This window comes from Eulemur rufifrons, chromosome 3 (genome assembly GCF_041146395.1).
Source record: "Eulemur rufifrons isolate Redbay chromosome 3, OSU_ERuf_1, whole genome shotgun sequence".
Taxonomy (NCBI): domain Eukaryota; kingdom Metazoa; phylum Chordata; class Mammalia; order Primates; family Lemuridae; genus Eulemur; species Eulemur rufifrons.
Window position 1 is genome coordinate 2,643,333 of NC_090985.1, and position 469,076 is coordinate 3,112,408.

General features: G+C 41.1%; 3 protein-coding genes, 1 non-coding gene and 1 pseudogene across 7 annotated transcripts; 1 reads left to right on the forward strand and 4 right to left on the reverse strand.

The window, feature by feature from the left end:
* Positions 1 to 11,645: 11,645 nt before the first annotated feature.
* On the reverse strand, positions 11,646 to 136,851 carry EFL1 (elongation factor like GTPase 1). Of its 3 annotated transcripts, XM_069465638.1 has the most exons (20): positions 136,791 to 136,851; positions 135,877 to 135,980; positions 132,840 to 132,907; positions 127,061 to 127,145; positions 119,804 to 119,937; positions 118,356 to 118,493; positions 116,259 to 116,473; positions 110,420 to 110,543; positions 108,681 to 108,757; positions 107,829 to 107,965; positions 107,081 to 107,203; positions 105,175 to 105,274; positions 100,204 to 100,355; positions 99,791 to 99,957; positions 94,878 to 95,016; positions 43,797 to 43,928; positions 37,672 to 37,819; positions 33,593 to 34,575; positions 23,982 to 24,166; positions 11,730 to 11,966 (listed from the first exon to the last, which is right to left on the reverse strand). In XM_069465638.1, exons 2-20 carry the CDS (start codon positions 135,965 to 135,967, stop codon positions 11,778 to 11,780), a joined length of 3,387 nt encoding a protein of 1,128 aa, XP_069321739.1. In that variant the 5' UTR covers positions 135,968 to 135,980; positions 136,791 to 136,851; the 3' UTR covers positions 11,730 to 11,777. The 3 variants fall into 3 exon arrangements, 2 of the variants coding, with proteins under 2 accessions (XP_069321740.1, XP_069321739.1); XR_011233156.1 differs by lacking the exon at positions 136,791 to 136,851 and having other exon boundaries at positions 11,646 to 11,966; positions 33,579 to 34,575; positions 135,877 to 135,986; XM_069465639.1 differs by lacking the exons at positions 127,061 to 127,145; positions 132,840 to 132,907; positions 136,791 to 136,851 and having other exon boundaries at positions 11,646 to 11,966; positions 135,877 to 135,986.
* A 207-nt stretch (positions 136,852 to 137,058) lies between these two features.
* Positions 137,059 to 154,682, forward strand: LOC138381427 (stabilizer of axonemal microtubules 2). 2 transcript variants are annotated; one of them, XM_069465642.1, is made up of 4 exons: positions 137,059 to 137,099; positions 140,733 to 140,912; positions 146,337 to 146,539; positions 153,742 to 154,682. In XM_069465642.1, exons 1-4 carry the CDS (start codon positions 137,062 to 137,064, stop codon positions 154,680 to 154,682), a joined length of 1,362 nt encoding a protein of 453 aa, XP_069321743.1. In that variant the 5' UTR covers positions 137,059 to 137,061. The 2 variants fall into 2 exon arrangements, with proteins under 2 accessions (XP_069321743.1, XP_069321742.1); XM_069465641.1 differs by lacking the exon at positions 140,733 to 140,912 and having other exon boundaries at positions 137,062 to 137,099.
* A 7,224-nt stretch (positions 154,683 to 161,906) lies between these two features.
* Positions 161,907 to 162,463, reverse strand: LOC138381428 (large ribosomal subunit protein uL6-like; annotated as a pseudogene).
* A 5,063-nt stretch (positions 162,464 to 167,526) lies between these two features.
* ADAMTSL3 (ADAMTS like 3) lies at positions 167,527 to 444,587 on the reverse strand. The gene is made up of 29 exons (XM_069465643.1): positions 444,545 to 444,587; positions 402,992 to 403,111; positions 358,336 to 358,463; positions 339,274 to 339,319; positions 323,675 to 323,911; positions 318,287 to 318,413; positions 298,042 to 298,116; positions 291,569 to 291,726; positions 276,702 to 276,813; positions 271,951 to 272,089; positions 270,193 to 270,243; positions 269,286 to 269,490; positions 264,316 to 264,463; positions 262,626 to 262,710; positions 249,627 to 249,913; positions 244,692 to 244,821; positions 234,255 to 234,447; positions 233,965 to 234,144; positions 223,777 to 223,930; positions 218,344 to 219,409; positions 213,094 to 213,221; positions 210,013 to 210,141; positions 193,923 to 194,105; positions 191,696 to 191,812; positions 187,276 to 187,459; positions 183,999 to 184,197; positions 179,891 to 179,991; positions 168,380 to 168,594; positions 167,527 to 167,684 (listed from the first exon to the last, which is right to left on the reverse strand). Exons 1-29 carry the CDS (start codon positions 444,572 to 444,574, stop codon positions 167,578 to 167,580), a joined length of 5,034 nt encoding a protein of 1,677 aa, XP_069321744.1. The 5' UTR covers positions 444,575 to 444,587; the 3' UTR covers positions 167,527 to 167,577.
* LOC138382101 (U6 spliceosomal RNA) lies at positions 390,782 to 390,892 on the reverse strand. Its single transcript, XR_011233264.1, has one exon. It is a non-coding gene; the product is annotated as a U6 spliceosomal RNA (small nuclear RNA).
* Positions 444,588 to 469,076: the final 24,489 nt, after the last annotated feature.

The following is a 469,076-nucleotide window of genomic DNA, read 5'->3' on the forward strand; positions in this document are numbered from 1 at the left end:
CAGTCATCGTAATAGCTGGTAATGACTGCATGCGCTGCTCTAGTAAGGACATTATCTGGGGGGTCTTAGGCAATCTATGTTTTATGCAGGGTAAGGTCTAGCACCAGACCCAGGAGACTCAGGCCCCAGGGTGTCTTCCGGCACGGAGAGAATCCCCGGCAGTCATGGGGTTGCAGCCTGGGGAGGAGGCCGGGTGCGGTGTATGAGGACACCCCTCCAGGCAGGAGGGGTGAATGGAGACCGGCTCTTTCCTCCCGATGGGCTGTGGAAGGGAGACAGAGGGAGACGCCATGGGCCACACGCATGCGCCGTGGCTTCCCCAGCCGCAGTCCCAGGAGGGCAGGGCAGGGCAGGGCAGGGCTAGGGTGAGGTGGGGTCAGGGGAACGCCACGCGTGGAAGGGCTTGCGCTCTGCCCCCGGGTGGGGACTCTGGCCAGGGACTTCCTTGTACGGCGCCAGGCATGTCTGCACGGAGCAGCCACGCAGTGTGGCCACGGAGACCCGGCCAGGCGAGCTCCACAGCCCTCCTGCGGCAGGGCGGGACCCCAAGAGCCCACAGGAGAGGGCCCTGGGCTGAGACCAGGGACCTGCCAGGTAGGGGGTGAGGGGACCCCACCCTGAAGGTCACTGAGTGCTTAACTCAGTAGGGTCAGCTGGGGAGTGTCTGAGACGCCAAAGGCCGTGAGACCACAAAGGGCTGGGGCCGTGGCGCGTCAGCGAGAGAGAACACCTGCGCCTGCCCAGCAACAAGTTCCCCTCCACCGCCTGGGGGACAAAAGCAGAAGGAAGAGGCCCGGGACCAGCATCCCCGTCTCCGCCTCTCCCTCCCTCGGCAGGGCCAGCCTTCCCCGTCCTCCCTGCGCTGCAGCCACGCGGGGCCCCCTCAGCCCCAGGGCCCTGCACCTCCCTCCTCTCTGGTCAACCTCAGCCGACAGGCCCTTGGCTCCGTCTCTTCTCTCCCCCACACACGCTCCTTTGTAATGCTACTCATTCTATTAGGTTGTAACTTTACATCTATTTTTTGGTCTTTGGTCAACGGCCGCCTCCCCCACAAGATTACAAGCTCTGCGGGGCGGGGGCTGTGCGCGGCCCCCAGCGCCGACACTGGCAGGTACAGACCCTCAGGCAGTCTCTGCACGAGCATGCGAGTGGCCTGTTACTTTCTCTGTGGGCAGCAGCTTCTCCGTTTGCAGAGGGCCTGAGACGCTCCGGCACAGAAGGTCGGGGCCGCCGAGCAGCAGGCGCAGGTGCCACCCTCGCTGGGGCGCAGCTGGCCCTCCCCACGGCACACTTGCCCCTCCCTGGCCTCCAAGTCACAGCGGCATGTTCTTTTTCACAGGAATAAACTGAGGATTTCCAGGGTCGGTCTTTCGTTTTTGTTTTCACTTTTCAATATGAAAATTTTTAGCATACAGGAAAAGTAAGGAGTACAGAGTATTATCCTTTTGGAGAGAAAGTATTTTAAAGTAAATTATAGTTATTATCATTTACCTCCAAATACTTCAATTTGCCTCCTAAAAACCACGGATACTTCCCTGCTTAACTAAAATGCTATTATCATCACTCCCATCCAAGTGAGCGGTCATTGTCCTCGTGTCACCCACCGTAGTCAGTTTGAGCTGCCGTAACAAAGCACCGAGACTGGGCAATTTGTAAAGAACAGAGAGTTACTTTCTGACAGCTCCGCAGGCTGGAATGCCAAGACCAAGGTGCCCGCAGGTTTTGTCGTCGGGTGAAAGCTGCTCTCTGCTCCAAGGTGGCACGTGAAGGCCGTGTCCCCCACAGCAGCCGGCAGAGGGCAAAGGGGGGCCGTCCCTGCACCGAGCCCCCTGTGAGGGCTGCTGCTCCTCGTCGTGACTCAGTCCCCTCCTACCGGCCACCGTGGTGCTGGGGATTAGGTTTTGACATGAATTTCGGAGGGACAAAGACATTCAAACCGCAGCATCACCTGACACTCAGGCCGTGGTCCCATTTCCCCGGTGCCCCCAGACTGTCTTCTCCAGCTGGTTTCCTGGACTCAGGGTCCCACTGCAGCCCTCCCCAAAAGCAGCACATTGTGAAAACCATCCTGAGGGTCTCAGTTCGGACCATGGGTCACCATCACGGAACAGAGAAACAGGCCTCTCCCCTCTGCATTTCGGCGACCTCGGTCCTTTTTCAGAACGGCTTTGCGCTGGCCGAGAGCAAGGCCAGGAAGGAACAGCCGCAGGGCCTGGGGACACTGGCTCCGCAGGGGCTCCGGGCGCCCAGGGCAGCCACTCGAGGAGGCGACACACAAGCCGCGCTGCGGAGGAGCAGAGAGACTGGGAAGTATCTTCTTTCCCACGCATTGAGCCGCCGCCTGGGAGACCTCGCCACCGCTCCAGATGGCCCTGCCCCGGCAGGTCCCAGGACTCAGCAGTGTGGGGTCGCGCACTTGGGGATCAAAGTCCCTTCCCTGTGGCCGTCCCTGATCCTGATCGGCCCCGTGGGACCCAGCGCTGCCCAGCCCTGGTGCCCAGACACAGGCGGGGGCTGCTGCCACGTTGGGGTGGGGGTGAGCTTCGTGCATGTCACCAGCTGTGCCATAATGCTTTAACTTGATGAAAATTTTGTGGTTTTCACATTGTCTTGGGACAAACAGGACCTTGGCTGATAGTCCCCAAAGATGTAGCTGCTGAATCGTCCTTTAAGTGGTTCTCGGCTTTCCGCGTTACGCCTTTTCCCCTTGGGCCGCTGGCAGAGCACAGCTTCCCCCACGTCCCCGTGGGCTCCCTGTCCCACAATGAGGGACAGATTCTAGGAAACTCACCCCAAGTAGAGGGTCTCCCTGTGATGACAGGGTTTGGATGGGCTGACAGAAACAGGACGGGGGAACCTTGGTAAAGTCGATCAAGGGTCACAAGGTGGGGACTGTGGTGGGGCTGGACAGCACAGATACAGGCACAGTTCGTGTGTATGTGTGTAACACACACACACATACACACACACACCGGGCACTGTCCCCTGGTTTGCTTTCTTGTAATTGCTACTCGGGAGTCGCACAGCTGATGGTCATAGAGATTCTCAGCTTTCTCCCAGGCCCCGCATTCCCGTGGACCCGCCGACCCACCCAGAGCCCCGGCCCATCCACGGAAACTGACTCAACTTGCGACCCCCACCCAAGAGCCGACTCAGCACAAGACAAGGATTTCTACAACTTATGGTTCCACCCCCAACCCAGCCAATCGGCAGCCAAATTACCTTTGAAAACCCTTTCTCCCAAATTCTCTGGGAGAACTTCCATCCGTCTTCTCGCGTGGCAGCTGTGATTTTAAGCTCTTTCTCCGCTGCAACCCCTGCTGTCTCAGGGCACTGGCTTCCTCTCCAGCAGTGGGCAGTGAACCTGGCCGGGCTGTGACAACCGTTCCCTGCTGCTCTCTGTGCTCCCCAAAAGCTGGAGGCAAACTCGAGACACCCCCCGTGGCTGCAGCAGCCCAGGCCCCAGGTGAGGGCCGCAGGGCCAGTCACAAGGTGACTCTCTGACTCACTCCCCACCCTCCTCGTTCATCAGGACACAGCGCCAGCCCCAGACGGACGCCCCTGGGAATCGAATGGGACGAGAGCCTCCCTGCCCCGCCTGTCCCACTTAGGCCCAGATACCTCTTTGCTGCTGGGGACTGTCCTGTGCGTTGCAGGACATTGGGCAGCATCCCTGGACTCCACCTGCCGGGCGCCAGTGTGTTTCCCGATGCTGCCACATGTCCCCTGGGGGCAAAATTATGTGCAGTTGAAACCCGCTGTTCTAGGGCCCACCTGTGAAGCCAGCAAAGTGCCAAAGCCACGTGTGTGGCACCAGCCACGCGTGCGGCACCAGCCACATGTGCGGCAGCGCTGGGCGAGCTTGGAACCCGTGTTCTGTGTGCTCCAGAGCGTCCCCTGCCCTGGGGAAGGGACCGCAAGCAGCTGCCAGGCCAGGTCCGTCTCGGCCCAGCTTCCTGCACTCAAGCCAGGGAAGCGGGGACGTCGGGGAAGCCATCAGAGCCCGGGGCCTTGATCTGCGGGAAGCAACACTGTCGCTGAGACGTCTGATGGGCATTTTCCTCCTGGAAGTGCTGGTCCAGGAATCATCTCCAGGCGAACCACCCAGCGGTCCCGCTCCCTCCCTGCCCCCTCCCTTCTCCTCCACCTCCCCTCCCCCAGCCCACAATAACAGGGCTCAGTCCAGGGACCCCAACAGGCTGGCAAACTCAAGCCACGTGAGTAAAGCTCCTGGTGTCACCCAAGACACACGAGCCTTCTCAGGGGCAGGGACTGGCTCAAAGAGAGAAGCCCAGGTACCGCGCAGTCTCGGGCCTGCGAGAACTTCTGCCTCTCAGAGAAGTATCTGACCAGGGAGCATCGCTTTTTCTGTATCGAACTTCACTCCAGATGCTAAATCCTATTTATTTTTGAAAACTGAAGCAGCAGTGGTGGCGGCAATTTTTAAAAAACGCTGCAAAGCCTCTGAAAACGGCCAAATGAATTCGCCCGTAATTGGCATTCTCAAAAGTGAAGTTGTCTTAATGGAAAAAAATGTCTTTGAAAAGAGTTGTCTATAAAACAAAAAGTGTGCACTTTGGATGATCTCGTGTGATACACATGACAAGAAATTCTCCTGGCACTGATTTTTCTGGATACTTTCTTCAAAAAAAAAGATATAAGAAGGAGGGGATAAAAACTCACAACTAGACATCTCATAAAGTCACTCTTTTCTGAATTAGGGCAAAAAAAGACACATCTAGATCTGTGTTCCAGCAACCCTTCCATTGGATCCAGCCCGCTGTCCTCAGAAGCACATTCGTAAGCGCCCGGATCTCCAGGCGGGTGAAGACACGCCGTCCTCCGATCCCGCCCTGCCGGGTCTGGACGGCGGACAGCGCCCAACGCCCCCAACGCCCGTCCCGATGATGACATGCTACATGGATGTTCTGTTCTTAGATTTTTTTTTTTTTAGTTCTCTCCTTTCACCTTTAGTTTGAGAATCCCAGTCCTAAAATAACAGTGTACACATTTGGAAAGACTTAAGAATTTTTTTTATCTACTGTAAATTGAAAGAAAATTAATTACCCAAAAGATGCCCTGCAAAATTTTACTTAACATTAGACTGAGGATGTAAAGTGTGCATTTTTATCTGTAGATCACAAAGTAGTTAATAAATATTTCAAAACATGAAATGTGTAATTCTAAATGTCAACTGAAATTTTCATGGCAGGGGTCCTCAGACCCGAGTGTGTCTCGGGGGCTTGTGGAACACAGCCCGAGGGGCCCGCCGAGTGTGGCTTGGGAGGTCCGAGGGGGGCTGGGACCGTGTGTTTCTCACAAGCTCACTCCGTGTGGCGCCAGGAGCCCTGGAGTGGAGCCAGGAGACCGTGTTCCTGATGCGGCTCTACCCGGCTCCATGCATGGTCTTAGGCCACTGCACTTCCCTAGGATTTGCTGAGCATCTACTATGTGCAAGGCACAGAATGGCAGAAAAGTCTTGACCTTCAAGGAGCTTTCAAATGAGTAGATAGGGTAAGATCTGCACACAGTCACCACCACGTTTATCCGAACATACTGGGTAAAAAAGAGGTACAAATAGTATGTGCTTCAGAAAAAGATAAGGTCAAGTTTGGCCAGCCACAAGGAAGGTGACATCCTAATGGAGGCAGCTCTAGCGACAGGCTTCGGGAGATGAAGAGGAGACAGGGCAAGGGTGCAGGGACAGTGGGGAGACACCAGGCATTTCTGAGCAGGAGGGAGGCATGATCAAAGGTGTCACACTGGTTAGGACTCTTCATTGTTATGACTGAAACTCAAATTGATTTAAACAAATAAAGGGGAACTTACTGTCTCATGAAACTGAAAGCTCCCAGGGTAAAGAGAATTCCAATGCTGAAAACGACGTCATCAGAAACCGGTCTCTCCCGGCTCCATTTGCTGCAGGCTGCAGCCGAGTGACAAAGGTGCCCCGGCTTCCTCACTGGCATCACGACCCTAATAAAAATACCGGCTTTCTGCCAAAAGCCCTGACACTCACGGGACCACCTTGGGCCACACGTCCATTCCCATGAGGCCCAGGGACTTGAATCCACGACCGTCCAAGCCTGGTCACATGCAGGCGTGGTGAGGTCAAAGCCACTCAAGCCTCGTGGACCCAGCAGGGAGGCGGCTGGGTGTGGTTTTCAAAAGGGTCCCCCCTCCCGGAGGCCACACAGGAGAAAACTAAGGGCTACTATAGCTGTGAACCACCCGACCCTGGGGCCCACCCGGTGCCAGAGGGGCCCAACTTAACAAAATGCTTCTCCCCACTTCTCCGGGCCTTTGCCAACGGGCTCAGCACAGTCCAGCTCTCGGTCCTGAGTGTGGTTTAGGGCGGCTCCCTGGCCCTCTGCCCCCTCGTCGCCACAGCCTCTCTTCCCCGCAGCAGCAGGGACCTCACAGTGGACTGCTCAGCTTGAGGGTGGGGTGGGCACGTGCAGTGGGAAGCCCTCTCTCATGTGTCAGTCACCTGCGAATGTCCACTCAGGCCAGAGCAAGGCCAGCTGGGCCACCGTACGGAGCTCCACTTTCCTAGAAGGCTCCGGTCCTCCCCTGTCCCTTACAGGTGGCGCTGTGGACGTACTGGCCAGAGCAGGAGCCACTGCTGCTCAAGGTCCTCCTGCTGGGCACCGGGCACCAGGCTGCCTGCGCGGTCCCACGTAGTGGGTCCCCTTGGGGCCGTTCCTGAGTGACTGCGGCCCCTGCCCCCGCTGTCTCTCCACGACCTGCTTTCTCCAAGGCTCCCTCGGCCCGCTTGCTCTTTGGGAGGAGGAGGGAGGCCCCGGTGCAGAGGTGCTGAAGCAGCTGCAGGGGCTGAGAGTAACCTCGGCTCTTCTGGTGAAGGCAACAGTCGCCTTCAGAAAGGCAGGTGTGTGAGGGTGGTTTGGCAGATGTGGCTCAGTCGGGAAGGATGAAGACGGGTGTGTGGGTGAAAGTCTTTCTGGAGTGACTGGTATTAGGGTCCAGGCTGGAGAGCAAATAAAGTGAAAACAAAACTGGTTTAAGAAGGGAGAAACAGTGGGCTGGCAGAGCCGTGCTCAGAGTCAGAGCTGCCAGAGGTGGAGACAGAAGGCCCATGAGTGCTGCTTCCAGAGTAGAGAGGGAAAGGGAATTGGCCCAGAAGGGGGTTTGGGAACTGGGTGTGCTGGGGAGGGCAAGACGTTGTCCCTTGTCTGACACTTGCTAGGCCAAGCTGGGTGCTGCCAAGTGCTTCCGGGTCGCTCCTCCTGCAGCTGGAGCGGTGGCTCCAAGAGGCGTGAGGGCAGCTGCAGCCGGGCGTGCGGGGCCCACGCGAGGTGGGCAGGCTCACCTGCTTTCCGTGAGCAACAGCGGCCACTGTCCGAAGTCCAGCTGCCTCCGGCGGTCCTGGGGGTGGGTCGGTCCCACCTACTCTGCCTTGAGGAGAGACAGCTCCTGATCTGACCAGGGGCTGGAACTGCAGTGGGAAATGTGATGGACAGTGGAGAAACGCGGAAGCAGTCACACCTGGGACTTCAGTGTGCCGCCATCCTCCTCCTTTTCAGGTCCAGACTGCTCAAGGCCAGTGGGACGGGAAGGCATCATTGGGAAAAATAAAGTGAAATACGCAGTTTGAATCTTTGCCATATCAGGTTAACCGACTCAATTGTTCTGAATTCAGCTACCGTGTCAGTGCACGCTCACTGCCTGAGAAGTGTAACAGAAATAAAAACAGCAACAATTGTTACTTTCACCATGCCGGACACGATTTGCCAGGCACTGTGTCCTAACGGCGACTATTTCCTGTGCTCCTCCCAACAACTCCTTGCACGCGCGGCATTAGCTCCCACCTGCACACGAGGTGCTGAGGTCTGAAGAGACCGGGCGACCTGCCCCGAGTGGGCCGGGGGTGGCAGAACCCGGGGCTCTCTCGCGTCTCAGCTGCCTCCTTGTTCCTGGTCCCAGTGCTCTACGGTACGACAATATCCGTGCGGTGTGGTTCAACCGGAGAGACAATTTTTGGGAAAAATTCTACAAATGGTTATTTGAAAATTAATAAAAATTTAAGATCATTGATTTTGGCAAAAAGGTAAAAGTTGCAGCTGTGGTAAAAAAGCTTTTAAAATTGGACATTAAAGGTTGATTCTTTCAGAGATCACAGTGAAATCTGGGACAGCAGAATTAGAGCTGTTACAGCTGTTGTCATGAACTCGCATCATACAAAATAGTCTCGGGCAGAACCAAAGCCCTGGCAGAGATGTGGAAAACCCACAGGTGACCCTCCAGTCCCCCCGGCCTGGGAGGGTGGCGAGGGTGGGGGGAGCAGGGGAGGGGCCCCTGGCATTGAACGGAACTGCCTGGCTCTCTGCAATTTCCTCGGGAAGACCGGACGGCCCAGAGGACCTGTGGGTTGGTAAGAAACCCATCCCCGTTATGCATGATCGAGTCTCTGCCCCTCAAACTCGACCCAGGAACGTTCAAGTTGGGAGGGCCTCGGTCCTTTCATTTCAGCCTTCTGGGGGACCCCTGACCTCTGTTCCGCCCCCTCACTCCCTCTCACCCGTCTTCTCCGGCAGGCGCCACCCGGCTTGGGACCCGCAGGGCAGATGTGCCGCAGGGGGAGAAACCTTCCCACCCTTCGTTCCTGGAACGGTAGGAGATGCCCCCTGTGCTGCAGGCTTCGTACCGTAACAGGAGGGTCAAAATAAAGTCGTGGGACTAACCGTGGTCAGGCTGACATTTATAATCTTGCTTTTAGAACCTCATCTAAATTCTTGTCTATATTGTCCCTAATTTTTTTCTAGCTTAGAAAGTTTAAAATGCTCTTTGCCTTAACAAGAAAGGATGAGTTTGACTCCCTCGACAATGGAAGACCACCTAATTCCCGGATGTAATAATCTATTCACCCGAAGGGCTTTGGCTCCTGGGACAAGCTGTCCATCACTCTGAGCCTTATTTCGTTTTTCTAAGATAGGAGAGAAAGGATGTTTCACTCTCAGCTCCAAGTATACCAGTTGACCGAATTCCTGAAATCAATTGTTTTTCTAAATTTACTGTCAATAAATCTGACCCAGTCCAGATAATGATTTTGAATCTTGGACATTAGTAGCTTTACCTAAGTTCAAGGCACAGAATGTAAATACAGATGCCCCCAGTCCTCCCCTGCTGTGCTACAGTGAATATTCAAGTTCTGTTGATGACATCTCCGATCTTAACACAAATCAGACAACAATCACGGGAATCCCTGTGTGATACACTGGACCAGGGCTTACCAAGAGATGCAGCTGAGTGAGAAATGGGACCATGGGCGCCAGACCTAACTTGCACCAGGCCCTGATGAATTTCCTTACCTCTAGTTCATACAACAGACGTGAAGATCAAATATATACAGACAGCCCCTGACCTGCAGAAGACACTAATACATGAGAGCCCCTGAGCTCCCTCCCCTCTGCAGCACCAGGTACTTCTCCAGGGTGGGGGGGAGAAGGGCAATTCCCTCCAGGCTATGGAAACTGACACGCGAAACAGCCCTCAGAGCCTCCCAATCAGAGTGCCAGGGTGCTGAGGCTCTGGGCTGCTTTCAGCTCACCCTCCAGTGGGGTCCTGGAGCCCAGGCCCCTCCCAGCCCACCTCACCCACCTCTGCTCCAGGGCTGGCTGGGAAAAGGCATTGTCCCCTGAGTAGAAGGACAGCTGCCTCTGGACCTCAATGCAGAGCATTCTCCAGGAGTTCGGGTCCTGGTTTTGTGGCTTCCTTAACCCGCCCAGCCTTCCTCACTGCCTCTGAAGCCCGTCTGTAAACGCCTGCAAAAACCCAGCCCCTCCACGAGAGCAGGAACACGCTCACTTCCACTCGGGCACTGACAGGTGTTGGTTGGTTTCCACTGAATTCAACAGACTGAGGCTAGGGTTTGGGCACAGCACTGGGACAGAGACCACGGACACGGCGTCACCTGCTCTCACAGACGGAGACGGGGTTTCCGTGACCTCAGCACCAGCCTGAGTGACACAACAGGACAGATCATTTAGATGGCAGATGAGCTGCACCCCGTGGCCTGCTTCTCTGTGGCCATCTTACTGCTCACTGTCATCTCCCTCGCACTGGAGAAGGCGAGACAGTCTGTCAACCTGACGGGTCACTTCCCCCACACCCGCACACCTGGCAGGGCCCAAAACAACTGCAGAAAGAGCAGCTCTTTCTCTCACTCTTTCTGGGCTCTGCTCTTCTCTATTAAATGCAAAACCTGCTGATAAAGTGTAGAATTTAAGAATATGTTTTATGGCACATCTCACAGTTTAAATGGTGTCACTTACAAATGCCATAAACCAAGGTGCCAGCTTTCCCTAGTTACCAAAGCTTTCAAATAAACCAACAGATAGTATAACTCCCATAAATTAATTCAGATATCATTACTTGTTAAATTTAAACAGTGAATTATCCAGTGACATTTTCCCCAAAGTCTAGGTCAGTTAGACTTGACCAACTATGTCAGGGATCTAAGGATTTAAAATGATAGTCTACAACTAGCATTAAACATGACCTGGCTTATTAAGAAACCCCATTAAAATCATTTCAAAAACAAAGTCTGGTCCAATAATTTTATGTTATATAAAGGAATCCTTTCAAGGGACTATAAAGTTATGCAACATCAAAAATTATAAAATCATTTTTTACTGAATTGCTTTTGTTCCTTAAATGGGGATGACCCTGAACAAGGCAACTGACATTTGGGAAGAATATTTACAATAACGGCAATAACCTCATGCACACTGGCTAATATCCCTTCAGCAAGGCTAAGAGGAAACAGCAAAGAAAATGATAGAAATTATTATTTTTTTTTTAAGAAAAAAGTACAGGGATAACTTTCACTCATACTTATTGTAAACAAGTGCTAAAAATTTACGAGTGTAAAAGCAAAAGGTTTAAAGGCTAACTACTGAACATGACACTGTTTTGTTAGACAACACAAGATGGATCAGCTGTAAAGTGAGTTGGTTTAACTAAAAAGCAGCTGCTCTTTCAAATACGTGGTCTCTCCAAATGATATTAAATACGGTGATTCAATGAGTTAATATGAAATGTTTCCCATCAGAAGTTCACACGTGATTTGCGTGTGGAGGATGCACTCAGAACAGTGACACTGCGATGACAGGCAGAGAGAGTGCCAGTCCATTTGCGGCTGCTCAGCACAGAGCGGGGGATACAGCCCACCGTGTGGTTGCGTGTCACGTCCCCAGCACCAAATGGTCACCGTGACCACACATCTTGCTGCTGCAGGGTTACACACAGGGCAGTGATAAATCACCATTACAATATTTATGATAACTTCTTCTCTTGATCCAGAACGAATTAAAATGGGGCCAGGCATGGTGGCTCATGCCTGTAAACCTAGCACTTTGGGAGGTTGAGGTGGGAGGATCACTAGAGGCCAGGAGTTTGAGATTAGCTTAAGCAACATAGCAAGACCCTGTCTCTACAAAAAAAATTTTAAAAATTAAGGGCATGGTGGCATTCGCCTATAGTTCCAGCCACTGGGGAGGCTGAGGCAGGTGGGTTGCCCCAGCCTAGGAGTCTGTGGCTGCAGTGAGTACAGTAGAGTGAACTGTACTCTAGCCCAGCAATAGAGCGAGACTCTGTCTCAAAAAACAAAATATATATATATATATATATATATATGGATCAAGTTTATTTAAAGTGACTGCACACAGATAACGCAGCAAAAATAAATTTTCCCAATATTAAAACTTGATGATACTTTTTAATTCATCACAGAGAAAAGAATCCACCGAGCGTAGAAGCTACTTATTTTTGCTGAGTGTTCTTTGCTTTTCCGCATGCTCCACAATCTTTTCTTCCACATAAAGACCCTTCCGCTTTCGCACCGCGTTCATGTACTTCCGGGCCTGGTTCTCGGAGTCGGCCTTCTCCCCAAAGTGCAGGTACTCCTCCTCCGTGGTCGGCACCCAGAAGGGGTCGCTGGGAATGACCTTGTGAAAGAAGGCGACAGAGCATGCTGGTTACCAAACGTATTTCAGCTTCAAACCTCATCCACTGGGCTCCCCAATTTACACGGTCGTAGCTAATGAAGGATCTAGGCAATGAAGAGCAGAACTCGCTAGGGACAGCGATCAACAAAAATGAATCATGGAGACGTGAACAAATGGAAGCAGATCCAACAAAACTTGTAACATATGTATTATTCTTTGCTTACAGAGTCATTTCATAACTCTGAGGAAGGAAAGTATTAGTTTTTAATATGATTTTTAAAAGCCCTCCTTTTTGCTAAGATACATCTCAGAGTTAATGTCTTTTCATCAATTTTGCTTTTGTCTCCAACAAAGACCACCACGTGTAAGCACACTCCCCGCCATTCTGAGCTTTGGCTCTAACATTCGAACGGAGCGCCCTCCGCCCTGGCGAGCTGGCCAGAGACGGGCACGCGCAGCCTGCTTCCCTCGTTTCTCTGGCCAGGCCCGCTCGCTGCTTTGATGGTGAGGAAAGACCAGGCCAGCGCAAGGCTTGCTGAGGACGTTTTCCTCGGAGGCCATTCTGTGAAAGGAAGGGGGAAGGGCAGAGCTTGGAGAAGGAACGTGAACCTGAACGCAAGACTGGGCAGAGGGGCTCAGCCAGCAGCCAAGTCACGATGTCCAAGGAGCTGGTGAACTTGGACACGGCCCTTCCTGAGCTCCACATCCAAGGGACTGACGCCAGGACAGGACAGGACAGGGACTGCACACGCTGAGCACTCCCCTTTCAGCGATGGGGGAACCACTCCTGATGGCTCCTTCAGGGAGACGAGGCTCCGTGAGCCTAACGCGTCCTGGCCTCTCTGCTGCCTTACTCGTGGTTCCCCACGGGAATCCGACTGGTCAATGTGAGAAGAGGAAACAGACACGGGTAGCCCGGCCGCCCCTTTTTCCGTTTCCTGGAAACGAGCCGTGCACAGGAAGCAACAATCCCCTCTGCTCCTCCGCGGTCACAGAAGCAGACCCTGCCCCTCTGGCAGGAGCCCTTCCCAGTCCAGCCTAACTCCACACTTCAGAATCAGGACTGCCTACAGATAAAGACCACATTCTATAAGATCAGCTTTATCTGTAAAGATTTCATGTCTTACTTTTAAATTTTCTCTTTTTTTAATTTATTGGGGGAAAAGGTTATTATGTGGGCACAAATCACAACACTTTGCAATTCAAAATATAAAATGAAAGAAAAATATACTTTAACACAGTCACTCTTCAAAACAGAATAGAAATTCCTGCGGACCAGGAAGGGAGGAGGAGGGGAAGCCGCACCCACAGCCCACAGGGAGCCAAGGCAGAGGGGACCTGGGAGGGCTAGGCTCTTCAAGCCCACTGGGGCTGGGCCCACAGCCACATACCCGGGCATGTAGGGCCCAGCGCCATCACTCTTCTCTGCGGCTGGAACATCCCCGTCTGCTCAGGGCTGCGGCTAGAAACGCTGCGGACCACGGGGCAGAAGCTGGCACCTCTGCAGACTAGCCTCTGAAATGCTTCAGAGGTGGGGACTGCACAACACTGTGAATGTGCCAAACAGCTGAGTCTGCTGTTCGGCGCCACCTGCACCGACGGCGGCTGTGAGCCGAGCCAAAGCAAAGGACGCAGCGGGGACTACGGCACTGGGGAGGGTGGACGACATGAGGACTCTGCAGTGCCTAGCAGGGAGGCCACCCCGTGACAGACGACATGGAGGAGAAAACCCCCCCGGGAAGGCCTTGCAAGTAAGAACTGCAGAGCACAAAGCCCAGAAGGAAACCAGCCCCACGACAGCTGGCACCAGACCCAACACCAGGCAGAACTTGTATCCCAGTCAGGACGGGCAACACAGGAACCTGAAGAACCTCACAGTCAGCATCGGCACACTTAAAAATCCCCAAATAAGGGTGGGCAGGCATCATCTACTAAACATTAGATAGTTGTAAAAAAGAAAGAACTAGAAATACTAGAAAAAAATTAGACATAAAAATAACAAAGAAACTAAGTAGGCAGATTAAATAGAAGACTGCTGGAGAGATATTAAGTGAACTAAAAGACAGACTCGATATCCAAAATATATAAAGAATTCTTACAACTCAACAAAAAGACAAAACCCAATAAAATATTGGCAAAGGACTTGAATATACATTTCTCCAAAGAAGATATACAATGGCCACCAAGCAAATGAAAAGATGCTCAATGTGACATTAGGGAAACGAAAATCGAACTATAATGAGGTACCACTTCACACTCGCTAGGATGGCTATAATAAAAACAATTAGAAAAAAAAAAAAGAAAAAGAAAAAGAAATGTTGATGAAGATGTGGAGAAACTGGAAGTCTCATACACTGCTGGCAGGAAGGTAAAATGGTACAGCCAATTGGAAAAAAGTCTGGAAGCTCCCTTAAAAGTTAAACATAAAATTATCAAATTCCTACGTACATACCCAAAAGAACTGAAAACAGGGACTCAAACCAGTACAGCACATGTAAGTTTACAGCAGCTTTACTCCCAACAGCCAACGGTGGGAAAGCCCAACTGTGCGCCGGTGGGTAGGTGGGCAGGCAGGACATGGCGCACCCAGGGGCTGGGTGCCACACAGCATGGGAAGGCGTGAAGCACCAGGACATGCTCCAGGGCGGATGTGCCACCAAACACTGCGCTAAGTGAATCCAGACACAAGGCCACACAGCGTATGACTGATTCCACGTGCATGAAATGTCAGAATAGGTAAATCCGTAGAGGCAGAAGGCAGATGGGTGGTTACAAGCGACTGAGGTAGGCAGGAATGGTGAGAAACTGCTAACGAGAACAAAGTTCTACTCTAGAGCGATGGAAATGCTTCAGAGGTGGGGACTGCACAACACTGTGAATGTGCAAAATGCAACAGAATTGTTTACTTCAAAATGATTAATGACAATTATGCTATATGAATTTCACCTCAATAAATTATTTTTTATAAAGACAGACTTACAGAAATTTCCCAGAATACAGCACAGAGAGAAAAAGATAAAGTATGAAAGGAAAGCAAGAGCCACACAGTATGTGCGGGATGTATGTAACAGGAGTTCTAAGATCAGAGCGCGGAGAACAGGACGAGAGTCCTGGGTGAGACAATGACACAATCCGCCCCTCGCGAGGGTGGTGAAACGCTGGGATCTCTGAGCACCGCATCTCCCGACGCTGTCTGACCCGCTGGACACGACAGGACAGGAGGTGAGAGCCACAGCTGTGCTCTTGCTCCTGAACAAAGGCTGGAACGAGGCAGCCCCCTGTGTCCCGGTGCTGAGGCGGACACGGAGACGTCGCAGAGGAAAACCTGATCACCTGCAGAAGAACAAGACTCAGACCCGGCTGCACGTCAACAGCAGATGCCACAGCACAGCGACGTGCTGCGGAGGCGAAGGAACCCAGGTGTGAGCCTGAAGGTTTTTATCTAGTTAAATAAACCACTATCAGTGAACCAAAAAAAGCCTCTGTTAAACACAGGCTAAAAACATACTACTTACAGATCCTCAACAAAAGAACTGAGAAATACCCTTTTAGCAAAAAGAAAATAACCCCCGAAGGGAAGAGCAGACAGTAGGAAGTGAGAACAGCCAGGGAAGCACAGAAGCGGCACCGGCAGCCAGAGTCAACGTTCTGGCGGTGACAGCAAGGCTACAGGAGGAGTGTCTTGCAGTGAGGCCCCAGTTGGAGGCTGGGGGACAGGGGCAGGAGAGGGGACAAGGTCCAGCCCTTGGGTTGAGTAGAGTGGCAGACGGGGACTGGATGAGATTCGGACGGGACACTGCAGCTAGAATGAGGAGCGGGGGGAAGCCCAGCTCTGTGGACTTGGCAATCTGAGCGGGTTCTCCTGGGTCAGAGGGAGCAGACTGCAATTTTGTGGGCACACAGGTCCCCAGAGACTCAGTTCTGATTCACTAGCTGCTCACGCTGACCCCTCATTGGCAGAGAATGTTAGAACGTCACCATGCTACCAGCCAGGCTGAGTCAGTGCAGGCTCAGGGTCTGGGCCTGGGCCGGAGGAGGGCAGGTGGCTGTCATCCAAAAGCCACCCATCCAGGCTGAGGGGCAGGGGTAGCTACGAAGGGGGAGCACAAGGGAGCCTCGTGGTGACTGAACAATTCTGGATCTTAATTACGCTAGTTACATAAAACTACACACGTGATGAGATTTTATAGAACCCCCCAGACGCACGTGCGTATCACGAACATGCAAGGCAGAGGCAAGCCTGGGTTTTTGTCAGTGTCGCTGAGCCACTGCACCAGCCCTAATTGCTTAAGAAACGATTGTTATGGCATTAAGGTCCCTGCAGCTGAAAACATTCACGACTGATACAGGACTGCAGTGGAGGTAAAGAAGGTCCTACATGAAAGTCACACAGTAAAGCGCCCGGCACAGCCTAGTTTTGCCTGGCTCCAAAGCTTGCCCTTTTTCCACGACAGCAGACTGCCATGAAGACTGGACTCAGCCAGACATCAGCTGCCCCGTGGTACTGGCCAAGCCCAGTGCACGTATCATGACGGGTGGAAGGTGAGTAAGCTCCGGGGTTCTAACAATGTCCGTGTCCCGGCTTCGTGCTGTAGTACAGTTACGAGAGACGCTAATGCTGGGGAGAACGGGTGACGGGTACACAGGGCCTCCCTGTATGTATTTTTTGATAACTTTCTGTGAATAAAATTATCCCAATTTTTTAAAAAGCCACCCATCCACAAGTTATAACTTTGGGTCAACTGTTGGGAGGAGGAATTAAAATTATTCTCAACCCCTGTAAGAAACACAAACTGCTTAAGGAATTGGTTGCTCTTCTTTGCTGGTAGAAGGGGGTGAGGGTGGTGATGTCTGCCCTTTGTATAACAAAACAGGCAAAGGGAATGCGGGGAGGAGAAGAGCCAGGAGACAGTGTGTGAGCTCAGCTCCAGAGAAGGGGCGTGGGGGGCAGACACTGAGGCCGACGCGGCCGTGGTGTGAGGGTTGACAGCACTGGCTCCGGAGCCAGGCGGGCTCAGTCCAATGCGGCTTCCCCATCCACTGAGCTGTGTAATCCCGGGCAAGTTATTTCAAGCCATTTTGTGCCCGGGTTCTCCCATCTGCAAGGGTGCAGCGGTAAAAGTCCCAGTCTCATGACTGCACGAGGACTGGACGAGATCATCAGCTGAGGGCGGGAGCCGCGCCTGGGGTGCAGGAAGGCACGGCCCCACCCTCGCCATCACAGCGCCACGTCAGGAATCTAGGACTCGGGTCACAAGCACGAGCACACGTCAATGGAAGGGGAAATCCAGGAGGCAGGTGGTGGCCTCCATGTGCTTTTTGTGAAACCATCAGGCTAGGGAGACTGGAAAAACAGCCACGCGAGCAGCTGCTGCGGCATTCTGTGGGCTAGCAGATGAATCCTTCGGCTTCCACAGTCACTTCTGGGGACCCTGTCCCAGCCCTCCCAATGCTACCGTGTGTAAGAGCACAAACCAGTGCCCTGAGGTTAAAGCATGTGAGGGACCAAATGCCATCAGTGGATATGTCTACAAAGTGATCACCGAAGTCTCTAGGGGTGTCATTCGCAAAGTACTGGCAGCTTGCTGGGACCCTGCCATATCTAAATTATAACGTATATTGTACCGGGGGCTTCTCTGCAGTCTAATTTAGCAAACTTCTCATTTCCAGAGGGAGAAAATACCCAAAACAGCATCAATAAATGATCTAGCAACAGAAAAAGGGAGACAGTAGGAGGAGTCAGGAAGAATTGGGATGAGGGAGCCAAAGCCCATAAAGCCAGGACTCCTGTCTCAGAAATCTGCCTGCCTGGACCCACAAGCCACGCTGCACACATACTAGAAATTCTTATTTGACTTTAAAGGTCCCAGCTGTCCCAATTACTCTCACGCTACGTCCGGCCCTGTCGCTGGCTGGCTGTGTGGCCTTGAGCAAGGTACACAAGCTTCCCGAGCTCCAGCCTTTACCACTCTTTCGGAGCGAGACTGACCAAGGACCTCCAAATACGAGAATCCTCCTAAGAACTTTCATATGTCCCCTCACTGGATCCTCAAGGTGAGCCCAACCCGGACCAGCTGGGCAGTGGTGTAGACTCACCTGGGAGGTGAGGCCTCTCTGTGGGCTCCGCAAGGGTCCTACACCCTCTTTTCCTTCCACCTGGGCCTTTGCTGTGGCTTGATCTCAGGAAGATACAAATGACTATTTTTCTTTGAGGGTGGGTGCCCTTAGTGTACAGCTGATAAACGTATGTTAACCGAATAAACTGCTGCATACCTGCCTGGACTGCAGAAAGCTCAGATTATTAAAAAGAACTCTCCCCTTCTTCCCCGAGTCCCTGAACTCCTGCACAAGCAGACAGACTGTGAGCCTCTCAGAAAAATCTGACAAGGTGTCAGAAAGGGCATGGGGGCGGGGGGGGGGACTGCTGATCCAGAAGTCCCCAGCACTGGTGCACGGATATACAGGTGCCGAGTGGCCTGGGGTCAGGACAAGGAGGCAGCTGTGGGTGGATGGTTGGTATTGGAGATTCCTAAAATCGGTTGGCTACCACCACCACCTGGCCCTCGTGGCCAGACAGGACTAGACCAGACAAGCCACTTCATGGGGCAAAGCCCAGGGAGGATGCAGAGGGCACCAGGTGGAGGGAAGGCTCCCTTTTTGCTTCCCCCACCACGAGGTCACAGAAGCCCTCTCCTTCTTAGAGACAGGAAAGAGAAGAAAGTCAGGAAACTAAACATTTACCTGGGCAGCCACCCACAAAAGCTACCTATCCTGTAAGGCAATGTGATGTCACTAGCATTAGCTGTTTCTGGAGCCTTCCCCTAACCAGCTGGAAGACAGACCCATCTTGGAATACAAAGAAGCCACATGTTCTTAGTAGCACCATGTTGTAGTGGTAAATAAATTTAAATTCTGTTAAAGCAGAAAGCAACAAATTGTAGAGAAAGAAATCAAAGAAGTGCTAGGTGAGAGACACCACACACAGACTGGCCAATTTAGGACCAGAGTCTTTTTTGGAAAAATAGAGGACTGAAGCGTTGAGACCTCTGAGGCTGGCTCAGTCTGCCCCGAGAGGCCCCAGGAGCACGCACTCTCCGCACTCACCCGCGCCTGCCAGGGGGGGCCTTTTGGCGACTTGGCTCCAGACTACCCCCCCCACCCCTGCTCGGCTGCCCGCGCCTCCTGCACCCCAGCAGGTGTCCACTGTCACCTCCACTGCTCTCGTCTCTGTGGGACATCCTGAAGCCACTTGTCTCCACATGCCACATGCACCCTAAGAATAGACTGCTGGAGGCCAGTTTTGAATTTCCTCAGTGGGACAAAGATGAGCCTCCCCTCCGGCTGTCCACCCTGCGCTCCACAGAGAGCCCCTCCAGGCCACAAAGAGGGGCTTGCTGTCAGACTGAAGGAAAAGGTGCCTCCTCCTCACTGGCTCACCAGAATGCATCTGCCTGGAGTGAGAGTGGATTTTCACAACTCAGCAGACGGAGGGTCTGCCATCTTCTGATCCACAGGAAGGCACCCAAGTGCAAGCTGTTGCCCCAGGCGTTTAAAAAGAAAAGCCTAGAAGGAAAGTTTTGGGCACTTCACTTTAATTTTTTGCCCAATTTTCACTATAATTATGGCTGGCAGGTGGGAAACACCATGTCCAAAATAAAATTCTCCAGTGCTGTTGTAATTACTTCTTCCTTACCCCGTGTGAACTCTATCCCACCCCTCAGGGTAATCTCAGTATTAAATGGCAAATCTTGAGGTTATGCTGACATACATGTACAACAGCATTGGTTGGTAATATTTTTTTTTCTGTGCCTCTTATTAGCTCCTTTTCTTCCTTTTTCATAGAAGGGTAAAACATAGAAAGAGAAATTATGAGATTGCTGACTTCAAAGGTTTCTTCATGGAAAAATGCCTGTAATTTTATTTTCTCTATTTTTTGAAGCACTTTCTCTCAAAAGCTCTTGATTGTAAATTATATGGTGTAGTAGAATACAAATGGAAAAAAAAAAAAAAAAACGCCTTGGAGTGAGAAGGCAGATCTCAACAACTGTGTTATTTCTAAACCTAACTATGGGGGGAAAAACCAAGACAGCCAAGAAATATCAGATCAATGACATTTAATTATAATGTAGTTTTCAAGACTTTCAAAGATTTGAAGCTTTTGGGGATAGGACCATGACAGGTGGCAAGGATATGACAGAAGGATGGTACAAAACTTTTCTTGACAACATTTTTCTCTAAAATTACTTAAGAGCCTGATTTTTAATAAGTTATAGCTAAATCAGAAACTGATATTTTTTAAAAAACTATTAAGTGTATAAGATCAATTTTCAGTCTTTTGAAAAATTATGAGATAAAGTAGATTGAAAACCATCACGGCTTTCATGTAACAAAAATTGCCTTATTTGATAAAACCTTGCTGTTTTTATACTAGTAGTCCCTAAATATCTATTCTCCCCTTTTCTTTGCTAAGAGATATTTCGGGTGGGCATATGGCCAGCTAGGGTCAGGGGACATAGACACACTTTTTCTATAAAGAGCCAGATATAGTAAATATTTTCAACTTGCAGGCCATATGAGCTCTGTCACAGCTACTTAACTCTGCTTGAAAGCAGGCATAGAAAATGCGTGAATAGTTGGATGTTTGCTTGTATTCCAATAAAATTTTATTTAACAAAGCAGGTAATGAGCCATAGTTTGCTAACTTCTGACTTAGTTAAAAAACTACATATCCCAGCCTCCTTGTTAGGAAGGGCCTTGTCAGATGTGGTCATATGGTTGGTTCTGGGCAAGGGATGAGGATGAAGTGATGTGTGCAGGATCTGGTTTGTGTCCTCAGAGGAAAGCAGCATGCCCTACTCTTCCTCACCCCTGTTCTAACCGCTGGAATGCAGACGTCATGGCAGGAGGGGGAGCAGCTGCTCTGGAGATCAGTGGAAGCCAAGCGTGGAGAAAGGCAGCAGCCACAATCAGCCTGGGCTCCCGCCACAGTGAGCCACATGTGGGCCCTGGACTGCCTCCCCAGACTCAAAACAAAAATAAAATCTGCCTCATTTGAGCCCTGTATTTTGGGATCCCTTTGTTAAAAGCAGTCTTACCTGCTTCCCAATTAACATATTGGCCAATTAGGAAATGGGGGGAACTTTATAGATTTTTTAAAAGATATATTTTGTAAAATCCCTTTCAAGGACAAGACTGATGGCTGGGCCTGGTGGCTCATGCCTGTAATCCCAGTGCTTTGGGAGGGGGAGAAGGGAGGATCGCTTGAGTCCAGGAGTTCAAGATCAGCCTGGGCAACATAGCAAGACCCCATCTCTAAATAAAAAAAAATAAAATAAAAAATTTAGCCAGGCATGGTGGCATGTGACGGTAGTCCTAGCTACTCTGGAGGATGAGGGAGGAGGGCTGCTTGAGCCCAGGAGTTCGAGGCTGCAGAGAGCTATGATCATGCCACTGCACTCTAGCCTGGGTGACAGAGCAAGATTCTGTCTCTTAAAACAAAACAAACCAGACTGTAAAATGATGAGATTTTAAAACAAAAAATAGAATGTATGAATTCAAATGTATCATTCCTCCAATAATGAGGCCATTACAACAGCTCTGAATGCCTATTTTGCAACTGCATTTACAGATAATCCCAGTGATTACTTAACCTACGCCCTCTTTGTTCTGATCAAACATACTGTAGCCCAGTTTCTGCACAAGTGTTGATCAAGGCCATCTTCATGAGATGGATGACCTGTCATCTCTAAGATATTCAGAAGCATGAGTTGCAAGTTCTGAAGGCAGTTTTCAGCAAGGGCAGCACCAATAAAGAAAGTATTCTGACTCTCAAGATCATTGAGTTGAAGCGGAATAAATCTCTCTCCAGTGCTAAGTATCATTTAGCCACACTGCTCTGGAATCACACCTCTGGTCACTGAACCCTGTGACAGAGGACTCTGTAACCGTGTTTATCATCAGAAACATCAGTACTATATTTACACTACAGACACAGTTCCTATTCTTCAGGTGATGTCTTTTGGACCCATCCCTTGTATTTCTCACTGATTTGTGCTCTTAGGTAAAGGCTGAGTACCGAACATCAAAACCTGAGCTAAAAAGCTAGAATTTGGGATAAATGAGAAATAACTACCCATAAGCTTGAGAATTAACAAATAACTTAAATGTTCTGAAGCTAATGTTTTCTACATAATGAAATGCAGCAATGATATCTATTCAGATGTAATAAGCCAATAAAACCATCATTTTAGTTTTTAGACAAAGATGTAAAATTCAAGAAAAAAATCACAGTAAATCACTGTTAAAATGTAGAGTTTATACTGATCAAAAAGTAAAAAAAAACCTAAATCAGAGCATGATTTAAGCTAATCTTGGTTCTATCAAGCATGAAGAATGCACAACTTTTTTTTTTTTTTTTTTTTTTTTTGAGGAAAAGCAGACAGAGTTGAGTGCTTTGGACTAGCAACTTCACTTGTATCGATTTAAGATAATATGAATTTGCTGAATTAAAATCAAATATGCCCTGTCCAAAGTCAGTTTTTCTAGAGTGTCACCCTTTTTTAACTTCACTGATTCACTTGATTATAAATTTCATTTTAAAAATAAAGTCCTCCCTCAATTATTCTCATTCTCCGTTATCATCTACATTTAAATTCTTCATTTAAAGTGTTCTAGAGAAAGGGACCCATCAGGCCAAAGAAAGTGAGAGAAGAAAGAACAGCTTAGCATCGGACCTAAACCGGGAGTTTTGCAGACACAGAACTGAAGGAAAAAGCCCTGGATTGTTTCTGGGAAGCCCAGTGCGACGCCACGGTGCTGGAGCAAGCCAGAGGGAACACGCTGGACATTTGGAACCACACGCAGGACAACCAGCTCCACACCGGCAAGTGCTGGCCAGTCACGGTGCCAGGCACGAGGGCACGCATTCGACACACCTCCTCTCAGGGCTGTTCCCCAATTTGTCCAAGTAAGCGGCAGAATCACCATTGGAAACTAGGACTATCTGACTCCAAAGTCAGTGCTTCTTCCACTAAACTACAAACCTCCCTGGTAAAAGTTGCTAATGTGAAGTTATTTAGAGTCCCTGTAAACAGTGACAACAAAAACTACTTTGTTAAAAAAAAAAAAAAAAAAAAACCTTTCTATTTAGATCCTTTAGTTTAAAAATTCTATTCCTGACCTAAGGTTTTTTCTTGAAACATAAACTTCCTCACCAAGTTTTCTCCTCTAACTGGATGTCCTTTTTAGCTGGTTAACATCTACTTTTCCTTTTAGGATTTGTTCAGGAAGGCTGGCCTGACCTCACCTTCACCTCCTGTTACTAATTTTTCCTCTACCTTAAAGGACTTAAAAATGTAAGTGTTCACAATCTTTCACAAACTGTTCACAAAGTGTTCACAAATGTGCATCTGTTAGGTTGTCCTTTTTGATTACAGATAAGATTTGCCTTTTCACCTGCGTTTACCCACTGACAGGAGGTGCTCTGAGGAGCTGAGCCATTTCGTTCCATTCTCTCCAACCCTTGAAAGCCACAGAAACCTTGAGTTTCCATAATGGTAAGTGAAGAATATATAACACATAATAACTTAAAGCTACGCCTTGCAAGAAGCGTAACTGCTCCCCTCTAAATGCTGTGGGTATTTTTCCCCCAGAAGAGGAGGTCCTTGAAATTCCACTTTCAAAAGGTCTGTGAATTTCCTTTAAAAATCTAAAATATATATTTAGAGGGGAAAAAAAGGATTAAGCTTCCTGCATCTTAAACTTTACACAAAATAAAAAGAACTAGTGTGTGTGTGAGAGAGAGAGATGGAGAGAGAGTGTGTGTATTATAAGTCACATATGACCTCAGGATCATTCAATCTGGATGAAGAAAGTCACTTGCTTTCTCCCATCCATTTGACTGAGCTGGGCCACAGGAAGGCCACATGGCATGACCAATCTTGTTCGCTGCTCTGGGCCAGTTCTGTAGGAAGCACGTTCACAGAGGAGGAGGGGGAATGGGGACTTGGACCTCACCTCCCAGTGGCTGAACACCAGCTGTGGGCTGGCCAGGCCGCTCGTCCTCTTCCTGATTTCATCAGCAAAACCAAAGCTCTCAGCAACAGGCAGCACAGCCTTGATGATGAACATGTCTGTCCCTTCTTTCATTTCTTCTTGAAGCACTCGACCTTCTCTCTTTGACAAGACAGCATAGACTCGCCCTGCAAAGCCATAAATCTTCTAAATTCATTGACTAGTCACATGGCTTGAACCACACAAAGACATGATTACTCATATATTCTCTAACAATCCACTAATGATTAAATTTGTTCTCAATAATTTTGGTTTACAAAAGCATGGAAAATTTAAATGTCTATTTAAAAATAAAGCATGATAATTACAGAAAATTAGAAACAAAAGATAACAAACTGCATTACCCAGAGACAATTCCCACAACACAGCATGAGAATCGGGAGACTTGTAAAATAATCTTTCAATACAATTTCACCTGTGAGCTTTAGGTTTGAAATCCAATGACACGAGTGTGACTGGGCTTTGTAAATATTAAAATATTTTAATAATTATGGGACATGATTGATGTGACAATTATAATTATGATGACCCAGGCTATTTGGGCCTAGTAAGCAATGACTAGCACAATGTCATTTTTACACTAAAAATTAAAACCACACATATATAAACGTTTGCTCATATTTTTCTTAAACCGATTATATTTAAGTGGCATGAATATTAAGAGTTTTATTTTGCTGAAAACTGATAGGGTTTAGAATCTTTAATGTCTGGTAACAATTTCTAGTGCCACATCACAAGAATTCTACCGAATTCTCTTGGCTGACATTTCTGTCTTTGGACACAATTCTGCCTTACGCTCGGGAGGAAACGTGTTCCTCTCTGACTGCGCCCTGTACGAGTGTCTCTGGGTGCTCGAAGTGTCTTTCCAACTAGTGAGCAGAACAGACCCTGCGAGGAGCAGAGATAAACTGAAAATCACACACAATCATGAACTTGCTATAGCTAGCAGATACTCTCTAAAGCCTCCTCTTCCACCCAGTGCTTAAAAAATAATTTTCAATACGTAAGTGATTTACCCATATATTAACCTTAAAAATGTACAACATTGTAATTAAGCAGAGCTACAATACCCTACAAACACGGCATGGAGTCCTGGCCTGGTCTCCCCCAGTGACAAGGCAGTAGGTCTGGTGGGCATCCACCCACCCACCTTTATGTGTTTAAACTAGGAACTGAGGACACAAAGCAAAGTGGTCTGACTCCTAAACTTTTCTCTCTGATTCTTCCCCCTGGTGGTGGCTCTCAGGAAGGACAAAGGAAAACAAATGGTAGAAACCCCTTTCTTTGTGTTATAAGGCTTTAAGGGGGGAAAAAAAAAAAAACAACAAAACCCTAACAATTCTGATGGGCCATCACCATCTGTAGGTCTAGCTTAAAAACAGATTAAAAATTCCATTAGTGATCAACGGCACCACCTTCACCCTCATCTACTTCCCTCGCTAGCTGCCACATCCGCTCCTTCCCTGCTTCCCCGCATTCCTTAAACTGGTAGCTTCTCACTTCTTCACTACATGCTCTTTAACTTCTCAGGCTTTCCCGGTTGCCCCAGGAAACTGCTTCCTTGAAATCACACAATCATTTTCATATTCCTAACCTAAATGCCTTTTTCTCAATCCTCATTCTCCATGATTTCTCTGTGCTATTTGAGGCTACTGATCAATACCTTCGCTACCAACTCTTTCCAAGCTTAGAATCACCAAGTTCTACCACACTAGTTTGTTTAAGTTCTGCTTGTATCTTCTAAAACTCAGGTCCTCCCAGGGCAGCCCGTTCTATGTTTGGACAGCTGTTGGCAACTAGACAATTCTCCAGCCCCAAATCTGTTCCCCTGAAGTTTCTAACCATCAGTCCTAGTTTTTATCATACGGGGCAAATTTAATCCCTCTTCCACAAATCAGCCTTTAATCTATTTGAAGACAACTATTTTGCCTTCTCTTTTCCAGGGCAATCTTTTCGTGACATGGCCTGCACTTCCCGTTCTACCCTGGCCACTTTCCTACTTGACGACTACGATTTATTTCCACCTCTCTTGGAATCTGGTGCCCAGAAATGAAAAAAATACTTCAGGTACAGTCTGAAAAGCTCTGAGAAGAGGAAAGAGCAGAACAACTATCATGTTCATTAGTGACTCCCTTTAGGCTATGTATTATTTGCCTGAGATGCACAGGGGAAAAAAATCTTACCATAACTAGTATGTGTGAAAAAGCAATCTTTACTACTTCATTCTAGAAGTTTTAAGGTCTTCTACGCAGTAAATACACAACAACAAAGGCAAAAAAGAATGAGGAAAGTGGGGCAAACAGGCCGAGAGTGGAGGCCCAGCAGGGACGAGCCACCGAACTGCCGCTGCAGAGCCACCTGCCCCCCCCTTCATGGGTCACGCCAGCAGGCCTGGATCAATAATTACAACTGAAACTGAATGTACTTAGTTATGCAATTTTGATCCATTCAATTTTAGTTCCACTAAAACTACATCTTAAAACTGGGGCATAGTGAAGGATCACCAAACAAAGGAAAATACTATTATAAAACCTTCCAAATACACTTCCCTCTCAAGACAGGTGTGTCCAATGCTTGGATGCATTCAGGGACCCCTAAAACTGAGAAATTAACGTAGCCATACCAATGACAATTTCTGATCATGTGGTCCTGACTGCAAATACTTCGATACCCCTTCCACTGGATATCTGTTCCATCATATCTTGGTCATTTTTTTCTTCACTCAAGAAAGATCCAAATGCCCTACTGCAATGAAAGGCACTGGGGAAGAGGAACTTCCCAGGGAAAACCAGCAACAAAAGGATTACTCAATTAAAACAATTTTGATCAGGGCTCACTCTTAAGGACTACACTGTGAACACCTCAGCCTGTACTCAAGGCTCTCTGAGACCGGCCACCTCACTCCTATACCACTTCTGCTCCTGCAATGCCAGAGCACAGGACCTGTGCTCTAAACCTGCGGTCCCCAACCCCCTGGGGCCCTGTTAGGGACCAGTCCGCAGAGCTCTGCTCGCCCCACCTTGCCTCTCTGTGGAAAAACTGTCGTCCACAAAACTGGTCCTTGGTGCCAAAAAGTTTGGGGACTGTGGCTCTAAGCCAAGGTAAACCACTCATTGCCCACAGCACACATTTAAGGTTTTCTAGCTCTGAGCTCAGTTTCTTCAATCTAGAATATTCTCAGTCCAACTCTGTATTCAAATACTTCCATCATTCAAGGCCCATTCAGAAACAACTTGCTCCATGGAGGTTTCTCTGATACCTCAAGCTCAAAAAAAAAAAAATCTCTTCACCATTTGGGCTCCATTGAGCTGCACCTGTTCTTTTATGGCATCAAAGATTCTTGTATACACATTTTCTTCTTCCGTAATAGGTAGTAAGATTAAACCTGTAGCTTCTACAATCTTTTTAAAGCTGGAAGTTTAGCAATTAAAGGTATATTGATGTCTTTTTTTCAGAACTTAGGACAGGAAGCAGCAGTTTATTATTTCTCTAATAATAAACAAAGAGGAAACAATGTGAATTTCCAATTAGGGGATGATGGTTAAACAAATTATAGCACATCAAATTGACAGGATATTATACAGAGGTTAAAATGAAAATTATGAATACTAAGTAGCCAAATGAAAGCATGCTTATAAATAATAAACCTAAAAGGCAAAAATATTAAATTACTTCTAACATAAGGCTACAGCTATCCAAAAAGTCATATTATGGACAAGGATTATAAAAGAAAACAGAAAATGAAAGGCTGATTTCCAAGGAGGAAGACCTTTCTTTCAATTTGTGATTTCTGTTATTGTTGAAAATACATGAGGGATAACTTCAATTAAAAACATACACACACGCAAAGAAATCGGTGGGCACTTCTTATTCTTATAAACCAGGTCACATTAACCTCTTTCCCTTTTGTCACAGAGATACGAGACTGCTAAATCAAGCAAATTTGGCTGACAGGCCACAGATGGGCTTCAAACAGGAGACAAAACATGCTGTGGACATAATGGGGAACGTGGGCTGGTTGCTACTATATAAATGATTTCAGCTACAAGTTTATAGGAAATTGAAGTCAACAAGTGGACCCCACCCTGGAAGGAGGTCTTTAGTGGCTCTGCTCACAGCTTTGTGTCATAATCAGTGACATAAAAGATTCAGAAGGCATGACAACCAAATCCAAAGTTGACGTGAAGCTGGCAAGCAATAAATACTGTGAGGGTCAGGATAACTAGGTAAGAATCCCAGTTGGTTTGTTTGTTTTCTTTCAACACAGGGTCTTGCTATGTCGTGCAGGCTGGACTTGAAGTCCTGAGCTCAAGCGATCTTCCCCCTCAGCCTCCTGAGTGCTGAGCCCGCAGGGATGCGCCGCTGTCTGGGCCAGGACTCAGATTTAGCCGGACACAGTGTGAGTAAATGCAAGGTTCTAGACTGGGTTCAACCAACCGAGTATCCAGCAATAGAGAGGTAATGGTGAATAGCAGTTCCTATAAAACCAACTTGAAGTAAGTTTACTTAAAGCTCAGTAGTAGTTTTCAGTGCGCTGTGGTACAAAGAAAGCCAATTTAATACTACATTGCTGAACTCAAAATTATTCCATCTATCAAAGCCCATTTCAAAGTATCATCACTTTCAAGAGACCTACTCTGTTTCAAATTTTGCTAATCCCAATTTCTCATGAAATTTCACTAGAAAACCATGTTTGTGCGCTAAACTCAACTGTATTTTACCTCCTAAGTGTTTTACACAATTAAGCTCTGTCATCGTAAGTCACCTCTCGCAGCAGGAATCATGTTCACACACTATTGGCACATGCAGCCCATTAAATCTTTATTGAATTGAATTACGAAATGCTGATGAAATGTAAAAAGAACCCAAGTGTAAAATAAGAAAAGGTTTTAAAAAGTAAACAGTGATACTTATTAAGAATGTTTTCGATATGTCAAAGTACATATGTTCTAACAATGTTGGCATTTATTCCTACATGTAAAAATAAAAGGAAGAACTATAGTAATCATAGCTATAATTAAAACTATAATTTGTACTGTCTAATAAAAAAGAGATTTTTTTTAAATGAGGGTTACTGCCAAAGATAAAAAAACAATGAAGAGAAAAAAATGAAAGATTAACAGATTAGAAGAAATACAAAGAGACAATTCAATAATAAGCAAAAACTCACAGCACTTCTGATGTACAATCAAGCTCATTAAAGAGAAATTTCATAGGCAAAAAATGATACTAGAACTATACTTTTAGAAAAGTTGATTTTAAAAGAAGGGCATTTTCTTGGGATTATTTCCCCAGATAAGATGATTTTGAGATGATTATTTTCCTACAAAATTTCCACTTTAGCCATATGCAATTCTATCCATTTATAGAAGAATTTCTTGTTATAACAATCTGTGTAGAAAAAACTAAGTTTTAAAAAAAGACTAAGGAAACTCATTTTGCTAAATAAAAAAGACCTGAAATCAACTTGTGCCGCTTCTTAGAGAATTAAAGTAACAGTCAGCAAAGTCTGAAGTCTTCTCGGAAGATCTCTAAACATCCAGACAGGAAAGCAGAAGGCTTCAGGAACACAGAAGTTCTTTTCATTTCTCTTTCCTACTGAAGGGCTTGATTTAGAAAGAAAAAGGAAAACACAAGTCAACAGCTGACTATCTTGCTAGACCTTGGACACCGGCGATTGGCTATCACTATAAAAGGGCCCCTCAAAAGCAACGAGGAAACAAGCCTCGGAGGGATATTTCAGATCAAATCTAAACCCAGCTTCTCTGTAAGGCAGTGGGTGTGGTGGGCAGTTGGTCTCGGAGAACTGCATCAAGGAAGCTGGCCAGTGACAGTGGCACAGAGGCAGCACCCTACCCAGCCCCTGGTCACACACTGCCACGCAGACGGAAATGAATGCGGTTTCACGGGGCAGTGGCGCCTGGATGTGGGATTTGCACCTGCACAAGGCAAGGCAAAGAGACCCTCTGCTCCAGAGAGAGAAGGCAAATAGCCCCAAGGTTAAAATATGCACCTCTTCCTGGCAAGTGGCTGAGCCCAGCCTGCCGGCCAGGTGAGGAGCGGCCAGGTGAGGAGCGCCAGAAAGAAGATGAAAGGGGCGAATGATACTATCCTAGGGCGGCTGGTCACATGCAGCGTCCAGGTGGTTATTTCCTAATAGAAATGAGAAAATGGATACAGAGGGCTGACTCAACAGGGGTGACTCAACAGTTTGCTGGGAATTTCAGTCTGATAAACGCCAACAGCTGATTCTGGCTTCACGTGTCGTGCTGAAAATTTGTCTTCTCAGAAAACAAAGGACAAATGCCACTTGAAATGAATAATGTAGAAGAGATGGCAATTTGGGGGAGGAAATATGTGTTCCCATTATTTTGGGAGGAAATACGTGTTCCAATTATCTTGAGAGAAAGGACAAGCATAGACCTACATGGACCTAGACTCTAGGAAGGATCATTTCAAACACAGAGGGAAAGGAAAAAAACAAAAAACAACAGGTTCTAGGATAACAGACCCTAAAATCAAATTCCTTCTGGGAGTAAGAAGAGAGTCTGAAAAAGTCAATCATGAATGATCTCAATGAGACAAAGGAAGAGAGACCCTTCCCCCAACTCCTACTTGAGGACGACATCTCGGTAGACGGAAGGATCAGCTCGGGGTGATCAGCAGCAAGCCCAGGATGTTCAAAATCAGAATGAGCTGAGCCCACCAAAATGAAAGAGCTTAAGACAAGGCCAAGCGCCTTTTCCAGTACAGGTTGAGTATCCTTTATCTGAAATGCCTGGGACCAAGTGTTTGGATTTTTTCAGATTATGGAATATTTGAATCATACCAGTTGAGCATCACAAATCTAAAAATCCAAAATCTGAAAAAATTTTGGATTTTGGAGAATTTCAGATTTGGGATGCTCAAACTGTACTTTCAAGATAAGGAGACATGCCTACAACTTGGAGAAACTAGTGTAATGTTAATAGAGGACTGCAAGAAAACAGGGGTTCTCCATACCGGTGTCACCTCCATTCTCTTCAGTGAAGAGAACGGCGAACAGACTACAGCAAGTAGAACAAGTGTGAGAGAGAGAACACTGAAGTTCAAGATAGCTGGGAAGTCAATGAGTAAGTACCTAGCCTTCTTAAATGAGTTAATTTCTCCAGGATCAGAATTATATCTCACGATGCTCAATAAATTTGTTCTTTTGAGAAATTAGTCTGGTACTACAGGTAAAAGGTAAAATAATGACTTAACTTTTTGAGAATGAAAACAGTGGATTCCATAAACTGCAGACTAGTAAACCATGTACTAATTTCCTAAAGAATTTTAAAGAAAAACTATAGACATTTGTACATTTTTATACATATATAGGTAAATCTTTGGAGAAAACATGGACTTTCTAACACAAAATCATATTAACTTAAGCTTATGTTTTTTTTCTAATATCACTGGTAAGCTGATAATCAGGGAAGGCTATAGACATAAAGGACCTTAACTTAAAACATTTGATTCACTGCATGCTGAGTTTTATTTTTTGTCAGATAAGGACACACACACACACAAAAAAAAAAAAAAAAGGAAAAGAAATCAATGTGCTAAGATGGTGATGTTGTGGCTTCTTTTTCTTGCCATTAAAATTTTTTTCCTTTACTATTGTTGTAATGCTCATTATACCATGTAACTTTAAAAAATTAAGACTCAGTTTACTCGTATGTAAATATAGTTTGTGAGACCCCATAATTTCTACAGTCTAGTCAATCACCAAAATTTGGATCCTGCTTTTTGAGGGACAGAGTGGAAAGATATAACTTATTTTTTTAAAAAGAAATGGGGTTGATCCTGGCTTCCTACATGAGTTGATGATAGGATGTGACGGGTAAACTGCATGAAAAGAATGCTGTGTCTTATGTGTAAGGTGTCAGTGTGCCTGTGTTCTGTACCAGCTGGATGACACCTGAGGTACTGTGTTCAATGTGGTTGCTTTATTTAAGAAGGATGCTAACTAAATGAAGCATATCCAAAGGACAGCAATTGGAATGGTGAAAGAATACAAAAATCTTACCATGAAAAACAGCTGAAGCATCTGGAGACTCTTCACCTAGATATAAAACTAGAAAACTAATGCTCTCCTCAAATACATGTAGAAATGATACTGCATGGAAGAAAGATGAAAGAGGTACAAATAATTGGAAACTAACAGGAGACAGACTTTTTGCCCAATATAGGAAAGACACCATCTAATCAGGGCACTGGCTGTGAACTGCCCATCAACAGAAGTATTCAAAGAAGACAGGGTAAGAGAGACTGGAGAAGACCTCTTAGGTCTTCTTGGAGGATTTGAAGGAATCAAGATTCCCTGATTTTAACTGTACCTCTGCCGTTATTAAGAAAGTTCTTGATAAAAATGAGTAACATCTGGGAATGGTCTAGATTGGTGTTTCCAAACCAACCTATGGATTCTATGAGATGTTAATAGGCATGCTGCATTCAAGTAAGTTGAGAAACACTATGTAACACATGCCATATCTGAAGATTCAATCCATACCACACACTGGCTTTAAGTGGTCTCGCAGTTAGCAGGTCTACGTTTTGTTTAACCCAGCTGTGGACGGACGCTCAGTTTGTCTCATAGAAACCTCACTGTGATGCAAGGAAGATTTCCCTCCCACTAAATTTCTTTTTTGGGGGGGGAAAAAAAAGCTAGATTTCTGCTTTCAGGAATTAATCAGCGAAAGACCCTTACTAAAAGGCATGTAATTAAACACATATTGGCTCAGAGGACCTCAGGGCTGGAGGAAACCTAGTGATTCGCTCCACTTTCTCAGCCAGTGCTCAATCCGCCTTTACGCTCTCTTTACTACTAAACAGCTCCGTGATCTCAAGAGAATAAGAGAACTACTGTGTGCCAGGCACTGTTCTAGGCACTGAATTTGTGTTCTCATTTTAATTTTCACAATTTATATGATTATCCTCTTTTTTATAGGTGAAGAAAGTAAGTCTCAGTGAAGTAACATCATTCAAATGTCAAAAGAGCTGCAAGTGCCAGAGCTCCACGTCTCCTGAGATCATAAACGCTGCTTCTCCCAAAAGAGAACAATCAGGAAGAGGATTTCATATGATGGTTAGCAGTGAATAACGCCCCAAATAATTTTCTTCTTCAGAAAGAACCCAGAATTCACAGAAGCCCTTTTGTGCTGTAAGTACAAGAATGCTGCATTATTCTTTGATCATTTTCAGAACAACTCTGGTTACCCGGACTGATACACTTATTCGCATGAAAAAAAATGCTGAACAGGTTTGGGGATGGTAACATATATGGTAATTTCTAACCTCATTTACCAGAACTTCCATTACAGAAAAGATTCTATTTGCTGCAAAAGAAAAGATGTTTAGTTTTTACCCTCTCAAGATTTTAATCCTTAAGGCCCTAGCTTCCAAAAATCTTAGTTCCTTAGTGAATCAGATGATGATACAGCTTCTGCAAAATAAGAGTTTAAGTTTTTGGATCTAGGAGACTTCACTGCTATTCAGGGCATTCCTCACTGTCTTTACCTTTCACTCCTTACCGAGAACATCACCCGTAGCCATGATGTCACATGTGTACATAGCTGCCATCAGACGCTGAGGTTTCACCTGCAGTGCATAGCGACACGCTTCTTTCATGGTGGCAATGAGCTGTCCCGAGAAAGGTCCGTAGCAGTCAGTGAGTGGAGATTCCCCTTTCTGGGCTGTCCTCTTCTCTAGGGGCTCTGGGCAGTCATCCTGCTGCTCTTGGTTTTCATCTCTACCAGAACAGGTTTTAACTTCTCCCTGTCCCCCTTTCACCAGATCACTTTGTTCTTGATTCTGTTTATCACTTGTTTCTTGTTCCTCAAATTTACTTAGGTCCCATTTTTCCAGAACAAAACAGACACCCATGAGAGGCTCCTCACACATGGGGCCAGAGAGGGTTGCTAGCTGGAAGCCACTCACAATGCTGTTGCCCAAATCTCGGTACCTACTGGCTTCTTTCGAAGCTTTGCCAGCTGGGCCTGGCCATACTGAGTTCTGAAAATCTTCACTTTTATTGACTAGTATGTTGGGCCCACATTTTCTTGGGCCAAATGACCAGATTTGGTCAACAGTGTTCCTCCATTTTCTCCCTGTTAGGTGTTGCTCTAGTTTGCCTTTGAATTCCAAAATTTTCTCTCGAGTCTTCTGATTAATCATCTGAGTATCTTTACCCTCATTCAAAGAGGATGTCAATTGTTCCATAGAACGAATCAAATCACTATTTTCTTCCAGGATCTGAGTGACTTCTTCTGGAAGGGGCATGGCTCGAACACTAAGCATGGCAAGTTTATTGGGAGTTGTTATGGTGATTAGCCCATCAGAGTCAACTTGGATTCCTTCAGGGATTTTGCTTTGATCTTCCTTTGTTTGGTGTATCACTGCAACTTTTTGTTGTTTGCCTATTTCTTCATTGACCATGTCAACTTTCGGGGGTTTTGTGATTGTTTCTCTGAATGGAATAATGGGTTCAGATACACTGATATGAATCTTTGCAAACCTACAGATAAATTCAAGAGAAACAAAAGTTTATAATCAAAATAGCATCAAAGGTCCCATGTAGAAATACTATACAATGGAGATTCTGCAAAAACACAGAAACAAAAGAATTATATTATGAAAGATCTATAATTTACGTTATATCACAATTCAAAAAATACTTTCAGATTGAGGACTAACTCTAATGGGAACATACCTCCAGGGAGATCTTTGCATGTACTGGAATTTCACTTTGTTCATTTTCAAGAAAAATAAACCACTAAATAAACTATGTATTTAGATAGGAATGTTTTACATGGAAAATAATAGGATTTGATATATGAATTCTTTAAAATAATATCTGCCAATCTAAGAGTGTGGAGAAGAAAAGCCCAATGATTACAAGCCTAAATAGACACAGAATCACAGAACTTCAGGATAACTAGTCAGATCCTCCTGAAGTACTCGGCTTTGATAATGGGGCTCAGGGCAAGGTTAGTTTAGCACCACCCAGGAGTTTGGGTACAGCAGCATTTTACAAAAGAACCTTCTGCAGTAATAAAAATGTTCTCTGTCTTCACTGTGATTACTGAACACTTGAAATGTGACAAGTACAACAGACAAAATGAATTTTTAATTTTATTTAAATAGCCACACATAACTACTGAGCATTTTAAATGTGGTTAGTGTGACTGAAGAACTGAATTTTTAATTTCATTTGATTTTAACTAATTTGAGTTTAAACAGCTGCATGTGGGTAGTGCCTACTGTACTGGACACTATAGGTGTCCCAGTCTGTCACCAAATTCAGAAAGCCCCTTCTCCCACATGCTAGTAAGTTTAGTTTCCTACTGGCCTTTCTTCCAGGTAAGTCACAAGCTCCCAGAGCTTCAGATCCCATACTCTCAGTCACTGTGCTTACTGAAAACCTGAACTGAACAGCATGCTCAAGGAATAATTCACCACGATACTAAGCAGTTTTTATCACAAGTTACATAAAAATTAATTTGTACTAGGAGCTCTGTTTAAATAAAACATCACATTTAAAATGTCAAATAATCTCTGTAACCACCTTTAAAAATGATACGTTAGCATTCAATAAAATTCGAGACCCATTTTTGATTTTTTAAAAAAGAAAAGCACTTATAAATCTTAGAAATAGGAAAATACTTTAAAAATTATCATTACTTAGAGAAAATACTCTCATATACTAAGAACATTGACGAAAATCAACTGCAAACCTACTGAAACTGTGAGAATATATCTATGACGCTGTCCTCTTATTCTTGTATTATAAAATCAAAAGAGCTATGAGCCACTTTAGTCCTTCAAATTTCTGAGCTCCCAAGAAATCTCCTATAGTAATCACTTCTGTGATTAATTAAAACCACACCACGCTGTGGAAGGAAGTATATGTATGGCTGCCACACCTACAAAGCACCTCAGGACACCAAAAGTTTTCTATATTCTAGCAATGCAGAACTTGTATCAAAAAGCAGCACAGTGGCCGCAGACTGTATCGCAGCAATTTCCTGTGGCTTCCTGCCCTATCTGATTATTGCTACCCTGAGATCTAGATGCTGAAAACTCTGATGGCTTCTCTGGCCTGGGGACTACAGTCTCCTTCTGTCTCCTTCCTGTACATAAACCATTCCTACAAATGTGCGTGGAAGTTGAAAATGAAGATTATATAATACTAAAAGGCAGGCTCTGTCCTATGAGAATTTTTAAAATTCTATAAATATTTTATACATGTTCTTAATGTTAAGTATAATTGTGAAATTTAAGTCATATAGAATAGTGCACAAAACAAAAATCTGATCTATGCTCACTTATCTCAAGGTGAACACCCGTGTAAACTACCACCCAAGTCGGGAAACAGAAGGTCCCACTGTGCCTTCTCCTAATCCCATGAAGGTAACCACTCTCCTCACTTTTATCGTACTACCCTTTTTGTTTTTATCACCTAAACGTGTAACCCCTATATTCCACACTTCAGTTTGGACTGCTTTTTGAACTTTATATAAATAGAATCAAACAATTTTTTTTTGCAAGCGGCTTCTTTTGCTCAATTATGTTGTAAAATTCATCCATGTTTTACACAGCTGTAGTTTTTGTTCATTGAGATTATTCTACAGAATTCATTGTCTGAATATACTATAATTTATCCATCTTAATGTTTATTTCCAACTTTTGCTTATTAAAATTCTGTTGCTATGAGTATTCCTGATACACATGTGCCCAGCTTTGTGTCATGTACACACAGAGCAGAAATGGGAGCAGATATGCCAAGCCCTAGGAAGTGCCTATCATCATCCCTTAGTGGATAATACTAAAACATATTCCAAAGTAAGTGTGGGAAAGAGGGCACTTTCAAATATTTAGTGCTGGTTATGATATAAATTGGAACAGCCTTTCTTGAGGAAAATATGGATCATAAGCCTTACATATACGTAGACATTTGAGCCAGCAATAATGCTCCCAGAGGGTTATCATAACCAACTAATCAGAGCTGAGCATACAGACATCTACAGATATTCGAATAGGCATAGAACAGAGTGGATTTATAAACCCAAATGTAATGGTGGTCCTTTCTGTATGGTGACTGATTGATTCTTTTATTCTTCTGTATTTTCATAATTGCTGCAATAAACATACGTTATCTTTGGAACAAAGAGGAAAAACTAGTTACAAAAAGTGATTCAAGATGCCGATTTCATGACACTTACATATACCTTCATGGAGGAAGGTTTACACGGTAGAGACCACAGCAATAAGAAGTCTGCCCTAATCACGGCCTACGTTTACAAAACAAGATTTTGTTTTGTTGCCCTGATATGCTGTGTGTGTCTGTGTATATGCTTGAAGTAAAATACATAGACATGAAAATATTTTATGACTCAAGCTAAAAGTGCAAGATAATTCAAGTGTAGGCAGCGAATGCCAATTTTGAGTTATTAAAAATTGAACCTATGATCCAATAACAGTTCCTGAGTTGAAGGCATTTCATTTTTCTCCAAAAATGAGCCATAGTCTAAGTTAAACTAGTTTAGGAAACACTGCACATCCCATCAATTCTGGAGTTAGCATTTCTCAGTCTCTATCATTTGCACCCAACCTTTCTTTTAAGTCGTCCAAGCATCGCTGAAGGTGGACCTCCCCTGCGGTGACTAAAACGTGCTCTCCTGTTTCCTGAATTAAAATCTGGACACAAGGATCGGCTTGGTTTAACAGCTTCATTCCTTTTACGAGTTGAGGCATTTCACCTAGGTTAACAAAATGAAATACTGATTAAATACAATATATCAGGACTAACACAATCTAGAGACAATGGCTATGGCCATTGAAGGGAAAATTACATTGAAATAGAATCTTAAAATAACGATTTATTTTTCTTCCAGATAATGCAGTGATGTCAAGAAAACTACCTTCTAGTAATTTATTTGTACAGATGGTGAACACAAGACGCTCAGAAGCTGATCATCAAGACTCCCAAAGCTAATCTATATAACTTCTTTAAATACTCAGTACATATAAACTACCATTACTGTGAACTCACCTAAATCTTTTTACAAATATACATATTATATACCTAGAAATGTAACAGAACACTTCTTCAAACAGCATTTGTAAAATCAACAAATAAGCAAAAGAAGCTTTTAATATGATATTCAAGAAACTGCACCAGAGCCTCATATTAAAACTATTCGCAAAACTGCTTGAACAGCACTGTGGGTTTTAGAATACCCTGCTATGACACTTCACCAGCGAGCTACATCTGCGTTGCATTTTGTGTGTGCTTTTGGGACACGGTGGCTTTTCCCCTACGGTTCCTGGAAGCTGAGGGCAGAGCTGGGGACTGTGATCTGCATCTCGGGTTTAGCTGCCTTCCCACCTGTTCCTCACACTCTGCAGCCCGGGCTCACCCAGGGCAGGCCAGAGGAAGTCTCTCACTGCTGCCTGAGAGACCTTGGCTTTAAAGGCATTTTTATGCAATCTTGTTTCAATTCTACATTTGAAAAGACTTCACATGCCAAACAAACAAAACCACAGAAACTTTCTGCAATGCAGTGATTTTTCAACATGTGTTATAAAAGTTGATTAATTGGGGGCGGGAAGAGAAGAGAGCTTTTGTACCTATTTATTTCTGAAATAAAGATCTTTTAATAATGATACTTCATAGCACTAACAACGTGCCAGACAAGCACTTTGCATATATGAACTCGTTAACTATTTGGCAGGTATAGTCATTTTATAGACGGGAAACAGGTGTAGAGAAGCTAAGACACTTGTGCTCGAGGTCACAGAGTAACTAAGTGGCAGAGCCTGGTTTGGCAGCTGGGCAGCCGGCCATGGCCCCACACACCCTGGGTGGCCATGAGCACCCCGTGGGTGAGGTGGTCCTAGCCACACGTGGGAGACATGGTATCCCGGGGGAAGACAGGGAGTGGGATCTCACTGTATCCAGGGTTGACAGAGGCACCTTCATTTGTTCTTTTTCAGCACAACTATAGTTTTCTTTTGCCTAATTAAGTGGATTTACAGATACTATCTAGTGTTAACTAAACCTTCACAGAATTTGAAACCTGGCTTAAAAGGACTCCTGCACAGAGGCCACTGATAATACTAATAGCACAAGCACAAGGGAACAATAAAAAAAGAAATGGCAAAGCTTTTTGTCAGTTCTCCACCAGCCAAATTATAAAGTAAAAACCATGGCTATCACCAAGATGAGATCCTAACAAACACTTAAAATATATGTGTGTATATACATACACTTAAATGTGTCTCTTCAAGGTAACAGTTAACAATAAAGAAAATTTTTTTTCAGAAGAAATTTGAATCATAGAGACATTTTGAAATCAGATGTTTGAAAATGCTACCACCGATTGTCATTTTATTGCCAAAATCAACACAAACATTTCATGTATAAATGTATAAAACCTCTTAAAATTTGGAAGGTGATCTTCCTGATTTAAAAAATATTCTAAATATACAGTCAATAAAGATATAAAAATCAACACCTTCTAATTGGAATAAGAAAAACTGACATCAGGAAAAATAGATATTCACTATCTGCATTTCATCAAAACCATTGTATAATTTGGTAAATGGGATTCTACAATGACACCGTGATTTAGTAAAGGCAGCCCAATGATTCATTTCTTCCATTTAGTCTAGGTAACTTTGTGAGGTGCCCTTTCCAGTGGTAACAGCCATTAAAATCAAGTGTTACAATACAGGAACCTAGAAGCAGACTTTTGAACAGCCGTATCACACAGTGTTCCAGGAAGATGTTTAGAAACAATGAAGCATTACTGTGGCAGCCAGCCTCCAGGATGAGCCCAACAATCCCTGCCTCCTGACAGTCACACTCCCATGCAGTCCCCTCCCACAGTGAGTCAGGGCTGGCCTGTGTGACCAGTAGAACACTGGGAAGTGATGATGTGTGACTCCCAAGGCTAGATCACAAAAGGCATTATAGTAATAGCTTCTGCCTTAGTGTTCTGGACTGCCGGCTGAAGCCGATCACACGCTATGCTGCAGGACACTCCGGCACCATGCAGAGGGGCCCCTGTAGAAAGGACCTCAGGTCCCCAGCCAGCACCAAATTGTGAGCCCATACGAGTGAAGCACCTTGGAAGTACAGTTAAACCTTCAGATGGCTACAGCCCAAGGTGACATATGACTATAATTGCATGAAAGACCCCAAGCTGAACCCTTCCAAAGTCCTGCCCAAAGAAACCGTGAAAAGTGGTAATTTTTTTTATTAGAGATGAGGTCTTGCTGTGTTGTCCAGGCTGGTCTCAAACTTCTGGGTTCAAGTGATTCTCCGACCTTGGCCACCCAAGTAGCTGGGACAACAGGTGCATGCCACCATGTCCAGCTCAAAAAAAAAAAAAAAATTATTAGGCCAGGTGTGGTGGCTCATGCCTATAATCCTAGCACTTTGGGAAGCTGAGGCAGCGGATCACTTGAGGTTAAGAGTTCAAGACCAGCCTGAGCAAGAGTGAGACGCCCCCATCTCTAGAAAAAATAGACAAATTAGCTGGGCATAGCTATGCACACCTGTAGTCCCAGCTTCTTGGGAGGCTATAGCAGGAGGATCACTTTAGCAAAGGGGTTTGAGGTTGCAGTGGGCTACCATGATGCCACTGCACTCTAGCCATGGCCACAGAGCAAGACTCTGTCCCTGCCCCCCCTCCAAAAAAAATTGTTCTTTCACTAAATTTTGTAGTAATGTGTTGCACAGTATTAGATAACTAATACAATTATAAACCACTATCATAAATAAATGATATATATACCTGTATATACATACTGTATCTCCATCAACTATACATACAATTATTTCATTTTAATCTCAATTTTTAAAACATTCCTATTTTTGTGTTTCATCATGTAGATCTGTGGTCCCCAAACGCTGGGCCATGAACCGTTACCAGTCTGTGGCCTGTTAGGAACCGGATCTCACAGCAGCAGCAGGCAAGTGAGCCAGCAAAGCTTCACCTGCATTTACAGCTGCCCCCCGTCACTCGCCATCTCTCTCCCCCCCCACCCCGGGTCCGTGGAAACATTGTCTTCCATGAGGCTGGTCCCTGGTGCCAAAAAGGTTGGGGACTGCTGAAAAATATCAGCATAAATATTTACTTATCATACAAACACAGATATAGAAAGTCTTTTTTTTTTTTTTTTTTAACTGATACAGACAAAGGATGAAAGAAGTCTGGAAACCAGTGACACTGATCTCAGATACATAGGATTTCTTGAATTCCTAAATGTGAGGATCCAGAATTGTCTCTGAGGCAGAGGTCTGAATCCTGACTCCACCACTTACTAACTGTATGGCCTTGGGCAAGTTAATTAACTTCTCTAAGGAGAAGATGAGGATAAAAATAGCATCCTAATGCATAGGACTGTTGAGACGATCAAGGTAAAACCTTAATATAGCATGTGGCATACAGTAAGGATCAATTATAATGATGAAAATAATCATGGCTTTGGAACATTTGTAGTTCTCTGTGTTGCGTTTTGAGGAGACCTGTGGGCATGGAGCAGAGGGTGGCCACCATGACATTTTGACTCTTGCTTGGGAAATCCAGAGAAAGGAAAGTGGAAGAAGAAATGCTCAGGATTTGCTTCTTCCTGCAAGAAGAGTAACAGGTTATCTTCTAGATTAGGCAACCCAGTTGTCGTAATGAAAATGGAGCAAGGGCCTGTGTACTCAAGAGCAACAGCGGGTGTATCCAGAGCCTCTCGGGGCAGCACTCCTGGGGCGTCTTGGTGTAGGAGGGTGAGATATCCCAACAGTCCTCTGTCATGTAATTCATGGAGAAAGGGGCTATTACCCCAAAGCAAGAACGAGCATGAGACACCAGGGCAAAGGGTGAACAGACAATAAATACCCTCTCAGGGCTCACAGGAACAAGGATAGCACTAGGGAAGCTTCCCCAGAAATCCTGAATGTAAAGTAAGATGTTGACACTGTAAAAACACCAAGACAGAACAAAGAGTATAAAGTTCAGACAGTGAAATATACAAATGGGGTCCCTTCAGTAATCCAACTAAGAAATGCAAGGTAAATCCAGAAAAAAACAATATACTTAATTGAAAAACAAATTTAACACTCCTTCCGAATTTATAAAGAAAACTACGTGCCCCTTCTAACCACTTTTTTACAAAGCTCAGAAAAATTTAATGAAAACACATATGAGTAAATGCACTTTGGCCTTCAGATGGATAATCCTAAATAATTCTATTTATTAGACTACCTCATTTACACAAAGTAAAGGAAATCAATCTGTGAGTCTGCTATGGGGCAGGAAATAGGGCAGGTACAAGGGTCCTTCATCTCATGTAGCCAAAGCTGGACAGAAGCTGGTTCTGCTGCCACTTTAGGGTTGGGCTTTTGCTTGGCTTGGATAACAGGGGGCACAGAGTAGCACACAGCCATTGAATAGCCTTTTACAAATTATAAATTTCTATTAAAATATTATGGCTTAAGTTATCAATTATTCATTATTTCCTATTTTTAAAATTTAGAGGCAAGTGCAACAGAGAAAAACTATTTAAGAAATAAGATACAAAGAAAGAAATACTAGAAACATCTAAGAGTAAGCCACGGTTGCCAGAATCAAATGTCACAACTTAAATAAAACTCAGCTTTCTTATATTGTACGTGTTTCTTAGGGTTGGACGCAGGGGACAGAGCCACCCCAGCAAGTAGAACAAAAGAACAGAACCATGAAGGGCCAAGATCTGGACAAGATCAAAAAGAGGAAGCAGGCTTTATACAAAATGGAATAAATCCATACAGCAAGCAAGGCACCGTGTCAGTGCACACTGACAGCCCACAAAGAATCCTGTCTCTGAGGCCCAGGCAGGTGGCTGTTTGCTAGGACTGAGCCCAAAGGTTCCAGGGACAGTCTTCCCAGTGTGTGCTGTGGGGGTCCCAGGATCCTCACTGGCCAAGGACATGTCTTAGAAATCGAGGGAGGGATGAGTTTTCAGAAGGCCCCAGCTCTGGGGCGAGGAAGGAGATGTAGGTACAGGAGCAATGAGGTCATTACATCCCTCAACAGAAAACTATTGCTCTACACCTTTGTTCTTTGGTTCCCTTAGCGCATGGTCTGGAGATTCTTCTCTGATTACCACTAGGCACTGGAACAGCAGCGTCACAGAGATAAGGGGTCAGTTACAGCAATGGGAAGCGAAATACAAGAGTTAAAAAGGACCGACCGGGCACAGTTTAAACCAAAGACTGCAGATTCGGTATTACATGGTCAGTCATATGTGGGTGTCATGTAGCCAGCAGGAAAGGGGCGGAAGTGGTTTCCAAACAGACAGGAAATGTTCAGTGTCCAGATAACCTAGCAAACCCAGAGGGAAGAGGCAGGAGGCAGACGATGGATTTTGAGTCAAGGAGCTTGGGATGAGAGTCTAATTAAGAGGAAGTCACTTAAAACGTCAGCTTTGCTGAGATACAACGTGGGGGATGCAGAGATGACCCTGTCTCTGCCATCAGGAAGACTCGGTCTCCCTGCACAGCAAGGGCACCTAACCATGCCAAGTTTCTAAGACAGAGATTAGATGCCCTATGAAGAGTTGCTTCTATATACCTCAACAAAAATTCGCTGTATACTGCTGAAACGTATCACAAGGAATCGGGTATTAAATACATGCATGCATTTTAGAAATATAATGAACATCATATGCTTTTAAAACCAAGACCATCTTACTTACTCGGGTGTTTCGGTTCAACAGCAACTCTCACGATAGGAGTGGCTTCAAAGTTGAGAGGTACAAACGGTGGGCAGGATGGTAGGCTGCACAGCGTTGCAGATTTCAGCACAAAGTCTTGAAGGCCTCCTATTCCTGCAGGGAGGAAAAGATACATAGGGTCAATAAAGGATAATAAATTCTGAATTTACAGTAGGAAAATAACAGCATTAAACCCAGTATATGTGTCACGGAGCCAAACATTTCCAAAATGTTGCAAGGAATAGGTAGACCTACACTGAGTTTTTTGTACACCTAGATACTATTTGCTGTCAAAAATACAGAAATTCTGCTTTCTGTTTTCCAGATGCACGAATCCTTTTACATCAGACTGGGCCAACGCATACCTACCTCAACCAGAGCAATTATCATTTCCAGATACCTTTGTCTGAAAACACTGATTATTTCTAATTACAACACTTAGTTTTTTAAAAATATGTCAATTTGATGAAGACGAGTTTCTAATGAAATAATCTCTTTTGCCAAATCCACTTGTATATGGGTAAAGGAAATTTAGAAACGTAAAATGTGATGCTGCTATGCAGCATGTGACGCTAAGCCTCAGTCCATACTACCCCAGTTTTAGGAGAGAATCCTAGTCGCCCCCATCCCCTCAAGCACACACTCTTCACGTTCCTGGATGATGGCTCCATGAGATGCTAAAGGTTGCATATCTGTGTTTGAGCAGATGAGAACACAGAAATGTCCTAGAAGGACAAAGGAAGGGGCATACTGCAGCTCAAACCCAGAGTGTGAACAGAAGTTTTAGAACAAATTAAGAAGCACATACAAGGGCCATTTTTGTGCTTTTGGGTTCAGGTAAGGATTGAGAAGGATACGGAAGGAGAGGTTACCTGCTTTAGGGAAAGGTGACATGAGAGGAAGGGGCAGGGGTATTTAATCAGCATCTACTGCTGCATCTTGGGCTCAGAAACAGCTAAGGAAAGGAATGCTGCCTTCAGCTGACAAACCAACATAAAGGTACAGGGCGATGGGACACCACACAATCACAGCCCCGGCCTGGCGGAGGGAAACTGAAGCAGAGGCCTCCAGCACACAGACCTGGAGGGCGGGGGTGGGTCAGAGGTTTCTTGTCTGACTACACAGTGTGGAAACCCCCCTCTAACACTCCGCCTGAATGCACCCAGCATTTACCACCTCCCCACGTTAATGGATAGCTCAACTGTAAAAAAGTCTTCCTTGCTTTATGCTAAAACCTGTCTTCCAACCATTTCCACACCACTGTTCTTAGTTCAGTTTTCCAAAGGCTCACAGAAAATGTGCTTCTTCCACTTTCACCAACCCTTTGGATTTCAAAGGCATCTGTCAGATCCTTTTAACCCTGTTCTGCCTCACATTAAATGCCATTAGCTCCTTTAACTGTTGGGCTCAGGGCATGATTTCCAGACCTTTTGTGTGCATCGTGGGACCCTCTTTAGACTAAAGACCAGGGTGTTAAATTCCCCCGGGTCTCCAGCATACTTCTTTGGTCAAAAGTCTCAATTTCTCATTACCATGCCTCTTGGCCCAGCAAACACAGGTCTGTACCTGGCTACAGCCTCTTGTTTACATCTCTCACTGGTACCATGATGTGAAAGATCTGGGTCTGCCCAAGTTTCCACCAGGTCTGCTAGAAATAACAACAGCGTCTGTGAGGCCGGGGGTTTATGAAAACCTCATAGCAAATATTCCCTTTCAAATCTCATCCATCCTGCTTGTGACCTCCGGGCAGCAAGCATTTCCTTCCTGCACACACAGCACCGGGTTTCAGGGAGAAGACAGATGCTGGTCTCTCCTCTGCATCGCCAGGGTGCAGGATGCGGCAGTCAGTACACTCTGAACACTGTCTCTGGGAACTTACGGTTTACATTTTGCTGTTCCAATTACCAAATCTATTCTTGCTATTTAGATGTGCCCGTATTTGTTAACATGATTACAATTTCCCCAGAAATGAAAAGAAAAAAGTCAATACCATAATATTCCTAGTCAAAATTAAGAATTTATGAAAAAGGCAGTGCTCCAAAGATAGTAAAAACTTCATTACCTGTACGATATGTCAACATTTTTATTTATTTTTAAACATAATTTTAAAACCTAGGAACCATTAAGTTTATCTGGGTGAGTCACAATAAATTGACTTAAAAATCACTTTGCGAATTTCTTAATATGCTATCAGATACTTATTAAGTGTACAACTTGATACTTATAGAAGACATACTTCGAAACAGATTTTTTGTTTTAAAGATAATGCCAGCAAGCACAATCCTGAAATAGGGACAGCATAGCCATAATCACACCATTCCAATATTGTCACTGTTTTCACTTTATGTATTTCCCTTTTTTCTTCTTTATTGGCACACATAATTTACACTATTATAATGTTCATATAGCTTTGTATCCTTTATTCTAAATCATATGAGTTTCACTTAGTTGCTTTAGCCAAAATTATAACAACTAAGGAGAAATAATTCCTTCACACAAAGAACATTTGCTAAAGCATTTTCAACTGGAATTGGCGGAAGAGGGGCGTGTTCCCTCCAAGGAATAACTTATGAATTTCTGGGACAGGAGGAATGATAGTTCAGGGAGGAAAAAAATCCAAAATTAGTGAGACATTGATTTGTTTTTAGTCACTACATTTATTTTCGAATTTCAAGGATTAAAGAGGTTACAAGGTGTTTTAGATGTTTATTCCAAAAAATGCGTACGGTTTAAAAGAAACAAAAAGAGAGAAAACTGGTTGAGGAATATGGAACTAAAGCGATTTACTAGACACAAAGAATTCTAGCTTGTTTTTATATAAACACTAGTAACTTTTGGCTGATTGAAGATAAATGATCCAAGTCCTTTCTGGTCCTGATTCTTCTCCATACAACAAGTCAAATTAGATAGAGTAGCAGGTGAGCTCTGCCTCACAGACGGGGCTGACGACAACAGCCAGGTAAAGGAAGAGTTCTCCAGCTGGGGACACAGGCCCTTGCTAGGCTGAGTATGCCATTCCCTTCAAATTCCTCTTGATCAACGATCAGTACTTTGTAAACACTGTCAGGCTGAAATTTTTTCCAGGGTGTCCCTAATGTTTCCCTTTAAAAAGAATTCCAGGATTTTATTGAGAATTTTTGCATCTATATTCATAAGAGAAATTGGTCTGTAGTTCTCTATTTTTGTTGCATCCTTTCCTGGTTTTGGTATCAGGATTATGTTGGCTTGGTAAAAAGTGCTGGGGAGAATCCCATCCTTCTCGATACGGGAGAATAGTTTATGTAGGATGGGCACCAGTTCTTCTTTGTAGGTACGGTAGAATTCAGGTATGAACCCATCTGGTTCAGAGCTTTTCTTTTTGGGAAGGTTTTTTATTGCTGTTTTGATTTTAGATCTAGATATCGGTCTATTCAGGAATTCTATTTCTTCCTGGTTGAGCCTGGGAAGACTGTGTTTCTAAGAATTTGTCCATTTCCTCCAGGTTTTCTAATTTGTGTGCATAAAGATTTTTGTAGAATTCATAGATGATATCATGTGTCTCTGTGGCATCAGTCGTGATTTCTCCTTTCATGTTCCTGATGGAGGTTATAAGAGTTTTTTCTTTTCTGCTCTTGGTTAGTCTAGCCAGAGGCGTGTCAATTTTGTTTATTTTTTCAAAGAACCAACTTTTTGTTTTATTAATCTCCCTTATGGTTTGTTGTCCTTTTCATTTAGTTCTGATTTAATCTTAATAATTTCTCTCCTTTTGCTGGGTTTGGGGTCGGTCTGTTCTTCCTTCTCCAGCTCTTTGAATCTATTCATTAGATTGTCTATTTGTAAGTTTTCTGTATTTTTGGTACAGGCATTTACGGAAATAAATTTTCCTCTCAGGACTGCAAGGAGACCATCTTTTATGACATAAGACTGCAGATGCTGTGCGGGGCTTGAGAGATGAATTGGCCTTCTGCTGGAAACTTTTTTCCTGTTCTTAACAATTCCCTGTTGCACAAGTTGAATCAATCTAGGACGAGGTTACACTGGCAGGCAGGAAGATGGTAAAACCATTAGTGAATACTAACACTGCTTTCTGGGGACAAGTCTGCTAGCTGTCTAGACAGAGAACAACATTGCTATCTTCAGGAAAACTTGGATTTGTAAAGTGCTCTTTCCTTACTGGTATAAAAACATTATTGGAATTAAAAAAAAAAAAACCTTGTGGGAAATATGTTAATACTCTAGTTAGAATATGGTCTCTTAATTGCAAAGTTTTATTTCAAACCAACTTTAACATTACCCAAGAACCAGCGACCTGTTCCCTCTACCCTGTTAAGGCAGCAATTAATGAATTCCTTTAAACCTTTGCAGTAAATGCAAGTTCTATGTCATGGACATCCACACAACCTCAGGCCTGTGAGAAAAATGAACACCACTTTGGAAGGTAGATGAGGATTTCTTTTTAAGTACAAGTTCTCCAGGTGGTAGAAACCTAGAGGGCACCTGGTCTGTAAGATGACCTTCTGCTCTAGGCCCTCTGTCTTTGGATACCAAAGACACCATATCCTCTGCCTCTAATTTTATGGCCTGGTTCTGTATCTTTCATTGAAACTCATATTCTGCTCTCTTTGACTCAACTACAAAGAGTATCAGGGAATCCTAGTACTTTATAACGCTTGTTATAAAGGTAGATAGGCAGGTAGGTAGGTACATAAACATAAAATGGGCCTTTTCCAAGTCTGCTTAGCTAGTATCTCCAAAGCGGACCAGTATTGCTCAGCTAAGGTTTTTAGAAGGTAGGTCAAGTCTGTCCAAGATGCTAAACAAGGCCATTGAATCAACTGCCCTTTAGGTTCTTGGTATTATGAAAGGCTCTAGGGAAAATTCTTGCAACAATAACATCACTATCATAAATTATTTTTTCTTCTCGTAGGAACAGATGGAACTAATAATAGTTCTTCAACAAGTTACTTCAAGATCTTGGGCCCTTTACTCAGAAGAAAGACTACAATAAATAAGGAGAAAAAGGAACACCTGGAGAATCAAACTTTTTTTTTCTGTGATGTGTAGGCATATTTTATTTGTCTATATTTGAGAATAGGTGAAAACTTGCTCTTCAGTGTCCTGAATGAGGGAGGAGAGCTATAACTGTGTCCCTGCAAGATCACTGTAACATACAGAACCAGGGCATAAAACTGGTCCCAAGAAATGATTCTAAGGGAGCCAGATAACAGAATGACCCAGTGCAGTTTGACTCATATCAACGGAAATACACAGGTGCGGGGGGGGGGGGGGGGGGGGGGCGTGTCTACAACTGAAACAGTGGAAGAAATTCCACCGTGGGCTTGGAAGCAGAGTAGATACCTCAGTGCTGCCTGCTATTGTAGCTCAAGGTAAATAAAAGTGTAGAAAAAAAAAAGCCTTCTGGTTGTCTCTTGGTGTGTTATACACTAGGACAGAAAGGATCTAGAGAGGCCAGCACAAGGGAAAGGAGGTAGCACATAATTAACTAAAATATTCAAAACTATGTTTTCTATTAGAACAGAAATAGATGTGCAGGACTGATAAGAATTAGTCATGTAATGGTGGGGAAGGGAATTCCAGGCCACAGACAAAGCCCTGGAGTGTTCTGGGAACCTAAAGTAGTCCGGAGCACCCGGGGCACTGAGTTCACGTGAGGGGCTGGTGCCAAGAAGTTTCGACTTTATCCTGAAGGCAGTGGACGTGGAGGCATGTAGAGAAATTAAACATGAGAAAGAGCTGTCAAGTCTCGGTGGTTTGTTGGGAGTTGGGGAAAAAGGACAAGAAAAAACAAGAATACAATCCAGATTTCTGGCTTGAATAACCGAACAGATCATTACTAGTTCAAAGCACTTCTCTGCTTTTCTTTTGGGTTTATAACTTTCCTATCATTTACATTAGTTCTGCACATAATAAACATTTTAACTTCATCACATTTTTTCTCCAGACTATAGCTTCCCTTTCTACTTTGCTTCTATATTTTCTCTATAGTACTTTTTTGAGCTTTTTCCATTTGGTGTCTAAGCTTCAAAGCCCAGAAAGTTGTGCTTTCAAAGAACTGATAAACAGTTATTCAACTCCCTATTAGTCTTTCCGTGATTTGAGTTTTAAGGGCAGGGGCACAAAGCAGGAACTTCATAAAGTTTCTTCAATGAATGAATGACCATGAGCACAATTTCTGTCCTCAGAGTTTAAAATCTCGTGAGGGACAAAGGCAGATAAATAGGCAATTGTGATAAAATGTAATGAATGTTATAATTGTTAAAGTACACATTTCATTTATGTGAAGAGAGAAACTGAAAGAGTACAGGCTTCCAGGAGCAACTGATACACAGGAGCACAGAGACACCCAAGCAGAGGGTATGGGGAAGGAGGGCCCAAGTGCAGAAAATGGCACCAGAGGCGGTCCTAGCGAGAAACAAGGTCATTAATGACAGCTGAGTGTGAGGCATAAAGCAGGAATGAACAGACATTTTCATTCCATTCATTTCCACTTCTCTGGGAGCTTGCAACTGCCATCGATTTGTTTCCTTAGTCAACATGCATTCTTGTTATATTCGATTTGCAATCTAAGTGACATGAATTTAATAAAGCTCTAACCTGATACAATAAACAGAAGTAGTGGTAATGGGAGTTACCATGGTCATAGGAGCAGTAATTTTATTAATAGATTCGTTATTCAAATTTAGAATTTCTTTTGGTATACGATATGAATTGTCTATTTAATTTTTTATTTATACTATTAACTAGTTAACGATAAGGAAAGAGGTAATAACTTCTTTATGAGGAACAAATTCATATTCAGAATCAGATCCATTTATGAGCTTTGTATCCTGTCCCACTAAGTTTATATTCTGTGTAGTAACCCATGATTTTAAGTGATGCTCCTCGAAGCCATGCTTCATTCCAATCAAATGATTTAAATAACGGAGGAAACATATGAAGTTCAGCAACTAAGAAGCAGAAAATGCTTAGTATAGTTGAAAACAATGCTGGAAATTTGTTTTAAGACCAAAGGAAAGAGATATGGCTTTACACAACCAGGAAATCATAACCAGATTCCCTCTACCTTTAAACTCTAAATATTTCCAACTAAAAACAGAAAACAGAGTCACTTCTGGATGAAATGGCAACACAGCCACAGGTACACAAAAGACACTGATTGACATGATCAAAGAAATAGAAAACTAAGGAAAACCTGAATGAGTAGGTGAAACCAGAGAAGGGCACCTCAACTGTGAGCTATTTCTGTTAGCTGGATCAGATTAAAGGAAAATATTAAGGGTCAGTTCGTAACTCCTTTCTTGAGAAAGCAGAACAACTTCAGGGGAAAATGAGCAGACAGTGCAGTAATGATGGTCTGTCAGACAGGAGGTCAATGGAAAAGAATGAAGATCCCAGAAACAGAGCAACGCACATGTGGGAACGTGAAAATGATGAAGGGACAACGGGCAGACAGGAGGCCTATTCTGTAAATAACACTGAAACAATTAGCTAACAAAATGGAAAAATAATACAACTGCATCTCTATCATATACCTCCTAGAAAAATATAATTTGATATGGATCAAAGACCTAAATGTGAAACATAAAAACTGAAAGTACAAATCATAAGATGATACCTAAGACTGAAGACTCATAAATGTCACTATATCATACAAAAAATTTTATAACAAAAGATACCATAAACAAAGATAAAAGCTATGGAATAGGAGAGGTTTTCAATGTCCAAAAGAGACAAACAATTTTAAGTATAGGTAAAGAATGAGTACAAGTCAATGAAAACACAGGCTACTCAGCAGGAACACAGGCAAAGAATATAAGCAGTTCCAAGAAAATGAAGCCCTAAGTAGTCAAAAAAGATACAAAAAAGAATCTTAATCTTATTGATAAGGTAAGTGAAAATTAAAATAAGATACTATTTCACATCAGTACAACCGAAGAACTTATGTTTTGGCAAGTATGTGCAGAAAATGTAGGTCTTGTGCACGGCAGAGGAGAACAAACATTGTTACAACTATATGAAAGAATAATTCTGCAACGTCTCTGCAAAGTATGCCCAGACTGTGCCACTCAACCAGTTTGATTTCTAGTTGTCCATCTCAGAGTGGTGTTGAAAGCAGGCACAACAGTGTACCAACAGCACACCACAAACAGTGGTACAGCTCCTTTCTAGGTGTTTGAGTAATTAATTGGCGGGGGGCATTTCTAGTTGAGGCCTACTACTGGCATTTGGTGGGCAGGGACTAGTCCCTTGTAATGTGTAGAAATGTTCCATACAAAGAATTACCTTTTTTGTACAGCTTTTGAATATTCTTCTGGACAAACTTATTAATAATAATCTGAACTTAAATCTCATTCCATTGTAATAACAAAGTATTTTTTGCAATATACACTAAATTTTAAGGAATGGAATTACTATGTAAATCAAAGGAAGAATGAACTTGTTCTGAAAATGAGCTGTTCATCATTTCACCAACAGCCACTCATAGCATCTGAGTCATCAATACCCTACATCTGTATCAAACTACATCTGTGACTATCACAGAAACACAGTGACTGCAAGATCTGACTTAATTATGCCTTCTCATATAGTCAGACGGGAACATTTACATACTAAAATGCACTTTATTTTATTGTAAATCACTTCCCTTTTATTTATCCTTTACATTAAAGTACTATACTGATGTTTTTGAAATTATGTAGGCAGGCGGATTATTTTATCTCTGAATTTCTGGATACTAAAAGTGATATTAAAATATTTGTTATAAAAAGAAGGCTTGGGTTTGATAGAGTTTAGAATTACTGACTTGGAGAAACTCATCCAGGTGCACAAGGAAAAATGTTCAAGAATATTCACTATAATATTGTAATAGCAAAAAATTGAGGCCGGGCATGGTGGCTCACACCTGCAATCCTAGCACTCTGGGAGGCTGAGGTGGGATCATGTGAGCTTATGAGTTCAAGACCAGCCTGAGCCAGAATGAGACCTCATTTCCAGTAAAAATGGAAAAATTAGCCAGGCGTCATGGCGTGGGCCTGTAGTCCCAGCTACTTGGGAGGCTGAGGCAGGAGGATTGCTTGAGCCCAGGAGTTTGAGGTTGCTGTGAGCTAGGCTGACGCCACGGTACTCTAGCCTGGGCGACAGAACGAGACTCTGTCTCAAAAAAAAGAAAAAGAAAAATTTGAATGCACCCTTAAATATCCATCAACAGAAGACTGGAAAAATAAATCACAATAAATTCACACAATGAACGCAACATATAAAAATCTGGAAAATACAAAACAGTATAATAAAAGCTCATTATACAAGGTCATGGACAATACGGTACTATTATGTACTATTATGCAAAGTTTAAAACTTAAAAAAATATATATTACTTATAAGTTTTAAATCATTGGAAGAGAAAATTACACAGCAACTTTTAAAAAGTGATAATTGTCAGGGAAGGTGGAGTTAGCAGTGATGGAACAAGGGAGGGCTATAAAGTGCTTAAATTAGATAGGAAACGCTTCATTGAATATAAAAAGAATTGATACAATTATAGAAAAACATTAAAATTAGTTAAATCTGGATGGTGGGTATATGAATGTTCATTATATTATTCACTGTTTCATCCTTTAAAATGTTAAATGCATATATAAATATATAAAGAAATATTTATATATGCATAGAAAAAAAGAGCTGGAGGATATATTCCTTTTTTTATTTTTTTTTCTGAGACAGAGTCTTGCTCTGTCATCCTAGCTAGAGTGCAGTGGCATCATCATAGCTCAGTGCGACCTCACACTCCTAGGCTCAAGGGATCCTTCTGCCTCAGCCTCCTGAGTAGCTGGGACTACTGGAACTACTGGCTAATTTTTCCATTTTTGTAGAGCTGGGGGTGATACGGAGGGGCTCTTGCTCTTGCTCAGGCTGGTCTGAAACTCCTGACCTCAAGCAATCCTCCCATATTGGCCTCCCAGAGTGCTAGGATTATAGGCGTGAGCTGCTGAGCCGGGGATGTGTTCCATGTTAATAGTGCCTATCTCTGGATAGCAGGGTTACAGATTCTTTTTCGTTTTTTTTTTTTTTTTTTTTTTTTTTTTTTAGAGATTGGGTCTCACTCTGTCACTCAGGATGGAGTTCAGTGGCACAGTCATAGCTCATTGCAGTCTCCAACTCCTGGGCTCAAGCGATCCTCCTGACTCAGCCTCCCGAGTAGCTGGGACTACATGTGAGTGACACCATGCCCAATATTTTCATTTTTTTAAGAGACGGGGTCTTGATATGTTGCTCATGCTGGTCTTGAACTCCTGGGCTCAAGCAATCCTCCCACCTCAGCCTCCCAAATTGCTGGGATTACAAGCGTGAGCCACTCGGACTGGTTCTATCATTTTCGTATTATTTTTTCTGTATTTAAACAATCGGTTTCAGTAAATACACTATTTTCATGATAAAAAAAAAAAAAAACTTGAAAAATAGCCAGAGGTTAAAAAAAAAAAAAAAAACCCAGAAAACAGTCTTTTTGTTGCTTCTGTGCCTTGAATGCTCACATTGTTAGAATTACCAGAGGGCAATACACCCAGGCTTATACTGTAAATGGATCACATCTGCATTATCAGTTTAGACCCTAGAAACTGAAACTGGCCTCACCTCTGGACTGCAGACTTGGATTTCATGGTGCCTACTGTTCACAGAGGGACTCTTAGATTCCTACCTGACAGGGAGCTGGAAGTTTCTTGAGGTTAATCAAGGTCCTGAGAGTGAGGAGTCTGACAGCCTTCAGTCTAAGAAGGCTGTGTTGAACTGCAGTGTCACCAACAGACCCTCATCGCCAGATCTGCTCACAGGCCACCTGGCCTGCGTCACCTGATGCCACCCTGTGTCCTTTGCCATTTGTAATGATCACTTCTCCACTGGTTAATAGTTTCCACAAGTCAATTCAGGAATTACAGAATTTAGAGGGTCCTGTAGAATTATTATAATCTAATTCATCGTGATTTGAGGGCAAGCTTAAAACAGTTGAAGAAATATTTGATATATTTTCTGGGATTTTTAGATTTATTTTACTAAGTATCTACTGACCACTTCCATTCACAGATCTGTGCTGAACACCATGAGGGAAACAGATGAAGACGACAGAGATCCCACATTTTATTTTCTCACATTTTTGATACTGTAAGTGTTCCTAAAGCATTTTTTAAACTCATTCACATTATTGATGATTATTTATTCCAATTCCTGAGCCTTGAATCTGGAGATATTTGAGACTATTTCCATGTGCCTGCATCTTGCTGTGGCACAGGTACTATGACACTGATAAAGCTCGCTTGATACTAGAACCTAGTGAAGAAATTTAATTCCTAAAAGGTAAAGGTAACAATGTTAGAATGTTAAGTAATTTTTAAGCAAATATAGGTCACTTCAATTCAAGCCAGTACCTTTTCACACTGTACCCATTGCTTCCCTGTGAGAAGCAGCAACTTTCAAAGTAGTTCTATTATGGACTAAATACAGAAACAACCTTCACATTTTCTTTGTCACTTGGATCAATGAAATAAAAGTTCAGGTTGAATTTTTGATATTAAAACCATTTTAAATATTAATGTGGTTTTATACTATAGTAGTTTGGGCTTTAATTTTATAATATTATAAAAACATAATTGGTTGATACTGGTATTGTAATCAAACCTTTTTATAAAGAACAAAGAAATCTGTACTGGAGGGTTGAATTAATAGAGATGCAGTTAAAAATAAATGAAAATATCTAAAGATAGGAGTCCCAAATTGATACAGTTATTCTCATTTGTTATCTTCTTGTAAAACAAGAGGCTCAATAAATTTCAAAACCAGGCAACAGTTTTTCATAACTAAATGAGAACATCCTAAATGCCTGGCAATAGAGGACTGGCTAACAAAATACTATGTAGCCTCTAATAAATTGAATTTTGAAGACTACTTAGAAATAAAGTCAAATATAAAATTCAATGTAAATGGGATTATATAAATAAAAATAGACGAAAAATAACTAAAATGCAAATTGTAGGACTGCTAGTATTGAGATTATGAGTGATCTCTTTAAAATAAAAAATTTTGTAATTTTTTACCATGAAAAGTAGACACAAGCACTATAAACTTTTGAATTCTTTTAAAGAGCTACCATTACTGGAGTCAAATGAATGTAAATTATGTCAACCGATATATGGCAAAGGTGACACTGCAATGCAGTGAGGATTTGATAACGGTTCTAAGTCAAACGGACATTCATACTGAAAAAAAAATTTATTTTGACTCCCACATCACACCTGTTACAAAAACAAGTGTCAGATGGATTACTTATCTAAATCTGATACGTAAAACAAAAAAGCTTACACAGAACATCTCTGCAACTCTGAAGCAAAGAATTCTTAAACAGGTCACAAAAAGCACTAATCAGAAAAAAAAGAAAAATATTAGATTATATTACAATTAAGAACTTCTGTTTATCAAAAGATACCATGAGCAAGCAAGCAGAAAGGGGCTGGGTGTGGTCTCTCACACTTTGGGAGGCCAAGGCAAGATGATTCCCTGAGCCTAGGAATTTGAGACCAGTGTGGGCAATATTGAGACCCACCGCTACAAAAAAATTAAAAAAAATAAAAGATTAGCCAGGTGTGGTGGTGCACGCCTGTAGTGCCAGCTACTTGGGAGGCTGAGGCAGGAGGCTCACTTGAGCCTGGGAGGTGCAGACTGTGGTGAGGTACGATGACACTACTGCACTCTGTCCCAGGCAACAGAGGGAGACCATGACTCAAAAAAAAAAAAAGAAAGAAAGAAAGAAAGAAAGATCAAAAAGAAAGGAGAGAGATAACTCACAGCGTAGGAGAAAATATTTGCAACACATATACCCAGTCAGGGACTTTTACCCAGTGTATATAAACAATGCCTACAAATCAATCCAAAACAAGGCAGAGAATCTAAAAGAAAAGCCGGTAAAGAGTTAATAGGTATTTCACAAATGAGTAAAAATCAATGGCCAATACATAAATGAAAAGGAACTTTGACTTCACTAGTTATCAGGGAAACTTAGGATACTGCCTCATACAAGAACGGCTCAAATGAAAACAAAAATGAGTGTTGGCAAAGCTATGGAACAAGTGGGAATTTCAGATACTCATGATGGAAGCATAAATTAGTGCACTGACTAAGCTTGAATATACGCCTACTATATGACCCAGCACTTTCTCTTCCAACAGAAATGGTACATATATTCACCAGAAGACATGTCTAATAGTATCTGAAGCAACACTATTCATAATAGCCAAACACTGGAAATTACTTAAACATCTACCAACAGAAGAGTGGATAAATAAATTGTGGTAGTCACAAAATACAGCAATGAGAATGAACAAATCACAACCACGTGCAATGACATGTATGAAATTCACAAACAGAATGTCGAAGGAAAGTGGCCCAACACAAGAGTACATTCTATATGATTCAATTTATATAAAGCTTAAAATCAGGTAAATCTAATTTGTGATGTTGAAGCCAGGAGAGTTGCCACCCGTAGGGGTGAGGGTGTAGGCGGCAGTAGGCAGAAAGGAGCTGAGCTCCTGGGACGCTGGGAAGGTTCCTCTTCTGGATCTGGATGCTGATTACACCAGCATCTGTTCAGTTTATGAAAATTCATCAAGCTGTGCATTTATGATTTGCATATGTTCCTATTGCATATTATGCATCAATAAAAGTTTACTTAAAATGTTATCTGACACAAATTACATGGGTATTTTAGGTGCTTCTAAGTCTTTTAAAGATGCCAATAACTGCAACTAATAAAGATAAACCATTTCAGAGCCCTTTAAAAAGAACTGGCAGCAAAGGAGATAGCACATGGTTTGTCTCCTTGTATATTTTTCCTCCATAACCTCCAGTGACTAATAAAATGTGACTTTCACTGCAGTATATCTGTCCTCAACCAAATCACTTCCTTATTCAAGTAAGTGCAACCAGTCTCCTCCTGGCTGCATTCTTCTGTCCACCCTCTGGTTCCTAACACTCCGTGGTTCATAGGAAGTTTGGTCTTTTTAAGGACCCATAAGATGATGCTCCAAAAGGTTTGGAAAACAATTCTTTGGTTCTGGTCTGCTTCCTTTTTTGGGAAAACAAAACAATCCCCAACAAACATCATATGCTTCTCTACTGCTGCCTTTATTTATTTATCAAAAACATACAACACATTACTCAAAGAATTTCCAAGTGTCTCTTTCCACTCTTACCATCTACCAATGCTCAAATCTAACCACCGTTAGAGTAAAATAATCTCAGTTCATATCATGGGAAACATTTCTTTGGCTCTGATAAAACTGGAGATAAAGTGCTGCAAAAAGTAGGTGAGCAAAATGATGGGAAAGTCATTTCAGTGGATAATTTCCACAATATGGAACATCGCGGTCTTGTGTATGTGAGTCTCTGGGCAAAGACTCCAAGAATACTGTGAGGTGCAATTATCATTTCTAATTGACCCCAAGTAGGAGACTCATAAGAAGGGACGGTCAGGAGATGCTCCTTTACTTTATCGGGGGCACCCAGGTGTGTTTTCTCAAACAAGTGTTCTGATTTATTAGTAAACACCATCCCTAGTGAAACCTGTTGCAAACTAAAGAATCCCATTGTAACACAAAGCAAAAATGCTGATGGGGCATCTGTGAAGAAGTTTCCATAAGACAGACTCATGCAAACCATTTTCTCAAGCCTGCCCAGCCTATGCCTACTAGTGGAGCTAGGTTAACACTAATCACCAAATCCCACTGGCTCTCTGTCTCCACCAGTTTGTAGAGGGCCTTATCTGGAATATGTCCATCAGCTAATCTGGGAATCCCAGGAGATGATCCTCATGGGCCCACGCTTGCCAATACTTAGACACTCGTGTTGTCAGGGTGCCGAAACTCTGCAGCAGTCTCTGATGAAGTGGAAACGCTTCTTCCTTATGTTTCACTCTCTTAGAGGGCATAAGACATTGCTGTGACCCACAGTCTTACAGAGGTTAGCTCTTCCAGGTTTTACTCTTGCCTTGCAAAGATCTCAGTCATGGGAGCAACAGGGTCAGGCCCAAAGACAAATCAAATGACATGTATCACACCATTTTTCCTCCTTGAGACTAAGGCTTGGCTATTGGATTATCCTGTCATGCCTAGTTTCTTCTTCCTTAGGAGGAGCTTCAGTCCAGAAAGTACCTCAATCACCTTCAAGGGCCCATTCTCTGAATTCTCTGGACATGCCCCTCCTCTGAACCCCAGAAGACAATGCAGTCTGTGCTAAAGCTAATCCATGGTATTTAATCTGTCTGACCTTTTTAAGACATTGCCTCACAGTAATGTCCTATACCCTCTAATCCTGCAGTCCCCAACCCCTGGTCCACGGCCTATTAGGAACCAGGCCACACAGCAAGAGGTGGGCAGCAGGGGAGCAAGCAAGTGAAGCTTCCTCTGTATTTACAGCTGCTCCCCATTGCTGCAATCACTGCATAAGCCCCGCCTCCTGTCAGATCAGCAGCAGCATCAGATTCTCATAGGAGCACGGACCCTACTATAAACTGCACATGCCAGGGATCTAGGTTACCCACTTCTTATGAGAATCTAATGCCTGATGATCTGAGGTGGAGCTGAAGCAGTGGTGCCAGCGCTGGGGAGCAGCTGCAAATACAGACTGTCATTAGCAGAGGGGTTTGACTGCATAATAAATGTAAAGTGCTTGGACCATCCCGAAACCATTCCCCACCCTGCTATCCATGGAAAAATTGTCTCCCATGAAACTGGTCCCTGGTGCCAAAATGGTTGGGGACCACTGCTCTCAGACAGTGAAGCAAAAGGAAGAAGCATTTCCACTACTTCAGAGACCACTGCAGAGTTTTGGCACCGTGACAACACTAGTGTCTAAGTATTAACATCTATGGCAAGCGTGAGCCCAAGAGCCCGTGAGGAACACTCCCTGGGATTCCCAGATTGGTTGAAGGACAAATTCCAGATAAAGCCCTATATAAACTGGTGGCAACAGAGAGCCAGTGTGATTTGCCGATTAGTGTTGCTCTAACCCCACTAATAGGCACAGGCTGGGCAGCCTTTGCGTTGCTATTCTACACTAAGAAAACGGCTGGTGGCATTTGGCTCAGGTGGCAACAAAGGAGGGTGCAGCAACGACCCAGGACACTCAGAACGTGGGAAAAGCTTTCAGGGAGACACGGAAGCAGCCATGTTTCCAGACCCAATACCGTATCAGGTAAACAAAATCATCTCTAAAACATCTGTTTTAGTTAACACCAAAAGTTTCTTTGAAGTTTTGCAAGCAAGTCTTATACTTTGCTTGTAAAATAGCATTCTCCTTGATTGATTTAAAGACAGAATGACAAAATGTAAACTCCAGTAAGTGCTCAGAGCTGATTTATTAATACTTTACTGATGAGAAATCTGAGGGTAGAGTGGGGAAAGGCTGATCTCAGATCAGTCCCTGGCAGTCCTGGAGACAGCCCCGTTTTCCTGACTCCCAGGCCAGGGCCCTTCCCTCTGCGCCATGTTTCCTCACTGTCTTCCAGATAAGAAGGTTGTATTTTCTAAGGCCAAGAAATTGTCATAATATTTCCACTCCTTTCCACAACCATTAAAATCTCATCACATGCCCTCCCTCCACTGAAGAAAAGTGAAAAAGCCAAATCTGGCTGATGGAGGAGAAAGGAGAAGGGAAGAGGAACTGGGGGGGACACAGAGGCAGTGGGTCACCCTCTCTCCAGCAGAGCTGGCTGGTGCACAGAACAGGTGCAGGAGGGTGGAGAGGATGAAGCAGTGATTCCTAAAGACCCCAGTGTTACGTCCAGAATCATCTTTAGAGAAGGGCAAAACGCCTGGGCAAATAAATACTGGGTGCCTTGTCTACAACTATCTCCATAAAAGTGAAACGGGCTTAAAGTTAACATCAACTAGAACCCTGAAAGGACACATGAGGGACAAAGTGCCTTGACAACGTAAATATTACCCAGTCAGGCAAGGAAAACTGTGGGAGCGCATTAACTATGCTCCAGCCCGGCTTCCGCCCCTCTGCTGACAACACTTCGGATCTCGGGTGCTGCTTTAACTCCACTTGGCCGCGCCGACTTCCTTACTCTCGTAACTCTCCATCCCCACTCCCTCTCACCGAGGCCTGCTGCCCCCTCTGCAGACAAGAACCCGCACAGCTGTGCTTCACGCCCTCCACAGACATTTGCTGAGTGAATGAATAAACCCCATTTGTGCTAAATGTTGATTAAAATGAAGCAGCAACTGATTAAACTGGCCAAAAAAGCGAAAGGACCACCATACCGTAATACAATGATGGTCACAGGAACACTGAAACAGGAAATATAATGACCATGGGAACAGAGTACTCATTAAAAAGGGACTGGTTTAAAAAAAACTGTGGTATACCCATAAAATTTATTCAGCCGTGACAGAAAATATGGTAAATCTGAATACGGTAACAAATCCTAAGTTCTAGTTTAATAAATATTCTAAGACGTATTTTTATTTTTTAAAAAAGCAAAGAACAAAACAGCACTAATAATGAGATCCCAATCCCCCTTTACCATAAGGAGACACACTTGGCATACCTGGCAAGACGATACACATGGCATGTATATATATATATGTATATGTGGTTTTTAATTGACCAATTATCAAGAATATCAGCTAGGTTCTTAAAAAGTAGGTCCTTCCTAAAGAATATGGAATGGACAGAATGGTACCCCAGGCTCCTTTAAGCTCTAAATACCTGGTATCTTACGATTCTATCAGCAAGTGTCCCTTCCATTCATACACGGCACACTCTATAAAAACGCAATTTGACTATGGCAAAATGATCTCCAGATGACCAATAAGATTTAATTTGTACTTCTGCATTTTGCATACAAGTCCAGGAAATAATTTTTAAAGCCTCTGAAGATCATTTAAGACAAACTTTAATTGTGACTATACTTGAACATATGAAGGAAAGAAAAATATCAGTTCCCTGATACATATCAGTTTTATCCTCAGCGACGAGAGAGAAAAGTGCAATAATTCATGTAAACAGAAAGCTCTAGAAGTGGATGGAGCTTGACAGTTTATCTGCTCTAAAACAACTTGCCTGCAATGTGGAATCTCACAATATCCTCCAGAGAAAACGGTCACGGCAGCACACTTCTCTGATAAAGAGCATGAACTCTTATATATACATATAAAATACATATGTTCACTTGTTCATTATGAACATCTCCTGCACAAGTTCTCTGGCAGGGCAATAAATACGACATCGCCTCTACCCCTCAGGCTCTTTCTGGCTTTCCTGTGTTATAGTCAAATCACATTCCTTGTTATAACACCACAGTAACACAAGCCTTTAAATACCTGAAAGCTAGCTACCTTATCTTGCCTAACACTTCTGTTTTCATAACCTCCCCTCCAACTTCTAAATTCTATGCTCCATGTACAAATTTAACAAATGATTGCATTTAGGTCAAAAAAATCAGTTGCACACACAGGTGTATTTCTAGGCAGCTATTAGTGTGAAAAAGGTCTTCAGTTTGTGGCTGACAATAGGTTTGCTGTGAGCTAAGTCTGAGGTAGCTGCTAACTCAGTCTTAGGTTTTCTTTCAAGAAGCACAGGGACTAATTCATCAAGTAATAGTTTGCTTCAGTGGCCACCCATATCTGAAGGATTATTTTGTTAGGAAGGACAAGTTTGGCAGAAGAGCATGGCAAGCTGCCTGTAACTCATAATTAACAGGTAAGGAGGACACAGAGCCAAAATGCTGTATGAAGTCAGGTTTAATCATCAGAGCTATCGGCCAGCAGAAGGCAAGAGCACACGAACAAGTGGGAGCAAACACTGGGCACCCAACTTCATGGCCAGGTTGGCGCTACTCTGGCACCAGGCATTCTTAGAGGGCATGGTGTGGAAAGACAACAAGGAGGTCTGCAGGTGAAAAAGGTCAGCAAGCAGGAAAGGGAACTTGGAGGTGACAGCTCACTTAATACCAAGGTTTGTTGAGAGGGAGATGGCAAAAGCGACTGAGGACTTGTCCAGAGAATTTTACTATTAAAGCCCTTTGGCTACATAGTAAGTAGCAAAAAGTATCAACTTCTCAAATGTGGGGAGAAAGAAAAGTTGACAATGCTATTTTATAATAATTTTGTCCTTACTGTAAACTTTGTGTTCTTTAGTAACTCATACAAAGCACTGCATATTTCAGGGTACATCTGCCTAATCTCCAAGCACATGAGATAAAAATGAACTTGGCAGTGAAATATGGTTTTTTAGCAGGCAGCTCTCTCACTCACTTCTTTGGGACGTTAATCTCCTTATTTTGGGGGGAGATAACTTGCCTCCTCAGGAGGTGTCACGACAGCACTCAGGGCACCTTTCATTATTAACAGTCGTCACTGGTCCCTGCTCTGCTCAGTAAGTCACACGACTGCTCCACAGACAGCAGCGGAGGCCAGCTGAGGAGAACAGGTTTGGCGATAACTTGACCCGCCCTCCCCAAATCTGATGGAAGGGGCTAGAAGAACTGTAATAATAACGAAAGTTCTAAGGATGGTCTAGCAAAACATATTCTGTGCTGAATGTTTAGCCATTTTGAATATTATCACTACGTTTATTATACAATAGGCCCTTGTGTTCTCTGTTTGTGAATAGGGTGAGTTGGCGGTTAGTCACATTTCTTAGGGAGTTATTGAAGCCAGCATTAAAACAAAACCAAGCACAGGATTCCCTAAAAAGTGCAAAGCGTTGGGAAGTCTGCCCAGAAGAACAATGTCAGGTCGGCTTACAAGTCCAAGAGCAGAATACTCGCGCAGTACAGATTATCAATGGAGGGCTCACCTTTCCACGGTGGCCAGAGCTGGTCATGCCTTATCCCCACGGTTTTGGTTTACTTTCTAGGGAGCTGTAGAACTCTGGGGCCTCAGAGATGAGTAAATATGTGAAGGAGGCTAGAATAGTGGCTAAGAAAAGTGACCTCTTCTTACTAGCAATCATTATAATCAGTGATTAATGATTATTTTTACTCAAAATATTTCATCATCTTTGAATATTGTTAGGAAAGCCATCATAATAAATGTCTATCTTGGAAAGGTCCAAATGCTACATTACTGTGCAAAAGATCTTCAGTCAAGATATTCAGGACTTTGAACAGTAAGTAAACAATAGTCCTACTATCCACAGGAAATAGCAGAAGCATAAGGTAAGTGGAAGGCAAGTTCAAACCACAACTACAGCACACATTCACAGCAACCTCAGAGAGTGACTTATTTAGGAGCATTAATTAGCTTCAAGAAAGTTATACTAATAATGGAAAAGACAAAACCCTGTAATCAGGTTGACTTGTAAACCATCAGCTCAGTTTCCTGGTGGAAGCGCGGGTTAGTTACCACAGTGAGTCCTCGCCTTGAGAAGGAACCTGTTCTTCCTCCTACCCCGTAAGACACACTTCACTTTAAATCAGGGCCTACTTATACCCCTGCAGTAGGACCAACCACAGAAATAAACTAAACTCACATTCTGAAATGGGATGACTGCCCAAATTAGCACAGACACACACTTGGGTATCACTCTCATGCACTCGAGCATTTTATGTTCATGTTGTTAATATTTTGGAATTTTCCCCCCACATTTGGGGAAAAAAATGGAAGCTGAGTAGATTATAAGGAAGAAGATAAAAACTTCTAACTCCCAAATGCCTCACAATTTGATAGATAAGAGATTACTGGATACAATGGGGTGAAACGATCACAGCAAAAATATGTGTAATCATAAAAACAAAAACATGTAGAGTTTTCTTATGTGAGGACTTAGAGACAAGAATAACTTAACGAGTGGAGTGAATAATAAGTCCATTGTTCAGCTAATACATAAGGAGATCTCCATTCTGCCAGACTGTGTTAACATGAAGCAAATGCTTTAGTGAAGGAAAAGAAATCTATTTTTAAATCCCCCGCCACAACGGATTCTGTCTCTTAGAGATGAAGCCAAGTGTTAGTTCTGACTAAACAAAGGAACTCACTACATATATATTATCCACTCTCAGAAGACATGCAAATTCTTAGGAATGTTTTATGTGTGGACATGTATGTATGAATCTGTCTCTCTCTACTTCTCAATTCATAATTAGAACATTAGGTCACCAATTTTCAAAAATTAAAGTTAAAATTGCATCACTACTCCACACTGTAAACCAAGATAAAAATCCAGATGGATTAAAAAGTGACACATACACACACACATATAACTATTAAATACAATTAAAATGTGTTTCTTAAGTGAAAAAAGAGAAAATGAAGTAAAAAAGAAAGAAGCTAAAAAGAAAACAAAAAAATCCAACTTCTAAATACTTAAAAGAAATTAAGAAAAATTAAGGAAAAATTACATCTTTACCCATAAATATTTTTAACCTCTCTATGGCAAAAATCATATTAAACAGAGTTAAAAGGCCAGTCAAAATTGAAAAGAATTGTTTAAATTATAGATCAGAACAAGGATGAATAGCTTCAATATATAAATGAGAAAATGAATACCATATTAAAAAATGCAGCCAAAGGACATGAACAATTAAAAAAAATACAAGTGGCCAACCTGCATATAAAGTAATATTCAAGCCCACTACTAATAAAATAAAGGCAAATTTAAATTAAACTCAATCCCATTAGTTACTGACATATTCAGGACTCTCTAAGTATTCTTAAAACAGTTTTATAACATTTTTTTCCTACAAAATCAAGAAGCATAAAAAAGCATATTTACATATAGAAATTAATTAGCCTTGAAAGGCACACAATGTCCTCTTAAAATTTTAAAATCTCTTTGTATATTACTTGATTTCCAACATGTTTTTCCCTTTCTTCAATGAAAGGGAAATTTATCTGTTGCACTCATCTTTTTAAACACATTTGCTATTTACTTATCAATTCTAGTGCAATATCATTCAAATTTAAATATTTGCTTTTTTTATTAATATCTTCTTTAGTTATGTGTGTGGGTCGCTGTTCTTTCTCTGATTTCCTCAGTGTAATGAACAGTTGATTTCTTTTTCCTTATTAAACAATAAAAGCAATGGCCAGTTTGTCATACTTAAAGAGTTTTGGAACCACATCTGTATGGGCTTTGATGTGTAGAAGTCTTACTTTTGTCACTTTTAAAATCCACATAGGCACGTTCCTTTTCACCTTTAGTTAACATCCATCAATCGCAGGGTATGAGGCCTAAAGGCAAGAAGCAAAGGCCATCAACATAACACAAAAATACTCCAGCCTGCAGTGCTATCATCTGGCTCTACAGGAAAGCCTAACCTAAAACACATTCTCTTTTAACTACATAAAAAGGCAAAAAAATGGAAGTTTTGGCAGCTGAACACTCTCATGAACTGAATCATTTACAAACATTAGGTCTTCAAGTTTCACTGTGCTTTGCTATTGCCAGAAGCACCAGCCACTTATTTTTTGATCCATTTAAGTATTTACCACCTTCATTTTTAATATAATTAACTCAATTCTACACTTATATAATTTAACCTTTAATAATGGCTAAGTTTTAACAACTGGTTAGCAAATTTCGTAACAATTTAACAATTGGCTCTTGTGAGCCGACAGTTTCCCTTTTCCATGTCCTGTTATAGATTTTCCAGACCTGAGCTTTTTATTCCAGGTTTTTGGAGGTTCCGGTTCACGTCACTTGGTTTCGCCTGTTTCTGCATTTGTCTCTAGTCTACAACCGTCGCGGTACTTAGTCCTCCTTGATGACTGGGGCTTGCTTTGCTCTCAATTGCAGGCGGCCTGGAACTGACGCCTCATGATGTTGTGCAATTAATCCCAACAATTCCGGTGCTTGTTCAGTAGTCTTTCGAACACGCCCTCACTAGAACCTCAGCCGGTGGTGATTTTAGACTGATTTCTAGAGGTATGTTGTTTTTCATTTCCTGGAACACTGTAAAGAGATCTCCATGCCCCTTGGATATTTTACGTTTTTACGTAAGCTATTTTTGATCTACTCTGAAGAGCAATTGCACAAATGTTCTCTATTACACATCACCTTACAAAAGAGGGTCAGCAGGGGATGATAAGCACTAGTGCTATCGCACTGTTGTTCTACAGAGGCGGCACTTGTCAATGAGCAAAGAAGCCAACATCGCTACTGGAGTTCAGGTTTCACTTCTAACAGTAAAAAAAAAAAAAATATTGTAAAATAGATGAAACTTCTCCTAAAGCTGCTTGGTTAAAATGAAATGCAAATGTTTTAAATCAAAGGATTGCTATATCCTGTAATTGCAAATTTAATTTCTACTTTGCTCTAAGAGTGAATTAAGAGATTGTATTTTAATATCTAAGAAATTAGAATTATTTCTATTATTAACTGCAAGTTGTAGTTTATTTGGTCAGAAAATAATAGCTTGTAGAGTTTATATTTTGGAGATTTTATTGAAATTTTACTTGTGACCTAGTAAAACCAATTTCTAAACTTAATTTATACATAGAGTACAATGTTTATACATATACCCATAAACTCAAGCTATTGCTTATATTATTCAAATATTCTATTTCTATATTTATCATCGGCCTAATTTACACATCAAATTTTGGAAGGCATGTTCAAGTTTCACTAATACAGTGTCTACTTTGTAAATTCTAATTCTTATCTTAATGTTTTGCTTTAGATACATGGTGTCTAAAGAAGTGTGGAAGTAGAAATAGTTAATTTTTATATTTGACTCTTTTTCATCTACTTAAGGTGTTGACTTAAGCTCAGTCATATTATTCTATGTTTGGTATTTTTGGAGCAATATACACTGAGGTTTGGGCCTATATTTCACTTTAATAACTCTATAATAATGAAATAAACAGCCTTGTGTTTCCAGATTTTTAGGATATTCTGAATTTCAGTGTTTTGCTACTTAGCATATAAGATATACGACCATTATAATCAGTTCCAGTTGTATCTTTCCTCAGTAAAATATAACTCTTCATCCTGTGAATGCTTTTCCCCTTGAAATTTCCCCTTATAGTAAATTTGCATCTTTATCTTTTAAAAATTGTTTAATATAGTTCCAGTTTAAGAGTACATGTAGTGTTTGTTTTTCCATTCTTTCGATACTTCACTTAGGAGGATGGTCTTCAGTTCCATCCAGGTTATTATAAAAGATATTAGTTCACCATCTTTTTATGGCTGAGTAATACTCCATGATATACATATACCACATTCGATTAATCCACTCATGTATTGATGGGCACTAAGGTTGTTCCCACATCTTTGCAATTGTGAATTGTGCTGCTATAAACATTCGAGTGCACATGTCTTTTTTATAAAATGTCTTTTTTTTTTCCTTTGGGTAAATACCCAGTAGTGGGATTGCTGGACCAAATGGTAGGTCTACTTTCAGTTATTTGATGTATCTCCATACTACTTTCCATAGAGGTTGAACTAGCTGGCAGTCCCACCAGTGTATGAGTGTTCCTTTCTCTCCGCATCCATGCCAGCATCTGCTGTTTGGGGACTTTTGGATAAAAGCCATTCTTACTGATAGGTGATATCTCATTGTGGTTTTGATTTGCATTTCCCTGATAACTGGAGACACTATAAGCATTTTTTCAAATGTTTACTGGCCATTAGTCTTCTTTTGAAAAGCTTCTTTTCATGTCTGTTGCCCACTGTTTAATGAGGTTGATGTTTCCTTGATGATTTGCTTGAGTTCTTTGTAGATTCTGGCTATTAACCCTTTATTGGATGTGTAGCATGCAAATATTTTCTCCCATTCTGTAGGCTGTCTATTCGCTTTTTTGATTGTTTCCTTGGCTATGAAGAAGCTTTACAATTTAATCAGGTCCCATTTATTTATTTTTGTTGTTGCTGTGATTGTCTTTGGGCTCTTCTTCATAAATTCTTTGCGTAGGCCAGTATCTGTAAGAGTTTTTCCAACCTTTTCATCTAGAATTCTTACAGTTCCATGCCTTATGATTAAGCCTGTTATCCATTGTGAATTAATTTTTCTAACACTCATGTCTACATATGGTAGTGAAATTCAACGAAAATCAACCAGGTTGGGGGAGTGAGGAGGGGATGGGTAAATTCACACCTAATGGGTACAATGCATGCTATCTGCGTGATGGACACACTTATAACTTTGACTCAAACTGCAGAAAAATAATTCATGTAACCAAAATGTTTGTGCCCCCATAATATTCAGAAATTTTAAGACAAGGAAAAAAAAAAAACATCATAGCACCAAAAAAAATTTGTTTAATGTATCTTTATCTTTTTATTTTCAATCTTTGAACTACTTTGTTTTACATGGTTCCTGCAAACAGCATGGTTCTCTTGAGTTTTTTGGAGTCAGCCATTCTCTCAATGCAGTTGTCAAACCTTCACATTTACTGCGGTAATATATTTGGTCTTGAGTCTAGCATACTTCCATTTTCTTATGTTTTTTCCCTTTGGTAAAACAAACAAAAACTAAATGAAGTTTTCTTCATTTCTTTTTAGAAATCTTTAGTTAGAAATTACATATCCTATTTCTGACTAGTGAATGCCTTAAAAAAAAATCTAAATCTGTCTTTACCTGTATCAAGAACAAAGCCGTAACTGCTGTTTCCCTACAGGGAAAAATGAAAAATTCAGGATGTTTTAAATTTATTTTTCTTCTACCTTACAACCCCCGCTCTATCACTTTCTAGGTTTTGTTAAAATAAAGATTCTAGATTCAGATTTTTTTTAAACATCGTGCATATTTCCTTTCAATAATTACTTTAAAAAAGATTTAAACTTGACAAACTATTCATATGTAAACAGTTGACTTAAACTCCTTTTTTTTTTTTTTTTTTTTTTTTTTTTTTTTTTTTTGAGACAGAGTCTCACTCTGTTGCCCAGGCTAGAGTGAGTGCCGTGGCGTCAGCCTAGCTCACAGCAACCTCAACCTCCTGAGCTCAAGGGACCCTCCTGTCTCAGCCTCCCGAGTAGCTGGGACTACAGGCATGCGCCACCATGTCCGGCTAATTTTTTCTATATATATTTTTAGCTGTCCATATAATTTCTTTCTATTTTTAGTAGAGATGGGGTCTCGCTCTTGCTCAGGCTGGTCTCGAACTCCTGAGCTCAAACGATCCGCCCACCTCGGCCTCCCAGAGTGTTAGGATTACAGGCGTGAGCCACCGCGCCCGGCCTTAAACTCCTTACATTAATAGTTTTGTTGTTCAGCCTTTCACGTATGTTGTTTCACATTATAAGTCATTTCTTGGTTAGCTGCAGTACTATTTTAAGTAGTTCCTTTTTAAAAAAGGAAAGGTATATCAATAGCAACCTTTATGAGATTTTGCATGTTAGAAAATGTGTTTATGTTTTTCTTTGCTCATGCATTCATTCATTCTACAAATACAGTCATGTGTCAGTTAACAATGGAAATACATTCTGAGAACTGTGTCCTTAGGCAAATTGTTGTGTGTGTGAACATCATGGAGTGTACTTACACAAACCTAGATGGTACAACCCACTACACACCAAGGCTATATGGTGTAGCCTATTGCTTCTAGGTTACAAACCTGTACAACATGTACATGTGTACTGAATACTATAGGCAATTGTAATACAATGCTAAGTATTAATATCTGCGTATCTAAACATAGAAAAGGTAAGTAAAAATACGGTATTATAATCTCATGAGACCACCATCATATACGTAATCACTGACCAAAATGTTGTTATACAGCACATGACTGTATTTACTGAATATACATCATGTATTAAGTGTTCTCCTAGACATAGAGGTTAAACACTGAAGAGCAGATAAAAATTCCTACCCTTACAGAGTTTACATTCTAATCGGAAACATGTAAGAACCCAGAAGGTTAGAGGATTCATGAATCACATTTTTTTTTTCCTCTCAAAATTCTGGGGGACAGGAAGAGAAGCCTGATGCTGACCTTGTTTTCTTTTCTTTTTTTTTTTGGTGGGTATCTTGCTTTAAACTATCTAGATGTTCTGCAGTATTTTCCTTAGTTTTGAAATTTAGATTTTTCTTTAGGTTATTTCAAGGTCTAGGTATAAGGCTCTTCGTCCTCTCAGTATCTCCCCTGTCCCCTAACTAAGCTTATTACTTTAGGTGTTCATTTAGTATGAGAGCCCAAGTCCTGGGAAAATTTTCTCCTATTCTTTCTTTCTGGCATAAATAAACATATACACACAGTAGTATACACATTTATTTAAATTGAATTCTCTACATCTATTTTTCATGTTTCTAATATTTTCACTTAGAATTTTCATTTTCTTTTCTTCTGAGTTCTATTAGAATTTCTTTAGCTTTCTTCTTATTCACTGATTCAGCTTTCTTCAGTATTGAATCTGTTCTTCACTGCTTTGTTTTAAAATTCTGTAACCATGTTTTTAATTTCCAACAACTTTTTCTGTTCTCAGCTTGTTTTTCTTGACTATCTGCTCTGATTTTAATTGATGCAATACCCTCCTAATCTTACTATGAGTAATAATTTTTCTAAGTTTTTTAGTTTCACACAAGAAGTTTGTTTCAAATAGGCCTGTTCGCTTTTGTTGGTGAAACTGATCTTTTTCTTTAGAAATGCTATATCTTTCTACGTGTCCACTGATTCTTCTATATTCATTCCAAGAAACAGAAGTGTCCATGTTTGTTTTGTGAATGGTAAAGAGTAGTGCCAAATAGTATATAAGTATCTGCTCAAATCTTTACTCAATACAAAAAAAGGAGGAAAGATTTTAGATTTATTGTAAATTCCTTTGCCATCTCAGTGATAAAATCATCTGTATAAGAAAGGATTGGTAGTAGAATCAGAATAGGGGATTTTACTTCTGTCCTAAATAATTCCCTTTCCATGTCCTGAGGAATATAAACAATAATATTGATTTAATACGTGTATCTATTATATGTATGTATGTGTATTATGTATATATATATCACATATAGAAATACAATACATGTATGTATATGTATTATATATGTATATATGCAAATTATCTTTAATGTCTGTGGAACATTTAAAAAATGGATACTAGGTCACAAGTAAAATCTCAATATTAAGTCCTCAAAATACATACAGCACAGATATTATTTTATTCTCTGATTTTCCTGGATTTTTTCCCATCCTAGTTGGCATCCCTATTGTAATTAAAAAAAAAAAAAAAGTTTTTTTTTTTTAATCGGATGAATTGTTTAAAATTTGTTTCCACCACTTCAGATATTTAAGGAAAACTGACAGTTTTGTCTCTTTTCCCCCTCAGCTACTTCCATACTTTCCCCTATACATGTTATACGTTATCAACATTGCAGTAAGCAATACACATTCATTATAAAAAATAACAATAAGAAAACATGCTGAACTCTTTGGGGTTGCTAATTTCTAAGAAAATTACTTCAAGCAGTAAAGTTTTCTTTTATAAAAAAGAAAGTTTAAAGTTTCATCATTCAAATGTAGCCTATCTAAAACACCTGGAAATGATTTCAAAGTTTTCAAAGTCACTATTCTAATAGGTATTACTTCCAACCTAACCATTACTGCTGGCCTTTGAAATATAGAAGCTAAAAGAAGAATGGACAGATCAAATAGTACGGATAAAAGCATTTTGAAAAGCATACACTGCTATGAAAACAAAAGATGGTAGGATTAAAAATGGATTTGGACATGAAATCCCAAACTCATTCATTTCAATGATTCCTTAATGCTTGGATGGGGGCAGAAAGTAGTGAGACTTTAATCCAGATCCAGTTCAGCATCTTACTGGGATCATTTCAGGCCAGTCAACTTTAATCAAATTACACTCCATCCATACATGATTAGCAACAAAGTGAGGTTTTGGTCAAGTGCCACAGTTTTTCACTCAAAGCCATCATACTCACTTTCTTGGAGGACACTTGGAAATTATGTGATCAAATCTGAAAGTAACTTTTCAAGAGTTGCATGTGGTCTTTCTGACAAAGAACTTTACACTTGTGACAAATCTCTAGCTGTAACTAGTTGGTTGGTAATAAAAATAATCACAACAACAGACGTGGAATACAAACCAGAAGAAATCTCAGACTTTAAAACACATGGTAAGTGAATGAAATTTATAGTATCACTCTCATCCATCAGGTAGAGCAAAGAATATGGAAGAAAAGGATTGCTAACGATACTTACAACTAATAAGAATTTTTTAAAAAACATCTATTAAGGCATAGAAGGTTAAGCATACTGCATCTAAAAGTAACAAATACAATAAAACCACGTACTTTGAAAATGTATGCAAAAATAATTAAGCAGATGAGCCATTTTTTCCTTTAGCAATGACAAAATTAGAATTATTCATAGAGAACCAATTATTAGTGATCACGTGGTCATATCTTACTGCTTTATGCCTAAGTGCTTTAATAAACATTACCTTATTTAGGTTTCACTACACCATAAGGTGGAAAGCCCTGGTGAACTGATAAAGGGATTAGCAACAGTAATGAATTTGAAAATGTATCAGAAGAATATGTGCTAAATTGCCCAAGGGCAGAGATTATAGACACTCATTGTGCACAGTGCCTCCTGACACTGTATGAGCAAGGGCTCAATACGTATCTGTTGACCTGCACCAAACTGATAATATATTCAATACCACTTTTATAAAACAAAGGAAAGAGACAAAAGTGTGTGCGAGTGCATGCACGAGGCGGGGGTGGGTTTTGGAAAAACTATGACAGGCTACACGCTGATTTGTTATCAATGGTTGTATCAAAGAAGTGGTTGCAGAGATGAGCAGAGTATTAGTTTTATTATGACACTTCTTTATTGTCTGGATTTTTACCATAAGCATGTATTACTTTTGAAATTCAAATGGGTAAAAACAAAATAAAGATGTACCAGCTAAATTTGTCAACAATGAGTATTACTTTTAAAACAAAATACTCAAATTATATATATGTTCAAAAATAAAACATCCTAGGATTATGCTATGGTTTGTGACTATTAGATGCTGAAAATAGAATAGTTAACTTAGTGATCAAATATGCTTGACAGAGGCCTTGCTGGAGAAAGAAATTTAGATTCAACTAATATGCAGTGAGTATCACCAGGTATTAGATATTGTGCTAAGCAGCTGTATTAATATACACAAGAGAATACCTGTGCTCAACTCATTGACAGCCTTCCTTATGTATACTCAATTATATTCCCTTCCAGCTTTGCAGATAAACCCCTATACTTTGAACACGAAGTCAAAGATAACTGTATTTTCTAGTTATCAAAGGCTTCTATTCATGAGTCTATAGCATTATTACATTTAAGAACAGTTAACTTGTTCTTATTTTGCCTAAACTTGAGGCACTTAGCTAGAGTAAAATTTGGCAAAGCAAAGACTCATTTTATCAGGCACTGTAAACTGCCTATCAGAGTACAAGGCATATTCTGCAACTCAAATTGTGAAAAAAGTCATTCTTCACTGCTTTGGCTCTTAACTGACTGACTCTTACTGAATACACCTAGCTTTCTACTGCTATGTCTACTTCAAATTAAGAGGCCAAACCTATTCTTTGGAAATACACATGGCTCAACCAATTGAATAAGCTCATAAAAATCTTCATCCTCTTTCAAGAATTCTTTGCATGTCCCTCAAACCACTGTCCCATTGGGTCTCTCCCACTCAACTCGGGGCCCTGACTCTTCTCTCTCTGGAACACAGTGCCGTTGCCAACACTGCGAGTGGCCACAGTGGCCAAACCAGGCTGTCTCTGTCTCTGCTTGGCACTGGAAAACTCCCTTTGTCTTCATACTTTAGCAGCAGTGTAATCTTAGAGAAAGACATTTAATTGAAAAAGAGTTTACTGAAAACTCACATGGGAGTCTCTAGGTAATAAACCAAGATGACTGGGATATTTTCCGCAGTTGGGTTCAATGCTGTTGAGGTGACTGGATCCTCAGCCCAATCACAATCCCAGTCCTGTACCTGGGGTACTTACTACTGTTCCAGACGAGATCAAATTTTACTCTTCATTTTGATAAAGCCACACTGCTTCCTAAGATTCATTCTATAAATATTTCTTGAGCACTTACTTTGTTCAGAGCACATTATTAGACACTGTCACGGACACAAAACTGAATCAGGTGCCATTCTCAAGAACTTATACTAAGTCTTAAATTGGTAGGATACAAAGGATAACATTTTAGTGTTGACTTACATTTAAATAATCTGATCTGAATAATACAAAAGGCAGCTTATTAATAGAAATAAAAATAGGATATGCCTTTTAAAACATTAGAGAATTTAAAAATACATAAAAGTCAAAAATGCACTTAAAGCATTAAAATCAAAGCACAAAACAATCAAGTACAAAATATATTGGTCATAAAAAGAGTGACCACATATAATTCATCATCCAAACTAAGATTTTAAACAGCGAAGGGAGATACTATTAATGACTTCTCTAAGACAACAGGCATAAACCAGGATGTCCTGAGCAGACCAGGTTGTGAGGTTTCCCTAGTTACAAAAATAAATAGTTCACTTTACCAAAAAAGAGAGATGGAGCTAACGGTCAAATATCCAGCCTCACCTCTACGTTCCCAGTCCTATCTCCAGAATCTAAAAACTAAGGCGGTGAAGAAAGTCAAAATCAAAATAGGACACATAAAAATATTCTATGAAGAATGCAAAGAATAAACCAATAGATTTGCTACATTTTAAAACAAATTTAAATTTGGTCATAATTTTGTAGGTTTGGGAAATACTATATTTTTATATCATTTAGAGTCCAATATTAACACATTCAAATTACCTATAATTACACCAGTAAACTATCACCTTCTACCTATTTGGGCTTTTTTTTAAAGACAATTTTATACCTCAGCATAGGTTTAACAAACCTAGTTTCAGTTATAAACCTGTCAATCTCATAAGGGGAAATGGTTTTCAATTTCTCTTCTGAGATTACCCAAAAAAGCTGTGGATGTATCTGAATTATGTAGAATACAGACGACATGGGCCAAACTCAAATCCAGAAAACACTCACGGTCAGTCCAAAGAGTGAAGATATTTTGAAAGATCTGAGTAAGACCAATGCTGTGCTACCTTCAAACTCTAACAGCTATGAGATCTCAGGCTGTGACCAGTGGGAGGGCATCACATGTCTGGGCAGGTTAGTGTTTCTACAGATGAAAGACACACTCACACATGTGCGCACACACACACACACACACACACACACACAGCCTAGCCGCCTGCTCCAAGTTCTATACCTCTAAATTAATGTAGGTCCTTGGGAGAAATTAATTTCTGGTGAACACAATGAACATCAGAATCAACAAAGATGCAAACTAGAAGCAAGCTGGGGGCCACATACTGAAAATTCAAGTTTCCTAATAAGTGGGACCTCCAGGCTCCTTTTGTGATTTATTGTCCCTCAATCTTCCCATATACAAGCTAGAAGCTAAACACCAGCAAACTATTAATAACACAAGAAATAAAAGAATATTTCTTAGAACTTCCATAAACTCCATTTCTTCCTGCACACAATTCTATTCCATCTCTGTGCTCAGAAGCAGCACCTGAGAGGGTAACATACAATCATTTGCACCCTAGTAAAGTGCACCCATGCGTATCAGGCCCAGGCTCAACAGCAGAGATACGCCCAAAGAGAGAATCCTACCCCAGGAGCCCAGAGACATCAACTGCAAACACGAACAATGTAATGGAATAAATGCTGAAAAAGAAATGAATTTAAAAAAGTATAGGAAGGAGCCAGAAATGTCTGTCTAGAGCAGTTGGGGGAGGCTTGACAGAGGAAGTGACATTTGAGCTGCAACTTTAGTCTGAGTTTACCGGGCAGCAAAAGGAGAAAGAACACTGGAGGAGAAGAGACAGCGTGTGCTGAGACACAGAGGTATGAAAATCATGGTGTATTCAGGAGTACCGAGAACTGAAGCACAGGGTTTGAGGCAGGGAGAAGCTGATAAGAAAGTGAGGGTCTCTTTCCAAACTGGGAAAACTGACAAATCCTCATTGTCAGCTTCTCTCTTGACCCCTTTGCTGTGCCCAGCTATTTCTCCTCTTGTCCTTGTCAAAAGGGAAAGACCTGAGTCCTAGTCTCAACTCTCACTAGCAGCTGTTCAAGCTTGCAAAAGACCCAGCCTCTGCCTGAGTCTCAGATTCCTTATTTTTAAGAGAAGGGGACTACAGGAACTATGAAATTCAAGGATTCTATAAGCAGAATGTCAAAAATCATTACGGCATATTTTCACTTTTAACAATCATAGTAAGTGAGGAGAATCAGTAACACAAGTATTTCAAATAATCCCAGCTACACAACTGTAGAAAAAATAAAATTATAGCTCATAAGGGTAATTTGTGGAGCAAGCCAAAACCTTCTCAGTCTCAGTTTTTCCATCTGTAGAATAAAGATAATAAATTTGCCACTGAAGTTTGTTGTGAAGCTCAAGTAACAGATGCAATTTTCTGAACACCTGCATGCAGTTGGTGCTAAATAAATGTTGGTTAAATCTAGTTCGATATATCTTTCGTGTACATTAGTAAATATGGTATCCTTATTATTATTGGTTAACAAAAGATATGCAAATATAATGAAATCAATTATGTAAACTTTAAAAAATGAAAATTTACTATTGTTATTTTAGAAAAATTGAAGGCTGTGGCTTTGAAGAAAAACAATTATACAATAAATCTACTAATTGCTGCTTCTGCTAAGACCTAAAAAAAGTTCCTCTTTCCATCCATCCCCAGTCTCAAGGGATAGGCAATTTACTTTGATTTTCAAAGCATATCTGATTTCTTCCAGCCATTACGGGGTCAAATAATAAGACAAATTTAGATACAACAGTGAAGGAATAACAATTTTACTTCAGTTCTACATTTGAATCAAGACTCAAATTCTTTGAAATATGATCATCAATGCAATTATGTGCTGAACTGCTAAATTAACAGTCACCTGGGAAACATAAAACACAACTAGTGACAATGTGCTTCTAATTGCACAGGAGATCAGGATATTAGTGATATTTTATATCCTGCTTCATTGCCCACTAAGCAGCATATATTTTCATAATAATGCTTTTTCCAACGAGAAAGAACCATAGGAGTCATAACTCAATTTCCAAGATGAAGAGGAAACAAAAACATATATCGACACACACACACACACACACACACACATATACACACAACTGAAACAATGCCTTTAGTATTTGAAAGAGAGGTGGGAGGGGAAGGGGAAAGAAAAAAAGGGCCAAAATAAATTTAAATGACTGTTTTGAAATCATTCTTCAGGTTCAAACAGCAAGTTAAACGAATGTCAACTTCTCTGTATTAACGATTCAGTCATCCCCGAGCCTCCAACAACCCAGCCTGCCTGCCATGTGCGAGGCTGGGGGCCAGACAAGGGGATGCAGTTTACGGCGCCTACACTGAGGAATCCGGGCCGTGTTAACAAAACCTCAGCCCAGCCAAGCACAAAATACACTCAGCACTCATAGCCCTTCACCCCACAGCTTACTACGCTTCATAAACAGAGTTACAGGCCGCACATTTTACACACAGCACGGGTGCGGAGCACAGGCTCACGCACGCGCCCAGAGAAACCCGTCTTTGTTCCCGTTTTCCCTCGTTTGATGAAAATCCGTGGGCAAGGCTGCCCCCTGGTGTTCGCCTCGGTACAGCCGTGGCCCTTGCTGGAGCCGCAACTGGCGGTGGATGCCTTTGACCACACCACGCTGGCTCCGCAGAGGGGACTTCAGCCTACTCAACCTCTGCCCTAAATCAAGGCCAGTGTAAACGAGAAAGTGCCAATGCTTCTGAGTTGGCTCAAGTCCAAGAAAGCCGTTCTAGACATCTCCCGAGGCAAGGCCCAGTGTAGGCAGTCCTTTTACATCCAATTAGGATGCGGAGTTGGGAGAAAAGGTCTCCGGAGGGCTGGAATTCCCGATGTCGAATGGCCTGTGGACCTCTGGCTGGCTGAAGGTCACCTGAAGCAATCCCCAGGTGAGGGGAGGGCAAAGAGCACACCGCAAGCAGCGAAGCAACTGACAAGAGGACGGAAAAGCCCTAGAAAGACGGCGACAGTGCAGAAGGTGAGGCAGGTTCCTGGAAAACCAACTAAGGGAGAACAAAAGTCCATAAGAGATCATCTGACTCAAGCTTATTTTATATGGATAGAGACTCAGGTCTGGACATTCACGTAAGCGGCCAACTTGCCAAAGGTCCCACAGCTCGGACCTAGTGCTGCTGCTCCTGTAAGATGCTACCTCACTGACGAGTTTGGAACCAGAACTGCGACCGGCCTACAGGTAATTTGGAAGATTAAATTTAAGCACCCAGTATAAGAAACCTAACCTAGCCAGCAGTACAGAAGGAAACATATTAGTGAGCACGAAATAAATATACGTGAGTGAATGGTCAGGACATAAAATAAAGCAAACAAAACTGACTTTTTAGAGCAAACAAACAATAGTTTACTACATGTAAAAAATTGCATTTTTTTTTTTTTTTAAGAGATTTTGGATCCCGAGGAAGGAAGACTTATCAAAGACATCTGATATCCCTTTCTCCTTCCCTTAAATCCCTCTATCCATAAAAACCCAAGTCCAAGGAAAGGTAAACATTAGGGAAAGGCAGTGTCAACACGGGAAAACTTCTGGCATCCAAACGCCAGAAACTTTAAAAATGGAACTAGATTAAAGGCCACCCAGGTATATTAGAATTAATTTATGTCACTAAGACAGCAGTTGGTCTCTCCAGAAGTTTTTTTTTTTTTTTTAAAAGAGAGAGAGTCAGAGAGAGAGAGAGATCCTGGGCTTTACAAACACCCTAGACTAAGAAGGCCAAAGGCAGAAGTCTTTGTTTCGGGTAAGACCCTCAGGCAAAAGCAGTTTTGGCTGCTGCCTGCTGGCTCAATTTGAGATAGCTAGACCTGGGGTCCACAAAAAAGACCTTGCATGAAAATGGGAAGGGCATTTCCCTCAAAGAGAGTAGTACTGGGATAATTTTAACTGTTTAAAATTATTTATTTGATAATAAAGAGACCAGAACAACATAACGCTGGGTTTAAGCTGCAGCCGCTTCTTTAGGTCCCTAATGAACTTATAAATTCACACACATAAAATTATTTCTTACTGGCCAGGAGTGGTGGCTCACGCCTGTAACCCTAGCACTCTGGGAGGCTGAGACGGGAGGATCGCTTGAGGTCAGGAGTTTGAGACCAGCCTGAGCAAGAGTGAGACCCCATCTCTACTAAAAATAGAAAAAATTAGCCAGTCAACTAAAAACAGAAACAAAAAATTAGTCGGGCATGGTGGCTTGCACCTAATAGTCCCAGCTACTCAGGAGGCTGAGGCAGGGGGATCGCTTGAGCCCAGGAGTTTGAGGTTGCTGTGAGCTAGGCTAACGCCACAGCACTCACTCTAGCCCAGGCAACAAAGAGAGACTCTGTCACAAAAAAAAAAAAAAAAAAATTATTTCTTGCTATAGGAACATATGTATGTATATGTGTTTATGGATAGGTCGAAGTATGGAAGAATATACATTACACTGACAAAATCTGTAGTAATCACCACTAAGAAGGTAAATTGTATAGTTTTTCCTATATTACTGAGCTTTGGTAAAAGAATATGATCATGATTTACTTCTGTAAATAAATAAAAGATATTAACATAGACATTTAATGTATTTCAAGAGATGAAATGATTTCAAGTTCAAATAGAAGAATAAAGGTCTAAGAATGGCCAAAAAATTATTAAAACTATTAGTATAAAACCAGATGCAAAAATGAATCACTGAAACCATCAAAATCAGATTGGCGAATATGTAAGAACAGAAAACAGTTCCCAGAAACAAACTACAGTATTTGCAGGAATTTAATAATGACACAAGTGGTAGTGAAACAGTGGGGAAGGGAATGGGGCAGAGAAAAGGTTTATTTGATTGACCGGCTGGCAAAACACCTATGCATCTGGAAAAAAAATCTGCGAATGCCTAGCTTATGGGTTACCTGGTCTGTGCCTCAAAAGAGCTTAGCCAGGCACATGAGAGTTATAGAACATAAAACACTCAAAGGACGATGCAAGAAAAGAGTACAACTGTTCAAATATGCAGTAGAGAATAAGGGAAGTAAAAAAAAAAAGAGGGAAAGCACGAGTGGAGCTTCAGTCCCATACATCACGCCTCTGAGAACACTGTGCGAAGCAACAACTGCAGGCAGATGAGCACTCCAGACTACGAGGCAGCTGAGTTCTGCCTTCCCTCATGAACACCCTTAGCTCAGGAGCCTGGAAAGGGCCTTCAAACAGCGTCTGGGGCAATTTTGTCTTTATAGAACCTCGGACAATGCTCTCCTGTTGACTGGACCATGGCACAGAGAAAAGAGCCAAAAGAGATGCAGAGTATCTCTGCTTCTCGAACATCAAACAGCCTTGCCTTTTTCAGTCTGGGATGTACCTATGAGCCTCCCAGAACACCGAGGACACACCGAGGGGAGGGAGAACCAGTGTACTATCTGAGCTAAACAAAGATTTTCCAGTGATAACATCACCTTGGCTCTGGGAACTGGATCATCTTATCCCATTAAAACATCACTACCCTGATATTCTTTAATGAGAATTGTTCAAACCAAGAAAGAATTTGGCTCTCACCTACCAAATTCCTGTGTATTTATAATGAAAAGCAAATGTGTTCGCTTCTAAAAAAAAGTTTCTATAATTTCTATCTTCCTTATGTACTTGACAATATTTTAAACTTTGAAGAAATAAATGATGAACACTAAGTAGCTTCTGGTTGCTCATGGATTCTCTCACCTAAGCTTAATTCATTAACTGAACCATCCACTCACCCAGTACACACTGAACACCAAGAGATCTTCAACCAAGGAACAATTCAGTGTGAAGGCTGAGAAGACTCAGTCCCTGAGCAATCTGCAGTTAGTCTTCCTCCCCAAATCAGCATGTATGAACTGTTAGAAAGGCAGAAACTAAGTGCTCATCTACAAAGGACAGAGGGACTTCCTTCCAGAGTAAAAGACGAACTGAATCCTCTCCTCAGTCATAAAACTGGAAAAAGGCCAAGTGCTTTTTAAAAGACCACAGTATTATTTTGCTCCAGGGAAGAATCTACATGATTTCAACTCCTACTGCTCTTAATATAATTCTGGAGGTTCAACTAATTTTCCTTGCAAATGACAGCTTAAAAATAATAACATATTTCCTTTTATTTTAAGAAAACAAATTATACTGCAAATTCGTGGTCTGCTTTCTATCTGTGAACCACTATTTTTTCAGAATATCATTTTAGAAGAATATATACCCATTTTTATAGTTAATAACTTCTTGCAAAAAAAGAATTCAAACCTTTGCTCTGAAGCTACCCCCATGTAGCTCATGGCCTTGCTGACCAGGCACATGGCCTCTCACGGAAGAATCTGGGACAAAATGTAACTCCTGTCTGTTTCCTTCTTCACTTTGTGTCTAAGCTTGTACATATGCTTCTCAGTTGAAAACTCTCTCTCCTCCAACTTGTAAGCCACAGCTTCTGCCTCACCCATTCCTCATTCTCCAAAAGGTCTACTTCTGGAGTCACACTCCAACCCACAACAGGAGTGGGGCTCCAACATCAATGTGGACAATTCAGGGGTTTCAAGGATTCACCCCTTTGGCCCTTCTTCTCAGGGAAACTCACTCCTTTATCACCTCTGCTATCTCAAGCTTTCTCTTGAAGAGGCTACCAAAGGTTTTGAGGTTTTGTAACTTTGAATAACTAGGAACTGGGGGGAGAGTCAGAGTGTTTCAGTAATAGCTAGTACATCTGATTCCTTTTCGATATATACTGCTGAAGGACATCTTTCAGATCAGCTTCACTAGAACAAGAGTACTTTCCCCCAGAATGTTTCTGGTAGCCTATTTGAATTTTTTAATTAGATAAAAAGATTTGCATTTAAATAAATGATACGATTTTTAAAGTGAAAAGCATTCTTGAATCTTCATAATTAATTGCTTCACTTATGATTTTCTTTCTGTGTGTGACTTTTGGAGGTCTATTAATTAACAATAATATTTCCCAAGGAAATCAATAGTAAAAACATGTTACTTAATTAACATTTCACCTTTTCGTATTTTTGAAGTAAAATAATGTGAATTATCCCACGGGATCTTCACAGCTGCCTTCCACGATCTTCATCTTGCAAATGAAGACACTAAGGATCAGAGAGGACTGTTCCCCAAGGCTGCAAAGCTAAAAAGCAGATGAGCTGGAATTTTAACCCAGAATATCCTATTTCCAAATCACAAACTTTTTATCTCTCCATTCAATTCTATGGGATAAATTGCATAAGACAGCATCAACAATGTCAGGGAAAGATATTAATGCTGTTTCCCTTATAATTTTTTTTTTTTTTTTTACTTACATGAGCTGGGCATGGTGGCACATGCCAGTAGTCCCAGCTACTTGAGAGGCTGAGGCAGGAGGATCGCTTGAGCCCAGGAGTTTGCTGCACTGAGCTATGGATGAGACCACTGCACTCTAGCCCAGGCAACAGAGCGAGACCCAGTCTCAAAAAAGATTAGATGATATTTAAGATATTCAAAAAAGGTAAAAAGAAAAATAAAACCGACAATATATGCCCACTATTCATTTTAAGAAACCGAACTTTACTGGTATTCATGTATTCCTTTTCAGTCATGTCCTCTCTAAAGAAAACCATTATCTTGAGCTTGCTGTTTATCTTTCTGTGTATTTGCTTTTTATCACGTTATATATTCCTAAACAATATACAGTATTTACATGTTTTTAACCTTTATATAAATGGTCTGCAACTTGTTTTCAAAATTCATTGTATTTGTGAGACTGACCAAAGTTGATACATACAATGTAGTTCATTCATTTTCACTCATCTATAATATTCCATTTTGCACCATAATTTACTTATCCCTTCTTCTGTCAATAGCTATTTAGGTTGTTTCTTTTTTTTTGCAAGCGTAAGCAGTGCTATTAAACATCCTTGTACACATCTCCTTGTTGAAGAGTGCACTTAAAGTTTCTCTAAGATATATACCTAGAAATGGAATTGCTGTACCTTGGCATCAAGTATCCTTCAAAGTGGCTGTACTCATTTACATCACTAGTTTATAAATGTTTCTACTGCTTAATATTTGTAACACAAAATATTGCCAGATTTAGCAATTTTGTCATTTTAATGGTTATGAAAAGATATCTCATTTAGATTTTAAAATGCATTTCCTTGATTACTGCACATCTAATGTGTCTGCCACACGTCGAGGTCATGCCTGTAAGTCCCCAACCCTGGGCCAAGGGCCAGTACCAGCTCGTGGCCTGTTAGGATACAGGCCACACATCACTGCCTGAGCTCCGTACCACCACCACACCCCACCCCCAGTCCATGGAAAAATTGCCTTCCATCAAACCGGTCTCTGGTGCCAAAAAGGTTGGGGATCACTGTTTTAGAAAATACCAGAAACATGTTTCTCCAATGAATATCACCTTTCTCCTAATTGTATACTTTATCTTTTCTGAAAAGACATGTCAGGTCTTCATAATTACTGCCACTACTCAAAATTCATACATACTGTTATTCAAAATCACCTACACCCAAGCTATCCTCATAGTCTTTAAATACCTTTCTTTTTGGAAATTAAAAAAAACCTAGGCCAGGCGCAGTGGCTCACACCTGTAATCTTAGCACTCTGGAGGCTGAGGTGGGAGGATTGCTTGAGCTCAGGAGTTTGAGACCAGCCTGAGCAAGGGTGAGACCCCGTCTCTACTAAAAATAGAAAAATTAGCAGGGAACAGTGGCATGCACCTGTAGTCCCAGCTACTTGGGAGGCTGAGGCAGAAAGATCACTTGAGCCCAGGAGTCTGAGGTTGCAGTGAGCTATGATGATGTCACTGTATTCTAGCTAGGGCAACAGAGCAAGACTGATTAAAAAAAAAAAAAAAAAAAAAAAATTATTTAACTAATTTACCCTTGACCTAAAACTTAAAAATCCTCATAGTTAAGTCTTCATGTACAATATTAATTATTATTCCTCCAAATCAATTCCTAAGGTAGCACTTTTGGGCCAAAGAATATGATTATTTTTCAGGATGGGATTATCTTTAAAACCCTTGATACACAGAGCCAAACTGCACTCCAAAGAGACTGTATTAATTTATGGGTATAAGAGAGTATATTTCTCAACCTTCTTTAAAACCCTTTTGATAATCGGTTGGTCTGTTGGAAAAAAAATCAAATCTAATCTTACCAACAAGAAGGCTATTGGGTGAACCACCAAGAATATCTTCCCAACCTTCATTAAACCACTTATAAAAGTCAAATTATTTCCCCATTCTGTTATGTGCTAAAACTACTAAAAATCAAGGTCAAATGTCTCAACATTGGCTTCTTGAGCTTGACCTTTGGTCACTCCCTCTTTCCTCCTTCCTATATCTGACATTTGACCTGCTGACATCTTATTGGTTAGTAAATTCCAGGCTCTGGCCTCCCTGGCTTGCCCAGTGTTGGCATGACAACTGTGCTGATAATTAAATACTCAACTCACAAGTAAGTTTCCAGTGTATCTTTGGAGTGGAATATGATCTGCAGCCTCTTCATTAGTATGTGCAAGTTCTAAATACGACGGTTTAGTCTTTCAACTACTGCATCTGAATAGGACTGGTAGGGCCAAAACCACAGACAGAAATGAAGAAACTACAACAAAGCTATCAGCTGGGGGTGCAGGAAGTGGCTCTAGGACAGGTGAGTCTGCCCCCTTTCTCCCAACCAGAAGGCAAGAGGGCCTAGCATTTGTAGAGAAGATGGTCTCAGTGGAATTTCCTCCAAACGCCACCAAAGAAGCTCTGAACCGTCTAGGATACTCTATAGTCCCTCTTACACTCTACTCAGGACAATCTTACATTATCCTGACTCAGCTACCCCATTTTGTTCCTTTAACTGACAAATTCTAGCAAAAACTATTCCAAATATCTCTTGCTTCATCTCCCACAATGATCTGGCCTCTACCTTGTAAGTGCCATTTAAGTGTAAAAGAAGAATATTTACTCTTTGGAGATGGAGGGAAGAAAATTCCCATCAAATAATCCTTTGTTCTTATATAATGTCTAGAGAGGCAAATTATGAAGCTATATTAATCTATCTATTCAAAAGAAGTTATGTAGTCATAGCCAGTTATGCCAGTCAGTGAAAAGAATTAACAGATACCTCTTAACCTACATAAAGTAAGTGTTTTATCAAAGTACATGCTAACAATCTGATCCGAGGTATCAGGCAAGGGGGTTCTTGCCTTTCCAGAACCTGTTCAGTGGTTTCAAGGGAATACAGGGATCAAGGGCCTGTCACATCTGCAATGTGCAACTGCAGTCCACTGGCTGGAAAGTGCTGAATTAGAGTATACATAAACATATGATGAAGAGAATCCTGCATATAAAATTTTAAAAATTCAGCCAAAGTTGTAGTAAGATTCTGGCTACAAATGCTTTCATTTAAAAAAGAAATGAACTAATTCTCCTAAATTAAAAAAAAAGTAAAACTACTTATAAGCAGGAAGCAAAACTTAAAGATGCTACATTAATTAATGTACTAAAAGAACTGTACTATATAAAGAATTGATTATTTAAGGATAGAGGGAAAGATACAATATAACAAATCACAACAAGACTGATCCAGAGAAAAGGAAAAAACCTAAATAATATAGAAACAAACAATATTAAATAACCACAGATACAGAAGCAGATAAATATCCCAGCTTTCTTAACATGTATTATTACAGTTTACTTAATCTGGTGAGCATCAATTTTCCCATCTGTAAACTGTATTTATCTGATTTGGCAGGGAGTAAATACAATAATCACTCCTAAATATTTAGGACAATTTCTAACACACAGTAAGCATTAAGAGATGTTAAATGTTGTCATTATAACCAATATTAATACTATGTAAATGAACAGGATAATCAATCTGATTATCTATGAGCATGAAGTTTGTACCAAAACTGATATAAGGAACAGTAAAAAGAACCTGAAAAGGACAATAACAATTGAAGACAATATCAAATCACAACCTTGATAAGCAACCAGGTATAGCTGGTTTCATGGGTGTTAATATAAAAAATTTTAGGGACCAGAAAATTCCTATGCCATTTAAACATAGTAGAAAACAATGAAAACCATCCCCTAATTACTTTCTTTCCTAAAACAGGGTCTTGCCCTGTCACCCAGGCTGAATGCAGTGGTGTGAACACAGCTCACTGCAGCCTCAAACTTCTGGGCTCAAGGGATCCTTCTGCCTTCTCCTCCCAGGTAGCCAGGACTACAAGTGCAAGCCACCGTGACTGCTAATTTTTTAATTTTTTTTTTTTTTTGTAGAGACAAGGTCTTGTTGTGTTGCCTAGGCTGGTCTCAAACTCTTGGCCTCACGTGATCCTCCTGCCCTGGCCTCCCAGAGTGCTGGGATTATAGGTGTGAGCCACCACACTTGGCCTAATTTCTTAATTATTTCATGTGGCTAGTTTAATGCTGATATCTATACTCCACAAATATAAAATAAATGTACACAAAAAACTATAGACCAAACTTATAAACATTTTACATAACTACCAACAAACTGAATTCATTGCTCAGTAACATATTTGAAATACATGCATCGAATAGTTTATTCCAGGAATACAAAATTGGTTCAATATTAGGAAATGTGTCAATATGATTCATGGCTAAGTAGGTCAAAGAGAAAAACCATATATATCATCCAAAAGATGTAGAAAAGACCAGATGATAAATCTCAACATCTATCCACATTTTAAAAATTAACCTAGTAAATAGAAACAGGAAGATACTTTCTTTTCATTATAAAGATTATCTAGCTCAAATCTCAGGGTAATATATATATGTGTGTATATATATATATATAAATTCCTCTAACATAAGGAATAAAACAAAGATTCTTATCGCACCGCTATTTTACACTGTTCTGAGAGGTATAACAAATGTAGTTAAACAAAAAGAGGGAAGTGATAGATATTCAGAGAAGGGATTATCCCTAAGAGAAAAATATACAGGTTAAAACAATACAGGGTATGATTCTTTTTAATAAAAATGCTACTGAATTATTCACTTAAAATGGTTAAGATGGTAAATTTTACATTGTGTTTTTTTACTATAGTTTTAAACAAATATGCTCATATAGGGACAGAAAATGACTGGTAGTTATCCCTATAGTAAGAGATATCTTTTATTTAAGTTATCTGCATTTTCAAATGGACCTATATTATGGCTTGCACTACATTAAAAGTTATCTTTTAAAAAGAACTTCGAAACATTAACCATATGTAAGAGCTATAACATTAAAATAAAAAGGACAAACTTTTATAATAAATAAATCAAGCAATAAAACAGAGAATTGGAAATGAGAAAGATAAAGGATACCACACTGAAAGAATCATTTTATGCACCTAGCATAAATTTTACAAATGAACTATTTCAAAACTTTCAAAGGAAAAATAACTCTCACATTATATACAAATTTCTCTAGAGCAGCATCTTCTGATATGGTAACCACTAGCCACACATGGTTACTGAGCACTCGAAATGTGGCTAGTGTGACTTTTAATGTTATTTGATTCCAATCTATTTAAATTTAAATAACTGAATGAGCTAGTGGCTACCAGTTGAACAGTGTGGCCCTGGAGGGTAGAAAAGACGGAAGCTTTTCATTTTGGTATTATGATACCAAGAAAATAATGGCCAATTTTACTTACTATATAAGAAAAATCTGGATAAAATGCTAGTAAGAATATGTAATTATCAAGCGCCTTCTTTTTTCCCCGAGGAATGCAAGGACATCTTAATAACCAGGAAATTAAATGTGACTTATGACATCAATTATAGCACGGTGAAAAACTATAACTTTGTCTTCAGATGCTGAGAATGCATCAATAAAATTCAGTATCCATTCCTGATCTTAAAAAATTTTTATTTATTTATTTTTTTTAGAGGTAGGGTCTTGCTCTGTTGCTCAGGCTGGAATACAGTGTCACAATCACAGTTCACTGTAACCATGAATTCCTGGGCTCAAGCCTCCTGCTTCAGCCTCCTGAGTAGCTGGGACTATAGGCGCATACCACCATGCCTGGCTAATTTTTTTCATCTTTTTAGAAACAGGGTCTTGCTCTGTTGCCCAAGTTGATTTCAAACTCCTGGCTTCATGCAATGCTCTTGCCTCAGACTCCCAAGTTGCTGGGATTATAGGCATGAACCACTACACTGAGCTCTAATTTTTTCTTTTTTTTAAAGAATACTTTCCTAGCACAATAAATAAGAAATATCATGAATCAACGGGCATCAGCAAACCTAAAGCTAAGACATTGGAGACACTTCAATTAAAGTCAGGAGCAACTAGACAGAGTAACAACTATAACTATTCTTTATAAGCAATATGAAAATAAAAAGAAGTAAGACGTAACTATTGGGAAAGAGCAGAATAAAATTATTATCTATAAAAGGAAAACAAACCATTAAAATTAGTTAAAACTAAGAAGTGACTGTTAGTTTTTTTTTTTACTGTAAAATAAATTCTCTCCAAGTGGAAATGTTGATAATAAAGTACATTTAAAAGAAACTCACTAGAAGTGAATTTAAAGTATTACAAAAGTATCCTAAAGTCTTAAGAAACAAATACTGTTAAGATTTTCCTTGAAATAAATTAAATCAAATTTGCCAGTAAAACTGTTCAAAGTGTTCTGATTCCTAGGCTACCCCACGACTAAGGATTCGCGCGTGCGCCCCCCCCCCCCCCCCCCACACACACACTCTTCATTCAGTCTACAATGATTATTGACAATGACTTCTTATCGACCCAGCAAACCACCATGGCAGAACTAAAACCAGTTCAGAAAAAGGCTAATTAATATTTATTTTTCTCATGCTGTGAAAAGAGGAATATCATGTTTCCTTTCAGAATATGCCCCTGAACTTTTAAAGATTTACCCATATGGAAGAGATCTAAAAGAGTATATGAAAAGGTTAAAGATTTGGAATCCTAATTCAATTTCCCTCCACATTTTAATAGGAGCCTGTAGCAAACATTTATTTTTAGAGATATTCTCAGTAGGGAATTGAACAAAAGGCAATTGTGTATTAAACACGGTGAGGGCTCTTTGGTCCCATCTACACCAACTCTATAAACATCAGGTTGGAATTAAATGATTTTTAAACTTTAAATCAACTATTTCCAGACCACAAAATCTATGCCACACTTATCAGCATGTATAAGCTTTCCTAGTGAGTTACTGCCGAGTTCAAATGTGAAATCTGCATTTTTCAAGTGCCAGTAAAAGAACTTTCCTTTAGACTTTGACTACAAAACATTGAATTGTCCAAGAATGCCATATAATATTTTCATTTCCTTTTCCAACAAAAATTTCCATCTGCACTTGATAAATTTACTGACTCTGTGTATCATTTCTGATGAAAAGCATATGGGTATCAATCATATCACTCTCTACTATTTTCTTATTAAATAGGAACTACAACTTTTTCGCTACTTTAACAAAAGTGAAAAAAAGATGGAGTTTATGGGCCTGCCCTGATCACTATGAACATCTCTGTGTCTTAATTTGTGATACGCGTCTTGCCACGGGCCTGCTAAAATGCAAAAGGAAACAAGAAATTATGATTAGCAGTGTGGTCATTTTAAAACATATCCACAAATACTCTGACATGCCTCCCATCAAAAGGTGGAGTTAGTTCCCTCCCTTTGAATACCGGCCAGTCCTAGTGACTCACTTCTAACAGACAGAATGTGGCAAAAGTGAGGCTGATGGCTTTGAAGGCTACGTCATAAAAGGTGATACAGCGTCCTCCCGGCTCTCCATATTGGACGCTCACCCATGAAACCTGGCCACCATGCTGTAAGAAAGCCAAGTAGCCATATGGAAAAGCCTCAGTCCCACTTCCAGCCAAGGTCCCAGCCGGCAACCAGCATCAAGCTCCAGACATGTGCATGAAAGAGCCTTCATATGATCCTAGTCCCCAGGCTTTGAGCCACCTCAACAGACACCATGTGAAACAGAGACAAGCTGTTTCCACCAAACCATGCCCAACTGCAGATGCATGGAAAAATAAAAGCTATCTTTATTTTAAGCCAGTAGGCTTTGAGCGGTTTATTATGCAGCAATAGGTAACTAGAACATACAGATTACATCAGCCAAATTGCAGCCATCTTATTCTTTCCATTTCAAACCCACCTGAGAAGACAAATGTGTTTCAAAGAAAAAAAAAAAACTGTGCTGGCATATGGTCTCAGTCAACTCACTCCAGCAACCTGATGGCTGGAATCTCGGCACTCACTACCCCGGCTTCCCTTGGGCCGCATGCCTCTCACCTCACACCAGACTCCCTGGTTGCCTCTTCTGTCCTGCTGAGACTTACTGCTAGCTTTGAAAAGTTGCTTTTATTAAACACCTTGGTTTACGAAACTGCTGCTGCTACTGTTAACATACGCTCCAGGTTTTTAATCAATGAATAAGTGAAATTTCCCTGAAAAGGTAATTCTATGACTCTGAGGCTGGTAATTAGTTCAAGATATTTGATGAAGCCATTTAAACGGTTATCAATCCAATCAAGTAACCATAGTAAAACATTTACCGTTCCTTCCAGTGAACACCAGAGGGGAAATAGTATAATTAATGAAATAAGGTTTTTCTTTAGAAACATAGCCTGAAAAGTTAACAGCTAGAAGGGATCTTGGAGATAATCTAGTTTAGAATTTTTTTCCAGGCATTGGGATACTGACATGATCCAGGCAAGATTTTCATGACATGAGTACTAAGAATTTTCACCTCACTCTATTCCCACTGGGATGTCAACCTGCCATCATATAACGGCAATTTTAAACTTTAATTTTGTTTGTATGTTACAAACAAAGTGTACAAAATGCAATTTTGTTAATATTTTATAGCTAGAGCAATAAAATGTACTCTATACAATGTTATTTAATGCTTTATCTTTAAAGTTTAGGATATATTATAAATAAAAGTTATGATAAATATAATAAAAGAATCCCTGGGAATCTATAAATAGTCTTCTGATAAAAAAAAAATTAAATGTGCCTGTTCTATTCCTACCATAAGAAATATCAGGAATCATCACTCTAGTCCAAATCATTTGGGAAAACAAGCCCAATAAGGTTATGCAATTGGCCTGAGGTCACATAACTAGTTAGTGGCAAAACTATTACCAGCATTTTGGTATATCCATGCTTTCTCGTCATGCAGGGGACTCAATTAGATTTGGATTAATAGAAGTAAAACAATTACTATATATTTCAATTCAAAATGCAAATCAAAGTGGCTGGCTGGGTTCCAACTCCTTCAATGTTATAATCCTTCTGGTGGACTTTCTCCTTAACGTAACGAAAAGGGACCTTCCTGGAGGGGCCTCAGGCTTCCCCAGGTGAACCCATGGGGAGGGCAGCTGACACTGTGGACTGGCTATCTGAAAACCATTCACAACCCCAATATCCCTTCCCTTAAATGTAGAGGCTGTGAAAAGTTCAACACTCAATCCCAGGCCTCCCCTGCAGCTAGAGGTGGGCATATGACAAAACTACAAAAATGAGGATGCACACTGAAGTCACCAGAGAGGGCATTTATTCCCAAACAAAAACATGAATCCTGTTAGAAGGCCGTGGCCCTTGTGCCCTCTGCCTGTGAGGAATGTGGTGGTGCTACAGGAGCCATCTTGGTTTCCTGGGGACAAAAGCTGCACGCTGAGGTCTGCAAAGCAGGCAGGCAGAAGGGACCTGGCTCTCTCATGACACAGGAGAGCCATCACACCAGCCCTGGACTGTCTACCCTTGGGCTTTTCTATTGAGTGAAGTTTAAGAATACACAGTTGGTTTTTTAGTTACCTGCAGCTAAATACAACCCTGATTCTTCTAGAAAATAAACCTGGCTTTTCCTTCTCAATTCATTTTGCACCAAAGTGGGTGTCATCTGGCTTAGTCTCACGTAGATAAATTTGGTAAACAAATGTTTACTCACCTTTACCCTCACCCCAGGTCCTACCACCGCCCCACTTTTTTGAAAGGTCAAAAAAAGAGAGTGAGATATATCTCTTTTCTCCAAGAAGAAATGAAAAGTTTTAGCTTGCAGTAGGTCTCCCTGTAGCAGATGCCAGACAGAGCCAAGGCTGTCCTGGGAGACAGAAGAGAGAGAAACGGTTTCCTTCCTTACACACCACTTAACCTCAGTCCTGGCTGGCATCTAGAAATTTAGCAACAGAAAGAAAGAAACCAGAAACTAATGCATGCCAAGTTCCCTATGTCTACTGGGGAAGAGCACAAACACTGGGCCTTAACTAGAGGAGACAGTACAAAAACCACTCACTCAACAGAATACCTTTTCTCTTACTTGAGCATCATGCTGGAGACCTTCTACCTCATGTTCCATTTAAGAAACAAATTGGGCCGGGCGCGGTGGCTCACGCCTGTAATCCTAGCACTCTGGGAGGCCGAGGCGGGTGGATTGCTCGAGGTCAGGAGTTCGAGACCAGCCTGAGCGAGACCCCGTCTCTACTAAAAATAGAAAGACATTATATGGACAACTAAAAATCTATATAGAAAAAATTAGCCGGGCATAGTGGCGCATGCCTGTAGTCCCAGCTACTAGGGAGGCTGAGGCAGTAGGATCGCTTAAGCCGAGGCGTCTGAGGTTGCTGTGAGCTAAGCTGACGCCACGGCACTCACTCTAGCCTGGGCAACAAAGTGAGACTCTGTCTCAACAAAAAAAAAAAAAAAAAAAAAAAAAGAAACAAATTGGATTTAGTCTGAGCAATACAGTAATCCCAGGGAAGGCTTAAGAACAAAAGTAGCATGTTTTCCATTCTTATTCCAATGTCCTTTCTGACAAAGTTGGCTGTGGTAACTTATAAAATTATACTGACTGTTAAGGTTCAATGGCATTTTCCAAAGGGATGGAAGAGAACAGGTAGCACTGATGAGAAGCTAGGAATTCTAACTGCATGCCAAAAAAAATTTTTTAAAGAATTTTAAAATAAATCCCCGGAGAAAAGCAGCAAAATGCTTTGGCAAATTTCTTGGATTAAAGTCCACAAAATCTAGACAAACCAATAGTTATTCTGGAGCAATAGCTTAGACTTTTTCTCTAAAAGTAAAAGAGAATTCTCAGCCCAAGCAATTTCTTAAGAAATTTCTTAATCTGAGTCTTTAGAGGTGCACTAAGGACCTCAAAAAGTGACCTCTGAACATGAGAGACAGAAGTCAAGCAAGCAGTAACATTAAGGAGATGAAGAATAATATTTATAGATATAAAATGATAATTAAGTACTGTTAGTAAAGCAATACTCTAAGGATAAAAAACATTGAAAGAAAAAAAGCTATGAGTTTAAACAGGCCTTTACATCAGAATAGTTTCCAACAATTTAGAATCAAATCTGTACAACCAGAAATGTCTTTGCCATCTGGACTCACTTTACATGAGCAGGAATTCCCACTATTATTTTCAAATAAATGGAACCATGGCTTAGGATAGAGCATGAACAGATTATTCAAGCAGTATATATTTTTTTTAAGACACAGGGTCTTGCTGTGTCACCCAAGCTGGAGTGCAGTGATCACCCAAGCTTACTGCACCCTTGAACCCGTAGGCTCAAGAGATCTTCCCACCTCAGCCTCCTATATAGCTGGGACCACAGACATGAGCCATTGTGCCCACCTAATTTATATTTATTTTTATTTTTGTAGAGAGAGGGTCTCACTATGATTCCCAGGCTGGTCTTGAACTCCTGAGCTCACGCAATCATCCTGCCTCAGCCTCCCAAAGTGCTGGGATTATAGATTGCATTTTTAAAACAGAGCTACCATAATTCATAGCAAGTAATTGATCCACATGTTGTTACTCAAATGCACTAAGAAAAGATACCAGAAGAAAATTACCAAACTAAAGAAGAGATCAAAGTCATTCCCTTCAAAAATCTCACTAATTTTTTAGTGACATGTTAGGTAATCTCTCAGAATGGAAGAGAGGTATAATACACAACACATCGTCATACCTAGCACGTTTCCTGGAGGTACCTCCTCTAGCTCTTCCAGTTCCCTTCCCATCAGAAGATACAGGTTTTCCAGAGTACAGTATGCCATGTGGGGGACTGGGGGGAAGTCATCTGGTGGAGCTGAGAAGCCTAATGGTACCTGGGCAAAGAAACATGATCGAAGACAAGTTAGGAGGCATTTGAAAGCATTAACTGGTGTCTACATTAACTGGTATCAAAGTTATTTTTATTCATCAGTAAGATGTGGTACAGTCACACTTCATGTAAACCTGAAACATGCAAATTTAAAATAGTGTAATAAAAAATGTCTCACTTTATAAACAAAATTTGAAATACTGAAATCTCTCAAATGTTAAAAAATTGCCCAGATTCCCATTTAATCATAAACTTTATAGCTAAGTAATATAAATTCTGTCATGACCTGCAGCACCACTTTAGCTGATGCTCACAGCCATTTGCCAGTTACAGATGTGAACCGTGTGTGCTGTACCAGTTCTGGCAACTACTGTGCTATTATTTGAACATTCATTATTACTATTATCATTTAAAATCGTTTTACTCTTATTATAATGTTCTTCACGTATTCAACAAGGGTTGATGCTAATACCAAGTAACACATGAAAAGAGCTTTGGAAGAGTAGTTAAATGTAATAAAAGTGCCATGAAAAAGGCCAAACAGCTGCTATCGTATGCCGCGTTGTTCATCTGGAGAGAGGGTGCTGCGAAACACTGCAACACACATGGCAAACGCATGCCACAAGTGTAACAGATTTATGAGCTCCCCTACATCACATTCATTCTTATGGACATATCTTAAATGATTCAAGTTTTGAGCTGTGTGAAGTCCGCTCAAAAGAAATATGTTCTCCATATAAATGCAAGTACCCAGAAAGCATTTCAATCAAGCAACAGCCTATCCTTGGTGCCCAATGGCCTAAGGTGCTTTGCTAGTGCTATGAAGAGAAAAAATGTCTAAGACACAACATCTACAAAGATAACTAACATCACAAGCGTAGAGTGACTGACAAAAAACGTAGCACAGGCAAGTAAATCCACAAAGGCTCAAAGGAAGGAGAGGCTGCTGTGTTAGGGGAGCCTCGGAAACTTCATGAAAATGATGGCCTTTCAGGCACATGCTACATCTAAATGTACTAATACATGGTCTGATACAATGACAATTCTACAGGGTAGCTCTAAAGAGGGGTTGGAAAGAAATAAAAAACATAAGAATCGGATATAAAGAAATAGAATTATCCAGAAAATATGACCACCCACTTAAAATTACAAAAAAAAAAAAAAAGACAGCTTAGCAAGGTGGCAAAGATACAAGATCAATTTACAAAAGTTAATTATATTTCTAAAGATTAGCAACAGACAGAAAATACTTTGAAAACAGTAACTTTTAGAATAACAAAAATATAAGATAGCTAGGAATAAGTCTAACAAAAGTGACTAAAAAACCTACATAGAGAAAACTATAAAATTTTAATGAAAAACATTAAAAATGCCCTAAGTAAATGGACAGATAAACTTAATACATTAATGAATGGAAAGATGCTGTGTTGCAAAATGTTGATTCACGCCAAATAGACATACTGATTTAAAGTAATTCCAATCCAAGTTTCAGCAGGGTTTTTCATGGAAACTGACAAGCTGACTGTAAACTTTACACAGAGGAGCAAAAAGTTAGGAATAAACAAGACACTGACCAAAAACAAAAACAAAAAAACAACAACAAACAGGGTAGAGAGATTTGTGAAACATTTAGAAATGAAGACAGTAGTGAATAAAGACAGTGATGAAAAAATGGAATTTAACAGTTCAGAGACAGATCCATGCACATGTAAAATCTGACCTATGACAGAGGTGACAAAACAGATTAACGGATTAAGACGGACTATTCAATGATGTTGGAAAACCGGGTTATCTGTATGGGGGAAAAAATGAAACTGAATTCCGTCTTTGGACCATATGCAAACACTAAATTAAACATTTAAACATCAAAAGCAAAACATTAAACTTTAGAAGGAAACACAGAAGAGAGTTTTGTGACTTTAGTCCTAATTTTCATTTTCTTAAGATACAAAAAGCAAAACCCATAAAATATTGATGAATTCAATCACATTAAAATTAAGAACTTCTGTACATTAAAAGGTACCAAATAGAAAGTGAACACAAGTCCCAAGCTGGAGAGTAAATTTGCAAAACTTAAACTGACAAGGAATTAGTATCCAGAATATACAAAGGACATCTAAAAACCAATATTTTTAAAAAGTAGCACAATAGAAAAATAGGGAAATGACCCAAAGAGATATCTTCACAGGAGAAAACATGATGGATCAATAAACATATTAAAAGAATATGGAAAATGTAAATTAAAATACTATAAAACACCTTATCATGCTCACCAGATTGGCAAAAATTAAAAGCCTAACAATACGAAATTTTAGTGAGGATGTGGCATAACTGGAACTGTTAAACACTTCTGTTGGGAGTGTAAATCAAAACTACTCTAGAGGATACATTGGAATTATCCTGTTAAGGTAGAGATTACGCAGGCAACTCCACTGGAGGTGTATTCCCTAGAATTTCTTACAAATGTGCACAAGGAGATATGCACAAAAATATTCAAGGCAGCATTGTTTAGATTAGCAAAAAATGAAAACAGCCCAAATATACAGTAACGTAAAAATGTATAAGTAACATGTATATTTATATAATGGAATCCTATGCAGCAGTGAACAATAAATGAACTACAGGAATAGGCATTAATATAGATTAATCTCACAATGTTAAGTAAAAAAAAAAAAATAATAACTTGTAGAAAATAACTTGTAGAAAATAACTACAGTAAGATTCCATTTATGCAAAGTTCAAAAACATGGAAATGTGACAATAATTCTTTGGAAATGCATACACAGGTTGTAAAACTATAAAGAAAAGCAAGAGAAGGATGTGGCAAACAGATTAAAGGCGCCCCTCCCAAAACTCCTGCCTCCTGGAGTTCATGCCTTTGTGTATCTCCTTTCCTGAGTGTGAGGAGGACCCGCGACTTGCTTCTAACGCACGGAATATGGCAAAAGTGGTGGGATGCTACTCTATGCTTATGTGACATCACACAAGACTGCCTTGCACGTAGACTCATTCTAATCTCCTTGAAGGCTTGATGAAGTAAGCCTCCAAGTTGGCAAAGTCCACATGAAACTGGAGGTGGCTTCTAGGAGATGAGGGCAGCCAGCAGCCAGAAAGAATCTGGGGCCTTCAGTCCTACAGGTGCAAAGATAAGAATTCTGGCAACAACCGTAGTGAGCTTGGAAGCAGATTCTTCCCCAGTCAATCCTCCAGATGAGCACGTAGCCTGGTCTGCACTTTGGTTGCAGCTTTGTGACCCAGCTAAGCCATGCCTGGACTCTTCACCCACAGAAACTGTGAGATGATACAATGCATATTGTTTTTAAGCTGCTAAATTTATTGCAATATGTAATGTACAGCAACATAAAAATAATACAAAGGATAAACACAAATTCTGGGTAGAGGTTACTTCTGGGGTAGGTCTGAAATATTTCACCTTTTTTTTTTAAAGTTGCTTGGAATTAGGTTTCATGGGCTCTGACTACTGAAACAAGGAGTCATTTGTGCCATCATTTAATCATTCCTGCTTGAGACATCTGACACTTAAGCAGTTGATTTCAACCCGTAGCCCCCCAAGAGCAGAGACACTACACACAGAAGATAAAGTGGAATGCTCATGGAATGTGTCATGCTCAAAAAAATCACTATTTCACTATATTACAATTTCTTACTCATCTGGACAGTTCAGAGAGTAAAGGATGAAAAAAAAAACGAACAGATACTTGACCCTTACTTAGAAACAACAAACTATCAATTACGTCCAAGCCAAGATGTTAAGATAATCATAAAGAGACTTTTATACATGTCACTATAGCACTTTCAGACTCACATAAAATATAACCCTATACACACCAAGCACTATGCTCCTTCTTGCTAAATTAGAACCTGCCACAGTCCAACAAGGACTGCCTAACTGCCACTCAGTACTGTAATCTCCAAAGATTAAACTGTTAAAAGCGATGGAATAAGCATTCGAGCCGAGGAAAAACTGACGGCACAGACTTTCTTCAACTTCCACCTCCTTCGTCTCGCTGCGGCCAAGCACTGGGGCCTGCCTGCAGACAGGCTGCTCACTGCAGAGAGGAGCATGTGCTTTTTTCCTCGTGATGCTTCATGCTGCTGACTGACAAGTTCCTAACTCATTTCTCCTTACTGATCCTGACTGGCTTCTTGAACCTCCGGTATCTTTGTCATTCTAGGACCTGTATTATTTGATTGTGATGTACACATCTTGTTTACTTCCAAAAATGTTCTGAGACAACTCTAGCCTGTGATCTCTTTCTTGCCCTTCGGCTCAGGCCTATTTAGATGCTGGTTGCTCCCCTGCTCACAGACCCTCCCGATCAGATTTCCAGGATCTCCCTGCCATCCAGCTGCTGCCTGCCACCTGCTCACTGCCCACATCTTTGGTCTGATGCACCTAGTTTTGGGATCTTCATATATTTCTAGAAGATCTGCATTGCCCTGGCTCCAGCATGACACCTGCTCTTGTCAATTCTTTAACCACAAGGTGATTCTTGCCTTAAAGAGAAAAGCCTTATAATTAAATAAGGCCTGAAAATTTGGTTCACATACTGGTTTGGTTTTCTAAATGCTACTAAGTGAGACACATATACCAAATGTTACCAAAGCAACACAAGACGAAATACGTGGATTCACTCAAGTGTGCCTCTCTAGAGACAAAATAAATCTACCCAATAAGATAATCACCAATCCAAACCAATTTGAAAAGATATCAGACCCCTGAAACAATATACTAATGTTTTACTTCCAATTCTTACCCGCTTTAAAAACTCAACAGGACTGTATTTGGGCCCCAAGACAAAAATTTTCTTTCCTCTTTGAGCTACACCACTGAACACTCGAGCAAATGCAATGAAAGACTCTTGGTTGTGTTCTTCCTGGGGCACAGGCTTAGGGGTCATACTTTCCACCTGTTGCTCATCACCTGCCAGAAACAAAAAGATAATGAGTGCCAAGAATGCTCTCTTTAATCTAGGGACTGCCTGGAAACACAGAGGGAACAGTGAATATGACATGTTTGGTCCAGTTTCAGAAAAAGAAACACCAAGAATGAAAAGAATATTGATAAAACCTATGATTAAAGCTAAAAGCTCAAGAGCTAAAGGATGGGTGTCCCAAGTCAAGCAGAAAGGCCAACACTTTGCTCCACAGCCCACTGGGAAAGCCATACCTCTTGGCTCCTCTCCCTTCGGACTTGTTTCAAGGGCACGCCCATCTTGGGTGGGCTCCGAGGGTACCTGCGCCTGTGCTGCCGCAAGCTTCTCTGCATGCCTTTGTCTTGCACGCTCACGTCTCTGAGCAATTTCTTCTTGCGTGAGAGGCCTACAGGATATCACAAATACATTATGATCTGGCAACAACAACCATCTCTCAGTTCCTTCAAGCAGGGAAGCAGCAAGTACTGATACAGTTGGATAAGCTGACGGTTAGTCCCAGCTCCCTTCCAGGCAGAAGTTTTCTGCAAGCTCTCTCCTTGCTGGTAGCAACAAAAGAGAGGGCCTATCAGGCTCTCTCCAATAATGCTGTGTCCCCAGCTATTCTGAGCTTATGAACTGACGTGCAAGAGTCCATGTCCCCAAGTGGAACAATATACAATAGCATGGAACCTTTCTCAGACACCATATTCCTTCTGGAAGAGGTAAAGAACAGGGATAAGCAAGGGAAAGAGTGACAGATACCAGGGCTCCGAACACCCCTGCAGGGAAACAAGCATAAGCCCTCAATGAGAAATCGAGGGTTTCTCCATAAGTACAAAAATACATCTTCATGGAGAGCTGGGGTTCAAGAGGAGGTCAGGCTAAGTACCGGCAATTCAGCAGGACTAAAAGGTCAAACTGAAATTATCAGTCATTGTATTAGACCCCAGAAGGACCATCACAGAAAAGGCAGTGTGTGGGTGTGTATGTGTGTTTGCTGGAAATTAGTCAGAGAGGGAGTGGTGGTGGGGGTGGGGGGGGCAGGAATTAAGCTGTTCTTTTCCCTAAAGAGTTACCCTCACGTCTGTCAGACCACAGAGGAGGCACTTAGAGCTTTAATGCTAAAAAGGTCTTTACAAAGGGGGAGAACTAAGTTGAATAAAAATGGGCAAAGTTTGGGTTTGGAAGGTGGGAACCAGGCAGTTAGACTATTTCCCAGGACTTGGCCCCCCTTCCCACGTGGTGGTCCTCATGAACCCACCGGCATGCTCAACCCCAACACAAGAGCAAGGCCAATCCCTGCCTTATGGTTGGTAGAATTTGAACATCTTTAGCCCTATACTCTGGGACTAAACGTCAAGACACCTAGGCTAACCCTCTGTTCCTGACTTTAAGCTGTAGCTCTAGAAGCTGGATAACCCTGCCTGGCCCCAACACTCACTGCCTCCCTCCCACGCTGCCCTCACCTTTGACATTATGATTGCTGCTTTACTCCTCAGTGTCAGACTTGACACCTAAGTGATAATTTCATGCGCCACCCTGCCATGCCATCTTCCCCTGCTCTCACCTTAAGCACTGGAAACCACACAGGTAGCCACTCTGCATGGGCACTGCTGGCTTACCTTCCAAATGGCCACATACTCTTGGAGCTCCTGATGCCAAATGTCCTAAAAGCCCTTCCACCTTTTTACTGCACGTGGGCTAGCCTGGAAGGTGACTGCTTAAATCACTGATTGTCCATTGCTACACTCTGCAGATACCTGTCTCCTAGATAAGACTTTCCACCAGGACTGGACACCAGTTCTGCGTTCCTTTGCATCTGCCCCTCAAAATGGATGAGTTCAGTTCTAGGAATAGGCCCTTCTAGTCAGACTATCCCACTGTGGGTAACAGGGCTGTGCGATAAAATACAAAAAGACAAGAGACAATTTTTGAGACTGGCTTGGCCAGGTGTCTGCTGTGAGGCAATCAGAACTGCTGGCTCTGGAAGAACTGCCTGCCACTGCAAGAGACAAGCTCCTCCTCAGAAGAACCCACAAGCACAGCAGAGCTCTGCTTCCTCACAATTCCGGCCATGGCTGCTCTTCTGTCCTCTGGAGCAACATCTCACAAATCTTCCCTCCCCTTTCCTTTGAATCATCTGCATTCATGCCTCACCCTCTCCCTTCGCTCTCCCCCAGGCTAAACGTTCCAGCTGTTCCTTCAACCAATCCTTAGATAACTTTCCTTATTTCTAGACTTTTGCTAAAAACTCATGAGTATCTGAAAAGTGTGAATTAAAATATAAATGCAGAACAAAGTATTATTCTTAGAGGAGGGAGGAAAAAATACCTGATGCACTAGTTAGCAGCTGAAGAGACACAGTCTCTTCCAATGGTCGTATCACTATGCTCCAGACATTGTGTTAATCACTTTACATATACCATATCACATATTTATCACCACAATTAAATGAAGTAGATATTATACTCCTATTTTACACATGAGAAAATGGATATTTTGAAAACTTAAGTAACTTGATGCAAAGTCACACAGATATCAAATGGAGGAGCCGTAATTCAAATCCAGATCTATCTGGCTCTGAAGTCTGAGCTCATTGTCACCAGGTTATGGTCTTTCACTCAGGAGGAATTAAAGATGACAAAATCAACATCTTCAGTAATTGTTGATTTCATTTTAGCTTCAGTTATAATAAAGAAGCATATTTGTTCACCTTATTTATTAAATCCTCATCTGCCTAAGTTCATGACAAGCTCTGGAATAATCATCATTTCTAGTCACTGAGTTAACATATGACAAATGCTTGCTATCGCTCTATGCATTTATCCATCCACCCAGTTAACACCTGCCATGTGCCAGGCACTATGGTGGGCACTGGGAGTGGTGCTAGAGGGAAACAAAGCAGAAGATACTGTATCCAGTATTTGTTGAGAACAAAGAGGAATCTGTTTGCAGGAAAACAGGGCCCTACTAGTAAGGAAACAGCTGTGGGTCGTGAGCTATATCTATGCTATCGTATAACCAACCATGGATAGAACTTCCTGAAGGGACAGTAGTTACTAATACTAGAGATGAAGGAGACCAGAGGTGAGAATGTTGAGTGAAGATTCAAACGGTCAGGCTGGGAGGTGAATTTGAAGGGGAAAGGAAAAGAGGCAAGAATGTGGGAGAAGTCCTGTAACGGGCCCATTCACACACGGAGACTTCATTTACAACAAAGTGGCACTGCTGAGCAGTGAGTAAAAGACAGTGTTTTCATTAAATCAGGGAAAAATCTTTTAGGTTTTGCAGGTATCCCATCCCATTTCCTGCTTTACTTTTCTCTTTGACATGCATCACACAGAATTTAACATATTCTAGTCTATATTAAAGGAAAATAATACTCTCCTGCTCCTGGCTGGGTATAAATGAAATAGTAGAGATGGAAATATACCAACTTCCAATGGCATATATGTTAAAGAGCAAAGTAATGATGACGAGCTTACCCAGTTACACCTGAGAACACGCTATTGTTATATCACAATTGTTGAGACTGACACTGGTTAAGTAAGAAAAGACTAAAATCAGTAAAACAACCTAATGGAATAGAATTGCACTGCCAGAAATGTACTAAATTCAAGGAAAATACTGATGAATATTTCAGAAAAATGTTCACAGAAAATGTAATTAACAGTAAAGGCATAATATTATCATTCTTCAGCAAGAAAAGGAAGGATGAGTACATGTAGGAATTTTAAATGATATACATACATGTACTTGAAATCTCAAGAGCAACTTTTCCAATTCTCCAGTATTTCCTAGGATTCTACTAGAATCTCTGAGATACTCCCACTGGCCAAAAAACCTAACTTCCTAAAATATCAAGAAATTGTTACTACATGTAGCACTGAAATATTATCTGGGAGTAGCTGAGATACATAAATATACATTCACTCATTCAACTATCCACTCACTTAGCTGCTCACTCATCACCCATTCGCTGACCTGTTCTTTGTTTATTCACTCATCCATCCATTCCTTCACTTATCCTTAGGACAAAAATTATTGAAGCTGCCTATGTTCAAATCACTAGCAAAACTCTAAAAAATAATACACAATCTTTCTCTTGAAGGACAAGCAAGATTTTAGCAGAAGAAAAATAATCTTTCAAGACGGAGAAACAGCACAAGTAAAGATGTGAAATTTGTTCAGGAAATAGTATACTAGAGAAACAGAAATAAAAATCTAGTTGATAAATGGTTTGGGGTCAGGTCATTCTAAGTCTCAAATGCCACTAAGAAAGGTTGTTTATTTCATAGGTTGGTGATCTGACCTTCACTCACCCACATATCATTTTCATTTCAGCTATTGTAACATATTATTTACTTAATATTTTATTTAAATGGACAAACATTTTTAACTAAAACTTAAAATCTCATTACTGGGAAAAGAAAAGCTGCATCACTTGACATAAACAGGCAATACACACATTAAAATAAATATGACAACTAATTAAAAACTTGTTTCCCCAAGTACTACTGAAATCATCACCATCACGTCACACTTGAGGTAAAACACGGATTTTAAGCAAGAGACTTGTATCTTCACAGTTGAGTCTCAGATAGATCATTCCGAAGGAAGAGTGGCAAACGGACCGGCAGAACTAAAGGCGGGGCAGGGGAATCAGCTAGGAGGTTGCTGCAACGATTCCCATAAGAGACGATCACTACCTAAACTGGTGGGGAGGGCAGCAGACAGCAAGGAGGGGAACACATATGAAAAACAGAGGATAAAGAATGGACAGATGCCCCAAGACTCCGGAACTTGAGAAATAATCCATCTCCCACACCCGCCACATACACACACACATAATACACATACAGAGAGGCAGCAATACTCGTAATCTCCACTGAGGTAGACAGAATTAGACGACACAATGCAGGCTTAGACTAAGACTTTCCTGTCATGTTCAGCAAAAGTTAACTGTTGATATTACTACTCTTCTTCAAATTTACATTAGTTCCAATCAATAGCCCAGAGTTGATTTCAACAGCTTTCTCCTACAAAGCTATCACAAAAGGATACATTACTATACAAATTGTATGGTACCCTGGGGGTTGGTTTGATATGAATTCCGGGTTGAGGAAGAAAAACATTATGTGCGCCCTCCCACCCACACCCCAACTACACACCCAGCCAACATACACCATTTCCCCACCCCAGCCCAACTTCCCTCTTTTCCTTACCTTGGCTTATTCTGAGGCAAGGCCTTAGCATCAACTGCAAACATTTTGGAAACAAAGATAATAACTGGAGCAGTGTCCTCACTTCCACATTTCATAAAAGCTAAACAAATAGGAAATAAAAATGTCACTATTTTTCTTATTATTTAAAAAACAGATTTTTCTGGAAAACAAGATGTTTAAGACATGACATCATCTAATGTATAAGAAGTCCATAACTTTTTATAACTCCATAAAATTCCACTTAGAGAACTATAAGATTTTTAGGAAAGAACAGAAGAGCAAGAGCAAGCAGAGTTGGCACAAATGAGGAAAGAAAAGCAAAACTGATGGGGCAGGAGGTTGGGTGAGCTGCTGTATTAGAGCCAAAGCTATGGAATGAGGTTAAACCACCCACTATACACCCTAATAAACTTTATTTTATTAACAAGCTACCTTGTTGACTGTTGAAAAGATATTGGTTAATTTTTTTAAGCCACCCCATCACCTCATATCAAAATAATTTGTACACAAAGAATCCAACAGTAAAATTCAAGCATGAATAAAACTGCAGGAATTAGGAATAAAGCGACATGCCCTCACATTTTAACAGAATCACTCTGGCTGCAGTGTTGAAAAAACACGGAAGGAAATAAAGAGCAGAACCAGCAACACTAGTTGTTAAACTACCGCAATAACCAGGTGAGGGGTGATGGTTGCTTGGCCCAGGGAGGCAGAAGTAAAAATGTTGGGAAATAGCTGGATTCTGGAAGAATAAACTGGACTTGCTGACGGACTGGGTGTAGCAGTACAAGGTGAATGTAAGAGCCACAGAGGACTCTGAAGTTTTTGGACTGAACAAATGAAAAGATGGAGGTACCTCTGAGATAGGGAGTTAACTAGCATGGCAGGTTTGAGCAAAAGATAAAAAGCTCAGTTTGGGACATGTTAAGTTTGAGATGTTTCTTAGACAGTTGAATAGAGAGAGGGAGTGTAGAAACTGGACACACGAGTCTGGAAGTCAGAGAACAGATATGCACTGGAGATACAGACGTTGGAACGCTGAGCAGACAGCTGTCATTTAAAGCCTTGAGATTGGATAAGATCACCAAAAAAGTGAGTGCAGGTAAAAGAGATGAGGTCCAAAGACTAAGCCTTGCTTGGGGCACCCCAAAGTTAAAGTCAGGGAGATGGGGATAAACCAGAAAAACAGATTAAGGATAAGCAGTCACGGAGACAGGGAGAAAAGTAGAAGCATGTGGAAGCCTAGAAGTCAAGGGCAGAAAGTGTTCCAAGGAGGAAGGAGTGATCAACTGTGTCAATGCTTGTGACAGATCTAGTCAAATGAGGACTGAGAACTGGCCATTAGATTTAACAAAGTGGGAGTCTATAGTGACCCCAAGAACAGTACTGGAGTGGTTTGGGGCGCCAGGGTTACAAATGCAACAGAATTGGAGACAGAGAGTACACACAGATGAATTTCATGGAGCCCCCAGAGAGCAGAACGGGAGCTCCCTCTCCATGTGGCGCTTGTGGACAGGGCTTCCAATGAGCAGCACAGCCCCTGGAACCACCTTTCCACGGTCCCTACGGACACAGCCATGGCAGTGATGCCGCAGCTAAGGGAACACATTCTTGGTTGTTTAGGAGGATGGACTATAACGTGATTATGAAATCAGATCAGGGCAGAAGGGAGGATTCCCAGAGTCTCTGGTCTCCCAACCCCCTAGCTGAGCAAAATGACCATAGCAAAACTCTTCTCTGGGGAGAAGAGAACCAAAGCTGGTGAAATGGTCATTTGTGAAACTGTTTATTTGTGGAAGCGGACATTTGGCAAATTGGCCAGCCATTCAGCAAGTTGGTCTAGAGCAGCCCGGACTGGGGAAAGCCAACGATGCGGTACATTCCAGCATGTTCATCTTTGCCTCACCTGCTTTCAGTGCTTGAGTTTCTGGTGGAAGAGAGTCGAACGGCTGCGATCCCGCGCACATCAGTTTCTCCACTCTCTCAGCAGCGATATCAAGGGGACTAGGAAGTTTCTGACACACCATAGCTGAAGTCTCTTGTTAAGGACTGAAAAGCTTGAACTAGCGCCCTCCATCAAGGCAAAGAGTCACTGTGTGCACTAAATATCGAGGTAACAGTGTCTGTTTACACAGAAAATGCCTGGGCTGTAAGGCAACGTTGTTTTATGCATCATATCTCAAAACATGCACACAATTTCAGGGAGTCTGTGAATGCTCCAACGCTCTGAAGCTAAGACAGGATCCTCATGACAGATACTCTAACACTGAGGCTCATGGAACAAATGAGGACAACAGAGCTTAGCACGCAGGTTGGCTACTTGTGACCATGAAACGAAAAAGTGATTTAACACAAACTTCTAAATTACCTACTTACATACAAATCTTAGTGCATTTTTATTTTTACAGATTACTAAACAAAAACAAAAAGAAATGTCTTTTAAAAATTTCCTTATTGGTAGTATTAACACTAATTAGTGCATTAATTTTTAAAGTATTAAATATAGCTTCATGGTAGAACATTAAATGAGCAGAGAAGACTTACTTTAGATTGGAATGGGTTATTTCCAGAGGATTTCCTCATTGCCAATAACCCATTGTTTTTTCTTGTTTTATCAAAACTATTTCATTAAAAACCATTAAAATAAAGGATACCAAGAACAGCGTGGGATATGGGTAGCCACTGACTACAAATGGCATTGATCTGAACTTTAGGATCTGAATGTCGCGCCTCCCGGGCTCCAATTTTTAACCCTAAAGAAGTTACTATTTTATCAATTTTTTCCTTGTCCCTAGAGCAAACACAAGATTGGAGGGGGAAAAAAGTCACACACAGGTATGAACAAGCAGCAGGGAAAAGGAACTCAACATTATCTGGCACATTTTTTCCCTAATGTACTACATTTTTAAAAAACACTAAAAATGTTTGAAGGGGATCCTGCCACAGTAGAGGACTCCTCAGCCTCTACTCTTACACTTTCAAGTGCATCCTTCTTTAAAATGTCCCATGAAGCACCATTCCACAATCACCTTAAGCAAACTATGTCAACCGGTAAAGACATTTTACAAATAAATGCTAAAAAGTCATTATTCCACCTCTAGAATAACTTAGAAAGTAAATACACTAAAGCAAATTTGTACCAGGCAAGTTATTTCCCAAGTTCTCTATTAATGATCCTAGATATCCAGCACCTTTTCTGCTATAATTACTATTTTTTTAAACTGGGTTTGTAAAAACAAAGGCCTACTGTCTCTTTCCATCATTTTATCTCTTCACCTCAGCGTTCTATAAAATATTGCTGTTCTGTCCCTCCTCCACCGCCCTTAACTTGGGTTACACACACTCCTTTAAATTGTTTCCAAGCCCTGCAATCAACTCATCTGCAAAAGCTCTGTTCGCTTTCCCAGCCTATCTCAGCCTATCTCAGCTTTCTGAAGTAACTCATTAAACTGGAAAGTGAGGCAAACTATACTGCCCAAAGATAAACAATTGTATGACAGTCTTACCTTTTCAAGACAGCATCATACAAACTCCATATATTTTCCAGGATCAACTGTACAAACAAAGGTTTCTTTCCTTTAGCCTGCAGAAAAGAATATATGGGCTTAAGTTCCTGAACATTTAATAGGCATTTATATATTCATTCTTGACATGTTTTTATTATCAACATGTCTCATTTCTATTTGAAAATATTTATTCAACAGTAAAGTAGATGAAAGCAGTTATAAGAATGCTCTAAATAGTCAATAATAATAACCAAGTATCCCCTTCCTCTGGGAACAAGGGACTTCACAAACAATGTCACCATTTGGGAGACATATCCCTATGGCTGTCCCACCACTAAAATCAAAGACACACACACAACACCCAGACCAAGAGCCACAACTTCACTCTGTGCACGGAGGCTCTTTTCACAGACTTCAGTCTAATGTTCACAAAGAAACCCTATCATTTCTCTTACCAAACCATGCAAAAAGTTAATATCAGGAGCACCTTGGGGTATATACTCTCGTATACACATGAGATGGGATATAAACTGATACCTCCTTTCTGAAGAACTATTGGCAAAAGTATTAAGAAATTAAAAGTCATTCCTGGTTTAAAAAATATCATCATGAAGACAAAAACCAATGCACAAAAATGTCTATCACAGCTTTACTTACAATGTCAAAATATTTGGGGAAAAAAAAAAACGATGTCCAATCTTAAGAGAATGATTACATAAACAGTGGTACTCTCACAAAATAAAATAGGATGCCTATTATGTGACAGGAGTTGTTCTACAGAGTTTACACAGATTATTTCATACAATCATAACTACACTCTAAGTCTATTATCTCAATTTTGCAGATGAAACAAATGAGACAAAAGTCACAGAGTCGGTAAGTGGCAGAGGCAAGATTCAAACACAGAGTAACTCTCAAGCCTGCTCTTTCCCACTTAACTATGTTCACTCCCTTTTAAATACACTGTTTATAAAAAAGCTTTTAGAGCCAAGGGAAGATGTTCATGATATAACATTAAGCAAAAGGCAGCTTATGTAAACAGTATAATCTGAACTGAGAGAAGTATATATTATCCGAAAGGAATGAAAGAAATTAAAACCATATCACAAGCACTGTTGGCTTCTGATTTTTTTCTTTTCTGTGGCTTTATGAGTACTTTCTAAAAGGAATATATATGATTTTCAATGAGAACAAATTTATGAAATCCTGAATTTTACATTAAAAATATAAAGCTTCAAGAAAGGTATCCTTGGAGGCTACATGACTCAGCAGCCCCACACCACGTCTCTACAGAGGAAGGGGTCGCACAGCACCTCCCACCCCCATCAGCGCCGCATGGAGACCAACACACCCTGAGATAAGGCCTCAGTTGAGACTAGTACAGTGTGAAACACAGCGATGCCTAGAAAAGACATTTCTTTATGGTGAAGGAGACATACAAATGTATGACATAAAGTATGTGTCTTTAGGTGCCCAAGATCTGAGATTTTTGATTCTCTTAAAAAAAAAAAAAATGCAGGCCTTTGCTCATTATATTTAAAAAGGCTAAGAACTCTACATAAACAATACTTGGATACGAGACTTGTAAGAATTTCCCAATTTTTATATATAGTTAAAAATTCCCTCATGAACTCACCTATATAAACTAAAGTTGAATTATATCTATTAAAAGTATTACAGGACAGGTTTTCATAGGGCAAGAATGTGACCAAGAATCAAGGGGACATTTACCACATTACCTGATCAACCTTCATAATCTTCTTAGCCTTCATATTTATATAATAATCTCCCCACAAGGTTTTCAAAAGAACTTCCTTTTTGATGCCAATCTTTTGACTGTAGATTTTGGCAAAGTGTTCAATTCTGAAAGAAAACCCAACGTACATGCTATTAATAACAATAAGTATAGCCAATACTTGAATGTTTCTGTGCCAGGTACTATTCAAAGTTCTTCAGATGTATAACTAAATTTAATCATTTCAACTATCCTACAGATTTCTCCCATTTTACAGAAAAAGACACTGAAGCATAGAGAGATTACACAGGTGAGAAGTGAAGTTGGGATTCAAACCCAAGTAGTTTTGCTCCAAAGCCCATGTTCTTGGCCAACATTCTCTACGTTAATATGAATTAGAATTCATGTTATAGCTCCCTCTCTTAATTTGGCACATATAAAACAAGATAAAAGGAACAAGGGCCAAGGAAGTGCTAGTTCCAGCTGCCCATCACAACTATACCAACAATAACACCTTATTTCAGTTCTTTACTGCTATAAATGACTGTTGCTCACAAAGGAAATGACCTCTATAGCCACAACCTGCCAGAACAAGTTTTTTAATGTCCTGGATTAAATGGTAAACATACACATACCAACCTAATTTTCATCAGCCCACAGAGAAACCAGCTACCACCATGGTCTCCAGCCACGGGAGAGCAGTCAATGAACAGATGAAGGTGCTACAGGTAGTATCTGCATTGTCTGGGATAAACGGCCTAGGAAACACCTTTCTCCAGAGAACAAAATGTTTAAGGTTTGAGACTAGAACTTTCAAAGTACCAGCACCTTGCCCACTCAGGAACAAGGCAAGAATATCCCCTTACCACTTCTTTTCAACACCGTACTGGAAGCCCAGCCTAATGCAATAAGACAAGAAAGGAAATAAATGGTATACTGATTAGAAACGAAGAAATAAAACCATCTGTTCATAGGTGACACTTCAATGGCTCCTCCACAAGTGAAGAGAAGGGTAAGGCCAACATCTGCTGGGTAGAGTTCCTGTGCCTCCAAAAGAAAGCAGACTGCCTTACTACATACTGTATGGATCAGTAAAAAGAGCAGATCTCCTCCCTGGCTTCCTGTGGTTCAGCAAAACCAGAGCAGGGCCCAGAGCTTTCCTTCCAGATGTAAGTCAGGAAACCCCTCTCTTTGCAGCTTTTCATTTATCAATACCTGGTTTTGCTAAGCAGGCTGCAATCCTCCACACAGATTTGCATATCCAATTCAGGACCTACAGGCAGGTCCAAGGGTCTACATGTGGAGGGAGACATTAAGGGGCAACTACTGTGGCCTGAGTTCCCAAGCATTCTCCAACCTAACTTTAGCAAGGAGCCCTGTTCTTTAGAAGTGATACTTGGGGCCTCAATGAATAAAGCTGAAACTTTGATCTCCATACTGGCAACTTGGGTCTATTCTCTGATGGTTAAAACTGGAGGTAATGACTAAGTAATTAGCATATCAAACCTGCAACCTTTTCTAGCTTATGAACTTGAATTATTATTTTCTGCCTGATATAGAAGCACTTTTTGTATACCCTTCACTGACACTTAAAGCAAATTCTGAATTTAATTGTGCTATTCATATGGTTTATGTTTCTGTCTACTTAACCTGTGAAGAGTTTGCCAGTGATATGTTAAAATCCTCCCCCCAAACCACATGCCTAAGAGTTCAACTTATAGCTCTATTTTTGTCTCATGCACACTGCTATTATGATAGTTGATCCATAATCTCTTCACTAGTGAAATGTGTCAGTTATCTGTATAAAAATGATCCTTATGCCATAATTAATTTGCCATAAATTCCATTTTATCATTAACATTGCCAAACCTACTTTCTTTTTGCTCACATTTGATTGACATACCTGAGCTAGAGCTTTGGTATTAAGCCTCTGTCCATTATGCTTTATGTTTATCCTTTTTATGTAGCAAGCTTCTGAATTTTTTTTTTAAATGAAATTTCCTTCCCTCCTTATTGGGGGATTTCATACATTTATTATTACAACTGCTTTGATCAGATGGATTTACCAGTATGGTTTCTGTTATGTTTCTAGGATTTTTTAAAATGTTGATTTGTGTTACCCAGACTGTATTATATTTTATTTTTTACAATGATGTGTCAGATAAACACCCTGGTGTTAATTCTAAAAGTGGTAAACTTAAGGCCAGGCACAAGCTCACACCTGTAATCCTGGCACTCTGGGAGGCCAAGGCGGGAGGATAGCTTGAGCAAGACAGAGACCCTGTCTTCACCAAAAATGGAAGAAATTAGCCCAGCATGGTGGTGCACACCTGTAGTCCCAACTACTCAGTAGCCTGAGGCAGGAGGATCGCTGGAGCCCAGGAGTTAGAGGTTGCAGTGAGCAATGATGATGCCACTGCACTCTAGCCAGGGCAACAGAGCAAGACTCTGTCAAAAAAAAAAAAAAAAAAAAGTAGTAAACTAAAATATTTTCATAAATACTCTAAAACCTCTCAAAACCATAAATTATAGTAAGACATTTATCCATTTGCTTAGGCCACTATCCTCAAGCCCTGTTCTAGTCTACCATTTATTTACACACATATACAGAGACAGATAATAAATCTTTCAAAACCATGTTTCCTACCCTTTTCATTCTTTTTTATCCCATAGTTACCATAAAATTTGCTTAACATCTACCCATTCCCCATTATAGCTTAGTGCTTTTATTTGTGTCATTAGTTATAATTTTAAAACACAGGTTCTAGCACTTCTCCATTCTTGAATTCTATTTAATTCATTTCCTCTAAAGAGTTAACTTCAAAAAAGATTCTAAGAGACCTGCAGAAGAGATTTGTATTACAAAAGTTTGCTGATCTATCTGCTGCCTATCTCCCCGAATGACAACTTGGCCAAGTATGAAATTATTGAGGCACATACCCTTTTGCCTTCCAAGCTACCTAGCAGAGTAATGTTAACTGCAGGATTCTAAGACATTGGTACAAGACGACAAATAAAACTATTAGGAAGGGCTTTTCATTGTCTCTTCTTTCCTGTCCCTGTTCTACAAAGTTAGGGCTTCAGTTCTATTTATCTAAAACAAGGACTTAGATTCTTGCTGCTACCCATCCAAGTCCATGTGTTTCTGCTTTTCAGAGCAGATTCTCCTGGATTAACATCCATTAATAGGATACATTCAGGCAGCAGACCTAGTAGGTTCAGCCTCTACTCACACTTCTTAATCCTGTCCCACTGTATGTGAGTTTATAGAATCATCTTCCAAATTCTGAAATGTGCTCATTTTCCACCTTTTATGATGCATGCAGCTATCAACTCTGTCTCTGACATTTTAGGGGAAAATTGAAGAAAAAAAAAAAAAGTCCCCCAGAGCTTTCATTTCCACCACTTTCCCATAAATTAACTTGTCAACTTGTTGAGAAAAGGCACTAGCAGATTTCTAAATATGACCTTGTCTACACAGGGGAACGTTCACTTATTGACTGATAGGATCTAAAAATGTCAACAGTTGTAAGGGATACACAAATTATTCTATCCATTCAAGCCCTTCCTCATTCTTTCTCCTCCCACAATAAACTTCCCCCAATTTGTAAGATTTAAACTTAAATTAGCAAAAAACATTAAATGACTTATGAAAATCATTATAAGGACAAGCCCCCCACCTTGTGGCTCACCAGCAGAATGCTCACAAATTAAGAGATTCACGGGTCTGACCTTGTTGTGTGACTGAGTGAATCACTGTGCTTTTTAATTGCAAGAAATTCTTACAAATCATCTTAGCCCAATATTCTTATTTTTCAGATGAGGAAACTGAGGCCCACAAAGGTGATAATGGCAAGCCATCAACCATATACGAAAAGTGTAAATTCTTGGCAGGTTCATAATTTCTTTCATTATATATTCATTACCTGGATTCATTTAAGTGTGGTACGACCTTTGAGGCACCAAGTAGACTAAGGTATCTTAGTCTAAGATACCTACCGTAGACTAAGGTATCTTATTACAAACATGGAAAATTAAGATATTTTAATATGTTATACTGTCCAAGGCAAAATATGTTCAAAATATGTCAAAAGGAAATTAGAGAACAAGTTCCTATAAAAAGGGATGCAATTTCCATCAAAATTCTAGCAAGATGTTTTTGCAGATATAGGCAAGATGATTACAAAATTTATCTGGAAAGGCATAGATGCTTGAACAGCTAAAATAATTCTGAAAAAAAGAATAATAACGTGGGCAGAAATACTCTACCTGATTTCAAGACTTATCATACAGCTGCAATAATCAAGACTACGTGGTGCTGTTGGAAAGATGGACGCACAGATCAAGGAACAGAACGAACCACTCGGCATAGGCCCATGTAAGCATGCCCCACTGGTTCTGACAAAGGTACAAAAGCAATTCGATGGAGGAGAGACAGCCTTTTCAACAAATGGTGCTAGAGTGATTGGACATCCATAGACGAAAAAAAAAAAAGAATTTGGACTTAGTCTCACACCTTCTACATAAATTAACTCAAAATGGATCACAGATTTAAATGTAAAAAGTAAAACTATAAAACTTTCAGAAAAAAAATGAGAGAAAAATCTTCAGGGTCTAGGGCTAGGCAAAGAATTCTTTACCTTGACTTTAAAAGCAAGATCCATAAAAAGAAAAATTGATGGAGTGAACTTCACCCAAATTAAAAACTTTGCCCACTTTGAAAGACACTCTTAAGAGGATATAAAGCCAAGCTATAGATTGAGATAAAATATTTGCAAAGCACATATGAGACAAAGGACTAGTGTCTAAAATATAAAAGCACTCTCAAAACTCAACAGTATAAAAACAAACATACAATTAGAAAATGGGTAAAGGACATGAAGAGACATTTAAACCAAGAAGATATACAGATGCCAAATCAGCACATGAAGAGATGTTCAATATCACCAGCTGTTAGGAAAATGCAAATTAAAACCACAATAACCTACTAGTCCACACCCATCAGAATGGCTAAGATGAGAATGGTGACAACACCAAATGACAGTGAAAATCTGGAGCTACTGGATCACTCATGCACGGCTGGTGGGAATATGAAATGGTATAGCCCCTCTGGAAAACAGTTTGGCAGTTCTTTAAAAGCTAAACACACAACTACCATAAGACCCAGTATTTTCTAGGCATTTATCCCAGAGAAAGGAAAACTTACGTTCACACAAAAACCTATACATGAATGTTTACAGAAGGTTTACTTATAATAGCCAAAAGCTGGAAAAAAATCAGATGTCTTTTCATAGGTGAATGGTTAAACTGTAGTAAATCCACACCATGGAGAATACTAAGCAATAAAAACGAACCAACTACAGTATTAATACATGCAACAACTTGGATAAGTCTATAAAGAATTATGCTGAGTGACAAAAGCCAATCCAAAATAGGTTACATACTGTTTGGTTCCATTTCTGTAACATGTCATTTGATTCCATTTTTATAAAACTCTTGAAATAACAAATTTGGAGAACAGATTAATAGTTGTCAGGGGTTAAAGTGCGCTTGGGGCTGGGAAGGAAGGTGTAGCTATACAAGGGCAACATGAGGGAGCCTTGTGATGGAAATGTGCTCTGTCCTGACTGCATCAATGTCACTGCCTTGGTTGTGATATCGTACTATAAAAATGGTACCAAGGTTGGGGAGGTACTAGGTAAAGGGGACAAGAGAATTCTCCATGTTATCTCTTACAATTGTACGTGAATCTGCAATTATCTCAAAATAAAAAGTTTAACTAAAAAAAAATCAATTGTATATGAAATCCACAAAAAGACTTAATTAGACTCAAATAGACTTACCCAAAGCCCCATCCATCTATTGCACTGGTAAACACCACATTTCCCTGTTCTGGAGAGAAGTAAAGGTGAGAATCATCCGTGTCCTCCAAGCCAGTGCTCCAGTCATACACTTGTTCTCCTTGTTCAGAATTTGGATTCACCTGGGATTCAGTCTCTCTCTCTGCTCTTTCTTCTAGGACTTTAGAAGTAAAAAGAGTTCCTGTGAGTGCATTAATCTAGGAGAGACGGTAAAATGGCAGAGTGTCACTCAGCTGCTTGGCATGCTCATGGCAGGAGAAGCACTACCTAACGTTTGTTAGAGCTAGAATCATCAGTCACAGTTTGGGCACACATGGATGGAGGTGACATTTACAATCAATGCATAACTTACAGGTTATTCATGCATTCTTTCAAAACCCAGGAAAACTAAATCATAAGGCTTTTGGAAGGTCATTTTTATGGTGATTATTTTTAGTTTAACATAAATGTTAATGTTATATCTTTGTTTTTCAGTACTGAGGTCTGGTATCACTTGTAACTCGGGATTTCCAATTCCCACAGTCCTAGTTTGTAACCTTAGTCAACTCCCGTGCCCATTTCTCTCACATCAGCTATTTGAGATTTTCACCACTCTCTTCAGGCCCTCTTCCCAACCTCTAATCCCCAACTGTTTTCACTCCCAAATAAGCAGTAATCTTATTTCCTAGCTCAGAAAGAAAGTGGAACCTATTACTCAGAATTCTTGCAAGTTCCCCATATTCCAACTTGTAAGTCTGTTTACATCTGCAAATACTACTGGCCCTTCATCTGCCACTGCAGGGCAGGAGTATTTCACCTGTGCCTATTTCTACAAGGAACTGGATCCATCCATCATTCTTTTTCATTGCCTCCCATTAGCAAATAAATATACTCAGGTTGGTTTCATCAATGACTTTCCATTGTCTTGAAGAAGAAATTTCAAACTCCTATGCATGACATACAAGGTTCACCAAAATCGAAGTCCCATACTCCTTTCTCCAGTCTCGTCACTGCTTACATGATCAAATTCTTCAGCTATAATCAACAATTTGCAGTTCCTTGAATGAAACATTGTACCAAGCTTTCTCTTGCCTTTATGAGTTTGCATATTCTATTTCTTCTCTTTTGAATGTCCTTTCCCTAATTTTCTGCCTGGCAAACACCTACCTTTCTTCCACCTCACGACATCCATTGTCCGGAGCCTTGAGGCCCGGCTACAGCATTGCCTCTGGCGCCTGAGCTCAGTAGTTTTCCACTCCATAAGCAGCAGCACAGTCAGTTCCACTGTGGGAGGAGCTGACATTTCTCGCCTTACTTAAGGGCCGCTTTGTAGTTTGAACTTAACCCCGCCTTTTCTTTTCCCCGCCTTGCTGACCTATAAAACCTGCCACTCAGCACACAATAAACGAGACTTGATCAGACTCCTGTCTCGTCTCCATTTCTCGCGTCTCTTGTCCCCCTAATTCCCACTCCCCCTTCCAGGGTTCACGTTGACAGTCCTGCGGGTCGGGACAATCCATTGTGAGACTTCTAATTCCTTCTTTCCTCTTGATCCAGACTGGGTTAGGTGGCCCCTCATCTACGCTGTCCAATCACACTCAGAACTCACTGTTCTCCAAATAACTCTTTAACTGTCTCCCCAAGTACGCTCTTTTGAAAACAGGACTCTGATCTATCCATTTTTATATACATAATCCCTAGCATACAATGGACATTCAATAATTCATTTATTCAACATACGAACGAAATGTTTGCTCAATAAATGAATGAATGCTTGGGTAAAATTTCGACTAAAGACAGATAATGAAACATCATAGTGCCTCCTAGTATTGCTTCACTTTGGAACCTACCTACAAAATTTTAACAAGAGAGCCTATTATCCAACCTTCATACTATGGGTGCTTCCAGAAGATGGAAGGCACTCCTGAGAACACGTTTGTTCTGTTGCCTCTGTTGTAGCAAGACCCCAACATGTATGAACCTTGAGTGGAAAAGTTCAATTTTCTGTAGCAATGCCTCATATCCAACTCAGTAACTTCCTTAACTTTCTTACAACTTTTCTTTGAGCCCTAATTTTTAAAATACTGAAGAATAAAATACCTGTTCTAAAATATTCTTGAGGTGAGAATAGGCCTCCTGTGGGGTGAACTTCAGTTCTACTATCAAGCGATCTATCTTATTAATCACTAAAACTGGACGGATGTTTTCAAGCCAGGCTTGTCGCAGAACTGCTTGTGTCTGAGAAAAACAGAGAAAAATGTAAAACTCATGATTGGAAATAATTAGAAATAATTAAAACTACTCTCATATTCCTTTATCACAACTCAGACTATGCCAGTCAGACAAAGGTATTCATGAGGCATTCACAAAGTATATATACAGCACGGTAACAAAGGACTGCAGACAAGAAACCATCCTTACCTCTATGGAAATGACAGTTTATTTAAGAAGGATAAATAAAATTATCCAAAGATATGAAGGGTTTGGTGTGTCTACAGACACACACACACACACACACGTACACAGAGTTAACTGAAAAATTATAAAATAAAAACTCATGTTACCAGCACATAAATAAAAAAATATCATAAAACATTTCTCCAGGAAGTCCCCTGTCTGCACCTCCCTGATCTCTTAAAGGTAACCTCTAATCTACTATTTTAAAGTCAGGCGTGTGAGTTTCACTTATCCTGTCAGGATACATAAGACACTACACAGATTGAGGCTGTGCTTCTCAAGTTGGGTACCTGTGCCATTAGGGGACAGCCGAGGGGAGGCTACAGGATAATCATAGTATACCTTCTTAGAATATCAGATTTCCCTCATTTGAGTAATTTAAATCTTGTACTATTCTTTTAAAAAAACATTAAAACAAATATGTATGTTAAGGAGTAGAATACAATCGTGTTTTTTTTTTTTTTTTAAGATAAAACATAAGTTTTGAAAAAAAATTATTAAAAGAAACTAACTTGGGCACTTTGAGCTCCATCCCCACCAAAGCTCTAAGTTCACTGTGGCCTTAGGGGTGAGTTTTCTAACTTTGGTGGAACAGATGAGAAACCCTGGATTAAGGACATGGAAGAATAAGAAAGAGAAGTACAAAGGGAGTGTGCGTGTGTGTGTAAGTAGGTGAAACAGATGTGTAGACTGAGACACCAACAGAAGAGAATTTTTCCCAGAGGAGAACTAGCTCAATATCTTAGTATCAGCAATCTCTCACGATTCCAAAACCTTCTCCATTGGAGTAAAACCTCCAGATCCTCTCCAAATTCAACATTTCTCCCATTTTTGCTAAGTCCCTCTCTAAAAGGATATCATAGACACTTCAATCCAAAATATCTAAAGTTAAAATCACCATGTCTAAGATCCCTTCAAAACTCTGGTGATTTACTCCATCACAGACCGGAACATTACCAAGTGTGAAATATAAAACCGATGTTCTGACTGTCAATGAAATGCCTAAAGTGGCACAGAGTAATCAACAAGGGTTCCTCCTATTTCCCCACCTTCTTTAACCACTTAAATATTTTCACATTACCATCCATTACCTGCGGACAGACTCCTTCCACGGCATCTACCACAATAATGCACCCATCACAAATGCGAACAGCTGTTGACACTTCTGAGGAAAAATCCACATGTCCTGGAGAGTCTATCAGATTAATCAGGTACTCCTCATTACCTGAAATAAAATTAGAAACACACATTTCAGTTGTGCAGGTATGCAATATTCTTCCTCAGGAATTCTAGAATAAGAAAGTTTCTAAGAAAAAACTGAACAAAGCTAAAGGAGCCAAAAGCTCAATCAACAGCTCTCATTCTAACTTTTCCCACTCAAGGGACTACTGATTTCAAATAGCATCTACATAAAATGATAAAGGACTTTATTATTCTAATAGTTACCACTTATTAAGAGCTTAGTGGGAGCAAGGCACTGTGCTAAACACTTTCAGTGTGCTAATCTCACATTATTAAATCCTTACCATATCCTCAGTAGATACATATTACTATTCTCATTTTACAGATTAGGACATTGAGACTGAAAGAAACGAATGCCTAGGGGCCTGAGAGTGAAAGCTGTTCACAGGGGCCAAAAATGCCAATTTAAAACGACATAAAGCAGTTGGCCAAGTTCTTCTGTACACTTTCTCAAAGAACAGTGTATTTATATCTGCCCAATCAAGATTTATACTCAATTCTACAAAAACTTACAGAGCGGTTACTATGTGCCAAGCAGTGTGCTATTTGCTCTCATATATATTATCTCCTTTAATATTCATAAAAAGCAAATGTATTAAGTCTAGAGTAGGGTGACAACTCATCCTGATCTGTCTGGTTTTAGCACTAAAATTCCTACATCCTATCACAGCCCTTAATCCCCAGCAAACCCTGCCCCTCCCCCCAAAATTGGTCACTCTAGGTTACAGACATTTATCGTTAAAACATAATTTAGTAAACCATCGAGAAAAACAGAATTCTACACTCATTCCCCATTACTATTAAATTTGATATCATTCTCTTTAAAGGAAAAATAATTATTTAAATGCTCAAACATACTTCATTTTTGCTCCTCCCCTTAATTCAGTGTTTAACTGAGTTTAACTTCAATGTGCTCAAGATTTACTATAGGGTTGAGTGTATACAGTTGAGTAACCCTTATCCCAAATGTATAGGACAAAAGAGTTTTGGATTTCAGATTTTGGAATATTTGCTTTTATTTACAAGTTAAGCATCCCAAATCCAAAAATCTGAAATCCAAAATGACTCCTTTGAGCATTATATTAGTGCTCAAAAAGTTTTGGATTTTGGAACATTCTGCATTTCGGATTTTTGGATTTATGATACCCAACCTGTAATTTACGGGTTATTTAAAGGATTTTCCCCAGTGTAATTTTAATGACTTGACCTGTGCCATAAGTGATACTGACGATGATAAAACACCACCACAATAACCACAACCAGAGCCAGCATTTGTGGACTATTTGTGCCTGGCATTGTTCTAAGCATATTACAGACATTATCTAACGTTACTTACAATAACCCTTTACAGTAGTAGTACTACCACTAGCCCAATTTTATAGAGCTGGTAACTAGGACAACAGAAAAGTTAAGTATCTTTCTCAAGGACATCCAGCTAGAACCCAACTCCAAGGTTAACTGTCTAAGATCAAACAATTCAAACTGATAGAGCAGAAGCTGAAACCCATCTTACTCTAAAGACCGTACCTTTAACCACTACCCTCTGGATGGCAGTCAATTTTATCCACTGGTAGTGAATTCCCAGAACGCTGGGTGAAGGACTCCAAGGTGAACCGGGGCTCAGTGGGAAGGACTGCCACCAGTTAGCGTCAGACTGTCTTCCTCAGCACCACTCCTCCCCCAGCCTCCTGGTCTTGTCACACAAACTGCTTTATAAGGGAGTCCTTGTTCCGCTACAACCACCAGGGAAGGTTCCAACCAGAAGACAGGACACCTCCAAAGCAAATCAAAGAAGTCAAATAACAAGGGGCCTGGAGCCCTGGCCCACTGTGACTTAATCAAGCCTTTCACTGTCAGGTCTCACGGCACTGGTTCCTCCAGTGGCCCTCCTGGATAAGCACCATTGTCTCAACTGAATGAATCAGAGAAAGATGAGTAAGTCTAGCATGGTTCGGGGGCCTATCATATAAAGCAAAAGCTGTGAGATTCTTGCAATCACTCAGCATTTTCTTAGCCTAACCCTTCATTTCATGGATAAACATGCCGAAGCCCCCAAAAGGTGAGAGATTAACCAAGGTCACAAAGGCAGCAAGCCAGAAGCACAGCCAGGTCTATCTAATGATCTCATCACTTTGCAGCTGAGGAAACACTTGCTTGTTCATTTAACTAAACTCCACTTTAGGGTGGAGAACTACAAGCATTTTCCCATCCTTTCTCTGTGATACTACCTGGACCCAATACAGACGTTTCAGTGACTGAGTGTCCTACCAAGTTCTTTACAGATTCTAAAAATGCACTCATACAGAAGTCTCAGGGTTTCTATAAAATAGTGCTCTTATCTTTAATTGGGGTTACACACCTTTTAGAGTATACCAGAAAAATTAACACCTACCTACCTATCCCCCCCTAATTTCCAGACCCTTTAAAATTCATTCAGGGATGGCAGGTTCAGAGCTAAAAGGGAACAGAAACCTAGTGATAGAACCAGTGTTTCCACCTGAAAATTACATCCTGAAAATCAGAGTGTGTGATCCAATACTACAGCTGGGAAATACAGCTGGCTTTCGAGCTCACAACACATGTACATGTTAAAGGTTCAGAGAAACCTTGTAATAAAAAAGCCTGTCCAACTCTGTTTAACCTAGAGTTTCTCAAATTTATTCAACAGTGAGAAAGAGGAAGTGCTGTGGTTAGTCACACAGCTGGCAAAGGCCAAGCTCAGCTCAGAGCCAAGCCTCCATCTCCCCTTTCAATGCCTTTTTCATCTTAACCTTTTCCAGATAACTTCAAATTAAGTTTCAAAGGTAGAGGGAAAGAAGTCCTCTATCCATTAGAGGAAAAAAAGGGTCATAAGCACAGCTCTTTTGCTGTGCCTTTAGCCACATTATGCCATTTTAAAACTTGTTTTCTTGAATGCCATCTACCACTTTTGCCTATGAAGATCAAATTTAAAAATATGTTGAAAATTAGGGTTTACTATGCTAGATATTATTACTACTAACACAAAATTCTTTAAAAACTTTAGAAGACATAACACTTCTCAGAGACAAAATTTTTTAAGCATGCTGAATAATCTGATTTGTAACACAGTCCTGAAGCTGTGTATTGAACTAATGCCTGCTACAGCATTCAGGGACACAAATTTCTGCTGCCTTATTTCCCAGGCATTCCAAAAAAAAAAAAAATCTCTTCATTTCAGGGGGCTGATCTAAACAGCCAAGCAACAATCCGATTTTTTTATGTTCTGGGCAACTGAAGAAAAAAAAAATGTTGGAAGGCCTGAATTATTGGGGATATCTTGCAGGCAATTTTTGTTGCTAATAGGGAGTTATGGAAAAGAATCTCTCCCTTGCTCATGGTTTTAGAGTATCACGGATAATTGTTTCATAGAAAGTGCACATTTGTCACCATCACCTGCCAAAATATCTCTTCTGTGAACAGTAAAACTTCACGTAAGTTTAGTGTGCAATTTCCAAAACATTGGAAATGTTCAGTAAAGCATACAATACATAGAAAGCTGATAAGAGAAAACTTTCCTTAAAATAAAGGAACAGAGAAAAACTCAAATTATGGACGAAGATCTGAACTTCATGCAAGTGTCTTTAATGCTGCAGTGTATTGGTAGAAGAAAATGTATCTAACAACAAAAATAACAGGAATACAGGCAGAACCTGAGTTATCTGAGGATATGTTCCTGACTAAATTCTTCATATATGAACATATAACAATTATGTACATAAGTTATATCCCAACTATACAGTAATCACAAGTCTCCCTCCATAGAAAATACCACTATCCTTTTACATTTTAAATTAATATATAAAACTAAGTTATAAATCAATTAATATAGTTTATTATTTGACAGAGTTATAAAGCACAATAGGATGCATTTTATCTCCCATGTGCTGACATAGGTAACAAGGTAACCAAACTCTGTCTTTATGAGAAGCTGCCACAAGAGGTCATGGGTGGTTGACGCTGATGGTATGTGTCAAAAGCGATATGGTTTAGGGAGGAGAAAGAGAACAATGATCTAGAAACAACTATGAATAGCAAACAAATTTTCTTTTTTTGCTGCACAAACCCATCCCAAAGGACTCTCCAGACCTTTCTCCAACATGAAACAAACTACACCATGTACAGGCCACTTCTGATTATGGTTTACCTCGTTCACTTTTGGTCTTTCCCAGTATAATGTGAGTCCACATCAGCTACCCAGTACTGCGGCCACACTGTGAACTCTGACATCACTAAGAACACCACCTTTCAAGTCCTGCTGCATAGGTAGTAAATCTATTAATTACACATCCACATTGTCTTGATTCCTTTGCTTATTGGCATTTTTGCTTGGAAGGATCTAGGAATAAGACCTAGAATAAGAAACCCCAGAGTAAAAAAAGATTTATGTTCACTTCTTGGAATTTCACTAATTTTTCTCCATCACCCCGAAGGGAGAGTCATAGATCAAGGACCAACTGTCTTCCACTCAATTGCACATTGCTAATGTGTGTCATTACTCTAAGGCCCAGGTCCCATTATCAGAGCAGGTGAGAGAGTAATAGCAGTAACTGACTAGGAAGGGGGAAAAGGGAATGTGCAGGGGGATGTGGGGCTAAAAGCATATACGTATTTTTTAAGGCAAGGCAGACTTATGCATGCTTAAAAGCTGCCAAGTAGGAAACAGTACAGAAAGAAAGGCTGAAGACATAGGAGAAAAGATCATAAATAGAAAATAAGTTCAGAACATAGGTCTTTCCCAATGATAAGAGGTAGGCAAAAAATGCCCATACCATCACAGTTTGAGGTTCAATGGCAAGCAGTTGAGAAGTCTTCCCTTTTCTGTGAAAAGAAAGTAATGATGTCTGCTGAAATCATGGAAGAAGGCATGAGGGATAGGCTGAGGTGTTCTAAGAGGTTATGTCTCAGTCAACGTTCCCAACTTCCATCCCCACTTTGTAGATTTTGAAAACAAGGCTCTGCATTGTCAAGTATGGTCACTGCCTAGCCCAAAGTCCCTTCTAGGCAGTCATGTCATGCTTGACATGCTTACAGAGAAACATGTTTGATACTTTATGACTCCACTCCAATCACCACCAAATGGACTACGAGGTGACTACCCAACCAAGGGCAGCTACTCCTTGCTCTAGGTGAAACTTCTGCAATGGCCTGGCATAAAAGGCTGAGCCACATCCTGCTCTCGAGACTGTGTGCTCAGAAACACAAGAGAGTGAAGCAGTAAGCAACAGAAATAAGGTGGAAGAACAGATAGTAGTGATAAGGAGTCAGGGCAAGGTTAGTGTAGGAAGATGGACATATGACAAGTAGGTAAAAGCTATGAATAGAGAAGAGACGTATAGGATAATAGCAGAGAGAAAAAAACACCAAACCCAGGGACAACAGTGGAGTTCCAGAAAGAGGATCCATAAACTTTTACTAATGTGGTCTCCAGGGCCATCTTGGATCCAGAATCAAAACGTGGCTCCAACTTCTATGAGACATCACTCCAATAAGATTCCTGTTTTTCAATTTTTGTGAATATTTCCAACATCATTTTACACATATTCTTTCAATAAGCTATTCCACCCCAACCCAAGCTAGCTTTGTCTCTGTTCTTTGCAATCAAAGAATCATATCTACAACAATCTGAGTGTGAGGCAGCTCAAGGTCACAAAGCTCGACAAAGAGAGGGTAGACCATTCCATTCCCAGGATCCTATAGCCAGTCTCCTACAATACTATACCAGAAAGCCAAAAGTGAACTGGAGTGGGTGAATTTTATAGCATATAAATTAAACCTTAAGGAAGCGGTTAAAAGGGAGAGGGGGTAGGAGGACTGGAGACAAAGTCGAGAGCAGAGCAACTAAAATCAACACTAGAGGAATCTTCAAATAAAAACAAACTAATAAGCTGAGTATGGAAGAAGGCAGGCTACAAAATGAAATCTATAAAATGAGAGATAAGAAACAGACCTTGACCCCATTGTCTAGATCACAGAATGAGGCCATCCCCTTTAAAATGTGAGAGGAAGTTTTTAAAAAAAATAAAGCATTACCTTAAATATTAAACATTGGGAATTCATGTGTGTAAGAGCTTCAAAACTGGTCTGGTACAACAGCCATGCCCCACACAGTACCTCCCTTGGTGCCAGTGCCAGAGATATGACACTGCGAAGGATGAACCACAGGGCGGTCCATTAGGGAAATAAAATATATCTTTATTATTTTCTTCTAATTATAAAAATATACATTTTGTATAAAATTTTCAAACAGTACAGAAATAGATATTTTAAAAAGAGCACGTTTTGCCATAATAGAGCCCCTGGAGATAACTAGTGTTAAACGGGGTTTGGGATGTATCCTTCCAGAGACTTCACCTGCATACAGAATATATTTTTATTACCCAAACACATTCACATCTTACCAAAATACTCTGCAACTTGCTTTTTTGTCTCAACACACCATTTTTTCCCATACAATTACACACAGGTCAAACATCTGTTTTAACAGCTGCACAGTATTTCACAGCATGGATGCATCGGTTTATTTAACCATTCTACTGGCATTTAGGTTGCTGGCATTTTCTTCACTAATCCAAATTTTTTGGTGAGTATCAGTAAACATGTGCCTCACACACTTGTAAGACTACTTCTGTCTGATAAACTGCTACAAGTGTTACCATCAAAATGGCATCCTCATTTGGGGACAGCGAGTGAGTCTGACCATGGCAATCTACCATTAAGTAGCAAAGGCGACTGCAAATCTCATCTGCAGGCCAGGGAGCAGAACAAGGATCCAGCCAGGAAACGAAACATTAAGGCTGAGGCAGCAAAGTCCTAGGGCTCCTGGCTTTCCTTGTGAAGAAATCCATACAGTCACCTGTTCGAGGGGGCAAGTGGGAACTGCCATTTCTTCTGCCCTCGCCAGTCAGAGGTTCCCATACGCATCCAAGCCTGGACAGCCTGACTCTGATGACAGAGCATTTGGAGAGGCCAGAATGAAATATGTAGAATTTAAAGCAAAGAACTTGTGGCATGCAATTAATTCAGAAAGAGAAGGGAGGACACGAAAGATGCAAAACTTTTTTTCTTTAAAACACAGATTGCTTTACCTGTTGCATAATGTAGTGAAATCGCACTGGATTTCATAGTGATCCCTCGGATTTGTTCGTCTTCTCTGCTGTCCATGTACCTTAACTGGAAAAATGCAACATATGCATCCTTACTTCCCAATGAATTAAAACGTAATATTAAAATTGACTGATTCAGATTTTTGTTTTAAATACTTAAATTTTAAACTACAGAGCCTTTTCTTTGGGGGGGGGGGGGGGGGAGGAGGACAGGGGCCCGGAGAAGGGAAGTTGGTTGAGGGGAAGACAACATGACAAATTGAAAAATATTACCACCAGGAACTCACAAATGTATTCAAACACTGCATGCCCTCCCCAGAGTGTTGCTTATCCAAATTCCTGCTATGAACGTTTGGGTAGTCCAAGAAAAATTCACAGAAAGTAGTATTTGGGGAAATTCCTTCCATTTATCAAGAACACAGCCATTCTTTTCCTATTCATGGGCTGTTCCACAAATTATGAGCAGAGACTGAAACAGAAGGTCTCTAGAAGTAGGAGAAGCCTTTACTCCCTTTCCCAAATTAATAAATTTTAAACATTTAAAAAAAAGAATACAATAGAAAATATATATAATATAACCACTTTGCTGATGACTGTCACAAAGCTTTAATGCCCACAAACAAGGGCCTGTATCTCAAATCATCTGGCTTCGCCCTTTATCGATACTAACAGTGGCTTAACTGAATACCCCATCCCTTTCCAACTCCTCAGCCCTAAGCACCACACTAGCCTCTTTCCTCCCTCTCCAGAATGATCTTTTCCTTGCCCTGCCTTCTTTCCACTGTCAAATTTTTGAAAAATTCTTAACCTTTATCCTCATTCATTTCTTTCATTCAAAAGCCTTGAGAATAATTTATTGATATGAGATTGCCACATTTATTCATCCATATTAATTCATTAATTTTCAGAAAGGTTTTCATTTCTCAGCTCTGGCAAAACCAAAGTCCTAAAAGGTACCAATGACCTCGTGAACAAACACAATAATCTTTTTCGATCCTCACTTTTCTTGATTCCAGATTAACACATAGTTAATCACCTTCTGTGTGCATGTGTGCTCTCGTGCATATGTGAAATTGTTCCAAGAGTCTGAAATCTCAAAGTTTCCCTACTTAGATTCCACTGCTGGTTTCCTTTCACCTCTCCAATCTCTCAGACAGGCCTTATTCAAAAAGTTTCAGTCCCTTGTTCCTCTTGTAAATGAGTATGTTTTTAAGCACTGAATTAGTACAAAACATGTATAACACACAAACAATAACAATACAATGAACACCTGTGTATGTGCTGTCCTATTTAAGAAAGAAAAAAAAGTTTCTGCTACTTTTGAAGTCCCCCGTGTCCCTGGCTCATAGGTAGGTAACCACTATCCTGAACTTTACCTTGATCATTCTCTTTCTTTATAATTTTAAAAAAAATGAATGTCTCACTAAAGAAGATATCATCTTGAGTTGCAAGTTTTAAGCCTTATATAAATGTAATCACACTAAATATACTGTTCTGTCACTTTTTCTTTATTCGATATTATATTCCTGAGATTCACCCATGTTAATGGATATAGTTATAATTCACTCATGTTCATCACTGTAGTACTCCACCTCACAAATCTACCACACTCATTTACCTGTTCTATTCGTGATGGACACGTAGACTGATTCCAGTTTTTTTGTAACTGTCACTGAGCTGATATGAACAGTGAGGGGTCTCTTGCACACTACCTAGGAGTGGAATTTCTGAGTTATTAAATTTGCACATCTTCAACCTGACTAAATATTTCCAAATTATTTTCCATATTAGTTGGACTGATCCACACTCTCAACAGTGGAATAGTGCCTTTGATGCTCCATAACACTGACAACACTTGACATAGCTGGACTTTATTTTTTATATCAGGTAGGTGATAAATAACATCTTGTGGTTTTAATTTACATTTCTCCTATTATTAAGGGGACCCAGTATCCTTTTATAAGTTTATTGTATTGGCCATTTAACATTCCTTTTCTGTGAGTTTCCTGCACATGATTTTTTTCCATCTTCCTACTGGTTGTACTACAGGTTTATTATGTTTTAGATAGGAGATAGTTATAGTCTCTGAATATTAGTCCTTCGTCAGTTATATGTGTTATTAATATTTTCCCCTAGTTACCAGGCTTATTTTTTTCACTTTCTTTATGGTATCTTTGATAAATATGTTCTTAATTTAAAGTAATTAAATTAACATCTTATGTAATAGTTTGACATTTTTGTCCTAAGAACTCTTCCCTTTTGGTCATAAAAGTATTACCCTACATTATTTCCTAAAAACTTTTTAGTTTTGCATTTCACATATAAATATTTTAACTATGTGCAATGGATTTCTGTATGTGGTGTTAAGCAGAAATCCAGTTTTGTCCCCTGTACATGGATAATTAAATGCCCACGGACCATTTGAGAGGTTCATCTTTTCTCCACAGATCTGAAATGTCAGCGTACATATGTGTGTGTCTGTTTCTAGGGTTACCATTCTGGGCCATCAGTCAATTTTACGCCTCAGCTGATTACAAACCACAAGATATAATAAGTTTATCATAAGTTTTGCCATCAGATAAGACATGTTTCCAACCCTACTCTTCTTCAGATGTGTCTTGGTTATTACTGGTTTATTTGCTCTTCTGTATTAATTTTAAAATCAGCATATCAAGTCCAAATTCAAAACTATTGGAATTTTTACAAGAACTGCTGACTCTATAAGTCAACATTAAAAAATTGTCATTTTTTAAAATACCAACTCGGCCAATACACGAACATAGTGTATCTCTCCATTTAAGTTGTCTCCTATATCTCATAAGTACATTTTTTATGCTTTTTAAATGGTATGTATTTTTAAATGGCTCTATATTATCTGTTGCTCATGTACATTTCATTTCAAGTATTTTTGAATCCTAAAACCTGCTAAATTCTTAATAACCTAGCAATTTATCTACATACTCATTTGAACTTTCTATAAAGTCATATCATCTATTATTAATATGATGTTTCCTCCTTTCCAAAATTCACACTTTTTATTTTTCTTTCTTGCCTTCTTACTGCAGCTAGAACCTTTAGTACAATATAAAATAGAAGTTATCATACAATGAGCAGAAAGTACAATAACCATTCTTGCCTTGTTCCTGACTCTAAATAGAAAAGTTTCAACACTTCATCATTAAGCTTAATCTTCACTGTGGGTTCTTTGGGTAAATATCCCATATCACATTACAGAAGTTCCCTTGTGTAACCTACATTGTAAAGAAGTTTTACCATAAGAGATGTTAAGCTTTCTTAAATGTCTTTTGTATCTACTGAAAGGATCGTGATTTTCTTTCTTTAATCCATTAACATGGTGAAATTACATGTTAAACCAATCTTGAATTTCTCCAGATAAACTCTATTTGGTTATGAAGAACTTGTTATACAATGCTGGATTCAGTTTGCTAATGAGGGTTATGATTTTTATATCCACAACCATGACGTTGGCATGGAATTTTTCTGTTTTGTATAAGTCTTAATGGACTTCTGGTATCAAAGTTATGTATGTTACCGTCAAGTGATTTGGAGACTATTGCCTGTTGTTGGGTTTTCCTCCCCTGTATTCTGAAATGGTTCTAGTAGAACTGAAATTATTTGTTCCTCAAATATCTGGTAAAACTAGACAATTAAACCATCTGGGCCTTTTCTTTGTGGAAAGTTTTTACCCATCAATTCAATTTCTTTCTCTCCCTCTCCTTCCTTTCCTCCTTCCTCTCTCCCTCCTTTCCTTCCTTCCTTCCTTCCTTCCTGAGACAGGATCTTACTCTGTCACCCAGGGCAGAGTGCAGTGGCATCATCAGAGTTCACTACACACCTCAAACTCCTGAGCTCAAGCAATCCTCCTCTCTCAGCCTCCCAAGTAGCTAGGACTACAGTCACATGCCACCATGCCGGCTAATTTTTTTTATTTCTTGTAGAGACAGGGTCTCAATTTGTTACTCAAGCTGATCTTGAACTCCTGCCTGAATGGATCCTCCTGCCTTGGCCTCCCAAAGTGCTGAGATTATAGATGTGAGCCACTGCACCTGGCCCAATTTAATTTCTTAAATGACTATAAGATAATTCAAGTTTTCTATTTTTTCTTGACTCTATTTCTTCTTGACTCCAAATGATAGCTTACAATAACACAGTTATCGTTTTCCAGGCGTTTTTGCATTTCACCATTTTTAAGGTCATTGCCATAAATTTGTTCATTATGTCCTATTATTACCTTATTAATCTCTGCAGAATTTTCTTTCCTGGCATCACTTATTTCTGCCTCCTCTCTTCTCTTCTTGATCAATCTTACTGATAACTGTCAGTTGTATTACTCTTTTATTGGTCATTCAGTCAAACATACTTATGTATACTAGACTTTATATATTTCCCAAGTACATAAGCCACATTAGGAACATTAGCTAGTGACAAGTACCAAATGTTCCTCAACAATGTTAATGAAAAACAAAACAAAGTTTTCTGGTCAAGATAATCATGACTTGTCTATGTTGCTGGTCATTTTTTTAAATTAATAGACTTCATATTTTTAGAGCAATTTTAAGTTTACAGAAAAACTGATTGGAAAGTAGAGATTCCCATGTAGCCCTTTCTCCCACTCCCAGTTTCCCCTATTATTTACATCTTGTAATTGTTTGGTATAACACATTTGTTATAACAACCGATGAATCAACATTGAAACATTAACTAAAGCCCATACTTTACATTAAGGTTCACTTCTTAAATGTACAATGACATGTGTCCACCATTATTAAATGTGTTAGCTGTGTTAATAATCTTTTCCAAGAACAAACTTTAGGCTTCACTGATCCTTTCTATAAAATGTCTATTTTCTACTTCATTAATTTGTGCTTTATTATTTCATCTACTTACTTTTTTCTAATTTCTCAAGTGAGAAAAATACAACCACTTCATTATTTCACTCAACCTAGTTTTTTCCAGCCTCCTCTGCATAGTATCTTGGGGCCAACTCCCCACTGAACCACACCAAGTGCCCAACTCTACCTTCAAGTCTCCTAAGTCTACTTTGCTGACTCAATTTTGCTTCTCTGTCTCCTCTTGTATCCTGTTACCTAACAAATCCTGCTGATTATATCCTAAGTAAGAACACTTCTTTATTTTTCTACTGCCAAGTAAATTATTCCAAGCCCTTTTAACTCACAGCTAGAAATAAAGATCTCTTTATTTCCCAAAACACTATTTTCGTCATGATCCTCAAGCTTCTTAATTAAGGCCTTTCTTTGGTACTTAGGTTAACTTTCAAAGTCTTCTATAATCTTACACATTCTCTCTACCAGTGTAATTTCTCTCCCACTAGTCTCTAGGGCAAATGCTCCACTCCAATCAAGCACAACACACAAATCAGCCTTTATCCATGTTATTTCCCACCACCTGATGTTTTCTCTGCCTTCTCAAACCAACCAACTTATCTATCTGTGAAGAATCTCGGTGAAATCTTCCACAATGAGGTATCATTTGACTTGTTGCAAAAACTCACTTCTGCACTTATAAAATATTAATATAAAGCAAAAGAAAGCAATACAGAAGCAACTGTTTTTCTCACCATCTATTTTATCTTGTTAAATAGATTGGCAGCTACTTAGATGCAAGAACTATGCTTTATACCTTTTTAGATCTTTGAAAGACACAGCAAATGGTTCATCACATTGCAGACGGCTAACACTTACTGATATGCAACAAGTATTTATCAAATATAACAACATACCTTGCCTGCCAGGCGGCTGGAGATGATTCCATTACTAGATATAAGACAGTCAGCCAGAGTAGTTTTTCCTGTTAAAACAAAATAACATTAACTCAAGTCTATGTCTTCTTTAGAAAGGGTGGGGTGAAAGACTGTTCCTACAGATTTAATACCTGTAAGAACTGGTTTAGCAAAGATTTCTATTGATCTATGCTGGGTGATGAAAGACTCTTAGTAGACTTTCGAACAGAATATGACCTGGAAGCACTCTATAGTGCTGCATCCTTATCTCAAACCCTGTGGATCTCATCAACCTCACCTGAAAAGTTGTTAAGCAACTTTTATTTAAGCACAGAACTTTTCTTAAATTGAGGCAGACTTTATATAGAGAAAACTACAGACTTGTAAGTAAGTGATGAGCCAAACCACCATGTCAATCAAAATATAGAACATCTGACAATCAACTTTTACAGTTACTATAATCTGTCCTACAAGAATTTGATCCAAGTTTGTCACAATTATTACATCAATCATCCCATATCCACATCAGTGACTATGCTAATAAACTTAAGGCCCTAATAGCACAGAATGACAAGAAGATAGCAATAATTTTTGTCCCTGAAAGGTATACTGCGTAAAACACCATCAAGAAACAATAGAACATAGTCTTCTGCCATATTTCCCCATGTTTGGCCTTAGCTGGCATTTGCCAGTTGAGCTGTCTTAAGAAAATAGTTATTTAGCAAAGAAATTCAGGAAATCTACCCATATCTCTTACTGTTTGCAATATAGTCTCTGGAGGGCATCAACTACACTGTCGCTACCAATAAAATGTAGTATCCAAACCTAAACCTAGAAAACTACTTTATAACAAAAGAAATTCTTTGTATACTTAGTATGCATTTATGATTACCTTAATTAAACAGACTATGGACAACTAAAGTTGACACAATTTCACGTGGTAAAAACAGGTAACTTTGTTTAAAGAATGCCATGGGTATACATAACTACTGTAGTAGAGATGGAGAAACACAAGGAGGATTTTTCCTTCAAGACAAGTTTTTATTGCACTCTAAGAACTTCAGCAAAGCTGTGGAATCTCTGTAATAGCTCAAATCAGAGACCCATCAGGGGCAACACTGAAGAGCTTTAATATTGTGCTGTTTGCCATGTAAATAAAATGTATCAGCATATAATCCTAGAGCATCAATTTCCTGCTACCTAGTACAGCAAAATTCTTTCTAGGTACAGCAAGCATATATCGCTCTACAATATAAGTATCAAGAAAGCAAGAACTTTGCTTTATTCATGGCCATGTCTCTAGGACAAGAACAATCGTTTGCATATAGAAGATATTCAATAAATATATTTGTCGAATAAATGAATCATAGGTTTTCTGGGATAGTAGCAATTTAACATAATTTTAAAGAGACAATTGAAAGTAATCTGTTACACACACACCCTACATTGACTTTCCACATCATTTAATTCACAAATCAAAAAATATGTACATATATTTTTAGGCTGGAAGCAGTACACCTGTAATCCCAGCAATTTAGGAGGCCTAGGTGGGAGGCTTGATTGAAGCCAGGAGTTCAAAATCAGCCTTGGGCAACATTGCAAGATCCTGTCTCTACCGACAACAAGTAAAAACAGCTGGGCATGATGGCACACACCTGTGGTCCTACCTACTCAGGAGGCTAAGGCAGGAGGATTGGGGCAGGGGTTAGTCACTGGACTTGCACATTCATTCTCAGTTGGCTTCACCTATAAAGTGATCCATTATTTCTCTTTCCTTCAGTTCCCAAACTTACTTCACTTGCACGTCTGCCAGTCTAATCTTTCTAATGTACTATTTGATTACATCACCCCTGCTTTATTTCTTGCCCCCAATGGCTGCCTAAAAATAAATGATCATTTTCACAGTAAATCATTTACCTTCCTGTCGAACGATTCTCATTATCATTCACATTTGATTTTCACATCCTATAAGGTAGGTGTAGTTTTCATCCTGTTTTACAGATGGTGGATACTGAAGCTCAAAAGGGCAAAGTACAAAACTTGAAAATGGAGTTCTAAATTCAGGTTGCCTGACCCCACAGGTGGAGCACTTCCCCTTATCCTAGTGCTCAGCTGGCATGAAGAGCTCTGGGAGACATGACCCAGCCTGCCTCTTCCCCTTATCGACTAGTCCCTCAACTTCAGGATGGCAGATGGGTTTTATTTCACACACCCGTTCCGATCACTTTGCTGTGGCTACCCAAACTAAAAAGGGGTTTGAAACCAAGGGCAGGCGTAGCATGAAGGAGTTCTTTGGTGTTACAGCAGTTATCTGTCAGAAGCATACACACTACGCATTAGCTATCTCTGCCGTTCCCATGCCCTGGGCTTTGACCACATTCATTTCCTCCCACCTTTGTTGAAACATTCCTACCTGTGATGTCCCCATCTGTCATCTGGAGCCCTCCTTCAGGCATCATCCTCTAATACTAATTATGTTATGAAGCCTTTTTCCTAACCCATTCCTAGCTTCCAAATCATCTAGTTCCACCACCTTTATAGTCTACTTTTTTTCTCATATGTTTGTCTCATTTTTCCTGCCTCACCCCTAAAACCTCTACTGCTGGGTTGGTGCCCTACTCATAAATCTCTACCTCCCGACATACTTAGTAAAATATGTTGAATTTAGCAGCTATTCAATAAATATCTGCTGAATTAAATAGGATCATGCAACACAGGCTCTGAGGACGTTATGTCAAGACTATAGACATTTTACATGCAAAGCCTGTAAAAACAAAAACTCAAGTCCTGGTTTAAAAAACCATGTGATACTATATAGAAGAATGCTAATCACTAATTAACCGGGTTCATTTCAAATGCTTCACACCAAGCATGCTTCTCTATCACAGAAAACTTTTTAAAAAAATAAGACCTGTTTCTTAGCAAACATCACTGTCAGCTTGCCCACAGCTTCACTCCACTGAGACATGAAGAGACACACATTCCCCCCCGCCCCCCGCTTATTAATGAAAATACATCATTTAAAAAGGATTCTTACCGTGGTCGACATGAGCCAAAACACAGATATTCCTGATGTTGGCAGTGTTTTTCTGGAGTTGAATCATCTTATCCAAACTATTGAGCACCATGGTTATTTATTTCCTGTGATTAAAAATTAAACATTTCTTACAAATTGCCCAGGGACTAAAAGGTCAGGGCAAAAGAAAAGAAATAAATCAAAGGCTGGGAGCTGACAAGACTTGTCAGGACCCTTAAACTAAGAGCCCAGCGGAAGCCGATTGATGGGCTACGCCCACTCAGGCCCCGGCGCAGTTTGAGCACTAAAGTCAGTATTACACGACAACTATACTTAATGGAGTTTGCTCACCCTTCCGGGTCCGACGGCTGCGATGAATCACGCAGCTCCGGGGCTGGGTGCACAGTGACACCGCAGCCGACGGACGCGTTCTGGGGCAAACTTCTCCAGGCCAGTAACTACGTACAGGAAGAGTTCGATGCAGCAGGGAAAGATGCTGCTGACGTCTCCCCCTTCCTGTCCCCAACCTGTCCCCAAGTCCCGCACTCTGTCATCCTCGTCCGCTCGCACCGGAGCAGAAACGCCCGGCTGGCTGTATTAGCGCCCCACAGAGCCTGAGTAAAGTTTCGGGTCACGTGCTTGCTAACCAAGCAGGTGCACTGCAAGTCCTAATTCCTCTCCAAATTAAAAGCAAAAACCTCAACTCTACATTCCTTTCATTTCTGCGGGGTCCTGGGTCCGTTCCTTTGAAGACCCCGGGTCTACAGAGAAGCGGCCGCCGGGCCCCGGGCTGGAAGCTCCGGAGGCGGACGACCGCTCCCCGCCCCGACTCGCCCCAGGCCCGCTCCGCCCCACCGCCGCGGCGGCCCGGCCCCGAGCGCCGCTCAGAGGCCGGCGGAGGGGGACGCCAGCCCCCAGCGCGGGCGCGCACCCACCGGCTCCGGCCGCGGCTCCGGCCCGGCGCAGCCCTTCCCGACGCCGCCACACCGAGCGCCGAGACGCCAAGAACTCCGCGAGTCTGGAACGCCTGAGGGGGCGGAGCCGGCTCACGCTCGACCTTTGACCCGCGCGCGTCGGCGCCGCTGCCGGAAGTCGGCGCCGCGTCCGTCTCCCGGGATCCCGCGGTTGCCTTGACTACAGCGGGCGCTGTGGAAGCCGCGAGCTGCGAGCGCTGCGGCACCGCGGGGAGCCGGGCGGGCGGAGAGCATGAGGAGCAGGTGCCTGTGTCAGATCTGTACCTGCGGGTAAGACGCGGCGGGGCAGCGGCGGGCCGGGGCTCGGGGGCCGGGCGAGGGCCCGGTGGGCGGAGCTGGCCCCTCGGGGACCCTGCTGGCGGCCGCCCCCGAAGATGAAAGGACGAGGGCTGTAGCGTCTACTCTGACCGGCCCGCGAACGCTGCCGCGGCGCCAAAAACGTTTCCTCCTTGCAGTCCTGCGACTCTCTGTCCAAGGGGGCCAGGTAGGCAGTGCTCGCGACGCAGCGGCGACGGCAGGCTGGTGAGCGGTGGGAGCCGATCGGCTGGAAGAAGGCGTACCCCACAAAAGGGATGTAAAGAATGGTGGCGAGGCCGTGAGTTTGCGACCTGTGTTACACTTTGTCCATCTCCAGCTTTTCGTCCTCCTGGCCAGACCATGTTTCCATCCCCGTCCAGGCAGCGCTCCTTGGGGGTCAGACTGAAGAGGCAGGACAGTAGTCCCCACCCTGAAGCCCAGAACTGGCCTGCGAGTCCTGCCTGACAACCTTCCACCACCTGGAAACACAGTCCTTCCTCAGCCTCACTGTGGACCCAAGCATTAGGTCATTATTTGCTAAGTAAATATGAATATGTCAATCGCTTTGTATTTGCCATCCCCTTCAAAGGAAAAACGCCTGCATGTTGATGGAACGCAGTTTCTCTGCCAGTCTCATAATAAACACAGTCTGTGATTAGATGTAGATTAACAGATACACAAGGCTGCAGCCTCCCAAGAAGAGTCGTGGGATCATGTCGAATATTGACACTCATTTAACTTGAAGTTTGCTGCAAAAGAACTTAATAGAAATGCCAAGAAATGTGATAAAGAAGAAAAGGCTGAAAAGGCCAAGATTAAAAAGGCCATTCAGAAAGGCAATATAGAAGTTGCAAGAATACATGCTGAAAATGCAATCTGCTAGAAAAAGCAAGCAAAACAAAGCCAGTTTGGTTTGTTTTGTTTTTTGAGACTGGGTCTCACTTTGTCGCCTGGGCTAGGGTTCAATGGCATCGTCATAGCTCACTGCAACCTCACACTCCTGGGCTCAAGCGATTCTCCTGCCTCAGCCTCCCGAGTAGCTGGGACTACAGGCTCACACCACCATGCCCAGTTAATTTTTCTGTTTTTTGTAGAGACCAGGTCCCAGTGGTTTAAGGCTTTTAAAAAGCCTATGGACAAAGCATGGCTATTTGGTTGAAAGACACAATCTAAATAACTTAGTAATATATAATAAATATAAAAGGATAGCTGGCAAAAAGAGGAATGTAAAAGGAAGGCAGAAAATTTAGAAAAATATTTAGGAACTAGTAATTTTCTCCATCATTTTACAAACTAGGAAAATCAAAGAAAAGTATCTAGGAGCTAATAGCCTAAGGGCTTGCAAAGGGAGCTATCCAGAAATGCTGTTTAAGTTAGTGGAATTCAAAAAAGGAGTTTAAGTGTATTATTTAAAGATACAAATGTAATCAAATGAAAAGATCCTTTTCATTTAGATCTTTGCTCAAATATAATGAAAGATCCTCTTGTTCAGATCTTTGCTCAAATATCACACAATCTAAAATTGCAACCTTCCTGCCCTAACCCATACTCTCTATCCCACTTCGCTGCTTCATTTTTTTCCATTGCACTTATTATATACTATGTATTTTTCTGATTTATTTGTTATTGGCTACTCCTCCCTCCCTTCCTCCAGGATATAAGCTCAAGGATGGCAGATAAATTTTTGCCTTTTCTTTCTTAATGCTAGATCCCTAATACCTTTGCATAGTCCTTGCTTATTAAATACTTGCTGAATGAATGAATGAATGACTATACAATAATAGGAAGTGAATGGGAGTGGTACAAATTAACTAAATTTTATATTTTATGTTAAGATTTGAAAGTTAGTAATTTAAGCTGATAAATCAAGATGTTCAAAGTTTATAAACAAGTGCTACAGATGTAGCCTCCAGAAAACTGTAAAGAAGAAATAAGAAAAAAGCTGCTGTTGGGGATTGGAAATGTTGGGTTGGGAAAAGAGGCTTTTTCTTTCCTTTATAACACCACAGCACTGTTAGATTTTTTACAATGTGAATGTATTGTTTTGATGTAAAATAAAAATAAAAACAATGACAAATTCTAAAACTTTGACTTGGTTCTTACAACTAAGTGCAGCTATATCATGATGAACCTCTATGCATGGACCTGTGTACCCTGCCTCTATTTTTCCAAAGAGTCTGGGACCATGTGTGGCACTAAATCACTTCAGCACTTTTCCACAGCCTCCATTTTCAGCAGATTTTCCTGAATCTCCTAACTCCCTGACTTTGAAGTTTCTTAGATACCCTGTGACACCACCTCTTCATTCCTCCCTGTACCACAATTCTTCATGCGGCAACTTCCAAGCAAAAAAACCTATTTCTCTTTTATTTTTTTTCCTGGGGGTTCATTGAGTTCAGGTAGAACCTTAGTTTTGATTCATCTACAGAGAAATGCATTTTCTTCAGGTTCAGCTTCACCTGGGCTTTTATTATCACCCCTCACTACATGGCCTGGGGCTCCCAAATATTACCAGACCTAAGAAATTGACCTTATATTTTAGAATAGTATGACTTGACTTTGTGTGTTTCGGTTTTTTGTTAGTTTTGTTTTTTAAGGATTTTATCTCTTTTTTTTTCAATTACGCAATAAGTATACATGAGGCATAGTATAAAAAGCTAAGCAAAAAAAACTATAATATTGTGAAAATCCTTCATGATCCTTTCCCCCACAGATAATAGATGTTATTTAAGATTTGTTTTACATATGCATAGTTTTTTTTATTAAAAAAGAGAGAGTATACTGTACATACTATTCTGCAATCCACTTTTTTACTGTTTATGATGTCACCGTCTTCCAATGGCCATGCATAAAGGTCAATTTCATTCTCTTTAACAATTGCCTACTATTAGCTTACATGATACATTGGTCATGGTTCTTATTATGGACAACATAATCTACTCTGGTTAGTTAGGGAAAAAGGAATTTATTAAGGAATATATATAGTTCACTTGGAAGAACTGAAGAAACAATTTTCAAATTAAGTTTCCTGAAAAATTCCCAAAAATCTCACTACAGAAGTGGACTGACATGGAAGCCACTACCTGCAACAGAGCTGTACACTCCAGAACCACTCATTTCTGCCAAGTTCGGAAAGCTGTCAAGTCAGGAAACCACCTTGCAAGTCAGGATGCTGCCTAACAATGCTGGCTCTAATCTCTCTCTGCCTCTACCACAAGCTAGGCAAGCAAAATGCATGCTGTGCCCTGCCTCTCTCCCTAAGTAGCTCTGTTACGAATCCACGTCTCACGTGAATACACCTTATAGGTGAAGGCTAAACTGTATGTAGAACCTGTCTGCAAGAGTCTGGGCAATTCCCTTGTTAGCTGTTCAGCTTCTGTAGTAAAATAAGACACTAAATTATTGTAAGAACAAAACCAGAGTTTCCGCCACATAAGGATACACCATAATTTGTTCATTGTTTTTGTAAACATCCTTGCAGAGTTTTTTGTTTCTTTGTAAAGCTGCTCGAAAATTTACAGTTTATTGAAGGTCTCTGATTAAAACGGAATTACCACACAAAATGTCTTTTTAAGGTAAAATCTTTCAGTTTATTTTTTTGTACAGGCATCATCATTGTCCGCATGGAACCACAAGGATTTATGAAAATTCTGGCGTGTTTTGCCCCACAACTGAATATTTGGAAAACTATCCTATGTATGGCAATGTTCCTCCATCTCAGAGTCTTAAACCCAAGCAGGAAGTTCAAGCATGCCGTGGTAAAATGGAAGGAATAACTACATTTAAGTAAATATTTAACTACTATTTGCTTTACTTATTTTTCTCCCAACTCTTCTGGTCTTAATAAGGTTTTCGAACTATTTAAATTGAGCTATTCAGTTGATTTAAGTTGAACCAATCTAATAAACAAGAAACTAAGTCACAACTCAAGAAAAACAGAAAGATGAGAATTAAATTAGGTTGACAAAGAGAAGGAAAAAAGGAAATAAAAGGTTCTATTGATTTTTCTTTTTACCACTTAAAATATCTCATATTTATCTACACAGACACTACCACCTCAAGGAATGCTTTCTGATTGTTCTATCTGTCTCTACTGTACTTTCTGCAAGCTGTATCTGTTTTCAATGCCTTAACCTGCCAAGATGATCTTTTTATAATGCAAATCTAATCCTATCACCTTCCTGCTTAAAATACTCTTAAACTTTCCCATTGTATATACCCTAGACCAAAATCTTTACCAAAATCCTGCATGGTTTGCTCCCTACTTGCTTCTCTAGTTTATTTTTACTTCAATGCTCTTTTCACTCTCTTATGCTCCCACCCATGGGCCATTTTTCATTTCCATCAAAAGTGCCAGGTTTCCCTTCACTCAGAGCTTTCCAAGATACTATTTTCCCTACCTGGAATTTTCCCTCCTTCTTCCCCTAGTTAATACCCATTCAAAATGTAGATATCAACTAAATTTTCACTTGGAAAAACCTCTTCTGACACCTCACCCAGTTTTCAGGCTAGGGGAAATTCTTCTACATGAGCTCTCACAGGACCACCCTATCAGTGTTCCATGACGGCAGGAACTATGACTGTTGTCACCAGCATTCTATTTCCAGGAACCTAGTACGATGCCTACTGGCACATAGTAGGTAACCAATATTTGCTCAGTGGGTGATGCACAAAAAAATCCTCTTAAGCCTAAACTTTTCATTGGGACTTAGCTTTTTTGATCTCTTTGTATCTTTGTCACTTAGATGGATTTATTTATTTATTATTTTACTTAAACTGTTAATGTGTACACTATATTCAAGGCATAATCTTAGGAATTAAGTATAAAAATATCAATAATATCAAAAATATCAATGAAGAATTCTCTGCTTTCAAGAAATCATATATCAGATTTCAATAGTTTGAGGTTTTAAAAATGCTCTGTGACAGCTTTAAATTTTAGTGTTAGCCATTTCCATTTCATTTCAGATAGAGCTGGTTCTACTTACATAGCACGGGTGGAGACTTTCAAACTTTTAGTTTAACATTTCTACCTTTAACATTTCAGGCAACTCTTGCAATAATAGTGTTTTGGTGACTCTGGTTCCTTCTGTAGGTATGTGACTCTTTTACAAATTTGAAGATTTTCCACAGTCCTCAGAATTTGTTATGCTTTAGTACCATCTAGAAGTGTTAAAATTGCATATTCTAGAGCTCCACCTAAAAGAGTAGACAATGGAGTGGGTCCCAGGAATCTGCATTTGGTGCGTCTGTTGCCACTCACTCACTGCGAGGGGTCAGCATGGACCACTCACTGAGGGTGACGTGGAACACAGAGCCGAGAAGGGCTTGGCCTGACTGTTGTTTACAGTCTTGTGGGACAGATCATCCAGAAACAAAAAATCAGGTAAATAAGATAATTACAGATGATAATAAATGAGATGAAGATACTGAACAACTGATTGAGACGGAGTAAATGGGAATGGGTGCTCTTTTTTATTCACCTTAATTTATTTCTTCCTTGATGCCTCAGTGGTTCATAAGACAGATTTGAAATAAATTTCACAATATTCATATTTATTGAATAAATAGTTTGCTTTTAACCAGTTCTAAATGTTAAAATTGAGAAAGTTTAACTTGCCATTTTAAAAGGCAGTTGCTTTTCAATTCTGAATTTTCCCAATTGACTTGTTCAAGTAGGCCTTAATGATTTTTTAAAAATTGAAAAGTCCCAATTCCCAAAATGTCCAAATATGCCAATAAAACTAAAAATTAGTTCTTAAATCATCATCTCTCCACTTAGTAAGATACTGGATCTTTTCTTTGTATTTCAACTGGGAAACTAGCAGTATTTCTAAGAGCCATAACCTAGGCACTTGGAATTCTTGCTTGACTTCCTCACCTTGACCATGTTGACTAGGTAGTAGAAAGTGAATTTATCTGTACAAAGAATAAGGTATCATTCTATGCTTTTCTGTAATACAGGAAGAGCCTGTGTAAAGAGATGTCTGAACATATATGAAACTTTGGATCTGTTATAGCAGTGCAGTTGTAGCACAGTTAGGTGACTGCCGGAGTTGGCAGGAAGTCTGCCCTGAAGAGTAGGATTCTGGGCATATCAAATGTTCAGGATGTATTAGATGAATAAGACTGCATTCACCCGCTTCTACTTCTCCATAGGAAGTGGCTTTGGGTTTGGAGTATACTTTCTAACACTGAAGTGGTCTAACCAGAGAAACTGAGACTTCTAAGCTTTCTCTCTGCCCTTCTCTCCCTGATTCTCCCACTCCCCGATTGCCTTTTAGCCTATTCCTCTCTAGCTGGTATTTGGGAAGAGCAAAGAACAATTCACATGTCTAGAGAAGCAGAGGTATGTGATTTCTACTACTATTCATCTATTCAATACGTATCATGCATTTATTAAGTATCAAGTGCTACAGCACTGTACTCGGCACCTGGGATACACTGGTGCTTACAGATCTCACAGTCCAGTGGACATAGCAATCAAACACATCACAAAATCTATGAAGAGTAGGAACAGGGTATCTTGACAGCCAGAATAATAGGTTGAATTTTATGAGGAAAATGAGAAAAATGAGCTAAAACTTGAAGGATGTTAAGCAATTAAGTGGATCAAGAGGGGAAGGAAGTACATTCCAGGCAGAGAGAGTAGCATGTAGGAGTCAGGAGCATGGAAGGTGGGGAATTTTCAAAGAAGGGCAGCTGGAGCAGAGAAAGAAAGAGGAAGCACAGCAATGTGAGTTGAGGCTGATGAAGCAGGCCAGGCAGAGCCTTCAGGCCCTATTCTGTTTTGTCTACATCCTTAGAGCAATAAGAAACCATTGAAGCTTTCTCTTTTGTTTTCTTTCCCTCCCTCCCTCCCTCCCTCCCTCCCTCTCTCCCTTCCTTCCTTGGTAGTTTTGGGTTTTGGGGACAGAGCTGTGTAAAAGAGGCAAGGAAGAGGCTAGGGGGATGAAAGCAAGAATGACCTGATCTGATTTACATGTGAAATGATTATGTTGCTTGCAATGTGGAGAAAAGATTGGACAGTGGACTAGAGTGGATGCAGGTATGAGTTTAGGAAGCTACTGAAGTGGCTCAAATGAGCTGTTCTGACAGCTTTGAATATTATGGTAGTGACAGAGATGGAGAAAAGAGGTTAGATTTGAGAGATATTTAGGAGGCAAAACTGACAGGAGTTGGTGATGGACTAGATATGGGAGGGAGGCGAGGTATAAGCTTGAGTCTTGGGTTTCTGACGGTGTGGCTGAAGAGATGGTGATGCCATTCACTAAAATAGAGAACAATCAAAAAGGACCAGATTTGTTGGGGGGAAATAGTTGATTTAGGGCATATTGAGTTTTGAGGTACCATTGAATATCCAAGAGACTATTGTAGGTACTGATATGGAGCCCAGACAAGAGGTCTAAACTGAAATATAAATTTGAGAGTCACTTCTGTTAGGTCATTAACTATGAAATGTTACACATAGGTTGAGATGGATTCGCTTCCACTACAGCTTTTAGCTCCTCTTTATCCACCTTGATCTCAGGTCACCCACATGGCTCATTTTCAAGATTAAAATCAGCAGAACAGAAATTCTCAAACCATTCATGTACTGTGCATTCATTAGCCACATCCTTCCCAAACACTTCATGGATATTTTGAGCTGTCTGCACAGCACTGGTTCCATGACAGAACTCATATTAGAAAATAACACAAATTTTTTACTTATCCATGGTTTCACAAAAATTGTTCTAAAAAAATTTGAAAGATAATCACAAGCCAAACCATGCATTTGAAAGAATGAGGATGTACCTTCACAATAAAAATAAAACAGGAAATGTCAAAGTGAAATGACAGAGATATCAACTGTCAGTACTTAAGGAAATTAGACACTTCATACTTAATAACCTAATATATAGGTAGTAACTGAAGCTGTGGGAGTAGAGGGGTTGCCCTCAGGAGTGAATAATGGATGAGAAGAGGAGAGTGTGTAGGTCCAAGTCTTGAGAGGAACTCCAACATTTATTTAATGACTGAGTAGAGGTAGATGAAGCTGCCTAGGAGACCGAGAAGAAATAGGAAGGCAGGAGAAGAGAATTTTCTGGAAATAGAAAGAGTGGACAATAATATCGATTACTGCTGGAGAGGTGAAGTAAGAAGAGGACTAAAAATACTTGATGGACTTGATCACACAGAAGTCACTATGCACCTTAGAGCTGCAGTAGGGACAGTGCTGGAAACCAGAGTGAAGTTGATTGAAGAGGAGAGTTGAAGGGGGTGAGAAAATATTGATTAATACCAGATAGTTTAAACTAATTATAAAATGAGTGGCATGCCAGTGCACAAGAGAAAAGCAATCCGTGAAGAGTTAGAGTAATAACAGTAGTAGCTAACATATTACTATGTACCAAGCATTCTTCTAAACGTGTATGTATCCTTAAAAGAACTCTATGAGGTGGATATCATTGTCCCATTTTATATATATAAGGAAACTGGGGTATACACAGGTTAACTAAGTTATCCGATGACAGAGCAGGGGTTTGGGCCCAAGCAGTCTGACCCGTGTGAGTCTGTGGTCCTCTCCATTCCTGCAGACCACCCCGGTGTCTTCAACACCACCTCTGTCACACATGTGATGTAATGCCCTTTGGCGGCCATCCATGTCAAGGGCTTCTGGGAGATCTCAAAATAAGACTCACATCTGTACTATGAATGTGATTTATGTCTAAAGGGCAGAGTTACTAATCATTTAACAATGAGCAGGAAGACAGCATGACTTGAACAAGAAGAATTATGTCTAGTAGTTTGCTTGAGTCTTTAAGTAGGATGAATAAGGATTTTGACAAAGTGGACCCAGGGGAATATATTTTTTAAACTTTTCAGGTTCATTAAGCCTTTTACCTGAGATTTCCTTTCAGTCTAAAAAAAATTCAATTACTTGAGGATTTTATTTACTTAATATCCAATTAACTAAGGATCTATTGTAATGATGTTTTGAAAACTAGAATTTTTGACATATTTACTTTTCTCAAGATATTTAGTCACTGGCTAGGACCTTATAAAGGAAATCAGTAACTTTTTTCAAGTAGTTTATCGACTGTTACCATCTTAATATCTTCTTGGACTTTTCAAGTGAAAAAAAAACCTTGAAGTTTTTAGTACTTCATTGGAATAATTAGAAATAAAAGAACCTGTGAGGCTATGTTTCAAATTTATATATTTCAGGTTGGATTATCGTCCTTATGAAATAGTCAAACCGCCTCGCCATGTACCAGAAGAATATAAACCGAAACAGGGGAAGATTGATCTTGGCACCACCTACAAACGAGATTTTAATTCTTATAAAATGCAGCCTGTGGCAATAATCCGCCCTTTGGAAAGACAACAAGTTAAAAAAGGAAAATTGGACACTGTCCCAACCTATAAAGGTAACTTGCCATTTCAAAAATGAAGGAGCCAAAAACCTAAACTCACTTCCAGCTTTAATCTCAAATATCAAATTATAACTTTGGTGTGCTGCCAAACATAGTCCCAATGGTTTAAGAAAGAACATTTTTCTCTTTGGTCAAAGTAGTATTATATAGTGCAAAAAAAGACCATTTGCTTGATTTAGTTAATAAACCTGGATTTCTGTCCAAATTCAGCCACTTAATTAGGTTTCTCTATCTCAAAACATATAAAAAACAAAGATGCCATTCAACAATCATTATGTGACATTTGTCACTTTATGTCATATTTAGTTGGCATTGTTCCTTTCTTCCTATCCTAGAATGAATTTAAACTCTACGGAGAGTACTAAGCCTTTAAGAAGGTCAAATAAATGGCAACCTTCTCCATTCAAGTTCTGAACCAACCTATAGAGCAAAAGAGTTAACAGATGGAGAAGCAAAATATTATCCATACTGATAAAAGCTAGGGTGGAGGATAAAGCTTTCATCTGAAAACAGATGATTCTGGATACTGAACCTCAGAATAAGGTAGGCTCATCTACCCTGTGACAGGCAATCCTGAACAATGACACAGGGACCTGCTCCTCACTTCCAGCATGGAGGAAGTGTGAGAAAGACTCTTGTTTGCTGGCAACTGATTTGGAAGAGTAGGAGCTGGACAATTTATGTTTTTCTTTCCAAAAGCCTATCTGATTCTAAAATATTCTATGACTTTTGGGGGATGGTGTCTTTATTTTTTTTTAATAGGCCATCTTGATAATAGATATTATTTTTATATTTTCTTTTATTAATGATGTAATTTCATATATAGGATTACATTCTAAAATAATATAAATTAGTTATATTAAATAGCTGAATGGGTATGTCCTAATATAAAACTCTTTTGTAAGAGTAATACCATCAACAATCAATGTAATGATTCACACTTTAAATAAAACATGCTTTTTCTTTAAATTTCACACTTCCCCATTCAATAGGTAAGTCAAGTGGAGGTTATCAATATACTGTGATCTGTGAGCCTACTATTAGGGAGGTCAGGAACAATGTTCTTTCTGTTTTTTAAAGCTGTGAGCACATAAGACGCTACACAGAAAACAAATTGTGAAGTCTATACATATGGTTAAGAAGTATATTATAATCAAATGTAGCATATAGTAACTGCTGAGATATAAATTTATTGATATGCATAGGAGATAATGTCTGTGCAAAATTTGACATAAAAATTGATGAAAATGACTGTACTTAGTCTTTTATACAACCATAGTAAGATTTTTCTTTTCTTTTTTCCTACAAGATCTATTTTAAAAATCAGTAATATTGATGTCCCCTGATGCTGTGAACATCTACACACAACACAAACACACACTCACACCAACATTAGTTCTGGCTTTCCATTACCTGAGTTTCCTGTGGGTTCCCGTATTTTCACTCCCATAGTTCAAGGTTGAGGAATTCTGGGTTCCCTCTGGCTTTTTCTCTCCTGATCTTTCCTAGTCAGGAAAGGTTATGTTTTATATCATATTAATATTTCCAGGTTTTCAGTCTTGACACAACAGAAATACTAAGGGCCAAGGCTGAACTTCCTCATTCTGTGTGGCTGCATTGCAGGTTTTGTAGATAACTACTTAAGGGCAGGTCTGCAGCTGAACTCAGGAGTCACAGTGGGAAGATACTGTCTCACTGTCCTCTTAGAGTTAAAGGATAGAGAAAAAACAGAAATGGGACATGATAAAGAAAAAACCCCTACAAGATGGGAAGCAGGGCAACATTGAGATTCTGGAGATGGGGATTTCTGAAACTGGTGACTCCTCAACAAAAATATATCTGCCCCCAGCAGTCTCAACTTAGAAATTCATTCTTATTAAAGTGTAGATGATGAAAATAGATCAGTATTTGATTTGATAAAAGTAATCTCTAATTTTAGGGATTACTCTTCTCTGTGCTACTCATTGCAGGGAATACAGAGATCTGGACTGCAGCATGGCTGTTGACATTTAGAAACTTTACTATTGATAACCAAGGTAGTGAAAGATCTGTACACTGAAAACTATAAAATATTGATGAAGCTGGGCGTGTTGGCTCATGCCTGTAATCCTAGCACTTTGGGAGGCCAAGACAGGAGGATTGCTTGAGGTCAGGAGTTCAAGACCAATATGAGCAAGAGCAAGACCTCATCTCTACAAAGAATAGAAAAATTAGCCAGGCGTGGTGGCATGCACCTCTAGTCCCAGTTACTCAGGAGGCTGAGGCAGGAGGGTCACTTGAGCCCGGAAGTTTGAAGTTGCAGTGAGCTATGATGATGCCACTGCACTCTAGCCAGGGCTACAGAGTGAGACCCTGTCTCAAAAAAAAAAAAAAAAAAAAAAAAAAAGACAGAGATTGATGAAAGACATTGAAAAAGACACAAACAGAAATAGAAACATATCCTATGTTTATGGATTAGAATAATATTGTTAAAATGTTCATATTACCCAAAGCAATCTATAGATTCAATGCAATCTCTATTAAAATTCAAATGGCATTTTTCACAGAAATAGAAAAAACAATTCTAAAATTTATTTGGAATCACAAAAGACCCTGATTAGCCAAAGCAATCTTGAGAAAGAACAAAGTTTGAAGCATCACACTTTGATTTCAAATTGTGTTACAAAGCTATAGTAATTGAACTATAATAGTATGGTACTGGCATAAAAACAGCACATATACCAGTAAAACAGAATAGAGAGCCCAGAAGTAAACCCAAGTGTATATAGCCAACTAATTTTTGACGAGGATGTAAGAATATTCAATGGAGAAAGAATAGTCTCTTTAATGGTGTTAGGAAAACTGGATATCCACATGCAAAAGAATGAAATTGGACCATTATCTTACACCATACACAAAAATCAACTCAAAGTGGATTAAAGACGTAAACATCTTAAATGTAAGACTTGAAACCATAAAACTCACATAGAAGGAAATTTCCTTGACATTGACCTTAGAAGTGATTTTTTGGCTATGACTCCAAAAGTATAAGCAACAAAAGAAAAAATAGACAAATGGTATTACATCAAACTAAAAAGCTTCTGCACAGCAAGGAAACAATAAAACAAAAAGGCAACCTATGAATTGGGAGAAGATATTTGCAAACCATATATAAGATAAGGCATTAATATTCAAAATACATAAGGAACTCACATAACTTAATAGCAAAAAAAAAAAAAAAAAAAAAGCCAGATTAAAAACTGGCCAAAGGACCTGAATAAACATTTTTCCAAAGAAGATATACAAAGGGCCAACAGGAATATGAAAAGATAGTCAACATTACTAACCATCAGGTAAATGCAAATCAAAACCACTATGAGATACCACCTCAGACCTGTTAGGATGGATACTATAAAAAAGATAAAAGATAGCAAGTGTTGACAAGGATGTGGAGAAAAAGGAATCCTTGTACACTGTTGGTGGGAATGTAAATTGTTACAGCCATTATGGAAAACAGTATGAAGGTTCCTCAAAAAATTAAAAATAGAACTTCCTTAGGATCCAGCAATTCCTCCTTTGGGTGTATACCCAAAGTAAATGAAATCATTACCTTGAGGCGATATCTATACACCCATATTTATTACAGCACTATTCACAATAGCCAAGATAAGGAAACAACCTGGTATCCATTGAAGAATGAATGGATTAAAAATTTGTGAGATTATAGATATATAGATATAGATAGATAAGGATCCAATTTCATTCTTCTGCATGTGGATACCCAGTTTTCCCAACACTATTTATTGAAGAGACTATTCTTTCTCCATTACACATATATTCTTGCACCCTTGCCATAAATTAGTTGGCTGTATATGCTTAAGTTTATTTCTGCACTCTCTATTTCATTGTTCGATGTGTCTGTTTTTATGCCCACACCATACTGTTTTGACTAGCTTTGTAATGTAATTTGACATCAGAAAGTGTGATGCCTCCAACTTTGTTTTCTTTCACGATTGCTTTAGCTAAAATAAATGAATGAATGGATAAAGAAATTGTGATACATATGTATACAATGGAATATTATTCAGACTTAAAAAAGGAGATCCTGTCCTTTGTGACAACGTGGATGAACTTAGAGAGGACATGCTAAGTGAAATAAGCCAGACATAGAAAGAAAAGTACGCATGATCTGACTTAAATGTGAAATCTGAAAAAGCTGAATACACAGAAGCACAGAATAGAGTGATGGTTACCAGGGGCAAGGAGCTGGGGGGAATGTTGGCCTAGGCGTACAAAGTTGCAGCTAGATAGGATGAACAAATCTAGAGATCTAATGTACAGCATGATGACTGTAGTAATAATACCGTATTGTATACTGGAAATTTACTTAGAGTAGATTTCAGGTGCTTTCAACCCCCCCCCCACACACACACGGGTGACTAAGTGAGGAGATGGATATATTAGCTTTACTACAGCAATCATTTCACTATGTGTATATATATGTTAAAACATCCTATACACCTTAAATATTTTTATTTTAGAAATAAAATCATATGGACTACATAAAGAAATTTTACAATTGAGTTGAGAATAAAAGCAGTAATAACATGAAAAATTAAATAGCCATCCTAGAAATAAATAATATGAAATATCACAAGGTGAAAACATAATTCACTAGAAAATTAGTGAAACAATCAGTGCTTCAAAAACTGATACCACTTCAGGCCAGCCTGGGAATGCATCAGAGACTAGTGAGTACCAACGTATAGAAATAGGAGGGACGTCCCCCAAACTGGTATGAAATGAATAAAAAAGTATAAAACCAGAAACATAAAAGGGTTCTTCAGTGGACATGGTAAGGATACGAGGATTTCAGGGCTGAGAGATAGTAATTCTATAAAGGAAGGTTGAGATCAGATTGCGAAGAACTTTGATTGCCAGACTGAGGGGCTTGACATTTTTCTTATATCCATTACAAATTTCTGTGTGTTCTGCTGCCAGGTAGGGTATAGTAGATGGTAGAAAGCTGTTACTTCCACTACAACTAATAAAAGTATAGATTTTTAAAAATCATTTTAATGGTATCAGACAGCTGTAGAAGCAAAGAACTGAAATTTCAGAGAGGGAGGAGCCCCTCTTAGGTGAGCTGAGATGGCCGATCACTTAATTCTCCAGGAGCATTTGTTAAATCCAAGCCAAGGCTGAAGGTTGAGATCGGCATAGCAGAGAGACTCCACTAGGGGAAGAGAAAGCAGTCTAGCACTTGGTATGTGGCCCAATGTGACAAATTGGAATCTAGAAGAGCCCCAGATGCTTGGCTGGTTTTCCTTGTGGGACATCCAACGAGTGTTTAGGGGGCATGGTGGGCTGGGAGACTGGGCCAGAAAAATCCCTCAGAAATATTCCACAGTCTTATTGGGAGTAGATCCTTAGGAAACAAAGTCCTGCTAGAATGACGGCCCTACCACAAACATACCTCAGGTGTTGTCTGTCCTTGAGACATTTGAAACTACATCTGTTTAAATACAACTTCAGCTTGCCGTAGTTCTCCAGCTCTGCCTCCTGGCATCCTTTTATTATAGATTCCTCTCCCATTTCCATCTGGCTTTTTAGTTTCCACTTTAAGTTCACAAGAATAAGAATGCTTAATCTAGCTCATCTTTTCTTGCCAGTTTGTTTCATAGTTCTCTGCTAGTCTATTTTTTAATTTAATTTCAATTTCGATTTTAATTTTTTTCTTTTTTTCTTTTTTGGAGACAGTCTCATTCTGTTGTCCAGGCTAGAATGCAGTGGTGTAATTAGAGCTCACTGCAGCCTCAAACTCCTGGGCTCAAGTGATCGTCCCTTAGCTTCCCTAGTAGCTGGGACTATAGGTACATGTCACCAGGCCTGCCTAATTTTCTTTAAAAATTTTTTTAGAGATGAGGGTCTCACTATGTTGCCTAGAGTGGTCTCAAACTCCTGGCCCTAAGTGATCCTCCTGCCCCAGCCTCCAGAGTAGCTGGGATTACAGGCATGAACCACTGCACCCGGTTCATCTGCTAGTCTACAGATTGTCTATTCTTGGATCAGGTATGCACTCTCATCCAAACAGTAGCTTAATCATTTATGTAGTCCAAAACTTGGCCATTTTGGCAGAGATATTTATGAATAAGAAAGTTTTCTCTTTGAAAGAGATATCCACATAAGTATTTGAGGTTTCAGCTTTCCAGTAAATGTTGCATAGACTTCAGTCTCGATTCTGATAACATCTTGTATAGTAAACTTGTCTTTTATGAACTAATATTTGATATTTACAAATAGAAATTTTGGAGTGAAGTCAATTCTGTAATATTTTCCAGCTTACCATATTTCTCATCTAGAAATAGAAAACATAAATAATCCTCAGTTGAAATATAAACACTTCAGTTTTCCATCTATGGTCTAGGTAAACTGCAGAAAGCAGCTGAAGAGTATTTAACTTCTAAACCTCAAATCTTAGCCCTAATGTTCACTTCTAAATTCTACATAAAATTTTAAATACTTTTGAAAGTACTCAGCTCAGGCCCCTGGCCTCTAGATAGCCCTCTATCTTTTGGTAATGCCTGAAAGTCCATTTCATGAGGGGGAAGAGTTGAAGCCAGTGATCCTTTGGGGATAGTACAAGTTACCCTGTATCTTTCCTCAAGGAGTTCTTTAGGCTTCCTAGAGTATAATGGAGTTGAAATGTTCTCTCCTTTGAGGAGTTCCTCCAAAGCAAGTAGTAATATCCTCATCACTTTTGCCCACACATCAGGACACTTGATTTTATTTTAAGCCTTAGATTTTATGGCTTCCTTTATCATTTTGTGTGAAGCATAGTGAAAATCCCAACCAGTTCCTGGGACTTCAACCATAATCTTTCAAACTCTGTCCTCACCTACAATAAGTCCGTTTGGATTTCAAGAACTACCCACAATCGGGCTCAGATGTGCCCTTGCCTGGTTATGTGCAGAGGAATCTGGAAATGGACAGTTATGTGTATTAAAGTGAGGAGATGGATAGAGGAAGGTGGAAATGAAGAAAAAAGAACAAATCTGAGGGGAATCATAGAAACATTACACCTAATGCTAGTGTTTGGATTTCTAAAGGAAATGGAAGGATGTTTGGCAATGAGAGAAGTCAGTCATGATTTTTAGAAGACGGTTGTTTTCTAAAGAATTTAAAAATGTTTTGTTTCTTTGTTTTTAATTTTAAAGATGATTATAGAGCTTGGGACATTCAGAAAAGTGAACTTTATAAACCAGAACAAACTTACCATCCCCCTACTGTGAAATTTGGAAATTCAACTACATTTCAGGATGACTATGTTCCTCAGGAGATAAAGCTTAGGCAAAGCTTTAAACCCTCCTCTGTGGTCAAACATTCTACAGTCCCTTTTAATGGTGATACCAGTTATTGCCTTGATTATGTACCTCATCAGCTAGAATTCAAGTCTGAAAGGCCTAAAGAAGTTTACAAACCAACTGACCAACCCTTTGAAGATCTCACAACTCACCGGAATGACTTTCAGGGTCTTGTTGGTGAAACTGCAAAAATCTGCAGACCTGCATATACCAGAGTGACCCAAAATGCTCAGTTTCAAGGAAGCACTGAATTCCGTGAAAGTTTTCAATCGTGGGAAATCCCAACACCTGCAGCCAAGAAAGTACCAGAGTATGTGCCCCCTATGGGGAGCATGGAGCTGCACAGCACGAGCCATCTGGACTATGTTCCATATCAGGCCAGTCGCGTGGTTCCCATCCGGCCAGTTTCTCGTAGAAGTAACAATTTTCCTTTCCAAGGAAAAAGCACCATGAAGGAAGATTTTCCAGCATGGGAAAGTTGTCGTCAAGGACTTATTAAGAAGCAGCAGCAGATCCCCAACCCATCTGGAAAATTTGACGATTTGAGCACTTTCAGATCTCACTATGTGCCACATGAATTGATTCCAACAAAGAGTTGCAAACCTTTAAATGTTACTTTTAAGAGTTCTGTTCCATTTGATGATGCAACCATGTACTCTATAGAGTACACACCGAAGAAACAGGAAATTTGCCCAGCTAGTTATCCCTCTCCTCCTGGTTATATATTTGAAAATACAAATTCCCAAGGTCATAAATTCTTCCGCAAGATCATTCCTGCAGTGAAGGCCTTCTAGTCATCAAATTGTGCTTAAAAGGAAGCTAACTAGCAAGGTGTTGGTTTTTCAAGGGAAAGCCCAATTTTTATAGTGAGAAAAATTTTTTGAGAGGTATAATAAATTATTTTTTAGGTTTTAAACAAGAAAATTGGAAAAGGTATTATAGGAGATCAGAATCTTAAAATCCATTTGTATTTTAATCAAGATTGTTCTTTAATATGCATTTCTCAAGGTTGAATAATGTATATTCTCCTGTGAACTATTTTAATACCCAACATACTGTTTCGTAGCTTGTCCCCAATCTATTATCATTTATACTTCTGTTTATCACTGTGGTGGTTGTATGGTTATGCACATTACAGTTGTCATTTATCAAGCACATTAGGACTATCTAGAACACCATGGAAAATGATATAAATTCCTTCTCCAAGAGAATAGGATTCATTTTCCTCAGACTCCTGGTGTACACCAAGTCAAGTTTGGGTTTGTGGCTTGGAGACTGCTCTGCTGCTCCGCACCGTGTTCAAGTTAAGAAAAGGCAAGGAAAGGCTCTGTGGGCTGGGAATCTGAGGACCTAAGTTCTGATGACATCAATTTCTATTTGCGCCACTTTAGGCAAGTGACTCATGTCTCTGAGCCTTAGTGTCTTCATTTGTAAAAGGAGATCTGTTCTCAAAAAAGTTTGTTTTGAGCATCAGATCACATTATGCATTTTAATCCACAGAGTAAAAGTACACATGTGATGGATTGTGTTAATAAATCACTCAATCTCTTTTTGTACTTGTTTTTTCATTTTCAAATTAGGATAATTACCCACTCAATCCTCATTTTCTGGCCGGTGGCCAGGATGGTAAAATAACCTAATTTGCATTAAGCTTACGAGTAGTGTACTTCTAAAAAGAGCCTTGTCCTCTAAAGTTTCATGAACACCCGAGAAGTTTTTATGGAAAATGTAGAGCTTGGATTGGGGAAATACCTTGGTTTGAATGACAGTATTTTCAGAAAGGAAAAAGTATTTGCAAGAGTAGTTTTAGGAACACCGACAGCTCTGAAGAAATCTTCAGGGTAAACTCAGGTAATTTGTGCATCTAATTGCCACACTCATAATCACTGTTCAGAAGCAGAACCAGGCCCTGGATGGGTCATAGTCACCTCGTTCACCTCTTCCAGTTTGAAGATAAGTGCTGAGAAGGGAGGAAAGGAATGATGCCAGTAAGTGAAGTAGAAGCAACAGAACGCAATTGTAAATGCTGGAAATTTTCTAATGAATTAAACTCTTATTGGGTGGCTGGTTTTTTTAAAAAATAAATGTTTGCAGTGTGGAAGAATATGATTTAGCATAAAGTAAATTTTAGTTTTTTATGGCTTCAGAATTGTTTCAAAATATATTTTATTGAGAATAGATTCATCAATGTTTGGTTAAAATGTTTTTAATTATTTGAAAGTAATGTGTTCTTATTTACATTTGCATTTATTAGTGAAAATTGTTCTGTGAAATTTTATATTTTATGTAACATTAATAAAACATCAATAAAAGGAATGGATTGTCATAAAATCATTTCTGTACCTAATTTTCTGTGGGAAAGAGAGCTTTTAAATAAAGTCAAGTATTGGTTAAACTATATGTAAGCAGATATTCTTACTTTTTAAATAGAAAATGTTATTACATAATCAAAATTAAAAATTAGAACTCTCTTATCCTGGTCCATATTCCAATGCTGGATATTGAAATCCCTCTATCATTTGAGAGGGATGGTCTCCCTGGACAAAAGTGACCCTTAATAAGACATCTTATTAGGGTTACTGAGGCAGTTCACCATGGGCCGAGGAGACAAGGATGAATAATGTGTCTCCCATAATCTAGCACATGATAGGTAGGAGATGACAGCTGAGCTGAATCCTGAAAGATAAGTGGGAATTTGACAAATCAAGAAAAATGGAAGGTGGGAATAGCATACAAACGGGCACAGAGGGATCTGTATCTCTGCACAAGAGTTAAAGAGACTTCCAAGCTCTGGCGGTGGAAAGCTAACAATCCCTGATTCGTCCTCTTCCTAGGTCTCCTTGAAATACTGTGCAGGAACACACACACACACACTCACACAATATTTTAACAGCATTGGAAACTATAATGTTACTTAACAATCTGCCAGATTCTAGAAGGAATTTCCACTAAGCCAAACCTCAATGAATCTGATGAAGGAATAAAATTTAGAAAATTTGGGAGGAAATTTCCACCTTCATCCTATCCCACTTCCACCCTATCTCCTTGCATACCCTTATGGAAAATAAGACTGCAGACTCAGAAATTAGAAATAAAGGCTGTATTGTTTATAGAAACCGTATGGACAACACAGAGTGAACCCTAAGGTAAACTGCAGACTTCGGGTGATTATGTGTCCATGGAAACTCATCAGCTGAAACAGATGCACCACCCTGGTGGGGATGTCGACAGTGGGGGAGGCAGTGCGTGTGTGGGGGCAGGAGATATATGGAAACTCTGTACTTCCCACTCAGTTTTGCTGTGAACCTAAAACTGCTCTGAAAAATAAGGTCTATTTTGAAAATAATAATAATGATTTTAAAAACCTTCACAGCAGCAGGGGAGTGTTCACCAAAGGTTGGGAACCCCACACCCCAGATTCTTAATACATCAAATTTACAGGTTTTCTTTTACACAGAACTACAATCTAAGGCTCTCTCTGAGAATCACTGTGCAAGAGGAGGAGGCTCATAATACTCACAAAGAGGAGGGGAGACTACAGGTCCCAAGATCAGGTGTTGGTTCGTTCTGAGGCTGTGAAGGAAAAAATGTTCTTTTCCTTCGTCCTAGCTTCTGGTGGTTTGCTGGCAATGTTTAGGGTTCCTTGGCTTGCACAGCTCTGCCTTCGTCTTCACACAGCATTCTTCCTGTGTACACATATCTCTTTTAAAATTTGCCCTTTTTATAAGAACACCAGTCATATTGTATCGGGGCCCATCCCAATGAGCTCATCTTAACTTGATCATCTGCAAAGACCCCATTTCCCAATCAGGTCACATTCACAAGTACTGGGGTTTAGAACTGCATCTTCTTGGAGAATACACTCCAAACCATAAACGATGGCAAATAAGACAATAATGGCTGAGAATTTCCCTCAAATTAATGTGAGACACTAAATCACAGATCCAGGGAGCTCAGAGAACACTATGCAGGATAAATGCCCAAAGAAACACTACAGCTATTCACATTATTTTTAAACTATACAAAAATCAAAGATAAAGATAAAACCCTGAAAGAAGCCAGAGGGAAAAAAGCACCTTACCTATAGAGGAGCAAAGATAAGAATTATATCCAACTTTTCCTCAGAAACCATGTAAGCAAGAAGAGAGTGAAGGGAAACACTTAAAGCATTGATAAAGAAAACCCCACCAACCTAGAATTCTGTACCCTGAAATATTACCTTTCAAACGTAAAGGAGAAATAGGAACTCAGACAAACAAAAATTGAGGGAACTGGTTGCCAGTAAACCTGCCTTGCGAGAAATGTTAGAAGAAGTTCATTAGGGAGAAGGCAAAGCATATAGATCAGTAACTCAAATCCACATCAAGAAAGGAAGAGCACTGAAATAGGAATAAGTCAGAGTAAAATGAAAGCTTTTATTTTTCTGATTCTTAATTGATCTAACAGGTAACAGTTTGTTCAAAATAATAATAGCAATAATGTATTTAATTATTTATATATATATATACACACACATCTTATATACATGCTTTTGTATGCTTATATACAAGTGAAATGAATGACAGCAATGATACAAGGTATAGAAGGGAAGGATTAGGATTGTTTTGTTATTATAAGGTACTCACACTACCTGTGAAGCAGTATATAGTGTCATTTCAAAGTGGACTTGTAAATGTATATTGCAAACTCCGGGGAAACCAGTACAAAAAGAAGTAGAACTGGTACGCTAAGAAAGAAAAGAAGACAGAATCATAAAATTCTCAATTAAAACCACAAAACATGAGATTGGGCACATTCGGAGTGTTTTGCTAGATGTGGTGGTGCACACCTGTAGTCCCAGCTACTCACGGGGCTGCGACAGGACGATCACTTGAGGCCAGGAGTTTGAAGCTGCAGTGTGCTATACTCATGCCTGTGAATAGCCACTGCATTCCTGGGCAACAAACTGAGATCCCCTCTCTTAAAAAAAGAAAAACAAAAAAAAAACCCATAAAAGATGGGAATAGAGTAGGAGTCAAAAATAGAAGCAAAGAACAAGAATAACAAATAGAAAACAGTAACAAATACGGTAGATACTAATCATATCAATTTGAATGTCAATGGTCAATCACCAATTAAAAAACAGAAATTGCCAGAGTGGATCAAAAACAATATCCAACTATATGTTGCCTATGAGAAACCCACTTTAAATATAAAACCACATATAGATTAAAAGTGAATGGATAGAGAAAATATAGCATGCTAACACTAATCAAAAGAAAACAAGAATAGCTATATTAATTTCAGACAAAGTAAACTTCGAAGCAAGGAATGTTAGCAGGGATAAAGAAGGGTATGACAGAATGATAAGGGGATCCACTCTCCAAGAAGACATAACAATAGTTAATGTGTATGTGCCTAACAACAGAGCATCAAACTACATAAGGCAAAAACTGATGAAAAATGGATGAATCCACTTTCATAGTTGAAGACTTCAACACCTCTGCAGCAAAAATGGACAATTCAGTAGGCAGAAAATCACTAAGGACATAATTGGACTCAACAACACCATCAATCACCTGGATATAACTGACATCTATAGACAACTTCATCCAACAAGAGCAAAGCACACATTCTTCTCAAGCTCACATGGAACATCTCCCAAGACAGACCACATTCTGGGTCATAAAACACACCTTAACAAATTGAAAAGAACAGAAATCATACAACGTCTGCTTTCAGACCACAATGGAATTAAACTAGAAATCAATAACAGAAAGATAATTGGAAAATCCCCAAATACATGGAGATGTTAAACACCACATTTCTAAATAACACAGGGATTTAAAAAAATCTCAAGAGAAAATTTAAAATTATTTTGAACTAAATTAAAATGAAAATGCAATTAAAAATTTGTAGGATGTAGTAAAAACAGTGCTGAGGGAAATTTATAGCATTGAATGCATATATTTGAAAAGAAGAAAGATCTTAAATCAATATTCTAAGTTTACACCTGAGGAAAGTAGAAAAAGAAGGGCTAAATAAATCCAAAGTAAGATGAAGAAAAGAAATAATTAAAATTAGGGCAGAAATAAATGCAACTGAAAGCAGGGAATCAATAGAGAAAATCAGTGAAATCAACACTGTTTTTTTTAAAAGATCAATAACTCAATAAGCCTTTAGCAAGGCTAAGAAAAAAGAGAAAGGACACACATTACTAATATCAGAAACAAAAGAGGGGCCATCACTCCAAATCCTATGTACATTAAAAGCATAATAAAGCAACACTATGAATGACTCTATGCCCACACATTTAATAACCAAATGAAATCCATCAATTTCTTGATACAATCTGCCAAAACTCACACAAAAAGAAATAGACAATCTGAATAGGCCTATATCTAATAAATAAATTAAATCAATAATTGATAATCTTCCAAAACAAAAAGCACCAGACTCACATGGGTTCCTTGTCTTTCAGATGACGGAAGCAGAGGTAATACTTCCTAACTCATTCTATGAGACCACCACCATCCTGAGACAAAAACCAGACAAAGACATTACAGGAAAAGAAAACTACAGACCAATACCTCTCATGAACACAAATGCAGAAATCCTCAGCAAAATATTAGCAAATTGAATCCAACAATTTGTCAAAAGAATTATATGACATAACTAAGTGGGATTTATCCCAGCTATGGAAGGCTGGTTCAATATTTGAAAATCAGTTAATGTAATCCATCATATCAACAGGCTAAAAAAGAAAAATCACATGACATATTGATATATGCAGACAAAAGCATTTAACAAAATCCAATACTGATTCATGATAAAAACTCTCAGTAAGCTAGGAGCAGAGGACATTCCTCAACTTGATAAAGAATATCTATAAAAAACCTACAGATAATATCATGATTAATGGTGAGAAACTCAAAGCTTTCCCACTAAGATGAGAAACAAGGCAGGATGTGCTCTCTCATCATTTTCATACTGGAAGTCCTAGCTAATGCAGTAAGACGAGAAAGGGGAAAAGGCCATACAGATTGGGAAGGAAGAATAAAACCATCTTTGTTTGCCTGCGGTATGATTGTCTATGCAGAAAATCCAAAAGAACCAATAAACTCCTGGAACTAATAAGCAGTTATAGCAAGATTGCACGCAAGGTTAATATACAAAGTCAACTATTTTCCTGTGTACTAGCAATGAACAAGTGGAATACCACTTACATTAGCACCCCCCAAAATGAAATACTTATATATAAATCTAGCAAAATATGTAGGAGATCTACATGAGGAAAATTACAAAACCTGATGAAAGAAATCAACAAAGAACTAAATAAATAGAAAGTCTCTGCTAGTGAATAGGAAGACTCAATATTGTCAAGATGTTAGTTCTTCCCACTTTATCTATAGAGTCAATGCAATCCTAATCAAAATCTCAGCTAGTTATTTTGTGGGTATCGACAAACTGATTTTAAAGTCTATATGGAAAGTCAAAAGACCCAGAATAGCCAGAAGAATATTAAAGGAGAAGAACAAAGTTGGAAGATTGACACTATCCACCCTCAAGACTTACTAAATCTACAGTATTCAGAACAGTGTGGTTTGAGCACATGAACTGATACTAGATCAGTGGGACAGAATAGAGAACTCAGAAATAGACCTACATGAATATAGTCAACTGATCACAGAAAAAGGAGCAAAAGCAAAACAATGGAGCAAAGATAGTCTTTTCAATAAAAAGTGCTTAAACAACTAGACATCTACATGCAAGAAAAAGATGAATTTAGACACAGACTTTACACCCTTCACAAAAATTAATTCAAAATGGATCACAGACTTAAATGTAAAACACAAAACAATAAAACTCCTAGAAGTTGACATAGGAAAAAATCTAGGTGACTGTAGGTATGGTGATGATTTTTATTTATTCATTTTCCCCAAATCAATAGAGGTCTTTTATTGCATCATTAAAATATCACAAGCCAGTCTTAGGAATCATCTGGCATCCTGTTTCTGTAGCGGGACAACTCTTAAGTCTTATTCATCAGCCAGCTGAACTGTTCCTTTTTCAGAAACATAGATATCATCCAAAATTGTTCTGATATCATTGTTTATAACCGTTGTGGCTTGTTGAATCAAAGCATCTGGGTTTGAAACAATCTCAATGTTGTTTCCTTCAAGGATTAACTATCTGGGCTTGAGATGCTAAACAAGCAACACCTGGCCTCATCCGAAACCTGTGGATGTATTTTTCACCCAAGAAATTTCGGAGTTCAACAAGGGACCCATTATTTTGGACAATGACATTGATGGGGAAGTGAGCACACATAGACCTCGTCTTATAATGGAAGCCCAGTTACCACCCTTGATCATGTTCTGTATATGGCTACAAATAGGGCAAATGGTAGCTGGCTCCTTTCTATTGCCCCATCATTTGTCAAAGTGGAGCCTCTTTTTCTTCCCAAGGAGACTGAATTCTACATTGATGTGATTGAAGTCCCACCACAGGGTTCCACAACAACTGTGCATCCCTTCAGAGTGACGCAGACATTTTCTGGAACGCCAACAGTCTTATTGCTGAGAATGGTCTTCATTCTCACAGTACATGTGGCAAAGAGTAATGACTTTTTAGACACAACACTAAAGGCACAATTGAAAGGAATAACTGACAAACTAAATTTCATTAAAATTAAAAACTTTTGCTCTGCGGAAGACACTGTCAAGAGAATGAGAAGACAAGCCACAGATTGGGAGACAATAGTTGCAAAAGTTATATCCGATAAAGGACTGTTATCTAAAATATACAAAGAATTCTTAAAACTCAACAATAAGAAAACAAACAACCCAATTAAAAAATGGGCCAAACACCTTAATAGACACCTCACCAAAGAAGACTTACAGCTGGCAAGTAAGCATTTGAAAAGATGCTCTATATCATATGTCATCAGGGAAATGCAAATTAAAACAATGAGATATCACTGCACAACTATCAGAATGGCCAGAATCCAGAACACTGACAACACTAAATACTGGCAAGAATGTGAAGAACCAGGGGCTCTCATTCATTGCTGATGGAAATGCAAAATGGTACAACCACTTTGAAAGACAGTTTAGCAGTTTCTTACAAAACTAAACATACTCTTAACCATATAATCCAGCAATCGTGCTTCACGGCAATTTACCCAAAGGAGCTGAAAATGTATATCCACACAAAAACCTTCATATGTATGTTTATAGCAGCTTGATTCATAATTGCAAAAATTTAGAAGCAAACCAAAATGATCTTCAGTAGGTAAATGGATACATAAACTGAGGTACATCCAGACAGTGGAACAGTATTCATCGATAAACAGCAATGAGCTATCAAAAGGTGAAAAGACACAGAGGAAACTTAAATGTTTATTACTAAGTGAAAGAAGCCAATCTGAAAAGACGATATGCAGTATGATTCCAACTATATGACATTTTGGAAAAGGCAAAACTTTGGAGACAGTATAAAGATCAGTGGTTGCCAGGGATTTGGGATGGAAAGTGAGAAAAAGGAGGATTTTTAGGGTGGTGAAAATACTCCACATGACACTAATGGTGGATACAGGTCATTATACATTTGCCCAAACCCATAAGACATATAACACCATGAGTGAACTCTTATGTAAACTACAGACTTTGGTTGATAAAGATGCATCAATGTGCAATAGGTCCATCGATTGTATTAACAACAAATGTACTACTCTGGTGGGAGATGCGGATAATGTGGGGGGCTGTGCTGTGTTGGGACAGGAGGTATATGGGAAATCTCTGTACCTTCTGATCAATTTTGTGCAACTAAAATTGCTCTTTAAAAAAGAGTCTTTTTAAAAAGGATATTGGTACCTCTTGCTCTCCCAACTACCACCTGCTTCCACACCTGTTTCAGGCTGTTTGTTTGGGACTTCTTTCTTCTGCTCTTGACATTCTTTTAAACCTGATTCACAAGATGTAAATGAGTGGGCTGTGGGAATTAGAGTGAATCTCCTGTGATCTGCCCTGAATCTTGTAATTTACACTCCAAAGGACAGTTCAAGGCTTTGAACCCCACTGGGGTTGCTCCTAGACTAACAAGGGGGCAGCCAAAGTGACAATACCCAAGGACACGAAAAATGTAACACAAATAAGCTGCCTACATTTATAAGGATGCCACTGAATAATAAAAGTAAATTTATTTCTGAATTACTTAAGGATCATGAAAGAGAAACATTAACTCTCATGTTATAAAAACAGTAGTAAAATACAGTACACAGGAATGTCATTTGAATGATGACAAAAGTATAATAGCAAATGAAAAATAGTAATTTTAACTTTAAATACAAAGGTGAAGCAATTTAATAAGAAATTTTGTTAATAAGAAAATATATGTCCTGTGTCTTTATTACATACTGTACAAAATAAAATATTGCACCTTTAATTCATATAATAAATATATACAAAGAGTATTTTACAAATGATCTTTCTTTTAATTTAATAACCTTCAACAATCAAATGTGAGTGATGATTAACAACTCATGGGCTGGTGTGTCCTCTTCACTTTCCCCCTCCCCAGCCACCAAACCCTCCACCCACAGCAGTGCCCCCTCCCCAGCCACCAAACCCTCCACCCACAGCAGTGCCCCCTCCCCAGACACCAAACCCTCCACGCACAGCAGTGCCCCCTCCCCAGACACCAAACCCTCCTCGCACAGCAGTGCCCCCTCCCCAGACACCAAACCCTCCACGCACAGCAGTGCCCCCTCCCCAGACACCAAACCCTCCACGCACAGCAGTGCCCCCTCCCCAGCCACCAAACCCTCCACGCACAGCAGTGCCCCCTCCCCAGCCACCAAACCCTCCACGCACAGCAGTGCCCCCTCCCCAGCCACCAAACCCTCCACCCACAGCAGTGCCCCCTCCCCAGCCACCAAACCCTCCACCCACAGCAGTGCCCCCTCCCCAGCCACCAAACCCTCCACGCACAGCAGTGCCCCCCTCCCCAGCCACCAAACCCTCCACCCACAGCAGTGCCCCCCTCCCCAGCCACCAAACCCTCCCCAGCCACCAAACCCTCCACCCACAGCAGTGCCCCCTCCCCAGCCACCAAACCCTCCACCCACAGCAGTGCCCCCCTCCCCAGCCACCAAACCCTCCACACACAGCAGTGCCCCCCTCCCCAGCCACCAAACCCTCCACCCACAGCAGTGCCCCCCTCCCCAGACACCAAACCCTCCACGCACAGCAGTGCCCCCTCCCCAGCCACCAAACCCTCCCCAGCCACCAAACCCTCCACCCACAGCAGTGCCCCCCTCCCCAGACACCAAACCCTCCACGCACAGCAGTGCCCCCTCCCCAGCCACCAAACCCTCCCCAGCCACCAAACCCTCCACCCACAGCAGTGCCCCCCTCCCCAGACACCAAACCCTCCACCCACAGCAGTGCCCCCCTCCCCAGCCACCAAACCCTCCACCCACAGCAGTGCCCCCCTCCCCAGACACCAAACCCTCCACGCACAGCAGTGCCCCCTCCCCAGCCACCAAACCCTCCACGCACAGCAGTGCCCCCTCCCCAGCCACCAAACCCTCCACCCACAGCAGTGCCCCCTCCCCAGCCACCAAACCCTCCACCCACAGCAGTGCCCCCTCCCCAGCCACCAAACCCTCCCCAGCCACCAAACCCTCCACCCACAGCAGTGCCCCCTCCCCAGCCACCAAACCCTCCCCAGCCACCAAACCCTCCACGCACAGCAGTGCCCCCTCCCCAGCCACCAAACCCTCCACCCACAGCAGTGCCCCCCTCCCCAGACACCAAACCCTCCACGCACAGCAGTGCCCCCTCCCCAGCCACCAAACCCTCCACGCACAGCAGTGCCCCCTCCCCAGCCACCAAACCCTCCACCCACAGCAGTGCCCCCTCCCCAGCCACCAAACCCTCCACCCACAGCAGTGCCCCCTCCCCAGCCACCAAACCCTCCTCGCACAGCAGTGCCCCCCTCCCCAGCCACCAAACCCTCCTCCCACAGCAGTGCCCCCTCCCCAGCCACCAAACCCTCCACCCACAGCAGTGCCCCCCTCCCCAGACACCAAACCCTCCACCCACAGCAGTGCCCCCTCCCCAGCCACCAAACCCTCCACCCACAGCAGTGCTCATCCCAGTGTCAGTGAGGCTCAAGTTAGACGAAAGGGACCTGGTGCTCAGAATATGGCAGAGAAACGCAGCAAGCTTGTCCACAGACAAATCCAAAGCCAAAATGCAATGTGCACTTATGATCGACCAGGGTCCAGCACAACCTGCTGCAGGTAACTTTGCTGCCAAGAGGCAGCAGGCAGCATGTGTACAGGCAGCTGGGACACTGAATACAGACGTGTGACCACTTATTTGGGGTTGTATGTTATCTAAAGCCATAACTAGCAGGATAAGAGAGAGAGTCCCACAGCCAAATCAGCTCTAGAACTTACGATTTAAAGTAAGCCTGAACCTACTTCAGCAACATTTACTGCAAACTTAACCTCCACCCTGACACTATCACTAACACCAGGATTGGCCCCAATCTAAAGCCAACCCAATCTGACCTAACCCTATCCCCTAAAGCCAACTCTAACCTTAACCCTAATTTAACTTCCTTTCTCACCTAACCCAGTCCTAGGTCTAATCCTAAAACTAAAATTAACCTTTGCCCTTTTCTCTAAATCCTAAACCAAATCCTAACTCTAACCCTAACAGTGTAACTTCCAGCCTTACCTAATTCACTTTGGATTTACTGAAAAAACAGCTCAGATTAAAACATTATTTACTATAAACAATTCTTTTCAACTATCATGTTTCTTATTTAGATTACTTTCTTATAAATTTTCCAAAATAAAAATCCTCAGGAATACTATTCTATGCATAAATTAGGTCTAATAAGGCTTTGATTTTTCTGTTTGTGTGCAAGAGAATAGTGCTTTAAAAAAGTTTCATTCACAGCTCTTAAAAAGAAAGCTTTGAATACACTTCAAAAATCAGTAGAAAAGGTTAACTTTCCCTCTTCTTTGACTTCCAAGATGCCTCGTTTGGTCACAGACAGATTTCTGTAGTTGTGAAAATGGCAGCAGAATCTACTGTGTGTCTTCTTCCATGGGAGCTCTGAGGACAAGGACAAGATGCCATCCCCCTGCGAATCCTTGGGTCAGTCAGTGTCGCAACCCTGCCCAGAGAGATTGTCTCTTTTTCACAGACTAAACTTAAGGATCTACAAAAATGCCATTGGTACCGACATCTAAACTGGCCAGAGCTTCTAAAATGAAAATACCTGTTGAAACCCTACAACTTGAGAGTAGAAGTCATCAGGTGCTGTGTTTCCCAAGTCTTCAGGATGTACCACTCTGTGCTAGTCTACAAACCACAGGCAAGAGGCAGCACGTGGTGATGCGCTCATGAACTTGGAGATTTCCTGCTCAGACAGACTTGACGAGGCCCCAAGCACAATGGCATCTGTGCTATGCTTAACCCTGGAATACATCAATTTTAAAAACTGGAATTAAAACTGACCTTGGGAAAATTTCACTTTACAAAATTTTAACAGTGGTGTTTTTGCATCAACCTCTCTTTGACCATAGAATCTAGAGTCTTTTAAGAAATACATGTTTTTGAACCAGCAACATGGGGAAAAAAGCTTGTTTTCCTTTTATCTTCACAGCAGCATCACGACCCCTCCAAAGGTTTATCCTTCTTGACATGACTGGCAGCACCTTTGTTTGTAGAGGTGTAGGGAGCACAAGTTAAGATGCTTCACAAACACACAGTAGTGAGTTGTATCTGTGCAATCTCCTGCCAAAAAGAAAAAAAAATCCGTAACACACGGCTCATTAGAGACCTAGTAAAAAATCATTTGAGTTTATGAAAAACCATAAATTGAGATCACAGAGTGAGGTAAAGAAATTAGCTTTGGTTAGGGCCACTGCTTTGCATTAGAATCGGAGGTGCACTGGACTCCATTGCTCGGCCAAGGGGCCTCTCACTGCTCTCCGTGGACCTCCCTGCCCGGTTGGCCCATCTGCTCCTTTCCGCGCCCAGAGCAGCAATGCTTAGCTTTTGCAGGGTCATGTAGCCTTTGGAAAACTTATGAAAGCTATGGACCTGCTCCTTAGAAAACCAAACCTATGATTAATCTTTACATATACTTTCAGGACATTTGCATACCTACACAAGCTCATCCATGGAATCTCTGTCTTGGCAGGTGAAACCACCAGGCAGAAGAGAAGTGTGTCGAGAGGCTGCCAGTGCTTGTTAAAAAGGGGAGCCCATGATGCTGGCACCCTATTAATTCAACCGTGTTTTCTCTAGAGAACACAGCTGTGCCCGCATAAAGGAGCTAATCTCCTAACGTCCCAAGCTACCACATCCATTCAGATGGGACCCTGACACGGCAGGCACCATAAGGGTCTGATGTGGCAATGGTGCCCGCAGGGGCTGGCACCACCAAGGCCCCTGGGGCAGTGGTGACACCTGAGAGGGGTACATACTATCACAGGAAGGCCCGAGACAGTGCCGCCAGGAAGCTGGTTTCTGTTTCTGCACACAGTGTCTCTCGGCCACAGGTCTGCAGCTCCTTGTGTGCACACAGTCCACCTTCCGAGACTGGAAGCCCCTGCCACAGGCTGCTGCACAAGGCCTCCACGGGCCTGCGCGCCAGCACACGTCACAGGCCCCTGACGTGCAGTTCCACCTTAGAGTGGGTCTGAAATGAAACAAAACGGAAAACAGGAGAGGCAGGGTGTCACTTCTTGCTGGGACCAAGGCTTTTACCCTATTATATATTCCTTGTACTAAAGGTTTGACAATTAGGACCCTGTTCATCGCTGATTTGTACTGTTCGTGTTTGGCTAAGCAAAGTAGTGGTACAACCGTGACCGTAATTGAAATAAGTAAATCGCTTCAGAATACAGGCAGTTTTCAAGCCATTGAGAATGACCCTACAGTCCATGGAAGTTAGCCCCAGATATAGTAGGAAGGTTCTGGAAACTGTCACAGATACATGATTGGGGAAAAGGAAGAAGACCTACCTTAGAAAAATTCAATCCAATAAACACTTACGGCTTTTTATGTGTCAGGCACAGGAGTACAAGGAAGTAGAAATGGGTAAAATACACCCCTAATGCCAAAAAAATAGTTCTAACATATATGGTGAGAATCAACAAGTGACCAATTTACCACAGTATGAGGCAGGCTGAAATCACTCCACCGAGAGAGGGCCAACAGTGAGAGCTCACACTCAAGTTCGCACGAGAAAAATCAATGGGAAGGTGTGGGAGGATTGTGCAAACGCATTCTTGCCCTGGGAAAGGCTTCCTTCCCCACTGATGGTGGATTGTAAGATGTGTTGGTCTTAGACTCTTCCATCTAAGACCAAGACATTTCCCTCTTCTAGACCATGCAGTCTAGAGCGACAGTGAGGACATACCTCACTCCCTGGAGCTGAGAGGCCCTGCTTAGATATGCTCTGATGAAGACAGCATGGCAAGCAAACCATGTGTTTCCACTGATTTCCAACGCCAAGTCAAGGCACGCATATCAAAAGATATGCTCTCCTGACAAGTTGGAACAGAACGATTTAGGCAAGGAAGGGCGTTATTTACTATAATGGCCTACAATAAGCCACTTCAAATTTGTTAGTAAGCCTTAAGTTTTTGGTTTATAAGCTCTTGAAACATTCTGAGTATGAATTTATACGTGAGCAATCTTGTCTGCTGAAAGAAGTGCTCTTGCATTTACATTTAGGCCACACCAAGACTTGTGGTCAGGAACCACCAAAGGCCATTTGGGAAGAATAGAATCTCTGTGTGACTTCCTTGCCCTTTAAAACAGAACAGAAAGTTAATGCCCTCTGATTTCTGAAGAGATACTTTGAAGGATAGAATCACCCTAATGGACCCACTTCGGGATATCTGTCCTTGTTCCCTAGGGTATGGCTTCTGGAAGACACATTCGCACTGCATGAGGATGTGCTGCCACCCCCAAAGACGAATGGAAGAGGGTCCTCACTTGAGAGGGTTCAGTAATTGTCTTAGGAATTTGGAGGTCACTGTATCAAGATACGCAAACCGGAAGCTTGGAGTAGTGGTGGCCATATTTTGCCACGTGGGCCAGAGAGATAGAAAAAAAACCTGGTTTTCAGAAAGAGCAAAGAATGAAGCAGAAACCCACAGAGCCACAGAGGTGAGAAGAGAGGGAAAAAGAAAAACCAGCTCAATGACTTTCCATGTCTTAGTTATAGTCCTGCCTGAGGTCTGACTGCATTCTCTCTTTGGATTCTATGAGACATTTTTACAATATTGTTAAAAGCCCCTCTTTATGCCATGTAAATCTATAAGGAGTGTTGAAACACCACTGGAAGTGTGATAAAATGGAAAATATTGTGATTATCTGTAACTTCTCTAAGGGAGAGTATTGCACATAGCTGGAAGTAATGCTTTGATTAGCCAGTAGGGGGAGACTCCACCAAAGGGTTTAATTAAGAAACAATACTGTCCCAGGAAACCGTTTTTAAGGTTAATGGGGTGAGGGTGGGGGCTGTCCTGTTAACTGCTTTTGTTTTCCCCAGTGAGTATGAATCCTAGGGGCCAAAAGTTGAGTCAATTTGAACAACAGAGCAGAGCCTCAGTACTCTTCAGCATCTCCCTGCACAGAGATCAGCTTTTCTACTGAAAAAGATTAAACAAATATTCAAAAAATATTCAAAGAATATATTTAAAAGGATAGCAAATTGTTGTGCACAAGTGTTGGGTCGTCTTGTCTTATTAATAAATCCCTCACTCTCTTTGCATAAAGCATTTCCAGTTAACTTTTGTTGTTTCCAGCCCAAAGGACTTTAACATAGACACCTCTGCTCCAGTGGAAGGCCAGGCTCCGTGCGAAGTCAGAAGCAACCACTGACGGGAACAGGGACCTATAGACCGACACAGAAGCTGAAGCCCAGGATAGCTCAGAGGTGGGTAATTGAGAACATGGTAAAGAAAAAAAGAAAGAAGGAAGAAAGAAAGAAATGGGGAAGGGAGGGGAGGGGACGGGAGGGGAGGAGAGGGAGGAAATGGCAAGGTTGGCCCAGCAGAGGGCATCACTTCCTCCCAACTCAGGACAGGGACACGGGAGCCAAGTGGACATAGTCGGGGCACCAGCATTATGCACACGATTGGGGCTCATGTGTTTTTCTACATGAAACATGAATGCAGAAACGGCAGCAGAAATCAAAGCGACCCTGTTTCTACTGGCTTTTCTCAGTTTCTCATTTCTATTCAGTCTGACTCCACCCCGGCCTCAAATAGCTCCTTTCACCATCCATCAGATGGAGCTGCTAATTCTGAGGGCCGTGGGTCACAAGCCTGGCTGGTTATCGGAAGTGGGCAGAAGTGGGTGGCTTTAAAGAGATGCAGGTTGCCAGGTAACCTCCCAAAGGTTCTGATTCGTTAAGTCTGAGGTGAGGCCCAAGAATCTCTATTTTACAGAAATTTCCAGGCAATTCTGACTCTTGGCTGAAGTTAGGAATCACCACTTTGGGAAGCAAACTTTGTGTGTCCTCAGCATTTTCTCAGGTCCCCATGTTGTCGTCTCGCCATAAAGTCTGGGCTCGCTGGACCCTGACAACTCCCCTGCCCAACTTTGCCATGGAGGCCACACCTCCTGAGCTCTTCCCAGGGAAATAAAGGCCCAGCAACAGCCTGCCCACCACTGATCCTCCACCCACAGCCACTAATGGCTGGAGCCTTTGAGACACCCTCTAACATTTACCCAGGCCCCACTGTGGCAACTGCTCCCTATTCACACCTCACCTACTGCAGGACCCCACAGCCGGCACACTGATTCAGCAGAAGAGGTCCGGGGGGAAAACAGAGTTCAAACACCGCAAAAGAAACCCTCGACAGCTCTCACTCTAACCAACTCAGACTACCAGATATTTGAAGAAAAATTACAGTATGAAAGAAAAGCATCAGCTTATAAAAACAGAACATTCGACCCTGGAGGAAACAGAAATAAAAGAGAAAATGAATGGTAACTTGAGTCCTCCCCTTCCCCTAGCTTTAGAAATTTTTCTCCTATTATTTTTAAGAAATTTCCTCCCTTTTATTTCACTCCCATATCTCATTGCCTAAAACCCCATTTAATCAGATTTTGAACCCCTTGATAGATCCTTCCATGCCTTTTATCTTCTCTATTATATTTTCTGCCTCTTATTTTTGCTGCTTTTGCTTGGAGAGTGCATGGCCCATCCACGGAACTGAAAGAAGGACAATGTGGCTGGAGCATGAAGAGTGAGAGAGTGTGAGGTCTTGCATGAGACCTCAAAGGGAAGGAGGACTTGAAGCACGTGGCATTTTACAAAACACATTAAGGACTTTGGTCAAGCTTCTTCCTAAGAGCAAGTAAAACCTCTAAAGTGATTTCAGTCTAGCAGAGAGGTGGGTTGTGGGGAGGGTATAATCAGATTTGCGTTTGGGAAAACACACCCCACCTGCAGTGTGGAGGCAGGTTGGAAAGGAGCAAGATGGGTGCAGAGGAAGCAGGTTGGGTGGCTGTGGCACTGGACCAGGTGAGAGATGACGGCAGCTTGGCCAAAGGTCATGGTGGCAGAAATGGGAAAAAGTAGATGGGTTCAGGAAAAAAATATAAGAAGTCAAAAAGCACATAAAAAGTAATCAGAAACGTACAAATTATAATGAGATATAATTTTTCATCATCAGATTGGCAAAATTTTGAAAAGACCTATATAATGTTGATGAAAAGGGGCAACTCACACAGATTGCTGATATCGACATTTTGATGGTAATTTGGTAGTATCAAAAGGAGCATGCCTACCAATTCAATTCCACATCTAAAATCTACCCCATAAAAATATTACCCTTTGTGCAAAAGATATATGTTCCAGGATGTTTAGTGCAGTATTTGTCTGCAATAGCAAAAAAACTGAAACAATAAAATGTCCATGAGCAACAGAATAATGGAATATTAAGTACAACAATTAGAAAGAATAAAGTTAATCTTTACCACATGGGAATAGTCTGTAATATATTCTTTTTTGTTGTTGTTTTTCTTGCAGATCTTTTAATATGTATTTATATACATGGATTTAAATGTATGCAATTTTTTTCTAAATGTATAAAAATCAAACATTTTTTTTTGACAAGCTTCTGGTTTTTGTATTTATTTATTTATTTTAAAGCATTAAGGGGGTACAAATATTTTTGTTACATGGATAACTTGTATAATCCTTAAGTCAGGGTTTTTGGTGTGCCCATCACAAGAATAGTGTTCATTGCACACAATAGGTAAGTTTTTACCCCTTGCCCCCTCCCACTCTCCCCACTTTCTGGTTTCCAATGTCCTTTGTATCTCTTTGTGTCTGTGTGTACTCACCATTTAGCTCCCACCTATTAGTGAGAACATATGGTGTTTGGTTTGCCATTCTTGAGCTACTTCACTTAGGATAATGGTCTCCAGTTCTATCCAAGTTACTGCAAATGACACTATTTCATTCCATTGTATGGCTTAGTAGTACTCCATGATGTATATATACCACATTTTCTTTATCCACTCATGAATTAATGGGTAGTTAGGTTGATTCTACATCCTTGCAACTGGGAATTGTGCTGTGATAAACATTCAGGTGCAGGCATCTTTTTAAAAAATGACTTCTTTTCTTTTGGGTAGCTACCCAGCAGTGGGATTGCTGAATCGAATGGTAGGTTTACATTTATTTCTTTGAGGAATCCCCATACTGTATTCCTTAGAGGTTGTACTAATTTGCTGTCCCACCAACAGCATATAAGTGGTTCTTTCTCTCTGCATCCATGCCAGCATCTATTGTTTTTTGACTAAATAATGGCCATTCTGATAGGGATAATTTGTACTCTCATTGTAATTTAATTTGCATTTCCCTGATAATTAGTGATGTTGAGAATTTTTTCATATTTTTTTTGCCACTTGTCTATCTTCTTTTGAAAAACTTCTGTTCATGTCTTTTGCCTATTTTTTGATTTGTTTTCTTTTTGCTGATTTGTTTGAGTTCTTTGTAGATTCTGGATGTTAGTCCCTGGTCAGATGTATAGTTTGTGACTATTTTCTACCATTCTGTAGGTTGTCTATTCACTCTGTTGATTATTTCCTTTCCTGTGCAGAAGTTTTTTATTTAATTAAATCCCATTTATTTATGTTTTTGCTGTATTTGCCTTTGGGGTCTTAGTCATAAATTCTTTGCCTAGGCCAATGTCTAGAAGAGTTTTTTCTATGTTTTCTTCTAGAATTTTTGTGGTTTCATACCTTACATTTAAGTCTTTTATCCATCTTGAACTAGTTTTTGTAAATGGTGAGAGGGGTCCTGTTTCATTCTTCTGCATGTGGCTATATAGTTTTCCCAGCATCATTTATTGGCTAAGGCTTCCTTTTCCCAGTGTATGTTGTTGTCTGCTTTATCAAAGATCAGCTGCTTGTAGCAATATGGTTTTATTTCTGGGTTCTCTATTATGTTCCATTAGTCTATGTCTCTACTTTTATACCAGTACCATGCTGTTCTGGTTACTGTAGCCTTGTAGTATAATCTGAAGTCAGAAAATGTGATGCCTCTAGATTTGTTATTTTTGCTTAAGATTGTTTTGGCTATTTGGGCTTTTTTGTTGTTGTTCCAAATGAAGCTTAGGATTATTTTTTCTAGATCTATGAAATATAATGCTGGTATTTTGATGGGGATTGAGTTGAATCTGTAAATCACTTTGGCCAGCATGAACATTTTAATGATGTTGATTCTGCCAATCCATGAGCAATGGATGTTTTCCCATTTGTTTGTGTCATCTATGATTTCTTTCATCAGTGTTTTATAGTTCTCCTTGTAGAGATCTTCCATCTCTTCAATTAAGTATGTTCCTAGGCATTTTATTTTCTTTGTAGCTATTGTGAATGGTATTGAGTCCTTGATTTGACTCTCAGCCTGACTGTTATTAGTATATAGAAATGCTACTGATTTGTGCACATTGATATCATAACCTGAGACTTCGCTTAACTTATTTATCAATTCTAGGAGTCTTTTGGTGGAATACTTAGGGTTTTCTAGATATAAGATCATATATTGTCAGCAAACAGGGATAGTTTGACCTCTCATTTCCCGATTTGGATACCCTTTATTTCTTTCTCTTGCCTAATTGCTCTGGCTAGGACTTCCAATACTATGTTGAATTGAAGTGGTGACAGTGGGCACTTTTGTCTTGTTCCAGTTCTTAGGAAGAATGCTTTCAATGTTCCCCCATTCAGTATGATGTTGGCTGTGGGTTTGGCATATATGGCTTTTATAATTTTGAGATACGTTCCTTCTATGCCTAGTTTGTTGAGGGTTTTTATCATGAAAGGGTGCTGATTTTATCAAATGCTTTTTCTACATCTGTTGAGATGATTGTATCGTCTTTGTTTTTGCTTCTATTTATGTCATGAGTCTATAATATTATATATTCATAAGCAGAAAAAGCAAGTTACATAAAAATAAGTATACATTCAAAAAGTTTGATACACAAATATGTATGTATTTGTATTGTACATACATCTTTGTGAGTGCAAAGTAAAACATCTGGAATGATGCATACCAATCTGTGTGTGGTCTCTATCTCCTCAGCAAAATAGGAAACTAGGTTGTCTGTTGAGAATGAGAGCAGCTGTTCCGAATATTTTCCATTTGCGGAAAATGGTTCTGGCTTGAAATTGTGTTGTGGGGAATAGGAGATGCAGCTGACTTTACATTGCCAAACCTTACTGAAGGCTCAGAATGGTAACTAAGCCAATTGTCAAGGTCATTCCATTTTATCCAACAAGACTCAGTATGTAGAGAAGGAAGAAATAGCTAGCAATTAAGCACCTTCCATGACCGAGGCTGCTTAGGTGCTTCACACTAAGCCAAATAATTAAAACTTTCCAACTATAAGTTCACATTGATAATAATACCCCATTTTGCACATTAGGCAGTTAGGTAGTCCAAGGTCATACAATAAGAGAGTGATAGAACTCCAAAGCTCTGACTAGTGTACCTTCCAGGCTCTCTCGCCACTTTCTGCTGGTGAGGGTGCTACTTTCTGGGATGGCGGAGCTGCCAGATGGAAGGTGTTTGGATCTCTGGATGACCTCATGAACAAAGTTTTTCTAGCCCTAAACCATCTATCAGCTCAGACTTTTATACAAGAGAAAAGCAACCAAGTGGGCTTCATCAATGATGCAGGGATGGTTCAACATATGCAAATCTATAAATGTAATTCACCACATAAATAGAAGTAAAAACAAAGACCATATGATTCTCTCAAGAGATGCAGAAAATGCATTCGACAAAATTCAGCACCCTTTTATGATAAGAATGTTTAACAAAATAGGCATAGGTGGGACTTACCTAAAAATGATAAAAGCCATATATGACAAACCCACAGCCAACATCATAATGGACAGGGAAAAACTGAAAGCATTCCCACTTAGAACTGGAACCAGATAAGGTTGCTCTCTATCACCACTTATATTTAGCATAGTGCTGGAAGTCCTAGCCAGAGCAATCAGAAAAGGGAAGGAAATCAAGGGCATCCAAATGGGGCCAGAAGAGGTCAAACTCTTGCTCTTTGCTGACATTATGATCTTATATCTAGAAAACCCCAAAGATTGTGCCAAGAGACTCCTGGAATTTATAAATGAATTCAGTAAAGTCTCAGGTTACAAAATCAATGTACACAAATCAGTAGCATTCCTATATGCCAACAACACTCAAACTGAGAACCAAATCAAAGACTCAATATCCTTCACAATAGCAACAAAGAAAGTAAAATACCTAGGAATATATTTAACTAAGGAGGTGAAAGACCTCTGCAGGGAGAACCATGAAACACTGAGGCAGGAAATACCAGAGTACATAAACAGGTAGAAAACCATACCATGCCCCTGGGTCAGAAGAATCAACATTATTAAAATGTCTATACTACCCAAGTGATCTACAGAGTCAACACAATCCCTATTAAAATACCAACATCATTTTTCACAGATCTGGAAAAAAAAATTTATGCTTCGTATGGAACCAGAGAAGACCCTGGATAGCGAAAGCAATCTTAAGCAAAAAGAACAAATTGGGAGGCATCAATTTGCCAGACTTTGAGCTATACTACAAGGCTATAGTAACTAAAACAGCATGTTACTGGCAGAAGAACAGAGACATAGACCAATGGAACAGAACTGAGAACCCACATATAAAACCATCCTCATATAGCTATCTGATCTTTGACAAAGCAGACAAAAACATACACTGGGGAAAAGAATCCTCATTCAATAAATGGTGCTGGGAAAATTGGATAGCCCCATGTAGAAGACTGAAACTGCACCTCTCACCTCTCACAAAAATCAACTCACAAGGGATAACAGACTTAAACCTTAAAGCATGAAAGTATAAGAATTCTAGAAGAAAATGTTGGAAAAACTCTTAAAGACATCGGCCTAGGGAAAGAATTTATGAAGGAGACCCCAAAGGCAATCATAGCAGCAACAAAAATAAATAAATGGGACCTGATCAAATTAAAAAGCTTTTGCACAGCCAAGGAAATCATCATGAGAGCAAACAGACAACCTACAGAATGCGAGAAAATATTCACATGCTACACATCCAATAAAGGACTGATAACTGGAATCTATATAGAACTCAGGAAAATCAAGAGGAAAATATCAAACAACTCCATTAAAAACTGGGCAAAGGACATGAACAGAAACTTTTCAAAAGAAGATAGAATAATGGCCAACAAACATATGAAAAAATTCTCAACATCTCTAATTATCAGGGAAATGCAAATCAAAACCACAAAGAGATATCACTTACCTCCAGTGAGAATGGCTTGTATCAAAAAGTCCCAAAACAACAAATGCTGACATGGTTGTGGAGAGATGGAACACTCATATATTGCTGGTGGGACTCAAACTAGTACAACCTCTATGGAAAGTAATATGGAGATACCTCAAAGAGTTAAAACTAGAACTATCATTTTATCCAGCAATCCCATTACTGGCTATCTACCCAAAGGAAAAAAAGACAGTCTATAAAAAGGACATCTGCATTCAAATGTTTATAGAAGCACAATTCACAATTGGAAAGATGTGGAAACAACCCAAGTGCCCATCAGTACATGATTGGATTAATAGAATGTGGTGTATGTATACCATGGAGTATTACTCAGCCACAAAAAGCAATGGTGATCTAGCTAGCACCTCTTGTATTATCCTGGATAGAGCTGGAGCCCATTCTACTAAGTGAAGTATCACAAGAATGGAAAAACAAGCACTGCATGTACTCACCATCAAATTGGTATTAACTGATCAACACTTATGTGCCCATATAATAATAACATTCATCGGGTTTTGGGCAGGTGGGAGGCAGGAGGAGGGGATGAGTATATTCACACCTAATGGGTGTGGTATTCACTGTCAGGGGATGGACATGCTTGAAGCTCTGACTTGGGTGGGGCAAAGGCAACATATGTAACCAAAACATTTGTACCCCCATACTATGGTGAAATAAAAAAAAAAAGAGTAGAGGAAGGGAGACCATTTAGAAGGCCATTGTAGTCAACCAGGTGAGAGATATTGGTGGCCTCAACTGCCCTGGTATAGATGCCAGGTATAGTCATGGGCCACACAATGACATTCAGTCAATGCCAAACTGCACAGATGGTGGTCGTCCCAGAAGATTATAATGGAACTGAAAAATTCCTATCACCTAGTGATGCCATAGCCATTGGAAGATGACATGCTCACATGTTTGTGGTGATGCCGGTGTAAACAAACCTACTGTGCTGCCAGTGAGATAAAAGAATAGCACATACTATTATGTACGGTACATAATACTTGACAATATATGACTGTGTTACTGGCTTATGTATTTATTATACATTTTATCATTATTTTAGAGAGTACTCATTCTGCTTATTTAAAAAAAAGTTAACTGTAAAACAGCCTCAGACAGGTCCTTCAGGAGGTATTTGAGAAGAAGACATTGTTATCACAGGAGAAGACAGTTCCTTGCATGTTATTGCCCCTGAAGAGCTCCCACTGGGACAAGATGTGGAGGTGAATGACAGTGACATTGATGGGCCTGACCCTGTGTAGGCCTAGGCTAATGTGTGTATTTGTGTCTTAGTTTTTAACAAAAAATGTTAAAAGTAAAAAATAAATAATTGTAAAAATAGAAAAAAACTTATAGAATAAGGATTTAAAAATATTTTTGTATAGCTCCACAGGTATTTGTTTTAAGCTAAGTGTTATTACAAAAGAGTCAAAACATTAAAAAAAAGTTGATAAATTTTAAAGTTGATAAATTTTAAAAGTTAAAAAAAAAGAGAAAAGCAAATTCCATTCTTATTCAAGCCCCACAAAAAGATAAAAGTTTATTTTATTTGCTAAACCACTGTGCCAATATCCTAATCAAAATGGTTTCTAAATACAGGAATAAAGCAGTTCATTGAAAAGATTAGGAAGATTTAATCTGTAAACCTAAATGAAATATTACTGGGCTTGATGAACTTTGTATATAGAGGAAGAAATATCTGTCTATTTTCAGTGCTACCCTTTTTCCCTTTTAGGGTGGTTTCTCTTTGTTTAACAGCCAAATAATTTGTAATTTTAAATAATACATATTAACTAGTAATTCAGTACAATACATACTACTGAGGATCGCACCAAAGAAATCATAATTTTTTTTTTTTTTTTTTTTTTTTGAGACAGGGTCACTCTGTCTTGCCGAGCTAGAGTGCAGTGGCCTGATCATGGCTCACTGCAACCCTCAAACTCCTGGGCTCAAGTGATCCGCCTCAGCCTCCCAAGTAGTTGGGACTACAGATGTGCTCCACCATGCCCAGCTAATTTCATAATTTAACAGGAAACTGTCAATAATGAGAGGTGGTAGACACGAGAAATAAGTCCATTTTCAGGCAGTTATAGTCAGGACTGGGGCAGGAGAGATGTGTGCTGCCCTAGGGTGGGCCCAGTACCTCTTTCCGTCATCACAATTAGAGTCAGAGCTGTTGTGGTGCTGACAAGCTGTGTGACGCTGCTGCATCCTCACAGCGTGACCCATGCAACGTCCAGGACACTGGAACAAAAGCACAACACAGTGTAAACCTGTGAGCTCCTGCATGCTAGGTACCCTAAGATCACGTACAGAGGCGGGATAGCCAAAGGCCAGTTACAAGGGGACCACCTGTTGGAGGATCAGAGTGCAGCTCTGTGGACCAGACACCCCTCCTTCAGAGCCAGGAAGATGCCTAAGCTTCCCCTCCCTTCCTTTCCACCCCTGAAACTTAGACCACCTTTGGGGAGAGGGAAAGGGACTGGGCAAATCTTGAATCAACTGGGTTTAAGTCCGGAAAGGACTGCACTTAAAACCGTAACTAACTGCCAAATTTGGGTTTTCCTGTTGTGAGCAAAAATGAAGGCTTGTATGTTAAGGTAAGTTTAACGACAGGGAAACAAATAAAAATCTTTGACGTGCAGTCCTTAAGTTTTTACTATTCATAATAATGTCTATTGATTTTTCCTTATAATTTATTTTATACTTGAAAAAGTCTTTCCCATCATGATAGTTCTATTTGTGTTTAATTGCTTGTATATTTAGCTCTTTAATTGAGTCATAATTTATTTTGGTGTATAATCTGAATTAGGGCTCTGATGTTACTTATTTTTCTTTTATTAGTTAGAAGCTTTATTGAGTTATAATTCACAAACCATACAATTCACTATTTAATGTATACAATTTAATGGTGTCTTTAAAGTTGTATGATCTTTACCACAATCAATTCTAGAGCATTATAATCATGCCCAAAAGAAACCCCCTGCCTTTAGCAGTCACTCCTAATTCCTCCTATCACATCTCCCAACAGGCCTAGGCGACCACTAATCTACTTTTGTCTCTGCAGATTCACCCATTCTAGACATTGCGGATAAATAGTATCACCCTGTATGTGGTCCTTTGTGTCCATCGTCCTTCACTTACTATGGCGTCATCAAGATTTAGTGATGTTGTAGTGTGTAGAGTACTGCACTCCTCTACGTGGCCAAACAATATTCCACAGTGCAAACATGCCACAGTTTATCTCCTCATCAGTTGCTTCCTCTTTTTGGTTATTAGGGGTTATTATTATTTGTGTTGTTTCCACTTTTTAGTTATTATGAATAACTCTGCTATGAACATTCATGTACGCATTTTTATGTGGACGTATATTTTCATTTCTCCTGAATACAGACCTAGGTCCTACAGTAGCTCCATGTCTAACAATCTGAGGAACTGTCAGAATGTTTTCCGAAAAGGCTGCACCATTCTATTCATACGTTTCCACCAGCCGTGTAGGAAGATTTTAGTTTCTCCGCATCTTCCCTAGCATGTGTTACTGTCTCTTTTTTGGACTAATACCATCCTAGTAGGTGTAAAGTGGTATCTCACTGTGGTTTTGATTTGTGTTTCCCTGATGACTAATGGCAAGTATCTTTGCATGTGCCCCTTGGTCATTTGTATATCTTTAACCGAGGATTGTCTATTCATATCATTTGTGGATATTTTAATTGGGTTGTTTGTGTTTTTATTATTGAGTTGTAAGTGTTCTTTATATATTAAGTTCCTTTTTAATGTATAATTTTTAAGTTTTTTGCCATTCTGTGTATTGTCTGTTTCCCTCTTGATGGTAGCGCAAATATTTCTAACTTTGATTTAGTCTAATTTACCTATTATGGTTGTTCTTGCTTATGCTTTTGGTGTTATATGTAAGAAATCATTTCCTAATCTAAACCATGAATATTAATGCCTATGTTTTCTTCCAACAGTTTTATAGTGTTAGCTCCTAAATTTAGGTCTTTGATCCATTTTAATTTTTTGTATATGGAGCAAAGCAGTGGGTCCAATTTCATTTTTTTGTATGTGAATATCTAGTTGTCCTACACCATTTGTTAAAAAGACTACTCTTTCCTCATTGAATGGTCTTGTCAGCCTTACAGAAAATCAACTGACATAGATAGAGGGGTTTATTTCTGGACTTGATTTTTCTATTTCACTGATCTATATGTCTATCTCATGCCAGCACCATACTGTCTTGACTACTGGTAGCTTTTTAGTAAGTTTGGAAATCAGGTAGTCTGAGTCTTCCAACTTTGTTCTTTTTCAGGATTGCTTGGGTTATTCTCAGTCCCTTCTATTTTCATGTGAATTTTAGGATCAGTGTGTCAATTTCTACAAAGAAACCACGAGATTTTGATAGGGATTGCATTCAATCTGTATATAAATTTGGGGAGTATTGTGTAATTAGCAATAATGTCTTATATCTTTCCATTTATTTAGATCTTCTTTAATTTCTTTTCTTTTCTTTTTTTTTTTTTTTGAGACAGAGTCTTGCTTTGTTGCCCAGGCTAGAGTGAGTGCCGTGGCATCAGCCTAGCCCACAGCAACCTCAAACTCTTGGGCTTAAAGGATCCTACTGCCTCAGCCTCCCAAATAGCTAGGACTACAGGCATGCGCCACCATGCCCGGCTAATTTTTTCTATATATATATTTTAGTTGGCCAGATAATTTCTTTCTATTTTTAGTAGAGACAGGGTCTCGTTCTTGCTCAGGCTGGTCTCGAACTCCTGAGCTCAAACAATCCACCCGCCTCGGCCTCCCAAAGTGCTAGGATTACAGGCATGAGCCACCGCGCCCAGCCTTCTTTAATTTCTTTAAAAACTATTTTGTAATTTTATAGCCTTTGTTATTATTTTTTGAGACAGGGTCTTGCTATGTTTCCCAGGCTGGTCTTGAACTCCCAGGCTCAAGCAATCTTCCCACCTCAGCCTCCCGAGTAGCTAGGACTACAGGCATGCATCATCATTTTTGGCAATATCCTCTATTTTTTAAAGCCTTTTTTCTCTTCTGATTAACTGCCTTTGAACTTTATTTTATTTTATTTTATTTTTATTTTTATTTATTTATTTATTTATTTTTTTTGAGACAGAGTCTCGCTCTGTTGCCCGGGCTAGAGTGAGTGCCGTGGCGTCAGCCTAGCTCACAGCAACCTCAAACTCCTGGGCTTAAGCGATCCTACTGCCTCAGCCTCCCGAGTAGCTGGGACTACAGGCATGCGCCACCATGCCCGGCTAATTTTTTGTATATATATTTTAGTTGTCCATATAATTTCTTTCTATTTTTAGTAGAGACGGGGTCTCGCTCTTGCTCAGGCTGGTCTCGAACTCCTGACCTCAAGCGATCCACCCGCCTCGGCCTCCCAGAGTGCTAGGATTACAGGCGTGAGCCACCGCGCCCGGCCTTGCCTTTGAACTTTAAACCCATTTAACATGGGTCTGTTTCTGTGCACTAATTATACTCCTAACCTATGTCTATTCCTACACTAAGGTTGCACTATTTTGCTCACAACAGTTTTGTATCATGCTTTGACATAGGATGAGGAAAGTCTCTCTACACCTCCAAGAATTTGTTTTTCTAAAAATTTCTTGTCTTTATTAACATATTGTTTCCCATATGAATGTCAGAATGATCTTGCATTCCACAGAAAAGCTCTACTCTGATTTTAACTGGAATTGCATTACATGCATGAATTCATTTAAGGGAATGGACATCTTTATAGTACTGATATTTTCCATTCAGGAATATAATAGGTCTTTTATTTATTCAACTTTTGCTTTATGTGCTTCAATAAGGTGTTATATTTTTCTTTATGGCTTCCTATACATTAAAAACAATTTTTTCCTAAGTATTTTTATTATAATGTTATTAAAGGTAGCATTTGGGATATGGGTTCTGAGACTTCTGTGTGGATATCACCAATGTTCTTGTCCTTTTCCTGAAGGCTGTCCCTCCTATTCCTACTACCCTAAACTGTTCTACCTTAGAGCTTCTATTATTGCCCCACTATATTCAAAGGACCCAAACTTGGTTCACTTTTGGACTGGAAGACAGAGACACTACAATTTCCAAATGTAAACTTTGAGATCAAAGACATACCATTCATTTTAAAGTCCAATCAGACTCCCCACCCCCACCCCCAAAAGGAAAGTTTATTAGAAACAAGGTGATGATTATAGATAGTACTGTCTGCAGACCAGATCTGTTAGCTTTACCTGGCTCCCTGGTTCCCCTTGCACACATGGATGAACAGAACATGGTTTTCTTCCCAGAGGCCTGTCTTTAGGGGCACATGCTCTTGGAGACACCACCTGCACAGTCCCATTGGCTTTTGTCCTCTTGCACGTCACTTGCCGACTGTGGAATCCTTCACCGCAAGACACAGAGCACTCTGACCACAGACCTGTGAACCACCTAGGAACAAAAACTACAGGTTCTTAGTAAGGACTGGAATGCCAGACCTTACAGGAAGTCTTGTCAAAAGAAAAAGTTGATTCTAACACCATGGCTGTTTCGAGCTGTCACATGTCGTTACGGGAACGCGGGGCAGCCTAACTCCCAGCCTTACTCTCAGATTGTTTTTACCCAGGGGAGCGACAGAGTCACCATGTAGGGATGAACAACATGGGAGTGGGGCGGAGCCGTCTGGCAGTTTATGAAGAGTCATTACTTATGTGGCCCTAGAGGGTACAGCTGGGGCAAAATTAGGTGGAAATTTCAAAAAGGCAGATCTCAAATTCATTGATACCAAAGGGAAGAAAATAGTTCTCAAGCGTCTACGTGCTGCTTGCTTTGCAAGACACTTACATGTTATCTTATGTAATTCTCATGTTATTTACATTCTTGTAGGGAAGAAACTGACATCCAGTGAATTAAATAGCTTGGCTATGGTCAGATGACAAACCTGCCAACAAAGCTGGGATTGGCCTATAGATTTATCTGACCCTACGGTTCATGCTTTAATGATTATAGGAGGCTGAATTTGGAGCTAGATACCTTTGAGGTATTGAGTGCTTTGTGACTGAAGATGTTTGAGCTGCTGCTGGGATACTAACCTGAGGTCCACCGTTATCCATGGGGCACCTTGTACTTGGATGATAAAAGAATTACTTCTTCATTGTCACTAAGATCTAACTGAAGTTTAGCGTTTCCTTCATTATAAAAACATAGGGCCATACACTATAGTGGTATTAGTAATACCTGTGATTTTGTTACCAATAGAAATCACAGGTGTGTTTTACACATCACAGTACAATTGTGGCAGGTATCCCAAAATATTTATATCCATTTACCATTTCAGAATTAAAGTACAACTATACCTTGTTATTCAGCATGTTGAGAAGCAAATCTATTACTGTATAACACATTTTAAAGTATTTCAATATGATTGGTTTCTTTTGTACCTAAATGTATTTTATTTTATATATTTAAAAATCTTGTTCTGAGAAGGGTATTCAAAGGCTTCTCCAGACTACTAGAGGGGACCATGGCACAGACATGTTAAGGACCCTTGGCGTAGAGGAATCTGGGATCAGATGATCTCCGTGGTCTCTGCTACGTATGAACGTGAACGACTCTGCTTGTTCTAGGGGTGTGCAAAGGTTTGCAAGTACTTCAGACACAAGTCTGCTGGTAAATTTCCCAACGTGGATTCTCTTCACTTTGTGAAAATCAAGAATTGACATAAAGCCGCTTCCTTGTATTTTGTTGAACCCCTGGTTATTATCACATATACTTGCTGCTTTCCGAGATTTAATCCTGAGCACGAGATCTTCCTTTTAAGAATGATAATGGGTACTGGAAGACTTGTCATTAGGGTGCCTGCAATATTGATAGCCCTTCTAAAAACATGCCTCAAGGTGACCGTTTTGTTTTATGGGGTGACCCAGCCTGCCACTCTCCCCCAAGGCACAGGTAGTTGGATCTAGTGTGGGCATTTGCACAGGGTAGTGAGCTGTACAATATTAAGCATTCCTCCACTTTCTCATCAGTAAAATGAGGTTGATAATAGTGCCTCATAGGTTTGCATTCCAGAAATGTGGGTTTTGGTGCCATTTGATCTATTATCTTCTATAGTCTGTGCTATTCAATTATTTATTCATTCATGTCACAAATATTTATAGAGCATGTATGATGGGGTAGATACTGTGCTAAGTGCTGGGAATAAGTTGTTGAGCAAAACAGCCGTGGATTTACTCTCACAGAATCTAAAGTCTAGTGGGAGAGCAAGACAGACTATGGTAAGAGCTATGAAGAAGAAGAATAAGAGAATGTAAAAGTCTTATAGCACAGGGGCCTGACTTACTCTGGAGGGCTAAGGTCAGGGAAGGTTTCTCTGAAAATGTATTGAGGTACAAATAGATGAGTAGAAAGAGATAAGTGAAGAGAGAGGGAACCGTGTTCTAGGCAGAGGGAGCGGTATGTGTAAAGGCTCTGGGTCAGAAAAGGGAAACGCACATCCAAGAGACAGAACGTGAGCCGCGTGGACAGAGATCAGATGAGCAGGGTGAGAGAGACGAGCCCCGAGACAGCAAGACCGCCCAAGGCCCCCACATGAAGGGACTTCAATTCCTTTACTCGTTTATCATTTTAGTCAGTAAGTAAATATTTCCTGGGCACTTACTATGTGCTTGGCACTATCTTACACACTGGGGATAAAGAGGTGTATAAGATAGAGACAGCCCCAACGCTAGGAATTTTGGCCTTTGTCCTAAGCAATGAGAAGTCGTTGATGGGTTTTAAGCAGAGGACCACCATGACGAATTTGTTTTAAAGGACCATTATTCTTACAGAGTGAACAAAGTACTCTAGGGAGGGAGACAGGAATCAGGCGGCTCCTGGAGGCCTCCGTGTGAGAGACAGCGATGGCTTGGAACAGCGGACATTGACAAGAATGGATGGAAGTGAGAGAAGAAGGGAGTCTAGGATGTGGTCATTGAGATCCGGAATATTGGGGAGGGACTAGGTTTGGTGGAGATCATGAGTTTTATTTTGGACACCTTAAAATTACAGGTTTGTATCATCTATTACTTAGAAAAGTTATTAAAGGTTTTACCTCTAGGGGCTGAGTCTGGGGAACTGTGTTTTTAACTAGTGCCTCTGGTGACCCTGCCCACTGCAGCGTCTGCTAGGTCAACCCATGAAACCAGCCTCACCACGATCCCAAGGGACTGACAGCACTGAGTGCAGGAAGCAGACTTGGGGGTTCAGAGCGGGGGCTCTGCAATCAGACTGTCTCAATCTGAATTCTGGCCCTTGTAGCTGTATGGCTTGGGGAGTTTCCACACCCGTAAAATGGGAAATTAACAACATCTGCCTTACAGGGGATTGTAAAGTGATCCACGTAAAGCATTTAGCAGGATGCCTGGTACACAGTAAGTGCTAAATAAATCTTAGCTATTGAGTTAGTATGTCCAGATTACTGTGCCTTTTCAAACAAGCAAAATCTTGGTGTTGATGAGACAAGAAGGGTGACTTCATGACTTCACGTACCTTGCAGGGCAGTCCCGGATGTTACAGGGCTGAAACCCAGCCAGTGGCTTCTGGAGGTGTTCGCAGAGGGTCTCACTCACTTCCTGCCCATTGGCCAGCACACACTGGGGTCTCTGAACTCGGGCTCCCAAGTGGCCACAGGTGGCAGAACAATGTGACCAGTTACCTGGCTGCCAAAAAGGCTCTGTAGGAAGAAAATGAAATGTCATGACAGTCACAAATGAGAAATGATGATGGGCTGGAGGGGACATGGCCAGAGACCACCACGACCTGTTTTCTGGTGAGCCGCCTGTCTGGGTCGTTCAGCAGCCATCTCATGGTGCAAGGGGGTCCTTTAAATCTTATTTTCCCTCAGATAACTTATTGTAATAAATGGCAGGAATGGCAGCCAGAATGGGGTCCTTGGACCACAGCCTAGGAGAGGGGCTATCGCAGGCCAGCTGGATCTGCCAGAAAAATCCCAGGGAGAGGGAGGAGGCACTGGAGCAGGGGCCGCCGCCCCAGCATTCTCCAGGCAGAGCGACAGGACAGGAGAGCAGGGCCTCTCCAGGGGGTGTTCCGACGGGTTTGATTTCTCAAAAGTGGATCAGGTGGAGACATGAGAGATGATTTAGCAGGAGAAACAGGGACCAGGGATCAAGCAGTAAGGTTAAAGACGCATTTGAGTTCCATTCTTATTTTTCCATTAATACTTAATTGAAACTTCAGATTGGTCCTGAAACTGCATAAATGATTTGTCATGGAGACATCTGGAAAGGTAAAAATGGGAGTTTCCTTTAGAAAAGTGGGAGCTGACCACCTCCAGTGATCCCAGCCTTTCTATTTTAGTGCCCATTCCAAGCAGCCTTTTTTTCCCTGCTGACACTCAGTAAGAGATGAGGTAGGATGTGACGATGACGGATTTGTGTACGATCACAGAAGGTGCCAGATTTCCCTGTAATAATCAGAAGTAATTGATGGCTACCAGCTGTGTCCACAGGCTCCCTCACACAGCAGAGTGATCTCTTTAACTTATTGTTTTCCAGTTTTTCCTTCTGATTTTTGACTTTTTGTCTGAAATTGCACATGGCATCATTTGCAAAGCGGAAATGTAAAATACATTTTATGTTATATTTTACATACAGCCTTAGTTATATCCAACTAAGGACCTTCAGGGTTACAGTTTATTTAAAAATAATTTTTTTTAAATATCCAAGTTTATTGAGAACCTCCCAGGTAACAAAATGAGTCAGACACTTTATAATCAGTTTTTCATTTAATCTTTCTGGTCATCTTGTGAAGCAGGTATGTTTATTTGCGGAGGTGGAAACTGAATGAAGCTAAGTAACTTGCCCAAGGCCCATTGCCTGTTAGTTGGACTGGAACCCAAATGTGTCCGACTCCAAGTCTCTTTCCGTTATGCCACATTTCACAAACACACCTTGACAGTTTGAGGCAGGACACGTGTACAATTATTTAAAAATGTGTGTTTTTAATGCTCAGATCTAAGGTGTGGAGTTTTATGAGTCTTCATAATTACTTTGTAACCATGATCCAAAGCCAGGTAAGTAACACTGTCAGCCACCCCTCTTGCCTCCCCTCCCAGGCAAGCACTTATCCATTCTTTCACTAACATCAGTGTTACCTATTCTCAGACCTCATGCAATATGTGCTCTTTTTCACTTGGCTTCTTTTGCTCGGCATGTTGTTTTTTGAGATTTACCCATATTACAGTTCACATCAGTAGTCATCTCTTCTATTGCTGAATGATGTTCCCTTGTGTGAATATACCATAGTTTTTTATCCACTCTCCCGCTGAGGGCCACTATGAATACGGCTGAACATTCTTGTACAAAGCTTTTTGTGAACAAGTTTTCGTTTTTCCCAGGTAAATATCTGTGAGTGGCATTGCTGGATCAAGGGTTGGTATACACTGAACTTTATTAGAAACTGCCAAACAGTTTTCCAAAGTGGTTGCACCATTTTACACACTAAGTGATGCCTGAGAGTCCTAGCTGCTTCACATTCTTGCCAAAATTTGGCATTGTCAGTCTTTTTGCTTTTATTAATAACTACTCTACTGGGTGTGCAATTGTATCTCATTGAGGTTTTAATTTCCATTTCCTTGATGCCATCTGTATATCTTCTTTTGTGAAGTATCCGTTCAAGTCTTTTGCCCGCTGTTTGTGTGTGTGTGTGTATGTGTAGGATGTTCACTGTTAATTTGTATGAGTTTTTTATACATTCTAGACATAAGCGGTTCACCAAACATACGTTCTGCCAATATTTTTCCCAGTCCATGGCTCATCTATTCATATTCTTAATGATGTCTTTAATGAACAAATCTTTAAAATTTTGATGAAGTCCAGTTTGATAACTTTTTTGTTGTATGGTTAGTGTTTTCTGACACAAGCGTTTGAAAAGTAGATCATATGATATCACTCCCATATAAGACTCCTCAATGGCCTCCCAAGTTTTAGGAATAAACTCTTGAGTCTTCACCTTGGTCCTCAGAGCCCTGAATGATTTGCTCTGCGGCAACTCTCCAACATCAGCTCACGCCCCCCCCCACCCCCCACTGTCCCCTAGTCACATGAATCTCACTTCTGGTTCCTTGATCACATTAAGCTTATTCCCATTTTATGGTGTTTGCTCTTATGATTCCCTTTGCCAGAAATGCTCCTTCCTCATCTTTCTGTATGAACGGTTCCATCTCATGCTTTAGGTCTCACCAGTATCACCTCCTCAGAAAGCCTATCCCGAGGAGGCCACAGGACTGGCACTTCCAATCACCACGTACTTCACAGCACTTACCACACAGAAATGTCTTATGCATTTATATGTTTACTTATTTTTTGTCCATCTCACCTACTAGAATGTCAAAATGTCAAGTCCATAAACACTGTCCTGTTTGACACTAGGACAGAGCATGTTAAATATTAGTAATTCAACCAATATTTGTCAAATTAATAAATGAGTCCCTTTGAAATGCTAAGCTAAGGATCCAGTGAAGGGTTGGCATATTCCACAGTGCGTAAGCATATGTCTGTGCACGTATGTGTATGCGTGTGTAGGAGGCAGTAGGGCAATGTAGGTAGTTCCAATAAACCAGGAATTTGACTATTCCAAACGGTCTGCCCTCTCCAGTAGCTCCGGCCTCACGCATATGCAGTTTTTTCCCGTTAATTGATTTGCGGGAGGAGTACTTTTGATCTTCATTCTTCGAGCTCCATGCCACATGCCACTGGTCTGTGCCTTTGCACATCTTCTTTTTTCTGACTGGGATTTCCTTCTTCCTCTCCTCAGAACAAACATCATGACCTACATGAAAACTTTAAGTAGACTTCTCCAGAGGGAGGAGGGCCTCGTCCTTGGTGCGACCATTCTACTTCAGTCATCTTTCTACTACGGCACTTGCCACACTGCTTCAAAATATCTGTTCCCATGACCACCTCCCTCTTCAGACTGTGAGCTTCTCCAGGGCTAGGTCGCCTCTGCATCCCCAGCCCTCAGAATAGTTTAGCCCTGGACTGTCCAGTGAATGGATAATTATGCATGGGATAACAGTAGCAGCATGTCCAAAAGAGGATAAAAATATATCACACAAATACTCTGAGATAATTATGTCATAAATGACATGTAATGGGTTATTGATTGGCAGTTCAATACTGTTTCCCTCTTCTGTGCTCTCCCTTGCATCTCAGGGACAGAAGCCTAGAAACTTCATTCTCTATAGTCCCCACCTGCGGAGTTACGTTCTACATCGTGTATTCTGCAAAGGAGAGGCACTACTCAAGACGTAAAAGGTGGCAATGTAGCCATTATTATTCTGTATAACAGAGTAAAACATCAGGTTTACCAGTAGTTTCTTGTGTCCTCCTGTGATTTACCCACTTTTGAGCTACAGTGAGCTGAGAGCATCAGTAATGATTTCCAATGATTCTAGCATTTCTGATTTTCTTAACTCTAATTGCTGCCTTGGCCTTCTGAAGAGGTTTTCAAGCTCTTGATACTTACAGTAGGATCTCTTGATAAAACACCAATATATAACAAAGTTGCTATGCATGGAAAAAAGAGTTTGTGAAAAGAGAACAATGAAAGAATCAATTCAGTGCTCTTAGCAAACTTTCCATCTATTAGTATCTACTAAGTCGGCAATAGTTTTGAAACTGGAAAATCAATATCTACATTATCACAAACAATGATCCACATTTGGGATATGAACTCTGTGGGCTGCCTCAGGATTTTTCTACACAATTCCTTCAGTATGGAAAGAATAAGTTGAACTACCAAAGACTGAAGGACGAGAACAAAGCTGGCCAAATGCCTAGGAATGATTTTACATGTTGCCAAGTGAAAAACATGTATAGTCTTTTAGCTAAATCCTTTTCCTTACACATGCTCACAAACAGCAAATCTTGAAAAAGTCAAAATCCCAGACCTCGAGGCAGGGCTTCTCCGGTGGGGTCGCTGCTATTGGTTCCAGTGTTGGATGCCTTGAGAACACGCTTTTTATGGCCCTTGGGAAATACAATTTTACTCTCTGGCCATCTTCGTTCTGAAGAGAGGAAAAAAAAAAGATGGAACACTTTTTACCAGTTAGAAATGATCTAATTCTTGTTCTTGGGTGTTCTTGAAGACAGCTAGTAGGAGATAAGCCCTGTCTAGTAACGCTGTGTCCTGGGACGCTCAGGCATACATGGGTCTGGGAGGGATGTCATAGGAGTTTAGAGTTACTCCCTGTGCTGACCTGTGGCACCTCTGCGTGTCCCAGCATTTATAGCCCAACTTAAAAGATGAAAAACATGTATTGACCAGAATTCCAAGAGGGACTGGAGGAAGCAGACTGGTTGGACAGAGGAGCCTTGGGGGTGGGAGAGTGCCCCCCAGGGGACCTCGCGTGGTGAGGAGTGCAGTACTCTAGGAGGGTTGTGAAGCTCCAGCATAAGAGCAGAGGTCGGAGGAGGAATGCTGTGCTGTTGATTTCTCAGTCAAACCAGGAACGCTATGACTTCATCCCTCCATCAAGTTACCAAGGTCATGAGCGGCTAGGCTGGAGGGGATTCCTGAAAGAAGAGGTGTGCAGCAGGAGAGAGACTACCATGCGGATTTGCTGGTGGAGACGCACAGAAGCAAGGAGTGGGCCGGGCTTTTCAGAGAGCAGGGGAGTCACGCGAGAATCCAGCAGGGTAGTGTGGCCCATCTGTTGAAACTTCCTCATTCCAAGATTTGAGACCACTGGGGCTCTTGGGAAGTGCCACATGGCAGTACGTCCCTGCCTACCTGGTCAGCACCAAAAGCCCGTGAGGCTTGCGTGAGGAGCACTGAAGAAGCAGACCACGTATGTGAGCACTAGTCCCAACTCTCTGTGAGCCTCAGGGTTCCTCATAAATACAGGAGATTAAAAATTGCTGCCCACAACATGGTGTTGTTGAATCACAAGGATATCACAAGGATGTTACAAGTGCTTGTAACATCAAGCACTTGGTGCATGACAACTGTTCCAACTCCCTGCATGGGCACTCCTATCGCTGTCTCTCTGGGCCCCTCTAACTGCTAACAAGCAAAGCCACGAAGGAAGCTCTTTTGCACCCACCCCTGTTGGTTCAGCCAAAGACAGTCTATAATCCCATAGTAGTTCTCTGAGCATTCAACTTCATTCATTCTTGAAACATTTATGTATACGCTGTGTTAGGCGCTGGGGCTACAGGGGAATAATAAATGACCTCTGATGTCCATCTGGTTGATTTCTGCGATTAACTCTCGACTGATTCCAAACTCTGGTGGGAAACAAGGGTGTTACTGAATGAGTCCTAAAACCCCAGCAACTTGAAGCTCATTTTAATGGTCAGAGCTTCATGAAGGCCAGATTTAACCCTAGTAGATAGAAGTGAGTTTATTATCCTGTGCTGATATCCTGTGTATGATTTCCTGTGCTGATATCCTGTATATGATATCCTGTGTATGATTTCCTGTGCTGATATCCTGTGTATGATTTCCTCAGGACAGCAAAAGAAACATCAGACATGGTCCCTGCCTTCGAGGGACCTACTATTTCATCGAGGAAACAGAAATAAAACAGGAAACAATTTGAGAGCGATATGTGTGAGGACGTAATTGGGTACAAAGCAGTGAGACCAGAGACAGGAGAATTCAAGCAAAATCTGAGACGGATTCGCACAGGAGGTAGGAATTCAGCCAGTTCTACAGGATATGGGGATTTGGGCAATGTGGGCAAAACAGTGAGGGACAGTCGTTCCTGGGAGAGCAAAGAGGGAGCAGCACGATGTGTGCACGTGTGTGTGTGTTGGATCACGGGGCAGGGAACTGGCCAGAACAAAGCTCAGTGCTGGCTTAGAAGAGGGGTAAGAAGTAGAGCAGATGCAGAGGAAGAACATAAAGGGTCTGGTTCTGGGCAGAAGAGTTGATATCCCAGTATAAGTTCTTAAGCAGAGAAGTGGCATCAGAAAAGTCACAACCTCGAAGAGAAGAACTGGTGAGACAGGGTGTTAGAATTCGGTGCTTGTTTTTAAGTAGGCAGTAGTAGCAATAGTTAGAACCCTCTAATATCCATCCTGTTCACTCCTCGACTCCAACAAAACTGCGCCGTACTTTGTACATACTATATATAGGAAGCACGTAAGGAACAGTAAGAATTTGACACTCACCCAGCAAGTGGAGTACAGACGTTGCCATTGCCTGTCCAAGAGCATTGGTGGCTGTGCAGATGTAGGTTCCTTCATTTTCAAGGGAAATGTTCTGTAACAACAGGGATCCATTGAGAAGCAAGGAAACATTGTCACTCAGAGATCCTCCTCTCTTCAACCAAGTTACATTAGGCTGAGGGACACCTTTGGAACAAAAACAAATATGACACAGGCAATTCCTTTAATAACAGTGCCACAGAACCATGTGACAAATACCATTGAGTGCTTTGACCATCAGTCAGCAAATGGTTTAATCACATAAAATAGGAAACATTCTATGTCCATAGCTGCTCTATGGCAGGTGGGGTTTCCCGTTAAAGCGAAGGGCTTTGGTCTGCCAAGCAGCTGACTGGTTTACGTACACGTTGAGGAACCAGAGCCGAGGACAGTGGGACTGCTCGGTATGGGGAAGGCAGGGCATTCTGAAGCTGGGTGAGGTCATAGGAGAACGGCTGGAAGGAAGGAGCTGGTGAAGCTGGGGGATGTGGAGGCAGGATCAGAGGGAGAAATTCCCAGGGGTGGGTTGTTACAAAGAAGTCTTCAGAAAATAAAAATATCTAACACAGATCTCTAAGTTGTTTGCTGTGCACATGCAATGAAACATTCCTCCTTTAGCAGGAATATACAATCTTCAGGGAAACAAATTTTGTTCATTAAGGTTTTTGTAAAAGAGGATACCTTTTTTGAACTAGTAAAGGTGATATAAATTTTTTTTTTTTTTTTTTTTAAAAAGGATAATTTCAGGGAACGAAGGAAATGCGGAGTTTCAAGTCTGGATGGATGCAGGGAGGTGCAGAGACTGTCAGCAACATTGCAGGAGCCTGGACACTGAGGGGGACACAAGCAGGGGAAAGAATCTCTTCCTCCATATCTTGAGAAGTCCCAGCATCTTGCTGGGCTGTGGAATTTGAGACTCAGAGAACTCTCATTTGGTTCTTAAGAGCGGAGGCAGCCTCAGACCACGCCTGACATTGCTCCAGTGACTGGTCTTGAGGATTTTGCTCCTTTTGCAGGGTTCTGGGTTGAGAGAATGCGGAAGACAGTGCATGACTTTCTGACAAAACAAAGAAGGCACCACTATCATCCTGTCACTGTGAACATGGTGACGCTTCAGTCCTCACAGTCACCCCTGTTCCCTGGGAGGCAGGCACTGTTCGCTCTGTCTCACAGCTGAGGACGCTGTAAGCCTTTTGATTTCAGGCCAAGTTTTTCTGTCCACTACACCAAGTCTCTTTATTTATTAGTTCTTATGTATTAGTTTTGCAGCCTTGAACAAGGAATTTAGGTTTCAACTGTCTCATCTGCCAAAGAAATAGGAACTCCATTATGTTCATACATAGTCTTTGAGGTTTTTAAAATCCCAGTCCAAGATGGTCATCCTTGGGGCTTTTTGTCCTTAACTCTGTGGCTTTGTATGATCTGAGTGTGGTAGGCAGAATTCTAAAGACGTCTTCCCCAGATTATTCTTGTCCTCTGGTTATGCAATCAAATGTTGATCTAGGTACTGGTGTGAAGGGAAATCTGCAGACGTAATTAAGGTTACTAATCAGCCGACCCTAAAATGGGGAGGCTGTCTGGGTGGGCCCGGTGTAATCCTGTGAGTCCTTAACATCAAAAGAGGAGAGCGGGAAAAAGGGTAAGAGAGGGTAGAGAAAGAGAAAGTAGGAGAGATGAGTTAAGAGAGACTCAACATGTGAGAGGGACATGACCCACCACTGCTAATTTTGAAGACAAAAGGGGCCACGAGCCAGGGGGTGCAGGTGGTCTCCAACTGACAGCTACCAAGGAAACGGGAACTTCAGTCCTACAGTGACAAGGGGCTGAGTTCAGCCGATAACCTGGAAGCAGATTTATCCCCAGGGTCTCCAAAGAGGCCTGCAGACTCACGCACACCTTGATCTCAGCCTTTGATACTCTAAGTAGGACACTCAGCTCGGCCACAGCCTACGGAACTGTGAGCTAATAAATGGATGTTATTTTAACCCTCTAAATTTGTGGTAATTTGTTATAGCAGCAATAGAAGACTAATACAGTGAGAGATTTAGTTTAAATTTTGTTATGACAACTAGGCTGGCCCTAAATAGCCAGAGGGATGCCAATCGCATATGCATATATATTTTTAGTCTTTTCTTCTACAAATATATACATACAGAAAGGCTAAGCTTTCCTAAGTCGTCATGGCTATTAAACATCAGGGCTGAGATTTACACCAATGCAGTTTGATCCAGAACCTCTCTTGACCACATGTAGGCAGACCTTATACATTTCTTAATAAACTTACTCTTCAGTGTCTTATGGTTTTTTGGTTGTAGTAAGCAAGAGTTTTAAAAATAAATCTTTTGTTTTTATTTTTGTTTTTTTGAGACAGAGTCTCGCTCTGTCACCCTGGGTCAGTGTAGTAGTGTCATCATAGCTCACTGCAACCTCAAACTCCTGGGCCCAAGCAATACTCTTGCCTCAGCCTCCCAAGTAGCTGGGACTACAGGCATGCACCATGACACCCGGATAATTTTTCTAGTTTTAGTAGAGATAGGGTCTCACTCTTGCTCAGGCTGGTCTCAAATTCCTGACCTCAAGAGATCCTTCTGCTTCAGCCTCCCAGAGTGCTACGATTACAGGCATGAGCCACCTTGCCTGGCCTGAAAATAAATTTTGTGGTTGTTTATTGCTAACACTTGGGAAAGATATAACCATTTGCATATTTATCTTACATCTTGTATCTTGCAGAACTTTATTATTTTGCATAGTTTTTCAATTGATTTTCTTGTTTTAATGAACTGAATGTGTGATCTAATAACAAATGTACATCATTGCTAATGCATCAAATTCAAAATCTAGCATTGGGCCCAATAATTACCATAATTTTGAAGTAGTGTTGGCATTAAAGATATTTTGAGATATCTGTTCATATTTGTAATATGATATGAAAATAACTGAGCGTTCTACTGGCACAAAGTCAAGGATGCTGCTACCTTGGTTTGTTGCTTACATTCATAATTGATAGAAATGAGAAATTTGACTGTGCTTTAGCCACTGCAGTCCACGTGACTGGCTCTGCTGGCTTCCCCTGAGCTCAGGACAGACTCCCAAACCCCTCTGCAGCTCAGCTAACCAGAATTCTGAGCCTCAGGAAATTCCTCAGGGGAAATGGCTCTGATACTGGGGTGCTTCTGCAGACACTCCCTGCCTCAGCAGTTCTGAAATGCAGAGCTGAGCTGGTGAGGACTGTGGGTGACCCCTGCAGTCGGAAAGCCTGGTGCTCATCTTGCAAAACTCATTGTCCGGCAGAATGAAAAAAAAAAAAAAAAAAAAAACCCAAAATCTAAAAACTCCCCAAACGGGGTTTTTAATGAGTACATTTTGGGCATGACTTATTCTGATGCTCTGTTATGTCCTGGTTGCTTTAAGTGCCTCACGCCTTTGCTTACGTCACTAGGTGTAGGGGTAGCGTAAATGCTGCTCAAATCTCCATGCCTTTAAGTCATCAAGAATTCATCTATCCCACAAGTATTTGCAAGTGCCCACTGTGCGCTGGCACTGTGCTCGTTGCTGGGGTCACAGCTTTGCTGGAATGCTGAACACCAGCTCTCCCACCTTTCAGCTCTCAGGAGAGCCAGGGCGAGTGGGCCGCCTCTTAGGAGTCTCCTTTCTCCAGGGACCTAAGATGATGCATTCCAGGGGCCTCCGACTTAGCACAAAGCCTCAGGTGAAAACCAGCCAGATTCAGCTCAGGAGTCCCAGAGCAGCACCTCATACACGGGAATCTTGTTAAAGTAAACTGAGTAGAACAAACCAAAGGTCAGCGAAGTTGTTTGACTCCGTATAACCCCACCTGTCTTCTAAAGAGGGTGACTCCTTGTACTTCACAAAATCTTGGGAGGGTTTGGACATGTGCACTGTGGCAAGAGCTGCATCACAGGGAGAGAAGAATTTGGAGTTCCTAAGGCAACCCAAGAGGTTCGGGGTGAGGAGTGGAGGACAGGGAGCAGGGCGAGCTGGGTAATTGGGTGCTTTGCCACAATCCCCAAACTGCCAGCCTTGTTTACTAAGTTTGCTGAATGTTTCGTATTAATGGATGTCTTGCTATGAGTGGAAAACAGGTAGCGGGCTGTGTTCTGGAGGATGGTGGGCAGAAGGGAGACCACACAGCTGAATGCAGGGGCGGGAGGCAAAAGGGCGCAGGCCAGTGCAAGCCCCAGGACCATCGGAAGCCAGCTCCAGAGAGCTCCAGAGCATCCAAACTCTGGAACTCACAGGAGTCAGGGACAATGACACTTTACCTAGATCTCAGGATGGCAACTGTATGATATTGAGTTTATGCAGACAATGATATTCCACAGATACAAGGAATTTCAGAAAACAAAATGTGGCAAGATTTTAAATGTACAAGCAGAGACAAAGGTCTCCAGTGCTGAGGGAAGACGCTGACGCCGGCACTCAGCGCCTAGAGGCACTGCTACACGTGTGAGCGTTTCCAGAGAACTGAGGAGGCCACAGGAAATTCAGACAGGCTTCTCCATACCACGGCTCTTCACTGTCTTTCAAAACAACAAATGTTTGCTCTGTTGAAACAGCTACAAAATGTCAGAAATAGTTTAAACTTATTTATCTAACCTTAAAGACAGGCTATTTCCTCCAAGACTTGCAGCTCTAAAATATTCACTGTTCCCTTTCCACAATGCTGAAATCGTTTTTGGAAGACAAACGTTGTGGGAAAAAGTTCAGATCTGTGAAACATGTGTTGCAAAAAGCCTGGACCTCTGGGGTGTCTTTAAAATAGTCCGTGTTTAAAAACAAATTTCCTTCATCCTTGAAGGGCCCATGAAATATTCCACACTATAAAATCCTTGGCCTATTCAGATGGCTCTAAAATGCTGGATCTTTAGATAAATATTTATCATACCTGTATAATTTTGCTCATTTGTTTCTTTCAGCTACTCAACACTCACACAATATTCTGCATTTTTTTTCGCCTATGACAAATGAAAGTTTAAGCTACCAAGGTGACCTCCAGGGAATCAGGAAGAAATGATGTTGCCAATTCGTAAGATAAGAGGCAAGTTGCACACAGCGCAGGCAAACCACAGAGGGAGCTGTCACTAAAACGAAACAAATAAACAAGACTTCAAGGGTTCAGTGCCAGAGAAAATATCTGAAAGCTACTAGAATAATGAACATATTCTTCTCAACAGCAGGGTCCATCTGCACAGCACAGTAAATTTTGTAAGGAATGTTCCTCTTTTGAGTTAACTGCATACCCTTTTGTTCTTTTCAGCAATATGTTTTCTGTGCGTTTTGGATACGAAGGACTATCCATCCATGATACCACATCCTGAACTGTCTCCACATACAGGGCTATGGCTTCTACTGTTTACAGCAGTGGTCCCCAACCTTTTTGGCACCAGGGACTGGTTTCATGGAAGACAATTTTTCCACGGATGAGGTAAGCGATGGTTTCAGGAGGATCCAAGCACATTACATTTATTGTGCAGTCAAACCTCTCTGCTAAGGACAATCTGTATTTGCAACTGCTCCCCAGCGCTAGCATCACCGCCTCAGCTCCACCTCAGACCCTCAGGTATTAGATTCTCATAAGGAGCTGCAACTTAGATCCCTCCATGCGCAGTTTACAGTAGGGTCCGCGCTCCTGTGAGAATCTAATGCCGCCACTGATCTGACAGGAGGCGGAGCTTATGTGGTGATGCGAGTGAAGGGGAACGGCTGTAAATACAGAAGCAGCTTCGCTGGCTCACCCGCTGCTCACCTCCTGCTGTGCGGCCCTGTTCCTAACAGGCCATGGACCTGTACTGGTCCGTGGCCTGGGGGTTGGAGACCGCAGGTTTACAGAATTCTCTTGAATAGCAGTTGAAGTACTTTCTACCCTCTAGTAAAATGGTGTTAGCAGATTGGCATAATCAGTTCCCCAAGCAATTTGATTTGAGGATTTATTGATTTACTTATTTTTGATTTGAGGATTCAGGAATCATCTGGGTAATACCATCTATCCCCCAACTCCAAACTTAAAAGTCTTTCTCCAAAGGCTTTTGAAATATGTTTCCTATGACATGGAGGAGGGTCAGCAAGTTCTCTGCCTGGCGTGGTCACCCTGATCTCCCGGTTACCCCCAGCTTCTGCTTTGCTTGGGCCTGGGCAGTTCCCCTTAACCCTCCCAGCCATGCCTCATGAGCACCACACAGCTCACTGCCTGGTACTGTCCTCCAGGGCCTCATCTATGCCAGACAGTGCCAGTGAGAATTGTTCCACGTAGTATCTCAAAACCAAAACCTCCAGTGGTTCCTTGAAGAATAAGATGCAAAGTCAAGAGCTGGTGCAAATCAAGCCTCGCGATACAGGCTGGAGCTACACAAGTGGCGTGAATCACTGATTCCAGCACAGAGGATGGGGAAACTCAACAACAGCCAAATCGGGAGAACCACGGACACTCCTGAGGCCTTTCCTGATAAACCGCAATGTCGGTCATCTATCAGTTAACTCTGGGACACAGATGAACAAATAGCCGCTACCTGTTCCCTAAAAGCTGCAGTTTAAAATATCGCTTATTTGAAGATCATGCACCGTGATCTTCAAGTTGGTCCCACTGCTGTTACCACCAAACCCTGGAGAACCGCATGGGGCTGCTGCTGTCCTGGGTGAAGTCTCGAGGCTGTGCTGACTCCCCGGGGCTCCTTGTCCTCCTTCCTCAAGGAATTGACTCTTCTGTTTGGTTCTTCAGAGCCGCCTCACTCTATTTCTGGGGGGGTCCCTTCTCCTCAGGAATGGTGAGGAGTAACAGCCAATTTTCCCAGATCGATAGCTTTTCTTATTCTTAGAGGAGAAAGGCTCAGAAGCCTGTGCAGTTTATGGGTGCACTGGTAGCAGCAGCCCAGGAGCCTTGCTGTTCTCTCAACACACCGCGCTGACTGCAGCGCTGAGATTTCCCATGTGCTCTTCCCTCCACTGCAGACTCTTTGCTATTCCCTTTCAGCACCTGGAACATTTCCACTCATAAAGACCCATCTCAAAATCACTTCCTTGACCCTCTTGGACGTTGACAGCTGATTCCTCCTCTGCACACCTTTGAACACCGAGGTGTCAGTTGTTGGCCTGCCTGATTCCACCTGCAGAACGAGCCCAGCGTCTGGCCCCAGCTTCTAGGTCCCTCCTGGCTGCCCACTGATTCCTGAGGAAGAGTCTCCCAATTTGAGATAACATTTGAGATAATTCCCAGGGAACTCTTTGGCTGTGTTTACTGGTTCTTACTGGTTTTGCAGAGCCCATCAACAAAACAAAGATAATATTTACTTAACAGGCTGTTGAAACTGACACACATGAGGTACTCAGGTTATTGCTATTTTGGTGATGAGCTTTGATGGTTTTTAAGTATGTTCTTTGCTGCCTCTTAGCACGTACTCCTCAGCTCTTTGCAATATAGCTGCTCTCCGTGCGTGACTCAGCCTCCATGTGCCAACACTCCAGCTCTCGCCTAGGGACACTGTGTCCCAGCCCCTCCATGAATGACACATCCATTGCTAAATGCCAGATATGTCTTCTCTCTCCCGGATAAATCAGAGGCGTGGAATCCTACTTTAATATGTTGAGTTACTGGCAGGTTTTAGGTTCAACACTCCAATTGATAACCACTGGTACAATTCGGTCAAGTTCAATGTAAGGTTTTCTGCAGTTTCTTTCCCCTCCAATTTTTCATCCACACTGAAACACAGATTTCCTTATACCATTATCCTGCTTAAAACTTTTCTTGTCTCCCCACTGCCAATAAAATGAAGTCCGATGGTTTCACCATGACATGAAAAGCCATTCACAATCTGGTCCCCACTTACACTTCCAAACCCACCTCTCTCCACTCCTGTCCTTTCCACTCTCATCCTCCGCTTTGAGTCACACAGATCTGCTTGCGGTTTTGCAGATCAGCCAGGCGCTCTCATGTTCTGTGCTTTTGCATATATGCTGTTTTGATTAAAATGTGCTTCCTTTTTGTTACAAGTGGCCTGATTGTAATTCATCTCTTCTCTAAATCTTCTCCAACCCTTTAGAAGCCTTAGCTAGTCTCTCCTTTATGTGTCTGACACATTTATAAACACGTCTATTTTTGCATTTGTGACATCATATCATAATTCCTTTGTCTATATGGCTGCAGAAACCAGATCTCGTTCATCTCTGCACACTAAAGAATGAGATTTGGCTTACTAGATGCTTAGTGAATGCCTATTGAGTGGATAAAAGAAGGATGGAATTCCTAACCATCTATGATTGACTGTTTACATGAATGTAGGATTAGGAGAGCGAGATGGTGGGAAGATTTCTGTACCAGAAGCAGAAGTAGCAAAGTAGGAAAAAGGTGGGGGGGAGGCCTTTTTGAGTGAGGAAAGACATTTTAAATATACTTAAAAATAATTTTAGCTATTTCAAAGATTATATATGATTTTTAAAAAGTGATTAACACAGTAGTGAGGATATATTTAAAAAATCACAAATCAAGAAAAATAAATTAGCTTTAATTTAGAATATGGTGAAAAAGTACCAAAATACTCAGCTCATAAAACAGGAACAAGCAGATAAGTCAGAAGACTTTTTAAGTCTTCTGAATGATATATGTAAAATTTTGTGGGTAAATGCATTTTTTCTGGAGAGATGGGTTTTTTTTTTTTTGAGTCAAAAGGATTTATGACTTGAAGATGTTTGAGAATCACTACCATTAAATTCCACCCTATAAAATATAAACCAATAGTTGATGGGAGAAAATTATTGTTAGAGTGATGAGACTATGTTTAGGAATTTAACCACATAATCCTGCTGCACCACAAATATTTTCTCGAGATCCTCCCCTGAAAGGGGAGTTATTAAACCCAGTAAAAAAAGCTAATAATTTGGCTAGATGTCAACAAAATTCTTAGGTATATTCCACAACATTTTATCCCTGAACAAAAAAATCTCCTGATTGAGAAAATCCTTTTAAGTTTGTGTAATAGGTTTATTCTAAACCGACCACCATCACCCTGCAGACAGGAAAGACTCTTCCAGCCTCCACGGGCCTGCTGGAGCGCCAGGCACACTGCTCTGACCAGGGAAACCTGTGCTTCCTGCCATGTGCCTCACACTGTGTGGGGTCAGTTACATCACTCCTACCTACTTCTTTACCATTCTGTCCTATCCATGGTAACCAAAAAATGACAGGGGCATAGGGCTTAAGCCTACACCATTGATGGTTTAGAATTTCTAGAAGGCAATTTCTCGACAATGTATTTACAGTTATAGACATTTAATACCCTGTGAAGTTTCAAGCGTGTCCATCCCCCAGCTCTGACTCGGAGGGGGCAAGGGCAATATATGTAACCTAAACATTTGTACCCCCATGATATGTTGAAATAAAAAATAAATAAAAAATAAAGAACTTGGAACAGTGGAAAAAAAAAAAAAAACCCTATGAAGTTACAAAAATGTTGAATGCCCTGTGACCTGGTCACTCCAACCTTGTTTTTCTGTTTTGAAAAAATAATCCGAAAGACACAGAAAGTTATGTACACAAAAATGTTTCTTATACTGCTATCTGTAATTGTAAAGAAGAATAAATAGCTTAAGTTTCTAAAAATAAGGGAATGGTTTAAATATGCTATATTCATACAATAATACCTTGGTACAGCCATTAAATATTTATGGTTTTTTGATAACATGAGAAAATTCCATAGAGAAAGGGTTGCAGGAATATAACAAAATGGAAATAATAGTTGTGTTTTTGCGATGGGATTAGGAGAATTTTTTTTTTGGCCTCATAATATTTTGCTATGTTTTCCAAATATTTTATAATGAGATAAGTCGCTTTTTATAACGAGATAAGACAACACTCAGAAGGGGAGGCATTGAGAACAGAAAGGGCACCAGCTTCAGAAGCAGAGACTGGGTTCCGGTCTTGGCCCTGCCATTGTCTAGGTTAGTTACCTTGGTCGTGTCTCTTCTCTCTGGGCCGTGTTTGCAAAAGATGATGGCTGGACTCGTGGATTTCTAACGTCCCTCCTGATAACTCCCAAGTTTTTATTTCAATCAGATCTTACCTAGTTATCTCAGGGGAAATCTCTTTTGTCCCTGTTTGGAGGCAAGCTGGGGCCTGATCCAGGCTGGCAGACACAGGGCTGTGGCCGACAGCCAGACGTCTAGAAAGAGCTGTGCATTCTGAGGTCATGGGGACTTGACCAAGACCTGAGTCATTTCCATCTAAGACTGTTCACATCTCAAACCTCACCCTCCATACTTACTTTCCTCCAGTTAACTTGTTTTGCTTTAAACATCAGCTTTTACATAAAAGACTTTTTAAAATTTAGCAAATTCTAGTTTCATTGAATTATAGATTCTTACATTATTTGGTTCCTTTCTTTTTGTTACACCTATAGTTTCATGTCATAATATAGGTAACTGGCTTTTCATGGGCTGGCATTTCACCTCCAAGAAACTCCTTTGTAAAGAACATTGTATCTATCTATTTTGAGAGAGATTTTTTTTTTCCTATGTTCCCTCCCCAGTCTTGCCAATATTGAGTGAGAACCCTTGATGCTCAGTTCCAAGACCTGACTGGCCAGGTATCTCAGTTCAAGCACTTTTCCTAGCTTTCCTTCCATTTGTCCCAGATTCCTGCAAAGGACCAAGGGTCCAGGATAGAATTTGAGGACTGGAAGGAATCTTCCTGGTCATTCCACCCTAATTCCTCATTCTATAACAGAATACCAAGGGCCAACAAGATTATGTGATAGGCCAGTGGAGGCCTGGCTTGGGGGAGAACCAAAAGAAAAAAAAAGAAAGATATAACTGATAACCACATGTCCATTATCCAAAATTAATGGACATTAATATTTGGCTATATTTGCTTTAGACATTTTTTTAAGAGATGGGGTCTCACTATGTTGGGCAGTTTGGCCTTGAACTCCTAGGCTCAAGGAATCCTCTTGCCTCAGCTTCCTGAGTAGCTGGGACTATAGGTATGTGCCACCATGCCCACAGCTTTAGACCTTTTTAAAGCAATAAAGCATTACAACTAGAGCTAAAGTTCTATCTGCAAACTTTTCCTTCTTTTCTCTCCCAGGAGTAGCCACAATCTGGACGATATGTATCCTTCCCTCTCCTCTCGCTGCTATTGCAAACAATGTTGCAATGAACATTCTTGTAACTATCTTTTTCATACAAGGGCCATATCCACAAGTGGAATTTCTGGTTTTGAGCATTTTTGACTTGATCAGATTTGACACAATCATTCTCTAAATTGGTTCTTCTATGCCAACCCTTGGTAGTGTCAAACTCTTTAAGTTTTGCCAGTCTAATAGACATAAAATGAAATTTCACTTCTATTTTAATTTCCTTACCAGTGAAAATGAGAACATTTTCATATGCTTATTGGCCATTAGGGTTTCATTTTTTGAAAAATGACTGTTCATATTCTTTGCTCATTTTTATATTGGGTGATTTGTGATTTGTATTAATTCATAGAAGTTCTTAATATATTCTGGATACAATATAACAAATATTTTCATCTAGAAATGTGGCTTGACTTTTAAATTTGTTGACAGTGTCAAACAGGGATCAGAACTTTTAAATTTTAACATGTAAAATTTATTGATATTTTGTAACAGCTTAGTGAAATATAATTCACATACCATAAAATTCACCCTTTAAAAGTGTACAATTCCATAGTTCTAGTGTATTCACAGAGTTGTGCAACCACCACCACTATCTAATGGATAATTTATGACTTGTACTTTTTGTGTTTTTCCTATCCCGAAGTCATAAAGATCTCTCTTATATTTTATTATAAAAGTTTTTAGGTTTTTCATATTTTAGGCATTTAAACCAGTTAGAAGTTATTTTTGGTAGAGTTTTTTTTATATTTATAACCAATTATCCTATCATCATTTACTTAACAGTCTGTCCGTTATTTAGAATTTTTAATTCTATTGCTATTAAATTCTGAGTTTTTATATACCATATGCTTGAATGTGTGTGGGCTCTACATTCCATTTATTTGTCTATCCCTCTTACATTGTTGTAAGTCGTTAGCTTTATAACAAGTCTTTACATTTGATAGAACAAATCTCACCCAGCTTGTTCTTCTTCAAAAGTATTTGGACTATTTTTGGCCACTTGCTCTTCCATATTAATTATAGGATTAGTTTGTTAAGTTCTAGCAATCCTATAGGACTTTCTTTTTTAAATTGAAATTACTCTGAATTTAGAGATCCAGAACTTTATATATTTTCTTGGATTTTCAATGAGGATAATTATATTATCTATACATAAGAAGAAAATTTTCTGATTATTGTATTTCCTTCTTATAAAAATAGTTTTACCTTATTGCATTGGCCAGTGCTAACACAGTGTTGAGCGGATGCAGTAATGAAGGGTATCTTATCATTTTTCCTGATCTTAATGGGAATGTTTTAAAGTCTCACATTAAAGTATGATGTTTGCAGTAGGTTTTTGATGGGGACGTTTTAAAAAAAGTCAGGATAAGGATGATCCTTTCTATTACTGGTTTGCCAAGATGTTTTAACATAATTTTGTGTTAAAGTTTATCAAATGCTTTTTCTGCATCTATTTTTCTGCAGCTGTCTGGTGGGAGGTTAGGTGCTGCCCATAGTTGTAGAACTTTTCCTCCTAAAGCAGTTGTATACGGATGTTCTATAACTACCACTATAAGATGTTTTTATTCTTTAGCTTAGTTGTATATTTTGAAGCATCTCTAAGCCTTCTGGACAATTGCAGTTTGCTCTAAGCAGTTAGTTGCCCAGCGCACCTTGTGTTTAAGAGATTTTCTACTCTTGGGGCTGGGCCAGTGATGGCTTTGCCGGCACCATCCATTTGGGAATCACCATATTCCTAGCTCAACCCCATTCCACTCTGCGAGCCAAGAGAGTTTCTTAGAGACTAAAGAGGAGTGAGACATGCAACAAAACACTTTAGAGCAGGGCCTCACATCAGCCGCATCTCTGATGAGCTGAAGGAATAAGATAAACAACACATAATACACACACAACAGAAAATTATAGGGTCAGTAATTTTCTCACTATGCATTAACATGAAGAAAAGTAAAACACGCAGCTGTGGACATTTGCTGGTCATTTTCCTCAGAGGAGCTTTCCTTCCTTACCAGAAGGTGGCAGAGAGGGTGCACTTTAAACTATCCCCCCCTTTTACAGAAAAACTTTTTTTTAAAAAAGTGTAAAGAGCAAGACAATAACTCTTACAACTTAGAACTTTTAACCTTTAGAAATATACAGATTTTCTGGTTCTGTTATTTACCATAGTTATTAGAAATATTTCTAAGAGTGACTAGAGATAACCGTTATTGAAATCTATACCATATGGGTTGGGTAAAACATATTGGGCTATAACAAAGAAATATGAATCTGTCTAGAAGTTATGAATATGTGCTATGTGATCTGAAAAAATGAGTTCATTATAATTAGTGGAAAATATTTTAAGGCAACTGAAAAATAAAAGAAAAATTTTTATATGCCACTGATTTACAGAAATCCCAATTTGCAATATGAAAATGTCATTTATAAAGCAGTATTCACTGTTATAAATTATGTTATAATGTCCTAGATGATAACCAAAGTCCTTCTTCCACTAATATAGTATATTTCTTGTTTTAGAGAAGAGAGTATGAAAGATAAATGACTCGCCTATGGCTACATAATAGCTAGTGAGAGAATTGTCTCTAAAACCTGAGTTTTCTGACCCTTCATCAATGTCACCATCTGTCTATAAAAAGACAAATCTCTGCAGAAAGCTAAGTTAGCTATAGCTTTTGCCCGTAAGAAAACAGTGTAAGTTCACTACAGGTTTGTTTAAAATGGTGGTTCATGTCTGTAATCACAGTGACTCCGGAGGCTGAGGCAGGATGATTGCTTGAGGCCAGGAGTTTGAGACCAACCTGGGCAATATAGAAAGACCCCATCTCTAAAAAATAAAAATAAAAATAAATTAGCTGGGCATGGTGGCGCATACCTGTAGTCCCTGCCACTCGAGAAACTGAGGCAGGAGGATAGCTTGAGATTAGGAGCTCAAGGCTGCAGTGAGCTATGATTGTGCCACTGCACTCCAGCCCGGGCAACAGAGTGACACCCTATCTCTAAAAAATAAAATTCAAAAAATGGCACATAAGTCAAAATGATGGTGGTACATCCAAAGGCAGGTTTACTTTGAAAAGGAAAGTGCTCCTGAGGAGTCCCTAGGGTCTGAGTCCACAGGGGATGACCGCCAGGTGAAGAAAGATGGAATGGGACAATTCCCAGTGAGAGCTGAAAGTGTAGGGAAGGAGGGAGGGGGCCACGAGTGCTCCCAGCACTGAGCTTCCTGGAGGCAGAGGTGTTGCAGAGCAGCAGCATCGCAGCGCAGGGAAACAGGGCAGCCGGAACCGGGAGGGGCAGAGACAGCCCACATGCTGACCGGGCCCCGACGAGAACAAAACAAGATGAGTTTAATGGTCTTTGCTGGTCGGCTTTACTCACAAAAACAGTTTCCACCAAATCCAGTCCCTGACTTATGATAGCAAATAATATACCACAATCCTGTCAGTGGCTCCTCTCCCTGAAAGCCTGATTTTAAACTATTGTGGAAGTGAAAAATTTAGAAGTAATGTTAAAAGTTGAGGTTTCCCTTCATAGAAGTCAGATCTGTTTTTCAGAATCCTCTGCAGGTGTAGGGCTACAGAAACTTTAGACATTTGTGGCTTGGCAAACTTCTGCAAAGTTCCGTTCTGCTTTTCTCCTTGCTGCGGCCAGAGAATGCCGGCCCGTTCTGTAATGCGAGGTGTGTTTTGCCAGAAAACTCACATATTTGTGGGTGGAGTCAGTTGGGAGCCCAAAGAGATTTTTCAAAAGTCTGCGTAGGCCAAACACCGCAGGGACTTCCAAGGGGTGAAAAATAATACCGTGGGGGTTAGCAAATTTCCATTGTTTATGGAGCCCAAGGTGCAGCTCTGGAGACATGGCAAGCAAAGGATCGCGACGGGGGAGAGAGCTGGGTGAGCGTGTCCTGGGGCCTCCCACCGCATCACGTCCACGTGTTCCTGGGCAGTGGCAGAGGGGCCTCGGTCACCCTGGGCTACCTGGGTCACAGCCTAGCTAGGGTTCATCTTAACGTGGCTGCAAAACAGGTATCTCATTATAACTTGGAAACTTGGGAAGTACAGTTGTCCAGAGAGTTAAGTCGATGCACATAAATCAAGAGAATTGCAAAGTCATCTTAAAATAGTAGATCTCAATTTAGGGGAGTTCACAAGTCTCTTAAAGAACTGATAAGAAGCTATTCACACAGCCCCCTCAGCTCCAGCCCTCCTGGCCCCTGCAAAATGTGCATGTGTACGGTATGTGATATTATCTACAGTTCAGAGATGCTCGGGCCCAGGTTAAGGCCTAAGAAACCCTGGCTTGAGGACACAGAATGGCCCTAGGGTAAGGCAAGGTCAGACTGAAAGTGTTATTTCTGTTAATGAGTGAATGTGTCCATTAGAAAGGAGGTTTGTCTGCAGTTGGAAACACAGAAGAGCGAGCCAACGAGGCACAGGCTGCTGATGCCCACCCAAGGACAGTCCCGAATAGAGCCCGGGCCAGGGAACGCTGACGTTCCTGCTCCCTGACCTGGCTTTGCCCAGCATAGCCTCTGTCTACCTGGAGGACACGTCCAACAACTCCCAGCAAGTCTCCTCACTCCGACTCCATATTCACCGAGCAACTGTCTGACTAAAAGCCTCTTCTGCAGATCTGCCCACAGGGACAGAGTGATCTGGTCTTGCCAATGTGAACACCCCAGCGTGCATGGTAGTCACAGTCCACTCTGGAAATCAGTGAACTGGCATTCTGTTTTGCACATTGTCTCACGGGCTGTATGAGCTCACCCTTGAGACTTAGATCCAACAGCAGAGTGCTGGAAAAGTCAGATTTTCAAGCCTACCAGGCTGGGGTCTAGAACACCAAAGTGCCAGTTGGCATCTCCTGGCAACACTGGGCTGGCCACACACCCTCCCACTGGAAATGACCACACTTACCTTTTACAGGACATTGGATTGTCACATTTGCTTGAAGGGCTGCCTCCACGATGCCTCCAACCACGACAGAGAGATGGTTGTGCTCCGGTTTGGTGATATTTCTTTCAACAGACAAGATGACAGGTGCCTCTTAATTCAAAGGGAGCAGGAAACTACGTTAGGTTCAGGCTTTGCTCTTTGGTAAACCATGTTGCATTCGGTAAACTTTGCTGAGCTCTTGAGAGCAGGGGTGGAGTCCTGGTTCTCTCTGCATCCCTCATGGTGCACCACTGGGACCTGCACCTGTGTTGCTGGAGGTGCTCAGTGGACAGACAGAGGGATGGATGGATGGACGGTTATATGCATTCAAAGGTGTATCGGAATGATCATATATAGACTATGAGGATATTTTAGTTTTATAATCAACATTGAAGATAAATTTCTCTTTGATAATTTGAAAAAGAAGGAATTCAGAAGTTTGCAAGAGGCAAAGGAGGCATGGCAAGGCAGGAATAACATCTCTGCAGTGCAGCCCTGGATAAGTTAAAGCAGGGCCAAATCACACCAGAGCTCAGGACACCTAACTCTTTTTCTGGAAGGAGGGATGTGAGATATTGCGGGAGGGGCTGATGAATACAGAGCCGGAGGTCCTGATCCAGTTTGTTGTCCCTGGTAGGAGTTACCCCAGATGGAGAAGCCTCTAGGAGCCCTCTCACATTGACCTAAGAATAGTAAAAGGTTCTATTTGACTTAAACATTTATCAAGTGCCCACCCTGTGGTCTGCGCCACGGTACAAGATGAGAAGTATCTCCTCTCCTGATAAGCACAAAGGCTGCTGATGCAGGGAGCGATGCAAGCAGGTGTTTTCTAATATAAATGTGGTGCCTGACCCTCATAAAGTCTCTCTGTATACACCAGAACAGGCATATACTGTACGTGCCAGAGCCAGGCTGACATGCAGATGCCAGGATATCACCAGGGTTCAGAGCTCATTCAAAGCCATACTGGAGAAAGATTAGGCAGGCAGGAGGCCACGATTCCAGTGAGGCCTCTTCTAACAAGCTGTATGTGCGCCTGGGCAAAAGCTTCCCTGCCTGGGCTTCAGTGTGAATCTCAGTAAAAGACAAGGATTGAGCTAGAAGACCTCTTGGGTCTCTTACAACTGCAGTTCTCTCACTCAATGTGTGGTTCAGAGAGGCCCTTTCTGACCCTACTTAAATAAACTCATTTCAATCCAAAAGAGAAAAGCCATTACTATTTAAAGACTATTAACTGCAAAGAGGCCTACTTAAAACATTATTTACATTTCTCTACACTGGAGAAAGTCTCAAGAGAGAAAATGTCTTAAGTGCCCAATTTATGAAATTGTATGAGGTTATCACAAATGGATTAGACCTGTCTGCAAGAGAAAGTCAAAGTTAACATTTTAATTAACATAAAATAAATATCTACATAAATTTTGCATGGAAAAAATAACAATAAAAACAAGGCCACAAAGAGTCAAGAATCATTCGAGGACTTTTACTTTTTGGATTTTAATACTTAACAAATTAATTTATTAACTCACTCCAGAAACATACTGTGTGTCTGATGAGCTGGACGGTGGGAGTACAAAGTTGAAGAACACACATTCTTGCCCTCAAGGGATTCACAGACCCACGGGAGACAGCAATTACTACACAAGGGTGTGGGTGCTGAGACAGAGAAAGGGGCTGGTTACCCAGGGGTCAGGGAAGGCAACGTCCTACGAGGGGACCTTTGACAGAGCATTCCTGTGCCTGAGCTCGGCTGCAGAGTTTGGTTTCCCTACGCTGCAGTCAGCACTCACATGCAAGCTCCTGGAGGGAGACGCTGCTTCCTCAACCAATTTATCACCCGTGCATAGTTAGTGCCGGAAAGAGCTGGTATTGGTAACCACGTATTCTGGGGAAGAGAATCTAGGACCATGCTTAGGGGACTAAATGTTCCATTTTTTCCTGGAGTGTATGGGATGGTGGAGAATCATCCTGAGGACTGAAAAGACAGGAATCCTTTGTCTGGGAGAGGGCTTTGGTTGTCACACCTCGTTCTCTGATCCCTGAGGAACTTGAACCAGCTCTACCAGGAATCTGGATAATTCTGGGATGGGCTTACGGGGAGACTTGAGAGCTGCAAGGCGGGCTCCCATCCCTCCAGGGATTCCAGAACCCTGGAGCTGGTGCTCTCTGCAAAGGAGCTGATGCTCACAGGACAGAACCACCCAGGAGGACCAAGACACAGAAAACCAAGGCCTGCAGCCCCTGCCTTGAGAAGGCAGCCAGGGAAGGGCTCCTACAGATTCAAGGACCTTTTAAAATCAACTGGTCCAACCTCCTCATTTGTATTGATAGATGTGAAGTACCTGCCACAAAGCTCAACCCTGGTTGACTAAATGCTGGATTCTAATCTCTGATATTGTCCATCTTTTCACCTTAGTCCATCTGAGCCACAGATACCAGAAACCACGGAGTAGGGAGTTGTGGGATGGCTGTTTTGTTTTATTTTTAGTCCCAGAACATGAGCTTTCCACAAGGAAGCATTTCCTACAATCTTATTACCTAAAAATGTTCCTTTATAAGAAATGCACATTTTAATATCAAAATGACATTGTCCATCTCCTATGAAGACACATACTAATTTACTGTTACAACTTCCTGGAAGTGTTTCTAAGGATTGGCAGGTATGCCACCGGGAGGTATATGCCATCCTGTAAAGGATAATTATTCTCTTTCATTGGCTGGTGGAACTCTAAAAATGCAAGTCCATAACATCAACTCTGCCAATGAAACCCTATCTCATTAATTCCCAATTCTTAGAAAGCCAGCTCTAGAGCAGCCATTTTTAAAATGTGGTCCTCAGATCACCAGCATGGGGCATAATTTAGGATTATGTTAAAAATGCCAGTTCGCAGACTCCATGCCCAAGCTGAGTCAGAACCTCCCGGGGTGGGTCCAGCAATGTGTGCTTTAACAAGCCCTCCAGGGGATTCTGACGCATGCGAAAGGAAACTGCTGCTTTAGAGTTTGATGTTCAAAACAAGCAAACAAAAAACAGGCATTCTGGGTTTCGACCACGGGAATTACCTGCATACAGCACAGAAGAACTCTCCATATCTGAACCGAGATGATTAGCTACGGAACACTCATATATTCCTTGTTCTTTCCTTGTAGGATTCCGTATCTGCATCTTCCCAGCTCCATCCAAAATTATTCTGTAGAACAGTTAGAAAGAGAACGCATTCATGTAACATTGAACTGCTCAAGGGTCACAGAGGGTTTCAGAGAAAGAAGACTGCAAAATGACAGGCATGGGCTGGCAGGGTTCCCTGAGGATGATCTTCTCAAGCACCTGGCCTGTAGGCAGGAAACTACAGAGACCAGGACAAGTCTGTCCTCTTCCTTAGAATCATAGCAACAGTGGAGCTGGACAGTGTTTGGAGATCCAGTCTTCCCATCCCACTGTACATGAGAACAGACTTTTCTGGATGGACTCAATGCTTAATCTGCCACTTTCAAAAAAGACAACCTAGCAAACCTATTCATTTGCTGGATGTTAAATCTTCGTTTTCTGCCCAAATCCGTCTAACCAACTGCAGGTGTGGATTTTCAGTTTGGATTTTCACACTGGGAGTGCGTGGGCTTTGGTTAAGACTGCTTTTGCGATGGATCATTGTCTCATTATTACCGTGTGAGTTGAGGTAGCAATGCTAAGGCTGTGGTATATACGGGATTTGGACCACGCTGTTAGGAATTAGGGCTCAGCTGCATGAGTTCACTGCAGTTTCCCAGTTACTGATATTGCTGAAAACTGGCACGTACATCCCACCTCGAGAATCAGAGTTGATGAGGTGTATCCTGATTAGATAATTATTCAGAGAAGTGGGGAAGAGCCCTTGTTCTGCTTTTACTTTAATTTTTTTCTTAGCGATTTGAATCTGCTTCTACATCATCTGGGTCAGTGGTCTGTACACTATTTTTCCCTCTGCCCCATCCCACTTCATAGATCTTAGCAATGTGGACTATTCTGACCTCTAAATACTGTATGTTTCTTCATGAGTTGAGCTGGGCCGCTTCTTCATTTCCTGTCACTTCATGTCGCTCACCCCGTACTCCAGCCATAATGAACTTCTAACTGTTTCCAGAACATTCCATAATCTTTCACCACCCTGAGCTCTTGCATGTGTTGTTCACTCTGTTTGAAATCGCTTCCCCCTTTCTGGCAAACTCTGACCTACCCACTGAGTCCTGGATCAAGTGTAATTTCCCCTGTAAAAGTTTTCCCCAATGCTCCTGGAGTTATCTTCTGTCCCCTCTGGGCTCCTTCTTCTCTGGTTCATATATTTATTTGATGAAATGTCTATTTCTTTCCACTAGATTGTGATCGTTTCAAGGGCAGGGGCCAAATCTTATTCACAGCTGTGCATTCTCAGTGCTCGGCACAGCGACTTTTATACAGCAAGCTCTCAAAATGTCTGATGACTAAACGTAGGAATGACAGAATAGGACAGAATAGTGGCACAGGGTACAGGTCTGGGGACACCACCCCCCACCCCCAACACACCTAAGAAATACACAAAAGTGGGCACAAGTCAAAACTGCTCAAGTGTCCCAGAGCATGGCAAACCTGACTATTATTAGCAGGGCAAGAGTGTCCCTGTCAAATCCCTACTGAGAAGAAATTGTTGTTAAAGACAAAAGTCTAACCAGTAACCATACATGAACAATAAACACACCAAAATGTTTTCTTAAGTTATTTCATATATATGTTGGTATGATTGAGCAATTCTCAAATAATTCCCTGTTTGGTCAGCCTCAACTTAACAGTCCATGAGAAACCACTGAGGTTAGAAAGAGCTGAGCACACAGGAACCTTACAAGTACCAGCCTGGGTCCACCCCTGGGCTGCAGAACCGGCAGGTGGATCTAACGGATCTGACCTTGGCCTCTGCCCCACAATCTTACTCTTAACTTGAACTAATAACAAAGCTGATCTTTCCACAGACACCACCCCTAATTAATCCACACACAGCCTTCCCTTCCCAGCTGAGATTTCTTACAAAATTGGCCTCCGAACAGTACTCCACACCTACACAGTCTCCTCGCACTGGATACAGACTCACAGAAATTCCATTTCTGAATTACTTCAACTGAAAAGATTTGTGAGATTTAGAAAATACACTAAAGGTGACCTTTGTTATGTCAAGGAAATTAAACATAAATTGAACAAATTAATTGGGTAAGTTTCAGAGAAACAAATGGGAATCAAAATGGATCTTATTCTCCTAAAAAATTAAAACCAAACAATTTTACTAGACATATGAAATGGCTCAATTTCAAATGGCTGATCCTTAAAGTACGTAGAAACACATCTGAGTAGGATGTACCATGTGTCAAAACCTCTTTTTTATAAGAGCTCAGGAGTCTCAGCCTGAGAAACGCGTTATTTCCATTCCATCAAATCAAACTATTCAAAATCAACTCAACTCCACAAATATTTATTTAAACTGACCATACTTCACTGTGTCACTGTAGGATTTATGTGGCCACAGGTCAACTCATCACTTCAACCTTCTCAGCCTCTGTTCCCTTACAATTCATAAAATGAAATTGTTGAGTCAGATCAGCAGTCTTCAAAGCTTGACCCCCCCATATAATCCATGAAGTCAAGTCATTTTCATAATAATACTAAGCATTTAAACTATTTTCATAACAATACTAAACCACTGTTTGCCCTTTTCACTGTGTTGACCTTTGCACCGAGAGTGCAGAGAAAGGCAGTGCAGGGAGAGCTGGCACCGTAGCTTGACCAGGGCAGTGGCCTCACGTTGCACCCTAGTGACTGCATTCTTGACTTGCAGTAGAAACAAAAATGCCAGTTTCATTTAAGAATGTCCTTAATGAAGTAGTAAAACTTATTAATCTTGCTAAATCTTGACCCTTGAGTCCACACGTTTTTAATAACCTGCATGACAAAATGGGAAGAACCCACACAGCACTCCTGCTGCTTGCTCAAGAATAACGCGTCAGCGTGAGTGCTTGAGTCGCTGACTGGCTGCTCTCCTCATGGAATAAGAATGGACATGCTTGAAGCTCTGACTCGGGGGGGATGGGCGGTACATGGGCAATATATATAACCTGAACTTTTGTACCCCCATAATAAGCTGAAATAAAAAAAAAAAAAAAAAGAATGACTGACAAACTGTGACAAAAAATCCCCATTATGATTCAAACTGGGGTATTTGGCAGATACATACATTGTTTTAAATGAATGAAGTGAGCTGGACAATTCAAGGAAACAACTGATAGTATTTGTTGCCAATAATAAAACTTGAGCTTTCAAGTGAAAATCAGAATTTTGGAAAACTAGTAATAGTATCCACCATTGCGAGCTTGACAGCTTCCCAAAAATTAAAGACTTTTCTGTAAGATATGTGATGAGATTAAAGAATATGTGTATTTTTTATAGTGTAACAAAAGAAATGTACCAATATTTGGAAGATCTGTATAACTCAGTGAGCCAATATTTTCCAAATGACCAAAATATAATGTTACAAAATCTTGCATGGGTAAAAAAATCTATTCAAAGTGTAAGATAAACCAATAGATTTTCATGAACAGAGTACTAACATTTCATTAACATGGCTTCAGATTTCACATTCCACCTAACACTTGAGAAACCACCATTTGTCCAGTTTTAGTGTATTAAAGAATATTCACAGCGATCTGTAAGAGTATCAAAATATTCCTTCTTTTTCCAACAAATGTATCTGTATGAGGCCCATTTTTTTCTCCATATACTTCAACTAAAACAACATATCATAACAGATGCAGAAATAAGACTCCAGCTGTCTTCTATCATGCCAGATATTGAAGAGATTTGTGAAGATGTAAAGTAATTCCACCATTATCAGTAATTTTGACTGGATAGGGGAAGGGGTGGGATAATGTTTTTCAAAAAAGTGTGTTATTTATGTGAACATGTGATGGTCTTGTTTTTCCTAAATGGATTAATAGAGATTTTTAAATGTTTCTTGGTTTTAATTTCTAATAAGGCAAGTAGCAAGACATAACTCACATTTCAAAAGCTCTTTGAGCTTCTCAATCACTTTTAAGTTTAAAGGGGCCCAAGACCAAAAGCTCTGAGAACTGCTAAGCTTTGATTCCACTTCTAAAATTTCACTTCTTGTTCAGAGTGCTAGGATAAAAAATCCAAATATTAGATTTTTTTTCCTACCTTTTCAATTTAAGACATGGCCTAATAGTTTATTATAAAAAAATTGAATTTTACCTAGATCTCTTATGATGTTTCACATGTTAGGCTTAATGCACAAAGAACATGATAAAAACAAAACTTGCATTTTGAAAGTACCTTATGGTCTGCCAAACAATTTTACATCTGCTGTTTTGTTTGTGTCTCCTAACAATCTCTAGAGACAGATAAGGTATAGCTTGAGCTCTTAAACACAAATTAAAAGAAAGTACAATTTCTATAGTTCTTTGTATACAAACAGCAAGATCTGAAGACAGTAATGAATGCAAAAGTAAATTAATATCTGTTATTCCTGCTGTTTTATGTAAAATAAATGAAATGTGACATTTTTGCACTGCCATAGAGATCACAATAATATATGACTCAATATTGTTTTGAACATCTCACAAAACTGATTCTTATCATCTAAACTTTTGGATTGTATGACATAAAAATTGCATGATAATAGAAAATTACTTCAGATATGCCACATGTCTATTAAGGCTACGATTAATATTTGTATGATATTTAAATACCACTGGTGGTCTTCAGGAGATACAACCCTGGTTCTAAGTGGCCATGGAATAGCCATGGGACTCTCTTTCTCAACGAGCTCATCAGAAAGGTTAACCCTTGCCCTGACAACCTCCCGGGGCTGATGTGAGCTCAAATGAGATCCCACACTCCTAGATACAGAAGAGCTCTATGAATTCTGATTTGCAGATCCAACATAATGTAGGATTACTATTAGCATGCTTACTTTTTTAATAGTCTTATGTTGATTCATTTTCAAATGGTAAGTGCTGTGCAAGGGAGAGTCTACACAGGCATCAATTCATTCCCACTGTATCCAGTCTTGTATCACGCCTACGTGGTAGTGACTCGGACAATACGATGGTTTAAGTTACAAAATTCCAATGCACATGTGAAAAACATATCCTAATATTTTTGAGTTTCTTTCCTAAAGAATCCTGTTGGAAACAACACATTCTTAGGAGATGGAATTTGAAAATATTTTCAAGGAAACTGGAAGAGCCATTAAGAAGGTCCTAGAAAAATGAGTACTGCATTCTCACTTTACTTACTTTACTGAGGGCTGCAGCAACGCTCCGTCCTTGGTCCATGTGTGTGTGGCCTCGCTGGGGGTCGTGAGCTCACACAGTATGTTAATGACCTCTGTCCTTTTTGTAATATATACTGTATTTCCAATCCTTGAATTTATGGTTTTATTAAACGAAATTGAGGGAAGCTGGCTTTGCCTGATGAGAACGGGTCTCTTTGTCTTGGGGGGGTTGCCCGAGGTTTTCGCATCCGAGCTTTGGGGCACACTCGCCGCTTCCCCCCTGAGCTGAACGGGAGGCGGCTCTTCCTGGACACCCCTCCACTGCCTGTGTGTGGGCTGCGCCCTCGCTGACTCAGCCACCAGCTGATAGATCACCTGGGATGCCAGGTCATCGCTCACCTCCCCGGTTTCCACCAGCTGACTCATGTTTCTTATCAGTTCATTGAACTGGGCCATATCCATGCTGTACGCCCCCTGTTTAACCGCCGCTTCAAACTGCTTATTCTTAAACTCCCAGGAGTTGGTGCTTCCTGCAGAATTGCTGCAGGGGCCTAACAGAGCCCTCAAGAAAGGCTGGTTGTTAATTTGGCTGTCACCCAGGTAAAGCTCGTTTTTGTTACTCCACGTTTGCCGCATTTTATGTCCCGTGACTCCCAAACTACTGGCTTCGTTGTGGTCCATCCCAGGATGTTCCCTCGGGTGCTCTCTGAGGGCTGGGTGTGCGATGAGCCGGTTGTCAGTACCGATGAGCTTGAGCACAGCTGTGTCCCGCGCAGAGCCGGCGATGCACCGGTACACGCCGATGTCGCGGGCGGCAAGACTGTGGATTTTCAGTGAGCCAGACTTGGTGATGCCCAGCCGCTTGGAGTTCTGCAGGCAGCGGCCGTCCTTCTCCCACTGGATCAGAGATTTCTGGAATCGTCGCACTGGGCACTTAATAATCACGGACGTGTTGGGCAGCAAATAGGCCCTGCTGCCGATGGTCAAGTTGATTCGCTTCTCTTCCCGGGTCTGAATGTAGACTCTCTGCACACCGAGGATCTGAGGACCCTGCTCACCGAGTTTTGTCTTCATCTCTGGTTTCACTTCTGCAGGGAAAAAAGAAAGGAAAAAAGCAAACAAACATCTCGAAAATAAAAACTTTTCATAATAATCTTCCAAGGCTGATGCAAGCCAACAAATGCATCTTTTTAAATCTTTTAAAACATTTGAGAATGAAAACACGAATAAGGTAGAACCAGCACTTTGAAGCCAGACAAATCTTATACACCCATAGATTGGGGTAAATTTCATAACTTGCACTTCAGCAACAAAGAACACAAGTGTAAGTGAATTGATAAAAACATGTAAATTGTTTCACAAAACTTTGGTTTGGCGAGGCATGAGGCTAAATGGCTCAATGAAATATAGGGAATGGTTATTTCTAGATTTAGGGAGTATTTGTTCTAGGCCATGATCATACGATAGCTTCATAATCACCCAGCCTCTGGGTACATGTTTTCACCGACAAGGAGTTAGTCTGATATACTGGCCCTCCACCATCTGGTAGGGAGGCCCTCAGGGAGGTAGTCTGGCTTGGAGCCGTGGTGTACATCAAATTTGAGCAAGGAAGTGAGAGTGGGAACATGACTGAACGTATTGGAAGTCTGAAAAGGAAGATGAAGTTGGCCAACTGTAGAACACCACCCGAACATGTCAATTAAAGTAGCATGGAGGGGCTCAGGAAGCAACGGAGAGCTGTGATCAAAAAAGAAAAGGTAAAGGCAGGTGCAGTGACTCTCTCCTGTAATCCCAGCACTTTGGGAGGCTGAGGTGGGAGGATTGCTTGAGCCCTGGAGTTCGAGACCAGCCTGGGCAACATAGCAAGACCCTGTGTCTACAAAAAATAAAAAAATTAGCCAGTTGTGATGGTACACACCTGCAGTCCTAGCTACTAGGGAGGCTAAGGCAGGAGGATTGCTTGAGGAGTTGTTATATATGTTATATATGTTATGATATGTTGTTTTAGTTGAAGTATATGGAGAAAAAAATGGGCCTCATAACATAACAGATGGGAAAACTGAGACTCACAGCGATTAAATAACTTGCCCACTATAAAATGATGAGGTAACCAAAGAACTAGTATTTGAACTCAAGTGAGTTAGCTTAACCACAATGTCATGTTACATTTCAGACATTAAGTGCAACTGAGAAAGCTTGTTGGGGAAGGTAGGGTTTGTGTTCATCCTTCAAGAGCAGGAAGAATGTCAGTTGCTCGTTATGGAGGAGGAAAGAATTTGAACAAAGGGAAAAGGGAACCGTGCAGGGAATGTTTGGGGAGAAGCAGGTGTACTAGGACCATTCGGTGGCCGCTGGCCTCTAGGGGAACACAAGATAGCTCTCCCACCTACCTTGGACCCCACTGCTCACCAAATGTTCAAAACGAAGAGCGAAAAAAACACCCCTCCAGAGAGGATAGGTTTTACTAAACCCAAGGTACCAATCAGGACGCACGTTCTAGAAGTGGAGCCTGGGAAGGCATAAAGGTCACAGCACTATTGGGCTTGTTTTTTGTTGTCTTCAGACCTCCTTCCATAAAGGAGAGTTTAGGCCTGTTAAGAAGATCATATGTTTCCAGTCTGGGGAGGGGAGGGAGTAGATTTAGGTGAAGGAGGGAGGAAAATCAGAAGGATATTATGCCACTGTAGCCTTGATATTCCTAGTGGAATAGCAGGCAAGTTCACTGACGGAGAAATGGGTCAGGGCAGTAGTTAAGAAATAGGTGCTATGGTGATTTTCTAAAGCATTCTTAGGAAAGGGGAAATAAACACTACTGCCCAGCTAAATTCAGATAAGTATGAAATACGTCTAATCAGCACGGTGATATTGTCCTCTTTAGCAAATCCCAGTCGCTCAGGCCAGAGAACCAACAAACCAACAAACAAATCACTTGAAAAGTAACGCCAGGTTGCAGATAGGCAGGGATCGAGTCCGTGGGTTAAAGAAGGACATAAAGGTCTGACGATGGAGCTGGTTACGTGGGTGCCTGGTGAAAGCTAGCTAAGAGGGGTTATTTCCAGAGCAAGAGCAGAAAATGTGGGGACAATAGGGAGGTATGGAAGAACCAGAGGTCACGGTGAGGCATTAACTCACGAGCAGGAGTGAGCTGGGGGCAGAGCGGAAGAGCGAAAGCTACTTGAGTGCCAAGTCGTGAAGAAGCCCACGGTGGCACCATGCCAAGGTGATAGGGGCAGCGGAATTGACGAGGTTGGGAAGTTGGGATATCAGGTGTTAGAAAGGTCATCACAGGGATGTTGGTTGTCCCGAATGTTGGCAAACGTTGGAGAGGAAGAACGGACCTGGTGGCCATGTGTCCTGGAGAAGGGTAGAGAGTGTCTTGTAAGTTCACACATGGTGCCTTTGAAGGTATGGTGAGGGCAGTCTCTGTGCTACGTGTGCGATGACAGCGGGGAGATGGTGCAGAGACAGCAGGGGTAGGGAGGAAGGGAGAAGGCCAGGCTCATCGCTTAGTCCTGTGACGTGGTGGTGGGAGAAGAGGATGCTACATGACAGTGTGGAAGGAAAAGCCAACTTTCAGCAAGGGCAACTGGTCAAGGTGACGGCAGGGGCCCAGCTCGGGGCGACTGGCTGTGCTGGGAGCATGCGTTCCTGTCTCCTTTCTGTTTCCACAACCTGCGTGTTTGGCAGGCTAGAGACTCGGGTGGGGTAAGGAAGAAATATTAGTCTTTTTTCTTGTTTTCCTTTTCTCCCTAAAACTTATAATTTTCTCTGCTCTCCACTGCATGCCATACTAATTTACAATTTCATCTCATACCACACCGCTTGCCTTCATAACCATGATGTATTCTCACATGTTATTCTGTTATTATTTTAGAGGAAGCTGCCAGTATTACTTTAACTTCACTCTCTTCTAAGGCAGTTTACAGTCTGGCCACACTGCTGCACAACCATCCACAATTAATAAAAATCAGACCGATAAGCAGCTCAGACGAAGCATGACAGTGTGCCACATGCTACGGACATTCCTGAATGCCAGGACACTTCACAACTTGGAATATCAAGATTTTGAAAATTTGTTATCAAAGAGTTCCCAGGGGAAAAAAAATGTTAGTGTTGTCCTTGAGTGCGTACAGAGAGGCGGCTGAGAGCGTGGGCTGAGGAATCAGACAGACCTGCGGTCAAGTGCGCCAAGGGCCCTGCAGGCAGCCGCCCTTGGGCCAGTCTCAGACCTTCTCCAAGTCTTGGATTCCGCCTTCGTCTCTTTTTTTCCTGATCACAGCTTACAGCATCCTCAAACTGCTGGGCTCAGGTGGCCCTCCTGCCTCAGCCTCCCACAGTGTTAGGATTACAGGCGTGAGCCCAGTTTCCTCATCTTTTAATGGGGATGGTATCTGTTTGGCAACATTGTTGAGGGGACTGAATGAGACAATGCACACAAAGAACTCCACGTGCTAAGTGCTCAGTCAATGGTACTACTTTTTTTTTAAACTTAATATCTTGCTTATTTTGTTTTGTGAGCTTCTCCAGGAAAGTTCTTGGTAACCTGAGGAGATATATATATACACACATATACACACACATACATTTTTCCCCCATAAGGAGCATTAAAATATGAACAATTGACTTCTGATTTTTTTTTCTTACCATAAGCTCAGGAGGGTACCTGAGGTCATGAATTTCATTTTATAGGTGAGTAATTAAAGGTAGCGAAAAAGCAAAGCAGGAAATGGATCTGGAAGCTGTTATTCCCAGGGTGTCTGTCCCCCAGCTCCCTGCCACCTCCCTGCCACCCCTCCGCTGCCTAATTTTCAATTGCTCTTGTGCAAGCCCTCAACTCATTTGTTGTGACCTTCTCCCATGAAACATGCACACGCACGTGTAAATATACTGTCACTACTTGCACATTACCTTCGGATACAATGATGAAGCCATGGTATTAACCCTTTATAGTAAGCTTATTATTCATAATTCATGGAAGACGTGTCCAAACTGCCATTTTTTAAAACCTCAGGTACTTCATGTTTTTATCCTTGCTGGTTTTAGATTACACACAAGAAAAAATACTTGCATACTTAAAAATACTCAGCTCTTCTACTTTTAACTGAATCCAGATACATTATTAGCAAAGTAAACCAGGCAGTGTTTGGGCTTAACTTCTGCAAGGAACACTCATGGACTCTAATCAGAGGAAACCACGGCAAAGTGGAAGGTGTGAATCCAAGCGAGGAAGCGCACAGGGTGCATGTGTTAAGTGGGCAGATACTTCTTACCACAGTCTTTTCTTGGAACTGTATCTTGGTCTTCCACAGTCTACTGAGTGCTGCTTAAACCTGAGTTCTGCTTGACTCGCTTCATCCCCAGATGAGAAATATGTTGATGTACGCAAAGCACAGACATTAGGACAGAATCACCAGGATCAGCATGACGTGGGCGAGCAGGGACGTTACATACTTACCACGGCACACGGGCATCTGGCAAGATCTTACGAGAGGGAGCCCCGGCAGGTCCCTGCACATCGTCTCGCTGAGGGGAACGCGCCGGCCTTTGGCCGTCAGCCTCTGACACACCTGCTTCCTTCTCTCCACTCCTGCGCCGCAGCTGACGGAGCACTGCAATGAGAGTCGTGCAGCGGCCAAGTGAGCGTGAGCAGGCGACCCCAGCCAGCAACAGCAAAGGCGCAAACGGCGGAACAAGAGGGAGTTTTAAGTGTGGATGTGCCAACAAGAAAGCCCTTTCCTGCGCTTGAACATCCTTCTATGGAGGGTTTCTCCTCTCCTCCCCTTCCTTCTTCTCTCTCTTTTTCCTTCAGTCTCTCCCTCTCTCCCCCCTACTCACTCTTTCCTTCCTTCCTTCCTTTCAAGACAGTAATTTCCAGTAATTTATTGTCACGGGATTTGTTTTTTGGCATTGTAATTGATATCTCATTTATTTTTTAGCTATTTATTTATATAGTAAAATGATTTTGATTTTTTAAAAAATAATGCATACACATTACCAAGAATCCAAGAAATAGAAATGCATAAAAAGGAAAGTTTAAAAAAAAAATCACCCAAACTGGGTATATATGAAATAACATTAATACTGGATAATCATTGTGTATACATGCAATTTCAATTTAAAAATTAAAAGCAATTTTATTAGGTTTTATTAGGGAAAAAGCTAAATTCAAGGAGTTGCTTAGCATCTAATTTTTACCATGATTAATTCCCAAAAGAACACTCTAAAGTTAGGAAAGAAGATTAAAGGAGTCAACAAGAGATTTGGATAGTTGTTTTTAATGACATATTTTGACTGAAGAGAGTATCTGTTGACTTGCTGTTAAGAAGGATGAAGAAATAAGCCTCAATTCCCCCCACCTCGCCTCTCTAAACTTCTGATTAGTTTTCATTGTATTATTTAGGTAATATCAAGATCTCTGATATTTATGTTCTGTTCTGGGATGCAATTGCCAGTTGATTAGTCTTAATTCCATACTTACATAAATTTTTTCATTACTCATCTTTCATCTTTTTTTTTTTTAACCAGGTCTATGCACTCCTGGATTCCTTATTTTGAGTCCTCTTTGTGTCTCAGCTCAGCCCTGTGGTTTTCAAGAAGGGCTTATCAGCACGGCATTCCTGGACTCCTCCCTGTTGCCTCTCTACACAAAGAGCAACTGCGATGAGAAGTTCCAGGGTCCTACGCTCCTTCCCCAAGAACTGTGTAGATGCTGCTCTGTCATCTGGATTGAACGCTCCTGTGAAGGCGGGAGTTTTGTTCAGGTGTTTGCCTTTCTGTTTAGAGGCCTGTGCCTTCCTTCTTTACCTGTGAAGCTCAGCACCATACCAGGCTGAGAGGGGTCGTATTTACTCCACACAGGGTTGTGCCATTATGACTTGCGGGAAAAAGCTTTTAATAAAGAGAATTAATTACCCTGATTTGATCTCTGGACATTTTTCTACTCCATTTGTTTTATTCTTCTCAACAAATGCCAATTATGCTCATGTTTGACTTCCTTTGTTTTCCATGTCCTTCGTTGCCTCTCAAAACCATTTTACATCTTTGCTCTTTTCCATATCATTTTATATGATTGACTCCAGCCTCTGCACCGTATCTGTTTTCAGTCATTTTCTTTGTTGTCGTTGTTGTTGCTTGTAACATAATTTTTGTGTCTGCTATTTTTATATCTGCTCTTTTTAATTTTTCTCGTTTTTCCCCCTCAGCTGTTCCAGTTGTCTTTTCTTTCTTCCTGTTGTCTTATCTTTTTTTTGAGCTCAAACCTCACTTGTAAGCACTTTTCCCTACACATGATGAATACAATTTTTTTGGGAACACGGAGCCTATTTGTCGGGACTTTTCTCTGGGAACTATCTCTGGCACATTGTCCACCTAACACTTGCCTTATGCTCCTTGCCCCACACCCAGCTGCCTCCCTCTCCTCCCATGTCCTCCCTGGTCTTGACACTGGACTCTGCTGGAGCTTTGAATACAGTGGGATGTGTGTGAATAACATGGTGGGGGCACGACCTAGGGACGTTTGTGTCCGTATGTTGTCTTCAACCCTCTTTCAACAAATCTCTTACTTCCTTACCCACACCTCCCTTTGGATTGGGGCATTTCAATGCTTGATGTGTCTAGGAAAAGAGCATCTTAAGTAACTGGCTTCCATAATCCATAATCCAACAATTGCTGCCTCCCCTCCCTTCCCACTGCTTCAGCCCTGGCAGCCTTCCTCAGCCAGGAGGCGTGAAAACATGGTTTCTCCTTCAGCCTCGTCTCCCACCACGGTTCTGCAGGGACATTTGGGGTGTCTTCAGGGCCAGCCGTGGTCCTCGGTTCAGTCTCTGTAATCAAGGAACTGTTGCACAGGCCTTTCAGCACTGCCACACTCACTCCCAGGGAAATCTGTATCCTGCTCGGAGCCTGAGAAGATACTTGTCAGTTCTCAGCCTTCCTGCTCCTTTCCGTCCAGATTTTATGGTCTTTGGCAGGTGTGTTTCATAATTTATAGTTTGGGATTGTGGCCATTTCATTGTTCATTGAAGACACAGTGTTTCTTCCTTTCATTGTCTTTGTGGGTTTTTTTGTTGCGTTTCAAAGGGGGGAAATGGAATTATTTTTAATGCCATTATTGTCGTCTTTTAACAGAAAGCCTTAATGATTATTATTTTTCAGTATAGAGAAAATGTTTTTGTAGGGTTTTGAATAGATATTTTAAAATTACCATTTATCAAATTATCATTTAGCCTCTTAACAAGTCAAATCATCATTTAGGAGTTTCCCACATAAAAATCAATGTCACTTTTTATTAAACTGTCATGTGAGCCATTTTTGTTCATATAACAGAGGGGTAAAATAACTGCCAATCACTGCTCATAAGACACTTCAAATGATACATGTTTAACTGTCCCCATTATGAATGGGAGGACTGTTTGCAAACCCCTCTTCTGGATGCAGGTCCATGTGACAGACTGTGTCTGCTCAGTTACAGTAAGCCGGTATTTGAGTGTTCATCACTCACAGAGAGGGGAGATGTCATAATTAGTGTCATTAATTATCATCTACAAAGCAGCAACCTGATGCCAAAGTTTTTCCTGTGGTTTCTCTACAGACATCTAATAGACTCCTCAGGAAGAGCTCATGGGAGCAACGTACTCTGAGTTCTTGCATCTTCGAAACCATTTGTTTGTGGCCTTCAAACCTGAAGGTCAGTTTGGTAGGATATACAATAAAATCTTTGGCTCAGTTGAGACCTTTGGCTCACGCCTACAATCCTAGCACTTTGAGAAGCTGAGGTGGGAGGATCGTTTGAGGCCAGGAGTTTGAGACCAGCCTGAGCAACAAAGCGAGACCCTGTCTCTACAAAAAAATAAGGGAAATTAGCCAGGCGTGGTGGCACATGACTGTAGTCCCAGCTACTCCAGAGGCAGAGGCGGGAGGATGGCTTGGGCCCAAGAGTTGGAGGCCGCAGTGAGCTATGATTGCACCACTGCACTCCAGCCTGGGAGACAGAGAGACACTCTGTCTCTAAAATTTTTTTCTTTTTAAATGAAAAAATAAAATGTTTGTCTCCATTTTCTTTCCTTTGGTATCTTAAATGAGTTGCACTGCTGTTTTCTAGTACGAAGTGGTATCATAGAGAAGAGTTTGATTTTCTTTCCCTAATAAGTACTTGATAGTTTTGCCTAAATAAACAGATATATGTTTATTTATCTTTAAAAGCCAGTAGTTTTAGTGGAATATGTCTTGATATTGACCATTCTGGGTCAGTTTTCCCAGGTACATAGATGGCAAATTGAGTTCTCTATTTATATTTTTGCTCTGTTATGATGTTCGGTGGTCTCTTCCTGGGACTCTCTGTCTGTTGGATTTTCTTTCCCTGTCTCTTATATCTGTCATTTTCACTTGAATCTTTTTGATTTCTCTTTGATTCTTTTCATTTCCCTCCTCTATTTTGTTCCCTCATTATGCTTTCTGTGTCTAGTCATTCTTAGGTTCCTTCCGCTACACATTCTGACAATTTACCCTTAGTGTTCTAATTCTTTCCTGAACGTTGTCAGCCGTTTTTTCAGATCCTTTTATTTATTTATTTCATTTCTTGAATTTTCTATTTCTGATTTGTATCTATAGCTTTCTTAGCTTCTTTTAGCTCATGTTATAATATTGTTATATTTTCATCTGCTTCCAGGGAGCGAAATTTTCATTACATTGCCTTGTTACTGATACTTTCTCAGTATCTTTGTAGGAGGTCCGCTGATGCTCCTATTTAAATGAAAGAGACTGTTTTCTGTGCTTTCATGGAAGGGGTGGGAGTACTTCAGTGGAGTCGCCTTGTCTTCACTGTGAAGAGCTCCCTTCTCTGGTGTTAGCAAGCATGATATTCAACAACTTGGCCACAGTTCTGAGATCTGTATTTTCTGGAGTCCGCGATTCCTAAGGCTCTGAAAATTGCCTCTCCTTTACCCTATGTTCCTTCTCCACTTGGATTATGGCTCTGACAGCTTCTCCAGTCCTCTCCGGTCTTCTCAAGGCCACAGGCGGGTCTGCCTGGTCTTCCCTGCACCCAGGCACACACGGGGCCGGATCTTCTCTCAGGGTCACTGACTGGTCTCAGCTCTACTTGCTGAGGGTTCTGTGCAGAGTAGGGCTATTTCCTTGTCATGGTATTTATTTTTGATTTCTGTGTCCATGACTCTTGGCCCCCTCATTTCTCTCTCTCTCTTTTTTTTAATCTCTGCCTAGCAGCTAAATTAGCAGTTTTTGCAGTGTCTGCTGTTGTGTGCGATTTGGCCTTACCTACTTACATCACTTCTGTGAAAATTATCTGTCTTTTTTTCATTCGTTTGGCAATCCTAATTGCTCTGTTTTTTGTTTTTAAATTAAGGATTTGGGGCTATTAAGCAGCTATGCTTCCATCAAGCTTCTGCCCCACTGGAGGCCTCGCGATCATTGCTCAAGGAACTATTGTCATTACTATGCTCCCAGATACCATGGCAGTCAACTCCCATGGCCTCAACCACTACTTACATGCTGGTGATTTCCACAATCATGACTGCAATGCAGATCTCTTCTGAGCTATAATTCTTTACTGACACCTTTATAGACTCTTAAACTACATGTATTTCAAAAATAAACCCATTTCCTCTCCCTTTCAAATCACTTTCTGAATGAGCTTCTCCTTCTCTAATTTTAAAATTAATGTCATCTCATCCATTAGCTTCCCAGGACAGAAATCTGGAACATGCCTCTCTTATACTCATTTCCTACCGATTCAATTATCAAATATGTAAGTTACATTTCCTAAATATCTTTCAAACCTATTTTCTATTCTGCATCCCAACTGCTTCATTATCCTCATTGGTTTTATTCCAATAGCCATCTAACGAGTTCTCTCAAGCTCCAATTCCTTCTTCCTCTAATACATTATTCATGTTGCAGCCAGAATTATACGTCTAAAACACTTTTGCATTTTACTTCCCTTTTCAAACACCGTCCATAACGCCCTCAGTGACTGCAGGATAACTCCAGATACCCAAAGTCCTTCACGGTCTGGCTGCAGCCTCTCCTCCCATCTCACCTCCCCCAACTTGCACAGTGCATCCTGTTATCCAGCCACGTAGACGCTCACAAACCTGTGCCTTTGTACACACTCTTGTCACCACCCAGAATACCCCTCTGTCTCATTTTTACACCGTTTGCACTCATTTCTTAAGACCTAACTCTAAAGGTGCATCTTCTACAACATTTTCCTGGGACTCAGACAGACTTAGATATCTCCCTTCGATTTTCATGCAGTTCTATATACAGGGTACCTTCACTGTAAACATTATTTCATCTGTCTGCCTCATTAGATTGTGAGCTCTCTGAAGACTGTGTTCTTAGTTTTCTGATTCCTTGTGGCTGGGGCAATCAACATAACAATGCTTAGTGAATGCTGATTAAATGACTGTGAACTTCTAGGACTATGAAAATAGGGACATTCGGAATAGAGGAAGCTTGTATAAGTCTCTTTATTTCAGCCAATAGGTGTTCACCAAGCACCAAGTGGGATATAAATATGTGCAGAAATGGTCCTTCCCCTCTGGCAGCTACTGTCTAGTCAGGAAAATAAGGCGCATTCAGGTTGTGTGTGTGTGTTTGTGTGTGTGCGTGCGTGCCTGTGTATGATTTAAAGTTAGTGGAACAGACAGAACTGCATGAACTTGAATGCACTGGGCATATGCTGAATGGGTCAAAATATAAGTGTAAACTGTCAGATTGAGTCTAAAAATGTACTATTATTATTCAAGCAGAAGAGTGGTTACCTACATATTGAGTAGTAATAAGAAACTCATAATTAATACCATAGAATAATAAAGAGTAAAAGGAAGGCTTTAGAATAAACCTTGAAAGCTGGAATAGTCTTTTATTCACAGAAGGAATATCTGAACAAAAGGTTAATACATTTGGATCAAAGACCTCAGACCAAGACCAAACTAACATGCAGGATGATGATTCGTAGACTGGATCTTCACCCAGAGATCTTCGGGTATGTTCTAGCCCCACCAAAAACCAATTATGAAGATAAAGATTTTAAAAAAAAGTCTTCAGACCAACCAAGCTTCTTAGACTTTGTAAAACAGAGTCCAGAGACTGGAATGTCTTGAGGGCATTTCTATGCTAAGCATTATCAATAAGCTGAAGCTGTTCATCAATTAGAGAGTGTGTATGTGTACACACGCACGTGTGCACACGTGTGAGAGAGAGACTCTTTCACACACTTGTGTGCTGGTGAATATTTCACAACAGGCTCTTGGGGGCCAGATCCTTGACTGTTTTGCTGGCTTCAGTGGTTTAAACACTCCCATTGTGGCTGATTTCAAGTGATCAATCTGATGTCACTGAGCCCAAGTAGGGAAGAGACCACAGTTGGGTCTCACAAGCCAGTGTGAGCTGGCTCCATCACACTACTGCTTTTGTCAGTCATAATTAATACCTCTATTGAAGACTGGAATGCTATATTTCAAAATCCATGTGTCCTGGACCTGTCTTGAGCTGTTCTGTACAAAATTTCTGATTTATAGAGATTTCTTCCTTCTTACTTAGTATATGGCTAATACTAATAGGTCAAGACTAAAGAGTTGGCAAGTGGGGGTAACTGAATATAGCAGTGAGGAAGTCAGAGATGCTGACAAGGGTTGGAAAGGGGGTGGTGATGGGAAGTGGGGGGGGGCTGGTTGTGATGGAGTGAAGAGGTGGTTCTGGTACCTCCCCACGATGAGAATGTATCCTATACGGACAGCTGGGGATGTGGTATTGGACAGAGGTTAGAGACTCCCTGGAGACAGAAAGTCACCCACAGAAGTTAGAGGAGAGGCCAGAATCAACTACAGAGGAAAAATGTAGCAATGGAAATAAGAGAATCAAATATTGGGCTATTTTGAGATTTGGAAGAAGAGAAGCCAACAGAAAAGACACAGTCAGGTAAGTAGGAGAAATTAAAACACCAAGAAACACCATGAAGGAGAAAGATGGAAGTAGAGAAAAGTGTCAAATGCTCTATCAGGGTATAGAAAATAAAAATGAGAGGAGGCTGCTGGATTTCAGTCCAGGGGTGGGACACGCGGGCTGCAAGGGGCCAGTGGATCAGAGGATCCGCCATCTGGGAAGATGGCCTCTGTGAGTCAAAGCCCCTTTCTTGTACGAACTGGAGGCTCCTCTCTACCTAAGGCTTGGTCCAGATCTGAGGAACCAAGGCAAACTAATGAGCCAACGGACGGACAAAGGTCAACACGCGTGAATAGAGCCAGTGTCAGGGACGAGGACTCTTCCAGCCGCAGGCCCCGGCCTGGCTCGGTGGAGAATGGAAATTCTGGCATGGCTCCCCAGTCTTTCCGTGTCCAGGGTCAGTGGCCAGATTCAATGTGGAAGGACCTTATCCAGAACCACAAAATGGACAGCTGCCCCCCAGTGAGCCATCCCCTGGCAGAGGGACTAGTTTGGCAAGACGCTCTAGGGAAGAGTGGCAATTGGCTTCAGAGCCTCTGCCAAAACAAAGCAGCTCTGAAACGAGAGGAAATTTCACCTAACAGGAGAAAAGCTGAATCCAGCGGGAAACCCAAGCCGCCGTGCAGCCTGTCGTGTGCCCGCCTGCAGTCCAGTCTGACACTGGCTTTTGGAGTCACAGCAGGGGCGGCTCTGCCTTCGTGGGAGCAGTGCACATCTGCTCTTCCCCCCAGATGGGGCTTCTCAGAGCCGTGGTCTTGGCTGGGAGAGGGAGGGCGTCTTAACTGAGTTCAGCTGACCTCACGGAGTACACAGAGCTTGCTCTTTGCCCTGACAAACAGTTGCCTAGGAAACTGCCTTGGGTCCACCCTAGCTTACCTGGGTACTCTCCCCTTTTGTTTCCTTTTCTTCTTTCTCCCAGCAAAATCCTTCCAATGAATGATTTGCCTCTCCTGTGCTAGCAGGCCTGAGGTTTTCTGATGATCATCAGTTCAACACGACTTTGAATTTTCCCTGACTTTGCAAAGACTCTTGAGAAAGTGTGTCCTTGCTCAGAGCTCTACAGGGCCCAAGGACCTGTCCATGACCTCACGGCCACAGGCCTCAAGGACTCTATAAGCCAGATGGGAAGACCATGCGGATGCTCAGGAAATAGCTACCCACAGAAATATAATGAAAAGGGGGGTCACTGTGAGCTAAAGGTGGGAAATGTTGGATGATTTGAGGGAGTGGAAGACTTCACAGCGGAGGGACGTGGAGAGCTGGGGCTGGGACAGGAGAGCCGCAGCAAGAACACAGATGCAAAGGCAAGCCCATGTGAACACGGCAATAGCGTTACATCATCGGTCCGTAACTGGCAACTGCCAATTCAGTGATTCATTGGGAGAAAGGACAGGGGAGGAAGGCGATGACGTCACCATTAGTCTCCAGTCTAAAAGGCCAGTGACAAGAGTTTATTCCACAAGACAGGATAGAACTGTGAAGGCCTGTTTGTTCTCAGAGGAGAGAAGAAAAGAGGGAAGCAGGGCAGGTGTCTTAGAGCAGGGCAGTCGTGCTGGGGGCTCCCTGGCTGCGTCCAGAGACGCAGTGCCTGGTTTCTCCGCAGCCCCAGCCCACTGTGCGTCCTTCCCTTTTCTTGCCTGTTCCCCTTGGCTCAGGGCAGCACTTGCTCAAGGAAGGCATCACTCAGAGCCATTCCTACCTTGGACACATTTAAGGGCTGAGCAACCCAAACAAGGATGAGGGGCAGGTGGGGAAAACACTGCCCAAACTTGTGTGTGTGGCAAGGCAACACCTGGGGACCTTGCTGAAGAGCAGACTTTGATTTCTCCACCCCCATGGGAGGACATGAGGATCCTCATTTCTTACCAGTTCCAAGGAGTGGAGTCCATTTGACTAATCCCTGGGCCACACTAAGTGGTGATTCTGCAGGTGATAAGACCTATGGAATACTCTGAGCAAGCAGGTGGCTTGGTGGACTCAGAGATGGGAAGACTAGGGTGCTAGACAGCCTGGAGATGGGAGAGTGACACAGGGGCAGGGAGGTCAGGTGGGCAGGGCACTACAACAGAAACAGCCCCTGGAGTACAGTCGAAAGGAACGGATTCTGCCCCCACTTTGCCAGCTGTGAGAGCTTAGGCAACTTATCTCTGCTACTGGGGTTCAGGTTCCCCCACCCAGAAAACAAGGCGTCCTCACTAGACTGCACCACGTCCTGCCAGCACTGAATGATGCACTAGAATTCTACCTGCTGTGTCAATTCACACTTGCAATGACAAAGGGTTATTAGCAGTGGACGTGACAAGGGAAGACAAGGTACGGAAGGTGTTCAGAGACTCGACGTGGCAGGGCTTAACGGATGGTTCCACATGAGGGGACACAAGGAAGGGAGGAACCAGCAGATGTGAGTTTATCCTGGGACACTATGATTCTCATATTTGCAAAAGAAGGGATGGGTTTGGGAGAAAGATGATGAGACCAGTTTAAATAATATTGAGTAAAAACCAAAAACGAGTCATTCTGTGCAGGCTAAGAGTGAGTGAGCAACTCCTAAACCTGGCACCTGGGGGCCCTGCTCCTCCCACATAGTCCCAGCCTGATCTTGTGGAGGAAGTACTTAGAGGCAGAAGCAAAGGAGGGGCGGAAAAGAAGGGACTGTAAAGCTGAGCGAGGCTCCTACCTTCGACCAGTCTCCCGCAGCCCAGTGTGGAGGACAGTCTGTCCGGGCGCAGGACTTGTGAGCTGACGCCTTGCGTCCTTGGCACAACTCGTCCGAGAGATTCAGAAAGCTGCCATCTGTTAGCAGCTGCCGACAGGTGACTCTTCGATTCTGAGTTCCTCCGCCACATGTCCTGGAACACTGAGAAGACGAGAGCGGGTGAGGCGACGGGTCAGCCCACATCGTGTCAGTGCAGTGCAGGGCTCGTCACAGCCACAAGCCCGCGGGCCGTGGGTGGCCAGTCTCCCTACCTGCTGCCATTCTTCAATGTGCCAGCCAGGAGGGCAGTCAAACTGATTGCACGCTTGTAAGGCATGGGGCTTCTCATCTCTGCACTCCTCGGGAGGGGCGGGGGACTCCCCCGGGTGCAGGCAGTACACGTCTCGGGTCTGGATTCCAACACCACAGGTCGCAGAGCATGGCGCCCAAGAGCCCATGTGCCACCTGTACCCAAAAACAAGTAGGGAAAGATGAGCTATCCATGAGACAACATGCAACATCAGAGCATGAACCACGCCAAGTCCTTCTCTGGGCTTCCCGACTCCACACTCTGTATCCAGCTTCTACAGCCAAGGCGTCTCCACCAATATGCGCAATTCAAATACAGAAAGGTAGTATTTAAAGGCAAGAAATGTCAGGCAAGTGTTTAAAGATCTTACCCATTTGAGAAGGTTCACAGTAAAAAGAAGCAGATTTGGTCCCATCCTGTCCTACCACCGTATATTAAAAAGAAACTCTTGGTTTTGTTTTGAATAGAGTCCCAAGGCAGTGATGATTTATAGCAGTGTCAAAAGAAATTTTAAATGCTTAAAAGCACACTTCAGGAAATCTCCAGGGCACCTGGCTTCATTATCTGGAATACCCCTAAGAAAATTCTTTCATGTTAGGATTGGATTTACAGCATGTATATAATGTGATTCCCTTCCAATAAGATCTTGGAAAAATCAGGTTTTCTCATGAAACATCTGTAAAAATGGAAAACCAGGGCAGCTGCTCTCGATACGTATTTCCAAGTTGCCTTCAAGGAAGATTCTCCCCACTGACACACTCTCCAGCAGCGTTTGCGAGCGCCTGGTTTCCTACGCCCATGACAACGCTGGAGAATGTTGTTTAAAAGTCTTCGCCATCTGATGAGTGAAAAACTATTATACACCAGGGTTACTTTAATTTGTGGATATTTAATTAGTGAACATGAATTCTTAACTAGTCACTGTAGAGATACATCATAAGGAAATCATTTTAAAATGCTTAAAATATGCATAAAAGGATGATGGTCTCCAGGGTAATTTGTAATGGCATTAAAAAAATTAAATTTTACAAAATGGAAGATCATCTAAATGTTTAACAATAAAAGGCAAAATAAATAATTGTCCATTCATGCAGCACAATGCCAGCAGCCATTAAAATAAAGTAGATGTATAGTTATTAACACAGAAATACATTTATGGTATATTTTTATTAGAAAAGAGGTCATAAAATAGCTTGTAGAGTGTAATTTCATTTTTTATTAATTTATTAATGTATGTAGAAAAAAGTCTGGATAAATGTATATCAAAATGTCGACAGTGATGATTTCTAAGTGATAGTATTTTTATTTTCTTTATTTTTTTTTTGTTTGTTTTTGAGAGAGGGTCTCTGTCTTAGGATTCAGATTTTTCATAAATTAAGAAATATTCTCAGCTATTATCTATTTGAATATTAACTCCTTGCTTTCTTTCTGTAACTCCATTTTGACATACGATAAGCCTTATCAATATTTCCTCTGTATCTCTCAAACCACTGTGCGTATTTTACATATCTCATTTACTCTTTGTGCTTTATTCTGGGTAATTTCTTCAGATCTCTCTTCCAGTTTACCTGTTTGCCCCAGCCCGTAACTTTTAAATTTCAATAAGTATATTTTTAACTTCTGGATATTCTATTAGTTGACCCATATGAATTGCCAATATTTGACCATTTCTGACCAAATTGAAAGTTTCATATGGTTCAACTTAATATTTGGTTCTTTTAAAAAATCTTTCAGGTTTTTAATAGTATGTTATTCCTAGCTTAGATTTTCAATTTTCTGTTTTATACATTTAAATATTTTAAACAAACTTATTTTATATTCTGTACCTGGTAATCCCAATATATGATACTCTGTGTATCTGATTCTGTTTTTCCCCCACTGACTCTCACACATTGTTTCTTCATGAGTTTTTTTTTTTAGACAGAGTCTCACTCTGTTGCCTGGGCTAGAGTGCTATGGTGTCAGCCTAGCTCACAGCAACCTCAAACTCCTGGGCTCAAGCGATCCTCCTGCCTCAGCCTCCCGAGTAGCTGGGACTATAGGCATGCACCACCATGCCCGGCTAATTTTTTCTATATGTATTTTTAGTTGTCCATATAATTTCTTTCTATTTTTAGTAGAGACGGGGTCTCACTCTTGCTCAGGCTGGTCTCAAACTCCTGAGCTCAAACAATCCACCCGCCTCAGCCTCCCAGAGTGCTAGGATTACAGGCGTGAGCCACTGCGCCTGGACTCTTGATGAGTTTTTTGATTTCTGATTACGAGCTCATGCTCATTAGGTCTTTGTGGAAATTTCAAGGCCTGGGTAGAAGACACATTCCTCCACTAAGGATTTGCGTTACCTCTGTCAAGACCAACGTGAATTAATTTTGTGCATCACATAGTTAGCATAAATATAAACCCCTCTCCTACATAAAGGGCTACTTTATATTCTCAGGGGGACCTTTTGATTCCTTCCATTCAGAGGCAAAGCCAAGACAGATACTTTTCCTTGCAAACTCTCTTTATAGGATGGATTTCACCCCCGAATTTGCCTTTTCATTGAGGTAGACCTTGGCTTGGTGTGAGGATCTCCCTTCTATTCTTCAATTTCTACAGGCAAAACCTGTCTGTCAGGCAAAAACTGCTAAAGCTGAAACGTCTAGGTTGCTGGCATAGGCAACCGGCCCCACGAAGGCAATAACTCTACACATCTGCTTCAACTTGTTTTTCGCTTCTGAGCATTTCCCTTACTTTCTTACAGGCTTAGTTCTGCATTTCAGGGTATGTTTTCACATATTTTATCCATTATTTTAGAGGTATCTAGCAGAAGGACTTTCAGGATACCTAGTCCGTTATGTGACTAGAAGTGGACGTGCACATTCACATACCTGAAATAATAGTTCAGCAAGTTAAGCTCTAGGTCGATCATGATTCTCCCTCAGTACTGTGAAGGAATTATTCCTTTGTATTCCAGCAACTCCAGTTGTTGACAAGTTGTTTGTGGTTAATCCACTTTTCAGATGTGGTCACTTTTAAGATTTTCTTTTTATCTCCAATTTCTGCAGTTTCACTGTTATGTATAAATGTGGGGACTTAATTTTCTTGATACTAAGAGTGGATATTTTTTCTTAAGGTTTAATAAACAATTTATTTCATATCTTGCTTCTCTGACATTACCTACATATTTTTTAATTGTCTTCCCTTTCCCCAAATAATCAACTTTCTGTGCTTTGATTCATTTGATTTCCTCAGCACTATCTTCAAATCACTAATTCTCTCTTTAATTGTCTCTATTATTCTTTTATTTCGTTGACTGTTTTCATTTCTAGGTTTTCTAATTGGTTCTTTTTAATACTCACCTATTCTTATTACATTGCTGTCTATTTCTATTTCATACTTTCCAGTTCTTTAACTGGATCTTACTTACTAATTTATGTCTCAAAGATGCTAATAACACTTAAAGTTGTCCTCATATTGTTCTTATATTTTCATTTCATCTGGAGTGAATTCATCTTCAACCGCTGAATCTGTTGATTATTTTTGTTAGTGTTAGTTTTCTTCATGTGCTTTGGAATTTCATTTTGCGGGCTCCGTTTGAAGGCAGGGGATGCTCTCCCTCTACCTCCCTGATCCTTTTCTCTCCTACCTCTCCCCGTCTACCATTTATTTGCTTCCATCTAGCTCTCTAGGGTCTCCAGTCAAGAGCCAAATCTCACATGGACAACATGGCACAGAAGAACTGTAGGGACATTGAAGATCCCATCGCTGGGCCAACAGCAGGTAGGGGCAGTGTCTGGTCACAGGGCTCTCTCTGTGTCTGTTTTCTCCACTTCCCCGTGAGAGCAGCCTCACAGAAACAAAGGCTTCAGGCTGCAATTGGCAGCAGCTTTTTTCTGCTTCCTTTCACAAAGAAGCAGTGAACCTGTGTCCTTTCTCCTGAATCAAAAGAAAGATGTTCAGTTCCTACTGTCCATAGGAATCGAACTCTCATTTGCCCTGACTGCTTGGGGCCTGAAGCCTCCACGGGAGAACCGCAGGTACAGTCCCACTCACCACTCCACACTTCCATCCCCTGCCTGGCCCAGGTAGCTGTTTCCATGATTTTTATACCACATCTATCCCTGACCTATATTTGGAACAGAAGGTGAAGTTATAACACAATCTTAATTGGAAGTCTATTAACGAGTTAGACTATAATTGACAATATTTAAATTCCAGTAGCTTTGGAAGTGAGAGAAGTCACCAACAGTAGATACGTGGGTCATATTTTGATGACAATTGGATTACACGACTCAATACCTAGAAGGCTTCTGTTTCACCATGAAAACAATTCAGCTTAAATATGTAAGTTACTTGGAGTAACTTCAGGATGATCATCCTTTGAGAAAGTTGCAGCTAGAAGAATCAGAGTCACAAGGAACTGGTAATGGAACTATTTTAATTTAAGAAATAGGTAACAATTTCTTATTAACAGAAAACAAACTAAGTATAGAATTCTCTTATAATCAAGAAAAGGGTGACAAGCTGGTGCAGAAACACATCCCTCTTGCCTGTTGCTTTCTGACTTCTTTCCCTGGCAGTGTCGAATGCTGTTAGAGGAGAAGGCTCTCCTCAGACGAGGGGACCATTATATAACCCTGCATGTTTCTGCAAGCTGCTGGCTCTCTCCTGGAAAAAGCAAACTCCATAAATAGCCATCACTCAGCAGTTATAGGATGGATTGGAGGAGTAACCCTGTAAGAGCAAATAAACACGCAACACCCCACCTTGGAGAGTCCAGGCTAATACATCAAATACAGTCGCCTTCGGGTAAATAAAGATCCACTGGCCGTCCAACCCAATCTCAGTGGTACATTTCACCCTGGGGTGATATTTTACTGCTATTGCCCTTGGAGTCAGTAAATATTTGTATGGAAAATATTATGCAACACCCTGTTCCTGTTATTCCTACACCACTGGTTTCTAGAACCTAAAACATTTTTGTAAACTTACCTTTATTTTGGCACCAAACATTTGTCTCTGCTGGGGTTTTTCCAATATAACTCTCAAACTTTGAAAAGTTTATTAAATTTGCAACTTTAAAATGAGGAATAGTATTTCCTTTCACATAAAAACAGACTCTTAATTTTGCAAAGTGGCCAAGACATATTGTCTGCTCTATTATTCTTAGCTTGGAGGCTCCGTGGGCGAGAGATTGCTGAGGAAGGGAGGGTGCAGGAACTCTTGCTGAGGCAATGTGATGAAGGAAAGGGCACGTCGCACATAGGCTGATGCATCAATAAACCAGTGCGCTTTCTCCAACAGCTTTGAGAAACAGTTTCCAGACTCCTTGTTCAATCTCGTTCTGGGTTAGCGAGCAAACGAAGAACACTGCAAACAAAACTCAACCCTGCCTTGACCTCCTGGGCAGGTCAAGCACAGAACTAAAACAAACCCTGAGCCTTTCACATTACTCATGGCTGGACATAAGAATAACTGCAAAAGGACTAAACATAGTTTGAAGATGTGAGTGAAGAATGCAACTATTAAGAGTTCCCCTCTATCAGTTAGGTTAGGATCAGATTAGGATCCTATTTCACATTCTGTTGAACTTCATTTTGCTGGCGAGAAGTGAGCCAATGATTACTTTCGCAGGAGAGAATTAACTTTTTTCATAGTTGAGAAGATCTTTAGGCACAGGACACAGTATGTGCAAAGGCCCAGAAGGTATGAATGAGCATAAGCGTGGGTCCTAGTGCATAATTTAGTGCGGCAGCTGAGCAAATTCCTCATGGCAAACGTGTGTGAGTGTGTGTGTGTGTGTGTGTGTGTCTGCAGTAGTAGTGACAGGAGATGTGGTTCAAGAGTTAGACCCAAAGTCACAAAGAAATTTATATGCTGCTACAGGTCAAATTGTTTCCTCCCAAAATACGTTTAAGTTATAACCTTCAGTACCTGCGACTATGACCTTATTTGGAAATAGGGTCTTTGCAGATGATCAAGAGGAGGTTGTTAGAGCAGGCCCTAATCCAATAGGAGCAGTGTCCCCATGAAAAAGGGACATTTGGACACAGAGGCATGCAGAAGGAAAACAATATGAAACCACAGGGGCAGTGCCATCCACAAGCAAATAGTGCCAGAGGCTATTATTTGCCATGAGCGAGGAACAGACTCTCTCCCTCACAGCCCTCGGAAGAACCAACCCTGCTGGTACCTCGATTCTGAACATCTTGTCTCCAGATCTGTGAGATACTAAATTTCTGTTCTTTAAGCCACTCTGTTTGTGATACTGTGCTATGGTAGCCCCAGGAAACTACTACATATGCCAAAGGGAAGAATGTGGCTTCTAATCCACAGGTAAAGGAAAGTCACTGAAGGGTTGTACGTGGGAGGTTCACACGGTCACTCCGAAACTGAGAAAGATAAAGAACTTTTGCAGTGGTGCCTGTGCACATGGATCAGAGCAGGAGGGAAGCAGCAGGAGTTCATCTAGAAACTACTGAAACAGCTTGGGGAAACAGACCTGAATCAAGGCAGTGGCAGTTAGACGTGAACAGGACGGAGTCACAAAGTATTGAGAAGTAAATTGTCAAGATTGCCAAGTTATCAGAGAATTGAAACCAAAAAGGCCACATAATGAGAATCTACTTTAATAAGGGACTTGAATTTCATGGTAAAGTGGGAGAAATGTTTGATTTGGACTTGAAACATTAAAAGAAAAATTATGAAATCAAGTTATCTTATTTTGAATATAATTGCAGTTACAATGGCAGCTGTGTGCACTACTTCTTAGAATGAACGGAGAATGGCTTGTGAATTGTTTTGTATTTTGGCATTTTTTTGGAAAAAAAATTATACCATGACACATTATAGCTATCTTCACTTTCATGGCAAGAGCATAACAGAATAACTAAAAAAATAAAATAAAATTGAGAGTTTCATCAATGTTCTCAGGGCCTCTTTTCATCTTCTGATATGCAAATCACTCTCATTTGAAGTGTCTTTTACGTTGCCATCATTTTCATTTTCTGTTTTATTATTGTTGCTAGTTGGCTAGAAGCAGAGGACAGAACTCTGGGAAAGATGAGCTTCATGTCATTCTGGAATAAGATTTGGATCTAGAAATAAAATATGCCCCAAGGTATTGGGTTGTATTTTCTTCTTTTTATGCTTCTTTGTTAATGGCTACAAGAATTTCATGCTTAGCTAAATTGTAGCCACCATTTAAAGTCTGTGCAAATTCCAGATCATTTCTTTTATAGTCATCTTTCCAGAAAAAGGGCACTGGTTGGTGCAAACAAAAGGGATGGCTGGTGGAGGGGCCGGAAATCAGGAGACCCCCTCTGCCGGGAGCATGTGGGCTCCTACACTTCCATTTTCTCCATCTAGAAAAGGTGGGGTTTGGACTAAATGACAGCTGATGACAAATGCGCCATGTTTGGCTTTACTTGTAGTAAACAATTTATTTACTGTGTGTTCTCGGGCAAGTCACCAGCTACCTAAAATGCTCAAATCCAGTTTTCATGTACAGAAAACAAGAGCATTTATTGGTTATTTATTTATTACCACATTTGTGAAGGAATGTGAGGTTATTATTAATAATAAGAATAGTACTTTTCACCAAGCAGAGATGACTTAGGGTGATGATGTTCAAATTTTTGTACAGGAAAATACCTGACATAGCATAAGTAAAAGTAACAAACAGGTTCATTCCATTGTTCTAAAAACAGTCCAAAGAAAAGGATTTATGGATTACAGAACTCTTAAAACACCTCTGTGAAACCCTGGGAAGCTGTGTTTCTGCAGGACACTCTGAGCATTTTTAGCAAAGACAGTAGAGACAGCCACATTCATGGCTACAAATATAGAAATGGATGTAACTATGTTGAAGAAGGATTTGTTGGTATGCTATAAACAGCAAAAAGAAAATGATAAGATGTGCAGATCCACACGTAGCAAGCTTTAAAGGCAAGACACACAAATGCAATTGTGGTGAGCTGGGTCCCTGGTTTAAAGTAATTTAAAAATAATTATAATTGATCTCATTGTCTCCACCCTTGTTCTTCCCATTTCAGGGTTTGTGTAATCTTCTTAAAATGTAAATGTGATTTATCACTTAACTGCTCAAAGCCTCCAATGGCTCCCACTGACTGCCTGGAAGAAGTCCGCCTGCTCACCACAACCCTTGCCCGAGTCTGAGCTCATCCATGACACACGGATTTCCTTTCTGTCCAGGTCCTGCACACACTGATCTTTTTCTTTCCTCAGGGCCTTTGCACATAGCATTTCCTCTGCCCAGAATATTCTTTCCCCTGCACTTCTGTACAGTTCCTACTTGTCTTTCGGGTTTCAATTGTGTAATGTCCTCAGAGAGGACTGGCTGCTCCCACTACCCACACCAACCCCCATCCCCAGCCCCACCAGTCTGTTTTTCAGCCCTCATATTATTCTTGCTCTTGAGACTTTATTTAACATCTGCCCCCTGCGCCATCCCAAAACTAAGCTTAAGAAAACAATTCAAAGAACGATGTAGCACATAATTCCAATTTCATGGGAAAATATGTTGAGAAATAAAACTGTTTCCCCCTCCCCAAGTCTGCCTGTGCCTTGCCTCCGCTCAGGCAGGTAGTCATCTGTTTCCATGTTCACTGCTCAGGGGAGGGAGGCGGCAGGGGAGGAAAACAGAAACCCCAGCTTTTCCAAAAATATCTAATTCTATGGTGCAATAGTAGAATAAGAAAAAACTGAGAAACCAGGATAACTAATCTGGATTACTAAGGTTTATACGCTTAGCACGAGTGCCATTTCTCTAAAGATAAAAAAAAGGTCATTCCAAGTGGAAATATAGCCAACACTACTCTCCATATTCTTGGTGTTCTTGGAAAGCTCTGGACACACTTGACAAAGCAGATGTCCTGACCCTTTGTTAGATGAAACCTTCCTAAAACCCCTCCTACACATTGTCTCTTCTGCAGTTAGTATCGCAGCATGGATTCCTCTGGAACACAGTCAGCCTGGGGGTGGGAGGTGGCCGGGAAGCAGATTTCCCTATGCTGTGTCTAGACCTTGCCTTGCCCACCCAGGTGAGTCTGCAGCTGAGCACAGCAAGGTGGCTCTCACACAAGCCAAGGGGTTCCCAGTACTTCCTTAGGCTACAGTGGAAGTGAGAAATACAGCAATGGCTATAAAACTCTGCACCCATCTCATGGCAGGTGTGGTTCCCCAACAATGAGGCACACATTCGTGCTGGCTTCCTCCTGAGACTGTGCAGGTGGAGAACAAGACTCACAGGGGGAAGGGTGCCCACCTCCAGGGTGCGGAGGGTCTGATTTCTAGGGCGGCCTCACTTATTTGATCCCCACCTGCATCACCCTCCTGCCATCAAGACAGCAGATTCTACATTATAGCTAACAGATTCCATGCAATCAAAATCAGAAGGGTCAAGAGAATTCTAGAAGCACAGCTTATTTCCTGCATAAACATAAAATATACTTATTCTTACTCCAGTATGGCAGGAGGACACAAGAACATTCCTTAGTTACTTAAAGTCCTACACATAGAAGAACTCACCTTTATCAAGTAAGATGGGCAGTATAATTACTAAGAGGCAGAAGAGAGACTCTGGCAAAGACTGGGAGCAGGCTCAATTTTTGGCAACTAATTCTTACCGCAGAAGAGTGTTCAAGAAGGGTAAGGGACAAAGGAAGACAGGATCGGGGCCAGATTCAGAAAGGTCTTGTGTGAGAAACCGTGATGCTGAGGTATCCTTCTCTGCAGCCAGCAACACCAGGGACGGGGGACATGGGAGAAACCTGCCACCCTTCCGACAAAATTCCCCAGGATCTTACAGGGACTTAAACAAGGAAGCCGATTAACTTTTAAGCCAAACTTTCAGACCAAGGAGACCAAAAAAGAAGTCACCCTCATGTATTCTGATAACACTCCACTCTACAATCTGAGATCCGAGGCAGGTCAGCGGGAAAGGTAGAGACACATCAGGTGAGTTCAGTATCAAACAGGAGATCAATCAGTCCTTTGACAGATAAAGATTAAGCACCTGCTGTGTACCAGTGTTACCTCCACCTCGGCTCCTGTGCTCTGTGATGGGACACTAGGAGAAGAAGTGCCCTTGGATAGGGAGCAGAAAGAGAACAAGCTGCTGGCCTCATGGTTGTGCCAGCAGCAGGCCAGTTTACGTTCATTCATGTTTGACGCAAACAAAAGTCAGACTAAAGAGCATTCAACAAGGCTGCATTTGAGCTTCTATGCAAGAATCTGGCTGCAGCAAGACTTAAACAGAGAAGAGAGAGCACTGGGGCAGGCTTAGCTGATCTACCTGGGGTGAACCTGCAAGTCTCTACACACAGGTGGGTTTCTCTACAGGTGAGAGTGTTACCACCTGGACATGGTGTATCCAGGAGCACAAGACAGCACGTACCTGGGCGGGCAGGGTTCTGTGTTACAGGCCTGGCTCATTGCTGGAGGACGGTGGACCACATCGCACAAGCTGTCATTGACCGTCTGCTGCGTCTGAATGTGTAAGCACACTGCAATGGCTTCTTGATGGCCTGAAGGTTGGAAAGAGGAAAAAAGTCAAATGACATAGAATAACTTATTATGGAAGAAAAGAAATAGCGTCTTGGGTCTCCTCATTCTTAGACCACTGCCTTTTGGACTATCATGCAGCTGCAGGCTGCATTTTGTGCCTGGGAGCAAACAACTTTGCATTGTCTGAAGTCTCCTAGTCTTTGATATTTCCTCATTTACCTTTTAAACTCAGTCACTCTATTCCCTCCACCCCAAACCTATTCACCTTGGGACATTCAGAAGCATCCTGACCCCCACCCAGCCTTGGACTTCTCTGCATTCCAGATGTACTCAAAGCAAGGTGTTCCTTCCAAACATATACAATAACTTCCCAAAGAGGAATTTTCATTATCAGCTGCTAAGAATAACATCTTTTCTATATCACTACATATGTGCTAAATCTGGCATATAACTCTTCAAAATTTTCATTATGGTTTGAGTTCCTGCTCACTATTACTATAATTAGTAATATTTCTATTGCTAGCAAAACAATAGCAATACTTCCCTGTGCAAAGTGCTGTCAAATATATTAGTTGAGCCCAAAATAATCTGTGAGGTCAAAAGAACATCATTATCTCCATTTTATTAATTTAATATTAATTATTGGCCGGGCGCGGTGGCTCACGCCTGTAATCCTAGCACTCTGGGAGGCCGAGGTGGGCGGATCGTTTGAGCTCAGGAGTTCGAGACCAGCCTGAGCAAGAGCGAGACCCCATCTCTACTAAAAATAGAAAGAAATTATATGGACAGCTAAAAATATATATAGAAAAAATTAGCCGGGCATGGTGGTGCATGCCTGTAGTCCCAGCTACTCGGGAGGCTGAGACAGGAGGATCGCTTGAGCTCAGGAGTTTGAGGTTGCTGTGAGCTAGGCCAACGCCACGGCACTCACTCTAGCCTGGGCAACAGAGTGAGACTCTGTCTCAAAAAAACAAACAAACAAAAAAAAATAATAATTATAAGGAAACTGAGGTTTAGAAAGAACTTAAGGCAGCAAAAAAGTGGTATATTCAAAACTAAAAATTACAGTCCCTGCCTCCTAATTGAGTGGTCTTTCTTTTGTACTCCAGGGATTCCAAAATGCAGTACAGTCAAACTACTTCCAAAAGCAGCGACTGCTCCTCGTGCAAATATGAACTTTCACAGGCATATTTTTCCTTTGAGGCCAGATAGGTCGGTCTGACCCCCACACCCATGCTCTCAACCACTATTCTTTTTCCATTGAGACAAAAAAATTTATTGGGAAATCAGAATTGAACAAAATATAAATCAAACTTTTGATTTAAAAAAATCACATGAAAACCTGTAATAGCAACTTAACTATGCTATTTGAAATATGCAAATGTATTCATTTTCATGTAAGAATGTGTATTCTATTATTTTACAAGGTTGTGGTTCTTTTTCCAAATGCCATGTTTCAATTCAACCGTTTTACAGTATTTAACAGGATGTGGTATTGGCCCAAAATACTTATAATATATATTTTTGATGTTCAGTTCTTTCCAATAAATTTCCTCCTGCTGTCTTCAGTTGTAATTTTATGTTTCTTGCCATCGCAGGATGCAGTCTTAAATCTGCATGTATCTTCCATGAACTTTTAAAATAAACATTGTCTAACCTGAGATGTAAGAAGACATTACTACAACTTAAATTAACTCTTGTTCTTATTTGTAAATATCAAAATTTCCTTAGTTACCTTAATGGAGGTTTAAATGTTTATTTTCTAGTAGGTTTCATTTTTTTATATCTGCGAAAAATCCAGTTATCTTTAAAATATATTTTAATTTGTAATATGAATTCTTTAGAAAATATGTTCAGAGACTAAAGCACTGTGGTAACCACTTTGGATGGAATTTTACAATACTCACAACACATTTAAAGCAAGTTTTTACTGAAAAATATTTAAAAGTTTAATAGACAATTTAGGACACTTATTGAGGTACAATGTATTTTCCAAAGATGGCCACAGAATATCTCCCATCCCACATGCTGGTCCTACAATGTGCCTTTGACACTTTTCACTTTAAGAGATTTGATCAGACATTTATCTTCAAAAATGAAAGTTAAAAAAAGAAAAAATTAAAAAATAAGTTTATTTCATCTTATACTTAACAGAATTTAGGTGATAATTACAACTATGTATCAAAAACATATAAAATAAATCAGATGTTGACATTTTGTCATCCTTTTTCAACCAATTGTTTTTGTAGCACGAGGCAGCATCCTTTACTTCACATTTGACTTTTGCAGTGTTATCATAAAAGGGTCATTTTTTTAGCCAAAAAAATGTATATATAGTATATATGTTTAGTCTCATCAAGAAGTAAATTAACAATTAAAGGGTAAAATCACAGACTCTCAGAGGAGAAGCAGAGCCAATAAATGAGCTAATACATTCCTTTTTGTTGGTTTAGATTAGTTTGAGTTGGGTTTCTGTCATTTGCAAACAAGAGTCTTGACTAGTTCAACATGTCAAATAACATAACACAATATACACAGTATAAGAAATACCTGGAGAAATGAACAAAATCTATAGTCAGAGTCTTTAATATGCCATCCAGTATTTAATATATTACGTTGTAAAATAAATACGGAAAAATAAATAAGAAAAATGTTTATTTAATAATCAAATTGCCTTGTGGCCTAGAAATAGATATAATATTCCCTTTTTAAGCATCCATGGAACATTAACAAACATTGATCCTCTGTTAGTCTATAAAGAAAACTGCAGTAAGTTCCAAGTCATAAATTATGCAGATAACATTCTCCAGCTACAATATAGTCTGACTATAAATGAATAATAAACAATTAAACTCCCCAAATCCATCCATTAGAATTTTTTAAAAGTCTTAGGCCAAAGAATAAATAGATTACACATTATCTGTGGGGATAAAACAGAGAGAGACTAGATGAACACCTCTGGAAAATAAATTTTAATATCCTTGTGAATGGATGATTTTTTCCTGAACAAATCTAAATTACTGAATTTAGTTAAACATTAAGAACTCGGATTGAATAAATAATAAGTGGCAGGGGCATTTGAAAATGATATTAAAGATGGAGCCACAACACTCCCTTTTTTTTGCTCCCATGAGGGAAAAAAAAGGACTGGATTTAGACAGCTGTGGGCATCAGCTCTTTCAAACTTTTTGAACAATTTCTATGATATAAACTATTTAAGATTATTTAAAGGTATGGAAAACTCCAATTCCTCTTACAAAACTACTATAACCCAATACCTAAATCTATAAAAGGAAAAAATAGGCCCACTTCATACAGTGTTGCCTTGTACATGCTATGTTATATGTTGTGATGCTTTTTGTTTCAGAAATGCACATATACACAGATACATGCCTAGGATCGTATCAAGAAGAACAGTTAATATACATATTTCTCTCCCTACTGATTAGCTGGTGTGATTGAGTGGTGCTACTTTAAACTCCCAGGTAATGAGAGAGGGGATGTGTAGCATGTTATGGATCCGAAGAACAGTGTCCTGTTTGGGGTTATAATGCAAGTTTTACAGCACTCCAAGTAGTTGCATTCTTTTTAGGAACCGGGTGAGGAGGCAGCTGGTAGAGATTAAGGATTGTTGAAAGCCATTTGGCCGTGTGAAGGGCATCATAAACGTCACTGGAGCCTGAGGGGAAGTGACCAATTATATCAAGAGTAGTTGGAAGAAACTACAGCTCAAGGCCTGTCATGATGTGAAGGGATTTGGAGAAAACAAAATAGCAATTGCTAATGTACCATGTCAGGAACACATCTCCACAGGGAGTGTGCTAAAATGAGCCCACCGTGGGCCAATCCAGTTTTCATTCCCATTTTGCCATTTGCAGAAAGGTATTCTCATACTGCACTATGCAAAAGAGAGTACACCTACACTCATCAATATCATTCATATATACACACACACACACACACACACACATCCTAAATAGTAGAATATTGTCATCAGCAGTACAATAAAATACTACTACATCATGACCTCAAACATCTGTCCATTCGTCTACCAAATCACTCTCAGCAAATATTCATACACACAAAAACACAGAAACAAGCAGACAGGAACTCCATTTGTAAGCGTGTGAACTCACTACTTTCATACCCACGCCAGCTCTTTCCCCCCAATTCCAATTAGCAGCCGCCCCTGCAAATATTGACGACTGAGCTCCACGACTGTGCTTTGAGGTTCATCCCATCTGTCTTCTTAGAAAAGCTATCGATTACTTTGCCACCTTCTCACCCTAATGGGGCCAGCTGGCTACACAGCCGCTTTCCAATCCTGACAGGGTTTCCTGGCTATGTATGTTACCCAATACCTACACAGACATAAGTCATGGTGATTAGTTTGCTCTGCACTGGTTGCTGGCCCAGTGTGCAGATACGAACCTAAACATTTCTGAGGATGATTTCTGAGAGTTGCATCAGACACAACAATTCCAGGCTACCTCAGTCTGTAAGACTGATTTATGCACATGATGGCCTCAGTTTATCCATTCTGCATTTTCCTATTTATTCTATTAACCAATGACCCCCTCCCCATCTCAGCTATGCCAACTCTTAGGCCAAAGGAACATACATTCATTTTTTGATCAGGTCCCACTACCTTTCTAAAATAATCACTACAAAAAAGAGAAAGAAAAAGCACAGTTTTCAGTTACCTGAATGACTTCACCTCTTCTAGACTTTTGCTCATTTGCATATTTTGGCTTACCTGACTTAGTAATTTTCAAACCATTAGCAACACACAACGTAACTGTCTCTCAAGCAAAGGTCCACGTACCTCCCAAACATGTTGCCGTGCAAGGGGTAAAGCCGGCGTACTCCCAGTCGTAAGTCATCTCGCTGTCCTCATGGAGAGGGACATCTCGCTCTCGGGAGGCCGGACTGTCATCACACGCTTCGAGGAGGCAGGGCCTTTCGGTGGGCGGCTTGGGGCCTTCACACTCTTCCTCTGGCAGTTCGGTCTCGGTCTGCGTGAACATGAGGAGCACACGGCACTTCACCTCTCGCACCTGAACACCTGGCCCACATGTGGTGCTGCAGGCTGACCAGGGTTCTGGAATGAACCTGGGGAAAACCAGGGAGCCACCAGAGAAGGACAGTGATGGTTATTAAACATAAGCCAAAAAAGGAGGAGTGACAAGAATTCAACAAAGGCAAAAATAACCAGCTTCATTCAGAGGGGATGCAACACACTTGGAAGGCTACACTTCCATTGATGGTCAATTATGCAGTTAACAAACTTTTAAATCTTATTAGCAACAGGAAGAATTCTTCACTAAAGACATATTCTACTTTTGCATCCACTTTATACTTCAAACTCTATGCTATGACCTTTGCAAAAGATAATTACAAAGGTTTTCTTTAAGATTTAGTAATAAACCATCATGTAGAGATAATTTCTAATCTGATTTCTTTTATAATATGGAGATTCTCACCAATATTTATTCAATAAATCCTTATTAAGCTTATCCTCTGTAGTAGGCAGAGTGGTAATAAACTGTCTCAATGTTTAGGAACTAAATTGTAGAATAACTTAAATGCTTTTTACAGAGTACATGAAGCTTCAATATTTTTATATGTTTAACATACAAATATAAAACTTCTGAATCTCCTAAAGATATAAAAGGTATAGCACAATTTGGTTGAACAAAACATTTATTTATTATCCTGCATTGTTATCCACTAAATCAAAGTTCATCAAGCTCTAACCTGCAGGTAAAATCTGGCCCATCTGTTTTTGTATAGCCCATCAGCTAAGAATAATTTTTACATTTTTAAATTGTTGCGGGGGGGAGGATAATATTTTGTGATATGTGAAAATTACATAAAGTTCAAATTTTAGCGTCTATAATTAAAGTTTTGCTGGAACATAGCCACGCTCATTTGTCCACCTATGGTCTATGGCTGCTTTTGTCCTACACGGCCGAGCTGAATATTTGTGAGAGACTGTCTGGCCTGAAAAGCCTGAAATATTTACTGTCTGGTGCTTTGGTGAACCCCTGCACTGAATTGAAAAACACAGAATCAGTAGGGACAGATACATTGAAGATACTCTGAAGCCACACTTGGTATTATGACAAACTAAGTGACTGAGGAGAAAGTGTTCAGTGACAGAATAGTAGTAAGTTTTGAAAACTGTGGGTTCAATAATGTTCAACAGACTTATTTACTACAAATTTTTATCAATGATATATGAAGGTATACCATACATACTTAAGATAGTAATACTATATGCATCATTTCATAAACTTAGGTGAAAATAAACCCCATCCATGGGATAATGTTCTTCTAAATAACTTAAGAAAATGCTGCTGAGATGTTTGTTTAAATTGCTGTTCCAAAGCTTAATGTTCAAAACCTCAGAAAGATAGGTTCTCACAGAGTCATCTAACTTTCTTTCCCCAGGCAAGATTTCTTTACAATTGTCCACAATAGCACATCCCCTATCAGCAGAATGAAACACCATTGCTATATATGAGTCCCACAAAGAAATATCAATGAACACAAAACATTTGTTTATTGTGCTGGAAATTGTTAGTGGGGAACTCTATTCTCCAATCCTCATATTCCATGAGAGGGCTTGCTCAGCTCCCCAGGACAGATAATATTTGACACATACTCTTTTCTTTCTTTGCTACTCTCATGGCAGAACTGGAAAGGGGACACTCCATGTAATGAATAATATGCAGTCATTTAAAAGGACGTGGGTCTGTCTGTACAATCTGATACGGAATAGTGTTCTCTTGAGGACTGTTAAGTGAAATAAGTATGGGGAAGTTCATATACCATGATCTCTTTTGTCTAAACACAAAAAAGGGTATACCGGTGTGTATGTATATATAGCATATACTACATACTGTGTATATATATATGTAGCATATATATCTATATATGCTGGTTTGTGTATAATTTCTCTTCTCTGGAAACAATTGCAAGTATCAAGAACTGGAGTGTTTTATACTTTTAAAAGGTGTAAATTTTCTAATCATGTGCATAATTTTTTCTCTTTTTGTTTTTCCTTAGTAATGCAGACTTAAGATTTGGGAAGTAGATATTTTCATTGACATTGGACTTCTGTGTCTCAGTGATTGAGAATCCTGAGAGGAGATGGGGTCAGTGGGGAGGTTCCCCTCAACTCCCAACAGGGCAAAGGATGGTCAGACTCAATGTTTTCCTGGGTTTTCTGTATGTTTTGAGTTGGTTTAAAAATGATCCTTTTAAAAGTCCTCTTAAAATTTAGATGACTAAAAAATAATGCATAATTCAGCATGATTTTCTTCTATGTATTATTTTTTATTTAAATAAAAGATACTACAGTGTTCACATGATTTGGAAACTTGTCCTTCATACCCAGTAATTTGTCTTAAGAGGAAAGAGAGGAATACATTGGAAGAGCCAAGCGTGGGCAAAACATAACCAGAGGAACAGAACGTGTTCCCGACATCTTTGCACAAACAATGGAAGAATTTAAGAAGAATATCAATCTTCTAATGTGAGAGCTTAGAGATGAGATGATAAAACAACAGAATATGATGGAAAACTGCAAAGCCGAGAAAGAAACATAACAACACTATCATGACAAATCTATTCTAACAAGTAATTTAGAACCAGGAAAAAAAAAAAAAAAACAGAAGAAACATGGCTGAAGATCAAATTAATAACAGAGAGGCAAGACTTGGAAATGGATGAAGAGCTCACAGGGAGGCAGAGAGAAGCTATTGGAGCAATTGGAGGGGTGGAAAGAGGACAAAGAACACCTTTGGAGTGATGGAAAGTCCTGTATCTCGAGCAGGGCTGGGGTTTGATGGGGAGACTTGTCCATCGAAACTCATCCATGGCGCACCTTAAACAGACAGAGTTTATTGTATGTAAACTATACCACTATAAAATTGATTTCTAAAAACCTAATTTCTAGGGACAAAGTGAGAAAGAGAAGCTGAGCAATCCAATATTGAAGGTAATTGGATTCTTCAAGTAGAGACTCCAATACGTGAAACAGAAACGGTGTTCAGAAGTAAAAATACTAAAATACATCTGAAAGGGTAAACTGTCTTCCAGGAAAAAGTGATAAAAATGATTAACATAAAAGCCCAGAGTCACAGACTGAATAATGTCACCCCAAATAGTCCCCATGTCCTCACCTCTAGAACATGTGACTATGGTACGGTACATGGCAAAAGGGACTTCACGGGTGCAACTGTGAGATGGAGAACAATTCCGGATTATCCTTGTGGACAAATCTAATCACAGGCGTCCTTAAGGAGAGAGAAACTCCTCTGGCTGGAGTCAGAGAGGTGCAGCAGCAGCAGAACAAGAGGGATGTGGAGCATGGGAGGGACTCAACTGCTGTTTTAGGCTCAAAGGTAAGAGGCCAAGAGCCAAGGAATGCAGATGGCCTCCAGAAATTGAGAGCAACCCCCCAGCCAACTGCCAGAAAGGAAATGGAGCTCTCAGCCCTGCAACTGCATGGAACTGAATTCTGCCAACTTCCGAATGAGCCTGGAAGAGGACTGTGAACTAGCGGTGCTAGAAAAGACCTAAGGCTAAGAGGCACCTTGATTTTGGCCAAATGGGAACTGCAGCAGAGAAAGCAGCCAAATCTGCTGGGCTTCTGACCTATGGAACTATGAGATAAGACATTTGTTTGTCTTGTATCACTAGGTTTGCTACCAGCAGCCATCACAAACAAAGATGCCTGGCTAAAAATGTAAAACTTTGAGGATGAAGAAAGAACTGCATGGGCATCTTGCTACAAAAACCACCTCTCCTATGAGAATAATAAGTCAGGTGGACATCCAACACACACAATATTCAAAACCAGAAAAGAAATAGAATAAAAGTTTTGAAAGAGAGAATCTGAGTCCCAAGAATACCATGTCCAGTCAAATTGTTATCCAAGTACAAAGGTAATAATATTCTGTAAAATAGGAACAATAACAGTACTTACCTAATGGTGTTGGGAGGATTAAATGAGATTATGTCAGAGTTAAAAGCTTAATAAATACAATAAAATAAAAATTGCAACATCGGACATTCATTGCATTGTTATCCTTGTGAGATACTATTATTAGTGCTTCACAAAAATTTTATCATTTACTCAAAACCACCACCCTACCAGGAAACACTATGATTCCCACTGTACACATGAGGAAACTGAAGTACAGAGCATTTGTCAAAGGTTACGCAGTAGCTGCCAGCATTATTTTACACTGCCTCAGCAGGATCAGAAGTGAGAAAAGCATTTTAAGATCACTCAATATGACAGCAAAAGAATCTGAGGAAAATCTGACGATACTATTTTAGGGAATTTATTTTTTATTTCTAGAATAAATAAACAAAATACCAACATACAATTGAAAAAAATGATTATCCAGCATAAAAAAGGAGACTGTAACATGTATTGGTGAAAGAAAAACGTATCTTGGAAAAATATTTACTATCAGAAATAGAAGAAAACTTTATAGCACCTATTTAAAAATTACTGACAATAAAATTCAAGGAAACATCCTATAAAACAAAAGAAAAGCTGGGATTAGGAAGTTAAAACATAAATATGAAAAAAATTTCTGGCTTGGTTGAGAGAAAAATGAAAAACATTTAAAAAATCACGTAAAGTTTATTTCTAGAACAAGAAAAATTCTAGTGAACAGTATGAAAATACACTCAATGATGAGGAGGGCAAGTGTTTTTGTTTGAAGGGGAGGTGTGCTTCCAACCACAGAGAGAAAAAGACAAAGATGTAAAAAAAATCAGATATTAAAAGTAGGGAACAGATTCAGTACAGATAATTGGTGAATAAATAAAAAAGAAATATAATCAAAAAAAGAACCATAAATATAATAAAAGAAAACTTTCATGCATTCAAGAAAGATCTGAATCTATGCCCTAAAAACCTTCCCTGTTTATCAAAATTATTGAAAAAAATACTTGGATTTATTCTAAAGAAATACTCTAATTTTATGCATACAGGAAAAAATATTATATCTAAGCAGAAAAAAATCAGTTGCCAATAGAAGAAAAGGCAATTTAGGATGAAATCTTTCTTCCTCAATGTTGAAAGACAGAAAACTTCAAAGTCACATTTTCACAGTTTTAAGAAAAATAGAAAAAAACTTCTAAAACAAGAGTTCATCCTTCTGCTCATCTGTGACATTCTTAATTACAAAGGGTCATAGAGATTATGCCATCTATATAACATAGGTGAGAATGCACAAAGATAAACTTCAGTTCAATGATAATTTAATTTAAAATGGAATTAAAATAGTGTGTGATTTAAGAATTTGCAGTGAGAATGCTTTAAACATATAATTAATTCTAAATAACTGTAGAAAATACGACACAGAAACAAATCAAAATAGTTTTTTTTCCAAAAACAAAATACATAGAATAATCATGATTTACGACTAACTGTCTTTGCTCCAAATGCCAGAATTTAATAACAAAAATCAGGAGGTTTGAGAAAATAGGTTGGGGATAAAGAAAACCATGCCAATTTTTTCATTTTAAACGTAAAGAAGTCAAAGGAAATGGCATAATTCTTGATGTTTATCATAAAAATTATATAGAATTGAGTATGTTAAAAATGAAATCATAGCAGGTAAAGCTCCTGTTATTGAAGAAAATAAATCAAGATTATATGGGAAAACATCAGAATCAATAAGGAAACACTTAAAATGTAGACCAGAACTATCAGTAATGATAACTAATTTAAATGGATTAAATTCTTCTATTAAAAATACAGAGACTCTCATCTGTATTTTTGAAACTTATAGAAGATACAAATAAAATGGCATGACTTCAGAAATGTAAAAAGTATAAGGATAAACAAAATGAGATAAAAGTACTAATGAAAATAAAGTGGAAGAGCAAAAAGGCAGGTGTAAATATTAGGAAAGAACAGAATAGACAAAATTACCATTATTCAAAGATGACATAATAACTATGAAAAACAGTAAAATTAACTGAAAATGTTTGGAAAAAATAAGATAGTTCAATAAAGTATTGAACTAAATATATGTGTATTTATAGATATAGATAGATACATATATCCTAAAATAACCCATTTCCCCAGAATTCAGCTAACAGTGTTAGCTTCCAGGTATTATGGTAAACATATTACATATATTATTTAATATAATTTGCATAACAATCTTATGAATATGTATCATTATTTTCCTAATTTTACAGATGAGAAAAACTAAGGCTTTAGAAGTGTCAAAAAGTCTCAAAACAACAAATGTTGGCATGGATGCAGAGAGACAGGAACACTCATACACTTCTGGTGGGACTGCAAACTAGTACAACCTATATGGAAAGTTATACGTAGATATCTCAAAGAGCTAAAAGTAGAACTACCATTTGATCCAGTAATCCCATTACTGGGCATCTACCCAAAAGAAAAAAAGACATTCCATAAAAAAATACACCTGCACTCGAATGTTTATAGCAGCGCAATTCACAATTGCAAAGATGTGGAAACAACCCAAGTGCCCATCAATACATGAGCAGATTAATAAAATGTGGTATATGTATAGCATGGAGTTCTACTCCACCGCAAAAAACAATGGTGATCTAGCATCTCTTGTATTATCCTGGATAGAGCCTGAGCCCATTCTACTAAGTGAAGCATCACAAGGATGGAACAACAAACACCATATGTACTCAGCATCAAACTGGTATTAACTGATCAACACTTAAGTGCACCTATAGTAGTAACAGTCATCGGGTGTCGGGCAGATGGGAGCGGGGAAGAGGAGATGGGTATGTACACACCTAATGGGTGCGGTGTGCACCGTCTGGGGGATGGACATGCTTAAAGCTCTGACTTGGGTGGGGCAAAGGCAACATATGTAACCTAAACATTTGTACCCCCGTAATATGCTAAAATTTAAAAAAAGTGTAAAAAAGAATTGCCTAAGTTCTGTGGGCTTGTAAATAAAAACTTTATAAGAAATGTGTAGGGCTGATATAACTAGAAAATACTGAGGGGATTCTAACCCCAGAGATCTGAATAAGTGGAGAAAACACCACATGCCCCTGAATAAGAAGACTTGAAATTATAAAGATGTTTGTTCTCCCTCAATTAATTTAGAACAAATGCAGCTCCAATCCAAACCTCTGAAGCAATTTTTTGGGGGGAGTTGGAAACAAACAACACAACTGTAAAGTTTCACGGAAGGTTAGGTGAGAACAGTCAAGAATGTTTTCAGAAAGATCAACAGTTACAGAGTAACTTGCACAGCCTCACAGACAAAAATATTAAAAAGATACAGTAATGCAAATAATATGGTACTGGCACTGGGCTATTTGTACAATGATGGCATTTTAAAACCAAAGTGGATAGTTTAGATGGTTCAATAGATATTGTTAAGGCAATTGGTTAATCATTTGTGAAAAACTAAGTTACATTGATACTATATATCACATGTCAAAGTAAATTCCCCATGGATTGATGTTAGGTGTAAAACATGAAACCGTAACAAATATTAGAAAATAGCATTCTTTTAAAGAAGGGAATTTCCCACTGTTGAGGAAGGTGTGGGCTGGGGAAGTCAGTATGATTCAATGGCTAAAATTAAACGCCTTCAACGTACCTACCTTCTGCCCAGAACTCTACTCCAGCAGTGCGTCCTAATGAGACAATTACAGAGCTGCAATTTGGGATTTGCTGCAGTTTTATTTAACACAGTGAGTAATTAGAAACAAACTGCAGACAACCAGAGGGATCTTTCTAAAATGTAATTGTGATTACTTCACTTCCCTGGTTAAAACCCTTGAATGGCTCCACTGCCTCCAGATAAAGTCCAGGCTCCCTAATGAACTGTGGCGGAGCCCCCAGACTGCTTGTTTCTGCAGATGCATCCCTGCTGCCAGCACTCCCTCCCCATCCTCCAGACACTCAGACCACCCAGCAACCAGGGTGGCCCACACACGCCAGCGAGCCTGCCCACAAGCCTCTATTCCAAATGCCTGATGTACTGTTCCTCTGACACCTTAGGACATTTTAGGAACTCAGTTCTGGTACCCTCTCTCCCAGGAAGCCTTCTCTGACCTCTAACAATATACCACGATGTAACTACAATACATTGCAACCTTACAATGCCATCCCATCCCATGATGTAGTCACTCACTTCTCAGTCTACTGCATTGGACCAACCCAAGAATGGGTGAGACACGTCAGCTCAGGTCATCTGACATGAACTTCAACTCTTTCTAGTACCACATGCCGTAGGGTCACCATCCACCACTTGACAGCTCTGAATCGTTGAGGACACTTGCTTAATCCTCCTTTGCCCTGGTTTCCTCAGTCCCCAAAACGAAGACAGTAAGAACGCCTCCTCATAGGGTTGTTATGAGAATTAAATGAATTAATCCACGTAGAACTCTCAGGACAGAGTCTGGCACCAAACAAGTCCACCATATTATTAACAGTTGTTCTTACTGTATCTATTAGAAAAACAGATGCCTGAAATAAAGCCTGATTTGATTTTAGCAAACACTATTTCCTCAACTGGAGAAGCCAAAATAGCAGTGAAGAAAACACAAAGAGTGCTCTAAGTCTGTCCCATGTCCTTAGTTTTCATATATGAAACACAGGAGAGAGGGCAGCAAGTTTGCCACAGTGTTGAGAATCCTGTAGAAGCAAACGAAGAGGCTCCAGGGAGAGACGTTTAGAACAAGGATGAACCGTATCAACTGTCAACACATTCCGCAGCTGAAAGCTAAGAAGGTCAGCGCTGTAGTTCCCTTGGCTTAGCGTCATAAGCTGTGATTTTTATTTTCCTAATTTAAAAAAAGAAAGAGAAAAAAAGCCTTTTGAACATCCGCTCACTATGTAAATTCAGAGCTCGGGCCATGGCAAACCACAGAGCAGAAATATTTATCTTCTCCGGGCTGGCTTGGCAGGCCCTGCTGGAGGGGTTTGAGATACAGCTGTGTTCATCTTCTACTCACTGTCAACACGCACGCATCCCAACCACAAAAGACAGGGGTAATAAAAGGATGCGCTGGAAGCTAAGATACGCTGCGGTTTTGTTTGGAAATTGAGAGAGTGAACAGAGTCAGAAGTAGTGGCAGGAAACTATAAACTTTACACTAGACAGCCAAGAACAGGCCAGAAACTGCCAGGCAGTGTGAATTATACAGGAAAACTGCACGGAGACCACAGAGGGAGAGAAGGCAGAAGGCGGGATGAGGCAGTCTCTTGGGCTGGGGAACAGGTGCTGCCAGCTCAGCCTTCCGTGCTGGGGAGAAAAAGGTGGTGTCCTCGGGGAGTAAAGAACATAATAGCTTTGCTCTGTGCATAACAGCAGGAAGAAACCCCCACAAAAAGTCAAGTAGGGGTGACCGAAAATGCAGCCTGAGAATGAATATGGGGCCTGAACCCACTGTAGTTTATACGATATCATCTCTTTCTAACTCAAGAACAGGAATGGTATTTTCTGACCTTGAAAGGGCCCTTGTGGACTACCTGATCCAGTGATTCCCAAACTTGGAAGCAACTGCCCCCAAGTCACCTGGGGTGCTTGTTAAAAATGATGGTTGCACAATATTGTTAATGTATTTGATGACACAGAACTGTACACTTTAAAATAGTCAAAATGGTAAATTTTATGTTATATATATCTTACCACAATAAAAAAAAACATACCTGGCAAAGCCCAAAGGGAACAAAATGCTGGTTATGGGGCCCCTCTCAGAAATCACCCCTTTTTCAAAAGCACCACAGGTGATTCGGGTAGCAGTGATGTGAGGACTATGCTCTAAAAATGGTATTTTGGTTATCAGGAAATGACTCCTCTCTCAGCGATACACACTGAAGTATTCGCGAGTGAAACGAAGCGCTGTGCTTGCTTCAAGACTGATCGGGGCAGGGATGGTGTCGGTGGTTTAGATGAAGCAAGAATTGGGAATTATTGATGCTGGGGATGGACACATAGGGGATCCTTACTGTTTTCTCCTTTTTGAAATAGGTTTGAAATTTCTGATTTAAAAAAAAAAGTTCAAAAAAAAGATTTAGCCAGGTGGGGGCCATTCCCACCCTAGAGCGGAGTGTGAGGGCAGGGGTGCAGGTGAGTGGCAGCTTGTTGTAGGCAAGGGACAGCCACCAGGTCAGTATGGCCGGAGGAGTCCATTCAAGGCAAAGAGAGGAAGTGGCCAGAGATAAGGCTGGGCAGGAAGGGTGATGTCCTGCGATGTCCCACTGGCCTTGTGAACAAGCATAAACCTTTGGGTGCTGGGGAAACATCTGGACATTCTGAACGTTGAAGAATCAGATTTGTGCCTTAGCTACATTACTCTGGTGGCTGTGTGGATTTGAAGGGGGCAGGTGAGGATTAGAAAGCTGTTGTCGGTGTCCTGGTCAGTGATTTCAGTACCTGGACAAGGATGGTAGTTGGAATGGAAAGAAGGAGCTGGAACCAAGAAAGATTTTAGTAAATACAGTCGGCACAACTCAGTGGTTAATTACACGTAAAGGAAGAATGAGAAGGAGGCAACAATGACTCCAGGCTCTTAGTCTGGGGAACGGGACAATCAGCAGTCCTGAAAACCAAGACACGACATGCAGCAGGATTGGCAGCTGTTGTACAGCTGTGGTCTGAGAACGACAGACAGGTCCTGTAGGACTCAACATTCTAGACTGAAAACTCCACGACTTTCCTTGCATGACAACCACACACTCCCTCTCAGCTGTCTCAAACATCTTTCTACAGATTCCTCCCTTTATAGGACCCTTGGAGATCAGAGCTGGGCTGAAGGTTCTAGTAACATTTAGCCTAATCCCTTCCTTCTCTAGTTGGGAGGTCTAGAGATGTTAATTTGTCTAAAATCCTGGTTATCTTTTCAATATGTTTAAGATTGCCCTGATTTCAAAAGGAAAGACAACAAACATGTATGCACACACTCTTTTCTATCAGCTTGACTCCAGCATTTACTCGGTCTTCAGTAGTCAAATCCCACGGCCCCTTTTCCTTCTGATTAAATCTCCACAATGTTTCTTCTTCCACCCTTTGACTGACACTACTCTAAAATTAACCGAAAAAGACTTTCTTGCCAACCAAACCAGCCTTTCCTCGGCCCTCATGATTTTCCGTCTTTCTGTGCGACGTGAACTCTATCTGCCACTCGCCTCCTTAGACCCTTTTTTAGCTCCTTGGTCTCTGCAATGACGAGTCTCCTGGGTCTCACTCCTTCCACTCTCCTCTGCTTCATTCCTTCACCACCTGCCTCTTCTGAGTCTCCTTCTTCCTCTAGCTCTCTGAGCTTCTGTCACGAGCCCAACACCCTCCTCTTTGTACTCAGTCTCTCTGGGGCCGTTCACCCTCATGGCATATACAGTTTCTTCTGCGGCCATACCCAGGCCTGATTGCAGTCCACATGGAAAAAGCTGTGACATGCTAGCTCTGTTGGCCCATGTCACCAGAGGCATAGCGCCTTCTCAAGGAAAAGTCACCCACACTCCCTGGGGCTTGCTGCTGGGCTGGACCACAGTGACTGGGAGACTGACAAATGAGTGTGCTCTGGAAGAGCAATGTGGTTGGTGCTCACGCCTCCTTAGATCCTTTCAGGGTTTAAGGGATCTCAAGACAGCAGTGCATGAAAATGCTGAAAAGGCTAAGGATGACGAACTCTGGAAGGACAAAGCTCTCGGGATCCATGACAGCTTTCTTCAAAGTTGTGAAAACTCGTCACACGGGACAGGGAGCAGATGTGTTTTTTCTCTTTCAGAGAGCAGAAATTCGGAGGTACACTTTGTCTCTACAGGAGAAAAGTTCTTCGACACAAGCGTGAGCCGTCTCTCAATGCAGTGAACTCTGCCCGTTGCTGAAGGTGTTGAAGAAGAAATGCCTATTCTGAAAGGGAAATTGGCCAGATGACAGCTGAGGTCCCCTTTCTTCTAGTGTTCTGCGAATTGCTCTCTTTGCAGACAGCTGTCAGCAGCACAGGCTCAACGGGCTCCTCGACAGGGAATCAGCTGTCCTGTCCAATTACTTGAGTATGTCCTTGGTGCTATTCTTCTTGCGGACTCTTGGACTAGAAATCTCCGAGCACCTTGATTCCTTGCTCTCTTTGGGTCCCTATATCTCTGCCTCCAGGGTGCCGCTTTGATTTGCTCTTGATTCTTAGTTTCCACTGACGCCCTTACAATCCAGACCTGTCAAATCATATGCGGATGGCAGTCACTGGATTTCTGAGTTGGAACAAACCCGGGAGAGAACAAACGCAATCTGTTCCTTTTTTTGGTAAGGTGAATAAGATGCAGAAAAATTAAAGACTTAAACTTTAAAGACTAATTGAAAATTAAAGGTTGTGTCGTTACTAGGGGTGGTTCTAGTCTCTAGTACTCACGGTACCATGTTCTTTGCATGTCCCCACAGCACAGCAGCCCCAGGGTCTCTCAGGCCATGACTTCATTTCATGGCCATGACCTCACCATGGAAGGACTGGTTATTTGTATAATACTGTGATGCTCCTTAGTCAAATCACATGTATCAATCTAGAAATTATCCCCAGTCTTCTAAGTGTAACAGACCACTTGGTCTGCTTTTCGTTAAATAACACTGTTCTTTTTTCTACTTCTCACAGACACTGCCAGAGTAGGACTGCTGAATTGTGAAATAAAGAAAAATTCTAGCCAGCTCTAGCTCTCTAGAGCCTGAAAATCCAGGTCATTTGGATACTAAATGTATCATTGTACTCCAATGAGTACAAAACTTGCATATATCATGTTAACTGGCTATGCCCTGATTATTCCCATAAAAGGTCCTGGACTCACGTTGGTTCTTCTGTTGCTATTCTGGTCTCTTCTAGCTCTTGTGCTTGTTTCAGCCAAGGTAATTTAGCTTCCACTGGACTTTTTTCTAAGAAAAAGGAATATAAACAACAAGCTTAATTACTATTAATCATTCAGGAATTGGGTCCATAATTATATTGGGTCCATAATTATATTTCATTAGTAAAGAGGTCATGTTTTTCAAATGCAAGTTGAGTTCTTTTAGCACAGTACATTAGGTGGCTTCTGGAATAAATAAAAATTTCTGCCATATTTTTAAAAATTAACACATTATCAAAATGCAACCAAAAGGATCCCATGACACAGTTGAATATGTTCTCAAAGTTAACATAAAAATGCCTTTCTGTTGTTTGCACATTAAAGCTGTTACTTCAACCATAGCAACTTGATTTCTTTCGCCACAAATTTTGCCCACTGGCTGCAGAAATTACAAAAGAAAAGCAAATAACACAGAGGTTAAGAACTTGGGGAGGATAAGAGAGTCCGTGTTGTTTCCTCAAACTTTTACTGTTGCTGTCATTGTTGAGGGGATAATTGCCAATCACTCCTGGCCCACGTGCAGGAGCCAATCTATGCCCCTTTCTCTCCTTGGAAGACCCCTCAGACAGAGACAATCTAGACATGCAGTGAGAAAGGAAATAATTTTTAGCTGCTTCAGGGAAACTACAGACGCTACAAAAGTGACTTTGAAAGTGTTCTCAAGTGCAGAAGGAAGGGGGAAAGGCTTCACTGATGGAGTTATGTAATCAGTGTTTGTACTTGTCTTGGCAACTAGTGATTTTTCTGCAAGATAGATACAGTCTGACAAATATTTGTTGAATGGTTAATTATGAGGCTATTTGTATGGATAATGAATCCAGAAATAACAAAGGAGTATTTTTCCATCCTCTCTAAAGTACCAAGGAAGAGTCCTTCTAACACACTAAGAGGTGGGAATCATCTTTTTTTCCATTTCAGGAAGGAAGGTGCTTGTCATCGGGATTGGTAACACCTTGCTAAAGTACACATGAATAATTACGCGTAGAGAGGGGCACATATTAGAGAGATGATGCCAAGTCTTCCTACCCCTGGGTGTTACCCATTTCTGCTAATTCATGGAACAAATGGGAACTACAGGAGAAACTGCAAATGCCTCCATAGACCTGGGAAGTCTTTGTTCCATGCATTCATTCTATAAAAATGACATCCTTCCTCCCTCCAGAAACCTCCCCTCCAGGGAAGAGGTGTGCATCATACAAAGTTCTGTGGGAACACAGAAGAACAAGAACCTTGGGAGAAGAAGCTCCTTCTCCCGCACCTCTTCCTACTCTTCTTTCTCTTCTTCATTCTCCTTTTCCTTCCCATCCTTCTTTTTCCCCTCCTCCCTATCCTTCTTCTCTTTCTTCAAGGCAGGGACTGCTTCAAATTATTTTCTGTCCACCAAGAAATGTTAGTACAAGCCTGGACAGATGGGGGCTGTTCTACACATACTGAATCAACAGGAGTGCAATTTTCCCTCCAGATCAATAAACCTCACATGCTCAACTTCTCCACCTAAGTGGACAGGTCTCGCAATCTATCAATACAACAGTTTTTATAAGAAAGCTAGTAAATTGAAATGAAAATGCTGCCATATCGGAATGAGAGCTGAAAAACACCATTTGATAGAATTAAAAACACACCACACACTTACCTTTTGGTTTATAACATGGGATGGGAATGACACATTCTTCCTTGATGTGTAACTTCAGCTGTGGGTTGCAGCCCCCGACGTGCTGTCCCTGATGGTTGATACACAGAACCACCCGGTAACGTAACCCTCGGCCACAAGTCACTGTGCACTTCAAAGAAGGAAAGAGAAGCCAAGGAATTTCTTTCTCATGAACAGATCCACAAAGGCATTATTTTATCATATGCAAAGGAGAGCATAAAACACCCCATAAAACTCCTTTAGACAAATTATGCAAGGAGGGGTGTGGAAGCTGACTTTCTGTGATACTTGTGTTTCTGAGCCCCTTTCTGGCACAATTTCCTTCTAATTCTCAATTCAAAAAGTATTGAAGATGAGATCACAGTGCAAGAAAAATCGAAATGACCTGAAATCTTACTGCTCAAATATGAAAGAAACTTGATATAGGTATTCTGAAATTTGAATAAAAATTTACATGAAATTACCCAAAACAATGTATGAAACTGAAAGAAAACTTCCAAACTATCAATAAAAAATAAAATTTCAGTCAACCACACCAGAGGATCTTTCTACTGCATCTATAAAAATTGATCCTGAAAAACCGTTCTCATATGAAGAAGCCATCAAGCAGCCTTCAGCCAAACAGTGTAGGAAAACATACCATAGATGTGTCAGGCAGTTAAAATTTTAAAAAATATATATTATGCTACTTTTCTGAATTTTTGTGAAGTTTGTGTTGTCAGCATTTTTATTCTTGAGTTATTTAAGATCCGGAAGTTACTCTTGCCTATGAATAGAATGTTTCCATGTCATATGCAAACCTAGAATATCTTTTCAATTTATTCACATATGTTGGTGAGTATATATGTGTGCATCTATCTTTTTTTAATGAATAGACCATTTTTAGGACCATTTTAGGTTTACAGAAATATTGAGGAGGTAGTGCAGAGAGTTCCCATATGTTCCCTCTTTCCCCTCCCCCTTCTTTTCCCTATTATTAACATCTTGCCTTAGTGTGGTACAGTTGTTACAATTCATGAACCAATGTATCATTATTAACTGAAGTACAGAGTTCACATTAGGGTTATGGTCAGCTTTTAAAAATTTGTAATTTCTTGCAATTTCTTTTCTTATTCTAAATAAACATTCTCTTAGATACCTAATATTTGTATTTTGTAGTCTTTTTTCTTAAAGAGTCACCTCCAATCTGTATAAACTTCAGAGCCCACCAATCCTGTCTCCACCCCAGGGAGGGGCTGAGCGTCCTTCGTTACCTTTGGTTACCTGCTACATGACAGGCACTGCCCTGCATATGTGATCTCACTAATCCTCCGGACACACTTGCAGGTTGGTAGCTTCATTCTCGTTTAACAGATAAACAATAAACAGCCCACCACCTAAGAACCTTGCTCAAGGTCACACAGTTCCTAACAGGCAGAGAATTGCATCTCAGAGCCTCCTGCTGCCAAAGCTGTGACCTAGCCACTGCTTTATACAGCCTGGAGACTCTTTTCTGAGTCGCTAAATGCTTTGCACCCAACCCTGCTGAGGCCCGGGTGTCCTGGGGACCAGTTTCAAAGACATGGTTCAGAGGATATGGGGGCCTTTCTCAGTGTACACACATCTCCAGAAAGGCAGAATATTGGGAAATCTCTCTAAGTTAATCACGCCACTCTTGAAACCACTGAACAAAAACCATAATGAATTAAGTTTGAGATTAGATTCTGTTTCTGGAAAACTGACTCACCTACCCCCAAATTTATCAATTTGATATATCTATAATCTTGAGAGGCTGTTTTATATTAGCTCAGACAGAAGAAAAAATCTGCTCAAAGAAAGAGAGAACAATACAAAGTTATAAACTATACTACAATTGGTCAATACAAAAGAGTATTCTCTTCTGCAAAGTAGCCCTTCTGGGAAGCTGGACACTTGCTCCAATGACGCTGTCAGTGTCTGTAACAGTTCCAGAACTCCTCTGCGGAGCTGAACGTATCCTCAATGACAGTAAACCCTCATCACTGAGAATGTATTTGATTTCTGAAGGAAGTGAAAAGTATTAAAAGCCAAGTACGGTGAATGAGATGAGCTGGTTTACAATCCTTTGTTCTGATACTGTAAGTGATGGTACAGTCATGATAGTGACAGAGGAGATGGAATAAAAGCTCTAAGGCCAACACAAAGCATATGGCTGGGACTTCCAAGGGCTGAACTTAAGCTCTGCAGGTTGTAGAAGTAAAGTTGATTGTTACTTTGTTACTTCTACTGTTACGCAGTCCTTAATGACTGCGTAACAAATCCTTTTGCAGCTGAGGTAGTATTCTTTGCTTTCAGCAAAATTAAAAGATGACTTAATAGAATTGCCAGCTGACAGAACATTAAAAAAAAATTTTTGGTGATAGACTATCACATGAATTTTGGCATATAAGTCAGGAGTTCAAAGAACTGAATGACCTTTCTAAAATAAAATCCTTCCATTCCAGCCCATTTACTTATGCGAGCAAGGTTTCCCAGTGTGTATACACAAAACAAAATAAAATAAGAAATCAACAGTAAAAATTGACAATAAAACTACTGCTGAGCCCATGTCTCATTCTGGCAATGAATATGGACTATTTTTTCAGCTCTACTCACCATCTACAAAGGATGATTTCAAATGAAAATGTAATTTTTATCTGTTATTATTTACCAAAATTTGAAATATATTTATGTTGTTTTGATTGTGTGCTAAAATTAAATTTAATAATAACTCAACTCAGGGGAACATTTTCAATACTTAAAGCCTTATAGTCACAAGAAACTAATATAAATTAATTTCAACTACTATACATAATTTTTCATAAGTAGAATAACATAATCAAAAAAGACTTTAAAGCATAAAAACATAATATATTAGGATAAAATTCTATGAGGAGAGTAGATTGAAAATGTGAGTGCAAAGGGAAAATATGTACAATATCCAAATTGCTAAAGAAGAACTTGTTCATGTGTTTTTTAAATGAAAGATGGCAAGGATAGAAATCATCATGGCATTTAAATTTCACTGGACAGAGTTTTTAAAATGTAATACTTTTATTGTAAAATGCCAGCATTCACAACATCTTGGAAGTTATATTCTTTGTAATTATTTAAATTTGTGATAAGATATTTTAGATGTCAACTTTGATATATGTGAAGGGGTATGTAATTTTCTAAATTCCTTTTAGTGGGTATATGAACAAAAAAGAATTGACAACTTCTTCCCTAACAAGTCCCAGTGAAGTTTTACAGGGTGATGACATTTAGTCTGAGGATATCAGAAAAGATTAACGTGGGTCTTCACCCAGCTGACTCAATTACCCTTCAAGTTCAATTTCAAGTGTTACCTCCTTTCTGAAGCCTTTCTTGGCTCCTTCAGGTACTTTGTGCCCCATGGAAGTAATGGACACATGGTACCACTCATGCGCAGTGTTACACAGTATCACAGCTGTTTGCATGCATGTCTCTGCAACTGGATTCTAAGCTTTTGGGAGGTAGTAGCAAGTTTTATTTACTTCCTAGCATGGTAGCTGAAATTGAATAAACAGATGAATAAATACACTAATGCACGCATATGATGAACTGAACATGTAGTGATCACTCAAAAGAACTACAGAAACTTGCGCCAATCATGTCTCACTCTCTAGAAAATGAAAAGATTAAGATTAAAATACTAAATGTCAATGCTTGCATTTTTCACCTTTGACTAATCCAACTGCACTTCATTTGTTCTGCAGATTTAGTCATCTCTCCAGAAAGGGGAGACTAAGCTAATCTGACATAAAGTCTTGTCATACCTCTGGGACGTTTTCCTTCTTCTCTTTTCTTTTTTCCCACAACCTGACCCCACAATGATTTCCACAGAGGCTTCCTGCCTCTGGTTTTTCCCAGTGTGAGGCTATCTTGCCTCAGTTACTTAAAATATATTATTTTCTTCAAACAAAAAATTGGAAGCTCCTTAGTAACTACTGGATCAAGGACACAGTTCTCATGTCACATCAGCATTTCCATGGTAACCCTCTAATTCTTAGTGACATACGTCCTATCTTCAATCTAGATGAATTAGGGGCTTTTTCAACTTCTAGTCACTTCATGTCATTCCTGCCTTTGCTCAGCCACCCCCGCTTGGCCATCTCCCACAGTGACGGTCTCCCCAGGTTCTTGCTTGCTCAAATTCTATGCTCAAGGACGGGTTAAGCAGGACAGGGGCAACAAAGACTTTCTGATTGACTCTGCTTCAACTTCTGTTCCTTCCGGATGTACTTAATACTAATTACAGAATAACATTATTATTAATGTCCTTAATATTAACTATTTTTACCTATATTGATGCTTACAGTCTCTCTTAGATTGTCCTCCAACTGCCCTCTTCTTTCATTTTATTTCAGAATATTACAAGGGTACCAACACTTTGGTTACATAAATTGCCTTTGCACCTCCAGGGTCACAGCTACAATGTGCCCATCCCCTAGACAGTGCGACCACACTTGTTAGGTGTGAATTTGCCCATCCTCTCCTGCCCTCTCCAGTAAAATCAGCAAGAAAAAAAAATCAAACAACCCCATTAAAAAGTGGGCAAAGAACTTGAACAGAAACATTTCAAAAGACAGAAGAATGGCCAACAAACATATGAAAAAATGCTCAACATCTCTAATCATCAGGAAAATGAAAATCAAAACCACAATGAGATAACACGTAACATGAGAATGGCTTTTACCAAAAAGTTCCAAAACAATAAATGTTGGCGTGGATGCGGAGAGATAGGAACACTCATACACTGCTGGTGGGACTGCAAACTAGTAGAACCGCCAACAGTCTTCTTAAGCCCTTTGGGAGCGGAGACCATGCTCACATGCAACTTTTGTATCCCCACACTGTAAGGTACCATGTTAGGCACACAGGAAAAACCTTAAAACCTGAGATTTCATTAAAAGTGGCATGTTCTCAAATCTTACCTGAGACCACTCCATGGCGATCCACTTGGGACAATCAAACAGGTTGCAAGTTTGCATGATCTTGGGTTTGGGCGCATACATGCATTTCCATTCTTCCACCTGCAGTATCTCTCCATGCATGGACTCCTCTACACATACGAAGCTCCGTCTCTGAATCCCTCCTCCACAGGACACGGAACATGCAGTCCAAGGATTATGTTCCCAGCTCAAAAACAAACAAATAAAAACATATTATTTATTTGTCGCTTGTTTGTTTGTTTGTTTGTTTGAAGTTTGCAAAGATGGTTGCAAAAAGTATGCCCTCAAGGGTATCAGTTCTGGTTTAGCCAAAAGAGCACAGGAATCGAAGTCATTAAGACTTTACTCTTAACTGCCACACACTGTCTGTAGTCACAAGTACTTAACTCCTCTGAATCTGAGGTTTCTGTCAAATGGGAATAACACACCAGCCCTACTTACCCTTCACAGGCCCATTGTGAGAATTGAATCAATTAAAATATAGAGTGTGAAAGCATCTTTAAACTGCCTCTGAACTGTAACATACTAATGGACAATGTTACTAGAGGATCATAGAAATTCAACCATACTAGTCTTCTAGGAGTGAAAGCGGACGAAAATTTCTGATCAATTGCAACACTTGAGCTTCTCCTATAATACCCTGGTTGTCCCAGATACGCTCACCATCTCTAGTGATGGGAAACACGGCCTTGCCCATTGGAGGCAGCCTAGTTCATCCAGTTCTCAGAAAGATATTTCTTATTGTTGAGGGGAAGTATGTTTTCCCTTAGCTCTGTAAATCATCTGGTATCTAACCCCTATACATTTTAGGCTATTGCTACATATGCCACAGTTCCTTGCAAACTACTTAGAGCAAATTACAAAAAGAAAAAGGAAACACATAACTCACCGAGGAAGAGGCTGGAAGTGGTCATAGGGCATAATCTCTTTAAATCCATCACTACAAATGAAATCATCGTGAGAATATCATCTCTAAATCAATTAGTACATTTATTTTTTGATGAATTAATTAATTTATTACAGGGGTACAAACGCTTTGGTTACGTATATTGCCTTTGCACCACCCAAGTCAGAGCTACAAGCATGCCCAACCCCCAGACATTGTGCACGGTATCCATTAGGTGTGAATTTACCCATCCCCTCTTCCTCCCTCCCACCTGCCCGATGCCCTGTGATTAATGTTACTAACACTTCTGTATGTGCACGTGAGTGTTGATCAGTTAGTACCAATTTAATGGTGAGTACATGTGGTGCTTGTTTTTCCATTCTTGTGATACTTCACTTAGAAGAATGGGCTCCAGCTCCACCCAGGATAGTACACAGGCTATTAGTTCATCATTTTTTTTACGATTAATGTGAAGATACCTCAAAGAACTAAAAGTAGAACTACCATTTGATCCAGCAATCCCACTACTGGGTATTTACCCAAAGGAAAAAAAGACATTCTATAAAAAAGACATCTGCACTAGGATGTTCACAGAAGCACAATTCACAATTGTAAAGATGTGGAAACAACCCAAGTGTCCATGAATACATGAGTGGATTAATAAAATGTGGTATATGTATATGATGGACTACTACTCAACTAATACATTTATTAATTGACCGATATAAGATCTGACATCCCAAGAGACAGAGCTCTTTCAAATTGAAAACTAAAAATCCTGAGTGTTATCAACCATTCCCCTAAATTCAGCCACCATCTCTTTAACTTTCAGGAACATCTCTGACAAAAAGCATCCTCAGTTTTATATGAAAATATAGAAAACTGAACTGGTGGTATATTAATCAAAGGAAAATATTTCTCTCAATTGAGATAAACGTATTCCTTTTATTATCATGATTCTGATAAAATATATTAATGATATTAACACACTATAATAATAGTAGGATCCCTAGAAAACCACTTTATTTCACAGAATTGTCCCCTGAAAGGCCTCTATTAATAACTAGTCCAACCAGGATTACAGGAAATGGGCAGTTTAGCGACAGGAAATGAAATCCACCAAGAACGCTTCTTTTCCACTTGCACACGCTGCCCGAGCCAGCTGGCAGGTATTGGGGGATTCTGGGACTTGATACTGTGCTGTTATTTTAAGATACTGCAGTGAAGCCAGGAAACTTCCCCAGGCAATCCAAGTCAGCAGGTACTAAATTATGCAATAGGATATTTCACACATAGCTTTTTTGCTTTGGCATTAAGACTTTTCACTTCCTTGCACAATGCATTATTTATACTAAATTTAATGGGAACACTTCAAAAGTCAAAACCTGATAATGGTTGACCCTGTTTAAAAGCTCAAATGGTGAGTGAAAGACATTTATGACTGGCAGATGGACTAGACATTGTACCTGGAAGAAGAGATGTTTAAAATTATATGTGCAGGAGATGCTCAAAAAGGTTCATTCTAAAGAGCTCACGGACACACAGCCCATGACAAGACGGAGCTAGCCCGAATGACCACATTAGTAAAGGTGTCCTCATTCCTATTGAGCATGGTTATAAACGTGAATGCAGGCACCTGCCACCAGTGCGTAGTCAGACTCAGGAAATGGAAGGGAACTGCACTGCACAAGATTGATACGTCTCAGTCGCAGTTCATTTGCTTATGTTTAAAGTAAAACAGGTGTGGTTAATTACACAAACCTTGATGGGCAAGGGTCCATGCCACACTCCTTCAGTTTTGGTTTTGGTTTCACATTTTCAGGGTAGTAGTGACAATAATGGTCGGGAACGACCCTCTTCAAGCGGATATCCACACATTCCGCAGAATTGAGCTGATAACCTGAAGTGGTGCAAAAGGAAAGTCTGAATATTGCCACAGTCTCATTTTTACTTGACAAAGTTATTATTCGCTGTTAATATATACCAGTGCCCAGGCCCCTTCATGCTCCCATAAGTCAGAAACACTGTGGCTGGGGGCCAGGAAATCAGTACTTAAAAAAAGATTCTCAGGTTCTCCTAAGAACCTAAAATGTGAGGCCAAGATTGACAAAGACTACTTGAATTGACTGTGGTTCGCTTAGCATTTATGACTAAAAAGCTATACTAGACTCCGTTTAAGACCTGTTTGGACCTCAGGTCGAGGCTAGGCCAGTCAGTCATTCTCCTCAGTCCACGCCCCACGTCCTCATTGTCATCACGGCACTGCGCAAGGCCCTTCCCTCGTTTCCCTGTATTTCCTCTTCTTCCCCTATTGCCATTCCCCTTCCAACCCTCCCACACCCGACACCTATTCGCATTTATTGTTTATATGTCCTTAAACATGCAACCGTCCTGTGTAATGTCGTGTGTGCACGTTCTTAACTCGATAAATAATAGTATGTTTTAAATCTTCTTTTGTTTTTCTACTTTTCTCCCTCAACATTACATGCTATCCTTGTGCTGGGTTGTTGCTGGATTGAATATTTCTTTCATAATATTCTATTGTTTGCATGTGCAGTTCCGCATTTTACTCATCTGCTGCCCTGGGGCACCTCCAATTCCAATAAACCTTCCAAATGGAGATTTAAGCCTGGTCTATACAGGGAGGAACAAAATCCGTTTCTGTCCGTTAGATTCTGACATAACAGATACATCCCAAATGCTCACTACACACCCCAATATCTACCTTCCTTTCTCACAAGCCTGCCAAGGGGAAGGAATGGAAACTTATTCCTGATTCTATTAAATCTAATTTGTCTTTGATGCAAGTGAACATTCTGAATAGATGAGTGCTGAGAATTTAAAAAACAATTCACAAAATGGTGCTTCTATTTCTTGAAGAATCTGATTCAAAGTTTCCTGTCACTATATAACTGTCATGTGAAGTTAAACTTTTTTTTAACAAAGAGCAATTTTCCAAAACTAGAATGAACTCTTCAGAAAAAAATATGCCCAAAGCCAAGCTCTCCACCTCAATCAACTGGTCTAAAGTCCTAAAAATACATTTAATGTCCTGATTGCTGAGAGGAATCTGATTTTATAAACCACTAGACAGCTTTCTGCAAGACATGGCTTGGATGTAAGCTGAGCGTGGAAGGCGGGCTGGTATGCATTACAAAAAGTAAAGTCGAAACCACAAGAATGAAAATCCAAATGCAGTCCATAAAATGTTACTTGGGTGCCAGTATCCGTCAGAAATTCTACGCTATCACATGGCGATGGTAATCTTGGTAGCTTCTCCAGACGATCTCAAGTGTCCCACGTCGATGACTACAGACAAGACCAGGAAAGTCCATCCAAGTTCCCCTGGTACCTTAGAGACCAGGGAACTAATTTTCTTGATTATCCAAAAACCTCTGAAATGCCATCCACACAAATCATGTAGATTTCATTACTAATATAATTAAATTTCGGTAATGCTTTCCTTGTGGGTTTTATGCGTGTGTTTTTATTTCCCCAAAAACAAGAACAAAATGAGATTACAGCTCCTTGAGTCAGAGAAAATATTTGTTCTAAATGGAAACACACTTGTAAAAGAAGGAGCCAGGGAGCATTCAGGTGTTTATAATTTGGGGAGAGACAATTAATTTTTCCTTTTTAATTTTATCGCAGCTTAGAGATAACAAAAAGTGAAAGAAGAAAGACAGATTGCCTTTCTGTATGATGAACAAACGTACTGAAATTCTGCCAGTATGTAGACAATGACAGGCACCCCCAAAACACCTAAAATCTCTCTCCTGTTCTTACACCCATGGTTATCTTCGGGGACAATCTCATTGCTAACTGCTCCCACGCACATTCATGGTTCCAGCAGGACTGACTGTATCTTTTCATTGGCACTCAAGTATGAGAAACACCTATCCTCCTCCCAAGAATTCAATCAACTGAACTTAGCTGAATCCCACTATAAAATGCACCCCTTGCCCAAGCAGAAAGCTGGTCTTCATCTTATGGATCCAAATGGGAATGTCTCTCTGAATAACTGTGTAAGAGCTAAGGAATAAATTAAAAAGAAAGAGATGTTTGAGTTGGGCATGGTGGTGCATGTGTATAGTCCCACCTACTTGGGAGGCTGAGGGAGGAGGATTGCCTGAACCCAGGAGTTTGAGGCCAGCCTGGGCAACATAGCAAGATCCTGACTCTAAAAATAAAAATAAAAAAAATTTAAAAAAGAAAGAGATGTTTGGTTTTTTTCAGAGTAAGAGTAAAAGAGCCCCCACCATCTCTTTGCTTTCATTTTGGGGTCCACAAGAGACTCTCGTCTTCCCTGGAGCTGCGTAGTCCATCAGACTCAAAGGTGATGGGATTCAGCTTTTGGGTGTAAAACGCACTTGTAGGTATCTGCAGGTATGTCCCACTCACTTTGAGAGCTTTCCATGGTGACCCCTGAGTTGTGTATATGTCATGTCACCCCTTACCAGGATCACTGAGAACTCCAGGAGGGGGACAGCCAAGATCTGTATACCATGCAGAAGCATTTCTGACAAAATTCGGGTTTATATTCCTACATAACAGATACTTCCCAAATGCTCACTAATTGCACGGTGTTCCTTGGCATATGTCCTCTCATTGTGCCCCCCACAGTGCTATCAGGGGGTGAGTTCTATTTACAGATGAGAAAGTGAGGCCCGAAGATGTCCCAGGGCTGATTAGCAGCAAGGCAAAAAGTGAATCCAGATCCTCAAATTCCAGCTTCGCTGCTTGTTCTGCTAGGCCATGTAAACTCTGGCAGGCAGATTCTGGAGAACAGATTGGCCAAAAAGTTTCTGAGGCCTGGGTTTGGAGGCCCAGCTTGCAGTCTCAGTTCCAAACAGGGTTTTACCTCCATCAGGTTCAAGAGACGTCAAATGTTTTTAAGAATTTTCCTCAGAGCCTGCTGGAGAGTCAGGGACTTAAGTATCTAAAAGAGCTTTTGCCTCACGAAAATGCTTATAGGCTGGGCACAGTGGCTCACGCCTGTAATCCCAGCACTTCGGGAGGCCAAAGTAGGAGGATTGCTTGAGCCCAGGAGTTTGAGATCAGCCTGGGCAACATAGTGAGACCTCATCTCTACAAAAGCTAAAAAAAAAAAAAAAAAAAATGAGCCAGGCCGGGTGTGGTGGCACATGCCTATAGTCCCAGCTACTCGGGAGGTTGAGGCAGGAGATGGTTTGAGCCCAGGAATTCGAAGTTGCAGCAAGCTGAGATTGTGCCACTACACTCTAGCCCAGGAGACAGAGTGAGACCCTGTCTCTAAATAAATAAATAATGAATAAAATTTAAAAAATAATAAAAATGCTTATAATGCTCAACAAAATTCAGAAGGAATTGAAAATAAACTGAGAGAATGGTAGAGCTGGCAGGAATTTGAAGATTATTTACCCCACTGCTGTTTTCATTGCATTTATTTTTGCGATTGTGTTCTATTTATGACAAGACATAATAGTTTTCCACTTAAGGTAGTAGTATTAATTTTTTTTTGTAAATATCTTTATTTAAGTTGAAAAATGTCCTTTTAAAAGAAAATCCTTAAGTAAATAATAGCACAGAGGTAACACAGATATGGCAAAAATAGTGGCGTTAATATGGCTACAGCAGATATCCACAGACACTGCTGTAGAGAGGCGGTGGTTCTCAAATTTGAGTGTGCACCATAACTCCTGGAGGGTATGCACTGTTTACTAGCCCATCCTTTACAACCCCGATCCCAGCTGTACTGTTTACTAGCTGAACAGCCCTGAGTACGTTCTTCACCCAGCACCCCTGCCCAGCACTAGTTTATAACTATCTTTGATTTAACAGATCAGTTCAAAAGAAGAGACTCATTTTGACAGTGGCTTTGGCCCCCTCCTCATTTGCACCAGGAGTCACTGCTTCTCCGTATCAAATAGACCATTCCCTTCCACCTGAGCCTGAAAGATGTTTCTTTCGCAGCACATGCGTGGAGCCCCAGATTACACCTGTCTCAAAACCTCCCCCAACTATCTACGAAAACTTTGAACTAAGCAGACTATAAGCAGGACTTTCCCCTTACCACTTGGTAGAGACCCTTTCTTGTTTTGGTGAGTTGATACTCTCACACTGGCGCAGAGATAAGGTAGAAATCTAATGTTAGAACCAATACCCCCATTACTTGATCAGGCTGGCCAAGTCGCTCCATCTCTCTACTTCTCAGTCTTCCATAGAAAACTAAAAATAATACATGCTTTAAGGACAATCAAGAGAGAAATGCAATGACACATGGAAACTTGCTTGTTTCCAGTTTTTTGCTAAAAGTAAAAGGTGTTTTCCAAATCTAGTTTTTCACCTGTCTTCAAGAATAAATGCAAATGATCACATTCATTAACGCCACTGCATTCCAGGCTGCTGAGTCAGGTGCTGTGTGATTAGACATCCCTAATAACCACGTCAATTTTAAAATCGGCTTCAAAAACACAGATGTGTAACTTCTAACGCTGAGCTCTAAATATTCATGAACCAAGTCTGTGCCTCACCTCCTCCACACGTCACAGTGCAGGGAAAGAAGTCGGTTTGTCTCCACTGATGACTGATGGGCTGGTAAAAGAAGAACTGAACCACACTGTCTTTGGCCACAGTGTACCTGGTCTGGACAGAGAGAACTGTGATAACACATTTGCATACAATGAGCTGGTGCTTTCCACACCTTCCAAAATGAGATGGATATTCTTCACCTACGGAAACAACCACACGTCTACCCCAACAAACCATGGTACACAAATATTCCAAGAATTTTAAGATGTGATAGCATTTCATTTAGATTGGTCATAAATGGGGGCTCATATGTCCTCAGCAAATCTCCCTGGGGTCATTTTTCTAGATCATTCCATGACTGTAAATGGGTTTACAAAAATGTAGGTGGATCTGTTTGTTTGTTTATTTAACATTTTTTCTTCCTGAAACATTTGATTTTAATTTTCATGACAACAGAGATTGCGACTTAATCTGGGTTTGCTTAAAAACATAGCACATATTTGGGATTCTTCCATTTTTAATATCTTTAAGCAGATTTTCTGAAAAATCCTTTTGAAAGCACAACTGCAGAAACTCAGCTCCAGTGTATGCAAGCACATGGTGTTTGCTTATCAGCATTATAGTATCTAGGTAAAAGGGAAGGGCACACTCCTGAGAGTGAGTAAGCAACTGCAGACACAAGTTTACTTTCAGGTGATTTTACTCAGGCAGCAAATCCTCCCCCTACTTTCTTCTTTTCCTCCCTAGTGATTGAACAACTGTATGAACTGAGGAAAATTCCCAGAATGCAGCACAAAAAGAAAAAGAGAGAAAACAAAAGCTAAGCTCATGGAGGATAGATCCAGCATGCTAATATGGAGTTTAAGATTATATACTTGGAAATTGCCAAGAGAGTAGATTTTAAGTGTTCTCGCTACAAAAAAAAGTATGTGAGGTAATATACATGTTTAACTAGCTCTATTTAGCCATTCTACAATATAGACATATGTTAAAACATCATGCTATACACCATAAATATATACAAGTTTTGTCAAGGAAAATAATTTGACAAGATTAATGTGTGGTAAAAATCTCTGGAAAATGTAATTGGGAAGAAAAACTAAGAAATAAGATTATTATAAAAATTATAACAGTAAAAATAAATATGATATAAAAAGAATATTCCATACATGAGAAAATATGCATGCTATTTTTAGTGGAAGAAGCCAGTTTACAAAATAATATAGCTTAATTTTTTAAAGGAAATTTTAAAAAAGACTATCAATAAATTGGCTATAATATTTCTAAAAAAATGGTGGAGACAAGAGACAGAATAACAAAGAGCAACTATTTGATTATATAATTGCTGAGAATTTCCTAGATCATAAGAAAGACAGGAATTTCAGTTAAAAATGCTCATTGCGTTCTAAGGAGACATTTTTACAAATACAACAACAAGGATAAAGAAAAATACTAAAAGTTATCAGAAAAAATAAAAGAGTGAAAATCAGATTGGCATCAGATTTCTCATAAACAATGCTGGATGCAAGAAAACAAAATCATATTTTCAAAGTGATGAGAGAAAAGAATTTTGGCTCTAGAATTCTATAACCAAAGTATTAATCAGCAATCAATAATCAATTATGAATCTATAATCAAATTATCAATCAGTAAAATAAAAATATTTTCAAACACAAAATAAATGACTCTGAAACGTCACCTCTCAAAGTCACTCATTGGAACAAATAAGAAAAAACTATTAAAGAATGTACTGAACAAGAACTAATATACATACAGAAGAAGTAACGCTATATAAGAAGCAATAATGATGAAATAAATCAGTAAAGCTTATGAGTAAATCTAAACAAGCGTTAATTAAAAAAATAGTTTGATGTATTTGATTACAAAATGGTATAAAAATTCCAGACACAAGATGTGGGGAGAGGGAGGGAGGGGCAGGCTATGGTGACAGGGTGGGGCCAGCACCAGGGTTACCCAGGCAGAATACATTGCTGAGAAGCTCTGCCTCTGGCTATGGCAAAACTGCTTGCTTCTGATGACTCCTCCCAGTGAGAATAAGTAAAAATGCTTCATAAAATATTTTTTAATGTATTTTAAAGCATCGGAGAACTATCACACTAGTGAAGATTTGCAGGGCCAAGATCCCAGACACTGAGGAAGCCCAGAAGTGTGAGCACAACATTTGGCACCACACTTGGCATCACCTTTCCGCCCAAGGCATTTTCCAGTTTGCAAGTGGTGACTGAGCGGCTGAGAAGCTGGGCAGATCTGTCATCAGACTCACGGAACAGAGAGAGCAAACACCGGAGCTCAAGGCCTGCCAAGGTGGGGGTGTTGGTAGAAATCCCAGGCTCGTAAGTGGGACCCCAGAAGGCTCTATCTTATGTATAAAAGTGAACTGGAAATAAACCAGCCTTCAAAGGGAATAAAGGCCAAGTTCAAATTATTTCAATTTCTTGTTGGATGAAGGTGATTGGTTCCTAACCTAGCTGTCTTCTAGAAGCAAAAATAGTGCAGCCAAAATAGCCCAGTTAGGAGAGAATTAGACTGAAGATCTAGAAGCAAAAAATAATCTTGTCTCAAATTATATCTACAACCTTACCTCTAGAATACACAGCACAAAGTTTAAAAATAACTAGACATACAAAAAATAACATTTAACAACAACTAAAAAAGTGGAAAAAATAGATATTATAAACATAATATTTATATCCAGGTATTGGTGTTAACTGATAAAAACTTAAAAACTTAAGTATATCACTACTACTCCCTGCAACCCCAGCCTTGGCTTCATGTCTTATTCCCCTGATGGAGGAGCCCAGCAACAACTTAAGCTGTTTCCACGGTCATAAAACATCAGTGTTGGCATAGAGCTTTTGCCTTGGGCTCTGTTTTTTAGAGAACCTGGACTAAGATACTATGATTAAAATGTTCAAGAAATTAAATGACGGGGAATTTCACTGGAAATGAAGAAGCTATAATAAAAATAAAATGAAAATTCCAGAAATAAAAAGTGCAATAATTCAAATAAATATCTCAATAGATTAATTCAACAGTAGATTAGACTAGAGTTTGGCAAGTATTATCTTATAGAGCCAGATAGCAAACATTTTAGGTTTTCAGGCTACGTGGTCTCTGTTGCAACTAGTCCACTCTGCTGATGTAGTGTAAAAGTAGACATCAACAATCAGTAAACAAATGGGGGAGGCTGTGTTCTAATATAACTTTATTTACAACAACAGATGGATGGCTTGTTGGCCATAATCTGCTGACCTCGGATTAGACATACCTGAGTAGACAATCAGTAACATGACAGATGAGAAGAAAGTGGAAACTAGACATATCAGATAAAGGTGAAGATATAAATGTAGTCCCAGAATTAGAAACAAAAATCTTGGGACAGAAGCTAATCTGAAGAGGTGATAAATGAGAATCTGCCCAAAACTGATGGTGGATATCAAGCCACAGATTCATGGGGCATCATGAACCTCAAGCTGAAGAAAGCCATTAATTACATCATAGCCAAACTGACGAAAACTAAATACAAAGAGAAAACACTTAAAAGTAGACAAAGAAAAAAGGACACATTACCTTCTAAGGAACAAAAATAAGTCTGACAGCTGACTTCTCAAGAGAATAAATGGAAGCCAGAAGACAATGGAGAAATATCCCCAAAGTGCTGAAAGAAAATAGTTTCACAATGATAAAAGGGTCAATTCACTAGGAAGATGTCATGATTCTAAATGTGAATGTACCTAAAAACTTTGCCTCAAAATGTATAATGCAAAATGCACAGTCACGGTGGTAGTTTTAGCACCTATCTCCTGGTAAAGTAGAATAAGCAGACAAAAGTCAGGAAGGTTATAATTTTGAATGACACGAAATAATAAACATGACCTATTTGACATATGTAGAACATTGTATCCAACAATGACGACTGTATATCATCTTCTTCCAAAATTTGTTATATTCTGAGCTACAAACCAAGTTTTAGAAATTCCAAAAGATTGAAATTATATGGAGTATGTTCTTCGACCACAGTAGAATTAAGCTTTAAAGCTAAATCATAAAAAATTACTAAAGTATTTCCACATGCTTTGATTTTACACTTCTAAATAATAAGTCAAAGAATGCATAACTATGAAAATTATACGATAATGTAACTGAGTGATGAAGGAAAACATTTCATATCAAAATTTGTGAAATTAAATATAAGGCATTGTTTGAGAGATATTTATAGACTTGAATTAATAAGTTATAAGAAAGAATAAAAATCAATGATATAAACATCCATTTCAAGAAGTTAGAAAAAGAACAGCACACTGAATCCAGAGAAAGTAGAAAGATGAACATATTATAATAAAAATAGGAGGATACATTAATGATAAGGAAAGGAAACTACATTTAAAAAGAGCTATAAAGCCAAAAGTTGTTTTTGTGAAAAGTCTAATAGAATTGATAACCCTCCAACCTGATTCACCAAGGAAAAAGAAAGGAGGCACAGACAACCAATGTCAAGAATGAGAGGGAGGACTCACTACAGAGGCACAGATTTCTTAATCAGGATACAAATAGCATTAAGCATAGAGTTAAAGACTGATACACTACACTATGATAAAGTTAAGAACTTTTATACAGGGAAACTGAGAGCCCTAAATACATTTAATGGAGAAAAATATGAAAATAGAATGAATAAAGAATTCAGCTCTAGAAGCTAAAAATACAACGCCAAAATAAACCCATGTAAAGGTAAAGAAATAAAAATAAAAATTTCTGTAAATAGAAATTTTTTTTTAAAGAAAAAACCTTTCAGTTAATCACCAAACTTAAAATCTAGTCCTTAGGTGTTTCAGAGACAATATTTGGATGGTTTGAACAAAATAAAAATTAGACAAGGAACCAATAGGCAAGTTTAGTAATGAAAGAGACATAGTTATAGGTGAAGAGGAGTTTTTTTTTTTAATGATAAGGGAATACTATGGTTACATTTGAAAAGTTAAGTTTGAAAAAGTAGATGAATTAGACACTCTCTAGAAAAACGAGAACTGCAAAATTGGCTCAAAAAATAAGCCTAAGAGAAACTGAAATTGCTTCTAAGTACTCTCCATTACTAACAAAAAGAAAAAGAAGAGAAGAGAAAGAAAGGACATGAAACCCAGGTGTTTTTCAGAAAGAGATAATCCTTATTGTAACAGACACATTTCTTTGTCTACCAACATCCACTTCCCCTTCCCATTCTACAGAGACCAGCTGTGTTCCAGTGTCCATTCCTCCCTTGTGTGTCTTAGATAAATCCTGGTTGTTGTAAACGAACATCGTGGTCACACGTGCCTTGCTAGGTGTAAGACCATGAGACTGTTCTGCTCAGATACACACCGCAAAGGGTGTACTCGGCCAGTTAGCCCAAGTTCCAGGTCACGCTTTCCATGGGTTGCTCCCAGCCAGTGACTGAGCACAGCAGGGTACTAAGTCAGGCCTGTTCCCAGGAGACACTGGAGTCCTGGGAGAGAAGACTCAGGCTCAGGGCCCCCTCTGCAGCCTTGCTGAACTCTCTTAGAACCACTGCACTCTTCCTCCGTTCCCCCTCTCCTTCACTCGCAATCAGATTCTATTGTAGTCTGGCAGCTCTCCCAGCCTCACCCTGCCTCCAGCCCCATTCTTGTTCCTCACAGGCATTCCCCAAATAAATTTCTTGGATATCTCATCCTGTGTTGGCATCTGCTTCTTGGAGGACTCAGACTAACACACTAAGGGAAGGTGTAGAGTGGGCACAGGACCCAATTCTTGTCAGGGATTAGAGGTCTACTGTGGTGCTGCTGAGAAAAGTTTTCCTTCCTAAGAAAGTTCACAAGAAAGAAAAAGATCTATTGGACTTCTGGACATTGTCCTGTCTGCATATGACACCTGGATCTGTGCCTAGTACTCTCAGTGCAGGGCAAGTGCACAGCAACTCACTTAAATCCATGCTCATCAACCTCAAAAAGGCCCTAACGCTGCCAGTAAGCACAATACTTTCCCCTCGTCCACTGACTCTTCCACTTTTTAAGACAAATATTTCATGCTTCTTTCTCAGTCCTCAAACTTCTAACTCCTTCCACACCGTCACTCTCAACTGATAACCTTGCTCCATTTCGTGAGAAAATATGAGGAGGGAAAAGTAGGGAATAGGCAGATGTGACTCCGCTACATCCATCTCCAGTCATCTGTTCCTCACCACCTGCTTCCTTCCTCTCTCTAGGAACACCGTCCACCAGCAGAGGACAGCCCAGGAGTCCCGAGAAATAAATCGGGTTTCCCCACCTGTCCAGCTGCAGACCAGAGGTGCTGAACCCTAACAAGGATATCTGAAAGGCAAAGAAAATGGAAATCTGAACACCCACTTCTGATTGGTCTCAAATAATTGTTCTTTTCACAAATGTACTTGCAGCGATCTTGCCTGTCTACAGGTGTTTTTCACTCATCTAAACAGAAATAGTTGAAGAACATGGGCAACGGCTGAAGGAAAAGTAGACTCTAATACCCGACCTGAGCTTTATGTGACATTGATGTTTTTGTGTTTTTGTCTTTGTTGTTGTTATAAATTGGCAGAGAAAATATTAAATTTTAGATCTCAAGGGAAACAGTGTAATAAAAATCTCCCTGAGGTTACAGTTTCCTGGGATTTCTCACACATCCTCTGAATTGCCCTGCTGATTTCAAAGTAAAAATATTGGGATAGCAGGGAGAGAAAATGATAGACAATGTGGTGTATGACCATGAAATTGAGATACATGAAAAAAAGCTTGCCGTAATTAGATGATTCTTCTTTGTACTGGATGAAGCTGATACATAAATGCCCACAAATGCACATGTGATAACCCTGGTCGTTCATTAAAGAAATTAAAATGGTTTCATGGATTGGTTGTTGTTAAATCAGAAATATCAACTTCATGCCAAAAAAAAGTATGATTAGTAAAACCTGCTTTGAATTTCAAACAGCTATACTGAAATGACCAATTAATCTGGATTTCTTTGTAGACACATGTTCCATTTAAAAGAATCATTCTGGGCTTGGTGCTGTGGCTCATGCTTGTAATCCTAGCACTTTGAGAGGTTGAGGTGGGAGGATCACTTGAGCCCAGAAGTTCGAGACTATCTTGGGCAATAGAGCAAGATCTCATCTCTACAAAAAATAAGAAAAAGCTATCCGGGATAGTGGCGTGCACCTGTAGTCCCAGCTACTCGGGAGGCTGAGGCAGGAAGATCACTTGAGACCAGGAGTTTGAGGTTGCTGTGAGCTATGATAATGCCACTGCACTCTAACCTTGGCAATAGAACAATACCCTATCTCTAAATAAATTAATTAATCATTTTGATCATAAATTTTGGTAAAATTACACAAATTATACTATTTGCAACAACATGATTTTGAAAAAAAAATCAACCAATCCATATATTTTCCTGAAGCTATGAACTACTGGTAGCTTGAATCTGTAGTATTGATGAAATCTCATTCAATTATAGTACTTTATATGGTCTCTTTACAAGATAAGGCAGCTATTTAGAGGCTTATTAATGTAAAAATATCTTCAAATGTCATTACAATATGATGTAGTGTTAGGCCAGGCGCGGTGGCTCACGCCTGTAATCCTAGCACTCTGGGAGGCCGAGGTGGGTGGATCGCTCGAGGTCAAGAGTTCGAGACCAGCCTGAGCAAGAGCGAGACCCCGTCTCTACTAAAAATAGAAAGAAATTATCTGGCCAACTAAAATATATATAGAAAAAATTAGCCGGGCATGGTGGCGCATGCCTGTAGTCCCAGCTACTCGGGAGGCTGAGGCAGTAGGATTGCTTAAGCCCAGGAGTCTGAGGTTGCTGTGAGCTAGGCTGACGCCACGGCACTCACTCTAGCCCGGGCAACAAAGTGACACTCTGTCTCAAAAAAAATAAATAAATAAAAAAAAATAAAAATATGATGTAGTGTTATCATTCTTCCTTGGAAAAAGTCTCTCATCTTACCACTGAGAATTACTGAGCATTTTAAAAGAGTTTTAATCCCAGGAAGGGTCTTATATTTGGATAAGTGCTCCTTAATTCCAAGGACACTGGCATTATACGTATTCTTTAAAGACAGCAAAATAGGCAAATAGAAGATACAAGATTGGGTCTTTAAAATAAATAAAAACTACTAATTAAATACAGAAAGACCCTCCCTCCAATACTAAAAACTTCAGAAAAGTCAATTTACTTAAATCTGTAAGGGTGTTTTTCTCCCAAAGGCTTTGTGTTTGTTTTTTGAGATTGAGTAGTGATGTCACAACAGGGAAGGTGACCTTCTACATTGCCTTTGAACTGCTGTCATCTTTTTCATGGGCCCCTTCTCAACAGGGGAGTGAGGAAACAACTCCAATAGAGTTCAACACCGTAAACTCTGTCTGGTTCAATAATTTAAAGAGTTCACTGCAGACGTTTCCGTTTCAGGTGGGACGTGCCCAACCTTTCGGCTGTCCTCGCCTTCAAACTTCTCTTCTCCATGGTGGCTTCGACCTAGGATCTCACAGGGGTGGGAAGGGAAGGAGGGCCTGGATCCATGCGTGAGGGTCCCCGGACCCACAGCTGTATCCTTTGTCCCCCTGGTTAGCGGGATTCCCACAGGGAGAATCAGTGCCAGTGAACTGGGCTGTGTTCTGTCCCGGTGGGGGCTGGCCGACTCCTCTGGTGACCATCCCCCTCTACGCTCCCCGTGGGCAGCACGTTCTCTGTGGTGCGGCCAGGACTCCTGTCCAACCCCGGCCTGGCCCAGGGCTCTGTACCCGGGAGACCACCTGCTGTACTGTCCAAGCCAGGAGGCTTTTGAGACTGAAAGGAGGAGCTAGTAATTAACCCGGGGCAGCAGGCATAAATTGGGCCTTTTCTGAGAAAAGCAGGACACATGGTGTCTCTCTCAGCTAAAGGGTCATTTGCCACCACCATGTCAACCCTGCCGACTGAGAGTATATGGAATTTTCTAGAAGTTTTCCATACTACATGGGAGCCGAGGGGGACTCTGGGTGTTAAACTCAGACTCTGTCTGTGACTAAACATTTCATGACACTAATGCCAATTTCATTGTGATGTGGCTTCCCCAGGTGGTTGTTGATGGAGGTGGGCACTCTATGCGGCATTTTCCTTTTGAATTTCTAAACGACAGGTGGAACAAAAGGTCCTTTTCTGCTTTGGGCTTTCCTTGAAACCTTCCTTGCTCTGGGGAGCGACTGCCATCATGACACACATCTCCCTGCCTGCTCCCTCCATCCTGTTCCTTCTTTCCTTCTTTTGTCCACAGTCCCTCGAGGCAGAGGGAGCAGCTCTCCACGTCCGTGCTAGACATTCCCCGTGGTGTCTGTCCTCCTGAGGACTCTAGAGCCCACAGCTCAGCCTTCCCGGGCAAGGGGCATCCTCTCCACGTTACAGAAGAAATGCTATGGGTTAGTACCCTAGGCTTGGCCCTCGAAATGGTGCGGGAACTAAATCAATTCAGAAAATCTTCATCTCTCCCTACTAAGCCTGACTTTCAAAATAGAAGTCCAAACTAAATAATAATCATCATCTTACTTCAATATTCAAAAGTCAAACATTAATGCTTTCTCTTTGCATTTCTGCTAACAGCCCAATCTCCCACCTGCAAAACCACTGCTGTCAAGTCTCCAGGGCAGATGGCTTCACCGACAAAGAAGATGGTCAAATACAAAGGATGGCAAAAGAGAAATAGATGTTAACATTTACAAAAGTGTATGGCCCCTGTTTGATTAGGAAAATGAGTTTTATAGCAATGGTAAGAAAATGGATTCAAATTCAACTACCTGGCTTGGCCACTTCAAAATAGTTTCCAAAATGTATAGGACAAATTTTTTTTTAATATAAAACTATTCATGGTATGTATACATTTATACATATAACTGAGCTGTGAATTCTCATAATTACTAGAGCAGTATTTGAATTGCTTTGACCAAGAAATTTCCGCCAACAGACCACATTACAGAAAAATACACAATATTCTACCTTTGGGATTAAGGGCAAATAGTTAGGAGGAGAAATGGTACCCTAATTGAGAGGCATGATGAAATAGGTAAGTTTTCTTTTCTGTTGGCATTGTTATGGCTTGAACTGTGTCCTCCCAAAAAGAAGTCCTAGCCCACAGTATCTCAGAATATGATCTTATTTGGAAATAGGGTCTTTGCAGATGTAATTAAGTTAAGATGATGTCATTAGGGTGGGCTCTAATCCAATATGACTGGTGTCCTTATGCAAAGGGGAAATTTGGACACAGAGGCAGACATGCACAGAGGGGAGGGGAGAATGTCTGAGCCATGTGAATGTAGCAGAGAGATGCTGGGCGGGCGTGGTGGCTCACGCCTATAATCCTAGCAGTTTGGGATGCCAAGGTGGAAGCATTGCTTGAGCCCAGGAGTTTGAGAACAGCCTGGGCAGCATAGCAAGACCCTATCTCTACCAAAAGAAAAAAAAGAATTTAGGAGAGAGACATGAGACAGATTCTCTCTTGTAGCCAGCCCTTAGAAGGAACCAATCCTTTGCCTCCAGAACTGAGCGACAATAAATTTGGTTGTTTAGGCCTGCAGTCATGGTACTCTGTTACAGCAGCCTCAGGAAACTAAGGCAGACTCTAAAACTCTGTCTTGCTGTGTTTTGAAATACCTGTAAATGTATAAATTTAGCCACTACCTACAGCACATTGCAAGGCTGTAACACGTTCTTTGAGAGAAATGAAAACAGGCAGTTTCAAATCCTCACATTCCCAGATAAGTCAGATGTGCTGTTGCAACTTCCCAGGAAGAAAAGAGACTCTGTGGGCAGAGAACATAAAAGATACCTAGAGCTGAGGCCGGAGGAAACTGAAGACAGAGCTTGCATAGCTGAAAACTAGTGGGAAAACAATCAGAAAACAACTTCCTGCAGAACACAAAATATATGAATGGAAGAAAAATGATTCCTTAAGAGACAACTGTCCGAAGAAGGAAGATTTCAGACCATGAAGAAGAGAAACTCCCCGCCACAGCCCCTGAAGATGGATGTGTGTTTTAAAAGAGGGGGAAATCTAACAGCAGTAGCTGAAAATTAATCATGTAGAAAGATGTTTTTATCAAAGCCATTTCATTTTTTAAATTAGATATTCTCATGGGAATATACTTAAAATTGATATTCACAAACATCTACTCACAGATGCAAATGTTCAATCAGTTCTCACTGAACAAATAGCTCCTATCTCTCCACCTAATCAACAAAGCACATAGCATCAACTACTGTACTTGGTCAAAACTCACTACTGCTACCTGGTGGCAACAAGCACCTACTGATGAAGCAAACTAACCCATCAGAGGCCGTAATGCAGAAGGCCCCTAGCACAGTAGTACCATGACAACAGTCATCCTTGACAATCATGTCATTCAAGAAAATAAGAATACATAGCGAGAAATCCATTGGGAAGAAGGAAATGTGCAATTTTCAAGAATGTCCCAACCATGAAAATATAGCTTCTTAAAAAGAGTTGAAGAAGGAAATTTTTTTCTTATTGGCATGGTGAGTTGCTCAGTGTCAGAATCTGAGCAAAGGTAACTAAAGACAATCTAATATCTCATTGATCTCTACATATTTTACTCTCTACATAAGAATATAGTTTTCAACAGTACATTTATTAGAAGCCCATGAAATAAAGTCTACTCCATGAAGGCCTCAGCCTAACTCAGCATGCCCACGGCTATGCCAAACTGACTGGTCTATACTGCCTCGTCTTTCCTCTCGGAGTGAAGCCACATCTTCCATTTTTCAGACCAGCTGCTTCTGGTTGACTAGGGTGGAAAGAGACAGAAGGAAATGCAGGAACACAGGGCTGACTGCCACCGGTGACCTCGCACATATTTTAATCTCCCACTCAAAGTACAGCCATTCCTCAGTTGTGTGATGGGTCGGGAAGAGACAGATGGAAGCAAAGAGCTCCTCTTCTCAGCAACAAGGCCGGCTGGGTGATACTGCAATGTTTGGAACTGAAACATTTTTTAAAAAGTAACTAATGGAAAAGGCTATTTCCTAGAAACACACATTATTTGGACAAACTCCCAAGTCAGGGAAAAACAACATCAGAGTCATTCTTACTTCATCACAAGTGTCTCCAATTGTGCCAAATTCTGTCCCACCAAGCACACTGCATTCACCAAAGAACACGGCCGTAGGCATGAAATGAGGCTCCACTTACAGACGAGTCAGACGGTGGTGTGCATCACCTTCTCTGATAAAGATATATACTTTACAAACCTTTTCCGTGTAGAGAGATCAAAACTTTCCAGGAGTTGAAGTCAAAGTCCAGGACTGTTTACCAAGTCTGAGAGAGCTGGTCCTCAGAGACAGGAAAATAGAGGCCTGAGTACTGGTTCTGACAGTGTACATTAAAAATGCTGTTAAAATGTACTCTATTAAGAGGTTAATACATAATTTGGGCAAGAATGTGTAAAATAAATTTCAATTATGCATGTCATATGTGAATGCATTCTTCTTTTTAAAAATTATTTTAAGAATTAGATATCACATTTATAAAAGCACCACTGTTGTTTTCAGTGATTTCATGTATCTTTCCAATATTAAAAAAAGTACGTGTACAAACATATACATATGTAGGTGTGTGTATACACGCAGTGGTCCCCAATGTTTTTGGCATCAGGGACTCATTTCACAGAAGACAATTTTTCCACTGACAGGGGTGGGGCGGCAGAGCTCTGGCGGTGATGCGGCTGTAAATACAGACGACGCTTCACTTGCTGGTGCACAGCTCACCACTGCTCACCTCCTGCTGTGAGACTCGGTTCCTAAGTTTCATGGAAGATAATTTTTCCACAGACTGGGGTGGCAGGGTGGGGTGGCGAGAGGTGGAGCTCAGGCAGTGACACAGCCCAGTTCCTAACAGTCCCCAGCCTTGGGGTTAGGGACTGCAGTATATATATACATACTCATACAAATATATAGTTTATGTTATGTGTGTTTTTATACATGGTATCAATAAACAATGTATCTTCAAGATCTAGCCATGCTGCAACTGTAACCAAACAGTATCCTGAAGTACTAGACTTTGTGTGTACTTCTCCCTGCCCATCATCCTACTCACACTTCCTACTCAGTCAGAGACCTCTAAATTGACTGGAGAAGAATGTAGATTCTCTGAGTAGTAATTAAAAGAGAAAAAAAAGACTGTGTGTGTATTTTCTACTTGAGAATTAAATGGGAAGGCCTTAAGGAGAGCAAGACAGGCACAGAATTTATGCCACAACAGACCAGAGAGAGAATAGAAAGAAAGATGACATTAAGGTTTCCCCAAAACCTTTCACACTGTGACTAAGAATATTGGGTCAACGCTTTAAGGATATGACACAGAAGTCACAAGCTTAAATGTTTATGGAGGGTAGGCAGATGACTGAAATGCCTGAAGCGGAATGAATGGCAACTGACAAATACGCCTTAATGTTAAGGATGCAATAGGGAGTGGTGTGGACCATGGCAAACTAGGAAGAGAGTGTCCCCAAGAGAGAGCAGCTGCTACCCAGCTGCAGCCAATTATTGCTATGGTAAAATACAAGCCAGTCATCAGATTTTCCCATTTTTAAAGAGAAGCAGGAAAAAACCCTGATATTTTTATGTCCAAATCTCTTGATTTTAAAATGTTGACTGTTTAAAATCCAAAGTTTCAAAAACAAAACAAAACGCTGCATTTGGCTGGTCACACTGCAGGCTGCACTGAGATCTCAGGAACCTGGATCTGTTCATAACTCTCATCTACCTCCGACATATTCCCTTGCTGACACTGATGTCTCAAACATTCTTCAACAAATTAATACGTGGGACACGGAGAGTTCTTTGAAAGTATTGAGGGTTTTTCTTCCTCCCATACATGAAGATATCACTGGCAATTATGGCTATTTTCTGACTTCTATTTACATTTTGGAAGGAGTTTCTGAAAAGGGGTAGGGCAAAACCACCACTCACTGGGCTACCTTTTTCTGTTCATTTCTTAGGCATTTTCAAATGTATCAAAAGAGTTTCAAATTGTATCACCTTGGAAATACACAGGCCACTGCATTTCATATCCTCTGAGTGAGGCAGGATGCTCCAGGCTCACCCAGAGAGGAGATACAGGCTCATGGTTCCAGGGAAGAAGAGTTCTTCTGTGGATACCTTATGACAGGTGCCCATCATAAAACCTCTGGGGAAGAAAACCTTGATCTTGAACCAGCCCACCGCAAGGATGCACATTCTAAGGGCTGAAGGTAGAAGTAAATATCCCTTAAGGATAATGGTCTTAAAGAAGAGTGAGGAATGAGCCTCTCTCCTCTCTGTCCTCCCTTTCAAGGAGAAGACATGCAGTGGCACAATTCTGGTTTAGGATATGGTAGGTTTAACCACTAGCCATTTTCACCGAACTCCATCCAGAAGTTTAAAACTAAATACAGCTACTTGGGACACTCAGTCAGGAGGATCACCAGGAGTTTGAGGCTGTAAGACAACATCACTGGGTGTGTGAATAGCCACTGCACTCCAACTTTGGTGACATGGTGAGGCACTCTCTCTTTAAAAACAAAACTGAACACAGTAACTAGAGATTATAAATACAAAATCAATCTTTCCTCTACAAAAGTGAAGCATGTTTCTTAACTATCAGAGTTTAGGAGCAGAAACTTGAGAATGATGAGTAATTTTTAGGAAAAAACTGCCAAGATGGAAGCATTAATGATACCTGTGCTATCTAGAGACAATCGTTGATGATCTCCTGCTAAACAAACTTACTGTTTTTAAAATCAACATGTTCTGAGCTTCAGAGGCATGCAGTTTCTGAAGAGGATCATCCTACCTTGAAGATGAAATCAGCCATCAGAGGTCCTGGAATCTTAAAGGTTTGCCTCTCTGAGCCCCTCTGGAACTCAACTGTTGTGTTTTCTACAACAAAGACTCCAGGGCTGCTAAAGCTGTGCTCCCCTTTGCTTCCTTGAAGAGTTTTGGATTCAATAACTAAAATTAAAAAATAAAATTCAAATAAGAAACTATCTCAACGGCATTTTATTTCAAAAGACATTTTACTAAGTCTGTTATCAGCATATGATAACAACACAATATCAAAATACCCATTCTGTTTACAAACACTGACTCATCTTGGTAGAACAGATATGTCAGATTTTTAGTTGTCCGTAAAAAGGAGCTAATGGGGTGGTAGGCACAAACAGGTCTACTCAAATTTTGTAGCCATTTCTACCATAAGGTGAAAGGGAAAACCTTTCTTTATATTTTCTCACGATGTAACTAATACTCAAAGTAAAGCTAAGTTTACTCCCTTTACTACCTATTCAGAAGTCTTAAGCTTAGTCTTTTATTTAGACAAAACCACAGTGAATCTCAAATTTGCTTTTTTTAAATAAAACTTTTTATTTTGAAATAATTATACAGTCACAGAAAGTTACAAAAATAATATAGAGAGATCCTGTGTAACCTTCATCCAGTTTTTTTTTGTTAAAATGGCAAATTTGATTTTATATATAATTTACCACAAGAAAGAAATAACCATAAGTATATTTTGTTTTCTCCCAAACTGTAACATGTTCAAATCAAGACCATCTGAAATTAAAAACAAACAAAAACCAGCCACTAACGAATCATGAAACTCCTTCAGCATATATATCACATCAAATGTATCAGCAAAAACTATGTCAGGCAGATTAGTGCCATTCCCTCCCAGACCCCATGGGTTACAGGGATGGACCAGCCAAGTGGATTCAGTGTGAAACAGCTTTGCTCAAACGTGCTGAGAGATATTTATGACCAAGTCAAGTGCCCCTAAAGACTCTACCTTTTTAACATGTAGATCCTGGTGACTCTTCCTGAGTCTTGTACAGGTTGAGTATCCCTAAGCCAAAAATCCAAAATCCAAACCTTTTTCAGTGTTGATATGATGCTCAAAAGACATGCTCATTGGAGCAGTTGGGATTTTGGTTTTTCGGACTTCATCCAGTCTTGCCCAATGGTTACATCTTACGAAACTACAGCACAATATCAAAACCAGGAAATTGACATTGGTGCAATGTGTGCATATAGTTTGACGCCATTTTATCACACACCACCACCACCAAAATACGGAACCATTGCATTGCCACAAAGATCTCCTCAATGCATGCTGCCCCTTCATTCGAATTTGCTTTTATGTGAACAGAAGTGCTTTTAAGATCTCCTACAGAAAAAATGTTTGCCCACAGTTTGAACAAAATAGCATTTCCACTTATTTAAATTTCTTTCTTTCTTCCCTCTTTCCTTTCTTTCTTTTATTTGGTAAGTGTCACCATAGTTAGTAGACCTGGTCTGAGGTTGAGAGGCAATATAAACATACACAGGTAGGTGCTGGAGCACTTGCTTGTCTGGCCCCTGCTCTTTCTCTAACTTCCGTCTTGGGTTTTCATTGCCTCCTTTCTGAAATGAGGAGTGAGAGTGGACAATCTCTCATGTCAAACTCTACTCTGAAATCTACACTTGATTTAATGGTATTGTGTCAGTCATTAAGAATCCTGAACAAAGGACACATCAGAACCAAGACTCTGTTCAGTTTCGAACTTGAAAATGGAAAGCTGATAAAATGCGACAACATGGTCTGGCATCAGGGAGCTTCGATCCATATGCTGCCGGGCTTTGGTTATTTTCATCTGCTGGATTTTCTCTCTGCCACTGGAGTGGCTGCAGGAATTCAAGCGCCCTGGGCAGACTGCATAACAGGCATTAGGAGACATCCCTGATTATCCCTGACAGGGAGGCTGGGAACTTTTCTGGGAAAATTCAAAGGCTGGACAAGAGCTACTTGGTCTGGAGGAGTCATTAGTGGTTGGAGAATAATGCTGGCTACTTTCAGGCACACAAAACCCCAACCACTTTGGCCCTGATCTCCGTGACCACAGTAGATTTTTTGGAAAGTGTGAGATTAAATTCATTTCCTAGTTCCAATGAAGATATAAAACTGAGTGTTATAAAGTGAGTTGTCAGTAAAAATGAGATGGGGAACTGGAGATAGTAAGTGGGCCCTACACTGGATGAATCAGGTCTCTAAAGTAAAGGAGAAAAAACAGTGAGCATTAGAGGAACAGCAAAACACAAAATGAAGTTGGACACAATCCATCCTCACAGAAGGCATGCAAAGCACCAGGCTCTCAGACTGAGACTTAGGCTGAAAAGGCTTGATTAAATCCACATAGTGTGCGATGGATTCCCCGGCTGTGTTGGGTGGTAATTGCTTTACCACTGTGCTAAGGTTCTGGATCACAGCTTTCCAAGTTTCATCAGGATGCAAAGTTGGGGAAGGGGGCGTAAAAATCTTGGAAGGCAATCAGGGAGGAAGGGAAGACCAGTTGCTATGACATACATCCCCTAAACCAAAGGCCGGCATTTCTATTACTTTGGTTTTGGTGTTTTGTTTTTGGTTTTTTGATTTTTTTTTACATTTATTAGTTAAGGAGCAGCCTAATTGTTTACTTTAAATCTTTTAACAGTATAGGAAGAAAGATATTCTCTGCTGGATTTTATTTTCATGGAATGATGATATCCTATTAATCTACCCCACTAAAGGGTTCTTTTTTTTTTTTTAATTTCAGATTATGGGGGTACAAAAGTTCAGGTTATATATATTGCCCATGCCCCCTATCCCCCTGAGTCTGAGCTTCAAGCGTGTCCATTCCCTAGACACCACACATCGCACTCATGATGTAGGTGTGCACCCATCCCCGCCCCCTACCCCCCATACCCCCGAGTCAGAACTTCAAACGTGTCCATTCCCTAGGCATATAAAGTTTATTCTGCTATTCTAACAGTGTCTAAGATTTTCAGTGACAAGAATATAAAAACACAAGTAGCAAAAACAATTTTCAAGTACATGCAAATTACCCAAACCACTCTTCTTCTCCACTGAACTCCATGCTTATTATAAAATATCTTTATTTTGTTTATTTCAACAGGCTTCCAGTGTGTAGAGCACAAACACTGGTTGCATATCTAGTATGACAGGTAGAGAGCAGGCGCTTTGACCTCAGTTGTGTTAGTGAGTAAGCAGCGTCAGAGCGGGTGAATGAAGCCTGGTGACGCAATTTGAGGAAGGCGGAGTTTACGGAGGCAGACAATGCTGATAATTGGGATTAGCAAAGCCACTATGCTGAATCCACAGTGAGGTGGAGGCCAGTGTAGTTCCTCAAAAGCTGTCATTTTTATTGGTGGCAAAATTGCTTCTCCTTAGCACCTGTGTTGCTTAAAATAAATGACAGAAAAGGATTTTGTGGTTTTTCAATCAGCAATTCAGATGAGGATTTGTGGATATCTTTGCTAGCTTTTTATTAATTTCTACCATCTCCATACATTTACTGCAGCCCCATGTTGGGACAATGCGAGATGCATGGCTAGCGAGAGCTGCACACAAGGCCCCTTCCGTTCTCAGAGCTTTCAGGACCCCTCTGTGGTTCCTGCAGCAAAGTGGTTAGTGCTTGGGAGACCCCAGGACAACTATAAACACTCACACCACTATTAAGGGAAGAGAGTATGAACCTCCTTCCTTGTGGCCCACTGCCCACATTCTTTGTCTTCTTCAGGCTTAATATTTCATGGGCTGGAGACAGTGGGGAATGGGGAGGGGAGGGGAGGAAGTGTTGGGGAAGACGTGGTAGGTATCCTCAAAAAGGGTGAAAAATAGAATCAGAAATCAAGACCTTCTTATATCCCCAACTCAAGTCTCTAATGATGCCTTTAAATATTTTAATCCATACTAGTTATTTTTAAAAGAAATGATGACTAGGAAGATGATGAATGCTTCTAATCGCTTCTAGTTGAAGGGCTTGCATTGAGAAGTATCAACTCTTTCAGAACAGGCAGGGTCATGGTGACCATCGCCAAGAGGCCTCCTTAAATTCTAAAGACCACAGAAACACTGTTAGGTAAACGTGCAATAAGCATTTAGCACAGCGAATGTAGTTAACCATACATCAAACTTATGCTACAGTAGAGCTGTATTTTTATAGTATATGTTCATTTCATCCAGCATCAATTCCCTTTGATTGGCCATCATGCACAGTTTCCATGTTCATATATATATATACATCTCTGCATACGGTCATCAGACAGGACTTAGAAGAAAAAATATTCTTCCAAATGAAATAGAGGTTTTCAGTTTATGGCATCTTGGCTTCTCAAGTTTATTATTAGTCAAACACATTTGATGCTAAAGTTTTGTTACAGTAAAATGTCTTTTGCAGGGATCCTCATTACTGGAGGGTTATAGCTAATATGCATGTTAAAAGAATGATTTATTACTACAAAACGAGCTTCACTTCAGAAATACTTCTTTTACGAATAAAAATTAAGAAAACAGTCAAATAGATTAAGCAAATAAAGCTGCTTCTATATTTAGATATTCAGATATGTTAATTAAATCCTTTGTAAATGAAGCCAGTTCTATTCATCAGTAAAGAAGGATAACTTTTAAAATCACATTTAGTGCCAACTGTGAGACTGTTCAGAAGGGGAAATATTCCAAGTAACAGATCTGTCACTTTTAGAGAAATGGGAAAAATTTTGAGCCCTATTCTTGGAAGAGTGTCTGTCTTGAGTGTAGTTTTGTTGAATATGCCAGAAAATATATACATGTAAATGAATTTTTGCCTCAAAGTATTCATCTTGACTTACTCTGTTCACTGTTTACTTATTCTGTTTTTATAACTTAAAAAAACTATTTTTGGAGCTGAATTTGGGGGAATTGCCTTTAATATCATGAGAATATCAGGCCCAGTCACTGCATTTTTTGCTTTTCTAAACATCGTTTTGATATATAATTCATAAGCCATAAACTTCACTCATTTAAAATGTTTATTTAATGTTTAATAGTATAATTTAATGTTTCAGTATATATCCATAGTGAAGCCATCACCACGATATAAGCTTAACATTTTTGTCACCCCCTCAAAGAAACCCCATACTCATTAGCCAGGCAATCATCAATCTACTTTCAACCTCTATAAATTTGACTATTTTAGACATTTCTTATAAATGGAATCATATAATAAATATGTGGCTTCTTTCACTGAGCATAATGTTTTCAAGGATCATCCATGTAGTAGCCTATATCAGTATTTTATCCTTGTTCATAGCCAAATAATATTTCACATAAGTCACATTTTATCATTCATTCAGCAGTTGAATGGACTTTTGAGCTGTTTCCACTTTGTCGCTGCTATGAATATTTAATACTTCACATTTTTGAATCCAAGATATTTTACAATGTGATTACTTACATGATTCACAAAATCTGGATTTGAATGACTTTACCTGTTTCCAAAAATCAAGTTTGTGTTCAAAAGGATGAAGATTTGTTCTCATCTAGAGCTGTGGGCTTTGAAGCCATTTAAAAGAGAAATTTAAAAAATGTTTTGATGCTTCACTGCAAAGAAAGCCTTGAATGAAGTGAACATTATATGGCTGTAAACATTTTAGTAATTTTTTAAAAAAATTAGTCACTCTTTTATTCATAAATTATGTGATAATGTTAAGGGTAAAAAGGGGCTTTTGAATAACTTTGTACTTTCACTGTCACAAAAATATTCTCTTACTTCCCTAATTTGGATCATAATGTACTATCGTATAGCAATTCTCTTTTTTTCCTAAGATTTTAATCTGATGGTGACCTTAAACATTTCTGTTTAAACATTTTGTTATAAACTTTTCTCAAAGAATATTTCTGGCTGAAACAATAGTTCTGGATCCAAAATATACAAACACACATGCACATACATGTACACGCACATGCACACGTACACACTTAAAAGCTACTAAAAATGTGAAATGCTTCTGGCCCCGAGAAATTCTTATGATTTAAAAATTTAAGATGATGGTCCAGGAAAAAGAAAAGGCAAGTATGTAGCTTTGATTCAATGGACCTTGCTTGAGGGTCAGTCTGGCACAAACCATTTTCTGTTGACCACAACTACGAAACTCCTGCCAGTGGCCACAAGGAGACCTTGGCAGAGAAGGAGACAAACTCTGGCAGTTCCAGTTCATTTCCCCACTCCCATGAGGATGAATCCCAAACAGGTATGCTTTCCACGAGGGCATGAGAACAGAAAAATTCAGGTTACAGTATAGACAATTTCCCTGGTGATATAGACTGTTTCAGAGTAATGGGCAAAATCCCTGAGATATTTGTCTTCTTACCTGTTAACTCAGAGAAAGGTTTTTTTGTTGGGTGGTTTGGTTTGGTGTTTTTAGCTAACTAAACGTTCAGGAAGTTTAAAAATGTTAAGATTAAATTTTACTTACAGAGGTGGGCAGGTCCTTTCACTGTAATTCTCACACTTCGACTTCCCAAAGGAACAGCAATTACATTTTCTTCTCCTAGGAAAGAACAGAAGACAGATGTATTAACAGCAAAACTCGTGCACTAAAGAACCATGAAAATGAGCAAGTCAATGAATCCTGGGGCATATGCAGAGTCCTTCACTACATTCATCTAACAGTCAAGAAATCTCTGGAAAGCACTAGCTATGTGTAAGGGCGATTTTGCTTCACAAAGGCAGAGTTTAGTAGCAATGGAGACAATCAATACAGCTCACAAAGCCTGAAGTATTTATTCACACTGTACTACCTAACCCTTCACAGAAAAGTTGCGTGACCCCTGGCCTAGATAATTGCCTAGTAAAAATCCTGGTCCTCATGGATGTGTTTTCATGTTGTTACATATTCCGATGAGCTAATTTTTATGCCCACATAATAATCTAAGCTCATATATGAAATTTTATCCCACTATTCCCTATCTGAACATTGTCTGTTTCTAAATGATCCCAAAACATTATCAACAATATGAATTACTTGGAGCAGATGTTGTTTTTTATTTAACTTAGAGAGGATAATTTTTTTGATAAACTTTCCAGAGTGAAATTGGTGGAGTATAGGATGTCCATATATTTACTGAGTAATTTGTAATTTTTTATTAAATAAAAATACATGTTTACTATTGAAAATCAGAAAATGCAGATAAACAAAATGACAAAATGAAACTATTTCTAGTCCTATTGCCAAGAGAACATCACTTCTAACACTTTGATGAATGTCCTTTCCAGATTTTTTGTTTGTTTTTAATATATACATGTAAAAGGAAACAATGAACTCGACATAAATGTCCATCAGTATGGGAGAGATTAAATTAACGAGTATATCCATACTAAGGAATACTCTGCAACTGACAAAAGTAATGGTAAGAAGCTATATGACCTGGTGTGGAAAGACTGCCAATATATATATTGATGACTTTAAAAAACAAGTTAAAAAACAATGTACATGGGCAATGATTTTTGGATATGACACCAAAAACACAGGAAAGAATATAAAAAGATAAATTGGACTACATCAAAATTAAGCTTTTCTATATCAAAGGACACTATCAACAGAGTGAAAAGGCAACCCATGGAATGGGAGAAAACATTTGCAAATCACAAATTGGATAAGGGGTTACTCACTAGAATATATAAAGAACTTCTATAACTCAACAACAAACACCAAACAACCCAATTTAAAAAACTGGCAAAGGACTTGAATAGACATTTCTCCAAAGAAGATATACAAATGGCCAATAAACATATAAAAATGTTTATTATAGTTAACTATTAGGCAAATGCAAGTCAAAACCACAGTGAGATATTACTTCACACCCATTAGGATAGCAATTATAAAAAATAACAAAACAAAAAATAACAAATATTGGCAAGGATGTGGAGAAACTGGAACTCTTATGAACTGCTGGTGGATATGGAAAATAGTACAACTACTATGGAAAACAATATGGAATTTCCTCAAAATATTAAATATAGAATTACCATCTAATCCAGCAATTCCACTTCTGGGTTTATACCCAAAAGAGCAGGGACAAAAACAGATATGGGTACACTCATGATCATAGTGGCATTATCCACAATAGCCAAAAGGTTTCAGAAGCAATCCAAGTGTCTACCAACGGATGAACAAATAGACTTCATGTGGCACATACCTACAGTGGAATATTATTCAGCCTTAAAAAGGAAGGAAATCTGACACATGCTACAACACGGATGAACTGTGAAGACATTGTGCTAAGTGAAATAAGCCAGTCATAAAGGGACAGATACCATATGATTTGACTTATATGAGGTAGCTAGAATAGTCAAGTTCATAGAAATAGAAAGCAGAATGGTGGTTACCAGGGGCTGGGGAGAGTGGGGCGGTGCTGGGGGGCAGGGAGTTACTCTTCAGTGGGTACAAAGTTTCTGTTTTACAAGATGAAAAACATTCTGGAAGTGGATGGTGGTGATGGTTTTACAAACAATGTGAATAAACTTAATGCCACTGAACTATATACTTAAAAATGGTTAAAATGGTAAATTTTATATTAGGTATATTTTGCCACAATTTTAAAAATTCATATGGCGTAATTCCATTGTAGAAGTATATGTGTTTGAGTATTGCTTTCTCATGTATATGTAATTTATAGCAATATACACATGTATTGCATTAGACAGTATGTAAATGCATAGACAAAACTGTACACACAAAACAGTGTGTAAATGCATAGTACTATGTATTTGCTTATAGTAAATAAGAGAGTGGGATTTAATTCTTTAATCCTTTAAATGCATAGAAGGGTTTTCACCAAACTGTTGATGGTGTTTACCTCTGGGGAGGGAAGTGAGAGTTGGGGAGTGAGTGGGAGAACATAAATTTATATTTTTTTACTTTTCTATAATGGAAATGTACTGATGAGTTACTTAAATAAAATTTTTAAAAGCTAAAAACGTTTTTATCAAAAAGAGGAAGAAAGAAAAAAGAAAATAAAGGACGAGGGTGAAAAGTTTTGCTGCATGAGTTCTACAGAACCTTAAGAAAACAGGTAGGTTCCAGGTAACAGGAAGAATAGAAGCTTGCCAATTAGTGATATACAGCTGGCAGAACTCGGATGCCCAAACAAAACACAGAGAGCACAAAAATAAATACGTGAGCCAATTTGCATTGTGACTATGGATAAAAAATACTAATCAAAAGGACCGCACAACTTGACTAAATAGAATATATTATAAAAATGAATGACTGATCCAACATTAGAAGATGTATTAACACAATAGATTATATTAACAGACCAAAGACAGTAAATGGTATGATCATTCCAATGACTATAAAAAGGTTTGTGTTAAGATTAAAGCCAGGGACAGAAGGAAACATTCTCAACTTGACAAAGAGTATCAGAAGCCATGGGAGACTCAACAGTGAAATGTCAGAATCATTCCCATCTCAAGACAAAAAAAGGATTATCATCACTATTATTTTTCCACACTGTTCTGGAGATCCTTGTTAATGTAGGTGGAAAACTTACAGAAATATATACTGGAAAGAAAAGATTAAAAATACCATTATTTATAGACCACATGACTACTTAAAAATTCAAGAAGAAAAAAGTTATTATAATACAAAAAAGTTAAGAAAGTATTCTGACATTAAACAAACCGCTTTCCCAACTTTTAGTTAATATTTAATTATATATATTTAATTATCTTTTATATATTCTAATGTTATACATTATGTATTATGTATTATGAGTATACTTAATATATTACTACATACTACATTAATATACAATATTGCACATACATGTGTGTGCATACATACATCATACACACACGTATATATTAAATATTATATAAAATATACACCCTAGTATTTATTCCCTAGTTTGTCTCCTAAAAATAAAAAAAAGTTAGCTAACTCAGTTTCAGTGAGCATCGTTTGCACTGATAATGTGTCTCCAAACACCATTTCCCACTAAAAAGAACCAGGGTTTCTTAGAGAAATGGGTCAATGCAGGTTTGGGTCAGAAAATGAACAAGATGATACTAGAACATTATAGCACAACAAAAGCAACAAAGCTCTCAAAGACAACTGGGTCATGCCAAAGGACTCAGAGTCAACATGAAGAGATCCCAGATGGGCAGAAATGTTATCAATTTGAACATTAATAAAAATAATAATTGCAGTGGAGTGAATCACATGAAATATGTTTAAAATCATAAGTTTATAATATAATAATACTTGAAAAAAAATCACTGGTCACATTTTGAAGATGCTAGTGACCAGCTCATTGTTTTGTAAATTTAAAAATAAAGAAAAGAATAACGCATTTATCATGCCTTTTGATATAAACTGTATTTCAGGGGAACTAAATAGTTGATGAGGGAACGTTTCTCTTCCCCTCAGCCCATAAATGAAGGACTGGTAGAATATCACCATTTAGACATCGATCTTCAGTGGCTATAGCATCACAAAAAGAGAAAAAACCATACTATTATGTGCTTTCTAATATGACATAATAGGAGTATATAACACCAACCCTAAAGTATTCTTGCCCAAACCAAGCAACCAACCTGAACATGATCGAGCCTTTAGGTCTAACCACCTATTTAAGGGAAACGTAGGGGACACAGGAACATGTTAAACCATAACGGGGGATGGTTAGAAAAACATAGACTATGGGGAAGTCTACAGGATAAATGAACAGTTTCCTCAACAAATAAATTTCAGGGAAAAAAAATGAGAAGAGGAGGTACTTATACATTGAAGGAGAATTAAGAGATATGCCACCTAAACACAACATAGAGACCTTATTCAGAGACTAACTTGAGCAAACAAGCAAAAATGATGGAGTAAGGACCTCTCACAATCCTCTCTTCCACAGAAGCAATAAAAACACTAGCAAAAATTGTCAGAACCAATGTTTTCAAAACTCTGGACATTAACCAAAAGCTTGCAGCAATCTGAGCAGCAATTATTCAAGAAAAATGCTCAGTAAGAACAGTGAGCTTTGGGGCATATTAACCTGCCTATTCCCATCTCCCCCATTCTCCACCTCCAGCAACCTTGAACACAACAACCTGCAGTCACAGTGAAAACTTGCAGCCCGGCAGACACTACAGAGGTAGAATGGTCTTAAAGGTCCTTCAATGCCCAATTCCCAATCATTATTTGACCTGTGTGGTGGTTCCCTGGAAGACTCCACTCAAAAATCTGTCCTTAGTTTACCTAACTAGGAGCTTGCCCAGCGCAAACAGCTTTTCCTCAGGAGGCATTTGTCCAAAACAATCAGACGTGATTGTTAAGAGGTGGTGGATAACAGTTGGGGAAAACATAAACTAACCAAAAAGCTTAAAAGGAAAAGCTGGAAGTGAGATGTCCACAGGTGGCTTTGAAAAGCTCCAAAATACTCCTGGGAATCTAGAAGGCCACATGTATGTGGAGGTCTGTGTACATGCCCAGCAAAGACCCGAGAAGGCCCTAAGCTCTCACCTCTGGCTAACCCAGAAGCTCTGCAAAAGCAGGAAGTAAAAGCGGACAGAGTTGTCAACTCCCTTGGCTGAGCATTGAAGATGTGCCCCAGCACACACAGAACCCACTGAAAAGAACCAGGGCCCCATGAAGAAAACAGGTGATTCCGAGTCTGTTTTTCCTGGCGTAGGGAAATATACAGTGAGCCTGGAACACCTGTTGCTCTCGACACAAAGGCTGTGTTTAAAATTCAATGGAATTATGTCAAAAGGAGTCAGCTTAAAATGTTCCCACTGGCTGCATTTTGGACAATTTGAATCTCAAAAGAATATTGTCTCTAATATTACAAAACATTGAATAATAAAAATTCTTGAATACAGGCTGAGAAATATTTTTAAAAGAAAGGCTTCTGTTTGTTTGTTTACAGAAGAATGTCTACAAATGTGAAAGGAATGATAGAAGTAGAAAATCACCATTTGCAACTCTCAGTGTAAGTACTATGTCAAGCAAGGATCATCAATGCATGCTAAGGCCACGGTGTGGAAGACTTTCGCAAAACAGACTAACACCTTGTCAAGGTACCATCCTGCAGATTTCTTACTAGGAAACATGGATCTGTACAACAAAGGATCTATAGCTCATCACCTTAGCCAAGTGATCAAACTCAGCATTACTAATACCGAGTCACGCTGACATCACGGGCTTCCTGATGTGATGTCACATAAAGCATACACTATCACGTCTGGTGCGTTCCTGCCACAAACGTTCAATCCTATTCTAATCAAGTCTCAGATCTTACTAAGCAGCTTACAGGAATTACATGAGGGATATCAACAATGTAAATGGAAAACAACGAGGCAAATCCAGAACATGGGACATGCCATGAGACAACCGGGATGAACTCTTTAAAAAGTGAATACCATAAAAAAGTAAGTGGTCCAAAGAGAATAGACCAAAGACAGAACAACTAAATGCAACAAACGAACCTTGACTGGTTCAAGGGACAAAACAATCAGAAAAGATGTTCTTGAGACAAAAGAAATCTGAATGTGGATTGGATATTAGATAATATTTAGAAATTGTAATTATTTTTTAGGTGTGCTGAGATGGTGTTATAAAGATCCTTATTTTTAGGAGAGTCATACGATAGTATTTAGAGGTAAATGTTGTCATGTTTTGTAACTTACTTTCATTAGGCTCAGCTAGCGAGTTGGGTGGATGGATATGAACTGGATGGACAGATAGAACAAATATAGGAAAATATTAAGTATTTATTAAATCCAGGTGGATCATGTACACTAGTTATTATTTCAACTTATATGTATGATTGAAAATTTTACATGAAACAATTTGGGAGAAAAAAGCCACATTTCAATGTAACTAATGTTTATTTGAAACCAAACTCCTAAATAAAATATTTGAAAAGAGAATCTAACAGTAAATTTGAATACTTGTGCACTATATCCAAATGAAGTTAATCTAAGAAATGCTAGTGTCATTCAAAATTAGGAAATCTATAGATGTAATTTACCATATTAACAGACCAAATTAGAAAAATCATATCATTTCGATAAGTTTCCAGTATTTAGTGAAATTCAATAGCTATTCCTGATAAAAATTCTGTATATACAGTAAGATAAATGTTTGTAGCATGATTTACAAATGCCAGTATCATGATTAATATTCTTAATGCTTAAACATTAGAAATATTCCCATTTAATTGGGGAAATGATGAGATACTAGTTATCACCTTTTGATTTAAGACTTTTAGGGAGATTTGCCAAGCTAATAAGGCAAGAAAAAATAGTCTAAGCATTAGAAATCAGAGAGAAATTAATATTCAAAAAATCAGTATCTTTCAGAAATACCAATAATAATCATTTGGAAATATAATGGAAGAAAATGTCCCATTTGCAATGTCAAGAAAAAAGATAGAGTATCTTGGAATGAACTTTTTAAAAAAATGGGCAATAACCTACAAAAAGAATATTTAAGTCTCTCTCTAGAGACATTAAAATGCCTTAAAAAATCAAAGGGAAAGATTAATTCATTTGAAATAAAAATTGAACGAAAACAAAATTAAATGTCAAAGATTATAAAAAAATTACAATTATCAGCAAAGACTTTCCTTAATATATAGAGCACTTACAAATGAATAAGAAAAACAAATATAAAGAAAAAAGAAAATTGGTCAAATGCCTGAAAAACTAGTTCACAGAAAAAAAAATTAAACTATCAAGAAGATTATGAAAAGATACAGGAGAAATTAATAGTATCTTTGAAAACTAAAAGCACAAAACAGAGAAAATATAAAAGCTCATTAATATGGGTCTGGTTAAATAAATTATGGTATGTTCACCTGTGTTACCATTTTTAAAAATCAAGCCAACTTATGAGAACTGATAGGCAGAAAACCTCAGTGAATAAAAGGAAGTTGCAAAAAAACTTATATCTAACGATCAATTCCGTATACCTATAAAAAGCATACATTTTGCATGGAAGGTTTATATTACATTGTGTGGGAATTGCACACACACACAAGCATACCAAATACCTATAATATAAACTATTAATAATATTTATACCTTTAAAGAGTAGAAGTGGTTAGGAGTTTTGGGGTGGTAGAGGGTGGCTTACTTTCCACTTTGTATCCTTTTGTGCCCTTTGAAATTTTTACAAACAGCATGTCTGAATTTCACAATATAAATTATTGATATATACTATACATCCAAACACTTCACCCCCAACCCAGGAAGGATACACACTACTAATATGATAAGTACGATCTCTCCGCAGTGTGATTGATTACATGAAATATTTATCATTTTCTTTTCCTTTGCCTGAATATTTCGTATTTGCTACAATAAATATATGGCATACTATATATGTGATAAAAATTGTTTTGAAAATACATATAAATTAGAAAGCTTTCCTGAGCTAAAGAAAACTTATTTGGGCAAACCAACTGGGCTTGGCACTTTCTTGCAAAATGTTTGTGAATTTAGGCTGTAGTATCTCTGAGAAGCATTCGTCACACATGCGCACATGTGTGTGTGTGTGTGTGTGTGTGCTGTAACCATCATCCCATTGACAATTACACACTTTAGTGAAACCTCTCATACCAGAACCCCTGGCATTTTATTTTAGTCTACATAGCTCAAGTTCGGGGAAGATGTTCTGTTGGATAGTTACCCATTCTCTTATCCTTGAGGGGAAAGGCACGCTGTAGGGCAGCTGGCAAGGCTGGGAACTGGAGACATCCTACAAGGGGACCCCTCTTAAGGGCTTAATATCTTTAGATTATGGGAAAAGTAATCTCTACTATACAGTTTTAAATCTTCTAAACTGGAATCAAGTTTGATACATCTGTAGTCTGTGATACTTTTATATTAAGTACTTCCCAAATGTTTTATCATACATATGATAAATGTGTTACATTGGAAAACTTGTTAAAACAAAGATTCCTGCCCTACCCACAAAAATTCTGATCCAGCAGTTTAGGGTGGAGCCCAAAATGTGCTCGACTAGCCACTTCCACTTTATGCTGACACCGCTAGATGGTGAGCCATGTATCCAGTAGCACCGACACAGGGCAGGGTGAGGGAAGGCTCAGGTCATAAGGGGCAGGGAGAGAGGACTGATCCACCGTCACAACGTTGGCAGTGTTCCCGCACCGTCCTGCACAAGGCACAGAACCCTGCGAGGTGGAGGATGTTGAGAAGGGCCGGCCAACAGCGCTCAGTGATCTGCGGGTGAGGACTGGCAAGTGCCTTTTGCAGGAAGCAGTGGAGAGGTGGTTAATGAGCTTTGTAACAGCAGTTTCAATCGAGTAGCAGGCACGGAAGGCTAAGATTTGAGGAATAAGTGATGAAGAAAAATTAGAGACACCAAGTGCAAATCATTTTTTCAAACTTGGCAGGAAAGAGTAGGTGAAAGATGAGTGTGGTAGCTGGAAAGGTAGTTATGTTAAACTATATATATATACAATTCATATATATGAATAAAACACTTTAAATATATATAAAAATTATATACTCATATATTTATATATGCACATATACATACACATGTTCATATAAACATAAATGTATATTTACATATATACATACACATACACATTTTTTGAATGATACTTTTACTTCAGATGAGAGAGACCAAGCCATGTTTAAACAGATAAGGAAACAGAGAGAGGAGAGAAAGGAGAGAGGGGATGGTGGGTGGAGTGAGTTCTCTGAGGACAGAGAGGAGGCTGGAATGCAGACCACAGACGGAAGGAGTAATCAGCCTTGGAAAGGAAGACAGACACTTGTGCCTCTGTCATGGCAGGGGGCAGGGAGCGGATGGGTGCAGCTGCAGGGCGAGGCCTCTCCTGGTAGTTGCTGCTTTATTGGGGATTTTTTTTTTTTAAACCTTCTTTGCAGCCTAGCATAGAATCAGTTTTTGTAAATGGTCCACAAATTGACTTGAAATGAAGGTATATTCCCTCAACATACACTGCTCAATATATACCTATTAATGTGACATTAATAATTACATTGTAGATTCTAAATGCAATTTTCATTGACTTAAATACGTTAAAGTCTCTCATACCAGTTTTACTTATTTCAATTTCTTCTTATATGCCTATAGGGTTTTTTTTCTTTATATATTTTGATGTAATGTTATTTGAGTCACAAAATCTTTGGACCATTTGCTGTTTGATTGTCAATGGACATAAAATACTCACTGTAGTTACTTTTTTTTTTGCCTAAAATTCTACCAGTTCTGATATAAATACAGCTACTCATGCTTTCGTTATCCTGCCTGCTAAAACGGGCCACTTTTAAATCCCAGATAAATGGCCTCCTGGTAAATCCCTCCTCGGTCTGGAGCTGGAGACCACGCGGGTGGGGAGGCCTCGTGAGTACAGCAGGAGCACGCTGCGCATGCGCCTCAGCACAGGCGCGGTCTCGACACTTGATACCTCCTATCGCGAGAATGCAGACCGCACTGCCAAGCAGGTCTGATTCCGAGCTTGCTTTGAAATTCTGTTGGTTAAAAACATACCAGATGGACAAAAGGCCATCTGCCCCATCCTAGTGTTGATGACAGCAGGCTCATGTCTGGTGACACCTAGACTTGCTGTTGCTGTTGATGGTGGTAATTGCTTCCTGCCAAACACTTTCATTGTTTGGGGTCAAGAGATCCTTGACACTGGTCCTCACTTTGCCTTCCTCCAGGGCTCCCTCCTGTCACTCTCTAAATGACAATTGCATTATTTTATTCTATGAACTGCTGGGAGAGGCCATATGGCATAGTGGTTATAACAGACTCTGGAGCCAGGCGACCTGGGTTGGAACGCCAGCACTGCCACCTACAATCGCTATGTGACCTTGGGCAGGTTGCTTAACCTCTCTGTGTCCTGGTTACATCTGAAGAAACGAGGATAGTAGGAATACCTGTTCCAAGGGGTCATTGTGAGTGTTCAATGAGGTAATACATGCAAAGGGCTTAGGAAACAACGTGGCAGCCACTAGGGGCTGGGTAAGTGTAAGTTATTATTAAAACCATGTTGAGCACTTACTATGCCCCCAGGCATCATGCTAAGTAACTTGAGATAAATTACCTCATTCATTCTAATGAAAACCTATTTCTACAGTTAAGAAAACTGAAGTTTTGCAAGTTTAAAGTGACTTGCCCAAGAACACAGAATTCCTAAGCAGTAGAACCAGGGTCTGAACAAAAAACTACATTCTTAAACCCTTCTGCTGTGGAACCAAGTTGTATTGTATAAACTCAAACTCACCCATCACAAGTATGTTCATTACAGACTTTCATTTTATGGGTTTCACTTGTTTGATTTTGCAATCACTGCACTGACCTCAGATTAAGTTTGCTTTCACGGACTTTCCCTCCCACACATAAATGCTCAAGTCCAGCTGTTCTGTCATATTTTTTCTATGTCTCATTTCCTGCTGCAGATCACAGCTTCACTAAGTAGCAAGATGTACAGGAAATAAATTGTCCACACAATATTAACTAATCAATAAACATCAGTTTCAGCCCAGAAGGACTGTAATTTATATCAGACCATTACATTTTTGCTATCAAGTCCAACTAGAACTCACCAACCTACATATATACATTCCAAGGTAATACAACAAAAAAGATGTCTCAGCTATTCTCACTTTGACAACCTCACCCCCACTTTTCTATTGTGTGTTCCCCCCCCCCGGGGGGGGGGGCGGTGTATGTTCTTTGTAGTTGGTTGTGGGCTTTTTTTGTTCCCCCCAAACAAATTTTTCTGTCAAGTATTTTTCATGCTACTTTTCTTGACCTTGCATTTATTTTCTCCTCCTGCTATTTAGGTTCAAATACACACACACACACACACACACACACTCCCACACACACCCCATTCCCAAGGAATGAAGTCGTTTTTTAAAAAGGAATAAATATGGCTGGGTGTGGTGGCTCATGCTTGTAATCCCAGCACTTTGGGAGGCTGAGGTGAGTGGTTAAGGCCAGGAGTTCGAGACTAGCCTGGGCAACATGGTAAGACCCCCCCCCCCCCATCTCTACAAAAAATTCTTTTAAAAAATTAGCCAGGCATGGTTGCATGCCTGTGGTCTTAGCTACTTGGAAGGCTGAGGCGGGAGAATCACTTAAACCTAAGAATGTGAGGTTACAGTGAGGATCGCTTCAGTCCAGGAGTGTGAGGTTACAGGGAGCTATGACACGGTGCCACTGCACTCCAACTTGGGCAACAGAGTGAGACCAACCCTATCTCAAAAAAAAAAAAAAAAAAAGAAAGAAAGAAAAAAATAAATGAAGAAAAGTGAAAAGCATCTAAATAAATGTCAATGATAATTAAACATTATGGGAAAATTGCAAATAATACACTTTATTTTAAAGGAATGTATTCCTTTAAAGTGAAATGATAGGTATGAAAGCATTTTGTAAACTAAAAAAATATATATATATAGTGTTTGTTATACCTTTACACACCCATAACCATTTGGCATCACTTACACTAAAGGCATTTCCCTTGTGTGGCATTGTGCAGAACAAGGGCTGACGATTTTTCTAAAGTAGGGTAGTCAGGTCTGCTTCAAGTTCCTCTGTCATTCTGTGGGGGCAGTGGGGGAATTGGAAGGTGAAAGAAGGGACTGTCTGTGCATAGCTGCACTGATCTTGCAGCTGGAGGACTGTCTATGCACCACCCTTGCAGATGCAAGTGAGAAAAACTGAAATGTGCCACTGAGCAAAAGTAGAAAAATAAAAGTAGGAAATTAACAGCAATCATTTTTTTTTTTTTACAAAGCAGAGAAGGAACACAGTCGGGATCTGCCTTGGTGAGAGCAACCAGCTGCAAGCTGAAAACGGATTCCCATCCCTCCATCCCGCCCTGAGCTGTTGGGCTACATCATGGAAGTCTCTGACTGCTGAATCTGCAAAAGAGTGTCCTCAGCCTTGAGCCCCTGCATCTATGTAGGGACATCTGCTCCCAACCTGGAGGTACGTTTATGCACTGGCTTAAAATGCCTTTACCTCAAAAGAGCATGGTAACGGGCAGAGTGCCTGATGATGTACGCTTTCATGCTTGTTTCCAGGGCTAGCTTTTGAACAGCCTGCTGGAGAGGGGCTGTGTTACACGATGTCTAACGACAAATTCTGCCCAGATGTTCCCCAGCATCGCAGTGTGACTCTCCTGCCCTGTAGACAGCATCGAAAAAGTCAAGAGCCTGGGGAAGATGAAATGGTCATCTGCCTTGTGACTCTGCAGTGGGGCATTGGAGCTGCAAAGCACAGGCGTTGACCAAAGGCACATATCAGAGCCAGCTGGGAAGTCTGGTGACCTACAACTGCCCTGATTTGCCCCCAGAAACTTCAGGATGGGGCGTGAGGATTAAAACATGGGCAAGGTCCCCAGGTGATCCTGGAGTGCTTCTGGGTTAGAAGCCGTGGAGCAAGGCTCTGCCAACGGGATCCCCAGGGCAGGCCAGCTAAGGCAGCCTTTGCTCCTCTCTGATTCCATTTCTGTGCTACCTTTATTTTTCCCCAGAATTCTAGGCCTTGTGCATGTCTCACCCCACGCCCATCTGGCTGCCGGTGGAAGACAGTTCAGGAGGGTGGTTAAGCACATGGGCTCTGAAGTCAGCATCATCTTGGTCACTCACTACTTGTGACACCTTAAACAAGGTACTTCATTTCGCAGAGCCCATTTCTCCATCTGTCAAATGGGGAGGTCACAATAGTACCTACCTGGTGGGAGTAGGGCAGGAATAAATGATGTCATACATGAAAACACTCAGCATGGAGCCTGGCACATTATATGCACACAAGCTCTGGAAGCCACTGTTATTCTTACGGTCCTGACAACTTTTATAACTAATAATCCCAGCACCCTCATCTGGTTAGTGGATGTCAGGTCTCCTGGGCGACCCCGGGTGCTGCAGGGCTTGGCTCTCAACAACGGCTCCTGCTTTTAATTCACAGTCCTATGAACGGCTGCCATGGGGATGCTGGTCTAAGTGGGCTCTTCAGTTCTGCGCAGGCCAAGTCAGCACACCTTTACTGAGAACATACCAGCTACCAGGTACTGGGCCAGGTGTGAGAGGCCCTTGAGGGGCTCACACGCCAATGAGGAGGTCAGTGCACAAACAAAACCCCTTCCATGCAGGTAGGGAGAGCAGCAGGTAAAAAGTTAACCAAAGAGCAGCTCATGGGATATAAGAGGAGACTTCATACCAACTCACCTTTGTGGCCTATATAAAACTTCCAGGGCCCTTTAAGACTAAAGACAAGCCATCTCTGTCAAAGCTTTTCATTGGAACTTTGGAAAATGTCTTCATATAAGAACAGGGGTCTTGTTTTTCTAACCTCCATTCAATCCCAAGATCTCTTTTTTTAATGAGGAATAAATCACAGATACACTTAATAGACTTCCAGAGTTAGAAGATATCTGAGAAATCGCCCATGCTAATACTCTCACTATGCACATGAAAAGCCAAGCTTCTTGCCTAAGATCACGGATTATTAAAGGCCAAGCTGAGGTTATTACCCTTGTCTTTGGCTTCCAGTCCAGTTCTGTTGCACAACATCGTTTAGTCCCACTGAAATCACAACAGGAGAAATCGTCTTCAGCAAAGGCCATACATTCATGTGCTCAGCATTAAGCGAGGTCCATACCACCACTGGGAATAAAATGGTGCACAGGACAGACATGGTGCCTGCTCTTGCAAAGCCTACTAGTGGGAGAGGCAAACTAAACAGATAAATAAATGAAATAATTACTTCTTTCAATAAAAGCTAACCCAGAACTAAACAGAAAAAGGAAGGGCCTACGTTAGGCAGAGTGGGCAAAGAAAGCCGCTCTGAGGAGGAGACACTCATGCCCAAGGTTGAGAAAGAGGAGGCATGTTAAGAGCGAGGAGAAGCAAGTTCCAGGCCCAGCAATGGGTGGGTGCAAAGGCACATGGTATTCTAGAATCTTCCAGAAAGCCGAAGTGACTGGAGATTAGGGAATGAGGGACAGATGGCAGCACAGCTGATACAAGGCTCTAAAAGCTTTGGAAAGGGGTATGAATTTTATCGTAAGTGTGAAGGCAGTTCATGAAGAGGCCGGGAGTTCACAGTCGCTAGTCCATGTAAAACATAATCTATGAAATGCCTTCTCAGCAGGATCTCCGTGCCACTTTCTTTCATTTCTCTTCATGCAGAGGGCTAGAAACCACACAAGAACGTGCAAACAGCTGGGCGAGGACTACAACCCAGGGCTCCTGACTTCTAGTCCCAGGATCTTTCTTCCAAGCCACACTTTCTCTTGTTGAATTAAAGGGGGCAAATTTCCCATTTAAAGGATCTGGGTCTTTGGTTTGAATATTCCTGTACCAGCCACAGCGCGGGTGTAGGAACACTGTCAGTCAGAATTCCCCCAAGAAAGATGAATGGGGCGGCAGACAGAGATGATGTGGGAAGACAGGAAGAATGAAAACCAAGCTGTTTGCCACGTTAGCAAACACTTTATATATGATGCACTCTCCCTTGTCATGGAATAAGTTAAATTTGCAGATTGTCTTTGGAAGTGACAGTCAAACGAGAAATGAACAGCATATGGAGAGAAAACAATCCTAAGAATTACCCTGTGGGGCAGCCCTACAATCCACCTGGCCCAGGAATTCTGCTTTTGTCAGGAGTATCAAGGGGAGCTTTAGAGCAGGGTGTGGTTGTCGTCATAATGTCGAAAGCTGAGAGAAGCGCTGGTGCTCCAAGTTAGCCTTGGGTACCGCTGTGTCCACAGGCTTAGTTGCCACCATGTAAAAATGGACAAAAAGCCCGGAACAGACAAGCTGAGCTTGTTTGTTTATTTGCTTCATACGTGTATGGCATATGCCCTTATGTGGACAAGACCAAAATAAGGGACACACCTGGAAATGCAACTAAGTCCCTAAATGCCAAGTCAAGCCTCTCCAAATAGCTGTGTTTGTGTATTTGTTGCCGTTTTCTGAGTTTTCTCTCTTTAAAACCCAAGTGGCCTCTAGTTCCCTTTTCCAACATCCAAAGCTGTTTATGCTGGTTGTCAGTTCCGTCTCTCTCCCTCTTTCTCTGAGCAGGAAATTTGTGTGTTGTATCTGGATTAATTTCTGATTTTTCTCATAGCAAAGGTTTTGGCTCCAGGCTCCTGCACCTTGTGTCTGCCTCACTGCATGATGGAAACGACATCCTGTGTGCAGCCCTGCGCGCTTTCTCCAGCGTGGGGCTGTGCCAGCAGCATCTCACTGCCATGTCCTGACGCAGGGTGAGTCCCAGGGAGGACAGGAATGATTGTTTGGCAAGGTGTGGACGCAGGAGCTGCGTGGACTCAGCAGGCCCTGGTGATGCACACGGTGGGGGAGACGTGGCTTCATTTCCCACATTTCTTTCACACAAAGCGTGATTATAGGGAAGTGCTTCCATATGGCCTGAGGAAAGTCCCAGCCAAAAACAGCTTCAGCTGGCCAGTTTCAGAGCCGGAACAGACACAAATGGGCCATCGTGAGAATCAAGAACAAGAAGCACTGTGTCTTCACGCAGGCAGGACCTTTGCAACCTTTTGCCTTAGCTCAAGCGCATGCACAGACCCTGATGAAATGCCAGTGTCCTGTGGGATGTGCCCAGCTTACATCATGTCACTCATGCCCTGCAGTAAAGGATCTGTCTGTGTACTCCAGTTCTTTCTTCGTAGAAACTGATCAAAAACATTAGGTGTTTTAGAAGTTCTTAACCTGGAATGTCTTAAATGGGCATCAGGGATCTGAGGCCCACCCCCAAATAGCAGAAGGGCAAATTTGGGGCTTATAAGTACACATACAATTTCTGGAAAGAAAATGTGTAACTTTCAATGGATTCTCAAAAGGATCTACTATCCAAAAACTAAAAATCAGTGTGTGAGAGAGGAGCTGGGAGGATATGAGCTACCTTGCGTTTCAGAGCCTCCTCTGTACACTTCTCCAAAAAAGACTGGCTTCTTCCCACATTCACTCAGCTTCTACCCTAGTTAAATTAGAATTATCTCTATTTCTAGTCTCTCTTGGACCCTGACAAAACAAGGTCTTTTCTGATGAGATTTCCAAGCTTTTTAAGGCCAACACTAACTCCAGGCACTTCCCCAACACCCTGGCCTGGCTATTATCTCCCCGCCTTGGTCCTCCTTCCTGAATGAACTCTGCTCAGCACAGCCTGTCTCTTCAAACTGTCTGCCCCTGATGTGAGTCCTCAAACTTTGGATTCTCCTACAATTCACTCTTTTTGACACTTTCAAGGTTTTCCTCCATACCCACCAGTAGCTCTCTTAAAAATAAACCCCTAGATGGACCAAGTGTTGATTTAAAAAGATGTTTACAAATACCCACTTAAGGGCATACATTTAAGGTATATAGGATGTATGACATGTGTTGGTACCCAAATAAGTGGCATTTTTAATAAAAACACAGCTAGCCCTTACTGAACACTCTCAAGGTACCGGACCATTTGGAGGGTTCAGCGTGAACTGATTTATTGACTCCTGACAGCAGCTCTGTAAAGGCAGTATTATTGTTATTCCCAGTTTAAAATGAGAAATCCAAGATACATATGAAAGTTAAATAACTTGCCCTGCTTACACGGCTAGCAAACCAACCCACAATTTAAACTTAGGCAGTCTGGCCCAAGACTCCAATTTCTTAACCACTTTCCTACATTGCCTTTCATAATTAATTATGGGAGATGTTTCTTAACATCTCTGGTCTTCAGTTTCCTCATCTTTAAAATGGGTATGACATTATCAAAACTACAATGTAAAACCAATAGAATTCTGTGGTAAGATATGACTGAAGAAAACACTGGGAGTCACAAAGCATTGTAAGTACTTGGTTTCCTGCCTCCTTAAAAGCCAGGGTGTCACATGCCACAGTTCTGGTCAATGAAGCAAAATCCCCTGGGGAAGACTTCCCTTCCTGAATAAAGAACACAGTTTTAAAGAATGCCTTTTGCGCTGTCTTCTTCCTCAGTATCTGGCATGTGGATGTGACATCTCAATGTCCAGTAGTGACTTTGCAGCCACGTAGGCGAAAGCACACTCTAAGGACCTGAAAAAGAGTGAGGAGCCTGGCTCCTCAAAGACACGGTAGAACAGTGTCCCCAGCCTTGATTGCCTACTGCAGACTTCCTGTTAGAAGAGACACATGCAACTCTGAAGTTTACAAGTTGAGTTTTTATGCTTTTCAGTAGAATGCATTCCTAACTGATACACCACCATTCAAAGCCCCCTCCTTCATGAAGCCCATGGATTGCAGCTCCCACTAATTCGTGGTTTCCAGTCTCAGCTGGGCCCTTACAGCTATGCCTCTATCTTTTCACTGTCCTTGATGAGTTCCTTCTCCTCCTGTCCTCCGTGGGAACACACTCGAGTCTCTGGGCCCTCCCTCTTGATGGCTGACTCTACCTCTTAATGAAGAGTCAAAACCAATAGACTGGAACTCCTGTGATTTCTCACCATGTTCTCCAGCTGCACCTGTGCAGTTATCCAGCTGTTGACCTGGGGTCAGTGTGCCCCCTCCTCTGGTCCTGGGCAAATGCTTCCTTCTATGTATTCCCACCTTCTCTTCATTCATCAACCCATTGCAATCAAGCTTTGGTTTCAGCCTGAAATTCACTGACATCACCTTGCTAATGTCACTAATGACCTTCAAATTGCTAAACAGAAATTTGGGGGCCCTATTCCAGGTGACTTCACAGGAGCATTTAATATGGCTATTACCTCCTTTTTGAAGTTACTTATTCCTTTGGCTTCCATGATACTGCTCTTGCTAAGTTCAGCATTTACCTACCTACTCAGGTGAATTTCCCTAAACTTCTTCCTTGGCTAAATGCCTTGACTTCAGGTGTTATAGGTATACAATTTTTGGCCTTTTGTTATAGTCCACATACTCTCTTTGGGTGGACTCACCTACATTGACAACTGAATACCACCAACAAGGGGGTTTGCTATCAGTCATGATGGACTAACATGTTTCAGAGCAACCTTCCAACCACAAACAAAATACACTGGACATCTGTTTGAAGGCATCAGAAAGGTTACCAAGGTATTGAATACTTACGGGACCAAAATTCCAGGAAGAAAAAAATCCAGGGATTTGGGCTCTCACCTTTGATATGTGTCTCCTCTTCATTAATTCCCTACCCAAATTAACAGCAAACATCCACCCAGCCGCTCAAGATGGCAAATTTATATCATTCTAGCCTCTTCTTTCTCTTTTCTTCTTTTCTTATTCAAAGAATTACCGAACTCTGCTCATTCTACCTCCTAAATATCTCTCCAGCTATTCCTTTGTCTACATCTCTGCCATGCTACCCTAGACCAAGGCCTCATATTTTAAACACTCTTGAGTATTTCCTAAAAATCTTCCTATTTGGGGTCTCTGTTTCCAGGCTCCCCTCACAGGTAATCCAGCCTCCACATGCCATGAGAGAATTATTTTACTGAAACACAAATCTAGCCGTGTCACTGCACTGCTTAAATTGCTTTCATGACTCCACTTCACCTGAAATATAAAACACAATAATGGAGGCTTTTATGGCTGACTCCTGAATGCCATTCTTATCTTCCACCCTATTCAATGTGCATTCAGGCCCAAGCAACATATTAGTAAGCAGTTCCTCAAAAACTCCAGGCTTCCTCCTAGTGTCATGCCATGAACCTTGTGTTTCCTATGCCTGCAGAACCTTCCACCACTCCTATCATGATGTTCCCATTTGGAGGAGTAAGTAAGATCTCAACTTCATAAATTACATCAAACTAAATTAAAATGAATAAAATATTTAAAAGTAGAAAAACAAAACCATAAAAGTACTGGCATAAAACATGCATGAACAATTTTTTCCCTTTAAAGCAGAGGTCCACAAACTGCAACCTGAGGGCCACGTTCAGCCTGCAGGCTACCTTTGTAAATAAAGTTATATTGGGACACAGTCAGCCCATTTGTTTCCAGGTATCCGTGGGTGCTTTTGCACTGCAACAGCCAGTCTTGAGTAGTTGAGGCAGAGACTATATGCCCTGCAAAGTCCAAAATATTTACTATCTGGTCCTTTACTGATAAAGTTCACTGGTCCCCAAATTAAAGGATTAAAAAAACAAGTTATTGAAATAAAAAGATGGAAATTTCTGAATACATAAAAATTAGAAAGTATTGATTCTAAAAACACAAAATTGAAAGTCAAATAACAAATTGGAAAACACATTTGAAATAACTATAACAGTCAAAAGGCCAGTATTTATGATATGTTAAAAACTCACAACAGTGAGGAAAAGATCAACATCTGAATAGGAAAATGGGTAAATAGCTTCAATAACTAACTGAAAGATAAAAAAGCATCAATGGCCAATACATATATAATATGACAATATTTTCTACTTTGTTAGCAATTAAAGGAAAGCAAATAAAAGAAATAGTTACTTCACGATTTACCCGAAAAATCAGCAAATATTTTTTAAAAATAGTAATACTCTGTATTGGCAAAGGTTCAAAGAGCAGGTACTCTTCTAAAAGAAAGTGGGAAACAAAAATTTGATATATACTTTTTGGAAGAAATTTGACTTTAGAATACTGGTCAAAAGTTATTCCAACTAAAACACCTTAGCATGCCCAGGAAAGGTTATTCCAGTAATAGATGGTCAGAAACACACCTTGCATTACGACAGCATAGCATTCACTTCACAACCTACTTTTTTCAGGAGACACGTGTGACTTCGCCTGTCCCCGCACCAGCCTGCAGGTGGCGCCGTCGCCGGCGCAGACTCCGCAGTTGTCCTCCCGGGCGTCGCTGCCCAGCCGCCGGTCGCAGCCCACAGCCTGCAACACAAGCTCCGGTGAGGGCGGGAAGCCGAGGAGGAACCTTACTTACAGGGTTGTCCTTCCTACATTTATGGGTTGGCTCTCTTTTATGAGAACATTGTTTTGTAAATCTGAATGATATAAAGCCTTACAGTAGAGTATCATTTATAGGATTCTTACGCAAGTCTCAAAAAATTAAAAGAGTTGAAACCACATCTATACATTATTATTTCCAAAATTTTGGTGTTGAAGGGAAGGAGAAAAATCAAATGAAAGTTTCAAGGAGAGGTAGCAAAAGTTCCGAGGAAGTTTAGGAAATAGCCTATGAGTAGAGATATTTTCAAATTCAAAGGGCTGTCATGAAGAAAAGGTCTACATTTGATCTATTTCTAAATGGTAAAAGCTACAGGTTTAGCCATAATTTAGTTCAATATGAAAAAGTTTAAAAAGTCAGAGTTATCCAATAATAAGTATTCAATCATGGGCTAGGAGACTTCTTGGTAGGAAAATTGTAGGGAGGGTGATAAAATTATTGGATGAGTAGCTTAATTCAATGACTTTTGAGATCCTTTAACCCTGATTATAAAGTAGTAATAAATTAATAATAGTTGATTTTATTGAATGCTTACCATGTGCCTGGCATTATGCCATCCGTGCATACTGTACACATTATTTCATTTAATCTTCAGAGCAATTTTATGTGATACAAGTGATGCCTTTTACCTCCATTTTACAAATAAGGAAATCTACACATTACTGAGTTAAATGATTTGCCAACATTACACAGTTAGTATTTGGTGTCAGTAATGATTTTAAAACCCAGGTCATCTGACACCAGAATCTTAACACTATACTATATCAGCAGATAACAACAGAAAAAGCCAGTTACATGGACCATTGTATTAACATTTACAAGTACATGTGGAACAACTTAAGAGTGATTGATTTTGGAAACACACTTACATGGTTGGGATTCAATCAATGAGTAACTTGTGTTCATGCAACTTTCTCCAAGGGGAGTAATTCTACCATTAAATTATAGAAACACTGTTCCCGGGCCAAGCTCTGTCCTCACACATTCGTGTCCCTGAGCACTTTGCATTTCATGAGAATGAGAATCAACCTCTATCTAGTTGTCCAGGAAGGGTGTGGGTTTAGAAGCTAGGAGAGCCTTGTTTTGAAGACGGTTTAGAGCTTTGCAAGATCTTGGGCAATGGAATACCTCCCCAAGCAATTATATTTGCTTAATAATTTTTTTAAGTTACAATTCATCCAAATCTTACAGCCAAATAAAGCATGTGAAAACATTACAGAAAAATGATATTTGAAAAGAAGTTCTGGTTGCCTTGTGAGTCATAGGGTATAAGCCAGAACTGCCCTTCAAATTAAGGGGCTATTGAATTCTGACTTTCCTGTCACATCATAATCAACAATAAGCAACTTTTTAAAAATTCCTGATGGTTTTCAACTTCCGTGACATCTCCTGAAGTCATCATCTCTAATTATAGTGATTTATTGAGTACTAATTGATAAACACACCAATAAAATTTATTAACATCGATTAAATAACCATTTTCTATAGTACCAGGCACTACAGAGTATAAATTAATAAGATAAGATTCTTATTGTACAGTGTAGTTAATGAGACAATTTACACGAGATTGTGGATAACATAAACACATATTTTAAATATATGAGCAGTCCTTTTTGGAATAAATGCTCATCTATAAATCATTACTTCAGCTAAAAAATATTTCACAGTCCTGCATATGATTTCCTAATCAGCTCAAAGAAGACAGTGTTTAAATAAGCAGCATTAATCCAAATTAAGGAAAATATGAATTTTCCAGAGAAGTCAAATTTAATCCTTCAAGAACAAAACAATTTTTTTAATCAATCTCTGTTTGAGATCTCTGAAAATTAGATTCTACCTTAAGAAAAAAAAAATCTGACATTTCTGCCTCAAAAATCAGAGTATATGGAGTGGTGGTAGTCACTAGGAGTATTCATAAACATTTAGCTTCTCTTTCAGTCCACGGAAGGGATGCACTCCCCCACCCCCTTGGAAGTTAGATGTGCTCATTGAGCATCTTTGGCCAATGAAATATGAGTCTAAGTGATCTGTGTCACTTCCATAAGAAGCTTTAAGGATTAGTACATAAGTCCCTTGCACTACTGCAGTTATGATGTTAAAAATGTGTTAAAATAAAGCCTCCCTCAGCCTGAGTCTCTTAGATATACAAAGAGTAGAGACTCCTGCTGACCTAGCCTGAGCAAGTAGCATTAGCAAGACATAACCTTTAATTGTTTTAAAACCACCAAGCATGGGGTTTGTTGGTTACTGCAGGAAAAACTAACCTGTATTACACAGGAGAACAATTTAACCATTAATGGATAAAGCAGGGTTATTAACAACAACGTGAGTTTACAAACTGGAAGTTTCACATTAAAATCCAGATTTCTCGCTTCTCTTGACAAAAACAAAAACAAACAAAACAAAACCTCTAACATGTTTATACATAGTTGCCCCACCACAATGAGCATGTATTCTTCAATTCACCACTGCACTCACCCCTCGCTATGACTACACCTGGGCAGTTTCCCTCTGGGGTGGTGTGTGGACATTTGAGTTTTAATCCCTATACTAAGCTATCTATGCATGATTCACCAGTTGTACTGACTATGCTTTACTGGAACTACATCTTATTTTCAGTTACAAACTTCAGCTATACTTGTAGCAATGCAAAAAGTATCATCAGTATAGCTCAGTATTAAGACAATGGACTCTGGAATTAAGGTGCCAGGGTTCAAATTCCATCTCTACCATTTTCTAGCTATGTGCAATAAAGTGAATATTTATGTCCCTCCCAAAATTCCTACATTGAAACCCAACACCCAAGGTGATGGTGTTTGGATGTGGGCCCTTTAGGAGGTGATTAGATCATAAGGGTGGAGCCCTTGTGAATGGGATTAGTGCCATTAAGAAAGAGACGCTGGAGACCTCCCTCATCCCTTCCTCCATGTGAGGACACAGCCGTCTATGAACCAGGCAGCAGGCCCTCACCAGACACTGAATCTGCCGGCACTTTGAGCTAGGACTTCCTAGCCTCCGAAACTGTAAGAAATCAGTTCCTTTTGTTTACATGTCACCCAGTCTATGGTAGTTTGTTATAGTAGCCCAAACAGACTAAGATACTCTGCAACCTGGGCAAATTACTTTGCTTCTTCAATTTCCAGTTTCCTTATAAACAAAGCAAGGATAATTACTGTACCTCCATCATAGGGTTATTACGAACTCATACGGCAAGGTGCTTAGACAATGCCTGATAACTTGTAAGCACCCAATGTTAGTTGCTATTATTTTGATTATAAATTTTAAGTGGTTTCTTTGTTTACCCAGCCATCGGGGAATTCAATAAACATGAGTGAAAAATCAGACTTGTTCTGCAGGCCTGTTACCAACCCCAACCTGCCTCTGATACAAATCAGACGTCCAAAACAGAGGCAGAAGCAAATTTCATTCAGTGAGCATTGTTGTCTCATGCTGTGTGTTGTGCTCAGGCTAATGGAAAGTTGTTCCCAAGAGTGTTGTGACATGTTCATTTAAATGAGGAAATTGTAAACACATTTACAAAAGTTATCTGTAGTCTATGCCAAGTAATCATCAGGGGTCACTTCAGTGATCTCGAGGTGAGCAGAGATAATCATACATTTTGCTTTCTCTCACCCAAATGACTGCTGATGTCCCTGGCTACACTGAACAAGAAAGGGAATTTATGTGAACATTACCCTGTTGAAGGAAAGATACTGAATTCATACAAAGTGTAGAATTATTTTTTCTAGATCAACGAAAAAAGATGTTGGTATTTTAATGGGGATTGCAATGAATCTGTAAATCACTTTGGGTAATGTAGACATTTTAACAATGTTGATTCTGCCAAAGCATGAGCATGATATGTTTTTCCATTTGTTTACATCCTCTGCAATTTCCTTCCTCAGTGTTCCGTAGTTCTCCCTGTAGAAGTCTTTCACCTCCTTGGTTAAGCATATTCCTAGGTATTTTATTTTCTTTGTTGCTATTGTGAAAGGTATTGAGACTTTGATTTGATTCTCAGCTTGACTATCGTTGGTGTATATGAATGCTACTGATTCGTGTACATTGATTTTGTAATCTGAGACTTTGCTGAATTTATTTATCAATTCTAGGATTCTGTTGGCAGAATCTTTGGTGTTTTCTAGATCTAAGATCATATCATCAACAAAGAGTGATAATTTGACCTCTTCTTTCCCCATTTGTATACTCTTGATTTCCTTCTCTTGCCTGATTGCTCTGGGAAGGATTTCCAGCACTATGTTGAACAGAAGTGGTGACCTTGTTCTGCTTCCAGTTCTAAGCAGGAATGCTCTCAATTTTCCTCCATTCAGTATGATGTTGGCTGTGGGTTTATCATACATGACTTTTATGATATCGAAAAGACTCCAAATAACCAAAGCAACCTTAAGCAAAAAGAACAAATTGGGAGGCATCACTTTACCAGACTTCATGCTATACAACAAGGCTATAGTAAACAAAACAGCATGACACTGGCACAAGAACAGAGACACAGACCAATGGAACGGAACTGAGAACCCAGATATAAAACCATCCTCATATAGCCATATATGATCTTTGACAAAGCAGACAAAAACATACGCTGGGGAAAAGAATCCCCATTCAACAAATGGTGCTGCAAAAATTGGATAGCCCCATGTAGAAGACTGAAACAGGATTTGCACGTCTCACCACTCACAAAAATTAATTCATGATATATTACAGACTTAAACCTACAGCATGAAAGCGTAAGAATACTAGAAGAGGTTGGAAAAATTCTTATAGATATTGGCCTAGGCAAAGAATTTATGAAGAAGACTCCAAAGGCAATCACAGTAACAACAAAAATAAATAAATGGGACCTGATTAAATTACAAAGCTTCTGCACAGCCAAGGAAACAACCAATACAGGGTTCTGATGCACACTCAAGTTAAAGAAGCACTGATCTGGAGGAATCACAAGAAGTTATATATTTTGACTCTACCTAGACACAACTGACACTATTTTAAATATGTAAAACATGATTTCAAGGCTAGTACCATTCTCTAAAATATTTTGTTCATTAAAATGATAGAAAACAGTATTTGCATATGTATGAACAACAGTACAGACGAAAAGAATTCTGTTTATTGAGGGTGGGTGCAGCACATCCCTGAACCAGGAGTATGGGAGGCAGATGCAGCTTACCTGGCAGATGCCGCTGATACACATGTCCAGGGAGTCAGCGTTGCAACGAGTTCCATCCAGTACCTTAGGTGCCAGCTCTACCACCAGGTTTTGTCCCCGTGCATGACACTTGAGCGCGCATGGGGCAGCAGGATCATTATACCGTGGAAGCCACTCATAATAACGTCCTTGATACTGAACATCATTGTAGGCTGAACACTGCTGGGCTCTAAAGTCTTCCGCATCTGGAGGGCAGTCCTGGAGGCAGAGAAAAAGGATCACACTCACATCACCCAGTGACAGGGCCCAATGGAAGGCTGAACATGTTCACCAGAACCCCATGAGAGCACCCCCACTTGCCGCCCTCTGGGAGTCACTAATCCCTTTTTTTTTTTTTTAATTAAAGTTGAATCTATACCTGTGGAATTCCACTGGCATCTCCACAATAATGATCTATACAGGTGATTATCTCATGTATTCGGATCACTCTTCCACCTAGGTATTTTTCCCAGATAATCAAAGCTTACAATAGACAGACATCAAATTTTGCCTTAGTTTAACTATCTTGGATATAAATATTCAAATACATTAATTACATAGTTGCCTTCTTTTTGAAACAAGGGAAACTAAATGCTTTTAATTCTTCCAAGTGATTCAAGGTCTTCATAAAAATCTTGATTATTTTCAAAGACTAGTTTCTAGAAATAAAATTTGAGTCAAAAATATGCAAATCTTATGGACTATTCAAAATATTTTCAAATTGCCCCCCAGAAAAGAATTATCATCATCATCAGGCTACATAAGTTTCCTTTTCTCATTATCTCTTCCCAGTGTAGATATTATTAATTTTCTATATTTTTTCTAATCAGAATTGTAAAATAGAATTTCATTATTTTCAGTTGCATTTCCTTTTTATTTTTTAGGTTTTATATGTTTTCATGTATATTTGCTTTTTGTATCAATTCTTTAAAATTTTTTTGTTATGTCCTTTATTCATGTATGCATTGGAATGTTTGTCCTGTTATTTTTAGCAGATAAAATTCTTTTTTTTTTTTTTTTTGAGACAGAGTCTCACTCTGTTGCCCAGGCTAGAGTGAGTGCCGTGGCATTAGCCTAGCTCACAGCAACCTCAAACTCCTGAGTTCAAGCGATCCTCCTGTCTCAGCCTCCTGAGTAGCTGGGACTACAGGCATGCGCCACCATGCCAGGCTAATTTTTTCTATATATATTTTTAGCTGTCCATATAATTTCTTTCTATTTTTAGTAGAGGTGGGGTCTCGCTCTTGCTCAGGCTGGTCTCGAACTCCTGAGCTCAAACGATCCGCCCACCTCGGCCTCCCAGAGTGCTAGGATTACAGGCGTGAGCCACCGCGCCCGGCCAAAATTCTTAAACTTGATAGTGAAGCTATAAATTCTTTGTCATTGTGTTGGAAATATTTTCTCCATTTAATTTTGGTTTTGGTACTTTGCAAAGTCAAGAAGTTTTACATTGTTATAGAATCAGCTCTATTAATATTTCTCCTTAAGGTTTTCTTCTTGGCCGGGCACGGTGGCTCACGCCTGTAATCCTAGCACTCTGGGAGGCCGAGGCGGGTGGATCGCTCGAGGTCAGGAGTTCGAGACCAGCCTGAGCAAGAGCGAGACCCCGTCTCTACTAAAAATAGAAAGAAATTATATGGACAACTAAAATATATATATACAAAAAAATTAGCCGGGCATGGTGGCTCATGCCTGTAGTCCCAGCTACTCGGGAGGCTGAGGCAGTAGGATCGCTTGAGCCCAGGAGTTTGAGGTTGCTGTGAGCTAGGCTGACGCCACGGCACTCACTCTAGCCCGGGCAACAGAGTGAGACTCTGTCTCAAAAAAAAAAAAAAAAAAAAAAAGGTTTTCTTCTTTATTAATTGGCTTAGAAATGCTTTTTTCACTTTGCCCTAGGAACAGATAAATACTTAAATGCATTTTTGTAGTTCCTTTATAGATTAGCAATCATATTTAATTCTTTGTTATATTTGAAATGTATTCAAATTAATGGTGTGAGGTAGAAATCTAGCTTTATTTTTTCCACAAAGAGTTATTGATAAATTATCAGGATTTTAAAATATAATTTCTTTCATTTCCCCCTTTTTAATACTTTTGCATTTTACCGCTTATGCTTCTGGTCTTAATAAAGTGCCTCAAATCCTTTTTGGAAATAGGTAGGGAATAAATAGAATATAATGAGCAAACTTTCCTCCGAGATTAGTTGTATTATTTGCTGTGAAACATTCCAAAATCCTATATTGCACCCACATTTTTGTTGTCTTAGCAAGATTAAACCAGGTTATGCCGATGGAAGTGAGTCAAATTGAAAACTACTAAAATTGGATGACTTTTCTCTGTTGAAATGAGGACTTTATCCTCCATCTGGCCACAGCAGAGATCATCAATTGCAAAATTACATCACCTCCTCTTCCTCCAGCCGCGGCCAGTTCTCTCTACATCTGACTCTTTGAAACCAAAGGGAAGTATAGACGAGAGCAGGGCACGAGCAGCTTCCCTTGAGGGAGGCTTGCTGACATGGTGGGCATTCTCCAGGGACTGAGGGTGCTGGCTGGGTGACTTCTCACTGCCTTAAGCTCCAGAAACCAATGAAGTTTCACAAAATTAACAAGAGTTCATTAACAGAAGACAGCTCAGGACATCAGCCTAGACTTGGTCCTTGCCCAAAGGACGGCCAGGTTTGGAAGTGTGACCAGCCTCCCTGGCCAGAGCTGACTCTCCGGAGGCAAACATCTGGTTCACACCAGGTCAGTCTTTCCCAGGAATTTGGAATTGCCACAAAAGAGCCGGAGCTGAGAATTCACATCAATCTGGGCCATTTCTTTTATGAGATGCATGTTGAAACCAAGCAAGCCAGTTCCCCCAGCAGAGAAGAATGAATTTGACAAGAAAGGAGGATAGATAGTAAACCATACATTTCAATAGCAGTAAGTAACTGGTGTTCCTCATTTTCTGATTCCTGGCTCCAGGACCTCAAGGCCTGCTTGTGCTTAAATTCCATCAAACACCTACACGTCCATCCAGTGAATCCCATTTGTCTTAGACTAATCTAAGTGGGTTTCTATTCTTCACATGTGATGATGCCTGATTAAGGCGGCCTTATGTCTGGATGATACTTTCTGGTTTACCAAGGATAATTACTGACATTCTCTTTTCACCACCACCCTTTGAACTAGGTAGAAAAGGATTACCATTACCCTCATTTTGTAAATGGAGAAAAATATGACCTAGAAAGTTTAGCCACTAGTCCAAAGACACACACTAGAATATGACAGAGTCAAAACTGATTCTCAGGCCGGGCGCGGTGGCTCACGCCTGTAATCCTAGCTCTCTGGGAGGCCGAGGTGGGCGGATCGTTTGAGCTCAGGAGTTCGAGACCAGCCTGAGCAAGAGCGAGACCCCGTCTCTACTAAAAATAGAAAGAAATTATATGGACAGCTAAAAATATATATAGAAAAAATTAGCGGGGCATGGTGGTGCATGCCTGTAGTCCCAGCTACTCGGGAGGCTGAAACAGGAGGATCGCTTGAGCCCAGGAGTTTGAGGTTGCTGTGAGCTAGGCTGACGCCACAGCACTCACTCTAGCCTGGGCAACAGAGTGAGACTCTGTCTCAAAAAAAAAAAAAAAAAAAAAAAAAAAACTGATTCTCAAAGTAACAAGCCCTCCATTATGTTACAGAATGCTGCTTTCCAGTAAGTTTGGGGGACAGGGGCCACTTGCATTAAATGCTTTCATTCTCTTCACATTCTTCAGCGTCAACACTGAGCCTGCCTAATCTGGCTCAGCGGGGTCCCGTGCCCTGGCTCAAGACAATCTAGGATTCTGTGTCTTAAAGAGTCCAACTGGCATTTAGGAAGCTGGAATGCCAAACATTCTTCTGGTTTCCTATCCCTGAGAAGAATTTTTTCATATCAATTAAGTTCAAGGCAACACTTATTTATTCAATATAGTTTATGGGCTTTGCCCTAGGTCACATGCTGTGAAGAACAGGAAGGAAAAATACAATCCACCGCTGTCACTCCGTGAGCTTGTTATCTTGTTGGAGATGTAGCATCTACATGCATGAAACGCATCGAAATAGCACGTTATTATTGGTATTTGTAGACTTATAGTAGGACTGCAGTGAAGGAAATAAAATTGTTATCAAAGATTAAATCATAAAATTGATTAGATGGTGTTAATAAGGAAAGAATAGATCCTATATCAGAAAGACTTGACTTGAACCAGATAGAGGTAGTTAACATTTCTACAGAAGAAGTGTCAATCAGGGTTGACAGCCAGCCTCTGACGCATAGAAAAGAAAGAGGAAGAGGAGGAGGAGAGGAAAAGAGAGAAGGAGGGAGGAGGAGGAGGAGGAAGAGGGAAAGGTGGGAGGAAGGTGACTACCACGGCCAGCAGAGGAGAACTAGCACCCATTCAGGAACCATCCTGGCAACAGGGGTCTCCTTTCCCTCCTATAACCATGGGGACATATATCTCACATGGACAACTTATGGAGAGGAGCCAAGACAGGGAGAGATTATCTAATAAACTAAGCATTTTTATGCAAGATGGACTATTACCTAACAGACAGTTTATATAATAGCACTGGAGCAAGCTTTAATTTGGATTAGACATTTAGTTAATTCTTCCTCCCACTCCATAACCAGTAAGTAAGGACTCGGAGAAATACCAACAGGTCATTAAATATGAAATGTCTGATTTCCTTAAGTACTAACTTTGACACTTCTTGTTTTTTTTTTTTTATTGTGAAGGTACATTTCATTCTTTCTTTTTTTTTTTTTTTTTTTTTTTTTTTTTTTTTTTTTTTTTTTTTTGAGACAGAGTCTCACTCTGTTGCCCAGGCTAGAGTGAGTGCCGTGGCGTCAGCCTAGCTCACAGCAACCTCAAACTCCTGGGCTCAAGCGATCCTCCTGCCTCAGCCTCCCGAGTAGCTGGGACTACAGGCATGCGCCACCATGTCCGGCTAATTTTTTCTATATATATTTTTGGCTGTCCATATAATTTCTTTCTATTTTTTAGTAGAGATGGGGTCTCGCTCTTGCTCAGGCTGGTCTCGAACTCCTGAGCTCAAACGATCCGCCCACCTCGGCCTCCCAGAGAGCTAGGATTACAGGCGTGAGCCACCGCGCCCGGCCCATTTCATTCTTTCAATTGCATATTTTGGCTTGTGATTATCTTTCAAATTTTTTTATTAGAGCAATTTTTGTGAAACCATGGCTAAGTCAAAAATTCGTGTTATTTTCAAATATGAGTTCCACCATGGAACCGATGCTGTGCAGACAGCCCAAAGTATTGACAGAGTGTTTGGGAAGGATGTGGCTAATGAATGCACAGTACGTTGATGGTTTAAGAAGTTCAGTTCTTGTGATTTTAATCTTGAAAATGAGCCACGTGGGCGACCTGAGACCAAGGTGGATAATGATGAGCTGAAACCTGTAGTGGAAGCGAATCCATCTCAACCTACCCATGAATTAGCAGCAAGGTTTGACATTACTATTCCAACAATACTAGACCATTTGAAACAAATCGGCAAGGTAAAGAAGCTGGATAGATGGGTTACACATGAATTAAATGAGCGATAGAAGAGAATTCATCTCGAAGCTTGTCTTTTTTTGCTGTCAAGACACAAAGGCGAACCATGAACCATTTCTATACCGTATTGTTACATGTGATAAAAAATGGATTCTTTTTGACAATTGCAAGCATTCAGCACAATGGTTGGATAAAGATGAAGTGCCAAAACAAAGTCCAAAACTGAATATTCTTTAAAAAAAGCTGATGGTGTCTGTTTGGTACAGGGCAGGTATTATCCACTACAACTTCATGAAACCTGGTCAGTCAATTACAGCCAGATGTCTACTGCAACCAGTTGGATGAAATGATGAGGATACTTGTGATTAAGCAGCTGAGATTGGTCACTAGAGACAGGCCAATCCTCTTGCAAGACAACGTTCAACCACATGTTGCACAAACAATGCTGCTCAAACTACAGAGGCTAGACTTGGAAACTCTCTGTCATCCACTGTATTCACCAGACCTTGCTCCAACTGACTACCACTTCTTCCAGGCACTGGACCACTTCTTGCAAGGAAAAATATTCAATTCTCAACAAGCTGTGGAAAACACTTTTCACGATTTCATTGTTACTCACTCGCCAGGCTTCTTTGCTGCTGGCATAAACAATCTACTGTTAAGATGGCAAAACTGTTGGCATGTGCCAGTAGTGCACCAGCTACTCGGGGGGCTGAGGCAAGAGGATTACTTGAGCACAGGAGTTTGAGGTTGCTGTAAGCTAGGCTGATGCCATGGCACTCTAGCCTGTGCAACGAAAAGAGATTGTCTCAAAAAAAAAAAAAAAAAAAAAGATGGCAAACCTGTGTCAATAGTTTAGGTGTATACTTTGATTAATTGTACTACTTCTTATTTGAAATATAATAAACTAAACTTTTGATTCAAAATCAGACATTTCATATTTAATGACCTAATCTGTCATAAGCAAATTTAAAAATTTTATTTTTATCTTCATATACAAGTTGAAGCATGAGTTAAATTTTGTGATTCTTTTATATAACAAATGATAAAATTTCTGGCATAAAAATAAATTATTGTAGGTGGTCTCTGTAAGCTAGAGTGAACAAATAAGGCGTTATGGAAAAGTGAAATTTCAGATGGCTTTAAAGGATGGTGCAATGCAAACAGGCCAAGACGATGGGAAACAACATGAGCAAAACAGCAGAACTAGGTTCAGTGTCTATTATATAAGGGACAGTGTACAGCCCCGTCCAACACGGGTAGAAGTTGGGAGTTGAATGAGAGAGAAGTCTTATCTGAAGATAAGAAGACCCATGAATGCAAGTGAGAAGAATTAAAAGAAGTGAGGATCCACAGAGGGGAGTGAGATAGAACAGGTGGCATTTTAGGAAGACTAGTGTGATTGCAGGATAGCCTGGAGGTCCGGGGACAGATGGGAGAGGAGGAGGTTCTTGCCCAGAGTAGGAGCAATGGCAACGGGAGGGAAGAAAAGAGCACCCCCAAGAGAAATGCTGAATGAACAACCGTCAGAAATCAGCCATTCTTAGAACCCACAGGAAGAAAGACACAAGGGCCACATCAAATGTGGCTTCTGGAAAGTCGTCTGGGAGCCCAGGGAGCTCCCTGTGCAGAGTTATCCAGGCTTCCTCTGTGCCCCTATAAAAATGTGTTCATGCTGCACAAACACTCTTATCAAATTGCAATATACTTATTTTAAAAATTATTTTCCCTTTGCCTGTTCTGGCATTGCCTTTAATCTTATAAACCCTGGTATAAAAACACATGATTAGTCAGTGAATTCAGGTCTATGTGACTTCTCTTGGAAATCCCCATTTGCTCTGATATACCCCTGATAAGGATAAATCTTTATCAAGGCCCCAGGGCCAGGCCCTGGCTGTAAGGATACGAGCTGAGTGCTGATCAGAGGATCATGTCTGAAGACAGCAGTCACCAGGGAGCCACAGCACTGCACACAGACATGTTCTGTTCCCTAATCTTTCAGACCCACAGCCCAGAGCTCTATCTCCCCTGGCAAAGTGAAGCCAGGGAGAGCCACTGCACCATAGCCTGATTTCTCAGGGAAGGCGGTGTGGTCCTCATGTCTGGGTTGCCCCTTACACTCCTGCCATTTGCACATGGTCTCCTGCTCGCCAGCATGGGATTCCTTCACCTAAGGGCTCGAGTGCCCCGAGCACATCCAGACTTTGCAACAAAAGAACATCTGATCTTTTCTTGAGTGCTGGAGCTGAGGAGGGCAAAATTCTGAAATGCAGCTGCCAGAGTTTATCCTCATTAACCCAGACCCTCCCTCATGCCGCGGCTTTACCCTGGGCCGCTGGAGTAGAATGAGTGATGGGCATGGAGGATTTCGTTTCTCTGCCTGCCCTCAGTTGCCTCTGTCTTTCAGTTCACTCCCTGCTATTTTCTGACCCTGGTCTCTTGCCCTCTGTGAATATTAAGAAGGTCTGTGCCACTGTTCCAGGCTGGAGTTTCTACAATAGTATCTAAAAGTATGTTTCTCTAATTTCATGAGCAACTCACTTGCTCATGTGTTGCCAAAAGCTACCATGCCTAGTTACTGCTGTCTGGAATGTGATTTCACTATCTCACAAAGCCTGAGACTTCTATACTCCTTTCTAAGAGGGAGGATGGTGTAGTAAAGTGGTTAAGCTCACGCTCTCTGGAGCCTGACTGGGGTTAAATTCAGCTCTGTGATCTTGGGCAGGTTACTTAAATCTCCTCCTTTATAAAAGTGGAGACAAAAATAATACCTACTTCATAGGGATGTTGTGAGGATTGCATTAGTTTATTCATGAAAAGGCACTTAGAACAATGCCTAGCATTCAGGAAGTATTTAATAAGTGTGAGCTATTCTTCTTATTATTTATTCTGGATAAGAGTTAGGAATTGGATACACATAGACCACATGACATGCCCACGGTCCCAAGAAAGAGAGTCTGAGCCTTCAGACACCCACATGGAGGAGGAGAAGTTTTAGCAATCTCCAGAATATAATCCAATGTTAGGTTTCTGGGGCTCACTGGTACTGCCTCTCCTTTTCCATACAGCAGACTTCCCCAGTACAAACTGAGTTTGGCCATTGATGGTGACATTTCTTGCATAGGACTAAAAGATCTTACAGCCCCATTAGATAGGGCTCTTAGTTCCTCAGAAGTATAGGTGCGGGCATCCTTGACTCAGGAAGCCAGTCTCCCTCAAAAGAGCTTCTCATCTTAGAATCACTAAAGGCAGCTTCCTCCAAAAGAGTGAACGACTAGCCCCATTTCCAGGGAAAAGGGGAGCCACTGACTATGGAACTAGAGTGTCTAGTCTTCAGTAAGGACATTGCACGGCAGTGAGAAACAACAGCAGGGATACACTGATCAGAACTCAGTTCTCTCTCCACTGGAGGTAGGTTACTGACTGGATCCCACTCCTGGTCTTGAGGCTACCTTGGGGGATGAAGAGGTGGAGATTTTGAATCCCCAATTAATAAATAAGAAAGCAGCTCAAGTAATTACACAAAAGAAAGATGTGGCCATATTCATACCCTGAGTTCATTGTGGTTATATTCACTTATGGCAGTTGACATCTTTGCAACATTTCTATGGTAATTCAGGAATTTACCTGTATAATCTCTTCTGTACAGGAACAGACTCTTACAGATCATCACTGATGCAGCCTGGGCTGCATTTATCCACCTCTGGTCATGCACAGCTGCAGACACTATGGTACATGGAGACAGATGAGTACTCCGAATGCTACCATTACCACAACTCTCCCTTGTGTCCTAAATAAGGAATTTTGTTGGAAATCCTGAGTTCGCAATGGCAAGCATAGCAACTGATGGTATATTCTTATGAAATGTCTCTCTAAGTACTCTCTAAGGATTCTAACTCTGAGAGCTAAAAAAGAGTAGTGTTTACATTGTCATACTCCACCTCCCCCAAGTGTATATTTCTCACTCGCCTAGAGGTGATAAAGATTTCTGCAGCATCCTCCCAGAAAGGCCATCAATCAGAGACCACAGGTAACCCTCAAGGCCCATGGACCATCAGAGGTATCATATCTTCACTCAAGTACACCAAAGTCCTAACCATTGCACCTAACGTGCACCAATTTTAGTCAATTACATTTTATCTCTATACTGTGTGGCATAATTTTTACTCCTAGTCCCCTCTAACACTTGTGTTGACAATAGGTATCTTTTTGGAATTAGCTAGAGTGATACACACTCAGAGAAATTCTAGAATGAAATCCCAAAATGTAACACCATAATCTGTGGTTTAAAATGAATTTCCTTAAATGGTTTTTCACAGAGTATTGACAAAGAAGATACTGTTTTGAAATTTGTTCTTGAATGACTGTAAGAAAATTGGCAGACGAATTTGCCTTACAAGCCTTTAGCCTTCCCATTGTGTTGGGCAGAATAATGTACTGCCTTGGCCCCCAATATGTCCACAGCCTAATCCCCAGAACTTGTGAATGTGTGACCTTACATGGCAAAAGGGACTTTGCACATATAACTAAAGTTAAGGACCTTGAGATGGAGAAATGATCTGGGATGACCCCTGTGGGAGAACACTGCCCAGCTGTGGTCACAGGAAGGTTTGACTATAGAAAAACGGTCAGAGGGATGCAGCGCTGATGGCTTTGAAGACTGGAGAAGGAGCCACGAGCCATGGCATATGGGTGGCCTCTGGAAGCTGGAGCAGACAAGGAACAGAGTTTCTCCTAGGTCTCCAGAATGAACACAGCCCTGTCAACATGTTAACTTTAGCCCAGGAGACTCGCTTCAGAAATTTGACCTCTCAAACTGTAAGATAATAAATTTGTGTTGTTTTAAGCCACTAAATTTGTAATAATTTGTTACAGCAGCAATGAAAACACTAATGCATCCATGAAAAAGACAGTCGATCTAAAAACTTCATGGATAAAACTCTCAGGTTGCTAATGCATCCAGCTTGTTTAAACCTCCCTGTTTAAAAGGAAGGTGGGACTATGTTTGCACCTAACTCTGTGCTCAGGTCACTCTCTCCGTCCTGCATGCCCTGTGTGGACTGCTAGCTCAGTTAATTCAGGACTCATACACAAGCGTGTCACTCAATTCCTCTGACTTTCTCCTGTCACAGGGGATGTGAAACCATTTGCTTAGTGCCTCCAGATTCCTCAGAGGACATAGTTGACACAAATCCAGTTACCTCTGGGCTAAACGATACTGGAGTTTGATTGCCCAATAAATAAGCATCCCTTTTTCCTACTCAAGTTTGGAACCAGTGGAGAGATAAATATAAAAATGTCAGCTTCGTCGTTGATAAAAAAGGACTGCACACGTGGCTCCCAGTCCACAGTCAAAAGGTCTTGCAAACACCACCTCATTTCTACTCGCCTAGTCTAGGACTCAGGGGGCTGCCCACCGAGGAAAAGTTTTGTCCGTAGATAAAAATCCTTACCTACCACTGTTGTCTCACACTGGCCCAGGACACAGAAGGAAGAAAGAGGGACAAAGCTTCAGTAAGTGAACTTTTAAAATAAATTAGTTACAGTCAATTGAGAAAAGTGGATTAAAAAAAACCAATTAAATCTCATTTAAATGAGATCCCCAGATTCTCAGAATTTCCTTTTAATTTCTGCCATTTTGATTTGGGTATATATATCACTAACAAGGGCAATTCATCTTTTCATTTTTAACAGCCATATAATAACTGTACATGTTTAGGGGGTACATTGTGATGTTTCAGCACATGCATACATGGTGTAATGATCATATCATGGTAATTAGTGTATCCATCACCTCAAACGTTTATCATTTCTTTGTAATGGAAACATTCAAAATTGCCTCTTCTGGTTAAATTGGGATCTATCAATACAATACCTTACTGTTTACTAGAGTCACCCTACTGTGCATTAGAACACCAAAAATTATTCTGCCTTTCTAGTTGCAATTTTGTACCCTTTGACCAACCTCTCAAATTCAACACCTCCCCTAACCCTCCCCAGTCTCTAGTAACCACTGTTCTATTGACAACTTCTAAGAGAACAACCTTTTTAGAATCCACATATGAATGAACTCATGTGGTATTTGTCATTTCGTTCCTGGCTTATTTCACTTAATAGCCTCCAGATTCATTCATGTTTTTGAAAATGACAGGATTTCATTATTTTTATGGCTGATTAGTATTTCATTGCATATATATAGCACATTTTCTTTATCCATTCATCCATTTTTGGGCACAGGTTGATTCCATACCTTGGCTATATTGTGAATAGTGCTGCAATAAACATGGGAGTATAGATGTCGCCTTGACACACTCCATTTCCTTTGGATATATACCCAGTAGTGAGGTTGCTGGATCATAGGGTAAATCTATTTCTAATATTTTGAGGAACTTCCATGATGTTTTCCATAATGACTGTATTAATTCACATTCCCACCAACAGTGTGTAAGTGTTCCCTTTTCTCCACACCTTCACCATACCTTCATGAATAGATTATTGCCCTCTCTTAGGGTGAGTTCTGACTCTATTAGTTCCAATGAAAGCTGATTGTTAAAAAGAGCCTAGCACCTCCCTGTGTCTCTCTGGTCATGTGATCTCTACACATGCCAAGTCCCTTTGTCTTGTGCCATGAGAGGAAGCAGTTTGAGGTTCTCACCAGATGCAGATGCCCAATATGGAACTTCCTGGTTATCAGAAGTATGAGCCAAATAAACCTTTTTTCTTTATAAATTGCCCAGTCTCAAGCATTCCTCTGTAGCAACACAAAACGGACTGAGATAGGCTATGTATTAATACCTTCTATACCTAATTTGCTGAGAGGGAACATTGAATTTTGTCAAATGCTTTTTCTGCATCAATTGAAATAATTGTATGCTTTTTGTTCTTCTTTCTATTAATGTGATGTATCACATTTATTGATTTGCATATGTTAGACAATCCTTGCATTCCTGATAGGTAAAAATCTCCTCTTGCTATTTTGTTAATTGTTTCATGGTTGTTTTGTAGAACCTCTGTTCTTTTCTTTCTTCCTCTCTTGTTGTTTACCTTTGTGGTTTGGTGGTCTTCTGTGGTGCTAAGCTTTGATTCCTTTCTCTTTCGTGTATCTGTTGTAATTTCTTTCTTTGTGATTATCATGAGCCTAATATACAGCATCTTATAGTTATAATAGACAATTTTAAGCTGATAACAACTTAACTTTGGTTGCATAAAAATATTCTAGACCTTTGCTCTCCCTCAACAATTTATATATATTTTTTCCCTTAATTTACATCTTATATATTATGTGTTCCTTAATAGGTAATTGTAGCTATAGTGATTTTTTACCACTTTGGCTATTAACCTTCATACTAGAGATTTGAAATATTTATATAATACCATTACAATACTGGAGTATTCTGAGTTTGATTATGAGTTTACCTCTACTAGTAAGTTTTATACTTTCACATGTTTTCATGATAGCAATTATCATTCTTTTGCTTCCAGTCTTGTAAGGTTGGTCTAGTAGTACTGAATTCCCTCAGCTTTTCTTTGTCTGAGAAAAACTTTGTTTTTCCTTCATTTCTGAAGAATAGCTTTGGTGGGTATGTTATTCTTGGCTAACAATTTTTTTTCTTTTAGCACTATGAATATATCATCCAATTCTCTCCCTACCTGCACAGTTTCTACTGAGAAATCTGCTGATAGTCTAATGTAGATTCCCTTATATGTAACTTGACATTTTTTCTCTTGCTGCTTTTAAAATTCTCTCTGTCTTTGGCTTCTGAAAGTTTGCTTATAATGTGCTTTGGAGAGGACCTTTCTGAATTGAATCTGTTTGGAAAACTTTGAGCTTTCTATATTTAGACATTTATAGCTCTCTCAACAGTTTGGAAGTTTTCAGCTATTATGTACTTAAATAGGTTTTCTGTGCCCTTCTTCATCTCTTCTCTTTTTTGGTAATCTAGCAATGTGAATATTGGTTCACTTAACAGTGTCCCATGGGTCCTATAGGCTTTCTTTGTTCTTTTTAATTCTTATTTATTTTTTCCCTCTGACACGGTTATTTCAAAAGATATGTGTTCAAGTTCAGAAATTCTTTCTTCTGCTTGATCTGTTGTTGAAGCTCTTAATTGCATTTTTACATCATTCTTTAAATTATTCAGCTCCAAGATTTGTTTGACATTTTTATGACATCTATCTCTTTATTGTATTTCTCATTCAGATCATAAATTCTTTTCCTTATTTCACTCAATTTTTTACATGTACATTCTTGTATCTCCCTGAGTTTCTTTAAGATCATTATTTTGATTTCCTTTTCAGACATTTTGTAAATTTCCTTTTCTTGTGTTCCTTTAAAGGTGTCATGTTTTCTTGCTTTCTCATGTGTACCTATGTTGATACCTGCATATCTGGTGGATCAGTCATCTTCCATCTTTCAGCAGCTTTTGTAGGGAAGGACTTTTTCCTGTAGATGAGTCTTAGTGTGGCAGTTGGGTAGTGTGCATTGACTTTGGTTCTGGGTGGTTACAGTAGTGTAGACTCCATGCAGTTTCTTCAGCTATAATCCATGTCAGTGATATGTGCAAATGCCTCAGTGGCCTAGGCTTCAGAAGTTTGTGGCAGTGGTGGTACAGCTTTTCTGGGAGAGTGGTCACTGGACTGATTCTCAGACTGGGGGTACATGTGTAAGGTGGGTCGCCACCATGGGCCTGGATTCCCTGCTGTGCAGGACCACCTGTTCCTTGGAGGGCAGGGTGCTGCATGAGCTTGGGTGCCAGAATCATGGCTGTTACACTGGACCTAGGCTACAAGTGGTTGGGGTTGTGGTGCGGCAGCCATCTGTGCGAGCATGGTAGAATGACAGCAGAGGCTTATGGATGGAGAGATGCAATGGTTACTGGCTCCCAGAGTAGAGAGCATTCTAGCAGAAGCTCCAGTTTCAAGATGGTGCCATGCTATAACAGCTTGGATAGTGGCAGGTGGGAGCGCACAACATGGGCTTCTACTCTAGAGCAATGCAGATGTGGGACTCCAGGCAGCTCCCCAAACTGGGCTCAAGGCCTGTGAGGACTGCAGCACTCTTCTGTAGCAAGGGCTGCAGGTGTCTGTGGTGGTAATGGAGGCTGTTGGGGGCTGTTGGGGGTCTCCTGCTTACCTTTTCCTTACAAAGGGATGTCCCTCCTGGCTCTGAGCTGATCCTTGAAGGGGAGATGGTGTGGCAGAGGCACAGTGCTTTGCTTCCCTCTCTGTGCTGCCATCCTGAGTTTCTGTGCTGCCACTCCCTTGCTGTACTCCAGTGCTTTCCTTCAGTCACTCTAGTCAAATTGTAGTTACTTACTTGTTGTTTTGGTCCTGTTTTGTGGGCACCTCTAGTTAGCCATCTTGCTGACATCCAGGAAATGTTTTGAGTGGAAAATACAATTTCTTTCTTTCTAATGTTTATTTTGCATTTTCAAATGTGTAAAGCAAAATATTTGAATTTGGGTTTTTAGTGTTGACTGATGTAGAATCAGAGTAAGGTTTTATAAATCCTTCTTTCTGTGTGATTTTTCTGATGAGTCACCTGTAGAATTCCTTGACACATTTTGCAGTAGGTGTGATGTGTGGTTTTGAGTGGTAGAAATAGCACTCAACCAGTTCATGTCTGCACTCTTCCTATGTGACCGTCGAAAAATAAATTTACCTCTCTCAGCCTCAGTCCCCTCATTTGCAAAAGAGAAATAACCACACCACATCAACTTGGAGACAGTGTGAAGGTCAGGTGAGATGCTGGACAAATTGGATTTTAAACTGTGAAGGAGTTTGCAGGCATTAGGTACTGCTTCTGTGAATTCAGAAATTATGAAATACTTACCAAATTAGATCATAAATGTGAAATGGCCTAAAAAGGTAGTATAAATGGAAGGTATTAGATATATAAAACTTGTTGTCAATTAAAGAAGTATTCAAATTTTCCACAAAGGGTATGAGGAGACCATTAGTTTTACAATACACATTATATGTAATACTATAAACTTAAAACTTGAATACATTGTATTGAACTATATATTTTTATTATAAGACTTACATGATTGCTGCATGTCTTATAGCGAATATTCTGCCCTTCACAATTCCTAAAGGAAGAAAGAAAGAAGAAAGGAAAAAGAAAATAATGATTTCATAGAAGAGGTAAGCATTAAAAAAAAAGAAAAAGCAAACACAAGGCACTGGTTCCCCATAAAACTTTTACTAGTGCATATTACCTCAAAGATTCAAAGTTTAAATTCTAAGAACTAACTTTCATGCATCAGGGAGCCAAAAAGTCTCATGGAAGTGACTCATTAACTAGAGAGTGAATTCTTTAGTTGATTAATGTAATAACATTAGTCACATGCAATTCTTACCCCAGGGTCCATATAACCAATGAAATTAATGTATAATGTGTATGTATATAATGTTTGCACATGTATATTTTTTTATGTGAGGAAGAAGGAAAAATTACAGGCAGAAGCATTTGTGTAGCATGTCTCCATTAAGGAATTTTTCTTCCCAACTTACTGAAGCAACCCAAGTTAGCTGGGCACTCATAGTACTCCTTCTCTCACTAGTACAACTGTCTATGTTAGAAATCTGCTTGAGGCTATGCTTTTATTTTATTTCAATCATTGACTTTACCAAATAAATGGATGCTATGATATAGTGCTGGGGCAGCTTTCTTGGGATGCCAGTACTGATAGGTTTGAGAATTCTCCAGGGATGACCACCACATAACTTGTCCTCCCTCCAGCCACTAGCTCTGGGACCCTGCCACTCACTTTATAGGCAGATTTTTCCTTGGGAGGGAAGTCAGCATTCCATTCAGCAAGTACTTTCCTCAGTCCATTGCTTGCTGCTCTAGATTTTATACAAACTTGGTAAAGATATCTGATTGATTCATGGCAACTTTCCCAACTTTTCAATGAAGTTACATATTTTTCCCTTTATGTTTTCCTTGTCAATTCTATGGCAAATGTGGAGCAAGGAAAGCTAAACACAGGCTTATATCATCATCTGGAATTAAAAGTCAAAAGATACTATCTCAATTGTTTTAAAAATATTTATTCCTGTGAGAATAGAAAAATTTTTAAAGTGGATCTTAGAAGATTATGTTTTGCTAGTATGGTTTAAATATGAGCCTATGTGAAATGATTTATATAGTCAACCATTTAAAACTCATTGCATATACTTTCTGATTATTCTGTTTTTGTTGATAACAAAAGGAATAAGTGAAAACCAGTAATGCACCAAGAAGTACAGAGGTAGAAAATTAGTCGTCCAAAATTCCCGTCACCAAGAATTTTACTCTCTTTGCATTTCATCTTCCAGTGTTTCTGTCATGATTTATTTACAGAGTAGAAACTCATACTGTTAACTCATATTTACATTTCTTTTAATCTAATATGATAAGAATTTTCCCATTTCATCGATAATTCTTTGGAGAATTTGTTTTAATGCTTACACAATAGTCCATTATACAGACATCATTTTTTGTAGTTTAGAATTGAAAATTGTTTAAATTGTGGCAAAATATACATAATATAAAATATACCATACTAACCATTTTTAAGTGTACAGTTAGGTATTTGTTAAGTACATTCACATTGCTGGCAGACATTACCTTTTGTGGATATGTTGCTTCTTTTTTTCCCTACTTTTAAATTTTAGATACAGTAAAAGTCACTTTGGGGGGTATACAATTTTATGAGTTTTGACAAACGCATACAGTTGTGTAATCACTCCCACAGTCAGTGCTTGGAACAGTTCCACCACTCCCCAAAATGCCCTCCTATTGCCCCTTTGCAGACAACCTCTCCCCACCCTCAGCTCCTGGCGACCATAGATTTGTTTTCTGACCTTATATTAATAATTTTGCCTTTTCCAAAATGTCATATAAATTGAATCACACCATATGTAGTCTTTTGAGACTCTTTTTAGCATATTTGAAATTCATTCTTCTTGTTGCATGTATCAGTAGTTTACTCCTTTTTCACTGCTGAGTAGTATTCTACTATATGTATGTACCAGTTTGTTTATTCATTCACCAGCTAGATATTTGAGTTGTTTTCAGTTTTTGGCAATTATGAAAAAAATCATAAACATTCACATACAGGTTTTGTGTTAACTTTTTCATTTCTCTTGGGTTAATACCTAGAAGTGGGATTGCTGACTCTGCTTCTTTTTATGTAATATAAAAATTATTTGCTAAACATCTTTATGTTTTCATTTTTGTTTATACTTAGAATATATATCCAGAAGTGGATAACAAATCCTAGTCCTTTTATAATATGAATTTTTCATGTATGGGTTTTAACTCTTGGCTGGATAAGCATTATTTCATTGGTTGGATATACGGCTGGCATATTACTGAGCCTTTGTATGTCACACAGGAGAGGCAGCGCAGATAGAGATGGCATCACTCTTTACATGACCCTTTTTCCTCAAAACTGTAGATACACTTTGCTGACCTCTGACATTTAGACTTGCAAAATAGAAGTCTGCTTTTTATTCTTGTGTTCATGTGCTTTATTTTTCTGCCTGGAAGTTTACAGTTGTTTTGTTTTGTCAGTACTTGAAATAAAAGTTAAGTTACAGTCAGGATGTAACTAGTTGTGTGCTTCTTTTCATCAATTTGTACTGAAGATGATGAGCCCTTTTGAACGGAATATTCATGGTTTTTGTTTGCAGTGGTACTGGTTATCCTCAGACTATGATTTCTGATTATTGCTCTTGTTACAGAAATGCCTGTAATTCTGAATCTGGAGCTCCCTATCGCTACACCTATTATTTCTTTATTGATATATTCATGATTTTTTCTTATATAAATCTCATTTCTTTGACCTTCTTTTGTGTTTCTAAGAAATTTCCTACAGAGATTTCTTCACATAACTGATTTTATTTTACTGTAGTGATTCTTTTCATTTTATTTTGGCTGGTACACTTTTTTTTTTTCATTTTAACAATAAATTTTTATTTGGAGGCAGCAGGAAAAGCATAGGTGACAACTAGTTCTTTAATTATAGTTCTTTATCATAAACAAACCCCATAAACCCATAAACAAACCCATAAACAAATCTTGAATAACATTTTTTTTTTCTTTAAGAATGCAATAGGAGAAAATAAGCCACTGAAACTGTTAAGCTATTGGAAGTTTGGGCTTTCTTTTCCAAACTTCAGTTTCTCATCTGTAAGACAGAGATAAATGCCTACCTCCCAGAGTTGTTATAAGATAGCTACGTGTACCTGCTTAGCCCAGTGCCTGGAACACACAAAAAATAACCCAGAAATTAGAGATGTGGTCTAGTCTAGCGATTAGTCATGTAGCATTGCTTGGATGTGAAACCTAGCCCTACTTGCTACCTATTAGTTGAATATCTTTATGCAACTTACTTGACGTCTCTATATCTCAGCTTTCTTTTCTGTAAAATACATTGAATAGTAGCACCTATCTGATGGACCTATCGTGAGGAAAAATGAGTTTGTAAATGTAAAGTTTGTAACAGAGTTCGTACCCCATTTTAAAGGCTAAAAATGTTAGCTATTAGTAAATGATCACTGTTATTAAATCTAGATGTTTTATTTTTTTATTTTTTATTTTTTTATTTTAGCTCATTATGGGGGTACAAAAGTTCAGGTTATATATATTGCCCATGCCCCTCCGATCCCCCCCGAGTCTGAGCTTCAAGCGTGTCCATTCCCTAGACAGTGCTCATCGCACTCATCACGTAGATATGCACCCATCGCCTCCCCCAATTCCCGCCAGTCAGAACTTCAAGCGTGTCCATTCCCCAGATAGTGTGCATCACACTCATTAGGTAGGTATACACCCATCCCCTCCCTCCCATTCCCCCCAGTCAGAACTTCAAGTGTGACCATTCCCCAGACAGTGCGCATCGCACTCATCAAGTAGGTATACACCCATTCCCGCCCCGAGGCAGGGTCTTGCTCTGTCGCCCTGGGTAGAGTGCAGTGGCATCATTGTAGCTCACTGCAACCTCAAACTCCTGGGCTCAAGCGATCCTCCTGCCTCAGCTTCCTGAGTAGCTGTACTACAGGTGCACACCACCATGCCCCACTAATTTTTCTAGCTTTGGTAGAGACAGAGGCTCACTCTTGGTCTCGAACTCTTGAGCTCAAGTGATCCTCCCAGAGTGCTAGGATTATAGGTGGGAGCCATCACACCCAGCCCACTGGTACACTTTTTAATATCAATACTTATTTTCACTCTTAATTACATGCAGTCCTTCTCAAACTCACCCTCCTCCATTTACATTTCATACCATCTTCACCTTACACTTCCTGTTCCAATTGCAACATGTACCCTGGTCTCCTCACATCTTGTGTTTTCTGGGAGGTGTCATCCCTAATTGTATTTAGATGGCTTTGGGAGAAAGAAATTTTGGAGAGAAAAGAACAGCATTATAGCTACCTCCAAAAGCAGTAGTTAAATTGTATACAATTATCTCCTCCTTCTCAATTTGTGATTTACAGCATCTTCCCAGATTATCACTATGGGCTGACCATTTCTTAATATTTTGTAACATTGTATTTCCATTTTTTGATTTGTCATAGGTATAGTACTCTGAAATTTATTAAAATCTTGGTGAGACTACATAAAATTTTAAACATTCAAGAAGCACCAAACTGGGAGGCTGGCAGGAAAACCGTATTGGGTGAAGTCTTTCTCTTGGTCAAAGGGAACTGATTCCATTCTACTGGGAAGCAACAGCTATGCCTGTGGACAAGGTCATTCACTTACATGACTTATTTCATTTTGCTTTTTATGTGTGGATAAAAGAAAATAAATAATAGGAAAAGTGAAAGGGTAATTGAAATTACTCTGCTTATTTTGGGAAAGCCCCAATTGAGGAAAGCTGCTAATAGATTAAGCTTTTTGTACCATACTGATTTATAGCCCTAAAAGGCTTTAGAGTCTAATTTCAAAGAGGCAGGCAAATTAGACAGACACAGTGTAAAAAAGTATTAGAATTGACAGAAATACTGGAACACAAAAACTGATAAAACTTACCAAGAATATTTTCTTTAAAAATGTTTTAGAATTTTCAAAAATAATTTTCATAGCATTTTTAGTAATGGTTTAATTTTAGCCATTTAAATAAAAAAAAATTTCTGTAAAAATAAATTTAAAACTAAAAGGTAAGAAAAGAATATATTAGTCAAAGGTATCTTATTGCAGTGTCTCTGGCCCACATTATAGAATGGTCTACACCCCACTGCCACTCTTTGTGTCCTCATTGCAACCTGAGTGTCCAGGAGTCACTGACTTGCATTTTGAGTGCTGAGCCTGAAAATCTAAGCCCCAAAGGTAAGAGTATCTCCACTACAAGCCCCACTACAATAGCAGCAAAGTGATACAGAGAAGAGGGCATTTTATTTCATGAATTCTCAACTCAAAACGTAACACACCATTTTGCACCCATTCCTCCCTTCAACATCTTTCAGTGAACCCACTAATGTACTAGGATGTGGATATGAAGATGCAGAGAGATTTTCTCAATTTCCTTTGTAAATCAGTAGCAAAGGTTCTTTTTAACCTAACCACCTCAATGCTCTTTTTAACATTCTATTTCACTTTGCCCTGTCTAACACACAGTAAGCCCACTCACTGGCCTTCATGGATATGACACACTTTGGTTACGATTTAGTATGAAAATGAATGACTATTTCATGAAACAGGCATAAAATGAAATGTAAGCTATTTTAAAGTTCAGGACATTGGAATCCTAATTCTCCAAGCAGGAACCTGCCAGCTTACTCTGGAAATAATTCCTTTGGCCCAACGCATCTGAACTGCAGAAATATTACTTACCAGTTTTTAATTTCATTCTAATTAGTATATGCAAAAGCTAATGGTTATCAGGAGTATATGAAAATTCAAGAACATCATTTCACAATTATATATTTTCTATCCATTACAACATTCATAACACCCTGAAATTAAAGATTTTTGAAGTCATAAATTTATGAATATATAAAAAACATATGTTGATTCCACATAAGGATATATTAAAACATTAATAAAATTTCCCTGGAGTTTATAGTACCATAATTTATTATATTCACTTGATGATATATTGATTCAAATACTAGGGTCATAAAGACTGAGAAGTATGTATTTTGAAGCATAAAAATATATTAATTTTGAAAATAGTAGTTAACTTAAACCCGTGTTTCCTATGGTTGGCACTTAACTAGAATATCAAGTTACAAATTTCTGCAAGAGAAAGAAACATTCAGGCTGGTGTACGGTTTGCAGCACAAAAGAACTGAGTATTTAAAGTAATCGAATTCAGAAATAACTTTATCCACAGAGAAATAAATGAGTAAAATAGCTACATTTTTCCCTTTCCTTAAATAATGAATTTAAAGGAGCACAATGATAAAAAAAAAAGAAGTCACTGAAATGCTTTCTAAAGCTTTGGGATGGCTTTTAGTTTGGTTTTATATGTAATCACCTCCATATTCCTCTTCCAAGAAAAACTGACCACAAGCATTCAATATTTATGAAGACTTAATAATTCTCTAAGGCTGTTCAAGGATAAGGAGATTTGATCAGCTTTCCAAGGGAAGTCGATTTCCTTCTTAAAAATCTCAGAGTACTTCTAAAAATGACAGTGAAAGTTCTTAATATGGAATTGTGTCAGGAACGATCAAGGTTTGTGGCTGCCTAAACGGTGGGGAGCGGGAATGAGTGAATTATTAAAGAATCTACTACTCTTCTTTAGAATTAATCTAACTTCATTTTTATGCAAAAAATGATGTTACTGTCCCTATTTCTTAGACGTGAAACAAGTGGCTGTGCCCCAGGCCTGCCTCCACGCCAGGAACCAAGCTGGGAAAGGACAGGCACTGCCACATGCTGATCTCACTGTAAACACCTCAGAACATATCATTCGCTCACTTAATACAGGGTGTTTCCTACTCTCAGATATTTGTTCAAATTTAGATGAGGTCAGGGAGCTGGCAAATTTGGAGATCCTCCAGCCTAAAAGCAAATTTTGGAATATAGACTAAGATTTGTGCATAAGTAGACTAAAGAAAACTATGTAAGTCCTAAGAAATGAAAAAAATTAAGCAGGTACTAGTTCAGAAACAGGAACAGTAACTGAGTAAACAGCACCATATTGTACATAACCTTCTGCAGCTTGAGTTTTTTCTTTATCTGAACACTGTTTCTGAGAATATCCACGTAGACTGATGTCACTCTAATTCATTTGTGTTTATAGATCTGTAGTAATCCAATTTGTAAATGTACCGCAATTTATTTCTCCATTATTTTTACTCTTCTTTGGTCAATTTTCCCAAACGCTGATAACGATTTAGGTTGGTTCCAAATTTTAAAACCATACCCACAGTTATGCAATAAGCAATCTTATAATGTCACTTCTGGCACATTTGCACACATTTCTCTGGAATATATACCTAAGTGGGGTTGTTCTATTGTGGGCATTTGTAGTTTCACTGTTCCTAAATATTGGCAAATTGATCTCTAAAGTGGACTTACCGATTATCACCCTCACTACTAGGGCAAGAAAGTTCTCAGTTTTACATCTATGTCAATATTTGGCATTTTTAAACTTTTAAATTTTTTTCCAGTCTCAATTCATATTCTTTGCATTTTTTGTTAGTGAAGCTAATATTTTCACTTGTTTCTGACTATGCAGGCTTCCCTTCTGTGAATTTCCTGTTCATACTCTTTGCTCATTTTTCTACTAGATTCTTTTTCCTCTTACTTTACTGGTATTTGGGAGTTAATTAAATATTTCAAATACTAGTCGTTTATTGGTTATATTCATTGTCAAGATTTTCTGCCACTCTATGGCATGCCTTTTCTTTAGTTTTATAGCATATTTTTATTATACCAAAATGCCTCTTTATTATACTTAAATTTATCAATATTTTCCTTTGCAACTTATACTCTTTGTATTTTAGTTAAAAATATTTTACTATCTAGAAATCATAAAGATATTCTCCTATACATTTTTTCTAAATGTTTCCAGACTTTGCAATTATTATTATTGTTATTAACTATAATCACCATGCTGTACGATAGATCTTAATCTTAGTCCTCTTACCTAACTGAAATTTTGTATCCTTCGAGCAACATCTTCCCAAACCCCGCTTTCCAACTACCTTAACCCTTGGTAATTACTTTTCTACTCTCTTCTATGAGATCAATTTTTTTAGCTTCCACACATGAGTGAGATCATGTGGTATTTGTCTTTCTGTGCCTGGCTCATTTCACTTAACATAATGTGTCCTGCGTTCATCCGTGTTGCCACAAATGACAAGATTTCCTCCTTTTTACAACTGAATAATATTCCATTGTGTATACAGACCACATTTTCTTTCTTCATTCATCTGTCCATAGACACTCGACTGATTACAAATCTTGGCTATTGTGAATAGTGCTGTCATAAACATGGGAGTGCAGGTGTCTCTGGGACATGCTGATTTCATTTACGCTGGATGTATATACTCAGCAGTGGGGTTGCGGGATCATATGGCAGTTCTATTTTTAACATTTTGAGGAACCTCCATACTGTTTTCCACAACAGTTATACTAATTTATGTTCCCACCAACAGCATGCAAATTCTCTACATCCTCTCCAACACTTGTTGTCTTTTGTCTTTTTGATAATTGTCATTTTAACTGGAGTGAGATGATGCCTCATTGTGGCTTTAATTTTCATTTCCCTGATGATTAGTGATGTTGAGCGTTTTTTCAGATACCTGTTGGCCATTCGTATGTCTTTTTTGGAGAAATGTTGATGCAGGTCTTTTGCTCATTTTTTCAGTTGGGTTATTTGTTTTCTCACTATTGAGTTATTTGAGTTCCTTATATATTTTGGATATTAACCCCTGATTTTAGATGCATAGTTGGCAAATATTTTCTCCCATTCTGTAGCTTGTCTCTTCACTCCGTTGATTGCTTCCTTTCCTGTAGGGAGCATTTTAGTTTTAAGCAATTGCCTTTGTCCATTTTTTCCTATGCTTTGGGGTTTATATTAAAAAAATCATTGCCCAGACCAATGTCATGGAGCTTTTCCCCTATGTTGTTTTCTGGCTATTTCACAGTTTGGGGTCTTACATTTAAGTCTTTAATTCATTTTGAGTTAATTTTTATATATGGTATTAGAGAAGGGTCTAATTTCATCTCTGCATGTGGATATCCAGTTTGCCCAACACCCCTTATTGGAGAGAATGTCTTTTCCCCCTATGTTCTTGGCGCTTTTGTCCAAAATCAGTTGGCTGTAAATGTGTGGACTTATTTCTGGGTTCTCTATTCTGATCCATTGGTCTATGTGTTCTTTTTATGCTGGTACCATCGTGCCTTAGTTACTATAGCTTTGTAGTATATTTTGAAGTCAAGTAGTATGATGCCTCCAGCTTTGTTCTTTTGTATCAAGACTGTTTTGGCTATCTGGGGGTCTTTTATGATTCCATATGAATTGACTATAGTCAAGTCAGGGATTCATTAATTCATTTTTCTATTTATTTATGGAATAAAGTTTACTTAATTTACACTATACATCAGTAATAATGTTCATAAAGACATGAAAGACACCACCTATGCCATCTAAAATTTTGTCTCATTTGTGGAAACAGAAAAATAAAACAACACAATGAAATAAACACTCTGACAAAGGTATTCACAAGATCCTATGGAAACACAGGAGAGTTGCACCTACTCTAGTGAAGCGTACAAACTGTCAAGGAATGTTTAAAGGGAGAAATGGGGATTCAAAGGAGTTTTCACAGTCAACCATGTGTCAATCAGAAAAAGGAGAAATGGATGCTTGAGGCAGAAAGAAGAACATTGACAAAAGATGCAAGGCAATAGTGAATACACATGCACTTATGTATTCCTTCAATAAACATTACTCAGGACCCAATCACATGTTAGATACTATGTTAGGTCTTGGAATGATGAAGTCATTGTCCCTTCTCTAAAAAGGGTCTCATTTTGCCAACAATTATAGTACTCTAATAGATGCAAGGAAGCACAAAAGAGGAATATTAAAGTTAGACGAAGGAGTCAAGACAGGCTTTCTAAAGGAGCATGATCTTGAAGGATAAGTAAAAATTAGTGAGACATCACACTAAAAAAGATAAAAAGGTGTACAGGATAAGATGTAGATGATTAAGACAGTAGACGCACAAAAGGAGCAGGTTTTGAGTGAAGAAAAGAATGTAAAGTAACAAACAATACCATAGCAGCATTTTAAAACTTCACTGGAAGTCAACAGATTAGGAAAAAAATTCAAGTGACGGGGAGCTCAAATATCACTCCCAAATACACAGGAAAAAAAAACAAAACAACAAGAATGAAAGTAATTGAACAGAACATGATAAAAGTGGAAAGCAGACAGAAATAACTGGTGTTCACGAAGGAGAGGCTAGAACAAATCGGCAAGAACCAAGAGTAAATGATACAATAGAAGAAAAATTTTCCTACCATAAAGAAGGATCCATATCTGTACAACAAAATTGGCCACTATGTGCCAGGAAAAGATAAGTAAAATGAGATGAATAGCTAGACATAGCCTTGTAAAACTCTTGAACTTGAGGGGAAGAAAGAGTCCTATGGGCAGCCTGGTTATCTACAAAATAGGTTATCTACAAAAGAACAAAAATCAAGCTGGCCTAAGAGGTCTACAGGCAATACTGTATACCAAACATTAGGGAAAAGGAACTCCTGAGTCTTAAAAGGGAAAGGTTGTGTCTCAGGAATTTTATACCCAAATAAACCATTCAGCGTTTGTGTGTGAAGGCAAGAGAAAGACATTTTCAGATATATAGGAACACATGAAGTATAAGACCCACAATTTTTTCCTGAAATTAAAAAGGTTATGAAGCCTTGCTGCTTAAAGTGTGGTCCACAGACAGGCAGCATTGACATCACCTGGGAATCTCTTAGAAATGAAAGTGCTTGGGCCTCACTCCAGATCTACTGAATCAAAGTTTATATTTTAACAAGATCCCTGGGTGATTCATATGCACATTAAAATTCCAGAAGCACAGCTCAAAATATATCCCTGCCAACAAAGTTATGATTCAACATTAAGAACTAAAAAGACTAACAATGAACATTGAAATAATATATATACACACACAGTTAAGTTTCAACAATGGTTTGAAATATGACTATGAAAGAAAAGATATGAAGGGAAACAACTTTGCCAATAAACTAAAGATAAAGTTCAAAATTCTAATAGCAAACCCAAGAAGTGGGAATAAAAATGGAAAGCATAAAAAAATTCATCATCTTACATAGGGAGAAATCAAAAGAAACTATTATCGGCAGTGATAGTTATAAAATAAGTATTAAAATATGGTTTTCAAATGAAAACTTAATCATCAGTAAAATAAAAACAGGATATATGTATAATTTCCCAATTACCAGAGGTAAAATTTCAGAGAAAAACATTGAGGCAAAGAAAAAAGGAAAGATTTCAAATAGAGATTATAACCTGAGCACATATATTGAACTTCCCCCTTACAAATTCCCAGTGAAATGACTAACAGTGTATATTAAGTGAATAACTGTATTATACCCGGAAATTCACATAACCTGTATACAAGCTGGAAACTTCAAGTAAGTTTTGTTATACACAGGGTAAGCAAGACTGAATGAAAGGAGAGTGTGCAAATACACTATTCACTGTGCATAAGAAGTCTGCCTTTGAAGTAAGTGGAAGAGCTCCACAGGAGAATCCACCAATCCCCACTAAATTAGAGTGACAGACAATGTAGCCCATTCCTGCTAACCAATGGCATGGGGATGGCTAGTATAAAACAAAACTGTAAAAACAAATAAGGTGCCAATGAATTGGAGTCCCTGTGAAATACTCAGGGCCTACATGGGATGGAGTATTCTGGAGGGGTTAAGTAAAATATAGACACTGCAGAGACTATCTTCAAATACCAAAAGCCATAAAGGTCATAAAAATAAATTCATTGGCCCAAAGACAATGTTCCTTCCCACAAATGCCTTCAACCGTGGCTTCCTATTTCACTCTCCACAATGACACAAATCTGCAATGGATCTAAAGCAGTGATTCTTACCTAGACAGAAGAAGGGTATTTTTCTTATGAAGAGCCAGAATTGAATTAACAAAGGAATTATCAAATTCTGACTCTAATCCAGATCCCTTTGAACCTGGGGACACACATCACACACACACGTACGCATATGTGTGTGCATATCCATATATACATAATATATCTATACATATACACAAATATTTTTCAACACATTAACTGCCATGAGAGTTGTATTTAGCTCACGCTAGTTTTCACCCTGGGGCTGCATGAAGCATATATAAAATCTTGTTGATGTTCTTATTGTTACAATTAATATTGACAACTTAATTCTAAAAATATGGATTAAATGAATAGAAGTCAATAAATTTCATTTTTCCATTTATGTTTACTTTTAAATTATACTTGAAGATTTCATTATATTTTCATAATAAAACTGTGGCCCCAAAGAAAATTTTCTGGCTTTTTTTGTGTATGTGGCAGTTAATGTGTTAAATTTGCTTTTTAAGTTCTTAAATGAGAGCTTAGAACATTGATTTTTCTCAACCAATTCTTTAATAATTTGTGCATTCAGGGCCATAAACATTCCTATAAGAATGGAATCTTCCAAGTTTTAATATATTCTATTTTTATGATCTCTCTTTAGTTCTGATAATACTTATTTCCTTAAATTCTACTTTGTCTGACATTAGTACAGCTACAGGTACCAATTTTCTTTTAATTTGTGTTTATGTTATAGTTTCTTTCCATGCTTTTATTTTTAGTCTTCTGGTATCCTTATATTTAAGATTTTACCCCAGTAAACTGCGTATAATTTTTGTTTTACAGTTTAACAATCTTTGTCTTTTAACCGGAGCACTTGGCTCATTTACATTTAATGTAAAAACTGATATATTTAGGGGTTCAAATCTACCATCTTACCATTATTTGTTTATTATTTGTTACACTTGTTCTATGTTCCTTTTTTTCTCCTTTCTTGAGCACTTTTGAATCTATCAAGTATTTTAGCATTATTTTATTTACCCTCATGATAGCTGACTGGCTATACATTCTTTCATTTTACTTTTAATGATAACCCTAGAAATTAAATGTGCATCTCAGACTTTGAAAAATCAAATGTAAAGTATCTGCTTTTAAAATTTTCTCAGCAATTCAAGCACATTAAAACTCTTTAAATCCATCTGCTCCCTCCTAGAGTTTTATATTATTGTTTTCCTGCATATTTTTTTGTTTGTTCATTGTTGGGTTTTGATGTTTTTTGGAGACAGGGCCTCACTCTGTCACCTAGGCTAGAATGCAGTGATGTGATCATAGGTCACTGCAACCTCCAACTCCTGGGCTCAGGCTGGGGATACAGGTGCACACCACCATGCCTGGATAGTTTTTTAAAATTTTATTATAGATATAAGGTCTTGCTATGTTGCCCAGGCTGGTCTCAAACTCCTAGCCTCAAGCAGTCCTCCCACCTCGGCCTCTCAACGTGCTAGGATTACAAGTGTTGAGCCTAAAAATACTGAGTTATAGAAATGCCTCCTGTATTTCTGGAGACAAGATTTGATTTCAGAAGTCAAATAAGGCTTTGCCTTAAAGAAAAAATAAATGTGTTAGTTCAAAAGCTGCCTCGTCTCAGGAGGGCGTCTCGCTGGTCAGTAGAAGCTGCACTTCAAAGAGACAGCTGTAAACTGGGCCTTTGGTTCTCACCTGTTTTGAAAGACAAGGCAGGCCTTTCCCTTAGAACCAAAAGGTTGCCGGAGCTGACAGGTGGACCCCCGGAGATGAGAGCTAATCAGCTAGATATGCTAATGCCCAAGCCGGGGCCAGATGGAACCATGCGGTTAAAGTAATTAACACAAAGCACAGCCCATGTTGACTTCTGGGATCATCTCTGTCTCCAAGAACACAATCACCGGAGCCAAGATGTCTCTGTTTGTTGCTAAAGTAATAGCCTTATCATAAAACTTAGAAGTTTGCCCCAAGACGATTTTATAACTCATTGTTCCCCTAGTTAGAGTTAGTTAAAGGATCTGTAGTAGCCTTTTAGAAGACTTTGACCCTAAAGCAAACTGCCTGTTAGTATGCAAATCCCATTGCCTTTGGCAACGGGGAGCCTGTATGTACCCTATATAATACCTGTGTGGAGTTTCAGTCCGGGATATATTTTATGTGGGTAAAAATATATCCATCCGGATACCCTCCTTCATCTATTTTCATAAACCTTTACTTTATAAACTATATCTTTGGCTCTGTGTATTATTATTACCATTACTTTATTTTTTATTTCTTTTTCCTACTATTTTTCATCCTTTGCAATGACCCCTGCCTGAGAGACCTGATTGGAAGAAAAAACCTCTTTGCAGGGAGCATAGCTAACTCCCTGAAAACAGGCATAGTCAACTTAGAGACCAGATCGGAACAAAGAGAGAAAAGACCTCTTTGTGGGGAGCGTAGCTAACTCCCCGCAACAAGTGTGAGCCACTGTGCCTGGCCAAATTCTACATATATTTAAACTTCACAAAACATTACTATTATTGCTTTAAACAGTAACAGTTAATATTTATTTATATTTATGATCTCCATTGCTCTTGATTTTTTCCTGCATTTCCATTCTCCACATAGGATCATTTTTCTTCTACCTGAAGAACTCCCTTTAGCACTTCATTTAGCACAAGCCAGATAGTAAAGAATTCTCTCCATTTTTGTTCATCTGGAAATATATTTATTTCACTTTCACTTTTGAAGGATATTTGTTCTGGGTAGAAAATTCTAGTGTAAAAATTATTTTTTTCAAGGTGTTAAACAAGTCATTGCATTATTTTCTAATGAGAAGTTAGTAGTCAACTTATTTTTCTCCTTTGAAAGTAATGTGTCTTTTTTCTTTGGCTTCTTTTAAGATTTTAGTCTAATATGTTTATGCGTATTTGTTCAGTTTGGGGTTTGCAGAGTTTTTTAAATCTGTGGCTTGACAGCTTTGACAAATTTTGGAAAATTCTTGGTTACTATTTTTTTCAAACAGTACTTCTACCATCTTTTCTTTTTAGGACTTTAATTACACATGTTTTAGACCTTTTTACTTTGTTCCACATATCCCTTATTCTATTTTATATGTTTTTCCCATCTGCGATTTAGCCTGGATATTTTCTACAAATGCATATAGTCTTATACTGTCTGTAATCTGTTAAGTCCATATATGTAGTTCATAATTTTAGTTATCATATGCTTCTGTTCAAAAATTTCCATTTGATTCTATTTTATGGTTCCAGTTTTCTAGTGAAATCCTACATATTCTCATCTATTTCTTAAATATTTGTTACAGAGTTTTGTTTTGTTTTCTTTTTTAACACACAGTATCTTTTTCTATTGTCTATTTTTTCTCTTGATTGTGTCTCATAGTAAGGCTGGTAATATGTTATTAAATTATGGGCATGGTTTACCAAAATTCGTAGAGGTTCTGGTTGATGTCATCTTCCTCTGGAGGGTTTTTCTTGTTTTAAGCATATTGATGACAGTTGAAATAGCAGCAAATTTTATCAGTTAAATTAAGGTTGAGCTAATTCAAGACTGGGTTTCAGTCTTAGTAATATCTTGTCTATTAAGGACTTGTTCTTCCTTCTTTCTAGGGTATAGTCCTTCAGTGATCCCAACTAATCACCTGAGGTATTTACCAGGGTTTTGAACCCCAATTTTTATGTCTCCAGCACCATGAAATTGCTAATAAATCTGCTTAACTTCTCAGCTTGTTAGCAGCTACCTTCTCCTCCTTACTGCTTTCTTTACCTCATACTGCTCAAGAATCAGTGAATGACTGGATGAAAAATAGGGATCAGAAAACTGATAAAGTCAGTTTTCTGTACGTCTCTTCTTTCCAAAAATTAGATTCTCTAATTCTGGGCTCATGACTATGTTTTACTCCTCAATTTATGGCTCCAAATGGCCCATCATCAGACTGTTAATATCTGTAATAAAGTTTTTATTGGTCCAAAGTGAAGTGAGATGAACAAGGGCAAAAAGGTGGATTCTGATAAAGCTAAATGAATCCCATTTAAAGGCAGGTTTTTTAATCTAAGATTATGTCTTATTTTTTAACATTAAAATGAAAAGATTCTGATTTTAATTTTTTTTTTTTAAAGTTTGTGATGGTAGACCCTAGTTGGAGTTTATTTGGTTGTTTTTCTTTGTGAGCTTACCTGGCCAATTAAAAACTGACAACATATGTCAGTTCCAAATATGCTTTTTTTAAAATTTTATTAGTGTTTTATATTTAAAAGTCTTCAAATTCTTTACCCTGACCTCCAAATCTGTCTTCACCTTCAACACTGGCCCATTCTGCTCGCTCTCGCTCTCTCTCTCTCTCTCTCTCCTCTGACTATTCTCTAGGCATAAAAGCCTCTTTTCATTTCCTGCCCCAGGACCTTCACATACACTGCTCCCACTATCTGAATTCTTTTTACCCCATAACTCTCCCCTTCACATAATTGATTTCTCTCAGCAGTAAGGTCTCAGTGTAAACGTGCCCCAAGCACAGAGGGCTTCCTAACCGTATTATCCATCTTTTTGACATATTTTTTAACTATATGTAATTTGATTGCTTACTTGTTCATTGTTTGTCCCCTGCCCCCCCCCCCCCCCGGACTGTAGGAACCATGCAGGCAGGATCTGTGTTAATTTAGTTTGCTGGTATTAAATTCCTTACCCACATCAAGGGTATAAAAAGGGTCTAGAGCCAGAGACTTACAGGAAGGATGGCTGAAGATTTCATCAGAAAGCTGTGCTATGAGCCCACCTTTCACTCTGCCCCACCAAGGAGAAGGGACCAGGGTTTCAATCTGATAACCCCGAATCAAGAGGAAGAAAATTCAGGGATATGACTTGAGCAGTTCAATGTGTGTCACCTGCAGTTGGCTGGTGTCTAATTTACACCTGGCCAAGAGACCAGTTGGCAGCCCATGTAAGCGGAGTAGGTCTTGTTGCACTGACCACCTGAACTATGAGAGTTTGTTTAGTAAAGTTTACGTGAATGTTTCCTGTAAACCAGGTGTGGACACGTACAAGAGAAAGATTCCATGGGGTGTCTTAGGAACTCACCAGGACAGCCAGTGAGGGTGAGTACACTTAAATAGAGAGAAATTAGGGGTATGCCTAGCTGTCCAGAGCTGAGAAAAGAGTAGTATTACCAAGACAAAGCATTTTGAATAGCACATATCAAGCAAATTGAAGGCAAGAGATCCCAAGAGATTTGAGAGGGCAAGAGCAGTTTCTCAGAAAATCCATCAAAGTGCTCTGAACCGCCGGCTTTGAACAGCTGTCACACAAAGAGCACCAAACAAAAAACTCGCAGCGGTAAAGTCAAGTAAGAACTCTCTTGCCCCTCTGTCCTCTCCTTTGCCCAAATCTCCCTTTCTGATCAGGAGTGGCAAAGACAGCAGCTGAGCAACTGCCCTTCCTACCTGCAGCCTTTTCAACAGCAGCAGAGCCAGCCAGGAAAGAGAGGACACAGACTTAACCCACTCTGAGATAGAGCACTCGGTAAAATGATGTTTCAAGTAAAACCAAAGTAATTTTAAAAATTAATTAAATCATAAATAAATATGTGAGCATTTTGGTTGTATGACAATAGGATGAAAGTGGTCATTCATGGTCCTTAATCTGTTCCTCTAAATTCTTTTTAACAAACATACTATTAAAAAACAAAGACACATGCAAATAAATCCCTCTCCTTTCCCACTCTAATTGAAAATTGAAATTTATTCATTAATTGAAAATTATTCAGACTCCTCAGCCTGGGAGTTATTTCTCAGACTTTGGAGGTATGAAAGTCCCACTTTCTCCACTCCGGTTTCTGGGACAGGGGCCTTTCCCTCCAGTGACTGAGGAGCAGTGAGGAAGAACTTACCTTTATGCAAAAAGCAGCCCCTCCCCTCCTCTTGCCCACAGGGCTGTGGCCCTCCTATTGCAGGCCCCAGCAGGATAAATATATCCCAATACAGTATGATACCCCCGTCATTCTTTCGTACAGCGTGACACACTTACAGTAGCAGGGCCTTTATCTCCTCACCAAGGTGAAGACATGGGGAAGCAGGCATACCACTTTGTCTTTGCAGTTCTACGATGCTTTCGGGTTCAATGCTCTGAGTCAGAACCCACCCTCAGTAGTGTTACTACAGTACACCCAGTGGCCCTCCCCTGCCCTCCTGGAATGGACCGATGAGTCTTCCTCCTCAAAGGCCACGTGTCAACCTCTCACCTGCCCTGCTCTGTGCTGTCTCAAGGGAACTGGAGAACATACTTGGTCACTATTGAATATATCACAAAACAGTGACCTCAGTGAAATCCAAACTAGAACCAAAGTATGCTCTCCCTGCACTTCTGCTCTGTGCCTTGAGGCTAATCGACAAGTCAATTTACTCTTTCACCCAACAACATCCCAAATCTGAAAGTGGCTGCCATGATCCTGGAGTCCTCTTTTGTCTAACTGAAGAGCTGCTGTAAAATCCTTGACTGGGATTTAAATGGCCCCATGAAGAATTACCATAAGTTGTCTCAAAAGCAATGATAAATGCAGCCCTATTACAAACTTTTAGATTTTTAAAAATAAACTGATTTTACATTTTAGCAAATGGTATTTAATATAAATGTACCTAAGAGGTGGAAACAGAACTTGCATTACCATCTTAATCAATGCATTACTCAGAGCAAGTGAACGAGAAATTAATTAAATTGCAGTAACCCAAGGGCAGAACCCAGAAGAGCTGATCTCTTGCCCCAAGTCTTGACACATTCGAGTCAGTGATTTAACGTGCCAGATTTTCTTTCCTCAAAGCCCCAAGTGTCTGCTGCCCCTGGGTCCTGTGAGCATCTCTACGGCCACACCCATGAAAGGGGACCATTACTATTTAAACACAGTAACTTAAGGCTGACTAATATTGAGACAAAACAAATGTTACACCACCATCATAGTATGTTCCAAAGCCAAGCCGAGTTATCTCCCCTGTCCACCCACCCAGAGGCACTGACACATCACACACGGAGGAGCATGTGAGCCACCACTGACCTCCCCGTCAGGCATCTCCGCAGAGAGTACGAAGCGCCTCCTCCGCAGGTCCGGGAGCAGTCACTCCAGTCACCCCACGCATCCCAGTTGCCGTCTTTTTCTTCTTCTGAATGAGTATTTCTTGAGGTCTAGATGTGAAAAAATGCAATAAATTATATACAAAAGTGGTAGAAATATCCCAAAGCTTCCCCAGTTATTCCAGAGTCAATTTCTAAGCTCTTCACAGAGACCAAAGTTGCCTAACAAGGCTTTGCTTTGAAACGGCTGCATTAGAAAAAGCATGTGAGACAGGTTTATATGGAAACTAGTTGGCATGTGCACACCTTTCCATCTTAAGGAGGTTTTTTCCAGATGGGTTCTAAGCTCAGTTTTATATCTGAAATTTTATCATTCCTAAATTTAAATAAAGTGGCTAAATAATCTATTATTATTACTATCATTATTATTATTAGTCTGTTTCCTAACCTACATAGCAGAGTCCCAGCTTGAGCCTAAGGAGTGCTCACCACTGAAATTCTGACTGGCCTGTCTGTCAGGCAGGCTAGGGGTGACTCCTAAGAAATCTTGCAGGAGGATTTGTAGGACCTCCTGGGAGAGGCTCCGTTCCAATAAAATAAAGTTAGATGGACAAGCTTGGCCAAGTTACAAAGCTTACAGGGTCCAAAAAATAGGTCACTTGTGAGTACAGTGTGGTTTAATTTGTCTCCGGGGCTTGCTATCATTGACTTAAATCAGGACACTCTAGAGGAGAGGCGGAATTACAAGTAGAAAGTACATAGATGGATGTGGATGTAGGTGTGAAAGGAAATGAAGCTTATTACTAAATACAGTTACAAAATGTTAATGAGGGGCCTGAGGAGCCTTGAATAAATGTAGAAACCACCCTAGCCCTGAACTGGTAGACTCAATACTGTAAAATGCTAATTCTCTCCAAACTTATCTATAAATTTACAGCAACTCCAATAAAAATCTCCAAAGGGAAATTTTTTGGAGCATAAAAAATGATTCCAAAATTCATCTATTGGGATAAATGTCTGTAAGAGTCAAGAAAAAAGAACAGTAAAAGAAGATAGAATTAACACATGATCTAGCAATCCCACTTCTGGGTATTTACCCAACAGAACTGAAATCAGGGTCTCAAAGATATTTGCACACTCGTGTTCACTGCAGCACTGTTCACAATGGCCAAGAGCGGGAAACGACCCCAGTGTCCATCAACAGACAAACGGATAAAAACATGTGGTATATACAGACAATGAAATACTATGGAGCCACAAAAAAGAAAGGAAGCCTGTCACATGCTACAATGCGGATGAAACTTGAGGAAATCATGCTGCATGAAACAGGCCAGTCACAAAAGCACAGATGTGACTGTCATGATTCCACTCACACGAGGTATCTGACATGGTCCAACTCACTGAAGCAAAAGGCAGGGCGGTGGCTGCCAGGCACTGGGGGAGGGGAAACGGGAAGTGCAGTGGGTACACAGTGTTAGCCGTGCAAATGGAAAAGTTCTAGAGATCTACTGTGCCACATTACTTTGTGCTCATGTTATACTTAACAATACTGTACCGTATATTTCAAAATTTGTTGAGAGGGTAGATCTCATGTTATGTGGGGGTTTTTAAAACCACAATTAAAAAAAACTATATAAGAAGTAAAAGGAGAGAGGACTTGCCTCAATTAAGAGTAGAGAACTGGCATAGCCATAAGCAATAACATCAATTAAATTTCAAAAAAGAGTCCAGAAACAGACCCAAATATAAGGACATAATATAGGACCACAAACCAATGTGGCAAACATTTTTTTTAAATCACAGATAACTTCTTTAAAAAATATACCAAAGTGAATTTGATGTATTAGAAGTTTATATTAAAAATACTGAAACCATAAAATAGTACAGAAATTATAGATTAATAGTCATACAGAGTTGGCTTAGGAAAAACTGTCCTAGATACATCAACAAAGGTAGAAACCATAAAGGAAAAGACTGATAGGCTTAATTACATTAAAATAAAAACACATACAGCATTTTATATTTCTTCATCTACAGGTAAACATATAGGCACATGAGTAGGCACACGAAAATAACTGTAAAAGTACAAGTATTTGGGCTGGAAAGAAACACACCAAATTGTTTCTAAGAATGGAGGATGTTGTTGGGTAGAGACACAAAAGAGAACATCACCTGAATGTTTTATTTCCCTCTACACCCCTCCCCCATAAAAGGTCTGACGTAAATATGATAAATTGTTAAATGTCACTTTTATTACTATCTGAACTTTCCTGGATTTTAAAATTTCTTTTAAAAAATATTTTTTGGGGTAAAAGGCAATCATTAGATAACAATAGAAGCCTATATTATTTTTAACTCAGGTAAACTACGTGCATGCACAGAGAGAGAAGTGAGAGGTTAATTCAAATGTTACAGTGGTTACCTCTAAGTGAGAGGGATTTGGGTGATTTTAACATCTTTTATTTTTGTTTTTGTTACTCTGCATTTTGTAGAGAGTCTTTTCTTAATAAAACACATCATACCTAAATTGAAAACAAGCACGCAAACAAACAAAAACCACATCCTCTTGGCATTCAGAAAAGTCCAAGACAGACTGAATTTAATAGCTGGAGAACAGCAAAGTTTATGAAAGAAACCGTGACACACTAATAAACTACAGCATGAGACTGAACTAGATATTGCACAGGTTTCCTTAAGCCCTTAGGCAAGTTACCTCATCCAACCAAAAAAAAAAAAAAAAAAAAATTAAATTAAAAGAGGGATCTCTGGAATGGACCTTCAAAAGTGAAATGAAAAAATAATGACTGGAAGCAAAGAGGAGGTTTTCCAATAATTTTCACTCAGGTCCCACTGGTCAGTGGGTTTATGGCTTCTTGCCAACCTACCTATTTATAGCACAATAAACAATCCTGCTAGAGGCAATATTTCAGTAACAGTCAAATGAAAAGAAAGGGTACATATCTGGCGACTGATCAAATCTGTCATCGGGAACAGGGGCTAATTAAACCCATACTATTTACTGTTCTAATTAGACCACTGTTTGGTTCAATTTTCTACACTAAATGTCACCAAACATAACTGTGTCCTGTCTATAACATAATATAAAATATAAGGTTTTATTTCATTAAAAAAAATACAACAAGCAGTTTAATACACTCATCTGGAATTTTAGGTTGGGTAAGTCCAAATCATTTAGGTAAACGTTTAAAATATATACAGCTGAAATTGATTTTTCATTTTGTTATTTGATATACTGATAGGTTGAATGTGAAAAGTTGAAAAACATCATCATATATATTTTAAAATGAAAGTTGAGAGTTTTTGCAATACTGTTTTAATTTGTTTTTATTCCCACTATCCCATCTGTTCGGTTTATAGTTAGAATCAGGTTTCTTTCCATAACTTCTCCACCTTTACTTACCCAAAAAAAAAAAAAAATCTTGATTCTAAAATAACTAAAATAGGCATGTTATAAAGGCAAGCATTTGGTTTCTCTGATTGGATTGGTAAGATATATTCCTCCTAAGAAAACAGAGAAAATGGCACCTCAGAGGGGTCCTCTCTTTCCCAACCAATGCCCTTAAAAAATAGGGGTCCTCAAGATTTTCTCCCCTCCCTGGCCAGGAAGATGGTTGGATTTTGCTCTGAAATTCCAGAGCTGCTTCCTACCAGCCAGCCCTCTGCCTCTTTCACGTATTACTCTTCCTCCAAGGAGTAGCAGTAATATCCCAAATTTGTACCATTCTCCTCCCTTCCCTTTGATCCTAGAAGCATGATGACAACACAATCATTCAGAAGCAATCATTCAGAAACAACTCAAGTGGAGTGAAGCACCCACCTCCTGGGTCACTTCTGAGAATATATATTCTTCCTTCTGGTGAAACAGAACCTGCCTCCTGGAACGTCCTTTCCTCTAGAGCATGAGAATTCTCCTGCAGAAGAGCCCTTCTCAAGCTTTCTCAAGGCCTCAAAGATCTGGCTGATACCCCCAGTAACTTCTATTCTCCGAGCTCTTTCATGACTGTGTTCTCTCTCTGCACACAACTGCGTTTGCACATTTTTAATTTAAAACATAGTGCACAGAATACAAAACTGAATCTAAAAAGAACATAGACCATACATTGCCCTGTGATCCAGGTTTCTTTTGATGATACCCAAGTTTCCTTCTTTCCTCCTTCCTTCCCTCCTTTCTTCTTCCCTTTCTTTTCCAGGCACACCATTTATTGGAACTTGCTATGGAGTCAGTATCACATACTGGTTAAAAGCTGTTTGACTCTGGGTAAGTGTCTCAACCTTTCTAAAACTCATCTACAAAATGGAGATGATAATCTTTACCCAAACAGGATTTAAGTAAACTAACACATATAAAGTAAATCACACAGCATCTCAGCAAATATGCTTAATGAATGTCTTGATAAGTGTAAGGGATTGTTGTTCTTCAAAATAACATCTTTTTCAAAACAGCAGTAGTAGAGCCAGCTCTCTTCCATTTGTACCTATGCAAGACTTCACACTGATCACTACTGAATTTGCTCTTGTTGGCTATGGCCCAGAATACCAGCCTGTTGAGATCTGTTTGAACCCTGATCCTGTCACCCCGTCTCTGAGCCATTTTGCTCCACTTTGTAGCTTCTGTATCTTCACCCAAGTCACTGATAAATGTGTGAGACGTAGCTCCTAATCTTACAGAATCCCATGAATGCATATTTCTGCTTTTTTTAAAATAGTAAGTCTACCATAATGCCCAGTAAGCAGCCAACTAATCAGACTTGGAATCTTGGATTATAGTTTAATGTTACAATAAAAATGAAATATCATCAATCACCATCATCAGATGTCAGGAGACAGGAAGGTTTGTGGGCAAGAAAGGAATTGGCCCTCGGGAACTGGATGGGGAAGGGTGGAGCCTGTCTTCCTGGGCTGGTGGTGGTGGTGAGCCTCCTGGGAGAAGAGGTATATAGCAGACCCCCTTGTGGCAGCCCCACCCCTGAAGTCTAGTCAGAATATTGGCCCAATCTTTGACCTGATGGTGATGCAGAAAAGACAACTGCTATGCTTGTCAGTTGGGTACCACTCTGCCCAAATTCCCCTTTTCAAACCTCTCTTTAAGCTTCCTCAAGTAATTATGTAAATTCCATGTTATTATCACTTTATAAAGTACATTGTTACCTGAATTCAACCTGAGTCTGATTCAACCAACATCATGTCATTCTGTGACTCTGCCTGGGACCAGACTGAGGAAGAGCCGGGAGGAAGGAGACCTGGAGAACTTTGTGCCACATGTAGCAGCTACTGTTAATGTACAGAGTGAGTCCTGCGAGCCAGTACTTCTCCCACATTCTCTCCAACCTTCTCAGCAAGCTTTTGAAGTGGATGCTGCCACCCATTTTACAGGGGAACAACTGTGGCTTTGAGAACCATGTGTGTTCAAAGCGCGGCAGAGCCCGGGCAGAATCCCTTTCTGTCCTACCCCAGACAAAGCCTGCATTTTCCCCACGGGCATCCGTGTGTCTTCCCCACGGATGCTCCACTTCCCTTCAAGACCACGAGTGCAGTCAAACACGGCAGCCGAGTTATCACCACTCACAGTTAGCATCTGGGATCTTGGATCAAGTACATCTGCTGCTGTGATCCGCTTGACCACAACATTCTTTCTATATCTCCATAAAGTCTTTCACTTTTTTCCTCTCTATATTGCAAGCAGAGCTACACTTTGTTTCTCAAAAGGATTTCATTTTCTGTAGGTTATTTCATGAGGAATACACATTCCTGACCGACATCCATAGACTCACGTGCATTTGTTTATTTTCTCTTGCGAGCATAGACCACACGCTTGCTAAGTTCACGGCTCTTCACTAGGTGCCTTGGGAGGAAGAGCATGGACTTGGTCCTCAAGGAGCTCACGCATCAGTGAGCAGCGGGCCAGAGGGGCAGAGGTGACGCAATGATAGTCCTTGGCTGTCAAGAGCAACAGACACAAGGGACCCAGAGTGCGCAGACACTGAAATGGGGGCAATTTCTCCCTGCAGTCAGAGGACTGGGACACAGACTTTCCATGGAACAGACCAATTCCCTGGAACCCTGGGCAGGGCTCACGGGTCCTCATCAGCTTCTCTCACGTGATGGGCTATGTGTGAGCTCTTATTTTTCACTCATCTCTATTTTCTAACTGTGAAGGAATTACAAACATGTTTTCATTTTCTTCTTACGCTCATCTATATTCTCTACTGTTACACAGTGAACATGCATAGTTTGTGCAATAAAACACCCAATAAAAGTCCCCCTTTTTTAAAAGGGAAAAGAAAAACACTAAAGGGAAAGCTATGAAAACACATCCAAAGAAGCAATATGCACTTCATGTTGTTTGGTTAAAACGGCCAAGCTTAAAGATCTCTTAGGAAATCATATTTTCCTAAGTAAAGTTCTAGCTGGGGAATATTTTGGATGAAAAATTCCAAAAAAGATATTGTTTACTCATTATATAATGGGACTGGTAAAAGCCAAAAATATTGTAGGAGTAAGCATGTTCACAATCTCATAAAGACTCAAGCACTGCCTGCCGTTCTCGGATCCCCACACATAAATCAAATCATAAAATATTTTCCTGACAAGTTCTTAAGTCTGCGACTTATAATGAATAGCACAGTTCTACTAGTCTTGCTAAAATGTTAGTAATTAAACACAGATTTCACATATAAGGTCACTTATTGGAAATGCTATATTAACAGCTCCGTATTAAAAACAACCCAAAATAAAATGAGTCCCGCTGGGATATCACTTCCCAGACATCAAATAAATGTTCACTCCAATGTTACCACAAAGGTTATTTAAGGAGATCTCAAACGACCCAGATTTAGTTAACAGTAAATACATTCTTTCAGGTTAATACTACCTTAAGGTCTTTAACAACAAAAATGTAAAAATATGAATTGGGTTAATGACATAAAAATGTCACTCAAGCTGTCCCACAGACTCAACAATTCAGCTCAACCAGGATATATAAACATCTATATATCTAAAGCTATATGCTAGGGACCATTGAGAAACGCTCCCACTCCTGTGTCTCACAATCTCACAAACCCCTTCGCCGTCTATTCTACCCTCTACTGAAACAAGCAAACAAACAAAATATATATATATATATATATATATATATATATATCTCCAAAACTCATTACCCTGATAGTCAATGACTTCTAGGATCTGGTGGACACTTTCCTAGCCAGTGTGTTCCTGATTATTTTACCACCTTTAAAGCCTCAGAACACAGGTTCGACACCTCCAGGCCTTCCTGTCCTACCTCCTTCTCCAGCTCCATTTCTCACCCCGCACCCCATACACCAAGCACACCCCATTTCTCATTATTCCAAAAACACAAACATGTTTTCCCAGTCCTGCCTGAGGGGCATTTCTAGAACATGCTATTTGTTAAGGTGTGGACAGGGTGCAGGGAAGCCAGGAGGGCTGGGTCGGCACCCCAGGGCTGGTCGTAGCCAGACTGTGAATCGATGGTTCTCACGATCCGCCTGGGCCCTGCATGCTGGAGGGGGCAAGGGCAGGCCAAGGCTGTGTGCAAAGGGCTACCTGAGAGGAACTAAGGCCTTTGGTCGAGAATCACACCCCCATCTGCCCACAGAGGGAGAGCTGGGGGAATGCACACACCTCTCTCCTCCCTCTCTCCAATTCCCTACAGTGCTCACCATTGGCTGAATCCAACCAGGGGCCAGAGGGCAAGGGAGACCACAGATGCTGTCACACAGGTCAGCGTCCAGCGGGTGCAGCACAGGGCGGGGAAGGGCAGAGACTGGACTTGGAGGGCAGACCGGAGATTTCCAGCACTGTAATTTATTGACTCACTGGAATATTTTTAAGCAGAGGAGTGACTTGGGCAGATCGTATTTTGGAAAAATTACTCTGGCAGGAGTGTGGGGAAGGACTGAGGGAGGAGAGCCTCGCATCAGAGAGCACAACTGGAAGGCCACTGAAATAGTGCATGGGAGATACAAGAGCCTGGACGAGATGCTGGCACAGATGCAAAGTTTGAAGGTGCCAGAATCAGTAGGACCTGGCAGCTGACCAGACGCAAGGAGGAAGGAGGGGCCAGGATGACTGCCAGCCTGTGCCAATCTCATTGGCTTCCCAACCCCACCCTTGAGGTGGGGGTCTCAGCACCCTCTGCACAGAATGAGAGCTGTGCCCTTGACAATGGTGAAGACAAAGGGAGCAAACTGCTAGTTTCTGTAAGGAATCCAGACTGCAGGTCGGATTTATTTACATATAATTGTATGTTTTACCAAACAAGCAAAAAAAGAAAAAAAAAGAGAACTACTTGCTAAGATTTAAATATAAAAAGATTTCACATAAAAATCTAGATTTTTGACTTCTTAAGAAAATAAAAGAGGAAATAAGAACAGGATTCACATCACGGCATGGCAATAATGAAAACTAACTATGGCCATCCAGTTTATAAGGGGCATGTGCCTTCCAGTTTGCACCAGCCCCATCCAGCCACTATGAGGATTCATAGTATTGGTCTCCTTTGTGGGCCAAACTGGGGGATTGCTGGTGATGAATCACTGTCAGTTTGAAAGTAAATCAATAGATATGTATATTTATAACTGATACCAGATTCTTCACAGCCTTGCTACAGAATGGCATTATTTTCCAGCAAGTAAGAAACACACACGTAATACATCACTGAAAATAAAACAAAACAAAGGGCACTCGGTTGTTGCCATGGTCTGAATATGTCCCTCAAAATTCATATGTTGAAAATTAATCCCTATTGTGACAGCAATAAGAGGTGTGGCTTTTAGGAGGTGATTAAGTCATGAGGGTGGAGCCCTCCTGGGTGGGATTAGTGCCCTTACAAAGGGCTTGAGAGAGCTGGTTCCCTCTCCTCCGCCCTTCCACCAGGTGAGGATACAGCATTCATGCCCTTGAGGGACACAGCAACGAGACACCATCTTGGCGGTGGAAAGATCAGCCCTCCCCAGATGCCAAACCTGCCAGCACCTTGAACTTGGACTTCCCAGCCTCCAGACTGTGAGAAAACAAATTTCTCTTCTTTGTGAATTAATCTCAGGTATTTTGATATAGCAGCACAATGGAGTAAGACAGCTGTCTTCACTGCACACTAAAATCGACAGTGTGCACACAGAAGCACAATGTAAGTAGTCACTCTGTGATGCCCAGTGCCTGAACTCTCCTCCCTCTGCACTTTCGGACTTTGGGGTATTTTGGACATAAGATATTCGTGTATTTAGGAAGCTCAAAGAAAAATTCTCAGAGTTAGACAAATCCTGTTCTGGAATACACTTACACTGGCACTAATACATGGGACAGCACAGGCCCTGGGGGACCCCATGTCAGGAGTCCCATGGGCCACCTCTCCAGTGACAACTCCCATACAAACCACTAACATGCATGAGAACATTAGGCTATTTTTCCTCATGAATGTAGTGTTCATAGCTACTAGAAAAGTAGATTGTTCTTTTCTTTTCGAAAAATCATAACAAGGTCCTCTCAGACTGAAGCAACAGGTAAAACAAAAATGTCCAAATACAATGAGGGTTTTGCTTGGTTTTGACTTTATTAAAAACAAATTCTTAAACATAAAGATTCTTTACATGAAGAATGATTTAATGGGATATTATTTGTGCTACCTGAGCAAGTCATTATGAAGCATGTTCAGAGTGACATCAGGTACGACTGAAGAGAAATAGCTCTGTGCTGCCAAAAGCAACGGTAGAATGGGAGTAAGGGGAGGCTCGGGAGACCAGCCGTCCCACTGAGGACAACCGGAAAAGCAAATATACTCCCCAGGAATGAAAGTGAAGCAAAGACATTTTCAGACAAAAACAGAATACATCAGCAGCAGACCAGTCTCCAAGGAAACACTAACAGGTGTTTTTAGGACTACAGGAGTGTGGAGGTGATGGAAGAAATGAAGGGAAAAACAAGAATGGCGGACAGGCGGGTGGATCTGGGTGCAGAGCCGTGTGCAAAGCAGCAATGATAACGGCGTGTGGGGTTTCAGATGTTTACACAGAACTGAGAAACCTGACAACAACAGCAGGAGTCAGAGACGGGCAAATGGTGTTAAAGACCTTTGTATCATCTATGAAAAAGATAAAAAAATATTACACTTTACTAATTCAAGGATACATGTTTTAAGCTCTAGAGTTACCACTAAAAGGACATAAAAGAATGTTTAACTTCCAAATTAACATATATGGGAAAAGATATAATAAGGAAACACATTCAATCAATCCAAAAGATGACAAAAATGGAGAGAAAAAGGAACGCAGAACAGATGGGTAAGTTTTAAAAGCACAGAGTAAAATGAAAGATTTAAATGCAAATATATCAATTACATTAAACCCAAATAGAATACATGCACCAATTAAAAGACAGATTGTCAAGATGAGATTTAAAAATCTCACTATATTCTGTTTAAAGGAGACATTCCTTAACTATAATGACCAGAAAGGTTAAAAATAAAGGATTAAAAAAAATATATACCATAACTACTTACCACAATAAATCTGGTTTAGTTATACTAATTAGACAAAGTAGACTTTAAGACAAAGAGATATGCTACATAATGTTGGAAGTTTGATTTCACCAGGATGGAAGAGAAATTCTAAAAGTGCATGTACCTAACAACATAACCTCAAAATATATAAAGCAATAACTGACTGAACTATAAGGAAAAATAGAAAAATCCACAATGATGGTGGGAGGTTTTAACACAACTCTCATTAATTTATCAAATAGGCAAAAAAAAAAAAAAATTAGTAATGGCATAGAGTACTGAAACAATTAGATTATAAATTGGAACTAATGTACCTGTATAGAAAGCTATAGTTAACCACATCAGAATATATAGAAAAAATTAGCCGGGTGTGGTGGTGCATGCCTGTAGTGCCAGCTACTCAGGAGGCTAAGGCAGGAGGATCGCTTGAGCCCAGGAGTTTGAAGTTGCTGTGAGCTAGGCTGACGCCACAGCACTCACTCTAACCCGGGCAACAGAGTGAGACTCTGTCTCAAAAAAAATAAATAAATAAAAAATAAATAAAATAAAATACATATTCTTTGTATTTATGAAATGTTTACAACAATTAAACATAATCTGGGCCATATATAAAATCTCAAAAATTCAAAGGATTGAAATCATGCAAGTATTTTCTCTACCTACAAAGCAAACAAGTTAAAAATTAGAAGAGAAAAGTAAGCTTAAAATTCCCAAACATTAGGAAATTAAGTGATATTCTTTGAAATAACCAATGCATTAAAAACGAAATCATGATGAAAATTAGAAAATACTCTTACAGAATGAAAGTGAATATATTATATATCGAAACTTAGGTAAAGCAGCTAAAACTGTGCTTAGAAGGACCTATAGTTTTAAATGCACACATTTGAAAAGAAGAAAAGTTGAAAATATCAATGATATCAAATTGTTCAGAGACATTAGAAAAATGACAACAAATGAAACCCAAAGAAAGTAGAAGAAAGAAAAGTAATAGAAACGAGAACAACAATTATGAAATAAAAAACAACAATATACTCAAAAGGATCAACAGATCAAAAAAAATCAAAGAACATTACAAAGACTAACAAAATTGATACATTCCTTGGAAAGACTAAGGAAGAAAAAAAGGAGCATAAAGTCACTAAAAATGATTCAAAATTTTAAAAACAGGATTGTAGAAGTCATATAAAAGGAATGGTGATGAGCACTTAATCCATTTAAATATTAAACTTAGAATAAACAACAAGAAAATCAGGGTTGTAGAATAGAACATGTACTATGTTAAATTAGTATATATAATAATATAACTAATAAAAAAATTGGGAGATTAGTGGAAAAAAGTTGTAAATAAGTCAAGTACTATTGACTAAAATTTAAACATAAAATTTTAAAATATAAGTCTAACCTCCTAATGTTTCATAATCTTTTGTCATATACTTAGAGACATCTTTGAGAAAATAATTTATTTTGGTGTGATAGAACATTCATCTCAAGTTTAACAAATCCTTCAGCTTCACTTCATTTCCTTATTATCTGTTAAATGCACATAAAATTAAATACTTTTAATTTAAAATAGCATGCATCATGTTATAGCATTTTTATAGAACTATGTCTGTTTATTTAGTCTATCCAAAATGTTATTTGTATATGTATGTGAAATGCTCAGAATGCTATTTAACAAATATGAACACTGGTTATTTCTAGAAAGTGGGAAGTAAGGTATTGCAGTTTTCTTTGTACTTTTTCCAAACTGCTGGATTTTTAAAATAACAAGCATAACATATTGAAAACATTAATTATTCTGACAAATAAATCAATCCAACCCGGGTCCAAAGAAGTCATCCTACTGTGCCTTCAAAGCCCACGGCGCAAGTCAGTGTCTCTCTGGTGACAGCTTGCCAAGAAGCCTGTGTTGGGACTGGCGCTCCCGTGAGCGTATTTACGGAAACTGCCTGAGGGCATCTCAAGGCTGATCGAGTAAGGCCTGAAGCCAGATGCTACAGATTATTAACTTCTAGCCCCACACATGTCAACAAATGTTCTAGAAAGGTGTTTCTCAGTTGGACACTTTCGTCCCCCAGGGAACATCTGGAGCTATCTGGGGACATTTTTGGTTGTCGCAACTGTGGGTAGGAGCCACATATGCTGCTAAACATCCTGCAGAGCCCAAGACAGCCCCTACCACAAAGAATTATCCAGTGTAAACTGTCAAGGCAGAGAAACCCATTCTAGAAGGATGCGTGTTCACACAACAAAGCCTCTTTACTCTCATAATGATTTATACTGGCTAAAGTGAAAACAAAAATCTTTTCTAAACCAATAGGACAACCGAGCATCATTAAAATCCTCAACCTTCAGATGAAGTTATAACAATGCAAACTGCTTCACTTCACTCATCACATTGGAGCAAAACAGAATCCTCTATGAGCGGAACGCTTTGCACCACTTTCAGGCCGGGCCCTATAGATCACTTTATATACTTTCTTGCCCTCTGTGAACGACCACAAAATAGTCTTACAAAGCTCTTAATTTCAGATATTTCAAACCATATTCAAAGCATTCACATTTGACAATTCACAGTGGACTTTTCAAGGAAAAAATAAGCATAGTTTTTCAAGTTTAATGATATCAAGTTTTTTTAAAAAAAAATTCTTTCTTGACTTTTCTATGTGATTTACTTCCATCCAGGGTATTTCTATTTTCACATAGAAAAACACAGGTTTTGTGCCAACAACTCATCAAGAATATTACCCAGACCACACTTTAGGGGCATAGGCTTTAAATAAACTCCCACAAGAAATATTATTTGACAGCCGCTAAAGTAAGCCATGGAAGAAGCCGGCATGTTACTGCTATCTCAGGCACCTCTTTCTGGGACTGGCTGGCGGTCTGCGTGCTCTGGGTCACCTGTGTTGTGGTGTGTTACCCCAGGTGAAGAGAAAAAACTGGGACAGGGAATTCTGCACACCTGAGACTGGTGGCACAAAGACTGGAAGAACTAACAATAAAATCCCAATTCCTTGACTAAAGATGGCAGATGAGTCTCCCTGGTTAGATAATAATGGCCTCATGACTGCTAATTGCTTAGGGTTCAGAGCCACTAAGTCGTCCAGAGAAGTAGCCAGGGTTTTGCAGGTAAAGCAAAGTCAGAATTCATTTATCCTTTCAACAACAATCACCAAGCCCTATTTAGTCACTGCCTTCAAAAAGGTTAATCTAGTTGGAAGACAAAGGAAAACTCATGATTCCAAGTAGGCACTCCATGCCTAAAGAACAAGGAAGGACAACTATTCCTTGGCATGGGAAGTCAGGGGAGGGTTCTCGGGGAAGGTGTCACTGGAGCTGAACCTTGCTGGATGAGAAAGAGTTTAACAAACCTAAATAGTGACCATATGAGCAAATAATCTCCATAATTTCGTCGGGGGGAAAGGAAGAAATATTTGTGTAAACTTTAGTGGACTGTAAACAGTTATCAAAGGAATATGATAACATACAGAAAGCTGTATCATCTAAGCTATATTTTTATCTGCCTTCATAATATGACCTTAAACTTCCACTAGCAACAAAGTTAAGCACTTGTTATGTACATATGGCTAGTGGATACCAGATCAGACAGTACAAATTATAGAAAATTTCCATAATTACAGAAAGTTCTATTAGACACCAAGGGTATAAATAACTTGGAAATATGGTCACAAAGTTGAAAGCAAAGCCAAAAATGTTCTTGGAAAAGAAAGTTTACATGTGTGTATGTATGTACAAAACACACATGCACATACACACAGACATATGGATGTATAATACAACTATACATTAAATTAGTCATTTATTTTACTTATTCATATATTTGATAAATTTTTTAAATATCCAGTATGGGATTTTTAAAAAGAGAATTTAAACTTTCAAAATAACCAGATAGAATGAATTCAAGCAAAATATGGTCCACATAGCAAAGTTTCAAAAATAAAGAAAATGCTGAGGCTATATCAAAAAATATGAACATGATAAAGGAATAAACCAAAAATAACAGAAATTAGAGGAAATATAAACAAAATAGGGCATCTTGTTTTTTCAGCATTTTTATTTCGTGTTCCATGTCACTGATTCAATTTTCTACCACGTCAATTTTCTTTTTCACTGCTTCAAATGCTAAATCTTGCTATTGCATCATTTGTTTACACTCTTTCCTCAACTTTTAAGCCCTTTCCTTTTCATTTTGTTGTCTGCACACACTCAATGTTTTCTTCAATTTCATCAATAGCCAAAGCAAATGTTATTTACAATGTATTTGTTTCCTGCAGTAAATTCTTCTAAATGTTCTTTCTTTACCTCCTTAGCCTATAGTTCTTTGTTACTATGTAGAATCTTTTTACATTTCTCATGTTACTATTGATGATTTTATTGCTTGTACAAGGCGCTATCTATTCTAGGCTGGCATGTGCCCCCAGAATATTGTTGGTGGATTTTCACTGGTGGGTGGATTCTCACTTCTCATCTGGACACTACGGGAAACATCTTTATACCAAGGGTTAGGTGATACCTGAGGAGTAAGTAGTGAATCAAGCCTGAAAGTCGTCTCCCAAAGAGAATACCCCCTCTGCAGTTTCTCCTCTGCATTTATCAAAGATGCTGCGTCCAAGGGTGACGTTTCCACGTGCAGATTTCTGTTCATACCAGTCCCATCTACAGTAGATTTCCTGGCACAGCTGCCTACCTTCTTGGAAAGGACCCAAACACATTGAGGAAAATCATCAGAGAGAAAAGCGCCAACAGGTTAATGTTTGGTGTGGCCCCTCTTACGCTTGATTTTCCCGGACCAGGAGCTTCCAGATACTGTTGACTTATACCACCAGCCAGCGAGGCCCCAAGCAATATCATGTTCATCCCCCTACCCCCTGAGGCTTAATTTCTAGGCCACTGTAACTTCACCTCTGCTTCTAACCTACTGGGTGACCTCCAATGCTTAGTTAAGTCAGTATATTGGTTTTGCTTTTTGTCCATAATAATGTAAAATGCCAAAATTTTCATAACCTTGAAATTATGTACATCAGTGACTCAAAGCTACAATCTAACCTTACCTTGTTACCTTAGTTCACTAAGTTTTTATTCTTCAGCGCTCAGGTCGATTGTTACTTCCTCAGAGAAACCTCACCTAACTTCAGTCTGTAATTACAGAACCAGTCATGTGACTGTCTGATTAATGTCTGTCTCATCAACTGGACCACGAGCTCCTTAAAATTGGGATTTGCTCTGGTTTTACTCACCAGTGTGTCTCCAGCAATTAGCATGGTGCCTGACTGACAAGAGGCACCTAATAGAGAATATCTACTAAATGAATGCATGTGTTAATCATTTAGTCAGTGATCAAACAAGTACATAGAGTTAAGACTTTCAATAATAAATGGCTCTAGAGAAAAAGTCACATTTTGAGTCAAGGAATCAAGGAATTAAAATTTCTCCAACATGGAAATTTTCTCTGTGAACCATTTTGAAAGAGAAGGGGGCCAGAGTCCTGATAGGTGAGTTTATCTTGTTTATCTACTATCTTATTTTTGATCTTCCCTAGATGATCTGTTGATTATGGGCAGGACACCAAGCTACGGCACAGAGCTCATAAGGCAGAAGGAAATAAATCTCACTGGAGTCCTCGAGAAGTTCGGGCTCAGACTGGCTCATTTCTTTACTGCCAGGGCTAATCCTCTGTTCATTAGGAGAAGCTTAGGAGAAGACATTCCACCCTCAGGCTTGTAATCGCTGATACATGATTCTGGCCCGGCCTGAATTTATAATCCACTGGTTTCAAAATTCGTGTGAAATATGGGGATTTGGAAGGTCATGGGAGTAGAGGAACCAAGTAATATACAAATATCCAAACTAAATTTTCCAGAAGTCTGGGTTTACACTATACTACCCTTCGACATCGTTCCTGAGGACACGAGTTAAAGAACACAAATGAACAGATAACTTTAACACAGACACACACAATGTGAACTCTAACATTATTAGAGCTGGAAAGAGACTTTTGGGCTTATCATTTTTACAGATGGCTAAACAGAGGTCCAAGAGAAAGAGCTACACGGTGGATTCAGGGACAGAGAGCTTGGATGAGAACTCAAGTTATTTCAACTTGCAACCCAGGAAACTTTTCACCAGCTGCAATATTCACTTTCATGACTTACTAGTCTACAGGCATCATCCTGCCTTGGATCTCTTGCCACCACTATTTATCGTCTGCATCTAAGTCAGATGTATCCCTTTAAAACACAATTTCATATCTGTCACCCTTCCCACTGCTCAAACTATTTAGCATGTGCCCAATGTCTATAGGACAAAGTTCAAAGTCCTTAGCTGGACAGTCAAGACCCTCCACCAACACCTGCAACATCACTTCCTGCTACACTTCCACATGTCCATAGCCACTGCAGTTCAGTCGTTCTGTATGTCACTGCCCATCATGATGGCTCTGCATGCATTTGCCCTATGCCTTTCTCCCTACAGTGAAATGTTGACAGCTGCCCAGAATAACCTTCGACGAAGTTCTCGTTACCCTGGTTGCAAGACTGAGCTATACAAATAGTCTTCAGCCATCAGCCTCTTCAGGGGTTGACTCAGCTACAGGAAGGCATCTCTTAGGGTCATACACTGCCCAGGGGAAAACTTAAAAGCTAACCTTGGAGAATGTCCTTCAGCCAGGGTCACTTCCACTACTGCTCTGAAACAGTGAGAGACCCAGCACTGAGCCCCTCTTTCGCAGCTGTGGACATAGCCAATGACCAGTCAAAGACCTGGCCATCTCAGTTCAACTTGGGATGATTCTAAATGCCATACTTGCTCCAGAGTTCCCTGTGGGGAGGTGGGGGGGTCAAGGCTTTCTTTGGGTCTGCAATGCAGCTCAACTTCTCCCTCCGCCTATCCTGCTCCCCTCCCTTCTTCCATAAGGTCAATCCCGAAGGATTTCCCAAATAAACACCTTGCATGCTAAACTCTTCTCAGTCTGCTCCCAGGAAAACCCATCATGCAACACTCTCTACCCAAAAATGCATCCCCCATTGTCTCTTCAGGTCTACACCCCAGGCCACTGCTCTTTGGAAGCTCTGTAGCATAGGTCATTTCACTTATTTTACATTACTATGAACCACCTCATACCATTAATTATTTCTTAGGTACATGTATTCCATACCTGTTTGTATCCCTAAGAACTAGCACCACACCAGGTACACAGTGAGTGATCAATGCAGGATGACAATGCTGACAATAATGAAGATGTAACAAATCTTGGATCAATAATCCATTTCAACTTATATGTCATTCTTTTTCCCCTACTAGACTATATTCCCTGAGAGCCAAGTACTACTATGTACACAGGTCCCTTATAATGGCATTGAATAAATGACAATTTAACCTTTGATGTGCTACCCCCTGGAGAACAGGCTGGGCACAGTGGCTCACACCTGTAATCCCAGCACTTTGGGAGGCTGAGGTGGGAGGATCACTTGAGGACAGGAGTTGGAGACCAGCCTGGGCAACATAGTGAGACCCCATATCTACAAGAAATTAAAAAATTTAGCTGGGCGTGGTTGCATGTTCCTGTAGTCCCAGCTACTCGGAAGGCTGAGATGCGAGGACTGTCTGAGCACAGGAGTTGGAGGCTGCAGTGAGCTATGATCTCACCATTGCACTTCAGCCTGGGCAATAGAGAGAGACCCATCTCTAAAGAACAAACAAATAAAAAAAGATAAAAGTGAAAAAATTCTTAAAATTTGAAAAAAAAGGACAAAGGAGAGTAAGTTTGCTTTTGTACTCTCAGACATGTGATAGGAGGTGAAGAGAGAAAGGAGAAGAAATGTTTTGTTTAAGGGGACTGACATTGAGGAATGTTGTATAAGGTCTTTCTTCCGTGCCAAGAAGATTCCAGAAGACGCCAAGCAGACACTTGCTGAGAGCCGCTACTCGGGTGCCAGGGAGTCTGGATCCACCAGATCCATGACTGCCCCACCCTGAGCTGCCCTCCTCTATCTAGGATGACCCATGTTCTGCAATAGCAGCCACTTCTTCATCCTTAAACAACAAAGCAAAACTATCCCTTTTGTTTCTTTCTCCCGAAGAAAAATGGATGTTTGGGAGACATGAGTTTATCTTAATTAAAGCAAAACTGGATCCCAGTAACTCTTACCAAGTAGACAAAAAGCAAACATGAACCCACAATGAGCATTCGGAGCCAAGTTTTGAATTTTGTGACATGTGAACCTGTTCTGCAAAGGAAAGAGAAATCTCCTCATCCCCCGAGTGAGAACTTGAAAGCTAACCTTGGAGAGTGTCTTTCAGCCAGGGTCACAGGGCCACTTCCACTACTGCTCTCAAACAGTAAGAACGGCATCCAGGCCCTTCTCTCACACGTGTGGACAGATCTGGCCGAGTACCTGACAGGAAATCTAATGAATGGGCAATGGAAAAACTGACTGAAATCATCTCTCCAGCCAGGGCAGAAACTGTCCAAAATGGGGACACCACTACTGCCTTGCGGTGCCAGATAATGAAATGTGGTTTCAACACTCTTTCCAAGCGAGGAAAGAGGAAGTGAGAGATGAACAGCAGAGGGAAGCAAAACAGGAACAGGATGCAGGCAAGGACCAGGGACACAGCAACCCCAAGGAGGGGCCAGAACTGGCTCCCAGCTGACGGGATTCCAGAGACCTGCAGCCAGAGGGCAGCCCAGCCCTTCCTCATATAACCTCATTTCCACATGACACCTGCTCCACATCAGCTGGGAAGCTTCCTTGTAAATCCAATCCAGCCCATCACTTCTGTTCATTTTGGCATTTTCTTGGATTCAGAATAGAGGTAAACTATAAGAAAGTTTCAGTCCTCTTATTCCCCCCCCTCCCAAAAAACCCATAACAAAGCCTTGCCTTATGTTGTTGGAAATTATTTATTCTATCAGTATGATAAGTAAGGAAACTTCATATTTTCCTTCACTTTTAAAAAGATCAGAAACTCCATAAACCTGAAGTGTACTGTTTGCACACAAGACTGGCTTCGTCACGAAACTATCACTGTAAATACCATTCACATTACCCGTTGTTCTTCCTAAAAGGGTGCTGGTCTACTGCATAATCATCAGGAATGTAAGTAATGGACCTCGGATAATATGCTAACCCCCCTCCCAGGAGCTGGTGATTTGGGTCCAGTTATTTAGCCTGCTTCAATCTGAACTTTTTCATGGCTGAAGCAAACATAGGATTTGTGACAGACACTAATATCCATACCCTCCTCCTTTCTTTTATTGCTAACAGGATCCCAGGTGGTGAATCATAATTCAGCACAACGATATTGTTCCCACGTTCTCAGCCTCCCTTGCAGTCTGGGTGGCCATGTGACCCAGTTATGGTCTAAGTCCTTTTACAGTATGTTCTGAAAGAATCACCTGGTTGAATTGTCCAGCTCACTAACATCACCTAGAGCTATTTCTGTCTTGTGCCTCAGGCAAACTATTATATTATAATCAAATTTTTAGAGTCCAAAATATCTAATAATAGCAAAGATTTGGAATCAACCATGTCCATCAACGAATGAATGGATAAATTGTTGTGCATATACACAATGGAATATTATATAGCCACAAAAAGAATGAAATCCTGCCATTGACAACAACACGGATGGAACTGGAGAATATTAAGTAAAATAAGCCAAGCTCAGAAAGACAAATCTTGCAATTCTCACTCATATGTGGGAGCTAAATGTTAAAAACAATTGATCTCATGGAGCCAGAGAGCAGAATGCTGGTTACCAGAGGCTGGGAAAGGCAGCAGGAAGTGGGGGATAGAGTGGGGATGGTTAATGGGTACAAAAGTACAGTTAGATAGAGAGAATGAACAATATTTGATAGCACAACAAAGTGACCATCATCAACAGTAAGTTAGGATATACTTTCAAATAACTAAAAGACTGAAATTGGAATGTTTTTAACATAAGAAATGAGGTGAGGGATGCCCCAATTACCCTGGTTTGATTAATTTATTCATACCTTGAATGCCTCTATCAAAACATCACATATACCCTATAAAGATATACAACTATTATGTATTCATAATAAATGCTAATTGTTTCCTTTCCATAATATACTAGTTTCCTTAACATTACCTAAGGATAATAAGTAACTACTTTTTAAAAATATTCATCTGTTTCCTTTAGCAGCTCTGTTTCTCTGGGCATTAACTTTTCTGGTATGTTTGGTGCCCTCTTTCAAGCTGCTGTGTCGTGGTTGTCATCTTCTCTTTCTACGTAAGCATCCCTTGGTTTGCTAACACTATTTATTACGGCCTGGCTCTGATGGCTGTGGAGAAGTGTGAGGATTGTGGTCTGATGGAATATGTCTAGATTGGGGGTTCCCTGTTTCTCCTAGAGGTTCCTGGCTACCTGGAACAGGAGGTGATTCTCTGGCCCCATGTTCTACTTAGTGCTACCTAGGTGAAAATACCATTTCCACGCACTGCTCAGCTCCAGCAGGCCCACATCCCAGTCTCTCTTCCCACCTCCTTTTCATCTGCTCTGGCCTTGGGACTTCCTCAGAATGGCTCTCACCATGGAATTTCTCCTGGATATATTTTGGGCTAGTTTCCTACAGTCCTATTTTTCTATAGCTATGAACTGCCTACTTTTTATCCTTCAAGAATTTCCCAGAATTTCTAATTCATTGGTACAACTTTTTCTTCTTGTCCAGGGCTATCATGGAGTTCTTGTTCTTCACACACCTTTGAGGTCATTTCATGAGATTTGCCATATGCAATGAAGTGGATGCAAAATTATTAGCCATCATCTTGATCCAATGTCCCATGTCTTGACTGGGCATCAAGTCCTCTGGGACCTGAAAAGGAAACTCATTCTCCTTAGCCCCACAATAACTTATGCTTGCATGGTTTGAGGGAGAAACGTTCTAATTTCTTTGTGCCTCGGAGACTATTTGCTGAGCATCTCCTCTCCCAGAAATGGCTATACCCATACCTGTGCTGGCCAGTGTGAGTGAGCAGAGGTGGCTCATCACAAAACAGGCATATGGGTGCTGCAATGCTGAACAGCACAACTATTTGGGCAAGGAACTCCCTCCCATATGAATGTTTCCAGGCACAGGGAACTCAGACTTCCAAGCCTGGCTTTCCTAGCTGTGTCCTGGTTATGCCAGTGCCAACTTAGTAACAGCTGGAAGATGAAAATTAAAAAAAAAACAAAAAACAAAAAAACCCTTAATAGAATATTGTTGTTTTAGATTATGATTCTTGCTAATATCCTTAACTGTGGAATAATGTCTACAAATCCAGATTAACATAATAGATGACTCAATAAAATCCTTACAATCTCTGTATTCACTCAGATTCTAAACACTCAAGAGAGACTTTTTGTCTTTGAAAATTGCAAAATATATGTTGAAGACTTTTTCCCTTTAAAGAACCCACACAGATGCATCATAAATTGTTGCCATAAAAATTGCTATCTGGACTTAATGTCACTATGAATGAGTTCATAGTCTATGTTTTATAGTTAAAATTTTTCAAGCTGTAAGCATCATTATAAAACAAAAAAATTAACAATTTTTGTTTCAGAGACTCACTATTCCCCTTAGGCTGAGAAGCTCACCACACTTCCCTCCAGTCTGGAATACCAACCTTTAATTAAATGTGCGCCTGCAATGTCTATTCCTCACATACCATCCCAGATGTCTACGCAGTGGGAAAGGGTCCCTGGGCTGTTTGTGGTTGATGTCCAAGTCACTTTCCTGCATTTACTGGGCGCTAAGCCAAATAAATTATCTAAAGCATTCAAAATAGACATCAGAATTAGTAATTTTTTACTCATATGAAATTTAGGATCATGTATCCTATTTTATGAAGTATGAGTGCTGTCAACAAAGTAGAGATTTTCAATAAAGTCATTTCCCTGTAAATTTAATCAACACCATTTTCTTCAGACAGTGAGAGAACTTCCATCAGACAGAGATTAGCAAGTATGGCACAATCATTTGAGAGATTTGCACTAAAATGTAGCATATTACAGACCGAGTTGTTTTCCAAACCTCTAGACCCACAAACTTTCTCTGGTGAGTTAAAATGACATTAAATTCCACCCATGTAATGTGTGCAGCCCACAAAAATGCTAAAGGACAATGAACTTAGCAACAGCCCCAGAACTGCAATCACACTCAGAAGCTGTGACTCACAATCTCTCGCCGACATGTCAGTACCTGATTTGCAGACACCCATGACTAAGTCTCTCACCCCCGTGAAGAGAACCTTCCTCTCTCCTTCTATAGTCTCTGTCAACACCTCCACGATAGCATCATATTAGGATTGGTTTTGTCCATTTGTCTGCTCTGCTGGGCTGTGACCTAGTTGAAAACAGAAACTGACTTGTTATTCGTTTTTTCCCTGAGGGTTGGTGTATAGTAGGTGCTCCACTTGTCCTGATTGAATGGATGATTCTGTTCATTTTTGTTTAGAAGGGTTTAAGGAAATATTTTACATTACATTTTCCATTTACTCTTGTGATTACACCCAGACGGTAAATGTAATGAAACACAGAAAATGGAAATGATGTGGCAGGTTGTAATAAGCACCAGCTCAGGAATTCCACAAAAGTGCGTTTCCCAATACAATGTAGTATTGTGCTCTTTCCAAGGGCCATAATTTACTCGGCCCATTTTGACAGATTCTAATGAACCAAACGTCATTTATGACAATATCCATTACCTGTGCTCACTGCAGTCTGACAGGAATCACATTCAGAGTGACACCATATCCTAAGCTGGTGGTTTCTAAAGAAACATACCCGTTTAACACAAAGAAAGATAAACAGGCATGTGTGATGTTCTGATGAAAAGTCAACCCTACATAAGAAGTAGAAAGAAAGATATCTAGCATAAATGAAATAAATTGAATAAATTCCATTTCCATGAAATGTCAACAGAATAAAAATAATGGTTTTATGGAATGAAATAAACTGGTTAAAACAGAGCTGAACATTGTTTATACAGCTTATAATACGGTTCTAGAGTATTTCTTATAATCCAAATTCATTAATAAATGTGAAAGCAATAGCTCTGGTATATGTTATTTTTCATCATTATTCAAAAGGACTAGAATTTTCTGGGAAAATCAAATTTTTAAGGAATGTCATTCATCCCAATCTGTTCCTTTAAATCCCAGTTTTATTCACACATGTTTTGATCTGACAAAGGAAGCTTCTGTTAGACAGAAAAAATATATAGTGATGACTCATTTATCTGACACCGTTAGGGAACTTAGTTATTTTCCAGGTAATGAAGGGTGCTCATTCAGAAAATTATTTTTAGCTTAACTCTTTTTAAATGGAATACATACATTACAGTCTTTAATTAAGGGACCTAGAAAACAATTTAACAACTTCTTGGTACTCAGGATCATTTCTGGAGACACTAATAACTATAAAAGCAATGGATCAGGTTGTTGTGACTCTATTTTAAAATAAAACTTATATATATTTAAGGTGTACAACATGACATTTTGATATACATACATACATACAGGGAAATGATTACTGCAGTCAAGCAGATTAACATATCCATCTCTTTACATACTTTTTTTTTTTTTGGAGGCAAGACCACCTGAGATCTACTCTCATAGCAAATTTCCAAAATGCAATACAGTCTTATTAATATTAACTATAGTCAACGTGTTGTACATTGGATATCGAGCCTTATTCATCCTACACAGCTGCAACTTTGTATCCCTTGACCTGCTCCTCCCCTCGCCTGGAAACCACCATCATTCCACTCTCTGTTGCTGTGTATCCTTTAGTTCCACACGTAAGTGAGATCACGTGGTATTTTTCTGTCTATGTCTGCTTATTTCACTTAACATGATGTCCTCCAGGTCCATTCATGTTGTTGCAAATGGCAAAATCTCCTTCTTTTATAAGGCTGAGTAATATTCCTGCGTGTGTGTGTGTGTGTGTGTCTATGTGTGTGTCCTGTGAGCGTGTGTGTGTGACATTTCTTTACCCATTCATCAACAGATACTTAGGTTGTTTCATATCTCGGCTATTATGAATAATGCTGAAATGAACTTGAGAGCGCAGATATCTCTTGAAGATAATGACTTTATTTCCTTTGGATGTATACCTAGAAAGTGATTGCTGGGTCATATGGTAGTTCTATTTTTAATTTTTTGAGGAAACACCATAGTGTTTTCCATCTTGGCTGTGTCGATTTACATTCCTACCAACAGTGTGCAAAGGTTCCCTTTTCTCCACACTCTCACCAACACTTGTCATTGCTTGTCTTTTTGATAATAGACATCCTAACAGGTACGAGGTGATACCTCATTGTGGTTTTTATTTGCATTTCCCTGAAGAGAGTGATGTTGAACACCTTTTCATATGCCTGTCAGCCATCTGTATGTCTTCCTTTGAGAAATGTCCTTTGCCCATTTTTTAATCTGGTTAGTGGGAGGCATCACACTTCCTACTACACTTCCTGATTTCAAATTATATTACAAAGATATAGAAATCAAAACAGTATGGTACTGGCATAAAAACAGACCACAGACCGATGAAATAGAAGAAAGAGCCCATAAATAAAGCCACACATATATAGTCAACTAATTTTCTACAAGGTGGCCAAGGTTACACAGTAGGGAAAGGATAGTCTCTTCAACAAACGGTGTTGGGAATACTGGATATCCACATAGGAAAGAATGAATGAACTCGGACCCTTGTTTTATACCATACACAAAAATAAACTCAAAGTAGATTAAAGACTTAAATGTAAGACCTGAAACCACTATAAAACTCTTAGAAGAAAACATAATGGAAAAGCTCCTTCATATTAGCCTTGCCAAGGATTTTTTTCAAATGTGATACCAAAAGCTCAGGCAACAAAAGCAAAAATAAACAAGCAGGACTACATCAAACTGAAAAGCTTTTGCCCAGCAAAGGAAACAATCAACAAAATAAAAAGGCAACCTACAGATTAGGAGAAAATATTTACAAACCATATATCTGATATATCCAAAATATATGAGAAATTCACAAAATTCTACAGCAAAAAAAACAATTTGCTGTGATTCCAAATGCTCCCAAACATTCAGCTTTCTGAATGTTTAAGGCTGGTTTTTGCTTTGTTGTGCTGTGGTTTCTTTTACTCCATTCGGGATCTGACCTCCCTTTCTTCCCTCTTCTTTCTCCTTTGCTGCACGGAGTAACTTGGGCACTACCCCAAGGAGGAACCTCCAGCTTCAGCCCTTTGTGGTTGCCACTCCAGGCTTTGGATTTTGTTTCAGACTCAGCCCTGCACACTTTACTCCTGGAGTCCCTGCCTGCCACGCCCATCGGCTGGGTGTGTGCTCTAGGGGGCTAGTGCCCCTGGCCGTGCCCACTCACACCTTCTCTGGGCAACCAGCACTTATGGGTGATCCGGCACCTTCTGCAATGTTTCATGTCTGTTTTAAGCATTAGGTCTTTAACTTCAGTTTTTAGAAGTTATTCACCTCTTAAAGAAAAAAATTAGGACCATCAGGTCAGATAGCACTCCACATGGTGGTGACCTGTTCTGTGACAATCCTGTCCCTCAGAGATTAAAGCAAAAATCACCCCGAGTGGTCTTTTTCATGTTGAGATCCACAGAGGTACAGTGTATTTCTTTAATGCTGAGTTTTCACTTCAGAAATAAGCTGAAAGAACAATCCCAGCATACCGTGGCTTATCTGAGAGCAGAAACCCATTAGAGCCAAGAGATGCATCTGCTCCCCTTTGTACTGGTGATGACAACTGTGCTCAAGTTGACTGGTCACTCAAAGTGATTGCATCTTGCTTTCAATGCAGTATTTCTCAACCTAGGCTGCAAGTGCTCAGGTTTGAGTGGTGTGGCAAGGAAACATTTCTCTAGTGGGGGTTCTCTGCCCAGGCCACACATATCCAACCTCTGTTTTGTTACATCTTTTTTAATCACAAAAATATTCTATTAAATGGTTTCACATGGGCAAATTTAACTGTAAAGCAGATTATGATTTCAAACCAACGCTTTAGAGGTTGTTTGTGTTAACAGGTGGATATTCCTATTCACCTTATAGCACGATCTCACCCAAATGGAGAAGGGGGATGGATGTGTGTGGGTTTGTGTAGGGGAAGCAGAACACCCAAACAGAGACGCCTCCCCAGGCTGAATCCCGTAAACTTATCTGCTCTGAAAAATGAAAGGAGGAGGAGGTTTCCACAGGAAAGCAAAGTGTCTCTATTTAAAAAAAAAAAAAAAAAAGGAAACAAAGGTCTTCTGTCTCTTAGTGAAGTTCTTTAAAGGATAAAGAAGAAGGGAAGTTACAACCAGAGGTAGAAAAGAGTAAAAAAGTGGACACTATTAAACAAAGTGTTGAGCCTCGGACAGTCATTCCCCAGTCCCTTCTATTTATTACAATTACCCCAACCCTCAAAGTACCTCAGCATTGTTAATCCCCTCCCTTGAGTGCTCCTTCATCGCCATTTAGAAATGATATTTATCATGTTTTAATGATCAAAGCATTTTATGCTCCTTTGTAGAAAACCTGGGAAATACATTTAAAAGAAAATTTTAAATGCCCCTGATTCCACAACCCAATGATAACCACTGTTAACATTTTGGGTATTTCCTGAGGTTTTTCCTTCTGTCCACATATGAATAAAATTGTAGACTTGCTATGTGGTTTTGTGACCTGATCTTTTAATTTGAGGATATCATCTTTGCATTTCTTATGTTATTTCAAAAGTATAAACATAATAAAAATGTGTAATATTCCATCTCAGAAATCCCACAATTTACTTAGCCATTTCCTTATGGTTTAATATTTATATTGTTTCTGGTTTTCAAGTATTATAAATAATAATATCAATGTATTTTTCCATAAAATATTTTTTTTACTTAGCATATTCCCTTGGGAAATTCCCAGAAACAGAATTAGCTGGATCAAAAACTAAAGATATTTTTGAGGCTCTTAATACATGTTGCAAAACTGCTTATCAAAAGCACTACACTTATTAGTGTCCAACAGCACCATGTAAGCCAAATCTCTCCCATCACAACCACTAGTGCTAGGTTTTCAAACTGTTTTTCTTTTTTGTTTTTTTAAGTAATGCTGGGGGAGGGGAAATGCTATTTGGTCATTGCTTGGATTTATATTTTATTGATTACAGATGAGGTTCAATCTTTCCATACAATTGTTAACTAGACACTTGCTTTCCTTTTAGAACAGTACATTATTTTCCTTTACTTATTCATTTACTGTCGTTTTTCCTATTTGCAAAGTCCTTTATATTATGTTGTAATTTAACATAATTTGTATTACATGTTATTTTACTTTAACTTTTCATTTGAATGTTTTTTGACAAGTACACATTTTAAGCCTCCTAAGTACGTTACTGCATCGATATATTCCACTTTCCACTCATTTCCAGCTTCTCCATCAGAAATTTGAGAAATATTTACTTTTATGGTGTTTTTATGGTTTAATTTTTATTTAACTCCTCAATCCATCTGGAATTTATTCTGGCATATGGTAAAGATTTAAATTAACTTTCTCTAAATAGTTAACCAATTGTTTCAATACCACTTGTTGAACATATTAAATGTTTACATTTATTGAAAGTATTTGAGGTTATAGGTTTACTTCTTAATTTAGACTGTAGTTACATGATAATTTCTGGGATAAATATTCTCATTTTTGTTATCTTCTACATAATGCATAATTATATTTTTCATTTGTTCTTGCATGTATAGTTGCTTTAGGAGAATGTTTTAAAATTTCTAACTGCTTATACTTTTTGCTTAAAAATCTTTTCCTATTGTTTATTTGGGTCACTTAGACTCAGAGGATATGGCCTATATTAACTTCTGTATCTTAATTGTTTCTGTTTCTATATTTCCTAAACTCTAAGATCTGCTTCCCACCATTTTGTTCATTTTTTGAAACCAGAATGCAATACATCTTATAACTGACACATACAGTTAATATTAGCTTTGGATTTTTTTTTTATCACAAAAGCTTTCATTAAGTCAAAGATGTCTTACAGCATTTATTTAATTTCTCCTTTTCCATCAGACCTCCTCGCTTTTGTGAGTACGTAGCTTGGATCTCTGAGATCTGTCCAACACAGCTACGATCGCCTAGTCGATTTTATTTTCCTGTCCTCTTTCTCTGTAATTGAACTTCCTCTGTAATCGAATTTGTTCTTTTCTTTTTTCACACATGGATCAGGAACAAAGAATTTGTTCTTCCTAATTTGATTCTCTACTGAACCCAGAGTGCCTGACACTCTCTGCGTCTTGATTTCGTCTGGAAACCATGCCTGTCACCTTTTTCACCTTTGCTCATCTCAGCCTGACCTGCCTCAGGAATCTAAGCTAGTTTCATAAAGGCTATGCCCTCTTAAAAACATAAATCAGTTACTGCCCTGTGTTTCTTGTACATCTATTTTGGAAGGAGGCAGCATCTAAGAGTGTTCGGAGAATTGGAGGTCCCCTTCTCTCAAACTACAGAACATTCTATAGCATCCGTGATATCCAAACTGTAGTTCCTTTAAGAGGTCAAATCTATGTAGAACTCGATTGTACCTGAATAGGAGTTGAACAGGGGTCTCTCAGAGACCTTCGGGGAAAGACACCTTACTCACCCAAATCCTTTACTAAAAGGCCCCTGATTCTGAAATGTCTGAGTTCTCCGTGTGCAGCTGGTACAGTATGACTGTGAGGTCAGACGGCATCCAATGGTCATGAAGGACACAACGTGCCAGGTGTTTACTGATATTGTTGACGAACTTTGTTTAAAACAAGGTTTCCTGTGCCATGTGGCAAGAGTCAGGCCTCAGAAAGAGATACCAAGGCATGGCAAGACCACACCTGGCAGACAAAATGGAACTTCAGGGTAACTTCCTATAGTTCCGCCAAACTGTTCCAATCCCAGGTAGGGTAAACTTTGTTAACTTAAAAAGTATATATGCTGCTTCTAAATAAAGTATAAGAAAAGATAAAAACATAAAAATTGCTAACCAAGCCACACAGAAAAACAGGGAAGAAAAAATGTTTTGTGTATTTATTTTTTAGGTTTCTTATGCTAATAGTTTATAATAAAATTTGGCAAGTTTAATGAAGCATTTTTAACTTAAAAACTATGAGTGGAATAATTTAAGACTTAAAACTAAGAAAAAATATGCTTTAAAACATTTTAAAGGTTTGCACCAAGTTCATGGCATTATAAATCCATGTCTTAAAATGAGTTGAATTGGGGACATTTATTTTATATTATAAAAGCACCATCCTGTAATGGGGCAGGAAATGAAGCTGCTTCAAGTCAGAACACAAAATAGACTCAACTTGTAAAACATGCTGAGGCAGCCCAGCTCCCCTGCCAGCTTCAGGGCATACTTCTGTCACTGAAAACAGCTATTCAGATTGTAATGACTCTGACACATTCTAACCTTTGTACGTGCTAGAAATTCAAACACCTTTCTTTTATCACCAAATTCTAAATCAATACTTCTCAAACTTGTTCTGGTGTCAGAACGTATGAAACATCATGAGATGCTTTTAGAAAACCCCATGGAATACTAATAAATTTAACCTTAAATGACTGCACATGTAAGTTTGAACTTAATCGAATACCATATTAATATTATATATTTTAATGTGCCAGTGAGGTCAGGGCCAAACATTTAAGAAATATCTATAGAAGAAACATCTCATTGTAAAATGCTTTTCTACCAATTAGATTTTTCTTCCAATTTGATATTTTTAAAGTGGCATTATTCAATTTTAGGCATGCAATGTAGTATAGCAAAAAAATGAACGTTTTCTCTTGAGAAAGACCTACGCTTGAAATTGGCTTCACCGTTGACTGGTTATGTGTCCATGGCCAGGTTATTAACCCCTCCAAGCTGCTGCTTCCTTATTAATAATATGAAACGACACTGTCCATGTCACAGGAATGTTGGGTTTCGGTTTTGTCTTGTTTTTGTTGTTGTTTTGTAGTTGAAGATTTTAAATGTGCATCAAGGAAGACAGAATAGTGTAATGAACCCCACAATCAGCAACCCAAGTCCACTTTTGCTCCACCCACTACCTATTCACCCCCATTATTTTGAAGCAAATACAAAACATCATTTCTTCACTAAATATTTTCATGTGTATCTATAAAAGATACCTTCTTAACATATTCACAACACTGTTTTTACACCTTAAAAATTAACAATTGACAATATCAGTTTTCCAATTTTCCTATAAATATCATAAATGGTATTGTAGTTTGTTTTCTGACTGTTGTTTGTTTGTTTCTTTATATCAAGATCCAAATAAGGTCCACATGTCACAATTGGTTGATACATATTTTAACTCTTGTTTAATCTTTCTGGCTCCTCAGCTAGTCTCCTGTTTCCTTTGCAATTTCATTGCTGAAGGAACTGGATTATTTGTCCTGTAAAATTTCCCACTGTCTGGATTTTGGTGGTTGCAAACCCACGGCTGAGTTTAACATGTTTCTCTGTATGCTGTATTCCTTACAAATGGGTAATTGGATCTAGAGCCTTGATTTTTTTGGAGGAAAGGTATAGAAGGCAAGAACACTTCATAAGTAGCATTCTGCTCTCCCCTCAGACATATAACATTTGGTTGTCTCTCTCTTTTGGTGGTGTTAGCAGCTGTTCACAGATCTATCTGTTCATTAAGGTTGCGAAATGGTGACATTCTCGTTCTATCATGCCTTCTTTACTTATTAACTGAAATATTTCTGTAAAGACAAATTTTTCTCATCTCCTATTTGGTCAACCAGTGGTATAGTTCATATAGAAAAGGCAAAATAAATGTTTGGGTGTTTTTCTTTTTATTTGTTTTCAATGTAATGAGTTGATTTCCTTGCCACCAACATTGACAAACACATTTTAGTATCATCATAACTTTGGGATTTATACATAATTGACATGCTTAGATCCTTTGTAGCTTTCATTTTTATTGATGCTCAAATTGTCCCAACTTATTCTCATAAGAGTCTCTGCAAGTTGACTCCTGGGTCCTCTTGATGAGACCCTAGTTAGTAGTCTTGACAGTTTCCTTGCTACCTGTTGGATACATGATGGCCCAGGCTAATTTTGCATATTTCCACCTCCAGACCTGGAATAAACCATTTTGCCATGGAGTCCTGGTTCCGTTTAAGTGGGAAATGGTATTTAGAGTCCATGATCTGGGTACTAGAGGTGTTTGTTGCTGTTAAGTTGGCCATCTGGTTATCGTTCTTTTGCCTTTTCAGGGAAGAGGGGTAGGAAATATATCCTCTTTGTGTTTTGTTTAAGACAATGCACCTTTAAGGAGTTTTTACATATACTTAAGATTTTAGGACTATAGAGTTTTTACTTAATTTCCTCTGTTTTACATTGTATCTTCTTTCTCCCACATCAAGAATATGAGTTCCCAAGAACACCAGAAATAAAAAAATAAAAAAAAATTAGATGGTCACATTTTCAGTGTCCATTTGCTTCATCCCACATCACCCACACGGCAGCCTCAGAACCACAATGTCAGCGCTGCCACCAACAATACAACTGCTGCAGAGAGTTTTCTAATTTTATGTGTAGTTCTCTTACCCTTGGATATACCCCACCTACAGCCAAACTAATGTGTATTAAAGTCACTTGGAATAATTCTTTCTACGTGGTCAACACCACCAACTGGAAATACAGCTTTTTTGTTATTTCATTTTTATTTTTAGAGATTGTACTTTTTAAATCTAATTTCGTTTTACAGATGATGTAAAATATTTGCATGACCCTAAAGCCAAGTGTATAAGGTAGGTGTACACAGAGAAGCTTAGCTTCTATCACATCCCCTAAACTTTCTTTTCTCCCCTCACTTAAAACTAGGTTTTTTTTTAACTCTTCACAAATTTCATCCCATCTCTGTCCAGGGGCCATGCTGATCTTCTCCGTATCATCAGTTTAGTATGTGTGCTGCAGAAGCAAACACAGAGGACTGTTTTGGGGAGTAAATCGTAATTACAATGCACATGCCACACCTGATACAGTTCCTGCACGCGGAGGTTGCTTAATAAAGCACAGCTAGAATCTTAATCTTACTTAAAAAAGGAAAAGCCTCCTCTTCTCCAGTTTCAAGATCGAAGTCGCAAGAGTTACTCCGAGTACAATATTATTTCGCATCACTGTATCCCACACCAGGCACACTACGGAGACTCAAGCGATATTTGTTGAGGGACTCTAGGAATGAACGACTGCTCCCCCAGGCTGCTGCTGCTGTCCACACAGACATCAGGTACAAAGGGCTCTGTTCAAGGTACTACAACGTTTCACAGGAGCAGTGTGTTCAGAATTAGTTTTGTTAATAGGGAACAATTTTATTTAATGTATATTTTAATGCATCATAGCTCTATTTGATACATATATATCTCTTAATGTAGCATAAACCTAATACAAAGGCAAAATTTTGAGATAAAAATCTTGCCTTTTTCTAATTAGGAAGGAAAACTTAATCAATCATTTTGGTTTTTGCAGAATTACAAACTTTTTAGCATCAAATCCCAGAGGGAAGGAATTAAGAGAAGGATTCATCCAAATGGACTAGGAGCACTGTCCTTGTTGGTGGTCTGCTATGTGGAAAGAGTTGAAAATTTGAAGGAGAGCAGCCAGTGTCCAAAACCAAAGAACAATCTGGTTCTCCAGCTAAGCCTTTGGACTAATAGTATTTGGAAGGAAGAATATTATTTCCTCACAGTTGTAGGGAAAGAGTAAAACATAGAAACAAATACACACACATACCCCCACACAAGAAAGAAACAAAAACAGACTATTATGACAAAAGATAATTCACATTGTTGAAAAATTCATTTTAGTCCGTTAAGCAAACTCAGACATGAAGATTTAATTAGGATTTCTTCAAATCTTGTCACTCCTATTAATACAATAGACCTAGCTCTTCAGTGCCCATGGGAATCGCAGAAACGTCACACAGGCTTGCTCTAGAGTTGTTCTGGCTCTCAGAAGAGATCGGACGTCCATGTAAATAATTACACCTAGATGAAGCCTTGGGGCCCGGGGCAAAGGTGAGGGATTATGCCCCAAAGAGCAAGAAGAAACACCGTCAGGCTGAAGATGTTCCTGGAAAGCTACCTGGAGGCAAAGGTACCTAACCTGGGCACTGCAGGAAACGCAGACGTAAATGAAGAGCTCTGCATACCCCTAGCACAGGCACAGGTTGGAAAGGGAAAGCCGTGGCATCCAGCCCAGCCAGAGCACAGGCCCCAGAGAGAAATGGGGATAAGGGAAGACAGGTAACCCAGGGCCCCACTGGGTGGGGGCACTGATGCCAGTCTGCAGTTGAGCTATTTCAGAAGAAGAAACGGACCCACTGGAGGTTTTTGACAAGGAGTATAATTTTCAACAAACAGGTTCATTGCACATTTTCTTTGTGCCAGGCTGTGGAGTACTATCTTGGGGAAATACTGATGAGAAGACAGTGTCCCTGCTTCTAAGGGGCCCAGAGCCTAGTGAAAGAGACAGTGGGGGAAGCAATCACTGTGCTGGGAGCATAGGATACAGAATTAATGTGAGAACCTCAAAGAGGGTGAAGGAAGACTTGATGGAGAAAGCACTCAATTAGTTAAACTCTGCTCTGGGAAGGCAGGTATGTGTTACATTATATACATTAATTTCCACATAACTCAAATGTAGTCATGTATGCAGCCATGTAGTATTAGCTTTTAGAAACAGAAAGCTGTCCAAAGTAGTCATGCATGTGTGCATGTACAGAATGACGCATGTAATTGCAACAGTTTCTGGGAAGAGGCAACATTAAGGGCCTTCAGTCACTGTCCTGGGCTATCACTGCAGACCCTGGAGATGTGAGGCTCAACAGAAACTACTCCAAAGAAACTACTCACATCCTGGATTGTGTTTTCTTGAAATGGTTCAGGATGCAGCATCCCCACAGGGTTTGTTATTTGGATAAGTCAGTCACCCAGATCAGCACTAGGAATGCAAGCCAGCCCAGGGCACTGTTTCAGCACACCTGCTGCCTCCTGCTGCCCATGAAGGCTACAGGGGGTTAGGAGGTGGGAAATGGTGTAAGAAAAATAATCCCAGGATGCTTTAAAAAGAAAGGAGGGAAGGAAAGCAAAGCAAGCAAAGAAAGAAAAGGAGGACACAGAAAGCCAGCAGGTGGACCTAATCTCACCTGGGCGTGGAAGTGGAGGTGGGGATGGTATCAGAGATTTACCTGATGAAGTAACAACCGAGCTGAAGGATGAGCGAGGGTTATGCGAAATGGCAGGGTAGAGGAACAGGGTATAAAAAGCAGATGTTCCAAGCAAACAGGACAATTTCTGCAAAGGCTGCAGCTGAAGAAGAGCCGCGTGAAGGCAGAGGAAATGTGAAAGCGCCATCAGTACCCGGCCTAGAAACTCACTGGACAGCAACGCGGACAGTGCCCAAGTCGGGCAGCCTAATGGCCACACACCTGTGCCTCACGTGCCCTTGGGATGTCCCGGCAAGCACAACAGCCAGCAGTGCCCAGGCCTCAGGGCCACTGGTCTCATTGGAGAACTCCAGCCCAAGAATGGACATTGCAGTCCAGGCTAGAAGGTAGGGTGGAAACCGGGACTATCTCGGTGCCAGGAAAACCAGGACAGTTGGCCACCCTAGAACTGTGCCACAGTCTGTCTTAGACTCAGAATAAGAGTCTCTAAACATAGAAAACAACATGCTACCTTCAAGACACTTCCCTACCTGGCCCAGGCACCCATATGTCACAGCTGCTTTTCCCATAATCTGGAAGAGCCCTCAAGATGCTCTTCCAGACCCAAGAAACATGGTCCCGCATGTTAAAACCCCAGGCATGAGCAGACAAAAGCATCCACTGACAGACCCAAGCCCTGCAGAGACTTAGCCCACCAGGAACCTCTTGCAAACTATGCCTGTACTTTTGTGATGTAGGCCAGAATTGGCCAAACAAAAGGAAATATTTCCAAATAAGCCAATCAAAACATAATGTCTCAAATCCCTTGTGATAGGGAATAAATTCCATTATTGCTTCTACATCTAGCTCTTCCAAATTCAGCTTGGAGAGGATCAGCACAGTCTTTTCTTGCCTCATAGGGCTTTCTCTTGCCTGGCTAGCAAATCAGCTCAGCTTTGCCTTGTAGTGGTGTTGATCTTTGTTTTATGCCTTGACAAGAGAAAGAAATAAGATGTTTCCACCCAGAACTCTACCTGCCACTACTTCCCATTCTTATAGTGAGCCTGCAAGTCCAGTTTCCTGACCCAAGCCCTGTATGTTCTTCAGATAGCAGATAGTAACAAAACCCACGGCCTTTGCAATACCTGAGAAGGACAGGTCACAACAGAATCCCAGCCAGGCATTCAATTAAGTAAAACACACATTCAGTAGCAGAGACATTGTTTAGTAGGAAGAAGTGATGAACATGGTCAAAGAACTGAAGATGATCAGAGGTGACGTCGAGAGTCCCCACTATGTGAGGCTGTATTTCGTGGCTGGGTGATCTTCTGTGGCAGAGCTGAGAAGGCCATCTGAGCATAAGACAGGGAAAGCCACCATGTTGTGGAGATCCAGATCTAGGGCTCCGCGGAGCTGGTGCCATGGAAAACTACGCACAGAAGGGGAGGGGTGACACCGACTTGAAAGTCCACACAGGTAGGAGACCTAGAGATGCTGGAAGGTGACGGATCACCTGGGAGGAGCTGAGGGATAAGAGACTTAGACGTCCTTTTGAGGTCAAAAGTGGGCAGGTAGCACAAGTGTGCACAGAAGAGGGGAAGCCAGAGATTTGAGAGGAGCTGCAGATTTTAATATTTCTAAGGTAGAGTAGTTTGAAAAATGACAAGGTCCAGGCTGGACACTTGGAACGGTGGCTGGAGTGGAATGCGGGTGAAGGTGCTGGAGCCAGAGAGATCCGGAAAGGATGGGGATAGACTGCAGCTTGGGTTGTGTATAATCCCCGAACGCTCCCTCTTCCTCCTTTGGAAGAAAGAGGTACAGTGATGATCAGGTCATGAGGACTTTGGTGAATGCTCAGACCGGTGAGTTAGACAGGTGACACCAGCCTGCCAGGAAGCAGCGGTAGGGACTCAGATAAGGTCAGCCTCCCGTCTCAAGCCACGTGACCACCGGGGCATGAGGCATAGCAGACTCCCCGGTGAGGGCTGCAGGGGTTTTCAGTTGAAGTGGGAAGTGGGAAGTCAGGGCGTGGGGGTTGCTGACCGTGAGAGAACAATGGAAAGTACTGGGGAGGCATCAATAACCACAGGGTAAAGCAGGAGGAAGTGTGGAAAGCAAGCCACAAAGGGATGGCTAGAGAGGAGACAGTAGGAGAAAAGCCTACATGCTTTCTTTCTTTCTTTCTTTTTTTTTTTTTTTTGAAACAGAGTCTCACTTAATTGCCCGGGCAAGAGTGAGTGCCGTGGCGTCAGCCTAGCTCACAGCAACCTCAAACTCCTGGGCTTAAGCGATCCTACCGCCTCAGCCTCCCGGGTAGCTGGGACTACAGGCATGCGCCACCATGCCTGGCTAATTTTTTCTATATATATTTTAGTTGGCCAGATAATTTCTTTCTATTTTTAGTAGAGACGGGGGTCTCGCTCTTGCTCAGGCTGGTCTCGAACTCCTGACCTTGAGCGATCCACCCGCCTCGGCCTCCCAGAGTGCTAGGATTACAGGCGTGAGCCAATACATGCTTTCTTTCATCCAGGGATTGTGCATGGCAGAGCTGAGTTGCTCCAAACGACCTAGTCTGAACGCATTTGAAGACTGAGGATTTTGAGTCAGGACCAGTCTGATCTCAGAGAGAAGGACAGCAAGGGCCCCGGCAGGATGGCGCTGTCCCTCAGCATTCTTGACTGCAAGAAGGGTCCTTTAGGGAGAGCTGGGTGTGCGTCTGTCTGAAACTTCCCCACCCTATGCCCACCATTTAACCCATGGGGTGAAAAGTGATAAAAATTACAGTGCCCCAAGTATGAGTCTAGGAAGACAACATTAAAAAAGGAAAATGTCTGTGTAGTTCAAATGCTGGATACTGAACTTCTGCTGACAGACATGATTCTTTCATGCTTGAGAAATAACTGGTTTGTGAAAAGCTCAATGACAGTGAAATTCAGAGTTCACATGTGCCAGAGTCAGTCAGAACAGCACGTACGGTTGCATGTGCAATGTGCATGGATTTGCTGTGTGCCTGAACCAGGAACAGAGCACAAGTTATTCCGATTAATTGTCCTTGTCTTCCCCTAACAGACCATGAGCTTGCTTTCTTGTTAGATCGCTAAATCTTTGGAATATTTAAGCAGCATAACTACATTTGACCAAGATTACTCACTAACAAAGGAATGAACTATTCAAACTCCAATGGCTTGCTGCTTAAAAACATTATATGCACAGGCCAGAAACAACACGGAAACTCTCCTATGTGGAGAACATGTAAGTGGCTCATTTTGACCAGTCAAGAAGATGCCAATGCCCTGTAGACCCAGGGGCTATGTCCATCTTCCTTTACCAGAAATTTCAGAGGTCGGTATAAACTGTCCAAGCTAAAAACTATTACATAAATAACTTGGAAACATCAAGTGATATTTCTGAGGCCTGCCAACAGTTTAACCACAATGAAGTTCCTGGCCAAGATATTCATGAAAAGTTCGGAAGAAGTTACTTTGAGAAAGATGTACTCACAGCAAACAGATTTCTTCTCTTTAGAAAGAATGCATAAATCAATAGTTAAATAAGGAAAAGGAAAATTAGGTTTGTCATAATAGTGTAAGAAAAAAGACATTTAAAAGAAATTTAGAAATAAGACTACACAAAGACTTCATTATTAATATATTATTGTTATTACTAGTATTAAAAATTCATTGAAACATTTCTCTCATACTTTTCCTACCCACAGATTAGATGTAAAAATGTCTTAACTGAGCTTAAGGGCAAAGAACAGACACTTGGATTTGCTACTGCCTGGCTGTGTGATCTTGGACAAGACACTGTTCCTTTCTGGGGCTCAGAGTCCTCACCTGAAAAACCAGAATCCCTACTTCTTTTCAACTCTGATATGCTACGATTCCCAATGCCTGCCAGGGCCACACATCCAGCACTCTGCCTCCCTGGCAATAGAAATAGCAAATAAAATACAGTTTGGAGAGGCATTTTGAAACAAGAAATCATACAAAGAGGCAGTCAACAACTTCCAAAAAAGGAAAGAAAAGAGGCAACGATGACTCCATCTATGATGTCACAAGGCCTTTTAAGATTTTACAAACACAGAATTTTACCAACACAGACTTTTACAAGTATAGACTAATTCATACCAGAATCTGGATGTGACTTTAAGAAAGTAACTGAAATTCTTAAAAAGGATGCCTGTTTAAAGCAGGGGTGAGGGATTGGGGGAGATAGTTGGGTTGGGAGATAGTTGGGAGATAGTTGGGAGAAGTTGGATTTTAAGAGTTAAAAGTGAGTAGGAGAAAGCAGCAGGAGGCAGTAAGAATTTGAAAATCAAGTGGTCACTGAAAGCAATGGTAGATCAGAGTATAGGTAAAAGCATTTTAAATCTGAAAAAAATCTTAAATCCACTTAAATGTGGTCAGGGAGAGACAAAACAAATGCTAAATCAGGCAAGGTATCCTTCCCTGGAGTCTACAGAAGAGTGAGATGTTTGTGGGGTGGAAAGGATGATGGGGTATAAACAGATGTAAAAGGACCTCACCAACATGAGGTCAAGGTGGTTCTCTTTGAAATGGCTCCAAGCTTATATTAGCGAGATTTATCCTTGGTTAATTTTAGGAAAATCAGAACCCACCACTCACTGAACATCCAGCCTTGTTCTCCATGGTTGGAATCCAAGTTATTAACCTTTTTCCTGCCTTTTGGCACCCTGTAGCCCAAAAGTGGCAAGGTCGACGATGCACCCACATGCACATAGATAAAGAAAATTCATGGACCATAGAAATAATGTACATATGAGATGCTGATTTCTAAGTCACCCACTGCTCATGCTTAACCTCCTTCAACCCACGGCGGCTGCCCACGAGGAAGAAGTGCATTACAGCAGATCCATCAGGTCCAAGATGACATACCTTCCACTTTCTCCTACGCTTAACAAAGACTAAAAATAAATAGATAAGTAAAAGAATATTTGCGTAAAACAAGAGTTTTCCTAATTTTAAAAAAAATGACCTCTAATGGAGAAACACTAAGCCTATCACAGATTTTTAAACCAGTGTCCATGATAAAGCTCAAAGGTTAAGTCTTCAGCCAGTTGAAACAAGGTAAAGATGGAAAACACCCTCACCATCCTCTTTTCCCAGAAAGAGACCTAGGCGGAGAGTGACAGCGCAGCTCTCCAAAAACTGCCTGAGTCAGCAATGAAAAGAATAAAGTGTAGAACGTAAGACTCTGCTCCCTAGAACCGACCAACACTGAGCTGTCTGCCTACGAACAGGTCCCCTGTGGGACAAAACTCCAAAACCACTATGAGGAATGACAAAAGAATCTACCCGAGAGACTGTCTGGCTAATAACTCTTTCAACCACAACCTTCTCAGCCAGTCATCCCGAACGAATACATCCTAGCTACCTCATAAGCCTGATGCAACCAAGTGCTAGAATACTTTCTTTCTAAGAACATGCTCAGTCAGTGGGAAGTTGGTGACATTTTAATTTCAGCTAACACGTTGCACCCAGACTTTGAAAAATTGTGATGTCTGTTAAAAATTAGGGAGGAATGATACGCCTATAGATGCTATCAGCGTTGCTAATTCCAAATTCCTGGAGGAGCTGGGAATGAGTTGATAAAGCAACCCATTAATCTTAAATCATTCTCAGTGCTCTGCTAAGGTCCCCAAAACTCTATTGACTATAACAGAGGAATCAGAGTTCTCAGGAAAGGAGATAATTTTCCAGGCGAGTCCTCTGAAAGAAGCAGCTGGATATATAGAGCAGGGGAGCCGGAGGCTTACAGTGGAATGGCTTTAGTTTTTCAAATAACCATCTGGGTGTCCCTGACTAAGTCATTTGCACATTCAAAATCCCTGTTTTCTTGACTTGTCAAATGCAGCATTTGGGCCAAAATCTCCACCAGCTGTAAAATTCTATAATTCTCTAGGTAATAGTTTGCTGTGTTGCTGGCAAGGCTGCCCTGATAATCAGAATGATCCAATTAACACTCTGCAATGTGGAATATTCTATTCCTAGTTTCAAAAAACGGACTATTTTGGAATGGAAGGAGTTCAGATCATGAAATCCAGTCACTTTGTTTTTTAAAACAAATAAAGAATCTGAGGCCCCAAGACGTTAAATAACTCTATTAAATTGTAAGCTAGTTAGTGGTAGAAGCAAGACTAAGGCAGCCTGAGTAGTCCTAGTTTTGCACCAAACCGCACCGTTGCCCGGTTGGCTTCAGACTGCACACCGGAAGCTGCACCGCGCACGCCCCCATGTGATCCACAGTGTGGCATTTACACCTCCTGTTAAACGCTGCCTACGTCACCACTGTGCTTCGCTGGTCTCAGGCTTATTAGTTTTCCAGGCACCTAATCCAGGAGACATTTGAAGAATGACCTGAGGGTCTTCATGAAAATGTGCCCAGGATAAAATACTTTTAAAAGTCCTGTGAGGTTTGTCTGAAAGAGCAAATATCTACACACCATCCGCTTGCTTCCCATTTTGTCAAATGAGTATTTTATAGGCAGGAAGATCCTAGTGAACCCATGTCTGACCCAACAACTTTAGAAACCAGACTGCAGCCTCAATTGCATAAACACTTCCTTGCTTTGGCTCCAGGCCACTGTGACAGCAGGACAGCACCCCTGGCATGTATCTGGAGACTCCACAGGTACCCACACCACCTGACAGCACAGGTACCGCCCTGCCAGCAACTCACACAGACCCCGCACCTACCTCTGGCTATGGACTGCCCGCGGCTGCTGGGGTACCACGGAGGCTGCGCTGGAAAACTGCCCCCACCACTTCCCCAGGCGTGGCATCTTTGGAGGGACTGCTCTGAAAACCGTTTAAGGACAACCTGGGAATTTCTGTGCAGGAGCAATGCCCCATGCCACTCAGTGTGCTGCCATTTGTTCCAACATGAGACAATTTGTTCCAAAGAGTACAACTGGCTGCTAGACATTAAACCCCATACGATGTTGGATCCAGTGACTTGGTCGAATCTCTTAGACATAATGACGTGTGAAACACGCCAGACACAAACGAGTACGTGCTGTATGAGTTCATCTCTCTAAAATCAAAATAAAATAAAAAGCAGACATCAACAGTCTATTATGCTGATCGAAGTCCGCATGGTGGCTACTTCTTGGGTAGGGCATATTGATGGGACGGTGGCACAAAGAGCCTCCTGGATGCTGGAAATGTTTGATTTCTTGATCTAGGTGGTAGTGACACACGTGTAAAAATATTTAAGAATTCATCAAGCTCTGTACTTCAGATATGTGTGCACTGTACTGTATGCATGTTATATCTCAATAAAAAATTAATTAAAAATATCATTTAAATAGAGAATAAACTTCTTCCTTCCCTTTAGCATATCTGAGATTTTCTGAATCGAGTGTATTTATTGGGTTATTATTAGTAATAACAATAGCTAAATTAAATGCCTCTATGGGCCAGGCCCTGTGCAGGGAGATTTACATAAATTATCTCCTTCAAGTCCTCAAAAACTCTCCATAAGGTAGATACCACCTATATCTCCAATTCTCAGATGAGAAGAACGAGGGGCAGAGAAGTGAAAGAACTTATCCAAAGTCACACAACAAACACAAGGGCAGAACTGGGATTTGAACCCAAAGTAGTCTGCCTCTAAAGCCTTTGTTTCTAATTCATCTTAATGTGTTGTCATATGCTGTAGGATAAGGGGATTTTTTTTAAGTTTGATGATATTTAATTGGTTTTACATTTTCCCCAGTGCCTGAGAAGCTCCTTAACCTTATGATGTAGTTTGCAAGTTCAGCATTAAGAGGAAAGAGAAGCACAGCTTGGGTGATCGGTCTAACAGCCTCATAACTGCTTAAGTTCTGGGGTTCATTCAGGAAACACACCTCGTTCAGGCCAAGGGTCGGTTTTCCTTGCCCTTAGTAGGGGAAAGTGGGTGCCACTATTGGCTTGCGATAGTTTGACATTATTTCTTTCCCTTAAAAGAGACACACGGTGGGGGCAGCACAGAGTGTTTTATATGCTATTCACTGGAGCTTTCTGGAACACCGTGTCCTCGGACGAAATTTCCACAGCATGCCACATGCTTTTAAGATCTGCTTTAGACCTTCTGAAAAGATGAAGGACGCTTGTTTTTCTCTTTCCCTGGTTTTTATATTGTTATTATATTAAACATAATGTATCTGTGGAACCTAGAGAAGGCATTAACCACTCTTTAATTATAAAGTGCATAGCTTGTTATTTTCCAGACACACTTTTTTTAAAATCTTTTATGGCCTTCTCAATTAGTTTCTCTGAAGTTCTTATATGAAAACCTGTTGGATCATTGATTTTTGGATTAAAAGGAGCCATAAATTATAGACCCTCTAAAAATCCATGGTGGGGGTGGGGGAGGCAGAAGGCAACTTAATGATGTTTTAGGGCCTATTTGTAACCAGGCCCACAATATAAATTTGCTTGGGCTCCAAAATGTGAATACAGGGTTGTCCCCAACCCCACCCCAGCTCCTTACAATGACTATTGATGCACTCACTGTTCAAGCAACTTGAAAAAGTGATTAAATGATGAAATTTTCAGTAAGAAATTGGTCTCATCCCACCTCTGCCCCAGTGACGAGTGTAGCTCCCTTCCAGCGGGGCTCCGCTAGGTCACAGCCCTGCCCCTCACCCAGGCCCAGCTCCAGAGCTAAACCCACCAGGAGCAAGTCACTGAGCAGCAGTCGCAAGGATCAAGAGTAAGTCGTGCCTCCCCCGAGCTGGGATACAGGGTGCTTAGCGTGCTGGATAACATACTTCCCTACCTGCCCTCTGTGTTCTTCCGTTCTCCACCGATGATGCTCTACAAGACTTTCATCTTCCTCCCAGCCCATCTCCAGCACTCTGCCTCGCTCCCGCCCCAGGTCTGGGTCCCACTCCCGGTCACATCTTGGATCTACCCAAGTTGACAGAATGAATTTCCCAGAGCTGCTCCTTCTGAGTAATGTCTTTTCCCCTAACTAGGCCTTACCTAAATCAAACCATAAGACGCTGGCCTTGGCTACACAGCTGAGGACAGCACAGCTGGCCTCTGTCACTGGCCACCTTCCTCCACTCCATCTGGGGCCATGAGAAGGTGACCTCACCTAGCTTCTCATCTGCACTTGGGCCCCGCAGGTGCCAAGGTCTTCCAGGCCCACCAAGGCCCCACGTCATTTTAAATCCCACCCAGTGGGTTTGCACCACTGCCCCATAAATTCAGGCTCCATCAGCCAGAAACCTCCACATTTGGCAAAAATGACATTCTCTGTTTCAACAAGTTGTGAGTGATTTAAAAGATACATAATCTTACTGCTGCTAAGGCATCCATGTGAATTGAGCATGGAAGGGAGTCAAGTGTCCGGCTTCCGCATCTCAGCCAAGCATGGCCTTGTTCTCCAGTTAGCCTTCCGGAAGTGGTGTAAAAACACACACACACACACACACATGCACAGAGGCATGCACACTTTGTTCCTTTCTGAAAATAGGCTTGGAGAAAGAAAAAAAAATGCTAAAAGCTAAGAGGGCAGAGACGTGATGCTTACTCAGAAAACAGAGCTCTAGAATAATTTCAGAATTGAATAATAAATTTGGCAATAGCTAAAATGAACAGATCCATCATATATTTCTGATGGAAATAAGAAAAAGTGATTCTCAAGCACATGCTCCCACCAGAGCAAGAACTGCACATCGTATAGGAGTCATAAGCAAACGTAGGCAATCCAGAGGCCTTGGGATCCTTCAGGAATGTTGGGGGCCTGCTGTGCTAGCACTGCCAAGAGGAAAATATAATTATTTTGAAGGTGCTGTTGAGACAGTGTTTCCTGCCCACTGGCAAATAGCAAAGCCAAAGGTAGGTTCTCGTATGATGTTCTTACCTGGTCGTCATAGCGGTAAGTGAGGAACTGCTCCCCTGTTGTGTCCTCCAGAAAACTTCCCTGAGGAGAGAGCGCGAACTCAGGAAGGAAGTAGGCTCCAGGAGACTTCTCTGCCGTGGTCTGAAAGGCAAGATCACCTGGTCACAAAAAGGGCTCCAGTAAGGACCCCCTGGCAGGCAAAGTCCAAACTGGACACTGCAGGAGAATGAACTCACTAAAAGTTATGCCAAGAAGAGGAAAGGGAAGTTCCCTCTGTCATCAAAGACCACGTGAGGCCCACCAGGCATCTGTGTGGGGTGCTGCTAGGCCAGGTCACCACACTGGCCCGTCTCAAACTGGCACACATGGTTCATTCCCTGACATCGGCCTTTCCCTACCCCCTCCTCCCGCCACTCTCCACTTTCCAGCAATTCAACCACTGGGCAGTTAACTTCAAGTTTTACAGTTGCAGATCTATTGTTTTTAGATTTCCTTTCTTCCCTCCTTCCTTCCTTCCTCCCTTCCTTCCTTTTTAGTTGGCGAAAGAGTGGGAAACAAAAATTTTTTCCCATACTTCAACAGAAATACATGTTCATCATAGAAACTTCGGAAAATACAAACGAGCACAAAAGACAATAAAAATCACCCATAATTCCTCAACCTGTTGTAACTACTTTTAATTGTTTGGGTATATTTCCTTTGCAACTTTTTTCTTATATTGCTTTTTATATTTACACAAAAATCCAAGGTTAAAAAAACATGGGTTTTGCAGAAAGACCGAGTTTGGTTTGTGGAAAGCTCATACCCCGGCATCTGAATTTTTAGACTAAAGTTCTAATAGTTGTGGTCTGAGGGGAGCCGGGAAGAAGGGAGTGGGCCTTGGATGTGACGGCCTAAGAGATTTGCTACCACCATGCTAGCACCTCCTCCTGCAAGAGCCCATCAAGCGGAAGTGTGAGGTGCAGGGTGCTCCCCGGTCATTGCCTTGATGAGTTCAAGGAGGAAAGCAATGGAGGAGGCAGAATCCCCATCGCTCAGCTCCACCCAGTCAGAAAACATGGATCTACAACTATGCCCCCAGCTGGAAACCTCATTCCCTTTGCTTGCGAAGGAATGAGTAAGAAACAGAGGGAAAGGCCATAGGTGTTACTCTAAGGAGGAGTAGGAAATAGATGTAGTCCTCTGATACCTCCGCTGCCCCCATGGACTCATTCCCAAACCGCAGCAGGAGCTATGGTTGAAGCAAGAATATCCCTTTGAACACTGCATTTTAAAAAGCAAAGTCAACATGGGCTAACTTTGTCAAGGAACACAGAAGAGATAACTTCACCGACTAGATAATCTAGACAGCACTAGACTCTTAAAATAATTTCAAGATTTTCTTATTAAACTTTATTTACATGAGATATTTAGTACAAATATTGTTAATTGCCTCTATTGGCTTCAGAATTCATAGATTCATAATTTTAAACGCCTTAACAGACCTTGGAGAAGTCATCTCGGTCAAACTCTTTATTCTACAAATGCATAAAGATCTGAGACCTAGGCAACTTCTCAATTCCCACAGAGCCAGGCCTAGAGCCAGGGCTGGAACCTGTTAGCAGCCAAGTGTAAAGACCCAGGCAGATCCATTTAGTTGACCATGCATTCAACACACACTTACTGAGCACCTACTACATGCCTGGCATCGTTCTAAGTGCTAGGGATATAGTGAGGAACAGTAAAGATCAGGTTCCTATTTTTGGGGGGGTTACATTCTAGTGGCAGGGGATACATAATAGAATAAGTAAACAAATATATTAGCAAGAAAATTAAGGTTTTAAGTGCTCTAAAGGAAATACACAGAGTGACAGGAGAATAAAGTTCCGGAAGGGCTGCTTCATTTTAGAAAAGATGGTCAGCAAAGGCACCCCTGAGAAGGTAAGATTTCAGACAATAACTAAAGCATAACAAGGAGCCAGTTGTGCACACAGCCAAGGATGACTATTCCTGGCAAAAAGAAGGGCAAGTACCAAAGCCCTAAAGGGGAAAAGGAGGTCAGTGTGGCCGGACTCAGCGTGGACAAGTAAGAGAGTGGCATGAAGTGGAGAAAGGAATGAAGATCCAGAATGATCACAGGCATGTGGGCCACAGCAAGGGGTGGGAGAACCATGGGTGAGTGAGTATTTAAACCACACCAACGGCTTTGTGCACAAGGGGCTAACAGGAGGCAAATGGAATCATGAAGACTAGCTGGAAGGCTGTTGATACGAATCCAGGCGAGATGGGATGGCTCCTTGGGCCGGGATGAACTCAGTGGAGAGAGGTGGATGGAGTAGGAGAACCAACAAGCTTACAGATGAGGGAGAAGGAGGGAGAAATCAGGAGACTTCTGGGCTTTGGCTTGAGCAACGCGGGCTGTAAAGGAATACAACGGATGGGTAGCCCGGAGGCAGGAACGGATTTGTTGGAGAGAGGTAGAGGCAATAGTTCTGTTTGAGTCTCATTAAGTTTGAGATGTCCATGAGACATTCACGGGGAGAGCCTGAGTTGGCTGCTCAATAGGCAAATCTGGAGCTCAGAAAGGAAGTCTGAGGCTAAGACAGAGGTTTGGAAATCCTCACTTACATGTTCATACACACATATATGCACACATATATCTACAGCTGTTATACCAGAAAGGCCCCTCCCTAGAGAAAGGGTTTGACAGGCAAGAGAACTTTGCCTGGCACCCTCAACAATTCTAAAATTTGAAAATAAGTAGAGAAGGAAGCAAAGGAAACTAAAAATGGTCCTCAACTAGAGTAGAATAAAGAAAAAAACAAATACTGGGTCATAAAAGGAGAGCATCAAAGAGAGCAGTCAACTATCTTGAATGCTGCTGAGAGGTTGAGGAAGATGATGCCGGAGAAGTGTCCACTGGATCTGGCAACAAGGAGGTCACAGCTGACCCTGGCAAGGATGGTTGCAGGGCAACGGGTTTGGGGAGTGACCAGGGGAAGAGGAAGTAGAGACCATGAAGGGGCAATAGCTAGAGAGGGACAATAACTAGAGGGGTTGCAAGTGGATTTTTTTAAAGATAGGAGATACGCGAGCTCATTTGTTTGGTTACTGGAATAAGCTAGGAGTAAGAGAGAGAGCAGTGGAGGAGACAGGAGAGAGAACTGCAGGAGTAAAGCCCTTGAGGAGGAAGAGGGACGAGCTCCGGATTGCAAGCAGAAGGTCTGAGGACGCTTGATCCACGTCAGTTCACATCAGGTCGTGTTCCTTTGCTGACCCTGATGCTGGGCCTCCATCTCCCCTGTGCGTACTCCTTGGGTACCCTTCTACTGGGTCCCAGGGACACCTGGTCCCAAGGTCATCCATTTGTCCCTATCACTCCCCTTTCCTCCCACTCAGCTTTCTTACCACGTAGTTGGCTCTTTCCTGGGCCCCTCTGCAACTGCCCGACTGCGAAAGAGCACACTGCCTGCATTCCCTCCCAACAACGGCCTTTTGTGGCAAGGTGGGACAGTCCTAAGCTTGGTTTGTATAAAATCTTCTGAAGTTGGCCGGGCGCGGTGGCTCACGCCTGTAATCCTAGCACTCTGGGAGGCCGAGGTGGGCGGATCGTTTGAGCTCAGGAGTTCAAGACCAGCCTGAGCAAGAGCGAGACCCCACCTCTACTAAAAATAGAAAGAAATTATACGGACAGCTAAAAATATATATAGAAAAAATTAGCCGGGCATGGTGGCGCATGCCTGTAGTCCCAGCTACTCGGGAGGCTGAGGCAGTAGGATCGCTTGAGCCCAGGAGTTTGAGGTTGCTGTGAGCTAGGCTGATGCCACGGCACTCACTCTAGCCTGGGCAACAGAGTGAGACTCTGTCTCAAAAAAAAAAAAAAAAAATCTTCTGAAGTCTCTTTTTGTAACACCATAACACTACTCTATAACCAGACTATTCACTCACTGTGGTTCTATACTATTAAGAACAACTACAAACATTTCGTAAGCTCCAATGAGATTTTTTTCCTCTGCTTAAATTCAAGTTGGGTAAAATGGTACGTTTGCCTATTCCAGGCTTCTCTCTCCTTTAAGGTCCATTTTGGAGGACGTTCCTTAAGGCTGAGGACAGTGACTCCACCAGGTTTGCATCCCCCACAGCAGGTGCCTGCTACAGTGTCTGGTGCGTGGCAGGTGGGAAATGAGAGACTGGTGGGTTACGCTACCTGAGCCATGCAGGAAAGACCTGCTTCCCTGGCAACCCCAATTCCCCCTGTGGGAGTTCAGGGTTACTAGTCCCTGGGTTAAACCAGATTCTCTCCATACCCACATCACGCTCCTCATTGCACTAAACAATGAAGATTTTACATTTACCGCTTTTCATCGAAATCCTTACCCCCAAGTAAATTTTTAACCATTCCGGAGTTGAATCCACAGCCTGGCTGCAATCCGAGCCCTTTCCCTCTATAGTATCAAGGAGGCAGCGAGATCACCGCGTGCCACTGTGGTTGTCTGAAGTTTTGCAGAGCTGCACTGTGGCATCCCATGATTATGAAAGCACAGCCCCAGAAGGAATCTTCCCAGCCTATCTCCCTCATCAATCCTGCAAGATGCTCTGCAGCCCCTACATGAATACCTTCAGTGACGGGCAGCTCACTCTCTCCCAAGGCAACAGGGGTCTGTCAGAATCTAGCCAATTTACAGGTTTACAGATACCAAACTGGTCTGAAGTGGCCCACTGCTCTCCAGCTGAGGCACCCTGGACAACAGCACCTTCCCCTGGCATCCTCCCACCTCTTCCCTCCACCCACAAGACACACAACTAAGCTAAATTCTAGATTCTAACCAGGGTGGGATCTAGGAAGGAACAAATATCTGAGCTGTGGAATTGCAGAATTAAAAGGAACGTCAGAGACAGCCCAGTCCTATCCCCCCTCCTAAGGCAGGACTTTCTCCTGCAGCACCTGCAATAGTCAGACACAACAGATTCGACAGAGGCCCTTTGAAGAGAAAGACTGGGAAAAAGGAAACTCAAGTTTTTGAGCTAGGATTTGTGTAAATTGTCTCATTTTATCCTCACAAATGTCCTGTGAGGTGGGTGCCACTAGCCTCATTTCACACATGAGGAAACCAAGACCTGGGAGGTCAGGTAATTCAACTAGGGCCACACAAACCCCCAGCTGCAGAGCAAAACTTCACTTCCGTTTCGTTCCATTTCCTTCTCTTCCTCAGTGGATAAGATTCTTGCAAAACTTGGGCCTCCCCTTAGGAGGACTGGCTGAATTCCCTCGCAGTTTCAGAACACATCACACTGCACATATATTTGACATTTCCACCCAGATGCAAGCTGACTTCCTCGGTGGCATGCAGCTCCTCGCAGGAGGGGTGACCAAGGAGGTCAGGGCCCTTCAGTGGCAGGAGCTGGAGGGGAGGCAGAGGAGGGAGGCCAAGGAGGGAAGTGTGTGACCTTCCCAGGGTACAGAGCCAGGGCCTAGGAGAGAAGCTGCCAAAGTGCGTCTTCTCCACCAGCCACTGTCCACAGCTGCTGAGTCACCAGGGACAGGGTTGAAAGGAATCCAGACGGCACCTCCGGGGACGACAAATCTGAGACTTGGGGATACAGCTGTGTCTCCACATCCCCCTCCAGCTGAATGAAGGCTTTGACTTGGCAGGGGGAAGTAAATACGGTATGTCTACACAAGGACAAGACTTCAGTGTTCTAGGCCTTGATCTATACCCTCTGAAGAATCAAGAATGAATAACTACGAAGGCTGGGAGAAAGGGTTGGCTGATTGTGATACTGTGATATAGTAAGAATACAGGCCGGGCGCGGTGGCTCATGCCTGTAATCCTAGCACTCTGGGAGGCTGAGGCGGGTGGATCGCTCAAGGTCAGGAGTTCGAGACCAGCCTGAGCAAGAGTGAGACCCCCGTCTCTACAAAAAAAAAAAAAAAAAATAGAAAGAAATTATCTGGCCAACTAAAATACATATATACAAAAAAATTAGCCGGGCATGGTGGCACATGCCTGTAGTCCCAGCTACTGGGGAGGCTGAGGCAGTAGGATCGCTTAAGTCCAGGAGTTTGAGGTTGCTGTGAGCTAGGCTGACGCCACAGCACTCACTCTAGCCCGGGCAACAAAGCAAGACTCTGTCTCAAAAATAAATAAATAAATAAAATAAGAATACATATTTGGCCTCTGGCCAAGGCTTCTGACATAGAGCTCCTAAAACCCTTGTAATTTCCTGGGCAACACGGGTACCCGGAGAATTTTTTGTTCTGATAGGTGGTCTCTGACCACAGTTCCTGACACAGAGCTCCTTAAGGCTTTGTAACTTTCTGAGAAATAGGAGCATCTGACACAGCTCCTAAATTCCTAAGAATTTCCTTGATGATAGGAGCATCTTTTATTCTAATGGGGTGATGCTTGGTGAGGACTCGTTGCCAGGAGAACCAACTATGTGATTAGAGGGCCAGAACTATCAGGCCCCCAACACCGAGGGAGAGGAGAGGGGCAGAGGTGGAGTTGGTGCCAATAGCCAGTGATGCCTAGGTGACGAAGCCTCCCTGTAAGCCCAAAGGGACTGGGTTCAGGGAGTTTCTGGGTTGGTGAACACGTCCATGTGTCTGGAGGGTGACACACCCCCAACTCCTGTCCTTGGGACCCTTGCAGACCTCACCCTATGCATCTTGTCATGTGTCCATTCATCTGCATCCTTTGTTGTAGCATTTATTAATAAATCAATAAATAAAAGTAAAGTGTTTCCCTGAGTTCTACAAGCATCTCTAGCAAATTAATTGAACCCAAGGAAGACTTCAGTTTATAACCTGTTGGTCAGAAATATATTAATTCTGACAACCTGCTACTTTCTATCAGCATCTGAAGTGGGGCACAGTCCTGTGTGACTGTGCCCTTAATCTGTGGGGTCGGACGCTGTCTCCAGGTAGATAGTGTGAGAACTGCATTGAATTAGGGGACACCCAGATGGCATCCACTGGAGAATTGCTTAGAGTGCGGGGAAACCCACACATTTGGGGTTAGAGTGTTCTGTTGAGTGAAGAGTAGAAAGTAGGAAAAAGCGCTTAGTTTTTTTGTTTCCCCCTGTTTCTCAGACTGGTGTAACAGGAAGGGAGAGAAGCAGGGGAGAAGTGGGTATTTCTATATTGGCGAACGGGGCCCAATGTGTCTTGAAAGTCAAGCAGTCACCAGTCAAGACACACACAGTGTGACTCCCACTGACAGTAAGCCATTTGAACACTTCCCTTGGCCTCAGCTGAGCCCAACAGGTGGGACACTCATCTCTCTCTGGAGCAGGAGCACAGCCAAATACAGAACTCCACTGATTGCCAAACTGCGGTCAGCCAAGGCCCCCAGGTCCTCCTCCCACGTGCAGCTGTTAAGCCGTGTCGCTGCACTCCGGACTGAGAGCTGGACCACGCGATTTCCTGTCATTCACCTTCTCTTCAGATGTGGCCTGTCAGTTCAGCCTGTCAGCACGGGTTTGGGTCCTGACCCCACCTCCCAGTCTACCTGCTGCTCTCTCCCTGCACCGTGTCGACCTACACTGGAGCGGCATGCTCTCCACCTGCACCCCTGTCCCTGCTACAAACACCGAGCAGGAAAGGGCCGAGGCCGGTTACCTACCTCCAGGCTGACAGTGAATTTACTCAATTACAATTCCTCATTTGCAATGTTTCCATGTCAGCCACTAGGGACTCAAAAAATAACTCGTCAGATGCTTCAAATCTGCAGTGACACAGGCAACACAAGAAGGGAAGATGCTAGGTGGAAGAACTGAGATTCCAACAAATCTTACGATGTTGGGGACAAAGGCTAAATACCAAGAAGGCAAGGCCCTGGGCCACAGCTGCTGGATCCTTCCCATGACACTAGGGGACTTTTAAGGTCACTGTCAGGAATATTTATGCATAGGTGAGTCCATCTCTATTAACGGCAACCGAGATCTGCAAGGGAGGTCAGCATGTGGATGGGAAGTTGGGACCACTCCTCAGGTGGAAGGTCCCTTTTAAAGGACAGTATTCCATGAGTTTGCAAGTGTGCCTGCCAGGAAAAGCAGGCAGAATCCCCAGGCTCAAGCCAGCAGACAGTCCGCAAGGAACACTCTGTATTCCTCTGGGTTGCTCCTCCTGGCCTGGGTGGCACACAGGACTTTACAGTTTGTAGCGTCCAAGGCCCATGAAGGAAAATCCAGCTAACCAATACTATTGATACTTAAACTCAGCGTACCAAGCACACTTTTCTTCTAAAATCCATAATGTGCATTTTGTTTCCTGAATCTGAAATAAGCGTTAAAAAAGAAATGGCTTCCTTCTGGTTTTTCAAGTAGGATTTCATCATTCCCAGACTTTTCAGTCTTAGGTGCCCAAAAACTTCCTGATGAAATACAAAATGCACTTGCTTTGGCAGGGTTGGAAGGGTGCACTAAAAGAAAAGGAGTTTTCACATTTTTCCTGAATTTTTAAGAATTATTTCTAGAGAATTAATATTCTTTTTCTCTATTTACCATCAATTAATTATATGTTCTTCTGATGCAGTTTGGTTGAAAGACCTAACATTTGAGCGATGTCCGAAGACACCTCAGCCAAAACACCATGGAGTTTGCAACTGCAACTGCACCATGGGTCACATTTGCAAAAGAAACACGAGCAGCAGACCCTCCTCCCCCTCCTGCAGCAGCAAGGTCGGGGGTCTTGTGGGTGCCCTTATTCAGAATGGGCTTTCACACGGAAAAGCAAGCTCCTTCTCCTTGAATTTAAATACATCACATTAAGACTCCTTAAACTGGAATTCGTATCTCATAAATTTCATTCACAGCAACACTCCTTCTTCTGCCACCAAATATGCATTCTCTCGAATTTTCTCTCCCTTCCTCTTTCCCTTTCCCCTGATCCCCTTCCCCCGCCACATACACACCACACACCACACATCCACACATACACACACCACACACCCACACATACACACACCACACACCCACACATACACACAACACACACCACACCACACATACACACATCCACACACACAGCACATATCTCACTTACACACACCACACACCCACACATACACACACCACACACCACACATACACACATACACACACAGCACATATCACACATACACACACCACACACCTCACACATACCACACCACACATACACCCACACACATACACATACACCACACACACATACCACACCACACAGCACACACACGCACCACACACCACACATCACACGCACAAATACACACCATATACAACTCACACATACCCCACACACACACCACATACACACAACCACCACACACAAATACATACCCACATACACCTCACACATACCACACCACACATGCCCCCACACACCACCACACATACACACACCACACATCACACCACACACACACACCCCCCACACATCACACACACACACCACACATACCACACATGCCCCCTACACATACCATACACATGCCCACACGCTACACACATATGCACACCTCCCCACACACCACCACTCACATACACACGCCACACACGCACACACAACACACAACACCCCCATACACACACCTGCGCACACGCCTTGACCGGCGCTGGCAGGCGGGGCCCAGAGCAATCAGTGGACAGATCTTGCTGGAACACGTTTCACCCTTCAGTTCCCCGAGAGGAGAAAACCTAAAACTGGAGTCAGCTGCTTCCCCCCATGCTCGAACTTTCTCCAGCGGCCGGCCCTGCGCCGCACGCGAGACCTGACTAATTAACGTCCTTCCTAGAAACGCCGCCCCGGGGCGCCTCCCCCCACGCAGAGCCGGCGGCGCGCGTGTCCCCGTGTCCCCGCCACGGCGGCCGGCGCTGGCGCTTCACAAGCGGTTATGCGAGCCTCGCCTGTGGCGGCGAGCGGGCGGAGAGCAGGCCCCCCGGCCAACGCACACAGTGCGGGGCCTCGTTCCCCAGAGCGCCCCAAATTCTACCTCAGAGTCCATTTTTCGAGACCTTGAGGTGAGCTGACCTATTGGACACAGGCTCAATTAGCAAACGTCACATAGAAATAAGTCTACCTCAAAATACCTCAGGAAAAAACTGAAAACAGTCTTCCATGAACAGAGCTCCATTGCCAAAGGAAAAACGAGGCGTTCATCTCAAACCTTAACAAACTGTAAATTTCCTACCCCACACTCTTCTATCCTCTCTCCGTGTCCCGGACTGTCACCGTGGCGAGGGGTGTTCCCACACGCCCCTCACACGTGCCACACACAGACACGCACCGCCCACACGAGGAGAGGAGAGACCCACACCCGGCATGGCCTCTCCCGTGGGTGGGAAGAAGCGCCGCGCGTGACGACCCAGGGACGCGCCGGCGGATCTGCGCCTGCGCAGTGCCCTCCAGGGCCACCTCCCTCCCGGACGGGGGTCCCGTGCTCAGGGACGCCAGTCGCGCAGGGCCCTGGAATCTGCACTGTGATCCTAAAGTGAAATATGTCTTTTCCCACAACCTCTTTACCACTAACACTCTTCATTATCTCTCCGGCAGAGAAAAGGAATCTTTGCCTTTTAAATTAAGTACAAATGAGAATTTTATTTTACCAAAGTGGGGGGGGGGGCGGTGGAATTCAAAAGGCATGGAGTGTCCAAGTAATTTTGGGGGTCCACAGGGTCTCTTCGGTCACTCTGTCAGGATATGTTTATGAAGCACCTAGTATGCGCCAAGCACTGCTTTTGACACTGAGACTTCAGCAGTCAACAAAATAACAAGAATCTCTTTTCCCAAGGAGCTGGTATCCCAGTTAGGGGAAGCAGAAGGCGAACATAAGAGGGAAGTAAACTGTACCCTGTAATATGGGAAAGGAGGTTGGAAGAGCCTGGGGTAGGGTATAAGCTACAGCTTTAAATAGTGTGGTCAGGCCAGGCCAAGGTAGGTCTGGGTTCCTTAGGGAATCACTTTTTTTTTCTGATTTTCTAAACTGAAAACTTGGATCTTGCCATCTTCCTTGGAGGTTCCCAAATGTCTACACTCTCTAGGAGCCTGGCTGGGACTTGTAGGGTCTGGAATCCATCTGTCTCCACCCACAGCAGCAAGGTGACCCTTTCCTCCTTAGCCCCAGGTACCTCTCTGCCTCCACAGCCCTCCAACTCCAGCCCACCAGGCCCAGGTGCACCTGCTACCCCAGCACCTCCTGCCTCCCGGACAAACGGGGGCCTCCACCATCCGGCCATGCCTGGCTGTTCTTCTGGCCATGCTTCTGCCACATGAGCCACAGCCTGACACTGCCCACACCCTTATGACACAAGGGCCACATAGATATGCAGAGAACACGTGTTAGTTGACAACTGATTCATTATGCGGGCATGGTGTTCATTGCCAACCTCAGAGACCATTACTGAGGATCAGACAAATCTGTGAATATGCATGATTTTGTGTTAATTCTGTAGCAAAAAGCAAAAAAAGAAAAAAGAAAAAAAAGTATCACCAGCTCTTCCCAATTTGGCAATGAGATAACTACCCAACCTGACAAAATCCAGAAACACATCGGGGACATATTCATGTTTATTCAAGGTCTTTCTCACCCTACAGCTTTATTTCTGTCAGGAAACAGTTCGTCTGTGTGGCTGAAATCATGCAGGCTTTCAAAATGCAGCCTTCCAAGAGAAGAAAAAGACAGAAATGTGCTGTTTGCACATACCCCGAAAAACATTTATATTCATCATAAGCCGGTTTGTTTTTCTAAGCTTTGCAGGGCAGGAAGTGTTCAGCGCGAACACATCAGTGGGGCTGCCAGATTTGCTGTTAGGATGCTCATACTTTTCAGAATTCTTAAACAAGCAAGACGGTGGAAAGATAGTGATTTAGAGTCAGGGCAGCTATGCTCCATGTGTCTAAAATGGCATCACTCTCATTTCCACACACTACAAAAAAACCTTAGGGGTTAGCATAAAATATTAAAGACTTCTGAAAAACAAAAGGTAACATTTTTATAAAATTAAGATGCTAACAGCAACCCCTGCAATACAATGATAACAAAGCCATATTGGAGCCATAAATCACCAGGAAAAAAATTGTTACAAACATACTATCTTTTATAACTAAAAAAAAAAAGGAAGAATGCAAACTATAGTCTTTGATCAGAGCAGTGTGTTGGGTGTGATACAAGTTTATGACTTTAAGTTGGTATACTTTAAGATATAATTTTGTTTCTTAATAATATATGGAATTATAAATAATTTTCTTCCGGATGTTTAAAACATCATTGTAGCATTCCATAATTGTTTGACATGAAAATGTCACTTAGTTTTAAGTCCTGAATAAACATTGGATTAGTTTTACCCATGGTACCGGATACATGGAAAATCACATTATTAAACGGGACACACTTAGAGACGCTAGACACCTGCTAGACACCTGTGATAATTGGTGATGGCTACTCAAATCTAGAAAGGGGGGGCCAGGCTTGCAGCTGGGAGCCCAGGGATCAAAAGTAACCATGTGGCTCCCAGCATGTCCCTTCATGTCCTCAGGTCTTATTCCCCACGTCACTCAACAGGGGACACCATGCTAGATGAGCTCCTGAACTCCCCATGGCAGGAGGAAAACCAGGCAGGAAAATGAAGGTATAGTAATTTTGTTTCTCTACTGAAATGTTTTTAAATTACAAAAGTTATATACTGTTGGTATGAATTTAGGAGAAGTCCCCTGAGAGAAAAATACCCAGCAGTCAAAAGGTAAAAAACTACAGTATCCTTGGTCATGAGAGTCATTGCATTTTCTTAAAGCAAAAGCAAGTCCAGGGGAGAAAAACTGCGTAGTGACCCTTCTCACTGACTCAAAGGGCCCTCGGATACAGCCACACTAAGCTCGATGATAAAAGAAAAAGGTAGAATAACTTCAGGATAAAAGAGTCAAGGTTGAATTTAGCCTATTTCTTCGCTTTACTGCCACCAGTGATAGGAAGCAGCCGGTATATTTTGACAAGGCATATTTGTGCTCTCAAAGCCTGTTTCCTCATTTGTAAGAGGGACCTATAAGCCTTATACTTCCCCGAGCTGTTGTGATTATTTCATAAATAATGCATATGATAGTGTTATTTAAACTGTAAGAAGCTGTACAAACGTATGATACTATGGTTGTTGTAATCACAAAGTTCCAAAAACAAGTTTTTAATTTAAACCTCATACCGTAAAGCATGCATTGTCTGGTGCTAGCCATCGGAGACTGAGCAAAACACTCCATGCTCTCAGAGAGCTCGCGGTCTGGGACTGGGCTGGACCGAGAAACAGACAAGAACACAGGCAATTACGAAGCCCCGTGATAAGCACTGTCCAAGAGAGCACAGAACAGAATGCTTTGGGGGCACAGGGGTGTCAGTGTCACAGAAGGCATCACAGAGGCAATGAGCACCACGCTGAGATGTAAAGAACAACACGAAGGAATGAGCCAGGAAAGTGGAGGGACGGAGAGAGGAACAGACCTTCTCAAACAACACGGGCGAAGACAGGAGCCCGGAGGGAACAGGGCCAGGTGGGTGAAGGACACGGCGCTCTGCAGAGCTGGAGCGCGGAGTGTGGGAGAGTGGGGGGAAGAGAAGGTGGAGAGGCGCGGGCTGCGCCCTGCAGGGGCTCCGGGAGGCAGATCATTCATCCCGAGGAAGCACTGGAGGGACATTAAGCAGAGAAGTGAAGTTACTCTCATGGAGAATGGACGGGAGGGCACGGGGGACAGAGGCCAGGAGACCCCTCAGGCTGTTACAATGTTCCAGGATAGAAATGACGTGGCAATGAGGACTGACAGGAAAATGAACCACGGCCAAATAACATATTTCAAGTTAAGAAAAAAATGATCCCAATATATTTGAAATATTGGGAAACATGGCAAAGTTTTAGAAAAAACATATAAATAATCAAAACTGACTCCAAAAAAAAAAAAAAAAAAAAGGAAAATCTCAATGGTCCTTTAACCATTAAAGAAACAGAATCAATATTTAACATTCTTCTCCTCAAGAAAACAACAGAACCATAAGGTTTTAGAGGTGAACTCTACAAAACACTCAAAGTATAAATAATTCCAATCTTAACAAAATTCCTTCAAAGGATAGTAAAAAGAAAGGAACACCCAATAATTCATTTTATGAGGTTATTATGATCTTGATAATAAACCAGATAAGAATAATAAAAGAAAGAAAACCACATATCAATCTCACCCTTAAATGAATGCAGAATTTCTAAATAAAATATAAGCAAAATAAATCTAACGTACAAAAGGACACCATCAACAGTAGAATGGATCAATAAATCGTGGTGTATTTAGACACTCGAATACAACAAAGTAGTAAAAATGAATAAAGTCAGCTTCACACGTCAATGGAGACGAAGTTGAAAACCACTAACACTGAGCAAAACATGGTATGACTTCAATTGTATAAAATCCAATAAAAAGATAACACCAAATAATATATTATTTAGGGATTCACACTCAAATGGCTAAATTATAAAGACAAGTAAAGGAAATATAAACACAAAATTCACCTTTTGCTGTGGTTACGTATAAGCAGAGGAGGATCTGATAAGAAAGGGACCCACAAGAAGCTTCAGGGGTATTGATACCGTTCCATTCCATAAGCTCCACAGAGGGTACAGAGATGTTCATTATGTCATTATTCCCGGGCCATCTCGTGTGTGGTTGTGCAAGTTGGGGCACTACACAAATGCATACGGCCACCTTCCTTCAGACATCATGTTATACAAATTCTTTTGCATATATTTTATAATAAAATAAGTTTTAAGTCAGGCCTGTACGTATCTGCATGTTTCTATTTAACACTGGATAAATCAAGTCTTTCATATCAAGAGGAAAGTGGTGGATTGTTCAATAAATTCTTTAGCACAATAGGTAAATAAAGAGAAAAATGGGTAAACACAGATCCCTTCTCAATCAATGCATCCAAAATAATTCCATATGGATAAAAAAGTAAAGGTTAGAATAAATCTATATTATTCTACCATTTTCTAGAATTTTTATCAATCTGATTGTTTTCCCATTGTCAGTTACTTTTTCTTTCATCTGGAATTTTTGAATATATTTATAACAGCTGATTTATAGTATTTGTTTAATACATGCAACATTTGGCATCCTAAAACACAATTTTTATCAACTGATTTCTTTTCATGTGTATGGGCCACACTTTGCTATTTCTTTGTGTGTCTCACAAAGTTTTGTTGAAAACTGGACATTTTAAATAACATGAGGGCTGTCCGGAAAGCATCCAGCCATTGTTAATTAACGAGAGGGGTTATGTGGCTGGATACCTTCCAGGAACAGCCCTCATGTAATATGGCAACTCCCAAAATGTTTTAATCTTCCTCTTTAGAAGTTATAAATTTTAGCAGAATCTGTGTATGTCTCAATGTGTTGTCTTTTCCATCAGTTCTTAGTGTAGTATCCCAGCGAGTGGATCCTTCCACATACAAGTCCTCCTTCACTCAAGAAAACTTTCTACTAACAGTTGTTTCCTTGTTGCCTCTTCTCCCTTTTCTCCTTCTGCTGTTTCTATTCTTCGAATATGAGGCCTCCTAAATCTTTTCTCCAAGTCTCTTAGCTTTTCCCTCATGATTCACACTTTGTGGTTTTCCACAGTGTTAGACAATATATCCTCCACTTGGATTTCCTTCAACTCATCCACTGAATTTTTACTTTGAAAAATCTCATTTTGTTTTCAGTTTAAGAAATCTGTTTGGGGCTGTAGAGGAATCTCCTTAAGTACTCTCAGTCTGTGGTTGTTCCAGTTTTCCCCTGTCTCTGCCATCAGTGCTATTCCAGTAAGAAATGTCTGCCCCGGATGTGCTGCTTGTCATTCCTCCTTCCGACTGCTCAAGCCCCCTAGGTACTAGGTATCCTGCTTTCAGATGCTTCTGCATATACAATTCGGAAACTAATATGGAAGGATATTTGAAAACAATACTCTAAGTTATGTATTCATGAAGATTAACTTTCCCGAACATGTTTAAATCGTAAGTAGCTTATTGGTATATTAAAGAGGAAAGGGATAGCTGTAGGCTATATAAAGATTAAACTCTACATTGGTCATCTCGCGGAAAGGAAAGAACAGAGGACATCAGCTAGATGTGGTCTCAGTGATGGAGCGAAGAAGGTGGGGCACAGTATGCTGATCCCACCCCTTCCCAGGAAGCGTCACAGAGCCGCACTGCCCAATACAGTAGCCGTATGCAGCTCCTGAGAATTCAGAATGTGACTAGTCTCAATTGAGATGGACTGAAAGTGTAAAATAAGCACTTGATTTCAAAGACTTAGTATGAAAAAAGCAATGAAAAATACCTCATTTAGAATTTTCATATTAATTACATGTTGAAATAATATTTGGATATATTAGGTAAAATGAAATGTACTACTAAATTAATTTTCACCTGTTTTTTTAAGCTCATTTTCATGGAGCTACTGGAAAATTTACAGTGACATGTGTAGCTGGCATTACATTTTAATTGAACACTGCTGCTACATAGGATCCTGGAATAGTTCTTACTTCCCTGAAAGATTGGAGGAGAAGGAAACCCACTGATCCAAGACAGGCGGCATTTCCAACACTTGTTACCCACCAAGGTGCAGCCTTGGGTTCAAGACTAAGCAGATGATACCTAAAGAGGCTTCAGAGTGGAATAACCAAGACCTGGTGGCATTGCAGACTGCAGCCTAAGAGGTCCCACCCCCACATCAATTGTTGGCGCTGATGAGGATGGCCATCAACCTCAAAGCAGGGTGAAAAACCTAACTTCAAGAGCATACCATAGAAGAATCCCACAATGAAGCTGAACAACTAAATCATTTGATTCTTGAACAGGAAGCCATATAACAGCACAAACGTTCTAACCATGTCATATGCAACCTCAGACACAAAACGTCTTCCATTTTTACCGGCTGCAATTCAAGTATAATTAAAGCAGTGTGACTATATCTACTTCTTATCCTTAAATACTGTCTGCCCATCACTTTAAATCTGTTTGTCCCCTCCCACAGCAAGTTGAAACCCACAGTAAAGAACTGACCGATTTGGTCGGTTGTGCTTAGGAAAAACTAAAACGCAAATGAATCACAAACCTCCTTGGGAGAAAACCAGTCTATATCCTTGTTTAAAAACAGCTCTGTTCTGATGAAAAGCGTCTTTAAGCGTTCAGAAGGAAAAATGCTGTAGCTGCTCGAAGGCTTGCCTGCATCTACTCAGAGGTCTGTGACAGGTTGTAAAAGAGAGGCGTCTGCTGCCTGGCTGAGGGCAGAGACCCAGGCTGTGGAGAAGAGGCCAGAGCAGGAGAGGGGAGGAGGCAGGGCAAGCCAGCTGCCAGAAAGAGGCTGGAAAGAGCCCATCACGGGGCTTCTACACATACCTGGGAAAGTCACAGGGAAAGGCAGTTTCCTGTTCCCGGGGCCTCACTCTCGCTTTGTCGTTCTCAGTGAAGATAAAAGAAAAGCTATTATACAGTATTAAATGCCTGTGATGTGCCAGGCACTTACTAGATGTTGGCATAGTTTGTCTAAATTAGTCTCACATCAACCATGCAAGGTAGTTATTATAATATCCCATTTTTTTAATGAAAGGGGGAAAAACTGAGGTTCTGGAGGTAAAGAGAGCCATCTAATATCACAGTTTGTGTGTGGCAGGGCCTGTTGGAAAACTCATTCATTTCCTCTTCACAGAGCCATGCAGGATATAAAATGGTTCTTCTTTGGGCAAAAAATAAATTAAGTCAAACATTTACAGAAAATATAAGAGGGAATCTGTTTGGCATCAAGATAAGAAGAGATTTCTTTAAGAAGACAAACAAAAAGGGCTGGCACAGTGGCTCACACCTGGAATCCTAGCAGGAGTGCAGTGGCTGCCTGCAGGCGTCATCACAGCTCACTGCAGCCTCGACCTCCTGGGCTCAAGCCATCCTCCCGCCTCAGCTTCCCAGCAGCCGGGACTACAGGCACATGCCACCATTTATATAAAGTTTTAAAAGTATAAAATAACATTATATATTTTGTTTAGGAATATACAAAAGTAGTAAAAATATAAAGAAAAGGAAGGGAATATAAACTCAAAATTCAGGATATTCATTTTCTCTAGGGACAAAAGAGAGAGGAAAAGAAAATGCAACTAGGGCTTTGTGTTGACATTATTTTATTTTGTGAGCTGGGAGGTGGTACATGAGTGTGTACTATATTTTTATTTATCCATTTAATTTTTAAATATTTACATAAAAATTTTTAGCAAACAAGCAGAAAGCTCAACATCTATGAAATACAAGCAAGGATGCTCAAAAGATAAATTAATGCCATCCTTGATAAGTTGTAAACAGGTAATTATTGCTTTGGATTTCAAATCTACTAGGAAGCCCTAAGGTTGGAATACCAGCATGAGGTTTGCAGCTGGGAACATATGTATGGCCTAAAGCATTATTATGGGAGAGAGAAAACTTAAATGTTTTTCCTAAAAACAGAATGAGAAAACACAGACAAAAAAGTTAGCTTAAACAATGTTGGGCTGTCAAAGGCTAAGGCAGGACTTTATGATGTCTCGAGGCCCAATGTGTAGCTGCCCCTTTATGAGAAAACCGCAGCTGCCCCTGAACGAGAAGCTTAGGTTTTGAAACCTTGAGACAAGTGTAGAAAGGACCACGGCATGGTGAGCTGAGGGGCACTACTGAACTCAGTGAGGGCCGGCAGGGGCGCAGGGCACGGGGTGGGCGGGCAGGGAGCACGGCTGCGTCAGGTGCAGCAAGAGCACGTCCCGGGCCATTCCATGCTACTCACATCCTGTTGTCTACTTGTGTCCCGGCTCACTCTGAACTTCTTCCAGACACATAGCGTGTCCTCCAATGAATCCTCACTCTGCCCCAGGATTTATGTGAGACAATGTGAGGGGCCCCGAGGTAAAGCAGACTAGACCTCAAGGCACAGGGAAGAAAAATCACATGAGGAGTCCAACGAGGGAGAAAAGACATGTATGGAAATAGCGCAAGGACAACACGGGGGACATGTGTGGTCGTGAGAGGACTGCGGAAGACTGTGGATATCTTGAGTCCTGAAGGATGGCCAGGATTCAGAACAGAGGAGCGGGTGGAGAAGGGATTGAGAGAGGGGAAATAAGTAGGGGAAAACGTGGGGCAGCGCATGTTCAGCTTGAGTGCGGCGTGAGCACGCGATCAGCCCCACCGTTTGGAGGAAGCAGTCAGCCTTGTGCCAGGTTTGAATAAGACCCCAGGAACACCGATCCTGATGGCCACATAGAGAAGGTCTGAGCAAGTATCCATTTGCTTTCATTCTCACTCACGCTAGCTTCCTCTTGGCTCAAAGGAATGGCCAGTTTTGTTGAGCCAATACCTTAAAATAAATTTGTGGCCAAAGTCCAAATATTTCCAAGTGAATTTCCTTGTATTCTTAAACCTCTGACGAAGATCAGGTGAGCTTCGAAGGTCTTTCTGAGATGTCTTCCTCACCACTGGCAGCTTGGCCCACCTGACAGCAGGCTGAGCAATGACCCAGGGAGAAAAGTGGATGGGAAGCAAATCGGCACAGAGTCACATGTCTTCACAAGTTATAAACAACACATTTTTGTAACTGAAGAAATAAACATAGCTCACTTCTAAGAAAGCAAACATTTGTAGGAAAGTCATTAGATGACATCTGCTCTCTGATGGAAAATTGAAGGAAAACAGCCAAGGGAAAGACCAATTAGTATTATTTAGACTACAGCACTATCATGCTTCCTTGTATAATAAACAAACACTGAATCTCTTTACCCTTTAACACCAGTGTTCTCCAACGGGAAGCCAAATTCTTCCCTCTTCCAATACACCAGTCATTAATCTATTTAGCTGTTGGTGCCAACAGTGGGGACGAGTGTTATTGGTGGGCTCCTTTGGCAGACCTGACAAATATTGGGAATGAACAGTAAAAGAAATGGAATAGAAGGGTGGAATGGTGAAAGAGGAAGAACAGAAAGAGAAAGAGCAAAGGAAAATGTGCCCAAGGTAGTGACAGGTAGAGTACCTTAGCTATCACCCACTGGCCCCGAGCCACAGGTTGTCCAGAGCAGGACATCAGGTGAGTTATAGGTGTAGGTCTGCTCTTACCTCTGACTCTCACTTGTTCTGCGACCCTTGGGCAGGTCTGTCTTGGGTTCCATGATCTCTAGTGTTCTGCTTATCCCATCCATGATTCTCTAAATCAACTGGCCTACCACACACTGTGCCACAGAGAACGCACAGCAGCCTGCTACATGCAGTCAGGAGCCCTCCCCAGAGTCACAGACTCAAGATGTCAGCATTCAGGTAACTGAGACGATGGAGCCTCCCTACCCAGAAACCATGCAAAATGACCAAAGAAAAATGGAACAAAAGAAGTCACTAAGGGCAAAATTTTAAATGTGCATTCTTAAGAAAGTGGTGAAGTATTATGGGGAGTAAATAAGATTCTGAAAGGCCCTTGATATGGAGGGCTGGAAGCTGGAGACCACAACTGGGGACAGGGGAGATGGGAACAGCTTCACTGGAAGTCTCCCTCTTGCCAGGGACCCACATTGGTCAGAGGGGCTGGGAAAGCCAGTGGGCCACACCAAAGTGAGAGCCTGTAGATAGGGCCGCCCATGTCTCCAACTTCCAGTTAGCCTTTCTAGGGGGATGAATGAATAAAGTCACAATAAAAAACTATATGGGCAAGAGTGATATTCAAAGTATTTAATAACCAGTAAGGCACAGGCACCAACCAGTCAGACAGATGTCAGCAGTAACAGTTGACATATTCAGGCTGGTAGGGACTTGCTTATTAACATTAGTCCCAGATCTACTCCAGACCAACTTAAAGATGGATTTCTAGGGAACACAGGCAAACAACGGTGGACCTATGGTAGCCATCAGTGCCGTTCACTAAATATTTCCAGTTCTCCTCTTGGGCCCATGGTAGGTGTGCATGTCCCCACCCCTGTGAAGTTAGGGGTGTCTACATGAGTCGCTTTAGCTAACAAAATGTGAATGACATATGTCACTTCTATTCAGAAACCTTTAAAAAAAACAGTGCCCAATTTGCCACCCTTTCTACTTTCCTCTGACATGGGAAGCTGCAGTGTTTCAGATGGCAACAACACTGAGGAGAAATGTGATAGATACGTAAATGACTGAAAAGTTTTTTGTGTATCATGCCACTGAGATATTGTGATTGTTTGTTACTGCAGTGTGATCTGGCCTATTCCAGCAAGTACTAGACCCAATGAAAAGTGTGCCTCCCATGTTTTTGGAATATTGGAAAGAGTGATAGGGCTATTGCAAATGCTCATTCAAGAACACATAAAAAGGAATAAAATCCATTTGAAAACTACAATCATCTGCAGCATTAAAAAATAACAATGTAAGATATAATTTTTTTAACATAAGACATAAATTTTTTAATGTTTATTCAGAAAATAAACTAAATTTGGGATAACATTTGCTTTAACTCTTAAGGAAATTAAAGAAAGCATGGACATTGAGAAAGAAGATGTGAAAGATGAGTTGATAAGACAGCTGTTTTAATGTCAGGAAATAATGTCTTAGAGCACTAGGAAAAGTACAGAGCAGAAATTATTAATACATTACAGAAAATTATGAGTCAGTGAAATAGCAGACAAGTATGAGAGTTAGGAATGGAAAATAAAGTGCAAGAATTATAAGAGAAGATGACAGACAAGGAGTACAGATGATGGATATCTACATATGGATAACTGGTGTTCTTAAAGAGGAAACAGAAAAAACCAAAACAGAAAAAAATTAAAGACATACTAAAAGAAAAAATTTCTAATTCAAACAAAACAACTAAAATGTACAGATCAAAATAGAACCTAGTCATATCCTAGTGAAATTATTAAATTTCTCAAAGATAAAATAGACAATGTTGGATTATTGACAAAATGGTGTAAATTCATGTCCCCCTGTCCTGTCTGCACCCACCCCCACCAACTATTAATATAACTGAAAACCCTGGACATAATACTGCAAACAATCATAAGAAGAGTCTCTGAAAGGTAGAAAGAAGAGGGAAGATTGGCTAGGCATCTCAGAATTTGAGAAACAATATAACGTTGAGTTCACCAAGTTTTCCTTTTAAATCCCTATATTCTGGACTTGAAGTTAAAGAACCCTGCAATTCAGAAATGCCAGCTAGCACAGAATAAAAAAAAAAAAAAAAAACCTGATCTTTTAGTCAAAGGACTGGGAGACAGCCCAGCAGGACAGAAATCTTTTTGGCAATAACCACCTTAACCCAGCCAAACACCATAGATGTCTCCCCCTGCTCCCAACCACATTAGAGAATGGGAAGCCTAAACTTTCACTCCATAGTGAGTGGTAGTGGACAGTCTGGGACTAGCCCTGCTGGTGACATGGTGTCAGCAAAGACCAAGTGGGGATCCTGGACTCCCACCACTTATCCTGGAGATAATGGGGAGCCCAGGTGACATTCTTTTCCCCCACTGATGGACAATATCTGCTAAGACCAAATGGGGAGTCTGGACATCTACCCCTGCTCAGCAGTGGCAGATGGTGCCCCTTCCCCTCCCAAGTAGAATGTCATGAGCAGAACTTGTAGAGAGGGGAGCTGGAGAAAGGGAATCTTTAAACCTGCATATAAAGTTCTAGGCAGATCTCTGACCAATCCACACCAGAAACTGACCAGAATTAACAGTGCAAAAGGTTTGAGAACTGAAGTAGTAGTATATGAAATATCACTGCACATGAATGAAGCAGACCAGAATAGCATTGCAAAGGCTCTAAAAATTAAACTGTAATTATAATTATGGCCCACAAAAAAGGTAAGTACCTACACACTAAATCTAAACAGTGTCACTATCTACTAAAATGGAAAATAGATTAAAATTAAGTGAAGTAGGATCCAGTTATGAATAATATCCCAAATATTTAGGATACAATAAAAAATCACTTGTTATTACTAAGAATCAGGAAAATCATAACTTAAAACTTAAATTAGAACAGACAGTAAACAGATGCCAACACTGAGATGGACTCAGATGTTTGAATTATTCGACAATGATTTTAAGCAGCCATCATAAAAATGCTTCAGTGAGCTATTATGAACACTCTTGAAACAAATGAAAAAATACAATATCTCAGGGAAAAAATAGAAGATATAAAAAGAACCAAATAGAAATTAAAGAACTGAAAATACAACACCTTAAGTTAAAAAAAAAAAAAAACTCATTGGATGGAAGTTTTTAGCATACTGAGATGACATATTGGTAAACTTCAATAAAGATCAAGATAAATTACAATCTTTCAGGGTATCAGAGACCTATAGGAAAGTAACAAAAGATATAACATTTGTGTCATTAGAGTTCAAAAATTACAAGATTTTATATATATATACATATTTATATATATATATGTTTATATATATATATATATATATAATAGGGCTGAAAATAATATTTGAAGAAATCATGGTTGGAAATTTTCCAATTTAGGGGAAAAGCCTAAAACTAAAAAGATTCAAGAATCTAAATCCCTAAACAATATAAACCCAAAGAAATACAAGAAGACACATCACAATCAACATTTGAAATCTAAGGACAAACAAAAATCTAAAATTCAGCTAGAGAGAAACAATGCATTACCTATCAGGGAAAAACAATTTGAATGACAGTGGATTTCTCATCTGAAACCACAGAGACCATAAGGAAGTAGTGCAACATGTTTCAAGTGCTGGGGGAAAAAAAAAAAAAGAACTGTTAACCTCGAATTCTATATCCAGCAAAACTATCCTTCTGGATTCAAGATATTCTCAGATGAAGGAAAACTAAGAATCTGTCACCAGAAGGCTCCCCCTTAAAGAAAAGATAAAAGAAGTGCTCTAAAAAGAAAGCATATGATAACAGAAAGAAGCTTCAGAACTCTAGGAAGGAAGAAAGAACAATGTAATGGGTAAAAATAGGGATAAAGATAATGGGATATCCTTCTCTTAATGAGATTTTAAAAAATATTTTGACAGTTGAAACAAAAATTATGCCATCTGATGTGGTGTTCAGTGCATGTTGTGAACATATTTAAGATAGCTATATTTAAAAGGGGGAAGGATAAAGGAACCTAAATAGAGGTAATGCTTCTACACTTCACTTGAAGTAGAAACGCTGACATCAGTAGACTGTAATAATATAAAGCAATCTAGCGAAAAAGAGAGAGAGATAATAGAGAGAGACAGAAATTCAAAACTTCTATAGATAAATCAACATGGAATCCTGAAAAAAATGTTCAGGTAACCCATAGTAAGGCAAGAAAAGGGAAACAGTAGAAGAAGTAACAGAGGGAACAAAGAGAAAACAAATTTTTAAAATTATGAAGTAAAGCCCTAACATATCAATAATTATTTTTAATATAAACAATGAAAATACAACAAATACACCACTATGCCAGACAGAGACTGACAAAATGGATTTTAAGAAAATATGACTCAACTATATGCTGTCTACAAGAAACGTGCTTCAAGTATATCATACACAGGTTGAAAATAAAAGGATGAAAACACACATATTATGTTAATACTGTATTTAATAGCAATTTTTAAGAAGGATTGACTACATTAACATCTGAAAAAGTAAATTATCAGGGACATAGAGGAGCATTCCACCAAGAAGACATAAGCATACCAAATATGTATGCACCAAGTGATAGAGCTTCAAAATACTGATGCAAAAGCTGATAAAATTGAAAGTAAAAACAGACTCACAGTTATCCTTGAGGATTTTATCACCCCTGTCTCTAGCTGAATAACTAGACAGAAAATCAGCAAGTATATAGAACAACTAAATAATGTCATAAATCAATAAAATCTAATTGACATCTAAACAACACTCCACCCAAAAACAGCAGAATACACTTTTTTTTCCCCAAGAGTGCCCATGAAAAGTTCACAAATAAACCATATTCTTGGACAAAAAACAAACCTCAATGAATTTAAAAGAATTAAAATCATACAGAGTGTGTTCTCTGACCAGAGTGGAATCAAACTAGAATTCAATAACAGAAAGATAACAGGAACATCTCCAAACACTTGGAAACTAAATAACATACTTTTAAATAATCCATGGATCAAAGAGGAATTCTCAAAGTGTCTTAGTCCATTTGGGCTGCTTTAACAAAATATCATAAACTGGGTAGCTTATAAACAACAGAAATTTATTTCTCACATTTCTGGAGGCTGAGACATCCAAGATCAAGGTGTCAGCAGGTCCAGTCACTGGTGACAGCCCACTCTAGTTCACAGATGATGCTTTCTTGCTGTGTTCTGTGTCTTCACATGGTGGGAGAGGCAAACAACCTCCCTCCGGCCTCTTTTATAAGGATACTAATCCCATTCATAAGTGCCCTGCCCTCATGACTTACTCACCTCCCAAAGGTCCCACCTCCTAATACCCTAATACCCTCACTTTGGGGGATAGGTTTCTAACCTGATTAGGGGGAAGGGGACACAAACATTCAGGCCATGGCACAAAAGAGGTTTTTAAAATACAAAGAAATAAATGAAAACGAAAGTAAAACATGTCAAATTTTGCGATATGGCAAAACCAGTTACAGACAGAGAAATTTATAGTACAAAATGCTTATATTAGAAAAAAGAAAAGATCACAAATCAATAACCTAATTCCTAACCCCAAGATAATGGAAAACAGAGGGGAAAATCCCAAAGTAATGGAAAACAGAGGGAAAAATCCCAAAGTAACCAAAAGGAAGAAAATAATAAAGATAAGGCCAAAAATCACTGAAATAGAAAACAAAAAAACAATAGCAGAAATAGGTAAAACAAAAACCTGATTCTTTTAAAAGATCAATAAAACAATAAACTGACAAAGAAAAAAAAGCAAACAATACTGCAAAGTATAAAAGCAAAATGATACAAACTTCCAGTACCAGGAATAAAATGGCTATCACTACAGATGCTGCAGCCATTAAAAGTATAATAAGAAAATGCAACAAACAATTCCACCTGCATAAATTCAACAATTTAGACAAAATGGACCAATTCCTTGTAAACCAGAAATTACCAAAACTTACCCAATATAAAAGAGATAATTTGAATTTCACAAAAACTATTAAGGAAATTGAGTTCATTGTTTAAAACCTGCCAAAAATGAAATCTCCAGGTTTCACTGGAGAATTATGCCAAACATATAAACAATTAACACCAATTCTACACAATCTCTTCTGAAAACAGAAGAAGGAACACTTCCCAACTCATTTTATGAAGATAGTATTGACACCAGACACTGACAGTAAAAAATAAAGACAACCACAGATGAATATCTGTCATGAATTTAGATGCAAAAATCCTCAACAAAATATTAGTAAACAGAATTAAGCAGTAGATAAAAAGAATGATACACCTTGACCAAGTGGAGTTTATTTCAGGGATGCAAAGCTGGTTCAATACTTAAAAAATCAATCAATGTAATATATCAGATCAACAGGGTAAATAAGATAAATCACATGATCATATCAATCGACGCAGGAAAAAGCATTTGGCAAAATTAAAAACCTATTATGATACAAATTCTTCCAAGGACCTTATCTGAAGGATCAGAGTATGGAAGGAACATACAGCTAGGCCATTCAAGGACCTCCCAGTTTCACCAGACATCAAGGCAGCACATCAACCTGGGTCTGAATTTCAGGCATTACACCACATTGTCTATGTAGAGAGTCCCAAGGAATCTACAAAAAGACTCCTAGAACTAATATGTGAGTTCGTAAAGGCTGTAGGATATAAGATCAACACATAAAAATCAGCTGTATTTCTGTGTATTAGCAGCTAACAGATGGGTAACAAAATGAAAAACCCAACACCATTTATAGTTACTCCAAAAAAAAAAAAAAATACTATGAAATACTTAGGTACAAATCTAATAAGGCATGTTCAGAATTTTACAAAACACTTATGAAAGAAATCAAAAAACATCTAAGTAGTGAAGAGACAGACCATACTCACGGGTTGGGAGGACTTAACATAATAAAAATGTTTATCCTCCCCCAAAGTGATCTACAGGTTTAACACAATTCCTATCAAAATTCCAGCAAGATTTTCTTTGTATATATAAACAAGCTTACTCAAAAATTTATATGAAAATGCAAAGGAATTAGAATATTCAAAACAATTTTGGTAAAGAATAATAAAGTAAAAGGAATCACTCTACCTGATTTTAAGGCTTACTGTGTAGCTGCAGTAATCAAGACAGTGTGGTACTAGAGGATAGTCAGACACATGGATCAATGGAACAGAACAGACGGTACAGAAATGAACCCACACAAACACTCTCAAGTAATTTTTCATAAAGGAGCAAAAGTAACCTAATGGAGGAAGAATAACCTTTCCAACAAATGATGATGACTGGATGTCTATAAGGCAAAAGTGAGTCTTAACCTAATCTCATACCTTATATAAAAATTAATTCAAAATGGATCTTTAAATTTAAATATAAAATATAAAACTTTGAGAAGAAAACATAGGAGAAAATCTTCAGGACCAAGGACTAGGCAAAGAGTTCTTAGCCATGACACCAAAAACTGTGATCTGTAAATGAAAAAAAAAAAAGAAAAAACTGATCAATTGAACTTCACCCAAATTTAAAACTTTTCCTCTGCAAGAGACACTAATAAGAGGATGAAAAATCAAGCTAGAGACAAAGAGGAAATATTTACAAACCATGTGTCCCATAAAGAAAATCTTAGCACACCAAAGAAGCTAGAACTCCTTTGTACACACCCACCTTACAAAGAGAAAACAGGGAAGAACCCACAAGCTCTAAATGCTGACATAGATGAGGACTCCACTTGCACTTCTACGGCCAGCTCTAGTCTCATATTAGTTTCCACTAAGGTGGCCCTCTTCCTTGACCTCAACAGGGATTGTCAGTCAACGGATTCGTTAATTGAGTCTCGGAATTATGTGCTAATCCTACAGTCTTACATTACAACACAGAGCTCTGAGCTCCGGGAGTACTTCCACATGACAGTTTTAAAAAGACGCCCATGTCCTGTGTGCCATGTGCCTTCTGAAGGACAAGCTTCCCTTGGTTATTCCTAGAGTGGAAAAAAACTGTTAACATCTATCTAGGACACCACTCCAGGGCTGGCCAAGGAAGCATCTTGGGAGCCAAGGCTTACTCAGTACACTCTGTGTCCTGGGATGGGCATCAAAGTGGATCAGCAGACAACATAGAACAAACCCGGCAGTGAGGCCAACAAGGACACGGACACGACCTTGGCCTGTTACACTGAAGGACACATCAGTGCTCCACTAAGGAAGGACTGAGGGCAGCATCAGTGCATCCCCTGTGTTGCTCTACGTGTGTACATATTTGCATGTGTGCCTCTCTATTAGTTTTATCAATTAACTGTATAACAAACTGGCTCATTCATTCCATGGTGTAGGTTGGTTTTTTCTCCCTCTCCCCAAAAGTTCTGTCATCTTTCAAAGTGGCTGCTTGCTCAGTGTGCTGGTAAGGAGCCACCAGACATAGGCAGTCATCAGCCAGGTGCATGGTGGACAGCACCTGGGTAAACAGCCTCCTCCCAAACAGGGCCTGAGCAGAGCCCCCCAGAGCATGGCCTCCCGCCACGCCACGTGTTCCTCCCCTGCTCCGTGCACCAAAATGCTTTCCTGGCTCTGACAATGGAAGCTGCTAATGCATCCCAGAAAGTGTTTACAGATTGTGCAGCACAAGCGCTCCGCCTCTGGAGCTGTGAACCATGATGCCTGCCACATGCTGGACCTCCCAGGGATGGGAGGGAGAGCTCCACGATCAGCTCAAAGCCACCGGGATACCAGGGTCTGGGAGGGTCTGCTTCCACCAGAGGGTCATGTGAGAGGGGGCATTAGTTGCCACTGTCCCACTGACCTCTGCTCCTTATAAAGGAGACTCTGTGTTCTAAGTGTGAAGTGTTGCCCTGAAAGGAATTTGGTTTGAGCAGCTGAAGGGCATTGCTTCATCTGCCCATCCCACCCCTCTCCCTTTTCTTCTCTCTGACCATGAGCAAAGCACCACCACAAACTATTGCCAACAAATGTGTAGCCCTTCCTCCAAAAGGACAATCCTACCCCTGACATTCAGGCCAGCTTCTATCCACCACTAGCTTGGATCTTCACCCCAGCAAATGGGTGTGTCATCCTTTAGCTTCCCAGGGAAGAGGGTCTTCACAGGCCCTGCCTCCACCCAGAAGAAGATGCCAACAGTGCGTCCTCCTTTCCAAAATCCCCCTGGAGTCCCATCTTCCAGACACCCCTGAGCACCAGCAAGTTTTGCTTGCCATTTGGTCCCCCACTTCACTGACACCTTATTTTTAGATAGTAACATATACAGGTCTCTCTTTTCACAAATTATAGACTCACAATGTATCCATTTTATAATACAGCTTAAAATGTATCCTTAAAGGAGCCACCAACCCTCAGAATTCCCTGCTCTGATTAGCAGGATGGTCACTTCCATTTGGACTGAAGGGTGACCAACAGAAGTTCAAAATGTCCAAACTTCTATCAAGTTAACATGTTTTTAGTGAAATCAAATGCTGGTGAGTATATGGTGAGTAAGACCCTCTCCCAGGCTACTACTCGTGGTACCGCTTGGTAATAAAGAAACATATTTGTGAACAAAGATGCTAAATATTCCGTTGTTGATAATGTTGGAGAAACCAAAAGGCAACCCAGAAGCAAGATCAACCAACGGGGAAGTGGAATTCAATCTTACCCAACAGCTAGGCCCATTATCCCTCTAAGGAGGGAACAGCCAGGCAAGCGTTTGGGAGAAGATGAGCCCCCAAGGACACAGGTCAGTAAGAGAGGAAGAAACAAAAAAAGGCAGCCCGGTCCCCAATGGCACTAAATAGGAATTAGTGTGGGAGTGAGCAGAGAAGAGAGGAGAGAGAACGAGTGGGGGCAGTAGAACAATATTCCTAATTCGGAAAATACAATTTATTGTCAAATATCTGTGAAAATTTACAAAAATGTCAAATGGTCACATATGCTTGGGACACACATGAACTTGAGTACTTTAATACATTTCAAAATTAAATAAAAGCCACATTCTCTGCAGAGAGAATAAATCAGAAATTGATAGCAAAATAACTTAAAAAACTGTTTGAAAAATTACAAAACATTTCCCTTTGCTCTGTCCTACCAAATGTTTAACTTTTCATGAAATAGAAGACTTCTAGGAATATAAATACAATTTTTTGTATTGATCAAAATTAATTAAAGAAGCAGGACAAATCCTCAATAAATCAACAATTATACAAAAAGTAAAGAAGTTGTCAAAGAAATTCTCTCCCAAAAAGGTTCTGTGCCTCCTTTCCTTTATTGCCAAGTCCTTTCAAACCTTCAAGAGACAGGTTACTTCAGTGCTATTTAAACTGACCCAGAAAAGGAAAAATTACGGAAAGTGCCCTAATTCATTGTATGAGGTTAGCAAAAATCTTGATATAAAAACCTCAAAAATATAGCACAAACCATCTTTTATGAATACAGATGTAGTAATTTTCAATAAAATATCTGCAAACCAAATCCAGCTGAATATTAAAAAGACAATATATCATGGCCAAGTACAGTTAATGCCAGGAACACAAGGATGATTTAATATCGGAAACCTATTACTACGATTCCTCATGTTACTAGGTCAGAGGAGTAAAAGAACATGAACTTCTAGATGGCCTTGAAGAACCCTGATAAGCACGCGTGCTGGGGGTCACAGTCTTCTCGGCACCCCGTTAGCAGCAGTTGGTTCCGCTGGGGAGGACACGGCCCAGGAAAGCGGAGTTACACCAGGCAACGGGTCCAGACCAGGTATCAGCCCAGCACACACACGAGCAGGCAGAGAATGGGGGCCCTATTACTGCGAATACATCCCATTAGTGGGTCATAAAATTAATCGATTAGATCTTCATCATCTATTTTTTCATGGAATCAACTGGAATTGAATGAAATAAAACAGGATGAAAAAAAAAGCAAATAGAAAGGATAAATATTATTTCCTGAAAGTTTTGTATAAGTAATATGAAAAACATATATATAGTCATGATGTGAAATATATTTCTTCCCATGAATTATAGTCAAAAAGTTCCAATAACACCAACGACCTAGGGGGTCGAGAGGAATCATTTCCGTATTTCTACTGCCACGGACTCAGGTTTAGGGTTAGGGTTTGAGTGAGACAGTAAAGAACATCTATCTCAGATCTCATGAAGTAAATCTGGGGCCAACCTTGAAGTGAGACTTGGCTGTAATTCCTCGTTCCTGTCAACTCTTCCCAAATTCAGTAATTCAGTTCATGAGGGTCATGAGAGTGGTGTTCAACTGAAGCATGCCCTCTGGAACTGTACTGCCTCAAAGAAAAGCCTGGCTTTGCCACAACGGTATATAAGATTATTTTTCAAAAATAGTCACTCCTGGCCGGGCGCGGTGGCTCACGCCTGTAATCCTAGCACTCTGGGAGGCCGAGGTGGGCGGATCGTTTGAGCTCAGGAGTTCGAGACCAGCCTGAGCAAGAGCGAGACCCCACCTCTACTAAAAATAGAAAGAAATTATATGGACAGCTAAAATATATATATAGAAAAAATTAGCAGGGCATGGTGGCGCATGCCTGTAGTCCCAGCTACTCGGGAGGCTGAGACAGGAGGATCGCTTGAGCTCAGGAGTTTGAGGTTGCTGTGAGCTAGGCTGACGCCACGGCACTCACTCTAGCCTGGGCAACAGAGTGAGACTCTGTCTCAAAAAAAAAAAAAAAAAAAAAAAATAGTCACTCCTAACCGCCCCCCCAACGCAGACACACAATCTCCATGGGAAGAGCATGCTTCCTGCGCAATAATTCTGGGCGTGGCCACATAACCTGCTCTCTTTGCAGCGAGGGTACTGCCTACTCCCCGGCTATGGCTGCAGCTATGTGAGTTGCTTTGGCCGGCAGGATGTTAGTGGAAATGCCATAAGCAGAAGCGTGAAAGACCCGTGCACATTGGTACTTCATGCATCTTTGTCGTCACCAGGAGAAGAACGTGCTCCGGTAGCTTCCTGGTCCAAGGCGGATGAGAGGCCCACAGATCAGAGCCCCCCTAAAAAGAGAGTGCCTGTCAGAACAGGACCCCACAAGACCAATGCACACACATTTTTAAAAATAGGAAGAAACAAGCAAAATGTAGTCAAAGAACAAGTATTACTAGATAAATTCTTCAAGAAAAAAGTCCCAAATAAATTATGAACACCTTAATGTATCTTTTAAAAAGCTCAGGTAGAAACATAAGTTTAAAGAAAACATTTCAAGACAACAGAAGCCGTGAGCTTAGGAAAAGAATGAAAAAGGAAAACACATATCTGAAGACCACATTAAAAAAAGAAAACTTTCCTGAAACACACACATAGAGACACACACTTATAAAGATAAAAAATTATTTACATAAAAATTATTTACACCATGTCCTGATGAAAATGTGAGACTTCAGGATAAAGAATAAATCATGTAGGTGTCGTGGCAGACAAAGTGAGGTATGTACAAGGGAAAAAATCAGATTGACCATGGACTTCTCTTCAGTAATACACAGTGTCCAAAAAACAACAACAAAAAAAGTCAGAAAATTTTTGTTTCATAATATTGTTGAATATGTTCCTGTTTTTTCTTTCATAAATAACTATGCATATGTTGGGTCTCCTTTGTTATCGTTCTTCTATAACCATTTGTGTGTTTGTTTGCATTTCACCTTGTAAAATACCTATTGTGTCTCGTATGTCCTGGCTGCTTATTCCACTGTGTTCATTTTCATTGTTCTGAGTGGGGTCCCCTGTTTGCCAAAGGACAGCACGGAGAGGACAGGGGACATGAGATGGAAAGACTAGAGAAGTCCATGATCTCAGTTCTGCCATGGTGTCTGTCTCGTCCTATAACAAATTTTCTTTTCTCTAGAGTGACATCTTCCCTTCATTTTCAGCTTTCAAAATTCAGTGAGGACCTCCAGAGAGCTCTTCGTTAGGGACGGGGCTGCTCTCCCACCCCACCCACCCCTCGTCCCACTTCATCTCCAGCTGTCTTCCTCCGTGGGAGGCTGTGTGTCATACACCTAGACAGTAAAATTCTGTGTCAACAAGGTTCCCCTTCAAGTCTTCATCTCTTGCCATTTTTGGTGCCAAACTGGGCCTCTTTGGGGACAATACCCAATTCTTCCAAGTCTCGTGCAGGGCTCCCAACTTCAGTGTTCTTACCAAAGGTGTATTAGACAGCACAGAGATGACCATCATCCTTACAGAAATGTCTGTCCTGCTCTCAATCCAGGGAGACACACGTCAGCCTTCAGGATCCTTTCTCAGACCTAGACTTCGCAGTACCCAAAAAGACTCCTTCATGGTGTGTGTCGGGAGCTGGTGTCATTTCCTTGTTTAGTTGGAGATACACTTTGTTCTTTTAGTTGTTGCTTGTTCGTTTAATGCAGTTTTGAGAGGAGGAACTTTTGTTTTCGTTCCATGATGCTATATGCCATTTAAAACAACAGGATTTTTTGTTCTTACAATATGAACAAATAATTGAAGACCTGGACTAGCATCAATTGATTAAATAAAAATGTACAGAATAAAATCCAAAAATCAGGTCAGGGAAAAAAAAAAAAAAGACCCAGACTAGCCAAAACTATAATAATGACGGGAGGTCTTGCCTTAGTAGATGCTAACACATCACAAAGTCCAGTAACTTTAAAAGTGTGAATTAGCACAGGAAAAGACAGACAGATTAATTGACTAAATATATTCTGACATAAAGATTTAAATATTTAAAAGGAAATATGAGGAGATAACATAGATGTCCATATATTTCCTTCCAATACGAGGCTACTTCTAAACATGACCAAGGTAGAGAATTCAAAAATGGAGAGACTCCTAGAGTAGACTACTTGAAAATGTTGAATGTCAGTATATCAAAAATATAAATAAAAATAAAATGTAAATGACAAAATGGGAAAATTATTTTCAACATATAAAAGACAAAAGGTTAATACTTTTTGTCTGTAAAGAGCACTTACAAATGAGTAAGAAATTCTCAATAGAAAAACAGACAACGTATGAAGATGAAAATCTGATATTCCACTTAGAATGTCTTAAGGAGACACAAAAGCAGTATTACAAATGGTCCAAAAGTATTTTTAAGAATCTCTCACTAACAAAATTTCTTTAATCTTACTGCCAACTATTGCAAGGTAAGAGTATATGCTCATGGAAACTTTCTGGATGTCAATTTGTAGTATAAATCAAAGATCTTAAAATTTCACATACTGTTTGACCCCAAAATCATGTCTCAACAAATATATTTTTCTAGAAATGTCTTCAAAGCAAATAATCATAAATTTGAGCAAAGATGGATCTGCAAGTATATTTATAGCAACTGCAAAAAAAAAAAAAAAAAAAAACTGTGACCAGCCTAAATATTCAGCGGTGAAGAACTGGTTAATAAAGCGTGACTCAGCCAAATGATGCAACACTACGAATATGTTAAATATGATTATAGGAAAATATTTAATGACATGTAAAAATATTCCTCACAGTGTTAAAGTTTTTAAAAATAGTTATCAAAATAGAGTATATTAACTTTTAAAAAAAATACGCATATGTTAATTTCTAAGAATAATATTGGAAATATATACAACAAAATCTTAACATTTAATAGAATTAGAAGTGATGTTTATTTTCATCTTTGTCCCTTCCTGTGTTCCCCACATGTTTCTAATGAATATGTTTTATGTTTTTAAATCAGGAAAAAGAACACATGAAAGTAATTTCAAAAGACAGTGTGAAGAGAATTTAAAGAGTCCCTTAATGCTGTAAATAATTCTTTATTAATAGAGTTATTCTTCCTTGTTTTCAAATTATTTTCATAATAAAATGCTGTTGTATTTATAAATGAAGGCCTGGAGAATAACAGCATTTCTGAGCATCTGACCACAATAATTTACAGCATACGTTGGCTGGAGCTGCTCAGTGCTGACCAATTCCAGAAAGTAACTGCGTGAAACACTTGGAGAGGAAACTGCTTTACGCTTCCATGCTATTTATGGAAATTAGCATCTCTGTAAAAATAAACTGAAAGCAATCACAATCATAAACCTTGAAATGTGGTTTCCATAAGATGTTAGCTTCGGTGCTTTAGGATCCATTAGTAACGCAGCGGAGGAACACTGTCTACTTTTTTTGTTATGAAACAATTACACATAATTGTTTTTTTCCTCTTAGATCTTCAATCTCTCCCTTTCTCCTGGCTGCTTCCCCTCTGGAGCACAGATAATCTGAAGCAAACTCTGCTAAGAAAAACCTTTCTAATAGTCCCATTTCCCTCTCAAACAGGATTAGACACTTCCTGTATTCAGTGCCTCACCTGCGATCCACATCCTCCCCGAAACTCCTCCTCCAAATGCAACCGGTCACTTCCCAAGATCAGGGTGAATTTCACTTTCACGTGCCCCTAAAACTTGTTCAAGACCTGAAGGAATTTTCAATGCTTCCCTCCGTCTCAGTCCCACATAATCACTTATCAAGTTCTATTCCCTGGGCTCTAAAATAGTTCCCATAGTCCTACCCTCCCGCCTGCAACTAACTCTCCACACAGCTTGTGCTTGAAAACTGCGTTAAGGTCTCCTCTTGCCAGCCTGGACCCCGCTCTTCAAACGCATGCTGTCAATGGAAACCGAGAGGAGGAGACAGACGTAAGAGGCACTTCCGAGGCAGGACAATGGGAGTTAGTGGCAAAACAGGTACAGGGCAGGAGACAGAGAAGGAAGCACAGAGGGTGCTGCCAGCATCTGGCTCGAGTGTGGATGCAGAACGTGGGCACAGGATGGACAGCGGGTGACAGGGAGGACTGTAGCCGGGAAGCATTGTGTCTGAGGCTACTGGGGACATTCTAGTGGAGGTGGCAGTGACTCATGGATGTATCGACCCATAGCTCACTGAAGAGGCAAAGAGACGCCTCTCTGAGGTACCAAGTCTCTTGCATACTGGAGGGCCCTGGAGCTATAGAAAAAAAAGACAGAAAAGAATAAAGAAAAAACAAAACAGAGTTATCAAGATTGTGTTTTCTTTTCAGTGTTTACATTTAACAGCTAATGTAAAATAATGCACAACTTTTTTATCTTTTCAGTGCATATTATCCTATTTGAAGAGAAGCTCAAAAGTTTAAATTTGAGAGGCTGCATCACTGTGGGAACCTGGGTCTCCACATGATGAACCCCAGGCAGGAGCCTCTGGAGAGAGAATCAGGGCGACGGAGGCGTCCGGGGAGAGTACACGGAGTGGGAGGGGAGAGGGCACGGGGCAGAGCTCTGGAATTGAGTGGCATTTTTTTTTCAGAAGGAGGGTCTCACTCTTATCACCCAGGCTGGAGCACAGTGACATGATCGTAGCTCACTGCAGCTATGAAATGAAAAGGAAATGAAGAAAAAGAGAAACATCATAGAGACTGGGAGTACCTGCAAGCAGAGACTGACCACCCCCTCCCCAGAGGGACACCTGCTTAGACAGAGGGTCCACTTGTCTCTCCCTGGGTCTAGCAGAGCAAGGAAAGGAGAATCGAAGGGAGCTGGCAGGACAGAGAGGAGGTCGCATGAAAGCATCCTGTCTGCCCACTGTCAGGCACAGCAAGGTGTGTGCATTCCCTATCGGTCAAGTGCACAACACCAAAGGGAGCTGGGTGTACGCGTGCAGGCTAGGCGAGAAGACCCCAGCATGAAGCAGCAAGCAAGAGCTGGACCACCTGCTGTGAGGAAGACCCTGCAAAGCCCTCTGAAGATCTCACACCTGCCACCACAGGGGCAGAGTGGTCGCAGAGTGGTCGGAGGAGCCAGAGAGGCAGTGGCAACTGCCAAAGAGAGGCATCTGGTGGAGGAAAAGAGTCGTTTGCCCTTCTTCCCATCCCCTCTCCTTGTTTCCTACCCCTGGAAAGATGGATCCAGAAAAAACAAAAGGACAAAGTATCTCAGAACCAGTCCCCACCACCACCTCGCCATGCCATGGTAGGGAAGGCAGAGAGTGGACCATAGCCCTGTCCCAATTCGGGTACCTGGAGCCATGCATCGAGCCTGGACTAGAGGGAAGGGAGATGAGATTTCAGTCAAGTTGAGAGCCAAAATTTTTAATCGAACTGGACTTTTAATAACTGAAAGTGCATCTTCCTAAGATTTCATTAAGGGATGGGAAAGAGGGATTTGACAAGACCTGGCTGGACCAGTGACTGGTTCCATATGTGTGCCTCACTGAGCTGAGACTTCTCAATAAATCTGTGTCTTTCAGAGGCCCAATCTCCCAGATCCCCCAAGACGGGGCAATACTCATGGACATGCAGGCCATGACTTACCAAGGGGCTAAACCTAGTCAAATCCAGGTCGACCGAAAGAGAGTTCTGTACCATGTCAGAGTCAGGGCTACCCTGAGCTGATTTACCCAGAGAGAAAGTTCTCCAACCCTGATCAGGGATGAGTTCCCTGGGACCCCATCCACACTGCCCGTGAGTGGCATGATCAAGGGTGACAGCAGCATCGTGAGTAATGGGGAACTTGCATGGTGAGGTTGCTGGGAACATAAGATTGTCGTGGAAGATGAGTTAGAGGCTTAAGTTAGGCCACTGGCATTCAAACAGCACTTCTGTCCTCATGTCAATGCTCTGATTTTGCTGGCCTCTCTCAGCACCTATAACTGCATCGGGGATGGAAAAGGGATACCTGTGTTGGCAGCAGGGGGAGGTCGAGATTTAAAGCCCATCTCTGACATCCTGTATTAGTTTCCTCTTGCTGCTGTAACAAATTACCAAAATTTAGTGCCTTAAAACAACCCAAGTTTATTCTTTTACAGTTCTAGAGGTCAGAAATCTGAAATACATTTTTTGGAGCACCAAAATCAAGGTGTCATCACAGCCAGTTACCAGTGAAGACTCCAGGAGAAAATCCGTCACTTGTCACTTCTAACTCCTGGAGGCTGCTGGCGCTCCTTGGCTCCTGGTGCATTCCTCCAGGCTCTGCCTCTGCGGCAGCATCTCCAGCTTCGCTGCCCTGACTCTCCCGTACCCCTCTTATAACCACTAAGGTGACTACATGATTTGGGATAATCTCCCCACCTCAGGATTCTTAATCATATCTGCAAAGTCCCTTTTGCCATATTAGGGAATATCTGTGGGTTCTAGGGATTAGGACATGGACAGATTTGGGGGCCATTATTCAACCTGTCACAATCTCAGAGACTTCCACACTCTGCCTGGCAGCCCCACCAGTATAATGATCAAGGAAACAGGAGCTGAAAGGACACATACCCAAGACCACTTGGCCTTCTGTGCCTACCCTACCTCCAAGCCCTCTGCAGGATCAGCCTCTTGCACCAGCCTCCAGCCTCAGGATTAGAAACAAGACGTGAAACCATTCTGTCTTATACTTATGCGCCAACAAGACCCAGGGGACAGGAGCTGAGCCAATTCAGACTTGCTTATTTTACAAATCATGTTTTCAAATTTTCAAAATCCTCCCTGCACAGGACGTCACCACAGAGTTACAAGACAACTCTTCCAAGGAGCCTCCCAGAACCTCTTCATCCAAATGTCTCCTGCCTTTCAAAACTGTCACTTTGAGGAACCTGTTCCAACAGATGTCTATGAACTTGGCAAGGGAGTGATCAAAGATTAAGTCATCCTTCTGAAGAGGCCATCCCACCCAGACTCACCGGGGGCAGGGCACAGGGTTTGCCAAGAATCTAAACAGTACAGCACCTCACCAGAGGAAACCATGGTAAGGGCCATTCAGGTACGCCAGAGGCCACCTGGATGTGATTGTTTAAAGAGAAAAGCTACGTGACCAATGTTAAAACCATTTCTGAAGGAACTTGCCAGAGAACTAGAAAGCTACCCTATGACTATTAAATTAGTAAACAGATGAGGTGGTTTGTTTTTCCCCTGGGCCAGAGAAAAAAACAAGGATCAAGTTGTAATTCAGGGGACAACTGACACAGGACTCATCCTTAAGGTGTCAGGATAAAGTCTGAAAAGCTCTCAAGTATTTCAGGCTGGAAGAGAGTTGGAACAGCAGCTGCTGTCGTCTCTGGGAAGATCAAGGTCCCTTAGGAAAGGGCTGGCGCAACAGGAAGTTTCCAGGGCCTGTGAGACAGGAAGAAGGGAGCCTCTGCAGCTGTCTGGGTGAGGGGAGCAGGGAGCTCCTCCAGGGATGGTCAAGAACGAGCCAGAAAACAAGGAATCGCCAGCCTCACACCTCGTTCTGCAATCTATTGCCATTACTTGTGGGCAGTGAACATAAGAGTTTAAGTTTTAGCTGGATTAATAAAGAAAATATATTTTTTATTAGTTAGTTAGAACAGCTCATGCTCCTTACAGCTCAGCCTCGCACGTCTATTAGTTTTCTGCCAAGCTCTGGTGGCAGCACTTAGGAGGCAAAGGACGACATTCGAGAACAAACACTGCCCCTACGAGATAACCAGTGTCCGACCCACGGGCAGGGCCCAGGACTGACCTACCCTTCACTAGAACATTCCCGCAGGGCCCACAGGGAGATGAGCCTGGCCACCCCCACCCTCACCTGCAGGAACCTCCCCTGAGAAGACCAAGCCCGTCTCCTTCCATCCTCCGCGGCAACTGCTCTCCCCGGCAGGTGCCTCTCGAGTGCCCCCTGCAGCCCCACGGCGGCAAATGCAGGAGCTGCGCTCGCTCCAACCTCCAACGCTAGCGCCGCAGCAACAGCAGAGAGCTGACATTTACTGTGCACTTACTAGGTGCCAGGCACTGTTTTGTTTCGTTTTACTTTTTTCCACTTGACAATGGATTAACTCCTCCAAACAATTCTTTGAGGCAGATACTATTAATACCTCCTCTCTAAAGATGTGGAAACTGAGATGTGATGCTGAGATGTTTGTGTGACACAGTAATGCAGCCGTGGAGCTGGGATTCGAACGCGGGTGTCGTGAATGATGAAGACCACTGGTCCGAAGTCTCCGTTCGTGACCTTATGTGCACACTGCCCCGATACATGGAAACGACACCGCCACAGGCGCACAGATATGGAAAAATCTGAAAAAGGTCAGTGAGTGATTCAGGCTGGGCAAACACTGCCCTTGGCCAAAGGTCAACAGACTGCCTCAAAGCACATTTAAATTTTATAGGGTGAAAGAAGAAAAAATGAAACATTGTGCCATGACGCCTCAGCCCCATTTGACCAGAAACAAATCTCTGAAGCTCTCGTAGCCTGTTTTAGATCCGCTGACAGGACAGAAATGTAAGTCTCCAGCCTTTTACCTCAACGCTCACTCGCTGGCCAGAGAAACCCTAAAATCATCCTGAAAATACTTAGCAAAAGAGATCTATTAAAATGTAATTATGGGGCAGCATCAATAAAATGGGTTAGTGGGGGAGAAGATGCACCTCGCCGACCAGCTCTGTGTGAGTCACAGAATTCATGGGGCACTGGAGCCAAAAGAGGCCTTAAAGACACTAAGTCCAAGAGAGAGAAACGAGAAGCAGAAAGTCTGATTAATTTATTCCAGGGTGTATTCTCCATTCATGCATGCATGCTTATTTAACAGGCATTTAAGCCCTTAAGTGCCAGGCCCTTTGCTCGACCCTGAGAGTACACAGGCCACCGAGGCATGTTCGTGAGAAGCTACGTCTGCAGGGAGGGGTTGCCTTGTTTTAATTCACACGAGACGTTATATGGGACTAGCAGCAGCCCTTGAGCCCTTGGACATGACACTAAGATGTGCTCTGCCTTAGATCTGCGGCTGAAACTGCTTGGCTGAATCCAGGCTGCAAACATGTTTGTCTGGCTTTCAATGCTTTAAAAGCTGGGAGATTTTATAAGAAATCTGGATGGTCTAGCTATCTTGAAAGATAAGAAGATCTGGCAATCTTGAGCTTGTGTGCCCACTTAGCAATGATCTGCCGGAATTGAGTAGAGGCTGCTCTTAACAGACGGAACATGTGTTCTCCACTTTGCCATGGTCTCTGTCACTCTCTGTTGTCTCTTAGGCAATGGTAGCTACACTCCCTTGTTTGAGTCTGCCCTGTAGGCAAATAAGGGTGCAATGCACGAGCTGGGTCCTCCCAAGCTGGTTAGAAAAGACAGAGAAGTCTAAAGAGAGGATTGCAAAACAATGAGATGTGTGATGACAGAAGTAAATTCAGAATACTTATTTAGTGGCTAAGCTAGGGCCAAAACCCGGCTCTGCCCATTCATTGCGTCCTGGCCTCTGGCAGCCCAGCCTCTACTGTGCACATGCAAATAGCCATTCTAGTCTGAAAGACAGAGTCTATAAGAGCCCCAAATCATTGCTGGTGCATGGTAATCCACAGTGCTATCAAGACCCTGCTCGGGATTCAGAGAGAACCCAAGGGATTTGGAGCATCCTTACAGCTAATCCACCCAGAAATATCATTGGCTGGAGGTAGGAGAGAAAGTTAAATTCTGTGGTGGAGGATTAACATTAATCATACCACATCTTAGGTGGTCTAGAATAATCCTGCTAAGCAAACAGAGGAATGTCCACCACTCCCCTTCCCCTCCCTACTACCTTACCTGCAGGAGGCTAGAGTGCGTGAAGACCATCCATGTCAGCAACCACCAGGGGCTCTTCGGGGAAGCCATGGGGTCCTGTCTCCTGGGGGTCTCACTTAAAGCCTACAAAAGAGGAAAGAGTTGGTTTCCAACCAGCTCTGGTCCCAATGGCAGTACCCATGACTTGAAAGACCAATCAGAGAAGGGGACCCTGAAGCCCAGACAATGTCCTGGAAAGGTTTGTGTTGGTTCAGGAAGGGGCTGCCCACTGCAGGGTGCAGCTATCTGGGGCTCCCTTAGGAGGTCTGCATCAAGGTCAGCAGGGGGCTGGACCTGTCTCCAGTGGGCAGCTCACACCTCCAGCCCTGCAGAAGCTGAGACACCCTGCACCAACCACCTCCCAGCCCATCTGTCAGCAGCGGGGTGTGGCCACTGGCATCTGGCTAAGGAAGCCAGCAACCAGCCAAGGTTAGGGCACCTGCCAGCTTCTACTGCTTGAGACAAAAATGAGTCTAAGACCAACCAAGCCAGTCCACACAGGGAAAGGAGCTGCCTAAGGTCACACAGCAAAATAGTGACTTTCTAGGACTGGAACACAGGTCTTCTGATAGTTCAAGGCTTCCCCCACCAGATGACACCGCGCCCTCCTTGTCCCAGACCCGAAGCCAGAGAGGTCTGAGAGCTGATGGACGTTTGCAAGCAACAGCCCCGGGGCTGGACTGGCACAGTCTCCTCAAATTAGGCGAGGGCGAACGCAAAGGTCAGCCGAGACCAGGAGGGCAGCGGGGGCTTTTCTCTGGGTTTTCCTGTCAATTTACAGGGAATTCAGTATGAGTTGAGACTGGAAAAGCCAAGGTCACACTCAACTCTCGCTTCGCCTCGCGGGCGCCTTGGCGGAGCCGGTGTCCGGGGGCGGGTCGGTGGCTTCTCTCCATCTGGAGAAAGCATTAAGGGCCTGGCCTAATGCGATCCGCAAATGTGCTGCTGTTTCCGACCTGAGGCGGCGACTCTCGGCTGAAGGGAGGCTGCGGATGCCAGGCCCTGGGCTGCGCGCCCCTCGCTCCCCGCGCCGCCTTCCCAGCGCGCACTGGCTACACCGCGTCGCGTCCCGGTCCCCTCACGCCCCCCGTCCACCGCGCGGCACCTCAGCCCGCGGCGCTCTAGGCGCTGGCGACCCAGTTGCCAACTGGCCGGACCTTCGGACGCTCGAAGTTTTCTACCTAGAAACTCCCCATTCTGAAAAACCCAACTCTGTGGAGACCCCCACCCCCATAATCAAGAAGGCCCCTCAGCCCGCAAAGAGCCCCGAAAGGCTCTCCCCGAACCCTCCAGGGCCCACGGAGCGCGCCCGCCCCGAGGTGTCCAAGCCCCACAGAGAGTCCCCGTCCTGAGGCCCCCGGGACCCGCGCAGCGCGCCGCCCACCCGCTTGAGTCCCCCGACTTGCTTGGCGAGGCCGCTGCCAGGCGTCCGACTGCCCCCGGGGAGAGGCCCCCTCGCCCCGCTCGCTGCACCCACCTTGCGCCGCGGAAGCTTCTGGGACGTGCGGCCACGGGTCGTGCGGCTCGGCGCGCGCTGGGCAGAGGCCGGTAGAAGCGGCCCCGTCAACACCTCGTGCAGAATCCGGGCCCAGGACCTTCCCCGACGCCGGCCTCCAGCCCGCGGCGCCGCAGTCGCCGCCGCCGCCGCGAAGTTAAATGGGGCCGGGAGGGGGGCCGCCCGCCTGTCCCGCCCCCTCCAGGCGCGCGGAGCGCAGCGCTGGCCGCGGCCCAGAGGCGGAGGGCGCGCGCCGCCACCTGCACCGCCCGGCAAGTGCACGGCGCGCCCGGGCGCCCGTCCGTCCGCGCTCGGGCACCGCGCTCGCCGCCGGAGCTGGGGGCACCCAGGACGCGAAGAGACCGGTCGAGAGGCCGGGCCCCGGCCGCTCGGAGCGCGCGGAGCCGCGGCGACGGCGAGACTCGGCTGGAACGCTCCTCCGCCCGCTTCCTGGAAGCCACTCCTCGCCCTGGGCCGGCCGCCAGGCCCTGTGCCAAGAGCCGGGATTGCCGACGCCGCCACCGCCGCCGCCGGCAGGCGCGCTGGGGAAAGGCGGCCGCTGCGCCGCGAGCCAGCCGGGCCGCCCCGCCTCGGCCGGAGCCGGAGCCGGAGTAGGGATGCCATCGCCCCCGCTCCCGCCCCTCCCGTGGCCTCCACCGCCCAGCCCGGGCCGGGCGCCGACCGTGCGCAGCCAGGACCGGGGGCCACGCGGAGGCTTGCCCGGAACCGCTGGCTCGTGCCTGACATCCTCAGGCGCTCCTGGCCTGCAAGACCGAAGTCGGAGACCAGTGGCCCCTCCAGACCCGAGCCGCCTCCGCCTCCCGTGGCCCCTCGCACAGAGGGTACAAGGCACTTCGGAGCCTCGCTCGCAGCCCGGGGCCTCGGAGTTTGGCTGCCAGGGACCAGGGCGACCTAGCAGGGATGCCTCTGAACCGGTGCCTCGCGCTCCCGGCATGAGCAGGGCTTGGTAACCGAGAGCCCCACAGCCGCCGGGACAATGCAGCGTCCAGGCCTGGGATTTGGGGTGGGGTAGCGCTGTCAGGGACAGGTCTTGCCTGTGGGCTTCTGGAGGTGGAGAGAAGTCGGGGAAATGCGTGTTCCTGGCCTTGGCCTAATCCCCGCCGCACAGGCCAAAGGCGAGGGGATCCCTTCGAAGTGTGCGTCATGCCCACACCTAAGCACACCGCAGCCACCTCCTTGAGTGCCCCGCGTGCCAGCTGCGGCGCCAGTCTCCTTGTTGTCTAACTTCATGGACTACGGCAGTAGCATCATCCCGTTTCACCTGTGAGGAAGCCGAGCTCGGGGGATAAACAGCTTGTCCACGGCGAGTGGAGAAGCCAGGACTGGAACCCGTGTCTGCTTCTCTCTAGAGCCTGACGTGTTCACCCCCGGAGTTGCGCTCCCGCCTTCTCTGTGGCTGGTGTCGACACCTTCAAGATACGCCAGAGCTTTGGTGGCGGAGCTGGCGCGGCCGGCCTTCCTCACCTGTTCGTCCCTTCCTGCTCTGGTGGCCTCTGGCCAGGAGGAGGGTCTCTGAGACGTCTCTGCACTGCAGGTGAAAGGGCTATTTGCGTGTGGAGGGCGAGGGAGGGCAGGTCAGTCTGCAGTGGGGGTGGGGCTGGCCAGTGAGGGGCAGAGGTCTGGGCTGGCCCCGAACTACTCACCCAGGTACAGTCCACACACAGCCGGGTTCTGCAGAGCCGCGGGAGCAATGACTTGGGAGTTCGGAGCCATCGCTCCCAGGGCAAATACCGGCAGCTTCCTGTAGGCCTCTGCGCACATCATTTTGGCAACCAGTCAATACATTGCCTTATTTTATGTGTGTTTCTACTTAAAGACACCTTATTTAACATATATTGTTGATTCATTAACACTGAGCTCATGCCCGACAGCCCTACAACTCTTGCCTGAATGAACCTTATCTTCTTCAACTGAGGAACACTAGACTGCACTTCAGCACTGTGCTTTGGGGCCATTTTAAATAGTGAGATCATGTAAACAAAAAAAGATAAAAATGTGAAAACATGGCGATAAAGAGACCTTGTAGGACACTTGTGTACAGTATGAAAGCTGAAACAAGAAGGCAGAGTATTGACTTGTTCCATCTAAGCTGGGAACAGGCACGACAGGCAGCTCAAAATTTTTACCACTTGTCAAATGGTTTTAAAAGTGTCACACGTATTAATTATGGGGTTGCAAATAAATTTTGGTGAGTAGGTGAGTTCACAAATAGGGAATCAGGCCAGGCACAGTAATCCCAGTACTTTGGGAGGCCAAGGAGGGAGGATGGCTTGCACCCAGGAGTTCAAGACTAGCCTGGGCAACATAGCAAGACCCCGTCCCTACAAAAATTTTAAAAATTAGCCAGACATAGTGGCACATGCCTATAGTCCTAGCTACTCAGGAGACTGAGGTGGGAGGTTGGCTTGAGCCCAGGAGTTTGAGGTTACAGTGAGCTGTGATTGGGCCACTGCACTCCAGCCTGAGTGAGAAAGCGAGACTCTGTAACAAAAAAGAAAAAGAAACAAGTAAATAGGAAATCTGCAAGTAATGAAGATTGATTGAATGTGCTTCTCCTATCAGGGTATTAGTAGAGGAGTAGCCGTGTTAATATTTCAAAGCATGCGTGTTTAAACACTACATGTTCTTAGCAACTAGACTATACCACTTCTCACATCATTCATATTCTAAAACTAGCCCTAAGGTATCATGAAGTCAATTGCAAAATTCACATAAATATTCAAAATGAAATGGAAAATTCAAAGGAATACTATGCTTGCGCAGTGGCAGCGGCACTGAGCTGAGCTCCCAGAGTCTGCAGCTCAGGGAGGCACTGACAATGCCTCTGGACTTGGGGGACTTGGTTGGGAACATTTGAGCCGATCTGCTCTAAAGCATTAATGGCTCAAGCAGGACTTCCTGTCTCATTTTCCCCTGGGCACTTTTTATTCCCGAGCCAGCCTCCAGGGAGTGCCCCACACAAAGTACTAAGGCCAGGGCTGGGCCCTTCTCTCCTCCAGCTAGCATCAGGCCAGCCCCTAAAAGAGCAGTTATTCCGGAGCAAAACACAGAAGAGAAAACATCACCAGTACCCTTACGGACCTTCCACCTTCCTGTTCACTCCAGCAGGTCGAGCAATCCTACACATGTGGCTAAGGTACTGTGGGTTAAGATAACAAAAAGCCACAGAGGACAGACTCCACTGGCTGAACCTCACAGGTGTTGTCCCCAGATTCATGGCCTCACCGCCCCTCTGGTATTCTCTTTTACCGCTCTTCCCAAGCAGAGACACCAAACCTTCTCCTGGTTACTCACCTAGTCTTCCCTCCCACCTTTTGCCTGCTCCCCTGAGGCCTGGCCCAAATATCTAAACAGGACACTGCTAACAGCATGGGTTGGGGGAGACTGGGGAATGGGAAGAACAGGAATGCATGACCCCCAAAAGAGCCAATCTGGCCGATCTGGCTATAGGGTGTGGGTACCCACCCAATCTATTTCTGCGGGGGTCAGTTCACAGCTCTCCCTGCCTAGCTCCTGGGCTGCCTGCCCGTGAGAACCCCTCACCGCCTGGGGCCAAGGGCGGCACATTGTTACTCTGAGAGGTCTGGGAAACCAACTTCCATTTCCTCCCTAGGAGTCGTCTTCTTAGGTTCCTGGTTTCCACTACCTGTCTCAGGACCTACTACTTACTGGACAAATTAAAGAGATTCCTACACCTACTCCCAGGATTGCCTGTTGACCTCAACCTGACAAGCACATTAGTCCATCTGCACAAAAGATTTACATAGAAGACCAGGGAGGCAACTGTTGGTGATAGTGGTGTTGGGGTATGTGTGTTTTACCCTTAGAGGGAAGGAATTATCAGTTCAGGGCATCGGCTTTAATTTGTCCTTGATATAGAATTGCTCTTTCTGGTTGCAGGACTGTGGCCTGGACTTGGAGAGCACGCTCAAGAAGACAGTGTCGGAGGCTTGGAGAGAAAGAGCACCTGGAGGCACGTGCTCCAACAGAAGGTACAGTTGACTGCAGCAGGCGCCAAAGATGAACTCTCAGCCAAGGCCACCGGGAGATAGCAGGTCAGCATGTTAGGTGAGTATGGCACCTGAGGGGCGGAAGATGACATGGGAGTGAGGGCAGCAGGATAAGGAAGGGGCAAGAGTGGAACAAGCAGTGGCTCAGGTCAAGGCTGGCCTTCATGGGATCCTCGGGGACTCTGGAGCAGAAACCACCCCATAGATTTGCCCTGACTTGAAGCAGCAGGGCTGGGCAGTGGCACCCACATGCCAGTGCGTCACTGGCTCCTGGAGCTGGAGGGCGGTGTAACCTCCGAGGCAGCCCCCGTAAGCCAAGGACAGTGCTCCAGGAAGGCACTGGGTATAAATGAGCCCTTAGCTGCTACACTCACATGTGCCGGGGGACAGCTGTACCTGCTAGGTAAGGCAATCCTGATAGGGCGTCCTCACCGGTGGCATCTACCACACGTAGCTTTTCAGGGCGTGTCCCCAGCCCCGCACGGGAAACATGCTCAGCTAGTGCCGATGGTTTTCTGACTATCCACAGTGAGGTCCTTCTCCTGAACAGAAAATTACTTTATAAAGTTTGTTCAGATCTTTGGTTGCTCTTCTGCCTCATAAGCAAGAAGAGCCCTGGAGAGGAACTGTCCTGACAGGAAGTGTTTGCACCCGGTGAGGGGCTGTGTGCCTTGCACACCTTCCTTCTTGCTTTTCCCTTCGGCCTGCACTGAGATCCCCAAGGACTTCTGAAGGAGTCGTAGAGGTGCCAAGATTCATGATTTCAGGTCAGGAGTTTAGGAACGAGGACCGCTGCAGCAACGGTGGTCTGAGCCAGTTAAAAATCTCTGGGTGGGGTTGGGGTTAGACAGTCTCTTTCTGGAAAGTTCCAAATCTTGAGGATGGGGCAGGGAGAGCTAGAGTCCCCTAAAGTTCTGTGAAGGATAGAATTGGGATTTGGTGACCCTTCTCAGGGCCAGCGAACTTCCAGGTCCCAAATCCAAGGCTGATTTCCATCTGGCCTTCAGGGCTGGGAGGCGCTGCCCTGACTTAGTTTTGTGTGCATCCCACACCCTGGTGATCCTGCATGTGTACACCTACCTACGTCCACAGAGATTCCGTGTTGGAACGTGGACAAAACATAGACACCCTGGGAAGAAGAGATTTGCTGGTGATTTTGAACCCACTTCCTTCTGCCCTTGACAAAGCCCTTGTCTTCTTCCCCTCAGAGGCACAAGGTGAGTAGCGAGTACTGGGGCTGCAGTCAGGAAACCTAGTTTTGCTCCAGGCTTGGCCACAAATTGAGGGATTCTGGGCAAGCCACTTCACTGCTCAACCTTCTTCTTTATATTATGAAAGTGTAAAAGTTAGAAAGTTTCAGTAGTTCCTTCCAGTCTAACTTCTGAGACTGTTTTTATATTAACACTTTGCTTGTATACTACAGCAATACCTCCCTCATCTAGCACTCTGCTCTAGCAATCCCTCCTTGTCTCAGCTCAATCCGATCAGGGGTAGAAAAAGCCTCTGAGCAACCAGCCGACATCACACATTTAAGCACATTGCATATAAGCAAACACTTAGGTCTCACTCGAGATTATATGTAGATTCTTGTTTTGCACACAGTTGTAACAATTTGTTCATCTGGTTTTCAAGAGTAAATTGGTAGGTATAAATCAGAAAGGGACACAATGTCTGCTAAGAAGAGGCATCCTATTCACCGACAGGATCAAAGTGCTACAGAAAAACCTTAAAAGGCACCAAAGAAAAGTCAAAAACCACCTCAGTCTGGTGCAGCTCCATTCCCATCAGTGGGGCCTGAGAAGAACACTGTGTCATTGCACAATTCCGTGTTCCTGTTCACGAGTCCAGGTTATCTATGAACACATGTGTCCATTGGATTCTGTTTACAATGTGTGGAAGTACATGCTATGTTTTAGAAAAACATTCACTCACAAAAGGGTTAAACTTAAGAAAAGGGAAACAAAAACCAAGCGATATATGTTCCTTTAAATGTTCACGCTTAGCTTTCTGAAAGCCTCAAGTCTAGAACACCATCTCTGACAACTCCAGATCACCAAGATTTTATTCCAGAATTGATAAATTTGAGCAGAAAGAACAGAGTATAAAGTAAGAAATCGTATTACTCTAAACACCGTACATTTTATTGTTTAAAAGTGTGATATCGATTTTCTTACAAAGTGTCAAGAAGAGTTGTGCAGAAAAGCATTTTCTCCGGGGCTGCGTTGCATGTCACTCACTGTGCACCACAAAATGAGACCCGCCTGTTTAGTCTGCTTTTCCTATGTGTTCCTTACACTCTCAGCTTGGCAATATTTGGGTTGGAAGCACCACAAAGGAGTACTTGAAAAGTCTTTTTTCAAATATAAGTTCAATAAAAACATTTATACGTATTAAGTTTTGCAAAACACATTAACTTTGGGAGGTTCTGATAGCCAATTAAGCATTTTTATCCCTTCTTTTCCCAGACTCAGGCAAAAATGTTCTATAGATGAATAAAGAACCAATTTTCTTCAAACCCCACCATCCACATCTGGTCAGATTTAGACTTAAAGAACAATTTGCTTCAATACAGTACAATGTAGTATATATTCCCTGACAATCTACCTTGGCTCATTCTTGGGAACACAATGGCATGACAAGATACAGCACCTGTCCCGCAAGGGCAAATGAGATTCAGCGTGATAAATGTTCTCAGAGGTGTAAGAGCAGGAGTTATGAATGCATTGGGTAAAACGGCAACTAATTCAGTTATGGGGGTATTAGAGGTTTCTTAGGAAAAGTAATATTTCCATTGAGACCTAAAGTTTAGGCACAAGCACAGGATTTTATTATTTAAAAAAATACTCTTCTGTATTTTTTCTCCAAGGCAAAACAATCTACAATCCCAAATGCATGTTTTCCCAGTGCTTTGGGAGGCCGACGCAGGAGGATCCATTGCTTGAGGCCAGGAGTTAATGACTGGTTTGGGCAACATAGTGAAACTCTGTCTCTACCAAAAAAAATTTAAAAATTTGCTGAATGTAATGGCATACACTTGTAGTCCCAGCTACTCAGGAAGCTGAGGGAGGAGGATAGCTTGAGCCCAGAAGTCTGAGGTTACGGTGATCTATGATCAGGCCACTGCACTCCAGTCTGGTCTACAGAGCAAGACCCTGTCTCAAAAAAGCTAAAAATTTAGAAAGATAATTTTCAAATGTGTGTTTTAAAATAATATAGATGGCTTGGGGTTAGATCTAGGGAAGCATGAATAAATTTATCACATGTTCTAGAACAAATCCTCTCTGACCACCTCCATCTTGTTTGCACAAAGGGGTATGTGTGCACACACCTTCAGCCTAATAAGGAATTGAGGGGACACTGTAAGGTGTCTGTGGCAGCCATACTCTGGCAGGGTCCCCGGGGATTACTGCCCCCTGGCATTCACACCACTCTGTTTGGTGTGGCAGAGACAGTGCTACCTGTTCACCAAATCCCTTTGAGATGCCTTCTTTCTGGATCCTCCCAGAAGGTTACAATCCCCAGCCTTCTTGCAGTCAGGCAGAGCCATTGACTCATTCTAGCCAATAAAATAAGAGCAGAGTGATTCCACTTCCTGCTTGAGGCAGTGAAAGGCTCCTGTGGATTCTCCAGTCTCTCCCTTCCCCTTGGCAGGCAGAGCCACAGGATCAGAGGATCCTGGTTCACTGGACCACCCAGGAAGGAAAGCTACCCTAGACAGCCATCCAGATTATGCCAGATTTGACATGGACAGGAAATTAATGTTGTCTGTTAAGCATCTTAAATTTGTGTTATTTGTTACTGCAGCATAAACCTAGTCTATGCTGACTAACATATTTGAATCACAAAGTCAAAATGGAATTGGCACAAAGTAAGTAGACAGAGGGAGGTGGGGGCCAAGTTGTGAAGGCCACACATGCCACGCTGTGGGGTTTCAAACCTTTTCCTAAGGACAAGGGGTTGCTGGCAGAGCAATGACATGGTAAGATTGGCTCTTGGGAATGATTTCTCTGGCTGTATTTCTAGTAATACAAGCAAGAGCTCATGACAGCTAACCTGGCATGAGTGATATGGGGAATAGAAGAAAATAGATGATTTGAGAGTTATTAGACAGGTAGAATTGATAAGACATGATGAATGTTTTAGAGCAGATGCTGAGGAGGTAAGGCAGGGCCGGCTTCCTGACCTCTGACATGTGACATGGGCGGTGGGGGTGTCATTCACCGACATAGGGCACATAGCAGGAGGAGGAGGAGTGTGTTGGGTTGTGGGGGACAGCACAGAGACGATGGCATCACCTGGGGCATTTTGAGTTGGAAATGCCTTTAGATCCAGAGTCAGAAAGACGACGTGGGTTGGAGGTTTATAGTGACGACTCATCAGCGTATGGTCGATACTTAAAGCCGTGGAAGCTCCCAGTGTGGGTGAAAACAGCAGCTCCTCTGCGTCTACCATCGCTCCACATGGGTGCTTATCAGGAGTCTCTGAATGTTCTATAATATGCATGTGATACATGTGTAATTGCCCCCAAACAGTGAAAACATCAGAAGTTTATTTCTCTTTCTGAAAAAAAAAAAACCACTAAGATGCAATCATCATTGTGATCCACCTTTGGTTTCCTGCGTCTTCACAATGTCTCAGACGGTTCAGTGGCTCTGGCTTGAAGGAGCTTTTCCCAGCTCTGTTCTTTCGCTCTTGCATTACAAACCTCAGCTTACAAGATATACTCAGAAGCCCCTATTCCTCCCAGGCAAGTTTGATATTCAATCCTAGCCTTGGTCTCTGGTTAACCATCAAAGCAAGAGTGGGACTTACTCGGCATTTCCCATGAAATTGCTCAATGCTATTTCATTAAATGTGTGCCAAAGCAGTGTATTTTTATTGTTGTTTTTAAAGACTAAGAAAAAAATCAAAAGACTTCATGAAAAAAGTATCCCCAAATTCATATATGGGCCAGGAAAATTGAGAACAAAGTGTCTAGTGTTCTACAAAGCCTAAATAAGGAAAATGGAAAAGAAATTTAAAAAAAACTGATACTGACATGAAATTTCAGGTCACAAAGAGCTGCAGTCCCCAAGCCCCAGGCCATAGACCAATTCTGGTCCATGGCCTGTTAGGAACCGACCACACAGCAGGAGGTGAGCAGCGGGTGAGCCAGCGAAGCTCCATCTGTGTTCACAGCCGCTCCCCATCGCTGGCATCCACACATAAGCTCCGCCTCCTGTCAGATCAACGGTGGCATTAGATTCTCACAGGAGCGCGGACCCTACTGTAAACTGGGCATGGAAGGATCTAGGTTGTGGCTCCTTGTGAGAATCTAATGCCTGATGATCTGGGGTGGAGCTGAGGTAGTGATGCTAGTGCTGGGGAGCGGCTGCAAATACAGACTGTCATTAGCAGAGAGGTTTGACTGCATGGTAAATGTAATGCGCTTGAATCCTCCTGAACCCACCTGCCACTCTTGTCCGTGGAAAAGTTATCTTCCCTGAAGCCAGTCCCTGGTGCCAAAAATGTTGGGGACTGCTGATAGAGACTTCTGATCCCAGAGGATGATTTGAGCTCAAATGTTTTACTCAAACCAGCCATTCTCCACTGAACCGATCAAATAAATATGACAGAAAATTCTGTATGAATGCTTCTGGAAACTGGAGAGGAGAATCTCCCCATAACAGATTCAGAGAGGTGACGAGATACAGCAGCAGCCATTGCCCTGGCAACAGTGGCCTTGTGATGAAGGCAGAGAGCTGTGTACCAGGAGTGTACTTCTTTGACTCTTCCAGGAAGGTAAGGAGACCATTCTGGAAATAAATAGTGTAACAAGCATAAAAAAGTAAAAAGAGTATACAGGTTTGCAATATTTGCTTTCCCCCTCTGCCTTCAAAAATGAAATGATTCTTTACTTGTTCCATCAGCTAGCATTTTTCCCTTGGGCTTAGAGTGAATAAGAAGAATTTTTTTTTTTTTTTTTTTTTTTTTTTTTTGAGACAGGGTCTCGCTCTGTCACCCATGTTGGAGTGCAGTGGTCTCATCATAGCTCACTGCAATATCTCAAACTCCTGGGCTCAAGTCATTCTCCTACCTCAGCCTCCTGAGTAGCTGGGACTACAGATATGTACCACTATGCCCAGCTAATTTTTTATTTTTGTGTAGAGATGGGGTCTCACTGTGTCACCCAGGCTGGTCTGCAACTCCTGGTCTCAAGTGATCCTCCCACCTCAGTCTCCCAACGTGTTGGGATTACAGGCATGAGTCACTACACCTGGCCAGAAGAATTTCTTACTTTAAAAATTGTATGAAGCATCCTTGAGAAGAAAGGATCCAGGAGACCAGGTAAAAGGGAAACAGCCAGGCAGCCAAGAACAGTTTGTAGAGTTTGTGAGATCAGGAGAGGATCAGAGGGACAATTGCTATGATCATTAGGATATTGCAGAGAACAGTGTGGAAAGACAATTTTAAGAAGACTTGAGAGAGTATGTTAGCAAGATGGCAGAATAGGAAATACCAACTCTCAGCCCCCAACAGAGACATGGAACATAGATTTTGGCAACCACCCACAAATGAGAATACCTTTGTGGGAGCCCTGGAATCTGCCTGAGGTTCTACCAAAACATCTGGGAGTGGACACATTTAAGAGCAGTTTTACTTTACCTGCAGATCACCCTTCCTCCAAGTGGCACAGCTTGTATGGGGGGAGACCCTCTTGGCCCATGATTTTGTCCATGGAAAAAAGTGAGAGTGAAGTGAGTGCTCAGCTTCCCAGACTTGCAGGATGCTCACTTCTGAACACTAAAGGACTGAATTATCTGGGGACATCTAGGAGAAGGGAGAAGGGGAGGGAATTCAGAGCAACTGGCACACAGTTCTCAACATCCAGCCCTGGATCCTGCTAACCAGCTCATAGACTCTACCAAGAGGCCCTCCCAAAACCACCCCTGCCACAGGACTACTCACCTGCCTCCACATGGATGACACTCTGTGCATTCCTGTGCACAGCCTGCATGAGCTCTCATAGACAGCATGAGGCTCTCAACAGCAGGTGTGAATCTTAGCAGTTGGTTCAACTCAGCTGGTTTGAGAGAAGGCACATCACCGTGAATATTTCAGGGCACTACCCTGGGGAGGGGGGAATGAGGATTTGAGCACAAATTTTGGCTTTGCAGGATCAAGAGAAGACACACAATCTTAAGACTTGCCCCCTGAGAGGGAGCAAGTGGAGTGGTGTGGGTGCATCTGTAGAAAGGATCTGAGAGACCCGCAATATCTCTGGCTGGGCTCACTGGTGAAGTGAAGACTGGAAGAGGTGGATACTTCTTCAGAAGTGAAGACGGCAATGCAAGGCTTCGATGAACATGAGGAATCAAGGAAATGTGACACCACCAAGGGAACAAAATAAAGCTCCAATGGCTGACCCCAGAGAAAGGGAGATCTACAGATTGCCTGACAAAAATTGAAAACAATCATCCTAAAGAAGCCCAGTGGCTACAAGAGTACACAGACAGATAACTAAATTAAATCACAAAAACAATATGTGAACAAAGGGAGCAGTTCAGCAGTGAGATGAGAATAATAAAAAAGAACCAAACAGAAATTCTAGAGCTGGGGGATAAAATGTCTGAACTGAAAATGTCAGTAGAGAGCTCCAGTAGCAGACTCAGTCAAGTGAAAGAAAGAATCAGCAAAGTCGAATGCAGATCGTTTGAAGTTATCCAGTCAGAGGAACAAAAAGAAAGAAAAAGAGTGAAGAAAGCCTACAGGACTTATTGGACACCATCAAGGAAACAAATTCATGCATTATGGGAATTCCAGAAGAAGCAGAGTAGGAGAAAGATTATTTAAAGCAATAATGACAGGAAACTTCCCAAACCTGGAGAGGGAAATGAACATACATACCCTTGAAACCCAAAGAACTCCAAATAGGTTGAGCATCAAGAGGTCTTCACTGAGACACATCATGATCAAATTGTCAAAAGTCTAAGACAGAGAATTTTTAAAGCAGCATTAGTGACTTATCACATACAAGGGAACCTCCATAAGAGGTTGAGCAGATTTCTCAGCAGAAACTTTTAGGCCAAGAGAGAGGGATGATATTTTCAAAGTGCTGAGAGAGAAATCTGCAAACCCAAAATACTATACCAGGCAAAGTTATCCTTCAAAAATGAAAAAGAGATAGACTTTTCCGGACAAACAAAAGCTGAGAGAGTTCATCACAAATAGACCTGCCCGATAAGAAATGTTAAAGGGAATTCCTCAAGTTGAAACAAAAGGACACTAATCAGCAACATGAAAATATATGAAGATATAACACTCACTGGTAAAGGTCAATGTATAGTCAAATTCAGATTATTCTCATATTGTGATGGTGGTGTGTGTAAATCACTTTTAACTATAATATAAAGTTAAAGACAAAGTATTAAAAATATAATCTGTGGTACACAACATAAAAAGATGTAAATTGTAACCTCAATAACATAAAATTCAGGTGAGGGAGGTGAAAGTGTAGAGATTTTGTGTGCGATTGCAATTAAGTTATAAACTTAAACTTATAGACTATTATAACTATAAGATGTTTTCAGTAAGCCTCGGGGTAATCACAAAGAAAAAAACTAAGATTTTTTGGAAACATAAACAAAATTGACAAATTTTAACTAGACTATGAAAAAAGAGAGAAGAGATGAAGGAGGAGGCATTACTACTGATTTCATAGAAACATAAAAGATTATAAAAGACTACTGTGAACCATTATATGCCAATAAATTGGGTAACCTATAACAAATGGATAAATTCCTAGAAACATACACCTACCAAGACTGAACTATGAAGAAAGAGAAAATCTAAATAGACCAATATTAGGTAAACCGATTTATTCAGTGATCAAAAATCTCCCCCAAAAAAGAAAAGCCCAGGACAAGACAGCTTCAGTGTTATCAAACATTTAAAAAGAATTAATTCCAATCCTTCTCAAACTCTTCAAAACTGTAAAGATGAGGGAAAACTTTCAAACTCATTCTATGATGTCAACGTTGCATTGCTACCAAAGGTAAACAAGGACACTACAAGTAAAGAAAAACATAGGCCAATATTCCTAATTAATATAGATGCAAAAATCCTCAACAAAATCCCAGCAAACTGAACTCAACAGCACATTAAAATGATCACACACCATGATCAAGTGGGACTTATTCCTGGGATGCAAGGATGGATCAGCATACACAAATCAATAAATGTGATGTACCACATGCTGCTGCAATTGCCCCGGCCAACGGACCCAGCCCAGTCCCTGGGTGCCTGACCCACCACCCCTTTCCCTCCCATCTCCCTGGAGCCTTTTGAGCTGGTCTTGCCCCCCAGAGTCACAAGGCTGTTGCCGTTGCAGTGGACCCACCCAGTATGCTCAGCCCAACAGACATGGTGGTCTCTGGGTGCTTGACCCACTATCCCTCTCCACCCCCATCCCTGGAGCCACCTGAGCAGCTCCTGCCATGATCTCCCAGCCTCAGATCCCACCCCAGTGACCTTTGCATTCTCTAGGTGCTCAAGCCATCACTGCCCCTTCTCAGAGGTACCTCAGCTGCTGCTTCCATGGGTGCTGTGGCCCAGGGACACAGCACAGCTGCTACACGTGTGCCTGCAAACAGCCCCAAGGGCCCCACCACTAGCTCGTACCCCACCTCTAAGTTCACCCTAGGCTGACTCCTGCAGTCAGGCCACTACATGCTGTCAGCACTGGCTTCATGGCTGTACGTACATGAGCAGCTGGCCCTGCCCCACTATTGTGTTTGTACCCGTAGCTCGCCCCTGCAGCTGCACATGCACACACATAACCAGTTTGGCCTCCCAGATGCCCCCCACACAGACAGCCTCTAACCTCTGTCACCAGCCTGCAAATGGCCCTTGCAATTTTGCATGTGCAAGCTGCCAGCCCACACCACCACCTGTGCACCCACACTCAACCCAAGCTTCTTTCTCTTACCCGGGTCCTTGACACCATGCATGAGCCTACAGCTGGCCCTGCCGCTACAGACATGCCTGCAGCCAGCCTCCACACCACAGCATGTGCACGTCACTGGCTCTGGCATCCACACTGCGGGGCCTGGCCCCTAGCCACTGGACACAGGTGCAGCTGAGGACCCCAACAGCCCTCACTGGCTCAACAGAATGAAGGGTAAAAATCATATTATCATCCCGATGAATGCAGTAACTTTTTTTTTTAATTTTAACATCCTTTAATGATAAAGACTCTCAAAAAATTAGGTATAGAAGGCATGTACCTCAACATAATAAAGACCATATATGATAAGCCCACAGCTAACATTATACTCAACAGTGAAAATCTGAAAGCTTTTCCTCTAAGGTCAGGAACATAACAAGGATGCCCACTCTCACCACTTCTATTCAGCACAGCACTGGCAGTCCCAGCCAGAGCAAGTAGGCAAGAAAATAAATAAATAAATAAAAGGTATCCAAATTGGAAAAGAAGTAAAATAGCCTCTGTTTACTGATGACATGAGTTTATGTATGGAAAACCCTAAAGACCACAAAAAAAAAAAAACTTTAGATCTAATAAATGAATTCAGTAAAGTTGAGGTATATAAAATCAACATACAAAAATCAGTTTCATGATGAACTAACAATGAACTAACTAACCAAAGAAGAAATTACAAAAACAATCCCATTTACAATAGCATCAAAAAGAATAAAATACTTAGGCGTAAATTTAACCAAGGATGTGAAAGATTTCTACACTGAAAACTATAAAACATTGATGAAAGAAATTAACATAGACACAAATAAATGGATAGATATCCCATATTCATGGATTAGAAGACTTAATATTGTTAAAACGTCCATACTACCGAAAGCAATGGGCACATTCAATGCAATCCCTATCAAAATTCCAATAGAATTTTTCACAGAAATAGAAGAAAGAATCTAAAATTCATATAGAACCACAAAAGACCCCAAATAGCCAAAGCAATCTTACAAATACTAGTGGTTTTTTTTGTAGATTCCTTAGGATTTTTCTATATATTTAATTTTGTTTTCTGCAAATAAACACTTTTATTTCTTGCTTTTCAATATTTAGTCCATATATTTCTTTTCCTTGCCCTATTGCACTGATATAAACTTAAAAAGCAGTTATAAAGGATATGTCTTATACATACTCCATTTTTCCTTTCATACAGGTGTATTTTGGCCTCTGAAAACTTGAGTCTTCCTTGAAGAATATTCCTCATCTTCATTCCCCGGAGTTAGAAAGAAACATCTCTTCCCCGTTCTTCTGGTTTCTGTAAGGGGGGATTTTCTCTGGACGTCCTGGCTGGTTGGCTAGGTGGACCGAGTGACCTGACTGGAGAGCCGGGTTAAGAACTAGGCATGAGGATCAGAGCCCCTCCTGGCTTGGGAGCCAGCCTGCCAGCAAAGCGCGTGAGCTCGAGTGCCCTGGGTCCATGCAGTAAGTTCAATGTGAAAGGCTCTGTCCCTGTGGGGGAGATGGTGGTAGTGCCATTCTTTCTGGACTAGGAAAGTCTGTCTGATGACCTTAGGGCTCATTCAGTAGACCCTTTGGCTCTCATCCTAAGCTACATACTCTGATTTAGCCTTTTACAATGCTGATCATATATTGGCTGTCATCTGTTCTAACCCTTGTCTTATGACTGAGTTTGTTTAGAACTCGGGTGGGAAAGAGGGTGCCTTTATTGGAGCAAGACTCATGGTCAGTACCTCCCTAGTTTATCTCCCACCATTGTCTGGGGCACCGTCCTCTGTTCATCTAAAGCATCGTTCTCAATTCCACACGTGCCTTAGAATCATTGAGGGGCTTTAAAACATACCAAGGCCCAGGCCCATCCCCAATAAATTAAATAAAAATATAGAAGCGAGAGCCAGACATACTTTTAAAAAATAAAGTTGTCCAGATTCAAAGCACAGGAAGAGCTGAGAACCACTTATCTAAATCATCTAAACTATTCTGCAACGTCTCTGTCTCTGCTTTGGATCCTCCCACAGTGTGGGGGCCAGCCTAATTTTCAAGATTAGAATGTATGAGATAAAGCCGTTTAACCAATTCAACAGAAACTCCCTTTTTTTAAATCTAATAATAAAGTCCACAACATTTCTATAGGCAAACCTACAATAAGGATCTTCAAGACTGAGAAGCGTGAGTAGCACGCATGGGCAGCAGGGCCACAGAGGGCATGCCAACACTGAAAGGTCGTGGTATTTCTGGGGCAGCCTGCCTTGGACCTGGGTGAAAATCAATGTTTATCATCCAGAGGGGAAAACAACCCTAATGGTTGACAGACCTAACTGACAAAACACAATAGAGGGAGTAAAAACTGTTCAACTTGTGCAATATTTGGACAGCTGAACACAGAAACTATTGCAAAGGGATTAATAGAAACTACAGACAGCTGTGCAGGGCAGATACGAGTGCCACACACTGATGTCCAAAGGCACATGCCCTGGCCCCACTGTGAGCCTCTCCCATGTGCTGCCTTAATGCCCTCCTGCCTTGTTCCCAAAGTTCCTGCACAAACATCTCTGTCACTGGCATTTAAAGAGGCCCAATTAAGAATCAACTGAAAAATAAGACAAAAGATAGGAAATGTGGAAACCAAAATACTATCTTATCACTGGAGAAGCCAGTTCTGGAAAATACAGCTCAGATCTCCAGGAAAAAGGGCTTCCTTATTCTGAACCCCAGAAACAGGCAGTCTTACCCACCCAGTCACACAGTCACACGACTGCAGACCACCCCTGCCCTCACCCACAGGGCAGGGCTTCGTCACTGAGTTCACGGCATGGCTAAGAGCAATTCAGAACATGGGGTCAGCAGACAGACCAAGCCCTAAAGAGAAGAGGAGAGGAAGGCACTGGCAGACACATGATGCTCTCTCTAAACTCGGGCATCAGACTGTCATTCTCCTGCTCTAGGGTGGGGTTAGTGGGAGACAGGGAGAGGCAGGAGTGTTGTCCTAATGGAGCTCCTTATGAGAAAACTCAGGACCCCTCTAACAGTATGGAAAAATTGAAAGTGACATAATGTTTAAAAATAAAATATTTAAATCCAATAGAAATAAGCTTAAAAACGTAAAACAAAAAAATTTTAAGTTATGGAAATAAAGGCTAAAACAAGTCATTATAAATTCCAAATGTACCTAAAAAGGAGAAAAAAATTGGATAAAATCCCAATAAATGAGTTAAAATTAAAGATAACAATAGATGAACTGTAAAATAAAAAATATAAAATTTGAAGCTTAGGCCGGGAGCGGTGGCTCACGCCTGTAATCCTAGCACTCTGGGAGGCCGAGGTGGGCGGATCGCTTGAGGTCAGGAGTTCAAGACCAGCCTGAGCAAGAGTGAGACCCCATCTCTACTAAAAAAATAGAAAGAAATTATATGGACAGCTAAAAATACATATAGAAAAAACTAGCCGGGCATGGTGGTGCATGCCTGTAGTCCCAGCTACTCGGGAGGCTGAGACAGGAGGATCGCTTGAGCCCAGGAGTTTGAGGTTGCTGTGAGCTAGGCTGACGCCACGGCACTCACTCTAGCCTGGGCAACAGAGTGAGACTCTGTCTCAAAAAAATAAATAAATAAATAAATAAATAAAATAAAATTTGAAGCTTAGATAGCTAGGTAAAAGAGAACAAAAGGGAAGAAATAGTAGAATCAAACTTGCAATGACTCTGTAACACCAATAGTACATGGAGAATTCTAAATTCCCAGGGAAGAATCTGATTGGCCTTCTCTGGTTTGGCTGCATATCCCTGGTCCAATCAGCTCTGGCCAGTGGGGCAGGGTCACAACATACAAGGTAGCTGGTAGGTTCCTTCCAGAGTAGGAAAAGTGGAAGTTACATGTGGGGCAGACACTTAAAAAGGTAAATATGACAGATAGAGTGGTACAGACGTAGCATGGCCTTTAGAGCTGAGCTCTGTGATGTTCAGCAAGTCGCTCAACATCTCTGAGCCTCAGTTTCTTCACCTCCAAATGGAAACATTACAACGTGCCTTGCAGCATTGCCATGGAGATTCAACAAGAAAATAACACAGCAGGACTGGGAGGGTCCTCTCTCCTCCAGGGAGGAGAACATAACCAATCCTTCCCACAGGTAGAGTGAGAGATGAAAAGTAGCTCCTAAAAGGAGCACTCCAGGCCTGAATCACTCCATGTCCAAAGGTTCCCAGGACCCCTTGGTCCCAGCACTATCCTAGAAGTTGGAACAACTTGTCTTAAAGGAGCCATAACATCTGAGATTTTGATTCCTAGACCCCTCCCCATGGCTTACCTCTGAAGCAGAGAAGAACCTTCATGTCAGAGGAACTGGGCCCAGTAATTCAGCATGTTCAAACACCGGTGCATCTTTCCACCAGACCCACTTCATTGCACTTGTCCCCAGTCAGTCCCCTGACTCTGTGCTCTGACATCTGTTTAATGTTCCTGTTTCTGCCTCTGGAACTGGCCTTGATTTTAATATTTCTCTTCCTTGTTGTTTCTTATGGACGTGGCTTCTTGTTTCTCCTGCCTGCTTTTTGCACTGTCACCTGTGTCAAGTAGGATCCTACTCCCCTTTGTCAGCCTCTTGAGACCAACCCTTGGTGTCACCCACTGGTCAGATCTGTAGCTGGCCCTGCTCAGTGCCCCGGGGGGAGACTCCATCAAAGCCCAGTTATTCACTGGGGTCAAGACCATGCACACAACCAGGCACGGTCTCATAAGGACAGACCCCAGGGGAGTCCAGGGGCCCATCCATTTGCCTCTGTGCCAAGACAGGACAGGGGGATGGGGGTGAGGGTAGGAAGCCTTTGTAGCTCTGCCTGCACCACGAGAGCACCCCTGGGCTCACCTGCCAGAGGGGACACGTGGAACAGAACTGAGTCACCCCAGTGAACCTCTAGATCTGTGAGGCCCCAACCAACAGCCAGCTGTCCCCCAGCCCTGTGCGTGAGCCCAGCTGAGACCTGAAGAACTGCCCAGACGAAATCACCAACCTGCAGACTTGTGAGCTGGGTAAGTATGAATTATGCTAAGTCACTGATTTGGGGGTGGCTTGTTACACAGCAGTATATGGCAACACATGACAGTAACACGATCTCATCATCAGAGGAAGGTTAAGATTTGGTGGCATCTACCACTCGTATTCATATTCTGGTCTGGCTTCTTTCTGCATTCACACTGGAAACCTACAGAGAGGACAGTTTTCAGGCAGAACTGACAGACTATTGTACTAATCTTGGTGAGACAGTGCGACAGAAACCACCTTGCTCTGGGATCTTACCAACGGGAAGCGGCACAGGCATTCCGTGGCGTTCTTCTGCCTTTCCCTGTGGAATGTGGTGTTGCTTCGGCGAGGCAAAGGCTCATGGCCTCAGGAGTGATGCTCAGCAGGTGCCGGCGGTCGGTGCCCATCGGCAGGGACAGCAGGGCCAGGAGGAGATGGGACGCCCAGAAACGCGGCGCAGACACGACGGAACTGTGAGTACAAGAGCCGGGTGAAGGGAAGACAGTGGCTGGTGCCATGTTGTGACCGACCAGATGTGTGTGATGCCACCTGGGTGAGGACTCTGTGGGGACTGGATCCTGCTCTAAGCTGAGGCCACGAGCCAGGGGAAGGACTTGTAACTACAGACACTTGCACTCACCGCCAGGTCGGCATCGTTGAGTCTCCTCTTCGCAGCTGTCTGGCAGCTGACACAGTCCCACTTCCAGTCCTTGAGAGGAATCGAATGCACATTGCTAAACCTTTTGGTTTGTTCGTTCGTTCGTTCTTTCTTTCTTTCTTTTTTTGCTTATCACTGAAGTTTAACCTATAACTTCAATTACTGTTTATTTCCCAAACAAGATATCAAAAGTATATTACAGGCATTGAAAGTGGTCCTGAATTTTTCATTCCCTTTGGTAAATTCCTCATGTGACCACTGGAGAATAAAAGCTGACACGGCACAGAATACGGCTATTTTGTGAATGGACGTGGACAAACACGTGTCCCGAGAAGCAGTGTAGGGGACAGTGAGGACCTTGGGTGTGGGGGGAGACTGGGCTGGGACCCCAGCCCTGCCACGTACTGAGCAGTGTGGACGAGCGACTCAGCCTGGCCGCATCTCAGTTCCCCTGTCTGAAAACAGGCATCAGGTCTACCTCAGAGTGTGGTTTATTCACGTAAAACGCTTGGCATGGCACCTGGCACATGGTGAGCACACAGGTGTTAGCTATTTTTATTATTTTACTATAAACACTGAACGTGCAGCTGATCTAGAGAAGGCGTGTGTGCCGCCGGCTGCAGCGGAAGCGCGTTGTCTTGAATTCACTGACGTACCGTGGACTCAGAAGACGGGAAACCTGGCTCAGGCCACCTGTCTGAGGTATTCGTTACAAATATCCGTGAACACCAGCGACTGGGTGAACACGTACGCGGGCAGTGGGGTCGGGTGCAGCAGACCGTCTGAGGTGACACTGTCCCTGCCGCCGCAGGCCTCGGTCCACTACACTTCACAGACGTGGCACTGTTGACAGATTGAAGGTTTGTGGCGACCCTGCTATGAGCAAGTCTGGCCGAGCCATTCTTCCAACAGCATGTGCTCACTACGTGTCTCTGTGCCACATTTTGGTAAGTCTTGCAATATTTCAAACTTTTTCATTATTCTGTTACTGTGACCTGTGATTGGTGATCTTTGATGTTACTATTGCAATTGTTTGGGGACACCACGAGCCACGCCCATATCAGACAGTGAACATAATCAATGCACGTTGTGTGTCCACAGACCAGCCATTCTCTCTCCCTCTCCTCGGGCCCCCTATTCCCTGAGACACAATATTGAAATCAGGCCAATTAATAACGCTGCAATGGTTTCTAGGCGTTCGAGTAAAAGGAAGAGTTGTATGCCTCTCGCCCTAAATCGAAAGCTAGAAATGATTAAGCTTAGTGAGGGAGGCCCGTCTAACACTGAACCAGGACGAAGCTGGGCCTCTCATGCCACATAGGTGAGTTGTGAATGCAAAGGAAAAGTGCTTCAAGGAAATTAAAAGTGCTCCTCCAGTGAACACACGAATGATAAGGAAGTGAAACAGCCTTTTGCCGATGTAGAGATTTAGTGGTCTGCACGGTAGATTAAACCAGCCACCACATTGCCTTAAGCCAAAGCTTAATCCAGAGTAAGGCCCTAAATCTCTTCAATTCTATGAAGACTGAGAGAGATGAGGAAGCTTCAGAAGAAAAGTTTGAAGCTGTCAGAAGTTGTTGGTTCATGAGGTTTGAGTAAAGAAGCCATTTCCATCACATAAAAGTGCAAGACGAAGCAGCACGTGCTGTAGCAAGTCATCGGGAAGATTTAGCTAAGATCGTGGATGAAGGTGGCTGCACTCAACAGTGTGCACTACGGCCTATGGGGAGAAGGCGCCATCTAAGACTTTTATAGTTACAGAGGAGAAGTCGATGGCTGGCTTCAGATCTTCAAAGGACAGGCTGACTTTTGTTAGGGACTCATGCAGCCGGTGACTTTAACCCGAAGCCAATGCTCACTTCCCATTCCACAAATTCTAGGGCCCTTAAGAAATTATGCTAAATCTACCTCTGCCTGTGCTCTATCAATGGAACAAAGCCGTGATGACAGCACATCTGTTTACGGCATAGTGTGCTGACTGTTTTAAGCCCACTGTTGAGACCCACTGCTCAGAGAAAGATTCCTTTCAAAATATTTCTGCTCACTGACAATGCACCTCATCATCCAAGAGTTCTGAGGGAGACGTATAAGGAGATTAATGTTTTCATGCCTGCTAACACAACATCCATTCTGCAGCCCATGGATCAAGGAATAATGCAGACTGTCAAGTCTTATCATTTAAGACATACATTTTGTATTTCTTAAATGCCATAGGTGGTTAATTCCATTGACAGATCTGGGCAAAGTAAATTGAAAACCTTCTGAAAAGGATTCACCATTCTAAATGCCATTAAGAAAATTTGTGATTCATAAGAGGCAATCAAAATACCCACATTAACAGGAGTTTGGAAGAAGTTGATTTCGACCACCATGGATGACTTCAAAGGGTTCAAGACGTCGGTGGAGGAAGTAACTGCAGATGAGGTGGAAACAGCAAGAGAACTGGCATTAGTGGAGCCTGAAGATGTGACTGAATCCCCGCAATCTCATGATAAAACTCATGAAAATCTCACAATGAGGAGTTGCTCCTTATGCATGAGCAAAGAAAGTGGTTCCTTGAGATGGATCTACTCCTGGTGAAGACGCTGTTACGTGGCAGCAAAGGATTTAGAATATTACACGAACCTCATTGGCAAAGCAGTCTGGCTTCAGAGGATTGACTCCAATTTTGAAAGCAGTTCGGTGGGTAAAATGCTGTCAAGCAGCGTGGCAGGCTACAGGGAGATCCTTTATCAAAGGAGTTGTCAATCAATGCAGCAAACGTCATTGTTGAAATTACCACAGTCACCTTCAGCAGCCACCGATATCTAGGCAAGTCCTTCCAACAGCAAAAGGATTATAACTCACCGAAGGCTCAGATAATCCTTAGCATTTTTTAGCAATAAAGTGTTTTTTAATTAAGGTATGTACATCTTTTAAAGCATAATTCTACCACACATTTAACGGACTACAGCATAGTGTAAACATAGCTTTTATATGCACCAGGAAACCCCCAAAATTTGTGTAACCTGTTTTATTGGCATATTGGCTTTATTGTGGTGGTCTGGAACTGAACCCGCCATATCTCTGGGGTACGCCTGTACCTGGCTGTGCAATCCTGGGCAAGCCATTCAGGGAGCCTCACTCCTTGCAAATGGGAACTAATGCCTGCCCCTCCCCCATAATCGGAATGTTGTGGACCCCAGTGGCCGAAGTCTGTGACAAGTGCATACGCTGGGCAAGGCCAGTGCTGGTGCACTGACCCTAAGTGATCTTGAGCACTCAACCCACCTCCTGACCATGCTGGTCCCTCAGCATCCACAACGGGACCTGTGCGAAAAACCGACCCA

Bases quoted from the DNA above. Each gene is read 5' to 3' on its own strand.
- EFL1 (XM_069465638.1), bottom strand. From the start codon at position 135,967: ATGGTGCTCAATAGTTTGGATAAGATGATTCAACTCCAGAAAAACACT. The intron at 127,146-132,839 runs GTATGTTGTTAT...GCATTTTTCCAG, and splicing joins CCAGCCGCCTGGCAGGCAAG to TTAAGGTACATGGACAGCAG. The intron at 118,494-119,803 runs GTAATGGATGGT...TGTTTTTCTCAG, and splicing joins TGGAAGGAGTCTGTCCGCAG to ACACAAGCAGTTCTGCGACA.
- LOC138381427 (XM_069465642.1), top strand. From the start codon at position 137,062: ATGAGGAGCAGGTGCCTGTGTCAGATCTGTACCTGCGG. The intron at 137,100-140,732 runs GTAAGACGCGGC...TTTTTTGTACAG, and splicing joins TGTCAGATCTGTACCTGCGG to GCATCATCATTGTCCGCATG. The intron at 146,540-153,741 runs GTAACTTGCCAT...TTAATTTTAAAG, and splicing joins CACTGTCCCAACCTATAAAG to ATGATTATAGAGCTTGGGAC.
- ADAMTSL3 (XM_069465643.1), bottom strand. From the start codon at position 444,574: ATGGTCTTCACGCACTCTAGCCTCCTGCAG. The intron at 179,992-183,998 runs GTAAAGCTAACA...CTTTTGTTCCAG, and splicing joins AAGGGGAACCAGGGAGCCAG to TGTCCTGGACGTTGCATGGG. The intron at 167,685-168,379 runs GTATGTACCCCT...TCTTTTTGGCAG, and splicing joins TCTCGGGCCTTCCTGTGATA to GAGATTGCACAGATACAACT.